The 464371-nt window shown below is 46.5% G+C and overlaps 138 non-coding genes and 45 pseudogenes across 138 annotated transcripts; all 183 read right to left on the minus strand.

The window, feature by feature from the left end:
- Positions 1-822: 822 nt before the first annotated feature.
- Positions 823-941, minus strand: LOC147103646 (5S ribosomal RNA). Its single transcript, XR_015072763.1, has one exon. It is a non-coding gene; the product is annotated as a 5S ribosomal RNA (ribosomal RNA).
- A 2435-nt stretch (positions 942-3376) lies between these two features.
- On the minus strand, positions 3377-3495 carry LOC147103647 (5S ribosomal RNA). The gene has a single exon (XR_015072545.1). It is a non-coding gene; the product is annotated as a 5S ribosomal RNA (ribosomal RNA).
- A 2415-nt stretch (positions 3496-5910) lies between these two features.
- On the minus strand, positions 5911-6029 carry LOC147103648 (5S ribosomal RNA). Its single transcript, XR_015072468.1, has one exon. It is a non-coding gene; the product is annotated as a 5S ribosomal RNA (ribosomal RNA).
- Positions 6030-8452: 2423 nt separating this feature from the next.
- On the minus strand, positions 8453-8571 carry LOC147103649 (5S ribosomal RNA). The gene has a single exon (XR_015072742.1). It is a non-coding gene; the product is annotated as a 5S ribosomal RNA (ribosomal RNA).
- A 2435-nt stretch (positions 8572-11006) lies between these two features.
- On the minus strand, positions 11007-11125 carry LOC147103650 (5S ribosomal RNA). Its single transcript, XR_015072621.1, has one exon. It is a non-coding gene; the product is annotated as a 5S ribosomal RNA (ribosomal RNA).
- Positions 11126-13566: 2441 nt separating this feature from the next.
- On the minus strand, positions 13567-13686 carry LOC147103651 (5S ribosomal RNA; annotated as a pseudogene).
- Positions 13687-16127: 2441 nt separating this feature from the next.
- LOC147103652 (5S ribosomal RNA) lies at positions 16128-16247 on the minus strand (annotated as a pseudogene).
- A 2406-nt stretch (positions 16248-18653) lies between these two features.
- On the minus strand, positions 18654-18773 carry LOC147103653 (5S ribosomal RNA; annotated as a pseudogene).
- Positions 18774-21196: 2423 nt separating this feature from the next.
- LOC147103654 (5S ribosomal RNA) lies at positions 21197-21315 on the minus strand (annotated as a pseudogene).
- A 2407-nt stretch (positions 21316-23722) lies between these two features.
- LOC147103655 (5S ribosomal RNA) lies at positions 23723-23841 on the minus strand. The gene has a single exon (XR_015072673.1). It is a non-coding gene; the product is annotated as a 5S ribosomal RNA (ribosomal RNA).
- A 2434-nt stretch (positions 23842-26275) lies between these two features.
- Positions 26276-26394, minus strand: LOC147103656 (5S ribosomal RNA). The gene has a single exon (XR_015072830.1). It is a non-coding gene; the product is annotated as a 5S ribosomal RNA (ribosomal RNA).
- Positions 26395-28815: 2421 nt separating this feature from the next.
- Positions 28816-28934, minus strand: LOC147103657 (5S ribosomal RNA). The gene has a single exon (XR_015072684.1). It is a non-coding gene; the product is annotated as a 5S ribosomal RNA (ribosomal RNA).
- Positions 28935-31345: 2411 nt separating this feature from the next.
- Positions 31346-31464, minus strand: LOC147103658 (5S ribosomal RNA). Its single transcript, XR_015072790.1, has one exon. It is a non-coding gene; the product is annotated as a 5S ribosomal RNA (ribosomal RNA).
- A 2413-nt stretch (positions 31465-33877) lies between these two features.
- LOC147103659 (5S ribosomal RNA) lies at positions 33878-33996 on the minus strand. Its single transcript, XR_015072695.1, has one exon. It is a non-coding gene; the product is annotated as a 5S ribosomal RNA (ribosomal RNA).
- Positions 33997-36415: 2419 nt separating this feature from the next.
- Positions 36416-36534, minus strand: LOC147103660 (5S ribosomal RNA). Its single transcript, XR_015072840.1, has one exon. It is a non-coding gene; the product is annotated as a 5S ribosomal RNA (ribosomal RNA).
- A 2425-nt stretch (positions 36535-38959) lies between these two features.
- Positions 38960-39078, minus strand: LOC147103661 (5S ribosomal RNA; annotated as a pseudogene).
- A 2421-nt stretch (positions 39079-41499) lies between these two features.
- On the minus strand, positions 41500-41618 carry LOC147103662 (5S ribosomal RNA). The gene has a single exon (XR_015072629.1). It is a non-coding gene; the product is annotated as a 5S ribosomal RNA (ribosomal RNA).
- A 2417-nt stretch (positions 41619-44035) lies between these two features.
- On the minus strand, positions 44036-44154 carry LOC147103663 (5S ribosomal RNA). The gene has a single exon (XR_015072831.1). It is a non-coding gene; the product is annotated as a 5S ribosomal RNA (ribosomal RNA).
- A 2421-nt stretch (positions 44155-46575) lies between these two features.
- LOC147103664 (5S ribosomal RNA) lies at positions 46576-46694 on the minus strand. Its single transcript, XR_015072706.1, has one exon. It is a non-coding gene; the product is annotated as a 5S ribosomal RNA (ribosomal RNA).
- Positions 46695-49099: 2405 nt separating this feature from the next.
- On the minus strand, positions 49100-49219 carry LOC147103665 (5S ribosomal RNA; annotated as a pseudogene).
- Positions 49220-51637: 2418 nt separating this feature from the next.
- LOC147103666 (5S ribosomal RNA) lies at positions 51638-51756 on the minus strand. The gene has a single exon (XR_015072791.1). It is a non-coding gene; the product is annotated as a 5S ribosomal RNA (ribosomal RNA).
- Positions 51757-54169: 2413 nt separating this feature from the next.
- LOC147103667 (5S ribosomal RNA) lies at positions 54170-54288 on the minus strand. The gene has a single exon (XR_015072717.1). It is a non-coding gene; the product is annotated as a 5S ribosomal RNA (ribosomal RNA).
- A 2419-nt stretch (positions 54289-56707) lies between these two features.
- On the minus strand, positions 56708-56826 carry LOC147103668 (5S ribosomal RNA). The gene has a single exon (XR_015072841.1). It is a non-coding gene; the product is annotated as a 5S ribosomal RNA (ribosomal RNA).
- A 2425-nt stretch (positions 56827-59251) lies between these two features.
- Positions 59252-59370, minus strand: LOC147103669 (5S ribosomal RNA; annotated as a pseudogene).
- A 2421-nt stretch (positions 59371-61791) lies between these two features.
- On the minus strand, positions 61792-61910 carry LOC147103670 (5S ribosomal RNA). Its single transcript, XR_015072826.1, has one exon. It is a non-coding gene; the product is annotated as a 5S ribosomal RNA (ribosomal RNA).
- A 2409-nt stretch (positions 61911-64319) lies between these two features.
- On the minus strand, positions 64320-64438 carry LOC147103671 (5S ribosomal RNA). Its single transcript, XR_015072814.1, has one exon. It is a non-coding gene; the product is annotated as a 5S ribosomal RNA (ribosomal RNA).
- A 2426-nt stretch (positions 64439-66864) lies between these two features.
- LOC147103672 (5S ribosomal RNA) lies at positions 66865-66983 on the minus strand. The gene has a single exon (XR_015072735.1). It is a non-coding gene; the product is annotated as a 5S ribosomal RNA (ribosomal RNA).
- A 2420-nt stretch (positions 66984-69403) lies between these two features.
- LOC147103673 (5S ribosomal RNA) lies at positions 69404-69522 on the minus strand. The gene has a single exon (XR_015072638.1). It is a non-coding gene; the product is annotated as a 5S ribosomal RNA (ribosomal RNA).
- A 2427-nt stretch (positions 69523-71949) lies between these two features.
- LOC147103674 (5S ribosomal RNA) lies at positions 71950-72068 on the minus strand. Its single transcript, XR_015072639.1, has one exon. It is a non-coding gene; the product is annotated as a 5S ribosomal RNA (ribosomal RNA).
- A 2427-nt stretch (positions 72069-74495) lies between these two features.
- LOC147103675 (5S ribosomal RNA) lies at positions 74496-74614 on the minus strand. The gene has a single exon (XR_015072792.1). It is a non-coding gene; the product is annotated as a 5S ribosomal RNA (ribosomal RNA).
- Positions 74615-77035: 2421 nt separating this feature from the next.
- On the minus strand, positions 77036-77154 carry LOC147103676 (5S ribosomal RNA; annotated as a pseudogene).
- Positions 77155-79577: 2423 nt separating this feature from the next.
- LOC147103677 (5S ribosomal RNA) lies at positions 79578-79696 on the minus strand. The gene has a single exon (XR_015072730.1). It is a non-coding gene; the product is annotated as a 5S ribosomal RNA (ribosomal RNA).
- A 2425-nt stretch (positions 79697-82121) lies between these two features.
- LOC147103678 (5S ribosomal RNA) lies at positions 82122-82241 on the minus strand (annotated as a pseudogene).
- Positions 82242-84674: 2433 nt separating this feature from the next.
- On the minus strand, positions 84675-84794 carry LOC147103679 (5S ribosomal RNA; annotated as a pseudogene).
- Positions 84795-87229: 2435 nt separating this feature from the next.
- Positions 87230-87348, minus strand: LOC147103680 (5S ribosomal RNA). Its single transcript, XR_015072842.1, has one exon. It is a non-coding gene; the product is annotated as a 5S ribosomal RNA (ribosomal RNA).
- A 2415-nt stretch (positions 87349-89763) lies between these two features.
- On the minus strand, positions 89764-89882 carry LOC147103681 (5S ribosomal RNA). Its single transcript, XR_015072866.1, has one exon. It is a non-coding gene; the product is annotated as a 5S ribosomal RNA (ribosomal RNA).
- A 2439-nt stretch (positions 89883-92321) lies between these two features.
- LOC147103682 (5S ribosomal RNA) lies at positions 92322-92440 on the minus strand (annotated as a pseudogene).
- Positions 92441-94869: 2429 nt separating this feature from the next.
- Positions 94870-94989, minus strand: LOC147103683 (5S ribosomal RNA; annotated as a pseudogene).
- A 2439-nt stretch (positions 94990-97428) lies between these two features.
- LOC147103684 (5S ribosomal RNA) lies at positions 97429-97547 on the minus strand (annotated as a pseudogene).
- Positions 97548-99976: 2429 nt separating this feature from the next.
- Positions 99977-100096, minus strand: LOC147103685 (5S ribosomal RNA; annotated as a pseudogene).
- A 2439-nt stretch (positions 100097-102535) lies between these two features.
- LOC147103686 (5S ribosomal RNA) lies at positions 102536-102654 on the minus strand. The gene has a single exon (XR_015072793.1). It is a non-coding gene; the product is annotated as a 5S ribosomal RNA (ribosomal RNA).
- Positions 102655-105083: 2429 nt separating this feature from the next.
- LOC147103687 (5S ribosomal RNA) lies at positions 105084-105202 on the minus strand. Its single transcript, XR_015072743.1, has one exon. It is a non-coding gene; the product is annotated as a 5S ribosomal RNA (ribosomal RNA).
- A 2435-nt stretch (positions 105203-107637) lies between these two features.
- LOC147103688 (5S ribosomal RNA) lies at positions 107638-107756 on the minus strand. The gene has a single exon (XR_015072794.1). It is a non-coding gene; the product is annotated as a 5S ribosomal RNA (ribosomal RNA).
- Positions 107757-110171: 2415 nt separating this feature from the next.
- On the minus strand, positions 110172-110290 carry LOC147103689 (5S ribosomal RNA). Its single transcript, XR_015072728.1, has one exon. It is a non-coding gene; the product is annotated as a 5S ribosomal RNA (ribosomal RNA).
- A 2429-nt stretch (positions 110291-112719) lies between these two features.
- LOC147103690 (5S ribosomal RNA) lies at positions 112720-112838 on the minus strand. The gene has a single exon (XR_015072833.1). It is a non-coding gene; the product is annotated as a 5S ribosomal RNA (ribosomal RNA).
- A 2441-nt stretch (positions 112839-115279) lies between these two features.
- LOC147103691 (5S ribosomal RNA) lies at positions 115280-115398 on the minus strand. Its single transcript, XR_015072796.1, has one exon. It is a non-coding gene; the product is annotated as a 5S ribosomal RNA (ribosomal RNA).
- A 2415-nt stretch (positions 115399-117813) lies between these two features.
- Positions 117814-117932, minus strand: LOC147103692 (5S ribosomal RNA). The gene has a single exon (XR_015072739.1). It is a non-coding gene; the product is annotated as a 5S ribosomal RNA (ribosomal RNA).
- A 2417-nt stretch (positions 117933-120349) lies between these two features.
- On the minus strand, positions 120350-120468 carry LOC147103693 (5S ribosomal RNA). The gene has a single exon (XR_015072640.1). It is a non-coding gene; the product is annotated as a 5S ribosomal RNA (ribosomal RNA).
- Positions 120469-122889: 2421 nt separating this feature from the next.
- Positions 122890-122998, minus strand: LOC147103694 (5S ribosomal RNA; annotated as a pseudogene).
- A 2421-nt stretch (positions 122999-125419) lies between these two features.
- LOC147103695 (5S ribosomal RNA) lies at positions 125420-125528 on the minus strand (annotated as a pseudogene).
- A 2417-nt stretch (positions 125529-127945) lies between these two features.
- On the minus strand, positions 127946-128064 carry LOC147103696 (5S ribosomal RNA). The gene has a single exon (XR_015072641.1). It is a non-coding gene; the product is annotated as a 5S ribosomal RNA (ribosomal RNA).
- Positions 128065-130481: 2417 nt separating this feature from the next.
- Positions 130482-130600, minus strand: LOC147103697 (5S ribosomal RNA). The gene has a single exon (XR_015072642.1). It is a non-coding gene; the product is annotated as a 5S ribosomal RNA (ribosomal RNA).
- A 2423-nt stretch (positions 130601-133023) lies between these two features.
- Positions 133024-133142, minus strand: LOC147103698 (5S ribosomal RNA; annotated as a pseudogene).
- Positions 133143-135557: 2415 nt separating this feature from the next.
- LOC147103699 (5S ribosomal RNA) lies at positions 135558-135676 on the minus strand. Its single transcript, XR_015072820.1, has one exon. It is a non-coding gene; the product is annotated as a 5S ribosomal RNA (ribosomal RNA).
- A 2423-nt stretch (positions 135677-138099) lies between these two features.
- Positions 138100-138218, minus strand: LOC147103700 (5S ribosomal RNA). Its single transcript, XR_015072860.1, has one exon. It is a non-coding gene; the product is annotated as a 5S ribosomal RNA (ribosomal RNA).
- Positions 138219-140635: 2417 nt separating this feature from the next.
- On the minus strand, positions 140636-140755 carry LOC147103701 (5S ribosomal RNA; annotated as a pseudogene).
- Positions 140756-143174: 2419 nt separating this feature from the next.
- Positions 143175-143293, minus strand: LOC147103702 (5S ribosomal RNA). Its single transcript, XR_015072643.1, has one exon. It is a non-coding gene; the product is annotated as a 5S ribosomal RNA (ribosomal RNA).
- A 2417-nt stretch (positions 143294-145710) lies between these two features.
- Positions 145711-145829, minus strand: LOC147103703 (5S ribosomal RNA). The gene has a single exon (XR_015072644.1). It is a non-coding gene; the product is annotated as a 5S ribosomal RNA (ribosomal RNA).
- A 2405-nt stretch (positions 145830-148234) lies between these two features.
- Positions 148235-148353, minus strand: LOC147103704 (5S ribosomal RNA). The gene has a single exon (XR_015072821.1). It is a non-coding gene; the product is annotated as a 5S ribosomal RNA (ribosomal RNA).
- A 2423-nt stretch (positions 148354-150776) lies between these two features.
- LOC147103705 (5S ribosomal RNA) lies at positions 150777-150895 on the minus strand. The gene has a single exon (XR_015072645.1). It is a non-coding gene; the product is annotated as a 5S ribosomal RNA (ribosomal RNA).
- A 2417-nt stretch (positions 150896-153312) lies between these two features.
- On the minus strand, positions 153313-153431 carry LOC147103706 (5S ribosomal RNA). Its single transcript, XR_015072646.1, has one exon. It is a non-coding gene; the product is annotated as a 5S ribosomal RNA (ribosomal RNA).
- Positions 153432-155836: 2405 nt separating this feature from the next.
- On the minus strand, positions 155837-155955 carry LOC147103707 (5S ribosomal RNA). Its single transcript, XR_015072822.1, has one exon. It is a non-coding gene; the product is annotated as a 5S ribosomal RNA (ribosomal RNA).
- A 2425-nt stretch (positions 155956-158380) lies between these two features.
- On the minus strand, positions 158381-158489 carry LOC147103708 (5S ribosomal RNA; annotated as a pseudogene).
- A 2417-nt stretch (positions 158490-160906) lies between these two features.
- Positions 160907-161016, minus strand: LOC147103709 (5S ribosomal RNA; annotated as a pseudogene).
- A 2419-nt stretch (positions 161017-163435) lies between these two features.
- LOC147103710 (5S ribosomal RNA) lies at positions 163436-163554 on the minus strand. The gene has a single exon (XR_015072861.1). It is a non-coding gene; the product is annotated as a 5S ribosomal RNA (ribosomal RNA).
- A 2419-nt stretch (positions 163555-165973) lies between these two features.
- Positions 165974-166092, minus strand: LOC147103711 (5S ribosomal RNA). Its single transcript, XR_015072647.1, has one exon. It is a non-coding gene; the product is annotated as a 5S ribosomal RNA (ribosomal RNA).
- Positions 166093-168499: 2407 nt separating this feature from the next.
- Positions 168500-168618, minus strand: LOC147103712 (5S ribosomal RNA). The gene has a single exon (XR_015072648.1). It is a non-coding gene; the product is annotated as a 5S ribosomal RNA (ribosomal RNA).
- A 2423-nt stretch (positions 168619-171041) lies between these two features.
- On the minus strand, positions 171042-171160 carry LOC147103713 (5S ribosomal RNA). The gene has a single exon (XR_015072649.1). It is a non-coding gene; the product is annotated as a 5S ribosomal RNA (ribosomal RNA).
- A 2425-nt stretch (positions 171161-173585) lies between these two features.
- Positions 173586-173704, minus strand: LOC147103714 (5S ribosomal RNA). The gene has a single exon (XR_015072775.1). It is a non-coding gene; the product is annotated as a 5S ribosomal RNA (ribosomal RNA).
- Positions 173705-176127: 2423 nt separating this feature from the next.
- LOC147103715 (5S ribosomal RNA) lies at positions 176128-176246 on the minus strand. The gene has a single exon (XR_015072650.1). It is a non-coding gene; the product is annotated as a 5S ribosomal RNA (ribosomal RNA).
- A 2417-nt stretch (positions 176247-178663) lies between these two features.
- On the minus strand, positions 178664-178782 carry LOC147103716 (5S ribosomal RNA). Its single transcript, XR_015072651.1, has one exon. It is a non-coding gene; the product is annotated as a 5S ribosomal RNA (ribosomal RNA).
- Positions 178783-181193: 2411 nt separating this feature from the next.
- On the minus strand, positions 181194-181312 carry LOC147103717 (5S ribosomal RNA). Its single transcript, XR_015072652.1, has one exon. It is a non-coding gene; the product is annotated as a 5S ribosomal RNA (ribosomal RNA).
- Positions 181313-183729: 2417 nt separating this feature from the next.
- Positions 183730-183848, minus strand: LOC147103718 (5S ribosomal RNA). The gene has a single exon (XR_015072653.1). It is a non-coding gene; the product is annotated as a 5S ribosomal RNA (ribosomal RNA).
- A 2417-nt stretch (positions 183849-186265) lies between these two features.
- LOC147103719 (5S ribosomal RNA) lies at positions 186266-186384 on the minus strand. The gene has a single exon (XR_015072654.1). It is a non-coding gene; the product is annotated as a 5S ribosomal RNA (ribosomal RNA).
- Positions 186385-188797: 2413 nt separating this feature from the next.
- On the minus strand, positions 188798-188917 carry LOC147103720 (5S ribosomal RNA; annotated as a pseudogene).
- Positions 188918-191342: 2425 nt separating this feature from the next.
- Positions 191343-191461, minus strand: LOC147103721 (5S ribosomal RNA). The gene has a single exon (XR_015072834.1). It is a non-coding gene; the product is annotated as a 5S ribosomal RNA (ribosomal RNA).
- A 2427-nt stretch (positions 191462-193888) lies between these two features.
- LOC147103722 (5S ribosomal RNA) lies at positions 193889-194007 on the minus strand. Its single transcript, XR_015072655.1, has one exon. It is a non-coding gene; the product is annotated as a 5S ribosomal RNA (ribosomal RNA).
- Positions 194008-196436: 2429 nt separating this feature from the next.
- Positions 196437-196555, minus strand: LOC147103723 (5S ribosomal RNA). Its single transcript, XR_015072736.1, has one exon. It is a non-coding gene; the product is annotated as a 5S ribosomal RNA (ribosomal RNA).
- Positions 196556-198980: 2425 nt separating this feature from the next.
- On the minus strand, positions 198981-199099 carry LOC147103724 (5S ribosomal RNA). The gene has a single exon (XR_015072737.1). It is a non-coding gene; the product is annotated as a 5S ribosomal RNA (ribosomal RNA).
- A 2413-nt stretch (positions 199100-201512) lies between these two features.
- On the minus strand, positions 201513-201631 carry LOC147103725 (5S ribosomal RNA). Its single transcript, XR_015072816.1, has one exon. It is a non-coding gene; the product is annotated as a 5S ribosomal RNA (ribosomal RNA).
- A 2409-nt stretch (positions 201632-204040) lies between these two features.
- LOC147103726 (5S ribosomal RNA) lies at positions 204041-204159 on the minus strand. The gene has a single exon (XR_015072785.1). It is a non-coding gene; the product is annotated as a 5S ribosomal RNA (ribosomal RNA).
- Positions 204160-206588: 2429 nt separating this feature from the next.
- Positions 206589-206707, minus strand: LOC147103727 (5S ribosomal RNA). The gene has a single exon (XR_015072738.1). It is a non-coding gene; the product is annotated as a 5S ribosomal RNA (ribosomal RNA).
- Positions 206708-209120: 2413 nt separating this feature from the next.
- LOC147103728 (5S ribosomal RNA) lies at positions 209121-209239 on the minus strand. Its single transcript, XR_015072818.1, has one exon. It is a non-coding gene; the product is annotated as a 5S ribosomal RNA (ribosomal RNA).
- Positions 209240-211648: 2409 nt separating this feature from the next.
- LOC147103729 (5S ribosomal RNA) lies at positions 211649-211767 on the minus strand. The gene has a single exon (XR_015072786.1). It is a non-coding gene; the product is annotated as a 5S ribosomal RNA (ribosomal RNA).
- A 2425-nt stretch (positions 211768-214192) lies between these two features.
- On the minus strand, positions 214193-214311 carry LOC147103730 (5S ribosomal RNA). The gene has a single exon (XR_015072877.1). It is a non-coding gene; the product is annotated as a 5S ribosomal RNA (ribosomal RNA).
- Positions 214312-216734: 2423 nt separating this feature from the next.
- On the minus strand, positions 216735-216853 carry LOC147103731 (5S ribosomal RNA). Its single transcript, XR_015072469.1, has one exon. It is a non-coding gene; the product is annotated as a 5S ribosomal RNA (ribosomal RNA).
- A 2437-nt stretch (positions 216854-219290) lies between these two features.
- Positions 219291-219409, minus strand: LOC147103732 (5S ribosomal RNA; annotated as a pseudogene).
- Positions 219410-221830: 2421 nt separating this feature from the next.
- Positions 221831-221949, minus strand: LOC147103733 (5S ribosomal RNA). The gene has a single exon (XR_015072470.1). It is a non-coding gene; the product is annotated as a 5S ribosomal RNA (ribosomal RNA).
- A 2411-nt stretch (positions 221950-224360) lies between these two features.
- On the minus strand, positions 224361-224479 carry LOC147103734 (5S ribosomal RNA). Its single transcript, XR_015072471.1, has one exon. It is a non-coding gene; the product is annotated as a 5S ribosomal RNA (ribosomal RNA).
- A 2411-nt stretch (positions 224480-226890) lies between these two features.
- On the minus strand, positions 226891-227009 carry LOC147103735 (5S ribosomal RNA; annotated as a pseudogene).
- Positions 227010-229420: 2411 nt separating this feature from the next.
- Positions 229421-229539, minus strand: LOC147103736 (5S ribosomal RNA; annotated as a pseudogene).
- A 2413-nt stretch (positions 229540-231952) lies between these two features.
- LOC147103737 (5S ribosomal RNA) lies at positions 231953-232071 on the minus strand (annotated as a pseudogene).
- A 2413-nt stretch (positions 232072-234484) lies between these two features.
- On the minus strand, positions 234485-234603 carry LOC147103738 (5S ribosomal RNA; annotated as a pseudogene).
- A 2419-nt stretch (positions 234604-237022) lies between these two features.
- Positions 237023-237141, minus strand: LOC147103739 (5S ribosomal RNA). Its single transcript, XR_015072843.1, has one exon. It is a non-coding gene; the product is annotated as a 5S ribosomal RNA (ribosomal RNA).
- A 2425-nt stretch (positions 237142-239566) lies between these two features.
- Positions 239567-239685, minus strand: LOC147103740 (5S ribosomal RNA). The gene has a single exon (XR_015072844.1). It is a non-coding gene; the product is annotated as a 5S ribosomal RNA (ribosomal RNA).
- Positions 239686-242102: 2417 nt separating this feature from the next.
- LOC147103741 (5S ribosomal RNA) lies at positions 242103-242221 on the minus strand (annotated as a pseudogene).
- A 2390-nt stretch (positions 242222-244611) lies between these two features.
- Positions 244612-244730, minus strand: LOC147103742 (5S ribosomal RNA). Its single transcript, XR_015072751.1, has one exon. It is a non-coding gene; the product is annotated as a 5S ribosomal RNA (ribosomal RNA).
- A 2423-nt stretch (positions 244731-247153) lies between these two features.
- Positions 247154-247272, minus strand: LOC147103743 (5S ribosomal RNA). The gene has a single exon (XR_015072731.1). It is a non-coding gene; the product is annotated as a 5S ribosomal RNA (ribosomal RNA).
- Positions 247273-249685: 2413 nt separating this feature from the next.
- On the minus strand, positions 249686-249804 carry LOC147103744 (5S ribosomal RNA; annotated as a pseudogene).
- Positions 249805-252225: 2421 nt separating this feature from the next.
- On the minus strand, positions 252226-252344 carry LOC147103745 (5S ribosomal RNA). Its single transcript, XR_015072845.1, has one exon. It is a non-coding gene; the product is annotated as a 5S ribosomal RNA (ribosomal RNA).
- A 2430-nt stretch (positions 252345-254774) lies between these two features.
- Positions 254775-254893, minus strand: LOC147103746 (5S ribosomal RNA). The gene has a single exon (XR_015072846.1). It is a non-coding gene; the product is annotated as a 5S ribosomal RNA (ribosomal RNA).
- A 2417-nt stretch (positions 254894-257310) lies between these two features.
- Positions 257311-257429, minus strand: LOC147103747 (5S ribosomal RNA). The gene has a single exon (XR_015072847.1). It is a non-coding gene; the product is annotated as a 5S ribosomal RNA (ribosomal RNA).
- Positions 257430-259844: 2415 nt separating this feature from the next.
- On the minus strand, positions 259845-259963 carry LOC147103748 (5S ribosomal RNA). Its single transcript, XR_015072656.1, has one exon. It is a non-coding gene; the product is annotated as a 5S ribosomal RNA (ribosomal RNA).
- Positions 259964-262386: 2423 nt separating this feature from the next.
- Positions 262387-262505, minus strand: LOC147103749 (5S ribosomal RNA; annotated as a pseudogene).
- A 2431-nt stretch (positions 262506-264936) lies between these two features.
- On the minus strand, positions 264937-265055 carry LOC147103750 (5S ribosomal RNA). The gene has a single exon (XR_015072879.1). It is a non-coding gene; the product is annotated as a 5S ribosomal RNA (ribosomal RNA).
- Positions 265056-267476: 2421 nt separating this feature from the next.
- On the minus strand, positions 267477-267595 carry LOC147103751 (5S ribosomal RNA). The gene has a single exon (XR_015072762.1). It is a non-coding gene; the product is annotated as a 5S ribosomal RNA (ribosomal RNA).
- A 2413-nt stretch (positions 267596-270008) lies between these two features.
- On the minus strand, positions 270009-270127 carry LOC147103752 (5S ribosomal RNA; annotated as a pseudogene).
- Positions 270128-272562: 2435 nt separating this feature from the next.
- Positions 272563-272681, minus strand: LOC147103753 (5S ribosomal RNA). The gene has a single exon (XR_015072797.1). It is a non-coding gene; the product is annotated as a 5S ribosomal RNA (ribosomal RNA).
- A 2423-nt stretch (positions 272682-275104) lies between these two features.
- Positions 275105-275223, minus strand: LOC147103754 (5S ribosomal RNA). Its single transcript, XR_015072657.1, has one exon. It is a non-coding gene; the product is annotated as a 5S ribosomal RNA (ribosomal RNA).
- A 2429-nt stretch (positions 275224-277652) lies between these two features.
- On the minus strand, positions 277653-277771 carry LOC147103755 (5S ribosomal RNA). Its single transcript, XR_015072586.1, has one exon. It is a non-coding gene; the product is annotated as a 5S ribosomal RNA (ribosomal RNA).
- A 2406-nt stretch (positions 277772-280177) lies between these two features.
- Positions 280178-280296, minus strand: LOC147103756 (5S ribosomal RNA). The gene has a single exon (XR_015072773.1). It is a non-coding gene; the product is annotated as a 5S ribosomal RNA (ribosomal RNA).
- Positions 280297-282725: 2429 nt separating this feature from the next.
- On the minus strand, positions 282726-282844 carry LOC147103757 (5S ribosomal RNA). Its single transcript, XR_015072784.1, has one exon. It is a non-coding gene; the product is annotated as a 5S ribosomal RNA (ribosomal RNA).
- A 2423-nt stretch (positions 282845-285267) lies between these two features.
- Positions 285268-285386, minus strand: LOC147103758 (5S ribosomal RNA). The gene has a single exon (XR_015072795.1). It is a non-coding gene; the product is annotated as a 5S ribosomal RNA (ribosomal RNA).
- A 2421-nt stretch (positions 285387-287807) lies between these two features.
- LOC147103759 (5S ribosomal RNA) lies at positions 287808-287926 on the minus strand (annotated as a pseudogene).
- A 2413-nt stretch (positions 287927-290339) lies between these two features.
- On the minus strand, positions 290340-290458 carry LOC147103760 (5S ribosomal RNA). The gene has a single exon (XR_015072658.1). It is a non-coding gene; the product is annotated as a 5S ribosomal RNA (ribosomal RNA).
- A 2413-nt stretch (positions 290459-292871) lies between these two features.
- Positions 292872-292990, minus strand: LOC147103761 (5S ribosomal RNA). Its single transcript, XR_015072659.1, has one exon. It is a non-coding gene; the product is annotated as a 5S ribosomal RNA (ribosomal RNA).
- A 2428-nt stretch (positions 292991-295418) lies between these two features.
- On the minus strand, positions 295419-295537 carry LOC147103762 (5S ribosomal RNA). The gene has a single exon (XR_015072660.1). It is a non-coding gene; the product is annotated as a 5S ribosomal RNA (ribosomal RNA).
- A 2392-nt stretch (positions 295538-297929) lies between these two features.
- Positions 297930-298048, minus strand: LOC147103763 (5S ribosomal RNA). Its single transcript, XR_015072452.1, has one exon. It is a non-coding gene; the product is annotated as a 5S ribosomal RNA (ribosomal RNA).
- A 2413-nt stretch (positions 298049-300461) lies between these two features.
- LOC147103764 (5S ribosomal RNA) lies at positions 300462-300580 on the minus strand. Its single transcript, XR_015072778.1, has one exon. It is a non-coding gene; the product is annotated as a 5S ribosomal RNA (ribosomal RNA).
- Positions 300581-303009: 2429 nt separating this feature from the next.
- On the minus strand, positions 303010-303128 carry LOC147103765 (5S ribosomal RNA). The gene has a single exon (XR_015072744.1). It is a non-coding gene; the product is annotated as a 5S ribosomal RNA (ribosomal RNA).
- Positions 303129-305541: 2413 nt separating this feature from the next.
- On the minus strand, positions 305542-305660 carry LOC147103766 (5S ribosomal RNA). The gene has a single exon (XR_015072546.1). It is a non-coding gene; the product is annotated as a 5S ribosomal RNA (ribosomal RNA).
- A 2435-nt stretch (positions 305661-308095) lies between these two features.
- LOC147103767 (5S ribosomal RNA) lies at positions 308096-308214 on the minus strand. The gene has a single exon (XR_015072547.1). It is a non-coding gene; the product is annotated as a 5S ribosomal RNA (ribosomal RNA).
- Positions 308215-310649: 2435 nt separating this feature from the next.
- LOC147103768 (5S ribosomal RNA) lies at positions 310650-310768 on the minus strand. Its single transcript, XR_015072548.1, has one exon. It is a non-coding gene; the product is annotated as a 5S ribosomal RNA (ribosomal RNA).
- Positions 310769-313183: 2415 nt separating this feature from the next.
- Positions 313184-313302, minus strand: LOC147103769 (5S ribosomal RNA). Its single transcript, XR_015072823.1, has one exon. It is a non-coding gene; the product is annotated as a 5S ribosomal RNA (ribosomal RNA).
- Positions 313303-315725: 2423 nt separating this feature from the next.
- On the minus strand, positions 315726-315844 carry LOC147103770 (5S ribosomal RNA; annotated as a pseudogene).
- Positions 315845-318277: 2433 nt separating this feature from the next.
- LOC147103771 (5S ribosomal RNA) lies at positions 318278-318396 on the minus strand. The gene has a single exon (XR_015072806.1). It is a non-coding gene; the product is annotated as a 5S ribosomal RNA (ribosomal RNA).
- A 2408-nt stretch (positions 318397-320804) lies between these two features.
- Positions 320805-320923, minus strand: LOC147103772 (5S ribosomal RNA). Its single transcript, XR_015072817.1, has one exon. It is a non-coding gene; the product is annotated as a 5S ribosomal RNA (ribosomal RNA).
- A 2407-nt stretch (positions 320924-323330) lies between these two features.
- LOC147103773 (5S ribosomal RNA) lies at positions 323331-323449 on the minus strand. The gene has a single exon (XR_015072661.1). It is a non-coding gene; the product is annotated as a 5S ribosomal RNA (ribosomal RNA).
- A 2424-nt stretch (positions 323450-325873) lies between these two features.
- On the minus strand, positions 325874-325992 carry LOC147103774 (5S ribosomal RNA). The gene has a single exon (XR_015072733.1). It is a non-coding gene; the product is annotated as a 5S ribosomal RNA (ribosomal RNA).
- A 2413-nt stretch (positions 325993-328405) lies between these two features.
- On the minus strand, positions 328406-328524 carry LOC147103775 (5S ribosomal RNA). Its single transcript, XR_015072663.1, has one exon. It is a non-coding gene; the product is annotated as a 5S ribosomal RNA (ribosomal RNA).
- A 2414-nt stretch (positions 328525-330938) lies between these two features.
- Positions 330939-331057, minus strand: LOC147103776 (5S ribosomal RNA). The gene has a single exon (XR_015072664.1). It is a non-coding gene; the product is annotated as a 5S ribosomal RNA (ribosomal RNA).
- Positions 331058-333482: 2425 nt separating this feature from the next.
- LOC147103777 (5S ribosomal RNA) lies at positions 333483-333601 on the minus strand. Its single transcript, XR_015072453.1, has one exon. It is a non-coding gene; the product is annotated as a 5S ribosomal RNA (ribosomal RNA).
- Positions 333602-336014: 2413 nt separating this feature from the next.
- LOC147103778 (5S ribosomal RNA) lies at positions 336015-336133 on the minus strand (annotated as a pseudogene).
- A 2435-nt stretch (positions 336134-338568) lies between these two features.
- Positions 338569-338687, minus strand: LOC147103779 (5S ribosomal RNA). Its single transcript, XR_015072633.1, has one exon. It is a non-coding gene; the product is annotated as a 5S ribosomal RNA (ribosomal RNA).
- A 2443-nt stretch (positions 338688-341130) lies between these two features.
- LOC147103780 (5S ribosomal RNA) lies at positions 341131-341249 on the minus strand (annotated as a pseudogene).
- Positions 341250-343672: 2423 nt separating this feature from the next.
- LOC147103781 (5S ribosomal RNA) lies at positions 343673-343791 on the minus strand. Its single transcript, XR_015072746.1, has one exon. It is a non-coding gene; the product is annotated as a 5S ribosomal RNA (ribosomal RNA).
- A 2437-nt stretch (positions 343792-346228) lies between these two features.
- On the minus strand, positions 346229-346347 carry LOC147103782 (5S ribosomal RNA). The gene has a single exon (XR_015072550.1). It is a non-coding gene; the product is annotated as a 5S ribosomal RNA (ribosomal RNA).
- A 2427-nt stretch (positions 346348-348774) lies between these two features.
- Positions 348775-348893, minus strand: LOC147103783 (5S ribosomal RNA). The gene has a single exon (XR_015072551.1). It is a non-coding gene; the product is annotated as a 5S ribosomal RNA (ribosomal RNA).
- A 2423-nt stretch (positions 348894-351316) lies between these two features.
- LOC147103784 (5S ribosomal RNA) lies at positions 351317-351435 on the minus strand (annotated as a pseudogene).
- A 2431-nt stretch (positions 351436-353866) lies between these two features.
- On the minus strand, positions 353867-353985 carry LOC147103785 (5S ribosomal RNA). Its single transcript, XR_015072602.1, has one exon. It is a non-coding gene; the product is annotated as a 5S ribosomal RNA (ribosomal RNA).
- Positions 353986-356383: 2398 nt separating this feature from the next.
- LOC147103786 (5S ribosomal RNA) lies at positions 356384-356502 on the minus strand. Its single transcript, XR_015072766.1, has one exon. It is a non-coding gene; the product is annotated as a 5S ribosomal RNA (ribosomal RNA).
- A 2415-nt stretch (positions 356503-358917) lies between these two features.
- Positions 358918-359036, minus strand: LOC147103787 (5S ribosomal RNA). The gene has a single exon (XR_015072665.1). It is a non-coding gene; the product is annotated as a 5S ribosomal RNA (ribosomal RNA).
- A 2422-nt stretch (positions 359037-361458) lies between these two features.
- Positions 361459-361577, minus strand: LOC147103788 (5S ribosomal RNA; annotated as a pseudogene).
- A 2423-nt stretch (positions 361578-364000) lies between these two features.
- Positions 364001-364119, minus strand: LOC147103789 (5S ribosomal RNA). The gene has a single exon (XR_015072747.1). It is a non-coding gene; the product is annotated as a 5S ribosomal RNA (ribosomal RNA).
- A 2427-nt stretch (positions 364120-366546) lies between these two features.
- Positions 366547-366665, minus strand: LOC147103790 (5S ribosomal RNA). Its single transcript, XR_015072666.1, has one exon. It is a non-coding gene; the product is annotated as a 5S ribosomal RNA (ribosomal RNA).
- A 2426-nt stretch (positions 366666-369091) lies between these two features.
- On the minus strand, positions 369092-369210 carry LOC147103791 (5S ribosomal RNA). Its single transcript, XR_015072667.1, has one exon. It is a non-coding gene; the product is annotated as a 5S ribosomal RNA (ribosomal RNA).
- Positions 369211-371623: 2413 nt separating this feature from the next.
- Positions 371624-371742, minus strand: LOC147103792 (5S ribosomal RNA; annotated as a pseudogene).
- A 2435-nt stretch (positions 371743-374177) lies between these two features.
- Positions 374178-374296, minus strand: LOC147103793 (5S ribosomal RNA). The gene has a single exon (XR_015072634.1). It is a non-coding gene; the product is annotated as a 5S ribosomal RNA (ribosomal RNA).
- Positions 374297-376741: 2445 nt separating this feature from the next.
- Positions 376742-376860, minus strand: LOC147103794 (5S ribosomal RNA; annotated as a pseudogene).
- A 2423-nt stretch (positions 376861-379283) lies between these two features.
- On the minus strand, positions 379284-379402 carry LOC147103795 (5S ribosomal RNA). Its single transcript, XR_015072748.1, has one exon. It is a non-coding gene; the product is annotated as a 5S ribosomal RNA (ribosomal RNA).
- A 2435-nt stretch (positions 379403-381837) lies between these two features.
- LOC147103796 (5S ribosomal RNA) lies at positions 381838-381956 on the minus strand. The gene has a single exon (XR_015072552.1). It is a non-coding gene; the product is annotated as a 5S ribosomal RNA (ribosomal RNA).
- A 2431-nt stretch (positions 381957-384387) lies between these two features.
- On the minus strand, positions 384388-384506 carry LOC147103797 (5S ribosomal RNA). Its single transcript, XR_015072593.1, has one exon. It is a non-coding gene; the product is annotated as a 5S ribosomal RNA (ribosomal RNA).
- A 2423-nt stretch (positions 384507-386929) lies between these two features.
- Positions 386930-387048, minus strand: LOC147103798 (5S ribosomal RNA; annotated as a pseudogene).
- A 2431-nt stretch (positions 387049-389479) lies between these two features.
- Positions 389480-389598, minus strand: LOC147103799 (5S ribosomal RNA). The gene has a single exon (XR_015072603.1). It is a non-coding gene; the product is annotated as a 5S ribosomal RNA (ribosomal RNA).
- Positions 389599-391996: 2398 nt separating this feature from the next.
- LOC147103800 (5S ribosomal RNA) lies at positions 391997-392115 on the minus strand. Its single transcript, XR_015072767.1, has one exon. It is a non-coding gene; the product is annotated as a 5S ribosomal RNA (ribosomal RNA).
- A 2415-nt stretch (positions 392116-394530) lies between these two features.
- LOC147103801 (5S ribosomal RNA) lies at positions 394531-394649 on the minus strand. Its single transcript, XR_015072668.1, has one exon. It is a non-coding gene; the product is annotated as a 5S ribosomal RNA (ribosomal RNA).
- Positions 394650-397076: 2427 nt separating this feature from the next.
- LOC147103802 (5S ribosomal RNA) lies at positions 397077-397195 on the minus strand. Its single transcript, XR_015072554.1, has one exon. It is a non-coding gene; the product is annotated as a 5S ribosomal RNA (ribosomal RNA).
- A 2431-nt stretch (positions 397196-399626) lies between these two features.
- LOC147103803 (5S ribosomal RNA) lies at positions 399627-399745 on the minus strand. The gene has a single exon (XR_015072594.1). It is a non-coding gene; the product is annotated as a 5S ribosomal RNA (ribosomal RNA).
- A 2423-nt stretch (positions 399746-402168) lies between these two features.
- LOC147103804 (5S ribosomal RNA) lies at positions 402169-402287 on the minus strand (annotated as a pseudogene).
- A 2431-nt stretch (positions 402288-404718) lies between these two features.
- Positions 404719-404837, minus strand: LOC147103805 (5S ribosomal RNA). Its single transcript, XR_015072604.1, has one exon. It is a non-coding gene; the product is annotated as a 5S ribosomal RNA (ribosomal RNA).
- Positions 404838-407237: 2400 nt separating this feature from the next.
- Positions 407238-407356, minus strand: LOC147103806 (5S ribosomal RNA). The gene has a single exon (XR_015072828.1). It is a non-coding gene; the product is annotated as a 5S ribosomal RNA (ribosomal RNA).
- A 2413-nt stretch (positions 407357-409769) lies between these two features.
- Positions 409770-409888, minus strand: LOC147103807 (5S ribosomal RNA). The gene has a single exon (XR_015072839.1). It is a non-coding gene; the product is annotated as a 5S ribosomal RNA (ribosomal RNA).
- Positions 409889-412325: 2437 nt separating this feature from the next.
- Positions 412326-412444, minus strand: LOC147103808 (5S ribosomal RNA). The gene has a single exon (XR_015072556.1). It is a non-coding gene; the product is annotated as a 5S ribosomal RNA (ribosomal RNA).
- Positions 412445-414879: 2435 nt separating this feature from the next.
- On the minus strand, positions 414880-414998 carry LOC147103809 (5S ribosomal RNA). The gene has a single exon (XR_015072557.1). It is a non-coding gene; the product is annotated as a 5S ribosomal RNA (ribosomal RNA).
- Positions 414999-417413: 2415 nt separating this feature from the next.
- Positions 417414-417532, minus strand: LOC147103810 (5S ribosomal RNA). The gene has a single exon (XR_015072457.1). It is a non-coding gene; the product is annotated as a 5S ribosomal RNA (ribosomal RNA).
- A 2423-nt stretch (positions 417533-419955) lies between these two features.
- Positions 419956-420074, minus strand: LOC147103811 (5S ribosomal RNA). Its single transcript, XR_015072749.1, has one exon. It is a non-coding gene; the product is annotated as a 5S ribosomal RNA (ribosomal RNA).
- Positions 420075-422509: 2435 nt separating this feature from the next.
- On the minus strand, positions 422510-422629 carry LOC147103812 (5S ribosomal RNA; annotated as a pseudogene).
- A 2417-nt stretch (positions 422630-425046) lies between these two features.
- On the minus strand, positions 425047-425165 carry LOC147103813 (5S ribosomal RNA). Its single transcript, XR_015072850.1, has one exon. It is a non-coding gene; the product is annotated as a 5S ribosomal RNA (ribosomal RNA).
- Positions 425166-427600: 2435 nt separating this feature from the next.
- Positions 427601-427720, minus strand: LOC147103814 (5S ribosomal RNA; annotated as a pseudogene).
- Positions 427721-430133: 2413 nt separating this feature from the next.
- On the minus strand, positions 430134-430252 carry LOC147103815 (5S ribosomal RNA). Its single transcript, XR_015072862.1, has one exon. It is a non-coding gene; the product is annotated as a 5S ribosomal RNA (ribosomal RNA).
- Positions 430253-432689: 2437 nt separating this feature from the next.
- On the minus strand, positions 432690-432808 carry LOC147103816 (5S ribosomal RNA). The gene has a single exon (XR_015072558.1). It is a non-coding gene; the product is annotated as a 5S ribosomal RNA (ribosomal RNA).
- A 2435-nt stretch (positions 432809-435243) lies between these two features.
- On the minus strand, positions 435244-435362 carry LOC147103817 (5S ribosomal RNA). The gene has a single exon (XR_015072559.1). It is a non-coding gene; the product is annotated as a 5S ribosomal RNA (ribosomal RNA).
- A 2415-nt stretch (positions 435363-437777) lies between these two features.
- On the minus strand, positions 437778-437896 carry LOC147103818 (5S ribosomal RNA). The gene has a single exon (XR_015072458.1). It is a non-coding gene; the product is annotated as a 5S ribosomal RNA (ribosomal RNA).
- A 2423-nt stretch (positions 437897-440319) lies between these two features.
- Positions 440320-440438, minus strand: LOC147103819 (5S ribosomal RNA). The gene has a single exon (XR_015072750.1). It is a non-coding gene; the product is annotated as a 5S ribosomal RNA (ribosomal RNA).
- Positions 440439-442873: 2435 nt separating this feature from the next.
- On the minus strand, positions 442874-442993 carry LOC147103820 (5S ribosomal RNA; annotated as a pseudogene).
- Positions 442994-445408: 2415 nt separating this feature from the next.
- On the minus strand, positions 445409-445527 carry LOC147103821 (5S ribosomal RNA). The gene has a single exon (XR_015072459.1). It is a non-coding gene; the product is annotated as a 5S ribosomal RNA (ribosomal RNA).
- A 2423-nt stretch (positions 445528-447950) lies between these two features.
- On the minus strand, positions 447951-448069 carry LOC147103822 (5S ribosomal RNA). The gene has a single exon (XR_015072752.1). It is a non-coding gene; the product is annotated as a 5S ribosomal RNA (ribosomal RNA).
- Positions 448070-450504: 2435 nt separating this feature from the next.
- On the minus strand, positions 450505-450624 carry LOC147103823 (5S ribosomal RNA; annotated as a pseudogene).
- A 2417-nt stretch (positions 450625-453041) lies between these two features.
- LOC147103824 (5S ribosomal RNA) lies at positions 453042-453160 on the minus strand. The gene has a single exon (XR_015072873.1). It is a non-coding gene; the product is annotated as a 5S ribosomal RNA (ribosomal RNA).
- Positions 453161-455595: 2435 nt separating this feature from the next.
- Positions 455596-455715, minus strand: LOC147103825 (5S ribosomal RNA; annotated as a pseudogene).
- Positions 455716-458132: 2417 nt separating this feature from the next.
- LOC147103826 (5S ribosomal RNA) lies at positions 458133-458251 on the minus strand. The gene has a single exon (XR_015072880.1). It is a non-coding gene; the product is annotated as a 5S ribosomal RNA (ribosomal RNA).
- Positions 458252-460680: 2429 nt separating this feature from the next.
- On the minus strand, positions 460681-460799 carry LOC147103827 (5S ribosomal RNA). The gene has a single exon (XR_015072881.1). It is a non-coding gene; the product is annotated as a 5S ribosomal RNA (ribosomal RNA).
- A 2419-nt stretch (positions 460800-463218) lies between these two features.
- LOC147103828 (5S ribosomal RNA) lies at positions 463219-463337 on the minus strand. The gene has a single exon (XR_015072465.1). It is a non-coding gene; the product is annotated as a 5S ribosomal RNA (ribosomal RNA).
- Positions 463338-464371: the final 1034 nt, after the last annotated feature.

A 464371-nucleotide genomic window follows, 5' to 3' on the forward strand; every position in this document is an offset into this window, starting at 1 on the left:
AGGAGACATTTTTTCACCCAGTGAATGGTGGGGGTCTGGAATGCACTGCCTGAAAGGGTGGTAGAGGCAGAAACCCTCATCACGTTTAAAAAGTACTTGGATATGCACTTGAACTGCCGTAACCAACAAGGCTACGGACCAAGTGCTGTAAAGTGGGATTTGGGTGGATTGCTCTTTGTCGGCTGGCACGGACAAGATGGGCCGAATGGCCTCCTTCTGTGCTGTAAATTTCTATGATTCTGCCTGATCATGTGACATCTGCCCACACGACTTCTACAAATGTTATTACATTGTAGCCAGGATTGTTTAGTTTCCAATTCCGCCCATTTTGAAGCCAGGTCTCCGTTATGGCTACTATTGCATAACCCCATGTGGCAACTTGCGCCTGCAACTCGTCAATCTTATTTGTAACACTCCTCGCATTAACACACATGCATTTCAACAGCATGCTAGTTGGCTTTGCTTTTTTCCTGAATTTAACTGCTGCTCTTTCTACATTCTTCTTTGTTCTGTTGCTGTTTGTCCCTCCGAGTTTTCTATGCACCTTGTCTCTCCTCTCTGCTGCTGTGTCCTGGTGGCCCTCCGCCAGTGTGTATATTTTGGCTATCTTATTTTCTTCTTCTGCTTATTTCGGCCCTGTGTCTGGAGCCCCTTGCATTTGTGTAGCAGCAGGAGAATGTGCAGCGAAGAAATGGTCAAAGGAAAGCGAGAGAGAGAGACAGAGAGAGAGAGAGAGAGAGCAGCAAAAAGGATGTTGATTGATTAAGAGCAGTGTGTGCGCGTGTGTGTGCAAAACGTTGAGCAGCCTGTGGCGGCAGCAAAAGCCTACTGCACCCGGTATTCCCAGGCGGTCTCCCATCCAAGTACTAACCAGGCCTGACTCTGCTTAGCTTCCGAGATCAGACGAGATCGGGCACATTCAGACTAGTATGGCTGTAGGCATATGCTAGCTGGCTTTCTCTTTACTTAAAGCTGTCGCCCATTTTTTTCTCTTCTACGCATTCATACAAGTATTCAACACTCAATTTACATTTACAAATTTTACTCCTCCCGCAACCCCCCACCCCCCCTCCACCTCTTCTTGCTGCTCTGCCTCCCACACAAACAAACTACAAGCCCAACCCTTCATTGCCTTCTATTCAAATATTACATCAAATAAACATGCTCAAACACCAAGTCTTAAGGGCTGTAGCATCTTTCAAACTGGACAAATACCCAGGCCCGCATCAAATCTATCCCACACTCTTAAGAGAAGTAAGACACCAAATAGCACAGGCTCTCACCATCATTTTACAATCCTCTCTGGCTACAGGTGTGGTGCCCGACCACTGGAGGACTGCTAACGTGCTACCGTTCTTTCAAAAGGGAGAGAGGGATAGACCGCATAATTACAGGCCAGTCAGCCTAACCTCGGTGGTGGGAAAATTATTGGAAAAAGTTCTGAGGGACAGGAGAAATCTTCATTTAGAAAGACACGGATTAATCAGGGACAGTCAGCATGGATTTCTTAACGGAAGGTCGTGTCTGACTAACGCAATTCAATTTTTCGAGGAGGTAACAAGGAGGGTCGATGAGGGTAGTGCCTTTGATGTAGTCTATATGGATTTTAGCAAGGCTTTTGATAAGGTCCCGCATGCCAGATTGGTCACGAAAGTAAAAGCCCATGGGATCCAAGGCAAAGTGGCAAGTTGGATCCAAAATTGGCTCAGAGGCAGGAAACAAAGGGTAATGGTCGAAGGGTGTTTTTGTGACCGGAAGGCTGTTTCCAGTGGGGTTCCGCAGGGCTCAGAGAATCACAGAAACCCCACAGTGCAGATAGAGGCCATTTCGGCCCATCGAGCCTGCACCGACTCAGTACTGGGCCCTTTGCTTTTTCTGGTATATATCAATGATTTGGATTTGAATGTAGGAAGTATGATTAAGAAGTTTGCAGATGATACAAAAATTGGCCGTGTGGTTAATAATGAAACAGAATGCTGTAGACTGCAGGAAGATATCAATGGACTCGTCTAGTGGGCAGAACAGTGGCAAATGGAATTCAGTTGGAATACACAATAAATGGTAGGACACTGAGAAATGCAGAGGATCAGCGGGACCTTGGAGTGCATGTCCACAGATCCCTGAAGGTAGCAGGACAGGTAGATAAAGTGGTTAAGCAGGCATACGGGATACTTGCCTTTATTAGCCGAGGCGTAGAATATAAGAGCGGGGAGGTTATGCTTCAACTGTATAAAACACTAGTTAGGCCGCAGCTAGAGTGCCGCGTGCAGTTCTGGTCACCACATTACAAGAAGGATGCGATTGCACTAGAGAAGGTGCAGAGGAGATTTCCGAGGATGTTGCCTGGGCTGGGGAATTTTAGTTATGAGGAAAGATTGGATAGGCTGGGGTTGTTTTCTTTGGAACACAGGAGGCTGAGGCGAGACCTAATTGAGGTGTGTAAAATTATGAGGGGCCGAGATAGAGTGGATAGGAAGGACCTATTTCCCTTAGCAGAAGGGTCAATAATAGATTTCAAGTAATTGGTAGGAGGTTTACAGGGAATTTGAGGAGACATTTTTTCACCCAGTGAATGGTGGGGGTCTGGAATGCACTGCCTGAAAGGGTGGTAGAGGCAGAAACCCTCATCACGTTTAAAAAGTACTTGGATATGCACTTGAACTGCCGTAACCTACAAGGCTACGGACCAAGTGCTGTAAAGTGGGATTTGGGTGGATTGCTCTTTGTCGGCTGGCACGGACAAGATGGGCCGAATGGCCTCCTTCTGTGCTGTAAATTTCTATGATTCTGCCTGATCATGTGACATCTGCCCACACGACTTCTACAAATGTTATTACATTGTAGCCAGGATTGTTTAGTTTCCAATTCCGCCCATTTTGAAGCCAGGTCTCCGTTATAGCTACTATTGCATAACCCCATGTGGCAACTTGCGCCTGCAACTCGTCAATCTTATTTGTAACGCTCCTCGCATTAACACACATGCATTTCAACAGCATGCTAGTTGGCTTTGCTTTTTTCCTGAATTTAACTGCTGCTCTTTCTACATTCTTCTTTGTTCTGTTGCTGTTTGTCCCTCCGAGTTTTCTATGCACCTTGTCTCTCCTCTCTGCTGCTGTGTCCTGGTGGCCCTCCGCCAGTGTGTGTATTTTGGCTATCTTATTTTCTTCTTCTGCTTATTTCGGCCCTGTGTCTGGAGCCCCTTGCATTTGTGTAGCAGCAGGAGAATGTGCAGCGAAGAAATGGTCAAAGGAAAGCGAGAGAGAGAGACAGAGAGAGAGAGAGAGAGAGAGAGAGCAGCAAAAAGGATGTTGATTGATTAAGAGCAGTGTGTGCGCGTGTGTGTGCAAAACGTTGAGCAGCCTGTGGCGGCAGCAAAAGCCTACTGCACCCGGTATTCCCAGGCGGTCTCCCATCCAAGTACTAACCAGGCCTGACTCTGCTTAGCTTCCGAGATCAGACGAGATCGGGCGCATTCAGACTAGTATGGCCGTAGGCATATGCTAGCTGGCTTTCTCTTTACTTAAAGCTGTCGCCCATTTTTTTCTCTTCTACGCATTCATACAAGTATTCAACACTCAATTTACATTTACAAATTTTACTCCTCCCGCAACCCCCCACCCCCCCTCCACCTCTTCTTGCTGCTCTGCCTCCCACACAAACAAACTACAAGCCCAACCCTTCATTGCCTTCTATTCAAATATTACATCAAATAAACATGCTCAAACACCAAGTCTTAAGGGCTGTAGCATCTTTCAAACTGGACAAATACCCAGGCCCGCATCAAATCTATCCCACACTCTTAAGAGAAGTAAGACACCAAATAGCACAGGCTCTCACCATCATTTTACAATCCTCTCTGGCTACAGGTGTGGTGCCCGACCACTGGAGGACTGCTAACGTGCTACCGTTCTTTCAAAAGGGAGAGAGGGATAGACCGCATAATTACAGGCCAGTCAGCCTAACCTCGGTGGTGGGAAAATTATTGGAAAAAGTTCTGAGGGACAGGAGAAATCTTCATTTAGAAAGACACGGATTAATCAGGGACAGTCAGCATGGATTTCTTAACGGAAGGTCGTGTCTGACTAACGCAATTCAATTTTTCGAGGAGGTAACAAGGAGGGTCGATGAGGGTAGTGCCTTTGATGTAGTCTATATGGATTTTAGCAAGGCTTTTGATAAGGTCCCGCATGCCAGATTGGTCACGAAAGTAAAAGCCCATGGGATCCAAGGCAAAGTGGCAAGTTGGATCCAAAATTGGCTCAGAGGCAGGAAACAAAGGGTAATGGTCGAAGGGTGTTTTTGTGACCGGAAGGCTGTTTCCAGTGGGGTTCCGCAGGGCTCACAGAATCACAGAAACCCCACAGTGCAGATAGAGGCCATTTCGGCCCATCGAGCCTGCACCGACTCAGTACTGGGCCCTTTGCTTTTTCTGGTATATATCAATGATTTGGATTTGAATGTAGGAAGTATGATTAAGAAGTTTGCAGATGATACAAAAATTGGCCGTGTGGTTAATAATGAAACAGAATGCTGTAGACTGCAGGAAGATATCAATGGACTCGTCTAGTGGGCAGAACAGTGGCAAATGGAATTCAGTTGGAATACACAATAAATGGTAGGACACTGAGAAATGCAGAGGATCAGCGGGACCTTGGAGTGCATGTCCACAGATCCCTGAAGGTAGCAGGACAGGTAGATAAAGTGGTTAAGCAGGCATACGGGATACTTGCCTTTATTAGCCGAGGCGTAGAATATAAGAGCGGGGAGGTTATGCTTCAACTGTATAAAACACTAGTTAGGCCGCAGCTAGAGTGCCGCGTGCAGTTCTGGTCACCACATTACAAGAAGGATGCGATTGCACTAGAGAAGGTGCAGAGGAGATTTCCGAGGATGTTGCCTGGGCTGGGGAATTTTAGTTATGAGGAAAGATTGGATAGGCTGGGGTTGTTTTCTTTGGAACACAGGAGGCTGAGGCGAGACCTAATTGAGGTGTGTAAAATTATGAGGGGCCGAGATAGAGTGGATAGGAAGGACCTATTTCCCTTAGCAGAAGGGTCAATAAAAGATTTCAAGTAATTGGTAGGAGGTTTACAGGGAATTTGAGGAGACATTTTTTCACCCAGTGAATGGTGGGGGTCTGGAATGCACTGCCTGAAAGGGTGGTAGAGGCAGAAACCCTCATCACGTTTAAAAAGTACTTGGATATGCACTTGAACTGCCGTAACCTACAAGGCTACGGACCAAGTGCTGTAAAGTGGGATTTGGGTGGATTGCTCTTTGTCGGCTGGCACGGACAAGATGGGCCGAATGGCCTCCTTCTGTGCTGTAAATTTCTATGATTCTGCCTGATCATGTGACATCTGCCCACACGACTTCTACAAATGTTATTACATTGTAGCCAGGATTGTTTAGTTTCCAATTCCGCCCATTTTGAAGCCAGGTCTCCGTTATAGCTACTATTGCATAACCCCATGTGGCAACTTGCGCCTGCAACTCGTCAATCTTATTTGTAACGCTCCTCGCATTAACACACATGCATTTCAACAGCATGCTAGTTGGCTTTGCTTTTTTCCTGAATTTAACTGCTGCTCTTTCGACATTCTTCTTTGTTCTGTTGCTGTTTGTCCCTCCGAGTTTTCTATGCACCTTGTCTCTCCTCTCTGCTGCTGTGTCCTGGTGGCCCTCCGCCAGTGTGTGTATTTTGGCTATCTTATTTTCTTCTTCTGCTTATTTCGGCCCTGTGTCTGGAGCCCCTTGCATTTGTGTAGCAGCAGGAGAATGTGCAGCGAAGAAATGGTCAAAGGAAAGCAAGAGAGAGAGAGAGAGAGAGCAGCAAAAAGGATGTTGATTGATTAAGAGCAGTGTGTGCGCGTGTGTGCAAAACGTTGAGCAGCCTGTGGCGGCAGCAAAAGCCTACTGCACCCGGTATTCCCAGGCGGTCTCCCATCCAAGTACTAACCAGGCCTGACTCTGCTTAGCTTCCGAGATCAGATGAGATCGGGCGCATTCAGACTAGTATGGCTGTAGGCATATGCTAGCTGGCTTTCTCTTTACTTAAAGCTGTCGCCCATTTTTTTCTCTTCTACGCATTCATACAAGTATTCAACACTCAATTTACATTTACAAATTTTACTCCTCCCGCAACCCCCCACCCCCCCTCCACCTCTTCTTGCTGCTCTGCCTCCCACACAAACAAACTACAAGCCCAACCCTTCATTGCCTTCTATTCAAATATTACATCAAATAAACATGCTCAAACACCAAGTCTTAAGGGCTGTAGCATCTTTCAAACTGGACAAATACCCAGGCCCGCATCAAATCTATCCCACACTCTTAAGAGAAGTAAGACACCAAATAGCACAGGCTCTCACCATCATTTTACAATCCTCTCTGGCTACAGGTGTGGTGCCCGACCACTGGAGGACTGCTAACGTGCTACCGTTCTTTCAAAAGGGAGAGAGGGATAGACCGCATAATTACAGGCCAGTCAGCCTAACCTCGGTGGTGGGAAAATTATTGGAAAAAGTTCTGAGGGACAGGAGAAATCTTCATTTAGAAAGACACGGATTAATCAGGGACAGTCAGCATGGATTTCTTAACGGAAGGTCGTGTCTGACTAACGCAATTCAATTTTTCGAGGAGGTAACAAGGAGGGTCGATGAGGGTAGTGCCTTTGATGTAGTCTATATGGATTTTAGCAAGGCTTTTGATAAGGTCCCGCATGCCAGATTGGTCACGAAAGTAAAAGCCCATGGGATCCAAGGCAAAGTGGCAAGTTGGATCCAAAATTGGCTCAGAGGCAGGAAACAAAGGGTAATGGTCGAAGGGTGTTTTTGTGACCGGAAGGCTGTTTCCAGTGGGGTTCCGCAGGGCTCACAGAATCACAGAAACCCCACAGTGCAGATAGAGGCCATTTCGGCCCATCGAGCCTGCACCGACTCAGTACTGGGCCCTTTGCTTTTTCTGGTATATATCAATGATTTGGATTTGAATGTAGGAAGTATGATTAAGAAGTTTGCAGATGATACAAAAATTGGCCGTGTGGTTAATAATGAAACAGAATGCTGTAGACTGCAGGAAGATATCAATGGACTCGTCTAGTGGGCAGAACAGTGGCAAATGGAATTCAGTTGGAATACACAATAAATGGTAGGACACTGAGAAATGCAGAGGATCAGCGGGACCTTGGAGTGCATGTCCACAGATCCCTGAAGGTAGCAGGACAGGTAGATAAAGTGGTTAAGCAGGCATACGGGATACTTGCCTTTATTAGCCGAGGCGTAGAATATAAGAGCGGGGAGGTTATGCTTCAACTGTATAAAACACTAGTTAGGCCGCAGCTAGAGTGCCGCGTGCAGTTCTGGTCACCACATTACAAGAAGGATGCGATTGCACGAGAGAAGGTGCAGAGGAGATTTCCGAGGATGTTGCCTGGGCTGGGGAATTTTAGTTATGAGGAAAGATTGGATAGGCTGGGGTTGTTTTCTTTGGAACACAGGAGGCTGAGGCGAGACCTAATTGAGGTGTGTAAAATTATGAGGGGCCGAGATAGAGTGGATAGGAAGGACCTATTTCCCTTAGCAGAAGGGTCAATAATAGATTTCAAGTAATTGGTAGGAGGTTTACAGGGAATTTGAGGAGACATTTTTTCACCCAGTGAATGGTGGGGGTCTGGAATGCACTGCCTGAAAGGGTGGTAGAGGCAGAAACCCTCATCACGTTTAAAAAGTACTTGGATATGCACTTGAACTGCCGTAACCTACAAGGCTACGGACCAAGTGCTGTAAAGTGGGATTTGGGTGGATTGCTCTTTGTCGGCTGGCACGGACAAGATGGGCCGAATGGCCTCCTTCTGTGCTGTAAATTTCTATGATTCTGCCTGATCATGTGACATCTGCCCACACGACTTCTACAAATGTTATTACATTGTAGCCAGGATTGTTTAGTTTCCAATTCCGCCCATTTTGAAGCCAGGTCTCCGTTATGGCTACTATTGCATAACCCCATGTGGCAACTTGCGCCTGCAACTCGTCAATCTTATTTGTAACACTCCTCGCATTAACACACATGCATTTCAACAGCATGCTAGTTGGCTTTGCTTTTTTCCTGAATTTAACTGCTGCTCTTTCTACATTCTTCTTTGTTCTGTTGCTGTTTGTCCCTCCGAGTTTTCTATGCACCTTGTCTCTCCTCTCTGCTGCTGTGTCCTGGTGGCCCTCCGCCAGTGTGTGTATTTTGGCTATCTTATTTTCTTCTTCTGCTTATTTCGGCCCTGTGTCTGGAGCCCCTTGCATTTGTGTAGCAGCAGGAGAATGTGCAGCGAAGAAATGGTCAAAGGAAAGCGAGAGAGAGAGACAGAGAGAGAGAGAGCAGCAAAAAGGATGTTGATTGATTAAGAGCAGTGTGTGCGCGTGTGTGTGCAAAACGTTGAGCAGCCTGTGGCGGCAGCAAAAGCCTACTGCACCCGGTATTCCCAGGCGGTCTCCCATCCAAGTACTAACCAGGCCTGACTCTGCTTAGCTTCCGAGATCAGACGAGATCGGGCACATTCAGACTAGTATGGCCGTAGGCATATGCTAGCTGGCTTTCTCTTTACTTAAAGCTGTCGCCCATTTTTTTCTCTTCTACGCATTCATACAAGTATTCAACACTCAATTTACATTTACAAATTTTACTCCTCCCGCAACCCCCCACCCCCCCTCCACCTCTTCTTGCTGCTCTGCCTCCCACACAAACAAACTACAAGCCCAACCCTTCATTGCCTTCTATTCAAATATTACATCAAATAAACATGCTCAAACACCAAGTCTTAAGGGCTGTAGCATCTTTCAAACTGGACAAATACCCAGGCCCGCATCAAATCTATCCCACACTCTTAAGAGAAGTAAGACACCAAATAGCACAGGCTCTCACCATCATTTTACAATCCTCTCTGGCTACAGGTGTGGTGCCCGACCACTGGAGGACTGCTAACGTGCTACCGTTCTTTCAAAAGGGAGAGAGGGATAGACCGCATAATTACAGGCCAGTCAGCCTAACCTCGGTGGTGGGAAAATTATTGGAAAAAGTTCTGAGGGACAGGAGAAATCTTCATTTAGAAAGACACGGATTAATCAGGGACAGTCAGCATGGATTTCTTAACGGAAGGTCGTGTCTGACTAACGCAATTCAATTTTTCGAGGAGGTAACAAGGAGGGTCGATGAGGGTAGTGCCTTTGATGTAGTCTATATGGATTTTAGCAAGGCTTTTGATAAGGTCCCGCATGCCAGATTGGTCACGAAAGTAAAAGCCCATGGGATCCAAGGCAAAGTGGCAAGTTGGATCCAAAATTGGCTCAGAGGCAGGAAACAAAGGGTAATGGTCGAAGGGTGTTTTTGTGACCGGAAGGCTGTTTCCAGTGGGGTTCCGCAGGGCTCACAGAATCACAGAAACCCCACAGTGCAGATAGAGGCCATTTCGGCCCATCGAGCCTGCACCGACTCAGTACTGGGCCCTTTGCTTTTTCTGGTATATATCAATGATTTGGATTTGAATGTAGGAAGTATGATTAAGAAGTTTGCAGATGATACAAAAATTGGCCGTGTGGTTAATAATGAAACAGAATGCTGTAGACTGCAGGAAGATATCAATGGACTCGTCTAGTGGGCAGAACAGTGGCAAATGGAATTCAGTTGGAATACACAATAAATGGTAGGACACTGAGAAATGCAGAGGATCAGCGGGACCTTGGAGTGCATGTCCACAGATCCCTGAAGGTAGCAGGACAGGTAGATAAAGTGGTTAAGCAGGCATACGGGATACTTGCCTTTATTAGCCGAGGCGTAGAATATAAGAGCGGGGAGGTTATGCTTCAACTGTATAAAACACTAGTTAGGCCGCAGCTAGAGTGCCGCGTGCAGTTCTGGTCACCACATTACAAGAAGGATGCGATTGCACTAGAGAAGGTGCAGAGGAGATTTCCGAGGATGTTGCCTGGGCTGGGGAATTTTAGTTATGAGGAAAGATTGGATAGGCTGGGGTTGTTTTCTTTGGAACACAGGAGGCTGAGGCGAGACCTAATTGAGGTGTGTAAAATTATGAGGGGCCGAGATAGAGTGGATAGGAAGGACCTATTTCCCTTAGCAGAAGGGTCAATAATAGATTTCAAGTAATTGGTAGGAGGTTTACAGGGAATTTGAGGAGACATTTTTTCACCCAGTGAATGGTGGGGGTCTGGAATGCACTGCCTGAAAGGGTGGTAGAGGCAGAAACCCTCATCACGTTTAAAAAGTACTTGGATATGCACTTGAACTGCCGTAACCTACAAGGCTACGGACCAAGTGCTGTAAAGTGGGATTTGGGTGGATTGCTCTTTGTCGGCTGGCACGGACAAGATGGGCCGAATGGCCTCCTTCTGTGCTGTAAATTTCTATGATTCTGCCTGATCATGTGACATCTGCCCACACGACTTCTACAAATGTTATTACATTGTAGCCAGGATTGTTTAGTTTCCAATTCCGCCCATTTTGAAGCCAGGTCTCCGTTATAGCTACTATTGCATAACCCCATGTGGCAACTTGCGCCTGCAACTCGTCAATCTTATTTGTAACGCTCCTCGCATTAACACACATGCATTTCAACAGCATGCTAGTTGGCTTTGCTTTTTTCCTGAATTTAACTGCTGCTCTTTCTACATTCTTCTTTGTTCTGTTGCTGTTTGTCCCTCCGAGTTTTCTATGCACCTTGTCTCTCCTCTCTGCTGCTGTGTCCTGGTGGCCCTCCGCCAGTGTGTGTATTTTGGCTATCTTATTTTCTTCTTCTGCTTATTTCGGCCCTGTGTCTGGAGCCCCTTGCATTTGTGTAGCAGCAGGAGAATGTGCAGCGAAGAAATGGTCAAAGGAAAGCGAGAGAGAGAGACAGAGAGAGAGAGAGAGAGAGAGAGAGCAGCAAAAAGGATGTTGATTGATTAAGAGCAGTGTGTGCGCGTGTGTGTGCAAAACGTTGAGCAGCCTGTGGCGGCAGCAAAAGCCTACTGCACCCGGTATTCCCAGGCGGTCTCCCATCCAAGTACTAACCAGGCCTGACTCTGCTTAGCTTCCGAGATCAGACGAGATCGGGCGCATTCAGACTAGTATGGCCATAGGCATATGTTAGCTGGCTTTCTCTTTACTTAAAGCTGTCGCCCATTTTTTTCTCTTCTACGCATTCATACAAGTATTCAACACTCAATTTACATTTACAAATTTTACTCCTCCCGCAACCCCCCACCCCCCCTCCACCTCTTCTTGCTGCTCTGCCTCCCACACAAACAAACTACAAGCCCAACCCTTCATTGCCTTCTATTCAAATATTACATCAAATAAACATGCTCAAACACCAAGTCTTAAGGGCTGTAGCATCTTTCAAACTGGACAAATACCCAGGCCCGCATCAAATCTATCCCACACTCTTAAGAGAAGTAAGACACCAAATAGCACAGGCTCTCACCATCATTTTACAATCCTCTCTGGCTACAGGTGTGGTGCCCGACCACTGGAGGACTGCTAACGTGCTACCGTTCTTTCAAAAGGGAGAGAGGGATAGACCGCATAATTACAGGCCAGTCAGCCTAACCTCGGTGGTGGGAAAATTATTGGAAAAAGTTCTGAGGGACAGGAGAAATCTTCATTTAGAAAGACACGGATTAATCAGGGACAGTCAGCATGGATTTCTTAACGGAAGGTCGTGTCTGACTAACGGAATTCAATTTTTCGAGGAGGTAACAAGGAGGGTCGATGAGGGTAGTGCCTTTGATGTAGTCTATATGGATTTTAGCAAGGCTTTTGATAAGGTCCCGCATGCCAGATTGGTCACGAAAGTAAAAGCCCATGGGATCCAAGGCAAAGTGGCAAGTTGGATCCAAAATTGGCTCAGAGGCAGGAAACAAAGGGTAATGGTCGAAGGGTGTTTTTGTGACCGGAAGGCTGTTTCCAGTGGGGTTCCGCAGGGCTCAGAGAATCACAGAAACCCCACAGTGCAGATAGAGGCCATTTCGGCCCATCGAGCCTGCACCGACTCAGTACTGGGCCCTTTGCTTTTTCTGGTATATATCAATGATTTGGATTTGAATGTAGGAAGTATGATTAAGAAGTTTGCAGATGATACAAAAATTGGCCGTGTGGTTAATAATGAAACAGAATGCTGTAGACTGCAGGAAGATATCAATGGACTCGTCTAGTGGGCAGAACAGTGGCAAATGGAATTCAGTTGGAATACACAATAAATGGTAGGACACTGAGAAATGCAGAGGATCAGCGGGACCTTGGAGTGCATGTCCACAGATCCCTGAAGGTAGCAGGACAGGTAGATAAAGTGGTTAAGCAGGCATACGGGATACTTGCCTTTATTAGCCGAGGCGTAGAATATAAGAGCGGGGAGGTTATGCTTCAACTGTATAAAACACTAGTTAGGCCGCAGCTAGAGTGCCGCGTGCAGTTCTGGTCACCACATTACAAGAAGGATGCGATTGCACGAGAGAAGGTGCAGAGGAGATTTCCGAGGATGTTGCCTGGGCTGGGGAATTTTAGTTATGAGGAAAGATTGGATAGGCTGGGGTTGTTTTCTTTGGAACACAGGAGGCTGAGGCGAGACCTAATTGAGGTGTGTAAAATTATGAGGGGCCGAGATAGAGTGGATAGGAAGGACCTATTTCCCTTAGCAGAAGGGTCAATAATAGATTTCAAGTAATTGGTAGGAGGTTTACAGGGAATTTGAGGAGACATTTTTTCACCCAGTGAATGGTGGGGGTCTGGAATGCACTGCCTGAAAGGGTGGTAGAGGCAGAAACCCTCATCACGTTTAAAAAGTACTTGGATATGCACTTGAACTGCCGTAACCTACAAGGCTACGGACCAAGTGCTGTAAAGTGGGATTTGGGTGGATTGCTCTTTGTCGGCTGGCACGGACAAGATGGGCCGAATGGCCTCCTTCTGTGCTGTAAATTTCTATGATTCTGCCTGATCATGTGACATCTGCCCACACGACTTCTACAAATGTTATTACATTGTAGCCAGGATTGTTTAGTTTCCAATTCCGCCCATTTTGAAGCCAGGTCTCCGTTATAGCTACTATTGCATAACCCCATGTGGCAACTTGCGCCTGCAACTCGTCAATCTTATTTGTAACGCTCCTCGCATTAACACACATGCATTTCAACAGCATGCTAGTTGGCTTTGCTTTTTTCCTGAATTTAACTGCTGCTCTTTCTACATTCTTCTTTGTTCTGTTGCTGTTTGTCCCTCCGAGTTTTCTATGCACCTTGTCTCTCCTCTCTGCTGCTGTGTCCTGGTGGCCCTCCGCCAGTGTGTGTATTTTGGCTATCTTATTTTCTTCTTCTGCTTATTTCGGCCCTGTGTCTGGAGCCCCTTGCATTTGTGTAGCAGCAGGAGAATGTGCAGCGAAGAAATGGTCAAAGGAAAGCGAGAGAGAGAGACAGAGAGAGAGAGAGAGAGAGAGAGAGAGAGAGCAGCAAAAAGGATGTTGATTGATTAAGAGCAGTGTGTGCGCGTGTGTGTGCAAAACGTTGAGCAGCCTGTGGCGGCAGCAAAAGCCTACTGCACCCGGTATTCCCAGGCGGTCTCCCATCCAAGTACTAACCAGGCCTGACTCTGCTTAGCTTCCAGAGATCAGACGAGATCGGGCGCATTCAGACTAGTATGGCCGTAGGCATATGCTAGCTGGCTTTCTCTTTACTTAAAGCTGTCGCCCATTTTTTTCTCTTCTACGCATTCATACAAGTATTCAACACTCAATTTACATTTACAAATTTTACTCCTCCCGCAACCCCCCACCCCCCCTCCACCTCTTCTTGCTGCTCTGCCTCCCACACAAACAAACTACAAGCCCAACCCTTCATTGCCTTCTATTCAAATATTACATCAAATAAACATGCTCAAACACCAAGTCTTAAGGGCTGTAGTATCTTTCAAACTGGACAAATACCCAGGCCCGCATCAAATCTATCCCACACTCTTAAGAGAAGTAAGACACCAAATAGCACAGGCTCTCACCATCATTTTACAATCCTCTCTGGCTACAGGTGTGGTGCCCGACCACTGGAGGACTGCTAACGTGCTACCGTTCTTTCAAAAGGGAGAGAGGGATAGACCGCATAATTACAGGCCAGTCAGCCTAACCTCGGTGGTGGGAAAATTATTGGAAAAAGTTCTGAGGGACAGGAGAAATCTTCATTTAGAAAGACACGGATTAATCAGGGACAGTCAGCATGGATTTCTTAACGGAAGGTCGTGTCTGACTAACGGAATTCAATTTTTCGAGGAGGTAACAAGGAGGGTCGATGAGGGTAGTGCCTTTGATGTAGTCTATATGGATTTTAGCAAGGCTTTTGATAAGGTCCCGCATGCCAGATTGGTCACGAAAGTAAAAGCCCATGGGATCCAAGGCAAAGTGGCAAGTTGGATCCAAAATTGGCTCAGAGGCAGGAAACAAAGGGTAATGGTCGAAGGGTGTTTTTGTGACCGGAAGGCTGTTTCCAGTGGGGTTCCGCAGGGCTCAGAGAATCACAGAAACCCCACAGTGCAGATAGAGGCCATTTCGGCCCATCGAGCCTGCACCGACTCAGTACTGGGCCCTTTGCTTTTTCTGGTATATATCAATGATTTGGATTTGAATGTAGGAAGTATGATTAAGAAGTTTGCAGATGATACAAAAATTGGCCGTGTGGTTAATAATGAAACAGAATGCTGTAGACTGCAGGAAGATATCAATGGACTCGTCTAGTGGGCAGAACAGTGGCAAATGGAATTCAGTTGGAATACACAATAAATGGTAGGACACTGAGAAATGCAGAGGATCAGCGGGACCTTGGAGTGCATGTCCACAGATCCCTGAAGGTAGCAGGACAGGTAGATAAAGTGGTTAAGCAGGCATACGGGATACTTGCCTTTATTAGCCGAGGCGTAGAATATAAGAGCGGGGAGGTTATGCTTCAACTGTATAAAACACTAGTTAGGCCGCAGCTAGAGTGCCGCGTGCAGTTCTGGTCACCACATTACAAGAAGGATGCGATTGCACGAGAGAAGGTGCAGAGGAGATTTCCGAGGATGTTGCCTGGGCTGGGGAATTTTAGTTATGAGGAAAGATTGGATAGGCTGGGGTTGTTTTCTTTGGAACACAGGAGGCTGAGGCGAGACCTAATTGAGGTGTGTAAAATTATGAGGGGCCGAGATAGAGTGGATAGGAAGGACCTATTTCCCTTAGCAGAAGGGTCAATAATAGATTTCAAGTAATTGGTAGGAGGTTTACAGGGAATTTGAGGAGACATTTTTTCACCCAGTGAATGGTGGGGGTCTGGAATGCACTGCCTGAAAGGGTGGTAGAGGCAGAAACCCTCATCACGTTTAAAAAGTACTTGGATATGCACTTGAACTGCCGTAACCTACAAGGCTACGGACCAAGTGCTGTAAAGTGGGATTTGGGTGGATTGCTCTTTGTCGGCTGGCACGGACAAGATGGGCCGAATGGCCTCCTTCTGTGCTGTAAATTTCTATGATTCTGCCTGATCATGTGACATCTGCCCACACGACTTCTACAAATGTTATTACATTGTAGCCAGGATTGTTTAGTTTCCAATTCCGCCCATTTTGAAGCCAGGTCTCCGTTATAGCTACTATTGCATAACCCCATGTGGCAACTTGCGCCTGCAACTCGTCAATCTTATTTGTAACGCTCCTCGCATTAACACACATGCATTTCAACAGCATGCTAGTTGGCTTTGCTTTTTTCCTGAATTTAACTGCTGCTCTTTCGACATTCTTCTTTGTTCTGTTGCTGTTTGTCCCTCCGAGTTTTCTATGCACCTTGTCTCTCCTCTCTGCTGCTGTGTCCTGGTGGCCCTCCGCCAGTGTGTGTATTTTGGCTATCTTATTTTCTTCTTCTGCTTATTTCGGCCCTGTGTCTGGAGCCCCTTGCATTTGTGTAGCAGCAGGAGAATGTGCAGCGAAGAAATGGTCAAAGGAAAGCGAGAGAGAGAGACAGAGAGAGAGAGAGAGAGAGAGAGAGAGAGAGCAGCAAAAAGGATGTTGATTGATTAAGAGCAGTGTGTGCGCGTGTGTGTGCAAAACGTTGAGCAGCCTGTGGCGGCAGCAAAAGCCTACTGCACCCGGTATTCCCAGGCGGTCTCCCATCCAAGTACTAACCAGGCCTGACTCTGCTTAGCTTCCAGAGATCAGACGAGATCGGGCGCATTCAGACTAGTATGGCCGTAGGCATATGCTAGCTGGCTTTCTCTTTACTTAAAGCTGTCGCCCATTTTTTTCTCTTCTACGCATTCATACAAGTATTCAACACTCAATTTACATTTACAAATTTTACTCCTCCCGCAACCCCCCACCCCCCCTCCACCTCTTCTTGCTGCTCTGCCTCCCACACAAACAAACTACAAGCCCAACCCTTCATTGCCTTCTATTCAAATATTACATCAAATAAACATGCTCAAACACCAAGTCTTAAGGGCTGTAGTATCTTTCAAACTGGACAAATACCCAGGCCCGCATCAAATCTATCCCACACTCTTAAGAGAAGTAAGACACCAAATAGCACAGGCTCTCACCATCATTTTACAATCCTCTCTGGCTACAGGTGTGGTGCCCGACCACTGGAGGACTGCTAACGTGCTACCGTTCTTTCAAAAGGGAGAGAGGGATAGACCGCATAATTACAGGCCAGTCAGCCTAACCTCGGTGGTGGGAAAATTATTGGAAAAAGTTCTGAGGGACAGGAGAAATCTTCATTTAGAAAGACACGGATTAATCAGGGACAGTCAGCATGGATTTCTTAACGGAAGGTCGTGTCTGACTAACGCAATTCAATTTTTCGAGGAGGGTCGATGAGGGTAGTGCCTTTGATGTAGTCTATATGGATTTTAGCAAGGCTTTTGATAAGGTCCCGCATGCCAGATTGGTCACGAAAGTAAAAGCCCATGGGATCCAAGGCAAAGTGGCAAGTTGGATCCAAAATTGGCTCAGAGGCAGGAAACAAAGGGTAATGGTCGAAGGGTGTTTTTGTGACCGGAAGGCTGTTTCCAGTGGGGTTCCGCAGGGCTCACAGAATCACAGAAACCCCACAGTGCAGATAGAGGCCATTTCGGCCCATCGAGCCTGCACCGACTCAGTACTGGGCCCTTTGCTTTTTCTGGTATATATCAATGATTTGGATTTGAATGTAGGAAGTATGATTAAGAAGTTTGCAGATGATACAAAAATTGGCCGTGTGGTTAATAATGAAACAGAATGCTGTAGACTGCAGGAAGATATCAATGGACTCGTCTAGTGGGCAGAACAGTGGCAAATGGAATTCAGTTGGAATACACAATAAATGGTAGGACACTGAGAAATGCAGAGGATCAGCGGGACCTTGGAGTGCATGTCCACAGATCCCTGAAGGTAGCAGGACAGGTAGATAAAGTGGTTAAGCAGGCATACGGGATACTTGCCTTTATTAGCCGAGGCGTAGAATATAAGAGCGGGGAGGTTATGCTTCAACTGTATAAAACACTAGTTAGGCCGCAGCTAGAGTGCCGCGTGCAGTTCTGGTCACCACATTACAAGAAGGATGCGATTGCACTAGAGAAGGTGCAGAGGAGATTTCCGAGGATGTTGCCTGGGCTGGGGAATTTTAGTTATGAGGAAAGATTGGATAGGCTGGGGTTGTTTTCTTTGGAACACAGGAGGCTGAGGCGAGACCTAATTGAGGTGTGTAAAATTATGAGGGGCCGAGATAGAGTGGATAGGAAGGACCTATTTCCCTTAGCAGAAGGGTCAATAATAGATTTCAAGTAATTGGTAGGAGGTTTACAGGGAATTTGAGGAGACATTTTTTCACCCAGTGAATGGTGGGGGTCTGGAATGCACTGCCTGAAAGGGTGGTAGAGGCAGAAACCCTCATCACGTTTAAAAAGTACTTGGATATGCACTTGAACTGCCGTAACCTACAAGGCTACGGACCAAGTGCTGTAAAGTGGGATTTGGGTGGATTGCTCTTTGTCGGCTGGCACGGACAAGATGGGCCGAATGGCCTCCTTCTGTGCTGTAAATTTCTATGATTCTGCCTGATCATGTGACATCTGCCCACACGACTTCTACAAATGTTATTACATTGTAGCCAGGATTGTTTAGTTTCCAATTCCGCCCATTTTGAAGCCAGGTCTCCGTTATAGCTACTATTGCATAACCCCATGTGGCAACTTGCGCCTGCAACTCGTCAATCTTATTTGTAACGCTCCTCGCATTAACACACATGCATTTCAACAGCATGCTAGTTGGCTTTGCTTTTTTCCTGAATTTAACTGCTGCTCTTTCGACATTCTTCTTTGTTCTGTTGCTGTTTGTCCCTCCGAGTTTTCTATGCACCTTGTCTCTCCTCTCTGCTGCTGTGTCCTGGTGGCCCTCCGCCAGTGTGTGTATTTTGGCTATCTTATTTTCTTCTTCTGCTTATTTCGGCCCTGTGTCTGGAGCCCCTTGCATTTGTGTAGCAGCAGGAGAATGTGCAGCGAAGAAATGGTCAAAGGAAAGCAAGAGAGAGAGAGAGAGAGAGCAGCAAAAAGGATGTTGATTGATTAAGAGCAGTGTGTGCGCGTGTGTGTGCAAAACGTTGAGCAGCCTGTGGCGGCAGCAAAAGCCTACTGCACCTGGTATTCCCAGGCAGTCTCCCATCCAAGTACTAACCAGGCCTGACTCTGCTTAGCTTCCAGAGATCAGACGAGATCGGGCGCATTCAGACTAGTATGGCCGTAGGCATATGCTAGCTGGCTTTCTCTTTACTTAAAGCTGTCGCCCATTTTTTTCTCTTCTACGCATTCATACAAGTATTCAACACTCAATTTACATTTACAAATTTTACTCCTCCCGCAACCCCCCACCCCCCCTCCACCTCTTCTTGCTGCTCTGCCTCCCACACAAACAAACTACAAGCCCAACCCTTCATTGCCTTCTATTCAAATATTACATCAAATAAACATGCTCAAACACCAAGTCTTAAGGGCTGTAGCATCTTTCAAACTGGACAAATACCCAGGCCCGCATCAAATCTATCCCACACTCTTAAGAGAAGTAAGACACCAAATAGCACAGGCTCTCACCATCATTTTACAATCCTCTCTGGCTACAGGTGTGGTGCCCGACCACTGGAGGACTGCTAACGTGCTACCGTTCTTTCAAAAGGGAGAGAGGGATAGACCGCATAATTACAGGCCAGTCAGCCTAACCTCGGTGGTGGGAAAATTATTGGAAAAAGTTCTGAGGGACAGGAGAAATCTTCATTTAGAAAGACACGGATTAATCAGGGACAGTCAGCATGGATTTCTTAACGGAAGGTCGTGTCTGACTAACGCAATTCAATTTTTCGAGGAGGTAACAAGGAGGGTCGATGAGGGTAGTGTCTTTGATGTAGTCTATATGGATTTTAGCAAGGCTTTTGATAAGGTCCCGCATGCCAGATTGGTCACGAAAGTAAAAGCCCATGGGATCCAAGGCAAAGTGGCAAGTTGGATCCAAAATTGGCTCAGAGGCAGGAAACAAAGGGTAATGGTCGAAGGGTGTTTTTGTGACCGGAAGGCTGTTTCCAGTGGGGTTCCGCAGGGCTCACAGAATCACAGAAACCCCACAGTGCAGATAGAGGCCATTTCGGCCCATCGAGCCTGCACCGACTCAGTACTGGGCCCTTTGCTTTTTCTGGTATATATCAATGATTTGGATTTGAATGTAGGAAGTATGATTAAGAAGTTTGCAGATGATACAAAAATTGGCCGTGTGGTTAATAATGAAACAGAATGCTGTAGACTGCAGGAAGATATCAATGGACTCGTCTAGTGGGCAGAACAGTGGCAAATGGAATTCAGTTGGAATACACAATAAATGGTAGGACACTGAGAAATGCAGAGGATCAGCGGGACCTTGGAGTGCATGTCCACAGATCCCTGAAGGTAGCAGGACAGGTAGATAAAGTGGTTAAGCAGGCATACGGGATACTTGCCTTTATTAGCCGAGGCGTAGAATATAAGAGCGGGGAGGTTATGCTTCAACTGTATAAAACACTAGTTAGGCCGCAGCTAGAGTGCCGCGTGCAGTTCTGGTCACCACATTACAAGAAGGATGCGATTGCACTAGAGAAGGTGCAGAGGAGATTTCCGAGGATGTTGCCTGGGCTGGGGAATTTTAGCTATGAGGAAAGATTGGATAGGCTGGGGTTGTTTTCTTTGGAATACAGGAGGCTGAGGCGAGACCTAATTGAGGTGTGTAAAATTATGAGGGGCCGAGATAGAGTGGATAGGAAGGACCTATTTCCCTTAGCAGAAGGGTCAATAATAGATTTCAAGTAATTGGTAGGAGGTTTACAGGGAATTTGAGGAGACATTTTTTCACCCAGTGAATGGTGGGGGTCTGGAATGCACTGCCTGAAAGGGTGGTAGAGGCAGAAACCCTCATCACGTTTAAAAAGTACTTGGATATGCACTTGAACTGCCGTAACCTACAAGGCTACGGACCAAGTGCTGTAAAGTGGGATTTGGGTGGATTGCTCTTTGTCGGCTGGCACGGACAAGATGGGCCGAATGGCCTCCTTCTGTGCTGTAAATTTCTATGATTCTGCCTGATCATGTGACATCTGCCCACACGACTTCTACAAATGTTATTACATTGTAGCCAGGATTGTTTAGTTTCCAATTCCGCCCATTTTGAAGCCAGGTCTCCGTTATGGCTACTATTGCCTAACCCCATGTGGCAACTTGCGCCTGCAACTCGTCAATCTTATTTGTAACACTCCTCGCATTAACACACATGCATTTCAACAGCATGCTAGTTGGCTTTGCTTTGTTCCTGAATTTAACTGCTGCTCTTTCTACATTCTTCTTTGTTCTGTTGCTGTTTGTCCCTCCGAGTTTTCTATGCACCTTGTCTCTCCTCTCTGCTGCTGTGTCCTGGTGGCCCTCCGCCAGTGTGTGTATTTTGGCTATCTTATTTTCTTCTTCTGCTTATTTCGGCCCTGTGTCTGGAGCCCCTTGCATTTGTGTAGCAGCAGGAGAATGTGCAGCGAAGAAATGGTCAAAGGAAAGCGAGAGAGAGAGAGAGAGAGAGAGAGAGCAGCAAAAAGGATGTTGATTGATTAAGAGCAGTGTGTGCGCGTGTGTGTGCAAAACGTTGAGCAGCCTGTGGCGGCAGCAAAAGCCTACTGCACCTGGTATTCCCAGGCAGTCTCCCATCCAAGTACTAACCAGGCCTGACGCTGCTTAGCTTCCGAGATCAGACGAGATCGGGCGCATTCAGACTAGTATGGCCGTAGGCATATGCTGGCTGGCTTTCTCTTTACTTAAAGCTGTCGCCCATTTTTTTCTCTTCTACGCATTCATACAAGTATTCAACACTCAATTTACATTTACAAATTTTACTCCTCCCGCAACCCCCCACCCCCCCTCCACCTCTTCTTGCTGCTCTGCCTCCCACACAAACAAACTACAAGCCCAACCCTTCATTGCCTTCTATTCAAATATTACATCAAATAAACATGCTCAAACACCAAGTCTTAAGGGCTGTAGCATCTTTCAAACTGGACAAATACCCAGGCCCGCATCAAATCTATCCCACACTCTTAAGAGAAGTAAGACACCAAATAGCACAGGCTCTCACCATCATTTTACAATCCTCTCTGGCTACAGGTGTGGTGCCCGACCACTGGAGGACTGCTAACGTGCTACCGCTCTTTCAAAAGGGAGAGAGGGATAGACCGCATAATTACAGGACAGTCAGCCTAACCTCGGTGGTGGGAAAATTATTGGAAAAAGTTCTGAGGGACAGGAGAAATCTTCATTTAGAAAGACACGGATTAATCAGGGACAGTCAGCATGGATTTCTTAACGGAAGGTCGTGTCTGACTAACGCAATTCAATTTTTCGAGGAGGTAACAAGGAGGGTCGATGAGGGTAGTGCCTTTGATGTAGTCTATATGGATTTTAGCAAGGCTTTTGATAAGGTCCCGCATGCCAGATTGGTCACGAAAGTAAAAGCCCATGGGATCCAAGGCAAAGTGGCAAGTTGGATCCAAAATTGGCTCAGAGGCAGGAAACAAAGGGTAATGGTCGAAGGGTGTTTTTGTGACCGGAAGGCTGTTTCCAGTGGGGTTCCGCAGGGCTCACAGAATCACAGAAACCCCACAGTGCAGATAGAGGCCATTTCGGCCCATCGAGCCTGCACCGACTCAGTACTGGGCCCTTTGCTTTTTCTGGTATATATCAATGATTTGGATTTGAATGTAGGAAGTATGATTAAGAAGTTTGCAGATGATACAAAAATTGGCCGTGTGGTTAATAATGAAACAGAATGCTGTAGACTGCAGGAAGATATCAATGGACTCGTCTAGTGGGCAGAACAGTGGCAAATGGAATTCAGTTGGAATACACAATAAATGGTAGGACACTGAGAAATGCAGAGGATCAGCGGGACCTTGGAGTGCATGTCCACAGATCCCTGAAGGTAGCAGGACAGGTAGATAAAGTGGTTAAGCAGGCATACGGGATACTTGCCTTTATTAGCCGAGGCGTAGAATATAAGAGCGGGGAGGTTATGCTTCAACTGTATAAAACACTAGTTAGGCCGCAGCTAGAGTGCCGCGTGCAGTTCTGGTCACCACATTACAAGAAGGATGCGATTGCACTAGAGAAGGTGCAGAGGAGATTTCCGAGGATGTTGCCTGGGCTGGGGAATTTTAGTTATGAGGAAAGATTGGATAGGCTGGGGTTGTTTTCTTTGGAACACAGGAGGCTGAGGCGAGACCTAATTGAGGTGTGTAAAATTATGAGGGGCCGAGATAGAGTGGATAGGAAGGACCTATTTCCCTTAGCAGAAGGGTCAATAATAGATTTCAAGTAATTGGTAGGAGGTTTACAGGGAATTTGAGGAGACATTTTTTCACCCAGTGAATGGTGGGGGTCTGGAATGCACTGCCTGAAAGGGTGGTAGAGGCAGAAACCCTCATCACGTTTAAAAAGTACTTGGATATGCACTTGAACTGCCGTAACCTACAAGGCTACGGACCAAGTGCTGTAAAGTGGGATTTGGGTGGATTGCTCTTTGTCGGCTGGCACGGACAAGATGGGCCGAATGGCCTCCTTCTGTGCTGTAAATTTCTATGATTCTGCCTGATCATGTGACATCTGCCCACACGACTTCTACAAATGTTATTACATTGTAGCCAGGATTGTTTAGTTTCCAATTCCGCCCATTTTGAAGCCAGGTCTCCGTTATGGCTACTATTGCATAACCCCATGTGGCAACTTGCGCCTGCAACTCGTCAATCTTATTTGTAACGCTCCTCGCATTAACACACATGCATTTCAACAGCATGCTAGTTGGCTTTGCTTTTTTCCTGAATTTAACTGCTGCTCTTTCGACATTCTTCTTTGTTCTGTTGCTGTTTGTCCCTCCGAGTTTTCTATGCACCTTGTCTCTCCTCTCTGCTGCTGTGTCCTGGTGGCCCTCCGCCAGTGTGTGTATTTTGGCTATCTTATTTTCTTCTTCTGCTTATTTCGGCCCTGTGTCTGGAGCCCCTTGCATTTGTGTAGCAGCAGGAGAATGTGCAGCGAAGAAATGGTCAAAGGAAAGCGAGAGAGAGAGCAGCAAAAAGGATGTTGATTGATTAAGAGCAGTGTGTGCGCGTGTGTGTGCAAAACGTTGAGCAGCCTGTGGCGGCAGCAAAAGCCTACTGCACCTGGTATTCCCAGGCGGTCTCCCATCCAAGTACTAACCAGGCCTGACTCTGCTTAGCTTCCGAGATCAGACGAGATCGGGCGCATTCAGACTAGTATGGCCGTAGGCATATGCTAGCTGGCTTTCTCTTTACTTAAAGCTGTCGCCCATTTTTTTCTCTTCTACGCATTCATACAAGTATTCAACACTCAATTTACATTTACAAATTTTACTCCTCCCGCAACCCCCCACCCCCCCTCCACCTCTTCTTGCTGCTCTGCCTCCCACACAAACAAACTACAAGCCCAACCCTTCATTGCCTTCTATTCAAATATTACATCAAATAAACATGCTCAAACACCAAGTCTTAAGGGCTGTAGCATCTTTCAAACTGGACAAATACCCAGGCCCGCATCAAATCTATCCCACACTCTTAAGAGAAGTAAGACACCAAATAGCACAGGCTCTCACCATCATTTTACAATCCTCTCTGGCTACAGGTGTGGTGCCCGACCACTGGAAGACTGCTAACGTGCTACCGTTCTTTCAAAAGGGAGAGAGGGATAGACCGCATAATTACAGGCCAGTCAGCCTAACCTCGGTGGTGGGAAAATTATTGGAAAAAGTTCTGAGGGACAGGAGAAATCTTCATTTAGAAAGACACGGATTAATCAGGGACAGTCAGCATGGATTTCTTAACGGAAGGTCGTGTCTGACTAATGCAATTCAATTTTTCGAGGAGGTAACAAGGAGGGTCGATGAGGGTAGTGCCTTTGATGTAGTCTATATGGATTTTAGCAAGGCTTTTGATAAGGTCCCGCATGCCAGATTGGTCACGAAAGTAAAAGCCCATGGGATCCAAGGCAAAGTGGCAAGTTGGATCCAAAATTGGCTCAGAGGCAGGAAACAAAGGGTAATGGTCGAAGGGTGTTTTTGTGACCGGAAGGCTGTTTCCAGTGGGGTTCCGCAGGGCTCACAGAATCACAGAAACCCCACAGTGCAGATAGAGGCCATTTCGGCCCATCGAGCCTGCACCGACTCAGTACTGGGCCCTTTGCTTTTTCTGGTATATATCAATGATTTGGATTTGAATGTAGGAAGTATGATTAAGAAGTTTGCAGATGATACAAAAATTGGCCGTGTGGTTAATAATGAAACAGAATGCTGTAGACTGCAGGAAGATATCAATGGACTCGTCTAGTGGGCAGAACAGTGGCAAATGGAATTCAGTTGGAATACACAATAAATGGTAGGACACTGAGAAATGCAGAGGATCAGCGGGACCTTGGAGTGCATGTCCACAGATCCCTGAAGGTAGCAGGACAGGTAGATAAAGTGGTTAAGCAGGCATACGGGATACTTGCCTTTATTAGCCGAGGCGTAGAATATAAGAGCGGGGAGGTTATGCTTCAACTGTATAAAACACTAGTTAGGCCGCAGCTAGAGTGCCGCGTGCAGTTCTGGTCACCACATTACAAGAAGGATGCGATTGCACTAGAGAAGGTGCAGAGGAGATTTCCGAGGATGTTGCCTGGGCTGGGGAATTTTAGTTATGAGGAAAGATTGGATAGGCTGGGGTTGTTTTCTTTGGAACACAGGAGGCTGAGGCGAGACCTAATTGAGGTGTGTAAAATTATGAGGGGCCGAGATAGAGTGGATAGGAAGGACCTATTTCCCTTAGCAGAAGGGTCAATAATAGATTTCAAGTAATTGGTAGGAGGTTTACAGGGAATTTGAGGAGACATTTTTTCACCCAGTGAATGGTGGGGGTCTGGAATGCACTGCCTGAAAGGGTGGTAGAGGCAGAAACCCTCATCACGTTTAAAAAGTACTTGGATATGCACTTGAACTGCCGTAACCTACAAGGCTACGGACCAAGTGCTGTAAAGTGGGATTTGGGTGGATTGCTCTTTGTCGGCTGGCACGGACAAGATGGGCCGAATGGCCTCCTTCTGTGCTGTAAATTTCTATGATTCTGCCTGATCATGTGACATCTGCCCACACGACTTCTACAAATGTTATTACATTGTAGCCAGGATTGTTTAGTTTCCAATTCCGCCCATTTTGAAGCCAGGTCTCCGTTATGGCTACTATTGCATAACCCCATGTGGCAACTTGCGCCTGCAACTCGTCAATCTTATTTGTAACGCTCCTCGCATTAACACACATGCATTTCAACAGCATGCTAGTTGGCTTTGCTTTTTTCCTGAATTTAACTGCTGCTCTTTCTACATTCTTCTTTGTTCTGTTGCTGTTTGTCCCTCCGAGTTTTCTATGCACCTTGTCTCTCCTCTCTGCTGCTGTGTCCTGGTGGCCCTCCGCCAGTGTGTGTATTTTGGCTATCTTATTTTCTTCTTCTGCTTATTTTGGCCCTGTGTCTGGAGCCCCTTGCATTTGTGTAGCCCTTGCATTTGTGTAGCAGCAGGAGAATGTGCAGCGAAGAAATGGTCAAAGGAAAGCGAGAGAGAGAGAGAGAGAGAGCAGCAAAAAGGATGTTGATTGATTAAGAGCAGTGTGTGCGCGTGTGTGTGCAAAACGTTGAGCAGCCTGTGGCGGCAGCAAAAGCCTACTGCACCTGGCATTCCCAGGCAGTCTCCCATCCAAGTACTAACCAGGCCTGACTCTGCTTAGCTTCCGAGATCAGACGAGATCGGGCGCATTCAGACTAGTATGGCCGTAGGCATATGCTAGCTGGCTTTCTCTTTACTTAAAGCTGTCGCCCATTTTTTTCTCTTCTACGCATTCATACAAGTATTCAACACTCAATTTACATTTACAAATTTTACTCCTCCCGCAACCCCCCACCCCCCCTCCACCTCTTCTTGCTGCTCTGCCTCCCACACAAACAAACTACAAGCCCAACCCTTCATTGCCTTCTATTCAAATATTACATCAAATAAACATGCTCAAACACCAAGTCTTAAGGGCTGTAGCATCTTTCAAACTGGACAAATACCCAGGCCCGCATCAAATCTATCCCACACTCTTAAGAGAAGTAAGACACCAAATAGCACAGGCTCTCACCATCATTTTACAATCCTCTCTGGCTACAGGTGTGGTGCCCGACCACTGGAGGACTGCTAACGTGCTACCGTTCTTTCAAAAGGGAGAGAGGGATAGACCGCATAATTACAGGCCAGTCAGCCTAACCTCGGTGGTGGGAAAATTATTGGAAAAAGTTCTGAGGGACAGGAGAAATCTTCATTTAGAAAGACACGGATTAATCAGGGACAGTCAGCATGGATTTCTTAACGGAAGGTCGTGTCTGACTAACGCAATTCAATTTTTCGAGGAGGTAACAAGGAGGGTCGATGAGGGTAGTGCCTTTGATGTAGTCTATATGGATTTTAGCAAGGCTTTTGATAAGGTCCCGCATGCCAGATTGGTCACGAAAGTAAAAGCCCATGGGATCCAAGGCAAAGTGGCAAGTTGGATCCAAAATTGGCTCAGAGGCAGGAAACAAAGGGTAATGGTCGAAGGGTGTTTTTGTGACCGGAAGGCTGTTTCCAGTGGGGTTCCGCAGGGCTCACAGAATCACAGAAACCCCACAGTGCAGATAGAGGCCATTTCGGCCCATCGAGCCTGCACCGACTCAGTACTGGACCCTTTGCTTTTTCTGGTATATATCAATGATTTGGATTTGAATGTAGGAAGTATGATTAAGAAGTTTGCAGATGATACAAAAATTGGCCGTGTGGTTAATAATGAAACAGAATGCTGTAGACTGCAGGAAGATATCAATGGACTCGTCTAGTGGGCAGAACAGTGGCAAATGGAATTCAGTTGGAATACACAATAAATGGTAGGACACTGAGAAATGCAGAGGATCAGCGGGACCTTGGAGTGCATGTCCACAGATCCCTGAAGGTAGCAGGACAGGTAGATAAAGTGGTTAAGCAGGCATACGGGATACTTGCCTTTATTAGCCGAGGCGTAGAATATAAGAGCGGGGAGGTTATGCTTCAACTGTATAAAACACTAGTTAGGCCGCAGCTAGAGTGCCGCGTGCAGTTCTGGTCACCACATTACAAGAAGGATGCGATTGCACTAGAGAAGGTGCAGAGGAGATTTCCGAGGATGTTGCCTGGGCTGGGGAATTTTAGTTATGAGGAAAGATTGGATAGGCTGGGGTTGTTTTCTTTGGAACACAGGAGGCTGAGGTGAGACCTAATTGAGGTGTGTAAAATTATGAGGGGCCGAGATAGAGTGGATAGGAAGGACCTATTTCCCTTAGCAGAAGGGTCAATAATAGATTTCAAGTAATTGGTAGGAGGTTTACAGGGAATTTGAGGAGACATTTTTTCACCCAGTGAATGGTGGGGGTCTGGAATGCACTGCCTGAAAGGGTGGTAGAGGCAGAAACCCTCATCACGTTTAAAAAGTACTTGGATATGCACTTGAACTGCCGTAACCTACAAGGCTACGGACCAAGTGCTGTAAAGTGGGATTTGGGTGGATTGCTCTTTGTCGGCTGGCACGGACAAGATGGGCCGAATGGCCTCCTTCTGTGCTGTAAATTTCTATGATTCTGCCTGATCATGTGACATCTGCCCACACGACTTCTACAAATGTTATTACATTGTAGCCAGGATTGTTTAGTTTCCAATTCCGCCCATTTTGAAGCCAGGTCTCCGTTATGGCTACTATTGCATAACCCCATGTGGCAACTTGCGCCTGCAACTCGTCAATCTTATTTGTAACGCTCCTCGCATTAACACACATGCATTTCAACAGCATGCTAGTTGGCTTTGCTTTTTTCCTGAATTTAACTGCTGCTCTTTCGACATTCTTCTTTGTTCTGTTGCTGTTTGTCCCTCCGAGTTTTCTATGCACCTTGTCTCTCCTCTCTGCTGCTGTGTCCTGGTGGCCCTCCGCCAGTGTGTGTATTTTGGCTATCTTATTTTCTTCTTCTGCTTATTTCGGCCCTGTGTCTGGAGCCCCTTGCATTTGTGTAGCAGCAGGAGAATGTGCAGCGAAGAAATGGTCAAAGGAAAGCGAGAGAGAGAGAGAGAGAGAGAGAGCAGCAAAAAGGATGTTGATTGATTAAGAGCAGTGTGTGCGCGTGTGTGTGCAAAACGTTGAGCAGCCTGTGGCGGCAGCAAAAGCCTACTGCACCTGGTATTCCCAGGCGGTCTCCCATCCAAGTACTAACCAGGCCTGACTCTGCTTAGCTTCCGAGATCAGACGAGATCGGGCGCATTCAGACTAGTATGGCCGTAGGCATATGCTGGCTGGCTTTCTCTTTACTTAAAGCTGTCGCCCATTTTTTTCTCTTCTACGCATTCATACAAGTATTCAACACTCAATTTACATTTACAAATTTTACTCCTCCCGCAACCCCCCACCCCCCCTCCACCTCTTCTTGCTGCTCTGCCTCCCACACAAACAAACTACAAGCCCAACCCTTCATTGCCTTCTATTCAAATATTACATCAAATAAACATGCTCAAACACCAAGTCTTAAGGGCTGTAGCATCTTTCAAACTGGACAAATACCCAGGCCCGCATCAAATCTATCCCACACTCTTAAGAGAAGTAAGACACCAAATAGCACAGGCTCTCACCATCATTTTACAATCCTCTCTGGCTACAGGTGTGGTGCCCGACCACTGGAGGACTGCTAACGTGCTACCGTTCTTTCAAAAGGGAGAGAGGGATAGACCGCATAATTACAGGCCAGTCAGCCTAACCTCGGTGGTGGGTAAATTATTGGAAAAAGTTCTGAGGGACAGGAGAAATCTTCATTTAGAAAGACACGGATTAATCAGGGACAGTCAGCATGGATTTCTTAACGGAAGGTCGTGTCTGACTAACGCAATTCAATTTTTCGAGGAGGTAACAAGGAGGGTCGATGAGGGTAGTGCCTTTGATGTAGTCTATATGGATTTTAGCAAGGCTTTTGATAAGGTCCCGCATGCCAGATTGGTCACGAAAGTAAAAGCCCATGGGATCCAAGGCAAAGTGGCAAGTTGGATCCAAAATTGGCTCAGAGGCAGGAAACAAAGGGTAATGGTCGAAGGGTGTTTTTGTGACCGGAAGGCTGTTTCCAGTGGGGTTCCGCAGGGCTCACAGAATCACAGAAACCCCACAGTGCAGATAGAGGCCATTTCGGCCCATCGAGCCTGCACCGACTCAGTACTGGGCCCTTTGCTTTTTCTGGTATATATCAATGATTTGGATTTGAATGTAGGAAGTATGATTAAGAAGTTTGCAGATGATACAAAAATTGGCCGTGTGGTTAATAATGAAACAGAATGCTGTAGACTGCAGGAAGATATCAATGGACTCGTCTAGTGGGCAGAACAGTGGCAAATGGAATTCAGTTGGAATACACAATAAATGGTAGGACACTGAGAAATGCAGAGGATCAGCGGGACCTTGGAGTGCATGTCCACAGATCCCTGAAGGTAGCAGGACAGGTAGATAAAGTGGTTAAGCAGGCATACGGGATACTTGCCTTTATTAGCCGAGGCGTAGAATATAAGAGCGGGGAGGTTATGCTTCAACTGTATAAAACACTAGTTAGGCCGCAGCTAGAGTGCCGCGTGCAGTTCTGGTCACCACATTACAAGAAGGATGCGATTGCACTAGAGAAGGTGCAGAGGAGATTTCCGAGGATGTTGCCTGGGCTGGGGAATTTTAGTTATGAGGAAAGATTGGATAGGCTGGGGTTGTTTTCTTTGGAACACAGGAGGCTGAGGCGAGACCTAATTGAGGTGTGTAAAATTATGAGGGGCCGAGATAGAGTGGATAGGAAGGACCTATTTCCCTTAGCAGAAGGGTCAATAATAGATTTCAAGTAATTGGTAGGAGGTTTACAGGGAATTTGAGGAGACATTTTTTCACCCAGTGAATGGTGGGGGTCTGGAATGCACTGCCTGAAAGGGTGGTAGAGGCAGAAACCCTCATCACGTTTAAAAAGTACTTGGATATGCACTTGAACTGCCGTAACCTACAAGGCTACGGACCAAGTGCTGTAAAGATTTGGGTGGATTGCTCTTTGTCGGCTGGCACGGACAAGATGGGCCGAATGGCCTCCTTCTGTGCTGTAAATTTCTATGATTCTGCCTGATCATGTGACATCTGCCCACACGACTTCTACAAATGTTATTACATTGTAGCCAGGATTGTTTAGTTTCCAATTCCGCCCATTTTGAAGCCAGGTCTCCGTTATGGCTACTATTGCATAACCCCATGTGGCAACTTGCGCCTGCAACTCGTCAATCTTATTTGTAACACTCCTCGCATTAACACACATGCATTTCAACAGCATGCTAGTTGGCTTTGCTTTTTTCCTGAATTTAACTGCTGCTCTTTCTACATTCTTCTTTGTTCTGTTGCTGTTTGTCCCTCCGAGTTTTCTATGCACCTTGTCTCTCCTCTCTGCTGCTGTGTCCTGGTGGCCCTCCGCCAGTGTGTGTATTTTGGCTATCTTATTTTCTTCTTCTGCTTATTTTGGCCCTGTGTCTGGAGCCCCTTGCATTTGTGTAGCAGCAGGAGAATGTGCAGCGAAGAAATGGTCAAAGGAAAGCGAGAGAGAGAGAGAGAGAGCAGCAAAAAGGATGTTGATTGATTAAGAGCAGTGTGTGCGCGTGTGTGTGCAAAACGTTGAGCAGCCTGTGGCGGCAGCAAAAGCCTACTGCACCCGGTATTCCCAGGCAGTCTCCCATCCAAGTACTAACCAGGCCTGACTCTGCTTAGCTTCCGAGATCAGACGAGATCGGGCGCATTCAGACTAGTATGGCCGTAGGCATATGCTGGCTGGCTTTCTCTTTACTTAAAGCTGTCGCCCATTTTTTTCTCTTCTACGCATTCATACAAGTATTCAACACTCAATTTACATTTACAAATTTTACTCCTCCCGCAACCCCCCACCCCCCCTCCACCTCTTCTTGCTGCTCTGCCTCCCACACAAACAAACTACAAGCCCAACCCTTCATTGCCTTCTATTCAAATATTACATCAAATAAACATGCTCAAACACCAAGTCTTAAGGGCTGTAGCATCTTTCAAACTGGACAAATACCCAGGCCCGCATCAAATCTATCCCACACTCTTAAGAGATGTAAGACACCAAATAGCACAGGCTCTCACCATCATTTTACAATCCTCTCTGGCTACAGGTGTGGTGCCCGACCACTGGAGGACTGCTAACGTGCTACCGTTCTTTCAAAAGGGAGAGAGGGATAGACCGCATAATTACAGGCCAGTCAGCCTAACCTCGGTGGTGGGAAAATTATTGGAAAAAGTTCTGAGGGACAGGAGAAATCTTCATTTAGAAAGACACGGATTAATCAGGGACAGTCAGCATGGATTTCTTAACGGAAGGTCGTGTCTGACTAACGCAATTCAATTTTTCGAGGAGGTAACAAGGAGGGTCGATGAGGGTAGTGCCTTTGATGTAGTCTATATGGATTTTAGCAAGGCTTTTGATAAGGTCCCGCATGCCAGATTGGTCACGAAAGTAAAAGCCCATGGGATCCAAGGCAAAGTGGCAAGTTGGATCCAAAATTGGCTCAGAGGCAGGAAACAAAGGGTAATGGTCGAAGGGTGTTTTTGTGACCGGAAGGCTGTTTCCAGTGGGGTTCCGCAGGGCTCACAGAATCACAGAAACCCCACAGTGCAGATAGAGGCCATTTCGGCCCATCGAGCCTGCACCGACTCAGTACTGGGCCCTTTGCTTTTTCTGGTATATATCAATGATTTGGATTTGAATGTAGGAAGTATGATTAAGAAGTTTGCAGATGATACAAAAATTGGCCGTGTGGTTAATAATGAAACAGAATGCTGTAGACTGCAGGAAGATATCAATGGACTCGTCTAGTGGGCAGAACAGTGGCAAATGGAATTCAGTTGGAATACACAATAAATGGTAGGAAACTGAGAAATGCAGAGGATCAGCGGGACCTTGGAGTGCATGTCCACAGATCCCTGAAGGTAGCAGGACAGGTAGATAAAGTGGTTAAGCAGGCATACGGGATACTTGCCTTTATTAGCCGAGGCGTAGAATATAAGAGCGGGGAGGTTATGCTTCAACTGTATAAAACACTAGTTAGGCCGCAGCTAGAGTGCCGCGTGCAGTTCTGGTCACCACATTACAAGAAGGATGCGATTGCACTAGAGAAGGTGCAGAGGAGATTTCCGAGGATGTTGCCTGGGCTGGGGAATTTTAGTTATGAGGAAAGATTGGATAGGCTGGGGTTGTTTTCTTTGGAACACAGGAGGCTGAGGCGAGACCTAATTGAGGTGTGTAAAATTATGAGGGGCCGAGATAGAGTGGATAGGAAGGACCTATTTCCCTTAGCAGAAGGGTCAATAATAGATTTCAAGTAATTGGTAGGAGGTTTACAGGGAATTTGAGGAGACATTTTTTCACCCAGTGAATGGTGGGGGTCTGGAATGCACTGCCTGAAAGGGTGGTAGAGGCAGAAACCCTCATCACGTTTAAAAAGTACTTGGATATGCACTTGAACTGCCGTAACCAACAAGGCTACGGACCAAGTGCTGTAAAGTGGGATTTGGGTGGATTGCTCTTTGTCGGCTGGCACGGACAAGATGGGCCGAATGGCCTCCTTCTGTGCTGTAAATTTCTATGATTCTGCCTGATCATGTGACATCTGCCCACACGACTTCTACAAATGTTATTACATTGTAGCCAGGATTGTTTAGTTTCCAATTCCGCCCATTTTGAAGCCAGGTCTCCGTTATGGCTACTATTGCATAACCCCATGTGGCAACTTGCGCCTGCAACTCGTCAATCTTATTTGTAACACTCCTCGCATTAACACACATGCATTTCAACAGCATGCTAGTTGGCTTTGCTTTTTTCCTGAATTTAACTGCTGCTCTTTCTACATTCTTCTTTGTTCTGTTGCTGTTTGTCCCTCCGAGTTTTCTATGCACCTTGTCTCTCCTCTCTGCTGCTGTGTCCTGGTGGCCCTCCGCCAGTGTGTATATTTTGGCTATCTTATTTTCTTCTTCTGCTTATTTCGGCCCTGTGTCTGGAGCCCCTTGCATTTGTGTAGCAGCAGGAGAATGTGCAGCGAAGAAATGGTCAAAGGAAAGCGAGAGAGAGAGAGAGAGCAGCAAAAAGGATGTTGATTGATTAAGAGCAGTGTGTGCGCGTGTGTGTGCAAAACGTTGAGCAGCCTGTGGCGGCAGCAAAAGCCTACTGCACCTGGTATTCCCAGGCGGTCTCCCATCCAAGTACTAACCAGGCCTGACTCTGCTTAGCTTCCGAGATCAGACGAGATCGGGCGCATTCAGACTAGTATGGCCGTAGGCATATGCTGGCTGGCTTTCTCTTTACTTAAAGCTGTCGCCCATTTTTTTCTCTTCTACGCATTCATACAAGTATTCAACACTCAATTTACATTTACAAATTTTACTCCTCCCGCAACCCCCCACCCCCCCTCCACCTCTTCTTGCTGCTCTGCCTCCCACACAAACAAACTACAAGCCCAACCCTTCATTGCCTTCTATTCAAATATTACATCAAATAAACATGCTCAAACACCAAGTCTTAAGGGCTGTAGCATCTTTCAAACTGGACAAATACCCAGGCCCGCATCAAATCTATCCCACACTCTTAAGGGAAGTAAGACACCAAATAGCACAGGCTCTCACCATCATTTTACAATCCTCTCTGGCTACAGGTGTGGTGCCCGACCACTGGAGGACTGCTAACGTGCTACCGTTCTTTCAAAAGGGAGAGAGGGATAGACCGCATAATTACAGGACAGTCAGCCTAACCTCGGTGGTGGGAAAATTATTGGAAAAAGTTCTGAGGGACAGGAGAAATCTTCATTTAGAAAGACACGGATTAATCAGGGACAGTCAGCATGGATTTCTTAACGGAAGGTCGTGTCTGACTAACGCAATTCAATTTTTCGAGGAGGTAACAAGGAGGGTCGATGAGGGTAGTGCCTTTGATGTAGTCTATATGGATTTTAGCAAGGCTTTTGATAAGGTCCCGCATGCCAGATTGGTCACGAAAGTAAAAGCCCATGGGATCCAAGGCAAAGTGGCAAGTTGGATCCAAAATTGGCTCAGAGGCAGGAAACAAAGGGTAATGGTCGAAGGGTGTTTTTGTGACCGGAAGGCTGTTTCCAGTGGGGTTCCGCAGGGCTCACAGAATCACAGAAACCCCACAGTGCAGATAGAGGCCATTTCGGCCCATCGAGCCTGCACCGACTCAGTACTGGGCCCTTTGCTTTTTCTGGTATATATCAATGATTTGGATTTGAATGTAGGAAGTATGATTAAGAAGTTTGCAGATGATACAAAAATTGGCCGTGTGGTTAATAATGAAACAGAATGCTGTAGACTGCAGGAAGATATCAATGGACTCGTCTAGTGGGCAGAACAGTGGCAAATGGAATTCAGTTGGAATACACAATAAATGGTAGGACACTGAGAAATGCAGAGGATCAGCGGGACCTTGGAGTGCATGTCCACAGATCCCTGAAGGTAGCAGGACAGGTAGATAAAGTGGTTAAGCAGGCATACGGGATACTTGCCTTTATTAGCCGAGGCGTAGAATATAAGAGCGGGGAGGTTATGCTTCAACTGTATAAAACACTAGTTAGGCCGCAGCTAGAGTGCCGCGTGCAGTTCTGGTCACCACATTACAAGAAGGATGCGATTGCACTAGAGAAGGTGCAGAGGAGATTTCCGAGGATGTTGCCTGGGCTGGGGAATTTTAGTTATGAGGAAAGATTGGATAGGCTGGGGTTGTTTTCTTTGGAACACAGGAGGCTGAGGCGAGACCTAATTGAGGTGTGTAAAATTATGAGGGGCCGAGATAGAGTGGATAGGAAGGACCTATTTCCCTTAGCAGAAGGGTCAATAATAGATTTCAAGTAATTGGTAGGAGGTTTACAGGGAATTTGAGGAGACATTTTTTCACCCAGTGAATGGTGGGGGTCTGGAATGCACTGCCTGAAAGGGTGGTAGAGGCAGAAACCCTCATCACGTTTAAAAAGTACTTGGATATGCACTTGAACTGCCGTAACCTACAAGGCTACGGACCAAGTGCTGTAAAGTGGGATTTGGGTGGATTGCTCTTTGTCGGCTGGCACGGACAAGATGGGCCGAATGGCCTCCTTCTGTGCTGTAAATTTCTATGATTCTGCCTGATCATGTGACATCTGCCCACACGACTTCTACAAATGTTATTACATTGTAGCCAGGATTGTTTAGTTTCCAATTCCGCCCATTTTGAAGCCAGGTCTCCGTTATGGCTACTATTGCATAACCCCATGTGGCAACTTGCGCCTGCAACTCGTCAATCTTATTTGTAACGCTCCTCGCATTAACACACATGCATTTCAACAGCATGCTAGTTGGCTTTGCTTTTTTCCTGAATTTAACTGCTGCTCTTTCTACATTCTTCTTTGTTCTGTTGCTGTTTGTCCCTCCGAGTTTTCTATGCACCTTGTCTCTCCTCTCTGCTGCTGTGTCCTGGTGGCCCTCCGCCAGTGTGTGTATTTTGGCTATCTTATTTTCTTCTTCTGCTTATTTCGGCCCTGTGTCTGGAGCCCCTTGCATTTGTGTAGCAGCAGGAGAATGTGCAGCGAAGAAATGGTCAAAGGAAAGCGAGAGAGAGAGAGAGAGAGAGAGCAGCAAAAAGGATGTTGATTGATTAAGAGCAGTGTGTGCGCGTGTGTGTGCAAAACGTTGAGCAGCCTGTGGCGGCAGCAAAAGCCTACTGCACCCGGTATTCCCAGGCAGTCTCCCATCCAAGTACTAACCAGGCCTGACTCTGCTTAGCTTCCGAGATCAGACGAGATCGGGCGTATTCAGACTAGTATGGCCGTAGGCATATGCTAGCTGGCTTTCTCTTTACTTAAAGCTGTCGCCCATTTTTTTCTCTTCTACGCATTCATACAAGTATTCAACACTCAATTTACATTTACAAATTTTACTCCTCCCGCAACCCCCCACCCCCCCTCCACCTCTTCTTGCTGCTCTGCCTCCCACACAAACAAACTACAAGCCCAACCCTTCATTGCCTTCTATTCAAATATTACATCAAATAAACATGCTCAAACACCAAGTCTTAAGGGCTGTAGCATCTTTCAAACTGGACAAATACCCAGGCCCGCATCAAATCTATCCCACACTCTTAAGAGAAGTAAGACACCAAATAGCACAGGCTCTCACCATCATTTTACAATCCTCTCTGGCTACAGGTGTGGTGCCCGACCACTGGAGGACTGCTAACGTGCTACCGTTCTTTCAAAAGGGAGAGAGGGATAGACCGCATAATTACAGGCCAGTCAGCCTAACCTCGGTGGTGGGAAAATTATTGGAAAAAGTTCTGAGGGACAGGAGAAATCTTCATTTAGAAAGACACGGATTAATCAGGGACAGTCAGCATGGATTTCTTAAGGGAAGGTCGTGTCTGACTAACGCAATTCAATTTTTCGAGGAGGTAACAAGGAGGGTCGATGAGGGTAGTGCCTTTGATGTAGTCTATATGGATTTTAGCAAGGCTTTTGATAAGGTCCCGCATGCCAGATTGGTCACGAAAGTAAAAGCCCATGGGATCCAAGGCAAAGTGGCAAGTTGGATCCAAAATTGGCTCAGAGGCAGGAAACAAAGGGTAATGGTCGAAGGGTGTTTTTGTGACCGGAAGGCTGTTTCCAGTGGGGTTCCGCAGGGCTCACAGAATCACAGAAACCCCACAGTGCAGATAGAGGCCATTTCGGCCCATCGAGCCTGCACCGACTCAGTACTGGGCCCTTTGCTTTTTCTGGTATATATCAATGATTTGGATTTGAATGTAGGAAGTATGATTAAGAAGTTTGCAGATGATACAAAAATTGGCCGTGTGGTTAATAATGAAACAGAATGCTGTAGACTGCAGGAAGATATCAATGGACTCGTCTAGTGGGCAGAACAGTGGCAAATGGAATTCAGTTGGAATACACAATAAATGGTAGGACACTGAGAAATGCAGAGGATCAGCGGGACCTTGGAGTGCATGTCCACAGATCCCTGAAGGTAGCAGGACAGGTAGATAAAGTGGTTAAGCAGGCATACGGGATACTTGCCTTTATTAGCCGAGGCGTAGAATATAAGAGCGGGGAGGTTATGCTTCAACTGTATAAAACACTAGTTAGGCCGCAGCTAGAGTGCCGCGTGCAGTTCTGGTCACCACATTACAAGAAGGATGCGATTGCACTAGAGAAGGTGCAGAGGAGATTTCCGAGGATGTTGCCTGGGCTGGGGAATTTTAGTTATGAGGAAAGATTGGATAGGCTGGGGTTGTTTTCTTTGGAACACAGGAGGCTGAGGCGAGACCTAATTGAGGTGTGTAAAATTATGAGGGGCCGAGATAGAGTGGATAGGAAGGACCTATTTCCCTTAGCAGAAGGGTCAATAATAGATTTCAAGTAATTGGTAGGAGGTTTACAGGGAATTTGAGGAGACATTTTTTCACCCAGTGAATGGTGGGGGTCTGGAATGCACTGCCTGAAAGGGTGGTAGAGGCAGAAACCCTCATCACGTTTAAAAAGTACTTGGATATGCACTTGAACTGCCGTAACCTACAAGGCTACGGACCAAGTGCTGTAAAGTGGGATTTGGGTGGATTGCTCTTTGTCGGCTGGCACGGACAAGATGGGCCGAATGGCCTCCTTCTGTGCTGTAAATTTCTATGATTCTGCCTGATCATGTGACATCTGCCCACACGACTTCTACAAATGTTATTACATTGTAGCCAGGATTGTTTAGTTTCCAATTCCGCCCATTTTGAAGCCAGGTCTCCGTTATGGCTACTATTGCATAACCCCATGTGGCAACTTGCGCCTGCAACTCGTCAATCTTATTTGTAACGCTCCTCGCATTAACACACATGCATTTCAACAGCATGCTAGTTGGCTTTGCTTTTTTCCTGAATTTAACTGCTGCTCTTTCTACATTCTTCTTTGTTCTGTTGCTGTTTGTCCCTCCGAGTTTTCTATGCACCTTGTCTCTCCTCTCTGCTGCTGTGTCCTGGTGGCCCTCCGCCAGTGTGTGTATTTTGGCTATCTTATTTTCTTCTTCTGCTTATTTCGGCCCTGTGTCTGGAGCCCCTTGCATTTGTGTAGCAGCAGGAGAATGTGCAGCGAAGAAATGGTCAAAGGAAAGCGAGAGAGAGAGAGAGAGAGAGAGAGAGAGCAGCAAAAAGGATGTTGATTGATTAAGAGCAGTGTGTGCGCGTGTGTGTGCAAAACGTTGAGCAGCCTGTGGCGGCAGCAAAAGCCTACTGCACCCGGTATTCCCAGGCAGTCTCCCATCCAAGTACTAACCAGGCCTGACTCTGCTTAGCTTTCGAGATCAGACGAGATCGGGCGTATTCAGACTAGTATGGCCGTAGGCATATGCTAGCTGGCTTTCTCTTTACTTAAAGCTGTCGCCCATTTTTTTCTCTTCTACGCATTCATACAAGTATTCAACACTCAATTTACATTTACAAATTTTACTCCTCCCGCAACCCCCCACCCCCCCTCCACCTCTTCTTGCTGCTCTGCCTCCCACACAAACAAACTACAAGCCCAACCCTTCATTGCCTTCTATTCAAATATTACATCAAATAAACATGCTCAAACACCAAGTCTTAAGGGCTGTAGCATCTTTCAAACTGGACAAATACCCAGGCCCGCATCAAATCTATCCCACACTCTTAAGAGAAGTAAGACACCAAATAGCACAGGCTCTCACCATCATTTTACAATCCTCTCTGGCTACAGGTGTGGTGCCCGACCACTGGAGGACTGCTAACGTGCTACCGCTCTTTCAAAAGGGAGAGAGGGATAGACCGCATAATTACAGGACAGTCAGCCTAACCTCGGTGGTGGGAAAATTATTGGAAAAAGTTCTGAGGGACAGGAGAAATCTTCATTTAGAAAGACACGGATTAATCAGGGACAGTCAGCATGGATTTCTTAACGGAAGGTCGTGTCTGACTAACGCAATTCAATTTTTCGAGGAGGTAACAAGGAGGGTCGATGAGGGTAGTGCCTTTGATGTAGTCTATATGGATTTTAGCAAGGCTTTTGATAAGGTCCCGCATGCCAGATTGGTCACGAAAGTAAAAGCCCATGGGATCCAAGGCAAAGTGGCAAGTTGGATCCAAAATTGGCTCAGAGGCAGGAAACAAAGGGTAATGGTCGAAGGGTGTTTTTGTGACCGGAAGGCTGTTTCCAGTGGGGTTCCGCAGGGCTCACAGAATCACAGAAACCCCACAGTGCAGATAGAGGCCATTTCGGCCCATCGAGCCTGCACCGACTCAGTACTGGGCCCTTTGCTTTTTCTGGTATATATCAATGATTTGGATTTGAATGTAGGAAGTATGATTAAGAAGTTTGCAGATGATACAAAAATTGGCCGTGTGGTTAATAATGAAACAGAATGCTGTAGACTGCAGGAAGATATCAATGGACTCGTCTAGTGGGCAGAACAGTGGCAAATGGAATTCAGTTGGAATACACAATAAATGGTAGGACACTGAGAAATGCAGAGGATCAGCGGGACCTTGGAGTGCATGTCCACAGATCCCTGAAGGTAGCAGGACAGGTAGATAAAGTGGTTAAGCAGGCATACGGGATACTTGCCTTTATTAGCCGAGGCGTAGAATATAAGAGCGGGGAGGTTATGCTTCAACTGTATAAAACACTAGTTAGGCCGCAGCTAGAGTGCCGCGTGCAGTTCTGGTCACCACATTACAAGAAGGATGCGATTGCACTAGAGAAGGTGCAGAGGAGATTTCCGAGGATGTTGCCTGGGCTGGGGAATTTTAGTTATGAGGAAAGATTGGATAGGCTGGGGTTGTTTTCTTTGGAACACAGGAGGCTGAGGCGAGACCTAATTGAGGTGTGTAAAATTATGAGGGGCCGAGATAGAGTGGATAGGAAGGACCTATTTCCCTTAGCAGAAGGGTCAATAATAGATTTCAAGTAATTGGTAGGAGGTTTACAGGGAATTTGAGGAGACATTTTTTCACCCAGTGAATGGTGGGGGTCTGGAATGCACTGCCTGAAAGGGTGGTAGAGGCAGAAACCCTCATCACGTTTAAAAAGTACTTGGATATGCACTTGAACTGCCGTAACCTACAAGGCTACGGACCAAGTGCTGTAAAGTGGGATTTGGGTGGATTGCTCTTTGTCGGCTGGCACGGACAAGATGGGCCGAATGGCCTCCTTCTGTGCTGTAAATTTCTATGATTCTGCCTGATCATGTGACATCTGCCCACACGACTTCTACAAATGTTATTACATTGTAGCCAGGATTGTTTAGTTTCCAATTCCGCCCATTTTGAAGCCAGGTCTCCGTTATGGCTACTATTGCATAACCCCATGTGGCAACTTGCGCCTGCAACTCGTCAATCTTATTTGTAACGCTCCTCGCATTAACACACATGCATTTCAACAGCATGCTAGTTGGCTTTGCTTTTTTCCTGAATTTAACTGCTGCTCTTTCGACATTCTTCTTTGTTCTGTTGCTGTTTGTCCCTCCGAGTTTTCTATGCACCTTGTCTCTCCTCTCTGCTGCTGTGTCCTGGTGGCCCTCCGCCAGTGTGTGTATTTTGGCTATCTTATTTTCTTCTTCTGCTTATTTCGGCCCTGTGTCTGGAGCCCCTTGCATTTGTGTAGCAGCAGGAGAATGTGCAGCGAAGAAATGGTCAAAGGAAAGCGAGAGAGAGAGAGAGAGAGAGAGAGCAGCAAAAAGGATGTTGATTGATTAAGAGCAGTGTGTGCGCGTGTGTGTGCAAAACGTTGAGCAGCCTGTGGCGGCAGCAAAAGCCTACTGCACCTGGTATTCCCAGGCGGTCTCCCATCCAAGTACTAACCAGGCCTGACTCTGCTTAGCTTCCGAGATCAGACGAGATCAGGCGCATTCAGACTAGTATGGCCGTAGGCATATGCTGGCTGGCTTTCTCTTTACTTAAAGCTGTCGCCCATTTTTTTCTCTTCTACGCATTCATACAAGTATTCAACACTCAATTTACATTTACAAATTTTACTCCTCCCGCAACCCCCCACCCCCCCTCCACCTCTTCTTGCTGCTCTGCCTCCCACACAAACAAACTACAAGCCCAACCCTTCATTGCCTTCTATTCAAATATTACATCAAATAAACATGCTCAAACACCAAGTCTTAAGGGCTGTAGCATCTTTCAAACTGGACAAATACCCAGGCCCGCATCAAATCTATCCCACACTCTTAAGGGAAGTAAGACACCAAATAGCACAGGCTCTCACCATCATTTTACAATCCTCTCTGGCTACAGGTGTGGTGCCCGACCACTGGAGGACTGCTAACGTGCTACCGTTCTTTCAAAAGGGAGAGAGGGATAGACCGCATAATTACAGGCCAGTCAGCCTAACCTCGGTGGTGGGAAAATTATTGGAAAAAGTTCTGAGGGACAGGAGAAATCTTCATTTAGAAAGACACGGATTAATCAGGGACAGTCAGCATGGATTTCTTAACGGAAGGTCGTGTCTGACTAACGCAATTCAATTTTTCGAGGAGGTAACAAGGAGGGTCGATGAGGGTAGTGCCTTTGATGTAGTCTATATGGATTTTAGCAAGGCTTTTGATAAGGTCCCGCATGCCAGATTGGTCACGAAAGTAAAAGCCCATGGGATCCAAGGCAAAGTGGCAAGTTGGATCCAAAATTGGCTCAGAGGCAGGAAACAAAGGGTAATGGTCGAAGGGTGTTTTTGTGACCGGAAGGCTGTTTCCAGTGGGGTTCCGCAGGGCTCACAGAATCACAGAAACCCCACAGTGCAGATAGAGGCCATTTCGGCCCATCGAGCCTGCACCGACTCAGTACTGGGCCCTTTGCTTTTTCTGGTATATATCAATGATTTGGATTTGAATGTAGGAAGTATGATTAAGAAGTTTGCAGATGATACAAAAATTGGCCGTGTGGTTAATAATGAAACAGAATGCTGTAGACTGCAGGAAGATATCAATGGACTCGTCTAGTGGGCAGAACAGTGGCAAATGGAATTCAGTTGGAATACACAATAAATGGTAGGACACTGAGAAATGCAGAGGATCAGCGGGACCTTGGAGTGCATGTCCACAGATCCCTGAAGGTAGCAGGACAGGTAGATAAAGTGGTTAAGCAGGCATACGGGATACTTGCCTTTATTAGCCGAGGCGTAGAATATAAGAGCGGGGAGGTTATGCTTCAACTGTATAAAACACTAGTTAGGCCGCAGCTAGAGTGCCGCGTGCAGTTCTGGTCACCACATTACAAGAAGGATGCGATTGCACTAGAGAAGGTGCAGAGGAGATTTCCGAGGATGTTGCCTGGGCTGGGGAATTTTAGTTATGAGGAAAGATTGGATAGGCTGGGGTTGTTTTCTTTGGAACACAGGAGGCTGAGGCGAGACCTAATTGAGGTGTGTAAAATTATGAGGGGCCGAGATAGAGTGGATAGGAAGGACCTATTTCCCTTAGCAGAAGGGTCAATAATAGATTTCAAGTAATTGGTAGGAGGTTTACAGGGAATTTGAGGAGACATTTTTTCACCCAGTGAATGGTGGGGGTCTGGAATGCACTGCCTGAAAGGGTGGTAGAGGCAGAAACCCTCATCACGTTTAAAAAGTACTTGGATATGCACTTGAACTGCCGTAACCTACAAGGCTACGGACCAAGTGCTGTAAAGTGGGATTTGGGTGGATTGCTCTTTGTCGGCTGGCACGGACAAGATGGGCCGAATGGCCTCCTTCTGTGCTGTAAATTTCTATGATTCTGCCTGATCATGTGACATCTGCCCACACGACTTCTACAAATGTTATTACATTGTAGCCAGGATTGTTTAGTTTCCAATTCCGCCCATTTTGAAGCCAGGTCTCCGTTATGGCTACTATTGCATAACCCCATGTGGCAACTTGCGCCTGCAACTCGTCAATCTTATTTGTAACACTCCTCGCATTAACACACATGCATTTCAACAGCATGCTAGTTGGCTTTGCTTTTTTCCTGAATTTAACTGCTGCTCTTTCTACATTCTTCTTTGTTCTGTTGCTGTTTGTCCCTCCGAGTTTTCTATGCACCTTGTCTCTCCTCTCTGCTGCTGTGTCCTGGTGGCCCTCCGCCAGTGTGTGTATTTTGGCTATCTTATTTTCTTCTTCTGCTTATTTCGGCCCTGTGTCTGGAGCCCCTTGCATTTGTGTAGCAGCAGGAGAATGTGCAGCGAAGAAATGGTCAAAGGAAAGCGAGAGAGAGAGAGAGAGAGAGCAGCAAAAAGGATGTTGATTGATTAAGAGCAGTGTGTGCGCGTGTGTGTGCAAAACGTTGAGCAGCCTGTGGCGGCAGCAAAAGCCTACTGCACCTGGCATTCCCAGGCAGTCTCCCATCCAAGTACTAACCAGGCCTGACTCTGCTTAGCTTCCGAGATCAGACGAGATCGGGCGCATTCAGACTAGTATGGCCGTAGGCATATGCTAGCTGGCTTTCTCTTTACTTAAAGCTGTCGCCCATTTTTTTCTCTTCTACGCATTCATACAAGTATTCAACACTCAATTTACATTTACAAATTTTACTCCTCCCGCAACCCCCCACCCCCCCTCCACCTCTTCTTGCTGCTCTGCCTCCCACACAAACAAACTACAAGCCCAACCCTTCATTGCCTTCTATTCAAATATTACATCAAATAAACATGCTCAAACACCAAGTCTTAAGGGCTGTAGCATCTTTCAAACTGGACAAATACCCAGGCCCGCATCAAATCTATCCCACACTCTTAAGAGAAGTAAGACACCAAATAGCACAGGCTCTCACCATCATTTTACAATCCTCTCTGGCTACAGGTGTGGTGCCCGACCACTGGAGGACTGCTAACGTGCTACCGTTCTTTCAAAAGGGAGAGAGGGATAGACCGCATAATTACAGGCCAGTCAGCCTAACCTCGGTGGTGGGAAAATTATTGGAAAAAGTTCTGAGGGACAGGAGAAATCTTCATTTAGAAAGACACGGATTAATCAGGGACAGTCAGCATGGATTTCTTAACGGAAGGTCGTGTCTGACTAACGCAATTCAATTTTTCGAGGAGGTAACAAGGAGGGTCGATGAGGGTAGTGCCTTTGATGTAGTCTATATGGATTTTAGCAAGGCTTTTGATAAGGTCCCGCATGCCAGATTGGTCACGAAAGTAAAAGCCCATGGGATCCAAGGCAAAGTGGCAAGTTGGATCCAAAATTGGCTCAGAGGCAGGAAACAAAGGGTAATGGTCGAAGGGTGTTTTTGTGACCGGAAGGCTGTTTCCAGTGGGGTTCCGCAGGGCTCACAGAATCACAGAAACCCCACAGTGCAGATAGAGGCCATTTCGGCCCATCGAGCCTGCACCGACTCAGTACTGGACCCTTTGCTTTTTCTGGTATATATCAATGATTTGGATTTGAATGTAGGAAGTATGATTAAGAAGTTTGCAGATGATACAAAAATTGGCCGTGTGGTTAATAATGAAACAGAATGCTGTAGACTGCAGGAAGATATCAATGGACTCGTCTAGTGGGCAGAACAGTGGCAAATGGAATTCAGTTGGAATACACAATAAATGGTAGGACACTGAGAAATGCAGAGGATCAGCGGGACCTTGGAGTGCATGTCCACAGATCCCTGAAGGTAGCAGGACAGGTAGATAAAGTGGTTAAGCAGGCATACGGGATACTTGCCTTTATTAGCCGAGGCGTAGAATATAAGAGCGGGGAGGTTATGCTTCAACTGTATAAAACACTAGTTAGGCCGCAGCTAGAGTGCCGCGTGCAGTTCTGGTCACCACATTACAAGAAGGATGCGATTGCACTAGAGAAGGTGCAGAGGAGATTTCCGAGGATGTTGCCTGGGCTGGGGAATTTTAGTTATGAGGAAAGATTGGATAGGCTGGGGTTGTTTTCTTTGGAACACAGGAGGCTGAGGTGAGACCTAATTGAGGTGTGTAAAATTATGAGGGGCCGAGATAGAGTGGATAGGAAGGACCTATTTCCCTTAGCAGAAGGGTCAATAATAGATTTCAAGTAATTGGTAGGAGGTTTACAGGGAATTTGAGGAGACATTTTTTCACCCAGTGAATGGTGGGGGTCTGGAATGCACTGCCTGAAAGGGTGGTAGAGGCAGAAACCCTCATCACGTTTAAAAAGTACTTGGATATGCACTTGAACTGCCGTAACCTACAAGGCTACGGACCAAGTGCTGTAAAGTGGGATTTGGGTGGATTGCTCTTTGTCGGCTGGCACGGACAAGATGGGCCGAATGGCCTCCTTCTGTGCTGTAAATTTCTATGATTCTGCCTGATCATGTGACATCTGCCCACACGACTTCTACAAATGTTATTACATTGTAGCCAGGATTGTTTAGTTTCCAATTCCGCCCATTTTGAAGCCAGGTCTCCGTTATGGCTACTATTGCATAACCCCATGTGGCAACTTGCGCCTGCAACTCGTCAATCTTATTTGTAACGCTCCTCGCATTAACACACATGCATTTCAACAGCATGCTAGTTGGCTTTGCTTTTTTCCTGAATTTAACTGCTGCTCTTTCTACATTCTTCTTTGTTCTGTTGCTGTTTGTCCCTCCGAGTTTTCTATGCACCTTGTCTCTCCTCTCTGCTGCTGTGTCCTGGTGGCCCTCCGCCAGTGTGTGTATTTTGGCTATCTTATTTTCTTCTTCTGCTTATTTCGGCCCTGTGTCTGGAGCCCCTTGCATTTGTGTAGCAGCAGGAGAATGTGCAGCGAAGAAATGGTCAAAGGAAAGCGAGAGAGAGAGAGAGAGAGAGAGAGCAGCAAAAAGGATGTTGATTGATTAAGAGCAGTGTGTGCGCGTGTGTGTGCAAAACGTTGAGCAGCCTGTGGCGGCAGCAAAAGCCTACTGCACCTGGTATTCCCAGGCGGTCTCCCATCCAAGTACTAACCAGGCCTGACTCTGCTTAGCTTCCGAGATCAGACGAGATCGGGCGCATTCAGACTAGTATGGCCGTAGGCATATGCTGGCTGGCTTTCTCTTTACTTAAAGCTGTCGCCCATTTTTTTCTCTTCTACGCATTCATACAAGTATTCAACACTCAATTTACATTTACAAATTTTACTCCTCCCGCAACCCCCCACCCCCCCTCCACCTCTTCTTGCTGCTCTGCCTCCCACACAAACAAACTACAAGCCCAACCCTTCATTGCCTTCTATTCAAATATTACATCAAATAAACATGCTCAAACACCAAGTCTTAAGGGCTGTAGCATCTTTCAAACTGGACAAATACCCAGGCCCGCATCAAATCTATCCCACACTCTTAAGAGAAGTAAGACACCAAATAGCACAGGCTCTCACCATCATTTTACAATCCTCTCTGGCTACAGGTGTGGTGCCCGACCACTGGAGGACTGCTAACGTGCTACCGTTCTTTCAAAAGGGAGAGAGGGATAGACCGCATAATTACAGGCCAGTCAGCCTAACCTCGGTGGTGGGTAAATTATTGGAAAAAGTTCTGAGGGACAGGAGAAATCTTCATTTAGAAAGACACGGATTAATCAGGGACAGTCAGCATGGATTTCTTAACGGAAGGTCGTGTCTGACTAACGCAATTCAATTTTTCGAGGAGGTAACAAGGAGGGTCGATGAGGGTAGTGCCTTTGATGTAGTCTATATGGATTTTAGCAAGGCTTTTGATAAGGTCCCGCATGCCAGATTGGTCACGAAAGTAAAAGCCCATGGGATCCAAGGCAAAGTGGCAAGTTGGATCCAAAATTGGCTCAGAGGCAGGAAACAAAGGGTAATGGTCGAAGGGTGTTTTTGTGACCGGAAGGCTGTTTCCAGTGGGGTTCCGCAGGGCTCACAGAATCACAGAAACCCCACAGTGCAGATAGAGGCCATTTCGGCCCATCGAGCCTGCACCGACTCAGTACTGGGCCCTTTGCTTTTTCTGGTATATATCAATGATTTGGATTTGAATGTAGGAAGTATGATTAAGAAGTTTGCAGATGATACAAAAATTGGCCGTGTGGTTAATAATGAAACAGAATGCTGTAGACTGCAGGAAGATATCAATGGACTCGTCTAGTGGGCAGAACAGTGGCAAATGGAATTCAGTTGGAATACACAATAAATGGTAGGACACTGAGAAATGCAGAGGATCAGCGGGACCTTGGAGTGCATGTCCACAGATCCCTGAAGGTAGCAGGACAGGTAGATAAAGTGGTTAAGCAGGCATACGGGATACTTGCCTTTATTAGCCGAGGCGTAGAATATAAGAGCGGGGAGGTTATGCTTCAACTGTATAAAACACTAGTTAGGCCGCAGCTAGAGTGCCGCGTGCAGTTCTGGTCACCACATTACAAGAAGGATGCGATTGCACTAGAGAAGGTGCAGAGGAGATTTCCGAGGATGTTGCCTGGGCTGGGGAATTTTAGTTATGAGGAAAGATTGGATAGGCTGGGGTTGTTTTCTTTGGAACACAGGAGGCTGAGGCGAGACCTAATTGAGGTGTGTAAAATTATGAGGGGCCGAGATAGAGTGGATAGGAAGGACCTATTTCCCTTAGCAGAAGGGTCAATAATAGATTTCAAGTAATTGGTAGGAGGTTTACAGGGAATTTGAGGAGACATTTTTTCACCCAGTGAATGGTGGGGGTCTGGAATGCACTGCCTGAAAGGGTGGTAGAGGCAGAAACCCTCATCACGTTTAAAAAGTACTTGGATATGCACTTGAACTGCCGTAACCTACAAGGCTACGGACCAAGTGCTGTAAAGTGGGATTTGGGTGGATTGCTCTTTGTCGGCTGGCACGGACAAGATGGGCCGAATGGCCTCCTTCTGTGCTGTAAATTTCTATGATTCTGCCTGATCATGTGACATCTGCCCACACGACTTCTACAAATGTTATTACATTGTAGCCAGGATTGTTTAGTTTCCAATTCCGCCCATTTTGAAGCCAGGTCTCCGTTATGGCTACTATTGCATAACCCCATGTGGCAACTTGCGCCTGCAACTCGTCAATCTTATTTGTAACACTCCTCGCATTAACACACATGCATTTCAACAGCATGCTAGTTGGCTTTGCTTTTTTCCTGAATTTAACTGCTGCTCTTTCTACATTCTTCTTTGTTCTGTTGCTGTTTGTCCCTCCGAGTTTTCTATGCACCTTGTCTCTCCTCTCTGCTGCTGTGTCCTGGTGGCCCTCCGCCAGTGTGTGTATTTTGGCTATCTTATTTTCTTCTTCTGCTTATTTTGGCCCTGTGTCTGGAGCCCCTTGCATTTGTGTAGCAGCAGGAGAATGTGCAGCGAAGAAATGGTCAAAGGAAAGCGAGAGAGAGAGAGAGAGAGCAGCAAAAAGGATGTTGATTGATTAAGAGCAGTGTGTGCGCGTGTGTGTGCAAAACGTTGAGCAGCCTGTGGCGGCAGCAAAAGCCTGGTATTCCCAGGCAGTCTCCCATCCAAGTACTAACCAGGCCTGACTCTGCTTAGCTTCCGAGATCAGACGAGATCGGGCGCATTCAGACTAGTATGGCCGTAGGCATATGCTAGCTGGCTTTCTCTTTACTTAAAGCTGTCGCCCATTTTTTTCTCTTCTACGCATTCATACAAGTATTCAACACTCAATTTACATTTACAAATTTTACTCCTCCCGCAACCCCCCACCCCCCCTCCACCTCTTCTTGCTGCTCTGCCTCCCACACAAACAAACTACAAGCCCAACCCTTCATTGCCTTCTATTCAAATATTACATCAAATAAACATGCTCAAACACCAAGTCTTAAGGGCTGTAGCATCTTTCAAACTGGACAAATACCCAGGCCCGCATCAAATCTATCCCACACTCTTAAGAGAAGTAAGACACCAAATAGCACAGGCTCTCACCATCATTTTACAATCCTCTCTGGCTACAGGTGTGGTGCCCGACCACTGGAGGACTGCTAACGTGCTACCACTCTTTCAAAAGGGAGAGAGGGATAGACCGCATAATTACAGGCCAGTCAGCCTAACCTCGGTGGTGGGAAAATTATTGGAAAAAGTTCTGAGGGACAGGAGAAATCTTCATTTAGAAAGACACGGATTAATCAGGGACAGTCAGCATGGATTTCTTAACGGAAGGTCGTGTCTGACTAACGCAATTCAATTTTTCGAGGAGGTAACAAGGAGGGTCGATGAGGGTAGTGCCTTTGATGTAGTCTATATGGATTTTAGCAAGGCTTTTGATAAGGTCCCGCATGCCAGATTGGTCACGAAAGTAAAAGCCCATGGGATCCAAGGCAAAGTGGCAAGTTGGATCCAAAATTGGCTCAGAGGCAGGAAACAAAGGGTAATGGTCGGAAGGGTGTTTTTGTGACCGGAAGGCTGTTTCCAGTGGGGTTCCGCAGGGCTCACAGAATCACAGAAACCCCACAGTGCAGATAGAGGCCATTTCGGCCCATCGAGCCTGCACCGACTCAGTACTGGGCCCTTTGCTTTTTCTGGTATATATCAATGATTTGGATTTGAATGTAGGAAGTATGATTAAGAAGTTTGCAGATGATACAAAAATTGGCCGTGTGGTTAATAATGAAACAGAATGCTGTAGACTGCAGGAAGATATCAATGGACTCGTCTAGTGGGCAGAACAGTGGCAAATGGAATTCAGTTGGAATACACAATAAATGGTAGGACACTGAGAAATGCAGAGGATCAGCGGGACCTTGGAGTGCATGTCCACAGATCCCTGAAGGTAGCAGGACAGGTAGATAAAGTGGTTAAGCAGGCATACGGGATACTTGCCTTTATTAGCCGAGGCGTAGAATATAAGAGCGGGGAGGTTATGCTTCAACTGTATAAAACACTAGTTAGGCCGCAGCTAGAGTGCCGCGTGCAGTTCTGGTCACCACATTACAAGAAGGATGCGATTGCACTAGAGAAGGTGCAGAGGAGATTTCCGAGGATGTTGCCTGGGCTGGGGAATTTTAGTTATGAGGAAAGATTGGATAGGCTGGGGTTGTTTTCTTTGGAACACAGGAGGCTGAGGCGAGACCTAATTGAGGTGTGTAAAATTATGAGGGGCCGAGATAGAGTGGATAGGAAGGACCTATTTCCCTTAGCAGAAGGGTCAATAATAGATTTCAAGTAATTGGTAGGAGGTTTACAGGGAATTTGAGGAGACATTTTTTCACCCAGTGAATGGTGGGGGTCTGGAATGCACTGCCTGAAAGGGTGGTAGAGGCAGAAACCCTCATCACGTTTAAAAAGTACTTGGATATGCACTTGAACTGCCGTAACCTACAAGGCTACGGACCAAGTGCTGTAAAGTGGGATTTGGGTGGATTGCTCTTTGTCGGCTGGCACGGACAAGATGGGCCGAATGGCCTCCTTCTGTGCTGTAAATTTCTATGATTCTGCCTGATCATGTGACATCTGCCCACACGACTTCTACAAATGTTATTACATTGTAGCCAGGATTGTTTAGTTTCCAATTCCGCCCATTTTGAAGCCAGGTCTCCGTTATAGCTACTATTGCATAACCCCATGTGGCAACTTGCGCCTGCAACTCGTCAATCTTATTTGTAACGCTCCTCGCATTAACACACATGCATTTCAACAGCATGCTAGTTGGCTTTGCTTTTTTCCTGAATTTAACTGCTGCTCTTTCGACATTCTTCTTTGTTCTGTTGCTGTTTGTCCCTCCGAGTTTTCTATGCACCTTGTCTCTCCTCTCTGCTGCTGTGTCCTGGTGGCCCTCCGCCAGTGTGTGTATTTTGGCTATCTTATTTTCTTCTTCTGCTTATTTCGGCCCTGTGTCTGGAGCCCCTTGCATTTGTGTAGCAGCAGGAGAATGTGCAGCGAAGAAATGGTCAAAGGAAAGCAAGAGAGAGAGAGAGAGAGAGCAGCAAAAAGGATGTTGATTGATTAAGAGCAGTGTGTGCGCGTGTGTGTGCAAAACGTTGAGCAGCCTGTGGCGGCAGCAAAAGCCTACTGCACCCGGTATTCCCAGGCAGTCTCCCATCCAAGTACTAACCAGGCCTGACTCTGCTTAGCTTCCGAGATCAGACGAGATCGGGCGCATTCAGACTAGTATGGCCGTAGGCATATGCTGGCTGGCTTTCTCTTTACTTAAAGCTGTCGCCCATTTTTTTCTCTTCTACGCATTCATACAAGTATTCAACACTCAATTTACATTTACAAATTTTACTCCTCCCGCAACCCCCCACCCCCCCTCCACCTCTTCTTGCTGCTCTGCCTCCCACACAAACAAACTACAAGCCCAACCCTTCATTGCCTTCTATTCAAATATTACATCAAATAAACATGCTCAAACACCAAGTCTTAAGGGCTGTAGCATCTTTCAAACTGGACAAATACCCAGGCCCGCATCAAATCTATCCCACACTCTTAAGAGATGTAAGACACCAAATAGCACAGGCTCTCACCATCATTTTACAATCCTCTCTGGCTACAGGTGTGGTGCCCGACCACTGGAGGACTGCTAACGTGCTACCGTTCTTTCAAAAGGGAGAGAGGGATAGACCGCATAATTACAGGCCAGTCAGCCTAACCTCGGTGGTGGGAAAATTATTGGAAAAAGTTCTGAGGGACAGGAGAAATCTTCATTTAGAAAGACACGGATTAATCAGGGACAGTCAGCATGGATTTCTTAACGGAAGGTCGTGTCTGACTAACGCAATTCAATTTTTCGAGGAGGTAACAAGGAGGGTCGATGAGGGTAGTGCCTTTGATGTAGTCTATATGGATTTTAGCAAGGCTTTTGATAAGGTCCCGCATGCCAGATTGGTCACGAAAGTAAAAGCCCATGGGATCCAAGGCAAAGTGGCAAGTTGGATCCAAAATTGGCTCAGAGGCAGGAAACAAAGGGTAATGGTCGAAGGGTGTTTTTGTGACCGGAAGGCTGTTTCCAGTGGGGTTCCGCAGGGCTCACAGAATCACAGAAACCCCACAGTGCAGATAGAGGCCATTTCGGCCCATCGAGCCTGCACCGACTCAGTACTGGGCCCTTTGCTTTTTCTGGTATATATCAATGATTTGGATTTGAATGTAGGAAGTATGATTAAGAAGTTTGCAGATGATACAAAAATTGGCCGTGTGGTTAATAATGAAACAGAATGCTGTAGACTGCAGGAAGATATCAATGGACTCGTCTAGTGGGCAGAACAGTGGCAAATGGAATTCAGTTGGAATACACAATAAATGGTAGGAAACTGAGAAATGCAGAGGATCAGCGGGACCTTGGAGTGCATGTCCACAGATCCCTGAAGGTAGCAGGACAGGTAGATAAAGTGGTTAAGCAGGCATACGGGATACTTGCCTTTATTAGCCGAGGCGTAGAATATAAGAGCGGGGAGGTTATGCTTCAACTGTATAAAACACTAGTTAGGCCGCAGCTAGAGTGCCGCGTGCAGTTCTGGTCACCACATTACAAGAAGGATGCGATTGCACTAGAGAAGGTGCAGAGGAGATTTCCGAGGATGTTGCCTGGGCTGGGGAATTTTAGTTATGAGGAAAGATTGGATAGGCTGGGGTTGTTTTCTTTGGAACACAGGAGGCTGAGGCGAGACCTAATTGAGGTGTGTAAAATTATGAGGGGCCGAGATAGAGTGGATAGGAAGGACCTATTTCCCTTAGCAGAAGGGTCAATAATAGATTTCAAGTAATTGGTAGGAGGTTTACAGGGAATTTGAGGAGACATTTTTTCACCCAGTGAATGGTGGGGGTCTGGAATGCACTGCCTGAAAGGGTGGTAGAGGCAGAAACCCTCATCACGTTTAAAAAGTACTTGGATATGCACTTGAACTGCCGTAACCAACAAGGCTACGGACCAAGTGCTGTAAAGTGGGATTTGGGTGGATTGCTCTTTGTCGGCTGGCACGGACAAGATGGGCCGAATGGCCTCCTTCTGTGCTGTAAATTTCTATGATTCTGCCTGATCATGTGACATCTGCCCACACGACTTCTACAAATGTTATTACATTGTAGCCAGGATTGTTTAGTTTCCAATTCCGCCCATTTTGAAGCCAGGTCTCCGTTATGGCTACTATTGCATAACCCCATGTGGCAACTTGCGCCTGCAACTCGTCAATCTTATTTGTAACACTCCTCGCATTAACACACATGCATTTCAACAGCATGCTAGTTGGCTTTGCTTTTTTCCTGAATTTAACTGCTGCTCTTTCTACATTCTTCTTTGTTCTGTTGCTGTTTGTCCCTCCGAGTTTTCTATGCACCTTGTCTCTCCTCTCTGCTGCTGTGTCCTGGTGGCCCTCCGCCAGTGTGTATATTTTGGCTATCTTATTTTCTTCTTCTGCTTATTTCGGCCCTGTGTCTGGAGCCCCTTGCATTTGTGTAGCAGCAGGAGAATGTGCAGCGAAGAAATGGTCAAAGGAAAGCGAGAGAGAGAGAGAGAGCAGCAAAAAGGATGTTGATTGATTAAGAGCAGTGTGTGCGCGTGTGTGTGCAAAACGTTGAGCAGCCTGTGGCGGCAGCAAAAGCCTACTGCACCTGGTATTCCCAGGCGGTCTCCCATCCAAGTACTAACCAGGCCTGACTCTGCTTAGCTTCCGAGATCAGACGAGATCGGGCGCATTCAGACTAGTATGGCCGTAGGCATATGCTGGCTGGCTTTCTCTTTACTTAAAGCTGTCGCCCATTTTTTTCTCTTCTACGCATTCATACAAGTATTCAACACTCAATTTACATTTACAAATTTTACTCCTCCCGCAACCCCCCACCCCCCCTCCACCTCTTCTTGCTGCTCTGCCTCCCACACAAACAAACTACAAGCCCAACCCTTCATTGCCTTCTATTCAAATATTACATCAAATAAACATGCTCAAACACCAAGTCTTAAGGGCTGTAGCATCTTTCAAACTGGACAAATACCCAGGCCCGCATCAAATCTATCCCACACTCTTAAGGGAAGTAAGACACCAAATAGCACAGGCTCTCACCATCATTTTACAATCCTCTCTGGCTACAGGTGTGGTGCCCGACCACTGGAGGACTGCTAACGTGCTACCGTTCTTTCAAAAGGGAGAGAGGGATAGACCGCATAATTACAGGACAGTCAGCCTAACCTCGGTGGTGGGAAAATTATTGGAAAAAGTTCTGAGGGACAGGAGAAATCTTCATTTAGAAAGACACGGATTAATCAGGGACAGTCAGCATGGATTTCTTAACGGAAGGTCGTGTCTGACTAACGCAATTCAATTTTTCGAGGAGGTAACAAGGAGGGTCGATGAGGGTAGTGCCTTTGATGTAGTCTATATGGATTTTAGCAAGGCTTTTGATAAGGTCCCGCATGCCAGATTGGTCACGAAAGTAAAAGCCCATGGGATCCAAGGCAAAGTGGCAAGTTGGATCCAAAATTGGCTCAGAGGCAGGAAACAAAGGGTAATGGTCGAAGGGTGTTTTTGTGACCGGAAGGCTGTTTCCAGTGGGGTTCCGCAGGGCTCACAGAATCACAGAAACCCCACAGTGCAGATAGAGGCCATTTCGGCCCATCGAGCCTGCACCGACTCAGTACTGGGCCCTTTGCTTTTTCTGGTATATATCAATGATTTGGATTTGAATGTAGGAAGTATGATTAAGAAGTTTGCAGATGATACAAAAATTGGCCGTGTGGTTAATAATGAAACAGAATGCTGTAGACTGCAGGAAGATATCAATGGACTCGTCTAGTGGGCAGAACAGTGGCAAATGGAATTCAGTTGGAATACACAATAAATGGTAGGACACTGAGAAATGCAGAGGATCAGCGGGACCTTGGAGTGCATGTCCACAGATCCCTGAAGGTAGCAGGACAGGTAGATAAAGTGGTTAAGCAGGCATACGGGATACTTGCCTTTATTAGCCGAGGCGTAGAATATAAGAGCGGGGAGGTTATGCTTCAACTGTATAAAACACTAGTTAGGCCGCAGCTAGAGTGCCGCGTGCAGTTCTGGTCACCACATTACAAGAAGGATGCGATTGCACTAGAGAAGGTGCAGAGGAGATTTCCGAGGATGTTGCCTGGGCTGGGGAATTTTAGTTATGAGGAAAGATTGGATAGGCTGGGGTTGTTTTCTTTGGAACACAGGAGGCTGAGGCGAGACCTAATTGAGGTGTGTAAAATTATGAGGGGCCGAGATAGAGTGGATAGGAAGGACCTATTTCCCTTAGCAGAAGGGTCAATAATAGATTTCAAGTAATTGGTAGGAGGTTTACAGGGAATTTGAGGAGACATTTTTTCACCCAGTGAATGGTGGGGGTCTGGAATGCACTGCCTGAAAGGGTGGTAGAGGCAGAAACCCTCATCACGTTTAAAAAGTACTTGGATATGCACTTGAACTGCCGTAACCTACAAGGCTACGGACCAAGTGCTGTAAAGTGGGATTTGGGTGGATTGCTCTTTGTCGGCTGGCACGGACAAGATGGGCCGAATGGCCTCCTTCTGTGCTGTAAATTTCTATGATTCTGCCTGATCATGTGACATCTGCCCACACGACTTCTACAAATGTTATTACATTGTAGCCAGGATTGTTTAGTTTCCAATTCCGCCCATTTTGAAGCCAGGTCTCCGTTATGGCTACTATTGCATAACCCCATGTGGCAACTTGCGCCTGCAACTCGTCAATCTTATTTGTAACGCTCCTCGCATTAACACACATGCATTTCAACAGCATGCTAGTTGGCTTTGCTTTTTTCCTGAATTTAACTGCTGCTCTTTCTACATTCTTCTTTGTTCTGTTGCTGTTTGTCCCTCCGAGTTTTCTATGCACCTTGTCTCTCCTCTCTGCTGCTGTGTCCTGGTGGCCCTCCGCCAGTGTGTGTATTTTGGCTATCTTATTTTCTTCTTCTGCTTATTTCGGCCCTGTGTCTGGAGCCCCTTGCATTTGTGTAGCAGCAGGAGAATGTGCAGCGAAGAAATGGTCAAAGGAAAGCGAGAGAGAGAGAGAGAGAGAGAGCAGCAAAAAGGATGTTGATTGATTAAGAGCAGTGTGTGCGCGTGTGTGTGCAAAACGTTGAGCAGCCTGTGGCGGCAGCAAAAGCCTACTGCACCCGGTATTCCCAGGCAGTCTCCCATCCAAGTACTAACCAGGCCTGACTCTGCTTAGCTTCCGAGATCAGACGAGATCGGGCGTATTCAGACTAGTATGGCCGTAGGCATATGCTAGCTGGCTTTCTCTTTACTTAAAGCTGTCGCCCATTTTTTTCTCTTCTACGCATTCATACAAGTATTCAACACTCAATTTACATTTACAAATTTTACTCCTCCCGCAACCCCCCACCCCCCCTCCACCTCTTCTTGCTGCTCTGCCTCCCACACAAACAAACTACAAGCCCAACCCTTCATTGCCTTCTATTCAAATATTACATCAAATAAACATGCTCAAACACCAAGTCTTAAGGGCTGTAGCATCTTTCAAACTGGACAAATACCCAGGCCCGCATCAAATCTATCCCACACTCTTAAGAGAAGTAAGACACCAAATAGCACAGGCTCTCACCATCATTTTACAATCCTCTCTGGCTACAGGTGTGGTGCCCGACCACTGGAGGACTGCTAACGTGCTACCGTTCTTTCAAAAGGGAGAGAGGGATAGACCGCATAATTACAGGCCAGTCAGCCTAACCTCGGTGGTGGGAAAATTATTGGAAAAAGTTCTGAGGGACAGGAGAAATCTTCATTTAGAAAGACACGGATTAATCAGGGACAGTCAGCATGGATTTCTTAAGGGAAGGTCGTGTCTGACTAACGCAATTCAATTTTTCGAGGAGGTAACAAGGAGGGTCGATGAGGGTAGTGCCTTTGATGTAGTCTATATGGATTTTAGCAAGGCTTTTGATAAGGTCCCGCATGCCAGATTGGTCACGAAAGTAAAAGCCCATGGGATCCAAGGCAAAGTGGCAAGTTGGATCCAAAATTGGCTCAGAGGCAGGAAACAAAGGGTAATGGTCGAAGGGTGTTTTTGTGACCGGAAGGCTGTTTCCAGTGGGGTTCCGCAGGGCTCACAGAATCACAGAAACCCCACAGTGCAGATAGAGGCCATTTCGGCCCATCGAGCCTGCACCGACTCAGTACTGGGCCCTTTGCTTTTTCTGGTATATATCAATGATTTGGATTTGAATGTAGGAAGTATGATTAAGAAGTTTGCAGATGATACAAAAATTGGCCGTGTGGTTAATAATGAAACAGAATGCTGTAGACTGCAGGAAGATATCAATGGACTCGTCTAGTGGGCAGAACAGTGGCAAATGGAATTCAGTTGGAATACACAATAAATGGTAGGACACTGAGAAATGCAGAGGATCAGCGGGACCTTGGAGTGCATGTCCACAGATCCCTGAAGGTAGCAGGACAGGTAGATAAAGTGGTTAAGCAGGCATACGGGATACTTGCCTTTATTAGCCGAGGCGTAGAATATAAGAGCGGGGAGGTTATGCTTCAACTGTATAAAACACTAGTTAGGCCGCAGCTAGAGTGCCGCGTGCAGTTCTGGTCACCACATTACAAGAAGGATGCGATTGCACTAGAGAAGGTGCAGAGGAGATTTCCGAGGATGTTGCCTGGGCTGGGGAATTTTAGTTATGAGGAAAGATTGGATAGGCTGGGGTTGTTTTCTTTGGAACACAGGAGGCTGAGGCGAGACCTAATTGAGGTGTGTAAAATTATGAGGGGCCGAGATAGAGTGGATAGGAAGGACCTATTTCCCTTAGCAGAAGGGTCAATAATAGATTTCAAGTAATTGGTAGGAGGTTTACAGGGAATTTGAGGAGACATTTTTTCACCCAGTGAATGGTGGGGGTCTGGAATGCACTGCCTGAAAGGGTGGTAGAGGCAGAAACCCTCATCACGTTTAAAAAGTACTTGGATATGCACTTGAACTGCCGTAACCTACAAGGCTACGGACCAAGTGCTGTAAAGTGGGATTTGGGTGGATTGCTCTTTGTCGGCTGGCACGGACAAGATGGGCCGAATGGCCTCCTTCTGTGCTGTAAATTTCTATGATTCTGCCTGATCATGTGACATCTGCCCACACGACTTCTACAAATGTTATTACATTGTAGCCAGGATTGTTTAGTTTCCAATTCCGCCCATTTTGAAGCCAGGTCTCCGTTATGGCTACTATTGCATAACCCCATGTGGCAACTTGCGCCTGCAACTCGTCAATCTTATTTGTAACGCTCCTCGCATTAACACACATGCATTTCAACAGCATGCTAGTTGGCTTTGCTTTTTTCCTGAATTTAACTGCTGCTCTTTCTACATTCTTCTTTGTTCTGTTGCTGTTTGTCCCTCCGAGTTTTCTATGCACCTTGTCTCTCCTCTCTGCTGCTGTGTCCTGGTGGCCCTCCGCCAGTGTGTGTATTTTGGCTATCTTATTTTCTTCTTCTGCTTATTTCGGCCCTGTGTCTGGAGCCCCTTGCATTTGTGTAGCAGCAGGAGAATGTGCAGCGAAGAAATGGTCAAAGGAAAGCGAGAGAGAGAGAGAGAGAGAGAGAGAGAGCAGCAAAAAGGATGTTGATTGATTAAGAGCAGTGTGTGCGCGTGTGTGTGCAAAACGTTGAGCAGCCTGTGGCGGCAGCAAAAGCCTACTGCACCCGGTATTCCCAGGCAGTCTCCCATCCAAGTACTAACCAGGCCTGACTCTGCTTAGCTTTCGAGATCAGACGAGATCGGGCGTATTCAGACTAGTATGGCCGTAGGCATATGCTAGCTGGCTTTCTCTTTACTTAAAGCTGTCGCCCATTTTTTTCTCTTCTACGCATTCATACAAGTATTCAACACTCAATTTACATTTACAAATTTTACTCCTCCCGCAACCCCCCACCCCCCCTCCACCTCTTCTTGCTGCTCTGCCTCCCACACAAACAAACTACAAGCCCAACCCTTCATTGCCTTCTATTCAAATATTACATCAAATAAACATGCTCAAACACCAAGTCTTAAGGGCTGTAGCATCTTTCAAACTGGACAAATACCCAGGCCCGCATCAAATCTATCCCACACTCTTAAGAGAAGTAAGACACCAAATAGCACAGGCTCTCACCATCATTTTACAATCCTCTCTGGCTACAGGTGTGGTGCCCGACCACTGGAGGACTGCTAACGTGCTACCGCTCTTTCAAAAGGGAGAGAGGGATAGACCGCATAATTACAGGACAGTCAGCCTAACCTCGGTGGTGGGAAAATTATTGGAAAAAGTTCTGAGGGACAGGAGAAATCTTCATTTAGAAAGACACGGATTAATCAGGGACAGTCAGCATGGATTTCTTAACGGAAGGTCGTGTCTGACTAACGCAATTCAATTTTTCGAGGAGGTAACAAGGAGGGTCGATGAGGGTAGTGCCTTTGATGTAGTCTATATGGATTTTAGCAAGGCTTTTGATAAGGTCCCGCATGCCAGATTGGTCACGAAAGTAAAAGCCCATGGGATCCAAGGCAAAGTGGCAAGTTGGATCCAAAATTGGCTCAGAGGCAGGAAACAAAGGGTAATGGTCGAAGGGTGTTTTTGTGACCGGAAGGCTGTTTCCAGTGGGGTTCCGCAGGGCTCACAGAATCACAGAAACCCCACAGTGCAGATAGAGGCCATTTCGGCCCATCGAGCCTGCACCGACTCAGTACTGGGCCCTTTGCTTTTTCTGGTATATATCAATGATTTGGATTTGAATGTAGGAAGTATGATTAAGAAGTTTGCAGATGATACAAAAATTGGCCGTGTGGTTAATAATGAAACAGAATGCTGTAGACTGCAGGAAGATATCAATGGACTCGTCTAGTGGGCAGAACAGTGGCAAATGGAATTCAGTTGGAATACACAATAAATGGTAGGACACTGAGAAATGCAGAGGATCAGCGGGACCTTGGAGTGCATGTCCACAGATCCCTGAAGGTAGCAGGACAGGTAGATAAAGTGGTTAAGCAGGCATACGGGATACTTGCCTTTATTAGCCGAGGCGTAGAATATAAGAGCGGGGAGGTTATGCTTCAACTGTATAAAACACTAGTTAGGCCGCAGCTAGAGTGCCGCGTGCAGTTCTGGTCACCACATTACAAGAAGGATGCGATTGCACTAGAGAAGGTGCAGAGGAGATTTCCGAGGATGTTGCCTGGGCTGGGGAATTTTAGTTATGAGGAAAGATTGGATAGGCTGGGGTTGTTTTCTTTGGAACACAGGAGGCTGAGGCGAGACCTAATTGAGGTGTGTAAAATTATGAGGGGCCGAGATAGAGTGGATAGGAAGGACCTATTTCCCTTAGCAGAAGGGTCAATAATAGATTTCAAGTAATTGGTAGGAGGTTTACAGGGAATTTGAGGAGACATTTTTTCACCCAGTGAATGGTGGGGGTCTGGAATGCACTGCCTGAAAGGGTGGTAGAGGCAGAAACCCTCATCACGTTTAAAAAGTACTTGGATATGCACTTGAACTGCCGTAACCTACAAGGCTACGGACCAAGTGCTGTAAAGTGGGATTTGGGTGGATTGCTCTTTGTCGGCTGGCACGGACAAGATGGGCCGAATGGCCTCCTTCTGTGCTGTAAATTTCTATGATTCTGCCTGATCATGTGACATCTGCCCACACGACTTCTACAAATGTTATTACATTGTAGCCAGGATTGTTTAGTTTCCAATTCCGCCCATTTTGAAGCCAGGTCTCCGTTATGGCTACTATTGCATAACCCCATGTGGCAACTTGCGCCTGCAACTCGTCAATCTTATTTGTAACACTCCTCGCATTAACACACATGCATTTCAACAGCATGCTAGTTGGCTTTGCTTTTTTCCTGAATTTAACTGCTGCTCTTTCTACATTCTTCTTTGTTCTGTTGCTGTTTGTCCCTCCGAGTTTTCTATGCACCTTGTCTCTCCTCTCTGCTGCTGTGTCCTGGTGGCCCTCCGCCAGTGTGTGTATTTTGGCTATCTTATTTTCTTCTTCTGCTTATTTCGGCCCTGTGTCTGGAGCCCCTTGCATTTGTGTAGCAGCAGGAGAATGTGCAGCGAAGAAATGGTCAAAGGAAAGCGAGAGAGAGAGAGAGAGAGAGAGAGCAGCAAAAAGGATGTTGATTGATTAAGAGCAGTGTGTGCGCGTGTGTGTGCAAAACGTTGAGCAGCCTGTGGCGGCAGCAAAAGCCTACTGCACCCGGTATTCCCAGGCAGTCTCCCATCTAAGTACTAACCAGGCCTGACTCTGCTTAGCTTCCGAGATCAGACGAGATCGGGCGCATTCAGACTAGTATGGCCGTAGGCATATGCTAGCTGGCTTTCTCTTTACTTAAAGCTGTCGCCCATTTTTTTCTCTTCTACGCATTCATACAAGTATTCAACACTCAATTTACATTTACAAATTTTACTCCTCCCGCAACCCCCCACCCCCCCTCCACCTCTTCTTGCTGCTCTGCCTCCCACACAAACAAACTACAAGCCCAACCCTTCATTGCCTTCTATTCAAATATTACATCAAATAAACATGCTCAAACACCAAGTCTTAAGGGCTGTAGCATCTTTCAAACTGGACAAATACCCAGGCCCGCATCAAATCTATCCCACACTCTTAAGAGAAGTAAGACACCAAATAGCACAGGCTCTCACCATCATTTTACAATCCTCTCTGGCTACAGGTGTGGTGCCCGACCACTGGAGGACTGCTAACGTGCTACCGTTCTTTCAAAAGGGAGAGAGGGATAGACCGCATAATTACAGGCCAGTCAGCCTAACCTCGGTGGTGGGAAAATTATTGGAAAAAGTTCTGAGGGACAGGAGAAATCTTCATTTAGAAAGACACGGATTAATCAGGGACAGTCAGCATGGATTTCTTAACGGAAGGTCGTGTCTGACTAACGCAATTCAATTTTTCGAGGAGGTAACAAGGAGGGTCGATGAGGGTAGTGCCTTTGATGTAGTCTATATGGATTTTAGCAAGGCTTTTGATAAGGTCCCGCATGCCAGATTGGTCACGAAAGTAAAAGCCCATGGGATCCAAGGCAAAGTGGCAAGTTGGATCCAAAATTGGCTCAGAGGCAGGAAACAAAGGGTAATGGTCGAAGGGTGTTTTTGTGACCGGAAGGCTGTTTCCAGTGGGGTTCCGCAGGGCTCACAGAATCACAGAAACCCCACAGTGCAGATAGAGGCCATTTCGGCCCATCGAGCCTGCACCGACTCAGTACTGGGCCCTTTGCTTTTTCTGGTATATATCAATGATTTGGATTTGAATGTAGGAAGTATGATTAAGAAGTTTGCAGATGATACAAAAATTGGCCGTGTGGTTAATAATGAAACAGAATGCTGTAGACTGCAGGAAGATATCAATGGACTCGTCTAGTGGGCAGAACAGTGGCAAATGGAATTCAGTTGGAATACACAATAAATGGTAGGACACTGAGAAATGCAGAGGATCAGCGGGACCTTGGAGTGCATGTCCACAGATCCCTGAAGGTAGCAGGACAGGTAGATAAAGTGGTTAAGCAGGCATACGGGATACTTGCCTTTATTAGCCGAGGCGTAGAATATAAGAGCGGGGAGGTTATGCTTCAACTGTATAAAACACTAGTTAGGCCGCAGCTAGAGTGCCGCGTGCAGTTCTGGTCACCACATTACAAGAAGGATGCGATTGCACTAGAGAAGGTGCAGAGGAGATTTCCGAGGATGTTGCCTGGGCTGGGGAATTTTAGTTATGAGGAAAGATTGGATAGGCTGGGGTTGTTTTCTTTGGAACACAGGAGGCTGAGGCGAGACCTAATTGAGGTGTGTAAAATTATGAGGGGCCGAGATAGAGTGGATAGGAAGGACCTATTTCCCTTAGCAGAAGGGTCAATAATAGATTTCAAGTAATTGGTAGGAGGTTTACAGGGAATTTGAGGAGACATTTTTTCACCCAGTGAATGGTGGGGGTCTGGAATGCACTGCCTGAAAGGGTGGTAGAGGCAGAAACCCTCATCACGTTTAAAAAGTACTTGGATATGCACTTGAACTGCCGTAACCTACAAGGCTACGGACCAAGTGCTGTAAAGATTTGGGTGGATTGCTCTTTGTCGGCTGGCACGGACAAGATGGGCCGAATGGCCTCCTTCTGTGCTGTAAATTTCTATGATTCTGCCTGATCATGTGACATCTGCCCACACGACTTCTACAAATGTTATTACATTGTAGCCAGGATTGTTTAGTTTCCAATTCCGCCCATTTTGAAGCCAGGTCTCCGTTATGGCTACTATTGCATAACCCCATGTGGCAACTTGCGCCTGCAACTCGTCAATCTTATTTGTAACACTCCTCGCATTAACACACATGCATTTCAACAGCATGCTAGTTGGCTTTGCTTTTTTCCTGAATTTAACTGCTGCTCTTTCTACATTCTTCTTTGTTCTGTCGCTGTTTGTCCCTCCGAGTTTTCTATGCACCTTGTCTCTCCTCTCTGCTGCTGTGTCCTGGTGGCCCTCCGCCAGTGTGTGTATTTTGGCTATCTTATTTTCTTCTTCTGCTTATTTTGGCCCTGTGTCTGGAGCCCCTTGCATTTGTGTAGCAGCAGGAGAATGTGCAGCGAAGAAATGGTCAAAGGAAAGCGAGAGAGAGAGAGAGAGCAGCAAAAAGGATGTTGATTGATTAAGAGCAGTGTGTGCGCGTGTGTGTGCAAAACGTTGAGCAGCCTGTGGCGGCAGCAAAAGCCTACTGCACCTGGTATTCCCAGGCAGTCTCCCAGCCAAGTACTAACCAGGCCTGACTCTGCTTAGCTTCCGAGATCAGACGAGATCGGGCGCATTCAGACTAGTATGGCCGTAGGCATATGCTAGCTGGCTTTCTCTTTACTTAAAGCTGTCGCCCATTTTTTTCTCTTCTACGCATTCATACAAGTATTCAACACTCAATTTACATTTACAAATTTTACTCCTCCCGCAACCCCCCACCCCCCCTCCACCTCTTCTTGCTGCTCTGCCTCCCACACAAACAAACTACAAGCCCAACCCTTCATTGCCTTCTATTCAAATATTACATCAAATAAACATGCTCAAACACCAAGTCTTAAGGGCTGTAGCATCTTTCAAACTGGACAAATACCCAGGCCCGCATCAAATCTATCCCACACTCTTAAGAGAAGTAAGACACCAAATAGCACAGGCTCTCACCATCATTTTACAATCCTCTCTGGCTACAGGTGTGGTGCCCGACCACTGGAGGACTGCTAACGTGCTACCGCTCTTTCAAAAGGGAGAGAGGGATAGACCGCATAATTACAGGCCAGTCAGCCTAACCTCGGTGGTGGGAAAATTATTGGAAAAAGTTCTGAGGGACAGGAGAAATCTTCATTTAGAAAGACACGGATTAATCAGGGACAGTCAGCATGGATTTCTTAACGGAAGGTCGTGTCTGACTAACGCAATTCAATTTTTCGAGGAGGTAACAAGGAGGGTCGATGAGGGTAGTGCCTTTGATGTAGTCTATATGGATTTTAGCAAGGCTTTTGATAAGGTCCCGCATGCCAGATTGGTCACGAAAGTAAAAGCCCATGGGATCCAAGGCAAAGTGGCAAGTTGGATCCAAAATTGGCTCAGAGGCAGGAAACAAAGGGTAATGGTCGGAAGGGTGTTTTTGTGACCGGAAGGCTGTTTCCAGTGGGGTTCCGCAGGGCTCACAGAATCACAGAAACCCCACAGTGCAGATAGAGGCCATTTCGGCCCATCGAGCCTGCACCGACTCAGTACTGGGCCCTTTGCTTTTTCTGGTATATATCAATGATTTGGATTTGAATGTAGGAAGTATGATTAAGAAGTTTGCAGATGATACAAAAATTGGCCGTGTGGTTAATAATGAAACAGAATGCTGTAGACTGCAGGAAGATATCAATGGACTCGTCTAGTGGGCAGAACAGTGGCAAATGGAATTCAGTTGGAATACACAATAAATGGTAGGACACTGAGAAATGCAGAGGATCAGCGGGACCTTGGAGTGCATGTCCACAGATCCCTGAAGGTAGCAGGACAGGTAGATAAAGTGGTTAAGCAGGCATACGGGATACTTGCCTTTATTAGCCGAGGCGTAGAATATAAGAGCGGGGAGGTTATGCTTCAACTGTATAAAACACTAGTTAGGCCGCAGCTAGAGTGCCGCGTGCAGTTCTGGTCACCACATTACAAGAAGGATGCGATTGCACTAGAGAAGGTGCAGAGGAGATTTCCGAGGATGTTGCCTGGGCTGGGGAATTTTAGTTATGAGGAAAGATTGGATAGGCTGGGGTTGTTTTCTTTGGAACACAGGAGGCTGAGGCGAGACCTAATTGAGGTGTGTAAAATTATGAGGGGCCGAGATAGAGTGGATAGGAAGGACCTATTTCCCTTAGCAGAAGGGTCAATAATAGATTTCAAGTAATTGGTAGGAGGTTTACAGGGAATTTGAGGAGACATTTTTTCACCCAGTGAATGGTGGGGGTCTGGAATGCACTGCCTGAAAGGGTGGTAGAGGCAGAAACCCTCATCACGTTTAAAAAGTACTTGGATATGCACTTGAACTGCCGTAACCTACAAGGCTACGGACCAAGTGCTGTAAAGTGGGATTTGGGTGGATTGCTCTTTGTTGGCTGGCACGGACAAGATGGGCCGAATGGCCTCCTTCTGTGCTGTAAATTTCTATGATTCTGCCTGATCATGTGACATCTGCCCACACGACTTCTACAAATGTTATTACATTGTAGCCAGGATTGTTTAGTTTCCAATTCCGCCCATTTTGAAGCCAGGTCTCCGTTATGGCTACTATTGCATAACCCCATGTGGCAACTTGCGCCTGCAACTCGTCAATCTTATTTGTAACACTCCTCGTTTTAACACACATGCATTTCAACAGCATGCTAGTTGGCTTTGCTTTTTTCCTGAATTTAACTGCTGCTCTTTCTACATTCCTCTTTGTTCTGTTGCTGTTTGTCCCTCCGAGTTTTCTATGCACCTTGTCTCTCCTCTCTGCTGCTGTGTCCTGGTGGCCCTCCGCCAGTGTGTGTATTTTGGCTATCTTATTTTCTTCTTCTGCTTATTTCGGCCCTGTGTCTGGAGCCCCTTGCATTTGTGTAGCAGCAGGAGAATGTGCAGCGAAGAAATGGTCAAAGGAAAGCGAGAGAGAGAGAGAGAGAGAGAGAGAGAGCAGCAAAAAGGATGTTGATTGATTAAGAGCAGTGTGTGCGCGTGTGTGTGCAAAACGTTGAGCAGCCTGTGGCGGCAGCAAAAGCCTACTGCACCTGGTATTCCCAAGCAGTCTCCCATCCAAGTACTAACCAGGCCTGACTCTGCTTAGCTTCCGAGATCAGACGAGATCGGGCGCATTCAGACTAGTATGGCCGTAGGCATATGCTAGCTGGCTTTCTCTTTACTTAAAGCTGTCGCCCATTTTTTTCTCTTCTACGCATTCATACAAGTATTCAACACTCAATTTACATTTACAAATTTTACTCCTCCCGCAACCCCCCACCCCCCCTCCACCTCTTCTTGCTGCTCTGCCTCCCACACAAACAAACTACAAGCCCAACCCTTCATTGCCTTCTATTCAAATATTACATCAAATAAACATGCTCAAACACCAAGTCTTAAGGGCTGTAGCATCTTTCAAACTGGACAAATACCCAGGCCCGCATCAAATCTATCCCACACTCTTAAGAGAAGTAAGACACCAAATAGCACAGGCTCTCACCATCATTTTACAATCCTCTCTGGCTACAGGTGTGGTGCCCGACCACTGGAGGACTGCTAACGTGCTACCGCTCTTTCAAAAGGGAGAGAGGGATAGACCGCATAATTACAGGCCAGTCAGCCTAACCTCGGTGGTGGGAAAATTATTGGAAAAAGTTCTGAGGGACAGGAGAAATCTTCATTTAGAAAGACACGGATTAATCAGGGACAGTCAGCATGGATTTCTTAACGGAAGGTCGTGTCTGACTAACGCAATTCAATTTTTCGAGGAGGTAACAAGGAGGGTCGATGAGGGTAGTGCCTTTGATGTAGTCTATATGGATTTTAGCAAGGCTTTTGATAAGGTCCCGCATGCCAGATTGGTCACGAAAGTAAAAGCCCATGGGATCCAAGGCAAAGTGGCAAGTTGGATCCAAAATTGGCTCAGAGGCAGGAAACAAAGGGTAATGGTCGGAAGGGTGTTTTTGTGGCCGGAAGGCTGTTTCCAGTGGGGTTCCGCAGGGCTCACAGAATCACAGAAACCCCACAGTGCAGATAGAGGCCATTTCGGCCCATCGAGCCTGCACCGACTCAGTACTGGGCCCTTTGCTTTTTCTGGTATATATCAATGATTTGGATTTGAATGTAGGAAGTATGATTAAGAAGTTTGCAGATGATACAAAAATTGGCCGTGTGGTTAATAATGAAACAGAATGCTGTAGACTGCAGGAAGATATCAATGGACTCGTCTAGTGGGCAGAACAGTGGCAAATGGAATTCAGTTGGAATACACAATAAATGGTAGGACACTGAGAAATGCAGAGGATCAGCGGGACCTTGGAGTGCATGTCCACAGATCCCTGAAGGTAGCAGGACAGGTAGATAAAGTGGTTAAGCAGGCATACGGGATACTTGCCTTTATTAGCCGAGGCGTAGAATATAAGAGCGGGGAGGTTATGCTTCAACTGTATAAAACACTAGTTAGGCCGCAGCTAGAGTGCCGCGTGCAGTTCTGGTCACCACATTACAAGAAGGATGCGATTGCACTAGAGAAGGTGCAGAGGAGATTTCCGAGGATGTTGCCTGGGCTGGGGAATTTTAGTTATGAGGAAAGATTGGATAGGCTGGGGTTGTTTTCTTTGGAACACAGGAGGCTGAGGCGAGACCTAATTGAGGTGTGTAAAATTATGAGGGGCCGAGATAGAGTGGATAGGAAGGACCTATTTCCCTTAGCAGAAGGGTCAATAATAGATTTCAAGTAATTGGTAGGAGGTTTACAGGGAATTTGAGGAGACATTTTTTCACCCAGTGAATGGTGGGGGTCTGGAATGCACTGCCTGAAAGGGTGGTAGAGGCAGAAACCCTCATCACGTTTAAAAAGTACTTGGATATGCACTTGAACTGCCGTAACCTACAAGGCTACGGACCAAGTGCTGTAAAGTGGGATTTGGGTGGATTGCTCTTTGTCGGCTGGCACGGACAAGATGGGCCGAATGGCCTCCTTCTGTGCTGTAAATTTCTATGATTCTGCCTGATCATGTGACATCTGCCCACACGACTTCTACAAATGTTATTACATTGTAGCCAGGATTGTTTAGTTTCCAATTCCGCCCATTTTGAAGCCAGGTCTCCGTTATAGCTACTATTGCATAACCCCATGTGGCAACTTGCGCCTGCAACTCGTCAATCTTATTTGTAACGCTCCTCGCATTAACACACATGCATTTCAACAGCATGCTAGTTGGCTTTGCTTTTTTCCTGAATTTAACTGCTGCTCTTTCGACATTCTTCTTTGTTCTGTTGCTGTTTGTCCCTCCGAGTTTTCTATGCACCTTGTCTCTCCTCTCTGCTGCTGTGTCCTGGTGGCCCTCCGCCAGTGTGTGTATTTTGGCTATCTTATTTTCTTCTTCTGCTTATTTCGGCCCTGTGTCTGGAGCCCCTTGCATTTGTGTAGCAGCAGGAGAATGTGCAGCGAAGAAATGGTCAAAGGAAAGCAAGAGAGAGAGAGAGAGAGAGAGCAGCAAAAAGGATGTTGATTGATTAAGAGCAGTGTGTGCGCGTGTGTGTGCAAAACGTTGAGCAGCCTGTGGCGGCAGCAAAAGCCTACTGCACCTGGTATTCCCAGGCAGTCTCCCATCCAAGTACTAACCAGGCCTGACTCTGCTTAGCTTCCGAGATCAGACGAGATCGGGCGCATTCAGACTAGTATGGCCGTAGGCATATGCTAGCTGGCTTTCTCTTTACTTAAAGCTGTCGCCCATTTTTTTCTCTTCTACGCATTCATACAAGTATTCAACACTCAATTTACATTTACAAATTTTACTCCTCCCGCAACCCCCCACCCCCCCTCCACCTCTTCTTGCTGCTCTGCCTCCCACACAAACAAACTACAAGCCCAACCCTTCATTGCCTTCTATTCAAATATTACATCAAATAAACATGCTCAAACACCAAGTCTTAAGGGCTGTAGCATCTTTCAAACTGGACAAATACCCAGGCCCGCATCAAATCTATCCCACACTCTTAAGAGATGTAAGACACCAAATAGCACAGGCTCTCACCATCATTTTACAATCCTCTCTGGCTACAGGTGTGGTGCCCGACCACTGGAGGACTGCTAACGTGCTACCGTTCTTTCAAAAGGGAGAGAGGGATAGACCGCATAATTACAGGCCAGTCAGCCTAACCTCGGTGGTGGGAAAATTATTGGAAAAAGTTCTGAGGGACAGGAGAAATCTTCATTTAGAAAGACACGGATTAATCAGGGACAGTCAGCATGGATTTCTTAACGGAAGGTCGTGTCTGACTAACGCAATTCAATTTTTCGAGGAGGTAACAAGGAGGGTCGATGAGGGTAGTGCCTTTGATGTAGTCTATATGGATTTTAGCAAGGCTTTTGATAAGGTCCCGCATGCCAGATTGGTCACGAAAGTAAAAGCCCATGGGATCCAAGGCAAAGTGGCAAGTTGGATCCAAAATTGGCTCAGAGGCAGGAAACAAAGGGTAATGGTCGAAGGGTGTTTTTGTGACCGGAAGGCTGTTTCCAGTGGGGTTCCGCAGGGCTCACAGAATCACAGAAACCCCACAGTGCAGATAGAGGCCATTTCGGCCCATCGAGCCTGCACCGACTCAGTACTGGGCCCTTTGCTTTTTCTGGTATATATCAATGATTTGGATTTGAATGTAGGAAGTATGATTAAGAAGTTTGCAGATGATACAAAAATTGGCCGTGTGGTTAATAATGAAACAGAATGCTGTAGACTGCAGGAAGATATCAATGGACTCGTCTAGTGGGCAGAACAGTGGCAAATGGAATTCAGTTGGAATACACAATAAATGGTAGGACACTGAGAAATGCAGAGGATCAGCGGGACCTTGGAGTGCATGTCCACAGATCCCTGAAGGTAGCAGGACAGGTAGATAAAGTGGTTAAGCAGGCATACGGGATACTTGCCTTTATTAGCCGAGGCGTAGAATATAAGAGCGGGGAGGTTATGCTTCAACTGTATAAAACACTAGTTAGGCCGCAGCTAGAGTGCCGCGTGCAGTTCTGGTCACCACATTACAAGAAGGATGCGATTGCACTAGAGAAGGTGCAGAGGAGATTTCCGAGGATGTTGCCTGGGCTGGGGAATTTTAGTTATGAGGAAAGATTGGATAGGCTGGGGTTGTTTTCTTTGGAACACAGGAGGCTGAGGCGAGACCTAATTGAGGTGTGTAAAATTATGAGGGGCCGAGATAGAGTGGATAGGAAGGACCTATTTCCCTTAGCAGAAGGGTCAATAATAGATTTCAAGTAATTGGTAGGAGGTTTACAGGGAATTTGAGGAGACATTTTTTCACCCAGTGAATGGTGGGGGTCTGGAATGCACTGCCTGAAAGGGTGGTAGAGGCAGAAACCCTCATCACGTTTAAAAAGTACTTGGATATGCACTTGAACTGCCGTAACCTACAAGGCTACGGACCAAGTGCTGTAAAGTGGGATTTGGGTGGATTGCTCTTTGTCGGCTGGCACGGACAAGATGGGCCGAATGGCCTCCTTCTGTGCTGTAAATTTCTATGATTCTGCCTGATCATGTGACATCTGCCCACACGACTTCTACAAATGTTATTACATTGTAGCCAGGATTGTTTAGTTTCCAATTCCGCCCATTTTGAAGCCAGGTCTCCGTTATGGCTACTATTGCCTAACCCCATGTGGCAACTTGCGCCTGCAACTCGTCAATCTTATTTGTAACACTCCTCGCATTAACACACATGCATTTCAACAGCATGCTAGTTGGCTTTGCTTTTTTCCTGAATTTAACTGCTGCTCTTTCTACATTCTTCTTTGTTCTGTTGCTGTTTGTCCCTCCGAGTTTTCTATGCACCTTGTCTCTCCTCTCTGCTGCTGTGTCCTGGTGGCCCTCCGCCAGTGTGTGTATTTTGGCTATCTTATTTTCTTCTTCTGCTTATTTCGGCCCTGTGTCTGGAGCCCCTTGCATTTGTGTAGCAGCAGGAGAATGTGCAGCGAAGAAATGGTCAAAGGAAAGCGAGAGAGAGAGAGAGAGAGAGAGAGAGAGAGCAGCAAAAAGGATGTTGATTGATTAAGAGCAGTGTGTGCGCGTGTGTGTGCAAAACGTTGAGCAGCCTGTGGCGGCAGCAAAAGCCTACTGCACCTGGTATTCCCAGGCAGTCTCCCATCCAAGTACTAACCAGGCCTGACTCTGCTTAGCTTCCGAGATCAGACGAGATCGGGCGCATTCAGACTAGTATGGCCGTAGGCATATGCTAGCTGGCTTTCTCTTTACTTAAAGCTGTCGCCCATTTTTTTCTCTTCTACGCATTCATACAAGTATTCAACACTCAATTTACATTTACAAATTTTACTCCTCCCGCAACCCCCCACCCCCCCTCCACCTCTTCTTGCTGCTCTGCCTCCCACACAAACAAACTACAAGCCCAACCCTTCATTGCCTTCTATTCAAATATTACATCAAATAAACATGCTCAAACACCAAGTCTTAAGGGCTGTAGCATCTTTCAAACTGGACAAATACCCAGGCCCGCATCAAATCTATCCCACACTCTTAAGAGAAGTAAGACACCAAATAGCACAGGCTCTCACCATCATTTTACAATCCTCTCTGGCTACAGGTGTGGTGCCCGACCACTGGAGGACTGCTAACGTGCTACCGCTCTTTCAAAAGGGAGAGAGGGATAGACCGCATAATTACAGGACAGTCAGCCTAACCTCGGTGGTGGGAAAATTATTGGAAAAAGTTCTGAGGGACAGGAGAAATCTTCATTTAGAAAGACACGGATTAATCAGGGACAGTCAGCATGGATTTCTTAACGGAAGGTCGTGTCTGACTAACGCAATTCAATTTTTCGAGGAGGTAACAAGGAGGGTCGATGAGGGTAGTGCCTTTGATGTAGTCTATATGGATTTTAGCAAGGCTTTTGATAAGGTCCCGCATGCCAGATTGGTCACGAAAGTAAAAGCCCATGGGATCCAAGGCAAAGTGGCAAGTTGGATCCAAAATTGGCTCAGAGGCAGGAAACAAAGGGTAATGGTCGAAGGGTGTTTTTGTGACCGGAAGGCTGTTTCCAGTGGGGTTCCGCAGGGCTCACAGAATCACAGAAACCCCACAGTGCAGATAGAGGCCATTTCGGCCCATCGAGCCTGCACCGACTCAGTACTGGGCCCTTTGCTTTTTCTGGTATATATCAATGATTTGGATTTGAATGTAGGAAGTATGATTAAGAAGTTTGCAGATGATACAAAAATTGGCCGTGTGGTTAATAATGAAACAGAATGCTGTAGACTGCAGGAAGATATCAATGGACTCGTCTAGTGGGCAGAACAGTGGCAAATGGAATTCAGTTGGAATACACAATAAATGGTAGGACACTGAGAAATGCAGAGGATCAGCGGGACCTTGGAGTGCATGTCCACAGATCCCTGAAGGTAGCAGGACAGGTAGATAAAGTGGTTAAGCAGGCATACGGGATACTTGCCTTTATTAGCCGAGGCGTAGAATATAAGAGCGGGGAGGTTATGCTTCAACTGTATAAAACACTAGTTAGGCCGCAGCTAGAGTGCCGCGTGCAGTTCTGGTCACCACATTACAAGAAGGATGCGATTGCACTAGAGAAGGTGCAGAGGAGATTTCCGAGGATGTTGCCTGGGCTGGGGAATTTTAGTTATGAGGAAAGATTGGATAGGCTGGGGTTGTTTTCTTTGGAACACAGGAGGCTGAGGCGAGACCTAATTGAGGTGTGTAAAATTATGAGGGGCCGAGATAGAGTGGATAGGAAGGACCTATTTCCCTTAGCAGAAGGGTCAATAATAGATTTCAAGTAATTGGTAGGAGGTTTACAGGGAATTTGAGGAGACATTTTTTCACCCAGTGAATGGTGGGGGTCTGGAATGCACTGCCTGAAAGGGTGGTAGAGGCAGAAACCCTCATCACGTTTAAAAAGTACTTGGATATGCACTTGAACTGCCGTAACCTACAAGGCTACGGACCAAGTGCTGTAAAGTGGGATTTGGGTGGATTGCTCTTTGTCGGCTGGCACGGACAAGATGGGCCGAATGGCCTCCTTCTGTGCTGTAAATTTCTATGATTCTGCCTGATCATGTGACATCTGCCCACACGACTTCTACAAATGTTATTACATTGTAGCCAGGATTGTTTAGTTTCCAATTCCGCCCATTTTGAAGCCAGGTCTCCGTTATGGCTACTATTGCATAACCCCATGTGGCAACTTGCGCCTGCAACTCGTCAATCTTATTTGTAACACTCCTCGCATTAACACACATGCATTTCAACAGCATGCTAGTTGGCTTTGCTTTTTTCCTGAATTTAACTGCTGCTCTTTCTACATTCTTCTTTGTTCTGTTGCTGTTTGTCCCTCCGAGTTTTCTATGCACCTTGTCTCTCCTCTCTGCTGCTGTGTCCTGGTGGCCCTCCGCCAGTGTGTGTATTTTGGCTATCTTATTTTCTTCTTCTGCTTATTTCGGCCCTGTGTCTGGAGCCCCTTGCATTTGTGTAGCAGCAGGAGAATGTGCAGCGAAGAAATGGTCAAAGGAAAGCGAGAGAGAGAGAGAGAGAGAGAGAGAGAGAGCAGCAAAAAGGATGTTGATTGATTAAGAGCAGTGTGTGCGCGTGTGTGTGCAAAACGTTGAGCAGCCTGTGGCGGCAGCAAAAGCCTACTGCACCCGGTATTCCCAGGCAGTCTCCCATCCAAGTACTAACCAGGCCTGACTCTGCTTAGCTTCCGAGATCAGACGAGATCGGGCGCATTCAGACTAGTATGGCCGTAGGCATATGCTAGCTGGCTTTCTCTTTACTTAAAGCTGTCGCCCATTTTTTTCTCTTCTACGCATTCATACAAGTATTCAACACTCAATTTACATTTACAAATTTTACTCCTCCCGCAACCCCCCACCCCCCCTCCACCTCTTCTTGCTGCTCTGCCTCCCACACAAACAAACTACAAGCCCAACCCTTCATTGCCTTCTATTCAAATATTACATCAAATAAACATGCTCAAACACCAAGTCTTAAGGGCTGTAGCATCTTTCAAACTGGACAAATACCCAGGCCCGCATCAAATCTATCCCACACTCTTAAGAGAAGTAAGACACCAAATAGCACAGGCTCTCACCATCATTTTACAATCCTCTCTGGCTACAGGTGTGGTGCCCGACCACTGGAGGACTGCTAACGTGCTACCGTTCTTTCAAAAGGGAGAGAGGGATAGACCGCATAATTACAGGCCAGTCAGCCTAACCTCGGTGGTGGGAAAATTATTGGAAAAAGTTCTGAGGGACAGGAGAAATCTTCATTTAGAAAGACACGGATTAATCAGGGACAGTCAGCATGGATTTCTTAACGGAAGGTCGTGTCTGACTAACGCAATTCAATTTTTCGAGGAGGTAACAAGGAGGGTCGATGAGGGTAGTGCCTTTGATGTAGTCTATATGGATTTTAGCAAGGCTTTTGATAAGGTCCCGCATGCCAGATTGGTCACGAAAGTAAAAGCCCATGGGATCCAAGGCAAAGTGGCAAGTTGGATCCAAAATTGGCTCAGAGGCAGGAAACAAAGGGTAATGGTCGAAGGGTGTTTTTGTGACCGGAAGGCTGTTTCCAGTGGGGTTCCGCAGGGCTCACAGAATCACAGAAACCCCACAGTGCAGATAGAGGCCATTTCGGCCCATCGAGCCTGCACCGACTCAGTACTGGGCCCTTTGCTTTTTCTGGTATATATCAATGATTTGGATTTGAATGTAGGAAGTATGATTAAGAAGTTTGCAGATGATACAAAAATTGGCCGTGTGGTTAATAATGAAACAGAATGCTGTAGACTGCAGGAAGATATCAATGGACTCGTCTAGTGGGCAGAACAGTGGCAAATGGAATTCAGTTGGAATACACAATAAATGGTAGGACACTGAGAAATGCAGAGGATCAGCGGGACCTTGGAGTGCATGTCCACAGATCCCTGAAGGTAGCAGGACAGGTAGATAAAGTGGTTAAGCAGGCATACGGGATACTTGCCTTTATTAGCCGAGGCGTAGAATATAAGAGCGGGGAGGTTATGCTTCAACTGTATAAAACACTAGTTAGGCCGCAGCTAGAGTGCCGCGTGCAGTTCTGGTCACCACATTACAAGAAGGATGCGATTGCACTAGAGAAGGTGCAGAGGAGATTTCCGAGGATGTTGCCTGGGCTGGGGAATTTTAGTTATGAGGAAAGATTGGATAGGCTGGGGTTGTTTTCTTTGGAACACAGGAGGCTGAGGCGAGACCTAATTGAGGTGTGTAAAATTATGAGGGGCCGAGATAGAGTGGATAGGAAGGACCTATTTCCCTTAGCAGAAGGGTCAATAATAGATTTCAAGTAATTGGTAGGAGGTTTACAGGGAATTTGAGGAGACATTTTTTCACCCAGTGAATGGTGGGGGTCTGGAATGCACTGCCTGAAAGGGTGGTAGAGGCAGAAACCCTCATCACGTTTAAAAAGTACTTGGATATGCACTTGAACTGCCGTAACCTACAAGGCTACGGACCAAGTGCTGTAAAGTGGGATTTGGGTGGATTGCTCTTTGTCGGCTGGCACGGACAAGATGGGCCGAATGGCCTCCTTCTGTGCTGTAAATTTCTATGATTCTGCCTGATCATGTGACATCTGCCCACACGACTTCTACAAATGTTATTACATTGTAGCCAGGATTGTTTAGTTTCCAATTCCGCCCATTTTGAAGCCAGGTCTCCGTTATGGCTACTATTGCATAACCCCATGTGGCAACTTGCGCCTGCAACTCGTCAATCTTATTTGTAACGCTCCTCGCATTAACACACATGCATTTCAACAGCATGCTAGTTGGCTTTGCTTTTTTCCTGAATTTAACTGCTGCTCTTTCGACATTCTTCTTTGTTCTGTTGCTGTTTGTCCCTCCGAGTTTTCTATGCACCTTGTCTCTCCTCTCTGCTGCTGTGTCCTGGTGGCCCTCCGCCAGTGTGTGTATTTTGGCTATCTTATTTTCTTCTTCTGCTTATTTCGGCCCTGTGTCTGGAGCCCCTTGCATTTGTGTAGCAGCAGGAGAATGTGCAGCGAAGAAATGGTCAAAGGAAAGCGAGAGAGAGAGAGAGAGAGAGAGAGCAGCAAAAAGGATGTTGATTGATTAAGAGCAGTGTGTGCGCGTGTGTGTGCAAAACGTTGAGCAGCCTGTGGCGGCAGCAAAAGCCTACTGCACCTGGTATTCCCAGGCTGTCTCCCATCCAAGTACTAACCAGGCCTGACTCTGCTTAGCTTCCGAGATCAGACGAGATCGGGCGCATTCAGACTAGTATGGCCGTAGGCATATGCTGGCTGGCTTTCTCTTTACTTAAAGCTGTCGCCCATTTTTTTCTCTTCTACGCATTCATACAAGTATTCAACACTCAATTTACATTTACAAATTTTACTCCTCCCGCAACCCCCCACCCCCCCTCCACCTCTTCTTGCTGCTCTGCCTCCCACACAAACAAACTACAAGCCCAACCCTTCATTGCCTTCTATTCAAATATTACATCAAATAAACATGCTCAAACACCAAGTCTTAAGGGCTGTAGCATCTTTCAAACTGGACAAATACCCAGGCCCGCATCAAATCTATCCCACACTCTTAAGGGAAGTAAGACACCAAATAGCACAGGCTCTCACCATCATTTTACAATCCTCTCTGGCTACAGGTGTGGTGCCCGACCACTGGAGGACTGCTAACGTGCTACCGTTCTTTCAAAAGGGAGAGAGGGATAGACCGCATAATTACAGGCCAGTCAGCCTAACCTCGGTGGTGGGAAAATTATTGGAAAAAGTTCTGAGGGACAGGAGAAATCTTCATTTAGAAAGACACGGATTAATCAGGGACAGTCAGCATGGATTTCTTAACGGAAGGTCGTGTCTGACTAACGCAATTCAATTTTTCGAGGAGGTAACAAGGAGGGTCGATGAGGGTAGTGCCTTTGATGTAGTCTATATGGATTTTAGCAAGGCTTTTGATAAGGTCCCGCATGCCAGATTGGTCACGAAAGTAAAAGCCCATGGGATCCAAGGCAAAGTGGCAAGTTGGATCCAAAATTGGCTCAGAGGCAGGAAACAAAGGGTAATGGTCGAAGGGTGTTTTTGTGACCGGAAGGCTGTTTCCAGTGGGGTTCCGCAGGGCTCACAGAATCACAGAAACCCCACAGTGCAGATAGAGGCCATTTCGGCCCATCGAGCCTGCACCGACTCAGTACTGGGCCCTTTGCTTTTTCTGGTATATATCAATGATTTGGATTTGAATGTAGGAAGTATGATTAAGAAGTTTGCAGATGATACAAAAATTGGCCGTGTGGTTAATAATGAAACAGAATGCTGTAGACTGCAGGAAGATATCAATGGACTCGTCTAGTGGGCAGAACAGTGGCAAATGGAATTCAGTTGGAATACACAATAAATGGTAGGACACTGAGAAATGCAGAGGATCAGCGGGACCTTGGAGTGCATGTCCACAGATCCCTGAAGGTAGCAGGACAGGTAGATAAAGTGGTTAAGCAGGCATACGGGATACTTGCCTTTATTAGCCGAGGCGTAGAATATAAGAGCGGGGAGGTTATGCTTCAACTGTATAAAACACTAGTTAGGCCGCAGCTAGAGTGCCGCGTGCAGTTCTGGTCACCACATTACAAGAAGGATGCGATTGCACTAGAGAAGGTGCAGAGGAGATTTCCGAGGATGTTGCCTGGGCTGGGGAATTTTAGTTATGAGGAAAGATTGGATAGGCTGGGGTTGTTTTCTTTGGAACACAGGAGGCTGAGGCGAGACCTAATTGAGGTGTGTAAAATTATGAGGGGCCGAGATAGAGTGGATAGGAAGGACCTATTTCCCTTAGCAGAAGGGTCAATAATAGATTTCAAGTAATTGGTAGGAGGTTTACAGGGAATTTGAGGAGACATTTTTTCACCCAGTGAATGGTGGGGGTCTGGAATGCACTGCCTGAAAGGGTGGTAGAGGCAGAAACCCTCATCACGTTTAAAAAGTACTTGGATATGCACTTGAACTGCCGTAACCTACAAGGCTACGGACCAAGTGCTGTAAAGTGGGATTTGGGTGGATTGCTCTTTGTCGGCTGGCACGGACAAGATGGGCCGAATGGCCTCCTTCTGTGCTGTAAATTTCTATGACTCTGCCTGATCATGTGACATCTGCCCACACGACTTCTACAAATGTTATTACATTGTAGCCAGGATTGTTTAGTTTCCAATTCCGCCCATTTTGAAGCCAGGTCTCCGTTATGGCTACTATTGCATAACCCCATGTGGCAACTTGCGCCTGCAACTCGTCAATCTTATTTGTAACACTCCTCGCATTAACACACATGCATTTCAACAGCATGCTAGTTGGCTTTCCTTTTTTCCTGAATTTAACTGCTGCTCTTTCTACATTCTTCTTTGTTCTGTTGCTGTTTGTCCCTCCGAGTTTTCTATGCACCTTGTCTCTCCTCTCTGCTGCTGTGTCCTGGTGGCCCTCCGCCAGTGTGTGTATTTTGGCTATCTTATTTTCTTCTTCTGCTTATTTCGGCCCTGTGTCTGGAGCCCCTTGCATTTGTGTAGCAGCAGGAGAATGTGCAGCGAAGAAATGGTCAAAGGAAAGCGAGAGAGAGAGAGAGAGAGAGAGAGAGAGCAGCAAAAAGGATGTTGATTGATTAAGAGCAGTGTGTGCGCGTGTGTGCAAAACGTTGAGCAGCCTGTGGCGGCAGCAAAAGCCTACAGCACCTGGTATTCCCAGGCAGTCTCCCATCCAAGTACTAACCAGGCCTGACTCTGCTTCGCTTCCGAGATCAGACGAGATCGGGCGTATTCAGACTAGTATGGCCGCAGGCATATGCTAGCTGGCTTTCTCTTTACTTAAAGCTGTCGCCCATTTTTTTCTCTTCTACGCATTCATACAAGTATTCAACACTCAATTTACATTTACAAATTTTACTCCTCCCGCAACCCCCCACCCCCCCTCCACCTCTTCTTGCTGCTCTGCCTCCCACACAAACAAACTACAAGCCCAACCCTTCATTGCCTTCTATTCAAATATTACATCAAATAAACATGCTCAAACACCAAGTCTTAAGGGCTGTAGCATCTGTCAAACTGGACAAATACCCAGGCCCGCATCAAATCTATCCCACACTCTTAAGAGAAGTAAGACACCAAATAGCACAGGCTCTCACCATCATTTTACAATCCTCTCTGGCTACAGGTGTGGTGCCCGACCACTGGAGGACTGCTAACGTGCTACCGTTCTTTCAAAAGGGAGAGAGGGATAGACCGCATAATTACAGGCCAGTCAGCCTAACCTCGGTGGTGGGAAAATTATTGGAAAAAGTTCTGAGGGACAGGAGAAATCTTCATTTAGAAAGACACGGATTAATCAGGGACAGTCAGCATGGATTTCTTAACGGAAGGTCGTGTCTGACTAACGCAATTCAATTTTTCGAGGAGGTAACAAGGAGGGTCGATGAGGGTAGTGCCTTTGATGTAGTCTATATGGATTTTAGCAAGGCTTTTGATAAGGTCCCGCATGCCAGATTGGTCACGAAAGTAAAAGCCCATGGGATCCAAGGCAAAGTGGCAAGTTGGATCCAAAATTGGCTCAGAGGCAGGAAACAAAGGGTAATGGTCGAAGGGTGTTTTTGTGACCGGAAGGCTGTTTCCAGTGGGGTTCCGCAGGGCTCACAGAATCACAGAAACCCCACAGTGCAGATAGAGGCCATTTCGGCCCATCGAGCCTGCACCGACTCAGTACTGGGCCCTTTGCTTTTTCTGGTATATATCAATGATTTGGATTTGAATGTAGGAAGTATGATTAAGAAGTTTGCAGATGATACAAAAATTGGCCGTGTGGTTAATAATGAAACAGAATGCTGTAGACTGCAGGAAGATATCAATGGACTCGTCTAGTGGGCAGAACAGTGGCAAATGGAATTCAGTTGGAATACACAATAAATGGTAGGACACTGAGAAATGCAGAGGATCAGCGGGACCTTGGAGTGCATGTCCACAGATCCCTGAAGGTAGCAGGACAGGTAGATAAAGTGGTTAAGCAGGCATACGGGATACTTGCCTTTATTAGCCGAGGCGTAGAATATAAGAGCGGGGAGGTTATGCTTCAACTGTATAAAACACTAGTTAGGCCGCAGCTAGAGTGCCGCGTGCAGTTCTGGTCACCACATTACAAGAAGGATGCGATTGCACTAGAGAAGGTGCAGAGGAGATTTCCGAGGATGTTGCCTGGGCTGGGGAATTTTAGTTATGAGGAAAGATTGGATAGGCTGGGGTTGTTTTCTTTGGAACACAGGAGGCTGAGGCGAGACCTAATTGAGGTGTGTAAAATTATGAGGGGCCGAGATAGAGTGGATAGGAAGGACCTATTTCCCTTAGCAGAAGGGTCAATAATAGATTTCAAGTAATTGGTAGGAGGTTTACAGGGAATTTGAGGAGACATTTTTTCACCCAGTGAATGGTGGGGGTCTGGAATGCACTGCCTGAAAGGGTGGTAGAGGCAGAAACCCTCATCACGTTTAAAAAGTACTTGGATATGCACTTGAACTGCCGTAACCTACAAGGCTACGGACCAAGTGCTGTAAAGTGGGATTTGGGTGGATTGCTCTTTGTCGGCTGGCACGGACAAGATGGGCCGAATGGCCTCCTTCTGTGCTGTAAATTTCTATGACTCTGCCTGATCATGTGACATCTGCCCACACGACTTCTACAAATGTTATTACATTGTAGCCAGGATTGTTTAGTTTCCAATTCCGCCCATTTTGAAGCCAGGTCTCCGTTATGGCTACTATTGCATAACCCCATGTGGCAACTTGCGCCTGCAACTCGTCAATCTTATTTGTAACACTCCTCGCATTAACACACATGCATTTCAACAGCATGCTAGTTGGCTTTGCTTTTTTCCTGAATTTAACTGCTGCTCTTTCTACATTCTTCTTTGTTCTGTTGCTGTTTGTCCCTCCGAGTTTTCTATGCACCTTGTCTCTCCTCTCTGCTGCTGTGTCCTGGTGGCCCTCCGCCAGTGTGTGTATTTTGGCTATCTTATTTTCTTCTTCTGCTTATTTCGGCCCTGTGTCTGGAGCCCCTTGCATTTGTGTAGCAGCAGGAGAATGTGCAGCGAAGAAATGGTCAAAGGAAAGCGAGAGAGAGAGAGAGAGAGAGAGAGAGAGCAGCAAAAAGGATGTTGATTGATTAAGAGCAGTGTGTGCGCGTGTGTGTGCAAAACGTTGAGCAGCCTGTGGCGGCAGCAAAAGCCTACTGCACCCGGTATTCCCAGGCAGTCTCCCATCCAAGTACTAACCAGGCCTGACTCTGCTTAGCTTCCAGAGATCAGACGAGATCGGGCGTATTCAGACTAGTATGGCCGTAGGCATATGCTAGCTGGCTTTCTCTTTACTTAAAGCTGTCGCCCATTTTTTTCTCTTCTACGCATTCATACAAGTATTCAACACTCAATTTACATTTACAAATTTTACTCCTCCCGCAACCCCCCACCCCCCCTCCACCTCTTCTTGCTGCTCTGCCTCCCACACAAACAAACTACAAGCCCAACCCTTCATTGCCTTCTATTCAAATATTACATCAAATAAACATGCTCAAACACCAAGTCTTAAGGGCTGTAGCATGTTTCAAACTGGACAAATACCCAGGCCCGCATCAAATCTATCCCACACTCTTAAGAGAAGTAAGACACCAAATAGCACAGGCTCTCACCATCATTTTACAATCCTCTCTGGCTACAGGTGTGGTGCCCGACCACTGGAGGACTGCTAACGTGCTACCGTTCTTTCAAAAGGGAGAGAGGGATAGACCGCATAATTACAGGCCAGTCAGCCTAACCTCGGTGGTGGGAAAATTATTGGAAAAAGTTCTGAGGGACAGGAGAAATCTTCATTTAGAAAGACACGGATTAATCAGGGACAGTCAGCATGGATTTCTTAACGGAAGGTCGTGTCTGACTAACGCAATTCAATTTTTCGAGGAGGTAACAAGGAGGGTCGATGAGGGTAGTGCCTTTGATGTAGTCTATATGGATTTTAGCAAGGCTTTTGATAAGGTCCCGCATGCCAGATTGGTCACGAAAGTAAAAGCCCATGGGATCCAAGGCAAAGTGGCAAGTTGGATCCAAAATTGGCTCAGAGGCAGGAAACAAAGGGTAATGGTCGAAGGGTGTTTTTGTGACCGGAAGGCTGTTTCCAGTGGGGTTCCGCAGGGCTCACAGAATCGCAGAAACCCCACAGTGCAGATAGAGGCCATTTCGGCCCATCGAGCCTGCACCGACTCAGTACTGGGCCCTTTGCTTTTTCTGGTATATATCAATGATTTGGATTTGAATGTAGGAAGTATGATTAAGAAGTTTGCAGATGATACAAAAATTGGCCGTGTGGTTAATAATGAAACAGAATGCTGTAGACTGCAGGAAGATATCAATGGACTCGTCTAGTGGGCAGAACAGTGGCAAATGGAATTCAGTTGGAATACACAATAAATGGTAGGACACTGAGAAATGCAGAGGATCAGCGGGACCTTGGAGTGCATGTCCACAGATCCCTGAAGGTAGCAGGACAGGTAGATAAAGTGGTTAAGCAGGCATACGGGATACTTGCCTTTATTAGCCGAGGCGTAGAATATAAGAGCGGGGAGGTTATGCTTCAACTGTATAAAACACTAGTTAGGCCGCAGCTAGAGTGCCGCGTGCAGTTCTGGTCACCACATTACAAGAAGGATGCGATTGCACTAGAGAAGGTGCAGAGGAGATTTCCGAGGATGTTGCCTGGGCTGGGGAATTTTAGTTATGAGGAAAGATTGGATAGGCTGGGGTTGTTTTCTTTGGAACATAGGAGGCTGAGGCGAGACCTAATTGAGGTGTGTAAAATTATGAGGGGCCGAGATAGAGTGGATAGGAAGGACCTATTTCCCTTAGCAGAAGGGTCAATAATAGATTTCAAGTAATTGGTAGGAGGTTTACAGGGAATTTGAGGAGACATTTTTTCACCCAGTGAATGGTGGGGGTCTGGAATGCACTGCCTGAAAGGGTGGTAGAGGCAGAAACCCTCATCACGTTTAAAAAGTACTTGGATATGCACTTGAACTGCCGTAACCTACAAGGCTACGGACCAAGTGCTGTAAAGTGGGATTTGGGTGGATTGCTCTTTGTCGGCTGGCACGGACAAGATGGGCCGAATGGCCTCCTTCTGTGCTGTAAATTTCTATGATTCTGCCTGATCATGTGACATCTGCCCACACGACTTCTACAAATGTTATTACATTGTAGCCAGGATTGTTTAGTTTCCAATTCCGCCCATTTTGAAGCCAGGTCTCCGTTATGGCTACTATTGCATAACCCCATGTGGCAACTTGCGCCTGCAACTCGTCAATCTTATTTGTAACACTCCTCGCATTAACACACATGCATTTCAACAGCATGCTAGTTGGCTTTGCTTTTTTCCTGAATTTAACTGCTGCTCTTTCGACATTCTTCTTTGTTCTGTTGCTGTTTGTCCCTCCGAGTTTTCTATGCACCTTGTCTCTCCTCTCTGCTGCTGTGTCCTGGTGGCCCTCCGCCAGTGTGTGTATTTTGGCTATCTTATTTTCTTCTTCTGCTTATTTCGGCCCTGTGTCTGGAGCCCCTTGCATTTGTGTAGCAGCAGGAGAATGTGCAGCGAAGAAATGGTCAAAGGAAAGCGAGAGAGAGAGAGAGAGAGAGAGAGAGAGAGAGAGAGCAGCAAAAAGGATGTTGATTGATTAAGAGCAGTGTGTGCGCGTGTGTGTGCAAAACGTTGAGCAGCCTGTGGCGGCAGCAAAAGCCTACTGCACCCGGTATTCCCAGGCAGTCTCCCATCCAAGTACTAACCAGGCCTGACTCTGCTTAGCTTCCAGAGATCAGACGAGATCGGGCGTATTCAGACTAGTATGGCCGTAGGCATATGCTAGCTGGCTTTCTCTTTACTTAAAGCTGTCGCCCATTTTTTTCTCTTCTACGCATTCATACAAGTATTCAACACTCAATTTACATTTACAAATTTTACTCCTCCCGCAACCCCCCACCCCCCCTCCACCTCTTCTTGCTGCTCTGCCTCCCACACAAACAAACTACAAGCCCAACCCTTCATTGCCTTCTATTCAAATATTACATCAAATAAACATGCTCAAACACCAAGTCTTAAGGGCTGTAGCATCTTTCAAACTGGACAAATACCCAGGCCCGCATCAAATCTATCCCACACTCTTAAGAGAAGTAAGACACCAAATAGCACAGGCTCTCACCATCATTTTACAATCCTCTCTGGCTACAGGTGTGGTGCCCGACCACTGGAGGACTGCTAACGTGCTACCGTTCTTTCAAAAGGGAGAGAGGGATAGACCGCATAATTACAGGCCAGTCAGCCTAACCTCGGTGGTGGGAAAATTATTGGAAAAAGTTCTGAGGGACAGGAGAAATCTTCATTTAGAAAGACACGGATTAATCAGGGACAGTCAGCATGGATTTCTTAACGGAAGGTCGTGTCTGACTAACGCAATTCAATTTTTCGAGGAGGTAACAAGGAGGGTCGATGAGGGTAGTGCCTTTGATGTAGTCTATATGGATTTTAGCAAGGCTTTTGATAAGGTCCCGCATGCCAGATTGGTCACGAAAGTAAAAGCCCATGGGATCCAAGGCAAAGTGGCAAGTTGGATCCAAAATTGGCTCAGAGGCAGGAAACAAAGGGTAATGGTCGAAGGGTGTTTTTGTGACCGGAAGGCTGTTTCCAGTGGGGTTCCGCAGGGCTCACAGAATCGCAGAAACCCCACAGTGCAGATAGAGGCCATTTCGGCCCATCGAGCCTGCACCGACTCAGTACTGGGCCCTTTGCTTTTTCTGGTATATATCAATGATTTGGATTTGAATGTAGGAAGTATGATTAAGAAGTTTGCAGATGATACAAAAATTGGCCGTGTGGTTAATAATGAAACAGAATGCTGTAGACTGCAGGAAGATATCAATGGACTCGTCTAGTGGGCAGAACAGTGGCAAATGGAATTCAGTTGGAATACACAATAAATGGTAGGACACTGAGAAATGCAGAGGATCAGCGGGACCTTGGAGTGCATGTCCACAGATCCCTGAAGGTAGCAGGACAGGTAGATAAAGTGGTTAAGCAGGCATACGGGATACTTGCCTTTATTAGCCGAGGCGTAGAATATAAGAGCGGGGAGGTTATGCTTCAACTGTATAAAACACTAGTTAGGCCGCAGCTAGAGTGCTGCATGCAGTTCTGGTCACCACATTACAAGAAGGATGCGATTGCACTAGAGAAGGTGCAGAGGAGATTTCCGAGGATGTTGCCTGGGCTGGGGAATTTAAGTTATGAGGAAAGATTGGATAGGCTGGGGTTGTTTTCTTTGGAACACAGGAGGCTGAGGCGAGACCTAATTGAGGTGTGTAAAATTATGAGGGGCCGAGATAGAGTGGATAGGAAGGACCTATTTCCCTTAGCAGAAGGGTCAATAATAGATTTCAAGTAATTGGTAGGAGGTTTACAGGGAATTTGAGGAGACATTTTTTCACCCAGTGAATGGTGGGGGTCTGGAATGCACTGCCTGAAAGGGTGGTAGAGGCAGAAACCCTCATCACGTTTAAAAAGTACTTGGATATGCACTTGAACTGCCGTAACCTACAAGGCTACGGACCAAGTGCTGTAAAGTGGGATTTGGGTGGATTGCTCTTTGTCGGCTGGCACGGACAAGATGGGCCGAATGGCCTCCTTCTGTGCTGTAAATTTCTATGATTCTGCCTGATCATGTGACATCTGCCCACACGACTTCTACAAATGTTATTACATTGTAGCCAGGATTGTTTAGTTTCCAATTCCGCCCATTTTGAAGCCAGGTCTCCGTTATGGCTACTATTGCATAACCCCATGTGGCAACTTGCGCCTGCAACTCGTCAATCTTATTTGTAACACTCCTCGCATTAACACACATGCATTTCAACAGCATGCTAGTTGGCTTTGCTTTTTTCCTGAATTTAACTGCTGCTCTTTCGACATTCTTCTTTGTTCTGTTGCTGTTTGTCCCTCCGAGTTTTCTATGCACCTTGTCTCTCCTCTCTGCTGCTGTGTCCTGGTGGCCCTCCGCCAGTGTGTGTATTTTGGCTATCTTATTTTCTTCTTCTGCTTATTTCGGCCCTGTGTCTGGAGCCCCTTGCATTTGTGTAGCAGCAGGAGAATGTGCAGCGAAGAAATGGTCAAAGGAAAGCGAGAGAGAGAGAGAGAGAGAGAGAGAGAGAGAGAGAGAGCAGCAAAAAGGATGTTGATTGATTAAGAGCAGTGTGTGCGCGTGTGTGTGCAAAACGTTGAGCAGCCTGTGGCGGCAGCAAAAGCCTACTGCACCCGGTATTCCCAGGCAGTCTCCCATCCAAGTACTAACCAGGCCTGACTCTGCTTAGCTTCCGAGATCAGACGAGATCGGGCGTATTCAGACTAGTATGGCCGTAGGCATATGCTAGCTGGCTTTCTCTTTACTTAAAGCTGTCGCCCATTTTTTTCTCTTCTACGCATTCATACAAGTATTCAACACTCAATTTACATTTACAAATTTTACTCCTCCCGCAACCCCCCACCCCCCCTCCACCTCTTCTTGCTGCTCTGCCTCCCACACAAACAAACTACAAGCCCAACCCTTCATTGCCTTCTATTCAAATATTACATCAAATAAACATGCTCAAACACCAAGTCTTAAGGGCTGTAGCATCTTTCAAACTGGACAAATACCCAGGCCCACATCAAATCTATCCCACACTCTTAAGAGAAGTAAGACACCAAATAGCACAGGCTCTCACCATCATTTTACAATCCTCTCTGGCTACAGGTGTGGTGCCCGACCACTGGAGGACTGCTAACGTGCTACCGTTCTTTCAAAAGGGAGAGAGGGATAGACCGCATAATTACAGGCCAGTCAGCCTAACCTCGGTGGTGGGAAAATTATTGGAAAAAGTTCTGAGGGACAGGAGAAATCTTCATTTAGAAAGACACGGATTAATCAGGGACAGTCAGCATGGATTTCTTAACGGAAGGTCGTGTCTGACTAACGCAATTCAATTTTTCGAGGAGGTAACAAGGAGGGTCGATGAGGGTAGTGCCTTTGATGTAGTCTATATGGATTTTAGCAAGGCTTTTGATAAGGTCCCGCATGCCAGATTGGTCACGAAAGTAAAAGCCCATGGGATCCAAGGCAAAGTGGCAAGTTGGATCCAAAATTGGCTCAGAGGCAGGAAACAAAGGGTAATGGTCGAAGGGTGTTTTTGTGACCGGAAGGCTGTTTCCAGTGGGGTTCCGCAGGGCTCACAGAATCGCAGAAACCCCACAGTGCAGATAGAGGCCATTTCGGCCCATCGAGCCTGCACCGACTCAGTACTGGGCCCTTTGCTTTTTCTGGTATATATCAATGATTTGGATTTGAATGTAGGAAGTATGATTAAGAAGTTTGCAGATGATACAAAAATTGGCCGTGTGGTTAATAATGAAACAGAATGCTGTAGACTGCAGGAAGATATCAATGGACTCGTCTAGTGGGCAGAACAGTGGCAAATGGAATTCAGTTGGAATACACAATAAATGGTAGGACACTGAGAAATGCAGAGGATCAGCGGGACCTTGGAGTGCATGTCCACAGATCCCTGAAGGTAGCAGGACAGGTAGATAAAGTGGTTAAGCAGGCATACGGGATACTTGCCTTTATTAGCCGAGGCGTAGAATATAAGAGCGGGGAGGTTATGCTTCAACTGTATAAAACACTAGTTAGGCCGCAGCTAGAGTGCCGCGTGCAGTTCTGGTCACCACATTACAAGAAGGATGCGATTGCACTAGAGAAGGTGCAGAGGAGATTTCCGAGGATGTTGCCTGGGCTGGGGAATTTTAGTTATGAGGAAAGATTGGATAGGCTGGGGTTGTTTTCTTTGGAACACAGGAGGCTGAGGCGAGACCTAATTGAGGTGTGTAAAATTATGAGGGGCCGAGATAGAGTGGATAGGAAGGACCTATTTCCCTTAGCAGAAGGGTCAATAATAGATTTCAAGTAATTGGTAGGAGGTTTACAGGGAATTTGAGGAGACATTTTTTCACCCAGTGAATGGTGGGGGTCTGGAATGCACTGCCTGAAAGGGTGGTAGAGGCAGAAACCCTCATCACGTTTAAAAAGTACTTGGATATGCACTTGAACTGCCGTAACCTACAAGGCTACGGACCAAGTGCTGTAAAGTGGGATTTGGGTGGATTGCTCTTTGTCGGCTGGCACGGACAAGATGGGCCGAATGGCCTCCTTCTGTGCTGTAAATTTCTATGATTCTGCCTGATCATGTGACATCTGCCCACACGACTTCTACAAATGTTATTACATTGTAGCCAGGATTGTTTAGTTTCCAATTCCGCCCATTTTGAAGCCAGGTCTCCGTTATGGCTACTATTGCATAACCCCATGTGGCAACTTGCGCCTGCAACTCGTCAATCTTATTTGTAACACTCCTCGCATTAACACACATGCATTTCAACAGCATGCTAGTTGGCTTTGCTTTTTTCCTGAATTTAACTGCTGCTCTTTCTACATTCTTCTTTGTTCTGTTGCTGTTTGTCCCTCCGAGTTTTCTATGCACCTTGTCTCTCCTCTCTGCTGCTGTGTCCTGGTGGCCCTCCGCCAGTGTGTGTATTTTGGCTATCTTATTTTCTTCTTCTGCTTATTTCGGCCCTGTGTCTGGAGCCCCTTGCATTTGTGTAGCAGCAGGAGAATGTGCAGCGAAGAAATGGTCAAAGGAAAGCGAGAGAGAGAGAGAGAGAGCAGGAAAAAGGATGTTGATTGATTAAGAGCAGTGTGTGCGCGTGTGTGTGCAAAACGTTGAGCAGCCTGTGGCGGCAGCAAAAGCCTACTGCACCTGGTATTCCCAGGCAGTCTCCCATCCAAATACTAACCAGGCCTGACTCTGCTTAGCTTCCGAGATCAGACGAGATCGGGCGCATTCAGACTAGTATGGCCGTAGGCATATGCTAGCTGGCTTTCTCTTTACTTAAAGCTGTCGCCCATTTTTTTCTCTTCTACGCATTCATACAAGTATTCAACACTCAATTTACATTTACAAATTTTACTCCTCCCGCAACCCCCCACCCCCCCTCCACCTCTTCTTGCTGCTCTGCCTCCCACACAAACAAACTACAAGCCCAACCCTTCATTGCCTTCTATTCAAATATTACATCAAATAAACATGCTCAAACACCAAGTCTTAAGGGCTGTAGCATCTTTCAAACTGGACAAATACCCAGGCCCGCATCAAATCTATCCCACACTCTTAAGAGAAGTAAGACACCAAATAGCACAGGCTCTCACCATCATTTTACAATCCTCTCTGGCTACAGGTGTGGTGCCCGACCACTGGAGGACTGCTAACGTGCTACCGTTCTTTCAAAAGGGAGAGAGGGATAGACCGCATAATTACAGGACAGTCAGCCTAACCTCGGTGGTGGGAAAATTATTGGAAAAAGTTCTGAGGGACAGGAGAAATCTTCATTTAGAAAGACACGGATTAATCAGGGACAGTCAGCATGGATTTCTTAACGGAAGGTCGTGTCTGACTAACGCAATTCAATTTTTCGAGGAGGTAACAAGGAGGGTCGATGAGGGTAGTGCCTTTGATGTAGTCTATATGGATTTTAGCAAGGCTTTTGATAAGGTCCCGCATGCCAGATTGGTCACGAAAGTAAAAGCCCATGGGATCCAAGGCAAAGTGGCAAGTTGGATCCAAAATTGGCTCAGAGGCAGGAAACAAAGGGTAATGGTCGAAGGGTGTTTTTGTGACCGGAAGGCTGTTTCCAGTGGGGTTCCGCAGGGCTCACAGAATCACAGAAACCCCACAGTGCAGATAGAGGCCATTTCGGCCCATCGAGCCTGCACCGACTCAGTACTGGGCCCTTTGCTTTTTCTGGTATATATCAATGATTTGGATTTGAATGTAGGAAGTATGATTAAGAAGTTTGCAGATGATACAAAAATTGGCCGTGTGGTTAATAATGAAACAGAATGCTGTAGACTGCAGGAAGATATCAATGGACTCGTCTAGTGGGCAGAACAGTGGCAAATGGAATTCAGTTGGAATACACAATAAATGGTAGGACACTGAGAAATGCAGAGGATCAGCGGGACCTTGGAGTGCATGTCCACAGATCCCTGAAGGTAGCAGGACAGGTAGATAAAGTGGTTAAGCAGGCATACGGGATACTTGCCTTTATTAGCCGAGGCGTAGAATATAAGAGCGGGGAGGTTATGCTTCAACTGTATAAAACACTAGTTAGGCCGCAGCTAGAGTGCCGCGTGCAGTTCTGGTCACCACATTACAAGAAGGATGCGATTGCACTAGAGAAGGTGCAGAGGAGATTTCCGAGGATGTTGCCTGGGCTGGGGAATTTTAGTTATGAGGAAAGATTGGATAGGCTGGGGTTGTTTTCTTTGGAACACAGGAGGCTGAGGCGAGACCTAATTGAGGTGTGTAAAATTATGAGGGGCCGAGATAGAGTGGATAGGAAGGACCTATTTCCCTTAGCAGAAGGGTCAATAATAGATTTCAAGTAATTGGTAGGAGGTTTACAGGGAATTTGAGGAGACATTTTTTCACCCAGTGAATGGTGGGGGTCTGGAATGCACTGCCTGAAAGGGTGGTAGAGGCAGAAACCCTCATCACGTTTAAAAAGTACTTGGATATGCACTTGAACTGCCGTAACCTACAAGGCTACGGACCAAGTGCTGTAAAGTGGGATTTGGGTGGATTGCTCTTTGTCGGCTGGCACGGACAAGATGGGCCGAATGGCCTCCTTCTGTGCTGTAAATTTCTATGATTCTGCCTGATCATGTGACATCTGCCCACACGACTTCTACAAATGTTATTACATTGTAGCCAGGATTGTTTAGTTTCCAATTCCGCCCATTTTGAAGCCAGGTCTCCGTTATGGCTACTATTGCATAACCCCATGTGGCAACTTGCGCCTGCAACTCGTCAATCTTATTTGTAACACTCCTCGCATTAACACACATGCATTTCAACAGCATGCTAGTTGGCTTTGCTTTTTTCCTGAATTTAACTGCTGCTCTTTCTACATTCTTCTTTGTTCTGTTGCTGTTTGTCCCTCCGAGTTTTCTATGCACCTTGTCTCTCCTCTCTGCTGCTGTGTCCTGGTGGCCCTCCGCCAGTGTGTGTATTTTGGCTATCTTATTTTCTTCTTCTGCTTATTTCGGCCCTGTGTCTGGAGCCCCTTGCATTTGTGTAGCAGCAGGAGAATGTGCAGCGAAGAAATGGTCAAAGGAAAGCGAGAGAGAGAGACAGAGAGAGAGAGAGAGAGAGAGAGAGAGAGCAGCAAAAAGGATGTTGATTGATTAAGAGCAGTGTGTGCGCGTGTGTGTGCAAAACGTTGAGCAGCCTGTGGCGGCAGCAAAAGCCTACTGCACCTGGTATTCCCAGGCGGTCTCCCATCCAAGTACTAACCAGGCCTGACTCTGCTTAGCTTCCGAGATCAGACGAGATCGGGCGCATTCAGACTAGCACGGCCGTAGGCATATGCTGGCTGGCTTTCTCTTTACTTAAAGCTGTCGCCCATTTTTTTCTCTTCTACGCATTCATACAAGTATTCAACACTCAATTTACATTTACAAATTTTACTCCTCCCGCAACCCCCCACCCCCCCTCCACCTCTTCTTGCTGCTCTGCCTCCCACACAAACAAACTACAAGCCCAACCCTTCATTGCCTTCTATTCAAATATTACATCAAATAAACATGCTCAAACACCAAGTCTTAAGGGCTGTAGCATCTTTCAAACTGGACAAATACCCAGGCCCGCATCAAATCTATCCCACACTCTTAAGAGAAGTAAGACACCAAATAGCACAGGCTCTCACCATCATTTTACAATCCTCTCTGGCTACAGGTGTGGTGCCCGACCACTGGAGGACTGCTAACGTGCTACCGCTCTTTCAAAAGGGAGAGAGGGATAGACCGCATAATTACAGGCCAGTCAGCCTAACCTCGGTGGTGGGAAAATTATTGGAAAAAGTTCTGAGGGACAGGAGAAATCTTCATTTAGAAAGACACGGATTAATCAGGGACAGTCAGCATGGATTTCTTAACGGAAGGTCGTGTCTGACTAACGCAATTCAATTTTTCGAGGAGGTAACAAGGAGGGTCGATGAGGGTAGTGCCTTTGATGTAGTCTATATGGATTTTAGCAAGGCTTTTGATAAGGTCCCGCATGCCAGATTGGTCACGAAAGTAAAAGCCCATGGGATCCAAGGCAAAGTGGCAAGTTGGATCCAAAATTGGCTCAGAGGCAGGAAACAAAGGGTAATGGTCGAAGGGTGTTTTTGTGACCGGAAGGCTGTTTCCAGTGGGGTTCCGCAGGGCTCACAGAATCACAGAAACCCCACAGTGCAGATAGAGGCCATTTCGGCCCATCGAGCCTGCACCGACTCAGTACTGGGCCCTTTGCTTTTTCTGGTATATATCAATGATTTGGATTTGAATGTAGGAAGTATGATTAAGAAGTTTGCAGATGATACAAAAATTGGCCGTGTGGTTAATAATGAAACAGAATGCTGTAGACTGCAGGAAGATATCAATGGACTCGTCTAGTGGGCAGAACAGTGGCAAATGGAATTCAGTTGGAATACACAATAAATGGTAGGACACTGAGAAATGCAGAGGATCAGCGGGACCTTGGAGTGCATGTCCACAGATCCCTGAAGGTAGCAGGACAGGTAGATAAAGTGGTTAAGCAGGCATACGGGATACTTGCCTTTATTAGCCGAGGCGTAGAATATAAGAGCGGGGAGGTTATGCTTCAACTGTATAAAACACTAGTTAGGCCGCAGCTAGAGTGCCGCGTGCAGTTCTGGTCACCACATTACAAGAAGGATGCGATTGCACTAGAGAAGGTGCAGAGGAGATTTCCGAGGATGTTGCCTGGGCTGGGGAATTTTAGTTATGAGGAAAGATTGGATAGGCTGGGGTTGTTTTCTTTGGAACACAGGAGGCTGAGGCGAGACCTAATTGAGGTGTGTAAAATTATGAGGGGCCGAGATAGAGTGGATAGGAAGGACCTATTTCCCTTAGCAGAAGGGTCAATAATAGATTTCAAGTAATTGGTAGGAGGTTTACAGGGAATTTGAGGAGACATTTTTTCACCCAGTGAATGGTGGGGGTCTGGAATGCACTGCCTGAAAGGGTGGTAGAGGCAGAAACCCTCATCACGTTTAAAAAGTACTTGGATATGCACTTGAACTGCCGTAACCTACAAGGCTACGGACCAAGTGCTGTAAAGTGGGATTTGGGTGGATTGCTCTTTGTCGGCTGGCACGGACAAGATGGGCCGAATGGCCTCCTTCTGTGCTGTAAATTTCTATGATTCTGCCTGATCATGTGACATCTGCCCACACGACTTCTACAAATGTTATTACATTGTAGCCAGGATTGTTTAGTTTCCAATTCCGCCCATTTTGAAGCCAGGTCTCCGTTATGGCTACTATTGCATAACCCCATGTGGCAACTTGCGCCTGCAAATCGTCAATCTTATTTGTAACACTCCTCGCATTAACACACATGCATTTCAACAGCATGCTAGTTGGCTTTGCTTTTTTCCTGAATTTAACTGCTGCTCTTTCTACATTCTTCTTTGTTCTGTTGCTGTTTGTCCCTCCGAGTTTTCTATGCACCTTGTCTCTCCTCTCTGCTGCTGTGTCCTGGTGGCCCTCCGCCAGTGTGTGTATTTTGGCTATCTTATTTTCTTCTTCTGCTTATTTCGGCCCTGTGTCTGGAGCCCCTTGCATTTGTGTAGCAGCAGGAGAATGTGCAGCGAAGAAATGGTCAAAGGAAAGCGAGAGAGAGAGACAGAGAGAGAGAGAGAGAGAGCAGCAAAAAGGATGTTGATTGATTAAGAGCAGTGTGTGCGCGTGTGTGTGCAAAACGTTGAGCAGCCTGTGGCGGCAGCAAAAGCCTACTGCACCCGGTATTCCCAGGCAGTCTCCCATCCAAGTACTAACCAGGCCTGACTCTGCTTAGCTTCTCGAGATCAGACGAGATCGGGCACATTCAGACTAGTATGGCCGTAGGCATATGCTAGCTGGCTTTCTCTTTACTTAAAGCTGTCGCCCATTTTTTTCTCTTCTACGCATTCATACAAGTATTCAACACTCAATTTACATTTACAAATTTTACTCCTCCCGCAACCCCCCACCCCCCCTCCACCTCTTCTTGCTGCTCTGCCTCCCACACAAACAAACTACAAGCCCAACCCTTCATTGCCTTCTATTCAAATATTACATCAAATAAACATGCTCAAACACCAAGTCTTAAGGGCTGTAGCATCTTTCAAACTGGACAAATACCCAGGCCCGCATCAAATCTATCCCACACTCTTAAGAGAAGTAAGACACCAAATAGCACAGGCTCTCACCATCATTTTACAATCCTCTCTGGCTACAGGTGTGGTGCCCGACCACTGGAGGACTGCTAACGTGCTACCGTTCTTTCAAAAGGGAGAGAGGGATAGACCGCATAATTACAGGCCAGTCAGCCTAACCTCGGTGGTGGGAAAATTATTGGAAAAAGTTCTGAGGGACAGGAGAAATCTTCATTTAGAAAGACACGGATTAATCAGGGACAGTCAGCATGGATTTCTTAACGGAAGGTCGTGTCTGACTAACGCAATTCAATTTTTCGAGGAGGTAACAAGGAGGGTCGATGAGGGTAGTGCCTTTGATGTAGTCTATATGGATTTTAGCAAGGCTTTTGATAAGGTCCCGCATGCCAGATTGGTCACGAAAGTAAAAGCCCATGGGATCCAAGGCAAAGTGGCAAGTTGGATCCAAAATTGGCTCAGAGGCAGGAAACAAAGGGTAATGGTCGAAGGGTGTTTTTGTGACCGGAAGGCTGTTTCCAGTGGGGTTCCGCAGGGCTCACAGAATCACAGAAACCCCACAGTGCAGATAGAGGCCATTTCGGCCCATCGAGCCTGCACCGACTCAGTACTGGGCCCTTTGCTTTTTCTGGTATATATCAATGATTTGGATTTGAATGTAGGAAGTATGATTAAGAAGTTTGCAGATGATACAAAAATTGGCCGTGTGGTTAATAATGAAACAGAATGCTGTAGACTGCAGGAAGATATCAATGGACTCGTCTAGTGGGCAGAACAGTGGCAAATGGAATTCAGTTGGAATACACAATAAATGGTAGGACACTGAGAAATGCAGAGGATCAGCGGGACCTTGGAGTGCATGTCCACAGATCCCTGAAGGTAGCAGGACAGGTAGATAAAGTGGTTAAGCAGGCATACGGGATACTTGCCTTTATTAGCCGAGGCGTAGAATATAAGAGCGGGGAGGTTATGCTTCAACTGTATAAAACACTAGTTAGGCCGCAGCTAGAGTGCCGCGTGCAGTTCTGGTCACCACATTACAAGAAGGATGCGATTGCACTAGAGAAGGTGCAGAGGAGATTTCCGAGGATGTTGCCTGGGCTGGGGAATTTTAGTTATGAGGAAAGATTGGATAGGCTGGGGTTGTTTTCTTTGGAACACAGGAGGCTGAGGCGAGACCTAATTGAGGTGTGTAAAATTATGAGGGGCCGAGATAGAGTGGATAGGAAGGACCTATTTCCCTTAGCAGAAGGGTCAATAATAGATTTCAAGTAATTGGTAGGAGGTTTACAGGGAATTTGAGGAGACATTTTTTCACCCAGTGAATGGTGGGGGTCTGGAATGCACTGCCTGAAAGGGTGGTAGAGGCAGAAACCCTCATCACGTTTAAAAAGTACTTGGATATGCACTTGAACTGCCGTAACCTACAAGGCTACGGACCAAGTGCTGTAAAGTGGGATTTGGGTGGATTGCTCTTTGTCGGCTGGCACGGACAAGATGGGCCGAATGGCCTCCTTCTGTGCTGTAAATTTCTATGATTCTGCCTGATCATGTGACATCTGCCCACACGACTTCTACAAATGTTATTACATTGTAGCCAGGATTGTTTAGTTTCCAATTCCGCCCATTTTGAAGCCAGGTCTCCGTTATGGCTACTATTGCATAACCCCATGTGGCAACTTGCGCCTGCAACTCGTCAATCTTATTTGTAACACTCCTCGCATTAACACACATGCATTTCAACAGCATGCTAGTTGGCTTTGCTTTTTTCCTGAATTTAACTGCTGCTCTTTCTACATTCTTCTTTGTTCTGTTGCTGTTTGTCCCTCCGAGTTTTCTATGCACCTTGTCTCTCCTCTCTGCTGCTGTGTCCTGGTGGCCCTCCGCCAGTGTGTGTATTTTGGCTATCTTATTTTCTTCTTCTGCTTATTTCGGACCTGTGTCTGGAGCCCCTTGCATTTGTGTAGCAGCAGGAGAATGTGCAGCGAAGAAATGGTCAAAGGAAAGCGAGAGAGAGAGACAGAGAGAGAGAGAGAGAGAGAGGGAGAGAGCAGCAAAAAGGATGTTGATTGATTAAGAGCAGTGTGTGCGCGTGTGTGTGCAAAACGTTGAGCAGCCTGTGGCGGCAGCAAAAGCCTACTGCACCTGGTATTCCCAGGCGGTCTCCCATCCAAGTACTAACCAGGCCTGACTCTGCTTAGCTTCCGAGATCAGACGAGATCGGGCGCATTCAGACTAGCACGGCCGTAGGCATATGCTGGCTGGCTTTCTCTTTACTTAAAGCTGTCGCCCATTTTTTTCTCTTCTACGCATTCATACAAGTATTCAACACTCAATTTACATTTACAAATTTTACTCCTCCCGCAACCCCCCACCCCCCCTCCACCTCTTCTTGCTGCTCTGCCTCCCACACAAACAAACTACAAGCCCAACCCTTCATTGCCTTCTATTCAAATATTACATCAAATAAACATGCTCAAACACCAAGTCTTAAGGGCTGTAGCATCTTTCAAACTGGACAAATACCCAGGCCCGCATCAAATCTATCCCACACTCTTAAGAGAAGTAAGACACCAAATAGCACAGGCTCTCACCATCATTTTACAATCCTCTCTGGCTACAGGTGTGGTGCCCGACCACTGGAGGACTGCTAACGTGCTACCGCTCTTTCAAAAGGGAGAGAGGGATAGACCGCATAATTACAGGCCAGTCAGCCTAACCTCGGTGGTGGGAAAATTATTGGAAAAAGTTCTGAGGGACAGGAGAAATCTTCATTTAGAAAGACACGGATTAATCAGGGACAGTCAGCATGGATTTCTTAACGGAAGGTCGTGTCTGACTAACGCAATTCAATTTTTCGAGGAGGTAACAAGGAGGGTCGATGAGGGTAGTGCCTTTGATGTAGTCTATATGGATTTTAGCAAGGCTTTTGATAAGGTCCCGCATGCCAGATTGGTCACGAAAGTAAAAGCCCATGGGATCCAAGGCAAAGTGGCAAGTTGGATCCAAAATTGGCTCAGAGACAGGAAACAAAGGGTAATGGTCGAAGGGTGTTTTTGTGACCGGAAGGCTGTTTCCAGTGGGGTTCCGCAGGGCTCACAGAATCACAGAAACCCCACAGTGCAGATAGAGGCCATTTCGGCCCATCGAGCCTGCACCGACTCAGTACTGGGCCCTTTGCTTTTTCTGGTATATATCAATGATTTGGATTTGAATGTAGGAAGTATGATTAAGAAGTTTGCAGATGATACAAAAATTGGCCGTGTGGTTAATAATGAAACAGAATGCTGTAGACTGCAGGAAGATATCAATGGACTCGTCTAGTGGGCAGAACAGTGGCAAATGGAATTCAGTTGGAATACACAATAAATGGTAGGACACTGAGAAATGCAGAGGATCAGCGGGACCTTGGAGTGCATGTCCACAGATCCCTGAAGGTAGCAGGACAGGTAGATAAAGTGGTTAAGCAGGCATACGGGATACTTGCCTTTATTAGCCGAGGCGTAGAATATAAGAGCGGGGAGGTTATGCTTCAACTGTATAAAACACTAGTTAGGCCGCAGCTAGAGTGCCGCGTGCAGTTCTGGTCACCACATTACAAGAAGGATGCGATTGCACTAGAGAAGGTGCAGAGGAGATTTCCGAGGATGTTGCCTGGGCTGGGGAATTTTAGTTATGAGGAAAGATTGGATAGGCTGGGGTTGTTTTCTTTGGAACACAGGAGGCTGAGGCGAGACCTAATTGAGGTGTGTAAAATTATGAGGGGCCGAGATAGAGTGGATAGGAAGGACCTATTTCCCTTAGCAGAAGGGTCAATAATAGATTTCAAGTAATTGGTAGGAGGTTTACAGGGAATTTGAGGAGACATTTTTTCACCCAGTGAATGGTGGGGGTCTGGAATGCACTGCCTGAAAGGGTGGTAGAGGCAGAAACCCTCATCACGTTTAAAAAGTACTTGGATATGCACTTGAACTGCCGTAACCTACAAGGCTACGGACCAAGTGCTGTAAAGTGGGATTTGGGTGGATTGCTCTTTGTCGGCTGGCACGGACAAGATGGGCCGAATGGCCTCCTTCTGTGCTGTAAATTTCTATGATTCTGCCTGATCATGTGACATCTGCCCACACGACTTCTACAAATGTTATTACATTGTAGCCAGGATTGTTTAGTTTCCAATTCCGCCCATTTTGAAGCCAGGTCTCCGTTATGGCTACTATTGCATAACCCCATGTGGCAACTTGCGCCTGCAAATCGTCAATCTTATTTGTAACACTCCTCGCATTAACACACATGCATTTCAACAGCATGCTAGTTGGCTTTGCTTTTTTCCTGAATTTAACTGCTGCTCTTTCTACATTCTTCTTTGTTCTGTTGCTGTTTGTCCCTCCGAGTTTTCTATGCACCTTGTCTCTCCTCTCTGCTGCTGTGTCCTGGTGGCCCTCCGCCAGTGTGTGTATTTTGGCTATCTTATTTTCTTCTTCTGCTTATTTCGGCCCTGTGTCTGGAGCCCCTTGCATTTGTGTAGCAGCAGGAGAATGTGCAGCGAAGAAATGGTCAAAGGAAAGCGAGAGAGAGAGACAGAGAGAGAGAGAGAGAGAGCAGCAAAAAGGATGTTGATTGATTAAGAGCAGTGTGTGCGCGTGTGTGTGCAAAACGTTGAGCAGCCTGTGGCGGCAGCAAAAGCCTACTGCACCCGGTATTCCCAGGCAGTCTCCCATCCAAGTACTAACCAGGCCTGACTCTGCTTAGCTTCTCGAGATCAGACGAGATCGGGCACATTCAGACTAGTATGGCCGTAGGCATATGCTAGCTGGCTTTCTCTTTACTTAAAGCTGTCGCCCATTTTTTTCTCTTCTACGCATTCATACAAGTATTCAACACTCAATTTACATTTACAAATTTTACTCCTCCCGCAACCCCCCACCCCCCCTCCACCTCTTCTTGCTGCTCTGCCTCCCACACAAACAAACTACAAGCCCAACCCTTCATTGCCTTCTATTCAAATATTACATCAAATAAACATGCTCAAACACCAAGTCTTAAGGGCTGTAGCATCTTTCAAACTGGACAAATACCCAGGCCCGCATCAAATCTATCCCACACTCTTAAGAGAAGTAAGACACCAAATAGCACAGGCTCTCACCATCATTTTACAATCCTCTCTGGCTACAGGTGTGGTGCCCGACCACTGGAGGACTGCTAACGTGCTACCGTTCTTTCAAAAGGGAGAGAGGGATAGACCGCATAATTACAGGCCAGTCAGCCTAACCTCGGTGGTGGGAAAATTATTGGAAAAAGTTCTGAGGGACAGGAGAAATCTTCATTTAGAAAGACACGGATTAATCAGGGACAGTCAGCATGGATTTCTTAACGGAAGGTCGTGTCTGACTAACGCAATTCAATTTTTCGAGGAGGTAACAAGGAGGGTCGATGAGGGTAGTGCCTTTGATGTAGTCTATATGGATTTTAGCAAGGCTTTTGATAAGGTCCCGCATGCCAGATTGGTCACGAAAGTAAAAGCCCATGGGATCCAAGGCAAAGTGGCAAGTTGGATCCAAAATTGGCTCAGAGGCAGGAAACAAAGGGTAATGGTCGAAGGGTGTTTTTGTGACCGGAAGGCTGTTTCCAGTGGGGTTCCGCAGGGCTCACAGAATCACAGAAACCCCACAGTGCAGATAGAGGCCATTTCGGCCCATCGAGCCTGCACCGACTCAGTACTGGGCCCTTTGCTTTTTCTGGTATATATCAATGATTTGGATTTGAATGTAGGAAGTATGATTAAGAAGTTTGCAGATGATACAAAAATTGGCCGTGTGGTTAATAATGAAACAGAATGCTGTAGACTGCAGGAAGATATCAATGGACTCGTCTAGTGGGCAGAACAGTGGCAAATGGAATTCAGTTGGAATACACAATAAATGGTAGGACACTGAGAAATGCAGAGGATCAGCGGGACCTTGGAGTGCATGTCCACAGATCCCTGAAGGTAGCAGGACAGGTAGATAAAGTGGTTAAGCAGGCATACGGGATACTTGCCTTTATTAGCCGAGGCGTAGAATATAAGAGCGGGGAGGTTATGCTTCAACTGTATAAAACACTAGTTAGGCCGCAGCTAGAGTGCCGCGTGCAGTTCTGGTCACCACATTACAAGAAGGATGCGATTGCACTAGAGAAGGTGCAGAGGAGATTTCCGAGGATGTTGCCTGGGCTGGGGAATTTTAGTTATGAGGAAAGATTGGATAGGCTGGGGTTGTTTTCTTTGGAACACAGGAGGCTGAGGCGAGACCTAATTGAGGTGTGTAAAATTATGAGGGGCCGAGATAGAGTGGATAGGAAGGACCTATTTCCCTTAGCAGAAGGGTCAATAATAGATTTCAAGTAATTGGTAGGAGGTTTACAGGGAATTTGAGGAGACATTTTTTCACCCAGTGAATGGTGGGGGTCTGGAATGCACTGCCTGAAAGGGTGGTAGAGGCAGAAACCCTCATCACGTTTAAAAAGTACTTGGATATGCACTTGAACTGCCGTAACCTACAAGGCTACGGACCAAGTGCTGTAAAGTGGGATTTGGGTGGATTGCTCTTTGTCGGCTGGCACGGACAAGATGGGCCGAATGGCCTCCTTCTGTGCTGTAAATTTCTATGATTCTGCCTGATCATGTGACATCTGCCCACACGACTTCTACAAATGTTATTACATTGTAGCCAGGATTGTTTAGTTTCCAATTCCGCCCATTTTGAAGCCAGGTCTCCGTTATAGCTACTATTGCATAACCCCATGTGGCAACTTGCGCCTGCAACTCGTCAATCTTATTTGTAACGCTCCTCGCATTAACACACATGCATTTCAACAGCATGCTAGTTGGCTTTGCTTTTTTCCTGAATTTAACTGCTGCTCTTTCTACATTCTTCTTTGTTCTGTTGCTGTTTGTCCCTCCGAGTTTTCTATGCACCTTGTCTCTCCTCTCTGCTGCTGTGTCCTGGTGGCCCTCCGCCAGTGTGTGTATTTTGGCTATCTTATTTTCTTCTTCTGCTTATTTCGGCCCTGTGTCTGGAGCCCCTTGCATTTGTGTAGCAGCAGGAGAATGTGCAGCGAAGAAATGGTCAAAGGAAAGCGAGAGAGAGAGACAGAGAGAGAGAGAGAGAGAGAGAGAGAGAGCAGCAAAAAGGATGTTGATTGATTAAGAGCAGTGCGTGCGCGTGTGCGTGCAAAACGTTGAGCAGCCTGTGGCGGCAGCAAAAGCCTACTGCACCCGGTATTCCCAGGCAGTCTCCCATCCAAGTACTAACCAGGCCTGACTCTGCTTAGCTTCCGAGATCAGACGAGATCGGGCGCATTCAGACTAGTATGGCCGTAGGCATATGCTAGCTGGCTTTCTCTTTACTTAAAGCTGTCGCCCATTTTTTTCTCTTCTACGCATTCATACAAGTATTCAACACTCAATTTACATTTACAAATTTTACTCCTCCCGCAACCCCCCACCCCCCCTCCACCTCTTCTTGCTGCTCTGCCTCCCACACAAACAAACTACAAGCCCAACCCTTCATTGCCTTCTATTCAAATATTACATCAAATAAACATGCTCAAACACCAAGTCTTAAGGGCTGTAGTATCTTTCAAACTGGACAAATACCCAGGCCCGCATCAAATCTATCCCACACTCTTAAGAGAAGTAAGACACCAAATAGCACAGGCTCTCACCATCATTTTACAATCCTCTCTGGCTACAGGTGTGGTGCCCGACCACTGGAGGACTGCTAACGTGCTACCGTTCTTTCAAAAGGGAGAGAGGGATAGACCGCATAATTACAGGCCAGTCAGCCTAACCTCGGTGGTGGGAAAATTATTGGAAAAAGTTCTGAGGGACAGGAGAAATCTTCATTTAGAAAGACACGGATTAATCAGGGACAGTCAGCATGGATTTCTTAACGGAAGGTCGTGTCTGACTAACGCAATTCAATTTTTCGAGGAGGTAACAAGGAGGGTCGATGAGGGTAGTGCCTTTGATGTAGTCTATATGGATTTTAGCAAGGCTTTTGATAAGGTCCCGCATGCCAGATTGGTCACGAAAGTAAAAGCCCATGGGATCCAAGGCAAAGTGGCAAGTTGGATCCAAAATTGGCTCAGAGGCAGGAAACAAAGGGTAATGGTCGAAGGGTGTTTTTGTGACCGGAAGGCTGTTTCCAGTGGGGTTCCGCAGGGCTCACAGAATCACAGAAACCCCACAGTGCAGATAGAGGCCATTTCGGCCCATCGAGCCTGCACCGACTCAGTACTGGGCCCTTTGCTTTTTCTGGTATATATCAATGATTTGGATTTGAATGTAGGAAGTATGATTAAGAAGTTTGCAGATGATACAAAAATTGGCCGTGTGGTTAATAATGAAACAGAATGCTGTAGACTGCAGGAAGATATCAATGGACTCGTCTAGTGGGCAGAACAGTGGCAAATGGAATTCAGTTGGAATACACAATAAATGGTAGGACACTGAGAAATGCAGAGGATCAGCGGGACCTTGGAGTGCATGTCCACAGATCCCTGAAGGTAGCAGGACAGGTAGATAAAGTGGTTAAGCAGGCATACGGGATACTTGCCTTTATTAGCCGAGGCGTAGAATATAAGAGCGGGGAGGTTATGCTTCAACTGTATAAAACACTAGTTAGGCCGCAGCTAGAGTGCCGCGTGCAGTTCTGGTCACCACATTACAAGAAGGATGCGATTGCACTAGAGAAGGTGCAGAGGAGATTTCCGAGGATGTTGCCTGGGCTGGGGAATTTTAGTTATGAGGAAAGATTGGATAGGCTGGGGTTGTTTTCTTTGGAACACAGGAGGCTGAGGCGAGACCTAATTGAGGTGTGTAAAATTATGAGGGGCCGAGATAGAGTGGATAGGAAGGACCTATTTCCCTTAGCAGAAGGGTCAATAATAGATTTCAAGTAATTGGTAGGAGGTTTACAGGGAATTTGAGGAGACATTTTTTCACCCAGTGAATGGTGGGGGTCTGGAATGCACTGCCTGAAAGGGTGGTAGAGGCAGAAACCCTCATCACGTTTAAAAAGTACTTGGATATGCACTTGAACTGCCGTAACCTACAAGGCTACGGACCAAGTGCTGTAAAGTGGGATTTGGGTGGATTGCTCTTTGTCGGCTGGCACGGACAAGATGGGCCGAATGGCCTCCTTCTGTGCTGTAAATTTCTATGATTCTGCCTGATCATGTGACATCTGCCCACACGACTTCTACAAATGTTATTACATTGTAGCCAGGATTGTTTAGTTTCCAATTCCGCCCATTTTGAAGCCAGGTCTCCGTTATGGCTACTATTGCATAACCCCATGTGGCAACTTGCGCCTGCAAATCGTCAATCTTATTTGTAACACTCCTCGCATTAACACACATGCATTTCAACAGCATGCTAGTTGGCTTTGCTTTTTTCCTGAATTTAACTGCTGCTCTTTCTACATTCTTCTTTGTTCTGTTGCTGTTTGTCCCTCCGAGTTTTCTATGCACCTTGTCTCTCCTCTCTGCTGCTGTGTCCTGGTGGCCCTCCGCCAGTGTGTGTATTTTGGCTATCTTATTTTCTTCTTCTGCTTATTTCGGCCCTGTGTCTGGAGCCCCTTGCATTTGTGTAGCAGCAGGAGAATGTGCAGCGAAGAAATGGTCAAAGGAAAGCGAGAGAGAGAGACAGAGAGAGAGAGAGAGAGAGCAGCAAAAAGGATGTTGATTGATTAAGAGCAGTGTGTGCGCGTGTGTGTGCAAAACGTTGAGCAGCCTGTGGCGGCAGCAAAAGCCTACTGCACCCGGTATTCCCAGGCGGTCTCCCATCCAAGTACTAACCAGGCCTGACTCTGCTTAGCTTCCGAGATCAGACGAGATCGGGCACATTCAGACTAGTATGGCCGTAGGCATATGCTAGCTGGCTTTCTCTTTACTTAAAGCTGTCGCCCATTTTTTTCTCTTCTACGCATTCATACAAGTATTCAACACTCAATTTACATTTACAAATTTTACTCCTCCCGCAACCCCCCACCCCCCCTCCACCTCTTCTTGCTGCTCTGCCTCCCACACAAACAAACTACAAGCCCAACCCTTCATTGCCTTCTATTCAAATATTACATCAAATAAACATGCTCAAACACCAAGTCTTAAGGGCTGTAGCATCTTTCAAACTGGACAAATACCCAGGCCCGCATCAAATCTATCCCACACTCTTAAGAGAAGTAAGACACCAAATAGCACAGGCTCTCACCATCATTTTACAATCCTCTCTGGCTACAGGTGTGGTGCCCGACCACTGGAGGACTGCTAACGTGCTACCGTTCTTTCAAAAGGGAGAGAGGGATAGACCGCATAATTACAGGCCAGTCAGCCTAACCTCGGTGGTGGGAAAATTATTGGAAAAAGTTCTGAGGGACAGGAGAAATCTTCATTTAGAAAGACACGGATTAATCAGGGACAGTCAGCATGGATTTCTTAACGGAAGGTCGTGTCTGACTAACGCAATTCAATTTTTCGAGGAGGTAACAAGGAGGGTCGATGAGGGTAGTGCCTTTGATGTAGTCTATATGGATTTTAGCAAGGCTTTTGATAAGGTCCCGCATGCCAGATTGGTCACGAAAGTAAAAGCCCATGGGATCCAAGGCAAAGTGGCAAGTTGGATCCAAAATTGGCTCAGAGGCAGGAAACAAAGGGTAATGGTCGAAGGGTGTTTTTGTGACCGGAAGGCTGTTTCCAGTGGGGTTCCGCAGGGCTCACAGAATCACAGAAACCCCACAGTGCAGATAGAGGCCATTTCGGCCCATCGAGCCTGCACCGACTCAGTACTGGGCCCTTTGCTTTTTCTGGTATATATCAATGATTTGGATTTGAATGTAGGAAGTATGATTAAGAAGTTTGCAGATGATACAAAAATTGGCCGTGTGGTTAATAATGAAACAGAATGCTGTAGACTGCAGGAAGATATCAATGGACTCGTCTAGTGGGCAGAACAGTGGCAAATGGAATTCAGTTGGAATACACAATAAATGGTAGGACACTGAGAAATGCAGAGGATCAGCGGGACCTTGGAGTGCATGTCCACAGATCCCTGAAGGTAGCAGGACAGGTAGATAAAGTGGTTAAGCAGGCATACGGGATACTTGCCTTTATTAGCCGAGGCGTAGAATATAAGAGCGGGGAGGTTATGCTTCAACTGTATAAAACACTAGTTAGGCCGCAGCTAGAGTGCCGCGTGCAGTTCTGGTCACCACATTACAAGAAGGATGCGATTGCACTAGAGAAGGTGCAGAGGAGATTTCCGAGGATGTTGCCTGGGCTGGGGAATTTTAGTTATGAGGAAAGATTGGATAGGCTGGGGTTGTTTTCTTTGGAACACAGGAGGCTGAGGCGAGACCTAATTGAGGTGTGTAAAATTATGAGGGGCCGAGATAGAGTGGATAGGAAGGACCTATTTCCCTTAGCAGAAGTGTCAATAATAGATTTCAAGTAATTGGTAGGAGGTTTACAGGGAATTTGAGGAGACATTTTTTCACCCAGTGAATGGTGGGGGTCTGGAATGCACTGCCTGAAAGGGTGGTAGAGGCAGAAACCTTCATCACGTTTAAAAAGTACTTGGATATGCACTTGAACTGCCGTAACCTACAAGGCTACGGACCAAGTGCTGTAAAGTGGGATTTGGGTGGATTGCTCTTTGTCGGCTGGCACGGACAAGATGGGCCGAATGGCCTCCTTCTGTGCTGTAAATTTCTATGATTCTGCCTGATCATGTGACATCTGCCCACACGACTTCTACAAATGTTATTACATTGTAGCCAGGATTGTTTAGTTTCCAATTCCGCCCATTTTGAAGCCAGGTCTCCGTTATAGCTACTATTGCATAACCCCATGTGGCAACTTGCGCCTGCAACTCGTCAATCTTATTTGTAACGCTCCTCGCATTAACACACATGCATTTCAACAGCATGCTAGTTGGCTTTGCTTTTTTCCTGAATTTAACTGCTGCTCTTTCTACATTCTTCTTTGTTCTGTTGCTGTTTGTCCCTCCGAGTTTTCTATGCACCTTGTCTCTCCTCTCTGCTGCTGTGTCCTGGTGGCCCTCCGCCAGTGTGTGTATTTTGGCTATCTTATTTTCTTCTTCTGCTTATTTCGGCCCTGTGTCTGGAGCCCCTTGCATTTGTGTAGCAGCAGGAGAATGTGCAGCGAAGAAATGGTCAAAGGAAAGCGAGAGAGAGAGACAGAGAGAGAGAGAGAGAGAGAGAGAGCAGCAAAAAGGATGTTGATTGATTAAGAGCAGTGTGTGCGCGTGTGTGTGCAAAACGTTGAGCAGCCTGTGGCGGCAGCAAAAGCCTACTGCACCCGGTATTCCCAGGCAGTCTCCCATCCAAGTACTAACCAGGCCTGACTCTGCTTAGCTTCCGAGATCAGACGAGATCGGGCGCATTCAGACTAGTATGGCCGTAGGCATATGCTAGCTGGCTTTCTCTTTACTTAAAGCTGTCGCCCATTTTTTTCTCTTCTACGCATTCATACAAGTATTCAACACTCAATTTACATTTACAAATTTTACTCCTCCCGCAACCCCCCACCCCCCCTCCACCTCTTCTTGCTGCTCTGCCTCCCACACAAACAAACTACAAGCCCAACCCTTCATTGCCTTCTATTCAAATATTACATCAAATAAACATGCTCAAACACCAAGTCTTAAGGGCTGTAGTATCTTTCAAACTGGACAAATACCCAGGCCCGCATCAAATCTATCCCACACTCTTAAGAGAAGTAAGACACCAAATAGCACAGGCTCTCACCATCATTTTACAATCCTCTCTGGCTACAGGTGTGGTGCCCGACCACTGGAGGACTGCTAACGTGCTACCGTTCTTTCAAAAGGGAGAGAGGGATAGACCGCATAATTACAGGCCAGTCAGCCTAACCTCGGTGGTGGGAAAATTATTGGAAAAAGTTCTGAGGGACAGGAGAAATCTTCATTTAGAAAGACACGGATTAATCAGGGACAGTCAGCATGGATTTCTTAACGGAAGGTCGTGTCTGACTAACGCAATTCAATTTTTCGAGGAGGTAACAAGGAGGGTCGATGAGGGTAGTGCCTTTGATGTAGTCTATATGGATTTTAGCAAGGCTTTTGATAAGGTCCCGCATGCCAGATTGGTCACGAAAGTAAAAGCCCATGGGATCCAAGGCAAAGTGGCAAGTTGGATCCAAAATTGGCTCAGAGGCAGGAAACAAAGGGTAATGGTCGAAGGGTGTTTTTGTGACCGGAAGGCTGTTTCCAGTGGGGTTCCGCAGGGCTCACAGAATCACAGAAACCCCACAGTGCAGATAGAGGCCATTTCGGCCCATCGAGCCTGCACCGACTCAGTACTGGGCCCTTTGCTTTTTCTGGTATATATCAATGATTTGGATTTGAATGTAGGAAGTATGATTAAGAAGTTTGCAGATGATACAAAAATTGGCCGTGTGGTTAATAATGAAACAGAATGCTGTAGACTGCAGGAAGATATCAATGGACTCGTCTAGTGGGCAGAACAGTGGCAAATGGAATTCAGTTGGAATACACAATAAATGGTAGGACACTGAGAAATGCAGAGGATCAGCGGGACCTTGGAGTGCATGTCCACAGATCCCTGAAGGTAGCAGGACAGGTAGATAAAGTGGTTAAGCAGACATACGGGATACTTGCCTTTATTAGCCGAGGCGTAGAATATAAGAGCGGGGAGGTTATGCTTCAACTGTATAAAACACTAGTTAGGCCGCAGCTAGAGTGCCGCGTGCAGTTCTGGTCACCAGATTACAAGAAGGATGCGATTGCACTAGAGAAGGTGCAGAGGAGATTTCCGAGGATGTTGCCTGGGCTGGGGAATTTTAGTTATGAGGAAAGATTGGATAGGCTGGGGTTGTTTTCTTTGGAACACAGGAGGCTGAGGCGAGACCTAATTGAGGTGTGTAAAATTATGAGGGGCCGAGATAGAGTGGATAGGAAGGACCTATTTCCCTTAGCAGAAGGGTCAATAATAGATTTCAAGTAATTGGTAGGAGGTTTACAGGGAATTTGAGGAGACATTTTTTCACCCAGTGAATGGTGGGGGTCTGGAATGCACTGCCTGAAAGGGTGGTAGAGGCAGAAACCCTCATCACGTTTAAAAAGTACTTGGATATGCACTTGAACTGCCGTAACCTACAAGGCTACGGACCAAGTGCTGTAAAGTGGGATTTGGGTGGATTGCTCTTTGTCGGCTGGCACGGACAAGATGGGCCGAATGGCCTCCTTCTGTGCTGTAAATTTCTATGATTCTGCCTGATCATGTGACATCTGCCCACACGACTTCTACAAATGTTATTACATTGTAGCCAGGATTGTTTAGTTTCCAATTCCGCCCATTTTGAAGCCAGGTCTCCGTTATGGCTACTATTGCATAACCCCATGTGGCAACTTGCGCCTGCAACTCGTCAATCTTATTTGTAACGCTCCTCGCATTAACACACATGCATTTCAACAGCATGCTAGTTGGCTTTGCTTTTTTCCTGAATTTAACTGCTGCTCTTTCGACATTCTTCTTTGTTCTGTTGCTGTTTGTCCCTCCGAGTTTTCTATGCACCTTGTCTCTCCTCTCTGCTGCTGTGTCCTGGTGGCCCTCCGCCAGTGTGTGTATTTTGGCTATCTTATTTTCTTCTTCTGCTTATTTCGGCCCTGTGTCTGGAGCCCCTTGCATTTGTGTAGCAGCAGGAGAATGTGCAGCGAAGAAATGGTCAAAGGAAAGCGAGAGAGAGAGAGAGAGAGCAGCAAAAAGGATGTTGATTGATTAAGAGCAGTGTGTGCGCGTGTGTGTGCAAAACGTTGAGCAGCCTGTGGCGGCAGCAAAAGCCTACTGCACCTGGTATTCCCAGGCGGTCTCCCATCCAAGTACTAACCAGGCCTGACTCTGCTTAGCTTCCGAGATCAGACGAGATCGGGCGCATTCAGACTAGTATGGCCGTAGGCATATGCTGGCTGGCTTTCTCTTTACTTAAAGCTGTCGCCCATTTTTTTCTCTTCTACGCATTCATACAAGTATTCAACACTCAATTTACATTTACAAATTTTACTCCTCCCGCAACCCCCCACCCCCCCTCCACCTCTTCTTGCTGCTCTGCCTCCCACACAAACAAACTACAAGCCCAACCCTTCATTGCCTTCTATTCAAATATTACATCAAATAAACATGCTCAAACATCAAGTCTTAAGGGCTGTAGCATCTTTCAAACTGGACAAATACCCAGGCCCGCATCAAATCTATCCCACACTCTTAAGGGAAGTAAGACACCAAATAGCACAGGCTCTCACCATCATTTTACAATCCTCTCTGGCTACAGGTGTGGTGCCCGACCACTGGAGGACTGCTAACGTGCTACCGTTCTTTCAAAAGGGAGAGAGGGATAGACCGCATAATTACAGGCCAGTCAGCCTAACCTCGGTGGTGGGAAAATTATTGGAAAAAGTTCTGAGGGACAGGAGAAATCTTCATTTAGAAAGACACGGATTAATCAGGGACAGTCAGCATGGATTTCTTAACGGAAGGTCGTGTCTGACTAACGCAATTCAATTTTTCGAGGAGGTAACAAGGAGGGTCGATGAGGGTAGTGCCTTTGATGTAGTCTATATGGATTTTAGCAAGGCTTTTGATAAGGTCCCGCATGCCAGATTGGTCACGAAAGTAAAAGCCCATGGGATCCAAGGCAAAGTGGCAAGTTGGATCCAAAATTGGCTCAGAGGCAGGAAACAAAGGGTAATGGTCGAAGGGTGTTTTTGTGACCGGAAGGCTGTTTCCAGTGGGGTTCCGCAGGGCTCACAGAATCACAGAAACCCCACAGTGCAGATAGAGGCCATTTCGGCCCATCGAGCCTGCACCGACTCAGTACTGGGCCCTTTGCTTTTTCTGGTATATATCAATGATTTGGATTTGAATGTAGGAAGTATGATTAAGAAGTTTGCAGATGATACAAAAATTGGCCGTGTGGTTAATAATGAAACAGAATGCTGTAGACTGCAGGAAGATATCAATGGACTCGTCTAGTGGGCAGAACAGTGGCAAATGGAATTCAGTTGGAATACACAATAAATGGTAGGACACTGAGAAATGCAGAGGATCAGCGGGACCTTGGAGTGCATGTCCACAGATCCCTGAAGGTAGCAGGACAGGTAGATAAAGTGGTTAAGCAGGCATACGGGATACTTGCCTTTATTAGCCGAGGCGTAGAATATAAGAGCGGGGAGGTTATGCTTCAACTGTATAAAACACTAGTTAGGCCGCAGCTAGAGTGCCGCGTGCAGTTCTGGTCACCACATTACAAGAAGGATGCGATTGCACTAGAGAAGGTGCAGAGGAGATTTCCGAGGATGTTGCCTGGGCTGGGGAATTTTAGTTATGAGGAAAGATTGGATAGGCTGGGGTTGTTTTCTTTGGAACACAGGAGGCTGAGGCGAGACCTAATTGAGGTGTGTAAAATTATGAGGGGCCGAGATAGAGTGGATAGGAAGGACCTATTTCCCTTAGCAGAAGGGTCAATAATAGATTTCAAGTAATTGGTAGGAGGTTTACAGGGAATTTGAGGAGACATTTTTTCACCCAGTGAATGGTGGGGGTCTGGAATGCACTGCCTGAAAGGGTGGTAGAGGCAGAAACCCTCATCACGTTTAAAAAGTACTTGGATATGCACTTGAACTGCCGTAACCTACAAGGCTACGGACCAAGTGCTGTAAAGTGGGATTTGGGTGGATTGCTCTTTGTCGGCTGGCACGGACAAGATGGGCCGAATGGCCTCCTTCTGTGCTGTAAATTTCTATGATTCTGCCTGATCATGTGACATCTGCCCACACGACTTCTACAAATGTTATTACATTGTAGCCAGGATTGTTTAGTTTCCAATTCCGCCCATTTTGAAGCCAGGTCTCCGTTATAGCTACTATTGCATAACCCCATGTGGCAACTTGCGCCTGCAACTCGTCAATCTTATTTGTAACGCTCCTCGCATTAACACACATGCATTTCAACAGCATGCTAGTTGGCTTTGCTTTTTTCCTGAATTTAACTGCTGCTCTTTCTACATTCTTCTTTGTTCTGTTGCTGTTTGTCCCTCCGAGTTTTCTATGCACCTTGTCTCTCCTCTCTGCTGCTGTGTCCTGGTGGCCCTCCGCCAGTGTGTGTATTTTGGCTATCTTATTTTCTTCTTCTGCTTATTTCGGCCCTGTGTCTGGAGCCCCTTGCATTTGTGTAGCAGCAGGAGAATGTGCAGCGAAGAAATGGTCAAAGGAAAGCGAGAGAGAGAGACAGAGAGAGAGAGAGAGAGAGCAGCAAAAAGGATGTTGATTGATTAAGAGCAGTGTGTGCGCGTGTGTGTGCAAAACGTTGAGCAGCCTGTGGCGGCAGCAAAAGCCTACTGCACCTGGTATTCCCAGGCAGTCTCCCATCCAAGTACTAACCAGGCCTGACTCTGCTTAGCTTCCGAGATCAGACGAGATCGGGCACATTCAGACTAGTATGGCCGTAGGCATATGCTAGCTGGCTTTCTCTTTACTTAAAGCTGTCGCCCATTTTTTTCTCTTCTACGCATTCATACAAGTATTCAACACTCAATTTACATTTACAAATTTTACTCCTCCCGCAACCCCCCACCCCCCCTCCACCTCTTCTTGCTGCTCTGCCTCCCACACAAACAAACTACAAGCCCAACCCTTCATTGCCTTCTATTCAAATATTACATCAAATAAACATGCTCAAACACCAAGTCTTAAGGGCTGTAGCATCTTTCAAACTGGACAAATACCCAGGCCCGCATCAAATCTATCCCACACTCTTAAGAGAAGTAAGACACCAAATAGCACAGGCTCTCACCATCATTTTACAATCCTCTCTGGCTACAGGTGTGGTGCCCGACCACTGGAGGACTGCTAACGTGCTACCGTTCTTTCAAAAGGGAGAGAGGGATAGACCGCATAATTACAGGCCAGTCAGCCTAACCTCGGTGGTGGGAAAATTATTGGAAAAAGTTCTGAGGGACAGGAGAAATCTTCATTTAGAAAGACACGGATTAATCAGGGACAGTCAGCATGGATTTCTTAACGGAAGGTCGTGTCTGACTAACGCAATTCAATTTTTCGAGGAGGTAACAAGGAGGGTCGATGAGGGTAGTGCCTTTGATGTAGTCTATATGGATTTTAGCAAGGCTTTTGATAAGGTCCCGCATGCCAGATTGGTCACGAAAGTAAAAGCCCATGGGATCCAAGGCAAAGTGGCAAGTTGGATCCAAAATTGGCTCAGAGGCAGGAAACAAAGGGTAATGGTCGAAGGGTGTTTTTGTGACCGGAAGGCTGTTTCCAGTGGGGTTCCGCAGGGCTCACAGAATCACAGAAACCCCACAGTGCAGATAGAGGCCATTTCGGCCCATCGAGCCTGCACCGACTCAGTACTGGGCCCTTTGCTTTTTCTGGTATATATCAATGATTTGGATTTGAATGTAGGAAGTATGATTAAGAAGTTTGCAGATGATACAAAAATTGGCCGTGTGGTTAATAATGAAACAGAATGCTGTAGACTGCAGGAAGATATCAATGGACTCGTCTAGTGGGCAGAACAGTGGCAAATGGAATTCAGTTGGAATACACAATAAATGGTAGGACACTGAGAAATGCAGAGGATCAGCGGGACCTTGGAGTGCATGTCCACAGATCCCTGAAGGTAGCAGGACAGGTAGATAAAGTGGTTAAGCAGGCATACGGGATACTTGCCTTTATTAGCCGAGGCGTAGAATATAAGAGCGGGGAGGTTATGCTTCAACTGTATAAAACACTAGTTAGGCCGCAGCTAGAGTGCCGCGTGCAGTTCTGGTCACCACATTACAAGAAGGATGCGATTGCACTAGAGAAGGTGCAGAGGAGATTTCCGAGGATGTTGCCTGGGCTGGGGAATTTTAGTTATGAGGAAAGATTGGATAGGCTGGGGTTGTTTTCTTTGGAACACAGGAGGCTGAGGCGAGACCTAATTGAGGTGTGTAAAATTATGAGGGGCCGAGATAGAGTGGATAGGAAGGACCTATTTCCCTTAGCAGAAGGGTCAATAATAGATTTCAAGTAATTGGTAGGAGGTTTACAGGGAATTTGAGGAGACATTTTTTCACCCAGTGAATGGTGGGGGTCTGGAATGCACTGCCTGAAAGGGTGGTAGAGGCAGAAACCTTCATCACGTTTAAAAAGTACTTGGATATGCACTTGAACTGCCGTAACCTACAAGGCTACGGACCAAGTGCTGTAAAGTGGGATTTGGGTGGATTGCTCTTTGTCGGCTGGCACGGACAAGATGGGCCGAATGGCCTCCTTCTGTGCTGTAAATTTCTATGATTCTGCCTGATCATGTGACATCTGCCCACACGACTTCTACAAATGTTATTACATTGTAGCCAGGATTGTTTAGTTTCCAATTCCGCCCATTTTGAAGCCAGGTCTCCGTTATAGCTACTATTGCATAACCCCATGTGGCAACTTGCGCCTGCAACTCGTCAATCTTATTTGTAACGCTCCTCGCATTAACACACATGCATTTCAACAGCATGCTAGTTGGCTTTGCTTTTTTCCTGAATTTAACTGCTGCTCTTTCTACATTCTTCTTTGTTCTGTTGCTGTTTGTCCCTCCGAGTTTTCTATGCACCTTGTCTCTCCTCTCTGCTGCTGTGTCCTGGTGGCCCTCCGCCAGTGTGTGTATTTTGGCTATCTTATTTTCTTCTTCTGCTTATTTCGGCCCTGTGTCTGGAGCCCCTTGCATTTGTGTAGCAGCAGGAGAATGTGCAGCGAAGAAATGGTCAAAGGAAAGCGAGAGAGAGAGACAGAGAGAGAGAGAGAGAGAGAGAGAGAGAGAGCAGCAAAAAGGATGTTGATTGATTAAGAGCAGTGTGTGCGCGTGTGTGTGCAAAACGTTGAGCAGCCTGTGGCGGCAGCAAAAGCCTACTGCACCCGGTATTCCCAGGCAGTCTCCCATCCAAGTACTAACCAGGCCTGACTCTGCTTAGCTTCCGAGATCAGACGAGATCGGGCGCATTCAGACTAGTATGGCCGTAGGCATATGCTAGCTGGCTTTCTCTTTACTTAAAGCTGTCGCCCATTTTTTTCTCTTCTACGCATTCATACAAGTATTCAACACTCAATTTACATTTACAAATTTTACTCCTCCCGCAACCCCCCACCCCCCCTCCACCTCTTCTTGCTGCTCTGCCTCCCACACAAACAAACTACAAGCCCAACCCTTCATTGCCTTCTATTCAAATATTACATCAAATAAACATGCTCAAACACCAAGTCTTAAGGGCTGTAGTATCTTTCAAACTGGACAAATACCCAGGCCCGCATCAAATCTATCCCACACTCTTAAGAGAAGTAAGACACCAAATAGCACAGGCTCTCACCATCATTTTACAATCCTCTCTGGCTACAGGTGTGGTGCCCGACCACTGGAGGACTGCTAACGTGCTACCGTTCTTTCAAAAGGGAGAGAGGGATAGACCGCATAATTACAGGCCAGTCAGCCTAACCTCGGTGGTGGGAAAATTATTGGAAAAAGTTCTGAGGGACAGGAGAAATCTTCATTTAGAAAGACACGGATTAATCAGGGACAGTCAGCATGGATTTCTTAACGGAAGGTCGTGTCTGACTAACGCAATTCAATTTTTCGAGGAGGTAACAAGGAGGGTCGATGAGGGTAGTGCCTTTGATGTAGTCTATATGGATTTTAGCAAGGCTTTTGATAAGGTCCCGCATGCCAGATTGGTCACGAAAGTAAAAGCCCATGGGATCCAAGGCAAAGTGGCAAGTTGGATCCAAAATTGGCTCAGAGGCAGGAAACAAAGGGTAATGGTCGAAGGGTGTTTTTGTGACCGGAAGGCTGTTTCCAGTGGGGTTCCGCAGGGCTCACAGAATCACAGAAACCCCACAGTGCAGATAGAGGCCATTTCGGCCCATCGAGCCTGCACCGACTCAGTACTGGGCCCTTTGCTTTTTCTGGTATATATCAATGATTTGGATTTGAATGTAGGAAGTATGATTAAGAAGTTTGCAGATGATACAAAAATTGGCCGTGTGGTTAATAATGAAACAGAATGCTGTAGACTGCAGGAAGATATCAATGGACTCGTCTAGTGGGCAGAACAGTGGCAAATGGAATTCAGTTGGAATACACAATAAATGGTAGGACACTGAGAAATGCAGAGGATCAGCGGGACCTTGGAGTGCATGTCCACAGATCCCTGAAGGTAGCAGGACAGGTAGATAAAGTGGTTAAGCAGACATACGGGATACTTGCCTTTATTAGCCGAGGCGTAGAATATAAGAGCGGGGAGGTTATGCTTCAACTGTATAAAACACTAGTTAGGCCGCAGCTAGAGTGCCGCGTGCAGTTCTGGTCACCACATTACAAGAAGGATGCGATTGCACTAGAGAAGGTGCAGAGGAGATTTCCGAGGATGTTGCCTGGGCTGGGGAATTTTAGTTATGAGGAAAGATTGGATAGGCTGGGGTTGTTTTCTTTGGAACACAGGAGGCTGAGGCGAGACCTAATTGAGGTGTGTAAAATTATGAGGGGCCGAGATAGAGTGGATAGGAAGGACCTATTTCCCTTAGCAGAAGGGTCAATAATAGATTTCAAGTAATTGGTAGGAGGTTTACAGGGAATTTGAGGAGACATTTTTTCACCCAGTGAATGGTGGGGGTCTGGAATGCACTGCCTGAAAGGGTGGTAGAGGCAGAAACCCTCATCACGTTTAAAAAGTACTTGGATATGCACTTGAACTGCCGTAACCTACAAGGCTACGGACCAAGTGCTGTAAAGTGGGATTTGGGTGGATTGCTCTTTGTCGGCTGGCACGGACAAGATGGGCCGAATGGCCTCCTTCTGTGCTGTAAATTTCTATGATTCTGCCTGATCATGTGACATCTGCCCACACGACTTCTACAAATGTTATTACATTGTAGCCAGGATTGTTTAGTTTCCAATTCCGCCCATTTTGAAGCCAGGTCTCCGTTATGGCTACTATTGCATAACCCCATGTGGCAACTTGCGCCTGCAACTCGTCAATCTTATTTGTAACGCTCCTCGCATTAACACACATGCATTTCAACAGCATGCTAGTTGGCTTTGCTTTTTTCCTGAATTTAACTGCTGCTCTTTCGACATTCTTCTTTGTTCTGTTGCTGTTTGTCCCTCCGAGTTTTCTATGCACCTTGTCTCTCCTCTCTGCTGCTGTGTCCTGGTGGCCCTCCGCCAGTGTGTGTATTTTGGCTATCTTATTTTCTTCTTCTGCTTATTTCGGCCCTGTGTCTGGAGCCCCTTGCATTTGTGTAGCAGCAGGAGAATGTGCAGCGAAGAAATGGTCAAAGGAAAGCGAGAGAGAGAGAGAGAGAGCAGCAAAAAGGATGTTGATTGATTAAGAGCAGTGTGTGCGCGTGTGTGTGCAAAACGTTGAGCAGCCTGTGGCGGCAGCAAAAGCCTACTGCACCTGGTATTCCCAGGCGGTCTCCCATCCAAGTACTAACCAGGCCTGACTCTGCTTAGCTTCCGAGATCAGACGAGATCGGGCGCATTCAGACTAGTATGGCCGTAGGCATATGCTGGCTGGCTTTCTCTTTACTTAAAGCTGTCGCCCATTTTTTTCTCTTCTACGCATTCATACAAGTATTCAACACTCAATTTACATTTACAAATTTTACTCCTCCCGCAACCCCCCACCCCCCCTCCACCTCTTCTTGCTGCTCTGCCTCCCACACAAACAAACTACAAGCCCAACCCTTCATTGCCTTCTATTCAAATATTACATCAAATAAACATGCTCAAACATCAAGTCTTAAGGGCTGTAGCATCTTTCAAACTGGACAAATACCCAGGCCCGCATCAAATCTATCCCACACTCTTAAGGGAAGTAAGACACCAAATAGCACAGGCTCTCACCATCATTTTACAATCCTCTCTGGCTACAGGTGTGGTGCCCGACCACTGGAGGACTGCTAACGTGCTACCGTTCTTTCAAAAGGGAGAGAGGGATAGACCGCATAATTACAGGCCAGTCAGCCTAACCTCGGTGGTGGGAAAATTATTGGAAAAAGTTCTGAGGGACAGGAGAAATCTTCATTTAGAAAGACACGGATTAATCAGGGACAGTCAGCATGGATTTCTTAACGGAAGGTCGTGTCTGACTAACGCAATTCAATTTTTCGAGGAGGTAACAAGGAGGGTCGATGAGGGTAGTGCCTTTGATGTAGTCTATATGGATTTTAGCAAGGCTTTTGATAAGGTCCCGCATGCCAGATTGGTCACGAAAGTAAAAGCCCATGGGATCCAAGGCAAAGTGGCAAGTTGGATCCAAAATTGGCTCAGAGGCAGGAAACAAAGGGTAATGGTCGAAGGGTGTTTTTGTGACCGGAAGGCTGTTTCCAGTGGGGTTCCGCAGGGCTCACAGAATCACAGAAACCCCACAGTGCAGATAGAGGCCATTTCGGCCCATCGAGCCTGCACCGACTCAGTACTGGGCCCTTTGCTTTTTCTGGTATATATCAATGATTTGGATTTGAATGTAGGAAGTATGATTAAGAAGTTTGCAGATGATACAAAAATTGGCCGTGTGGTTAATAATGAAACAGAATGCTGTAGACTGCAGGAAGATATCAATGGACTCGTCTAGTGGGCAGAACAGTGGCAAATGGAATTCAGTTGGAATACACAATAAATGGTAGGACACTGAGAAATGCAGAGGATCAGCGGGACCTTGGAGTGCATGTCCACAGATCCCTGAAGGTAGCAGGACAGGTAGATAAAGTGGTTAAGCAGGCATACGGGATACTTGCCTTTATTAGCCGAGGCGTAGAATATAAGAGCGGGGAGGTTATGCTTCAACTGTATAAAACACTAGTTAGGCCGCAGCTAGAGTGCCGCGTGCAGTTCTGGTCACCACATTACAAGAAGGATGCGATTGCACTAGAGAAGGTGCAGAGGAGATTTCCGAGGATGTTGCCTGGGCTGGGGAATTTTAGTTATGAGGAAAGATTGGATAGGCTGGGGTTGTTTTCTTTGGAACACAGGAGGCTGAGGCGAGACCTAATTGAGGTGTGTAAAATTATGAGGGGCCGAGATAGAGTGGATAGGAAGGACCTATTTCCCTTAGCAGAAGGGTCAATAATAGATTTCAAGTAATTGGTAGGAGGTTTACAGGGAATTTGAGGAGACATTTTTTCACCCAGTGAATGGTGGGGGTCTGGAATGCACTGCCTGAAAGGGTGGTAGAGGCAGAAACCCTCATCACGTTTAAAAAGTACTTGGATATGCACTTGAACTGCCGTAACCTACAAGGCTACGGACCAAGTGCTGTAAAGTGGGATTTGGGTGGATTGCTCTTTGTCGGCTGGCACGGACAAGATGGGCCGAATGGCCTCCTTCTGTGCTGTAAATTTCTATGATTCTGCCTGATCATGTGACATCTGCCCACACGACTTCTACAAATGTTATTACATTGTAGCCAGGATTGTTTAGTTTCCAATTCCGCCCATTTTGAAGCCAGGTCTCCGTTATGGCTACTATTGCATAACCCCATGTGGCAACTTGCGCCTGCAACTCGTCAATCTTATTTGTAACACTCCTCGCATTAACACACATGCATTTCAACAGCATGCTAGTTGGCTTTGCTTTTTTCCTGAATTTAACTGCTGCTCTTTCTACATTCTTCTTTGTTCTGTTGCTGTTTGTCCCTCCGAGTTTTCTATGCACCTTGTCTCTCCTCTCTGCTGCTGTGTCCTGGTGGCCCTCCGCCAGTGTGTATATTTTGGCTATCTTATTTTCTTCTTCTGCTTATTTCGGCCCTGTGTCTGGAGCCCCTTGCATTTGTGTAGCAGCAGGAGAATGTGCAGCGAAGAAATGGTCAAAGGAAAGCGAGAGAGAGAGAGAGAGAGAGCAGCAAAAAGGATGTTGATTGATTAAGAGCAGTGTGTGCGCGTGTGTGTGCAAAACGTTGAGCAGCCTGTGGCGGCAGCAAAAGCCTACTGCACCTGGTATTCCCAGGCAGTCTCCCATCCAAGTACTAACCAGGCCTGACTCTGCTTAGCTTCCGAGATCAGACGAGATCGGGCGCATTCAGACTAGTATGGCCGTAGGCATATGCTAGCTGGCTTTCTCTTTACTTAAAGCTGTCGCCCATTTTTTTCTCTTCTACGCATTCATACAAGTATTCAACACTCAATTTACATTTACAAATTTTACTCCTCCCGCAACCCCCCACCCCCCCTCCACCTCTTCTTGCTGCTCTGCCTCCCACACAAACAAACTACAAGCCCAACCCTTCATTGCCTTCTATTCAAATATTACATCAAATAAACATGCTCAAACACCAAGTCTTAAGGGCTGTAGCATCTTTCAAACTGGACAAATACCCAGGCCCGCATCAAATCTATCCCACACTCTTAAGAGAAGTAAGACACCAAATAGCACAGGCTCTCACCATCATTTTACAATCCTCTCTGGCTACAGGTGTGGTGCCCGACCACTGGAGGACTGCTAACGTGCTACCGTTCTTTCAAAAGGGAGAGAGGGATAGACCGCATAATTACAGGCCAGTCAGCCTAACCTCGGTGGTGGGAAAATTATTGGAAAAAGTTCTGAGGGACAGGAGAAATCTTCATTTAGAAAGACACGGATTAATCAGGGACAGTCAGCATGGATTTCTTAACGGAAGGTCGTGTCTGACTAACGCAATTCAATTTTTCGAGGAGGTAACAAGGAGGGTCGATGAGGGTAGTGCCTTTGATGTAGTCTATATGGATTTTAGCAAGGCTTTTGATAAGGTCCCGCATGCCAGATTGGTCACGAAAGTAAAAGCCCATGGGATCCAAGGCAAAGTGGCAAGTTGGATCCAAAATTGGCTCAGAGGCAGGAAACAAAGGGTAATGGTCGAAGGGTGTTTTTGTGACCGGAAGGCTGTTTCCAGTGGGGTTCCGCAGGGCTCACAGAATCACAGAAACCCCACAGTGCAGATAGAGGCCATTTCGGCCCATCGAGCCTGCACCGACTCAGTACTGGGCCCTTTGCTTTTTCTGGTATATATCAATGATTTGGATTTGAATGTAGGAAGTATGATTAAGAAGTTTGCAGATGATACAAAAATTGGCCGTGTGGTTAATAATGAAACAGAATGCTGTAGACTGCAGGAAGATATCAATGGACTCGTCTAGTGGGCAGAACAGTGGCAAATGGAATTCAGTTGGAATACACAATAAATGGTAGGACACTGAGAAATGCAGAGGATCAGCGGGACCTTGGAGTGCATGTCCACAGATCCCTGAAGGTAGCAGGACAGGTAGATAAAGTGGTTAAGCAGGCATACGGGATACTTGCCTTTATTAGCCGAGGCGTAGAATATAAGAGCGGGGAGGTTATGCTTCAACTGTATAAAACACTAGTTAGGCCGCAGCTAGAGTGCCGCGTGCAGTTCTGGTCACCACATTACAAGAAGGATGCGATTGCACTAGAGAAGGTGCAGAGGAGATTTCCGAGGATGTTGCCTGGGCTGGGGAATTTTAGTTATGAGGAAAGATTGGATAGGCTGGGGTTGTTTTCTTTGGAACACAGGAGGCTGAGGTGAGACCTAATTGAGGTGTGTAAAATTATGAGGGGCCGAGATAGAGTGGATAGGAAGGACCTATTTCCCTTAGCAGAAGGGTCAATAATAGATTTCAAGTAATTGGTAGGAGGTTTACAGGGAATTTGAGGAGACATTTTTTCACCCAGTGAATGGTGGGGGTCTGGAATGCACTGCCTGAAAGGGTGGTAGAGGCAGAAACCCTCATCACGTTTAAAAAGTACTTGGATATGCACTTGAACTGCCGTAACCTACAAGGCTACGGACCAAGTGCTGTAAAGTGGGATTTGGGTGGATTGCTCTTTGTCGGCTGGCACGGACAAGATGGGCCGAATGGCCTCCTTCTGTGCTGTAAATTTCTATGATTCTGCCTGATCATGTGACATCTGCCCACACGACTTCTACAAATGTTATTACATTGTAGCCAGGATTGTTTAGTTTCCAATTCCGCCCATTTTGAAGCCAGGTCTCCGTTATGGCTACTATTGCATAACCCCATGTGGCAACTTGCGCCTGCAACTCGTCAATCTTATTTGTAACGCTCCTCGCATTAACACACATGCATTTCAACAGCATGCTAGTTGGCTTTGCTTTTTTCCTGAATTTAACTGCTGCTCTTTCGACATTCTTCTTTGTTCTGTTGCTGTTTGTCCCTCCGAGTTTTCTATGCACCTTGTCTCTCCTCTCTGCTGCTGTGTCCTGGTGGCCCTCCGCCAGTGTGTGTATTTTGGCTATCTTATTTTCTTCTTCTGCTTATTTCGGCCCTGTGTCTGGAGCCCCTTGCATTTGTGTAGCAGCAGGAGAATGTGCAGCGAAGAAATGGTCAAAGGAAAGCGAGAGAGAGAGAGAGAGAGAGAGAGCAGCAAAAAGGATGTTGATTGATTAAGAGCAGTGTGTGCGCGTGTGTGTGCAAAACGTTGAGCAGCCTGTGGCGGCAGCAAAAGCCTACTGCACCTGGTATTCCCAGGCGGTCTCCCATCCAAGTACTAACCAGGCCTGACTCTGCTTAGCTTCCGAGATCAGGCGCATTCAGACTAGTATGGCCGTAGGCATATGCTGGCTGGCTTTCTCTTTACTTAAAGCTGTCGCCCATTTTTTTCTCTTCTACGCATTCATACAAGTATTCAACACTCAATTTACATTTACAAATTTTACTCCTCCCGCAACCCCCCACCCCCCCTCCACCTCTTCTTGCTGCTCTGCCTCCCACACAAACAAACTACAAGCCCAACCCTTCATTGCCTTCTATTCAAATATTACATCAAATAAACATGCTCAAACACCAAGTCTTAAGGGCTGTAGCATCTTTCAAACTGGACAAATACCCAGGCCCGCATCAAATCTATCCCACACTCTTAAGAGAAGTAAGACACCAAATAGCACAGGCTCTCACCATCATTTTACAATCCTCTCTGGCTACAGGTGTGGTGCCCGACCACTGGAGGACTGCTAACGTGCTACCGTTCTTTCAAAAGGGAGAGAGGGATAGACCGCATAATTACAGGCCAGTCAGCCTAACCTCGGTGGTGGGAAAATTATTGGAAAAAGTTCTGAGGGACAGGAGAAATCTTCATTTAGAAAGACACGGATTAATCAGGGACAGTCAGCATGGATTTCTTAACGGAAGGTCGTGTCTGACTAACGCAATTCAATTTTTCGAGGAGGTAACAAGGAGGGTCGATGAGGGTAGTGCCTTTGATGTAGTCTATATGGATTTTAGCAAGGCTTTTGATAAGGTCCCGCATGCCAGATTGGTCACGAAAGTAAAAGCCCATGGGATCCAAGGCAAAGTGGCAAGTTGGATCCAAAATTGGCTCAGAGGCAGGAAACAAAGGGTAATGGTCGAAGGGTGTTTTTGTGACCGGAAGGCTGTTTCCAGTGGGGTTCCGCAGGGCTCACAGAATCACAGAAACCCCACAGTGCAGATAGAGGCCATTTCGGCCCATCGAGCCTGCACCGACTCAGTACTGGGCCCTTTGCTTTTTCTGGTATATATCAATGATTTGGATTTGAATGTAGGAAGTATGATTAAGAAGTTTGCAGATGATACAAAAATTGGCCGTGTGGTTAATAATGAAACAGAATGCTGTAGACTGCAGGAAGATATCAATGGACTCGTCTAGTGGGCAGAACAGTGGCAAATGGAATTCAGTTGGAATACACAATAAATGGTAGGACACTGAGAAATGCAGAGGATCAGCGGGACCTTGGAGTGCATGTCCACAGATCCCTGAAGGTAGCAGGACAGGTAGATAAAGTGGTTAAGCAGGCATACGGGATACTTGCCTTTATTAGCCGAGGCGTAGAATATAAGAGCGGGGAGGTTATGCTTCAACTGTATAAAACACTAGTTAGGCCGCAGCTAGAGTGCCGCGTGCAGTTCTGGTCACCACATTACAAGAAGGATGCGATTGCACTAGAGAAGGTGCAGAGGAGATTTCCGAGGATGTTGCCTGGGCTGGGGAATTTTAGTTATGAGGAAAGATTGGATAGGCTGGGGTTGTTTTCTTTGGAACACAGGAGGCTGAGGTGAGACCTAATTGAGGTGTGTAAAATTATGAGGGGCCGAGATAGAGTGGATAGGAAGGACCTATTTCCCTTAGCAGAAGGGTCAATAATAGATTTCAAGTAATTGGTAGGAGGTTTACAGGGAATTTGAGGAGACATTTTTTCACCCAGTGAATGGTGGGGGTCTGGAATGCACTGCCTGAAAGGGTGGTAGAGGCAGAAACCCTCATCACGTTTAAAAAGTACTTGGATATGCACTTGAACTGCCGTAACCTACAAGGCTACGGACCAAGTGCTGTAAAGTGGGATTTGGGTGGATTGCTCTTTGTCGGCTGGCACGGACAAGATGGGCCGAATGGCCTCCTTCTGTGCTGTAAATTTCTATGATTCTGCCTGATCATGTGACATCTGCCCACACGACTTCTACAAATGTTATTACATTGTAGCCAGGATTGTTTAGTTTCCAATTCCGCCCATTTTGAAGCCAGGTCTCCGTTATGGCTACTATTGCATAACCCCATGTGGCAACTTGCGCCTGCAACTCGTCAATCTTATTTGTAACGCTCCTCGCATTAACACACATGCATTTCAACAGCATGCTAGTTGGCTTTGCTTTTTTCCTGAATTTAACTGCTGCTCTTTCGACATTCTTCTTTGTTCTGTTGCTGTTTGTCCCTCCGAGTTTTCTATGCACCTTGTCTCTCCTCTCTGCTGCTGTGTCCTGGTGGCCCTCCGCCAGTGTGTGTATTTTGGCTATCTTATTTTCTTCTTCTGCTTATTTCGGCCCTGTGTCTGGAGCCCCTTGCATTTGTGTAGCAGCAGGAGAATGTGCAGCGAAGAAATGGTCAAAGGAAAGCGAGAGAGAGAGAGAGAGAGAGAGAGCAGCAAAAAGGATGTTGATTGATTAAGAGCAGTGTGTGCGCGTGTGTGTGCAAAACGTTGAGCAGCCTGTGGCGGCAGCAAAAGCCTACTGCACCTGGTATTCCCAGGCGGTCTCCCATCCAAGTACTAACCAGGCCTGACTCTGCTTAGCTTCCGAGATCAGGCGCATTCAGACTAGTATGGCCGTAGGCATATGCTGGCTGGCTTTCTCTTTACTTAAAGCTGTCGCCCATTTTTTTCTCTTCTACGCATTCATACAAGTATTCAACACTCAATTTACATTTACAAATTTTACTCCTCCCGCAACCCCCCACCCCCCCTCCACCTCTTCTTGCTGCTCTGCCTCCCACACAAACAAACTACAAGCCCAACCCTTCATTGCCTTCTATTCAAATATTACATCAAATAAACATGCTCAAACACCAAGTCTTAAGGGCTGTAGCATCTTTCAAACTGGACAAATACCCAGGCCCGCATCAAATCTATCCCACACTCTTAAGGGAAGTAAGACACCAAATAGCACAGGCTCTCACCATCATTTTACAATCCTCTCTGGCTACAGGTGTGGTGCCCGACCACTGGAGGACTGCTAACGTGCTACCGTTCTTTCAAAAGGGAGAGAGGGATAGACCGCATAATTACAGGCCAGTCAGCCTAACCTCGGTGGTGGGAAAATTATTGGAAAAAGTTCTGAGGGACAGGAGAAATCTTCATTTAGAAAGACACGGATTAATCAGGGACAGTCAGCATGGATTTCTTAACGGAAGGTCGTGTCTGACTAACGCAATTCAATTTTTCGAGGAGGTAACAAGGAGGGTCGATGAGGGTAGTGCCTTTGATGTAGTCTATATGGATTTTAGCAAGGCTTTTGATAAGGTCCCGCATGCCAGATTGGTCACGAAAGTAAAAGCCCATGGGATCCAAGGCAAAGTGGCAAGTTGGATCCAAAATTGGCTCAGAGGCAGGAAACAAAGGGTAATGGTCGAAGGGTGTTTTTGTGACCGGAAGGCTGTTTCCAGTGGGGTTCCGCAGGGCTCACAGAATCACAGAAACCCCACAGTGCAGATAGAGGCCATTTCGGCCCATCGAGCCTGCACCGACTCAGTACTGGGCCCTTTGCTTTTTCTGGTATATATCAATGATTTGGATTTGAATGTAGGAAGTATGATTAAGAAGTTTGCAGATGATACAAAAATTGGCCGTGTGGTTAATAATGAAACAGAATGCTGTAGACTGCAGGAAGATATCAATGGACTCGTCTAGTGGGCAGAACAGTGGCAAATGGAATTCAGTTGGAATACACAATAAATGGTAGGACACTGAGAAATGCAGAGGATCAGCGGGACCTTGGAGTGCATGTCCACAGATCCCTGAAGGTAGCAGGACAGGTAGATAAAGTGGTTAAGCAGGCATACGGGATACTTGCCTTTATTAGCCGAGGCGTAGAATATAAGAGCGGGGAGGTTATGCTTCAACTGTATAAAACACTAGTTAGGCCGCAGCTAGAGTGCCGCGTGCAGTTCTGGTCACCACATTACAAGAAGGATGCGATTGCACTAGAGAAGGTGCAGAGGAGATTTCCGAGGATGTTGCCTGGGCTGGGGAATTTTAGTTATGAGGAAAGATTGGATAGGCTGGGGTTGTTTTCTTTGGAACACAGGAGGCTGAGGCGAGACCTAATTGAGGTGTGTAAAATTATGAGGGGCCGAGATAGAGTGGATAGGAAGGACCTATTTCCCTTAGCAGAAGGGTCAATAATAGATTTCAAGTAATTGGTAGGAGGTTTACAGGGAATTTGAGGAGACATTTTTTCACCCAGTGAATGGTGGGGGTCTGGAATGCACTGCCTGAAAGGGTGGTAGAGGCAGAAACCCTCATCACGTTTAAAAAGTACTTGGATATGCACTTGAACTGCCGTAACCTACAAGGCTACGGACCAAGTGCTGTAAAGTGGGATTTGGGTGGATTGCTCTTTGTCGGCTGGCACGGACAAGATGGGCCGAATGGCCTCCTTCTGTGCTGTAAATTTCTATGATTCTGCCTGATCATGTGACATCTGCCCACACGACTTCTACAAATGTTATTACATTGTAGCCAGGATTGTTTAGTTTCCAATTCCGCCCATTTTGAAGCCAGGTCTCCGTTATGGCTACTATTGCATAACCCCATGTGGCAACTTGCGCCTGCAACTCGTCAATCTTATTTGTAACACTCCTCGCATTAACACACATGCATTTCAACAGCATGCTAGTTGGCTTTGCTTTTTTCCTGAATTTAACTGCTGCTCTTTCTACATTCTTCTTTGTTCTGTTGCTGTTTGTCCCTCCGAGTTTTCTATGCACCTTGTCTCTCCTCTCTGCTGCTGTGTCCTGGTGGCCCTCCGCCAGTGTGTGTATTTTGGCTATCTTATTTTCTTCTTCTGCTTATTTCGGCCCTGTGTCTGGAGCCCCTTGCATTTGTGTAGCAGCAGGAGAATGTGCAGCGAAGAAATGGTCAAAGGAAAGCGAGAGAGAGAGAGAGAGAGAGCAGCAAAAAGGATGTTGATTGATTAAGAGCAGTGTGTGCGCGTGTGTGTGCAAAACGTTGAGCAGCCTGTGGCGGCAGCAAAAGCCTACTGCACCTGGTATTCCCAGGCAGTCTCCCATCCAAGTACTAACCAGGCCTGACTCTGCTTAGCTTCCGAGATCAGACGAGATCGGGCGCATTCAGACTAGTATGGCCGTAGGCATATGCTAGCTGGCTTTCTCTTTACTTAAAGCTGTCGCCCATTTTTTTCTCTTCTACGCATTCATACAAGTATTCAACACTCAATTTACATTTACAAATTTTACTCCTCCCGCAACCCCCCACCCCCCCTCCACCTCTTCTTGCTGCTCTGCCTCCCACACAAACAAACTACAAGCCCAACCCTTCATTGCCTTCTATTCAAATATTACATCAAATAAACATGCTCAAACACCAAGTCTTAAGGGCTGTAGCATCTTTCAAACTGGACAAATACCCAGGCCCGCATCAAATCTATCCCACACTCTTAAGAGAAGTAAGACACCAAATAGCACAGGCTCTCACCATCATTTTACAATCCTCTCTGGCTACAGGTGTGGTGCCCGACCACTGGAGGACTGCTAACGTGCTACCGTTCTTTCAAAAGGGAGAGAGGGATAGACCGCATAATTACAGGCCAGTCAGCCTAACCTCGGTGGTGGGAAAATTATTGGAAAAAGTTCTGAGGGACAGGAGAAATCTTCATTTAGAAAGACACGGATTAATCAGGGACAGTCAGCATGGATTTCTTAACGGAAGGTCGTGTCTGACTAACGCAATTCAATTTTTCGAGGAGGTAACAAGGAGGGTCGATGAGGGTAGTGCCTTTGATGTAGTCTATATGGATTTTAGCAAGGCTTTTGATAAGGTCCCGCATGCCAGATTGGTCACGAAAGTAAAAGCCCATGGGATCCAAGGCAAAGTGGCAAGTTGGATCCAAAATTGGCTCAGAGGCAGGAAACAAAGGGTAATGGTCGAAGGGTGTTTTTGTGACCGGAAGGCTGTTTCCAGTGGGGTTCCGCAGGGCTCACAGAATCACAGAAACCCCACAGTGCAGATAGAGGCCATTTCGGCCCATCGAGCCTGCACCGACTCAGTACTGGACCCTTTGCTTTTTCTGGTATATATCAATGATTTGGATTTGAATGTAGGAAGTATGATTAAGAAGTTTGCAGATGATACAAAAATTGGCCGTGTGGTTAATAATGAAACAGAATGCTGTAGACTGCAGGAAGATATCAATGGACTCGTCTAGTGGGCAGAACAGTGGCAAATGGAATTCAGTTGGAATACACAATAAATGGTAGGACACTGAGAAATGCAGAGGATCAGCGGGACCTTGGAGTGCATGTCCACAGATCCCTGAAGGTAGCAGGACAGGTAGATAAAGTGGTTAAGCAGGCATACGGGATACTTGCCTTTATTAGCCGAGGCGTAGAATATAAGAGCGGGGAGGTTATGCTTCAACTGTATAAAACACTAGTTAGGCCGCAGCTAGAGTGCCGCGTGCAGTTCTGGTCACCACATTACAAGAAGGATGCGATTGCACTAGAGAACGTGCAGAGGAGATTTCCGAGGATGTTGCCTGGGCTGGGGAATTTTAGTTATGAGGAAAGATTGGATAGGCTGGGGTTGTTTTCTTTGGAACACAGGAGGCTGAGGCGAGACCTAATTGAGGTGTGTAAAATTATGAGGGGCCGAGATAGAGTGGATAGGAAGGACCTATTTCCCTTAGCAGAAGGGTCAATAATAGATTTCAAGTAATTGGTAGGAGGTTTACAGGGAATTTGAGGAGACATTTTTTCACCCAGTGAATGGTGGGGGTCTGGAATGCACTGCCTGAAAGGGTGGTAGAGGCAGAAACCCTCATCACGTTTAAAAAGTACTTGGATATGCACTTGAACTGCCGTAACCTACAAGGCTACGGACCAAGTGCTGTAAAGTGGGATTTGGGTGGATTGCTCTTTGTCGGCTGGCACGGACAAGATGGGCCGAATGGCCTCCTTCTGTGCTGTAAATTTCTATGATTCTGCCTGATCATGTGACATCTGCCCACACGACTTCTACAAATGTTATTACATTGTAGCCAGGATTGTTTAGTTTCCAATTCCGCCCATTTTGAAGCCAGGTCTCCGTTATGGCTACTATTGCATAACCCCATGTGGCAACTTGCGCCTGCAACTCATCAATCTTATTTGTAACGCTCCTCGCATTAACACACATGCATTTCAACAGCATGCTAGTTGGCTTTGCTTTTTTCCTGAATTTAACTGCTGCTCTTTCTACATTCTTCTTTGTTCTGTTGCTGTTTGTCCCTCCGAGTTTTCTATGCACCTTGTCTCTCCTCTCTGCTGCTGTGTCCTGGTGGCCCTCCGCCAGTGTGTGTATTTTGGCTATCTTATTTTCTTCTTCTGCTTATTTCGGCCCTGTGTCTGGAGCCCCTTGCATTTGTGTAGCAGCAGGAGAATGTGCAGCGAAGAAATGGTCAAAGGAAAGCGAGAGAGAGAGAGAGAGAGAGCAGCAAAAAGGATGTTGATTGATTAAGAGCAGTGTGTGCGCGTGTGTGTGCAAAACGTCGAGCAGCCTGTGGCGGCAGCAAAAGCCTACTGCACCTGGTATTCCCAGGCAGTCTCCCATCCAAGTACTAACCAGGCCTGACTCTGCTTAGCTTCCGAGATCAGACGAGATCGGGCGCATTCAGACTAGTATGGCCGTAGGCATATGCTAGCTGGCTTTCTCTTTACTTAAAGCTGTCGCCCATTTTTTTCTCTTCTACGCATTCATACAAGTATTCAACACTCAATTTACATTTACAAATTTTACTCCTCCCGCAACCCCCCACCCCCCCTCCACCTCTTCTTGCTGCTCTGCCTCCCACACAAACAAACTACAAGCCCAACCCTTCATTGCCTTCTATTCAAATATTACATCAAATAAACATGCTCAAACACCAAGTCTTAAGGGCTGTAGCATCTTTCAAACTGGACAAATACCCAGGCCCGCATCAAATCTATCCCACACTCTTAAGAGAAGTAAGACACCAAATAGCACAGGCTCTCACCATCATTTTACAATCCTCTCTGGCTACAGGTGTGGTGCCCGACCACTGGAGGACTGCTAACGTGCTACCGTTCTTTCAAAAGGGAGAGAGGGATAGACCGCATAATTACAGGCCAGTCAGCCTAACCTCGGTGGTGGGAAAATTATTGGAAAAAGTTCTGAGGGACAGGAGAAATCTTCATTTAGAAAGACACGGATTAATCAGGGACAGTCAGCATGGATTTCTTAACGGAAGGTCGTGTCTGACTAACGCAATTCAATTTTTCGAGGAGGTAACAAGGAGGGTCGATGAGGGTAGTGCCTTTGATGTAGTCTATATGGATTTTAGCAAGGCTTTTGATAAGGACCCGCATGCCAGATTGGTCACGAAAGTAAAAGCCCATGGGATCCAAGGCAAAGTGGCAAGTTGGATCCAAAATTGGCTCAGAGGCAGGAAACAAAGGGTAATGGTCGAAGGGTGTTTTTGTGACCGGAAGGCTGTTTCCAGTGGGGTTCCGCAGGGCTCACAGAATCACAGAAACCCCACAGTGCAGATAGAGGCCATTTCGGCCCATCGAGCCTGCAGCGACTCAGTACTGGGCCCTTTGCTTTTTCTGGTATATATCAATGATTTGGATTTGAATGTAGGAAGTATGATTAAGAAGTTTGCAGATGATACAAAAATTGGCCGTGTGGTTAATAATGAAACAGAATGCTGTAGACTGCAGGAAGATATCAATGGACTCGTCTAGTGGGCAGAACAGTGGCAAATGGAATTCAGTTGGAATACACAATAAATGGTAGGACACTGAGAAATGCAGAGGATCAGCGGGACCTTGGAGTGCATGTCCACAGATCCCTGAAGGTAGCAGGACAGGTAGATAAAGTGGTTAAGCAGGCATACGGGATACTTGCCTTTATTAGCCGAGGCGTAGAATATAAGAGCGGGGAGGTTATGCTTCAACTGTATAAAACACTAGTTAGGCCGCAGCTAGAGTGCCGCGTGCAGTTCTGGTCACCACATTACAAGAAGGATGCGATTGCACTAGAGAAGGTGCAGAGGAGATTTCCGAGGATGTTGCCTGGGCTGGGGAATTTTAGTTATGAGGAAAGATTGGATAGGCTGGGGTTGTTTTCTTTGGAACACAGGAGGCTGAGGCGAGACCTAATTGAGGTGTGTAAAATTATGAGGGGCCGAGATAGAGTGGATAGGAAGGACCTATTTCCCTTAGCAGAAGGGTCAATAATAGATTTCAAGTAATTGGTAGGAGGTTTACAGGGAATTTGAGGAGACATTTTTTCACCCAGTGAATGGTGGGGGTCTGGAATGCACTGCCTGAAAGGGTGGTAGAGGCAGAAACCCTCATCACGTTTAAAAAGTACTTGGATATGCACTTGAACTGCCGTAACCTACAAGGCTACGGACCAAGTGCTGTAAAGTGGGATTTGGGTGGATTGCTCTTTGTCGGCTGGCACGGACAAGATGGGCCGAATGGCCTCCTTCTGTGCTGTAAATTTCTATGATTCTGCCTGATCATGTGACATCTGCCCACACGACTTCTACAAATGTTATTACATTGTAGCCAGGATTGTTTAGTTTCCAATTCCGCCCATTTTGAAGCCAGGTCTCCGTTATGGCTACTATTGCATAACCCCATGTGGCAACTTGCGCCTGCAACTCGTCAATCTTATTTGTAACGCTCCTCGCATTAACACACATGCATTTCAACAGCATGCTAGTTGGCTTTGCTTTTTTCCTGAATTTAACTGCTGCTCTTTCTACATTCTTCTTTGTTCTGTTGCTGTTTGTCCCTCCGAGTTTTCTATGCACCTTGTCTCTCCTCTCTGCTGCTGTGTCCTGGTGGCCCTCCGCCAGTGTGTGTATTTTGGCTATCTTATTTTCTTCTTCTGCTTATTTCGGCCCTGTGTCTGGAGCCCCTTGCATTTGTGTAGCAGCAGGAGAATGTGCAGCGAAGAAATGGTCAAAGGAAAGCGAGAGAGAGAGAGAGAGAGAGAGAGAGCAGCAAAAAGGATGTTGATTGATTAAGAGCAGTGTGTGCGCGTGTGTGTGCAAAACGTCGAGCAGCCTGTGGCGGCAGCAAAAGCCTACTGCACCTGGTATTCCCAGGCAGTCTCCCATCCAAGTACTAACCAGGCCTGACTCTGCTTAGTTTCCGAGATCAGACGAGATCGGGCGCATTCAGACTAGTATGGCCGTAGGCATATGCTAGCTGGCTTTCTCTTTACTTAAAGCTGTCGCCCATTTTTTTCTCTTCTACGCATTCATACAAGTATTCAACACTCAATTTACATTTACAAATTTTACTCCTCCCGCAACCCCCCACCCCCCCTCCACCTCTTCTTGCTGCTCTGCCTCCCACACAAACAAACTACAAGCCCAACCCTTCATTGCCTTCTATTCAAATATTACATCAAATAAACATGCTCAAACACCAAGTCTTAAGGGCTGTAGCATCTTTCAAACTGGACAAATACCCAGGCCCGCATCAAATCTATCCCACACTCTTAAGAGAAGTAAGACACCAAATAGCACAGGCTCTCACCATCATTTTACAATCCTCTCTGGCTACAGGTGTGGTGCCCGACCACTGGAGGACTGCTAACGTGCTACCGTTCTTTCAAAAGGGAGAGAGGGATAGACCGCATAATTACAGGCCAGTCAGCCTAACCTCGGTGGTGGGAAAATTATTGGAAAAAGTTCTGAGGGACAGGAGAAATCTTCATTTAGAAAGACACGGATTAATCAGGGACAGTCAGCATGGATTTCTTAACGGAAGGTCGTGTCTGACTAACGCAATTCAATTTTTCGAGGAGGTAACAAGGAGGGTCGATGAGGGTAGTGCCTTTGATGTAGTCTATATGGATTTTAGCAAGGCTTTTGATAAGGTCCCGCATGCCAGATTGGTCACGAAAGTAAAAGCCCATGGGATCCAAGGCAAAGTGGCAAGTTGGATCCAAAATTGGCTCAGAGGCAGGAAACAAAGGGTAATGGTCGAAGGGTGTTTTTGTGACCGGAAGGCTGTTTCCAGTGGGGTTCCGCAGGGCTCACAGAATCACAGAAACCCCACAGTGCAGATAGAGGCCATTTCGGCCCATCGAGCCTGCAGCGACTCAGTACTGGGCCCTTTGCTTTTTCTGGTATATATCAATGATTTGGATTTGAATGTAGGAAGTATGATTAAGAAGTTTGCAGATGATACAAAAATTGGCCGTGTGGTTAATAATGAAACAGAATGCTGTAGACTGCAGGAAGATATCAATGGACTCGTCTAGTGGGCAGAACAGTGGCAAATGGAATTCAGTTGGAATACACAATAAATGGTAGGACACTGAGAAATGCAGAGGATCAGCGGGACCTTGGAGTGCATGTCCACAGATCCCTGAAGGTAGCAGGACAGGTAGATAAAGTGGTTAAGCAGGCATACGGGATACTTGCCTTTATTAGCCGAGGCGTAGAATATAAGAGCGGGGAGGTTATGCTTCAACTGTATAAAACACTAGTTAGGCCGCAGCTAGAGTGCCGCGTGCAGTTCTGGTCACCACATTACAAGAAGGATGCGATTGCACTAGAGAAGGTGCAGAGGAGATTTCCGAGGATGTTGCCTGGGCTGGGGAATTTTAGTTATGAGGAAAGATTGGATAGGCTGGGGTTGTTTTCTTTGGAACACAGGAGGCTGAGGCGAGACCTAATTGAGGTGTGTAAAATTATGAGGGGCCGAGATAGAGTGGATAGGAAGGACCTATTTCCCTTAGCAGAAGGGTCAATAATAGATTTCAAGTAATTGGTAGGAGGTTTACAGGGAATTTGAGGAGACATTTTTTCACCCAGTGAATGGTGGGGGTCTGGAATGCACTGCCTGAAAGGGTGGTAGAGGCAGAAACCCTCATCACGTTTAAAAAGTACTTGGATATGCACTTGAACTGCCGTAACCTACAAGGCTACGGACCAAGTGCTGTAAAGTGGGATTTGGGTGGATTGCTCTTTGTCGGCTGGCACGGACAAGATGGGCCGAATGGCCTCCTTCTGTGCTGTAAATTTCTATGATTCTGCCTGATCATGTGACATCTGCCCACACGACTTCGACAAATGTTATTACATTGTAGCCAGGATTGTTTAGTTTCCAATTCCGCCCATTTTGAAGCCAGGTCTCCGTTATGGCTACTATTGCATAACCCCATGTGGCAACTTGCGCCTGCAACTCGTCAATCTTATTTGTAACGCTCCTCGCATTAACACACATGCATTTCAACAGCATGCTAGTTGGCTTTGCTTTTTTCCTGAATTTAACTGCTGCTCTTTCTACATTCTTCTTTGTTCTGTTGCTGTTTGTCCCTCCGAGTTTTCTATGCACCTTGTCTCTCCTCTCTGCTGCTGTGTCCTGGTGGCCCTCCGCCAGTGTGTGTATTTTGGCTATCTTATTTTCTTCTTCTGCTTATTTCGGCCCTGTGTCTGGAGCCCCTTGCATTTGTGTAGCAGCAGGAGAATGTGCAGCGAAGAAATGGTCAAAGGAAAGCGAGAGAGAGAGAGAGAGAGAGAGAGAGCAGCAAAAAGGATGTTGATTGATTAAGAGCAGTGTGTGCGCGCAAAACGTTGAGCAGCCTGTGGTGGCAGCAAAAGCCTACTGCACCTGGTATTCCCAGGCAGTCTCCCATCCAAGTACTAACCAGGCCTGACTCTGCTTAGCTTCCGAGATCAGACGAGATCGGGCGCATTCAGACGAGTATGGCCGTAGGCATATGCTAGCTGGCTTTCTCTTTACTTAAAGCTGTCGCCCATTTTTTTCTCTTCTACGCATTCATACAAGTATTCAACACTCAATTTACATTTACAAATTTTACTCCTCCCGCAACCCCCCACCCCCCCTCCACCTCTTCTTGCTGCTCTGCCTCCCACACAAACAAACTACAAGCCCAACCCTTCATTGCCTTCTATTCAAATATTACATCAAATAAACATGCTCAAACACCAAGTCTTAAGGGCTGTAGCATCTTTCAAACTGGACAAATACCCAGGCCCGCATCAAATCTATCCCACACTCTTAAGAGAAGTAAGACACCAAATAGCACAGGCTCTCACCATCATTTTACAATCCTCTCTGGCTACAGGTGTGGTGCCCGACCACTGGAGGACTGCTAACGTGCTACCGTTCTTGCAAAAGGGAGAGAGGGATAGACCGCATAATTACAGGCCAGTCAGCCTAACCTCGGTGGTGGGAAAATTATTGGAAAAAGTTCTGAGGGACAGGAGAAATCTTCATTTAGAAAGACACGGATTAATCAGGGACAGTCAGCATGGATTTCTTAACGGAAGGTCGTGTCTGACTAACGCAATTCAATTTTTCGAGGAGGTAACAAGGAGGGTCGATGAGGGTAGTGCCTTTGATGTAGTCTATATGGATTTTAGCAAGGCTTTTGATAAGGTCCCACATGCCAGATTGGTCATGAAAGTAAAAGCCCATGGGATCCAAGGCAAAGTGGCAAGTTGGATCCAAAATTGGCTCAGAGGCAGGAAACAAAGGGTAATGGTCGAAGGGTGTTTTTGTGACCGGAAGGCTGTTTCCAGTGGGGTTCCGCAGGGCTCACAGAATCACAGAAACCCCACAGTGCAGATAGAGGCCATTTCGGCCCATCGAGCCTGCAGCGACTCAGTACTGGGCCCTTTGCTTTTTCTGGTATATATCAATGATTTGGATTTGAATGTAGGAAGTATGATTAAGAAGTTTGCAGATGATACAAAAATTGGCCGTGTGGTTAATAATGAAACAGAATGCTGTAGACTGCAGGAAGATATCAATAGACTCGTCTAGTGGGCAGAACAGTGGCAAATGGAATTCAGTTGGAATACACAATAAATGGTAGGACACTGAGAAATGCAGAGGATCAGCGGGACCTTGGAGTGCATGTCCACAGATCCCTGAAGGTAGCAGGACAGGTAGATAAAGTGGTTAAGCAGGCATACGGGATACTTGCCTTTATTAGCCGAGGCGTAGAATATAAGAGCGGGGAGGTTATGCTTCAACTGTATAAAACACTAGTTAGGCCGCAGCTAGAGTGCCGCGTGCAGTTCTGGTCACCACATTACAAGAAGGATGCGATTGCACTAGAGAAGGTGCAGAGGAGATTTCCGAGGATGTTGCCTGGGCTGGGGAATTTTAGTTATGAGGAAAGATTGGATAGGCTGGGGTTGTTTTCTTTGGAACACAGGAGGCTGAGGCGAGACCTAATTGAGGTGTGTAAAATTATGAGGGGCCGAGATAGAGTGGATAGGAAGGACCTATTTCCCTTAGCAGAAGGGTCAATAATAGATTTCAAGTAATTGGTAGGAGGTTTACAGGGAATTTGAGGAGACATTTTTTCACCCAGTGAATGGTGGGGGTCTGGAATGCACTGCCTGAAAGGGTGGTAGAGGCAGAAACCCTCATCACGTTTAAAAAGTACTTGGATATGCACTTGAACTGCCGTAACCTACAAGGCTACGGACCAAGTGCTGTAAAGTGGGATTTGGGTGGATTGCTCTTTGTCGGCTGGCACGGACAAGATGGGCCGAATGGCCTCCTTCTGTGCTGTAAATTTCTATGATTCTGCCTGATCATGTGACATCTGCCCACACGACTTCTACAAATGTTATTACATTGTAGCCAGGATTGTTTAGTTTCCAATTCCGCCCATTTTGAAGCCAGGTCTCCGTTATGGCTACTATTGCATAACCCCATGTGGCAACTTGCGCCTGCAACTCGTCAATCTTATTTGTAACGCTCCTCGCATTAACACACATGCATTTCAACAGCATGCTAGTTGGCTTTGCTTTTTTCCTGAATTTAACTGCTGCTCTTTCTACATTCTTCTTTGTTCTGTTGCTGTTTGTCCCTCCGAGTTTTCTATGCACCTTGTCTCTCCTCTCTGCTGCTGTGTCCTGGTGGCCCTCCGCCAGTGTGTGTATTTTGGCTATCTTATTTTCTTCTTCTGCTTATTTCGGCCCTGTGTCTGGAGCCCCTTGCATTTGTGTAGCAGCAGGAGAATGTGCAGCGAAGAAATGGTCAAAGGAAAGCGAGAGAGAGAGAGAGAGAGAGAGAGAGCAGCAAAAAGGATGTTGATTGATTAAGAGCAGTGTGTGCGCGTGTGTGTGCAAAACGTCGAGCAGCCTGTGGCGGCAGCAAAAGCCTACTGCACCTGGTATTCCCAGGCAGTCTCCCATCCAAGTACTAACCAGGCCTGACTCTGCTTAGCTTCCGAGATCAGACGAGATCAGGCGCATTCAGACTAGTATGGCCGTAGGCATATGCTAGCTGGCTTTCTCTTTACTTAAAGCTGTCGCCCATTTTTTTCTCTTCTACGCATTCATACAAGTATTCAACACTCAATTTACATTTACAAATTTTACTCCTCCCGCAACCCCCCACCCCCCCTCCACCTCTTCTTGCTGCTCTGCCTCCCACACAAACAAACTACAAGCCCAACCCTTCATTGCCTTCTATTCAAATATTACATCAAATAAACATGCTCAAACACCAAGTCTTAAGGGCTGTAGCATCTTTCAAACTGGACAAATACCCAGGCCCGCATCAAATCTATCCCACACTCTTAAGAGAAGTAAGACACCAAATAGCACAGGCTCTCACCATCATTTTACAATCCTCTCTGGCTACAGGTGTGGTGCCCGACCACTGGAGGACTGCTAACGTGCTACCGTTCTTTCAAAAGGGAGAGAGGGATAGACCGCATAATTACAGGCCAGTCAGCCTAACCTCGGTGGTGGGAAAATTATTGGAAAAAGTTCTGAGGGACAGGAGAAATCTTCATTTAGAAAGACACGGATTAATCAGGGACAGTCAGCATGGATTTCTTAACGGAAGGTCGTGTCTGACTAACGCAATTCAATTTTTCGAGGAGGTAACAAGGAGGGTCGATGAGGGTAGTGCCTTTGATGTAGTCTATATGGATTTTAGCAAGGCTTTTGATAAGGTCCCGCATGCCAGATTGGTCACGAAAGTAAAAGCCCATGGGATCCAAGGCAAAGTGGCAAGTTGGATCCAAAATTGGCTCAGAGGCAGGAAACAAAGGGTAATGGTCGAAGGGTGTTTTTGTGACCGGAAGGCTGTTTCCAGTGGGGTTCCGCAGGGCTCACAGAATCACAGAAACCCCACAGTGCAGATAGAGGCCATTTCGGCCCATCGAGCCTGCAGCGACTCAGTACTGGGCCCTTTGCTTTTTCTGGTATATATCAATGATTTGGATTTGAATGTAGGAAGTATGATTAAGAAGTTTGCAGATGATACAAAAATTGGCCGTGTGGTTAATAATGAAACAGAATGCTGTAGACTGCAGGAAGATATCAATGGACTCGTCTAGTGGGCAGAACAGTGGCAAATGGAATTCAGTTGGAATACACAATAAATGGTAGGACACTGAGAAATGCAGAGGATCAGCGGGACCTTGGAGTGCATGTCCACAGATCCCTGAAGGTAGCAGGACAGGTAGATAAAGTGGTTAAGCAGGCATACGGGATACTTGCCTTTATTAGCCGAGGCGTAGAATATAAGAGCGGGGAGGTTATGCTTCAACTGTATAAAACACTAGTTAGGCCGCAGCTAGAGTGCCGCGTGCAGTTCTGGTCACCACATTACAAGAAGGATGCGATTGCACTAGAGAAGGTGCAGAGGAGATTTCCGAGGATGTTGCCTGGGCTGGGGAATTTTAGTTATGAGGAAAGATTGGATAGGCTGGGGTTGTTTTCTTTGGAACACAGGAGGCTGAGGCGAGACCTAATTGAGGTGTGTAAAATTATGAGGGGCCGAGATAGAGTGGATAGGAAGGACCTATTTCCCTTAGCAGAAGGGTCAATAATAGATTTCAAGTAATTGGTAGGAGGTTTACAGGGAATTTGAGGAGACATTTTTTCACCCAGTGAATGGTGGGGGTCTGGAATGCACTGCCTGAAAGGGTGGTAGAGGCAGAAACCCTCATCACGTTTAAAAAGTACTTGGATATGCACTTGAACTGCCGTAACCTACAAGGCTACGGACCAAGTGCTGTAAAGTGGGATTTGGGTGGATTGCTCTTTGTCGGCTGGCACGGACAAGATGGGCCGAATGGCCTCCTTCTGTGCTGTAAATTTCTATGATTCTGCCTGATCATGTGACATCTGCCCACACGACTTCGACAAATGTTATTACATTGTAGCCAGGATTGTTTAGTTTCCAATTCCGCCCATTTTGAAGCCAGGTCTCCGTTATGGCTACTATTGCATAACCCCATGTGGCAACTTGCGCCTGCAACTCGTCAATCTTATTTGTAACGCTCCTCGCATTAACACACATGCATTTCAACAGCATGCTAGTTGGCTTTGCTTTTTTCCTGAATTTAACTGCTGCTCTTTCTACATTCTTCTTTGTTCTGTTGCTGTTTGTCCCTCCGAGTTTTCTATGCACCTTGTCTCTCCTCTCTGCTGCTGTGTCCTGGTGGCCCTCCGCCAGTGTGTGTATTTTGGCTATCTTATTTTCTTCTTCTGCTTATTTCGGCCCTGTGTCTGGAGCCCCTTGCATTTGTGTAGCAGCAGGAGAATGTGCAGCGAAGAAATGGTCAAAGGAAAGCGAGAGAGAGAGAGAGAGAGAGCAGCAAAAAGGATGTTGATTGATTAAGAGCAGTGTGTGCGCGTGTGTGTGTAAAACGTTGAGCAGCCTGTGGCGGCAGCAAAAGCCTACTGCACCTGGTATTCCCAGGCGGTCTCCCATCCAAGTACTAACCAGGCCTGACTCTGCTTAGCTTCCAGAGATCAGACGAGATCAGGCGCATTCAGACTAGTATGGCCGTAGGCATATGCTAGCTGGCTTTCTCTTTACTTAAAGCTGTCGCCCATTTTTTTCTCTTCTACGCATTCATACAAGTATTCAACACTCAATTTACATTTACAAATTTTACTCCTCCCGCAACCCCCCACCCCCCCTCCACCTCTTCTTGCTGCTCTGCCTCCCACACAAACAAACTACAAGCCCAACCCTTCATTGCCTTCTATTCAAATATTACATCAAATAAACATGCTCAAACACCAAGTCTTAAGGGCTGTAGCATCTTTCAAACTGGACAAATACCCAGGCCCGCATCAAATCTATCCCACACTCTTAAGAGAAGTAAGACACCAAATAGCACAGGCTCTCACCATCATTTTACAATCCTCTCTGGCTACAGGTGTGGTGCCCGACCACTGGAGGACTGCTAACGTGCTACCGTTCTTTCAAAAGGGAGAGAGGGATAGACCGCATAATTACAGGCCAGTCAGCCTAACCTCGGTGGTGGGAAAATTATTGGAAAAAGTTCTGAGGGACAGGAGAAATCTTCATTTAGAAAGACACGGATTAATCAGGGACAGTCAGCATGGATTTCTTAACGGAAGGTCGTGTCTGACTAACGCAATTCAATTTTTCGAGGAGGTAACAAGGAGGGTCGATGAGGGTAGTGCCTTTGATGTAGTCTATATGGATTTTAGCAAGGCTTTTGATAAGGTCCCGCATGCCAGATTGGTCACGAAAGTAAAAGCCCATGGGATCCAAGGCAAAGTGGCAAGTTGGATCCAAAATTGGCTCAGAGGCAGGAAACAAAGGGTAATGGTCGAAGGGTGTTTTTGTGACCGGAAGGCTGTTTCCAGTGGGGTTCCGCAGGGCTCACAGAATCACAGAAACCCCACAGTGCAGATAGAGGCCATTTCGGCCCATCGAGCCTGCACCGACTCAGTACTGGGCCCTTTGCTTTTTCTGGTATATATCAATGATTTGGATTTGAATGTAGGAAGTATGATTAAGAAGTTTGCAGATGATACAAAAATTGGCCGTGTGGTTAATAATGAAACAGAATGCTGTAGACTGCAGGAAGATATCAATGGACTCGTCTAGTGGGCAGAACAGTGGCAAATGGAATTCAGTTGGAATACACAATAAATGGTAGGACACTGAGAAATGCAGAGGATCAGCGGGACCTTGGAGTGCATGTCCACAGATCCCTGAAGGTAGCAGGACAGGTAGATAAAGTGGTTAAGCAGGCATACGGGATACTTGCCTTTATTAGCCGAGGCGTAGAATATAAGAGCGGGGAGGTTATGCTTCAACTGTATAAAACACTAGTTAGGCCGCAGCTAGAGTGCCGCGTGCAGTTCTGGTCACCACATTACAAGAAGGATGCGATTGCACTAGAGAAGGTGCAGAGGAGATTTCCGAGGATGTTGCCTGGGCTGGGGAATTTTAGTTATGAGGAAAGATTGGATAGGCTGGGGTTGTTTTCTTTGGAACACAGGAGGCTGAGGCGAGACCTAATTGAGGTGTGTAAAATTATGAGGGGCCGAGATAGAGTGGATAGGAAGGACCTATTTCCCTTAGCAGAAGGGTCAATAATAGATTTCAAGTAATTGGTAGGAGGTTTACAGGGAATTTGAGGAGACATTTTTTCACCCAGTGAATGGTGGGGGTCTGGAATGCACTGCCTGAAAGGGTGGTAGAGGCAGAAACCCTCATCACGTTTAAAAAGTACTTGGATATGCACTTGAACTGCTGTAACCTACAAGGCTACGGACCAAGTGCTGTAAAGTGGGATTTGGGTGGATTGCTCTTTGTCGGCTGGCACGGACAAGATGGGCCGAATGGCCTCCTTCTGTGCTGTAAATTTCTATGATTCTGCCTGATCATGTGACATCTGCCCACACGACTTCTACAAATGTTATTACATTGTAGCCAGGATTGTTTAGTTTCCAATTCCGCCCATTTTGAAGCCAGGTCTCCGTTATGGCTACTATTGCATAACCCCATGTGGCAACTTGCGCCTGCAACTCGTCAATCTTATTTGTAACGCTCCTCGCATTAACACACATGCATTTCAACAGCATGCTAGTTGGCTTTGCTTTTTTCCTGAATTTAACTGCTGCTCTTTCTACATTCTTCTTTGTTCTGTTGCTGTTTGTCCCTCCGAGTTTTCTATGCACCTTGTCTCTCCTCTCTGCTGCTGTGTCCTGGTGGCCCTCCGCCAGTGTGTGTATTTTGGCTATCTTATTTTCTTCTTCTGCTTATTTCGGCCCTGTGTCTGGAGCCCCTTGCATTTGTGTAGCAGCAGGAGAATGTGCAGCGAAGAAATGGTCAAAGGAAAGCGAGAGAGAGAGAGAGAGAGAGAGAGAGAGAGCAGCAAAAAGGATGTTGATTGATTAAGAGCAGTGTGTGCGCGCAAAACGTTGAGCAGCCTGTGGTGGCAGCAAAAGCCTACTGCACCTGGTATTCCCAGGCAGTCTCCCATCCAAGTACTAACCAGGCCTGACTCTGCTTAGCTTCCGAGATCAGACGAGATCGGGCGCATTCAGACTAGTATGGCCGTAGGCATATGCTAGCTGGCTTTCTCTTTACTTAAAGCTGTCGCCCATTTTTTTCTCTTCTACGCATTCATACAAGTATTCAACACTCAATTTACATTTACAAATTTTACTCCTCCCGCAACCCCCCACCCCCCCTCCACCTCTTCTTGCTGCTCTGCCTCCCACACAAACAAACTACAAGCCCAACCCTTCATTGCCTTCTATTCAAATATTACATCAAATAAACATGCTCAAACACCAAGTCTTAAGGGCTGTAGCATCTTTCAAACTGGACAAATACCCAGGCCCGCATCAAATCTATCCCACACTCTTAAGAGAAGTAAGACACCAAATAGCACAGGCTCTCACCATCATTTTACAATCCTCTCTGGCTACAGGTGTGGTGCCCGACCACTGGAGGACTGCTAACGTGCTACCGTTCTTTCAAAAGGGAGAGAGGGATAGACCGCATAATTACAGGCCAGTCAGCCTAACCTCGGTGGTGGGAAAATTATTGGAAAAAGTTCTGAGGGACAGGAGAAATCTTCATTTAGAAAGACACGGATTAATCAGGGACAGTCAGCATGGATTTCTTAACGGAAGGTCGTGTCTGACTAACGCAATTCAATTTTTCGAGGAGGTAACAAGGAGGGTCGATGAGGGTAGTGCCTTTGATGTAGTCTATATGGATTTTAGCAAGGCTTTTGATAAGGTCCCACATGCCAGATTGGTCACGAAAGTAAAAGCCCATGGGATCCAAGGCAAAGTGGCAAGTTGGATCCAAAATTGGCTCAGAGGCAGGAAACAAAGGGTAATGGTCGAAGGGTGTTTTTGTGACCGGAAGGCTGTTTCCAGTGGGGTTCCGCAGGGCTCACAGAATCACAGAAACCCCACAGTGCAGATAGAGGCCATTTCGGCCCATCGAGCCTGCACCGACTCAGTACTGGGCCCTTTGCTTTTTCTGGTATATATCAATGATTTGGATTTGAATGTAGGAAGTATGATTAAGAAGTTTGCAGATGATACAAAAATTGGCCGTGTGGTTAATAATGAAACAGAATGCTGTAGACTGCAGGAAGATATCAATGGACTCGTCTAGTGGGCAGAACAGTGGCAAATGGAATTCAGTTGGAATACACAATAAATGGTAGGACACTGAGAAATGCAGAGGATCAGCGGGACCTTGGAGTGCATGTCCACAGATCCCTGAAGGTAGCAGGACAGGTAGATAAAGTGGTTAAGCAGGCATACGGGATACTTGCCTTTATTAGCCGAGGCGTAGAATATAAGAGCGGGGAGGTTATGCTTCAACTGTATAAAACACTAGTTAGGCCGCAGCTAGAGTGCCGCGTGCAGTTCTGGTCACCACATTACAAGAAGGATGCGATTGCACTAGAGAAGGTGCAGAGGAGATTTCCGAGGATGTTGCCTGGGCTGGGGAATTTTAGTTATGAGGAAAGATTGGATAGGCTGGGGTTGTTTTCTTTGGAACACAGGAGGCTGAGGCGAGACCTAATTGAGGTGTGTAAAATTATGAGGGGCCGAGATAGAGTGGATAGGAAGGACCTATTTCCCTTAGCAGAAGGGTCAATAATAGATTTCAAGTAATTGGTAGGAGGTTTACAGGGAATTTGAGGAGACATTTTTTCACCCAGTGAATGGTGGGGGTCTGGAATGCACTGCCTGAAAGGGTGGTAGAGGCAGAAACCCTCATCACGTTTAAAAAGTACTTGGATATGCACTTGAACTGCCGTAACCTACAAGGCTACGGACCAAGTGCTGTAAAGTGGGATTTGGGTGGATTGCTCTTTGTCGGCTGGCACGGACAAGATGGGCCGAATGGCCTCCTTCTGTGCTGTAAATTTCTATGATTCTGCCTGATCATGTGACATCTGCCCACACGACTTCTACAAATGTTATTACATTGTAGCCAGGATTGTTTAGTTTCCAATTCCGCCCATTTTGAAGCCAGGTCTCCGTTATGGCTACTATTGCATAACCCCATGTGGCAACTTGCGCCTGCAACTCGTCAATCTTATTTGTAACGCTCCTCGCATTAACACACATGCATTTCAACAGCATGCTAGTTGGCTTTGCTTTTTTCCTGAATTTAACTGCTGCTCTTTCTACATTCTTCTTTGTTCTGTTGCTGTTTGTCCCTCCGAGTTTTCTATGCACCTTGTCTCTCCTCTCTGCTGCTGTGTCCTGGTGGCCCTCCGCCAGTGTGTGTATTTTGGCTATCTTATTTTCTTCTTCTGCTTATTTCGGCCCTGTGTCTGGAGCCCCTTGCATTTGTGTAGCAGCAGGAGAATGTGCAGCGAAGAAATGGTCAAAGGAAAGCGAGAGAGAGAGAGAGAGAGAGAGAGAGAGCAGCAAAAAGGATGTTGATTGATTAAGAGCAGTGTGTGCGCGCAAAACGTTGAGCAGCCTGTGGTGGCAGCAAAAGCCTACTGCACCTGGTATTCCCAGGCAGTCTCCCATCCAAGTACTAACCAGGCCTGACTCTGCTTAGCTTCCGAGATCAGACGAGATCGGGCGCATTCAGACTAGTATGGCCGTAGGCATATGCTAGCTGGCTTTCTCTTTACTTAAAGCTGTCGCCCATTTTTTTCTCTTCTACGCATTCATACAAGTATTCAACACTCAATTTACATTTACAAATTTTACTCCTCCCGCAACCCCCCACCCCCCCTCCACCTCTTCTTGCTGCTCTGCCTCCCACACAAACAAACTACAAGCCCAACCCTTCATTGCCTTCTATTCAAATATTACATCAAATAAACATGCTCAAACACCAAGTCTTAAGGGCTGTAGCATCTTTCAAACTGGACAAATACCCAGGCCCGCATCAAATCTATCCCACACTCTTAAGAGAAGTAAGACACCAAATAGCACAGGCTCTCACCATCATTTTACAATCCTCTCTGGCTACAGGTGTGGTGCCCGACCACTGGAGGACTGCTAACGTGCTACCGTTCTTTCAAAAGGGAGAGAGGGATAGACCGCATAATTACAGGCCAGTCAGCCTAACCTCGGTGGTGGGAAAATTATTGGAAAAAGTTCTGAGGGACAGGAGAAATCTTCATTTAGAAAGACACGGATTAATCAGGGACAGTCAGCATGGATTTCTTAACGGAAGGTCGTGTCTGACTAACGCAATTCAATTTTTCGAGGAGGTAACAAGGAGGGTCGATGAGGGTAGTGCCTTTGATGTAGTCTATATGGATTTTAGCAAGGCTTTTGATAAGGTCCCACATGCCAGATTGGTCACGAAAGTAAAAGCCCATGGGATCCAAGGCAAAGTGGCAAGTTGGATCCAAAATTGGCTCAGAGGCAGGAAACAAAGGGTAATGGTCGAAGGGTGTTTTTGTGACCGGAAGGCTGTTTCCAGTGGGGTTCCGCAGGGCTCACAGAATCACAGAAACCCCACAGTGCAGATAGAGGCCATTTCGGCCCATCGAGCCTGCACCGACTCAGTACTGGGCCCTTTGCTTTTTCTGGTATATATCAATGATTTGGATTTGAATGTAGGAAGTATGATTAAGAAGTTTGCAGATGATACAAAAATTGGCCGTGTGGTTAATAATGAAACAGAATGCTGTAGACTGCAGGAAGATATCAATGGACTCGTCTAGTGGGCAGAACAGTGGCAAATGGAATTCAGTTGGAATACACAATAAATGGTAGGACACTGAGAAATGCAGAGGATCAGCGGGACCTTGGAGTGCATGTCCACAGATCCCTGAAGGTAGCAGGACAGGTAGATAAAGTGGTTAAGCAGGCATACGGGATACTTGCCTTTATTAGCCGAGGCGTAGAATATAAGAGCGGGGAGGTTATGCTTCAACTGTATAAAACACTAGTTAGGCCGCAGCTAGAGTGCCGCGTGCAGTTCTGGTCACCACATTACAAGAAGGATGCGATTGCACTAGAGAAGGTGCAGAGGAGATTTCCGAGGATGTTGCCTGGGCTGGGGAATTTTAGTTATGAGGAAAGATTGGATAGGCTGGGGTTGTTTTCTTTGGAACACAGGAGGCTGAGGCGAGACCTAATTGAGGTGTGTAAAATTATGAGGGGCCGAGATAGAGTGGATAGGAAGGACCTATTTCCCTTAGCAGAAGGGTCAATAATAGATTTCAAGTAATTGGTAGGAGGTTTACAGGGAATTTGAGGAGACATTTTTTCACCCAGTGAATGGTGGGGGTCTGGAATGCACTGCCTGAAAGGGTGGTAGAGGCAGAAACCCTCATCACGTTTAAAAAGTACTTGGATATGCACTTGAACTGCCGTAACCTACAAGGCTACGGACCAAGTGCTGTAAAGTGGGATTTGGGTGGATTGCTCTTTGTCGGCTGGCACGGACAAGATGGGCCGAATGGCCTCCTTCTGTGCTGTAAATTTCTATGATTCTGCCTGATCATGTGACATCTGCCCACACGACTTCGACAAATGTTATTACATTGTAGCCAGGATTGTTTAGTTTCCAATTCCGCCCATTTTGAAGCCAGGTCTCCGTTATGGCTACTATTGCATAACCCCATGTGGCAACTTGCGCCTGCAACTCGTCAATCTTATTTGTAACGCTCCTCGCATTAACACACATGCATTTCAACAGCATGCTAGTTGGCTTTGCTTTTTTCCTGAATTTAACTGCTGCTCTTTCTACATTCTTCTTTGTTCTGTTGCTGTTTGTCCCTCCGAGTTTTCTATGCACCTTGTCTCTCCTCTCTGCTGCTGTGTCCTGGTGGCCCTCCGCCAGTGTGTGTATTTTGGCTATCTTATTTTCTTCTTCTGCTTATTTCGGCCCTGTGTCTGGAGCCCCTTGCATTTGTGTAGCAGCAGGAGAATGTGCAGCGAAGAAATGGTCAAAGGAAAGCGAGAGAGAGAGAGAGAGCAGCAAAAAGGATGTTGATTGATTAAGAGCAGTGTGTGCGCGCAAAACGTTGAGCAGCCTGTGGTGGCAGCAAAAGCCTACTGCACCTGGTATTCCCAGGCAGTCTCCCATCCAAGTACTAACCAGGCCTGACTCTGCTTAGCTTCCGAGATCAGACGAGATCGGGCGCATTCAGACGAGTATGGCCGTAGGCATATGCTAGCTGGCTTTCTCTTTACTTAAAGCTGTCGCCCATTTTTTTCTCTTCTACGCATTCATACAAGTATTCAACACTCAATTTACATTTACAAATTTTACTCCTCCCGCAACCCCCCACCCCCCCTCCACCTCTTCTTGCTGCTCTGCCTCCCACACAAACAAACTACAAGCCCAACCCTTCATTGCCTTCTATTCAAATATTACATCAAATAAACATGCTCAAACACCAAGTCTTAAGGGCTGTAGCATCTTTCAAACTGGACAAATACCCAGGCCCGCATCAAATCTATCCCACACTCTTAAGAGAAGTAAGACACCAAATAGCACAGGCTCTCACCATCATTTTACAATCCTCTCTGGCTACAGGTGTGGTGCCCGACCACTGGAGGACTGCTAACGTGCTACCGTTCTTTCAAAAGGGAGAGAGGGATAGACCGCATAATTACAGGCCAGTCAGCCTAACCTCGGTGGTGTGAAAATTATTGGAAAAAGTTCTGAGGGACAGGAGAAATCTTCATTTAGAAAGACACGGATTAATCAGGGACAGTCAGCATGGATTTCTTAACGGAAGGTCGTGTCTGACTAACGCAATTCAATTTTTCGAGGAGGTAACAAGGAGGGTCGATGAGGGTAGTGCCTTTGATGTAGTCTATATGGATTTTAGCAAGGCTTTTGATAAGGTCCCACATGCCAGATTGGTCACGAAAGTAAAAGCCCATGGGATCCAAGGCAAAGTGGCAAGTTGGATCCAAAATTGGCTCAGAGGCAGGAAACAAAGGGTAATGGTCGAAGGGTGTTTTTGTGACCGGAAGGCTGTTTCCAGTGGGGTTCCGCAGGGCTCACAGAATCACAGAAACCCCACAGTGCAGATAGAGGCCATTTCGGCCCATCGAGCCTGCACCGACTCAGTACTGGGCCCTTTGCTTTTTCTGGTATATATCAATGATTTGGATTTGAATGTAGGAAGTATGATTAAGAAGTTTGCAGATGATACAAAAATTGGCCGTGTGGTTAATAATGAAACAGAATGCTGTAGACTGCAGGAAGATATCAATGGACTCGTCTAGTGGGCAGAACAGTGGCAAATGGAATTCAGTTGGAATACACAATAAATGGTAGGACACTGAGAAATGCAGAGGATCAGCGGGACCTTGGAGTGCATGTCCACAGATCCCTGAAGGTAGCAGGACAGGTAGATAAAGTGGTTAAGCAGGCATACGGGATACTTGCCTTTATTAGCCGAGGCGTAGAATATAAGAGCGGGGAGGTTATGCTTCAACTGTATAAAACACTAGTTAGGCCGCAGCTAGAGTGCCGCGTGCAGTTCTGGTCACCACATTACAAGAAGGATGCGATTGCACTAGAGAAGGTGCAGAGGAGATTTCCGAGGATGTTGCCTGGGCTGGGGAATTTTAGTTATGAGGAAAGATTGGATAGGCTGGGGTTGTTTTCTTTGGAACACAGGAGGCTGAGGCGAGACCTAATTGAGGTGTGTAAAATTATGAGGGGCCGAGATAGAGTGGATAGGAAGGACCTATTTCCCTTAGCAGAAGGGTCAATAATAGATTTCAAGTAATTGGTAGGAGGTTTACAGGGAATTTGAGGAGACATTTTTTCACCCAGTGAATGGTGGGGGTCTGGAATGCACTGCCTGAAAGGGTGGTAGAGGCAGAAACCCTCATCACGTTTAAAAAGTACTTGGATATGCACTTGAACTGCCGTAACCTACAAGGCTACGGACCAAGTGCTGTAAAGTGGGATTTGGGTGGATTGCTCTTTGTCGGCTGGCACGGACAAGATGGGCCGAATGGCCTCCTTCTGTGCTGTAAATTTCTATGATTCTGCCTGATCATGTGACATCTGCCCACACGACTTCTACAAATGTTATTACATTGTAGCCAGGATTGTTTAGTTTCCAATTCCGCCCATTTTGAAGCCAGGTCTCCGTTATGGCTACTATTGCATAACCCCATGTGGCAACTTGCGCCTGCAACTCGTCAATCTTATTTGTAACGCTCCTCGCATTAACACACATGCATTTCAACAGCATGCTAGTTGGCTTTGCTTTTTTCCTGAATTTAACTGCTGCTCTTTCTACATTCTTCTTTGTTCTGTTGCTGTTTGTCCCTCCGAGTTTTCTATGCACCTTGTCTCTCCTCTCTGCTGCTGTGTCCTGGTGGCCCTCCGCCAGTGTGTGTATTTTGGCTATCTTATTTTCTTCTTCTGCTTATTTCGGCCCTGTGTCTGGAGCCCCTTGCATTTGTGTAGCAGCAGGAGAATGTGCAGCGAAGAAATGGTCAAAGGAAAGCGAGAGAGAGAGAGAGAGAGAGAGAGAGCAGCAAAAAGGATGTTGATTGATTAAGAGCAGTGTGTGCGCGTGTGTGTGCAAAACGTCGAGCAGCCTGTGGCGGCAGCAAAAGCCTACTGCACCTGGTATTCCCAGGCAGTCTCCCATCCAAGTACTAACCAGGCCTGACTCTGCTTAGCTTCCGAGATCAGACGAGATCGGGCGCATTCAGACTAGTATGGCCGTAGGCATATGCTAGCTGGCTTTCTCTTTACTTAAAGCTGTCGCCCATTTTTTTCTCTTCTACGCATTCATACAAGTATTCAACACTCAATTTACATTTACAAATTTTACTCCTCCCGCAACCCCCCACCCCCCCTCCACCTCTTCTTGCTGCTCTGCCTCCCACACAAACAAACTACAAGCCCAACCCTTCATTGCCTTCTATTCAAATATTACATCAAATAAACATGCTCAAACACCAAGTCTTAAGGGCTGTAGCATCTTTCAAACTGGACAAATACCCAGGCCCGCATCAAATCTATCCCACACTCTTAAGAGAAGTAAGACACCAAATAGCACAGGCTCTCACCATCATTTTACAATCCTCTCTGGCTACAGGTGTGGTGCCCGACCACTGGAGGACTGCTAACGTGCTACCGTTCTTTCAAAAGGGAGAGAGGGATAGACCGCATAATTACAGGCCAGTCAGCCTAACCTCGGTGGTGGGAAAATTATTGGAAAAAGTTCTGAGGGACAGGAGAAATCTTCATTTAGAAAGACACGGATTAATCAGGGACAGTCAGCATGGATTTCTTAACGGAAGGTCGTGTCTGACTAACGCAATTCAATTTTTCGAGGAGGTAACAAGGAGGGTCGATGAGGGTAGTGCCTTTGATGTAGTCTATATGGATTTTAGCAAGGCTTTTGATAAGGTCCCACATGCCAGATTGGTCACGAAAGTAAAAGCCCATGGGATCCAAGGCAAAGTGGCAAGTTGGATCCAAAATTGGCTCAGAGGCAGGAAACAAAGGGTAATGGTCGAAGGGTGTTTTTGTGACCGGAAGGCTGTTTCCAGTGGGGTTCCGCAGGGCTCACAGAATCACAGAAACCCCACAGTGCAGATAGAGGCCATTTCGGCCCATCGAGCCTGCACCGACTCAGTACTGGGCCCTTTGCTTTTTCTGGTATATATCAATGATTTGGATTTGAATGTAGGAAGTATGATTAAGAAGTTTGCAGATGATACAAAAATTGGCCGTGTGGTTAATAATGAAACAGAATGCTGTAGACTGCAGGAAGATATCAATGGACTCGTCTAGTGGGCAGAACAGTGGCAAATGGAATTCAGTTGGAATACACAATAAATGGTAGGACACTGAGAAATGCAGAGGATCAGCGGGACCTTGGAGTGCATGTCCACAGATCCCTGAAGGTAGCAGGACAGGTAGATAAAGTGGTTAAGCAGGCATACGGGATACTTGCCTTTATTAGCCGAGGCGTAGAATATAAGAGCGGGGAGGTTATGCTTCAACTGTATAAAACACTAGTTAGGCCGCAGCTAGAGTGCCGCGTGCAGTTCTGGTCACCACATTACAAGAAGGATGCGATTGCACTAGAGAAGGTGCAGAGGAGATTTCCGAGGATGTTGCCTGGGCTGGGGAATTTTAGTTATGAGGAAAGATTGGATAGGCTGGGGTTGTTTTCTTTGGAACACAGGAGGCTGAGGCGAGACCTAATTGAGGTGTGTAAAATTATGAGGGGCCGAGATAGAGTGGATAGGAAGGACCTATTTCCCTTAGCAGAAGGGTCAATAATAGATTTCAAGTAATTGGTAGGAGGTTTACAGGGAATTTGAGGAGACATTTTTTCACCCAGTGAATGGTGGGGGTCTGGAATGCACTGCCTGAAAGGGTGGTAGAGGCAGAAACCCTCATCACGTTTAAAAAGTACTTGGATATGCACTTGAACTGCCGTAACCTACAAGGCTACGGACCAAGTGCTGTAAAGTGGGATTTGGGTGGATTGCTCTTTGTCGGCTGGCACGGACAAGATGGGCCGAATGGCCTCCTTCTGTGCTGTAAATTTCTATGATTCTGCCTGATCATGTGACATCTGCCCACACGACTTCTACAAATGTTATTACATTGTAGCCAGGATTGTTTAGTTTCCAATTCCGCCCATTTTGAAGCCAGGTCTCCGTTATGGCTACTATTGCATAACCCCATGTGGCAACTTGCGCCTGCAACTCGTCAATCTTATTTGTAACGCTCCTCGCATTAACACACATGCATTTCAACAGCATGCTAGTTGGCTTTGCTTTTTTCCTGAATTTAACTGCTGCTCTTTCTACATTCTTCTTTGTTCTGTTGCTGTTTGTCCCTCCGAGTTTTCTATGCACCTTGTCTCTCCTCTCTGCTGCTGTGTCCTGGTGGCCCTCCGCCAGTGTGTGTATTTTGGCTATCTTATTTTCTTCTTCTGCTTATTTCGGCCCTGTGTCTGGAGCCCCTTGCATTTGTGTAGCAGCAGGAGAATGTGCAGCGAAGAAATGGTCAAAGGAAAGCGAGAGAGAGAGAGAGAGAGAGAGAGAGAGCAGCAAAAAGGATGTTGATTGATTAAGAGCAGTGTGTGCGCGCAAAACGTTGAGCAGCCTGTGGTGGCAGCAAAAGCCTACTGCACCTGGTATTCCCAGGCAGTCTCCCATCCAAGTACTAACCAGGCCTGACTCTGCTTAGCTTCCGAGATCAGACGAGATCGGGCGCATTCAGACTAGTATGGCCGTAGGCATATGCTAGCTGGCTTTCTCTTTACTTAAAGCTGTCGCCCATTTTTTTCTCTTCTACGCATTCATACAAGTATTCAACACTCAATTTACATTTACAAATTTTACTCCTCCCGCAACCCCCCACCCCCCCTCCACCTCTTCTTGCTGCTCTGCCTCCCACACAAACAAACTACAAGCCCAACCCTTCATTGCCTTCTATTCAAATATTACATCAAATAAACATGCTCAAACACCAAGTCTTAAGGGCTGTAGCATCTTTCAAACTGGACAAATACCCAGGCCCGCATCAAATCTATCCCACACTCTTAAGAGAAGTAAGACACCAAATAGCACAGGCTCTCACCATCATTTTACAATCCTCTCTGGCTACAGGTGTGGTGCCCGACCACTGGAGGACTGCTAACGTGCTACCGTTCTTTCAAAAGGGAGAGAGGGATAGACCGCATAATTACAGGCCAGTCAGCCTAACCTCGGTGGTGGGAAAATTATTGGAAAAAGTTCTGAGGGACAGGAGAAATCTTCATTTAGAAAGACACGGATTAATCAGGGACAGTCAGCATGGATTTCTTAACGGAAGGTCGTGTCTGACTAACGCAATTCAATTTTTCGAGGAGGTAACAAGGAGGGTCGATGAGGGTAGTGCCTTTGATGTAGTCTATATGGATTTTAGCAAGGCTTTTGATAAGGTCCCACATGCCAGATTGGTCACGAAAGTAAAAGCCCATGGGATCCAAGGCAAAGTGGCAAGTTGGATCCAAAATTGGCTCAGAGGCAGGAAACAAAGGGTAATGGTCGAAGGGTGTTTTTGTGACCGGAAGGCTGTTTCCAGTGGGGTTCCGCAGGGCTCACAGAATCACAGAAACCCCACAGTGCAGATAGAGGCCATTTCGGCCCATCGAGCCTGCACCGACTCAGTACTGGGCCCTTTGCTTTTTCTGGTATATATCAATGATTTGGATTTGAATGTAGGAAGTATGATTAAGAAGTTTGCAGATGATACAAAAATTGGCCGTGTGGTTAATAATGAAACAGAATGCTGTAGACTGCAGGAAGATATCAATGGACTCGTCTAGTGGGCAGAACAGTGGCAAATGGAATTCAGTTGGAATACACAATAAATGGTAGGACACTGAGAAATGCAGAGGATCAGCGGGACCTTGGAGTGCATGTCCACAGATCCCTGAAGGTAGCAGGACAGGTAGATAAAGTGGTTAAGCAGGCATACGGGATACTTGCCTTTATTAGCCGAGGCGTAGAATATAAGAGCGGGGAGGTTATGCTTCAACTGTATAAAACACTAGTTAGGCCGCAGCTAGAGTGCCGCGTGCAGTTCTGGTCACCACATTACAAGAAGGATGCGATTGCACTAGAGAAGGTGCAGAGGAGATTTCCGAGGATGTTGCCTGGGCTGGGGAATTTTAGTTATGAGGAAAGATTGGATAGGCTGGGGTTGTTTTCTTTGGAACACAGGAGGCTGAGGCGAGACCTAATTGAGGTGTGTAAAATTATGAGGGGCCGAGATAGAGTGGATAGGAAGGACCTATTTCCCTTAGCAGAAGGGTCAATAATAGATTTCAAGTAATTGGTAGGAGGTTTACAGGGAATTTGAGGAGACATTTTTTCACCCAGTGAATGGTGGGGGTCTGGAATGCACTGCCTGAAAGGGTGGTAGAGGCAGAAACCCTCATCACGTTTAAAAAGTACTTGGATATGCACTTGAACTGCCGTAACCTACAAGGCTACGGACCAAGTGCTGTAAAGTGGGATTTGGGTGGATTGCTCTTTGTCGGCTGGCACGGACAAGATGGGCCGAATGGCCTCCTTCTGTGCTGTAAATTTCTATGATTCTGCCTGATCATGTGACATCTGCCCACACGACTTCGACAAATGTTATTACATTGTAGCCAGGATTGTTTAGTTTCCAATTCCGCCCATTTTGAAGCCAGGTCTCCGTTATGGCTACTATTGCATAACCCCATGTGGCAACTTGCGCCTGCAACTCGTCAATCTTATTTGTAACACTCCTCGCATTAACACACATGCATTTCAACAGCATGCTAGTTGGCTTTGCTTTTTTCCTGAATTTAACTGCTGCTCTTTCTACATTCTTCTTTGTTCTGTTGCTGTTTGTCCCTCCGAGTTTTCTATGCACCTTGTCTCTCCTCTCTGCTGCTGTGTCCTGGTGGCCCTCCGCCAGTGTGTGTATTTTGGCTATCTTATTTTCTTCTTCTGCTTATTTCGGCCCTGTGTCTGGAGCCCCTTGCATTTGTGTAGCAGCAGGAGAATGTGCAGCGAAGAAATGGTCAAAGGAAAGCGAGAGAGAGAGAGAGAGCAGCAAAAAGGATGTTGATTGATTAAGAGCAGTGTGTGCGCGCAAAACGTTGAGCAGCCTGTGGTGGCAGCAAAAGCCTACTGCACCTGGTATTCCCAGGCAGTCTCCCATCCAAGTACTAACCAGGCCTGACTCTGCTTAGCTTCCGAGATCAGACGAGATCGGGCGCATTCAGACGAGTATGGCCGTAGGCATATGCTAGCTGGCTTTCTCTTTACTTAAAGCTGTCGCCCATTTTTTTCTCTTCTACGCATTCATACAAGTATTCAACACTCAATTTACATTTACAAATTTTACTCCTCCCGCAACCCCCCACCCCCCCTCCACCTCTTCTTGCTGCTCTGCCTCCCACACAAACAAACTACAAGCCCAACCCTTCATTGCCTTCTATTCAAATATTACATCAAATAAACATGCTCAAACACCAAGTCTTAAGGGCTGTAGCATCTTTCAAACTGGACAAATACCCAGGCCCGCATCAAATCTATCCCACACTCTTAAGAGAAGTAAGACACCAAATAGCACAGGCTCTCACCATCATTTTACAATCCTCTCTGGCTACAGGTGTGGTGCCCGACCACTGGAGGACTGCTAACGTGCTACCGTTCTTTCAAAAGGGAGAGAGGGATAGACCGCATAATTACAGGCCAGTCAGCCTAACCTCGGTGGTGTGAAAATTATTGGAAAAAGTTCTGAGGGACAGGAGAAATCTTCATTTAGAAAGACACGGATTAATCAGGGACAGTCAGCATGGATTTCTTAACGGAAGGTCGTGTCTGACTAACGCAATTCAATTTTTCGAGGAGGTAACAAGGAGGGTCGATGAGGGTAGTGCCTTTGATGTAGTCTATATGGATTTTAGCAAGGCTTTTGATAAGGTCCCACATGCCAGATTGGTCACGAAAGTAAAAGCCCATGGGATCCAAGGCAAAGTGGCAAGTTGGATCCAAAATTGGCTCAGAGGCAGGAAACAAAGGGTAATGGTCGAAGGGTGTTTTTGTGACCGGAAGGCTGTTTCCAGTGGGGTTCCGCAGGGCTCACAGAATCACAGAAACCCCACAGTGCAGATAGAGGCCATTTCGGCCCATCGAGCCTGCACCGACTCAGTACTGGGCCCTTTGCTTTTTCTGGTATATATCAATGATTTGGATTTGAATGTAGGAAGTATGATTAAGAAGTTTGCAGATGATACAAAAATTGGCCGTGTGGTTAATAATGAAACAGAATGCTGTAGACTGCAGGAAGATATCAATGGACTCGTCTAGTGGGCAGAACAGTGGCAAATGGAATTCAGTTGGAATACACAATAAATGGTAGGACACTGAGAAATGCAGAGGATCAGCGGGACCTTGGAGTGCATGTCCACAGATCCCTGAAGGTAGCAGGACAGGTAGATAAAGTGGTTAAGCAGGCATACGGGATACTTGCCTTTATTAGCCGAGGCGTAGAATATAAGAGCGGGGAGGTTATGCTTCAACTGTATAAAACACTAGTTAGGCCGCAGCTAGAGTGCCGCGTGCAGTTCTGGTCACCACATTACAAGAAGGATGCGATTGCACTAGAGAAGGTGCAGAGGAGATTTCCGAGGATGTTGCCTGGGCTGGGGAATTTTAGTTATGAGGAAAGATTGGATAGGCTGGGGTTGTTTTCTTTGGAACACAGGAGGCTGAGGCGAGACCTAATTGAGGTGTGTAAAATTATGAGGGGCCGAGATAGAGTGGATAGGAAGGACCTATTTCCCTTAGCAGAAGGGTCAATAATAGATTTCAAGTAATTGGTAGGAGGTTTACAGGGAATTTGAGGAGACATTTTTTCACCCAGTGAATGGTGGGGGTCTGGAATGCACTGCCTGAAAGGGTGGTAGAGGCAGAAACCCTCATCACGTTTAAAAAGTACTTGGATATGCACTTGAACTGCCGTAACCTACAAGGCTACGGACCAAGTGCTGTAAAGTGGGATTTGGGTGGATTGCTCTTTGTCGGCTGGCACGGACAAGATGGGCCGAATGGCCTCCTTCTGTGCTGTAAATTTCTATGATTCTGCCTGATCATGTGACATCTGCCCACACGACTTCTACAAATGTTATTACATTGTAGCCAGGATTGTTTAGTTTCCAATTCCGCCCATTTTGAAGCCAGGTCTCCGTTATGGCTACTATTGCATAACCCCATGTGGCAACTTGCGCCTGCAACTCGTCAATCTTATTTGTAACGCTCCTCGCATTAACACACATGCATTTCAACAGCATGCTAGTTGGCTTTGCTTTTTTCCTGAATTTAACTGCTGCTCTTTCTACATTCTTCTTTGTTCTGTTGCTGTTTGTCCCTCCGAGTTTTCTATGCACCTTGTCTCTCCTCTCTGCTGCTGTGTCCTGGTGGCCCTCCGCCAGTGTGTGTATTTTGGCTATCTTATTTTCTTCTTCTGCTTATTTCGGCCCTGTGTCTGGAGCCCCTTGCATTTGTGTAGCAGCAGGAGAATGTGCAGCGAAGAAATGGTCAAAGGAAAGCGAGAGAGAGAGAGAGAGAGAGAGAGAGAGCAGCAAAAAGGATGTTGATTGATTAAGAGCAGTGTGTGCGCGTGTGTGTGCAAAACGTTGAGCAGCCTGTGGCGGCAGCAAAAGCCTACTGCACCTGGTATTCCCAGGCAGTCTCCCATCCAAGTACTAACCAGGCCTGACTCTACTTAGCTTCCGAGATCAGACGCATTCAGACTAGTATGGCCGTAGGCATATGCTAGCTGGCTTTCTCTTTACTTAAAGCTGTCGCCCATTTTTTTCTCTTCTACGCATTCATACAAGTATTCAACACTCAATTTACATTTACAAATTTTACTCCTCCCGCAACCCCCCACCCCCCCTCCACCTCTTCTTGCTGCTCTGCCTCCCACACAAACAAACTACAAGCCCAACCCTTCATTGCCTTCTATTCAAATATTACATCAAATAAACATGCTCAAACACCAAGTCTTAAGGGCTGTAGCATCTTTCAAACTGGACAAATACCCAGGCCCGCATCAAATCTATCCCACACTCTTAAGAGAAGTAAGACACCAAATAGCACAGGCTCTCACCATCATTTTACAATCCTCTCTGGCTACAGGTGTGGTGCCCGACCACTGGAGGACTGCTAACGTGCTACCGTTCTTTCAAAAGGGAGAGAGGGATAGACCGCATAATTACAGGCCAGTCAGCCTAACCTCGGTGGTGGGAAAATTATTGGAAAAAGTTCTGAGGGACAGGAGAAATCTTCATTTAGAAAGACACGGATTAATCAGGGACAGTCAGCATGGATTTCTTAACGGAAGGTCGTGTCTGACTAACGCAATTCAATTTTTCGAGGAGGTAACAAGGAGGGTCGATGAGGGTAGTGCCTTTGATGTAGTCTATATGGATTTTAGCAAGGCTTTTGATAAGGTCCCACATGCCAGATTGGTCATGAAAGTAAAAGCCCATGGGATCCAAGGCAAAGTGGCAAGTTGGATCCAAAATTGGCTCAGAGGCAGGAAACAAAGGGTAATGGTCGAAGGGTGTTTTTGTGACCGGAAGGCTGTTTCCAGTGGGGTTCCGCAGGGCTCACAGAATCACAGAAACCCCACAGTGCAGATAGAGGCCATTTCGGCCCATCGAGCCTGCAGCGACTCAGTACTGGGCCCTTTGCTTTTTCTGGTATATATCAATGATTTGGATTTGAATGTAGGAAGTATGATTAAGAAGTTTGCAGATGATACAAAAATTGGCCGTGTGGTTAATAATGAAACAGAATGCTGTAGACTGCAGGAAGATATCAATGGACTCGTCTAGTGGGCAGAACAGTGGCAAATGGAATTCAGTTGGAATACACAATAAATGGTAGGACACTGAGAAATGCAGAGGATCAGCGGGACCTTGGAGTGCATGTCCACAGATCCCTGAAGGTAGCAGGACAGGTAGATAAAGTGGTTAAGCAGGCATACGGGATACTTGCCTTTATTAGCCGAGGCGTAGAATATAAGAGCGGGGAGGTTATGCTTCAACTGTATAAAACACTAGTTAGGCCGCAGCTAGAGTGCCGCGTGCAGTTCTGGTCACCACATTACAAGAAGGATGCGATTGCACTAGAGAAGGTGCAGAGGAGATTTCCGAGGATGTTGCCTGGGCTGGGGAATTTTAGTTATGAGGAAAGATTGGATAGGCTGGGGTTGTTTTCTTTGGAACACAGGAGGCTGAGGCGAGACCTAATTGAGGTGTGTAAAATTATGAGGGGCCGAGATAGAGTGGATAGGAAGGACCTATTTCCCTTAGCAGAAGGGTCAATAATAGATTTCAAGTAATTGGTAGGAGGTTTACAGGGAATTTGAGGAGACATTTTTTCACCCAGTGAATGGTGGGGGTCTGGAATGCACTGCCTGAAAGGGTGGTAGAGGCAGAAACCCTCATCACGTTTAAAAAGTACTTGGATATGCACTTGAACTGCCGTAACCTACAAGGCTACGGACCAAGTGCTGTAAAGTGGGATTTGGGTGGATTGCTCTTTGTCGGCTGGCACGGACAAGATGGGCCGAATGGCCTCCTTCTGTGCTGTAAATTTCTATGATTCTGCCTGATCATGTGACATCTGCCCACACGACTTCTACAAATGTTATTACATTGTAGCCAGGATTGTTTAGTTTCCAATTCCGCCCATTTTGAAGCCAGGTCTCCGTTATGGCTACTATTGCATAACCCCATGTGGCAACTTGCGCCTGCAACTCGTCAATCTTATTTGTAACGCTCCTCGCATTAACACACATGCATTTCAACAGCATGCTAGTTGGCTTTGCTTTTTTCCTGAATTTAACTGCTGCTCTTTCTACATTCTTCTTTGTTCTGTTGCTGTTTGTCCCTCCGAGTTTTCTATGCACCTTGTCTCTCCTCTCTGCTGCTGTGTCCTGGTGGCCCTCCGCCAGTGTGTGTATTTTGGCTATCTTATTTTCTTCTTCTGCTTATTTCGGCCCTGTGTCTGGAGCCCCTTGCATTTGTGTAGCAGCAGGAGAATGTGCAGCGAAGAAATGGTCAAAGGAAAGCGAGAGAGAGAGAGAGAGAGAGCAGCAAAAAGGATGTTGATTGATTAAGAGCAGTGTGTGCGCGTGTGTGTGCAAAACGTCGAGCAGCCTGTGGCGGCAGCAAAAGCCTACTGCACCTGGTATTCCCAGGCAGTCTCCCATCCAAGTACTAACCAGGCCTGACTCTGCTTAGCTTCCAGAGATCAGGCGCATTCAGACTAGTATGGCCGTAGGCATATGCTAGCTGGCTTTCTCTTTACTTAAAGCTGTCGCCCATTTTTTTCTCTTCTACGCATTCATACAAGTATTCAACACTCAATTTACATTTACAAATTTTACTCCTCCCGCAACCCCCCACCCCCCCTCCACCTCTTCTTGCTGCTCTGCCTCCCACACAAACAAACTACAAGCCCAACCCTTCATTGCCTTCTATTCAAATATTACATCAAATAAACATGCTCAAACACCAAGTCTTAAGGGCTGTAGCATCTTTCAAACTGGACAAATACCCAGGCCCGCATCAAATCTATCCCACACTCTTAAGAGAAGTAAGACACCAAATAGCACAGGCTCTCACCATCATTTTACAATCCTCTCTGGCTACAGGTGTGGTGCCCGACCACTGGAGGACTGCTAACGTGCTACCGTTCTTTCAAAAGGGAGAGAGGGATAGACCGCATAATTACAGGCCAGTCAGCCTAACCTCGGTGGTGGGAAAATTATTGGAAAAAGTTCTGAGGGACAGGAGAAATCTTCATTTAGAAAGACACGGATTAATCAGGGACAGTCAGCATGGATTTCTTAACGGAAGGTCGTGTCTGACTAACGCAATTCAATTTTTCGAGGAGGTAACAAGGAGGGTCGATGAGGGTAGTGCCTTTGATGTAGTCTATATGGATTTTAGCAAGGCTTTTGATAAGGTCCCGCATGCCAGATTGGTCACGAAAGTAAAAGCCCATGGGATCCAAGGCAAAGTGGCAAGTTGGATCCAAAATTGGCTCAGAGGCAGGAAACAAAGGGTAATGGTCGAAGGGTGTTTTTGTGACCGGAAGGCTGTTTCCAGTGGGGTTCCGCAGGGCTCACAGAATCACAGAAACCCCACAGTGCAGATAGAGGCCATTTCGGCCCATCGAGCCTGCAGCGACTCAGTACTGGGCCCTTTGCTTTTTCTGGTATATATCAATGATTTGGATTTGAATGTAGGAAGTATGATTAAGAAGTTTGCAGATGATACAAAAATTGGCCGTGTGGTTAATAATGAAACAGAATGCTGTAGACTGCAGGAAGATATCAATGGACTCGTCTAGTGGGCAGAACAGTGGCAAATGGAATTCAGTTGGAATACACAATAAATGGTAGGACACTGAGAAATGCAGAGGATCAGCGGGACCTTGGAGTGCATGTCCACAGATCCCTGAAGGTAGCAGGACAGGTAGATAAAGTGGTTAAGCAGGCATACGGGATACTTGCCTTTATTAGCCGAGGCGTAGAATATAAGAGCGGGGAGGTTATGCTTCAACTGTATAAAACACTAGTTAGGCCGCAGCTAGAGTGCCGCGTGCAGTTCTGGTCACCACATTACAAGAAGGATGCGATTGCACTAGAGAAGGTGCAGAGGAGATTTCCGAGGATGTTGCCTGGGCTGGGGAATTTTAGTTATGAGGAAAGATTGGATAGGCTGGGGTTGTTTTCTTTGGAACACAGGAGGCTGAGGCGAGACCTAATTGAGGTGTGTAAAATTATGAGGGGCCGAGATAGAGTGGATAGGAAGGACCTATTTCCCTTAGCAGAAGGGTCAATAATAGATTTCAAGTAATTGGTAGGAGGTTTACAGGGAATTTGAGGAGACATTTTTTCACCCAGTGAATGGTGGGGGTCTGGAATGCACTGCCTGAAAGGGTGGTAGAGGCAGAAACCCTCATCACGTTTAAAAAGTACTTGGATATGCACTTGAACTGCCGTAACCTACAAGGCTACGGACCAAGTGCTGTAAAGTGGGATTTGGGTGGATTGCTCTTTGTCGGCTGGCACGGACAAGATGGGCCGAATGGCCTCCTTCTGTGCTGTAAATTTCTATGATTCTGCCTGATCATGTGACATCTGCCCACACGACTTCTACAAATGTTATTACATTGTAGCCAGGATTGTTTAGTTTCCAATTCCGCCCATTTTGAAGCCAGGTCTCCGTTATGGCTACTATTGCATAACCCCATGTGGCAACTTGCGCCTGCAACTCGTCAATCTTATTTGTAACGCTCCTCGCATTAACACACATGCATTTCAACAGCATGCTAGTTGGCTTTGCTTTTTTCCTGAATTTAACTGCTGCTCTTTCTACATTCTTCTTTGTTCTGTTGCTGTTTGTCCCTCCGAGTTTTCTATGCACCTTGTCTCTCCTCTCTGCTGCTGTGTCCTGGTGGCCCTCCGCCAGTGTGTGTATTTTGGCTATCTTATTTTCTTCTTCTGCTTATTTCGGCCCTGTGTCTGGAGCCCCTTGCATTTGTGTAGCAGCAGGAGAATGTGCAGCGAAGAAATGGTCAAAGGAAAGCGAGAGAGAGAGAGAGAGAGAGAGAGAGAGAGCAGCAAAAAGGATGTTGATTGATTAAGAGCAGTGTGTGCGCGCAAAACGTTGAGCAGCCTGTGGTGGCAGCAAAAGCCTACTGCACCTGGTATTCCCAGGCAGTCTCCCATCCAAGTACTAACCAGGCCTGACTCTGCTTAGCTTCCGAGATCAGACGAGATCAGGCGCATTCAGACTAGTATGGCCGTAGGCATATGCTAGCTGGCTTTCTCTTTACTTAAAGCTGTCGCCCATTTTTTTCTCTTCTACGCATTCATACAAGTATTCAACACTCAATTTACATTTGCAAATTTTACTCCTCCCGCAACCCCCCACCCCCCCTCCACCTCTTCTTGCTGCTCTGCCTCCCACACAAACAAACTACAAGCCCAACCCTTCATTGCCTTCTATTCAAATATTACATCAAATAAACATGCTCAAACACCAAGTCTTAAGGGCTGTAGCATCTTTCAAACTGGACAAATACCCAGGCCCGCATCAAATCTATCCCACACTCTTAAGAGAAGTAAGACACCAAATAGCACAGGCTCTCACCATCATTTTACAATCCTCTCTGGCTACAGGTGTGGTGCCCGACCACTGGAGGACTGCTAACGTGCTACCGTTCTTTCAAAAGGGAGAGAGGGATAGACCGCATAATTACAGGCCAGTCAGCCTAACCTCGGTGGTGGGAAAATTATTGGAAAAAGTTCTGAGGGACAGGAGAAATCTTCATTTAGAAAGACACGGATTAATCAGGGACAGTCAGCATGGATTTCTTAACGGAAGGTCGTGTCTGACTAACGCAATTCAATTTTTCGAGGAGGTAACAAGGAGGGTCGATGAGGGTAGTGCCTTTGATGTAGTCTATATGGATTTTAGCAAGGCTTTTGATAAGGTCCCACATGCCAGATTGGTCATGAAAGTAAAAGCCCATGGGATCCAAGGCAAAGTGGCAAGTTGGATCCAAAATTGGCTCAGAGGCAGGAAACAAAGGGTAATGGTCGAAGGGTGTTTTTGTGACCGGAAGGCTGTTTCCAGTGGGGTTCCGCAGGGCTCACAGAATCACAGAAACCCCACAGTGCAGATAGAGGTCATTTCGGCCCATCGAGCCTGCACCGACTCAGTACTGGGCCCTTTGCTTTTTCTGGTATATATCAATGATTTGGATTTGAATGTAGGAAGTATGATTAAGAAGTTTGCAGATGATACAAAAATTGGCCGTGTGGTTAATAATGAAACAGAATGCTGTAGACTGCAGGAAGATATCAATGGACTCGTCTAGTGGGCAGAACAGTGGCAAATGGAATTCAGTTGGAATACACAATAAATGGTAGGACACTGAGAAATGCAGAGGATCAGCGGGACCTTGGAGTGCATGTCCACAGATCCCTGAAGGTAGCAGGACAGGTAGATAAAGTGGTTAAGCAGGCATACGGGATACTTGCCTTTATTAGCCGAGGCGTAGAATATAAGAGCGGGGAGGTTATGCTTCAACTGTATAAAACACTAGTTAGGCCGCAGCTAGAGTGCCGCGTGCAGTTCTGGTCACCACATTACAAGAAGGATGCGATTGCACTAGAGAAGGTGCAGAGGAGATTTCCGAGGATGTTGCCTGGGCTGGGGAATTTTAGTTATGAGGAAAGATTGGATAGGCTGGGGTTGTTTTCTTTGGAACACAGGAGGCTGAGGCGAGACCTAATTGAGGTGTGTAAAATTATGAGGGGCCGAGATAGAGTGGATAGGAAGGACCTATTTCCCTTAGCAGAAGGGTCAATAATAGATTTCAAGTAATTGGTAGGAGGTTTACAGGGAATTTGAGGAGACATTTTTTCACCCAGTGAATGGTGGGGGTCTGGAATGCACTGCCTGAAAGGGTGGTAGAGGCAGAAACCCTCATCACGTTTAAAAAGTACTTGGATATGCACTTGAACTGCCGTAACCTACAAGGCTACGGACCAAGTGCTGTAAAGTGGGATTTGGGTGGATTGCTCTTTGTCGGCTGGCACGAACAAGATGGGCCGAATGGCCTCCTTCTGTGCTGTAAATTTCTATGATTCTGCCTGATCATGTGACATCTGCCCACACGACTTCTACAAATGTTATTACATTGTAGCCAGGATTGTTTAGTTTCCAATTCCGCCCATTTTGAAGCCAGGTCTCCGTTATGGCTACTATTGCATAACCCCATGTGGCAACTTGCGCCTGCAACTCATCAATCTTATTTGTAACGCTCCTCGCATTAACACACATGCATTTCAACAGCATGCTAGTTGGCTTTGCTTTTTTCCTGAATTTAACTGCTGCTCTTTCTACATTCTTCTTTGTTCTGTTGCTGTTTGTCCCTCCGAGTTTTCTATGCACCTTGTCTCTCCTCTCTGCTGCTGTGTCCTGGTGGCCCTCCGCCAGTGTGTGTATTTTGGCTATCTTATTTTCTTCTTCTGCTTATTTCGGCCCTGTGTCTGGAGCCCCTTGCATTTGTGTAGCAGCAGGAGAATGTGCAGCGAAGAAATGGTCAAAGGAAAGCGAGAGAGAGAGAGAGAGAGAGAGCAGCAAAAAGGATGTTGATTGATTAAGAGCAGTGTGTGCGCGTGTGTGTGCAAAACGTCGAGCAGCCTGTGGCGGCAGCAAAAGCCTACTGCACCTGGTATTCCCAGGCAGTCTCCCATCCAAGTACTAACCAGGCCTGACTCTGCTTAGCTTCCGAGATCAGACGAGATCGGGCGCATTCAGACTAGTATGGCCGTAGGCATATGCTAGCTGGCTTTCTCTTTACTTAAAGCTGTCGCCCATTTTTTTCTCTTCTACGCATTCATACAAGTATTCAACACTCAATTTACATTTACAAATTTTACTCCTCCCGCAACCCCCCACCCCCCCTCCACCTCTTCTTGCTGCTCTGCCTCCCACACAAACAAACTACAAGCCCAACCCTTCATTGCCTTCTATTCAAATATTACATCAAATAAACATGCTCAAACACCAAGTCTTAAGGGCTGTAGCATCTTTCAAACTGGACAAATACCCAGGCCCGCATCAAATCTATCCCACACTCTTAAGAGAAGTAAGACACCAAATAGCACAGGCTCTCACCATCATTTTACAATCCTCTCTGGCTACAGGTGTGGTGCCCGACCACTGGAGGACTGCTAACGTGCTACCGTTCTTTCAAAAGGGAGAGAGGGATAGACCGCATAATTACAGGCCAGTCAGCCTAACCTCGGTGGTGGGAAAATTATTGGAAAAAGTTCTGAGGGACAGGAGAAATCTTCATTTAGAAAGACACGGATTAATCAGGGACAGTCAGCATGGATTTCTTAACGGAAGGTCGTGTCTGACTAACGCAATTCAATTTTTCGAGGAGGTAACAAGGAGGGTCGATGAGGGTAGTGCCTTTGATGTAGTCTATATGGATTTTAGCAAGGCTTTTGATAAGGTCCCGCATGCCAGATTGGTCACGAAAGTAAAAGCCCATGGGATCCAAGGCAAAGTGGCAAGTTGGATCCAAAATTGGCTCAGAGGCAGGAAACAAAGGGTAATGGTCGAAGGGTGTTTTTGTGACCGGAAGGCTGTTTCCAGTGGGGTTCCGCAGGGCTCACAGAATCACAGAAACCCCACAGTGCAGATAGAGGCCATTTCGGCCCATCGAGCCTGCAGCGACTCAGTACTGGGCCCTTTGCTTTTTCTGGTATATATCAATGATTTGGATTTGAATGTAGGAAGTATGATTAAGAAGTTTGCAGATGATACAAAAATTGGCCGTGTGGTTAATAATGAAACAGAATGCTGTAGACTGCAGGAAGATATCAATGGACTCGTCTAGTGGGCAGAACAGTGGCAAATGGAATTCAGTTGGAATACACAATAAATGGTAGGACACTGAGAAATGCAGAGGATCAGCGGGACCTTGGAGTGCATGTCCACAGATCCCTGAAGGTAGCAGGACAGGTAGATAAAGTGGTTAAGCAGGCATACGGGATACTTGCCTTTATTAGCCGAGGCGTAGAATATAAGAGCGGGGAGGTTATGCTTCAACTGTATAAAACACTAGTTAGGCCGCAGCTAGAGTGCCGCGTGCAGTTCTGGTCACCACATTACAAGAAGGATGCGATTGCACTAGAGAAGGTGCAGAGGAGATTTCCGAGGATGTTGCCTGGGCTGGGGAATTTTAGTTATGAGGAAAGATTGGATAGGCTGGGGTTGTTTTCTTTGGAACACAGGAGGCTGAGGCGAGACCTAATTGAGGTGTGTAAAATTATGAGGGGCCGAGATAGAGTGGATAGGAAGGACCTATTTCCCTTAGCAGAAGGGTCAATAATAGATTTCAAGTAATTGGTAGGAGGTTTACAGGGAATTTGAGGAGACATTTTTTCACCCAGTGAATGGTGGGGGTCTGGAATGCACTGCCTGAAAGGGTGGTAGAGGCAGAAACCCTCATCACGTTTAAAAAGTACTTGGATATGCACTTGAACTGCCGTAACCTACAAGGCTACGGACCAAGTGCTGTAAAGTGGGATTTGGGTGGATTGCTCTTTGTCGGCTGGCACGGACAAGATGGGCCGAATGGCCTCCTTCTGTGCTGTAAATTTCTATGATTCTGCCTGATCATGTGACATCTGCCCACACGACTTCTACAAATGTTATTACATTGTAGCCAGGATTGTTTAGTTTCCAATTCCGCCCATTTTGAAGCCAGGTCTCCGTTATGGCTACTATTGCATAACCCCATGTGGCAACTTGCGCCTGCAACTCGTCAATCTTATTTGTAACGCTCCTCGCATTAACACACATGCATTTCAACAGCATGCTAGTTGGCTTTGCTTTTTTCCTGAATTTAACTGCTGCTCTTTCTACATTCTTCTTTGTTCTGTTGCTGTTTGTCCCTCCGAGTTTTCTATGCACCTTGTCTCTCCTCTCTGCTGCTGTTTCCTGGTGGCCCTCCGCCAGTGTGTGTATTTTGGCTATCTTATTTTCTTCTTCTGCTTATTTCGGCCCTGTGTCTGGAGCCCCTTGCATTTGTGTAGCAGCAGGAGAATGTGCAGCGAAGAAATGGTCAAAGGAAAGCGAGAGAGAGAGAGAGAGAGCAGCAAAAAGGATGTTGATTGATTAAGAGCAGTGTGTGCGCGCAAAACGTTGAGCAGCCTGTGGTGGCAGCAAAAGCCTACTGCACCTGGTATTCCCAGGCAGTCTCCCATCCAAGTACTAACCAGGCCTGACTCTGCTTAGCTTCCGAGATCAGACGAGATCGGGCGCATTCAGACTAGTATGGCCGTAGGCATATGCTAGCTGGCTTTCTCTTTACTTAAAGCTGTCGCCCATTTTTTTCTCTTCTACACATTCATACAAGTATTCAACACTCAATTTACATTTACAAATTTTACTCCTCCCGCAACCCCCCACCCCCCCTCCACCTCTTCTTGCTGCTCTGCCTCCCACACAAACAAACTACAAGCCCAACCCTTCATTGCCTTCTATTCAAATATTACATCAAATAAACATGCTCAAACACCAAGTCTTAAGGGCTGTAGCATCTTTCAAACTGGACAAATACCCAGGCCCGCATCAAATCTATCCCACACTCTTAAGAGAAGTAAGACACCAAATAGCACAGGCTCTCACCATCATTTTACAATCCTCTCTGGCTACAGGTGTGGTGCCCGACCACTGGAGGACTGCTAACGTGCTACCGTTCTTTCAAAAGGGAGAGAGGGATAGACCGCATAATTACAGGCCAGTCAGCCTAACCTCGGTGGTGGGAAAATTATTGGAAAAAGTTCTGAGGGACAGGAGAAATCTTCATTTAGAAAGACACGGATTAATCAGGGACAGTCAGCATGGATTTCTTAACGGAAGGTCGCGTCTGACTAACGCAATTCAATTTTTCGAGGAGGTAACAAGGAGGGTCGATGAGGGTAGTGCCTTTCATGTAGTCTATATGGATTTTAGCAGGGCTTTTGATAAGGTCCCACATGCCAGATTGGTCATGAAAGTAAAAGCCCATGGGATCCAAGGCAAAGTGGCAAGTTGGATCCAAAATTGGCTCAGAGGCAGGAAACAAAGGGTAATGGTCGAAGGGTGTTTTTGTGACCGGAAGGCTGTTTCCAGTGGGGTTCCGCAGGGCTCACAGAATCACAGAAACCCCACAGTGCAGATAGAGGTCATTTCGGCCCATCGAGCCTGCAGCGACTCAGTACTGGGCCCTTTGCTTTTTCTGGTATATATCAATGATTTGGATTTGAATGTAGGAAGTATGATTAAGAAGTTTGCAGATGATACAAAAATTGGCCGTGTGGTTAATAATGAAACAGAATGCTGTAGACTGCAGGAAGATATCAATGGACTCGTCTAGTGGGCAGAACAGTGGCAAATGGAATTCAGTTGGAATACACAATAAATGGTAGGACACTGAGAAATGCAGAGGATCAGCGGGACCTTGGAGTGCATGTCCACAGATCCCTGAAGGTAGCAGGACAGGTAGATAAAGTGGTTAAGCAGGCATACGGGATACTTGCCTTTATTAGCCGAGGCGTAGAATATAAGAGCGGGGAGGTTATGCTTCAACTGTATAAAACACTAGTTAGGCCGCAGCTAGAGTGCCGCGTGCAGTTCTGGTCACCACATTACAAGAAGGATGCGATTGCACTAGAGAAGGTGCAGAGGAGATTTCCGAGGATGTTGCCTGGGCTGGGGAATTTTAGTTATGAGGAAAGATTGGATAGGCTGGGGTTGTTTTCTTTGGAACACAGGAGGCTGAGGCGAGACCTAATTGAGGTGTGTAAAATTATGAGGGGCCGAGATAGAGTGGATAGGAAGGACCTATTTCCCTTAGCAGAAGGGTCAATAATAGATTTCAAGTAATTGGTAGGAGGTTTACAGGGAATTTGAGGAGACATTTTTTCACCCAGTGAATGGTGGGGGTCTGGAATGCACTGCCTGAAAGGGTGGTAGAGGCAGAAACCCTCATCACGTTTAAAAAGTACTTGGATATGCACTTGAACTGCCGTAACCTACAAGGCTACGGACCAAGTGCTGTAAAGTGGGATTTGGGTGGATTGCTCTTTGTCGGCTGGCACGGACAAGATGGGCCGAATGGCCTCCTTCTGTGCTGTAAATTTCTATGATTCTGCCTGATCATGTGACATCTGCCCACACGACTTCTACAAATGTTATTACATTGTAGCCAGGATTGTTTAGTTTCCAATTCCGCCCATTTTGAAGCCAGGTCTCCGTTATGGCTACTATTGCATAACCCCATGTGGCAACTTGCGCCTGCAACTCGTCAATCTTATTTGTAACGCTCCTCGCATTAACACACATGCATTTCAACAGCATGCTAGTTGGCTTTGCTTTTTTCCTGAATTTAACTGCTGCTCTTTCTACATTCTTCTTTGTTCTGTTGCTGTTTGTCCCTCCGAGTTTTCTATGCACCTTGTCTCTCCTCTCTGCTGCTGTGTCCTGGTGGCCCTCCGCCAGTGTGTGTATTTTGGCTATCTTATTTTCTTCTTCTGCTTATTTCGGCCCTGTGTCTGGAGCCCCTTGCATTTGTGTAGCAGCAGGAGAATGTGCAGCGAAGAAATGGTCAAAGGAAAGCGAGAGAGAGAGAGAGAGAGAGAGAGAGCAGCAAAAAGGATGTTGATTGATTAAGAGCAGTGTGTGCGCGTGTGTGTGCAAAACGTCGAGCAGCCTGTGGCGGCAGCAAAAGCCTACTGCACCTGGTATTCCCAGGCAGTCTCCCATCCAAGTACTAACCAGGCCTGACTCTGCTTAGCTTCCGAGATCAGACGAGATCGGGCGCATTCAGACTAGTATGGCCGTAGGCATATGCTAGCTGGCTTTCTCTTTACTTAAAGCTGTCGCCCATTTTTTTCTCTTCTACGCATTCATACAAGTATTCAACACTCAATTTACATTTACAAATTTTACTCCTCCCGCAACCCCCCACCCCCCCTCCACCTCTTCTTGCTGCTCTGCCTCCCACACAAACAAACTACAAGCCCAACCCTTCATTGCCTTCTATTCAAATATTACATCAAATAAACATGCTCAAACACCAAGTCTTAAGGGCTGTAGCATCTTTCAAACTGGACAAATACCCAGGCCCGCATCAAATCTATCCCACACTCTTAAGAGAAGTAAGACACCAAATAGCACAGGCTCTCACCATCATTTTACAATCCTCTCTGGCTACAGGTGTGGTGCCCGACCACTGGAGGACTGCTAACGTGCTACCGTTCTTTCAAAAGGGAGAGAGGGATAGACCGCATAATTACAGGCCAGTCAGCCTAACCTCGGTGGTGGGAAAATTATTGGAAAAAGTTCTGAGGGACAGGAGAAATCTTCATTTAGAAAGACACGGATTAATCAGGGACAGTCAGCATGGATTTCTTAACGGAAGGTCGTGTCTGACTAACGCAATTCAATTTTTCGAGGAGGTAACAAGGAGGGTCGATGAGGGTAGTGCCTTTGATGTAGTCTATATGGATTTTAGCAAGGCTTTTGATAAGGTCCCGCATGCCAGATTGGTCACGAAAGTAAAAGCCCATGGGATCCAAGGCAAAGTGGCAAGTTGGATCCAAAATTGGCTCAGAGGCAGGAAACAAAGGGTAATGGTCGAAGGGTGTTTTTGTGACCGGAAGGCTGTTTCCAGTGGGGTTCCGCAGGGCTCACAGAATCACAGAAACCCCACAGTGCAGATAGAGGCCATTTCGGCCCATCGAGCCTGCAGCGACTCAGTACTGGGCCCTTTGCTTTTTCTGGTATATATCAATGATTTGGATTTGAATGTAGGAAGTATGATTAAGAAGTTTGCAGATGATACAAAAATTGGCCGTGTGGTTAATAATGAAACAGAATGCTGTAGACTGCAGGAAGATATCAATGGACTCGTCTAGTGGGCAGAACAGTGGCAAATGGAATTCAGTTGGAATACACAATAAATGGTAGGACACTGAGAAATGCAGAGGATCAGCGGGACCTTGGAGTGCATGTCCACAGATCCCTGAAGGTAGCAGGACAGGTAGATAAAGTGGTTAAGCAGGCATACGGGATACTTGCCTTTATTAGCCGAGGCGTAGAATATAAGAGCGGGGAGGTTATGCTTCAACTGTATAAAACACTAGTTAGGCCGCAGCTAGAGTGCCGCGTGCAGTTCTGGTCACCACATTACAAGAAGGATGCGATTGCACTAGAGAAGGTGCAGAGGAGATTTCCGAGGATGTTGCCTGGGCTGGGGAATTTTAGTTATGAGGAAAGATTGGATAGGCTGGGGTTGTTTTCTTTGGAACACAGGAGGCTGAGGCGAGACCTAATTGAGGTGTGTAAAATTATGAGGGGCCGAGATAGAGTGGATAGGAAGGACCTATTTCCCTTAGCAGAAGGGTCAATAATAGATTTCAAGTAATTGGTAGGAGGTTTACAGGGAATTTGAGGAGACATTTTTTCACCCAGTGAATGGTGGGGGTCTGGAATGCACTGCCTGAAAGGGTGGTAGAGGCAGAAACCCTCATCACGTTTAAAAAGTACTTGGATATGCACTTGAACTGCCGTAACCTACAAGGCTACGGACCAAGTGCTGTAAAGTGGGATTTGGGTGGATTGCTCTTTGTCGGCTGGCACGGACAAGATGGGCCGAATGGCCTCCTTCTGTGCTGTAAATTTCTATGATTCTGCCTGATCATGTGACATCTGCCCACACGACTTCGACAAATGTTATTACATTGTAGCCAGGATTGTTTAGTTTCCAATTCCGCCCATTTTGAAGCCAGGTCTCCGTTATGGCTACTATTGCATAACCCCATGTGGCAACTTGCGCCTGCAACTCGTCAATCTTATTTGTAACGCTCCTCGCATTAACACACATGCATTTCAACAGCATGCTAGTTGGCTTTGCTTTTTTCCTGAATTTAACTGCTGCTCTTTCTACATTCTTCTTTGTTCTGTTGCTGTTTGTCCCTCCGAGTTTTCTATGCACCTTGTCTCTCCTCTCTGCTGCTGTGTCCTGGTGGCCCTCCGCCAGTGTGTGTATTTTGGCTATCTTATTTTCTTCTTCTGCTTATTTCGGCCCTGTGTCTGGAGCCCCTTGCATTTGTGTAGCAGCAGGAGAATGTGCAGCGAAGAAATGGTCAAAGGAAAGCGAGAGAGAGAGAGAGAGAGAGAGAGAGAGCAGCAAAAAGGATGTTGATTGATTAAGAGCAGTGTGTGCGCGTGTGTGTGCAAAACGTCGAGCAGCCTGTGGCGGCAGCAAAAGCCTACTGCACCTGGTATTCCCAGGCAGTTTCCCACCCAAGTACTAACCAGGCCTGACTCTGCTTAGCTTCCGAGATCAGACGAGATCGGGCGCATTCAGACTAGTATGGCCGTAGGCATATGCTAGCTGGCTTTCTCTTTACTTAAAGCTGTCGCCCATTTTTTTCTCTTCTACGCATTCATACAAGTATTCAACACTCAATTTACATTTACAAATTTTACTCCTCCCGCAACCCCCCACCCCCCCTCCACCTCTTCTTGCTGCTCTGCCTCCCACACAAACAAACTACAAGCCCAACCCTTCATTGCCTTCTATTCAAATATTACATCAAATAAACATGCTCAAACACCAAGTCTTAAGGGCTGTAGCATCTTTCAAACTGGACAAATACCCAGGCCCGCATCAAATCTATCCCACACTCTTAAGAGAAGTAAGACACCAAATAGCACAGGCTCTCACCATCATTTTACAATCCTCTCTGGCTACAGGTGTGGTGCCCGACCACTGGAGGACTGCTAACGTGCTACCGTTCTTTCAAAAGGGAGAGAGGGATAGACCGCATAATTACAGGCCAGTCAGCCTAACCTCGGTGGTGGGAAAATTATTGGAAAAAGTTCTGAGGGACAGGAGAAATCTTCATTTAGAAAGACACGGATTAATCAGGGACAGTCAGCATGGATTTCTTAACGGAAGGTCGTGTCTGACTAACGCAATTCAATTTTTCGAGGAGGTAACAAGGAGGGTCGATGAGGGTAGTGCCTTTGATGTAGTCTATATGGATTTTAGCAAGGCTTTTGATAAGGTCCCGCATGCCAGATTGGTCACGAAAGTAAAAGCCCATGGGATCCAAGGCAAAGTGGCAAGTTGGATCCAAAATTGGCTCAGAGGCAGGAAACAAAGGGTAATGGTCGAAGGGTGTTTTTGTGACCGGAAGGCTGTTTCCAGTGGGGTTCCGCAGGGCTCACAGAATCACAGAAACCCCACAGTGCAGATAGAGGCCATTTCGGCCCATCGAGCCTGCAGCGACTCAGTACTGGGCCCTTTGCTTTTTCTGGTATATATCAATGATTTGGATTTGAATGTAGGAAGTATGATTAAGAAGTTTGCAGATGATACAAAAATTGGCCGTGTGGTTAATAATGAAACAGAATGCTGTAGACTGCAGGAAGATATCAATGGACTCGTCTAGTGGGCAGAACAGTGGCAAATGGAATTCAGTTGGAATACACAATAAATGGTAGGACACTGAGAAATGCAGAGGATCAGCGGGACCTTGGAGTGCATGTCCACAGATCCCTGAAGGTAGCAGGACAGGTAGATAAAGTGGTTAAGCAGGCATACGGGATACTTGCCTTTATTAGCCGAGGCGTAGAATATAAGAGCGGGGAGGTTATGCTTCAACTGTATAAAACACTAGTTAGGCCGCAGCTAGAGTGCCGCGTGCAGTTCTGGTCACCACATTACAAGAAGGATGCGATTGCACTAGAGAAGGTGCAGAGGAGATTTCCGAGGATGTTGCCTGGGCTGGGGAATTTTAGTTATGAGGAAAGATTGGATAGGCTGGGGTTGTTTTCTTTGGAACACAGGAGGCTGAGGCGAGACCTAATTGAGGTGTGTAAAATTATGAGGGGCCGAGATAGAGTGGATAGGAAGGACCTATTTCCCTTAGCAGAAGGGTCAATAATAGATTTCAAGTAATTGGTAGGAGGTTTACAGGGAATTTGAGGAGACATTTTTTCACCCAGTGAATGGTGGGGGTCTGGAATGCACTGCCTGAAAGGGTGGTAGAGGCAGAAACCCTCATCACGTTTAAAAAGTACTTGGATATGCACTTGAACTGCCGTAACCTACAAGGCTACGGACCAAGTGCTGTAAAGTGGGATTTGGGTGGATTGCTCTTTGTCGGCTGGCACGGACAAGATGGGCCGAATGGCCTCCTTCTGTGCTGTAAATTTCTATGATTCTGCCTGATCATGTGACATCTGCCCACACGACTTCTACAAATGTTATTACATTGTAGCCAGGATTGTTTAGTTTCCAATTCCGCCCATTTTGAAGCCAGGTCTCCGTTATAGCTACTATTGCATAACCCCATGTGGCAACTTGCGCCTGCAACTCGTCAATCTTATTTGTAACACTCCTCGCATTAACACACATGCATTTCAACAGCATGCTAGTTGGCTTTGCTTTTTTCCTGAATTTAACTGCTGCTCTTTCTACATTCTTCTTTGTTCTGTTGCTGTTTGTCCCTCCGAGTTTTCTATGCACCTTGTCTCTCCTCTCTGCTGCTGTGTCCTGGTGGCCCTCCGCCAGTGTGTGTATTTTGGCTATCTTATTTTCTTCTTCTGCTTATTTCGGCCCTGTGTCTGGAGCCCCTTGCATTTGTGTAGCAGCAGGAGAATGTGCAGCGAAGAAATGGTCAAAGGAAAGCGAGAGAGAGAGAGAGAGAGAGAGAGAGAGAGAGAGCAGCAAAAAGGATGTTGATTGATTAAGAGCAGTGTGTGCGCGCAAAACGTCGAGCAGCCTGTGGCGGCAGCAAAAGCCTACTGCACCTGGTATTCCCAGGCAGTCTCCCATCCAAGTACTAACCAGGCCTGACTCTGCTTAGCTTCCGAGATCAGACGAGATCGGGCGCATTCAGACTAGTATGGCCGTAGGCATATGCTAGCTGGCTTTCTCTTTACTTAAAGCTGTCGCCCATTTTTTTCTCTTCTACGCATTCATACAAGTATTCAACACTCAATTTACATTTACAAATTTTACTCCTCCCGCAACCCCCCACCCCCCCTCCACCTCTTCTTGCTGCTCTGCCTCCCACACAAACAAACTACAAGCCCAACCCTTCATTGCCTTCTATTCAAATATTACATCAAATAAACATGCTCAAACACCAAGTCTTAAGGGCTGTAGCATCTTTCAAACTGGACAAATACCCAGGCCCGCATCAAATCTATCCCACACTCTTAAGAGAAGTAAGACACCAAATAGCACAGGCTCTCACCATCATTTTACAATCCTCTCTGGCTACAGGTGTGGTGCCCGACCACTGGAGGACTGCTAACGTGCTACCGTTCTTTCAAAAGGGAGAGAGGGATAGACCGCATAATTACAGGCCAGTCAGCCTAACCTCGGTGGTGGGAAAATTATTGGAAAAAGTTCTGAGGGACAGGAGAAATCTTCATTTAGAAAGACACGGATTAATCAGGGACAGTCAGCATGGATTTCTTAACGGAAGGTCGTGTCTGACTAACGCAATTCAATTTTTCGAGGAGGTAACAAGGAGGGTCGATGAGGGTAGTGCCTTTGATGTAGTCTATATGGATTTTAGCAAGGCTTTTGATAAGGTCCCACATGCCAGATTGGTCACGAAAGTAAAAGCCCATGGGATCCAAGGCAAAGTGGCAAGTTGGATCCAAAATTGGCTCAGAGGCAGGAAACAAAGGGTAATGGTCGAAGGGTGTTTTTGTGACCGGAAGGCTGTTTCCAGTGGGGTTCCGCAGGGCTCACAGAATCACAGAAACCCCACAGTGCAGATAGAGGCCATTTCGGCCCATCGAGCCTGCACCGACTCAGTACTGGGCCCTTTGCTTTTTCTGGTATATATCAATGATTTGGATTTGAATGTAGGAAGTATGATTAAGAAGTTTGCAGATGATACAAAAATTGGCCGTGTGGTTAATAATGAAACAGAATGCTGTAGACTGCAGGAAGATATCAATGGACTCGTCTAGTGGGCAGAACAGTGGCAAATGGAATTCAGTTGGAATACACAATAAATGGTAGGACACTGAGAAATGCAGAGGATCAGCGGGACCTTGGAGTGCATGTCCACAGATCCCTGAAGGTAGCAGGACAGGTAGATAAAGTGGTTAAGCAGGCATACGGGATACTTGCCTTTATTAGCCGAGGCGTAGAATATAAGAGCGGGGAGGTTATGCTTCAACTGTATAAAACACTAGTTAGGCCGCAGCTAGAGTGCCGCGTGCAGTTCTGGTCACCACATTACAAGAAGGATGCGATTGCACTAGAGAAGGTGCAGAGGAGATTTCCGAGGATGTTGCCTGGGCTGGGGAATTTTAGTTATGAGGAAAGATTGGATAGGCTGGGGTTGTTTTCTTTGGAACACAGGAGGCTGAGGCGAGACCTAATTGAGGTGTGTAAAATTATGAGGGGCCGAGATAGAGTGGATAGGAAGGACCTATTTCCCTTAGCAGAAGGGTCAATAATAGATTTCAAGTAATTGGTAGGAGGTTTACAGGGAATTTGAGGAGACATTTTTTCACCCAGTGAATGGTGGGGGTCTGGAATGCACTGCCTGAAAGGGTGGTAGAGGCAGAAACCCTCATCACGTTTAAAAAGTACTTGGATATGCACTTGAACTGCCGTAACCTACAAGGCTACGGACCAAGTGCTGTAAAGTGGGATTTGGGTGGATTGCTCTTTGTCGGCTGGCACGGACAAGATGGGCCGAATGGCCTCCTTCTGTGCTGTAAATTTCTATGATTCTGCCTGATCATGTGACATCTGCCCACACGACTTCTACAAATGTTATTACATTGTAGCCAGGATTGTTTAGTTTCCAATTCCGCCCATTTTGAAGCCAGGTCTCCGTTATGGCTACTATTGCATAACCCCATGTGGCAACTTGCGCCTGCAACTCGTCAATCTTATTTGTAACGCTCCTCGCATTAACACACATGCATTTCAACAGCATGCTAGTTGGCTTTGCTTTTTTCCTGAATTTAACTGCTGCTCTTTCTACATTCTTCTTTGTTCTGTTGCTGTTTGTCCCTCCGAGTTTTCTATGCACCTTGTCTCTCCTCTCTGCTGCTGTGTCCTGGTGGCCCTCCGCCAGTGTGTGTATTTTGGCTATCTTATTTTCTTCTTCTGCTTATTTCGGCCCTGTGTCTGGAGCCCCTTGCATTTGTGTAGCAGCAGGAGAATGTGCAGCGAAGAAATGGTCAAAGGAAAGCGAGAGAGAGAGAGAGAGAGAGAGAGAGAGCAGCAAAAAGGATGTTGATTGATTAAGAGCAGTGTGTGCGCGCAAAACGTTGAGCAGCCTGTGGTGGCAGCAAAAGCCTACTGCACCTGGTATTCCCAGGCAGTCTCCCATCCAAGTACTAACCAGGCCTGACTCTGCTTAGCTTCCGAGATCAGACGAGATCGGGCGCATTCAGACTAGTATGGCCGTAGGCATATGCTAGCTGGCTTTCTCTTTACTTAAAGCTGTCGCCCATTTTTTTCTCTTCTACGCATTCATACAAGTATTCAACACTCAATTTACATTTACAAATTTTACTCCTCCCGCAACCCCCCACCCCCCCTCCACCTCTTCTTGCTGCTCTGCCTCCCACACAAACAAACTACAAGCCCAACCCTTCATTGCCTTCTATTCAAATATTACATCAAATAAACATGCTCAAACACCAAGTCTTAAGGGCTGTAGCATCTTTCAAACTGGACAAATACCCAGGCCCGCATCAAATCTATCCCACACTCTTAAGAGAAGTAAGACACCAAATAGCACAGGCTCTCACCATCATTTTACAATCCTCTCTGGCTACAGGTGTGGTGCCCGACCACTGGAGGACTGCTAACGTGCTACCGTTCTTTCAAAAGGGAGAGAGGGATAGACCGCATAATTACAGGCCAGTCAGCCTAACCTCGGTGGTGTGAAAATTATTGGAAAAAGTTCTGAGGGACAGGAGAAATCTTCATTTAGAAAGACACGGATTAATCAGGGACAGTCAGCATGGATTTCTTAACGGAAGGTCGTGTCTGACTAACGCAATTCAATTTTTCGAGGAGGTAACAAGGAGGGTCGATGAGGGTAGTGCCTTTGATGTAGTCTATATGGATTTTAGCAAGGCTTTTGATAAGGTCCCACATGCCAGATTGGTCACGAAAGTAAAAGCCCATGGGATCCAAGGCAAAGTGGCAAGTTGGATCCAAAATTGGCTCAGAGGCAGGAAACAAAGGGTAATGGTCGAAGGGTGTTTTTGTGACCGGAAGGCTGTTTCCAGTGGGGTTCCGCAGGGCTCACAGAATCACAGAAACCCCACAGTGCAGATAGAGGCCATTTCGGCCCATCGAGCCTGCAGCGACTCAGTACTGGGCCCTTTGCTTTTTCTGGTATATATCAATGATTTGGATTTGAATGTAGGAAGTATGATTAAGAAGTTTGCAGATGATACAAAAATTGGCCGTGTGGTTAATAATGAAACAGAATGCTGTAGACTGCAGGAAGATATCAATGGACTCGTCTAGTGGGCAGAACAGTGGCAAATGGAATTCAGTTGGAATACACAATAAATGGTAGGACACTGAGAAATGCAGAGGATCAGCGGGACCTTGGAGTGCATGTCCACAGATCCCTGAAGGTAGCAGGACAGGTAGATAAAGTGGTTAAGCAGGCATACGGGATACTTGCCTTTATTAGCCGAGGCGTAGAATATAAGAGCGGGGAGGTTATGCTTCAACTGTATAAAACACTAGTTAGGCCGCAGCTAGAGTGCCGCGTGCAGTTCTGGTCACCACATTACAAGAAGGATGCGATTGCACTAGAGAAGGTGCAGAGGAGATTTCCGAGGATGTTGCCTGGGCTGGGGAATTTTAGTTATGAGGAAAGATTGGATAGGCTGGGGTTGTTTTCTTTGGAACACAGGAGGCTGAGGCGAGACCTAATTGAGGTGTGTAAAATTATGAGGGGCCGAGATAGAGTGGATAGGAAGGACCTATTTCCCTTAGCAGAAGGGTCAATAATAGATTTCAAGTAATTGGTAGGAGGTTTACAGGGAATTTGAGGAGACATTTTTTCACCCAGTGAATGGTGGGGGTCTGGAATGCACTGCCTGAAAGGGTGGTAGAGGCAGAAACCCTCATCACGTTTAAAAAGTACTTGGATATGCACTTGAACTGCCGTAACCTACAAGGCTACGGACCAAGTGCTGTAAAGTGGGATTTGGGTGGATTGCTCTTTGTCGGCTGGCACGGACAAGATGGGCCGAATGGCCTCCTTCTGTGCTGTAAATTTCTATGATTCTGCCTGATCATGTGACATCTGCCCACACGACTTCTACAAATGTTATTACATTGTAGCCAGGATTGTTTAGTTTCCAATTCCGCCCATTTTGAAGCCAGGTCTCCGTTATGGCTACTATTGCATAACCCCATGTGGCAACTTGCGCCTGCAACTCGTCAATCTTATTTGTAACGCTCCTCGCATTAACACACATGCATTTCAACAGCATGCTAGTTGGCTTTGCTTTTTTCCTGAATTTAACTGCTGCTCTTTCTACATTCTTCTTTGTTCTGTTGCTGTTTGTCCCTCCGAGTTTTCTATGCACCTTGTCTCTCCTCTCTGCTGCTGTGTCCTGGTGGCCCTCCGCCAGTGTGTGTATTTTGGCTATCTTATTTTCTTCTTCTGCTTATTTCGGCCCTGTGTCTGGAGCCCCTTGCATTTGTGTAGCAGCAGGAGAATGTGCAGCGAAGAAATGGTCAAAGGAAAGCGAGAGAGAGAGAGAGAGAGAGAGCAGCAAAAAGGATGTTGATTGATTAAGAGCAGTGTGTGCGCGCAAAACGTTGAGCAGCCTGTGGTGGCAGCAAAAGCCTACTGCACCTGGTATTCCCAGGCAGTCTCCCATCCAAGTACTAACCAGGCCTGACTCTGCTTAGCTTCCGAGATCAGACGAGATCGGGCGCATTCAGACTAGTATGGCCGTAGGCATATGCTAGCTGGCTTTCTCTTTACTTAAAGCTGTCGCCCATTTTTTTCTCTTCTACGCATTCATACAAGTATTCAACACTCAATTTACATTTACAAATTTTACTCCTCCCGCAACCCCCCACCCCCCCTCCACCTCTTCTTGCTGCTCTGCCTCCCACACAAACAAACTACAAGCCCAACCCTTCATTGCCTTCTATTCAAATATTACATCAAATAAACATGCTCAAACACCAAGTCTTAAGGGCTGTAGCATCTTTCAAACTGGACAAATACCCAGGCCCGCATCAAATCTATCCCACACTCTTAAGAGAAGTAAGACACCAAATAGCACAGGCTCTCACCATCATTTTACAATCCTCTCTGGCTACAGGTGTGGTGCCCGACCACTGGAGGACTGCTAACGTGCTACCGTTCTTTCAAAAGGGAGAGAGGGATAGACCGCATAATTACAGGCCAGTCAGCCTAACCTCGGTGGTGTGAAAATTATTGGAAAAAGTTCTGAGGGACAGGAGAAATCTTCATTTAGAAAGACACGGATTAATCAGGGACAGTCAGCATGGATTTCTTAACGGAAGGTCGTGTCTGACTAACGCAATTCAATTTTTCGAGGAGGTAACAAGGAGGGTCGATGAGGGTAGTGCCTTTGATGTAGTCTATATGGATTTTAGCAAGGCTTTTGATAAGGTCCCACATGCCAGATTGGTCACGAAAGTAAAAGCCCATGGGATCCAAGGCAAAGTGGCAAGTTGGATCCAAAATTGGCTCAGAGGCAGGAAACAAAGGGTAATGGTCGAAGGGTGTTTTTGTGACCGGAAGGCTGTTTCCAGTGGGGTTCCGCAGGGCTCACAGAATCACAGAAACCCCACAGTGCAGATAGAGGCCATTTCGGCCCATCGAGCCTGCAGCGACTCAGTACTGGGCCCTTTGCTTTTTCTGGTATATATCAATGATTTGGATTTGAATGTAGGAAGTATGATTAAGAAGTTTGCAGATGATACAAAAATTGGCCGTGTGGTTAATAATGAAACAGAATGCTGTAGACTGCAGGAAGATATCAATGGACTCGTCTAGTGGGCAGAACAGTGGCAAATGGAATTCAGTTGGAATACACAATAAATGGTAGGACACTGAGAAATGCAGAGGATCAGCGGGACCTTGGAGTGCATGTCCACAGATCCCTGAAGGTAGCAGGACAGGTAGATAAAGTGGTTAAGCAGGCATACGGGATACTTGCCTTTATTAGCCGAGGCGTAGAATATAAGAGCGGGGAGGTTATGCTTCAACTGTATAAAACACTAGTTAGGCCGCAGCTAGAGTGCCGCGTGCAGTTCTGGTCACCACATTACAAGAAGGATGCGATTGCACTAGAGAAGGTGCAGAGGAGATTTCCGAGGATGTTGCCTGGGCTGGGGAATTTTAGTTATGAGGAAAGATTGGATAGGCTGGGGTTGTTTTCTTTGGAACACAGGAGGCTGAGGCGAGACCTAATTGAGGTGTGTAAAATTATGAGGGGCCGAGATAGAGTGGATAGGAAGGACCTATTTCCCTTAGCAGAAGGGTCAATAATAGATTTCAAGTAATTGGTAGGAGGTTTACAGGGAATTTGAGGAGACATTTTTTCACCCAGTGAATGGTGGGGGTCTGGAATGCACTGCCTGAAAGGGTGGTAGAGGCAGAAACCCTCATCACGTTTAAAAAGTACTTGGATATGCACTTGAACTGCCGTAACCTACAAGGCTACGGACCAAGTGCTGTAAAGTGGGATTTGGGTGGATTGCTCTTTGTCGGCTGGCACGGACAAGATGGGCCGAATGGCCTCCTTCTGTGCTGTAAATTTCTATGATTCTGCCTGATCATGTGACATCTGCCCACACGACTTCTACAAATGTTATTACATTGTAGCCAGGATTGTTTAGTTTCCAATTCCGCCCATTTTGAAGCCAGGTCTCCGTTATGGCTACTATTGCATAACCCCATGTGGCAACTTGCGCCTGCAACTCGTCAATCTTATTTGTAACGCTCCTCGCATTAACACACATGCATTTCAACAGCATGCTAGTTGGCTTTGCTTTTTTCCTGAATTTAACTGCTGCTCTTTCTACATTCTTCTTTGTTCTGTTGCTGTTTGTCCCTCCGAGTTTTCTATGCACCTTGTCTCTCCTCTCTGCTGCTGTGTCCTGGTGGCCCTCCGCCAGTGTGTGTATTTTGGCTATCTTATTTTCTTCTTCTGCTTATTTCGGCCCTGTGTCTGGAGCCCCTTGCATTTGTGTAGCAGCAGGAGAATGTGCAGCGAAGAAATGGTCAAAGGAAAGCGAGAGAGAGAGAGAGAGAGAGCAGCAAAAAGGATGTTGATTGATTAAGAGCAGTGTGTGCGCGTGTGTGTGCAAAACGTCGAGCAGCCTGTGGCGGCAGCAAAAGCCTACTGCACCTGGTATTCCCAGGCAGTCTCCCATCCAAGTACTAACCAGGCCTGACTCTGCTTAGCTTCCGAGATCAGACGAGATCGGGCGCATTCAGACTAGTATGGCCGTAGGCATATGCTAGCTGGCTTTCTCTTTACTTAAAGCTGTCGCCCATTTTTTTCTCTTCTACGCATTCATACAAGTATTCAACACTCAATTTACATTTACAAATTTTACTCCTCCCGCAACCCCCCACCCCCCCTCCACCTCTTCTTGCTGCTCTGCCTCCCACACAAACAAACTACAAGCCCAACCCTTCATTGCCTTCTATTCAAATATTACATCAAATAAACATGCTCAAACACCAAGTCTTAAGGGCTGTAGCATCTTTCAAACTGGACAAATACCCAGGCCCGCATCAAATCTATCCCACACTCTTAAGAGAAGTAAGACACCAAATAGCACAGGCTCTCACCATCATTTTACAATCCTCTCTGGCTACAGGTGTGGTGCCCGACCACTGGAGGACTGCTAACGTGCTACCGTTCTTTCAAAAGGGAGAGAGGGATAGACCGCATAATTACAGGCCAGTCAGCCTAACCTCGGTGGTGGGAAAATTATTGGAAAAAGTTCTGAGGGACAGGAGAAATCTTCATTTAGAAAGACACGGATTAATCAGGGACAGTCAGCATGGATTTCTTAACGGAAGGTCGTGTCTGACTAACGCAATTCAATTTTTCGAGGAGGTAACAAGGAGGGTCGATGAGGGTAGTGCCTTTGATGTAGTCTATATGGATTTTAGCAAGGCTTTTGATAAGGTCCCACATGCCAGATTGGTCACGAAAGTAAAAGCCCATGGGATCCAAGGCAAAGTGGCAAGTTGGATCCAAAATTGGCTCAGAGGCAGGAAACAAAGGGTAATGGTCGAAGGGTGTTTTTGTGACCGGAAGGCTGTTTCCAGTGGGGTTCCGCAGGGCTCACAGAATCACAGAAACCCCACAGTGCAGATAGAGGCCATTTCGGCCCATCGAGCCTGCACCGACTCAGTACTGGGCCCTTTGCTTTTTCTGGTATATATCAATGATTTGGATTTGAATGTAGGAAGTATGATTAAGAAGTTTGCAGATGATACAAAAATTGGCCGTGTGGTTAATAATGAAACAGAATGCTGTAGACTGCAGGAAGATATCAATGGACTCGTCTAGTGGGCAGAACAGTGGCAAATGGAATTCAGTTGGAATACACAATAAATGGTAGGACACTGAGAAATGCAGAGGATCAGCGGGACCTTGGAGTGCATGTCCACAGATCCCTGAAGGTAGCAGGACAGGTAGATAAAGTGGTTAAGCAGGCATACGGGATACTTGCCTTTATTAGCCGAGGCGTAGAATATAAGAGCGGGGAGGTTATGCTTCAACTGTATAAAACACTAGTTAGGCCGCAGCTAGAGTGCCGCGTGCAGTTCTGGTCACCACATTACAAGAAGGATGCGATTGCACTAGAGAAGGTGCAGAGGAGATTTCCGAGGATGTTGCCTGGGCTGGGGAATTTTAGTTATGAGGAAAGATTGGATAGGCTGGGGTTGTTTTCTTTGGAACACAGGAGGCTGAGGCGAGACCTAATTGAGGTGTGTAAAATTATGAGGGGCCGAGATAGAGTGGATAGGAAGGACCTATTTCCCTTAGCAGAAGGGTCAATAATAGATTTCAAGTAATTGGTAGGAGGTTTACAGGGAATTTGAGGAGACATTTTTTCACCCAGTGAATGGTGGGGGTCTGGAATGCACTGCCTGAAAGGGTGGTAGAGGCAGAAACCCTCATCACGTTTAAAAAGTACTTGGATATGCACTTGAACTGCCGTAACCTACAAGGCTACGGACCAAGTGCTGTAAAGTGGGATTTGGGTGGATTGCTCTTTGTCGGCTGGCACGGACAAGATGGGCCGAATGGCCTCCTTCTGTGCTGTAAATTTCTATGATTCTGCCTGATCATGTGACATCTGCCCACACGACTTCTACAAATGTTATTACATTGTAGCCAGGATTGTTTAGTTTCCAATTCCGCCCATTTTGAAGCCAGGTCTCCGTTATGGCTACTATTGCATAACCCCATGTGGCAACTTGCGCCTGCAACTCGTCAATCTTATTTGTAACGCTCCTCGCATTAACACACATGCATTTCAACAGCATGCTAGTTGGCTTTGCTTTTTTCCTGAATTTAACTGCTGCTCTTTCTACATTCTTCTTTGTTCTGTTGCTGTTTGTCCCTCCGAGTTTTCTATGCACCTTGTCTCTCCTCTCTGCTGCTGTGTCCTGGTGGCCCTCCGCCAGTGTGTGTATTTTGGCTATCTTATTTTCTTCTTCTGCTTATTTCGGCCCTGTGTCTGGAGCCCCTTGCATTTGTGTAGCAGCAGGAGAATGTGCAGCGAAGAAATGGTCAAAGGAAAGCGAGAGAGAGAGAGAGAGAGAGCAGCAAAAAGGATGTTGATTGATTAAGAGCAGTGTGTGCGCGTGTGTGTGCAAAACGTCGAGCAGCCTGTGGCGGCAGCAAAAGCCTACTGCACCTGGTATTCCCAGGCAGTCTCCCATCCAAGTACTAACCAGGCCTGACTCTGCTTAGCTTCCGAGATCAGACGAGATCGGGCGCATTCAGACTAGTATGGCCGTAGGCATATGCTAGCTGGCTTTCTCTTTACTTAAAGCTGTCGCCCATTTTTTTCTCTTCTACGCATTCATACAAGTATTCAACACTCAATTTACATTTACAAATTTTACTCCTCCCGCAACCCCCCACCCCCCCTCCACCTCTTCTTGCTGCTCTGCCTCCCACACAAACAAACTACAAGCCCAACCCTTCATTGCCTTCTATTCAAATATTACATCAAATAAACATGCTCAAACACCAAGTCTTAAGGGCTGTAGCATCTTTCAAACTGGACAAATACCCAGGCCCGCATCAAATCTATCCCACACTCTTAAGAGAAGTAAGACACCAAATAGCACAGGCTCTCACCATCATTTTACAATCCTCTCTGGCTACAGGTGTGGTGCCCGACCACTGGAGGACTGCTAACGTGCTACCGTTCTTTCAAAAGGGAGAGAGGGATAGACCGCATAATTACAGGCCAGTCAGCCTAACCTCGGTGGTGGGAAAATTATTGGAAAAAGTTCTGAGGGACAGGAGAAATCTTCATTTAGAAAGACACGGATTAATCAGGGACAGTCAGCATGGATTTCTTAACGGAAGGTCGTGTCTGACTAACGCAATTCAATTTTTCGAGGAGGTAACAAGGAGGGTCGATGAGGGTAGTGCCTTTGATGTAGTCTATATGGATTTTAGCAAGGCTTTTGATAAGGTCCCGCATGCCAGATTGGTCACGAAAGTAAAAGCCCATGGGATCCAAGGCAAAGTGGCAAGTTGGATCCAAAATTGGCTCAGAGGCAGGAAACAAAGGGTAATGGTCGAAGGGTGTTTTTGTGACCGGAAGGCTGTTTCCAGTGGGGTTCCGCAGGGCTCACAGAATCACAGAAACCCCACAGTGCAGATAGAGGCCATTTCGGCCCATCGAGCCTGCAGCGACTCAGTACTGGGCCCTTTGCTTTTTCTGGTATATATCAATGATTTGGATTTGAATGTAGGAAGTATGATTAAGAAGTTTGCAGATGATACAAAAATTGGCCGTGTGGTTAATAATGAAACAGAATGCTGTAGACTGCAGGAAGATATCAATGGACTCGTCTAGTGGGCAGAACAGTGGCAAATGGAATTCAGTTGGAATACACAATAAATGGTAGGACACTGAGAAATGCAGAGGATCAGCGGGACCTTGGAGTGCATGTCCACAGATCCCTGAAGGTAGCAGGACAGGTAGATAAAGTGGTTAAGCAGGCATACGGGATACTTGCCTTTATTAGCCGAGGCGTAGAATATAAGAGCGGGGAGGTTATGCTTCAACTGTATAAAACACTAGTTAGGCCGCAGCTAGAGTGCCGCGTGCAGTTCTGGTCACCACATTACAAGAAGGATGCGATTGCACTAGAGAAGGTGCAGAGGAGATTTCCGAGGATGTTGCCTGGGCTGGGGAATTTTAGTTATGAGGAAAGATTGGATAGGCTGGGGTTGTTTTCTTTGGAACACAGGAGGCTGAGGCGAGACCTAATTGAGGTGTGTAAAATTATGAGGGGCCGAGATAGAGTGGATAGGAAGGACCTATTTCCCTTAGCAGAAGGGTCAATAATAGATTTCAAGTAATTGGTAGGAGGTTTACAGGGAATTTGAGGAGACATTTTTTCACCCAGTGAATGGTGGGGGTCTGGAATGCACTGCCTGAAAGGGTGGTAGAGGCAGAAACCCTCATCACGTTTAAAAAGTACTTGGATATGCACTTGAACTGCCGTAACCTACAAGGCTACGGACCAAGTGCTGTAAAGTGGGATTTGGGTGGATTGCTCTTTGTCGGCTGGCACGGACAAGATGGGCCGAATGGCCTCCTTCTGTGCTGTAAATTTCTATGATTCTGCCTGATCATGTGACATCTGCCCACACGACTTCTACAAATGTTATTACATTGTAGCCAGGATTGTTTAGTTTCCAATTCCGCCCATTTTGAAGCCAGGTCTCCGTTATGGCTACTATTGCATAACCCCATGTGGCAACTTGCGCCTGCAACTCGTCAATCTTATTTGTAACGCTCCTCGCATTAACACACATGCATTTCAACAGCATGCTAGTTGGCTTTGCTTTTTTCCTGAATTTAACTGCTGCTCTTTCTACATTCTTCTTTGTTCTGTTGCTGTTTGTCCCTCCGAGTTTTCTATGCACCTTGTCTCTCCTCTCTGCTGCTGTGTCCTGGTGGCCCTCCGCCAGTGTGTGTATTTTGGCTATCTTATTTTCTTCTTCTGCTTATTTCGGCCCTGTGTCTGGAGCCCCTTGCATTTGTGTAGCAGCAGGAGAATGTGCAGCGAAGAAATGGTCAAAGGAAAGCGAGAGAGAGAGAGAGAGAGAGAGAGCAGCAAAAAGGATGTTGATTGATTAAGAGCAGTGTGTGCGCGCAAAACGTTGAGCAGCCTGTGGTGGCAGCAAAAGCCTACTGCACCTGGTATTCCCAGGCAGTCTCCCATCCAAGTACTAACCAGGCCTGACTCTGCTTAGCTTCCAGAGATCAGACAAGATCGGGCGCATTCAGACTAGTATGGCCGTAGGCATATGCTAGCTGGCTTTCTCTTTACTTAAAGCTGTCGCCCATTTTTTTCTCTTCTACGCATTCATACAAGTATTCAACACTCAATTTACATTTACAAATTTTACTCCTCCCGCAACCCCCCACCCCCCCTCCACCTCTTCTTGCTGCTCTGCCTCCCACACAAACAAACTACAAGCCCAACCCTTCATTGCCTTCTATTCAAATATTACATCAAATAAACATGCTCAAACACCAAGTCTTAAGGGCTGTAGCATCTTTCAAACTGGACAAATACCCAGGCCCGCATCAAATCTATCCCACACTCTTAAGAGAAGTAAGACACCAAATAGCACAGGCTCTCACCATCATTTTACAATCCTCTCTGGCTACAGGTGTGGTGCCCGACCACTGGAGGACTGCTAACGTGCTACCGTTCTTTCAAAAGGGAGAGAGGGATAGACCGCATAATTACAGGCCAGTCAGCCTAACCTCGGTGGTGGGAAAATTATTGGAAAAAGTTCTGAGGGACAGGAGAAATCTTCATTTAGAAAGACACGGATTAATCAGGGACAGTCAGCATGGATTTCTTAACGGAAGGTCGTGTCTGACTAACGCAATTCAATTTTTCGAGGAGGTAACAAGGAGGGTCGATGAGGGTAGTGCCTTTGATGTAGTCTATATGGATTTTAGCAAGGCTTTTGATAAGGTCCCACATGCCAGATTGGTCATGAAAGTAAAAGCCCATGGGATCCAAGGCAAAGTGGCAAGTTGGATCCAAAATTGGCTCAGAGGCAGGAAACAAAGGGTAATGGTCGAAGGGTGTTTTTGTGACCGGAAGGCTGTTTCCAGTGGGGTTCCGCAGGGCTCACAGAATCACAGAAACCCCACAGTGCAGATAGAGGCCATTTCGGCCCATCGAGCCTGCACCGACTCAGTACTGGGCCCTTTGCTTTTTCTGGTATATATCAATGATTTGGATTTGAATGTAGGAAGTATGATTAAGAAGTTTGCAGATGATACAAAAATTGGCCGTGTGGTTAATAATGAAACAGAATGCTGTAGACTGCAGGAAGATATCAATGGACTCGTCTAGTGGGCAGAACAGTGGCAAATGGAATTCAGTTGGAATACACAATAAATGGTAGGACACTGAGAAATGCAGAGGATCAGCGGGACCTTGGAGTGCATGTCCACAGATCCCTGAAGGTAGCAGGACAGGTAGATAAAGTGGTTAAGCAGGCATACGGGATACTTGCCTTTATTAGCCGAGGCGTAGAATATAAGAGCGGGGAGGTTATGCTTCAACTGTATAAAACACTAGTTAGGCCGCAGCTAGAGTGCCGCGTGCAGTTCTGGTCACCACATTACAAGAAGGATGCGATTGCACTAGAGAAGGTGCAGAGGAGATTTCCGAGGATGTTGCCTGGGCTGGGGAATTTTAGTTATGAGGAAAGATTGGATAGGCTGGGGTTGTTTTCTTTGGAACACAGGAGGCTGAGGCGAGACCTAATTGAGGTGTGTAAAATTATGAGGGGCCGAGATAGAGTGGATAGGAAGGACCTATTTCCCTTAGCAGAAGGGTCAATAATAGATTTCAAGTAATTGGTAGGAGGTTTACAGGGAATTTGAGGAGACATTTTTTCACCCAGTGAATGGTGGGGGTCTGGAATGCACTGCCTGAAAGGGTGGTAGAGGCAGAAACCCTCATCACGTTTAAAAAGTACTTGGATATGCACTTGAACTGCCGTAACCTACAAGGCTACGGACCAAGTGCTGTAAAGTGGGATTTGGGTGGATTGCTCTTTGTCGGCTGGCACGGACAAGATGGGCCGAATGGCCTCCTTCTGTGCTGTAAATTTCTATGATTCTGCCTGATCATGTGACATCTGCCCACACGACTTCTACAAATGTTATTACATTGTAGCCAGGATTGTTTAGTTTCCAATTCCGCCCATTTTGAAGCCAGGTCTCCGTTATGGCTACTATTGCATAACCCCATGTGGCAACGTGCGCCTGCAACTCGTCAATCTTATTTGTAACGCTCCTCGCATTAACACACATGCATTTCAACAGCATGCTAGTTGGCTTTGCTTTTTTCCTGAATTTAACTGCTGCTCTTTCTACATTCTTCTTTGTTCTGTTGCTGTTTGTCCCTCCGAGTTTTCTATGCACCTTGTCTCTCCTCTCTGCTGCTGTGTCCTGGTGGTCCTCCGCCAGTGTGTGTATTTTGGCTATCTTATTTTCTTCTTCTGCTTATTTCGGCCCTGTGTCTGGAGCCCCTTGCATTTGTGTAGCAGCAGGAGAATGTGCAGCGAAGAAATGGTCAAAGGAAAGCGAGAGAGAGAGAGAGAGAGAGAGAGAGAGCAGCAAAAAGGATGTTGATTGATTAAGAGCAGTGTGTGCGCGTGTGTGTGCAAAACGTCGAGCAGCCTGTGGCGGCAGCAAAAGCCTACTGCACCTGGTATTCCCAGGCAGTCTCCCATCCAAGTACTAACCAGGCCTGACTCTGCTTAGCTTCCGAGATCAGACGAGATCGGGCACATTCAGACTAGTATGGCCGTAGGCATATGCTAGCTGGCTTTCTCTTTACTTAAAGCTGTCGCCCATTTTTTTCTCTTCTACGCATTCATACAAGTATTCAACACTCAATTTACATTTACAAATTTTACTCCTCCCGCAACCCCCCACCCCCCCTCCACCTCTTCTTGCTGCTCTGCCTCCCACACAAACAAACTACAAGCCCAACCCTTCATTGCCTTCTATTCAAATATTACATCAAATAAACATGCTCAAACACCAAGTCTTAAGGGCTGTAGCATCTTTCAAACTGGACAAATACCCAGGCCCGCATCAAATCTATCCCACACTCTTAAGAGAAGTAAGACACCAAATAGCACAGGCTCTCACCATCATTTTACAATCCTCTCTGGCTACAGGTGTGGTGCCCGACCACTGGAGGACTGCTAACGTGCTACCGTTCTTTCAAAAGGGAGAGAGGGATAGACCGCATAATTACAGGCCAGTCAGCCTAACCTCGGTGGTGGGAAAATTATTGGAAAAAGTTCTGAGGGACAGGAGAAATCTTCATTTAGAAAGACACGGATTAATCAGGGACAGTCAGCATGGATTTCTTAACGGAAGGTCGTGTCTGACTAACGCAATTCAATTTTTCGAGGAGGTAACAAGGAGGGTCGATGAGGGTAGTGCCTTTGATGTAGTCTATATGGATTTTAGCAAGGCTTTTGATAAGGTCCCACATGCCAGATTGGTCATGAAAGTAAAAGCCCATGGGATCCAAGGCAAAGTGGCAAGTTGGATCCAAAATTGGCTCAGAGGCAGGAAACAAAGGGTAATGGTCGAAGGGTGTTTTTGTGACCGGAAGGCTGTTTCCAGTGGGGTTCCGCAGGGCTCACAGAATCACAGAAACCCCACAGTGCAGATAGAGGTCATTTCGGCCCATCGAGCCTGCACCGACTCAGTACTGGGCCCTTTGCTTTTTCTGGTATATATCAATGATTTGGATTTGAATGTAGGAAGTATGATTAAGAAGTTTGCAGATGATACAAAAATTGGCCGTGTGGTTAATAATGAAACAGAATGCTGTAGACTGCAGGAAGATATCAATGGACTCGTCTAGTGGGCAGAACAGTGGCAAATGGAATTCAGTTGGAATACACAATAAATGGTAGGACACTGAGAAATGCAGAGGATCAGCGGGACCTTGGAGTGCATGTCCACAGATCCCTGAAGGTAGCAGGACAGGTAGATAAAGTGGTTAAGCAGGCATACGGGATACTTGCCTTTATTAGCCGAGGCGTAGAATATAAGAGCGGGGAGGTTATGCTTCAACTGTATAAAACACTAGTTAGGCCGCAGCTAGAGTGCCGCGTGCAGTTCTGGTCACCACATTACAAGAAGGATGCGATTGCACTAGAGAAGGTGCAGAGGAGATTTCCGAGGATGTTGCCTGGGCTGGGGAATTTTAGTTATGAGGAAAGATTGGATAGGCTGGGGTTGTTTTCTTTGGAACACAGGAGGCTGAGGCGAGACCTAATTGAGGTGTGTAAAATTATGAGGGGCCGAGATAGAGTGGATAGGAAGGACCTATTTCCCTTAGCAGAAGGGTCAATAATAGATTTCAAGTAATTGGTAGGAGGTTTACAGGGAATTTGAGGAGACATTTTTTCACCCAGTGAATGGTGGGGGTCTGGAATGCACTGCCTGAAAGGGTGGTAGAGGCAGAAACCCTCATCACGTTTAAAAAGTACTTGGATATGCACTTGAACTGCCGTAACCTACAAGGCTACGGACCAAGTGCTGTAAAGTGGGATTTGGGTGGATTGCTCTTTGTCGGCTGGCACGGACAAGATGGGCCGAATGGCCTCCTTCTGTGCTGTAAATTTCTATGATTCTGCCTGATCATGTGACATCTGCCCACACGACTTCTACAAATGTTATTACATTGTAGCCAGGATTGTTTAGTTTCCAATTCCGCCCATTTTGAAGCCAGGTCTCCGTTATGGCTACTATTGCATAACCCCATGTGGCAACTTGCGCCTGCAACTCGTCAATCTTATTTGTAACGCTCCTCGCATTAACACACATGCATTTCAACAGCATGCTAGTTGGCTTTGCTTTTTTCCTGAATTTAACTGCTGCTCTTTCTACATTCTTCTTTGTTCTGTTGCTGTTTGTCCCTCCGAGTTTTCTATGCACCTTGTCTCTCCTCTCTGCTGCTGTGTCCTGGTGGCCCTCCGCCAGTGTGTGTATTTTGGCTATCTTATTTTCTTCTTCTGCTTATTTCGGCCCTGTGTCTGGAGCCCCTTGCATTTGTGTAGCAGCAGGAGAATGTGCAGCGAAGAAATGGTCAAAGGAAAGCGAGAGAGAGAGAGAGAGAGAGAGAGAGAGAGCAGCAAAAAGGATGTTGATTGATTAAGAGCAGTGTGTGCGCGTGTGTGTGCAAAACGTCGAGCAGCCTGTGGCGGCAGCAAAAGCCTACTGCACCTGGTATTCCCAGGCAGTCTCCCATCCAAGTACTAACCAGGCCTGACTCTGCTTAGCTTCCGAGATCAGACGAGATCGGGCGCATTCAGACTAGTATGGCCGTAGGCATATGCTAGCTGGCTTTCTCTTTACTTAAAGCTGTCGCCCATTTTTTTCTCTTCTACGCATTCATACAAGTATTCAACACTCAATTTACATTTACAAATTTTACTCCTCCCGCAACCCCCCACCCCCCCTCCACCTCTTCTTGCTGCTCTGCCTCCCACACAAACAAACTACAAGCCCAACCCTTCATTGCCTTCTATTCAAATATTACATCAAATAAACATGCTCAAACACCAAGTCTTAAGGGCTGTAGCATCTTTCAAACTGGACAAATACCCAGGCCCGCATCAAATCTATCCCACACTCTTAAGAGAAGTAAGACACCAAATAGCACAGGCTCTCACCATCATTTTACAATCCTCTCTGGCTACAGGTGTGGTGCCCGACCACTGGAGGACTGCTAACGTGCTACCGTTCTTTCAAAAGGGAGAGAGGGATAGACCGCATAATTACAGGCCAGTCAGCCTAACCTCGGTGGTGGGAAAATTATTGGAAAAAGTTCTGAGGGACAGGAGAAATCTTCATTTAGAAAGACACGGATTAATCAGGGACAGTCAGCATGGATTTCTTAACGGAAGGTCGTGTCTGACTAACGCAATTCAATTTTTCGAGGAGGTAACAAGGAGGGTCGATGAGGGTAGTGCCTTTGATGTAGTCTATATGGATTTTAGCAAGGCTTTTGATAAGGTCCCGCATGCCAGATTGGTCACGAAAGTAAAAGCCCATGGGATCCAAGGCAAAGTGGCAAGTTGGATCCAAAATTGGCTCAGAGGCAGGAAACAAAGGGTAATGGTCGAAGGGTGTTTTTGTGACCGGAAGGCTGTTTCCAGTGGGGTTCCGCAGGGCTCACAGAATCACAGAAACCCCACAGTGCAGATAGAGGCCATTTCGGCCCATCGAGCCTGCAGCGACTCAGTACTGGGCCCTTTGCTTTTTCTGGTATATATCAATGATTTGGATTTGAATGTAGGAAGTATGATTAAGAAGTTTGCAGATGATACAAAAATTGGCCGTGTGGTTAATAATGAAACAGAATGCTGTAGACTGCAGGAAGATATCAATGGACTCGTCTAGTGGGCAGAACAGTGGCAAATGGAATTCAGTTGGAATACACAATAAATGGTAGGACACTGAGAAATGCAGAGGATCAGCGGGACCTTGGAGTGCATGTCCACAGATCCCTGAAGGTAGCAGGACAGGTAGATAAAGTGGTTAAGCAGGCATACGGGATACTTGCCTTTATTAGCCGAGGCGTAGAATATAAGAGCGGGGAGGTTATGCTTCAACTGTATAAAACACTAGTTAGGCCGCAGCTAGAGTGCCGCGTGCAGTTCTGGTCACCACATTACAAGAAGGATGCGATTGCACTAGAGAAGGTGCAGAGGAGATTTCCGAGGATGTTGCCTGGGCTGGGGAATTTTAGTTATGAGGAAAGATTGGATAGGCTGGGGTTGTTTTCTTTGGAACACAGGAGGCTGAGGCGAGACCTAATTGAGGTGTGTAAAATTATGAGGGGCCGAGATAGAGTGGATAGGAAGGACCTATTTCCCTTAGCAGAAGGGTCAATAATAGATTTCAAGTAATTGGTAGGAGGTTTACAGGGAATTTGAGGAGACATTTTTTCACCCAGTGAATGGTGGGGGTCTGGAATGCACTGCCTGAAAGGGTGGTAGAGGCAGAAACCCTCATCACGTTTAAAAAGTACTTGGATATGCACTTGAACTGCCGTAACCTACAAGGCTACGGACCAAGTGCTGTAAAGTGGGATTTGGGTGGATTGCTCTTTGTCGGCTGGCACGGACAAGATGGGCCGAATGGCCTCCTTCTGTGCTGTAAATTTCTATGATTCTGCCTGATCATGTGACATCTGCCCACACGACTTCTACAAATGTTATTACATTGTAGCCAGGATTGTTTAGTTTCCAATTCCGCCCATTTTGAAGCCAGGTCTCCGTTATGGCTACTATTGCATAACCCCATGTGGCAACTTGCGCCTGCAACTCGTCAATCTTATTTGTAACGCTCCTCGCATTAACACACATGCATTTCAACAGCATGCTAGTTGGCTTTGCTTTTTTCCTGAATTTAACTGCTGCTCTTTCTACATTCTTCTTTGTTCTGTTGCTGTTTGTCCCTCCGAGTTTTCTATGCACCTTGTCTCTCCTCTCTGCTGCTGTGTCCTGGTGGCCCTCCGCCAGTGTGTGTATTTTGGCTATCTTATTTTCTTCTTCTGCTTATTTCGGCCCTGTGTCTGGAGCCCCTTGCATTTGTGTAGCAGCAGGAGAATGTGCAGCGAAGAAATGGTCAAAGGAAAGCGAGAGAGAGAGAGAGAGAGAGAGAGAGAGAGAGCAGCAAAAAGGATGTTGATTGATTAAGAGCAGTGTGTGCGCGTGTGTGTGCAAAACGTTGAGCAGCCTGTGGCGGCAGCAAAAGCCTACTGCACCTGGTATTCCCAGGCAGTCGCCCATCCAAGTACTAACCAGGCCTGACTCTGCTTAGCTTCCGAGATCAGACGAGATCGGGCGCATTCAGACTAGTATGGCCGTAGGCATATGCTAGCTGGCTTTCTCTTTACTTAAAGCTGTCGCCCATTTTTTTCTCTTCTACGCATTCATACAAGTATTCAACACTCAATTTACATTTACAAATTTTACTCCTCCCGCAACCCCCCACCCCCCCTCCACCTCTTCTTGCTGCTCTGCCTCCCACACAAACAAACTACAAGCCCAACCCTTCATTGCCTTCTATTCAAATATTACATCAAATAAACATGCTCAAACACCAAGTCTTAAGGGCTGTAGCATCTTTCAAACTGGACAAATACCCAGGCCCGCATCAAATCTATCCCACACTCTTAAGAGAAGTAAGACACCAAATAGCACAGGCTCTCACCATCATTTTACAATCCTCTCTGGCTACAGGTGTGGTGCCCGACCACTGGAGGACTGCTAACGTGCTACCGTTCTTGCAAAAGGGAGAGAGGGATAGACCGCATAATTACAGGCCAGTCAGCCTAACCTCGGTGGTGGGAAAATTATTGGAAAAAGTTCTGAGGGACAGGAGAAATCTTCATTTAGAAAGACACGGATTAATCAGGGACAGTCAGCATGGATTTCTTAAGGGAAGGTCGTGTCTGACTAACGCAATTCAATTTTTCGAGGAGGTAACAAGGAGGGTCGATGAGGGTAGTGCCTTTGATGTAGTCTATATGGATTTTAGCAAGGCTTTTGATAAGGTCCCGCATGCCAGATTGGTCACGAAAGTAAAAGCCCATGGGATCCAAGGCAAAGTGGCAAGTTGGATCCAAAATTGGCTCAGAGGCAGGAAACAAAGGGTAATGGTCGAAGGGTGTTTTTGTGACCGGAAGGCTGTTTCCAGTGGGGTTCCGCAGGGCTCACAGAATCACAGAAACCCCACAGTGCAGATAGAGGCCATTTCGGCCCATCGAGCCTGCACCGACTCAGTACTGGGCCCTTTGCTTTTTCTGGTATATATCAATGATTTGGATTTGAATGTAGGAAGTATGATTAAGAAGTTTGCAGATGATACAAAAATTGGCCGTGTGGTTAATAATGAAACAGAATGCTGTAGACTGCAGGAAGATATCAATGGACTCGTCTAGTGGGCAGAACAGTGGCAAATGGAATTCAGTTGGAATACACAATAAATGGTAGGACACTGAGAAATGCAGAGGATCAGCGGGACCTTGGAGTGCATGTCCACAGATCCCTGAAGGTAGCAGGACAGGTAGATAAAGTGGTTAAGCAGGCATACGGGATACTTGCCTTTATTAGCCGAGGCGTAGAATATAAGAGCGGGGAGGTTATGCTTCAACTGTATAAAACACTAGTTAGGCCGCAGCTAGAGTGCCGCGTGCAGTTCTGGTCACCACATTACAAGAAGGATGCGATTGCACTAGAGAAGGTGCAGAGGAGATTTCCGAGGATGTTGCCTGGGCTGGGGAATTTTAGTTATGAGGAAAGATTGGATAGGCTGGGGTTGTTTTCTTTGGAACACAGGAGGCTGAGGCGAGACCTAATTGAGGTGTGTAAAATTATGAGGGGCCGAGATAGAGTGGATAGGAAGGACCTATTTCCCTTAGCAGAAGGGTCAATAATAGATTTCAAGTAATTGGTAGGAGGTTTACAGGGAATTTGAGGAGACATTTTTTCACCCAGTGAATGGTGGGGGTCTGGAATGCACTGCCTGAAAGGGTGGTAGAGGCAGAAACCCTCATCACGTTTAAAAAGTACTTGGATATGCACTTGAACTGCCGTAACCTACAAGGCTACGGACCAAGTGCTGTAAAGTGGGATTTGGGTGGATTGCTCTTTGTCGGCTGGCACGGACAAGATGGGCCGAATGGCCTCCTTCTGTGCTGTAAATTTCTATGATTCTGCCTGATCATGTGACATCTGCCCACATGACTTCTACAAATGTTATTACATTGTAGCCAGGATTGTTTAGTTTCCAATTCTGCCCATTTTGAAGCCAGGTCTCCGTTATAGCTACTATTGCATAACCCCATGTGGCAACTTGCGCCTGCAACTCGTCAATCTTATTTGTAACACACCTCGCATTAACACACATGCATTTCAACAGCATGCTAGTTGGCTTTGCTTTTTTCCTGAATTTAACTGCTGCTCTTTCTACATTCTTCTTTGTTCTGTTGCTGTTTGTCCCTCCGAGTTTTCTATGCACCTTGTCTCTCCTCTCTGCTGCTGTGTCCTGGTGGCCCTCCGCCAGTGTGTGTATTTTGGCTATCTTATTTTCTTCTTCTGCTTATTTCGGCCCTGTGTCTGGAGCCCCTTGCATTTGTGTAGCAGCAGGAGAATGTGCAGCGAAGAAATGGTCAAAGGAAAGCGAGAGAGAGAGAGAGAGAGAGAGAGAGAGCAGCAAAAAGGATGTTGATTGATTAAGAGCAGTGTGTGCGCGTGTGTGTGCAAAACGTTGAGCAGCCTGTGGCGGCAGCAAAAGCCTACTGCACCTGGTATTCCCAGGCAGTCGCCCATCCAAGTACTAACCAGGCCTGACTCTGCTTAGCTTCCGAGATCAGACGAGATCGGGCGCATTCAGACTAGTATGGCCGTAGGCATATGCTAGCTGGCTTTCTCTTTACTTAAAGCTGTCGCCCATTTTTTTCTCTTCTACGCATTCATACAAGTATTCAACACTCAATTTACATTTACAAATTTTACTCCTCCCGCAACCCCCCACCCCCCCTCCACCTCTTCTTGCTGCTCTGCCTCCCACACAAACAAACTACAAGCCCAACCCTTCATTGCCTTCTATTCAAATATTACATCAAATAAACATGCTCAAACACCAAGTCTTAAGGGCTGTAGCATCTTTCAAACTGGACAAATACCCAGGCCCGCATCAAATCTATCCCACACTCTTAAGAGAAGTAAGACACCAAATAGCACAGGCTCTCACCATCATTTTACAATCCTCTCTGGCTACAGGTGTGGTGCCCGACCACTGGAGGACTGCTAACGTGCTACCGTTCTTTCAAAAGGGAGAGAGGGATAGACCGCATAATTACAGGCCAGTCAGCCTAACCTCGGTGGTGGGAAAATTATTGGAAAAAGTTCTGAGGGACAGGAGAAATCTTCATTTAGAAAGACACGGATTAATCAGGGACAGTCAGCATGGATTTCTTAACGGAAGGTCGTGTCTGACTAACGCAATTCAATTTTTCGAGGAGGTAACAAGGAGGGTCGATGAGGGTAGTGCCTTTGATGTAGTCTATATGGATTTTAGCAAGGCTTTTGATAAGGTCCCGCATGCCAGATTGGTCACGAAAGTAAAAGCCCATGGGATCCAAGGCAAAGTGGCAAGTTGGATCCAAAATTGGCTCAGAGGCAGGAAACAAAGGGTAATGGTCGAAGGGTGTTTTTGTGACCGGAAGGCTGTTTCCAGTGGGGTTCCGCAGGGCTCACAGAATCACAGAAACCCCACAGTGCAGATAGAGGCCATTTCGGCCCATCGAGCCTGCACCGACTCAGTACTGGGCCCTTTGCTTTTTCTGGTATATATCAATGATTTGGATTTGAATGTAGGAAGTATGATTAAGAAGTTTGCAGATGATACAAAAATTGGCCGTGTGGTTAATAATGAAACAGAATGCTGTAGACTGCAGGAAGATATCAATGGACTCGTCTAGTGGGCAGAACAGTGGCAAATGGAATTCAGTTGGAATACACAATAAATGGTAGGACACTGAGAAATGCAGAGGATCAGCGGGACCTTGGAGTGCATGTCCACAGATCCCTGAAGGTAGCAGGACAGGTAGATAAAGTGGTTAAGCAGGCATACGGGATACTTGCCTTTATTAGCCGAGGCGTAGAATATAAGAGCGGGGAGGTTATGCTTCAACTGTATAAAACACTAGTTAGGCCGCAGCTAGAGTGCCGCGTGCAGTTCTGGTCACCACATTACAAGAAGGATGCGATTGCACTAGAGAAGGTGCAGAGGAGATTTCCGAGGATGTTGCCTGGGCTGGGGAATTTTAGTTATGAGGAAAGATTGGATAGGCTGGGGTTGTTTTCTTTGGAACACAGGAGGCTGAGGCGAGACCTAATTGAGGTGTGTAAAATTATGAGGGGCCGAGATAGAGTGGATAGGAAGGACCTATTTCCCTTAGCAGAAGGGTCAATAATAGATTTCAAGTAATTGGTAGGAGGTTTACAGGGAATTTGAGGAGACATTTTTTCACCCAGTGAATGGTGGGGGTCTGGAATGCACTGCCTGAAAGGGTGGTAGAGGCAGAAACCCTCATCACGTTTAAAAAGTACTTGGATATGCACTTGAACTGCCGTAACCTACAAGGCTACGGACCAAGTGCTGTAAAGTGGGATTTGGGTGGATTGCTCTTTGTCGGCTGGCACGGACAAGATGGGCCGAATGGCCTCCTTCTGTGCTGTAAATTTCTATGATTCTGCCTGATCATGTGACATCTGCCCACACGACTTCTACAAATGTTATTACATTGTAGCCAGGATTGTTTAGTTTCCAATTCCGCCCATTTTGAAGCCAGGTCTCCGTTATGGCTACTATTGCATAACCCCATGTGGCAACTTGCGCCTGCAACTCGTCAATCTTATTTGTAACACTCCTCGCATTAACACACATGCATTTCAACAGCATGCTAGTTGGCTTTGCTTTTTTCCTGAATTTAACTGCTGCTCTTTCTACATTATTCTTTGTTCTGTTGCTGTTTGTCCCTCCGAGTTTTCTATGCACCTTGTCTCTCCTCTCTGCTGCTGTGTCCTGGTGGCCCTCCGCCAGTGTGTGTATTTTGGCTATCTTATTTTCTTCTTCTGCTTATTTCGGCCCTGTGTCTGGAGCCCCTTGCATTTGTGTAGCAGCAGGAGAATGTGCAGCGAAGAAATGGTCAAAGGAAAGCGAGAGAGAGAGAGAGAGCAGCAAAAAGGATGTTGATTGATTAAGAGCAGTGTGTGCGCGTGTGTGTGCAAAACGTTGAGCAGCCTGTGGCGGCAGCAAAAGCCTACTGCACCTGGTATTCCCAGGCAGTCTCCCATCCAAGTACTAACCAGGCCTGACTCTGCTTAGCTTCCGAGATCAGACGAGATCGGGCGTATTCAGACTAGTATGGCTGTAGGCATATGCCAGCTGGCTTTCTCTTTACTTAAAGCTGTCGCCCATTTTTTTCTCTTCTACACATTCATACAAGTATTCAACACTCAATTTACATTTACAAGTTTTACTCCTCCCGCAACCCCCCCACCTCTTCTTGCTGCTCTGCCTCCCACACAAACAAACTACAAGCCCAACCCTTCATTGCCTTCTATTCAAATATTACATCAAATAAACATGCTCAAACACCAAGTCTTAAGGGCTGTAGCATCTTTCAAACTGGACAAATACCCAGGCCCGCATCAAATCTATCCCACACTCTTAAGAGAAGTAAGACACCAAATAGCACAGGCTCTCACCATCATTTTACAATCCTCTCTGGCTACAGGTGTGGTGCCCGACCACTGGAGGACTGCTAACGTGCTACCGTTCTTTCAAAAGGGAGAGAGGGATAGACCGCATAATTACAGGCCAGTCAGCCTAACCTCGGTGGTGGGAAAATTATTGGAAAAAGTTCTGAGGGACAGGAGAAATCTTCATTTAGCAAGACACGGATTAATCAGGGACAGTCAGCATGGATTTCTTAACGGAAGGTCGTGTCTGACTAACGCAATTCAATTTTTCGAGGAGGTAACAAGGAGGGTCGATGAGGGTAGTGCCTTTCATGTAGTCTATATGGATTTTAGCAAGGCTTTTGATAAGGTCCCGCATGCCAGATTGGTCACGAAAGTAAAAGCCCATGGGATCCAAGGCAAAGTGGCAAGTTGGATCCAAAATTGGCTCAGAGGCAGGAAACAAAGGGTAATGGTCGAAGGGTGTTTTTGTGACCGGAAGGCTGTTTCCAGTGGGGTTCCGCAGGGCTCACAGAATCACAGAAACCCCACAGTGCAGATAGAGGCCATTTCGGCCCATCGAGCCTGCAGCGACTCAGTACTGGGCCCTTTGCTTTTTCTGGTATATATCAATGATTTGGATTTGAATGTAGGAAGTATGATTAAGAAGTTTGCAGATGATACAAAAATTGGCCGTGTGGTTAATAATGAAACAGAATGCTGTAGACTGCAGGAAGATATCAATGGACTCGTCTAGTGGGCAGAACAGTGGCAAATGGAATTCAGTTGGAATACACAATAAATGGTAGGACACTGAGAAATGCAGAGGATCAGCGGGACCTTGGAGTGCATGTCCACAGATCCCTGAAGGTAGCAGGACAGGTAGATAAAGTGGTTAAGCAGGCATACGGGATACTTGCCTTTATTAGCCGAGGCGTAGAATATAAGAGCGGGGAGGTTATGCTTCAACTGTATAAAACACTAGTTAGGCCGCAGCTAGAGTGCCGCGTGCAGTTCTGGTCACCACATTACAAGAAGGATGCGATTGCACTAGAGAAGGTGCAGAGGAGATTTCCGAGGATGTTGCCTGGGCTGGGGAATTTTAGTTATGAGGAAAGATTGGATAGGCTGGGGTTGTTTTCTTTGGAACACAGGAGGCTGAGGCGAGACCTAATTGAGGTGTGTAAAATTATGAGGGGCCGAGATAGAGTGGATAGGAAGGACCTATTTCCCTTAGCAGAAGGGTCAATAATAGATTTCAAGTAATTGGTAGGAGGTTTACAGGGAATTTGAGGAGACATTTTTTCACCCAGTGAATGGTGGGGGTCTGGAATGCACTGCCTGAAAGGGTGGTAGAGGCAGAAACCCTCATCACGTTTAAAAAGTACTTGGATATGCACTTGAACTGCCGTAACCTACAAGGCTACGGACCAAGTGCTGTAAAGTGGGATTTGGGTGGATTGCTCTTTGTCGGCTGGCACGGACAAGATGGGCCGAATGGCCTCCTTCTGTGCTGTAAATTTCTATGATTCTGCCTGATCATGTGACATCTGCCCACACGACTTCTACAAATGTTATTACATTGTAGCCAGGATTGTTTAGTTTCCAATTCCGCCCATTTTGAAGCCAGGTCTCCGTTATGGCTACTATTGCATAACCCCATGTGGCAACTTGCGCCTGCAACTCGTCAATCTTATTTGTAACACTCCTCGCATTAACACACATGCATTTCAACAGCATGCTAGTTGGCTTTGCTTTTTTCCTGAATTTAACTGCTGCTCTTTCTACATTATTCTTTGTTCTGTTGCTGTTTGTCCCTCCGAGTTTTCTATGCACCTTGTCTCTCCTCTCTGCTGCTGTGTCCTGGTGGCCCTCCGCCAGTGTGTGTATTTTGGCTATCTTATTTTCTTCTTCTGCTTATTTCGGCCCTGTGTCTGGAGCCCCTTGCATTTGTGTAGCAGCAGGAGAATGTGCAGCGAAGAAATGGTCAAAGGAAAGCGAGAGAGAGAGAGAGAGAGAGAGCAGCAAAAAGGATGTTGATTGATTAAGAGCAGTGTGTGCGCGTGTGTGTGCAAAACGTTGAGCAGCCTGTGGCGGCAGCAAAAGCCTACTGCACCTGGTGTTCCCAGGCAGTCTCCCATCCAAGTACTAACCAGGCCTGACTCTGCTTAGCTTCCGAGATCAGACGAGATCGGGCGTATTCAGACTAGTATGGCCGTAGGCATATGCTAGCTGGCTTTCTCTTTACTTAAAGCTGTCGCCCATTTTTTTCTCTTCTTCGACACATTCATACAAGTATTCAACACTCAATTTACATTTACAAGTTTTACTCCTCCCGCAACCCCCCCACCCCCCCTCCACCTCTTCTTGCTGCTCTGCCTCCCACACAAACAAACTACAAGCCCAACCCTTCATTGCCTTCTATTCAAATATTACATCAAATAAACATGCTCAAACACCAAGTCTTAAGGGCTGTAGCATCTTTCAAACTGGACAAATACCCAGGCCCGCATCAAATCTATCCCACACTCTTAAGAGAAGTAAGACACCAAATAGCACAGGCTCTCACCATCATTTTACAATCCTCTCTGGCTACAGGTGTGGTGCCCGACCACTGGAGGACTGCTAACGTGCTACCGTTCTTTCAAAAGGGAGAGAGGGATAGACCGCATAATTACAGGCCAGTCAGCCTAACCTCGGTGGTGGGAAAATTATTGGAAAAAGTTCTGAGGGACAGGAGAAATCTTCATTTAGAAAGACACGGATTAATCAGGGACAGTCAGCATGGATTTCTTAACGGAAGGTCGTGTCTGACTAACGCAATTCAATTTTTCGAGGAGGTAACAAGGAGGGTCGGTGAGGGTAGTGCCTTTGATGTAGTCTATATGGATTTTAGCAAGGCTTTTGATAAGGTCCCGCATGCCAGATTGGTCACGAAAGTAAAAGCCCATGGGATCCAAGGCAAAGTGGCAAGTTGGATCCAAAATTGGCTCAGAGGCAGGAAACAAAGGGTAATGGTCGAAGGGTGTTTTTGTGACCGGAAGGCTGTTTCCAGTGGGGTTCCGCAGGGCTCACAGAATCACAGAAACCCCACAGTGCAGATAGAGGCCATTTCGGCCCACCGAGCCTGCACCGACTCAGTACTGGGCCCTTTGCTTTTTCTGGTATATATCAATGATTTGGATTTGAATGTAGGAAGTATGATTAAGAAGTTTGCAGATGATACAAAAATTGGCCGTGTGGTTAATAATGAAACAGAATGCTGTAGACTGCAGGAAGATATCAATGGACTCATCTAGTGGGCAGAACAGTGGCAAATGGAATTCAGTTGGAATACACAATAAATGGTAGGACACTGAGAAATGCAGAGGATCAGCGGGACCTTGGAGTGCATGTCCACAGATCCCTGAAGGTAGCAGGACAGGTAGATAAAGTGGTTAAGCAGGCATACGGGATACTTGCCTTTATTAGCCGAGGCGTAGAATATAAGAGCGGGGAGGTTATGCTTCAACTGTATAAAACACTAGTTAGGCCGCAGCTAGAGTGCCGCGTGCAGTTCTGGTCACCACATTACAAGAAGGATGCGATTGCACTAGAGAAGGTGCAGAGGAGATTTCCGAGGATGTTGCCTGGGCTGGGGAATTTTAGTTATGAGGAAAGATTGGATAGGCTGGGGTTGTTTTCTTTGGAACACAGGAGGCTGAGGCGAGACCTAATTGAGGTGTGTAAAATTATGAGGGGCCGAGATAGAGTGGATAGGAAGGACCTATTTCCCTTAGCAGAAGGGTCAATAATAGATTTCAAGTAATTGGTAGGAGGTTTACAGGGAATTTGAGGAGACATTTTTTCACCCAGTGAATGGTGGGGGTCTGGAATGCACTGCCTGAAAGGGTGGTAGAGGCAGAAACCCTCATCACGTTTAAAAAGTACTTGGATATGCACTTGAACTGCCGTAACCTACAAGGCTACGGACCAAGTGCTGTAAAGTGGGATTTGGGTGGATTGCTCTTTGTCGGCTGGCACGGACAAGATGGGCCGAATGGCCTCCTTCTGTGCTGTAAATTTCTATGATTCTGCCTGATCATGTGACATCTGCCCACACGACTTCTACAAATGTTATTACATTGTAGCCAGGATTGTTTAGTTTCCAATTCTGCCCATTTTGAAGCCAGGTCTCCGTTATAGCTACTATTGCATAACCCCATGTGGCAACTTGCGCCTGCAACTCGTCAATCTTATTTGTAACACTCCTCGCATTAACACACATGCATTTCAACAGCATGCTAGTTGGCTTTGCTTTTTTCCTGAATTTAACTGCTGCTCTTTCTACATTATTCTTTGTTCTGTTGCTGTTTGTCCCTCCGAGTTTTCTATGCACCTTGTCTCTCCTCTCTGCTGCTGTGTCCTGGTGGCCCTCCGCCAGTGTGTGTATTTTGGCTATCTTATTTTCTTCTTCTGCTTATTTCGGCCCTGTGTCTGGAGCCCCTTGCATTTGTGTAGCAGCAGGAGAATGTGCAGCGAAGAAATGGTCAAAGGAAAGCGAGAGAGAGAGAGAGAGAGAGAGAGAGAGCAGCAAAAAGGATGTTGATTGATTAAGAGCAGTGTGTGCGCGTGTGTGTGCAAAACGTTGAGCAGCCTGTGGCGGCAGCAAAAGCCTACTGCACCTGGTATTCCCAGGCAGTCGCCCATCCAAGTACTAACCAGGCCTGACTCTGCTTAGCTTCCGAGATCAGACGAGATCGGGCGCATTCAGACTAGTATGGCCGTAGGCATATGCTAGCTGGCTTTCTCTTTACTTAAAGCTGTCGCCCATTTTTTTCTCTTCTACGCATTCATACAAGTATTCAACACTCAATTTACATTTACAAATTTTACTCCTCCCGCAACCCCCCACCCCCCCTCCACCTCTTCTTGCTGCTCTGCCTCCCACACAAACAAACTACAAGCCCAACCCTTCATTGCCTTCTATTCAAATATTACATCAAATAAACATGCTCAAACACCAAGTCTTAAGGGCTGTAGCATCTTTCAAACTGGACAAATACCCAGGCCCGCATCAAATCTATCCCACACTCTTAAGAGAAGTAAGACACCAAATAGCACAGGCTCTCACCATCATTTTACAATCCTCTCTGGCTACAGGTGTGGTGCCCGACCACTGGAGGACTGCTAACGTGCTACCGTTCTTTCAAAAGGGAGAGAGGGATAGACCGCATAATTACAGGCCAGTCAGCCTAACCTCGGTGGTGGGAAAATTATTGGAAAAAGTTCTGAGGGACAGGAGAAATCTTCATTTAGAAAGACACGGATTAATCAGGGACAGTCAGCATGGATTTCTTAACGGAAGGTCGTGTCTGACTAACGCAATTCAATTTTTCGAGGAGGTAACAAGGAGGGTCGATGAGGGTAGTGCCTTTGATGTAGTCTATATGGATTTTAGCAAGGCTTTTGATAAGGTCCCGCATGCCAGATTGGTCACGAAAGTAAAAGCCCATGGGATCCAAGGCAAAGTGGCAAGTTGGATCCAAAATTGGCTCAGAGGCAGGAAACAAAGGGTAATGGTCGAAGGGTGTTTTTGTGACCGGAAGGCTGTTTCCAGTGGGGTTCCGCAGGGCTCACAGAATCACAGAAACCCCACAGTGCAGATAGAGGCCATTTCGGCCCATCGAGCCTGCACCGACTCAGTACTGGGCCCTTTGCTTTTTCTGGTATATATCAATGATTTGGATTTGAATGTAGGAAGTATGATTAAGAAGTTTGCAGATGATACAAAAATTGGCCGTGTGGTTAATAATGAAACAGAATGCTGTAGACTGCAGGAAGATATCAATGGACTCGTCTAGTGGGCAGAACAGTGGCAAATGGAATTCAGTTGGAATACACAATAAATGGTAGGACACTGAGAAATGCAGAGGATCAGCGGGACCTTGGAGTGCATGTCCACAGATCCCTGAAGGTAGCAGGACAGGTAGATAAAGTGGTTAAGCAGGCATACGGGATACTTGCCTTTATTAGCCGAGGCGTAGAATATAAGAGCGGGGAGGTTATGCTTCAACTGTATAAAACACTAGTTAGGCCGCAGCTAGAGTGCCGCGTGCAGTTCTGGTCACCACATTACAAGAAGGATGCGATTGCACTAGAGAAGGTGCAGAGGAGATTTCCGAGGATGTTGCCTGGGCTGGGGAATTTTAGTTATGAGGAAAGATTGGATAGGCTGGGGTTGTTTTCTTTGGAACACAGGAGGCTGAGGCGAGACCTAATTGAGGTGTGTAAAATTATGAGGGGCCGAGATAGAGTGGATAGGAAGGACCTATTTCCCTTAGCAGAAGGGTCAATAATAGATTTCAAGTAATTGGTAGGAGGTTTACAGGGAATTTGAGGAGACATTTTTTCACCCAGTGAATGGTGGGGGTCTGGAATGCACTGCCTGAAAGGGTGGTAGAGGCAGAAACCCTCATCACGTTTAAAAAGTACTTGGATATGCACTTGAACTGCCGTAACCTACAAGGCTACGGACCAAGTGCTGTAAAGTGGGATTTGGGTGGATTGCTCTTTGTCGGCTGGCACGGACAAGATGGGCCGAATGGCCTCCTTCTGTGCTGTAAATTTCTATGATTCTGCCTGATCATGTGACATCTGCCCACACGACTTCTACAAATGTTATTACATTGTAGCCAGGATTGTTTAGTTTCCAATTCCGCCCATTTTGAAGCCAGGTCTCCGTTATGGCTACTATTGCATAACCCCATGTGGCAACTTGCGCCTGCAACTCGTCAATCTTATTTGTAACACTCCTCGCATTAACACACATGCATTTCAACAGCATGCTAGTTGGCTTTGCTTTTTTCCTGAATTTAACTGCTGCTCTTTCTACATTATTCTTTGTTCTGTTGCTGTTTGTCCCTCCGAGTTTTCTATGCACCTTGTCTCTCCTCTCTGCTGCTGTGTCCTGGTGGCCCTCCGCCAGTGTGTGTATTTTGGCTATCTTATTTTCTTCTTCTGCTTATTTCGGCCCTGTGTCTGGAGCCCCTTGCATTTGTGTAGCAGCAGGAGAATGTGCAGCGAAGAAATGGTCAAAGGAAAGCGAGAGAGAGAGAGAGAGCAGCAAAAAGGATGTTGATTGATTAAGAGCAGTGTGTGCGCGTGTGTGTGCAAAACGTTGAGCAGCCTGTGGCGGCAGCAAAAGCCTACTGCACCTGGTATTCCCAGGCAGTCTCCCATCCAAGTACTAACCAGGCCTGACTCTGCTTAGCTTCCGAGATCAGACGAGATCGGGCGTATTCAGACTAGTATGGCTGTAGGCATATGCCAGCTGGCTTTCTCTTTACTTAAAGCTGTCGCCCATTTTTTTCTCTTCTACACATTCATACAAGTATTCAACACTCAATTTACATTTACAAGTTTTACTCCTCCCGCAACCCCCCCACCTCTTCTTGCTGCTCTGCCTCCCACACAAACAAACTACAAGCCCAACCCTTCATTGCCTTCTATTCAAATATTACATCAAATAAACATGCTCAAACACCAAGTCTTAAGGGCTGTAGCATCTTTCAAACTGGACAAATACCCAGGCCCGCATCAAATCTATCCCACACTCTTAAGAGAAGTAAGACACCAAATAGCACAGGCTCTCACCATCATTTTACAATCCTCTCTGGCTACAGGTGTGGTGCCCGACCACTGGAGGACTGCTAACGTGCTACCGTTCTTTCAAAAGGGAGAGAGGGATAGACCGCATAATTACAGGCCAGTCAGCCTAACCTCGGTGGTGGGAAAATTATTGGAAAAAGTTCTGAGGGACAGGAGAAATCTTCATTTAGCAAGACACGGATTAATCAGGGACAGTCAGCATGGATTTCTTAACGGAAGGTCGTGTCTGACTAACGCAATTCAATTTTTCGAGGAGGTAACAAGGAGGGTCGATGAGGGTAGTGCCTTTCATGTAGTCTATATGGATTTTAGCAAGGCTTTTGATAAGGTCCCGCATGCCAGATTGGTCACGAAAGTAAAAGCCCATGGGATCCAAGGCAAAGTGGCAAGTTGGATCCAAAATTGGCTCAGAGGCAGGAAACAAAGGGTAATGGTCGAAGGGTGTTTTTGTGACCGGAAGGCTGTTTCCAGTGGGGTTCCGCAGGGCTCACAGAATCACAGAAACCCCACAGTGCAGATAGAGGCCATTTCGGCCCATCGAGCCTGCAGCGACTCAGTACTGGGCCCTTTGCTTTTTCTGGTATATATCAATGATTTGGATTTGAATGTAGGAAGTATGATTAAGAAGTTTGCAGATGATACAAAAATTGGCCGTGTGGTTAATAATGAAACAGAATGCTGTAGACTGCAGGAAGATATCAATGGACTCGTCTAGTGGGCAGAACAGTGGCAAATGGAATTCAGTTGGAATACACAATAAATGGTAGGACACTGAGAAATGCAGAGGATCAGCGGGACCTTGGAGTGCATGTCCACAGATCCCTGAAGGTAGCAGGACAGGTAGATAAAGTGGTTAAGCAGGCATACGGGATACTTGCCTTTATTAGCCGAGGCGTAGAATATAAGAGCGGGGAGGTTATGCTTCAACTGTATAAAACACTAGTTAGGCCGCAGCTAGAGTGCCGCGTGCAGTTCTGGTCACCACATTACAAGAAGGATGCGATTGCACTAGAGAAGGTGCAGAGGAGATTTCCGAGGATGTTGCCTGGGCTGGGGAATTTTAGTTATGAGGAAAGATTGGATAGGCTGGGGTTGTTTTCTTTGGAACACAGGAGGCTGAGGCGAGACCTAATTGAGGTGTGTAAAATTATGAGGGGCCGAGATAGAGTGGATAGGAAGGACCTATTTCCCTTAGCAGAAGGGTCAATAATAGATTTCAAGTAATTGGTAGGAGGTTTACAGGGAATTTGAGGAGACATTTTTTCACCCAGTGAATGGTGGGGGTCTGGAATGCACTGCCTGAAAGGGTGGTAGAGGCAGAAACCCTCATCACGTTTAAAAAGTACTTGGATATGCACTTGAACTGCCGTAACCTACAAGGCTACGGACCAAGTGCTGTAAAGTGGGATTTGGGTGGATTGCTCTTTGTCGGCTGGCACGGACAAGATGGGCCGAATGGCCTCCTTCTGTGCTGTAAATTTCTATGATTCTGCCTGATCATGTGACATCTGCCCACACGACTTCTACAAATGTTATTACATTGTAGCCAGGATTGTTTAGTTTCCAATTCCGCCCATTTTGAAGCCAGGTCTCCGTTATGGCTACTATTGCATAACCCCATGTGGCAACTTGCGCCTGCAACTCGTCAATCTTATTTGTAACACTCCTCGCATTAACACACATGCATTTCAACAGCATGCTAGTTGGCTTTGCTTTTTTCCTGAATTTAACTGCTGCTCTTTCTACATTATTCTTTGTTCTGTTGCTGTTTGTCCCTCCGAGTTTTCTATGCACCTTGTCTCTCCTCTCTGCTGCTGTGTCCTGGTGGCCCTCCGCCAGTGTGTGTATTTTGGCTATCTTATTTTCTTCTTCTGCTTATTTCGGCCCTGTGTCTGGAGCCCCTTGCATTTGTGTAGCAGCAGGAGAATGTGCAGCGAAGAAATGGTCAAAGGAAAGCGAGAGAGAGAGAGAGAGAGAGAGCAGCAAAAAGGATGTTGATTGATTAAGAGCAGTGTGTGCGCGTGTGTGTGCAAAACGTTGAGCAGCCTGTGGCGGCAGCAAAAGCCTACTGCACCTGGTGTTCCCAGGCAGTCTCCCATCCAAGTACTAACCAGGCCTGACTCTGCTTAGCTTCCGAGATCAGACGAGATCGGGCGTATTCAGACTAGTATGGCCGTAGGCATATGCTAGCTGGCTTTCTCTTTACTTAAAGCTGTCGCCCATTTTTTTCTCTTCTTCGACACATTCATACAAGTATTCAACACTCAATTTACATTTACAAGTTTTACTCCTCCCGCAACCCCCCCACCCCCCCTCCACCTCTTCTTGCTGCTCTGCCTCCCACACAAACAAACTACAAGCCCAACCCTTCATTGCCTTCTATTCAAATATTACATCAAATAAACATGCTCAAACACCAAGTCTTAAGGGCTGTAGCATCTTTCAAACTGGACAAATACCCAGGCCCGCATCAAATCTATCCCACACTCTTAAGAGAAGTAAGACACCAAATAGCACAGGCTCTCACCATCATTTTACAATCCTCTCTGGCTACAGGTGTGGTGCCCGACCACTGGAGGACTGCTAACGTGCTACCGTTCTTTCAAAAGGGAGAGAGGGATAGACCGCATAATTACAGGCCAGTCAGCCTAACCTCGGTGGTGGGAAAATTATTGGAAAAAGTTCTGAGGGACAGGAGAAATCTTCATTTAGAAAGACACGGATTAATCAGGGACAGTCAGCATGGATTTCTTAACGGAAGGTCGTGTCTGACTAACGCAATTCAATTTTTCGAGGAGGTAACAAGGAGGGTCGGTGAGGGTAGTGCCTTTGATGTAGTCTATATGGATTTTAGCAAGGCTTTTGATAAGGTCCCGCATGCCAGATTGGTCACGAAAGTAAAAGCCCATGGGATCCAAGGCAAAGTGGCAAGTTGGATCCAAAATTGGCTCAGAGGCAGGAAACAAAGGGTAATGGTCGAAGGGTGTTTTTGTGACCGGAAGGCTGTTTCCAGTGGGGTTCCGCAGGGCTCACAGAATCACAGAAACCCCACAGTGCAGATAGAGGCCATTTCGGCCCACCGAGCCTGCACCGACTCAGTACTGGGCCCTTTGCTTTTTCTGGTATATATCAATGATTTGGATTTGAATGTAGGAAGTATGATTAAGAAGTTTGCAGATGATACAAAAATTGGCCGTGTGGTTAATAATGAAACAGAATGCTGTAGACTGCAGGAAGATATCAATGGACTCATCTAGTGGGCAGAACAGTGGCAAATGGAATTCAGTTGGAATACACAATAAATGGTAGGACACTGAGAAATGCAGAGGATCAGCGGGACCTTGGAGTGCATGTCCACAGATCCCTGAAGGTAGCAGGACAGGTAGATAAAGTGGTTAAGCAGGCATACGGGATACTTGCCTTTATTAGCCGAGGCGTAGAATATAAGAGCGGGGAGGTTATGCTTCAACTGTATAAAACACTAGTTAGGCCGCAGCTAGAGTGCCGCGTGCAGTTCTGGTCACCACATTACAAGAAGGATGCGATTGCACTAGAGAAGGTGCAGAGGAGATTTCCGAGGATGTTGCCTGGGCTGGGGAATTTTAGTTATGAGGAAAGATTGGATAGGCTGGGGTTGTTTTCTTTGGAACACAGGAGGCTGAGGCGAGACCTAATTGAGGTGTGTAAAATTATGAGGGGCCGAGATAGAGTGGATAGGAAGGACCTATTTCCCTTAGCAGAAGGGTCAATAATAGATTTCAAGTAATTGGTAGGAGGTTTACAGGGAATTTGAGGAGACATTTTTTCACCCAGTGAATGGTGGGGGTCTGGAATGCACTGCCTGAAAGGGTGGTAGAGGCAGAAACCCTCATCACGTTTAAAAAGTACTTGGATATGCACTTGAACTGCCGTAACCTACAAGGCTACGGACCAAGTGCTGTAAAGTGGGATTTGGGTGGATTGCTCTTTGTCGGCTGGCACGGACAAGATGGGCCGAATGGCCTCCTTCTGTGCTGTAAATTTCTATGATTCTGCCTGATCATGTGACATCTGCCCACACGACTTCTACAAATGTTATTACATTGTAGCCAGGATTGTTTAGTTTCCAATTCTGCCCATTTTGAAGCCAGGTCTCCGTTATAGCTACTATTGCATAACCCCATGTGGCAACTTGCGCCTGCAACTCGTCAATCTTATTTGTAACACTCCTCGCATTAACACACATGCATTTCAACAGCATGCTAGTTGGCTTTGCTTTTTTCCTGAATTTAACTGCTGCTCTTTCTACATTATTCTTTGTTCTGTTGCTGTTTGTCCCTCCGAGTTTTCTATGCACCTTGTCTCTCCTCTCTGCTGCTGTGTCCTGGTGGCCCTCCGCCAGTGTGTGTATTTTGGCTATCTTATTTTCTTCTTCTGCTTATTTCGGCCCTGTGTCTGGAGCCCCTTGCATTTGTGTAGCAGCAGGAGAATGTGCAGCGAAGAAATGGTCAAAGGAAAGCGAGAGAGAGAGAGAGAGAGAGAGAGCAGCAAAAAGGATGTTGATTGATTAAGAGCAGTGTGTGCGCGTGTGTGTGCAAAACGTTGAGCAGCCTGTGGCGGCAGCAAAAGCCTACTGCACGTGGTGTTCCCAGGCGGTCTCCCATCCAAGTACTAACCAGGCCTGACTCTGCTTAGCTTCCGAGATCAGACGAGATCGGGTGTATTCAGACTAGTATGGCTGTAGGCATATGCTAGCTGGCTTTCTCTTTACTTAAAGCTGTCGCCCATTTTTTTCTCTTCTTCGACACATTCATACAAGTATTCAACACTCAATTTACATTTACAAGTTTTACTCCTCCCGCAACCCCCCCACCCCCCCTCCACCTCTTCTTGCTGCTCTGCCTCCCACACAAACAAACTACAAGCCCAACCCTTCATTGCCTTCTATTCAAATATTACATCAAATAAACATGCTCAAACACCAAGTCTTAAGGGCTGTAGCATCTTTCAAACTGGACAAATACCCAGGCCCGCATCAAATCTATCCCACACTCTTAAGAGAAGTAAGACACCAAATAGCACAGGCTCTCACCATCATTTTACAATCCTCTCTGGCTACAGGTGTGGTGCCCGACCACTGGAGGACTGCTAACGTGCTACCGTTCTTTCAAAAGGGAGAGAGGGATAGACCGCATAATTACAGGCCAGTCAGCCTAACCTCGGTGGTGGGAAAATTATTGGAAAAAGTTCTGAGGGACAGGAGAAATCTTCATTTAGAAAGACACGGATTAATCAGGGACAGTCAGCATGGATTTCTTAACGGAAGGTCGTGTCTGACTAACGCAATTCAATTTTTCGAGGAGGTAACAAGGAGGGTCGATGAGGGTAGTGCCTTTGATGTAGTCTATATGGATTTTAGCAAGGCTTTTGATAAGGTCCCGCATGCCAGATTGGTCACGAAAGTAAAAGCCCATGGGATCCAAGGCAAAGTGGCAAGTTGGATCCAAAATTGGCTCAGAGGCAGGAAACAAAGGGTAATGGTCGAAGGGTGTTTTTGTGACCGGAAGGCTGTTTCCAGTGGGGTTCCGCAGGGCTCACAGAATCACAGAAACCCCACAGTGCAGATAGAGGCCATTTCGGCCCATCGAGCCTGCACCGACTCAGTACTGGGCCCTTTGCTTTTTCTGGTATATATCAATGATTTGGATTTGAATGTAGGAAGTATGATTAAGAAGTTTGCAGATGATACAAAAATTGGCCGTGTGGTTAATAATGAAACAGAATGCTGTAGACTGCAGGAAGATATCAATGGACTCGTCTAGTGGGCAGAACAGTGGCAAATGGAATTCAGTTGGAATACACAATAAATGGTAGGACACTGAGAAATGCTGAGGATCAGCGGGACCTTGGAGTGCATGTCCACAGATCCCTGAAGGTAGCAGGACAGGTAGATAAAGTGGTTAAGCAGGCATACGGGATACTTGCCTTTATTAGCCGAGGCGTAGAATATAAGAGCGGGGAGGTTATGCTTCAACTGTATAAAACACTAGTTAGGCCGCAGCTAGAGTGCCGCGTGCAGTTCTGGTCACCACATTACAAGAAGGATGCGATTGCACTAGAGAAGGTGCAGAGGAGATTTCCGAGGATGTTGCCTGGGCTGGGGAATTTTAGTTATGAGGAAAGATTGGATAGGCTGGGGTTGTTTTCTTTGGAACACAGGAGGCTGAGGCGAGACCTAATTGAGGTGTGTAAAATTATGAGGGGCCGAGATAGAGTGGATAGGAAGGACCTATTTCCCTTAGCAGAAGGGTCAATAATAGATTTCAAGTAATTGGTAGGAGGTTTACAGGGAATTTGAGGAGACATTTTTTCACCCAGTGAATGGTGGGGGTCTGGAATGCACTGCCTGAAAGGGTGGTAGAGGCAGAAACCCTCATCACGTTTAAAAAGTACTTGGATATGCACTTGAACTGCCGTAACCTACAAGGCTACGGACCAAGTGCTGTAAAGTGGGATTTGGGTGGATTGCTCTTTGTCGGCTGGCACGGACAAGATGGGCCGAATGGCCTCCTTCTGTGCTGTAAATTTCTATGATTCTGCCTGATCATGTGACATCTGCCCACACGACTTCTACAAATGTTATTACATTGTAGCCAGGATTGTTTAGTTTCCAATTCCGCCCATTTTGAAGCCAGGTCTCCGTTATAGCTACTATTGCATAACCCCATGTGGCAACTTGCGCCTGCAACTCGTCAATCTTATTTGTAACACTCCTCGCATTAACACACATGCATTTCAACAGCATGCTAGTTGGCTTTGCTTTTTTCCTGAATTTAACTGCTGCTCTTTCTACATTATTCTTTGTTCTGTTGCTGTTTGTCCCTCCGAGTTTTCTATGCACCTTGTCTCTCCTCTCTGCTGCTGTGTCCTGGTGGCCCTCCGCCAGTGTGTGTATTTTGGCTATCTTATTTTCTTCTTCTGCTTATTTCGGCCCTGTGTCTGGAGCCCCTTGCATTTGTGTAGCAGCAGGAGAATGTGCAGCGAAGAAATGGTCAAAGGAAAGCGAGAGAGAGAGAGAGAGAGAGAGCAGCAAAAAGGATGTTGATTGATTAAGAGCAGTGTGTGCGCGTGTGTGTGCAAAACGTTGAGCAGCCTGTGGCGGCAGCAAAAGCCTACTGCACCTGGTGTTCCCAGGCGGTCTCCCATCCAAGTACTAACCAGGCCTGACTCTGCTTAGCTTCCGAGATCAGACGAGATCGGGCGTATTCAGACTAGTATGGCCGTAGGCATATGCTAGCTGGCTTTCTCTTTACTTAAAGCTGTCGCCCATTTTTTTCTCTTCTTCGACACATTCATACAAGTATTCAACACTCAATTTACATTTACAAGTTTTACTCCTCCCGCAACCCCCCCACCCCCCCTCCACCTCTTCTTGCTGCTCTGCCTCCCACACAAACAAACTACAAGCCCAACCCTTCATTGCCTTCTATTCAAATATTACATCAAATAAACATGCTCAAACACCAAGTCTTAAGGGCTGTAGCATCTTTCAAACTGGACAAATACCCAGGCCCGCATCAAATCTATCCCACACTCTTAAGAGAAGTAAGACACCAAATAGCACAGGCTCTCACCATCATTTTACAATCCTCTCTGGCTACAGGTGTGGTGCCCGACCACTGGAGGACTGCTAACGTGCTACCGTTCTTTCAAAAGGGAGAGAGGGATAGACCGCATAATTACAGGCCAGTCAGCCTAACCTCGGTGGTGGGAAAATTATTGGAAAAAGTTCTGAGGGACAGGAGAAATCTTCATTTAGAAAGACACGGATTAATCAGGGACAGTCAGCATGGATTTCTTAACGGAAGGTCGTGTCTGACTAACGCAATTCAATTTTTCGAGGAGGTAACAAGGAGGGTCGATGAGGGTAGTGCCTTTGATGTAGTCTATATGGATTTTAGCAAGGCTTTTGATAAGGTCCCGCATGCCAGATTGGTCACGAAAGTAAAAGCCCATGGGATCCAAGGCAAAGTGGCAAGTTGGATCCAAAATTGGCTCAGAGGCAGGAAACAAAGGGTAATGGTCGAAGGGTGTTTTTGTGACCGGAAGGCTGCTTCCAGTGGGGTTCCGCAGGGCTCACAGAATCACAGAAACCCCACAGTGCAGATAGAGGCCATTTCGGCCCATCGAGCCTGCACCGACTCAGTACTGGGCCCTTTGCTTTTTCTGGTATATATCAATGATTTGGATTTGAATGTAGGAAGTATGATTAAGAAGTTTGCAGATGATACAAAAATTGGCCGTGTGGTTAATAATGAAACAGAATGCTGTAGACTGCAGGAAGATATCAATGGACTCGTCTAGTGGGCAGAACAGTGGCAAATGGAATTCAGTTGGAATACACAATAAATGGTAGGACACTGAGAAATGCAGAGGATCAGCGGGACCTTGGAGTGCATGTCCACAGATCCCTGAAGGTAGCAGGACAGGTAGATAAAGTGGTTAAGCAGGCATACGGGATACTTGCCTTTATTAGCCGAGGCGTAGAATATAAGAGCGGGGAGGTTATGCTTCAACTGTATAAAACACTAGTTAGGCCGCAGCTAGAGTGCCGCGTGCAGTTCTGGTCACCACATTACAAGAAGGATGCGATTGCACTAGAGAAGGTGCAGAGGAGATTTCCGAGGATGTTGCCTGGGCTGGGGAATTTTAGTTATGAGGAAAGATTGGATAGGCTGGGGTTGTTTTCTTTGGAACACAGGAGGCTGAGGCGAGACCTAATTGAGGTGTGTAAAATTATGAGGGGCCGAGATAGAGTGGATAGGAAGGACCTATTTCCCTTAGCAGAAGGGTCAATAATAGATTTCAAGTAATTGGTAGGAGGTTTACAGGGAATTTGAGGAGACATTTTTTCACCCAGTGAATGGTGGGGGTCTGGAATGCACTGCCTGAAAGGGTGGTAGAGGCAGAAACCCTCATCACGTTTAAAAAGTACTTGGATATGCACTTGAACTGCCGTAACCTACAAGGCTACGGACCAAGTGCTGTAAAGTGGGATTTGGGTGGATTGCTCTTTGTCGGCTGGCACGGACAAGATGGGCCGAATGGCCTCCTTCTGTGCTGTAAATTTCTATGATTCTGCCTGATCATGTGACATCTGCCCACACGACTTCTACAAATGTTATTACATTGTAGCCAGGATTGTTTAGTTTCCAATTCCGCCCATTTTGAAGCCAGGTCTCCGTTATAGCTACTATTGCATAACCCCATGTGGCAACTTGCGCCTGCAACTCGTCAATCTTATTTGTAACACTCCTCGCATTAACACACATGCATTTCAACAGCATGCTAGTTGGCTTTGCTTTTTTCCTGAATTTAACTGCTGCTCTTTCTACATTATTCTTTGTTCTGTTGCTGTTTGTCCCTCCGAGTTTTCTATGCACCTTGTCTCTCCTCTCTGCTGCTGTGTCCTGGTGGCCCTCCGCCAGTGTGTGTATTTTGGCTATCTTATTTTCTTCTTCTGCTTATTTCGGCCCTGTGTCTGGAGCCCCTTGCATTTGTGTAGCAGCAGGAGAATGTGCAGCGAAGAAATGGTCAAAGGAAAGCGAGAGAGAGAGAGAGAGAGAGAGAGAGAGAGAGAGAGCAGCAAAAAGGATGTTGATTGATTAAGAGCAGTGTGTGCGCGTGTGTGTGCAAAACGTTGAGCAGCCTGTGGCGGCAGCAAAAGCCTACTGCACCTGGTGTTCCCAGGCGGTCTCCCATCCAAGTACTAACCAGGCCTGACTCTGCTTAGCTTCCGAGATCAGACGATATCGGGCGTATTCAGACTAGTATGGCCGTAGGCATATGCTGGCTGGCTTTCTCTTTACTTAAAGCTGTCGCCCATTTTTTTCTCTTCTACACATTCATACAAGTATTCAACACTCAATTTACATTTACAAGTTTTACTCCTCCCGCAACCCCCCCACCCCCCCTCCACCTCTTCTTGCTGCTCTGCCTCCCACACAAACAAACTACAAGCCCAACCCTTCATTGCCTTCTATTCAAATATTACATCAAATAAACATGCTCAAACACCAAGTCTTAAGGGCTGTAGCATCTTTCAAACTGGACAAATACCCAGGCCCGCATCAAATCTATCCCACACTCTTAAGAGAAGTAAGACACCAAATAGCACAGGCTCTCACCATCATTTTACAATCCTCTCTGGCTACAGGTGTGGTGCCCGACCACTGGAGGACTGCTAACGTGCTACCGTTCTTTCAAAAGGGAGAGAGGGATAGACCGCATAATTACAGGCCAGTCAGCCTAACCTCGGTGGTGGGAAAATTATTGGAAAAAGTTCTGAGGGACAGGAGAAATCTTCATTTAGAAAGACACGGATTAATCAGGGACAGTCAGCATGGATTTCTTAACGGAAGGTCGTGTCTGACTAACGCAATTCAATTTTTCGAGGAGGTAACAAGGAGGGTCGATGAGGGTAGTGCCTTTGATGTAGTCTATATGGATTTTAGCAAGGCTTTTGATAAGGTCCCGCATGCCAGATTGGTCACGAAAGTAAAAGCCCATGGGATCCAAGGCAAAGTGGCAAGTTGGATCCAAAATTGGCTCAGAGGCAGGAAACAAAGGGTAATGGTCGAAGGGTGTTTTTGTGACCGGAAGGCTGTTTCCAGTGGGGTTCCGCAGGGCTCACAGAATCACAGAAACCCCACAGTGCAGATAGAGGCCATTTCGGCCCATCGAGCCTGCACCGACTCAGTACTGGGCCCTTTGCTTTTTCTGGTATATATCAATGATTTGGATTTGAATGTAGGAAGTATGATTAAGAAGTTTGCAGATGATACAAAAATTGGCCGTGTGGTTAATAATGAAACAGAATGCTGTAGACTGCAGGAAGATATCAATGGACTCCTCTAGTGGGCAGAACAGTGGCAAATGGAATTCAGTTGGAATACACAATAAATGGTAGGACACTGAGAAATGCTGAGGATCAGCGGGACCTTGGAGTGCATGTCCACAGATCCCTGAAGGTAGCAGGACAGGTAGATAAATTGGTTAAGCAGGCATACGGGATACTTGCCTTTATTAGCCGAGGCGTAGAATATAAGAGCGGGGAGGTTATGCTTCAACTGTATAAAACACTAGTTAGGCCGCAGCTAGAGTGCCGCGTGCAGTTCTGGTCACCACATTACAAGAAGGATGCGATTGCACTAGAGAAGGTGCAGAGGAGATTTCCGAGGATGTTGCCTGGGCTGGGGAATTTTAGTTATGAGGAAAGATTGGATAGGCTGGGGTTGTTTTCTTTGGAACACAGGAGGCTGAGGCGAGACCTAATTGAGGTGTGTAAAATTATGAGGGGCCGAGATAGAGTGGATAGGAAGGACCTATTTCCCTTAGCAGAAGGGTCAATAATAGATTTCAAGTAATTGGTAGGAGGTTTACAGGGAATTTGAGGAGACATTTTTTCACCCAGTGAATGGTGGGGGTCTGGAATGCACTGCCTGAAAGGGTGGTAGAGGCAGAAACCCTCATCACGTTTAAAAAGTACTTGGATATGCACTTGAACTGCCGTAACCTACAAGGCTACGGACCAAGTGCTGTAAAGTGGGATTTGGGTGGATTGCTCTTTGTCGGCTGGCACGGACAAGATGGGCCGAATGGCCTCCTTCTGTGCTGTAAATTTCTATGATTCTGCCTGATCATGTGACATCTGCCCACACGACTTCTACAAATGTTATTACATTGTAGCCAGGATTGTTTAGTTTCCAATTCCGCCCATTTTGAAGCCAGGTCTCCGTTATAGCTACTATTGCATAACCCCATGTGGCAACTTGCGCCTGCAACTCGTCAATCTTATTTGTAACACTCCTCGCATTAACACACATGCATTTCAACAGCATGCTAGTTGGCTTTGCTTTTTTCCTGAATTTAACTGCTGCTCTTTCGACATTCTTCTTTGTTCTGTTGCTGTTTGTCCCTCCGAGTTTTCTATGCACCTTGTCTCTCCTCTCTGCTGCTGTGTCCTGGTGGCCCTCCGCCAGTGTGTGTATTTTGGCTATCTTATTTTCTTCTGCTTATTTCGGCCCTGTGTCTGGAGCCCCTTGCATTTGTGTAGCAGCAGGAGAATGTGCAGCGAAGAAATGGTCAAAGGAAAGCGAGAGAGAGAGAGAGAGAGAGAGAGAGCAGCAAAAAGGATGTTGATTGATTAAGAGCAGTGTGTGCGCGTGTGTGTGCAAAACGTTGAGCAGCCTGTGGCGGCAGCAAAAGCCTACTGCACCTGGTGTTCCCAGGCGGTCTCCCATCCAAGTACTAACCAGGCCTGACTCTGCTTAGCTTCCGAGATCAGACGAGATCGGGCGTATTCAGACTAGTATGGCCGTAGGCATATGCTGGCTGGCTTTCTCTTTACTTAAAGCTGTCGCCCATTTTTTTCTCTTCTACACATTCATACAAGTATTCAACACTCAATTTACATTTACAAGTTTTACTCCTCCCGCAACCCCCCCACCCCCCCTCCACCTCTTCTTGCTGCTCTGCCTCCCACACAAACAAACTACAAGCCCAACCCTTCATTGCCTTCTATTCAAATATTACATCAAATAAACATGCTCAAACACCAAGTCTTAAGGGCTGTAGCATCTTTCAAACTGGACAAATACCCAGGCCGGCATCAAATCTATCCCACACTCTTAAGAGAAGTAAGACACCAAATAGCACAGGCTCTCACCATCATTTTACAATCCTCTCTGGCTACAGGTGTGGTGCCCGACCACTGGAGGACTGCTAACGTGCTACCGTTCTTTCAAAAGGGAGAGAGGGATAGACCGCATAATTACAGGCCAGTCAGCCTAACCTCGGTGGTGGGAAAATTATTGGAAAAAGTTCTGAGGGACAGGAGAAATCTTCATTTAGAAAGACACGGATTAATCAGGGACAGTCAGCATGGATTTCTTAACGGAAGGTCGTGTCTGACTAACGCAATTCAATTTTTCGAGGAGGTAACAAGGAGGGTCGATGAGGGTAGTGCCTTTGATGTAGTCTATATGGATTTTAGCAAGGCTTTTGATAAGGTCCCGCATGCCAGATTGGTCACGAAAGTAAAAGCCCATGGGATCCAAGGCAAAGTGGCAAGTTGGATCCAAAATTGGCTCAGAGGCAGGAAACAAAGGGTAATGGTCGAAGGGTGTTTTTGTGACCGGAAGGCTGTTTCCAGTGGGGTTCCGCAGGGCTCACAGAATCACAGAAACCCCACAGTGCAGATAGAGGCCATTTCGGCCCATCGAGCCTGCACCGACTCAGTACTGGGCCCTTTGCTTTTTCTGGTATATATCAATGATTTGGATTTGAATGTAGGAAGTATGATTAAGAAGTTTGCAGATGATACAAAAATTGGCCGTGTGGTTAATAATGAAACAGAATGCTGTAGACTGCAGGAAGATATCAATGGACTCGTCTAGTGGGCAGAACAGTGGCAAATGGAATTCAGTTGGAATACACAATAAATGGTAGGACACTGAGAAATGCAGAGGATCAGCGGGACCTTGGAGTGCATGTCCACAGATCCCTGAAGGTAGCAGGACAGGTAGATAAAGTGGTTAAGCAGGCATACGGGATACTTGCCTTTATTAGCCGAGGCGTAGAATATAAGAGCGGGGAGGTTATGCTTCAACTGTATAAAACACTAGTTAGGCCGCAGCTAGAGTGCCGCGTGCAGTTCTGGTCACCACATTACAAGAAGGATGCGATTGCACTAGAGAAGGTGCAGAGGAGATTTCCGAGGATGTTGCCTGGGCTGGGGAATTTTAGTTATGAGGAAAGATTGGATAGGCTGGGGTTGTTTTCTTTGGAACACAGGAGGCTGAGGCGAGACCTAATTGAGGTGTGTAAAATTATGAGGGGCCGAGATAGAGTGGATAGGAAGGACCTATTTCCCTTAGCAGAAGGGTCAATAATAGATTTCAAGTAATTGGTAGGAGGTTTACAGGGAATTTGAGGAGACATTTTTTCACCCAGTGAATGGTGGGGGTCTGGAATGCACTGCCTGAAAGGGTGGTAGAGGCAGAAACCCTCATCACGTTTAAAAAGTACTTGGATATGCACTTGAACTGCCGTAACCTACAAGTGCTGTAAAGTGGGATTTGGGTGGATTGCTCTTTGTCGGCTGGCACGGACAAGATGGGCCGAATGGCCTCCTTCTGTGCTGTAAATTTCTATGACTCTGCCTGATCATGTGACATCTGCCCACACGACTTCTACAAATGTTATTACATTGTAGCCAGGATTGTTTAGTTTCCAATTCCGCCCATTTTGAAGCCAGGTCTCCGTTATGGCTACTATTGCATAACCCCATGTGGCAACTTGCGCCTGCAACTCGTCAATCTTATTTGTAACACTCCTCGCATTAACACACATGCATTTCAACAGCATGCTAGTTGGCTTTCCTTTTTTCCTGAATTTAACTGCTGCTCTTTCTACATTCTTCTTTGTTCTGTTGCTGTTTGTCCCTCCGAGTTTTCTATGCACCTTGTCTCTCCTCTCTGCTGCTGTGTCCTGGTGGCCCTCCGCCAGTGTGTGTATTTTGGCTATCTTATTTTCTTCTTCTGCTTATTTCGGCCCTGTGTCTGGAGCCCCTTGCATTTGTGTAGCAGCAGGAGAATGTGCAGCGAAGAAATGGTCAAAGGAAAGCGAGAGAGAGAGAGAGAGAGAGAGAGAGCAGCAAAAAGGATGTTGATTGATTAAGAGCAGTGTGTGCGCGTGTGTGTGCAAAACGTTGAGCAGCCTGTGGCGGCAGCAAAAGCCTACTGCACCTGGTGTTCCCAGGCGGTCTCCCATCCAAGTACTAACCAGGCCTGACTCTGCTTAGCTTCCGAGATCAGACGAGATCGGGCGTATTCAGACTAGTATGGCCGTAGGCATATGCTAGCTGGCTTTCTCTTTACTTAAAGCTGTCGCCCATTTTTTTCTCTTCTACACATTCATACAAGTATTCAACACTCAATTTACATTTACAAGTTTTACTCCTCCCGCAACCCCCCCACCCCCCCTCCACCTCTTCTTGCTGCTCTGCCTCCCACACAAACAAACTACAAGCCCAACCCTTCATTGCCTTCTATTCAAATATTACATCAAATAAACATGCTCAAACACCAAGTCTTAAGGGCTGTAGCATCTTTCAAACTGGACAAATACCCAGGCCCGCATCAAATCTATCCCACACTCTTAAGAGAAGTAAGACACCAAATAGCACAGGCTCTCACCATCATTTTACAATCCTCTCTGGCTACAGGTGTGGTGCCCGACCACTGGAGGACTGCTAACGTGCTACCGTTCTTTCAAAAGGGAGAGAGGGATAGACCGCATAATTACAGGCCAGTCAGCCTAACCTCGGTGGTGGGAAAATTATTGGAAAAAGTTCTGAGGGACAGGAGAAATCTTCATTTAGAAAGACACGGATTAATCAGGGACAGTCAGCATGGATTTCTTAACGGAAGGTCGTGTCTGACTAACGCAATTCAATTTTTCGAGGAGGTAACAAGGAGGGTCGATGAGGGTAGTGCCTTTGATGTAGTCTATATGGATTTTAGCAAGGCTTTTGATAAGGTCCCGCATGCCAGATTGGTCACGAAAGTAAAAGCCCATGGGATCCAAGGCAAAGTGGCAAGTTGGATCCAAAATTGGCTCAGAGGCAGGAAACAAAGGGTAATGGTCGAAGGGTGTTTTTGTGACCGGAAGGCTGTTTCCAGTGGGGTTCCGCAGGGCTCACAGAATCACAGAAACCCCACAGTGCAGATAGAGGCCATTTCGGCCCATCGAGCCTGCACCGACTCAGTACTGGGCCCTTTGCTTTTTCTGGTATATATCAATGATTTGGATTTGAATGTAGGAAGTATGATTAAGAAGTTTGCAGATGATACAAAAATTGGCCGTGTGGTTAATAATGAAACAGAATGCTGTAGACTGCAGGAAGATATCAATGGACTCGTCTAGTGGGCAGAACAGTGGCAAATGGAATTCAGTTGGAATACACAATAAATGGTAGGACACTGAGAAATGCAGAGGATCAGCGGGACCTTGGAGTGCATGTCCACAGATCCCTGAAGGTAGCAGGACAGGTAGATAAAGTGGTTAAGCAGGCATACGGGATACTTGCCTTTATTAGCCGAGGCGTAGAATATAAGAGCGGGGAGGTTATGCTTCAACTGTATAAAACACTAGTTAGGCCGCAGCTAGAGTGCCGCGTGCAGTTCTGGTCACCACATTACAAGAAGGATGCGATTGCACTAGAGAAGGTGCAGAGGAGATTTCCGAGGATGTTGCCTGGGCTGGGGAATTTTAGTTATGAGGAAAGATTGGATAGGCTGGGGTTGTTTTCTTTGGAACACAGGAGGCTGAGGCGAGACCTAATTGAGGTGTGTAAAATTATGAGGGGCCGAGATAGAGTGGATAGGAAGGACCTATTTCCCTTAGCAGAAGGGTCAATAATAGATTTCAAGTAATTGGTAGGAGGTTTACAGGGAATTTGAGGAGACATTTTTTCACCCAGTGAATGGTGGGGGTCTGGAATGCACTGCCTGAAAGGGTGGTAGAGGCAGAAACCCTCATCACGTTTAAAAAGTACTTGGATATGCACTTGAACTGCCGTAACCTACAAGTGCTGTAAAGTGGGATTTGGGTGGATTGCTCTTTGTCGGCTGGCATGGACAAGATGGGCCGAATGGCCTCCTTCTGTGCTGTAAATTTCTATGACTCTGCCTGATCATGTGACATCTGCCCACACGACTTCTACAAATGTTATTACATTGTAGCCAGGATTGTTTAGTTTCCAATTCCGCCCATTTTGAAGCCAGGTCTCCGTTATGGCTACTATTGCATAACCCCATGTGGCAACTTGCGCCTGCAACTCGTCAATCTTATTTGTAACACTCCTCGCATTAACACACATGCATTTCAACAGCATGCTAGTTGGCTTTCCTTTTTTCCTGAATTTAACTGCTGCTCTTTCTACATTCTTCTTTGTTCTGTTGCTGTTTGTCCCTCCGAGTTTTCTATGCACCTTGTCTCTCCTCTCTGCTGCTGTGTCCTGGTGGCCCTCCGCCAGTGTGTGTATTTTGGCTATCTTATTTTCTTCTTCTGCTTATTTCGGCCCTGTGTCTGGAGCCCCTTGCATTTGTGTAGCAGCAGGAGAATGTGCAGCGAAGAAATGGTCAAAGGAAAGCGAGAGAGAGAGAGAGAGAGAGAGAGAGAGCAGCAAAAAGGATGTTGATTGATTAAGAGCAGTGTGTGCGCGTGTGTGCAAAACGTTGAGCAGCCTGTGGCGGCAGCAAAAGCCTACAGCACCTGCTATTCCCAGGCGGTCTCCCATCCAAGTACTAACCAGGCCTGACTCTGCTTCGCTTCCGAGATCAGACGAGATCAGGCGTATTCAGACTAGTATGGCCGCAGGCATATGCTAGCTGGCTTTCTCTTTACTTAAAGCTGTCGCCCATTTTTTTCTCTTCTACGCATTCATACAAGTATTCAACACTCAATTTACATTTACAAATTTTACTCCTCCCGCAACCCCCCACCCCCCCTCCACCTCTTCTTGCTGCTCTGCCTCCCACACAAACAAACTACAAGCCCAACCCTTCATTGCCTTCTATTCAAATATTACATCAAATAAACATGCTCAAACACCAAGTCTTAAGGGCTGTAGCATCTGTCAAACTGGACAAATACCCAGGCCCGCATCAAATCTATCCCACACTCTTAAGAGAAGTAAGACACCAAATAGCACAGGCTCTCACCATCATTTTACAATCCTCTCTGGCTACAGGTGTGGTGCCCGACCACTGGAGGACTGCTAACGTGCTACCGTTCTTTCAAAAGGGAGAGAGGGATAGACCGCATAATTACAGGCCAGTCAGCCTAACCTCGGTGGTGGGAAAATTATTGGAAAAAGTTCTGAGGGACAGGAGAAATCTTCATTTAGAAAGACACGGATTAATCAGGGACAGTCAGCATGGATTTCTTAACGGAAGGTCGTGTCTGACTAACGCAATTCAATTTTTCGAGGAGGTAACAAGGAGGGTCGATGAGGGTAGTGCCTTTGATGTAGTCTATATGGATTTTAGCAAGGCTTTTGATAAGGTCCCGCATGCCAGATTGGTCACGAAAGTAAAAGCCCATGGGATCCAAGGCAAAGTGGCAAGTTGGATCCAAAATTGGCTCAGAGGCAGGAAACAAAGGGTAATGGTCGAAGGGTGTTTTTGTGACCGGAAGGCTGTTTCCAGTGGGGTTCCGCAGGGCTCACAGAATCACAGAAACCCCACAGTGCAGATAGAGGCCATTTCGGCCCATCGAGCCTGCACCGACTCAGTACTGGGCCCTTTGCTTTTTCTGGTATATATCAATGATTTGGATTTGAATGTAGGAAGTATGATTAAGAAGTTTGCAGATGATACAAAAATTGGCCGTGTGGTTAATAATGAAACAGAATGCTGTAGACTGCAGGAAGATATCAATGGACTCGTCTAGTGGGCAGAACAGTGGCAAATGGAATTCAGTTGGAATACACAATAAATGGTAGGACACTGAGAAATGCAGAGGATCAGCGGGACCTTGGAGTGCATGTCCACAGATCCCTGAAGGTAGCAGGACAGGTAGATAAAGTGGTTAAGCAGGCATACGGGATACTTGCCTTTATTAGCCGAGGCGTAGAATATAAGAGCGGGGAGGTTATGCTTCAACTGTATAAAACACTAGTTAGGCCGCAGCTAGAGTGCCGCGTGCAGTTCTGGTCACCACATTACAAGAAGGATGCGATTGCACTAGAGAAGGTGCAGAGGAGATTTCCGAGGATGTTGCCTGGGCTGGGGAATTTTAGTTATGAGGAAAGATTGGATAGGCTGGGGTTGTTTTCTTTGGAACACAGGAGGCTGAGGCGAGACCTAATTGAGGTGTGTAAAATTATGAGGGGCCGAGATAGAGTGGATAGGAAGGACCTATTTCCCTTAGCAGAAGGGTCAATAATAGATTTCAAGTAATTGGTAGGAGGTTTACAGGGAATTTGAGGAGACATTTTTTCACCCAGTGAATGGTGGGGGTCTGGAATGCACTGCCTGAAAGGGTGGTAGAGGCAGAAACCCTCATCACGTTTAAAAAGTACTTGGATATGCACTTGAACTGCCGTAACCTACAAGGCTACGGACCAAGTGCTGTAAAGTGGGATTTGGGTGGATTGCTCTTTGTCGGCTGGCACGGACAAGATGGGCCGAATGGCCTCCTTCTGTGCTGTAAATTTCTATGACTCTGCCTGATCATGTGACATCTGCCCACACGACTTCTACAAATGTTATTACATTGTAGCCAGGATTGTTTAGTTTCCAATTCCGCCCATTTTGAAGCCAGGTCTCCGTTATGGCTACTATTGCATAACCCCATGTGGCAACTTGCGCCTGCAACTCGTCAATCTTATTTGTAACACTCCTCGCATTAACACACATGCATTTCAACAGCATGCTAGTTGGCTTTGCTTTTTTCCTGAATTTAACTGCTGCTCTTTCTACATTCTTCTTTGTTCTGTTGCTGTTTGTCCCTCCGAGTTTTCTATGCACCTTGTCTCTCCTCTCTGCTGCTGTGTCCTGGTGGCCCTCCGCCAGTGTGTGTATTTTGGCTATCTTATTTTCTTCTTCTGCTTATTTCGGCCCTGTGTCTGGAGCCCCTTGCATTTGTGTAGCAGCAGGAGAATGTGCAGCGAAGAAATGGTCAAAGGAAAGCGAGAGAGAGAGAGAGAGCAGCAAAAAGGATGTTGATTGATTAAGAGCAGTGTGTGCGCGTGTGTGCAAAACGTTGAGCAGCCTGTGGCGGCAGCAAAAGCCTACAGCACCTGGTATTCCCAGGCGGTCTCCCATCCAAGTACTAACCAGGCCTGACTCTGCTTCGCTTCCGAGATCAGACGAGATCAGACGTATTCAGACTAGTATGGCCGCAGGCATATGCTAGCTGGCTTTCTCTTTACTTAAAGCTGTCGCCCATTTTTTTCTCTTCTACGCATTCATACAAGTATTCAACACTCAATTTACATTTACAAATTTTACTCCTCCCGCAACCCCCCACCCCCCCTCCACCTCTTCTTGCTGCTCTGCCTCCCACACAAACAAACTACAAGCCCAACCCTTCATTGCCTTCTATTCAAATATTACATCAAATAAACATGCTCAAACACCAAGTCTTAAGGGCTGTAGCATCTGTCAAACTGGACAAATACCCAGGCCCGCATCAAATCTATCCCACACTCTTAAGAGAAGTAAGACACCAAATAGCACAGGCTCTCACCATCATTTTACAATCCTCTCTGGCTACAGGTGTGGTGCCCGACCACTGGAGGACTGCTAACGTGCTACCGTTCTTTCAAAAGGGAGAGAGGGATAGACCGCATAATTACAGGACAGTCAGCCTAACCTCGGTGGTGGGAAAATTATTGGAAAAAGTTCTGAGGGACAGGAGAAATCTTCATTTAGAAAGACACGGATTAATCAGGGACAGTCAGCATGGATTTCTTAACGGAAGGTCGTGTCTGACTAACGCAATTCAATTTTTCGAGGAGGTAACAAGGAGGGTCGATGAGGGTAGTGCCTTTGATGTAGTCTATATGGATTTTAGCAAGGCTTTTGATAAGGTCCCGCATGCCAGATTGGTCACGAAAGTAAAAGCCCATGGGATCCAAGGCAAAGTGGCAAGTTGGATCCAAAATTGGCTCAGAGGCAGGAAACAAAGGGTAATGGTCGAAGGGTGTTTTTGTGACCGGAAGGCTGTTTCCAGTGGGGTTCCGCAGGGCTCACAGAATCACAGAAACCCCACAGTGCAGATAGAGGCCATTTCGGCCCATCGAGCCTGCACCGACTCAGTACTGGGCCCTTTGCTTTTTCTGGTATATATCAATGATTTGGATTTGAATGTAGGAAGTATGATTAAGAAGTTTGCAGATGATACAAAAATTGGCCGTGTGGTTAATAATGAAACAGAATGCTGTAGACTGCAGGAAGATATCAATGGACTCGTCTAGTGGGCAGAACAGTGGCAAATGGAATTCAGTTGGAATACACAATAAATGGTAGGACACTGAGAAATGCAGAGGATCAGCGGGACCTTGGAGTGCATGTCCACAGATCCCTGAAGGTAGCAGGACAGGTAGATAAAGTGGTTAAGCAGGCATACGGGATACTTGCCTTTATTAGCCGAGGCGTAGAATATAAGAGCGGGGAGGTTATGCTTCAACTGTATAAAACACTAGTTAGGCCGCAGCTAGAGTGCCGCGTGCAGTTCTGGTCACCACATTACAAGAAGGATGCGATTGCACTAGAGAAGGTGCAGAGGAGATTTCCGAGGATGTTGCCTGGGCTGGGGAATTTTAGTTATGAGGAAAGATTGGATAGGCTGGGGTTGTTTTCTTTGGAACACAGGAGGCTGAGGCGAGACCTAATTGAGGTGTGTAAAATTATGAGGGGCCGAGATAGAGTGGATAGGAAGGACCTATTTCCCTTAGCAGAAGGGTCAATAATAGATTTCAAGTAATTGGTAGGAGGTTTACAGGGAATTTGAGGAGACATTTTTTCACCCAGTGAATGGTGGGGGTCTGGAATGCACTGCCTGAAAGGGTGGTAGAGGCAGAAACCCTCATCACGTTTAAAAAGTACTTGGATATGCACTTGAACTGCCGTAACCAACAAGGCTACGGACCAAGTGCTGTAAAGTGGGATTTGGGTGGATTGCTCTTTGTCGGCTGGCACGGACAAGATGGGCCGAATGGCCTCCTTCTGTGCTGTAAATTTCTATGATTCTGCCTGATCATGTGACATCTGCCCACACGACTTCTACAAATGTTATTACATTGTAGCCAGGATTGTTTAGTTTCCAATTCCGCCCATTTTGAAGCCAGGTCTCCGTTATGGCTACTATTGCATAACCCCATGTGGCAACTTGCGCCTGCAACTCGTCAATCTTATTTGTAACACTCCTCGCATTAACACACATGCATTTCAACAGCATGCTAGTTGGCTTTGCTTTTTTCCTGAATTTAACTGCTGCTCTTTCTACATTCTTCTTTGTTCTGTTGCTGTTTGTCCCTCCGAGTTTTCTATGCACCTTGTCTCTCCTCTCTGCTGCTGTGTCCTGGTGGCCCTCCGCCAGTGTGTATATTTTGGCTATCTTATTTTCTTCTTCTGCTTATTTCGGCCCTGTGTCTGGAGCCCCTTGCATTTGTGTAGCAGCAGGAGAATGTGCAGCGAAGAAATGGTCAAAGGAAAGCGAGAGAGAGAGAGAGAGCAGCAAAAAGGATGTTGATTGATTAAGAGCAGTGTGTGCGCGTGTGTGTGCAAAACGTTGAGCAGCCTGTGGCGGCAGCAAAAGCCTACTGCACCTGGTATTCCCAGGCAGTCTCCCATCCAAGTACTAACCAGGCCTGACTCTGCTTAGCTTCCGAGATCAGACGAGATCGGGCGTATTCAGACTAGTAGGGCCGTAGGCATATGCTAGCTGGCTTTCTCTTTACTTAAAGCTGTCGCCCATTTTTTTCTCTTCTACGCATTCATACAAGTATTCAACACTCAATTTACATTTACAAATTTTACTCCTCCCGCAACCCCCCACCCCCCCTCCACCTCTTCTTGCTGCTCTGCCTCCCACACAAACAAACTACAAGCCCAACCCTTCATTGCCTTCTATTCAAATATTACATCAAATAAACATGCTCAAACACCAAGTCTTAAGGGCTGTAGCATCTTTCAAACTGGACAAATACCCAGGCCCGCATCAAATCTATCCCACACTCTTAAGAGAAGTAAGACACCAAATAGCACAGGCTCTCACCATCATTTTACAATCCTCTCTGGCTACAGGTGTGGTGCCCGACCACTGGAGGACTGCTAACGTGCTACCGTTCTTTCAAAAGGGAGAGAGGGATAGACCGCATAATTACAGGCCAGTCAGCCTAACCTCGGTGGTGGGAAAATTATTGGAAAAAGTTCTGAGGGACAGGAGAAATCTTCATTTAGAAAGACACGGATTAATCAGGGACAGTCAGCATGGATTTCTTAACGGAAGGTCGTGTCTGACTAACGCAATTCAATTTTTCGAGGAGGTAACAAGGAGGGTCGATGAGGGTAGTGCCTTTGATGTAGTCTATATGGATTTTAGCAAGGCTTTTGATAAGGTCCCGCATGCCAGATTGGTCACGAAAGTAAAAGCCCATGGGATCCAAGGCAAAGTGGCAAGTTGGATCCAAAATTGGCTCAGAGGCAGGAAACAAAGGGTAATGGTCGAAGGGTGTTTTTGTGACCGGAAGGCTGTTTCCAGTGGGGTTCCGCAGGGCTCACAGAATCACAGAAACCCCACAGTGCAGATAGAGGCCATTTCGGCCCATCGAGCCTGCACCGACTCAGTACTGGGCCCTTTGCTTTTTCTGGTATATATCAATGATTTGGATTTGAATGTAGGAAGTATGATTAAGAAGTTTGCAGATGATACAAAAATTGGCCGTGTGGTTAATAATGAAACAGAATGCTGTAGACTGCAGGAAGATATCAATGGACTCGTCTAGTGGGCAGAACAGTGGCAAATGGAATTCAGTTGGAATACACAATAAATGGTAGGACACTGAGAAATGCAGAGGATCAGCGGGACCTTGGAGTGCATGTCCACAGATCCCTGAAGGTAGCAGGACAGGTAGATAAAGTGGTTAAGCAGGCATACGGGATACTTGCCTTTATTAGCCGAGGCGTAGAATATAAGAGCGGGGAGGTTATGCTTCAACTGTATAAAACACTAGTTAGGCCGCAGCTAGAGTGCCGCGTGCAGTTCTGGTCACCACATTACAAGAAGGATGCGATTGCACTAGAGAAGGTGCAGAGGAGATTTCCGAGGATGTTGCCTGGGCTGGGGAATTTTAGTTATGAGGAAAGATTGGATAGGCTGGGGTTGTTTTCTTTGGAACACAGGAGGCTGAGGCGAGACCTAATTGAGGTGTGTAAAATTATGAGGGGCCGAGATAGAGTGGATAGGAAGGACCTATTTCCCTTAGCAGAAGGGTCAATAATAGATTTCAAGTAATTGGTAGGAGGTTTACAGGGAATTTGAGGAGACATTTTTTCACCCAGTGAATGGTGGGGGTCTGGAATGCACTGCCTGAAAGGGTGGTAGAGGCAGAAACCCTCATCACGTTTAAAAAGTACTTGGATATGCACTTGAACTGCCGTAACCAACAAGGCTACGGACCAAGTGCTGTAAAGTGGGATTTGGGTGGATTGCTCTTTGTCGGCTGGCACGGACAAGATGGGCCGAATGGCCTCCTTCTGTGCTGTAAATTTCTATGACTCTGCCTGATCATGTGACATCTGCCCACACGACTTCCACAAATGTTATTACATTGTAGCCAGGATTGTTTAGTTTCCAATTCCGCCCATTTTGAAGCCAGGTCTCCGTTATGGCTACTATTGCATAACCCCATGTGGCAACTTGCGCCTGCAACTCGTCAATCTTATTTGTAACACTCCTCGCATTAACACACATGCATTTCAACAGCATGCTAGTTGGCTTTGCTTTTTTCCTGAATTTAACTGCTGCTCTTTCTACATTCTTCTTTGTTCTGTTGCTGTTTGTCCCTCCGAGTTTTCTATGCACCTTGTCTCTCCTCTCTGCTGCTGTGTCCTGGTGGCCCTCCGCCAGTGTGTATATTTTGGCTATCTTATTTTCTTCTTCTGCTTATTTCGGCCCTGTGTCTGGAGCCCCTTGCATTTGTGTAGCAGCAGGAGAATGTGCAGCGAAGAAATGGTCAAAGGAAAGCGAGAGAGAGAGAGAGAGCAGCAAAAAGGATGTTGATTGATTAAGAGCAGTGTGTGCGCGTGTGTGTGCAAAACGTTGAGCAGCCTGTGGCGGCAGCAAAAGCCTACTGCACCTGGTATTCCCAGGCGGTCTCCCATCCAAGTACTAACCAGGCCTGACTCTGCTTAGTTTCCGAGATCAGACGAGATCAGGCGCATTCAGACTAGTATGGCCGTAGGCATATGCTGGCTGGCTTTCTCTTTACTTAAAGCTGTCGCCCATTTTTTTCTCTTCTACGCATTCATACAAGTATTCAACACTCAATTTACATTTACAAATTTTACTCCTCCCGCAACCCCCCACCCCCCCTCCACCTCTTCTTGCTGCTCTGCCTCCCACACAAACAAACTACAAGCCCAACCCTTCATTGCCTTCTATTCAAATATTACATCAAATAAACATGCTCAAACACCAAGTCTTAAGGGCTGTAGCATCTTTCAAACTGGACAAATACCCAGGCCCGCATCAAATCTATCCCACACTCTTAAGGGAAGTAAGACACCAAATAGCACAGGCTCTCACCATCATTTTACAATCCTCTCTGGCTACAGGTGTGGTGCCCGACCACTGGAGGACTGCTAACGTGCTACCGTTCTTTCAAAAGGGAGAGAGGGATAGACCGCATAATTACAGGACAGTCAGCCTAACCTCGGTGGTGGGAAAATTATTGGAAAAAGTTCTGAGGGACAGGAGAAATCTTCATTTAGAAAGACACGGATTAATCAGGGACAGTCAGCATGGATTTCTTAACGGAAGGTCGTGTCTGACTAACGCAATTCAATTTTTCGAGGAGGTAACAAGGAGGGTCGATGAGGGTAGTGCCTTTGATGTAGTCTATATGGATTTTAGCAAGGCTTTTGATAAGGTCCCGCATGCCAGATTGGTCACGAAAGTAAAAGCCCATGGGATCCAAGGCAAAGTGGCAAGTTGGATCCAAAATTGGCTCAGAGGCAGGAAACAAAGGGTAATGGTCGAAGGGTGTTTTTGTGACCGGAAGGCTGTTTCCAGTGGGGTTCCGCAGGGCTCACAGAATCACAGAAACCCCACAGTGCAGATAGAGGCCATTTCGGCCCATCGAGCCTGCACCGACTCAGTACTGGGCCCTTTGCTTTTTCTGGTATATATCAATGATTTGGATTTGAATGTAGGAAGTATGATTAAGAAGTTTGCAGATGATACAAAAATTGGCCGTGTGGTTAATAATGAAACAGAATGCTGTAGACTGCAGGAAGATATCAATGGACTCGTCTAGTGGGCAGAACAGTGGCAAATGGAATTCAGTTGGAATACACAATAAATGGTAGGACACTGAGAAATGCAGAGGATCAGCGGGACCTTGGAGTGCATGTCCACAGATCCCTGAAGGTAGCAGGACAGGTAGATAAAGTGGTTAAGCAGGCATACGGGATACTTGCCTTTATTAGCCGAGGCGTAGAATATAAGAGCGGGGAGGTTATGCTTCAACTGTATAAAACACTAGTTAGGCCGCAGCTAGAGTGCCGCGTGCAGTTCTGGTCACCACATTACAAGAAGGATGCGATTGCACTAGAGAAGGTGCAGAGGAGATTTCCGAGGATGTTGCCTGGGCTGGGGAATTTTAGTTATGAGGAAAGATTGGATAGGCTGGGGTTGTTTTCTTTGGAACACAGGAGGCTGAGGCGAGACCTAATTGAGGTGTGTAAAATTATGAGGGGCCGAGATAGAGTGGATAGGAAGGACCTATTTCCCTTAGCAGAAGGGTCAATAATAGATTTCAAGTAATTGGTAGGAGGTTTACAGGGAATTTGAGGAGACATTTTTTCACCCAGTGAATGGTGGGGGTCTGGAATGCACTGCCTGAAAGGGTGGTAGAGGCAGAAACCCTCATCACGTTTAAAAAGTACTTGGATATGCACTTGAACTGCCGTAACCTACAAGGCTACGGACCAAGTGCTGTAAAGTGGGATTTGGGTGGATTGCTCTTTGTCGGCTGGCACGGACAAGATGGGCCGAATGGCCTCCTTCTGTGCTGTAAATTTCTATGATTCTGCCTGATCATGTGACATCTGCCCACACGACTTCTACAAATGTTATTACATTGTAGCCAGGATTGTTTAGTTTCCAATTCCGCCCATTTTGAAGCCAGGTCTCCGTTATGGCTACTATTGCATAACCCCATGTGGCAACTTGCGCCTGCAACTCGTCAATCTTATTTGTAACGCTCCTCGCATTAACACACATGCATTTCAACAGCATGCTAGTTGGCTTTGCTTTTTTCCTGAATTTAACTGCTGCTCTTTCTACATTCTTCTTTGTTCTGTTGCTGTTTGTCCCTCCGAGTTTTCTATGCACCTTGTCTCTCCTCTCTGCTGCTGTGTCCTGGTGGCCCTCCGCCAGTGTGTGTATTTTGGCTATCTTATTTTCTTCTTCTGCTTATTTCGGCCCTGTGTCTGGAGCCCCTTGCATTTGTGTAGCAGCAGGAGAATGTGCAGCGAAGAAATGGTCAAAGGAAAGCGAGAGAGAGAGAGAGAGAGAGAGCAGCAAAAAGGATGTTGATTGATTAAGAGCAGTGTGTGCGCGTGTGTGTGCAAAACGTTGAGCAGCCTGTGGCGGCAGCAAAAGCCTACTGCACCCGGTATTCCCAGGCAGTCTCCCATCCAAGTACTAACCAGGCCTGACTCTGCTTAGCTTCCGAGATCAGACGAGATCGGGCGTATTCAGACTAGTATGGCCGTAGGCATATGCTAGCTGGCTTTCTCTTTACTTAAAGCTGTCGCCCATTTTTTTCTCTTCTACGCATTCATACAAGTATTCAACACTCAATTTACATTTACAAATTTTACTCCTCCCGCAACCCCCCACCCCCCCTCCACCTCTTCTTGCTGCTCTGCCTCCCACACAAACAAACTACAAGCCCAACCCTTCATTGCCTTCTATTCAAATATTACATCAAATAAACATGCTCAAACACCAAGTCTTAAGGGCTGTAGCATCTTTCAAACTGGACAAATACCCAGGCCCGCATCAAATCTATCCCACACTCTTAAGAGAAGTAAGACACCAAATAGCACAGGCTCTCACCATCATTTTACAATCCTCTCTGGCTACAGGTGTGGTGCCGGACCACTGGAGGACTGCTAACGTGCTACCGTTCTTTCAAAAGGGAGAGAGGGATAGACCGCATAATTACAGGCCAGTCAGCCTAACCTCGGTGGTGGGAAAATTATTGGAAAAGGTTCTGAGGGACAGGAGAAATCTTCATTTAGAAAGACACGGATTAATCAGGGACAGTCAGCATGGATTTCTTAACGGAAGGTCGTGTCTGACTAACGCAATTCAATTTTTCGAGGAGGTAACAAGGAGGGTCGATGAGGGTAGTGCCTTTGATGTAGTCTATATGGATTTTAGCAAGGCTTTTGATAAGGTCCCGCATGCCAGATTGGTCACGAAAGTAAAAGCCCATGGGATCCAAGGCAAAGTGGCAAGTTGGATCCAAAATTGGCTCAGAGGCAGGAAACAAAGGGTAATGGTCGAAGGGTGTTTTTGTGACCGGAAGGCTGTTTCCAGTGGGGTTCCGCAGGGCTCACAGAATCACAGAAACCCCACAGTGCAGATAGAGGCCATTTCGGCCCATCGAGCCTGCACCGACTCAGTACTGGGCCCTTTGCTTTTTCTGGTATATATCAATGATTTGGATTTGAATGTAGGAAGTATGATTAAGAAGTTTGCAGATGATACAAAAATTGGCCGTGTGGTTAATAATGAAACAGAATGCTGTAGACTGCAGGAAGATATCAATGGACTCGTCTAGTGGGCAGAACAGTGGCAAATGGAATTCAGTTGGAATACACAATAAATGGTAGGACACTGAGAAATGCAGAGGATCAGCGGGACCTTGGAGTGCATGTCCACAGATCCCTGAAGGTAGCAGGACAGGTAGATAAAGTGGTTAAGCAGGCATACGGGATACTTGCCTTTATTAGCCGAGGCGTAGAATATAAGAGCGGGGAGGTTATGCTTCAACTGTATAAAACACTAGTTAGGCCGCAGCTAGAGTGCCGCGTGCAGTTCTGGTCACCACATTACAAGAAGGATGCGATTGCACTAGAGAAGGTGCAGAGGAGATTTCCGAGGATGTTGCCTGGGCTGGGGAATTTTAGTTATGAGGAAAGATTGGATAGGCTGGGGTTGTTTTCTTTGGAACACAGGAGGCTGAGGCGAGACCTAATTGAGGTGTGTAAAATTATGAGGGGCCGAGATAGAGTGGATAGGAAGGACCTATTTCCCTTAGCAGAAGGGTCAATAATAGATTTCAAGTAATTGGTAGGAGGTTTACAGGGAATTTGAGGAGACATTTTTTCACCCAGTGAATGGTGGGGGTCTGGAATGCACTGCCTGAAAGGGTGGTAGAGGCAGAAACCCTCATCACGTTTAAAAAGTACTTGGATATGCACTTGAACTGCCGTAACCTACAAGGCTACGGACCAAGTGCTGTAAAGTGGGATTTGGGTGGATTGCTCTTTGTCGGCTGGCACGGACAAGATGGGCCGAATGGCCTCCTTCGGTGCTGTAAATTTCTATGATTCTGCCTGATCATGTGACATCTGCCCACACGACTTCTACAAATGTTATTACATTGTAGCCAGGATTGTTTAGTTTCCAATTCCGCCCATTTTGAAGCCAGGTCTCCGTTATGGCTACTATTGCATAACCCCATGTGGCAACTTGCGCCTGCAACTCGTCAATCTTATTTGTAACACTCCTCGCATTAACACACATGCATTTCAACAGCATGCTAGTTGGCTTTGCTTTTTTCCTGAATTTAACTGCTGCTCTTTCTACATTCTTCTTTGTTCTGTTGCTGTTTGTCCCTCCGAGTTTTCTATGCACCTTGTCTCTCCTCTCTGCTGCTGTGTCCTGGTGGCCCTCCGCCAGTGTGTGTATTTTGGCTATCTTATTTTCTTCTTCTGCTTATTTCGGCCCTGTGTCTGGAGCCCCTTGCATTTGTGTAGCAGCAGGAGAATGTGCAGCGAAGAAATGGTCAAAGGAAAGCGAGAGAGAGAGAGAGAGAGAGAGAGAGAGCAGCAAAAAGGATGTTGATTGATTAAGAGCAGTGTGTGCGCGTGTGTGTGCAAAACGTTGAGCAGCCTGTGGCGGCAGCAAAAGCCTACTGCACCCGGTATTCCCAGGCAGTCTCCCATCCAAGTACTAACCAGGCCTGACTCTGCTTAGCTTCCGAGATCAGACGAGATCGGGCGTATTCAGACTAGTATGGCCGTAGGCATATGCTAGCTGGCTTTCTCTTTACTTAAAGCTGTCGCCCATTTTTTTCTCTTCTACGCATTCATACAAGTATTCAACACTCAATTTACATTTACAAATTTTACTCCTCCCGCAACCCCCCACCCCCCCTCCACCTCTTCTTGCTGCTCTGCCTCCCACACAAACAAACTACAAGCCCAACCCTTCATTGCCTTCTATTCAAATATTACATCAAATAAACATGCTCAAACACCAAGTCTTAAGGGCTGTAGCATCTTTCAAACTGGACAAATACCCAGGCCCGCATCAAATCTATCCCACACTCTTAAGAGAAGTAAGACACCAAATAGCACAGGCTCTCACCATCATTTTACAATCCTCTCTGGCTACAGGTGTGGTGCCGGACCACTGGAGGACTGCTAACGTGCTACCGTTCTTTCAAAAGGGAGAGAGGGATAGACCGCATAATTACAGGCCAGTCAGCCTAACCTCGGTGGTGGGAAAATTATTGGAAAAAGTTCTGAGGGACAGGAGAAATCTTCATTTAGAAAGACACGGATTAATCAGGGACAGTCAGCATGGATTTCTTAACGGAAGGTCGTGTCTGACTAACGCAATTCAATTTTTCGAGGAGGTAACAAGGAGGGTCGATGAGGGTAGTGCCTTTGATGTAGTCTATATGGATTTTAGCAAGGCTTTTGATAAGGTCCCGCATGCCAGATTGGTCACGAAAGTAAAAGCCCATGGGATCCAAGGCAAAGTGGCAAGTTGGATCCAAAATTGGCTCAGAGGCAGGAAACAAAGGGTAATGGTCGAAGGGTGTTTTTGTGACCGGAAGGCTGTTTCCAGTGGGGTTCCGCAGGGCTCACAGAATCACAGAAACCCCACAGTGCAGATAGAGGCCATTTCGGCCCATCGAGCCTGCACCGACTCAGTACTGGGCCCTTTGCTTTTTCTGGTATATATCAATGATTTGGATTTGAATGTAGGAAGTATGATTAAGAAGTTTGCAGATGATACAAAAATTGGCCGTGTGGTTAATAATGAAACAGAATGCTGTAGACTGCAGGAAGATATCAATGGACTCGTCTAGTGGGCAGAACAGTGGCAAATGGAATTCAGTTGGAATACACAATAAATGGTAGGACACTGAGAAATGCAGAGGATCAGCGGGACCTTGGAGTGCATGTCCACAGATCCCTGAAGGTAGCAGGACAGGTAGATAAAGTGGTTAAGCAGGCATACGGGATACTTGCCTTTATTAGCCGAGGCGTAGAATATAAGAGCGGGGAGGTTATGCTTCAACTGTATAAAACACTAGTTAGGCCGCAGCTAGAGTGCCGCGTGCAGTTCTGGTCACCACATTACAAGAAGGATGCGATTGCACTAGAGAAGGTGCAGAGGAGATTTCCGAGGATGTTGCCTGGGCTGGGGAATTTTAGTTATGAGGAAAGATTGGATAGGCTGGGGTTGTTTTCTTTGGAACACAGGAGGCTGAGGCGAGACCTAATTGAGGTGTGTAAAATTATGAGGGGCCGAGATAGAGTGGATAGGAAGGACCTATTTCCCTTAGCAGAAGGGTCAATAATAGATTTCAAGTAATTGGTAGGAGGTTTACAGGGAATTTGAGGAGACATTTTTTCACCCAGTGAATGGTGGGGGTCTGGAATGCACTGCCTGAAAGGGTGGTAGAGGCAGAAACCCTCATCACGTTTAAAAAGTACTTGGATATGCACTTGAACTGCCGTAACCTACAAGGCTACGGACCAAGTGCTGTAAAGTGGGATTGGGGTGGATTGCTCTTTGTCGGCTGGCACGGACAAGATGGGCCGAATGGCCTCCTTCTGTGCTGTAAATTTCTATGATTCTGCCTGATCATGTGACATCTGCCCACACGACTTCTACAAATGTTATTACATTGTAGCCAGGATTGTTTAGTTTCCAATTCCGCCCATTTTGAAGCCAGGTCTCCGTTATGGCTACTATTGCATAACCCCATGTGGCAACTTGCGCCTGCAACTCGTCAATCTTATTTGTAACACTCCTCGCATTAACACACATGCATTTCAACAGCATGCTAGTTGGCTTTGCTTTTTTCCTGAATTTAACTGCTGCTCTTTCTACATTCTTCTTTGTTCTGTTGCTGTTTGTCCCTCCGAGTTTTCTATGCACCTTGTCTCTCCTCTCTGCTGCTGTGTCCTGGTGGCCCTCCGCCAGTGTGTGTATTTTGGCTATCTTATTTTCTTCTTCTGCTTATTTCGGCCCTGTGTCTGGAGCCCCTTGCATTTGTGTAGCAGCAGGAGAATGTGCAGCGAAGAAATGGTCAAAGGAAAGCGAGAGAGAGAGAGAGAGAGAGCAGCAAAAAGGATGTTGATTGATTAAGAGCAGTGTGTGCGCGTGTGTGTGCAAAACGTTGAGCAGCCTGTGGCGGCAGCAAAAGCCTACTGCACCCGGTATTCCCAGGCAGTCTCCCATCCAAGTACTAACCAGGCCTGACTCCGCTTAGCTTCCTAGATCAGACGAGATCGGGCGCATTCAGACTAGTATGGCCGTAGGCATATGCTAGCTGGCTTTCTCTTTACTTAAAGCTGTCGCCCATTTTTTTCTCTTCTACGCATTCATACAAGTATTCAACACTCAATTTACATTTACAAATTTTACTCCTCCCGCAACCCCCCACCCCCCCTCCACCTCTTCTTGCTGCTCTGCCTCCCACACAAACAAACTACAAGCCCAACCCTTCATTGCCTTCTATTCAAATATTACATCAAATAAACATGCTCAAACACCAAGTCTTAAGGGCTGTAGCATCTTTCAAACTGGACAAATACCCAGGCCCGCATCAAATCTATCCCACACTCTTAAGAGAAGTAAGACACCAAATAGCACAGGCTCTCACCATCATTTTACAATCCTCTCTGGCTACAGGTGTGGTGCCCGACCACTGGAGGACTGCTAACGTGCTACCGTTCTTTCAAAAGGGAGAGAGGGATAGACCGCATAATTACAGGCCAGTCAGCCTAACCTCGGTGGTGGGAAAATTATTGGAAAAAGTTCTGAGGGACAGGAGAAATCTTCATTTAGAAAGACACGGATTAATCAGGGACAGTCAGCATGGATTTCTTAACGGAAGGTCGTGTCTGACTAACGCAATTCAATTTTTCGAGGAGGTAACAAGGAGGGTCGATGAGGGTAGTGCCTTTGATGTAGTCTATATGGATTTTAGCAAGGCTTTTGATAAGGTCCCGCATGCCAGATTGGTCACGAAAGTAAAAGCCCATGGGATCCAAGGCAAAGTGGCAAGTTGGATCCAAAATTGGCTCAGAGGCAGGAAACAAAGGGTAATGGTCGAAGGGTGTTTTTGTGACCGGAAGGCTGTCACAGAAACCCCACAGTGCAGATAGAGGCCATTTCGGCCCATCGAGCCTGCACCGACTCAGTACTGGGCCCTTTGCTTTTTCTGGTATATATCAATGATTTGGATTTGAATGTAGGAAGTATGATTAAGAAGTTTGCAGATGATACAAAAATTGGCCGTGTGGTTAATAATGAAACAGAATGCTGTAGACTGCAGGAAGATATCAATGGACTCGTCTAGTGGGCAGAACAGTGGCAAATGGAATTCAGTTGGAATACACAATAAATGGTAGGACACTGAGAAATGCAGAGGATCAGCGGGACCTTGGAGTGCATGTCCACAGATCCCTGAAGGTAGCAGGACAGGTAGATAAAGTGGTTAAGCAGGCATACGGGATACTTGCCTTTATTAGCCGAGGCGTAGAATATAAGAGCGGGGAGGTTATGCTTCAACTGTATAAAACACTAGTTAGGCCGCAGCTAGAGTGCCGCGTGCAGTTCTGGTCACCACATTACAAGAAGGATGCGATTGCACTAGAGAAGGTGCAGAGGAGATTTCCGAGGATGTTGCCTGGGCTGGGGAATTTTAGTTATGAGGAAAGATTGGATAGGCTGGGGTTGTTTTCTTTGGAACACAGGAGGCTGAGGCGAGACCTAATTGAGGTGTGTAAAATTATGAGGGGCCGAGATAGAGTGGATAGGAAGGACCTATTTCCCTTAGCAGAAGGGTCAATAATAGATTTCAAGTAATTGGTAGGAGGTTTACAGGGAATTTGAGGAGACATTTTTTCACCCAGTGAATGGTGGGGGTCTGGAATGCACTGCCTGAAAGGGTGGTAGAGGCAGAAACCCTCATCACGTTTAAAAAGTACTTGGATATGCACTTGAACTGCCGTAACCTACAAGGCTACGGACCAAGTGCTGTAAAGTGGGATTTGGGTGGATTGCTCTTTGTCGGCTGGCACGGACAAGATGGGCCGAATGGCCTCCTTCTGTGCTGTAAATTTCTATGATTCTGCCTGATCATGTGACATCTGCCCACACGACTTCTACAAATGTTATTACATTGTAGCCAGGATTGTTTAGTTTCCAATTCCGCCCATTTTGAAGCCAGGTCTCCGTTATGGCTACTATTGCATAACCCCATGTGGCAACTTGCGCCTGCAACTCGTCAATCTTATTTGTAACGCTCCTCGCATTAACACACATGCATTTCAACAGCATGCTAGTTGGCTTTGCTTTTTTCCTGAATTTAACTGCTGCTCTTTCGACATTCTTCTTTGTTCTGTTGCTGTTTGTCCCTCCGAGTTTTCTATGCACCTTGTCTCTCCTCTCTGCTGCTGTGTCCTGGTGGCCCTCCGCCAGTGTGTGTATTTTGGCTATCTTATTTTCTTCTTCTGCTTATTTCGGCCCTGTGTCTGGAGCCCCTTGCATTTGTGTAGCAGCAGGAGAATGTGCAGCGAAGAAATGGTCAAAGGAAAGCGAGAGAGAGAGAGAGAGAGAGAGAGCAGCAAAAAGGATGTTGATTGATTAAGAGCAGTGTGTGCGCGTGTGTGTGCAAAACGTTGAGCAGCCTGTGGCGGCAGCAAAAGCCTACTGCACCTGGTATTCCCAGGCGGTCTCCCATCCAAGTACTAACCAGGCCTGACTCTGCTTAGCTTCCGAGATCAGACGAGATCGGGCGCATTCAGACTAGTATGGCCGTAGGCATATGCTAGCTGGCTTTCTCTTTACTTAAAGCTGTCGCCCATTTTTTTCTCTTCTACGCATTCATACAAGTATTCAACACTCAATTTACATTTACAAATTTTACTCCTCCCGCAACCCCCCACCCCCCCTCCACCTCTTCTTGCTGCTCTGCCTCCCACACAAACAAACTACAAGCCCAACCCTTCATTGCCTTCTATTCAAATATTACATCAAATAAACATGCTCAAACACCAAGTCTTAAGGGCTGTAGCATCTTTCAAACTGGACAAATACCCAGGCCCGCATCAAATCTATCCCACACTCTTAAGGGAAGTAAGACACCAAATAGCACAGGCTCTCACCATCATTTTACAATCCTCTCTGGCTACAGGTGTGGTGCCCGACCACTGGAGGACTGCTAACGTGCTACCGTTCTTTCAAAAGGGAGAGAGGGATAGACCGCATAATTACAGGCCAGTCAGCCTAACCTCGGTGGTGGGAAAATTATTGGAAAAAGTTCTGAGGGACAGGAGAAATCTTCATTTAGAAAGACACGGATTAATCAGGGACAGTCAGCATGGATTTCTTAACGGAAGGTCGTGTCTGACTAACGCAATTCAATTTTTCGAGGAGGTAACAAGGAGGGTCGATGAGGGTAGTGCCTTTGATGTAGTCTATATGGATTTTAGCAAGGCTTTTGATAAGGTCCCGCATGCCAGATTGGTCACGAAAGTAAAAGCCCATGGGATCCAAGGCAAAGTGGCAAGTTGGATCCAAAATTGGCTCAGAGGCAGGAAACAAAGGGTAATGGTCGAAGGGTGTTTTTGTGACCGGAAGGCTGTTTCCAGTGGGGTTCCGCAGGGCTCACAGAATCACAGAAACCCCACAGTGCAGATAGAGGCCATTTCGGCCCATCGAGCCTGCACCGACTCAGTACTGGGCCCTTTGCTTTTTCTGGTATATATCAATGATTTGGATTTGAATGTAGGAAGTATGATTAAGAAGTTTGCAGATGATACAAAAATTGGCCGTGTGGTTAATAATGAAACAGAATGCTGTAGACTGCAGGAAGATATCAATGGACTCGTCTAGTGGGCAGAACAGTGGCAAATGGAATTCAGTTGGAATACACAATAAATGGTAGGACACTGAGAAATGCAGAGGATCAGCGGGACCTTGGAGTGCATGTCCACAGATCCCTGAAGGTAGCAGGACAGGTAGATAAAGTGGTTAAGCAGGCATACGGGATACTTGCCTTTATTAGCCGAGGCGTAGAATATAAGAGCGGGGAGGTTATGCTTCAACTGTATAAAACACTAGTTAGGCCGCAGCTAGAGTGCCGCGTGCAGTTCTGGTCACCACATTACAAGAAGGATGCGATTGCACTAGAGAAGGTGCAGAGGAGATTTCCGAGGATGTTGCCTGGGCTGGGGAATTTTAGTTATGAGGAAAGATTGGATAGGCTGGGGTTGTTTTCTTTGGAACACAGGAGGCTGAGGCGAGACCTAATTGAGGTGTGTAAAATTATGAGGGGCCGAGATAGAGTGGATAGGAAGGACCTATTTCCCTTAGCAGAAGGGTCAATAATAGATTTCAAGTAATTGGTAGGAGGTTTACAGGGAATTTGAGGAGACATTTTTTCACCCAGTGAATGGTGGGGGTCTGGAATGCACTGCCTGAAAGGGTGGTAGAGGCAGAAACCCTCATCACGTTTAAAAAGTACTTGGATATGCACTTGAACTGCCGTAACCTACAAGGCTACGGACCAAGTGCTGTAAAGTGGGATTTGGGTGGATTGCTCTTTGTCGGCTGGCACGGACAAGATGGGCCGAATGGCCTCCTTCTGTGCTGTAAATTTCTATGACTCTGCCTGATCATGTGACATCTGCCCACACGACTTCTACAAATGTTATTACATTGTAGCCAGGATTGTTTAGTTTCCAATTCCGCCCATTTTGAAGCCAGGTCTCCGTTATGGCTACTATTGCATAACCCCATGTGGCAACTTGCGCCTGCAACTCGTCAATCTTATTTGTAACACTCCTCGCATTAACACACATGCATTTCAACAGCATGCTAGTTGGCTTTCCTTTTTTCCTGAATTTAACTGCTGCTCTTTCTACATTCTTCTTTGTTCTGTTGCTGTTTGTCCCTCCGAGTTTTCTATGCACCTTGTCTCTCCTCTCTGCTGCTGTGTCCTGGTGGCCCTCCGCCAGTGTGTGTATTTTGGCTATCTTATTTTCTTCTTCTGCTTATTTCGGCCCTGTGTCTGGAGCCCCTTGCATTTGTGTAGCAGCAGGAGAATGTGCAGCGAAGAAATGGTCAAAGGAAAGCGAGAGAGAGAGAGAGAGAGAGAGAGAGAGCAGCAAAAAGGATGTTGATTGATTAAGAGCAGTGTGTGCGCGTGTGTGCAAAACGTTGAGCAGCCTGTGGCGGCAGCAAAAGCCTACAGCACCTGGTATTCCCAGGCAGTCTCCCATCCAAGTACTAACCAGGCCTGACTCTGCTTCGCTTCCGAGATCAGACGAGATCGGGCGTATTCAGACTAGTATGGCCGCAGGCATATGCTAGCTGGCTTTCTCTTTACTTAAAGCTGTCGCCCATTTTTTTCTCTTCTACGCATTCATACAAGTATTCAACACTCAATTTACATTTACAAATTTTACTCCTCCCGCAACCCCCCACCCCCCCTCCACCTCTTCTTGCTGCTCTGCCTCCCACACAAACAAACTACAAGCCCAACCCTTCATTGCCTTCTATTCAAATATTACATCAAATAAACATGCTCAAACACCAAGTCTTAAGGGCTGTAGCATCTGTCAAACTGGACAAATACCCAGGCCCGCATCAAATCTATCCCACACTCTTAAGAGAAGTAAGACACCAAATAGCACAGGCTCTCACCATCATTTTACAATCCTCTCTGGCTACAGGTGTGGTGCCCGACCACTGGAGGACTGCTAACGTGCTACCGTTCTTTCAAAAGGGAGAGAGGGATAGACCGCATAATTACAGGACAGTCAGCCTAACCTCGGTGGTGGGAAAATTATTGGAAAAAGTTCTGAGGGACAGGAGAAATCTTCATTTAGAAAGACACGGATTAATCAGGGACAGTCAGCATGGATTTCTTAACGGAAGGTCGTGTCTGACTAACGCAATTCAATTTTTCGAGGAGGTAACAAGGAGGGTCGATGAGGGTAGTGCCTTTGATGTAGTCTATATGGATTTTAGCAAGGCTTTTGATAAGGTCCCGCATGCCAGATTGGTCACGAAAGTAAAAGCCCATGGGATCCAAGGCAAAGTGGCAAGTTGGATCCAAAATTGGCTCAGAGGCAGGAAACAAAGGGTAATGGTCGAAGGGTGTTTTTGTGACCGGAAGGCTGTTTCCAGTGGGGTTCCGCAGGGCTCACAGAATCACAGAAACCCCACAGTGCAGATAGAGGCCATTTCGGCCCATCGAGCCTGCACCGACTCAGTACTGGGCCCTTTGCTTTTTCTGGTATATATCAATGATTTGGATTTGAATGTAGGAAGTATGATTAAGAAGTTTGCAGATGATACAAAAATTGGCCGTGTGGTTAATAATGAAACAGAATGCTGTAGACTGCAGGAAGATATCAATGGACTCGTCTAGTGGGCAGAACAGTGGCAAATGGAATTCAGTTGGAATACACAATAAATGGTAGGACACTGAGAAATGCAGAGGATCAGCGGGACCTTGGAGTGCATGTCCACAGATCCCTGAAGGTAGCAGGACAGGTAGATAAAGTGGTTAAGCAGGCATACGGGATACTTGCCTTTATTAGCCGAGGCGTAGAATATAAGAGCGGGGAGGTTATGCTTCAACTGTATAAAACACTAGTTAGGCCGCAGCTAGAGTGCCGCGTGCAGTTCTGGTCACCACATTACAAGAAGGATGCGATTGCACTAGAGAAGGTGCAGAGGAGATTTCCGAGGATGTTGCCTGGGCTGGGGAATTTTAGTTATGAGGAAAGATTGGATAGGCTGGGGTTGTTTTCTTTGGAACACAGGAGGCTGAGGCGAGACCTAATTGAGGTGTGTAAAATTATGAGGGGCCGAGATAGAGTGGATAGGAAGGACCTATTTCCCTTAGCAGAAGGGTCAATAATAGATTTCAAGTAATTGGTAGGAGGTTTACAGGGAATTTGAGGAGACATTTTTTCACCCAGTGAATGGTGGGGGTCTGGAATGCACTGCCTGAAAGGGTGGTAGAGGCAGAAACCCTCATCACGTTTAAAAAGTACTTGGATATGCACTTGAACTGCCGTAACCAACAAGGCTACGGACCAAGTGCTGTAAAGTGGGATTTGGGTGGATTGCTCTTTGTCGGCTGGCACGGACAAGATGGGCCGAATGGCCTCCTTCTGTGCTGTAAATTTCTATGATTCTGCCTGATCATGTGACATCTGCCCACACGACTTCTACAAATGTTATTACATTGTAGCCAGGATTGTTTAGTTTCCAATTCCGCCCATTTTGAAGCCAGGTCTCCGTTATGGCTACTATTGCATAACCCCATGTGGCAACTTGCGCCTGCAACTCGTCAATCTTATTTGTAACACTCCTCGCATTAACACACATGCATTTCAACAGCATGCTAGTTGGCTTTGCTTTTTTCCTGAATTTAACTGCTGCTCTTTCTACATTCTTCTTTGTTCTGTTGCTGTTTGTCCCTCCGAGTTTTCTATGCACCTTGTCTCTCCTCTCTGCTGCTGTGTCCTGGTGGCCCTCCGCCAGTGTGTATATTTTGGCTATCTTATTTTCTTCTTCTGCTTATTTCGGCCCTGTGTCTGGAGCCCCTTGCATTTGTGTAGCAGCAGGAGAATGTGCAGCGAAGAAATGGTCAAAGGAAAGCGAGAGAGAGAGAGAGAGCAGCAAAAAGGATGTTGATTGATTAAGAGCAGTGTGTGCGCGTGTGTGTGCAAAACGTTGAGCAGCCTGTGGCGGCAGCAAAAGCCTACTGCACCTGGTATTCCCAGGCAGTCTCCCATCCAAGTACTAACCAGGCCTGACTCTGCTTAGTTTCCGAGATCAGACGAGATCGGGCGTATTCAGACTAGTATGGCCGTAGGCATATGCTAGCTGGCTTTCTCTTTACTTAAAGCTGTCGCCCATTTTTTTCTCTTCTACGCATTCATACAAGTATTCAACACTCAATTTACATTTACAAATTTTACTCCTCCCGCAAACCCCCACCCCCCCTCCACCTCTTCTTGCTGCTCTGCCTCCCACACAAACAAACTACAAGCCCAACCCTTCATTGCCTTCTATTCAAATATTACATCAAATAAACATGCTCAAACACCAAGTCTTAAGGGCTGTAGCATCTTTCAAACTGGACAAATACCCAGGCCCGCATCAAATCTATCCCACACTCTTAAGAGAAGTAAGACACCAAATAGCACAGGCTCTCACCATCATTTTACAATCCTCTCTGGCTACAGGTGTGGTGCCCGACCACTGGAGGACTGCTAACGTGCTACCGTTCTTTCAAAAGGGAGAGAGGGATAGACCGCATAATTACAGGCCAGTCAGCCTAACCTCGGTGGTGGGAAAATTATTGGAAAAAGTTCTGAGGGACAGGAGAAATCTTCATTTAGAAAGACACGGATTAATCAGGGACAGTCAGCATGGATTTCTTAACGGAAGGTCGTGTCTGACTAACGCAATTCAATTTTTCGAGGAGGTAACAAGGAGGGTCGATGAGGGTAGTGCCTTTGATGTAGTCTATATGGATTTTAGCAAGGCTTTTGATAAGGTCCCGCATGCCAGATTGGTCACGAAAGTAAAAGCCCATGGGATCCAAGGCAAAGTGGCAAGTTGGATCCAAAATTGGCTCAGAGGCAGGAAACAAAGGGTAATGGTCGAAGGGTGTTTTTGTGACCGGAAGGCTGTTTCCAGTGGGGTTCCGCAGGGCTCACAGAATCACAGAAACCCCACAGTGCAGATAGAGGCCATTTCGGCCCATCGAGCCTGCACCGACTCAGTACTGGGCCCTTTGCTTTTTCTGGTATATATCAATGATTTGGATTTGAATGTAGGAAGTATGATTAAGAAGTTTGCAGATGATACAAAAATTGGCCGTGTGGTTAATAATGAAACAGAATGCTGTAGACTGCAGGAAGATATCAATGGACTCGTCTAGTGGGCAGAACAGTGGCAAATGGAATTCAGTTGGAATACACAATAAATGGTAGGACACTGAGAAATGCAGAGGATCAGCGGGACCTTGGAGTGCATGTCCACAGATCCCTGAAGGTAGCAGGACAGGTAGATAAAGTGGTTAAGCAGGCATACGGGATACTTGCCTTTATTAGCCGAGGCGTAGAATATAAGAGCGGGGAGGTTATGCTTCAACTGTATAAAACACTAGTTAGGCCGCAGCTAGAGTGCCGCGTGCAGTTCTGGTCACCACATTACAAGAAGGATGCGATTGCACTAGAGAAGGTGCAGAGGAGATTTCCGAGGATGTTGCCTGGGCTGGGGAATTTTAGTTATGAGGAAAGATTGGATAGGCTGGGGTTGTTTTCTTTGGAACACAGGAGGCTGAGGCGAGACCTAATTGAGGTGTGTAAAATTATGAGGGGCCGAGATAGAGTGGATAGGAAGGACCTATTTCCCTTAGCAGAAGGGTCAATAATAGATTTCAAGTAATTGGTAGGAGGTTTACAGGGAATTTGAGGAGACATTTTTTCACCCAGTGAATGGTGGGGGTCTGGAATGCACTGCCTGAAAGGGTGGTAGAGGCAGAAACCCTCATCACGTTTAAAAAGTACTTGGATATGCACTTGAACTGCCGTAACCTACAAGGCTACGGACCAAGTGCTGTAAAGTGGGATTTGGGTGGATTGCTCTTTGTCGGCTGGCACGGACAAGATGGGCCGAATGGCCTCCTTCTGTGCTGTAAATTTCTATGATTCTGCCTGATCATGTGACATCTGCCCACACGACTTCTACAAATGTTATTACATTGTAGCCAGGATTGTTTAGTTTCCAATTCCGCCCATTTTGAAGCCAGGTCTCCGTTATGGCTACTATTGCATAACCCCATGTGGCAACTTGCGCCTGCAACTCGTCAATCTTATTTGTAACACTCCTCGCATTAACACACATGCATTTCAACAGCATGCTAGTTGGCTTTGCTTTTTTCCTGAATTTAACTGCTGCTCTTTCTACATTCTTCTTTGTTCTGTTGCTGTTTGTCCCTCCGAGTTTTCTATGCACCTTGTCTCTCCTCTCTGCTGCTGTGTCCTGGTGGCCCTCCGCCAGTGTGTGTATTTTGGCTATCTTATTTTCTTCTTCTGCTTATTTCGGCCCTGTGTCTGGAGCCCCTTGCATTTGTGTAGCAGCAGGAGAATGTGCAGCGAAGAAATGGTCAAAGGAAAGCGAGAGAGAGAGAGAGAGAGAGAGAGCAGCAAAAAGGATGTTGATTGATTAAGAGCAGTGTGTGCGCGCGTGTGTGCAAAACGTTGAGCAGCCTGTGGCGGCAGCAAAAGCCTACTGCACCCGGTATTCCCAGGCAGTCTCCCATCCAAGTACTAACCAGGCCTGACTCTGCTTAGCTTCCGAGATCAGACGAGATCGGGCGTATTCAGACTAGTATGGCCGTAGGCATATGCTAGCTGGCTTTCTCTTACTTAAAGCTGTCGCCCATTTTTTTCTCTTCTACGCATTCATACAAGTATTCAACACTCAATTTACATTTACAAATTTTACTCCTCCCGCAACCCCCCACCCCCCCTCCACCTCTTCTTGCTGCTCTGCCTCCCACACAAACAAACTACAAGCCCAACCCTTCATTGCCTTCTATTCAAATATTACATCAAATAAACAGGCTCAAACACCAAGTCTTAAGGGCTGTAGCATCTTTCAAACTGGACAAATACCCAGGCCCGCATCAAATCTATCCCACACTCTTAAGAGAAGTAAGACACCAAATAGCACAGGCTCTCACCATCATTTTACAATCCTCTCTGGCTACAGGTGTGGTGCCCGACCACTGGAGGACTGCTAACGTGCTACCGTTCTTTCAAAAGGGAGAGAGGGATAGACCGCATAATTACAGGCCAGTCAGCCTAACCTCGGTGGTGGGAAAATTATTGGAAAAAGTTCTGAGGGACAGGAGAAATCTTCATTTAGAAAGACACGGATTAATCAGGGACAGTCAGCATGGATTTCTTAACGGAAGGTCGTGTCTGACTAACGCAATTCAATTTTTCGAGGAGGTAACAAGGAGGGTCGATGAGGGTAGTGCCTTTGATGTAGTCTATATGGATTTTAGCAAGGCTTTTGATAAGGTCCCGCATGCCAGATTGGTCACGAAAGTAAAAGCCCATGGGATCCAAGGCAAAGTGGCAAGTTGGATCCAAAATTGGCTCAGAGGCAGGAAACAAAGGGTAATGGTCGAAGGGTGTTTTTGTGACCGGAAGGCTGTTTCCAGTGGGGTTCCGCAGGGCTCACAGAATCACAGAAACCCCACAGTGCAGATAGAGGCCATTTCGGCCCATCGAGCCTGCACCGACTCAGTACTGGGCCCTTTGCTTTTTCTGGTATATATCAATGATTTGGATTTGAATGTAGGAAGTATGATTAAGAAGTTTGCAGATGATACAAAAATTGGCCGTGTGGTTAATAATGAAACAGAATGCTGTAGACTGCAGGAAGATATCAATGGACTCGTCTAGTGGGCAGAACAGTGGCAAATGGAATTCAGTTGGAATACACAATAAATGGTAGGACACTGAGAAATGCAGAGGATCAGCGGGACCTTGGAGTGCATGTCCACAGATCCCTGAAGGTAGCAGGACAGGTAGATAAAGTGGTTAAGCAGGCATACGGGATACTTGCCTTTATTAGCCGAGGCGTAGAATATAAGAGCGGGGAGGTTATGCTTCAACTGTATAAAACACTAGTTAGGCCGCAGCTAGAGTGCCGCGTGCAGTTCTGGTCACCACATTACAAGAAGGATGCGATTGCACTAGAGAAGGTGCAGAGGAGATTTCCGAGGATGTTGCCTGGGCTGGGGAATTTTAGTTATGAGGAAAGATTGGATAGGCTGGGGTTGTTTTCTTTGGAACATAGGAGGCTGAGGCGAGACCTAATTGAGGTGTGTAAAATTATGAGGGGCCGAGATAGAGTGGATAGGAAGGACCTATTTCCCTTAGCAGAAGGGTCAATAATAGATTTCAAGTAATTGGTAGGAGGTTTACAGGGAATTTGAGGAGACATTTTTTCACCCAGTGAATGGTGGGGGTCTGGAATGCACTGCCTGAAAGGGTGGTAGAGGCAGAAACCCTCATCACGTTTAAAAAGTACTTGGATATGCACTTGAACTGCCGTAACCTACAAGGCTACGGACCAAGTGCTGTAAAGTGGGATTTGGGTGGATTGCTCTTTGTCGGCTGGCACGGACAAGATGGGCCGAATGGCCTCCTTCTGTGCTGTAAATTTCTATGATTCTGCCTGATCATGTGACATCTGCCCACACGACTTCTACAAATGTTATTACATTGTAGCCAGGATTGTTTAGTTTCCAATTCCGCCCATTTTGAAGCCAGGTCTCCGTTATGGCTACTATTGCATAACCCCATGTGGCAACTTGCGCCTGCAACTCGTCAATCTTATTTGTAACACTCCTCGCATTAACACACATGCATTTCAACAGCATGCTAGTTGGCTTTGCTTTTTTCCTGAATTTAACTGCTGCTCTTTCGACATTCTTCTTTGTTCTGTTGCTGTTTGTCCCTCCGAGTTTTCTATGCACCTTGTCTCTCCTCTCTGCTGCTGTGTCCTGGTGGCCCTCCGCCAGTGTGTGTATTTTGGCTATCTTATTTTCTTCTTCTGCTTATTTCGGCCCTGTGTCTGGAGCCCCTTGCATTTGTGTAGCAGCAGGAGAATGTGCAGCGAAGAAATGGTCAAAGGAAAGCGAGAGAGAGAGAGAGAGAGAGAGAGAGAGAGAGAGCAGCAAAAAGGATGTTGATTGATTAAGAGCAGTGTGTGCGCGTGTGTGTGCAAAACGTTGAGCAGCCTGTGGCGGCAGCAAAAGCCTACTGCACCCGGTATTCCCAGGCAGTCTCCCATCCAAGTACTAACCAGGCCTGACTCTGCTTAGCTTCCGAGATCAGACGAGATCGGGCGTATTCAGACTAGTATGGCCGTAGGCATATGCTAGCTGGCTTTCTCTTTACTTAAAGCTGTCGCCCATTTTTTTCTCTTCTACGCATTCATACAAGTATTCAACACTCAATTTACATTTACAAATTTTACTCCTCCCGCAACCCCCCACCCCCCCTCCACCTCTTCTTGCTGCTCTGCCTCCCACACAAACAAACTACAAGCCCAACCCTTCATTGCCTTCTATTCAAATATTACATCAAATAAACATGCTCAAACACCAAGTCTTAAGGGCTGTAGCATCTTTCAAACTGGACAAATACCCAGGCCCGCATCAAATCTATCCCACACTCTTAAGAGAAGTAAGACACCAAATAGCACAGGCTCTCACCATCATTTTACAATCCTCTCTGGCTACAGGTGTGGTGCCCGACCACTGGAGGACTGCTAACGTGCTACCGTTCTTTCAAAAGGGAGAGAGGGATAGACCGCATAATTACAGGCCAGTCAGCCTAACCTCGGTGGTGGGAAAATTATTGGAAAAAGTTCTGAGGGACAGGAGAAATCTTCATTTAGAAAGACACGGATTAATCAGGGACAGTCAGCATGGATTTCTTAACGGAAGGTCGTGTCTGACTAACGCAATTCAATTTTTCGAGGAGGTAACAAGGAGGGTCGATGAGGGTAGTGCCTTTGATGTAGTCTATATGGATTTTAGCAAGGCTTTTGATAAGGTCCCGCATGCCAGATTGGTCACGAAAGTAAAAGCCCATGGGATCCAAGGCAAAGTGGCAAGTTGGATCCAAAATTGGCTCAGAGGCAGGAAACAAAGGGTAATGGTCGAAGGGTGTTTTTGTGACCGGAAGGCTGTTTCCAGTGGGGTTCCGCAGGGCTCACAGAATCGCAGAAACCCCACAGTGCAGATAGAGGCCATTTCGGCCCATCGAGCCTGCACCGACTCAGTACTGGGCCCTTTGCTTTTTCTGGTATATATCAATGATTTGGATTTGAATGTAGGAAGTATGATTAAGAAGTTTGCAGATGATACAAAAATTGGCCGTGTGGTTAATAATGAAACAGAATGCTGTAGACTGCAGGAAGATATCAATGGACTCGTCTAGTGGGCAGAACAGTGGCAAATGGAATTCAGTTGGAATACACAATAAATGGTAGGACACTGAGAAATGCAGAGGATCAGCGGGACCTTGGAGTGCATGTCCACAGATCCCTGAAGGTAGCAGGACAGGTAGATAAAGTGGTTAAGCAGGCATACGGGATACTTGCCTTTATTAGCCGAGGCGTAGAATATAAGAGCGGGGAGGTTATGCTTCAACTGTATAAAACACTAGTTAGGCCGCAGCTAGAGTGCCGCGTGCAGTTCTGGTCACCACATTACAAGAAGGATGCGATTGCACTAGAGAAGGTGCAGAGGAGATTTCCGAGGATGTTGCCTGGGCTGGGGAATTTTAGTTATGAGGAAAGATTGGATAGGCTGGGGTTGTTTTCTTTGGAACACAGGAGGCTGAGGCGAGACCTAATTGAGGTGTGTAAAATTATGAGGGGCCGAGATAGAGTGGATAGGAAGGACCTATTTCCCTTAGCAGAAGGGTCAATAATAGATTTCAAGTAATTGGTAGGAGGTTTACAGGGAATTTGAGGAGACATTTTTTCACCCAGTGAATGGTGGGGGTCTGGAATGCACTGCCTGAAAGGGTGGTAGAGGCAGAAACCCTCATCATGTTTAAAAAGTACTTGGATATGCACTTGAACTGCCGTAACCTACAAGGCTACGGACCAAGTGCTGTAAAGTGGGATTTGGGTGGATTGCTCTTTGTCGGCTGGCACGGACAAGATGGGCCGAATGGCCTCCTTCTGTGCTGTAAATTTCTATGATTCTGCCTGATCATGTGACATCTGCCCACACGACTTCTACAAATGTTATTACATTGTAGCCAGGATTGTTTAGTTTCCAATTCCGCCCATTTTGAAGCCAGGTCTCCGTTATGGCTACTATTGCATAACCCCATGTGGCAACTTGCGCCTGCAACTCGTCAATCTTATTTGTAACACTCCTCGCATTAACACACATGCATTTCAACAGCATGCTAGTTGGCTTTGCTTTTTTCCTGAATTTAACTGCTGCTCTTTCTACATTCTTCTTTGTTCTGTTGCTGTTTGTCCCTCCGAGTTTTCTATGCACCTTGTCTCTCCTCTCTGCTGCTGTGTCCTGGTGGCCCTCCGCCAGTGTGTTTATTTTGGCTATCTTATTTTCTTCTTCTGCTTATTTCGGCCCTGTGTCTGGAGCCCCTTGCATTTGTGTAGCAGCAGGAGAATGTGCAGCGAAGAAATGGTCAAAGGAAAGCGAGAGAGAGAGAGAGAGAGAGAGAGAGAGAGAGCAGCAAAAAGGATGTTGATTGATTAAGAGCAGTGTGTGCAAAACGTTGAGCAGCCTGTGGCGGCAGCAAAAGCCTACTGCACCCGGTATTCCCAGGCAGTCTCCCATCCAAGTACTAACCAGGCCTGACTCTGCTTAGCTTCCGAGATCAGACGAGATCGGGCGTATTCAGACTAGTATGGCCGTAGGCATATGCTAGCTGGCTTTCTCTTTACTTAAAGCTGTCGCCCATTTTTTTCTCTTCTACGCATTCATACAAGTATTCAACACTCAATTTACATTTACAAATTTTACTCCTCCCGCAACCCCCCACCCCCCCTCCACCTCTTCTTGCTGCTCTGCCTCCCACACAAACAAACTACAAGCCCAACCCTTCATTGCCTTCTATTCAAATATTACATCAAATAAACATGCTCAAACACCAAGTCTTAAGGGCTGTAGCATCTTTCAAACTGGACAAATACCCAGGCCCGCATCAAATCTATCCCACACTCTTAAGAGAAGTAAGACACCAAATAGCACAGGCTCTCACCATCATTTTACAATCCTCTCTGGCTACAGGTGTGGTGCCCGACCACTGGAGGACTGCTAACGTGCTACCGTTCTTTCAAAAGGGAGAGAGGGATAGACCGCATAATTACAGGCCAGTCAGCCTAACCTCGGTGGTGGGAAAATTATTGGAAAAAGTTCTGAGGGACAGGAGAAATCTTCATTTAGAAAGACACGGATTAATCAGGGACAGTCAGCGTGGATTTCTTAACGGAAGGTCGTGTCTGACTAACGCAATTCAATTTTTCGAGGAGGTAACAAGGAGGGTCGATGAGGGTAGTGCCTTTGGTGTAGTCTATATGGATTTTAGCAAGGCTTTTGATAAGGTCCCGCATGCCAGATTGGTCACGAAAGTAAAAGCCCATGGGATCCAAGGCAAAGTGGCAAGTTGGATCCAAAATTGGCTCAGAGGCAGGAAACAAAGGGTAATGGTCGAAGGGTGTTTTTGTGACCGGAAGGCTGTTTCCAGTGGGGTTCCGCAGGGCTCACAGAATCACAGAAACCCCACAGTGCAGATAGAGGCCATTTCGGCCCATCGAGCCTGCACCGACTCAGTACTGGGCCCTTTGCTTTTTCTGGTATATATCAATGATTTGGATTTGAATGTAGGAAGTATGATTAAGAAGTTTGCAGATGATACAAAAATTGGCCGTGTGGTTAATAATGAAACAGAATGCTGTAGACTGCAGGAAGATATCAATGGACTCGTCTAGTGGGCAGAACAGTGGCAAATGGAATTCAGTTGGAATACACAATAAATGGTAGGACACTGAGAAATGCAGAGGATCAGCGGGACCTTGGAGTGCATGTCCACAGATCCCTGAAGGTAGCAGGACAGGTAGATAAAGTGGTTAAGCAGGCATACGGGATACTTGCCTTTATTAGCCGAGGCGTAGAATATAAGAGCGGGGAGGTTATGCTTCAACTGTATAAAACACTAGTTAGGCCGCAGCTAGAGTGCCGCGTGCAGTTCTGGTCACCACATTACAAGAAGGATGCGATTGCACTAGAGAAGGTGCAGAGGAGATTTCCGAGGATGTTGCCTGGGCTGGGGAATTTTAGTTATGAGGAAAGATTGGATAGGCTGGGGTTGTTTTCTTTGGAACACAGGAGGCTGAGGCGAGACCTAATTGAGGTGTGTAAAATTATGAGGGGCCGAGATAGAGTGGATAGGAAGGACCTATTTCCCTTAGCAGAAGGGTCAATAATAGATTTCAAGTAATTGGTAGGAGGTTTACAGGGAATTTGAGGAGACATTTTTTCACCCAGTGAATGGTGGGGGTCTGGAATGCACTGCCTGAAAGGGTGGTAGAGGCAGAAACCCTCATCACGTTTAAAAAGTACTTGGATATGCACTTGAACTGCCGTAACCTACAAGGCTACGGACCAAGTGCTGTAAAGTGGGATTTGGGTGGATTGCTCTTTGTCGGCTGGCACGGACAAGATGGGCCGAATGGCCTCCTTCTGTGCTGTAAATTTCTATGATTCTGCCTGATCATGTGACATCTGCCCACACGACTTCTACAAATGTTATTACATTGTAGCCAGGATTGTTTAGTTTCCAATTCCGCCCATTTTGAAGCCAGGTCTCCATTATGGCTACTATTGCATAACCCCATGTGGCAACTTGCGCCTGCAACTCGTCAATCTTATTTGTAACACTCCTCGCATTAACACACATGCATTTCAACAGCATGCTAGTTGGCTTTGCTTTTTTCCTGAATTTAACTGCTGCTCTTTCTACATTCTTCTTTGTTCTGTTGCTGTTTGTCCCTCCGAGTTTTCTATGCACCTTGTCTCTCCTCTCTGCTGCTGTGTCCTGGTGGCCCTCCGCCAGTGTGTGTATTTTGGCTATCTTATTTTCTTCTTCTGCTTATTTCGGCCCTGTGTCTGGAGCCCCTTGCATTTGTGTAGCAGCAGGAGAATGTGCAGCGAAGAAATGGTCAAAGGAAAGCGAGAGAGAGAGACAGAGAGCAGGAAAAAGGATGTTGATTGATTAAGAGCAGTGTGTGCGCGTGTGTGTGCAAAACGTTGAGCAGCCTGTGGCGGCAGCAAAAGCCTACTGCACCTGGTATTCCCAGGCAGTCTCCCATCCAAGTACTAACCAGGCCTGACTCTGCTTAGCTTCCGAGATCAGACGAGATCGGGCGCATTCAGACTAGTATGGCCGTAGGCATATGCTAGCTGGCTTTCTCTTTACTTAAAGCTGTCGCCCATTTTTTTCTCTTCTACGCATTCATACAAGTATTCAACACTCAATTTACATTTACAAATTTTACTCCTCCCGCAACCCCCCACCCCCCCTCCACCTCTTCTTGCTGCTCTGCCTCCCACACAAACAAACTACAAGCCCAACCCTTCATTGCCTTCTATTCAAATATTACATCAAATAAACATGCTCAAACACCAAGTCTTAAGGGCTGTAGCATCTTTCAAACTGGACAAATACCCAGGCCCGCATCAAATCTATCCCACACTCTTAAGAGAAGTAAGACACCAAATAGCACAGGCTCTCACCATCATTTTACAATCCTCTCTGGCTACAGGTGTGGTGCCCGACCACTGGAGGACTGCTAACGTGCTACCGTTCTTTCAAAAGGGAGAGAGGGATAGACCGCATAATTACAGGCCAGTCAGCCTAACCTCGGTGGTGGGAAAATTATTGGAAAAAGTTCTGAGGGACAGGAGAAATCTTCATTTAGAAAGACACGGATTAATCAGGGACAGTCAGCGTGGATTTCTTAACGGAAGGTCGTGTCTGACTAACGCAATTCAATTTTTCGAGGAGGTAACAAGGAGGGTCGATGAGGGTAGTGCCTTTGATGTAGTCTATATGGATTTTAGCAAGGCTTTTGATAAGGTCCCGCATGCCAGATTGGTCACGAAAGTAAAAGCCCATGGGATCCAAGGCAAAGTGGCAAGTTGGATCCAAAATTGGCTCAGAGGCAGGAAACAAAGGGTAATGGTCGAAGGGTGTTTTTGTGACCGGAAGGCTGTTTCCAGTGGGGTTCCGCAGGGCTCACAGAATCACAGAAACCCCACAGTGCAGATAGAGGCCATTTCGGCCCATCGAGCCTGCACCGACTCAGTACTGGGCCCTTTGCTTTTTCTGGTATATATCAATGATTTGGATTTGAATGTAGGAAGTATGATTAAGAAGTTTGCAGATGATACAAAAATTGGCCGTGTGGTTAATAATGAAACAGAATGCTGTAGACCGCAGGAAGATATCAATGGACTCGTCTAGTGGGCAGAACAGTGGCAAATGGAATTCAGTTGGAATACACAATAAATGGTAGGACACTGAGAAATGCAGAGGATCAGCGGGACCTTGGAGTGCATGTCCACAGATCCCTGAAGGTAGCAGGACAGGTAGATAAAGTGGTTAAGCAGGCATACGGGATACTTGCCTTTATTAGCCGAGGCGTAGAATATAAGAGCGGGGAGGTTATGCTTCAACTGTATAAAACACTAGTTAGGCCGCAGCTAGAGTGCCGCGTGCAGTTCTGGTCACCACATTACAAGAAGGATGCGATTGCACTAGAGAAGGTGCAGAGGAGATTTCCGAGGATGTTGCCTGGGCTGGGGAATTTTAGCTATGAGGAAAGATTGGATAGGCTGGGGTTGTTTTCTTTGGAATACAGGAGGCTGAGGCGAGACCTAATTGAGGTGTGTAAAATTATGAGGGGCCGAGATAGAGTGGATAGGAAGGACCTATTTCCCTTAGCAGAAGGGTCAATAATAGATTTCAAGTAATTGGTAGGAGGTTTACAGGGAATTTGAGGAGACATTTTTTCACCCAGTGAATGGTGGGGGTCTGGAATGCACTGCCTGAAAGGGTGGTAGAGGCAGAAACCCTCATCACGTTTAAAAAGTACTTGGATATGCACTTGAACTGCCGTAACCTACAAGGCTACGGACCAAGTGCTGTAAAGTGGGATTTGGGTGGATTGCTCTTTGTCGGCTGGCACGGACAAGATGGGCCGAATGGCCTCCTTCTGTGCTGTAAATTTCTATGATTCTGCCTGATCATGTGACATCTGCCCACACGACTTCTACAAATGTTATTACATTGTAGCCAGGATTGTTTAGTTTCCAATTCCGCCCATTTTGAAGCCAGGTCTCCGTTATGGCTACTATTGCCTAACCCCATGTGGCAACTTGCGCCTGCAACTCGTCAATCTTATTTGTAACACTCCTCGCATTAACACACATGCATTTCAACAGCATGCTAGTTGGCTTTGCTTTTTTCCTGAATTTAACTGCTGCTCTTTCTACATTCTTCTTTGTTCTGTTGCTGTTTGTCCCTCCGAGTTTTCTATGCACCTTGTCTCTCCTCTCTGCTGCTGTGTCCTGGTGGCCCTCCGCCAGTGTGTGTATTTTGGCTATCTTATTTTCTTCTTCTGCTTATTTCGGCCCTGTGTCTGGAGCCCCTTGCATTTGTGTAGCAGCAGGAGAATGTGCAGCGAAGAAATGGTCAAAGGAAAGCGAGAGAGAGAGAGAGAGAGAGAGAGAGCAGCAAAAAGGATGTTGATTGATTAAGAGCAGTGTGTGCGCGTGTGTGTGCAAAACGTTGAGCAGCCTGTGGCGGCAGCAAAAGCCTACTGCACCTGGTATTCCCAGGCAGTCTCCCATCCAAGTACTAACCAGGCCTGACGCTGCTTAGCTTCCGAGATCAGACGAGATCGGGCGCATTCAGACTAGTATGGCCGTAGGCATATGCTAGCTGGCTTTCTCTTTACTTAAAGCTGTCGCCCATTTTTTTCTCTTCTACGCATTCATACAAGTATTCAACACTCAATTTACATTTACAAATTTTACTCCTCCCGCAACCCCCCACCCCCCCTCCACCTCTTCTTGCTGCTCTGCCTCCCACACAAACAAACTACAAGCCCAACCCTTCATTGCCTTCTATTCAAATATTACATCAAATAAACATGCTCAAACACCAAGTCTTAAGGGCTGTAGCATCTTTCAAACTGGACAAATACCCAGGCCCGCATCAAATCTATCCCACACTCTTAAGAGAAGTAAGACACCAAATAGCACAGGCTCTCACCATCATTTTACAATCCTCTCTGGCTACAGGTGTGGTGCCCGACCACTGGAGGACTGCTAACGTGCTACCGCTCTTTCAAAAGGGAGAGAGGGATAGACCGCATAATTACAGGACAGTCAGCCTAACCTCGGTGGTGGGAAAATTATTGGAAAAAGTTCTGAGGGACAGGAGAAATCTTCATTTAGAAAGACACGGATTAATCAGGGACAGTCAGCATGGATTTCTTAACGGAAGGTCGTGTCTGACTAACGCAATTCAATTTTTCGAGGAGGTAACAAGGAGGGTCGATGAGGGTAGTGCCTTTGATGTAGTCTATATGGATTTTAGCAAGGCTTTTGATAAGGTCCCGCATGCCAGATTGGTCACGAAAGTAAAAGCCCATGGGATCCAAGGCAAAGTGGCAAGTTGGATCCAAAATTGGCTCAGAGGCAGGAAACAAAGGGTAATGGTCGAAGGGTGTTTTTGTGACCGGAAGGCTGTTTCCAGTGGGGTTCCGCAGGGCTCACAGAATCACAGAAACCCCACAGTGCAGATAGAGGCCATTTCGGCCCATCGAGCCTGCACCGACTCAGTACTGGGCCCTTTGCTTTTTCTGGTATATATCAATGATTTGGATTTGAATGTAGGAAGTATGATTAAGAAGTTTGCAGATGATACAAAAATTGGCCGTGTGGTTAATAATGAAACAGAATGCTGTAGACTGCAGGAAGATATCAATGGACTCGTCTAGTGGGCAGAACAGTGGCAAATGGAATTCAGTTGGAATACACAATAAATGGTAGGACACTGAGAAATGCAGAGGATCAGCGGGACCTTGGAGTGCATGTCCACAGATCCCTGAAGGTAGCAGGACAGGTAGATAAAGTGGTTAAGCAGGCATACGGGATACTTGCCTTTATTAGCCGAGGCGTAGAATATAAGAGCGGGGAGGTTATGCTTCAACTGTATAAAACACTAGTTAGGCCGCAGCTAGAGTGCCGCGTGCAGTTCTGGTCACCACATTACAAGAAGGATGCGATTGCACTAGAGAAGGTGCAGAGGAGATTTCCGAGGATGTTGCCTGGGCTGGGGAATTTTAGTTATGAGGAAAGATTGGATAGGCTGGGGTTGTTTTCTTTGGAACACAGGAGGCTGAGGCGAGACCTAATTGAGGTGTGTAAAATTATGAGGGGCCGAGATAGAGTGGATAGGAAGGACCTATTTCCCTTAGCAGAAGGGTCAATAATAGATTTCAAGTAATTGGTAGGAGGTTTACAGGGAATTTGAGGAGACATTTTTTCACCCAGTGAATGGTGGGGGTCTGGAATGCACTGCCTGAAAGGGTGGTAGAGGCAGAAACCCTCATCACGTTTAAAAAGTACTTGGATATGCACTTGAACTGCCGTAACCTACAAGGCTACGGACCAAGTGCTGTAAAGTGGGATTTGGGTGGATTGCTCTTTGTCGGCTGGCACGGACAAGATGGGCCGAATGGCCTCCTTCTGTGCTGTAAATTTCTATGATTCTGCCTGATCATGTGACATCTGCCCACACGACTTCTACAAATGTTATTACATTGTAGCCAGGATTGTTTAGTTTCCAATTCCGCCCATTTTGAAGCCAGGTCTCCGTTATGGCTACTATTGCATAACCCCATGTGGCAACTTGCGCCTGCAACTCGTCAATCTCATTTGTAACGCTCCTCGCATTAACACACATGCATTTCAACAGCATGCTAGTTGGCTTTGCTTTTTTCCTGAATTTAACTGCTGCTCTTTCTACATTCTTCTTTGTTCTGTTGCTGTTTGTCCCTCCGAGTTTTCTATGCACCTTGTCTCTCCTCTCTGCTGCTGTGTCCTGGTGGCCCTCCGCCAGTGTGTGTATTTTGGCTATCTTATTTTCTTCTTCTGCTTATTTCGGCCCTGTGTCTGGAGCCCCTTGCATTTGTGTAGCAGCAGGAGAATGTGCAGCGAAGAAATGGTCAAAGGAAAGCGAGAGAGAGAGACAGAGAGAGAGAGAGAGAGAGAGCAGCAAAAAGGATGTTGATTGATTAAGAGCAGTGTGTGCGCGTGTGTGTGCAAAACGTTGAGCAGCCTGTGGCGGCAGCAAAAGCCTACTGCACCTGGTATCCCCAGGCGGTCTCCCATCCAAGTACTAACCAGGCCTGACTCTGCTTAGCTTCCGAGATCAGACGAGATCGGGCGTATTCAGACTAGTATGGCCGTAGGCATATGCTAGCTGGCTTTCTCTTTACTTAAAGCTGTCGCCCATTTTTTTCTCTTCTACGCATTCATACAAGTATTCAACACTCAATTTACATTTACAAATTTTACTCCTCCCGCAACCCCCCACCCCCCCTCCACCTCTTCTTGCTGCTCTGCCTCCCACACAAACAAACTACAAGCCCAACCCTTCATTGCCTTCTATTCAAATATTACATCAAATAAACATGCTCAAACACCAAGTCTTAAGGGCTGTAGCATCTTTCAAACTGGACAAATACCCAGGCCCGCATCAAATCTATCCCACACTCTTAAGAGAAGTAAGACACCAAATAGCACAGGCTCTCACCATCATTTTACAATCCTCTCTGGCTACAGGTGTGGTGCCCGACCACTGGAGGACTGCTAACGTGCTACCGTTCTTTCAAAAGGGAGAGAGGGATAGACCGCATAATTACAGGCCAGTCAGCCTAACCTCGGTGGTGGGAAAATTATTGGAAAAAGTTCTGAGGGACAGGAGAAATCTTCATTTAGAAAGACACGGATTAATCAGGGACAGTCAGCATGGATTTCTTAACGGAAGGTCGTGTCTGACTAATGCAATTCAATTTTTCGAGGAGGTAACAAGGAGGGTCGATGAGGGTAGTGCCTTTGATGTAGTCTATATGGATTTTAGCAAGGCTTTTGATAAGGTCCCGCATGCCAGATTGGTCACGAAAGTAAAAGCCCATGGGATCCAAGGCAAAGTGGCAAGTTGGATCCAAAATTGGCTCAGAGGCAGGAAACAAAGGGTAATGGTCGAAGGGTGTTTTTGTGACCGGAAGGCTGTTTCCAGTGGGGTTCCGCAGGGCTCACAGAATCACAGAAACCCCACAGTGCAGATAGAGGCCATTTCGGCCCATCGAGCCTGCACCGACTCAGTACTGGGCCCTTTGCTTTTTCTGGTATATATCAATGATTTGGATTTGAATGTAGGAAGTATGATTAAGAAGTTTGCAGATGATACAAAAATTGGCCGTGTGGTTAATAATGAAACAGAATGCTGTAGACTGCAGGAAGATATCAATGGACTCGTCTAGTGGGCAGAACAGTGGCAAATGGAATTCAGTTGGAATACACAATAAATGGTAGGACACTGAGAAATGCAGAGGATCAGCGGGACCTTGGAGTGCATGTCCACAGATCCCTGAAGGTAGCAGGACAGGTAGATAAAGTGGTTAAGCAGGCATACGGGATACTTGCCTTTATTAGCCGAGGCGTAGAATATAAGAGCGGGGAGGTTATGCTTCAACTGTATAAAACACTAGTTAGGCCGCAGCTAGAGTGCCGCGTGCAGTTCTGGTCACCACATTACAAGAAGGATGCGATTGCACTAGAGAAGGTGCAGAGGAGATTTCCGAGGATGTTGCCTGGGCTGGGGAATTTTAGTTATGAGGAAAGATTGGATAGGCTGGGGTTGTTTTCTTTGGAACACAGGAGGCTGAGGTGAGACCTAATTGAGGTGTGTAAAATTATGAGGGGCCGAGATAGAGTGGATAGGAAGGACCTATTTCCCTTAGCAGAAGGGTCAATAATAGATTTCAAGTAATTGGTAGGAGGTTTACAGGGAATTTGAGGAGACATTTTTTCACCCAGTGAATGGTGGGGGTCTGGAATGCACTGCCTGAAAGGGTGGTAGAGGCAGAAACCCTCATCACGTTTAAAAAGTACTTGGATATGCACTTGAACTGCCGTAACCTACAAGGCTACGGACCAAGTGCTGTAAAGTGGGATTTGGGTGGATTGCTCTTTGTCGGCTGGCACGGACAAGATGGGCCGAATGGCCTCCTTCTGTGCTGTAAATTTCTATGATTCTGCCTGATCATGTGACATCTGCCCACACGACTTCTACAAATGTTATTACATTGTAGCCAGGATTGTTTAGTTTCCAATTCCGCCCATTTTGAAGCCAGGTCTCCGTTATGGCTACTATTGCATAACCCCATGTGGCAACTTGCGCCTGCAACTCGTCAATCTTATTTGTAACACTCCTCGCATTAACACACATGCATTTCAACAGCATGCTAGTTGGCTTTGCTTTTTTCCTGAATTTAACTGCTGCTCTTTCTACATTCTTCTTTGTTCTGTTGCTGTTTGTCCCTCCGAGTTTTCTATGCACCTTGTCTCTCCTCTCTGCTGCTGTGTCCTGGTGGCCCTCCGCCAGTGTGTGTATTTTGGCTATCTTATTTTCTTCTTCTGCTTATTTCGGCCCTGTGTCTGGAGCCCCTTGCATTTGTGTAGCAGCAGGAGAATGTGCAGCGAAGAAATGGTCAAAGGAAAGCGAGAGAGAGAGAGAGAGAGAGAGAGCAGCAAAAAGGATGTTGATTGATTAAGAGCAGTGTGTGCGCGTGTGTGTGCAAAACGTTGAGCAGCCTGTAGCGGCAGCAAAAGCCTACTGCACCTGGTATTCCCAGGCGGTCTCCCATCCAAGTACTAACCAGGCCTGACTCTGCTTAGCTTCCGAGATCAGACGAGATCGGGCGCATTCAGACTAGTATGGCCGTAGGCATATGCTGGCTGGCTTTCTCTTTACTTAAAGCTGTCGCCCATTTTTTTCTCTTCTACGCATTCATACAAGTATTCAACACTCAATTTACATTTACAAATTTTACTCCTCCCGCAACCCCCCACCCCCCCTCCACCTCTTCTTGCTGCTCTGCCTCCCACACAAACAAACTACAAGCCCAACCCTTCATTGCCTTCTATTCAAATATTACATCAAATAAACATGCTCAAACACCAAGTCTTAAGGGCTGTAGCATCTTTCAAACTGGACAAATACCCAGGCCCGCATCAAATCTATCCCACACTCTTAAGAGAAGTAAGACACCAAATAGCACAGGCTCTCACCATCATTTTACAATCCTCTCTGGCTACAGGTGTGGTGCCCGACCACTGGAGGACTGCTAACGTGCTACCGTTCTTTCAAAAGGGAGAGAGGGATAGACCGCATAATTACAGGCCAGTCAGCCTAACCTCGGTGGTGGGTAAATTATTGGAAAAAGTTCTGAGGGACAGGAGAAATCTTCATTTAGAAAGACACGGATTAATCAGGGACAGTCAGCATGGATTTCTTAACGGAAGGTCGTGTCTGACTAACGCAATTCAATTTTTCGAGGAGGTAACAAGGAGGGTCGATGAGGGTAGTGCCTTTGATGTAGTCTATATGGATTTTAGCAAGGCTTTTGATAAGGTCCCGCATGCCAGATTGGTCACGAAAGTAAAAGCCCATGGGATCCAAGGCAAAGTGGCAAGTTGGATCCAAAATTGGCTCAGAGGCAGGAAACAAAGGGTAATGGTCGAAGGGTGTTTTTGTGACCGGAAGGCTGTTTCCAGTGGGGTTCCGCAGGGCTCACAGAATCACAGAAACCCCACAGTGCAGATAGAGGCCATTTCGGCCCATCGAGCCTGCACCGACTCAGTACTGGGCCCTTTGCTTTTTCTGGTATATATCAATGATTTGGATTTGAATGTAGGAAGTATGATTAAGAAGTTTGCAGATGATACAAAAATTGGCCGTGTGGTTAATAATGAAACAGAATGCTGTAGACTGCAGGAAGATATCAATGGACTCGTCTAGTGGGCAGAACAGTGGCAAATGGAATTCAGTTGGAATACACAATAAATGGTAGGACACTGAGAAATGCAGAGGATCAGCGGGACCTTGGAGTGCATGTCCACAGATCCCTGAAGGTAGCAGGACAGGTAGATAAAGTGGTTAAGCAGGCATACGGGATACTTGCCTTTATTAGCCGAGGCGTAGAATATAAGAGCGGGGAGGTTATGCTTCAACTGTATAAAACACTAGTTAGGCCGCAGCTAGAGTGCCGCGTGCAGTTCTGGTCACCACATTACAAGAAGGATGCGATTGCACTAGAGAAGGTGCAGAGGAGATTTCCGAGGATGTTGCCTGGGCTGGCGAATTTTAGTTATGAGGAAAGATTGGATAGGCTGGGGTTGTTTTCTTTGGAACACAGGAGGCTGAGGCGAGACCTAATTGAGGTGTGTAAAATTATGAGGGGCCGAGATAGAGTGGATAGGAAGGACCTATTTCCCTTAGCAGAAGGGTCAATAATAGATTTCAAGTAATTGGTAGGAGGTTTACAGGGAATTTGAGGAGACATTTTTTCACCCAGTGAATGGTGGGGGTCTGGAATGCACTGCCTGAAAGGGTGGTAGAGGCAGAAACCCTCATCACGTTTAAAAAGTACTTGGATATGCACTTGAACTGCCGTAACCAACAAGGCTACGGACCAAGTGCTGTAAAGTGGGATTTGGGTGGATTGCTCTTTGTCGGCTGGCACGGACAAGATGGGCCGAATGGCCTCCTTCTGTGCTGTAAATTTCTATGATTCTGCCTGATCATGTGACATCTGCCCACACGACTTCTACAAATGTTATTACATTGTAGCCAGGATTGTTTAGTTTCCAATTCCGCCCATTTTGAAGCCAGGTCTCCGTTATGGCTACTATTGCATAACCCCATGTGGCAACTTGCGCCTGCAACTCGTCAATCTTATTTGTAACACTCCTCGCATTAACACACATGCATTTCAACAGCATGCTAGTTGGCTTTGCTTTTTTCCTGAATTTAACTGCTGCTCTTTCTACATTCTTCTTTGTTCTGTTGCTGTTTGTCCCTCCGAGTTTTCTATGCACCTTGTCTCTCCTCTCTGCTGCTGTGTCCTGGTGGCCCTCCGCCAGTGTGTATATTTTGGCTATCTTATTTTCTTCTTCTGCTTATTTCGGCCCTGTGTCTGGAGCCCCTTGCATTTGTGTAGCAGCAGGAGAATGTGCAGCGAAGAAATGGTCAAAGGAAAGCGAGAGAGAGAGAGAGAGCAGCAAAAAGGATGTTGATTGATTAAGAGCAGTGTGTGCGCGTGTGTGTGCAAAACGTTGAGCAGCCTGTGGCGGCAGCAAAAGCCTACTGCACCTGGCATTCCCAGGCAGTCTCCCATCCAAGTACTAACCAGGCCTGACTCTGCTTAGCTTCCGAGATCAGACGAGATCGGGCGTATTCAGACTAGTATGGCCGTAGGCATATGCTAGCTGGCTTTCTCTTTACTTAAAGCTGTCGCCCATTTTTTTCTCTTCTACGCATTCATACAAGTATTCAACACTCAATTTACATTTACAAATTTTACTCCTCCCGCAACCCCCCACCCCCCCTCCACCTCTTCTTGCTGCTCTGCCTCCCACACAAACAAACTACAAGCCCAACCCTTCATTGCCTTCTATTCAAATATTACATCAAATAAACATGCTCAAACACCAAGTCTTAAGGGCTGTAGCATCTTTCAAACTGGACAAATACCCAGGCCCGCATCAAATCTATCCCACACTCTTAAGAGAAGTAAGACACCAAATAGCACAGGCTCTCACCATCATTTTACAATCCTCTCTGGCTACAGGTGTGGTGCCCGACCACTGGAGGACTGCTAACGTGCTACCGTTCTTTCAAAAGGGAGAGAGGGATAGACCGCATAATTACAGGCCAGTCAGCCTAACCTCGGTGGTGGGAAAATTATTGGAAAAAGTTCTGAGGGACAGGAGAAATCTTCATTTAGAAAGACACGGATTAATCAGGGACAGTCAGCATGGATTTCTTAACGGAAGGTCGTGTCTGACTAACGCAATTCAATTTTTCGAGGAGGTAACAAGGAGGGTCGATGAGGGTAGTGCCTTTGATGTAGTCTATATGGATTTTAGCAAGGCTTTTGATAAGGTCCCGCATGCCAGATTGGTCACGAAAGTAAAAGCCCATGGGATCCAAGGCAAAGTGGCAAGTTGGATCCAAAATTGGCTCAGAGACAGGAAACAAAGGGTAATGGTCGAAGGGTGTTTTTGTGACCGGAAGGCTGTTTCCAGTGGGGTTCCGCAGGGCTCACAGAATCACAGAAACCCCACAGTGCAGATAGAGGCCATTTCGGCCCATCGAGCCTGCACCGACTCAGTACTGGGCCCTTTGCTTTTTCTGGTATATATCAATGATTTGGATTTGAATGTAGGAAGTATGATTAAGAAGTTTGCAGATGATACAAAAATTGGCCGTGTGGTTAATAATGAAACAGAATGCTGTAGACTGCAGGAAGATATCAATGGACTCGTCTAGTGGGCAGAACAGTGGCAAATGGAATTCAGTTGGAATACACAATAAATGGTAGGACACTGAGAAATGCAGAGGATCAGCGGGACCTTGGAGTGCATGTCCACAGATCCCTGAAGGTAGCAGGACAGGTAGATAAAGTGGTTAAGCAGGCATACGGGATACTTGCCTTTATTAGCCGAGGCGTAGAATATAAGAGCGGGGAGGTTATGCTTCAACTGTATAAAACACTAGTTAGGCCGCAGCTAGAGTGCCGCGTGCAGTTCTGGTCACCACATTACAAGAAGGATGCGATTGCACTAGAGAAGGTGCAGAGGAGATTTCCGAGGATGTTGCCTGGGCTGGGGAATTTTAGTTATGAGGAAAGATTGGATAGGCTGGGGTTGTTTTCTTTGGAACACAGGAGGCTGAGGCGAGACCTAATTGAGGTGTGTAAAATTATGAGGGGCCGAGATAGAGTGGATAGGAAGGACCTATTTCCCTTAGCAGAAGGGTCAATAATAGATTTCAAGTAATTGGTAGGAGGTTTACAGGGAATTTGAGGAGACATTTTTTCACCCAGTGAATGGTGGGGGTCTGGAATGCACTGCCTGAAAGGGTGGTAGAGGCAGAAACCCTCATCACGTTTAAAAAGTACTTGGATATGCACTTGAACTGCCGTAACCAACAAGGCTACGGACCAAGTGCTGTAAAGTGGGATTTGGGTGGATTGCTCTTTGTCGGCTGGCACGGACAAGATGGGCCGAATGGCCTCCTTCTGTGCTGTAAATTTCTATGATTCTGCCTGATCATGTGACATCTGCCCACACGACTTCTACAAATGTTATTACATTGTAGCCAGGATTGTTTAGTTTCCAATTCCGCCCATTTTGAAGCCAGGTCTCCGTTATGGCTACTATTGCATAACCCCATGTGGCAACTTGCGCCTGCAACTCGTCAATCTTATTTGTAACACTCCTCGCATTAACACACATGCATTTCAACAGCATGCTAGTTGGCTTTGCTTTTTTCCTGAATTTAACTGCTGCTCTTTCTACATTCTTCTTTGTTCTGTTGCTGTTTGTCCCTCCGAGTTTTCTATGCACCTTGTCTCTCCTCTCTGCTGCTGTGTCCTGGTGGCCCTCCGCCAGTGTGTGTATTTTGGCTATCTTATTTTCTTCTTCTGCTTATTTCGGCCCTGTGTCTGGAGCCCCTTGCATTTGTGTAGCAGCAGGAGAATGTGCAGCGAAGAAATGGTCAAAGGAAAGCGAGAGAGAGAGACAGAGAGAGAGAGAGAGAGAGAGAGAGCAGCAAAAAGGATGTTGATTGATTAAGAGCAGTGTGTGCGCGTGTGTGTGCAAAACGTTGAGCAGCCTGTGGCGGCAGCAAAAGCCTACTGCACCCGGTATTCCCAGGCAGTCTCCCATCCAAGTACTAACCAGGCCTGACTCTGCTTAGCTTCCGAGATCAGACGAGATCGGGCGCATTCAGACTAGTATGGCCGTAGGCATATGCTAGCTGGCTTTCTCTTTACTTAAAGCTGTCGCCCATTTTTTTCTCTTCTACGCATTCATACAAGTATTCAACACTCAATTTACATTTACAAATTTTACTCCTCCCGCAACCCCCCACCCCCCCTCCACCTCTTCTTGCTGCTCTGCCTCCCACACAAACAAACTACAAGCCCAACCCTTCATTGCCTTCTATTCAAATATTACATCAAATAAACATGCTCAAACACCAAGTCTTAAGGGCTGTAGTATCTTTCAAACTGGACAAATACCCAGGCCCGCATCAAATCTATCCCACACTCTTAAGAGAAGTAAGACACCAAATAGCACAGGCTCTCACCATCATTTTACAATCCTCTCTGGCTACAGGTGTGGTGCCCGACCACTGGAGGACTGCTAACGTGCTACCGTTCTTTCAAAAGGGAGAGAGGGATAGACCGCATAATTACAGGCCAGTCAGCCTAACCTCGGTGGTGGGAAAATTATTGGAAAAAGTTCTGAGGGACAGGAGAAATCTTCATTTAGAAAGACACGGATTAATCAGGGACAGTCAGCGTGGATTTCTTAACGGAAGGTCGTGTCTGACTAACGCAATTCAATTTTTCGAGGAGGTAACAAGGAGGGTCGATGAGGGTAGTGCCTTTGATGTAGTCTATATGGATTTTAGCAAGGCTTTTGATAAGGTCCCGCATGCCAGATTGGTCACGAAAGTAAAAGCCCATGGGATCCAAGGCAAAGTGGCAAGTTGGATCCAAAATTGGCTCAGAGGCAGGAAACAAAGGGTAATGGTCGAAGGGTGTTTTTGTGACCGGAAGGCTGTTTCCAGTGGGGTTCCGCAGGGCTCACAGAATCACAGAAACCCCACAGTGCAGATAGAGGCCATTTCGGCCCATCGAGCCTGCACCGACTCAGTACTGGGCCCTTTGCTTTTTCTGGTATATATCAATGATTTGGATTTGAATGTAGGAAGTATGATTAAGAAGTTTGCAGATGATACAAAAATTGGCCGTGTGGTTAATAATGAAACAGAATGCTGTAGACTGCAGGAAGATATCAATGGACTCGTCTAGTGGGCAGAACAGTGGCAAATGGAATTCAGTTGGAATACACAATAAATGGTAGGACACTGAGAAATGCAGAGGATCAGCGGGACCTTGGAGTGCATGTCCACAGATCCCTGAAGGTAGCAGGACAGGTAGATAAAGTGGTTAAGCAGGCATACGGGATACTTGCCTTTATTAGCCGAGGCGTAGAATATAAGAGCGGGGAGGTTATGCTTCAACTGTATAAAACACTAGTTAGGCCGCAGCTAGAGTGCCGCGTGCAGTTCTGGTCACCACATTACAAGAAGGATGCGATTGCACTAGAGAAGGTGCAGAGGAGATTTCCGAGGATGTTGCCTGGGCTGGGGAATTTTAGTTATGAGGAAAGATTGGATAGGCTGGGGTTGTTTTCTTTGGAACACAGGAGGCTGAGGCGAGACCTAATTGAGGTGTGTAAAATTATGAGGGGCCGAGATAGAGTGGATAGGAAGGACCTATTTCCCTTAGCAGAAGGGTCAATAATAGATTTCAAGTAATTGGTAGGAGGTTTACAGGGAATTTGAGGAGACATTTTTTCACCCAGTGAATGGTGGGGGTCTGGAATGCACTGCCTGAAAGGGTGGTAGAGGCAGAAACCCTCATCACGTTTAAAAAGTACTTGGATATGCACTTGAACTGCCGTAACCTACAAGGCTACGGACCAAGTGCTGTAAAGTGGGATTTGGGTGGATTGCTCTTTGTCGGCTGGCACGGACAAGATGGGCCGAATGGCCTCCTTCTGTGCTGTAAATTTCTATGATTCTGCCTGATCATGTGACATCTGCCCACACGACTTCTACAAATGTTATTACATTGTAGCCAGGATTGTTTAGTTTCCAATTCCGCCCATTTTGAAGCCAGGTCTCCGTTATGGCTACTATTGCATAACCCCATGTGGCAACTTGCGCCTGCAACTCGTCAATCTCATTTGTAACGCTCCTCGCATTAACACACATGCATTTCAACAGCATGCTAGTTGGCTTTGCTTTTTTCCTGAATTTAACTGCTGCTCTTTCTACATTCTTCTTTGTTCTGTTGCTGTTTGTCCCTCCGAGTTTTCTATGCACCTTGTCTCTCCTCTCTGCTGCTGTGTCCTGGTGGCCCTCCGCCAGTGTGTGTATTTTGGCTATCTTATTTTCTTCTTCTGCTTATTTCGGCCCTGTGTCTGGAGCCCCTTGCATTTGTGTAGCAGCAGGAGAATGTGCAGCGAAGAAATGGTCAAAGGAAAGCGAGAGAGAGAGAGAGAGAGAGAGAGAGCAGCAAAAAGGATGTTGATTGATTAAGAGCAGTGTGTGCGCGTGTGTGTGCAAAACGTTGAGCAGCCTGTGGCGGCAGCAAAAGCCTACTGCACCTGGTATTCCCAGGCAGTCTCCCATCCAAGTACTAACCAGGCCTGACTCTGCTTAGCTTCCGAGATCAGACGAGATCGGGCGCATTCAGACTAGTATGGCCGTAGGCATATGCTAGCTGGCTTTCTCTTTACTTAAAGCTGTCGCCCATTTTTTTCTCTTCTACGCATTCATACAAGTATTCAACACTCAATTTACATTTACAAATTTTACTCCTCCCGCAACCCCCCACCCCCCCTCCACCTCTTCTTGCTGCTCTGCCTCCCACACAAACAAACTACAAGCCCAACCCTTCATTGCCTTCTATTCAAATATTACATCAAATAAACATGCTCAAACACCAAGTCTTAAGGGCTGTAGCATCTTTCAAACTGGACAAATACCCAGGCCCGCATCAAATCTATCCCACACTCTTAAGAGAAGTAAGACACCAAATAGCACAGGCTCTCACCATCATTTTACAATCCTCTCTGGCTACAGGTGTGGTGCCCGACCACTGGAGGACTGCTAACGTGCTACCGTTCTTTCAAAAGGGAGAGAGGGATAGACCGCATAATTACAGGCCAGTCAGCCTAACCTCGGTGGTGGGAAAATTATTGGAAAAAGTTCTGAGGGACAGGAGAAATCTTCATTTAGAAAGACACGGATTAATCAGGGACAGTCAGCATGGATTTCTTAACGGAAGGTCGTGTCTGACTAACGCAATTCAATTTTTCGAGGAGGTAACAAGGAGGGTCGATGAGGGTAGTGCCTTTGATGTAGTCTATATGGATTTTAGCAAGGCTTTTGATAAGGTCCCGCATGCCAGATTGGTCACGAAAGTAAAAGCCCATGGGATCCAAGGCAAAGTGGCAAGTTGGATCCAAAATTGGCTCAGAGGCAGGAAACAAAGGGTAATGGTCGAAGGGTGTTTTTGTGACCGGAAGGCTGTTTCCAGTGGGGTTCCGCAGGGCTCAGAGAATCACAGAAACCCCACAGTGCAGATAGAGGCCATTTCGGCCCATCGAGCCTGCACCGACTCAGTACTGGGCCCTTTGCTTTTTCTGGTATATATCAATGATTTGGATTTGAATGTAGGAAGTATGATTAAGAAGTTTGCAGATGATACAAAAATTGGCCGTGTGGTTAATAATGAAACAGAATGCTGTAGACTGCAGGAAGATATCAATGGACTCGTCTAGTGGGCAGAACAGTGGCAAATGGAATTCAGTTGGAATACACAATAAATGGTAGGACACTGAGAAATGCAGAGGATCAGCGGGACCTTGGAGTGCATGTCCACAGATCCCTGAAGGTAGCAGGACAGGTAGATAAAGTGGTTAAGCAGGCATACGGGATACTTGCCTTTATTAGCCGAGGCGTAGAATATAAGAGCGGGGAGGTTATGCTTCAACTGTATAAAACACTAGTTAGGCCGCAGCTAGAGTGCCGCGTGCAGTTCTGGTCACCACATTACAAGAAGGATGCGATTGCACTAGAGAAGGTGCAGAGGAGATTTCCGAGGATGTTGCCTGGGCTGGGGAATTTTAGCTATGAGGAAAGATTGGATAGGCTGGGGTTGTTTTCTTTGGAATACAGGAGGCTGAGGCGAGACCTAATTGAGGTGTGTAAAATTATGAGGGGCCGAGATAGAGTGGATAGGAAGGACCTATTTCCCTTAGCAGAAGGGTCAATAATAGATTTCAAGTAATTGGTAGGAGGTTTACAGGGAATTTGAGGAGACATTTTTTCACCCAGTGAATGGTGGGGGTCTGGAATGCACTGCCTGAAAGGGTGGTAGAGGCAGAAACCCTCATCACGTTTAAAAAGTACTTGGATATGCACTTGAACTGCCGTAACCTACAAGGCTACGGACCAAGTGCTGTAAAGTGGGATTTGGGTGGATTGCTCTTTGTCGGCTGGCACGGACAAGATGGGCCGAATGGCCTCCTTCTGTGCTGTAAATTTCTATGATTCTGCCTGATCATGTGACATCTGCCCACACGACTTCTACAAATGTTATTACATTGTAGCCAGGATTGTTTAGTTTCCAATTCCGCCCATTTTGAAGCCAGGTCTCCGTTATGGCTACTATTGCATAACCCCATGTGGCAACTTGCGCCTGCAACTCGTCAATCTCATTTGTAACGCTCCTCGCATTAACACACATGCATTTCAACAGCATGCTAGTTGGCTTTGCTTTTTTCCTGAATTTAACTGCTGCTCTTTCTACATTCTTCTTTGTTCTGTTGCTGTTTGTCCCTCCGAGTTTTCTATGCACCTTGTCTCTCCTCTCTGCTGCTGTGTCCTGGTGGCCCTCCGCCAGTGTGTGTATTTTGGCTATCTTATTTTCTTCTTCTGCTTATTTCGGCCCTGTGTCTGGAGCCCCTTGCATTTGTGTAGCAGCAGGAGAATGTGCAGCGAAGAAATGGTCAAAGGAAAGCGAGAGAGAGAGACAGAGAGAGAGAGAGAGAGAGCAGCAAAAAGGATGTTGATTGATTAAGAGCAGTGTGTGCGCGTGTGTGTGCAAAACGTTGAGCAGCCTGTGGCGGCAGCAAAAGCCTACTGCACCTGGTATTCCCAGGCGGTCTCCCATCCAAGTACTAACCAGGCCTGTCTCTGCTTAGCTTCCGAGATCAGACGAGATCGGGCGCATTCAGACTAGTATGGCCGTAGGCATATGCTAGCTGGCTTTCTCTTTACTTAAAGCTGTCGCCCATTTTTTTCTCTTCTACGCATTCATACAAGTATTCAACACTCAATTTACATTTACAAATTTTACTCCTCCCGCAACCCCCCACCCCCCCTCCACCTCTTCTTGCTGCTCTGCCTCCCACACAAACAAACTACAAGCCCAACCCTTCATTGCCTTCTATTCAAATATTACATCAAATAAACATGCTCAAACACCAAGTCTTAAGGGCTGTAGCATCTTTCAAACTGGACAAATACCCAGGCCCGCATCAAATCTATCCCACACTCTTAAGAGAAGTAAGACACCAAATAGCACAGGCTCTCACCATCATTTTACAATCCTCTCTGGCTACAGGTGTGGTGCCCGACCACTGGAGGACTGCTAACGTGCTACCGTTCTTTCAAAAGGGAGAGAGGGATAGACCGCATAATTACAGGACAGTCAGCCTAACCTCGGTGGTGGGAAAATTATTGGAAAAAGTTCTGAGGGACAGGAGAAATCTTCATTTAGAAAGACACGGATTAATCAGGGACAGTCAGCATGGATTTCTTAACGGAAGGTCGTGTCTGACTAACGCAATTCAATTTTTCGAGGAGGTAACAAGGAGGGTCGATGAGGGTAGTGCCTTTGATGTAGTCTATATGGATTTTAGCAAGGCTTTTGATAAGGTCCCGCATGCCAGATTGGTCACGAAAGTAAAAGCCCATGGGATCCAAGGCAAAGTGGCAAGTTGGATCCAAAATTGGCTCAGAGGCAGGAAACAAGGGTGTTTTTGTGACCGGAAGGCTGTTTCCAGTGGGGTTCCGCAGGGCTCACAGAATCACAGAAACCCCACAGTGCAGATAGAGGCCATTTCGGCCCATCGAGCCTGCACCGACTCAGTACTGGGCCCTTTGCTTTTTCTGGTATATATCAATGATTTGGATTTGAATGTAGGAAGTATGATTAAGAAGTTTGCAGATGATACAAAAATTGGCCGTGTGGTTAATAATGAAACAGAATGCTGTAGACTGCAGGAAGATATCAATGGACTCGTCTAGTGGGCAGAACAGTGGCAAATGGAATTCAGTTGGAATACACAATAAATGGTAGGACACTGAGAAATGCAGAGGATCAGCGGGACCTTGGAGTGCATGTCCACAGATCCCTGAAGGTAGCAGGACAGGTAGATAAAGTGGTTAAGCAGGCATACGGGATACTTGCCTTTATTAGCCGAGGCGTAGAATATAAGAGCGGGGAGGTTATGCTTCAACTGTATAAAACACTAGTTAGGCCGCAGCTAGAGTGCCGCGTGCAGTTCTGGTCACCACATTACAAGAAGGATGCGATTGCACGAGAGAAGGTGCAGAGGAGATTTCCGAGGATGTTGCCTGGGCTGGGGAATTTTAGTTATGAGGAAAGATTGGATAGGCTGGGGTTGTTTTCTTTGGAACACAGGAGGCTGAGGTGAGACCTAATTGAGGTGTGTAAAATTATGAGGGGCCGAGATAGAGTGGATAGGAAGGACCTATTTCCCTTAGCAGAAGGGTCAATAATAGATTTCAAGTAATTGGTAGGAGGTTTACAGGGAATTTGAGGAGACATTTTTTCACCCAGTGAATGGTGGGGGTCTGGAATGCACTGCCTGAAAGGGTGGTAGAGGCAGAAACCCTCATCACGTTTAAAAAGTACTTGGATATGCACTTGAACTGCCGTAACCTACAAGGCTACGGACCAAGTGCTGTAAAGTGGGATTTGGGTGGATTGCTCTTTGTCGGCTGGCACGGACAAGATGGGCCGAATGGCCTCCTTCTGTGCTGTAAATTTCTATGATTCTGCCTGATCATGTGACATCTGCCCACACGACTTCTACAAATGTTATTACATTGTAGCCAGGATTGTTTAGTTTCCAATTCCGCCCATTTTGAAGCCAGGTCTCCGTTATGGCTACTATTGCATAACCCCATGTGGCAACTTGCGCCTGCAACTCGTCAATCTTATTTGTAACGCTCCTCGCATTAACACACATGCATTTCAACAGCATGCTAGTTGGCTTTGCTTTTTTCCTGAATTTAACTGCTGCTCTTTCTACATTCTTCTTTGTTCTGTTGCTGTTTGTCCCTCCGAGTTTTCTATGCACCTTGTCTCTCCTCTCTGCTGCTGTGTCCTGGTGGCCCTCCGCCAGTGTGTGTATTTTGGCTATCTTATTTTCTTCTTCTGCTTATTTCGGCCCTGTGTCTGGAGCCCCTTGCATTTGTGTAGCAGCAGGAGAATGTGCAGCGAAGAAATGGTCAAAGGAAAGCGAGAGAGAGAGAGAGAGAGAGAGAGCAGCAAAAAGGATGTTGATTGATTAAGAGCAGTGTGTGCGCGTGTGTGTGCAAAACGTTGAGCAGCCTGTAGCGGCAGCAAAAGCCTACTGCACCTGGTATTCCCAGGCGGTCTCCCATCCAAGTACTAACCAGGCCTGACTCTGCTTAGCTTCCGAGATCAGACGAGATCGGGCGCATTCAGACTAGTATGGCCGTAGGCATATGCTAGCTGGCTTTCTCTTTACTTAAAGCTGTCGCCCATTTTTTTCTCTTCTACGCATTCATACAAGTATTCAACACTCAATTTACATTTACAAATTTTACTCCTCCCGCAACCCCCCACCCCCCCTCCACCTCTTCTTGCTGCTCTGCCTCCCACACAAACAAACTACAAGCCCAACCCTTCATTGCCTTCTATTCAAATATTACATCAAATAAACATGCTCAAACACCAAGTCTTAAGGGCTGTAGCATCTTTCAAACTGGACAAATACCCAGGCCCGCATCAAATCTATCCCACACTCTTAAGAGAAGTAAGACACCAAATAGCACAGGCTCTCACCATCATTTTACAATCCTCTCTGGCTACAGGTGTGGTGCCCGACCACTGGAGGACTGCTAACGTGCTACCGTTCTTTCAAAAGGGAGAGAGGGATAGACCGCATAATTACAGGCCAGTCAGCCTAACCTCGGTGGTGGGAAAATTATTGGAAAAAGTTCTGAGGGACAGGAGAAATCTTCATTTAGAAAGACACGGATTAATCAGGGACAGTCAGCATGGATTTCTTAACGGAAGGTCGTGTCTGACTAACGCAATTCAATTTTTCGAGGAGGTAACAAGGAGGGTCGATGAGGGTAGTGCCTTTGATGTAGTCTATATGGATTTTAGCAAGGCTTTTGATAAGGTCCCGCATGCCAGATTGGTCACGAAAGTAAAAGCCCATGGGATCCAAGGCAAAGTGGCAAGTTGGATCCAAAATTGGCTCAGAGGCAGGAAACAAAGGGTAATGGTCGAAGGGTGTTTTTGTGACCGGAAGGCTGTTTCCAGTGGGGTTCCGCAGGGCTCACAGAATCACAGAAACCCCACAGTGCAGATAGAGGCCATTTCGGCCCATCGAGCCTGCACCGACTCAGTACTGGGCCCTTTGCTTTTTCTGGTATATATCAATGATTTGGATTTGAATGTAGGAAGTATGATTAAGAAGTTTGCAGATGATACAAAAATTGGCCGTGTGGTTAATAATGAAACAGAATGCTGTAGACTGCAGGAAGATATCAATGGACTCGTCTAGTGGGCAGAACAGTGGCAAATGGAATTCAGTTGGAATACACAATAAATGGTAGGACACTGAGAAATGCAGAGGATCAGCGGGACCTTGGAGTGCATGTCCACAGATCCCTGAAGGTAGCAGGACAGGTAGATAAAGTGGTTAAGCAGGCATACGGGATACTTGCCTTTATTAGCCGAGGCGTAGAATATAAGAGCGGGGAGGTTATGCTTCAACTGTATAAAACACTAGTTAGGCCGCAGCTAGAGTGCCGCGTGCAGTTCTGGTCACCACATTACAAGAAGGATGCGATTGCACTAGAGAAGGTGCAGAGGAGATTTCCGAGGATGTTGCCTGGGCTGGGGAATTTTAGTTATGAGGAAAGATTGGATAGGCTGGGGTTGTTTTCTTTGGAACACAGGAGGCTGAGGTGAGACCTAATTGAGGTGTGTAAAATTATGAGGGGCCGAGATAGAGTGGATAGGAAGGACCTATTTCCCTTAGCAGAAGGGTCAATAATAGATTTCAAGTAATTGGTAGGAGGTTTACAGGGAATTTGAGGAGACATTTTTTCACCCAGTGAATGGTGGGGGTCTGGAATGCACTGCCTGAAAGGGTGGTAGAGGCAGAAACCCTCATCACGTTTAAAAAGTACTTGGATATGCACTTGAACTGCCGTAACCTACAAGGCTACGGACCAAGTGCTGTAAAGTGGGATTTGGGTGGATTGCTCTTTGTCGGCTGGCACGGACAAGATGGGCCGAATGGCCTCCTTCTGTGCTGTAAATTTCTATGATTCTGCCTGATCATGTGACATCTGCCCACACGACTTCTACAAATGTTATTACATTGTAGCCAGGATTGTTTAGTTTCCAATTCCGCCCATTTTGAAGCCAGGTCTCCGTTATGGCTACTATTGCATAACCCCATGTGGCAACTTGCGCCTGCAACTCGTCAATCTCATTTGTAACGCTCCTCGCATTAACACACATGCATTTCAACAGCATGCTAGTTGGCTTTGCTTTTTTCCTGAATTTAACTGCTGCTCTTTCTACATTCTTCTTTGTTCTGTTGCTGTTTGTCCCTCCGAGTTTTCTATGCACCTTGTCTCTCCTCTCTGCTGCTGTGTCCTGGTGGCCCTCCGCCAGTGTGTGTATTTTGGCTATCTTATTTTCTTCTTCTGCTTATTTTGGCCCTGTGTCTGGAGCCCCTTGCATTTGTGTAGCAGCAGGAGAATGTGCAGCGAAGAAATGGTCAAAGGAAAGCGAGAGAGAGAGACAGAGAGAGAGAGAGAGAGAGCAGCAAAAAGGATGTTGATTGATTAAGAGCAGTGTGTGCGCGTGTGTGTGCAAAACGTTGAGCAGCCTGTGGCGGCAGCAAAAGCCTACTGCACCTGGTATTCCCAGGCGGTCTCCCATCCAAGTACTAACCAGGCCTGACTCTGCTTAGCTTCCGAGATCAGACGAGATCGGGCGCATTCAGACTAGTATGGCCGTAGGCATATGCTAGCTGGCTTTCTCTTTACTTAAAGCTGTCGCCCATTTTTTTCTCTTCTACGCATTCATACAAGTATTCAACACTCAATTTACATTTACAAATTTTACTCCTCCCGCAACCCCCCACCCCCCCTCCACCTCTTCTTGCTGCTCTGCCTCCCACACAAACAAACTACAAGCCCAACCCTTCATTGCCTTCTATTCAAATATTACATCAAATAAACATGCTCAAACACCAAGTCTTAAGGGCTGTAGCATCTTTCAAACTGGACAAATACCCAGGCCCGCATCAAATCTATCCCACACTCTTAAGAGAAGTAAGACACCAAATAGCACAGGCTCTCACCATCATTTTACAATCCTCTCTGGCTACAGGTGTGGTGCCCGACCACTGGAGGACTGCTAACGTGCTACCGTTCTTTCAAAAGGGAGAGAGGGATAGACCGCATAATTACAGGCCAGTCAGCCTAACCTCGGTGGTGGGAAAATTATTGGAAAAAGTTCTGAGGGACAGGAGAAATCTTCATTTAGAAAGACACGGATTAATCAGGGACAGTCAGCATGGATTTCTTAACGGAAGGTCGTGTCTGACTAATGCAATTCAATTTTTCGAGGAGGTAACAAGGAGGGTCGATGAGGGTAGTGCCTTTGATGTAGTCTATATGGATTTTAGCAAGGCTTTTGATAAGGTCCCGCATGCCAGATTGGTCACGAAAGTAAAAGCCCATGGGATCCAAGGCAAAGTGGCAAGTTGGATCCAAAATTGGCTCAGAGGCAGGAAACAAAGGGTAATGGTCGAAGGGTGTTTTTGTGACCGGAAGGCTGTTTCCAGTGGGGTTCCGCAGGGCTCACAGAATCACAGAAACCCCACAGTGCAGATAGAGGCCATTTCGGCCCATCGAGCCTGCACCGACTCAGTACTGGGCCCTTTGCTTTTTCTGGTATATATCAATGATTTGGATTTGAATGTAGGAAGTATGATTAAGAAGTTTGCAGATGATACAAAAATTGGCCGTGTGGTTAATAATGAAACAGAATGCTGTAGACTGCAGGAAGATATCAATGGACTCGTCTAGTGGGCAGAACAGTGGCAAATGGAATTCAGTTGGAATACACAATAAATGGTAGGACACTGAGAAATGCAGAGGATCAGCGGGACCTTGGAGTGCATGTCCACAGATCCCTGAAGGTAGCAGGACAGGTAGATAAAGTGGTTAAGCAGGCATACGGGATACTTGCCTTTATTAGCCGAGGCGTAGAATATAAGAGCGGGGAGGTTATGCTTCAACTGTATAAAACACTAGTTAGGCCGCAGCTAGAGTGCCGCGTGCAGTTCTGGTCACCACATTACAAGAAGGATGCGATTGCACTAGAGAAGGTGCAGAGGAGATTTCCGAGGATGTTGCCTGGGCTGGGGAATTTTAGTTATGAGGAAAGATTGGATAGGCTGGGGTTGTTTTCTTTGGAACACAGGAGGCTGAGGCGAGACCTAATTGAGGTGTGTAAAATTATGAGGGGCCGAGATAGAGTGGATAGGAAGGACCTATTTCCCTTAGCAGAAGGGTCAATAATAGATTTCAAGTAATTGGTAGGAGGTTTACAGGGAATTTGAGGAGACATTTTTTCACCCAGTGAATGGTGGGGGTCTGGAATGCACTGCCTGAAAGGGTGGTAGAGGCAGAAACCCTCATCACGTTTAAAAAGTACTTGGATATGCACTTGAACTGCCGTAACCTACAAGGCTACGGACCAAGTGCTGTAAAGTGGGATTTGGGTGGATTGCTCTTTGTCGGCTGGCACGGACAAGATGGGCCGAATGGCCTCCTTCTGTGCTGTAAATTTCTATGATTCTGCCTGATCATGTGACATCTGCCCACACGACTTCTACAAATGTTATTACATTGTAGCCAGGATTGTTTAGTTTCCAATTCCGCCCATTTTGAAGCCAGGTCTCCGTTATGGCTACTATTGCATAACCCCATGTGGCAACTTGCGCCTGCAACTCGTCAATCTTATTTGTAACGCTCCTCGCATTAACACACATGCATTTCAACAGCATGCTAGTTGGCTTTGCTTTTTTCCTGAATTTAACTGCTGCTCTTTCTACATTCTTCTTTGTTCTGTTGCTGTTTGTCCCTCCGAGTTTTCTATGCACCTTGTCTCTCCTCTCTGCTGCTGTGTCCTGGTGGCCCTCCGCCAGTGTGTGTATTTTGGCTATCTTATTTTCTTCTTCTGCTTATTTCGGCCCTGTGTCTGGAGCCCCTTGCATTTGTGTAGCAGCAGGAGAATGTGCAGCGAAGAAATGGTCAAAGGAAAGCGAGAGAGAGAGAGAGAGAGAGAGAGAGCAGCAAAAAGGATGTTGATTGATTAAGAGCAGTGTGTGCGCGTGTGTGTGCAAAACGTTGAGCAGCCTGTAGCGGCAGCAAAAGCCTACTGCACCTGGTATTCCCAGGCGGTCTCCCATCCAAGTACTAACCAGGCCTGACTCTGCTTAGCTTCCGAGATCAGACGAGATCGGGCGCATTCAGACTAGTATGGCCGTAGGCATATGCTGGCTGGCTTTCTCTTTACTTAAAGCTGTCGCCCATTTTTTTCTCTTCTACGCATTCATACAAGTATTCAACACTCAATTTACATTTACAAATTTTACTCCTCCCGCAACCCCCCACCCCCCCTCCACCTCTTCTTGCTGCTCTGCCTCCCACACAAACAAACTACAAGCCCAACCCTTCATTGCCTTCTATTCAAATATTACATCAAATAAACATGCTCAAACACCAAGTCTTAAGGGCTGTAGCATCTTTCAAACTGGACAAATACCCAGGCCCGCATCAAATCTATCCCACACTCTTAAGAGAAGTAAGACACCAAATAGCACAGGCTCTCACCATCATTTTACAATCCTCTCTGGCTACAGGTGTGGTGCCCGACCACTGGAGGACTGCTAACGTGCTACCGTTCTTTCAAAAGGGAGAGAGGGATAGACCGCATAATTACAGGCCAGTCAGCCTAACCTCGGTGGTGGGTAAATTATTGGAAAAAGTTCTGAGGGACAGGAGAAATCTTCATTTAGAAAGACACGGATTAATCAGGGACAGTCAGCATGGATTTCTTAACGGAAGGTCGTGTCTGACTAACGCAATTCAATTTTTCGAGGAGGTAACAAGGAGGGTCGATGAGGGTAGTGCCTTTGATGTAGTCTATATGGATTTTAGCAAGGCTTTTGATAAGGTCCCGCATGCCAGATTGGTCACGAAAGTAAAAGCCCATGGGATCCAAGGCAAAGTGGCAAGTTGGATCCAAAATTGGCTCAGAGGCAGGAAACAAAGGGTAATGGTCGAAGGGTGTTTTTGTGACCGGAAGGCTGTTTCCAGTGGGGTTCCGCAGGGCTCACAGAATCACAGAAACCCCACAGTGCAGATAGAGGCCATTTCGGCCCATCGAGCCTGCACCGACTCAGTACTGGGCCCTTTGCTTTTTCTGGTATATATCAATGATTTGGATTTGAATGTAGGAAGTATGATTAAGAAGTTTGCAGATGATACAAAAATTGGCCGTGTGGTTAATAATGAAACAGAATGCTGTAGACTGCAGGAAGATATCAATGGACTCGTCTAGTGGGCAGAACAGTGGCAAATGGAATTCAGTTGGAATACACAATAAATGGTAGGACACTGAGAAATGCAGAGGATCAGCGGGACCTTGGAGTGCATGTCCACAGATCCCTGAAGGTAGCAGGACAGGTAGATAAAGTGGTTAAGCAGGCATACGGGATACTTGCCTTTATTAGCCGAGGCGTAGAATATAAGAGCGGGGAGGTTATGCTTCAACTGTATAAAACACTAGTTAGGCCGCAGCTAGAGTGCCGCGTGCAGTTCTGGTCACCACATTACAAGAAGGATGCGATTGCACTAGAGAAGGTGCAGAGGAGATTTCCGAGGATGTTGCCTGGGCTGGGGAATTTTAGTTATGAGGAAAGATTGGATAGGCTGGGGTTGTTTTCTTTGGAACACAGGAGGCTGAGGCGAGACCTAATTGAGGTGTGTAAAATTATGAGGGGCCGAGATAGAGTGGATAGGAAGGACCTATTTCCCTTAGCAGAAGGGTCAATAATAGATTTCAAGTAATTGGTAGGAGGTTTACAGGGAATTTGAGGAGACATTTTTTCACCCAGTGAATGGTGGGGGTCTGGAATGCACTGCCTGAAAGGGTGGTAGAGGCAGAAACCCTCATCACGTTTAAAAAGTACTTGGATATGCACTTGAACTGCCGTAACCTACAAGGCTACGGACCAAGTGCTGTAAAGTGGGATTTGGGTGGATTGCTCTTTGTCGGCTGGCACGGACAAGATGGGCCGAATGGCCTCCTTCTGTGCTGTAAATTTCTATGATTCTGCCTGATCATGTGACATCTGCCCACACGACTTCTACAAATGTTATTACATTGTAGCCAGGATTGTTTAGTTTCCAATTCCGCCCATTTTGAAGCCAGGTCTCCGTTATGGCTACTATTGCATAACCCCATGTGGCAACTTGCGCCTGCAACTCGTCAATCTTATTTGTAACACTCCTCGCATTAACACACATGCATTTCAACAGCATGCTAGTTGGCTTTGCTTTTTTCCTGAATTTAACTGCTGCTCTTTCTACATTCTTCTTTGTTCCGTTGCTGTTTGTCCCTCCGAGTTTTCTATGCACCTTGTCTCTCCTCTCTGCTGCTGTGTCCTGGTGGCCCTCCGCCAGTGTGTGTATTTTGGCTATCTTATTTTCTTCTTCTGCTTATTTTGGCCCTGTGTCTGGAGCCCCTTGCATTTGTGTAGCAGCAGGAGAATGTGCAGCGAAGAAATGGTCAAAGGAAAGCGAGAGAGAGAGAGAGAGAGAGAGAGCAGCAAAAAGGATGTTGATTGATTAAGAGCAGTGTGTGCGCGTGTGTGTGCAAAACGTTGAGCAGCCTGTAGCGGCAGCAAAAGCCTACTGCACCTGGTATTCCCAGGCGGTCTCCCATCCAAGTACTAACCAGGCCTGACTCTGCTTAGTTTCCGAGATCAGACGAGATCGGGCGCGTTCAGACTAGTATGGCCATAGGCATATGCTGGCTGGCTTTCTCTTTACTTAAAGCTGTCGCCCATTTTTTTCTCTTCTACGCATTCATACAAGTATTCAACACTCAATTTACATTTACAAATTTTACTCCTCCCGCAACCCCCCACCCCCCCTCCACCTCTTCTTGCTGCTCTGCCTCCCACACAAACAAACTACAAGCCCAACCCTTCATTGCCTTCTATTCAAATATTACATCAAATAAACATGCTCAAACACCAAGTCTTAAGGGCTGTAGCATCTTTCAAACTGGACAAATACCCAGGCCCGCATCAAATCTATCCCACACTCTTAAGGGAAGTAAGACACCAAATAGCACAGGCTCTCACCATCATTTTACAATCCTCTCTGGCTACAGGTGTGGTGCCCGACCACTGGAGGACTGCTAACGTGCTACCGTTCTTTCAAAAGGGAGAGAGGGATAGACCGCATAATTACAGGCCAGTCAGCCTAACCTCGGTGGTGGGAAAATTATTGGAAAAAGTTCTGAGGGACAGGAGAAATCTTCATTTAGAAAGACACGGATTAATCAGGGACAGTCAGCATGGATTTCTTAACGGAAGGTCGTGTCTGACTAACGCAATTCAATTTTTCGAGGAGGTAACAAGGAGGGTCGATGAGGGTAGTGCCTTTGATGTAGTCTATATGGATTTTAGCAAGGCTTTTGATAAGGTCCCGCATGCCAGATTGGTCACGAAAGTAAAAGCCCATGGGATCCAAGGCAAAGTGGCAAGTTGGATCCAAAATTGGCTCAGAGGCAGGAAACAAAGGGTAATGGTCGAAGGGTGTTTTTGTGACCGGAAGGCTGTTTCCAGTGGGGTTCCGCAGGGCTCACAGAATCACAGAAACCCCACAGTGCAGATAGAGGCCATTTCGGCCCATCGAGCCTGCACCGACTCAGTACTGGGCCCTTTGCTTTTTCTGGTATATATCAATGATTTGGATTTGAATGTAGGAAGTATGATTAAGAAGTTTGCAGATGATACAAAAATTGGCCGTGTGGTTAATAATGAAACAGAATGCTGTAGACTGCAGGAAGATATCAATGGACTCGTCTAGTGGGCAGAACAGTGGCAAATGGAATTCAGTTGGAATACACAATAAATGGTAGGACACTGAGAAATGCAGAGGATCAGCGGGACCTTGGAGTGCATGTCCACAGATCCCTGAAGGTAGCAGGACAGGTAGATAAAGTGGTTAAGCAGGCATACGGGATACTTGCCTTTATTAGCCGAGGCGTAGAATATAAGAGCGGGGAGGTTATGCTTCAACTGTATAAAACACTAGTTAGGCCGCAGCTAGCGTGCCGCGTGCAGTTCTGGTCACCACATTACAAGAAGGATGCGATTGCACTAGAGAAGGTGCAGAGGAGATTTCCGAGGATGTTGCCTGGGCTGGGGAATTTTAGTTATGAGGAAAGATTGGATAGGCTGGGGTTGTTTTCTTTGGAACACAGGAGGCTGAGGCGAGACCTAATTGAGGTGTGTAAAATTATGAGGGGCCGAGATAGAGTGGATAGGAAGGACCTATTTCCCTTAGCAGAAGGGTCAATAATAGATTTCAAGTAATTGGTAGGAGGTTTACAGGGAATTTGAGGAGACATTTTTTCACCCAGTGAATGGTGGGGGTCTGGAATGCACTGCCTGAAAGGGTGGTAGAGGCAGAAACCCTCATCACGTTTAAAAAGTACTTGGATATGCACTTGAACTGCCGTAACCTACAAGGCTACGGACCAAGTGCTGTAAAGTGGGATTTGGGTGGATTGCTCTTTGTCGGCTGGCACGGACAAGATGGGCCGAATGGCCTCCTTCTGTGCTGTAAATTTCTATGATTCTGCCTGATCATGTGACATCTGCCCACACGACTTCTACAAATGTTATTACATTGTAGCCAGGATTGTTTAGTTTCCAATTCCGCCCATTTTGAAGCCAGGTCTCCGTTATGGCTACTATTGCATAACCCCATGTGGCAACTTGCGCCTGCAACTCGTCAATCTTATTTGTAACACTCCTCGCATTAACACACATGCATTTCAACAGCATGCTAGTTGGCTTTGCTTTTTTCCTGAATTTAACTGCTGCTCTTTCTACATTCTTCTTTGTTCTGTTGCTGTTTGTCCCTCCGAGTTTTCTATGCACCTTGTCTCTCCTCTCTGCTGCTGTGTCCTGGTGGCCCTCCGCCAGTGTGTGTATTTTGGCTATCTTATTTTCTTCTTCTGCTTATTTTGGCCCTGTGTCTGGAGCCCCTTGCATTTGTGTAGCAGCAGGAGAATGTGCAGCGAAGAAATGGTCAAAGGAAAGCGAGAGAGAGAGAGAGAGCAGCAAAAAGGATGTTGATTGATTAAGAGCAGTGTGTGCGCGTGTGTGTGCAAAACGTTGAGCAGCCTGTGGCGGCAGCAAAAGCCTACTGCACCTGGTATTCCCAGGCAGTCTCCCATCCAAGTACTAACCAGGCCTGACTCTGCTTAGCTTCCGAGATCAGACGAGATCGGGCGCATTCAGACTAGTATGGCCGTAGGCATATGCTAGCTGGCTTTCTCTTTACTTAAAGCTGTCGCCCATTTTTTTCTCTTCTACACATTCATACAAGTATTCAACACTCAATTTACATTTACAAATTTTACTCCTCCCGCAACCCCCCACCCCCCCTCCACCTCTTCTTGCTGCTCTGCCTCCCACACAAACAAACTACAAGCCCAACCCTTCATTGCCTTCTATTCAAATATTACATCAAATAAACATGCTCAAACACCAAGTCTTAAGGGCTGTAGCATCTTTCAAACTGGACAAATACCCAGGCCCGCATCAAATCTATCCCACACTCTTAAGAGAAGTAAGACACCAAATAGCACAGGCTCTCACCATCATTTTACAATCCTCTCTGGCTACAGGTGTGGTGCCCGACCACTGGAGGACTGCTAACGTGCTACCGCTCTTTCAAAAGGGAGAGAGGGATAGACCGCATAATTACAGGCCAGTCAGCCTAACCTCGGTGGTGGGAAAATTATTGGAAAAAGTTCTGAGGGACAGGAGAAATCTTCATTTAGAAAGACACGGATTAATCAGGGACAGTCAGCATGGATTTCTTAACGGAAGGTCGTGTCTGACTAACGCAATTCAATTTTTCGAGGAGGTAACAAGGAGGGTCGATGAGGGTAGTGCCTTTGATGTAGTCTATATGGATTTTAGCAAGGCTTTTGATAAGGTCCCGCATGCCAGATTGGTCACGAAAGTAAAAGCCCATGGGATCCAAGGCAAAGTGGCAAGTTGGATCCAAAATTGGCTCAGAGGCAGGAAACAAAGGGTAATGGTCGAAGGGTGTTTTTGTGACCGGAAGGCTGTTTCCAGTGGGGTTCCGCAGGGCTCACAGAATCACAGAAACCCCACAGTGCAGATAGAGGCCATTTCGGCCCATCGAGCCTGCACCGACTCAGTACTGGGCCCTTTGCTTTTTCTGGTATATATCAATGATTTGGATTTGAATGTAGGAAGTATGATTAAGAAGTTTGCAGATGATACAAAAATTGGCCGTGTGGTTAATAATGAAACAGAATGCTGTAGACTGCAGGAAGATATCAATGGACTCGTCTAGTGGGCAGAACAGTGGCAAATGGAATTCAGTTGGAATACACAATAAATGGTAGGACACTGAGAAATGCAGAGGATCAGCGGGACCTTGGAGTGCATGTCCACAGATCCCTGAAGGTAGCAGGACAGGTAGATAAAGTGGTTAAGCAGGCATACGGGATACTTGCCTTTATTAGCCGAGGCGTAGAATATAAGAGCGGGGAGGTTATGCTTCAACTGTATAAAACACTAGTTAGGCCGCAGCTAGAGTGCCGCGTGCAGTTCTGGTCACCACATTACAAGAAGGATGCGATTGCACTAGAGAAGGTGCAGAGGAGATTTCCGAGGATGTTGCCTGGGCTGGGGAATTTTAGTTATGAGGAAAGATTGGATAGGCTGGGGTTGTTTTCTTTGGAACACAGGAGGCTGAGGCGAGACCTAATTGAGGTGTGTAAAATTATGAGGGGCCGAGATAGAGTGGATAGGAAGGACCTATTTCCCTTAGCAGAAGGGTCAATAATAGATTTCAAGTAATTGGTAGGAGGTTTACAGGGAATTTGAGGAGACATTTTTTCACCCAGTGAATGGTGGGGGTCTGGAATGCACTGCCTGAAAGGGTGGTAGAGGCAGAAACCCTCATCACGTTTAAAAAGTACTTGGATATGCACTTGAACTGCCGTAACCTACAAGGCTACGGACCAAGTGCTGTAAAGTGGGATTTGGGTGGATTGCTCTTTGTCGGCTGGCACGGACAAGATGGGCCGAATGGCCTCCTTCTGTGCTGTAAATTTCTATGATTCTGCCTGATCATGTGACATCTGCCCACACGACTTCTACAAATGTTATTACATTGTAGCCAGGATTGTTTAGTTTCCAATTCCGCCCATTTTGAAGCCAGGTCTCCGTTATGGCTACTATTGCATAACCCCATGTGGCAACTTGCGCCTGCAACTCGTCAATCTTATTTGTAACACTCCTCGTTTTAACACACATGCATTTCAACAGCATGCTAGTTGGCTTTGCTTTTTTCCTGAATTTAACTGCTGCTCTTTCTACATTCTTCTTTGTTCTGTTGCTGTTTGTCCCTCCGAGTTTTCTATGCACCTTGTCTCTCCTCTCTGCTGCTGTGTCCTGGTGGCCCTCCGCCAGTGTGTGTATTTTGGCTATCTTATTTTCTTCTTCTGCTTATTTCGGCCCTGTGTCTGGAGCCCCTTGCATTTGTGTAGCAGCAGGAGAATGTGCAGCGAAGAAATGGTCAAAGGAAAGCGAGAGAGAGAGAGAGAGCAGCAAAAAGGATGTTGATTGATTAAGAGCAGTGTGTGCGCGTGTGTGTGCAAAACGTTGAGCAGCCTGTGGCGGCAGCAAAAGCCTACTGCACCTGGTATTCCCAGGCAGTCTCCCATCCAAGTACTAACCAGGCCTGACTCTGCTTAGCTTCCGAGATCAGACGAGATCGGGCGCATTCAGACTAGTATGGCCGTAGGCATATGCTAGCTGGCTTTCTCTTTACTTAAAGCTGTCGCCCATTTTTTTCTCTTCTACACATTCATACAAGTATTCAACACTCAATTTACATTTACAAATTTTACTCCTCCCGCAACCCCCCACCCCCCCTCCACCTCTTCTTGCTGCTCTGCCTCCCACACAAACAAACTACAAGCCCAACCCTTCATTGCCTTCTATTCAAATATTACATCAAATAAACATGCTCAAACACCAAGTCTTAAGGGCTGTAGCATCTTTCAAACTGGACAAATACCCAGGCCCGCATCAAATCTATCCCACACTCTTAAGAGAAGTAAGACACCAAATAGCACAGGCTCTCACCATCATTTTACAATCCTCTCTGGCTACAGGTGTGGTGCCCGACCACTGGAGGACTGCTAACGTGCTACCGCTCTTTCAAAAGGGAGAGAGGGATAGACCGCATAATTACAGGCCAGTCAGCCTAACCTCGGTGGTGGGAAAATTATTGGAAAAAGTTCTGAGGGACAGGAGAAATCTTCATTTAGAAAGACACGGATTAATCAGGGACAGTCAGCATGGATTTCTTAACGGAAGGTCGTGTCTGACTAACGCAATTCAATTTTTCGAGGAGGTAACAAGGAGGGTCGATGAGGGTAGTGCCTTTGATGTAGTCTATATGGATTTTAGCAAGGCTTTTGATAAGGTCCCGCATGCCAGATTGGTCACGAAAGTAAAAGCCCATGGGATCCAAGGCAAAGTGGCAAGTTGGATCCAAAATTGGCTCAGAGGCAGGAAACAAAGGGTAATGGTCGGAAGGGTGTTTTTGTGACCGGAAGGCTGTTTCCAGTGGGGTTCCGCAGGGCTCACAGAATCACAGAAACCCCACAGTGCAGATAGAGGCCATTTCGGCCCATCGAGCCTGCACCGACTCAGTACTGGGCCCTTTGCTTTTTCTGGTATATATCAATGATTTGGATTTGAATGTAGGAAGTATGATTAAGAAGTTTGCAGATGATACAAAAATTGGCCGTGTGGTTAATAATGAAACAGAATGCTGTAGACTGCAGGAAGATATCAATGGACTCGTCTAGTGGGCAGAACAGTGGCAAATGGAATTCAGTTGGAATACACAATAAATGGTAGGACACTGAGAAATGCAGAGGATCAGCGGGACCTTGGAGTGCATGTCCACAGATCCCTGAAGGTAGCAGGACAGGTAGATAAAGTGGTTAAGCAGGCATACGGGATACTTGCCTTTATTAGCCGAGGCGTAGAATATAAGAGCGGGGAGGTTATGCTTCAACTGTATAAAACACTAGTTAGGCCGCAGCTAGAGTGCCGCGTGCAGTTCTGGTCACCACATTACAAGAAGGATGCGATTGCACTAGAGAAGGTGCAGAGGAGATTTCCGAGGATGTTGCCTGGGCTGGGGAATTTTAGTTATGAGGAAAGATTGGATAGGCTGGGGTTGTTTTCTTTGGAACACAGGAGGCTGAGGCGAGACCTAATTGAGGTGTGTAAAATTATGAGGGGCCGAGATAGAGTGGATAGGAAGGACCTATTTCCCTTAGCAGAAGGGTCAATAATAGATTTCAAGTAATTGGTAGGAGGTTTACAGGGAATTTGAGGAGACATTTTTTCACCCAGTGAATGGTGGGGGTCTGGAATGCACTGCCTGAAAGGGTGGTAGAGGCAGAAACCCTCATCACGTTTAAAAAGTACTTGGATATGCACTTGAACTGCCGTAACCTACAAGGCTACGGACCAAGTGCTGTAAAGTGGGATTTGGGTGGATTGCTCTTTGTCGGCTGGCACGGACAAGATGGGCCGAATGGCCTCCTTCTGTGCTGTAAATTTCTATGATTCTGCCTGATCATGTGACATCTGCCCACACGACTTCTACAAATGTTATTACATTGTAGCCAGGATTGTTTAGTTTCCAATTCCGCCCATTTTGAAGCCAGGTCTCCGTTATGGCTACTATTGCATAACCCCATGTGGCAACTTGCGCCTGCAACTCGTCAATCTTATTTGTAACACTCCTCGTTTTAACACACATGCATTTCAACAGCATGCTAGTTGGCTTTGCTTTTTTCCTGAATTTAACTGCTGCTCTTTCTACATTCTTCTTTGTTCTGTTGCTGTTTGTCCCTCCGAGTTTTCTATGCACCTTGTCTCTCCTCTCTGCTGCTGTGTCCTGGTGGCCCTCCGCCAGTGTGTGTATTTTGGCTATCTTATTTTCTTCTTCTGCTTATTTCGGCCCTGTGTCTGGAGCCCCTTGCATTTGTGTAGCAGCAGGAGAATGTGCAGCGAAGAAATGGTCAAAGGAAAGCGAGAGAGAGAGAGAGAGAGAGAGAGAGAGAGCAGCAAAAAGGATGTTGATTGATTAAGAGCAGTGTGTGCGCGTGTGTGTGCAAAACGTTGAGCAGCCTGTGGCGGCAGCAAAAGCCTACTGCACCTGGTATTCCCAGGCAGTCTCCCATCCAAGTACTAACCAGGCCTGACTCTGCTTAGCTTCCGAGATCAGACGAGATCGGGCGCATTCAGACTAGTATGGCCGTAGGCATATGCTAGCTGGCTTTCTCTTTACTTAAAGCTGTCGCCCATTTTTTTCTCTTCTACGCATTCATACAAGTATTCAACACTCAATTTACATTTACAAATTTTACTCCTCCCGCAACCCCCCACCCCCCCTCCACCTCTTCTTGCTGCTCTGCCTCCCACACAAACAAACTACAAGCCCAACCCTTCATTGCCTTCTATTCAAATATTACATCAAATAAACATGCTCAAACACCAAGTCTTAAGGGCTGTAGCATCTTTCAAACTGGACAAATACCCAGGCCCGCATCAAATCTATCCCACACTCTTAAGAGAAGTAAGACACCAAATAGCACAGGCTCTCACCATCATTTTACAATCCTCTCTGGCTACAGGTGTGGTGCCCGACCACTGGAGGACTGCTAACGTGCTACCGTTCTTTCAAAAGGGAGAGAGGGATAGACCGCATAATTACAGGCCAGTCAGCCTAACCTCGGTGGTGGGAAAATTATTGGAAAAAGTTCTGAGGGACAGGAGAAATCTTCATTTAGAAAGACACGGATTAATCAGGGACAGTCAGCATGGATTTCTTAACGGAAGGTCGTGTCTGACTAACGCAATTCAATTTTTCGAGGAGGTAACAAGGAGGGTCGATGAGGGTAGTGCCTTTGATGTAGTCTATATGGATTTTAGCAAGGCTTTTGATAAGGTCCCGCAAGCCAGATTGGTCACGAAAGTAAAAGCCCATGGGATCCAAGGCAAAGTGGCAAGTTGGATCCAAAATTGGCTCAGAGGCAGGAAACAAAGGGTAATGGTCGAAGGGTGTTTTTGTGACCGGAAGGCTGTCACAGAAACCCCACAGTGCAGATAGAGGCCATTTCGGCCCATCGAGCCTGCACCGACTCAGTACTGGGCCCTTTGCTTTTTCTGGTATATATCAATGATTTGGATTTGAATGTAGGAAGTATGATTAAGAAGTTTGCAGATGATACAAAAATTGGCCGTGTGGTTAATAATGAAACAGAATGCTGTAGACTGCAGGAAGATATCAATGGACTCGTCTAGTGGGCAGAACAGTGGCAAATGGAATTCAGTTGGAATACACAATAAATGGTAGGACACTGAGAAATGCAGAGGATCAGCGGGACCTTGGAGTGCATGTCCACAGATCCCTGAAGGTAGCAGGACAGGTAGATAAAGTGGTTAAGCAGGCATACGGGATACTTGCCTTTATTAGCCGAGGCGTAGAATATAAGAGCGGGGAGGTTATGCTTCAACTGTATAAAACACTAGTTAGGCCGCAGCTAGAGTGCCGCGTGCAGTTCTGGTCACCACATTACAAGAAGGATGCGATTGCACTAGAGAAGGTGCAGAGGAGATTTCCGAGGATGTTGCCTGGGCTGGGGAATTTTAGTTATGAGGAAAGATTGGATAGGCTGGGGTTGTTTTCTTTGGAACACAGGAGGCTGAGGCGAGACCTAATTGAGGTGTGTAAAATTATGAGGGGCCGAGATAGAGTGGATAGGAAGGACCTATTTCCCTTAGCAGAAGGGTCAATAATAGATTTCAAGTAATTGGTAGGAGGTTTACAGGGAATTTGAGGAGACATTTTTTCACCCAGTGAATGGTGGGGGTCTGGAATGCACTGCCTGAAAGGGTGGTAGAGGCAGAAACCCTCATCACGTTTAAAAAGTACTTGGATATGCACTTGAACTGCCGTAACCTACAAGGCTACGGACCAAGTGCTGTAAAGTGGGATTTGGGTGGATTGCTCTTTGTCGGCTGGCACGGACAAGATGGGCCGAATGGCCTCCTTCTGTGCTGTAAATTTCTATGACTCTGCCTGATCATGTGACATCTGCCCACACGACTTCTACAAATGTTATTACATTGTAGCCAGGATTGTTTAGTTTCCAATTCCGCCCATTTTGAAGCCAGGTCTCCGTTATGGCTACTATTGCATAACCCCATGTGGCAACTTGCGCCTGCAACTCGTCAATCTTATTTGTAACACTCCTCGCATTAACACACATGCATTTCAACAGCATGCTAGTTGGCTTTCCTTTTTTCCTGAATTTAACTGCTGCTCTTTCTACATTCTTCTTTGTTCTGTTGCTGTTTGTCCCTCCGAGTTTTCTATGCACCTTGTCTCTCCTCTCTGCTGCTGTGTCCTGGTGGCCCTCCGCCAGTGTGTGTATTTTGGCTATCTTATTTTCTTCTTCTGCTTATTTCGGCCCTGTGTCTGGAGCCCCTTGCATTTGTGTAGCAGCAGGAGAATGTGCAGCGAAGAAATGGTCAAAGGAAAGCGAGAGAGAGAGAGAGAGAGAGAGAGAGAGCAGCAAAAAGGATGTTGATTGATTAAGAGCAGTGTGTGCGCGTGTGTGCAAAACGTTGAGCAGCCTGTGGCGGCAGCAAAAGCCTACAGCACCTGGTATTCCCAGGCGGTCTCCCATCCAAGTACTAACCAGGCCTGACTCTGCTTCGCTTCCGAGATCAGACGAGATCGGGCGTATTCAGACTAGTATGGCCGCAGGCATATGCTAGCTGGCTTTCTCTTTACTTAAAGCTGTCGCCCATTTTTTTCTCTTCTACGCATTCATACAAGTATTCAACACTCAATTTACATTTACAAATTTTACTCCTCCCGCAACCCCCCACCCCCCCTCCACCTCTTCTTGCTGCTCTGCCTCCCACACAAACAAACTACAAGCCCAACCCTTCATTGCCTTCTATTCAAATATTACATCAAATAAACATGCTCAAACACCAAGTCTTAAGGGCTGTAGCATCTGTCAAACTGGACAAATACCCAGGCCCGCATCAAATCTATCCCACACTCTTAAGAGAAGTAAGACACCAAATAGCACAGGCTCTCACCATCATTTTACAATCCTCTCTGGCTACAGGTGTGGTGCCCGACCACTGGAGGACTGCTAACGTGCTACCGTTCTTTCAAAAGGGAGAGAGGGATAGACCGCATAATTACAGGACAGTCAGCCTAACCTCGGTGGTGGGAAAATTATTGGAAAAAGTTCTGAGGGACAGGAGAAATCTTCATTTAGAAAGACACGGATTAATCAGGGACAGTCAGCATGGATTTCTTAACGGAAGGTCGTGTCTGACTAACGCAATTCAATTTTTCGAGGAGGTAACAAGGAGGGTCGATGAGGGTAGTGCCTTTGATGTAGTCTATATGGATTTTAGCAAGGCTTTTGATAAGGTCCCGCATGCCAGATTGGTCACGAAAGTAAAAGCCCATGGGATCCAAGGCAAAGTGGCAAGTTGGATCCAAAATTGGCTCAGAGGCAGGAAACAAAGGGTAATGGTCGAAGGGTGTTTTTGTGACCGGAAGGCTGTTTCCAGTGGGGTTCCGCAGGGCTCACAGAATCACAGAAACCCCACAGTGCAGATAGAGGCCATTTCGGCCCATCGAGCCTGCACCGACTCAGTACTGGGCCCTTTGCTTTTTCTGGTATATATCAATGATTTGGATTTGAATGTAGGAAGTATGATTAAGAAGTTTGCAGATGATACAAAAATTGGCCGTGTGGTTAATAATGAAACAGAATGCTGTAGACTGCAGGAAGATATCAATGGACTCGTCTAGTGGGCAGAACAGTGGCAAATGGAATTCAGTTGGAATACACAATAAATGGTAGGACACTGAGAAATGCAGAGGATCAGCGGGACCTTGGAGTGCATGTCCACAGATCCCTGAAGGTAGCAGGACAGGTAGATAAAGTGGTTAAGCAGGCATACGGGATACTTGCCTTTATTAGCCGAGGCGTAGAATATAAGAGCGGGGAGGTTATGCTTCAACTGTATAAAACACTAGTTAGGCCGCAGCTAGAGTGCCGCGTGCAGTTCTGGTCACCACATTACAAGAAGGATGCGATTGCACTAGAGAAGGTGCAGAGGAGATTTCCGAGGATGTTGCCTGGGCTGGGGAATTTTAGTTATGAGGAAAGATTGGATAGGCTGGGGTTGTTTTCTTTGGAACACAGGAGGCTGAGGCGAGACCTAATTGAGGTGTGTAAAATTATGAGGGGCCGAGATAGAGTGGATAGGAAGGACCTATTTCCCTTAGCAGAAGGGTCAATAATAGATTTCAAGTAATTGGTAGGAGGTTTACAGGGAATTTGAGGAGACATTTTTTCACCCAGTGAATGGTGGGGGTCTGGAATGCACTGCCTGAAAGGGTGGTAGAGGCAGAAACCCTCATCACGTTTAAAAAGTACTTGGATATGCACTTGAACTGCCGTAACCAACAAGGCTACGGACCAAGTGCTGTAAAGTGGGATTTGGGTGGATTGCTCTTTGTCGGCTGGCACGGACAAGATGGGCCGAATGGCCTCCTTCTGTGCTGTAAATTTCTATGATTCTGCCTGATCATGTGACATCTGCCCACACGACTTCTACAAATGTTATTACATTGTAGCCAGGATTGTTTAGTTTCCAATTCCGCCCATTTTGAAGCCAGGTCTCCGTTATGGCTACTATTGCATAACCCCATGTGGCAACTTGCGCCTGCAACTCGTCAATCTTATTTGTAACACTCCTCGCATTAACACACATGCATTTCAACAGCATGCTAGTTGGCTTTGCTTTTTTCCTGAATTTAACTGCTGCTCTTTCTACATTCTTCTTTGTTCTGTTGCTGTTTGTCCCTCCGAGTTTTCTATGCACCTTGTCTCTCCTCTCTGCTGCTGTGTCCTGGTGGCCCTCCGCCAGTGTGTATATTTTGGCTATCTTATTTTCTTCTTCTGCTTATTTCGGCCCTGTGTCTGGAGCCCCTTGCATTTGTGTAGCAGCAGGAGAATGTGCAGCGAAGAAATGGTCAAAGGAAAGCGAGAGAGAGAGAGAGAGCAGCAAAAAGGATGTTGATTGATTAAGAGCAGTGTGTGCGCGTGTGTGTGCAAAACGTTGAGCAGCCTGTGGCGGCAGCAAAAGCCTACTGCACCTGGTATTCCCAGGCAGTCTCCCATCCAAGTACTAACCAGGCCTGACTCTGCTTAGCTTCCGAGATCAGACGAGATCGGGCGTATTCAGACTAGTATGGCCGTAGGCATATGCTAGCTGGCTTTCTCTTTACTTAAAGCTGTCGCCCATTTTTTTCTCTTCTACGCATTCATACAAGTATTCAACACTCAATTTACATTTACAAATTTTACTCCTCCCGCAACCCCCCACCCCCCCTCCACCTCTTCTTGCTGCTCTGCCTCCCACACAAACAAACTACAAGCCCAACCCTTCATTGCCTTCTATTCAAATATTACATCAAATAAACATGCTCAAACACCAAGTCTTAAGGGCTGTAGCATCTTTCAAACTGGACAAATACCCAGGCCCGCATCAAATCTATCCCACACTCTTAAGAGAAGTAAGACACCAAATAGCACAGGCTCTCACCATCATTTTACAATCCTCTCTGGCTACAGGTGTGGTGCCCGACCACTGGAGGACTGCTAACGTGCTACCGTTCTTTCAAAAGGGAGAGAGGGATAGACCGCATAATTACAGGCCAGTCAGCCTAACCTCGGTGGTGGGAAAATTATTGGAAAAAGTTCTGAGGGACAGGAGAAATCTTCATTTAGAAAGACACGGATTAATCAGGGACAGTCAGCATGGATTTCTTAACGGAAGGTCGTGTCTGACTAACGCAATTCAATTTTTCGAGGAGGTAACAAGGAGGGTCGATGAGGGTAGTGCCTTTGATGTAGTCTATATGGATTTTAGCAAGGCTTTTGATAAGGTCCCGCATGCCAGATTGGTCACGAAAGTAAAAGCCCATGGGATCCAAGGCAAAGTGGCAAGTTGGATCCAAAATTGGCTCAGAGGCAGGAAACAAAGGGTAATGGTCGAAGGGTGTTTTTGTGACCGGAAGGCTGTTTCCAGTGGGGTTCCGCAGGGCTCACAGAATCACAGAAACCCCACAGTGCAGATAGAGGCCATTTCGGCCCATCGAGCCTGCACCGACTCAGTACTGGGCCCTTTGCTTTTTCTGGTATATATCAATGATTTGGATTTGAATGTAGGAAGTATGATTAAGAAGTTTGCAGATGATACAAAAATTGGCCGTGTGGTTAATAATGAAACAGAATGCTGTAGACTGCAGGAAGATATCAATGGACTCGTCTAGTGGGCAGAACAGTGGCAAATGGAATTCAGTTGGAATACACAATAAATGGTAGGACACTGAGAAATGCAGAGGATCAGCGGGACCTTGGAGTGCATGTCCACAGATCCCTGAAGGTAGCAGGACAGGTAGATAAAGTGGTTAAGCAGGCATACGGGATACTTGCCTTTATTAGCCGAGGCGTAGAATATAAGAGCGGGGAGGTTATGCTTCAACTGTATAAAACACTAGTTAGGCCGCAGCTAGAGTGCCGCGTGCAGTTCTGGTCACCACATTACAAGAAGGATGCGATTGCACTAGAGAAGGTGCAGAGGAGATTTCCGAGGATGTTGCCTGGGCTGGGGAATTTTAGTTATGAGGAAAGATTGGATAGGCTGGGGTTGTTTTCTTTGGAACACAGGAGGCTGAGGCGAGACCTAATTGAGGTGTGTAAAATTATGAGGGGCCGAGATAGAGTGGATAGGAAGGACCTATTTCCCTTAGCAGAAGGGTCAATAATAGATTTCAAGTAATTGGTAGGAGGTTTACAGGGAATTTGAGGAGACATTTTTTCACCCAGTGAATGGTGGGGGTCTGGAATGCACTGCCTGAAAGGGTGGTAGAGGCAGAAACCCTCATCACGTTTAAAAAGTACTTGGATATGCACTTGAACTGCCGTAACCAACAAGGCTACGGACCAAGTGCTGTAAAGTGGGATTTGGGTGGATTGCTCTTTGTCGGCTGGCACGGACAAGATGGGCCGAATGGCCTCCTTCTGTGCTGTAAATTTCTATGATTCTGCCTGATCATGTGACATCTGCCCACACGACTTCTACAAATGTTATTACATTGTAGCCAGGATTGTTTAGTTTCCAATTCCGCCCATTTTGAAGCCAGGTCTCCGTTATGGCTACTATTGCATAACCCCATGTGGCAACTTGCGCCTGCAACTCGTCAATCTTATTTGTAACACTCCTCGCATTAACACACATGCATTTCAACAGCATGCTAGTTGGCTTTGCTTTTTTCCTGAATTTAACTGCTGCTCTTTCTACATTCTTCTTTGTTCTGTTGCTGTTTGTCCCTCCGAGTTTTCTATGCACCTTGTCTCTCCTCTCTGCTGCTGTGTCCTGGTGGCCCTCCGCCAGTGTGTGTATTTTGGCTATCTTATTTTCTTCTTCTGCTTATTTCGGCCCTGTGTCTGGAGCCCCTTGCATTTGTGTAGCAGCAGGAGAATGTGCAGCGAAGAAATGGTCAAAGGAAAGCGAGAGAGAGAGAGAGAGAGAGAGAGAGAGAGAGCAGCAAAAAGGATGTTGATTGATTAAGAGCAGTGTGTGCGCGTGTGTGTGCAAAACGTTGAGCAGCCTGTGGCGGCAGCAAAAGCCTACTGCACCCGGTATTCCCAGGCGGTCTCCCATCCAAGTACTAACCAGGCCTGACTCTGCTTAGCTTCCGAGATCAGACGAGATCGGGCACATTCAGACTAGTATGGCCGTAGGCATATGCTAGCTGGCTTTCTCTTTACTTAAAGCTGTCGCCCATTTTTTTCTCTTCTACGCATTCATACAAGTATTCAACACTCAATTTACATTTACAAATTTTACTCCTCCCGCAACCCCCCACCCCCCCTCCACCTCTTCTTGCTGCTCTGCCTCCCACACAAACAAACTACAAGCCCAACCCTTCATTGCCTTCTATTCAAATATTACATCAAATAAACATGCTCAAACACCAAGTCTTAAGGGCTGTAGCATCTTTCAAACTGGACAAATACCCAGGCCCGCATCAAATCTATCCCACACTCTTAAGAGAAGTAAGACACCAAATAGCACAGGCTCTCACCATCATTTTACAATCCTCTCTGGCTACAGGTGTGGTGCCCGACCACTGGAGGACTGCTAACGTGCTACCGTTCTTTCAAAAGGGAGAGAGGGATAGACCGCATAATTACAGGCCAGTCAGCCTAACCTCGGTGGTGGGAAAATTATTGGAAAAAGTTCTGAGGGACAGGAGAAATCTTCATTTAGAAAGACACGGATTAATCAGGGACAGTCAGCATGGATTTCTTAACGGAAGGTCGTGTCTGACTAACGCAATTCAATTTTTCGAGGAGGTAACAAGGAGGGTCGATGAGGGTAGTGCCTTTGATGTAGTCTATATGGATTTTAGCAAGGCTTTTGATAAGGTCCCGCATGCCAGATTGGTCACGAAAGTAAAAGCCCATGGGATCCAAGGCAAAGTGGCAAGTTGGATCCAAAATTGGCTCAGAGGCAGGAAACAAAGGGTAATGGTCGAAGGGTGTTTTTGTGACCGGAAGGCTGTTTCCAGTGGGGTTCCGCAGGGCTCAGAGAATCACAGAAACCCCACAGTGCAGATAGAGGCCATTTCGGCCCATCGAGCCTGCACCGACTCAGTACTGGGCCCTTTGCTTTTTCTGGTATATATCAATGATTTGGATTTGAATGTAGGAAGTATGATTAAGAAGTTTGCAGATGATACAAAAATTGGCCGTGTGGTTAATAATGAAACAGAATGCTGTAGACTGCAGGAAGATATCAATGGACTCGTCTAGTGGGCAGAACAGTGGCAAATGGAATTCAGTTGGAATACACAATAAATGGTAGGACACTGAGAAATGCAGAGGATCAGCGGGACCTTGGAGTGCATGTCCACAGATCCCTGAAGGTAGCAGGACAGGTAGATAAAGTGGTTAAGCAGGCATACGGGATACTTGCCTTTATTAGCCGAGGCGTAGAATATAAGAGCGGGGAGGTTATGCTTCAACTGTATAAAACACTAGTTAGGCCGCAGCTAGAGTGCCGCGTGCAGTTCTGGTCACCACATTACAAGAAGGATGCGATTGCACTAGAGAAGGTGCAGAGGAGATTTCCGAGGATGTTGCCTGGGCTGGGGAATTTTAGTTATGAGGAAAGATTGGATAGGCTGGGGTTGTTTTCTTTGGAACACAGGAGGCTGAGGCGAGACCTAATTGAGGTGTGTAAAATTATGAGGGGCCGAGATAGAGTGGATAGGAAGGACCTATTTCCCTTAGCAGAAGGGTCAATAATAGATTTCAAGTAATTGGTAGGAGGTTTACAGGGAATTTGAGGAGACATTTTTTCACCCAGTGAATGGTGGGGGTCTGGAATGCACTGCCTGAAAGGGTGGTAGAGGCAGAAACCCTCATCACGTTTAAAAAGTACTTGGATATGCACTTGAACTGCCGTAACCTACAAGGCTACGGACCAAGTGCTGTAAAGTGGGATTTGGGTGGATTGCTCTTTGTCGGCTGGCACGGACAAGATGGGCCGAATGGCCTCCTTCTGTGCTGTAAATTTCTATGATTCTGCCTGATCATGTGACATCTGCCCACACGACTTCTACAAATGTTATTACATTGTAGCCAGGATTGTTTAGTTTCCAATTCCGCCCATTTTGAAGCCAGGTCTCCGTTATGGCTACTATTGCATAACCCCATGTGGCAACTTGCGCCTGCAACTCGTCAATCTTATTTGTAACACTCCTCGCATTAACACACATGCATTTCAACAGCATGCTAGTTGGCTTTGCTTTTTTCCTGAATTTAACTGCTGCTCTTTCTACATTCTTCTTTGTTCTGTTGCTGTTTGTCCCTCCGAGTTTTCTATGCACCTTGTCTCTCCTCTCTGCTGCTGTGTCCTGGTGGCCCTCCGCCAGTGTGTGTATTTTGGCTATCTTATTTTCTTCTTCTGCTTATTTCGGCCCTGTGTCTGGAGCCCCTTGCATTTGTGTAGCAGCAGGAGAATGTGCAGCGAAGAAATGGTCAAAGGAAAGCGAGAGAGAGAGAGAGAGCAGCAAAAAGGATGTTGATTGATTAAGAGCAGTGTGTGCGCGTGTGTGTGCAAAACGTTGAGCAGCCTGTGGCGGCAGCAAAAGCCTACTGCACCCGGTATTCCCAGGCGGTCTCCCATCCAAGTACTAACCAGGCCTGACTCTGCTTAGCTTCCGAGATCAGACGAGATCGGGCGCATTCAGACTAGTATGGCCGTAGGCATATGCTAGCTGGCTTTCTCTTTACTTAAAGCTGTCGCCCATTTTTTTCTCTTCTACGCATTCATACAAGTATTCAACACTCAATTTACATTTACAAATTTTACTCCTCCCGCAACCCCCCACCCCCCCTCCACCTCTTCTTGCTGCTCTGCCTCCCACACAAACAAACTACAAGCCCAACCCTTCATTGCCTTCTATTCAAATATTACATCAAATAAACATGCTCAAACACCAAGTCTTAAGGGCTGTAGTATCTTTCAAACTGGACAAATACCCAGGCCCGCATCAAATCTATCCCACACTCTTAAGAGAAGTAAGACACCAAATAGCACAGGCTCTCACCATCATTTTACAATCCTCTCTGGCTACAGGTGTGGTGCCCGACCACTGGAGGACTGCTAACGTGCTACCGTTCTTTCAAAAGGGAGAGAGGGATAGACCGCATAATTACAGGCCAGTCAGCCTAACCTCGGTGGTGGGAAAATTATTGGAAAAAGTTCTGAGGGACAGGAGAAATCTTCATTTAGAAAGACACGGATTAATCAGGGACAGTCAGCATGGATTTCTTAACGGAAGGTCGTGTCTGACTAACGCAATTCAATTTTTCGAGGAGGTAACAAGGAGGGTCGATGAGGGTAGTGCCTTTGATGTAGTCTATATGGATTTTAGCAAGGCTTTTGATAAGGTCCCGCATGCCAGATTGGTCACGAAAGTAAAAGCCCATGGGATCCAAGGCAAAGTGGCAAGTTGGATCCAAAATTGGCTCAGAGGCAGGAAACAAAGGGTAATGGTCGAAGGGTGTTTTTGTGACCGGAAGGCTGTTTCCAGTGGGGTTCCGCAGGGCTCAGAGAATCACAGAAACCCCACAGTGCAGATAGAGGCCATTTCGGCCCATCGAGCCTGCACCGACTCAGTACTGGGCCCTTTGCTTTTTCTGGTATATATCAATGATTTGGATTTGAATGTAGGAAGTATGATTAAGAAGTTTGCAGATGATACAAAAATTGGCCGTGTGGTTAATAATGAAACAGAATGCTGTAGACTGCAGGAAGATATCAATGGACTCGTCTAGTGGGCAGAACAGTGGCAAATGGAATTCAGTTGGAATACACAATAAATGGTAGGACACTGAGAAATGCAGAGGATCAGCGGGACCTTGGAGTGCATGTCCACAGATCCCTGAAGGTAGCAGGACAGGTAGATAAAGTGGTTAAGCAGGCATACGGGATACTTGCCTTTATTAGCCGAGGCGTAGAATATAAGAGCGGGGAGGTTATGCTTCAACTGTATAAAACACTAGTTAGGCCGCAGCTAGAGTGCCGCGTGCAGTTCTGGTCACCACATTACAAGAAGGATGCGATTGCACTAGAGAAGGTGCAGAGGAGATTTCCGAGGATGTTGCCTGGGCTGGGGAATTTTAGTTATGAGGAAAGATTGGATAGGCTGGGGTTGTTTTCTTTGGAACACAGGAGGCTGAGGCGAGACCTAATTGAGGTGTGTAAAATTATGAGGGGCCGAGATAGAGTGGATAGGAAGGACCTATTTCCCTTAGCAGAAGGGTCAATAATAGATTTCAAGTAATTGGTAGGAGGTTTACAGGGAATTTGAGGAGACATTTTTTCACCCAGTGAATGGTGGGGGTCTGGAATGCACTGCCTGAAAGGGTGGTAGAGGCAGAAACCCTCATCACGTTTAAAAAGTACTTGGATATGCACTTGAACTGCCGTAACCTACAAGGCTACGGACCAAGTGCTGTAAAGTGGGATTTGGGTGGATTGCTCTTTGTCGGCTGGCACGGACAAGATGGGCCGAATGGCCTCCTTCTGTGCTGTAAATTTCTATGATTCTGCCTGATCATGTGACATCTGCCCACACGACTTCTACAAATGTTATTACATTGTAGCCAGGATTGTTTAGTTTCCAATTCCGCCCATTTTGAAGCCAGGTCTCCGTTATAGCTACTATTGCATAACCCCATGTGGCAACTTGCGCCTGCAACTCGTCAATCTTATTTGTAACGCTCCTCGCATTAACACACATGCATTTCAACAGCATGCTAGTTGGCTTTGCTTTTTTCCTGAATTTAACTGCTGCTCTTTCTACATTCTTCTTTGTTCTGTTGCTGTTTGTCCCTCCGAGTTTTCTATGCACCTTGTCTCTCCTCTCTGCTGCTGTGTCCTGGTGGCCCTCCGCCAGTGTGTGTATTTTGGCTATCTTATTTTCTTCTTCTGCTTATTTCGGCCCTGTGTCTGGAGCCCCTTGCATTTGTGTAGCAGCAGGAGAATGTGCAGCGAAGAAATGGTCAAAGGAAAGCGAGAGAGAGAGACAGAGAGAGAGAGAGAGAGAGAGAGAGCAGCAAAAAGGATGTTGATTGATTAAGAGCAGTGTGTGCGCGTGTGTGTGCAAAACGTTGAGCAGCCTGTGGCGGCAGCAAAAGCCTACTGCACCCGGTATTCCCAGGCGGTCTCCCATCCAAGTACTAACCAGGCCTGACTCTGCTTAGCTTCCGAGATCAGACGAGATCGGGCGCATTCAGACTAGTATGGCCGTAGGCATATGCTAGCTGGCTTTCTCTTTACTTAAAGCTGTCGCCCATTTTTTTCTCTTCTACGCATTCATACAAGTATTCAACACTCAATTTACATTTACAAATTTTACTCCTCCCGCAACCCCCCACCCCCCCTCCACCTCTTCTTGCTGCTCTGCCTCCCACACAAACAAACTACAAGCCCAACCCTTCATTGCCTTCTATTCAAATATTACATCAAATAAACATGCTCAAACACCAAGTCTTAAGGGCTGTAGTATCTTTCAAACTGGACAAATACCCAGGCCCGCATCAAATCTATCCCACACTCTTAAGAGAAGTAAGACACCAAATAGCACAGGCTCTCACCATCATTTTACAATCCTCTCTGGCTACAGGTGTGGTGCCCGACCACTGGAGGACTGCTAACGTGCTACCGTTCTTTCAAAAGGGAGAGAGGGATAGACCGCATAATTACAGGCCAGTCAGCCTAACCTCGGTGGTGGGAAAATTATTGGAAAAAGTTCTGAGGGACAGGAGAAATCTTCATTTAGAAAGACACGGATTAATCAGGGACAGTCAGCATGGATTTCTTAACGGAAGGTCGTGTCTGACTAACGCAATTCAATTTTTCGAGGAGGTAACAAGGAGGGTCGATGAGGGTAGTGCCTTTGATGTAGTCTATATGGATTTTAGCAAGGCTTTTGATAAGGTCCCGCATGCCAGATTGGTCACGAAAGTAAAAGCCCATGGGATCCAAGGCAAAGTGGCAAGTTGGATCCAAAATTGGCTCAGAGGCAGGAAACAAAGGGTAATGGTCGAAGGGTGTTTTTGTGACCGGAAGGCTGTTTCCAGTGGGGTTCCGCAGGGCTCAGAGAATCACAGAAACCCCACAGTGCAGATAGAGGCCATTTCGGCCCATCGAGCCTGCACCGACTCAGTACTGGGCCCTTTGCTTTTTCTGGTATATATCAATGATTTGGATTTGAATGTAGGAAGTATGATTAAGAAGTTTGCAGATGATACAAAAATTGGCCGTGTGGTTAATAATGAAACAGAATGCTGTAGACTGCAGGAAGATATCAATGGACTCGTCTAGTGGGCAGAACAGTGGCAAATGGAATTCAGTTGGAATACACAATAAATGGTAGGACACTGAGAAATGCAGAGGATCAGCGGGACCTTGGAGTGCATGTCCACAGATCCCTGAAGGTAGCAGGACAGGTAGATAAAGTGGTTAAGCAGGCATACGGGATACTTGCCTTTATTAGCCGAGGCGTAGAATATAAGAGCGGGGAGGTTATGCTTCAACTGTATAAAACACTAGTTAGGCCGCAGCTAGAGTGCCGCGTGCAGTTCTGGTCACCACATTACAAGAAGGATGCGATTGCACTAGAGAAGGTGCAGAGGAGATTTCCGAGGATGTTGCCTGGGCTGGGGAATTTTAGTTATGAGGAAAGATTGGATAGGCTGGGGTTGTTTTCTTTGGAACACAGGAGGCTGAGGCGAGACCTAATTGAGGTGTGTAAAATTATGAGGGGCCGAGATAGAGTGGATAGGAAGGACCTATTTCCCTTAGCAGAAGGGTCAATAATAGATTTCAAGTAATTGGTAGGAGGTTTACAGGGAATTTGAGGAGACATTTTTTCACCCAGTGAATGGTGGGGGTCTGGAATGCACTGCCTGAAAGGGTGGTAGAGGCAGAAACCCTCATCACGTTTAAAAAGTACTTGGATATGCACTTGAACTGCCGTAACCTACAAGGCTACGGACCAAGTGCTGTAAAGTGGGATTTGGGTGGATTGCTCTTTGTCGGCTGGCACGGACAAGATGGGCCGAATGGCCTCCTTCTGTGCTGTAAATTTCTATGATTCTGCCTGATCATGTGACATCTGCCCACACGACTTCTACAAATGTTATTACATTGTAGCCAGGATTGTTTAGTTTCCAATTCCGCCCATTTTGAAGCCAGGTCTCCGTTATAGCTACTATTGCATAACCCCATGTGGCAACTTGCGCCTGCAACTCGTCAATCTTATTTGTAACGCTCCTCGCATTAACACACATGCATTTCAACAGCATGCTAGTTGGCTTTGCTTTTTTCCTGAATTTAACTGCTGCTCTTTCTACATTCTTCTTTGTTCTGTTGCTGTTTGTCCCTCCGAGTTTTCTATGCACCTTGTCTCTCCTCTCTGCTGCTGTGTCCTGGTGGCCCTCCGCCAGTGTGTGTATTTTGGCTATCTTATTTTCTTCTTCTGCTTATTTCGGCCCTGTGTCTGGAGCCCCTTGCATTTGTGTAGCAGCAGGAGAATGTGCAGCGAAGAAATGGTCAAAGGAAAGCGAGAGAGAGAGACAGAGAGAGAGAGAGAGAGAGAGAGAGCAGCAAAAAGGATGTTGATTGATTAAGAGCAGTGTGTGCGCGTGTGTGTGCAAAACGTTGAGCAGCCTGTGGCGGCAGCAAAAGCCTACTGCACCCGGTATTCCCAGGCGGTCTCCCATCCAAGTACTAACCAGGCCTGACTCTGCTTAGCTTCCGAGATCAGACGAGATCGGGCGCATTCAGACTAGTATGGCCGTAGGCATATGCTAGCTGGCTTTCTCTTTACTTAAAGCTGTCGCCCATTTTTTTCTCTTCTACGCATTCATACAAGTATTCAACACTCAATTTACATTTACAAATTTTACTCCTCCCGCAACCCCCCACCCCCCCTCCACCTCTTCTTGCTGCTCTGCCTCCCACACAAACAAACTACAAGCCCAACCCTTCATTGCCTTCTATTCAAATATTACATCAAATAAACATGCTCAAACACCAAGTCTTAAGGGCTGTAGTATCTTTCAAACTGGACAAATACCCAGGCCCGCATCAAATCTATCCCACACTCTTAAGAGAAGTAAGACACCAAATAGCACAGGCTCTCACCATCATTTTACAATCCTCTCTGGCTACAGGTGTGGTGCCCGACCACTGGAGGACTGCTAACGTGCTACCGTTCTTTCAAAAGGGAGAGAGGGATAGACCGCATAATTACAGGCCAGTCAGCCTAACCTCGGTGGTGGGAAAATTATTGGAAAAAGTTCTGAGGGACAGGAGAAATCTTCATTTAGAAAGACACGGATTAATCAGGGACAGTCAGCATGGATTTCTTAACGGAAGGTCGTGTCTGACTAACGCAATTCAATTTTTCGAGGAGGTAACAAGGAGGGTCGATGAGGGTAGTGCCTTTGATGTAGTCTATATGGATTTTAGCAAGGCTTTTGATAAGGTCCCGCATGCCAGATTGGTCACGAAAGTAAAAGCCCATGGGATCCAAGGCAAAGTGGCAAGTTGGATCCAAAATTGGCTCAGAGGCAGGAAACAAAGGGTAATGGTCGAAGGGTGTTTTTGTGACCGGAAGGCTGTTTCCAGTGGGGTTCCGCAGGGCTCAGAGAATCACAGAAACCCCACAGTGCAGATAGAGGCCATTTCGGCCCATCGAGCCTGCACCGACTCAGTACTGGGCCCTTTGCTTTTTCTGGTATATATCAATGATTTGGATTTGAATGTAGGAAGTATGATTAAGAAGTTTGCAGATGATACAAAAATTGGCCGTGTGGTTAATAATGAAACAGAATGCTGTAGACTGCAGGAAGATATCAATGGACTCGTCTAGTGGGCAGAACAGTGGCAAATGGAATTCAGTTGGAATACACAATAAATGGTAGGACACTGAGAAATGCAGAGGATCAGCGGGACCTTGGAGTGCATGTCCACAGATCCCTGAAGGTAGCAGGACAGGTAGATAAAGTGGTTAAGCAGGCATACGGGATACTTGCCTTTATTAGCCGAGGCGTAGAATATAAGAGCGGGGAGGTTATGCTTCAACTGTATAAAACACTAGTTAGGCCGCAGCTAGAGTGCCGCGTGCAGTTCTGGTCACCACATTACAAGAAGGATGCGATTGCACTAGAGAAGGTGCAGAGGAGATTTCCGAGGATGTTGCCTGGGCTGGGGAATTTTAGTTATGAGGAAAGATTGGATAGGCTGGGGTTGTTTTCTTTGGAACACAGGAGGCTGAGGCGAGACCTAATTGAGGTGTGTAAAATTATGAGGGGCCGAGATAGAGTGGATAGGAAGGACCTATTTCCCTTAGCAGAAGGGTCAATAATAGATTTCAAGTAATTGGTAGGAGGTTTACAGGGAATTTGAGGAGACATTTTTTCACCCAGTGAATGGTGGGGGTCTGGAATGCACTGCCTGAAAGGGTGGTAGAGGCAGAAACCCTCATCACGTTTAAAAAGTACTTGGATATGCACTTGAACTGCCGTAACCTACAAGGCTACGGACCAAGTGCTGTAAAGTGGGATTTGGGTGGATTGCTCTTTGTCGGCTGGCACGGACAAGATGGGCCGAATGGCCTCCTTCTGTGCTGTAAATTTCTATGATTCTGCCTGATCATGTGACATCTGCCCACACGACTTCTACAAATGTTATTACATTGTAGCCAGGATTGTTTAGTTTCCAATTCCGCCCATTTTGAAGCCAGGTCTCCGTTATAGCTACTATTGCATAACCCCATGTGGCAACTTGCGCCTGCAACTCGTCAATCTTATTTGTAACGCTCCTCGCATTAACACACATGCATTTCAACAGCATGCTAGTTGGCTTTGCTTTTTTCCTGAATTTAACTGCTGCTCTTTCTACATTCTTCTTTGTTCTGTTGCTGTTTGTCCCTCCGAGTTTTCTATGCACCTTGTCTCTCCTCTCTGCTGCTGTGTCCTGGTGGCCCTCCGCCAGTGTGTGTATTTTGGCTATCTTATTTTCTTCTTCTGCTTATTTCGGCCCTGTGTCTGGAGCCCCTTGCATTTGTGTAGCAGCAGGAGAATGTGCAGCGAAGAAATGGTCAAAGGAAAGCAAGAGAGAGAGAGAGAGAGAGCAGCAAAAAGGATGTTGATTGATTAAGAGCAGTGTGTGCGCGTGTGTGCAAAATGTTGAGCAGCCTGTGGCGGCAGCAAAAGCCTACTGCACCCGGTATTCCCAGGCGGTCTCCCATCCAAGTACTAACCAGGCCTGACTCTGCTTAGTTTCCGAGATCAGATGAGATCGGGCGCATTCAGACTAGTATGGCCGTAGGCATATGCTAGCTGGCTTTCTCTTTACTTAAAGCTGTCGCCCATTTTTTTCTCTTCTACGCATTCATACAAGTATTCAACACTCAATTTACATTTACAAATTTTACTCCTCCCGCAACCCCCCACCCCCCCTCCACCTCTTCTTGCTGCTCTGCCTCCCACACAAACAAACTACAAGCCCAACCCTTCATTGCCTTCTATTCAAATATTACATCAAATAAACATGCTCAAACACCAAGTCTTAAGGGCTGTAGCATCTTTCAAACTGGACAAATACCCAGGCCCGCATCAAATCTATCCCACACTCTTAAGAGAAGTAAGACACCAAATAGCACAGGCTCTCACCATCATTTTACAATCCTCTCTGGCTACAGGTGTGGTGCCCGACCACTGGAGGACTGCTAACGTGCTACCGTTCTTTCAAAAGGGAGAGAGGGATAGACCGCATAATTACAGGCCAGTCAGCCTAACCTCGGTGGTGGGAAAATTATTGGAAAAAGTTCTGAGGGACAGGAGAAATCTTCATTTAGAAAGACACGGATTAATCAGGGACAGTCAGCATGGATTTCTTAACGGAAGGTCGTGTCTGACTAACGCAATTCAATTTTTCGAGGAGGTAACAAGGAGGGTCGATGAGGGTAGTGCCTTTGATGTAGTCTATATGGATTTTAGCAAGGCTTTTGATAAGGTCCCGCATGCCAGATTGGTCACGAAAGTAAAAGCCCATGGGATCCAAGGCAAAGTGGCAAGTTGGATCCAAAATTGGCTCAGAGGCAGGAAACAAAGGGTAATGGTCGAAGGGTGTTTTTGTGACCGGAAGGCTGTTTCCAGTGGGGTTCCGCAGGGCTCACAGAATCACAGAAACCCCACAGTGCAGATAGAGGCCATTTCGGCCCATCGAGCCTGCACCGACTCAGTACTGGGCCCTTTGCTTTTTCTGGTATATATCAATGATTTGGATTTGAATGTAGGAAGTATGATTAAGAAGTTTGCAGATGATACAAAAATTGGCCGTGTGGTTAATAATGAAACAGAATGCTGTAGACTGCAGGAAGATATCAATGGACTCGTCTAGTGGGCAGAACAGTGGCAAATGGAATTCAGTTGGAATACACAATAAATGGTAGGACACTGAGAAATGCAGAGGATCAGCGGGACCTTGGAGTGCATGTCCACAGATCCCTGAAGGTAGCAGGACAGGTAGATAAAGTGGTTAAGCAGGCATACGGGATACTTGCCTTTATTAGCCGAGGCGTAGAATATAAGAGCGGGGAGGTTATGCTTCAACTGTATAAAACACTAGTTAGGCCGCAGCTAGAGTGCCGCGTGCAGTTCTGGTCACCACATTACAAGAAGGATGCGATTGCACGAGAGAAGGTGCAGAGGAGATTTCCGAGGATGTTGCCTGGGCTGGGGAATTTTAGTTATGAGGAAAGATTGGATAGGCTGGGGTTGTTTTCTTTGGAACACAGGAGGCTGAGGCGAGACCTAATTGAGGTGTGTAAAATTATGAGGGGCCGAGATAGAGTGGATAGGAAGGACCTATTTCCCTTAGCAGAAGGGTCAATAATAGATTTCAAGTAATTGGTAGGAGGTTTACAGGGAATTTGAGGAGACATTTTTTCACCCAGTGAATGGTGGGGGTCTGGAATGCACTGCCTGAAAGGGTGGTAGAGGCAGAAACCCTCATCACGTTTAAAAAGTACTTGGATATGCACTTGAACTGCCGTAACCTACAAGGCTACGGACCAAGTGCTGTAAAGTGGGATTTGGGTGGATTGCTCTTTGTCGGCTGGCACGGACAAGATGGGCCGAATGGCCTCCTTCTGTGCTGTAAATTTCTATGATTCTGCCTGATCATGTGACATCTGCCCACACGACTTCTACAAATGTTATTACATTGTAGCCAGGATTGTTTAGTTTCCAATTCCGCCCATTTTGAAGCCAGGTCTCCGTTATAGCTACTATTGCATAACCCCATGTGGCAACTTGCGCCTGCAACTCGTCAATCTTATTTGTAACGCTCCTCGCATTAACACACATGCATTTCAACAGCATGCTAGTTGGCTTTGCTTTTTTCCTGAATTTAACTGCTGCTCTTTCTACATTCTTCTTTGTTCTGTTGCTGTTTGTCCCTCCGAGTTTTCTATGCACCTTGTCTCTCCTCTCTGCTGCTGTGTCCTGGTGGCCCTCCGCCAGTGTGTGTATTTTGGCTATCTTATTTTCTTCTTCTGCTTATTTCGGCCCTGTGTCTGGAGCCCCTTGCATTTGTGTAGCAGCAGGAGAATGTGCAGCGAAGAAATGGTCAAAGGAAAGCGAGAGAGAGAGACAGAGAGAGAGAGAGCAGCAAAAAGGATGTTGATTGATTAAGAGCAGTGTGTGCGCGTGTGTGTGCAAAACGTTGAGCAGCCTGTGGCGGCAGCAAAAGCCTACTGCACCCAGTATTCCCAGGCGGTCTCCCATCCAAGTACTAACCAGGCCTGACTCTGCTTAGCTTCCGAGATCAGACGAGATCGGGCACATTCAGACTAGTATGGCCGTAGGCATATGCTAGCTGGCTTTCTCTTTACTTAAAGCTGTCGCCCATTTTTTTCTCTTCTACGCATTCATACAAGTATTCAACACTCAATTTACATTTACAAATTTTACTCCTCCCGCAACCCCCCACCCCCCCTCCACCTCTTCTTGCTGCTCTGCCTCCCACACAAACAAACTACAAGCCCAACCCTTCATTGCCTTCTATTCAAATATTACATCAAATAAACATGCTCAAACACCAAGTCTTAAGGGCTGTAGCATCTTTCAAACTGGACAAATACCCAGGCCCGCATCAAATCTATCCCACACTCTTAAGAGAAGTAAGACACCAAATAGCACAGGCTCTCACCATCATTTTACAATCCTCTCTGGCTACAGGTGTGGTGCCCGACCACTGGAGGACTGCTAACGTGCTACCGTTCTTTCAAAAGGGAGAGAGGGATAGACCGCATAATTACAGGCCAGTCAGCCTAACCTCGGTGGTGGGAAAATTATTGGAAAAAGTTCTGAGGGACAGGAGAAATCTTCATTTAGAAAGACACGGATTAATCAGGGACAGTCAGCATGGATTTCTTAACGGAAGGTCGTGTCTGACTAACGCAATTCAATTTTTCGAGGAGGTAACAAGGAGGGTCGATGAGGGTAGTGCCTTTGATGTAGTCTATATGGATTTTAGCAAGGCTTTTGATAAGGTCCCGCATGCCAGATTGGTCACGAAAGTAAAAGCCCATGGGATCCAAGGCAAAGTGGCAAGTTGGATCCAAAATTGGCTCAGAGGCAGGAAACAAAGGGTAATGGTCGAAGGGTGTTTTTGTGACCGGAAGGCTGTTTCCAGTGGGGTTCCGCAGGGCTCAGAGAATCACAGAAACCCCACAGTGCAGATAGAGGCCATTTCGGCCCATCGAGCCTGCACCGACTCAGTACTGGGCCCTTTGCTTTTTCTGGTATATATCAATGATTTGGATTTGAATGTAGGAAGTATGATTAAGAAGTTTGCAGATGATACAAAAATTGGCCGTGTGGTTAATAATGAAACAGAATGCTGTAGACTGCAGGAAGATATCAATGGACTCGTCTAGTGGGCAGAACAGTGGCAAATGGAATTCAGTTGGAATACACAATAAATGGTAGGACACTGAGAAATGCAGAGGATCAGCGGGACCTTGGAGTGCATGTCCACAGATCCCTGAAGGTAGCAGGACAGGTAGATAAAGTGGTTAAGCAGGCATACGGGATACTTGCCTTTATTAGCCGAGGCGTAGAATATAAGAGCGGGGAGGTTATGCTTCAACTGTATAAAACACTAGTTAGGCCGCAGCTAGAGTGCCGCGTGCAGTTCTGGTCACCACATTACAAGAAGGATGCGATTGCACTAGAGAAGGTGCAGAGGAGATTTCCGAGGATGTTGCCTGGGCTGGGGAATTTTAGTTATGAGGAAAGATTGGATAGGCTGGGGTTGTTTTCTTTGGAACACAGGAGGCTGAGGCGAGACCTAATTGAGGTGTGTAAAATTATGAGGGGCCGAGATAGAGTGGATAGGAAGGACCTATTTCCCTTAGCAGAAGGGTCAATAATAGATTTCAAGTAATTGGTAGGAGGTTTACAGGGAATTTGAGGAGACATTTTTTCACCCAGTGAATGGTGGGGGTCTGGAATGCACTGCCTGAAAGGGTGGTAGAGGCAGAAACCCTCATCACGTTTAAAAAGTACTTGGATATGCACTTGAACTGCCGTAACCTACAAGGCTACGGACCAAGTGCTGTAAAGTGGGATTTGGGTGGATTGCTCTTTGTCGGCTGGCACGGACAAGATGGGCCGAATGGCCTCCTTCTGTGCTGTAAATTTCTATGATTCTGCCTGATCATGTGACATCTGCCCACACGACTTCTACAAATGTTATTACATTGTAGCCAGGATTGTTTAGTTTCCAATTCCGCCCATTTTGAAGCCAGGTCTCCGTTATGGCTACTATTGCATAACCCCATGTGGCAACTTGCGCCTGCAACTCGTCAATCTCATTTGTAACGCTCCTCGCATTAACACACATGCATTTCAACAGCATGCTAGTTGGCTTTGCTTTTTTCCTGAATTTAACTGCTGCTCTTTCTACATTCTTCTTTGTTCTGTTGCTGTTTGTCCCTCCGAGTTTTCTATGCACCTTGTCTCTCCTCTCTGCTGCTGTGTCCTGGTGGCCCTCCGCCAGTGTGTGTATTTTGGCTATCTTATTTTCTTCTTCTGCTTATTTTGGCCCTGTGTCTGGAGCCCCTTGCATTTGTGTAGCAGCAGGAGAATGTGCAGCGAAGAAATGGTCAAAGGAAAGCGAGAGAGAGAGAGACAGAGAGAGAGAGAGAGAGAGAGCAGCAAAAAGGATGTTGATTGATTAAGAGCAGTGTGTGCGCGTGTGTGTGCAAAACGTTGAGCAGCCTGTGGCGGCAGCAAAAGCCTACTGCACCTGGTATTCCCAGGCGGTCTCCCATCCAAGTACTAACCAGGCCTGACTCTGCTTAGCTTCCGAGATCAGACGAGATCGGGCGCATTCAGACTAGTATGGCCGTAGGCATATGCTAGCTGGCTTTCTCTTTACTTAAAGCTGTCGCCCATTTTTTTCTCTTCTACGCATTCATACAAGTATTCAACACTCAATTTACATTTACAAATTTTACTCCTCCCGCAACCCCCCACCCCCCCTCCACCTCTTCTTGCTGCTCTGCCTCCCACACAAACAAACTACAAGCCCAACCCTTCATTGCCTTCTATTCAAATATTACATCAAATAAACATGCTCAAACACCAAGTCTTAAGGGCTGTAGCATCTTTCAAACTGGACAAATACCCAGGCCCGCATCAAATCTATCCCACACTCTTAAGAGAAGTAAGACACCAAATAGCACAGGCTCTCACCATCATTTTACAATCCTCTCTGGCTACAGGTGTGGTGCCCGACCACTGGAGGACTGCTAACGTGCTACCGTTCTTTCAAAAGGGAGAGAGGGATAGACCGCATAATTACAGGCCAGTCAGCCTAACCTCGGTGGTGGGAAAATTATTGGAAAAAGTTCTGAGGGACAGGAGAAATCTTCATTTAGAAAGACACGGATTAATCAGGGACAGTCAGCATGGATTTCTTAACGGAAGGTCGTGTCTGACTAATGCAATTCAATTTTTCGAGGAGGTAACAAGGAGGGTCGATGAGGGTAGTGCCTTTGATGTAGTCTATATGGATTTTAGCAAGGCTTTTGATAAGGTCCCGCATGCCAGATTGGTCACGAAAGTAAAAGCCCATGGGATCCAAGGCAAAGTGGCAAGTTGGATCCAAAATTGGCTCAGAGGCAGGAAACAAGGGTGTTTTTGTGACCGGAAGGCTGTTTCCAGTGGGGTTCCGCAGGGCTCACAGAATCACAGAAACCCCACAGTGCAGATAGAGGCCATTTCGGCCCATCGAGCCTGCACCGACTCAGTACTGGGCCCTTTGCTTTTTCTGGTATATATCAATGATTTGGATTTGAATGTAGGAAGTATGATTAAGAAGTTTGCAGATGATACAAAAATTGGCCGTGTGGTTAATAATGAAACAGAATGCTGTAGACTGCAGGAAGATATCAATGGACTCGTCTAGTGGGCAGAACAGTGGCAAATGGAATTCAGTTGGAATACACAATAAATGGTAGGACACTGAGAAATGCAGAGGATCAGCGGGACCTTGGAGTGCATGTCCACAGATCCCTGAAGGTAGCAGGACAGGTAGATAAAGTGGTTAAGCAGGCATACGGGATACTTGCCTTTATTAGCCGAGGCGTAGAATATAAGAGCGGGGAGGTTATGCTTCAACTGTATAAAACACTAGTTAGGCCGCAGCTAGAGTGCCGCGTGCAGTTCTGGTCACCACATTACAAGAAGGATGCGATTGCACTAGAGAAGGTGCAGAGGAGATTTCCGAGGATGTTGCCTGGGCTGGGGAATTTTAGTTATGAGGAAAGATTGGATAGGCTGGGGTTGTTTTCTTTGGAACACAGGAGGCTGAGGTGAGACCTAATTGAGGTGTGTAAAATTATGAGGGGCCGAGATAGAGTGGATAGGAAGGACCTATTTCCCTTAGCAGAAGGGTCAATAATAGATTTCAAGTAATTGGTAGGAGGTTTACAGGGAATTTGAGGAGACATTTTTTCACCCAGTGAATGGTGGGGGTCTGGAATGCACTGCCTGAAAGGGTGGTAGAGGCAGAAACCCTCATCACGTTTAAAAAGTACTTGGATATGCACTTGAACTGCCGTAACCTACAAGGCTACGGACCAAGTGCTGTAAAGTGGGATTTGGGTGGATTGCTCTTTGTCGGCTGGCACGGACAAGATGGGCCGAATGGCCTCCTTCTGTGCTGTAAATTTCTATGATTCTGCCTGATCATGTGACATCTGCCCACACGACTTCTACAAATGTTATTACATTGTAGCCAGGATTGTTTAGTTTCCAATTCCGCCCATTTTGAAGCCAGGTCTCCGTTATGGCTACTATTGCATAACCCCATGTGGCAACTTGCGCCTGCAACTCGTCAATCTTATTTGTAACGCTCCTCGCATTAACACACATGCATTTCAACAGCATGCTAGTTGGCTTTGCTTTTTTCCTGAATTTAACTGCTGCTCTTTCTACATTCTTCTTTGTTCTGTTGCTGTTTGTCCCTCCGAGTTTTCTATGCACCTTGTCTCTCCTCTCTGCTGCTGTGTCCTGGTGGCCCTCCGCCAGTGTGTGTATTTTGGCTATCTTATTTTCTTCTTCTGCTTATTTCGGCCCTGTGTCTGGAGCCCCTTGCATTTGTGTAGCAGCAGGAGAATGTGCAGCGAAGAAATGGTCAAAGGAAAGCGAGAGAGAGAGAGAGAGAGAGAGAGAGCAGCAAAAAGGATGTTGATTGATTAAGAGCAGTGTGTGCGCGTGTGTGTGCAAAACGTTGAGCAGCCTGTAGCGGCAGCAAAAGCCTACTGCACCTGGTATTCCCAGGCGGTCTCCCATCCAAGTACTAACCAGGCCTGACTCTGCTTAGCTTCCGAGATCAGACGAGATCGGGCGCATTCAGACTAGTATGGCCGTAGGCATATGCTGGCTGGCTTTCTCTTTACTTAAAGCTGTCGCCCATTTTTTTCTCTTCTACGCATTCATACAAGTATTCAACACTCAATTTACATTTACAAATTTTACTCCTCCCGCAACCCCCCACCCCCCCTCCACCTCTTCTTGCTGCTCTGCCTCCCACACAAACAAACTACAAGCCCAACCCTTCATTGCCTTCTATTCAAATATTACATCAAATAAACATGCTCAAACACCAAGTCTTAAGGGCTGTAGCATCTTTCAAACTGGACAAATACCCAGGCCCGCATCAAATCTATCCCACACTCTTAAGAGAAGTAAGACACCAAATAGCACAGGCTCTCACCATCATTTTACAATCCTCTCTGGCTACAGGTGTGGTGCCCGACCACTGGAGGACTGCTAACGTGCTACCGTTCTTTCAAAAGGGAGAGAGGGATAGACCGCATAATTACAGGCCAGTCAGCCTAACCTCGGTGGTGGGTAAATTATTGGAAAAAGTTCTGAGGGACAGGAGAAATCTTCATTTAGAAAGACACGGATTAATCAGGGACAGTCAGCATGGATTTCTTAACGGAAGGTCGTGTCTGACTAACGCAATTCAATTTTTCGAGGAGGTAACAAGGAGGGTCGATGAGGGTAGTGCCTTTGATGTAGTCTATATGGATTTTAGCAAGGCTTTTGATAAGGTCCCGCATGCCAGATTGGTCACGAAAGTAAAAGCCCATGGGATCCAAGGCAAAGTGGCAAGTTGGATCCAAAATTGGCTCAGAGGCAGGAAACAAAGGGTAATGGTCGAAGGGTGTTTTTGTGACCGGAAGGCTGTTTCCAGTGGGGTTCCGCAGGGCTCACAGAATCACAGAAACCCCACAGTGCAGATAGAGGCCATTTCGGCCCATCGAGCCTGCACCGACTCAGTACTGGGCCCTTTGCTTTTTCTGGTATATATCAATGATTTGGATTTGAATGTAGGAAGTATGATTAAGAAGTTTGCAGATGATACAAAAATTGGCCGTGTGGTTAATAATGAAACAGAATGCTGTAGACTGCAGGAAGATATCAATGGACTCATCTAGTGGGCAGAACAGTGGCAAATGGAATTCAGTTGGAATACACAATAAATGGTAGGACACTGAGAAATGCAGAGGATCAGCGGGACCTTGGAGTGCATGTCCACAGATCCCTGAAGGTAGCAGGACAGGTAGATAAAGTGGTTAAGCAGGCATACGGGATACTTGCCTTTATTAGCCGAGGCGTAGAATATAAGAGCGGGGAGGTTATGCTTCAACTGTATAAAACACTAGTTAGGCCGCAGCTAGAGTGCCGCGTGCAGTTCTGGTCACCACATTACAAGAAGGATGCGATTGCACTAGAGAAGGTGCAGAGGAGATTTCCGAGGATGTTGCCTGGGCTGGGGAATTTTAGTTATGAGGAAAGATTGGATAGGCTGGGGTTGTTTTCTTTGGAACACAGGAGGCTGAGGCGAGACCTAATTGAGGTGTGTAAAATTATGAGGGGCCGAGATAGAGTGGATAGGAAGGACCTATTTCCCTTAGCAGAAGGGTCAATAATAGATTTCAAGTAATTGGTAGGAGGTTTACAGGGAATTTGAGGAGACATTTTTTCACCCAGTGAATGGTGGGGGTCTGGAATGCACTGCCTGAAAGGGTGGTAGAGGCAGAAACCCTCATCACGTTTAAAAAGTACTTGGATATGCACTTGAACTGCCGTAACCTACAAGGCTACGGACCAAGTGCTGTAAAGTGGGATTTGGGTGGATTGCTCTTTGTCGGCTGGCACGGACAAGATGGGCCGAATGGCCTCCTTCTGTGCTGTAAATTTCTATGATTCTGCCTGATCATGTGACATCTGCCCACACGACTTCTACAAATGTTATTACATTGTAGCCAGGATTGTTTAGTTTCCAATTCCGCCCATTTTGAAGCCAGGTCTCCGTTATGGCTACTATTGCATAACCCCATGTGGCAACTTGCGCCTGCAACTCGTCAATCTTATTTGTAACACTCCTCGCATTAACACACATGCATTTCAACAGCATGCTAGTTGGCTTTGCTTTTTTCCTGAATTTAACTGCTGCTCTTTCTACATTCTTCTTTGTTCTGTTGCTGTTTGTCCCTCCGAGTTTTCTATGCACCTTGTCTCTCCTCTCTGCTGCTGTGTCCTGGTGGCCCTCCGCCAGTGTGTGTATTTTGGCTATCTTATTTTCTTCTTCTGCTTATTTTGGCCCTGTGTCTGGAGCCCCTTGCATTTGTGTAGTAGCAGGAGAATGTGCAGCGAAGAAATGGTCAAAGGAAAGCGAGAGAGAGAGCAGCAAAAAGGATGTTGATTGATTAAGAGCAGTGTGTGCGCGTGTGTGTGCAAAACGTTGAGCAGCCTGTGGCGGCAGCAAAAGCCTACTGCACCTGGTATTCCCAGGCAGTCTCCCATCCAAGTACTAACCAGGCCTGACTCTGCTTAGCTTCCGAGATCAGACGAGATCGGGCGCATTCAGACTAGTATGGCCGTAGGCATATGCTAGCTGGCTTTCTCTTTACTTAAAGCTGTCGCCCATTTTTTTCTCTTCTACGCATTCATACAAGTATTCAACACTCAATTTACATTTACAAATTTTACTCCTCCCGCAACCCCCCACCCCCCCTCCACCTCTTCTTGCTGCTCTGCCTCCCACACAAACAAACTACAAGCCCAACCCTTCATTGCCTTCTATTCAAATATTACATCAAATAAACATGCTCAAACACCAAGTCTTAAGGGCTGTAGCATCTTTCAAACTGGACAAATACCCAGGCCCGCATCAAATCTATCCCACACTCTTAAGAGAAGTAAGACACCAAATAGCACAGGCTCTCACCATCATTTTACAATCCTCTCTGGCTACAGGTGTGGTGCCCGACCACTGGAGGACTGCTAACGTGCTACCGCTCTTTCAAAAGGGAGAGAGGGATAGACCGCATAATTACAGGCCAGTCAGCCTAACCTCGGTGGTGGGAAAATTATTGGAAAAAGTTCTGAGGGACAGGAGAAATCTTCATTTAGAAAGACACGGATTAATCAGGGACAGTCAGCATGGATTTCTTAACGGAAGGTCGTGTCTGACTAACGCAATTCAATTTTTCGAGGAGGTAACAAGGAGGGTCGATGAGGGTAGTGCCTTTGATGTAGTCTATATGGATTTTAGCAAGGCTTTTGATAAGGTCCCGCATGCCAGATTGGTCACGAAAGTAAAAGCCCATGGGATCCAAGGCAAAGTGGCAAGTTGGATCCAAAATTGGCTCAGAGGCAGGAAACAAAGGGTAATGGTCGGAAGGGTGTTTTTGTGACCGGAAGGCTGTTTCCAGTGGGGTTCCGCAGGGCTCACAGAATCACAGAAACCCCACAGTGCAGATAGAGGCCATTTCGGCCCATCGAGCCTGCACCGACTCAGTACTGGGCCCTTTGCTTTTTCTGGTATATATCAATGATTTGGATTTGAATGTAGGAAGTATGATTAAGAAGTTTGCAGATGATACAAAAATTGGCCGTGTGGTTAATAATGAAACAGAATGCTGTAGACTGCAGGAAGATATCAATGGACTCGTCTAGTGGGCAGAACAGTGGCAAATGGAATTCAGTTGGAATACACAATAAATGGTAGGACACTGAGAAATGCAGAGGATCAGCGGGACCTTGGAGTGCATGTCCACAGATCCCTGAAGGTAGCAGGACAGGTAGATAAAGTGGTTAAGCAGGCATACGGGATACTTGCCTTTATTAGCCGAGGCGTAGAATATAAGAGCGGGGAGGTTATGCTTCAACTGTATAAAACACTAGTTAGGCCGCAGCTAGAGTGCCGCGTGCAGTTCTGGTCACCACATTACAAGAAGGATGCGATTGCACTAGAGAAGGTGCAGAGGAGATTTCCGAGGATGTTGCCTGGGCTGGGGAATTTTAGTTATGAGGAAAGATTGGATAGGCTGGGGTTGTTTTCTTTGGAACACAGGAGGCTGAGGTGAGACCTAATTGAGGTGTGTAAAATTATGAGGGGCCGAGATAGAGTGGATAGGAAGGACCTATTTCCCTTAGCAGAAGGGTCAATAATAGATTTCAAGTAATTGGTAGGAGGTTTACAGGGAATTTGAGGAGACATTTTTTCACCCAGTGAATGGTGGGGGTCTGGAATGCACTGCCTGAAAGGGTGGTAGAGGCAGAAACCCTCATCACGTTTAAAAAGTACTTGGATATGCACTTGAACTGCCGTAACCTACAAGGCTACGGACCAAGTGCTGTAAAGTGGGATTTGGGTGGATTGCTCTTTGTCGGCTGGCACGGACAAGATGGGCCGAATGGCCTCCTTCTGTGCTGTAAATTTCTATGATTCTGCCTGATCATGTGACATCTGCCCACACGACTTCTACAAATGTTATTACATTGTAGCCAGGATTGTTTAGTTTCCAATTCCGCCCATTTTGAAGCCAGGTCTCCGTTATGGCTACTATTGCATAACCCCATGTGGCAACTTGCGCCTGCAACTCGTCAATCTTATTTGTAACGCTCCTCGCATTAACACACATGCATTTCAACAGCATGCTAGTTGGCTTTGCTTTTTTCCTGAATTTAACTGCTGCTCTTTCTACATTCTTCTTTGTTCTGTTGCTGTTTGTCCCTCCGAGTTTTCTATGCACCTTGTCTCTCCTCTCTGCTGCTGTGTCCTGGTGGCCCTCCGCCAGTGTGTGTATTTTGGCTATCTTATTTTCTTCTTCTGCTTATTTCGGCCCTGTGTCTGGAGCCCCTTGCATTTGTGTAGCAGCAGGAGAATGTGCAGCGAAGAAATGGTCAAAGGAAAGCGAGAGAGAGAGAGAGAGAGAGAGAGAGCAGCAAAAAGGATGTTGATTGATTAAGAGCAGTGTGTGCGCGTGTGTGTGCAAAACGTTGAGCAGCCTGTAGCGGCAGCAAAAGCCTACTGCACCTGGTATTCCCAGGCAGTCTCCCATCCAAGTACTAACCAGGCCTGACTCTGCTTAGCTTCCGAGATCAGACGAGATCGGGCGCGTTCAGACTAGTATGGCCGTAGGCATATGCTAGCTGGCTTTCTCTTTACTTAAAGCTGTCGCCCATTTTTTTCTCTTCTACACATTCATACAAGTATTCAACACTCAATTTACATTTACAAATTTTACTCCTCCCGCAACCCCCCACCCCCCCTCCACCTCTTCTTGCTGCTCTGCCTCCCACACAAACAAACTACAAGCCCAACCCTTCATTGCCTTCTATTCAAATATTACATCAAATAAACATGCTCAAACACCAAGTCTTAAGGGCTGTAGCATCTTTCAAACTGGACAAATACCCAGGCCCGCATCAAATCTATCCCACACTCTTAAGAGAAGTAAGACACCAAATAGCACAGGCTCTCACCATCATTTTACAATCCTCTCTGGCTACAGGTGTGGTGCCCGACCACTGGAGGACTGCTAACGTGCTACCGTTCTTTCAAAAGGGAGAGAGGGATAGACCGCATAATTACAGGCCAGTCAGCCTAACCTCGGTGGTGGGTAAATTATTGGAAAAAGTTCTGAGGGACAGGAGAAATCTTCATTTAGAAAGACACGGATTAATCAGGGACAGTCAGCATGGATTTCTTAACGGAAGGTCGTGTCTGACTAACGCAATTCAATTTTTCGAGGAGGTAACAAGGAGGGTCGATGAGGGTAGTGCCTTTGATGTAGTCTATATGGATTTTAGCAAGGCTTTTGATAAGGTCCCGCATGCCAGATTGGTCACGAAAGTAAAAGCCCATGGGATCCAAGGCAAAGTGGCAAGTTGGATCCAAAATTGGCTCAGAGGCAGGAAACAAAGGGTAATGGTCGAAGGGTGTTTTTGTGACCGGAAGGCTGTTTCCAGTGGGGTTCCGCAGGGCTCAGAGAATCACAGAAACCCCACAGTGCAGATAGAGGCCATTTCGGCCCATCGAGCCTGCACCGACTCAGTACTGGGCCCTTTGCTTTTTCTGGTATATATCAATGATTTGGATTTGAATGTAGGAAGTATGATTAAGAAGTTTGCAGATGATACAAAAATTGGCCGTGTGGTTAATAATGAAACAGAATGCTGTAGACTGCAGGAAGATATCAATGGACTCGTCTAGTGGGCAGAACAGTGGCAAATGGAATTCAGTTGGAATACACAATAAATGGTAGGACACTGAGAAATGCAGAGGATCAGCGGGACCTTGGAGTGCATGTCCACAGATCCCTGAAGGTAGCAGGACAGGTAGATAAAGTGGTTAAGCAGGCATACGGGATACTTGCCTTTATTAGCCGAGGCGTAGAATATAAGAGCGGGGAGGTTATGCTTCAACTGTATAAAACACTAGTTAGGCCGCAGCTAGAGTGCCGCGTGCAGTTCTGGTCACCACATTACAAGAAGGATGCGATTGCACTAGAGAAGGTGCAGAGGAGATTTCCGAGGATGTTGCCTGGGCTGGGGAATTTTAGTTATGAGGAAAGATTGGATAGGCTGGGGTTGTTTTCTTTGGAACACAGGAGGCTGAGGCGAGACCTAATTGAGGTGTGTAAAATTATGAGGGGCCGAGATAGAGTGGATAGGAAGGACCTATTTCCCTTAGCAGAAGGGTCAATAATAGATTTCAAGTAATTGGTAGGAGGTTTACAGGGAATTTGAGGAGACATTTTTTCACCCAGTGAATGGTGGGGGTCTGGAATGCACTGCCTGAAAGGGTGGTAGAGGCAGAAACCCTCATCACGTTTAAAAAGTACTTGGATATGCACTTGAACTGCCGTAACCTACAAGGCTACGGACCAAGTGCTGTAAAGTGGGATTTGGGTGGATTGCTCTTTGTCGGCTGGCACGGACAAGATGGGCCGAATGGCCTCCTTCTGTGCTGTAAATTTCTATGATTCTGCCTGATCATGTGACATCTGCCCACACGACTTCTACAAATGTTATTACATTGTAGCCAGGATTGTTTAGTTTCCAATTCCGCCCATTTTGAAGCCAGGTCTCCGTTATGGCTACTATTGCATAACCCCATGTGGCAACTTGCGCCTGCAACTCGTCAATCTTATTTGTAACACTCCTCGTTTTAACACACATGCATTTCAACAGCATGCTAGTTGGCTTTGCTTTTTTCCTGAATTTAACTGCTGCTCTTTCTACATTCTTCTTTGTTCTGTTGCTGTTTGTCCCTCCGAGTTTTCTATGCACCTTGTCTCTCCTCTCTGCTGCTGTGTCCTGGTGGCCCTCCGCCAGTGTGTGTATTTTGGCTATCTTATTTTCTTCTTCTGCTTATTTCGGCCCTGTGTCTGGAGCCCCTTGCATTTGTGTAGCAGCAGGAGAATGTGCAGCGAAGAAATGGTCAAAGGAAAGCGAGAGAGAGAGAGAGAGCAGCAAAAAGGATGTTGATTGATTAAGAGCAGTGTGTGCGCGTGTGTGTGCAAAACGTTGAGCAGCCTGTGGCGGCAGCAAAAGCCTACTGCACCTGGTATTCCCAGGCAGTCTCCCATCCAAGTACTAACCAGGCCTGACTCTGCTTAGCTTCCGAGATCAGACGAGATCGGGCGCATTCAGACTAGTATGGCCGTAGGCATATGCTAGCTGGCTTTCTCTTTACTTAAAGCTGTCGCCCATTTTTTTCTCTTCTACACATTCATACAAGTATTCAACACTCAATTTACATTTACAAATTTTACTCCTCCCGCAACCCCCCACCCCCCCTCCACCTCTTCTTGCTGCTCTGCCTCCCACACAAACAAACTACAAGCCCAACCCTTCATTGCCTTCTATTCAAATATTACATCAAATAAACATGCTCAAACACCAAGTCTTAAGGGCTGTAGCATCTTTCAAACTGGACAAATACCCAGGCCCGCATCAAATCTATCCCACACTCTTAAGAGAAGTAAGACACCAAATAGCACAGGCTCTCACCATCATTTTACAATCCTCTCTGGCTACAGGTGTGGTGCCCGACCACTGGAGGACTGCTAACGTGCTACCGCTCTTTCAAAAGGGAGAGAGGGATAGACCGCATAATTACAGGCCAGTCAGCCTAACCTCGGTGGTGGGAAAATTATTGGAAAAAGTTCTGAGGGACAGGAGAAATCTTCATTTAGAAAGACACGGATTAATCAGGGACAGTCAGCATGGATTTCTTAACGGAAGGTCGTGTCTGACTAACGCAATTCAATTTTTCGAGGAGGTAACAAGGAGGGTCGATGAGGGTAGTGCCTTTGATGTAGTCTATATGGATTTTAGCAAGGCTTTTGATAAGGTCCCGCATGCCAGATTGGTCACGAAAGTAAAAGCCCATGGGATCCAAGGCAAAGTGGCAAGTTGGATCCAAAATTGGCTCAGAGGCAGGAAACAAAGGGTAATGGTCGGAAGGGTGTTTTTGTGACCGGAAGGCTGTTTCCAGTGGGGTTCCGCAGGGCTCACAGAATCACAGAAACCCCACAGTGCAGATAGAGGCCATTTCGGCCCATCGAGCCTGCACCGACTCAGTACTGGGCCCTTTGCTTTTTCTGGTATATATCAATGATTTGGATTTGAATGTAGGAAGTATGATTAAGAAGTTTGCAGATGATACAAAAATTGGCCGTGTGGTTAATAATGAAACAGAATGCTGTAGACTGCAGGAAGATATCAATGGACTCGTCTAGTGGGCAGAACAGTGGCAAATGGAATTCAGTTGGAATACACAATAAATGGTAGGACACTGAGAAATGCAGAGGATCAGCGGGACCTTGGAGTGCATGTCCACAGATCCCTGAAGGTAGCAGGACAGGTAGATAAAGTGGTTAAGCAGGCATACGGGATACTTGCCTTTATTAGCCGAGGCGTAGAATATAAGAGCGGGGAGGTTATGCTTCAACTGTATAAAACACTAGTTAGGCCGCAGCTAGAGTGCCGCGTGCAGTTCTGGTCACCACATTACAAGAAGGATGCGATTGCACTAGAGAAGGTGCAGAGGAGATTTCCGAGGATGTTGCCTGGGCTGGGGAATTTTAGTTATGAGGAAAGATTGGATAGGCTGGGGTTGTTTTCTTTGGAACACAGGAGGCTGAGGCGAGACCTAATTGAGGTGTGTAAAATTATGAGGGGCCGAGATAGAGTGGATAGGAAGGACCTATTTCCCTTAGCAGAAGGGTCAATAATAGATTTCAAGTAATTGGTAGGAGGTTTACAGGGAATTTGAGGAGACATTTTTTCACCCAGTGAATGGTGGGGGTCTGGAATGCACTGCCTGAAAGGGTGGTAGAGGCAGAAACCCTCATCACGTTTAAAAAGTACTTGGATATGCACTTGAACTGCCGTAACCTACAAGGCTACGGACCAAGTGCTGTAAAGTGGGATTTGGGTGGATTGCTCTTTGTCGGCTGGCACGGACAAGATGGGCCGAATGGCCTCCTTCTGTGCTGTAAATTTCTATGATTCTGCCTGATCATGTGACATCTGCCCACACGACTTCTACAAATGTTATTACATTGTAGCCAGGATTGTTTAGTTTCCAATTCCGCCCATTTTGAAGCCAGGTCTCCGTTATGGCTACTATTGCATAACCCCATGTGGCAACTTGCGCCTGCAACTCGTCAATCTTATTTGTAACACTCCTCGTTTTAACACACATGCATTTCAACAGCATGCTAGTTGGCTTTGCTTTTTTCCTGAATTTAACTGCTGCTCTTTCTACATTCTTCTTTGTTCTGTTGCTGTTTGTCCCTCCGAGTTTTCTATGCACCTTGTCTCTCCTCTCTGCTGCTGTGTCCTGGTGGCCCTCCGCCAGTGTGTGTATTTTGGCTATCTTATTTTCTTCTTCTGCTTATTTCGGCCCTGTGTCTGGAGCCCCTTGCATTTGTGTAGCAGCAGGAGAATGTGCAGCGAAGAAATGGTCAAAGGAAAGCGAGAGAGAGAGAGAGAGCAGCAAAAAGGATGTTGATTGATTAAGAGCAGTGTGTGCGCGTGTGTGTGCAAAACGTTGAGCAGCCTGTGGCGGCAGCAAAAGCCTACTGCACCTGGTATTCCCAGGCAGTCTCCCATCCAAGTACTAACCAGGCCTGACTCTGCTTAGCTTCCGAGATCAGACGAGATCGGGCGCATTCAGACTAGTATGGCCGTAGGCATATGCTAGCTGGCTTTCTCTTTACTTAAAGCTGTCGCCCATTTTTTTCTCTTCTACACATTCATACAAGTATTCAACACTCAATTTACATTTACAAATTTTACTCCTCCCGCAACCCCCCACCCCCCCTCCACCTCTTCTTGCTGCTCTGCCTCCCACACAAACAAACTACAAGCCCAACCCTTCATTGCCTTCTATTCAAATATTACATCAAATAAACATGCTCAAACACCAAGTCTTAAGGGCTGTAGCATCTTTCAAACTGGACAAATACCCAGGCCCGCATCAAATCTATCCCACACTCTTAAGAGAAGTAAGACACCAAATAGCACAGGCTCTCACCATCATTTTACAATCCTCTCTGGCTACAGGTGTGGTGCCCGACCACTGGAGGACTGCTAACGTGCTACCGCTCTTTCAAAAGGGAGAGAGGGATAGACCGCATAATTACAGGCCAGTCAGCCTAACCTCGGTGGTGGGAAAATTATTGGAAAAAGTTCTGAGGGACAGGAGAAATCTTCATTTAGAAAGACACGGATTAATCAGGGACAGTCAGCATGGATTTCTTAACGGAAGGTCGTGTCTGACTAACGCAATTCAATTTTTCGAGGAGGTAACAAGGAGGGTCGATGAGGGTAGTGCCTTTGATGTAGTCTATATGGATTTTAGCAAGGCTTTTGATAAGGTCCCGCATGCCAGATTGGTCACGAAAGTAAAAGCCCATGGGATCCAAGGCAAAGTGGCAAGTTGGATCCAAAATTGGCTCAGAGGCAGGAAACAAAGGGTAATGGTCGAAGGGTGTTTTTGTGACCGGAAGGCTGTTTCCAGTGGGGTTCCGCAGGGCTCACAGAATCACAGAAACCCCACAGTGCAGATAGAGGCCATTTCGGCCCATCGAGCCTGCACCGACTCAGTACTGGGCCCTTTGCTTTTTCTGGTATATATCAATGATTTGGATTTGAATGTAGGAAGTATGATTAAGAAGTTTGCAGATGATACAAAAATTGGCCGTGTGGTTAATAATGAAACAGAATGCTGTAGACTGCAGGAAGATATCAATGGACTCGTCTAGTGGGCAGAACAGTGGCAAATGGAATTCAGTTGGAATACACAATAAATGGTAGGACACTGAGAAATGCAGAGGATCAGCGGGACCTTGGAGTGCATGTCCACAGATCCCTGAAGGTAGCAGGACAGGTAGATAAAGTGGTTAAGCAGGCATACGGGATACTTGCCTTTATTAGCCGAGGCGTAGAATATAAGAGCGGGGAGGTTATGCTTCAACTGTATAAAACACTAGTTAGGCCGCAGCTAGAGTGCCGCGTGCAGTTCTGGTCACCACATTACAAGAAGGATGCGATTGCACTAGAGAAGGTGCAGAGGAGATTTCCGAGGATGTTGCCTGGGCTGGGGAATTTTAGTTATGAGGAAAGATTGGATAGGCTGGGGTTGTTTTCTTTGGAACACAGGAGGCTGAGGCGAGACCTAATTGAGGTGTGTAAAATTATGAGGGGCCGAGATAGAGTGGATAGGAAGGACCTATTTCCCTTAGCAGAAGGGTCAATAATAGATTTCAAGTAATTGGTAGGAGGTTTACAGGGAATTTGAGGAGACATTTTTTCACCCAGTGAATGGTGGGGGTCTGGAATGCACTGCCTGAAAGGGTGGTAGAGGCAGAAACCCTCATCACGTTTAAAAAGTACTTGGATATGCACTTGAACTGCCGTAACCTACAAGGCTACGGACCAAGTGCTGTAAAGTGGGATTTGGGTGGATTGCTCTTTGTCGGCTGGCACGGACAAGATGGGCCGAATGGCCTCCTTCTGTGCTGTAAATTTCTATGACTCTGCCTGATCATGTGACATCTGCCCACACGACTTCTACAAATGTTATTACATTGTAGCCAGGATTGTTTAGTTTCCAATTCCGCCCATTTTGAAGCCAGGTCTCCGTTATGGCTACTATTGCATAACCCCATGTGGCAACTTGCGCCTGCAACTCGTCAATCTTATTTGTAACACTCCTCGCATTAACACACATGCATTTCAACAGCATGCTAGTTGGCTTTCCTTTTTTCCTGAATTTAACTGCTGCTCTTTCTACATTCTTCTTTGTTCTGTTGCTGTTTGTCCCTCCGAGTTTTCTATGCACCTTGTCTCTCCTCTCTGCTGCTGTGTCCTGGTGGCCCTCCGCCAGTGTGTGTATTTTGGCTATCTTATTTTCTTCTTCTGCTTATTTCGGCCCTGTGTCTGGAGCCCCTTGCATTTGTGTAGCAGCAGGAGAATGTGCAGCGAAGAAATGGTCAAAGGAAAGCGAGAGAGAGAGAGAGAGAGAGAGAGAGAGAGCAGCAAAAAGGATGTTGATTGATTAAGAGCAGTGTGTGCGCGTGTGTGCAAAACGTTGAGCAGCCTGTGGCGGCAGCAAAAGCCTACAGCACCTGGTATTCCCAGGCGGTCTCCCATCCAAGTACTAACCAGGCCTGACTCTGCTTCGCTTCCGAGATCAGACGAGATCGGGCGTATTCAGACTAGTATGGCCGCAGGCATATGCTAGCTGGCTTTCTCTTTACTTAAAGCTGTCGCCCATTTTTTTCTCTTCTACGCATTCATACAAGTATTCAACACTCAATTTACATTTACAAATTTTACTCCTCCCGCAACCCCCCACCCCCCCTCCACCTCTTCTTGCTGCTCTGCCTCCCACACAAACAAACTACAAGCCCAACCCTTCATTGCCTTCTATTCAAATATTACATCAAATAAACATGCTCAAACACCAAGTCTTAAGGGCTGTAGCATCTGTCAAACTGGACAAATACCCAGGCCCGCATCAAATCTATCCCACACTCTTAAGAGAAGTAAGACACCAAATAGCACAGGCTCTCACCATCATTTTACAATCCTCTCTGGCTACAGGTGTGGTGCCCGACCACTGGAGGACTGCTAACGTGCTACCGTTCTTTCAAAAGGGAGAGAGGGATAGACCGCATAATTACAGGACAGTCAGCCTAACCTCGGTGGTGGGAAAATTATTGGAAAAAGTTCTGAGGGACAGGAGAAATCTTCATTTAGAAAGACACGGATTAATCAGGGACAGTCAGCATGGATTTCTTAACGGAAGGTCGTGTCTGACTAACGCAATTCAATTTTTCGAGGAGGTAACAAGGAGGGTCGATGAGGGTAGTGCCTTTGATGTAGTCTATATGGATTTTAGCAAGGCTTTTGATAAGGTCCCGCATGCCAGATTGGTCACGAAAGTAAAAGCCCATGGGATCCAAGGCAAAGTGGCAAGTTGGATCCAAAATTGGCTCAGAGGCAGGAAACAAAGGGTAATGGTCGAAGGGTGTTTTTGTGACCGGAAGGCTGTTTCCAGTGGGGTTCCGCAGGGCTCAGAGAATCACAGAAACCCCACAGTGCAGATAGAGGCCATTTCGGCCCATCGAGCCTGCACCGACTCAGTACTGGGCCCTTTGCTTTTTCTGGTATATATCAATGATTTGGATTTGAATGTAGGAAGTATGATTAAGAAGTTTGCAGATGATACAAAAATTGGCCGTGTGGTTAATAATGAAACAGAATGCTGTAGACTGCAGGAAGATATCAATGGACTCGTCTAGTGGGCAGAACAGTGGCAAATGGAATTCAGTTGGAATACACAATAAATGGTAGGACACTGAGAAATGCAGAGGATCAGCGGGACCTTGGAGTGCATGTCCACAGATCCCTGAAGGTAGCAGGACAGGTAGATAAAGTGGTTAAGCAGGCATACGGGATACTTGCCTTTATTAGCCGAGGCGTAGAATATAAGAGCGGGGAGGTTATGCTTCAACTGTATAAAACACTAGTTAGGCCGCAGCTAGAGTGCCGCGTGCAGTTCTGGTCACCACATTACAAGAAGGATGCGATTGCACTAGAGAAGGTGCAGAGGAGATTTCCGAGGATGTTGCCTGGGCTGGGGAATTTTAGTTATGAGGAAAGATTGGATAGGCTGGGGTTGTTTTCTTTGGAACACAGGAGGCTGAGGCGAGACCTAATTGAGGTGTGTAAAATTATGAGGGGCCGAGATAGAGTGGATAGGAAGGACCTATTTCCCTTAGCAGAAGGGTCAATAATAGATTTCAAGTAATTGGTAGGAGGTTTACAGGGAATTTGAGGAGACATTTTTTCACCCAGTGAATGGTGGGGGTCTGGAATGCACTGCCTGAAAGGGTGGTAGAGGCAGAAACCCTCATCACGTTTAAAAAGTACTTGGATATGCACTTGAACTGCCGTAACCAACAAGGCTACGGACCAAGTGCTGTAAAGTGGGATTTGGGTGGATTGCTCTTTGTCGGCTGGCACGGACAAGATGGGCCGAATGGCCTCCTTCTGTGCTGTAAATTTCTATGATTCTGCCTGATCATGTGACATCTGCCCACACGACTTCTACAAATGTTATTACATTGTAGCCAGGATTGTTTAGTTTCCAATTCCGCCCATTTTGAAGCCAGGTCTCCGTTATGGCTACTATTGCATAACCCCATGTGGCAACTTGCGCCTGCAACTCGTCAATCTTATTTGTAACACTCCTCGCATTAACACACATGCATTTCAACAGCATGCTAGTTGGCTTTGCTTTTTTCCTGAATTTAACTGCTGCTCTTTCTACATTCTTCTTTGTTCTGTTGCTGTTTGTCCCTCCGAGTTTTCTATGCACCTTGTCTCTCCTCTCTGCTGCTGTGTCCTGGTGGCCCTCCGCCAGTGTGTATATTTTGGCTATCTTATTTTCTTCTTCTGCTTATTTCGGCCCTGTGTCTGGAGCCCCTTGCATTTGTGTAGCAGCAGGAGAATGTGCAGCGAAGAAATGGTCAAAGGAAAGCGAGAGAGAGAGAGAGAGCAGCAAAAAGGATGTTGATTGATTAAGAGCAGTGTGTGCGCGTGTGTGTGCAAAACGTTGAGCAGCCTGTGGCGGCAGCAAAAGCCTACTGCACCTGGTATTCCCAGGCAGTCTCCCATCCAAGTACTAACCAGGCCTGACTCTGCTTAGTTTCCGAGATCAGACGAGATCGGGCGTATTCAGACTAGTATGGCCGTAGGCATATGCTAGCTGGCTTTCTCTTTACTTAAAGCTGTCGCCCATTTTTTTCTCTTCTACGCATTCATACAAGTATTCAACACTCAATTTACATTTACAAATTTTACTCCTCCCGCAACCCCCCACCCCCCCTCCACCTCTTCTTGCTGCTCTGCCTCCCACACAAACAAACTACAAGCCCAACCCTTCATTGCCTTCTATTCAAATATTACATCAAATAAACATGCTCAAACACCAAGTCTTAAGGGCTGTAGCATCTTTCAAACTGGACAAATACCCAGGCCCGCATCAAATCTATCCCACACTCTTAAGAGAAGTAAGACACCAAATAGCACAGGCTCTCACCATCATTTTACAATCCTCTCTGGCTACAGGTGTGGTGCCCGACCACTGGAGGACTGCTAACGTGCTACCGTTCTTTCAAAAGGGAGAGAGGGATAGACCGCATAATTACAGGCCAGTCAGCCTAACCTCGGTGGTGGGAAAATTATTGGAAAAAGTTCTGAGGGACAGGAGAAATCTTCATTTAGAAAGACACGGATTAATCAGGGACAGTCAGCATGGATTTCTTAACGGAAGGTCGTGTCTGACTAACGCAATTCAATTTTTCGAGGAGGTAACAAGGAGGGTCGATGAGGGTAGTGCCTTTGATGTAGTCTATATGGATTTTAGCAAGGCTTTTGATAAGGTCCCGCATGCCAGATTGGTCACGAAAGTAAAAGCCCATGGGATCCAAGGCAAAGTGGCAAGTTGGATCCAAAATTGGCTCAGAGACAGGAAACAAAGGGTAATGGTCGAAGGGTGTTTTTGTGACCGGAAGGCTGTTTCCAGTGGGGTTCCGCAGGGCTCACAGAATCACAGAAACCCCACAGTGCAGATAGAGGCCATTTCGGCCCATCGAGCCTGCACCGACTCAGTACTGGGCCCTTTGCTTTTTCTGGTATATATCAATGATTTGGATTTGAATGTAGGAAGTATGATTAAGAAGTTTGCAGATGATACAAAAATTGGCCGTGTGGTTAATAATGAAACAGAATGCTGTAGACTGCAGGAAGATATCAATGGACTCGTCTAGTGGGCAGAACAGTGGCAAATGGAATTCAGTTGGAATACACAATAAATGGTAGGACACTGAGAAATGCAGAGGATCAGCGGGACCTTGGAGTGCATGTCCACAGATCCCTGAAGGTAGCAGGACAGGTAGATAAAGTGGTTAAGCAGGCATACGGGATACTTGCCTTTATTAGCCGAGGCGTAGAATATAAGAGCGGGGAGGTTATGCTTCAACTGTATAAAACACTAGTTAGGCCGCAGCTAGAGTGCCGCGTGCAGTTCTGGTCACCACATTACAAGAAGGATGCGATTGCACTAGAGAAGGTGCAGAGGAGATTTCCGAGGATGTTGCCTGGGCTGGGGAATTTTAGTTATGAGGAAAGATTGGATAGGCTGGGGTTGTTTTCTTTGGAACACAGGAGGCTGAGGCGAGACCTAATTGAGGTGTGTAAAATTATGAGGGGCCGAGATAGAGTGGATAGGAAGGACCTATTTCCCTTAGCAGAAGGGTCAATAATAGATTTCAAGTAATTGGTAGGAGGTTTACAGGGAATTTGAGGAGACATTTTTTCACCCAGTGAATGGTGGGGGTCTGGAATGCACTGCCTGAAAGGGTGGTAGAGGCAGAAACCCTCATCACGTTTAAAAAGTACTTGGATATGCACTTGAACTGCCGTAACCTACAAGGCTACGGACCAAGTGCTGTAAAGTGGGATTTGGGTGGATTGCTCTTTGTCGGCTGGCACGGACAAGATGGGCCGAATGGCCTCCTTCTGTGCTGTAAATTTCTATGATTCTGCCTGATCATGTGACATCTGCCCACACGACTTCTACAAATGTTATTACATTGTAGCCAGGATTGTTTAGTTTCCAATTCCGCCCATTTTGAAGCCAGGTCTCCGTTATAGCTACTATTGCATAACCCCATGTGGCAACTTGCGCCTGCAACTCGTCAATCTTATTTGTAACGCTCCTCGCATTAACACACATGCATTTCAACAGCATGCTAGTTGGCTTTGCTTTTTTCCTGAATTTAACTGCTGCTCTTTCTACATTCTTCTTTGTTCTGTTGCTGTTTGTCCCTCCGAGTTTTCTATGCACCTTGTCTCTCCTCTCTGCTGCTGTGTCCTGGTGGCCCTCCGCCAGTGTGTGTATTTTGGCTATCTTATTTTCTTCTTCTGCTTATTTCGGCCCTGTGTCTGGAGCCCCTTGCATTTGTGTAGCAGCAGGAGAATGTGCAGCGAAGAAATGGTCAAAGGAAAGCGAGAGAGAGAGACAGAGAGAGAGAGAGAGAGAGAGAGAGCAGCAAAAAGGATGTTGATTGATTAAGAGCAGTGTGTGCGCGTGTGTGTGCAAAACGTTGAGCAGCCTGTGGCGGCAGCAAAAGCCTACTGCACCCGGTATTCCCAGGCGGTCTCCCATCCAAGTACTAACCAGGCCTGACTCTGCTTAGCTTCCGAGATCAGACGAGATCGGGCGCATTCAGACTAGTATGGCCGTAGACATATGCTAGCTGGCTTTCTCTTTACTTAAAGCTGTCGCCCATTTTTTTCTCTTCTACGCATTCATACAAGTATTCAACACTCAATTTACATTTACAAATTTTACTCCTCCCGCAACCCCCCACCCCCCCTCCACCTCTTCTTGCTGCTCTGCCTCCCACACAAACAAACTACAAGCCCAACCCTTCATTGCCTTCTATTCAAATATTACATCAAATAAACATGCTCAAACACCAAGTCTTAAGGGCTGTAGTATCTTTCAAACTGGACAAATACCCAGGCCCGCATCAAATCTATCCCACACTCTTAAGAGAAGTAAGACACCAAATAGCACAGGCTCTCACCATCATTTTACAATCCTCTCTGGCTACAGGTGTGGTGCCCGACCACTGGAGGACTGCTAACGTGCTACCGTTCTTTCAAAAGGGAGAGAGGGATAGACCGCATAATTACAGGCCAGTCAGCCTAACCTCGGTGGTGGGAAAATTATTGGAAAAAGTTCTGAGGGACAGGAGAAATCTTCATTTAGAAAGACACGGATTAATCAGGGACAGTCAGCATGGATTTCTTAACGGAAGGTCGTGTCTGACTAACGCAATTCAATTTTTCGAGGAGGTAACAAGGAGGGTCGATGAGGGTAGTGCCTTTGATGTAGTCTATATGGATTTTAGCAAGGCTTTTGATAAGGTCCCGCATGCCAGATTGGTCACGAAAGTAAAAGCCCATGGGATCCAAGGCAAAGTGGCAAGTTGGATCCAAAATTGGCTCAGAGGCAGGAAACAAAGGGTAATGGTCGAAGGGTGTTTTTGTGACCGGAAGGCTGTTTCCAGTGGGGTTCCGCAGGGCTCAGAGAATCACAGAAACCCCACAGTGCAGATAGAGGCCATTTCGGCCCATCGAGCCTGCACCGACTCAGTACTGGGCCCTTTGCTTTTTCTGGTATATATCAATGATTTGGATTTGAATGTAGGAAGTATGATTAAGAAGTTTGCAGATGATACAAAAATTGGCCGTGTGGTTAATAATGAAACAGAATGCTGTAGACTGCAGGAAGATATCAATGGACTCGTCTAGTGGGCAGAACAGTGGCAAATGGAATTCAGTTGGAATACACAATAAATGGTAGGACACTGAGAAATGCAGAGGATCAGCGGGACCTTGGAGTGCATGTCCACAGATCCCTGAAGGTAGCAGGACAGGTAGATAAAGTGGTTAAGCAGGCATACGGGATACTTGCCTTTATTAGCCGAGGCGTAGAATATAAGAGCGGGGAGGTTATGCTTCAACTGTATAAAACACTAGTTAGGCCGCAGCTAGAGTGCCGCGTGCAGTTCTGGTCACCACATTACAAGAAGGATGCGATTGCACTAGAGAAGGTGCAGAGGAGATTTCCGAGGATGTTGCCTGGGCTGGGGAATTTTAGTTATGAGGAAAGATTGGATAGGCTGGGGTTGTTTTCTTTGGAACACAGGAGGCTGAGGCGAGACCTAATTGAGGTGTGTAAAATTATGAGGGGCCGAGATAGAGTGGATAGGAAGGACCTATTTCCCTTAGCAGAAGGGTCAATAATAGATTTCAAGTAATTGGTAGGAGGTTTACAGGGAATTTGAGGAGACATTTTTTCACCCAGTGAATGGTGGGGGTCTGGAATGCACTGCCTGAAAGGGTGGTAGAGGCAGAAACCCTCATCACGTTTAAAAAGTACTTGGATATGCACTTGAACTGCCGTAACCTACAAGGCTACGGACCAAGTGCTGTAAAGTGGGATTTGGGTGGATTGCTCTTTGTCGGCTGGCACGGACAAGATGGGCCGAATGGCCTCCTTCTGTGCTGTAAATTTCTATGATTCTGCCTGATCATGTGACATCTGCCCACACGACTTCTACAAATGTTATTACATTGTAGCCAGGATTGTTTAGTTTCCAATTCCGCCCATTTTGAAGCCAGGTCTCCGTTATAGCTACTATTGCATAACCCCATGTGGCAACTTGCGCCTGCAACTCGTCAATCTTATTTGTAACGCTCCTCGCATTAACACACATGCATTTCAACAGCATGCTAGTTGCCTTTGCTTTTTTCCTGAATTTAACTGCTGCTCTTTCTACATTCTTCTTTGTTCTGTTGCTGTTTGTCCCTCCGAGTTTTCTATGCACCTTGTCTCTCCTCTCTGCTGCTGTGTCCTGGTGGCCCTCCGCCAGTGTGTGTATTTTGGCTATCTTATTTTCTTCTTCTGCTTATTTCGGCCCTGTGTCTGGAGCCCCTTGCATTTGTGTAGCAGCAGGAGAATGTGCAGCGAAGAAATGGTCAAAGGAAAGCGAGAGAGAGAGAGAGAGAGAGAGAGAGAGAGAGAGAGAGAGAGAGAGCAGCAAAAAGGATGTTGATTGATTAAGAGCAGTGTGTGCGCGTGTGTGTGCAAAACATTGAGCAGCCTGTGGCGGCAGCAAAAGCCTACTGCACCCGGTATTCCCAGGCGGTCTCCCATTCAAGTACTAACCAGGCCTGACTCTGCTTAGCTTCCGAGATCAGACGAGATCGGGCGCATTCAGACTAATATGGCCATAGGCATATGCTAGCTGGCTTTCTCTTTACTTAAAGCTGTCGCCCATTTTTTTCTCTTCTACGCATTCATACAAGTATTCAACACTCAATTTACATTTACAAATTTTACTCCTCCCGCAACCCCCCACCCCCCCTCCACCTCTTCTTGCTGCTCTGCCTCCCACACAAACAAACTACAAGCCCAACCCTTCATTGCCTTCTATTCAAATATTACATCAAATAAACATGCTCAAACACCAAGTCTTAAGGGCTGTAGTATCTTTCAAACTGGACAAATACCCAGGCCCGCATCAAATCTATCCCACACTCTTAAGAGAAGTAAGACACCAAATAGCACAGGCTCTCACCATCATTTTACAATCCTCTCTGGCTACAGGTGTGGTGCCCGACCACTGGAGGACTGCTAACGTGCTACCGTTCTTTCAAAAGGGAGAGAGGGATAGACCGCATAATTACAGGCCAGTCAGCCTAACCTCGGTGGTGGGAAAATTATTGGAAAAAGTTCTGAGGGACAGGAGAAATCTTCATTTAGAAAGACACGGATTAATCAGGGACAGTCAGCATGGATTTCTTAACGGAAGGTCGTGTCTGACTAACGCAATTCAATTTTTCGAGGAGGTAACAAGGAGGGTCGATGAGGGTAGTGCCTTTGATGTAGTCTATATGGATTTTAGCAAGGCTTTTGATAAGGTCCCGCATGCCAGATTGGTCACGAAAGTAAAAGCCCATGGGATCCAAGGCAAAGTGGCAAGTTGGATCCAAAATTGGCTCAGAGGCAGGAAACAAAGGGTAATGGTCGAAGGGTGTTTTTGTGACCGGAAGGCTGTTTCCAGTGGGGTTCCGCAGGGCTCACAGAATCACAGAAACCCCACAGTGCAGATAGAGGCCATTTCGGCCCATCGAGCCTGCACCGACTCAGTACTGGGCCCTTTGCTTTTTCTGGTATATATCAATGATTTGGATTTGAATGTAGGAAGTATGATTAAGAAGTTTGCAGATGATACAAAAATTGGCCGTGTGGTTAATAATGAAACAGAATGCTGTAGACTGCAGGAAGATATCAATGGACTCGTCTAGTGGGCAGAACAGTGGCAAATGGAATTCAGTTGGAATACACAATAAATGGTAGAACACTGAGAAATGCAGAGGATCAGCGGGACCTTGGAGTGCATGTCCACAGATCCCTGAAGGTAGCAGGACAGGTAGATAAAGTGGTTAAGCAGGCATACGGGATACTTGCCTTTATTAGCCGAGGCGTAGAATATAAGAGCGGGGAGGTTATGCTTCAACTGTATAAAACACTAGTTAGGCCGCAGCTAGGGTGCCGCGTGCAGTTCTGGTCACCACATTACAAGAAGGATGCGATTGCACTAGAGAAGGTGCAGAGGAGATTTCCGAGGATGTTGCCTGGGCTGGGGAATTTTAGTTATGAGGAAAGATTGGATAGGCTGGGGTTGTTTTCTTTGGAACACAGGAGGCTGAGGCGAGACCTAATTGAGGTGTGTAAAATTATGAGGGGCCGAGATAGAGTGGATAGGAAGGACCTATTTCCCTTAGCAGAAGGGTCAATAAAAGATTTCAAGTAATTGGTAGGAGGTTTACAGGGAATTTGAGGAGACATTTTTTCACCCAGTGAATGGTGGGGGTCTGGAATGCACTGCCTGAAAGGGTGGTAGAGGCAGAAACCCTCATCACGTTTAAAAAGTACTTGGATATGCACTTGAACTGCCGTAACCTACAAGGCTACGGACCAAGTGCTGTAAAGTGGGATTTGGGTGGATTGCTCTTTGTCGGCTGGCACGGACAAGATGGGCCGAATGGCCTCCTTCTGTGCTGTAAATTTCTATGATTCTGCCTGATCATGTGACATCTGCCCACACGACTTCTACAAATGTTATTACATTGTAGCCAGGATTGTTTAGTTTCCAATTCCGCCCATTTTGAAGCCAGGTCTCCGTTATAGCTACTATTGCATAACCCCATGTGGCAACTTGCGCCTGCAACTCGTCAATCTTATTTGTAACGCTCCTCGCATTAACACACATGCATTTCAACAGCATGCTAGTTGGCTTTGCTTTTTTCCTGAATTTAACTGCTGCTCTTTCGACATTCTTCTTTGTTCTGTTGCTGTTTGTCCCTCCGAGTTTTCTATGCACCTTGTCTCTCCTCTCTGCTGCTGTGTCCTGGTGGCCCTCCGCCAGTGTGTGTATTTTGGCTATCTTATTTTCTTCTTCTGCTTATTTTGGCCCTGTGTCTGGAGCCCCTTGCATTTGTGTAGCAGCAGGAGAATGTGCAGCGAAGAAATGGTCAAAGGAAAGCGAGAGAGAGAGACAGAGAGAGAGAGAGCAGCAAAAAGGATGTTGATTGATTAAGAGCAGTGTGTGCGCGTGTGTGTGCAAAACGTTGAGCAGCCTGTGGCGGCAGCAAAAGCCTACTGCACCCGGTATTCCCAGGCGGTCTCCCATCCAAGTACTAACCAGGCCTGACTCTGCTTAGCTTCCGAGATCAGACGAGATCGGGCACATTCAGACTAGTATGGCCGTAGGCATATGCTAGCTGGCTTTCTCTTTACTTAAAGCTGTCGCCCATTTTTTTCTCTTCTACGCATTCATACAAGTATTCAACACTCAATTTACATTTACAAATTTTACTCCTCCCGCAACCCCCCACCCCCCCTCCACCTCTTCTTGCTGCTCTGCCTCCCACACAAACAAACTACAAGCCCAACCCTTCATTGCCTTCTATTCAAATATTACATCAAATAAACATGCTCAAACACCAAGTCTTAAGGGCTGTAGCATCTTTCAAACTGGACAAATACCCAGGCCCGCATCAAATCTATCCCACACTCTTAAGAGAAGTAAGACACCAAATAGCACAGGCTCTCACCATCATTTTACAATCCTCTCTGGCTACAGGTGTGGTGCCCGACCACTGGAGGACTGCTAACGTGCTACCGTTCTTTCAAAAGGGAGAGAGGGATAGACCGCATAATTACAGGCCAGTCAGCCTAACCTCGGTGGTGGGAAAATTATTGGAAAAAGTTCTGAGGGACAGGAGAAATCTTCATTTAGAAAGACACGGATTAATCAGGGACAGTCAGCATGGATTTCTTAACGGAAGGTCGTGTCTGACTAACGCAATTCAATTTTTCGAGGAGGTAACAAGGAGGGTCGATGAGGGTAGTGCCTTTGATGTAGTCTATATGGATTTTAGCAAGGCTTTTGATAAGGTCCCGCATGCCAGATTGGTCACGAAAGTAAAAGCCCATGGGATCCAAGGCAAAGTGGCAAGTTGGATCCAAAATTGGCTCAGAGGCAGGAAACAAAGGGTAATGGTCGAAGGGTGTTTTTGTGACCGGAAGGCTGTTTCCAGTGGGGTTCCGCAGGGCTCACAGAATCACAGAAACCCCACAGTGCAGATAGAGGCCATTTCGGCCCATCGAGCCTGCACCGACTCAGTACTGGGCCCTTTGCTTTTTCTGGTATATATCAATGATTTGGATTTGAATGTAGGAAGTATGATTAAGAAGTTTGCAGATGATACAAAAATTGGCCGTGTGGTTAATAATGAAACAGAATGCTGTAGACTGCAGGAAGATATCAATGGACTCGTCTAGTGGGCAGAACAGTGGCAAATGGAATTCAGTTGGAATACACAATAAATGGTAGGACACTGAGAAATGCAGAGGATCAGCGGGACCTTGGAGTGCATGTCCACAGATCCCTGAAGGTAGCAGGACAGGTAGATAAAGTGGTTAAGCAGGCATACGGGATACTTGCCTTTATTAGCCGAGGCGTAGAATATAAGAGCGGGGAGGTTATGCTTCAACTGTATAAAACACTAGTTAGGCCGCAGCTAGAGTGCCGCGTGCAGTTCTGGTCACCACATTACAAGAAGGATGCGATTGCACTAGAGAAGGTGCAGAGGAGATTTCCGAGGATGTTGCCTGGGCTGGGGAATTTTAGTTATGAGGAAAGATTGGATAGGCTGGGGTTGTTTTCTTTGGAACACAGGAGGCTGAGGCGAGACCTAATTGAGGTGTGTAAAATTATGAGGGGCCGAGATAGAGTGGATAGGAAGGACCTATTTCCCTTAGCAGAAGGGTCAATAATAGATTTCAAGTAATTGGTAGGAGGTTTACAGGGAATTTGAGGAGACATTTTTTCACCCAGTGAATGGTGGGGGTCTGGAATGCACTGCCTGAAAGGGTGGTAGAGGCAGAAACCCTCATCACGTTTAAAAAGTACTTGGATATGCACTTGAACTGCCGTAACCTACAAGGCTACGGACCAAGTGCTGTAAAGTGGGATTTGGGTGGATTGCTCTTTGTCGGCTGGCACGGACAAGATGGGCCGAATGGCCTCCTTCTGTGCTGTAAATTTCTATGATTCTGCCTGATCATGTGACATCTGCCCACACGACTTCTACAAATGTTATTACATTGTAGCCAGGATTGTTTAGTTTCCAATTCCGCCCATTTTGAAGCCAGGTCTCCGTTATAGCTACTATTGCATAACCCCATGTGGCAACTTGCGCCTGCAACTCGTCAATCTTATTTGTAACGCTCCTCGCATTAACACACATGCATTTCAACAGCATGCTAGTTGGCTTTGCTTTTTTCCTGAATTTAACTGCTGCTCTTTCTACATTCTTCTTTGTTCTGTTGCTGTTTGTCCCTCCGAGTTTTCTATGCACCTTGTCTCTCCTCTCTGCTGCTGTGTCCTGGTGGCCCTCCGCCAGTGTGTGTATTTTGGCTATCTTATTTTCTTCTTCTGCTTATTTCGGCCCTGTGTCTGGAGCCCCTTGCATTTGTGTAGCAGCAGGAGAATGTGCAGCGAAGAAATGGTCAAAGGAAAGCGAGAGAGAGAGACAGAGAGAGAGAGAGAGAGAGAGAGAGAGCAGCAAAAAGGATGTTGATTGATTAAGAGCAGTGTGTGCGCGTGTGTGTGCAAAACGTTGAGCAGCCTGTGGCGGCAGCAAAAGCCTACTGCACCCGGTATTCCCAGGCGGTCTCCCATCCAAGTACTAACCAGGCCTGACTCTGCTTAGCTTCCGAGATCAGACGAGATCGGGCGCATTCAGACTAGTATGGCCGTAGGCATATGCTAGCTGGCTTTCTCTTTACTTAAAGCTGTCGCCCATTTTTTTCTCTTCTACGCATTCATACAAGTATTCAACACTCAATTTACATTTACAAATTTTACTCCTCCCGCAACCCCCCACCCCCCCTCCACCTCTTCTTGCTGCTCTGCCTCCCACACAAACAAACTACAAGCCCAACCCTTCATTGCCTTCTATTCAAATATTACATCAAATAAACATGCTCAAACACCAAGTCTTAAGGGCTGTAGTATCTTTCAAACTGGACAAATACCCAGGCCCGCATCAAATCTATCCCACACTCTTAAGAGAAGTAAGACACCAAATAGCACAGGCTCTCACCATCATTTTACAATCCTCTCTGGCTACAGGTGTGGTGCCCGACCACTGGAGGACTGCTAACGTGCTACCGTTCTTTCAAAAGGGAGAGAGGGATAGACCGCATAATTACAGGCCAGTCAGCCTAACCTCGGTGGTGGGAAAATTATTGGAAAAAGTTCTGAGGGACAGGAGAAATCTTCATTTAGAAAGACACGGATTAATCAGGGACAGTCAGCATGGATTTCTTAACGGAAGGTCGTGTCTGACTAACGCAATTCAATTTTTCGAGGAGGTAACAAGGAGGGTCGATGAGGGTAGTGCCTTTGATGTAGTCTATATGGATTTTAGCAAGGCTTTTGATAAGGTCCCGCATGCCAGATTGGTCACGAAAGTAAAAGCCCATGGGATCCAAGGCAAAGTGGCAAGTTGGATCCAAAATTGGCTCAGAGGCAGGAAACAAAGGGTAATGGTCGAAGGGTGTTTTTGTGACCGGAAGGCTGTTTCCAGTGGGGTTCCGCAGGGCTCAGAGAATCACAGAAACCCCACAGTGCAGATAGAGGCCATTTCGGCCCATCGAGCCTGCACCGACTCAGTACTGGGCCCTTTGCTTTTTCTGGTATATATCAATGATTTGGATTTGAATGTAGGAAGTATGATTAAGAAGTTTGCAGATGATACAAAAATTGGCCGTGTGGTTAATAATGAAACAGAATGCTGTAGACTGCAGGAAGATATCAATGGACTCGTCTAGTGGGCAGAACAGTGGCAAATGGAATTCAGTTGGAATACACAATAAATGGTAGGACACTGAGAAATGCAGAGGATCAGCGGGACCTTGGAGTGCATGTCCACAGATCCCTGAAGGTAGCAGGACAGGTAGATAAAGTGGTTAAGCAGGCATACGGGATACTTGCCTTTATTAGCCGAGGCGTAGAATATAAGAGCGGGGAGGTTATGCTTCAACTGTATAAAACACTAGTTAGGCCGCAGCTAGAGTGCCGCGTGCAGTTCTGGTCACCACATTACAAGAAGGATGCGATTGCACTAGAGAAGGTGCAGAGGAGATTTCCGAGGATGTTGCCTGGGCTGGGGAATTTTAGTTATGAGGAAAGATTGGATAGGCTGGGGTTGTTTTCTTTGGAACACAGGAGGCTGAGGCGAGACCTAATTGAGGTGTGTAAAATTATGAGGGGCCGAGATAGAGTGGATAGGAAGGACCTATTTCCCTTAGCAGAAGGGTCAATAATAGATTTCAAGTAATTGGTAGGAGGTTTACAGGGAATTTGAGGAGACATTTTTTCACCCAGTGAATGGTGGGGGTCTGGAATGCACTGCCTGAAAGGGTGGTAGAGGCAGAAACCCTCATCACGTTTAAAAAGTACTTGGATATGCACTTGAACTGCCGTAACCTACAAGGCTACGGACCAAGTGCTGTAAAGTGGGATTTGGGTGGATTGCTCTTTGTCGGCTGGCACGGACAAGATGGGCCGAATGGCCTCCTTCTGTGCTGTAAATTTCTATGATTCTGCCTGATCATGTGACATCTGCCCACACGACTTCTACAAATGTTATTACATTGTAGCCAGGATTGTTTAGTTTCCAATTCCGCCCATTTTGAAGCCAGGTCTCCGTTATAGCTACTATTGCATAACCCCATGTGGCAACTTGCGCCTGCAACTCGTCAATCTTATTTGTAACGCTCCTCGCATTAACACACATGCATTTCAACAGCATGCTAGTTGGCTTTGCTTTTTTCCTGAATTTAACTGCTGCTCTTTCTACATTCTTCTTTGTTCTGTTGCTGTTTGTCCCTCCGAGTTTTCTATGCACCTTGTCTCTCCTCTCTGCTGCTGTGTCCTGGTGGCCCTCCGCCAGTGTGTGTATTTTGGCTATCTTATTTTCTTCTTCTGCTTATTTCGGCCCTGTGTCTGGAGCCCCTTGCATTTGTGTAGCAGCAGGAGAATGTGCAGCGAAGAAATGGTCAAAGGAAAGCGAGAGAGAGAGACAGAGAGAGAGAGAGAGAGCAGCAAAAAGGATGTTGATTGATTAAGAGCAGTGTGTGCGCGTGTGTGTGCAAAACGTTGAGCAGCCTGTGGCGGCAGCAAAAGCCTACTGCACCCGGTATTCCCAGGCGGTCTCCCATCCAAGTACTAACCAGGCCTGACTCTGCTTAGCTTCCGAGATCAGACGAGATCGGGCGCATTCAGACTAGTATGGCCGTAGGCATATGCTAGCTGGCTTTCTCTTTACTTAAAGCTGTCGCCCATTTTTTTCTCTTCTACGCATTCATACAAGTATTCAACACTCAATTTACATTTACAAATTTTACTCCTCCCGCAACCCCCCACCCCCCCTCCACCTCTTCTTGCTGCTCTGCCTCCCACACAAACAAACTACAAGCCCAACCCTTCATTGCCTTCTATTCAAATATTACATCAAATAAACATGCTCAAACACCAAGTCTTAAGGGCTGTAGCATCTTTCAAACTGGACAAATACCCAGGCCCGCATCAAATCTATCCCACACTCTTAAGAGAAGTAAGACACCAAATAGCACAGGCTCTCACCATCATTTTACAATCCTCTCTGGCTACAGGTGTGGTGCCCGACCACTGGAGGACTGCTAACGTGCTACCGTTCTTTCAAAAGGGAGAGAGGGATAGACCGCATAATTACAGGCCAGTCAGCCTAACCTCGGTGGTGGGAAAATTATTGGAAAAAGTTCTGAGGGACAGGAGAAATCTTCATTTAGAAAGACACGGATTAATCAGGGACAGTCAGCATGGATTTCTTAACGGAAGGTCGTGTCTGACTAACGCAATTCAATTTTTCGAGGAGGTAACAAGGAGGGTCGATGAGGGTAGTGCCTTTGATGTAGTCTATATGGATTTTAGCAAGGCTTTTGATAAGGTCCCGCATGCCAGATTGGTCACGAAAGTAAAAGCCCATGGGATCCAAGGCAAAGTGGCAAGTTGGATCCAAAATTGGCTCAGAGGCAGGAAACAAAGGGTAATGGTCGAAGGGTGTTTTTGTGACCGGAAGGCTGTTTCCAGTGGGGTTCCGCAGGGCTCAGAGAATCACAGAAACCCCACAGTGCAGATAGAGGCCATTTCGGCCCATCGAGCCTGCACCGACTCAGTACTGGGCCCTTTGCTTTTTCTGGTATATATCAATGATTTGGATTTGAATGTAGGAAGTATGATTAAGAAGTTTGCAGATGATACAAAAATTGGCCGTGTGGTTAATAATGAAACAGAATGCTGTAGACTGCAGGAAGATATCAATGGACTCGTCTAGTGGGCAGAACAGTGGCAAATGGAATTCAGTTGGAATACACAATAAATGGTAGGACACTGAGAAATGCAGAGGATCAGCGGGACCTTGGAGTGCATGTCCACAGATCCCTGAAGGTAGCAGGACAGGTAGATAAAGTGGTTAAGCAGGCATACGGGATACTTGCCTTTATTAGCCGAGGCGTAGAATATAAGAGCGGGGAGGTTATGCTTCAACTGTATAAAACACTAGTTAGGCCGCAGCTAGAGTGCCGCGTGCAGTTCTGGTCACCACATTACAAGAAGGATGCGATTGCACTAGAGAAGGTGCAGAGGAGATTTCCGAGGATGTTGCCTGGGCTGGGGAATTTTAGTTATGAGGAAAGATTGGATAGGCTGGGGTTGTTTTCTTTGGAACACAGGAGGCTGAGGCGAGACCTAATTGAGGTGTGTAAAATTATGAGGGGCCGAGATAGAGTGGATAGGAAGGACCTATTTCCCTTAGCAGAAGGGTCAATAATAGATTTCAAGTAATTGGTAGGAGGTTTACAGGGAATTTGAGGAGACATTTTTTCACCCAGTGAATGGTGGGGGTCTGGAATGCACTGCCTGAAAGGGTGGTAGAGGCAGAAACCCTCATCACGTTTAAAAAGTACTTGGATATGCACTTGAACTGCCGTAACCTACAAGGCTACGGACCAAGTGCTGTAAAGTGGGATTTGGGTGGATTGCTCTTTGTCGGCTGGCACGGACAAGATGGGCCGAATGGCCTCCTTCTGTGCTGTAAATTTCTATGATTCTGCCTGATCATGTGACATCTGCCCACACGACTTCTACAAATGTTATTACATTGTAGCCAGGATTGTTTAGTTTCCAATTTCGCCCATTTTGAAGCCAGGTCTCCGTTATAGCTACTATTGCATAACCCCATGTGGCAACTTGCGCCTGCAACTCGTCAATCTTATTTGTAACGCTCCTCGCATTAACACACATGCATTTCAACAGCATGCTAGTTGGCTTTGCTTTTTTCCTGAATTTAACTGCTGCTCTTTCGACATTCTTCTTTGTTCTGTTGCTGTTTGTCCCTCCGAGTTTTCTATGCACCTTGTCTCTCCTCTCTGCTGCTGTGTCCTGGTGGCCCTCCGCCAGTGTGTGTATTTTGGCTATCTTATTTTCTTCTTCTGCTTATTTCGGCCCTGTGTCTGGAGCCCCTTGCATTTGTGTAGCAGCAGGAGAATGTGCAGCGAAGAAATGGTCAAAGGAAAGCGAGAGAGAGAGACAGAGAGAGAGAGAGCAGCAAAAAGGATGTTGATTGATTAAGAGCAGTGTGTGCGCGTGTGTGTGCAAAACGTTGAGCAGCCTGTGGCGGCAGCAAAAGCCTACTGCACCTGGTATTCCCAGGCAGTCTCCCATCCAAGTACTAACCAGGCCTGACGCTGCTTAGCTTCCGAGATCAGACGAGATCGGGCGCATTCAGACTAGTATGGCCGTAGGCATATGCTAGCTGGCTTTCTCTTTACTTAAAGCTGTCGCCCATTTTTTTCTCTTCTACGCATTCATACAAGTATTCAACACTCAATTTACATTTACAAATTTTACTCCTCCCGCAACCCCCCACCCCCCCTCCACCTCTTCTTGCTGCTCTGCCTCCCACACAAACAAACTACAAGCCCAACCCTTCATTGCCTTCTATTCAAATATTACATCAAATAAACATGCTCAAACACCAAGTCTTAAGGGCTGTAGCATCTTTCAAACTGGACAAATACCCAGGCCCGCATCAAATCTATCCCACACTCTTAAGAGAAGTAAGACACCAAATAGCACAGGCTCTCACCATCATTTTACAATCCTCTCTGGCTACAGGTGTGGTGCCCGACCACTGGAGGACTGCTAACGTGCTACCGCTCTTTCAAAAGGGAGAGAGGGATAGACCGCATAATTACAGGCCAGTCAGCCTAACCTCGGTGGTGGGAAAATTATTGGAAAAAGTTCTGAGGGACAGGAGAAATCTTCATTTAGAAAGACACGGATTAATCAGGGACAGTCAGCATGGATTTCTTAACGGAAGGTCGTGTCTGACTAACGCAATTCAATTTTTCGAGGAGGTAACAAGGAGGGTCGATGAGGGTAGTGCCTTTGATGTAGTCTATATGGATTTTAGCAAGGCTTTTGATAAGGTCCCGCATGCCAGATTGGTCACGAAAGTAAAAGCCCATGGGATCCAAGGCAAAGTGGCAAGTTGGATCCAAAATTGGCTCAGAGGCAGGAAACAAAGGGTAATGGTCGAAGGGTGTTTTTGTGACCGGAAGGCTGTTTCCAGTGGGGTTCCGCAGGGCTCACAGAATCACAGAAACCCCACAGTGCAGATAGAGGCCATTTCGGCCCATCGAGCCTGCACCGACTCAGTACTGGGCCCTTTGCTTTTGCTGGTATATATCAATGATTTGGATTTGAATGTAGGAAGTATGATTAAGAAGTTTGCAGATGATACAAAAATTGGCCGTGTGGTTAATAATGAAACAGAATGCTGTAGACTGCAGGAAGATATCAATGGACTCGTCTAGTGGGCAGAACAGTGGCAAATGGAATTCAGTTGGAATACACAATAAATGGTAGGACACTGAGAAATGCAGAGGATCAGCGGGACCTTGGAGTGCATGTCCACAGATCCCTGAAGGTAGCAGGACAGGTAGATAAAGTGGTTAAGCAGGCATACGGGATACTTGCCTTTATTAGCCGAGGCGTAGAATATAAGAGCGGGGAGGTTATGCTTCAACTGTATAAAACACTAGTTAGGCCGCAGCTAGAGTGCCGCGTGCAGTTCTGGTCACCACATTACAAGAAGGATGCGATTGCACTAGAGAAGGTGCAGAGGAGATTTCCGAGGATGTTGCCTGGGCTGGGGAATTTTAGTTATGAGGAAAGATTGGATAGGCTGGGGTTGTTTTCTTTGGAACACAGGAGGCTGAGGCGAGACCTAATTGAGGTGTGTAAAATTATGAGGGGCCGAGATAGAGTGGATAGGAAGGACCTATTTCCCTTAGCAGAAGGGTCAATAATAGATTTCAAGTAATTGGTAGGAGGTTTACAGGGAATTTGAGGAGACATTTTTTCACCCAGTGAATGGTGGGGGTCTGGAATGCACTGCCTGAAAGGGTGGTAGAGGCAGAAACCCTCATCACGTTTAAAAAGTACTTGGATATGCACTTGAACTGCCGTAACCTACAAGGCTACGGACCAAGTGCTGTAAAGTGGGATTTGGGTGGATTGCTCTTTGTCGGCTGGCACGGACAAGATGGGCCGAATGGCCTCCTTCTGTGCTGTAAATTTCTATGATTCTGCCTGATCATGTGACATCTGCCCACACGACTTCCACAAATGTTATTACATTGTAGCCAGGATTGTTTAGTTTCCAATTCCGCCCATTTTGAAGCCAGGTCTCCGTTATGGCTACTATTGCATAACCCCATGTGGCAACTTGCGCCTGCAACTCGTCAATCTTATTTGTAACGCTCCTCGCATTAACACACATGCATTTCAACAGCATGCTAGTTGGCTTTGCTTTTTTCCTGAATTTAACTGCTGCTCTTTCTACATTCTTCTTTGTTCTGTTGCTGTTTGTCCCTCCGAGTTTTCTATGCACCTTGTCTCTCCTCTCTGCTGCTGTGTCCTGGTGGCCCTCCGCCAGTGTGTGTATTTTGGCTATCTTATTTTCTTCTTCTGCTTATTTCGGCCCTGTGTCTGGAGCCCCTTGCATTTGTGTAGCAGCAGGAGAATGTGCAGCGAAGAAATGGTCAAAGGAAAGCGAGAGAGAGAGACAGAGAGAGAGAGAGAGAGAGAGCAGCAAAAAGGATGTTGATTGATTAAGAGCAGTGTGTGCGCGTGTGTGTGCAAAACGTTGAGCAGCCTGTGGCGGCAGCAAAAGCCTACTGCACCTGGTATTCCCAGGCGGTCTCCCATCCAAGTACTAACCAGGCCTGACTCTGCTTAGCTTCCGAGATCAGACGAGATCGGGCACATTCAGACTAGTATGGCCGTAGGCATATGCTAGCTGGCTTTCTCTTTACTTAAAGCTGTCGCCCATTTTTTTCTCTTCTACGCATTCATACAAGTATTCAACACTCAATTTACATTTACAAATTTTACTCCTCCCGCAACCCCCCACCCCCCCTCCACCTCTTCTTGCTGCTCTGCCTCCCACACAAACAAACTACAAGCCCAACCCTTCATTGCCTTCTATTCAAATATTACATCAAATAAACATGCTCAAACACCAAGTCTTAAGGGCTGTAGCATCTTTCAAACTGGACAAATACCCAGGCCCGCATCAAATCTATCCCACACTCTTAAGAGAAGTAAGACACCAAATAGCACAGGCTCTCACCATCATTTTACAATCCTCTCTGGCTACAGGTGTGGTGCCCGACCACTGGAGGACTGCTAACGTGCTACCGTTCTTTCAAAAGGGAGAGAGGGATAGACCGCATAATTACAGGCCAGTCAGCCTAACCTCGGTGGTGGGAAAATTATTGGAAAAAGTTCTGAGGGACAGGAGAAATCTTCATTTAGAAAGACACGGATTAATCAGGGACAGTCAGCATGGATTTCTTAACGGAAGGTCGTGTCTGACTAATGCAATTCAATTTTTCGAGGAGGTAACAAGGAGGGTCGATGAGGGTAGTGCCTTTGATGTAGTCTATATGGATTTTAGCAAGGCTTTTGATAAGGTCCCGCATGCCAGATTGGTCACGAAAGTAAAAGCCCATGGGATCCAAGGCAAAGTGGCAAGTTGGATCCAAAATTGGCTCAGAGGCAGGAAACAAGGGTGTTTTTGTGACCGGAAGGCTGTTTCCAGTGGGGTTCCGCAGGGCTCACAGAATCACAGAAACCCCACAGTGCAGATAGAGGCCATTTCGGCCCATCGAGCCTGCACCGACTCAGTACTGGGCCCTTTGCTTTTTCTGGTATATATCAATGATTTGGATTTGAATGTAGGAAGTATGATTAAGAAGTTTGCAGATGATACAAAAATTGGCCGTGTGGTTAATAATGAAACAGAATGCTGTAGACTGCAGGAAGATATCAATGGACTCGTCTAGTGGGCAGAACAGTGGCAAATGGAATTCAGTTGGAATACACAATAAATGGTAGGACACTGAGAAATGCAGAGGATCAGCGGGACCTTGGAGTGCATGTCCACAGATCCCTGAAGGTAGCAGGACAGGTAGATAAAGTGGTTAAGCAGGCATACGGGATACTTGCCTTTATTAGCCGAGGTGTAGAATATAAGAGCGGGGAGGTTATGCTTCAACTGTATAAAACACTAGTTAGGCCGCAGCTAGAGTGCCGCGTGCAGTTCTGGTCACCACATTACAAGAAGGATGCGATTGCACTAGAGAAGGTGCAGAGGAGATTTCCGAGGATGTTGCCTGGGCTGGGGAATTTTAGTTATGAGGAAAGATTGGATAGGCTGGGGTTGTTTTCTTTGGAACACAGGAGGCTGAGGTGAGACCTAATTGAGGTGTGTAAAATTATGAGGGGCCGAGATAGAGTGGATAGGAAGGACCTATTTCCCTTAGCAGAAGGGTCAATAATAGATTTCAAGTAATTGGTAGGAGGTTTACAGGGAATTTGAGGAGACATTTTTTCACCCAGTGAATGGTGGGGGTCTGGAATGCACTGCCTGAAAGGGTGGTAGAGGCAGAAACCCTCATCACGTTTAAAAAGTACTTGGATATGCACTTGAACTGCCGTAACCTACAAGGCTACGGACCAAGTGCTGTAAAGTGGGATTTGGGTGGATTGCTCTTTGTCGGCTGGCACGGACAAGATGGGCCGAATGGCCTCCTTCTGTGCTGTAAATTTCTATGATTCTGCCTGATCATGTGACATCTGCCCACACGACTTCTACAAATGTTATTACATTGTAGCCAGGATTGTTTAGTTTCCAATTCCGCCCATTTTGAAGCCAGGTCTCCGTTATGGCTACTATTGCATAACCCCATGTGGCAACTTGCGCCTGCAACTCGTCAATCTTATTTGTAACGCTCCTCGCATTAACACACATGCATTTCAACAGCATGCTAGTTGGCTTTGCTTTTTTCCTGAATTTAACTGCTGCTCTTTCTACATTCTTCTTTGTTCTGTTGCTGTTTGTCCCTCCGAGTTTTCTATGCACCTTGTCTCTCCTCTCTGCTGCTGTGTCCTGGTGGCCCTCCGCCAGTGTGTGTATTTTGGCTATCTTATTTTCTTCTTCTGCTTATTTCGGCCCTGTGTCTGGAGCCCCTTGCATTTGTGTAGCAGCAGGAGAATGTGCAGCGAAGAAATGGTCAAAGGAAAGCGAGAGAGAGAGAGAGAGCAGCAAAAAGGATGTTGATTGATTAAGAGCAGTGTGTGCGCGTGTGTGTGCAAAACGTTGAGCAGCCTGTAGCGGCAGCAAAAGCCTACTGCACCTGGTATTCCCAGGCGGTCTCCCATCCAAGTACTAACCAGGCCTGACTCTGCTTAGCTTCCGAGATCAGACGAGATCGGGCGCATTCAGACTAGTAGGGCCGTAGGCATATGCTGGCTGGCTTTCTCTTTACTTAAAGCTGTCGCCCATTTTTTTCTCTTCTACGCATTCATACAAGTATTCAACACTCAATTTACATTTACAAATTTTACTCCTCCCGCAACCCCCCACCCCCCCTCCACCTCTTCTTGCTGCTCTGCCTCCCACACAAACAAACTACAAGCCCAACCCTTCATTGCCTTCTATTCAAATATTACATCAAATAAACATGCTCAAACACCAAGTCTTAAGGGCTGTAGCATCTTTCAAACTGGACAAATACCCAGGCCCGCATCAAATCTATCCCACACTCTTAAGAGAAGTAAGACACCAAATAGCACAGGCTCTCACCATCATTTTACAATCCTCTCTGGCTACAGGTGTGGTGCCCGACCACTGGAGGACTGCTAACGTGCTACCGTTCTTTCAAAAGGGAGAGAGGGATAGACCGCATAATTACAGGCCAGTCAGCCTAACCTCGGTGGTGGGTAAATTATTGGAAAAAGTTCTGAGGGACAGGAGAAATCTTCATTTAGAAAGACACGGATTAATCAGGGACAGTCAGCATGGATTTCTTAACGGAAGGTCGTGTCTGACTAACGCAATTCAATTTTTCGAGGAGGTAACAAGGAGGGTCGATGAGGGTAGTGCCTTTGATGTAGTCTATATGGATTTTAGCAAGGCTTTTGATAAGGTCCCGCATGCCAGATTGGTCACGAAAGTAAAAGCCCATGGGATCCAAGGCAAAGTGGCAAGTTGGATCCAAAATTGGCTCAGAGGCAGGAAACAAAGGGTAATGGTCGAAGGGTGTTTTTGTGACCGGAAGGCTGTTTCCAGTGGGGTTCCGCAGGGCTCACAGAATCACAGAAACCCCACAGTGCAGATAGAGGCCATTTCGGCCCATCGAGCCTGCACCGACTCAGTACTGGGCCCTTTGCTTTTTCTGGTATATATCAATGATTTGGATTTGAATGTAGGAAGTATGATTAAGAAGTTTGCAGATGATACAAAAATTGGCCGTGTGGTTAATAATGAAACAGAATGCTGTAGACTGCAGGAAGATATCAATGGACTCGTCTAGTGGGCAGAACAGTGGCAAATGGAATTCAGTTGGAATACACAATAAATGGTAGGACACTGAGAAATGCAGAGGATCAGCGGGACCTTGGAGTGCATGTCCACAGATCCCTGAAGGTAGCAGGACAGGTAGATAAAGTGGTTAAGCAGGCATACGGGATACTTGCCTTTATTAGCCGAGGCGTAGAATATAAGAGCGGGGAGGTTATGCTTCAACTGTATAAAACACTAGTTAGGCCGCAGCTAGAGTGCCGCGTGCAGTTCTGGTCACCACATTACAAGAAGGATGCGATTGCACTAGAGAAGGTGCAGAGGAGATTTCCGAGGATGTTGCCTGGGCTGGGGAATTTTAGTTATGAGGAAAGATTGGATAGGCTGGGGTTGTTTTCTTTGGAACACAGGAGGCTGAGGCGAGACCTAATTGAGGTGTGTAAAATTATGAGGGGCCGAGATAGAGTGGATAGGAAGGACCTATTTCCCTTAGCAGAAGGGTCAATAATAGATTTCAAGTAATTGGTAGGAGGTGTACAGGGAATTTGAGGAGACATTTTTTCACCCAGTGAATGGTGGGGGTCTGGAATGCACTGCCTGAAAGGGTGGTAGAGGCAGAAACCCTCATCACGTTTAAAAAGTACTTGGATATGCACTTGAACTGCCGTAACCTACAAGGCTACGGACCAAGTGCTGTAAAGTGGGATTTGGGTGGATTGCTCTTTGTCGGCTGGCACGGACAAGATGGGCCGAATGGCCTCCTTCTGTGCTGTAAATTTCTATGATTCTGCCTGATCATGTGACATCTGCCCACACGACTTCTACAAATGTTATTACATTGTAGCCAGGATTGTTTAGTTTCCAATTCCGCCCATTTTGAAGCCAGGTCTCCGTTATGGCTACTATTGCATAACCCCATGTGGCAACTTGCGCCTGCAACTCGTCAATCTTATTTGTAACACTCCTCGCATTAACACACATGCATTTCAACAGCATGCTAGTTGGCTTTGCTTTTTTCCTGAATTTAACTGCTGCTCTTTCTACATTCTTCTTTGTTCTGTTGCTGTTTGTCCCTCCGAGTTTTCTATGCACCTTGTCTCTCCTCTCTGCTGCTGTGTCCTGGTGGCCCTCCGCCAGTGTGTGTATTTTGGCTATCTTATTTTCTTCTTCTGCTTATTTCGGCCCTGTGTCTGGAGCCCCTTGCATTTGTGTAGCAGCAGGAGAATGTGCAGCGAAGAAATGGTCAAAGGAAAGCGAGAGAGAGAGACAGAGAGCAGGAAAAAGGATGTTGATTGATTAAGAGCAGTGTGTGCGCGTGTGTGTGCAAAACGTTGAGCAGCCTGTGGCGGCAGCAAAAGCCTACTGCACCTGGTATTCCCAGGCAGTCTCCCATCCAAGTACTAACCAGGCCTGACTCTGCTTAGCTTCCGAGATCAGACGAGATCGGGCGCATTCAGACTAGTATGGCCGTAGGCATATGCTAGCTGGCTTTCTCTTTACTTAAAGCTGTCGCCCATTTTTTTCTCTTCTACGCATTCATACAAGTATTCAACACTCAATTTACATTTACAAATTTTACTCCTCCCGCAACCCCCCACCCCCCCTCCACCTCTTCTTGCTGCTCTGCCTCCCACACAAACAAACTACAAGCCCAACCCTTCATTGCCTTCTATTCAAATATTACATCAAATAAACATGCTCAAACACCAAGTCTTAAGGGCTGTAGCATCTTTCAAACTGGACAAATACCCAGGCCCGCATCAAATCTATCCCACACTCTTAAGAGAAGTAAGACACCAAATAGCACAGGCTCTCACCATCATTTTACAATCCTCTCTGGCTACAGGTGTGGTGCCCGACCACTGGAGGACTGCTAACGTGCTACCGTTCTTTCAAAAGGGAGAGAGGGATAGACCGCATAATTACAGGCCAGTCAGCCTAACCTCGGTGGTGGGAAAATTATTGGAAAAAGTTCTGAGGGACAGGAGAAATCTTCATTTAGAAAGACACGGATTAATCAGGGACAGTCAGCATGGATTTCTTAACGGAAGGTCGTGTCTGACTAATGCAATTCAATTTTTCGAGGAGGTAACAAGGAGGGTCGATGAGGGTAGTGCCTTTGATGTAGTCTATATGGATTTTAGCAAGGCTTTTGATAAGGTCCTGCATGCCAGATTGGTCACGAAAGTAAAAGCCCATGGGATCCAAGGCAAAGTGGCAAGTTGGATCCAAAATTGGCTCAGAGGCAGGAAACAAGGGTGTTTTTGTGACCGGAAGGCTGTTTCCAGTGGGGTTCCGCAGGGCTCACAGAATCACAGAAACCCCACAGTGCAGATAGAGGCCATTTCGGCCCATCGAGCCTGCACCGACTCAGTACTGGGCCCTTTGCTTTTTCTGGTATATATCAATGATTTGGATTTGAATGTAGGAAGTATGATTAAGAAGTTTGCAGATGATACAAAAATTGGCCGTGTGGTTAATAATGAAACAGAATGCTGTAGACTGCAGGAAGATATCAATGGACTCGTCTAGTGGGCAGAACAGTGGCAAATGGAATTCAGTTGGAATACACAATAAATGGTAGGACACTGAGAAATGCAGAGGATCAGCGGGACCTTGGAGTGCATGTCCACAGATCCCTGAAGGTAGCAGGACAGGTAGATAAAGTGGTTAAGCAGGCATACGGGATACTTGCCTTTATTAGCCGAGGCGTAGAATATAAGAGCGGGGAGGTTATGCTTCAACTGTATAAAACACTAGTTAGGCCGCAGCTAGAGTGCCGCGTGCAGTTCTGGTCACCACATTACAAGAAGGATGCGATTGCACTAGAGAAGGTGCAGAGGAGATTTCCGAGGATGTTGCCTGGGCTGGGGAATTTTAGTTATGAGGAAAGATTGGATAGGCTGGGGTTGTTTTCTTTGGAACACAGGAGGCTGAGGTGAGACCTAATTGAGGTGTGTAAAATTATGAGGGGCCGAGATAGAGTGGATAGGAAGGACCTATTTCCCTTAGCAGAAGGGTCAATAATAGATTTCAAGTAATTGGTAGGAGGTTTACAGGGAATTTGAGGAGACATTTTTTCACCCAGTGAATGGTGGGGGTCTGGAATGCACTGCCTGAAAGGGTGGTAGAGGCAGAAACCCTCATCACGTTTAAAAAGTACTTGGATATGCACTTGAACTGCCGTAACCTACAAGGCTACGGACCAAGTGCTGTAAAGTGGGATTTGGGTGGATTGCTCTTTGTCGGCTGGCACGGACAAGATGGGCCGAATGGCCTCCTTCTGTGCTGTAAATTTCTATGATTCTGCCTGATCATGTGACATCTGCCCACACGACTTCTACAAATGTTATTACATTGTAGCCAGGATTGTTTAGTTTCCAATTCCGCCCATTTTGAAGCCAGGTCTCCGTTATGGCTACTATTGCATAACCCCATGTGGCAACTTGCGCCTGCAACTCGTCAATCTTATTTGTAACACTCCTCGCATTAACACACATGCATTTCAACAGCATGCTAGTTGGCTTTGCTTTTTTCCTGAATTTAACTGCTGCTCTTTCTACATTCTTCTTTGTTCTGTTGCTGTTTGTCCCTCCGAGTTTTCTATGCACCTTGTCTCTCCTCTCTGCTGCTGTGTCCTGGTGGCCCTCCGCCAGTGTGTGTATTTTGGCTATCTTATTTTCTTCTTCTGCTTATTTCGGCCCTGTGTCTGGAGCCCCTTGCATTTGTGTAGCAGCAGGAGAATGTGCAGCGAAGAAATGGTCAAAGGAAAGCGAGAGAGAGAGAGAGAGAGAGAGAGAGAGAGAGAGAGAGAGCAGCAAAAAGGATGTTGATTGATTAAGAGCAGTGTGTGCGCGTGTGTGTGCAAAACATTGAGCAGCCTGTGGCGGCAGCAAAAGCCTACTGCACCCGGTATTCCCAGGCGGTCTCCCATTCAAGTACTAACCAGGCCTGACTCTGCTTAGCTTCCGAGATCAGACGAGATCGGGCGCATTCAGACTAATATGGCCATAGGCATATGCTAGCTGGCTTTCTCTTTACTTAAAGCTGTCGCCCATTTTTTTCTCTTCTACGCATTCATACAAGTATTCAACACTCAATTTACATTTACAAATTTTACTCCTCCCGCAACCCCCCACCCCCCCTCCACCTCTTCTTGCTGCTCTGCCTCCCACACAAACAAACTACAAGCCCAACCCTTCATTGCCTTCTATTCAAATATTACATCAAATAAACATGCTCAAACACCAAGTCTTAAGGGCTGTAGTATCTTTCAAACTGGACAAATACCCAGGCCCGCATCAAATCTATCCCACACTCTTAAGAGAAGTAAGACACCAAATAGCACAGGCTCTCACCATCATTTTACAATCCTCTCTGGCTACAGGTGTGGTGCCCGACCACTGGAGGACTGCTAACGTGCTACCGTTCTTTCAAAAGGGAGAGAGGGATAGACCGCATAATTACAGGCCAGTCAGCCTAACCTCGGTGGTGGGAAAATTATTGGAAAAAGTTCTGAGGGACAGGAGAAATCTTCATTTAGAAAGACACGGATTAATCAGGGACAGTCAGCATGGATTTCTTAACGGAAGGTCGTGTCTGACTAACGCAATTCAATTTTTCGAGGAGGTAACAAGGAGGGTCGATGAGGGTAGTGCCTTTGATGTAGTCTATATGGATTTTAGCAAGGCTTTTGATAAGGTCCCGCATGCCAGATTGGTCACGAAAGTAAAAGCCCATGGGATCCAAGGCAAAGTGGCAAGTTGGATCCAAAATTGGCTCAGAGGCAGGAAACAAAGGGTAATGGTCGAAGGGTGTTTTTGTGACCGGAAGGCTGTTTCCAGTGGGGTTCCGCAGGGCTCACAGAATCACAGAAACCCCACAGTGCAGATAGAGGCCATTTCGGCCCATCGAGCCTGCACCGACTCAGTACTGGGCCCTTTGCTTTTTCTGGTATATATCAATGATTTGGATTTGAATGTAGGAAGTATGATTAAGAAGTTTGCAGATGATACAAAAATTGGCCGTGTGGTTAATAATGAAACAGAATGCTGTAGACTGCAGGAAGATATCAATGGACTCGTCTAGTGGGCAGAACAGTGGCAAATGGAATTCAGTTGGAATACACAATAAATGGTAGAACACTGAGAAATGCAGAGGATCAGCGGGACCTTGGAGTGCATGTCCACAGATCCCTGAAGGTAGCAGGACAGGTAGATAAAGTGGTTAAGCAGGCATACGGGATACTTGCCTTTATTAGCCGAGGCGTAGAATATAAGAGCGGGGAGGTTATGCTTCAACTGTATAAAACACTAGTTAGGCCGCAGCTAGGGTGCCGCGTGCAGTTCTGGTCACCACATTACAAGAAGGATGCGATTGCACTAGAGAAGGTGCAGAGGAGATTTCCGAGGATGTTGCCTGGGCTGGGGAATTTTAGTTATGAGGAAAGATTGGATAGGCTGGGGTTGTTTTCTTTGGAACACAGGAGGCTGAGGCGAGACCTAATTGAGGTGTGTAAAATTATGAGGGGCCGAGATAGAGTGGATAGGAAGGACCTATTTCCCTTAGCAGAAGGGTCAATAAAAGATTTCAAGTAATTGGTAGGAGGTTTACAGGGAATTTGAGGAGACATTTTTTCACCCAGTGAATGGTGGGGGTCTGGAATGCACTGCCTGAAAGGGTGGTAGAGGCAGAAACCCTCATCACGTTTAAAAAGTACTTGGATATGCACTTGAACTGCCGTAACCTACAAGGCTACGGACCAAGTGCTGTAAAGTGGGATTTGGGTGGATTGCTCTTTGTCGGCTGGCACGGACAAGATGGGCCGAATGGCCTCCTTCTGTGCTGTAAATTTCTATGATTCTGCCTGATCATGTGACATCTGCCCACACGACTTCTACAAATGTTATTACATTGTAGCCAGGATTGTTTAGTTTCCAATTCCGCCCATTTTGAAGCCAGGTCTCCGTTATAGCTACTATTGCATAACCCCATGTGGCAACTTGCGCCTGCAACTCGTCAATCTTATTTGTAACGCTCCTCGCATTAACACACATGCATTTCAACAGCATGCTAGTTGGCTTTGCTTTTTTCCTGAATTTAACTGCTGCTCTTTCTACATTCTTCTTTGTTCTGTTGCTGTTTGTCCCTCCGAGTTTTCTATGCACCTTGTCTCTCCTCTCTGCTGCTGTGTCCTGGTGGCCCTCCGCCAGTGTGTGTATTTTGGCTATCTTATTTTCTTCTTCTGCTTATTTTGGCCCTGTGTCTGGAGCCCCTTGCATTTGTGTAGCAGCAGGAGAATGTGCAGCGAAGAAATGGTCAAAGGAAAGCGAGAGAGAGAGACAGAGAGAGAGAGAGCAGCAAAAAGGATGTTGATTGATTAAGAGCAGTGTGTGCGCGTGTGTGTGCAAAACGTTGAGCAGCCTGTGGCGGCAGCAAAAGCCTACTGCACCCGGTATTCCCAGGCGGTCTCCCATCCAAGTACTAACCAGGCCTGACTCTGCTTAGCTTCCGAGATCAGACGAGATCGGGCACATTCAGACTAGTATGGCCGTAGGCATATGCTAGCTGGCTTTCTCTTTACTTAAAGCTGTCGCCCATTTTTTTCTCTTCTACGCATTCATACAAGTATTCAACACTCAATTTACATTTACAAATTTTACTCCTCCCGCAACCCCCCACCCCCCCTCCACCTCTTCTTGCTGCTCTGCCTCCCACACAAACAAACTACAAGCCCAACCCTTCATTGCCTTCTATTCAAATATTACATCAAATAAACATGCTCAAACACCAAGTCTTAAGGGCTGTAGCATCTTTCAAACTGGACAAATACCCAGGCCCGCATCAAATCTATCCCACACTCTTAAGAGAAGTAAGACACCAAATAGCACAGGCTCTCACCATCATTTTACAATCCTCTCTGGCTACAGGTGTGGTGCCCGACCACTGGAGGACTGCTAACGTGCTACCGTTCTTTCAAAAGGGAGAGAGGGATAGACCGCATAATTACAGGCCAGTCAGCCTAACCTCGGTGGTGGGAAAATTATTGGAAAAAGTTCTGAGGGACAGGAGAAATCTTCATTTAGAAAGACACGGATTAATCAGGGACAGTCAGCATGGATTTCTTAACGGAAGGTCGTGTCTGACTAACGCAATTCAATTTTTCGAGGAGGTAACAAGGAGGGTCGATGAGGGTAGTGCCTTTGATGTAGTCTATATGGATTTTAGCAAGGCTTTTGATAAGGTCCCGCATGCCAGATTGGTCACGAAAGTAAAAGCCCATGGGATCCAAGGCAAAGTGGCAAGTTGGATCCAAAATTGGCTCAGAGGCAGGAAACAAAGGGTAATGGTCGAAGGGTGTTTTTGTGACCGGAAGGCTGTTTCCAGTGGGGTTCCGCAGGGCTCAGAGAATCACAGAAACCCCACAGTGCAGATAGAGGCCATTTCGGCCCATCGAGCCTGCACCGACTCAGTACTGGGCCCTTTGCTTTTTCTGGTATATATCAATGATTTGGATTTGAATGTAGGAAGTATGATTAAGAAGTTTGCAGATGATACAAAAATTGGCCGTGTGGTTAATAATGAAACAGAATGCTGTAGACTGCAGGAAGATATCAATGGACTCGTCTAGTGGGCAGAACAGTGGCAAATGGAATTCAGTTGGAATACACAATAAATGGTAGGACACTGAGAAATGCAGAGGATCAGCGGGACCTTGGAGTGCATGTCCACAGATCCCTGAAGGTAGCAGGACAGGTAGATAAAGTGGTTAAGCAGGCATACGGGATACTTGCCTTTATTAGCCGAGGCGTAGAATATAAGAGCGGGGAGGTTATGCTTCAACTGTATAAAACACTAGTTAGGCCGCAGCTAGAGTGCCGCGTGCAGTTCTGGTCACCACATTACAAGAAGGATGCGATTGCACTAGAGAAGGTGCAGAGGAGATTTCCGAGGATGTTGCCTGGGCTGGGGAATTTTAGTTATGAGGAAAGATTGGATAGGCTGGGGTTGTTTTCTTTGGAACACAGGAGGCTGAGGCGAGACCTAATTGAGGTGTGTAAAATTATGAGGGGCCGAGATAGAGTGGATAGGAAGGACCTATTTCCCTTACCAGAAGGGTCAATAATAGATTTCAAGTAATTGGTAGGAGGTTTACAGGGAATTTGAGGAGACATTTTTTCACCCAGTGAATGGTGGGGGTCTGGAATGCACTGCCTGAAAGGGTGGTAGAGGCAGAAACCCTCATCACGTTTAAAAAGTACTTGGATATGCACTTGAACTGCCGTAACCTACAAGGCTACGGACCAAGTGCTGTAAAGTGGGATTTGGGTGGATTGCTCTTTGTCGGCTGGCACGGACAAGATGGGCCGAATGGCCTCCTTCTGTGCTGTAAATTTCTATGATTCTGCCTGATCATGTGACATCTGCCCACACGACTTCTACAAATGTTATTACATTGTAGCCAGGATTGTTTAGTTTCCAATTCCGCCCATTTTGAAGCCAGGTCTCCGTTATAGCTACTATTGCATAACCCCATGTGGCAACTTGCGCCTGCAACTCGTCAATCTTATTTGTAACGCTCCTCGCATTAACACACATGCATTTCAACAGCATGCTAGTTGGCTTTGCTTTTTTCCTGAATTTAACTGCTGCTCTTTCTACATTCTTCTTTGTTCTGTTGCTGTTTGTCCCTCCGAGTTTTCTATGCACCTTGTCTCTCCTCTCTGCTGCTGTGTCCTGGTGGCCCTCCGCCAGTGTGTGTATTTTGGCTATCTTATTTTCTTCTTCTGCTTATTTCGGCCCTGTGTCTGGAGCCCCTTGCATTTGTGTAGCAGCAGGAGAATGTGCAGCGAAGAAATGGTCAAAGGAAAGCGAGAGAGAGAGACAGAGAGAGAGAGAGAGAGCAGCAAAAAGGATGTTGATTGATTAAGAGCAGTGTGTGCGCGTGTGTGTGCAAAACGTTGAGCAGCCTGTGGCGGCAGCAAAAGCCTACTGCACCTGGTATTCCCAGGCAGTCTCCCATCCAAGTACTAACCAGGCCTGACTCTGCTTAGCTTCCGAGATCAGACGAGATCGGGCGCATTCAGACTAGTATGGCCGTAGGCATATGCTAGCTGGCTTTCTCTTTACTTAAAGCTGTCGCCCATTTTTTTCTCTTCTACACATTCATACAAGTATTCAACACTCAATTTACATTTACAAATTTTACTCCTCCCGCAACCCCCCACCCCCCCTCCACCTCTTCTTGCTGCTCTGCCTCCCACACAAACAAACTACAAGCCCAACCCTTCATTGCCTTCTATTCAAATATTACATCAAATAAACATGCTCAAACACCAAGTCTTAAGGGCTGTAGCATCTTTCAAACTGGACAAATACCCAGGCCCGCATCAAATCTATCCCACACTCTTAAGAGAAGTAAGACACCAAATAGCACAGGCTCTCACCATCATTTTACAATCCTCTCTGGCTACAGGTGTGGTGCCCGACCACTGGAGGACTGCTAACGTGCTACCGCTCTTTCAAAAGGGAGAGAGGGATAGACCGCATAATTACAGGCCAGTCAGCCTAACCTCGGTGGTGGGAAAATTATTGGAAAAAGTTCTGAGGGACAGGAGAAATCTTCATTTAGAAAGACACGGATTAATCAGGGACAGTCAGCATGGATTTCTTAACGGAAGGTCGTGTCTGACTAACGCAATTCAATTTTTCGAGGAGGTAACAAGGAGGGTCGATGAGGGTAGTGCCTTTGATGTAGTCTATATGGATTTTAGCAAGGCTTTTGATAAGGTCCCGCATGCCAGATTGGTCACGAAAGTAAAAGCCCATGGGATCCAAGGCAAAGTGGCAAGTTGGATCCAAAATTGGCTCAGAGGCAGGAAACAAAGGGTAATGGTCGGAAGGGTGTTTTTGTGACCGGAAGGCTGTTTCCAGTGGGGTTCCGCAGGGCTCACAGAATCACAGAAACCCCACAGTGCAGATAGAGGCCATTTCGGCCCATCGAGCCTGCACCGACTCAGTACTGGGCCCTTTGCTTTTTCTGGTATATATCAATGATTTGGATTTGAATGTAGGAAGTATGATTAAGAAGTTTGCAGATGATACAAAAATTGGCCGTGTGGTTAATAATGAAACAGAATGCTGTAGACTGCAGGAAAATATCAATGGACTCGTCTAGTGGGCAGAACAGTGGCAAATGGAATTCAGTTGGAATACACAATAAATGGTAGGACACTGAGAAATGCAGAGGATCAGCGGGACCTTGGAGTGCATGTCCACAGATCCCTGAAGGTAGCAGGACAGGTAGATAAAGTGGTTAAGCAGGCATACGGGATACTTGCCTTTATTAGCCGAGGCGTAGAATATAAGAGCGGGGAGGTTATGCTTCAACTGTATAAAACACTAGTTAGGCCGCAGCTAGAGTGCCGCGTGCAGTTCTGGTCACCACATTACAAGAAGGATGCGATTGCACTAGAGAAGGTGCAGAGGAGATTTCCGAGGATGTTGCCTGGGCTGGGGAATTTTAGTTATGAGGAAAGATTGGATAGGCTGGGGTTGTTTTCTTTGGAACACAGGAGGCTGAGGCGAGACCTAATTGAGGTGTGTAAAATTATGAGGGGCCGAGATAGAGTGGATAGGAAGGACCTATTTCCCTTAGCAGAAGGGTCAATAATAGATTTCAAGTAATTGGTAGGAGGTTTACAGGGAATTTGAGGAGACATTTTTTCACCCAGTGAATGGTGGGGGTCTGGAATGCACTGCCTGAAAGGGTGGTAGAGGCAGAAACCCTCATCACGTTTAAAAAGTACTTGGATATGCACTTGAACTGCCGTAACCTACAAGGCTACGGACCAAGTGCTGTAAAGTGGGATTTGGGTGGATTGCTCTTTGTCGGCTGGCACGGACAAGATGGGCCGAATGGCCTCCTTCTGTGCTGTAAATTTCTATGATTCTGCCTGATCATGTGACATCTGCCCACACGACTTCTACAAATGTTATTACATTGTAGCCAGGATTGTTTAGTTTCCAATTCCGCCCATTTTGAAGCCAGGTCTCCGTTATGGCTACTATTGCATAACCCCATGTGGCAACTTGCGCCTGCAACTCGTCAATCTTATTTGTAACACTCCTCGTTTTAACACACATGCATTTCAACAGCATGCTAGTTGGCTTTGCTTTTTTCCTGAATTTAACTGCTGCTCTTTCTACATTCTTCTTTGTTCTGTTGCTGTTTGTCCCTCCGAGTTTTCTATGCACCTTGTCTCTCCTCTCTGCTGCTGTGTCCTGGTGGCCCTCCGCCAGTGTGTGTATTTTGGCTATCTTATTTTCTTCTTCTGCTTATTTCGGCCCTGTGTCTGGAGCCCCTTGCATTTGTGTAGCAGCAGGAGAATGTGCAGCGAAGAAATGGTCAAAGGAAAGCGAGAGAGAGAGAGAGAGAGAGAGAGAGAGCAGCAAAAAGGATGTTGATTGATTAAGAGCAGTGTGTGCGCGTGTGTGTGCAAAACGTTGAGCAGCCTGTGGCGGCAGCAAAAGCCTACTGCACCTGGTATTCCCAGGCAGTCTCCCATCCAAGTACTAACCAGGCCTGACTCTGCTTAGCTTCCGAGATCAGACGAGATCGGGCGCATTCAGACTAGTATGGCCGTAGGCATATGCTAGCTGGCTTTCTCTTTACTTAAAGCTGTCGCCCATTTTTTTCTCTTCTACGCATTCATACAAGTATTCAACACTCAATTTACATTTACAAATTTTACTCCTCCCGCAACCCCCCACCCCCCCTCCACCTCTTCTTGCTGCTCTGCCTCCCACACAAACAAACTACAAGCCCAACCCTTCATTGCCTTCTATTCAAATATTACATCAAATAAACATGCTCAAACACCAAGTCTTAAGGGCTGTAGCATCTTTCAAACTGGACAAATACCCAGGCCCGCATCAAATCTATCCCACACTCTTAAGAGAAGTAAGACACCAAATAGCACAGGCTCTCACCATCATTTTACAATCCTCTCTGGCTACAGGTGTGGTGCCCGACCACTGGAGGACTGCTAACGTGCTACCGTTCTTTCAAAAGGGAGAGAGGGATAGACCGCATAATTACAGGACAGTCAGCCTAACCTCGGTGGTGGGAAAATTATTGGAAAAAGTTCTGAGGGACAGGAGAAATCTTCATTTAGAAAGACACGGATTAATCAGGGACAGTCAGCATGGATTTCTTAACGGAAGGTCGTGTCTGACTAACGCAATTCAATTTTTCGAGGAGGTAACAAGGAGGGTCGATGAGGGTAGTGCCTTTGATGTAGTCTATATGGATTTTAGCAAGGCTTTTGATAAGGTCCCGCATGCCAGATTGGTCACGAAAGTAAAAGCCCATGGGATCCAAGGCAAAGTGGCAAGTTGGATCCAAAATTGGCTCAGAGGCAGGAAACAAAGGGTAATGGTCGAAGGGTGTTTTTGTGACCGGAAGGCTGTTTCCAGTGGGGTTCCGCAGGGCTCACAGAATCACAGAAACCCCACAGTGCAGATAGAGGCCATTTCGGCCCATCGAGCCTGCACCGACTCAGTACTGGGCCCTTTGCTTTTTCTGGTATATATCAATGATTTGGATTTGAATGTAGGAAGTATGATTAAGAAGTTTGCAGATGATACAAAAATTGGCCGTGTGGTTAATAATGAAACAGAATGCTGTAGACTGCAGGAAGATATCAATGGACTCGTCTAGTGGGCAGAACAGTGGCAAATGGAATTCAGTTGGAATACACAATAAATGGTAGGACACTGAGAAATGCAGAGGATCAGCGGGACCTTGGAGTGCATGTCCACAGATCCCTGAAGGTAGCAGGACAGGTAGATAAAGTGGTTAAGCAGGCATACGGGATACTTGCCTTTATTAGCCGAGGCGTAGAATATAAGAGCGGGGAGGTTATGCTTCAACTGTATAAAACACTAGTTAGGCCGCAGCTAGAGTGCCGCGTGCAGTTCTGGTCACCACATTACAAGAAGGATGCGATTGCACTAGAGAAGGTGCAGAGGAGATTTCCGAGGATGTTGCCTGGGCTGGGGAATTTTAGTTATGAGGAAAGATTGGATAGGCTGGGGTTGTTTTCTTTGGAACACAGGAGGCTGAGGCGAGACCTAATTGAGGTGTGTAAAATTATGAGGGGCCGAGATAGAGTGGATAGGAAGGACCTATTTCCCTTAGCAGAAGGGTCAATAATAGATTTCAAGTAATTGGTAGGAGGTTTACAGGGAATTTGAGGAGACATTTTTTCACCCAGTGAATGGTGGGGGTCTGGAATGCACTGCCTGAAAGGGTGGTAGAGGCAGAAACCCTCATCACGTTTAAAAAGTACTTGGATATGCACTTGAACTGCCGTAACCAACAAGGCTACGGACCAAGTGCTGTAAAGTGGGATTTGGGTGGATTGCTCTTTGTCGGCTGGCACGGACAAGATGGGCCGAATGGCCTCCTTCTGTGCTGTAAATTTCTATGATTCTGCCTGATCATGTGACATCTGCCCACACGACTTCTACAAATGTTATTACATTGTAGCCAGGATTGTTTAGTTTCCAATTCCGCCCATTTTGAAGCCAGGTCTCCGTTATGGCTACTATTGCATAACCCCATGTGGCAACTTGCGCCTGCAACTCGTCAATCTTATTTGTAACACTCCTCGCATTAACACACATGCATTTCAACAGCATGCTAGTTGGCTTTGCTTTTTTCCTGAATTTAACTGCTGCTCTTTCTACATTCTTCTTTGTTCTGTTGCTGTTTGTCCCTCCGAGTTTTCTATGCACCTTGTCTCTCCTCTCTGCTGCTGTGTCCTGGTGGCCCTCCGCCAGTGTGTATATTTTGGCTATCTTATTTTCTTCTTCTGCTTATTTCGGCCCTGTGTCTGGAGCCCCTTGCATTTGTGTAGCAGCAGGAGAATGTGCAGCGAAGAAATGGTCAAAGGAAAGCGAGAGAGAGAGAGAGAGCAGCAAAAAGGATGTTGATTGATTAAGAGCAGAGTGTGCGCGTGTGTGTGCAAAACGTTGAGCAGCCTGTGGCGGCAGCAAAAGCCTACTGCACCTGGTATTCCCAGGCAGTCTCCCATCCAAGTACTAACCAGGCCTGACTCTGCTTAGTTTCCGAGATCAGACGAGATCGGGCGTATTCAGACTAGTATGGCCGTAGGCATATGCTAGCTGGCTTTCTCTTTACTTAAAGCTGTCGCCCATTTTTTTCTCTTCTACGCATTCATACAAGTATTCAACACTCAATTTACATTTACAAATTTTACTCCTCCCGCAACCCCCCACCCCCCCTCCACCTCTTCTTGCTGCTCTGCCTCCCACACAAACAAACTACAAGCCCAACCCTTCATTGCCTTCTATTCAAATATTACATCAAATAAACATGCTCAAACACCAAGTCTTAAGGGCTGTAGCATCTTTCAAACTGGACAAATACCCAGGCCCGCATCAAATCTATCCCACACTCTTAAGAGAAGTAAGACACCAAATAGCACAGGCTCTCACCATCATTTTACAATCCTCTCTGGCTACAGGTGTGGTGCCCGACCACTGGAGGACTGCTAACGTGCTACCGTTCTTTCAAAAGGGAGAGAGGGATAGACCGCATAATTACAGGCCAGTCAGCCTAACCTCGGTGGTGGGAAAATTATTGGAAAAAGTTCTGAGGGACAGGAGAAATCTTCATTTAGAAAGACACGGATTAATCAGGGACAGTCAGCATGGATTTCTTAACGGAAGGTCGTGTCTGACTAACGCAATTCAATTTTTCGAGGAGGTAACAAGGAGGGTCGATGAGGGTAGTGCCTTTGATGTAGTCTATATGGATTTTAGCAAGGCTTTTGATAAGGTCCCGCATGCCAGATTGGTCACGAAAGTAAAAGCCCATGGGATCCAAGGCAAAGTGGCAAGTTGGATCCAAAATTGGCTCAGAGACAGGAAACAAAGGGTAATGGTCGAAGGGTGTTTTTGTGACCGGAAGGCTGTTTCCAGTGGGGTTCCGCAGGGCTCACAGAATCACAGAAACCCCACAGTGCAGATAGAGGCCATTTCGGCCCATCGAGCCTGCACCGACTCAGTACTGGGCCCTTTGCTTTTTCTGGTATATATCAATGATTTGGATTTGAATGTAGGAAGTATGATTAAGAAGTTTGCAGATGATACAAAAATTGGCCGTGTGGTTAATAATGAAACAGAATGCTGTAGACTGCAGGAAGATATCAATGGACTCGTCTAGTGGGCAGAACAGTGGCAAATGGAATTCAGTTGGAATACACAATAAATGGTAGGACACTGAGAAATGCAGAGGATCAGCGGGACCTTGGAGTGCATGTCCACAGATCCCTGAAGGTAGCAGGACAGGTAGATAAAGTGGTTAAGCAGGCATACGGGATACTTGCCTTTATTAGCCGAGGCGTAGAATATAAGAGCGGGGAGGTTATGCTTCAACTGTATAAAACACTAGTTAGGCCGCAGCTAGAGTGCCGCGTGCAGTTCTGGTCACCACATTACAAGAAGGATGCGATTGCACTAGAGAAGGTGCAGAGGAGATTTCCGAGGATGTTGCCTGGGCTGGGGAATTTTAGTTATGAGGAAAGATTGGATAGGCTGGGGTTGTTTTCTTTGGAACACAGGAGGCTGAGGCGAGACCTAATTGAGGTGTGTAAAATTATGAGGGGCCGAGATAGAGTGGATAGGAAGGACCTATTTCCCTTAGCAGAAGGGTCAATAATAGATTTCAAGTAATTGGTAGGAGGTTTACAGGGAATTTGAGGAGACATTTTTTCACCCAGTGAATGGTGGGGGTCTGGAATGCACTGCCTGAAAGGGTGGTAGAGGCAGAAACCCTCATCACGTTTAAAAAGTACTTGGATATGCACTTGAACTGCCGTAACCTACAAGGCTACGGACCAAGTGCTGTAAAGTGGGATTTGGGTGGATTGCTCTTTGTCGGCTGGCACGGACAAGATGGGCCGAATGGCCTCCTTCTGTGCTGTAAATTTCTATGATTCTGCCTGATCATGTGACATCTGCCCACACGACTTCTACAAATGTTATTACATTGTAGCCAGGATTGTTTAGTTTCCAATTCCGCCCATTTTGAAGCCAGGTCTCCGTTATAGCTACTATTGCATAACCCCATGTGGCAACTTGCGCCTGCAACTCGTCAATCTTATTTGTAACGCTCCTCGCATTAACACACATGCATTTCAACAGCATGCTAGTTGGCTTTGCTTTTTTCCTGAATTTAACTGCTGCTCTTTCTACATTCTTCTTTGTTCTGTTGCTGTTTGTCCCTCCGAGTTTTCTATGCACCTTGTCTCTCCTCTCTGCTGCTGTGTCCTGGTGGCCCTCCGCCAGTGTGTGTATTTTGGCTATCTTATTTTCTTCTTCTGCTTATTTCGGCCCTGTGTCTGGAGCCCCTTGCATTTGTGTAGCAGCAGGAGAATGTGCAGCGAAGAAATGGTCAAAGGAAAGCGAGAGAGAGAGACAGAGAGAGAGAGAGAGAGAGAGAGAGCAGCAAAAAGGATGTTGATTGATTAAGAGCAGTGTGTGCGCGTGTGTGTGCAAAACGTTGAGCAGCCTGTGGCGGCAGCAAAAGCCTACTGCACCCGGTATTCCCAGGCGGTCTCCCATCCAAGTACTAACCAGGCCTGACTCTGCTTAGCTTCCGAGATCAGACGAGATCGGGCGCATTCAGACTAGTATGGCCGTAGACATATGCTAGCTGGCTTTCTCTTTACTTAAAGCTGTCGCCCATTTTTTTCTCTTCTACGCATTCATACAAGTATTCAACACTCAATTTACATTTACAAATTTTACTCCTCCCGCAACCCCCCACCCCCCCTCCACCTCTTCTTGCTGCTCTGCCTCCCACACAAACAAACTACAAGCCCAACCCTTCATTGCCTTCTATTCAAATATTACATCAAATAAACATGCTCAAACACCAAGTCTTAAGGGCTGTAGTATCTTTCAAACTGGACAAATACCCAGGCCCGCATCAAATCTATCCCACACTCTTAAGAGAAGTAAGACACCAAATAGCACAGGCTCTCACCATCATTTTACAATCCTCTCTGGCTACAGGTGTGGTGCCCGACCACTGGAGGACTGCTAACGTGCTACCGTTCTTTCAAAAGGGAGAGAGGGATAGACCGCATAATTACAGGCCAGTCAGCCTAACCTCGGTGGTGGGAAAATTATTGGAAAAAGTTCTGAGGGACAGGAGAAATCTTCATTTAGAAAGACACGGATTAATCAGGGACAGTCAGCATGGATTTCTTAACGGAAGGTCGTGTCTGACTAACGCAATTCAATTTTTCGAGGAGGTAACAAGGAGGGTCGATGAGGGTAGTGCCTTTGATGTAGTCTATATGGATTTTAGCAAGGCTTTTGATAAGGTCCCGCATGCCAGATTGGTCACGAAAGTAAAAGCCCATGGGATCCAAGGCAAAGTGGCAAGTTGGATCCAAAATTGGCTCAGAGGCAGGAAACAAAGGGTAATGGTCGAAGGGTGTTTTTGTGACCGGAAGGCTGTTTCCAGTGGGGTTCCGCAGGGCTCAGAGAATCACAGAAACCCCACAGTGCAGATAGAGGCCATTTCGGCCCATCGAGCCTGCACCGACTCAGTACTGGGCCCTTTGCTTTTTCTGGTATATATCAATGATTTGGATTTGAATGTAGGAAGTATGATTAAGAAGTTTGCAGATGATACAAAAATTGGCCGTGTGGTTAATAATGAAACAGAATGCTGTAGACTGCAGGAAGATATCAATGGACTCGTCTAGTGGGCAGAACAGTGGCAAATGGAATTCAGTTGGAATACACAATAAATGGTAGGACACTGAGAAATGCAGAGGATCAGCGGGACCTTGGAGTGCATGTCCACAGATCCCTGAAGGTAGCAGGACAGGTAGATAAAGTGGTTAAGCAGGCATACGGGATACTTGCCTTTATTAGCCGAGGCGTAGAATATAAGAGCGGGGAGGTTATGCTTCAACTGTATAAAACACTAGTTAGGCCGCAGCTAGAGTGCCGCGTGCAGTTCTGGTCACCACATTACAAGAAGGATGCGATTGCACTAGAGAAGGTGCAGAGGAGATTTCCGAGGATGTTGCCTGGGCTGGGGAATTTTAGTTATGAGGAAAGATTGGATAGGCTGGGGTTGTTTTCTTTGGAACACAGGAGGCTGAGGCGAGACCTAATTGAGGTGTGTAAAATTATGAGGGGCCGAGATAGAGTGGATAGGAAGGACCTATTTCCCTTAGCAGAAGGGTCAATAATAGATTTCAAGTAATTGGTAGGAGGTTTACAGGGAATTTGAGGAGACATTTTTTCACCCAGTGAATGGTGGGGGTCTGGAATGCACTGCCTGAAAGGGTGGTAGAGGCAGAAACCCTCATCACGTTTAAAAAGTACTTGGATATGCACTTGAACTGCCGTAACCTACAAGGCTACGGACCAAGTGCTGTAAAGTGGGATTTGGGTGGATTGCTCTTTGTCGGCTGGCACGGACAAGATGGGCCGAATGGCCTCCTTCTGTGCTGTAAATTTCTATGATTCTGCCTGATCATGTGACATCTGCCCACACGACTTCTACAAATGTTATTACATTGTAGCCAGGATTGTTTAGTTTCCAATTCCGCCCATTTTGAAGCCAGGTCTCCGTTATAGCTACTATTGCATAACCCCATGTGGCAACTTGCGCCTGCAACTCGTCAATCTTATTTGTAACGCTCCTCGCATTAACACACATGCATTTCAACAGCATGCTAGTTGCCTTTGCTTTTTTCCTGAATTTAACTGCTGCTCTTTCTACATTCTTCTTTGTTCTGTTGCTGTTTGTCCCTCCGAGTTTTCTATGCACCTTGTCTCTCCTCTCTGCTGCTGTGTCCTGGTGGCCCTCCGCCAGTGTGTGTATTTTGGCTATCTTATTTTCTTCTTCTGCTTATTTCGGCCCTGTGTCTGGAGCCCCTTGCATTTGTGTAGCAGCAGGAGAATGTGCAGCGAAGAAATGGTCAAAGGAAAGCGAGAGAGAGAGAGAGAGAGAGAGAGAGAGAGAGAGAGAGAGAGAGAGAGCAGCAAAAAGGATGTTGATTGATTAAGAGCAGTGTGTGCGCGTGTGTGTGCAAAACATTGAGCAGCCTGTGGCGGCAGCAAAAGCCTACTGCACCCGGTATTCCCAGGCGGTCTCCCATTCAAGTACTAACCAGGCCTGACTCTGCTTAGCTTCCGAGATCAGACGAGATCGGGCGCATTCAGACTAATATGGCCATAGGCATATGCTAGCTGGCTTTCTCTTTACTTAAAGCTGTCGCCCATTTTTTTCTCTTCTACGCATTCATACAAGTATTCAACACTCAATTTACATTTACAAATTTTACTCCTCCCGCAACCCCCCACCCCCCCTCCACCTCTTCTTGCTGCTCTGCCTCCCACACAAACAAACTACAAGCCCAACCCTTCATTGCCTTCTATTCAAATATTACATCAAATAAACATGCTCAAACACCAAGTCTTAAGGGCTGTAGTATCTTTCAAACTGGACAAATACCCAGGCCCGCATCAAATCTATCCCACACTCTTAAGAGAAGTAAGACACCAAATAGCACAGGCTCTCACCATCATTTTACAATCCTCTCTGGCTACAGGTGTGGTGCCCGACCACTGGAGGACTGCTAACGTGCTACCGTTCTTTCAAAAGGGAGAGAGGGATAGACCGCATAATTACAGGCCAGTCAGCCTAACCTCGGTGGTGGGAAAATTATTGGAAAAAGTTCTGAGGGACAGGAGAAATCTTCATTTAGAAAGACACGGATTAATCAGGGACAGTCAGCATGGATTTCTTAACGGAAGGTCGTGTCTGACTAACGCAATTCAATTTTTCGAGGAGGTAACAAGGAGGGTCGATGAGGGTAGTGCCTTTGATGTAGTCTATATGGATTTTAGCAAGGCTTTTGATAAGGTCCCGCATGCCAGATTGGTCACGAAAGTAAAAGCCCATGGGATCCAAGGCAAAGTGGCAAGTTGGATCCAAAATTGGCTCAGAGGCAGGAAACAAAGGGTAATGGTCGAAGGGTGTTTTTGTGACCGGAAGGCTGTTTCCAGTGGGGTTCCGCAGGGCTCACAGAATCACAGAAACCCCACAGTGCAGATAGAGGCCATTTCGGCCCATCGAGCCTGCACCGACTCAGTACTGGGCCCTTTGCTTTTTCTGGTATATATCAATGATTTGGATTTGAATGTAGGAAGTATGATTAAGAAGTTTGCAGATGATACAAAAATTGGCCGTGTGGTTAATAATGAAACAGAATGCTGTAGACTGCAGGAAGATATCAATGGACTCGTCTAGTGGGCAGAACAGTGGCAAATGGAATTCAGTTGGAATACACAATAAATGGTAGAACACTGAGAAATGCAGAGGATCAGCGGGACCTTGGAGTGCATGTCCACAGATCCCTGAAGGTAGCAGGACAGGTAGATAAAGTGGTTAAGCAGGCATACGGGATACTTGCCTTTATTAGCCGAGGCGTAGAATATAAGAGCGGGGAGGTTATGCTTCAACTGTATAAAACACTAGTTAGGCCGCAGCTAGGGTGCCGCGTGCAGTTCTGGTCACCACATTACAAGAAGGATGCGATTGCACTAGAGAAGGTGCAGAGGAGATTTCCGAGGATGTTGCCTGGGCTGGGGAATTTTAGTTATGAGGAAAGATTGGATAGGCTGGGGTTGTTTTCTTTGGAACACAGGAGGCTGAGGCGAGACCTAATTGAGGTGTGTAAAATTATGAGGGGCCGAGATAGAGTGGATAGGAAGGACCTATTTCCCTTAGCAGAAGGGTCAATAAAAGATTTCAAGTAATTGGTAGGAGGTTTACAGGGAATTTGAGGAGACATTTTTTCACCCAGTGAATGGTGGGGGTCTGGAATGCACTGCCTGAAAGGGTGGTAGAGGCAGAAACCCTCATCACGTTTAAAAAGTACTTGGATATGCACTTGAACTGCCGTAACCTACAAGGCTACGGACCAAGTGCTGTAAAGTGGGATTTGGGTGGATTGCTCTTTGTCGGCTGGCACGGACAAGATGGGCCGAATGGCCTCCTTCTGTGCTGTAAATTTCTATGATTCTGCCTGATCATGTGACATCTGCCCACACGACTTCTACAAATGTTATTACATTGTAGCCAGGATTGTTTAGTTTCCAATTCCGCCCATTTTGAAGCCAGGTCTCCGTTATAGCTACTATTGCATAACCCCATGTGGCAACTTGCGCCTGCAACTCGTCAATCTTATTTGTAACGCTCCTCGCATTAACACACATGCATTTCAACAGCATGCTAGTTGGCTTTGCTTTTTTCCTGAATTTAACTGCTGCTCTTTCGACATTCTTCTTTGTTCTGTTGCTGTTTGTCCCTCCGAGTTTTCTATGCACCTTGTCTCTCCTCTCTGCTGCTGTGTCCTGGTGGCCCTCCGCCAGTGTGTGTATTTTGGCTATCTTATTTTCTTCTTCTGCTTATTTCGGCCCTGTGTCTGGAGCCCCTTGCATTTGTGTAGCAGCAGGAGAATGTGCAGCGAAGAAATGGTCAAAGGAAAGCGAGAGAGAGAGACAGAGAGAGAGAGAGCAGCAAAAAGGATGTTGATTGATTAAGAGCAGTGTGTGCGCGTGTGTGTGCAAAACGTTGAGCAGCCTGTGGCGGCAGCAAAAGCCTACTGCACCCGGTATTCCCAGGCGGTCTCCCATCCAAGTACTAACCAGGCCTGACTCTGCTTAGCTTCCGAGATCAGACGAGATCGGGCACATTCAGACTAGTATGGCCGTAGGCATATGCTAGCTGGCTTTCTCTTTACTTAAAGCTGTCGCCCATTTTTTTCTCTTCTACGCATTCATACAAGTATTCAACACTCAATTTACATTTACAAATTTTACTCCTCCCGCAACCCCCCACCCCCCCTCCACCTCTTCTTGCTGCTCTGCCTCCCACACAAACAAACTACAAGCCCAACCCTTCATTGCCTTCTATTCAAATATTACATCAAATAAACATGCTCAAACACCAAGTCTTAAGGGCTGTAGCATCTTTCAAACTGGACAAATACCCAGGCCCGCATCAAATCTATCCCACACTCTTAAGAGAAGTAAGACACCAAATAGCACAGGCTCTCACCATCATTTTACAATCCTCTCTGGCTACAGGTGTGGTGCCCGACCACTGGAGGACTGCTAACGTGCTACCGTTCTTTCAAAAGGGAGAGAGGGATAGACCGCATAATTACAGGCCAGTCAGCCTAACCTCGGTGGTGGGAAAATTATTGGAAAAAGTTCTGAGGGACAGGAGAAATCTTCATTTAGAAAGACACGGATTAATCAGGGACAGTCAGCATGGATTTCTTAACGGAAGGTCGTGTCTGACTAACGCAATTCAATTTTTCGAGGAGGTAACAAGGAGGGTCGATGAGGGTAGTGCCTTTGATGTAGTCTATATGGATTTTAGCAAGGCTTTTGATAAGGTCCCGCATGCCAGATTGGTCACGAAAGTAAAAGCCCATGGGATCCAAGGCAAAGTGGCAAGTTGGATCCAAAATTGGCTCAGAGGCAGGAAACAAAGGGTAATGGTCGAAGGGTGTTTTTGTGACCGGAAGGCTGTTTCCAGTGGGGTTCCGCAGGGCTCACAGAATCACAGAAACCCCACAGTGCAGATAGAGGCCATTTCGGCCCATCGAGCCTGCACCGACTCAGTACTGGGCCCTTTGCTTTTTCTGGTATATATCAATGATTTGGATTTGAATGTAGGAAGTATGATTAAGAAGTTTGCAGATGATACAAAAATTGGCCGTGTGGTTAATAATGAAACAGAATGCTGTAGACTGCAGGAAGATATCAATGGACTCGTCTAGTGGGCAGAACAGTGGCAAATGGAATTCAGTTGGAATACACAATAAATGGTAGGACACTGAGAAATGCAGAGGATCAGCGGGACCTTGGAGTGCATGTCCACAGATCCCTGAAGGTAGCAGGACAGGTAGATAAAGTGGTTAAGCAGGCATACGGGATACTTGCCTTTATTAGCCGAGGCGTAGAATATAAGAGCGGGGAGGTTATGCTTCAACTGTATAAAACACTAGTTAGGCCGCAGCTAGAGTGCCGCGTGCAGTTCTGGTCACCACATTACAAGAAGGATGCGATTGCACTAGAGAAGGTGCAGAGGAGATTTCCGAGGATGTTGCCTGGGCTGGGGAATTTTAGTTATGAGGAAAGATTGGATAGGCTGGGGTTGTTTTCTTTGGAACACAGGAGGCTGAGGCGAGACCTAATTGAGGTGTGTAAAATTATGAGGGGCCGAGATAGAGTGGATAGGAAGGACCTATTTCCCTTAGCAGAAGGGTCAATAATAGATTTCAAGTAATTGGTAGGAGGTTTACAGGGAATTTGAGGAGACATTTTTTCACCCAGTGAATGGTGGGGGTCTGGAATGCACTGCCTGAAAGGGTGGTAGAGGCAGAAACCCTCATCACGTTTAAAAAGTACTTGGATATGCACTTGAACTGCCGTAACCTACAAGGCTACGGACCAAGTGCTGTAAAGTGGGATTTGGGTGGATTGCTCTTTGTCGGCTGGCACGGACAAGATGGGCCGAATGGCCTCCTTCTGTGCTGTAAATTTCTATGATTCTGCCTGATCATGTGACATCTGCCCACACGACTTCTACAAATGTTATTACATTGTAGCCAGGATTGTTTAGTTTCCAATTCCGCCCATTTTGAAGCCAGGTCTCCGTTATAGCTACTATTGCATAACCCCATGTGGCAACTTGCGCCTGCAACTCGTCAATCTTATTTGTAACGCTCCTCGCATTAACACACATGCATTTCAACAGCATGCTAGTTGGCTTTGCTTTTTTCCTGAATTTAACTGCTGCTCTTTCTACATTCTTCTTTGTTCTGTTGCTGTTTGTCCCTCCGAGTTTTCTATGCACCTTGTCTCTCCTCTCTGCTGCTGTGTCCTGGTGGCCCTCCGCCAGTGTGTGTATTTTGGCTATCTTATTTTCTTCTTCTGCTTATTTCGGCCCTGTGTCTGGAGCCCCTTGCATTTGTGTAGCAGCAGGAGAATGTGCAGCGAAGAAATGGTCAAAGGAAAGCGAGAGAGAGAGACAGAGAGAGAGAGAGAGAGAGAGAGAGCAGCAAAAAGGATGTTGATTGATTAAGAGCAGTGTGTGCGCGTGTGTGTGCAAAACGTTGAGCAGCCTGTGGCGGCAGCAAAAGCCTACTGCACCCGGTATTCCCAGGCGGTCTCCCATCCAAGTACTAACCAGGCCTGACTCTGCTTAGCTTCCGAGATCAGACGAGATCGGGCGCATTCAGACTAGTATGGCCGTAGGCATATGCTAGCTGGCTTTCTCTTTACTTAAAGCTGTCGCCCATTTTTTTCTCTTCTACGCATTCATACAAGTATTCAACACTCAATTTACATTTACAAATTTTACTCCTCCCGCAACCCCCCACCCCCCCTCCACCTCTTCTTGCTGCTCTGCCTCCCACACAAACAAACTACAAGCCCAACCCTTCATTGCCTTCTATTCAAATATTACATCAAATAAACATGCTCAAACACCAAGTCTTAAGGGCTGTAGTATCTTTCAAACTGGACAAATACCCAGGCCCGCATCAAATCTATCCCACACTCTTAAGAGAAGTAAGACACCAAATAGCACAGGCTCTCACCATCATTTTACAATCCTCTCTGGCTACAGGTGTGGTGCCCGACCACTGGAGGACTGCTAACGTGCTACCGTTCTTTCAAAAGGGAGAGAGGGATAGACCGCATAATTACAGGCCAGTCAGCCTAACCTCGGTGGTGGGAAAATTATTGGAAAAAGTTCTGAGGGACAGGAGAAATCTTCATTTAGAAAGACACGGATTAATCAGGGACAGTCAGCATGGATTTCTTAACGGAAGGTCGTGTCTGACTAACGCAATTCAATTTTTCGAGGAGGTAACAAGGAGGGTCGATGAGGGTAGTGCCTTTGATGTAGTCTATATGGATTTTAGCAAGGCTTTTGATAAGGTCCCGCATGCCAGATTGGTCACGAAAGTAAAAGCCCATGGGATCCAAGGCAAAGTGGCAAGTTGGATCCAAAATTGGCTCAGAGGCAGGAAACAAAGGGTAATGGTCGAAGGGTGTTTTTGTGACCGGAAGGCTGTTTCCAGTGGGGTTCCGCAGGGCTCAGAGAATCACAGAAACCCCACAGTGCAGATAGAGGCCATTTCGGCCCATCGAGCCTGCACCGACTCAGTACTGGGCCCTTTGCTTTTTCTGGTATATATCAATGATTTGGATTTGAATGTAGGAAGTATGATTAAGAAGTTTGCAGATGATACAAAAATTGGCCGTGTGGTTAATAATGAAACAGAATGCTGTAGACTGCAGGAAGATATCAATGGACTCGTCTAGTGGGCAGAACAGTGGCAAATGGAATTCAGTTGGAATACACAATAAATGGTAGGACACTGAGAAATGCAGAGGATCAGCGGGACCTTGGAGTGCATGTCCACAGATCCCTGAAGGTAGCAGGACAGGTAGATAAAGTGGTTAAGCAGGCATACGGGATACTTGCCTTTATTAGCCGAGGCGTAGAATATAAGAGCGGGGAGGTTATGCTTCAACTGTATAAAACACTAGTTAGGCCGCAGCTAGAGTGCCGCGTGCAGTTCTGGTCACCACATTACAAGAAGGATGCGATTGCACTAGAGAAGGTGCAGAGGAGATTTCCGAGGATGTTGCCTGGGCTGGGGAATTTTAGTTATGAGGAAAGATTGGATAGGCTGGGGTTGTTTTCTTTGGAACACAGGAGGCTGAGGCGAGACCTAATTGAGGTGTGTAAAATTATGAGGGGCCGAGATAGAGTGGATAGGAAGGACCTATTTCCCTTAGCAGAAGGGTCAATAATAGATTTCAAGTAATTGGTAGGAGGTTTACAGGGAATTTGAGGAGACATTTTTTCACCCAGTGAATGGTGGGGGTCTGGAATGCACTGCCTGAAAGGGTGGTAGAGGCAGAAACCCTCATCACGTTTAAAAAGTACTTGGATATGCACTTGAACTGCCGTAACCTACAAGGCTACGGACCAAGTGCTGTAAAGTGGGATTTGGGTGGATTGCTCTTTGTCGGCTGGCACGGACAAGATGGGCCGAATGGCCTCCTTCTGTGCTGTAAATTTCTATGATTCTGCCTGATCATGTGACATCTGCCCACACGACTTCTACAAATGTTATTACATTGTAGCCAGGATTGTTTAGTTTCCAATTTCGCCCATTTTGAAGCCAGGTCTCCGTTATAGCTACTATTGCATAACCCCATGTGGCAACTTGCGCCTGCAACTCGTCAATCTTATTTGTAACGCTCCTCGCATTAACACACATGCATTTCAACAGCATGCTAGTTGGCTTTGCTTTTTTCCTGAATTTAACTGCTGCTCTTTCGACATTCTTCTTTGTTCTGTTGCTGTTTGTCCCTCCGAGTTTTCTATGCACCTTGTCTCTCCTCTCTGCTGCTGTGTCCTGGTGGCCCTCCGCCAGTGTGTGTATTTTGGCTATCTTATTTTCTTCTTCTGCTTATTTCGGCCCTGTGTCTGGAGCCCCTTGCATTTGTGTAGCAGCAGGAGAATGTGCAGCGAAGAAATGGTCAAAGGAAAGCGAGAGAGAGAGACAGAGAGAGAGAGAGAGAGAGAGCAGCAAAAAGGATGTTGATTGATTAAGAGCAGTGTGTGCGCGTGTGTGTGCAAAACGTTGAGCAGCCTGTGGCGGCAGCAAAAGCCTACTGCACCTGGTATTCCCAGGCGGTCTCCCATCCAAGTACTAACCAGGCCTGACTCTGCTTAGTTTCCGAGATCAGACGAGATCGGGCACATTCAGACTAGTATGGCCGTAGGCATATGCTAGCTGGCTTTCTCTTTACTTAAAGCTGTCGCCCATTTTTTTCTCTTCTACGCATTCATACAAGTATTCAACACTCAATTTACATTTACAAATTTTACTCCTCCCGCAACCCCCCACCCCCCCTCCACCTCTTCTTGCTGCTCTGCCTCCCACACAAACAAACTACAAGCCCAACCCTTCATTGCCTTCTATTCAAATATTACATCAAATAAACATGCTCAAACACCAAGTCTTAAGGGCTGTAGCATCTTTCAAACTGGACAAATACCCAGGCCCGCATCAAATCTATCCCACACTCTTAAGAGAAGTAAGACACCAAATAGCACAGGCTCTCACCATCATTTTACAATCCTCTCTGGCTACAGGTGTGGTGCCCGACCACTGGAGGACTGCTAACGTGCTACCGTTCTTTCAAAAGGGAGAGAGGGATAGACCGCATAATTACAGGCCAGTCAGCCTAACCTCGGTGGTGGGAAAATTATTGGAAAAAGTTCTGAGGGACAGGAGAAATCTTCATTTAGAAAGACACGGATTAATCAGGGACAGTCAGCATGGATTTCTTAACGGAAGGTCGTGTCTGACTAACGCAATTCAATTTTTCGAGGAGGTAACAAGGAGGGTCGATGAGGGTAGTGCCTTTGATGTAGTCTATATGGATTTTAGCAAGGCTTTTGATAAGGTCCCGCATGCCAGATTGGTCACGAAAGTAAAAGCCCATGGGATCCAAGGCAAAGTGGCAAGTTGGATCCAAAATTGGCTCAGAGGCAGGAAACAAAGGGTAATGGTCGAAGGGTGTTTTTGTGACCGGAAGGCTGTTTCCAGTGGGGTTCCGCAGGGCTCACAGAATCACAGAAACCCCACAGTGCAGATAGAGGCCATTTCGGCCCATCGAGCCTGCACCGACTCAGTACTGGGCCCTTTGCTTTTTCTGGTATATATCAATGATTTGGATTTGAATGTAGGAAGTATGATTAAGAAGTTTGCAGATGATACAAAAATTGGCCGTGTGGTTAATAATGAAACAGAATGCTGTAGACTGCAGGAAGATATCAATGGACTCGTCTAGTGGGCAGAACAGTGGCAAATGGAATTCAGTTGGAATACACAATAAATGGTAGGACACTGAGAAATGCAGAGGATCAGCGGGACCTTGGAGTGCATGTCCACAGATCCCTGAAGGTAGCAGGACAGGTAGATAAAGTGGTTAAGCAGGCATACGGGATACTTGCCTTTATTAGCCGAGGCGTAGAATATAAGAGCGGGGAGGTTATGCTTCAACTGTATAAAACACTAGTTAGGCCGCAGCTAGAGTGCCGCGTGCAGTTCTGGTCACCACATTACAAGAAGGATGCGATTGCACTAGAGAAGGTGCAGAGGAGATTTCCGAGGATGTTGCCTGGGCTGGGGAATTTTAGCTATGAGGAAAGATTGGATAGGCTGGGGTTGTTTTCTTTGGAATACAGGAGGCTGAGGCGAGACCTAATTGAGGTGTGTAAAATTATGAGGGGCCGAGATAGAGTGGATAGGAAGGACCTATTTCCCTTAGCAGAAGGGTCAATAATAGATTTCAAGTAATTGGTAGGAGGTTTACAGGGAATTTGAGGAGACATTTTTTCACCCAGTGAATGGTGGGGGTCTGGAATGCACTGCCTGAAAGGGTGGTAGAGGCAGAAACCCTCATCACGTTTAAAAAGTACTTGGATATGCACTTGAACTGCCGTAACCTACAAGGCTACGGACCAAGTGCTGTAAAGTGGGATTTGGGTGGATTGCTCTTTGTCGGCTGGCACGGACAAGATGGGCCGAATGGCCTCCTTCTGTGCTGTAAATTTCTATGATTCTGCCTGATCATGTGACATCTGCCCACACGACTTCTACAAATGTTATTACATTGTAGCCAGGATTGTTTAGTTTCCAATTCCGCCCATTTTGAAGCCAGGTCTCCGTTATGGCTACTATTGCCTAACCCCATGTGGCAACTTGCGCCTGCAACTCGTCAATCTTATTTGTAACACTCCTCGCATTAACACACATGCATTTCAACAGCATGCTAGTTGGCTTTGCTTTTTTCCTGAATTTAACTGCTGCTCTTTCTACATTCTTCTTTGTTCTGTTGCTGTTTGTCCCTCCGAGTTTTCTATGCACCTTGTCTCTCCTCTCTGCTGCTGTGTCCTGGTGGCCCTCCGCCAGTGTGTGTATTTTGGCTATCTTATTTTCTTCTTCTGCTTATTTCGGCCCTGTGTCTGGAGCCCCTTGCATTTGTGTAGCAGCAGGAGAATGTGCAGCGAAGAAATGGTCAAAGGAAAGCGAGAGAGAGAGACAGAGAGAGAGAGAGCAGCAAAAAGGATGTTGATTGATTAAGAGCAGTGTGTGCGCGTGTGTGTGCAAAACGTTGAGCAGCCTGTGGCGGCAGCAAAAGCCTACTGCACCTGGTATTCCCAGGCAGTCTCCCATCCAAGTACTAACCAGGCCTGACGCTGCTTAGCTTCCGAGATCAGACGAGATCGGGCGCATTCAGACTAGTATGGCCGTAGGCATATGCTAGCTGGCTTTCTCTTTACTTAAAGCTGTCGCCCATTTTTTTCTCTTCTACGCATTCATACAAGTATTCAACACTCAATTTACATTTACAAATTTTACTCCTCCCGCAACCCCCCACCCCCCCTCCACCTCTTCTTGCTGCTCTGCCTCCCACACAAACAAACTACAAGCCCAACCCTTCATTGCCTTCTATTCAAATATTACATCAAATAAACATGCTCAAACACCAAGTCTTAAGGGCTGTAGCATCTTTCAAACTGGACAAATACCCAGGCCCGCATCAAATCTATCCCACACTCTTAAGAGAAGTAAGACACCAAATAGCACAGGCTCTCACCATCATTTTACAATCCTCTCTGGCTACAGGTGTGGTGCCCGACCACTGGAGGACTGCTAACGTGCTACCGCTCTTTCAAAAGGGAGAGAGGGATAGACCGCATAATTACAGGCCAGTCAGCCTAACCTCGGTGGTGGGAAAATTATTGGAAAAAGTTCTGAGGGACAGGAGAAATCTTCATTTAGAAAGACACGGATTAATCAGGGACAGTCAGCATGGATTTCTTAACGGAAGGTCGTGTCTGACTAACGCAATTCAATTTTTCGAGGAGGTAACAAGGAGGGTCGATGAGGGTAGTGCCTTTGATGTAGTCTATATGGATTTTAGCAAGGCTTTTGATAAGGTCCCGCATGCCAGATTGGTCACGAAAGTAAAAGCCCATGGGATCCAAGGCAAAGTGGCAAGTTGGATCCAAAATTGGCTCAGAGGCAGGAAACAAAGGGTAATGGTCGAAGGGTGTTTTTGTGACCGGAAGGCTGTTTCCAGTGGGGTTCCGCAGGGCTCACAGAATCACAGAAACCCCACAGTGCAGATAGAGGCCATTTCGGCCCATCGAGCCTGCACCGACTCAGTACTGGGCCCTTTGCTTTTGCTGGTATATATCAATGATTTGGATTTGAATGTAGGAAGTATGATTAAGAAGTTTGCAGATGATACAAAAATTGGCCGTGTGGTTAATAATGAAACAGAATGCTGTAGACTGCAGGAAGATATCAATGGACTCGTCTAGTGGGCAGAACAGTGGCAAATGGAATTCAGTTGGAATACACAATAAATGGTAGGACACTGAGAAATGCAGAGGATCAGCGGGACCTTGGAGTGCATGTCCACAGATCCCTGAAGGTAGCAGGACAGGTAGATAAAGTGGTTAAGCAGGCATACGGGATACTTGCCTTTATTAGCCGAGGCGTAGAATATAAGAGCGGGGAGGTTATGCTTCAACTGTATAAAACACTAGTTAGGCCGCAGCTAGAGTGCCGCGTGCAGTTCTGGTCACCACATTACAAGAAGGATGCGATTGCACTAGAGAAGGTGCAGAGGAGATTTCCGAGGATGTTGCCTGGGCTGGGGAATTTTAGTTATGAGGAAAGATTGGATAGGCTGGGGTTGTTTTCTTTGGAACACAGGAGGCTGAGGCGAGACCTAATTGAGGTGTGTAAAATTATGAGGGGCCGAGATAGAGTGGATAGGAAGGACCTATTTCCCTTAGCAGAAGGGTCAATAATAGATTTCAAGTAATTGGTAGGAGGTTTACAGGGAATTTGAGGAGACATTTTTTCACCCAGTGAATGGTGGGGGTCTGGAATGCACTGCCTGAAAGGGTGGTAGAGGCAGAAACCCTCATCACGTTTAAAAAGTACTTGGATATGCACTTGAACTGCCGTAACCTACAAGGCTACGGACCAAGTGCTGTAAAGTGGGATTTGGGTGGATTGCTCTTTGTCGGCTGGCACGGACAAGATGGGCCGAATGGCCTCCTTCTGTGCTGTAAATTTCTATGATTCTGCCTGATCATGTGACATCTGCCCACACGACTTCTACAAATGTTATTACATTGTAGCCAGGATTGTTTAGTTTCCAATTCCGCCCATTTTGAAGCCAGGTCTCCGTTATGGCTACTATTGCATAACCCCATGTGGCAACTTGCGCCTGCAACTCGTCAATCTTATTTGTAACGCTCCTCGCATTAACACACATGCATTTCAACAGCATGCTAGTTGGCTTTGCTTTTTTCCTGAATTTAACTGCTGCTCTTTCTACATTCTTCTTTGTTCTGTTGCTGTTTGTCCCTCCGAGTTTTCTATGCACCTTGTCTCTCCTCTCTGCTGCTGTGTCCTGGTGGCCCTCCGCCAGTGTGTGTATTTTGGCTATCTTATTTTCTTCTTCTGCTTATTTCGGCCCTGTGTCTGGAGCCCCTTGCATTTGTGTAGCAGCAGGAGAATGTGCAGCGAAGAAATGGTCAAAGGAAAGCGAGAGAGAGAGACAGAGAGAGAGAGAGAGAGAGAGCAGCAAAAAGGATGTTGATTGATTAAGAGCAGTGTGTGCGCGTGTGTGTGCAAAACGTTGAGCAGCCTGTGGCGGCAGCAAAAGCCTACTGCACCTGGTATTCCCAGGCGGTCTCCCATCCAAGTACTAACCAGGCCTGACTCTGCTTAGCTTCCGAGATCAGACGAGATCGGGCACATTCAGACTAGTATGGCCGTAGGCATATGCTAGCTGGCTTTCTCTTTACTTAAAGCTGTCGCCCATTTTTTTCTCTTCTACGCATTCATACAAGTATTCAACACTCAATTTACATTTACAAATTTTACTCCTCCCGCAACCCCCCACCCCCCCTCCACCTCTTCTTGCTGCTCTGCCTCCCACACAAACAAACTACAAGCCCAACCCTTCATTGCCTTCTATTCAAATATTACATCAAATAAACATGCTCAAACACCAAGTCTTAAGGGCTGTAGCATCTTTCAAACTGGACAAATACCCAGGCCCGCATCAAATCTATCCCACACTCTTAAGAGAAGTAAGACACCAAATAGCACAGGCTCTCACCATCATTTTACAATCCTCTCTGGCTACAGGTGTGGTGCCCGACCACTGGAGGACTGCTAACGTGCTACCGTTCTTTCAAAAGGGAGAGAGGGATAGACCGCATAATTACAGGCCAGTCAGCCTAACCTCGGTGGTGGGAAAATTATTGGAAAAAGTTCTGAGGGACAGGAGAAATCTTCATTTAGAAAGACACGGATTAATCAGGGACAGTCAGCATGGATTTCTTAACGGAAGGTCGTGTCTGACTAATGCAATTCAATTTTTCGAGGAGGTAACAAGGAGGGTCGATGAGGGTAGTGCCTTTGATGTAGTCTATATGGATTTTAGCAAGGCTTTTGATAAGGTCCCGCATGCCAGATTGGTCACGAAAGTAAAAGCCCATGGGATCCAAGGCAAAGTGGCAAGTTGGATCCAAAATTGGCTCAGAGGCAGGAAACAAGGGTGTTTTTGTGACCGGAAGGCTGTTTCCAGTGGGGTTCCGCAGGGCTCACAGAATCACAGAAACCCCACAGTGCAGATAGAGGCCATTTCGGCCCATCGAGCCTGCACCGACTCAGTACTGGGCCCTTTGCTTTTTCTGGTATATATCAATGATTTGGATTTGAATGTAGGAAGTATGATTAAGAAGTTTGCAGATGATACAAAAATTGGCCGTGTGGTTAATAATGAAACAGAATGCTGTAGACTGCAGGAAGATATCAATGGACTCGTCTAGTGGGCAGAACAGTGGCAAATGGAATTCAGTTGGAATACACAATAAATGGTAGGACACTGAGAAATGCAGAGGATCAGCGGGACCTTGGAGTGCATGTCCACAGATCCCTGAAGGTAGCAGGACAGGTAGATAAAGTGGTTAAGCAGGCATATGGGATACTTGCCTTTATTAGCCGAGGTGTAGAATATAAGAGCGGGGAGGTTATGCTTCAACTGTATAAAACACTAGTTAGGCCGCAGCTAGAGTGCCGCGTGCAGTTCTGGTCACCACATTACAAGAAGGATGCGATTGCACTAGAGAAGGTGCAGAGGAGATTTCCGAGGATGTTGCCTGGGCTGGGGAATTTTAGTTATGAGGAAAGATTGGATAGGCTGGGGTTGTTTTCTTTGGAACACAGGAGGCTGAGGTGAGACCTAATTGAGGTGTGTAAAATTATGAGGGGCCGAGATAGAGTGGATAGGAAGGACCTATTTCCCTTAGCAGAAGGGTCAATAATAGATTTCAAGTAATTGGTAGGAGGTTTACAGGGAATTTGAGGAGACATTTTTTCACCCAGTGAATGGTGGGGGTCTGGAATGCACTGCCTGAAAGGGTGGTAGAGGCAGAAACCCTCATCACGTTTAAAAAGTACTTGGATATGCACTTGAACTGCCGTAACCTACAAGGCTACGGACCAAGTGCTGTAAAGTGGGATTTGGGTGGATTGCTCTTTGTCGGCTGGCACGGACAAGATGGGCCGAATGGCCTCCTTCTGTGCTGTAAATTTCTATGATTCTGCCTGATCATGTGACATCTGCCCACACGACTTCTACAAATGTTATTACATTGTAGCCAGGATTGTTTAGTTTCCAATTCCGCCCATTTTGAAGCCAGGTCTCCGTTATGGCTACTATTGCATAACCCCATGTGGCAACTTGCGCCTGCAACTCGTCAATCTTATTTGTAACGCTCCTCGCATTAACACACATGCATTTCAACAGCATGCTAGTTGGCTTTGCTTTTTTCCTGAATTTAACTGCTGCTCTTTCTACATTCTTCTTTGTTCTGTTGCTGTTTGTCCCTCCGAGTTTTCTATGCACCTTGTCTCACCTCTCTGCTGCTGTGTCCTGGTGGCCCTCCGCCAGTGTGTGTATTTTGGCTATCTTATTTTCTTCTTCTGCTTATTTCGGCCCTGTGTCTGGAGCCCCTTGCATTTGTGTAGCAGCAGGAGAATGTGCAGCGAAGAAATGGTCAAAGGAAAGCGAGAGAGAGAGAGAGAGCAGCAAAAAGGATGTTGATTGATTAAGAGCAGTGTGTGCGCGTGTGTGTGCAAAACGTTGAGCAGCCTGTAGCGGCAGCAAAAGCCTACTGCACCTGGTATTCCCAGGCGGTCTCCCATCCAAGTACTAACCAGGCCTGACTCTGCTTAGCTTCCGAGATCAGACGAGATCGGGCGCATTCAGACTAGTAGGGCCGTAGGCATATGCTGGCTGGCTTTCTCTTTACTTAAAGCTGTCGCCCATTTTTTTCTCTTCTACGCATTCATACAAGTATTCAACACTCAATTTACATTTACAAATTTTACTCCTCCCGCAACCCCCCACCCCCCCTCCACCTCTTCTTGCTGCTCTGCCTCCCACACAAACAAACTACAAGCCCAACCCTTCATTGCCTTCTATTCAAATATTACATCAAATAAACATGCTCAAACACCAAGTCTTAAGGGCTGTAGCATCTTTCAAACTGGACAAATACCCAGGCCCGCATCAAATCTATCCCACACTCTTAAGAGAAGTAAGACACCAAATAGCACAGGCTCTCACCATCATTTTACAATCCTCTCTGGCTACAGGTGTGGTGCCCGACCACTGGAGGACTGCTAACGTGCTACCGTTCTTTCAAAAGGGAGAGAGGGATAGACCGCATAATTACAGGCCAGTCAGCCTAACCTCGGTGGTGGGTAAATTATTGGAAAAAGTTCTGAGGGACAGGAGAAATCTTCATTTAGAAAGACACGGATTAATCAGGGACAGTCAGCATGGATTTCTTAACGGAAGGTCGTGTCTGACTAACGCAATTCAATTTTTCGAGGAGGTAACAAGGAGGGTCGATGAGGGTAGTGCCTTTGATGTAGTCTATATGGATTTTAGCAAGGCCTTTGATAAGGTCCCGCATGCCAGATTGGTCACGAAAGTAAAAGCCCATGGGATCCAAGGCAAAGTGGCAAGTTGGATCCAAAATTGGCTCAGAGGCAGGAAACAAAGGGTAATGGTCGAAGGGTGTTTTTGTGACCGGAAGGCTGTTTCCAGTGGGGTTCCGCAGGGCTCACAGAATCACAGAAACCCCACAGTGCAGATAGAGGCCATTTCGGCCCATCGAGCCTGCACCGACTCAGTACTGGGCCCTTTGCTTTTTCTGGTATATATCAATGATTTGGATTTGAATGTAGGAAGTATGATTAAGAAGTTTGCAGATGATACAAAAATTGGCCGTGTGGTTAATAATGAAACAGAATGCTGTAGACTGCAGGAAGATATCAATGGACTCGTCTAGTGGGCAGAACAGTGGCAAATGGAATTCAGTTGGAATACACAATAAATGGTAGGACACTGAGAAATGCAGAGGATCAGCGGGACCTTGGAGTGCATGTCCACAGATCCCTGAAGGTAGCAGGACAGGTAGATAAAGTGGTTAAGCAGGCATACGGGATACTTGCCTTTATTAGCCGAGGCGTAGAATATAAGAGCGGGGAGGTTATGCTTCAACTGTATAAAACACTAGTTAGGCCGCAGCTAGAGTGCCGCGTGCAGTTCTGGTCACCACATTACAAGAAGGATGCGATTGCACTAGAGAAGGTGCAGAGGAGATTTCCGAGGATGTTGCCTGGGCTGGGGAATTTTAGTTATGAGGAAAGATTGGATAGGCTGGGGTTGTTTTCTTTGGAACACAGGAGGCTGAGGCGAGACCTAATTGAGGTGTGTAAAATTATGAGGGGCCGAGATAGAGTGGATAGGAAGGACCTATTTCCCTTAGCAGAAGGGTCAATAATAGATTTCAAGTAATTGGTAGGAGGTGTACAGGGAATTTGAGGAGACATTTTTTCACCCAGTGAATGGTGGGGGTCTGGAATGCACTGCCTGAAAGGGTGGTAGAGGCAGAAACCCTCATCACGTTTAAAAAGTACTTGGATATGCACTTGAACTGCCGTAACCTACAAGGCTACGGACCAAGTGCTGTAAAGTGGGATTTGGGTGGATTGCTCTTTGTCGGCTGGCACGGACAAGATGGGCCGAATGGCCTCCTTCTGTGCTGTAAATTTCTATGATTCTGCCTGATCATGTGACATCTGCCCACACGACTTCTACAAATGTTATTACATTGTAGCCAGGATTGTTTAGTTTCCAATTCCGCCCATTTTGAAGCCAGGTCTCCGTTATGGCTACTATTGCATAACCCCATGTGGCAACTTGCGCCTGCAACTCGTCAATCTTATTTGTAACACTCCTCGCATTAACACACATGCATTTCAACAGCATGCTAGTTGGCTTTGCTTTTTTCCTGAATTTAACTGCTGCTCTTTCTACATTCTTCTTTGTTCTGTTGCTGTTTGTCCCTCCGAGTTTTCTATGCACCTTGTCTCTCCTCTCTGCTGCTGTGTCCTGGTGGCCCTCCGCCAGTGTGTGTATTTTGGCTATCTTATTTTCTTCTTCTGCTTATTTCGGCCCTGTGTCTGGAGCCCCTTGCATTTGTGTAGCAGCAGGAGAATGTGCAGCGAAGAAATGGTCAAAGGAAAGCGAGAGAGAGAGACAGAGAGCAGGAAAAAGGATGTTGATTGATTAAGAGCAGTGTGTGCGCGTGTGTGTGCAAAACGTTGAGCAGCCTGTGGCGGCAGCAAAAGCCTACTGCACCTGGTATTCCCAGGCAGTCTCCCATCCAAGTACTAACCAGGCCTGACTCTGCTTAGCTTCCGAGATCAGACGAGATCGGGCGCATTCAGACTAGTATGGCCGTAGGCATATGCTAGCTGGCTTTCTCTTTACTTAAAGCTGTCGCCCATTTTTTTCTCTTCTACGCATTCATACAAGTATTCAACACTCAATTTACATTTACAAATTTTACTCCTCCCGCAACCCCCCACCCCCCCTCCACCTCTTCTTGCTGCTCTGCCTCCCACACAAACAAACTACAAGCCCAACCCTTCATTGCCTTCTATTCAAATATTACATCAAATAAACATGCTCAAACACCAAGTCTTAAGGGCTGTAGCATCTTTCAAACTGGACAAATACCCAGGCCCGCATCAAATCTATCCCACACTCTTAAGAGAAGTAAGACACCAAATAGCACAGGCTCTCACCATCATTTTACAATCCTCTCTGGCTACAGGTGTGGTGCCCGACCACTGGAGGACTGCTAACGTGCTACCGTTCTTTCAAAAGGGAGAGAGGGATAGACCGCATAATTACAGGCCAGTCAGCCTAACCTCGGTGGTGGGAAAATTATTGGAAAAAGTTCTGAGGGACAGGAGAAATCTTCATTTAGAAAGACACGGATTAATCAGGGACAGTCAGCATGGATTTCTTAACGGAAGGTCGTGTCTGACTAATGCAATTCAATTTTTCGAGGAGGTAACAAGGAGGGTCGATGAGGGTAGTGCCTTTGATGTAGTCTATATGGATTTTAGCAAGGCTTTTGATAAGGTCCCGCATGCCAGATTGGTCACGAAAGTAAAAGCCCATGGGATCCAAGGCAAAGTGGCAAGTTGGATCCAAAATTGGCTCAGAGGCAGGAAACAAAGGGTAATGGTCGAAGGGTGTTTTTGTGACCGGAAGGCTGTTTCCAGTGGGGTTCCGCAGGGCTCAGAGAATCACAGAAACCCCACAGTGCAGATAGAGGCCATTTCGGCCCATCGAGCCTGCACCGACTCAGTACTGGGCCCTTTGCTTTTTCTGGTATATATCAATGATTTGGATTTGAATGTAGGAAGTATGATTAAGAAGTTTGCAGATGATACAAAAATTGGCCGTGTGGTTAATAATGAAACAGAATGCTGTAGACTGCAGGAAGATATCAATGGACTCGTCTAGTGGGCAGAACAGTGGCAAATGGAATTCAGTTGGAATACACAATAAATGGTAGGACACTGAGAAATGCAGAGGATCAGCGGGACCTTGGAGTGCATGTCCACAGATCCCTGAAGGTAGCAGGACAGGTAGATAAAGTGGTTAAGCAGGCATACGGGATACTTGCCTTTATTAGCCGAGGCGTAGAATATAAGAGCGGGGAGGTTATGCTTCAACTGTATAAAACACTAGTTAGGCCGCAGCTAGAGTGCCGCGTGCAGTTCTGGTCACCACATTACAAGAAGGATGCGATTGCACTAGAGAAGGTGCAGAGGAGATTTCCGAGGATGTTGCCTGGGCTGGGGAATTTTAGTTATGAGGAAAGATTGGATAGGCTGGGGTTGTTTTCTTTGGAACACAGGAGGCTGAGGCGAGACCTAATTGAGGTGTGTAAAATTATGAGGGGCCGAGATAGAGTGGATAGGAAGGACCTATTTCCCTTAGCAGAAGGGTCAATAATAGATTTCAAGTAATTGGTAGGAGGTTTACAGGGAATTTGAGGAGACATTTTTTCACCCAGTGAATGGTGGGGGTCTGGAATGCACTGCCTGAAAGGGTGGTAGAGGCAGAAACCCTCATCACGTTTAAAAAGTACTTGGATATGCACTTGAACTGCCGTAACCTACAAGGCTACGGACCAAGTGCTGTAAAGTGGGATTTGGGTGGATTGCTCTTTGTCGGCTGGCACGGACAAGATGGGCCGAATGGCCTCCTTCTGTGCTGTAAATTTCTATGATTCTGCCTGATCATGTGACATCTGCCCACACGACTTCTACAAATGTTATTACATTGTAGCCAGGATTGTTTAGTTTCCAATTCCGCCCATTTTGAAGCCAGGTCTCCGTTATAGCTACTATTGCATAACCCCATGTGGCAACTTGCGCCTGCAACTCGTCAATCTTATTTGTAACGCTCCTCGCATTAACACACATGCATTTCAACAGCATGCTAGTTGGCTTTGCTTTTTTCCTGAATTTAACTGCTGCTCTTTCTACATTCTTCTTTGTTCTGTTGCTGTTTGTCCCTCCGAGTTTTCTATGCACCTTGTCTCTCCTCTCTGCTGCTGTGTCCTGGTGGCCCTCCGCCAGTGTGTGTATTTTGGCTATCTTATTTTCTTCTTCTGCTTATTTCGGCCCTGTGTCTGGAGCCCCTTGCATTTGTGTAGCAGCAGGAGAATGTGCAGCGAAGAAATGGTCAAAGGAAAGCGAGAGAGAGAGACAGAGAGAGAGAGAGAGAGCAGCAAAAAGGATGTTGATTGATTAAGAGCAGTGTGTGCGCGTGTGTGTGCAAAACGTTGAGCAGCCTGTGGCGGCAGCAAAAGCCTACTGCACCCGGTATTCCCAGGCGGTCTCCCATCCAAGTACTAACCAGGCCTGACTCTGCTTAGCTTCCGAGATCAGACGAGATCGGGCGCATTCAGACTAGTATGGCCGTAGGCATATGCTAGCTGGCTTTCTCTTTACTTAAAGCTGTCGCCCATTTTTTTCTCTTCTACGCATTCATACAAGTATTCAACACTCAATTTACATTTACAAATTTTACTCCTCCCGCAACCCCCCACCCCCCCTCCACCTCTTCTTGCTGCTCTGCCTCCCACACAAACAAACTACAAGCCCAACCCTTCATTGCCTTCTATTCAAATATTACATCAAATAAACATGCTCAAACACCAAGTCTTAAGGGCTGTAGCATCTTTCAAACTGGACAAATACCCAGGCCCGCATCAAATCTATCCCACACTCTTAAGAGAAGTAAGACACCAAATAGCACAGGCTCTCACCATCATTTTACAATCCTCTCTGGCTACAGGTGTGGTGCCCGACCACTGGAGGACTGCTAACGTGCTACCGTTCTTTCAAAAGGGAGAGAGGGATAGACCGCATAATTACAGGCCAGTCAGCCTAACCTCGGTGGTGGGAAAATTATTGGAAAAAGTTCTGAGGGACAGGAGAAATCTTCATTTAGAAAGACACGGATTAATCAGGGACAGTCAGCATGGATTTCTTAACGGAAGGTCGTGTCTGACTAACGCAATTCAATTTTTCGAGGAGGTAACAAGGAGGGTCGATGAGGGTAGTGCCTTTGATGTAGTCTATATGGATTTTAGCAAGGCTTTTGATAAGGTCCCGCATGCCAGATTGGTCACGAAAGTAAAAGCCCATGGGATCCAAGGCAAAGTGGCAAGTTGGATCCAAAATTGGCTCAGAGGCAGGAAACAAAGGGTAATGGTCGAAGGGTGTTTTTGTGACCGGAAGGCTGTTTCCAGTGGGGTTCCGCAGGGCTCACAGAATCACAGAAACCCCACAGTGCAGATAGAGGCCATTTCGGCCCATCGAGCCTGCACCGACTCAGTACTGGGCCCTTTGCTTTTTCTGGTATATATCAATGATTTGGATTTGAATGTAGGAAGTATGATTAAGAAGTTTGCAGATGATACAAAAATTGGCCGTGTGGTTAATAATGAAACAGAATGCTGTAGACTGCAGGAAGATATCAATGGACTCGTCTAGTGGGCAGAACAGTGGCAAATGGAATTCAGTTGGAATACACAATAAATGGTAGGACACTGAGAAATGCAGAGGATCAGCGGGACCTTGGAGTGCATGTCCACAGATCCCTGAAGGTAGCAGGACAGGTAGATAAAGTGGTTAAGCAGGCATACGGGATACTTGCCTTTATTAGCCGAGGCGTAGAATATAAGAGCGGGGAGGTTATGCTTCAACTGTATAAAACACTAGTTAGGCCGCAGCTAGAGTGCCGCGTGCAGTTCTGGTCACCACATTACAAGAAGGATGCGATTGCACTAGAGAAGGTGCAGAGGAGATTTCCGAGGATGTTGCCTGGGCTGGGGAATTTTAGTTATGAGGAAAGATTGGATAGGCTGGGGTTGTTTTCTTTGGAACACAGGAGGCTGAGGCGAGACCTAATTGAGGTGTGTAAAATTATGAGGGGCCGAGATAGAGTGGATAGGAAGGACCTATTTCCCTTAGCAGAAGGGTCAATAATAGATTTCAAGTAATTGGTAGGAGGTTTACAGGGAATTTGAGGAGACATTTTTTCACCCAGTGAATGGTGGGGGTCTGGAATGCACTGCCTGAAAGGGTGGTAGAGGCAGAAACCCTCATCACGTTTAAAAAGTACTTGGATATGCACTTGAACTGCCGTAACCTACAAGGCTACGGACCAAGTGCTGTAAAGTGGGATTTGGGTGGATTGCTCTTTGTCGGCTGGCACGGACAAGATGGGCCGAATGGCCTCCTTCTGTGCTGTAAATTTCTATGATTCTGCCTGATCATGTGACATCTGCCCACACGACTTCTACAAATGTTATTACATTGTAGCCAGGATTGTTTAGTTTCCAATTTCGCCCATTTTGAAGCCAGGTCTCCGTTATAGCTACTATTGCATAACCCCATGTGGCAACTTGCGCCTGCAACTCGTCAATCTTATTTGTAACGCTCCTCGCATTAACACACATGCATTTCAACAGCATGCTAGTTGGCTTTGCTTTTTTCCTGAATTTAACTGCTGCTCTTTCGACATTCTTCTTTGTTCTGTTGCTGTTTGTCCCTCCGAGTTTTCTATGCACCTTGTCTCTCCTCTCTGCTGCTGTGTCCTGGTGGCCCTCCGCCAGTGTGTGTATTTTGGCTATCTTATTTTCTTCTTCTGCTTATTTCGGCCCTGTGTCTGGAGCCCCTTGCATTTGTGTAGCAGCAGGAGAATGTGCAGCGAAGAAATGGTCAAAGGAAAGCGAGAGAGAGAGACAGAGAGAGAGAGAGAGAGAGAGCAGCAAAAAGGATGTTGATTGATTAAGAGCAGTGTGTGCGCGTGTGTGTGCAAAACGTTGAGCAGCCTGTGGCGGCAGCAAAAGCCTACTGCACCTGGTATTCCCAGGCGGTCTCCCATCCAAGTACTAACCAGGCCTGACTCTGCTTAGTTTCCGAGATCAGACGAGATCGGGCACATTCAGACTAGTATGGCCGTAGGCATATGCTAGCTGGCTTTCTCTTTACTTAAAGCTGTCGCCCATTTTTTTCTCTTCTACGCATTCATACAAGTATTCAACACTCAATTTACATTTACAAATTTTACTCCTCCCGCAACCCCCCACCCCCCCTCCACCTCTTCTTGCTGCTCTGCCTCCCACACAAACAAACTACAAGCCCAACCCTTCATTGCCTTCTATTCAAATATTACATCAAATAAACATGCTCAAACACCAAGTCTTAAGGGCTGTAGCATCTTTCAAACTGGACAAATACCCAGGCCCGCATCAAATCTATCCCACACTCTTAAGAGAAGTAAGACACCAAATAGCACAGGCTCTCACCATCATTTTACAATCCTCTCTGGCTACAGGTGTGGTGCCCGACCACTGGAGGACTGCTAACGTGCTACCGTTCTTTCAAAAGGGAGAGAGGGATAGACCGCATAATTACAGGCCAGTCAGCCTAACCTCGGTGGTGGGAAAATTATTGGAAAAAGTTCTGAGGGACAGGAGAAATCTTCATTTAGAAAGACACGGATTAATCAGGGACAGTCAGCATGGATTTCTTAACGGAAGGTCGTGTCTGACTAACGCAATTCAATTTTTCGAGGAGGTAACAAGGAGGGTCGATGAGGGTAGTGCCTTTGATGTAGTCTATATGGATTTTAGCAAGGCTTTTGATAAGGTCCCGCATGCCAGATTGGTCACGAAAGTAAAAGCCCATGGGATCCAAGGCAAAGTGGCAAGTTGGATCCAAAATTGGCTCAGAGGCAGGAAACAAAGGGTAATGGTCGAAGGGTGTTTTTGTGACCGGAAGGCTGTTTCCAGTGGGGTTCCGCAGGGCTCACAGAATCACAGAAACCCCACAGTGCAGATAGAGGCCATTTCGGCCCATCGAGCCTGCACCGACTCAGTACTGGGCCCTTTGCTTTTTCTGGTATATATCAATGATTTGGATTTGAATGTAGGAAGTATGATTAAGAAGTTTGCAGATGATACAAAAATTGGCCGTGTGGTTAATAATGAAACAGAATGCTGTAGACTGCAGGAAGATATCAATGGACTCGTCTAGTGGGCAGAACAGTGGCAAATGGAATTCAGTTGGAATACACAATAAATGGTAGGACACTGAGAAATGCAGAGGATCAGCGGGACCTTGGAGTGCATGTCCACAGATCCCTGAAGGTAGCAGGACAGGTAGATAAAGTGGTTAAGCAGGCATACGGGATACTTGCCTTTATTAGCCGAGGCGTAGAATATAAGAGCGGGGAGGTTATGCTTCAACTGTATAAAACACTAGTTAGGCCGCAGCTAGAGTGCCGCGTGCAGTTCTGGTCACCACATTACAAGAAGGATGCGATTGCACTAGAGAAGGTGCAGAGGAGATTTCCGAGGATGTTGCCTGGGCTGGGGAATTTTAGCTATGAGGAAAGATTGGATAGGCTGGGGTTGTTTTCTTTGGAATACAGGAGGCTGAGGCGAGACCTAATTGAGGTGTGTAAAATTATGAGGGGCCGAGATAGAGTGGATAGGAAGGACCTATTTCCCTTAGCAGAAGGGTCAATAATAGATTTCAAGTAATTGGTAGGAGGTTTACAGGGAATTTGAGGAGACATTTTTTCACCCAGTGAATGGTGGGGGTCTGGAATGCACTGCCTGAAAGGGTGGTAGAGGCAGAAACCCTCATCACGTTTAAAAAGTACTTGGATATGCACTTGAACTGCCGTAACCTACAAGGCTACGGACCAAGTGCTGTAAAGTGGGATTTGGGTGGATTGCTCTTTGTCGGCTGGCACGGACAAGATGGGCCGAATGGCCTCCTTCTGTGCTGTAAATTTCTATGATTCTGCCTGATCATGTGACATCTGCCCACACGACTTCTACAAATGTTATTACATTGTAGCCAGGATTGTTTAGTTTCCAATTCCGCCCATTTTGAAGCCAGGTCTCCGTTATGGCTACTATTGCCTAACCCCATGTGGCAACTTGCGCCTGCAACTCGTCAATCTTATTTGTAACACTCCTCGCATTAACACACATGCATTTCAACAGCATGCTAGTTGGCTTTGCTTTTTTCCTGAATTTAACTGCTGCTCTTTCTACATTCTTCTTTGTTCTGTTGCTGTTTGTCCCTCCGAGTTTTCTATGCACCTTGTCTCTCCTCTCTGCTGCTGTGTCCTGGTGGCCCTCCGCCAGTGTGTGTATTTTGGCTATCTTATTTTCTTCTTCTGCTTATTTCGGCCCTGTGTCTGGAGCCCCTTGCATTTGTGTAGCAGCAGGAGAATGTGCAGCGAAGAAATGGTCAAAGGAAAGCGAGAGAGAGAGACAGAGAGAGAGAGAGCAGCAAAAAGGATGTTGATTGATTAAGAGCAGTGTGTGCGCGTGTGTGTGCAAAACGTTGAGCAGCCTGTGGCGGCAGCAAAAGCCTACTGCACCTGGTATTCCCAGGCAGTCTCCCATCCAAGTACTAACCAGGCCTGACGCTGCTTAGCTTCCGAGATCAGACGAGATCGGGCGCATTCAGACTAGTATGGCCGTAGGCATATGCTAGCTGGCTTTCTCTTTACTTAAAGCTGTCGCCCATTTTTTTCTCTTCTACGCATTCATACAAGTATTCAACACTCAATTTACATTTACAAATTTTACTCCTCCCGCAACCCCCCACCCCCCCTCCACCTCTTCTTGCTGCTCTGCCTCCCACACAAACAAACTACAAGCCCAACCCTTCATTGCCTTCTATTCAAATATTACATCAAATAAACATGCTCAAACACCAAGTCTTAAGGGCTGTAGCATCTTTCAAACTGGACAAATACCCAGGCCCGCATCAAATCTATCCCACACTCTTAAGAGAAGTAAGACACCAAATAGCACAGGCTCTCACCATCATTTTACAATCCTCTCTGGCTACAGGTGTGGTGCCCGACCACTGGAGGACTGCTAACGTGCTACCGCTCTTTCAAAAGGGAGAGAGGGATAGACCGCATAATTACAGGCCAGTCAGCCTAACCTCGGTGGTGGGAAAATTATTGGAAAAAGTTCTGAGGGACAGGAGAAATCTTCATTTAGAAAGACACGGATTAATCAGGGACAGTCAGCATGGATTTCTTAACGGAAGGTCGTGTCTGACTAACGCAATTCAATTTTTCGAGGAGGTAACAAGGAGGGTCGATGAGGGTAGTGCCTTTGATGTAGTCTATATGGATTTTAGCAAGGCTTTTGATAAGGTCCCGCATGCCAGATTGGTCACGAAAGTAAAAGCCCATGGGATCCAAGGCAAAGTGGCAAGTTGGATCCAAAATTGGCTCAGAGGCAGGAAACAAAGGGTAATGGTCGAAGGGTGTTTTTGTGACCGGAAGGCTGTTTCCAGTGGGGTTCCGCAGGGCTCACAGAATCACAGAAACCCCACAGTGCAGATAGAGGCCATTTCGGCCCATCGAGCCTGCACCGACTCAGTACTGGGCCCTTTGCTTTTGCTGGTATATATCAATGATTTGGATTTGAATGTAGGAAGTATGATTAAGAAGTTTGCAGATGATACAAAAATTGGCCGTGTGGTTAATAATGAAACAGAATGCTGTAGACTGCAGGAAGATATCAATGGACTCGTCTAGTGGGCAGAACAGTGGCAAATGGAATTCAGTTGGAATACACAATAAATGGTAGGACACTGAGAAATGCAGAGGATCAGCGGGACCTTGGAGTGCATGTCCACAGATCCCTGAAGGTAGCAGGACAGGTAGATAAAGTGGTTAAGCAGGCATACGGGATACTTGCCTTTATTAGCCGAGGCGTAGAATATAAGAGCGGGGAGGTTATGCTTCAACTGTATAAAACACTAGTTAGGCCGCAGCTAGAGTGCCGCGTGCAGTTCTGGTCACCACATTACAAGAAGGATGCGATTGCACTAGAGAAGGTGCAGAGGAGATTTCCGAGGATGTTGCCTGGGCTGGGGAATTTTAGTTATGAGGAAAGATTGGATAGGCTGGGGTTGTTTTCTTTGGAACACAGGAGGCTGAGGCGAGACCTAATTGAGGTGTGTAAAATTATGAGGGGCCGAGATAGAGTGGATAGGAAGGACCTATTTCCCTTAGCAGAAGGGTCAATAATAGATTTCAAGTAATTGGTAGGAGGTTTACAGGGAATTTGAGGAGACATTTTTTCACCCAGTGAATGGTGGGGGTCTGGAATGCACTGCCTGAAAGGGTGGTAGAGGCAGAAACCCTCATCACGTTTAAAAAGTACTTGGATATGCACTTGAACTGCCGTAACCTACAAGGCTACGGACCAAGTGCTGTAAAGTGGGATTTGGGTGGATTGCTCTTTGTCGGCTGGCACGGACAAGATGGGCCGAATGGCCTCCTTCTGTGCTGTAAATTTCTATGATTCTGCCTGATCATGTGACATCTGCCCACACGACTTCTACAAATGTTATTACATTGTAGCCAGGATTGTTTAGTTTCCAATTCCGCCCATTTTGAAGCCAGGTCTCCGTTATGGCTACTATTGCATAACCCCATGTGGCAACTTGCGCCTGCAACTCGTCAATCTTATTTGTAACGCTCCTCGCATTAACACACATGCATTTCAACAGCATGCTAGTTGGCTTTGCTTTTTTCCTGAATTTAACTGCTGCTCTTTCTACATTCTTCTTTGTTCTGTTGCTGTTTGTCCCTCCGAGTTTTCTATGCACCTTGTCTCTCCTCTCTGCTGCTGTGTCCTGGTGGCCCTCCGCCAGTGTGTGTATTTTGGCTATCTTATTTTCTTCTTCTGCTTATTTCGGCCCTGTGTCTGGAGCCCCTTGCATTTGTGTAGCAGCAGGAGAATGTGCAGCGAAGAAATGGTCAAAGGAAAGCGAGAGAGAGAGACAGAGAGAGAGAGAGAGAGAGAGCAGCAAAAAGGATGTTGATTGATTAAGAGCAGTGTGTGCGCGTGTGTGTGCAAAACGTTGAGCAGCCTGTGGCGGCAGCAAAAGCCTACTGCACCTGGTATTCCCAGGCGGTCTCCCATCCAAGTACTAACCAGGCCTGACTCTGCTTAGCTTCCGAGATCAGACGAGATCGGGCACATTCAGACTAGTATGGCCGTAGGCATATGCTAGCTGGCTTTCTCTTTACTTAAAGCTGTCGCCCATTTTTTTCTCTTCTACGCATTCATACAAGTATTCAACACTCAATTTACATTTACAAATTTTACTCCTCCCGCAACCCCCCACCCCCCCTCCACCTCTTCTTGCTGCTCTGCCTCCCACACAAACAAACTACAAGCCCAACCCTTCATTGCCTTCTATTCAAATATTACATCAAATAAACATGCTCAAACACCAAGTCTTAAGGGCTGTAGCATCTTTCAAACTGGACAAATACCCAGGCCCGCATCAAATCTATCCCACACTCTTAAGAGAAGTAAGACACCAAATAGCACAGGCTCTCACCATCATTTTACAATCCTCTCTGGCTACAGGTGTGGTGCCCGACCACTGGAGGACTGCTAACGTGCTACCGTTCTTTCAAAAGGGAGAGAGGGATAGACCGCATAATTACAGGCCAGTCAGCCTAACCTCGGTGGTGGGAAAATTATTGGAAAAAGTTCTGAGGGACAGGAGAAATCTTCATTTAGAAAGACACGGATTAATCAGGGACAGTCAGCATGGATTTCTTAACGGAAGGTCGTGTCTGACTAATGCAATTCAATTTTTCGAGGAGGTAACAAGGAGGGTCGATGAGGGTAGTGCCTTTGATGTAGTCTATATGGATTTTAGCAAGGCTTTTGATAAGGTCCCGCATGCCAGATTGGTCACGAAAGTAAAAGCCCATGGGATCCAAGGCAAAGTGGCAAGTTGGATCCAAAATTGGCTCAGAGGCAGGAAACAAGGGTGTTTTTGTGACCGGAAGGCTGTTTCCAGTGGGGTTCCGCAGGGCTCACAGAATCACAGAAACCCCACAGTGCAGATAGAGGCCATTTCGGCCCATCGAGCCTGCACCGACTCAGTACTGGGCCCTTTGCTTTTTCTGGTATATATCAATGATTTGGATTTGAATGTAGGAAGTATGATTAAGAAGTTTGCAGATGATACAAAAATTGGCCGTGTGGTTAATAATGAAACAGAATGCTGTAGACTGCAGGAAGATATCAATGGACTCGTCTAGTGGGCAGAACAGTGGCAAATGGAATTCAGTTGGAATACACAATAAATGGTAGGACACTGAGAAATGCAGAGGATCAGCGGGACCTTGGAGTGCATGTCCACAGATCCCTGAAGGTAGCAGGACAGGTAGATAAAGTGGTTAAGCAGGCATACGGGATACTTGCCTTTATTAGCCGAGGTGTAGAATATAAGAGCGGGGAGGTTATGCTTCAACTGTATAAAACACTAGTTAGGCCGCAGCTAGAGTGCCGCGTGCAGTTCTGGTCACCACATTACAAGAAGGATGCGATTGCACTAGAGAAGGTGCAGAGGAGATTTCCGAGGATGTTGCCTGGGCTGGGGAATTTTAGTTATGAGGAAAGATTGGATAGGCTGGGGTTGTTTTCTTTGGAACACAGGAGGCTGAGGCGAGACCTAATTGAGGTGTGTAAAATTATGAGGGGCCGAGATAGAGTGGATAGGAAGGACCTATTTCCCTTAGCAGAAGGGTCAATAATAGATTTCAAGTAATTGGTAGGAGGTTTACAGGGAATTTGAGGAGACATTTTTTCACCCAGTGAATGGTGGGGGTCTGGAATGCACTGCCTGAAAGGGTGGTAGAGGCAGAAACCCTCATCACGTTTAAAAAGTACTTGGATATGCACTTGAACTGCCGTAACCTACAAGGCTACGGACCAAGTGCTGTAAAGTGGGATTTGGGTGGATTGCTCTTTGTCGGCTGGCACGGACAAGATGGGCCGAATGGCCTCCTTCTGTGCTGTAAATTTCTATGATTCTGCCTGATCATGTGACATCTGCCCACACGACTTCTACAAATGTTATTACATTGTAGCCAGGATTGTTTAGTTTCCAATTCCGCCCATTTTGAAGCCAGGTCTCCGTTATGGCTACTATTGCATAACCCCATGTGGCAACTTGCGCCTGCAACTCGTCAATCTTATTTGTAACGCTCCTCGCATTAACACACATGCATTTCAACAGCATGCTAGTTGGCTTTGCTTTTTTCCTGAATTTAACTGCTGCTCTTTCTACATTCTTCTTTGTTCTGTTGCTGTTTGTCCCTCCGAGTTTTCTATGCACCTTGTCTCACCTCTCTGCTGCTGTGTCCTGGTGGCCCTCCGCCAGTGTGTGTATTTTGGCTATCTTATTTTCTTCTTCTGCTTATTTCGGCCCTGTGTCTGGAGCCCCTTGCATTTGTGTAGCAGCAGGAGAATGTGCAGCGAAGAAATGGTCAAAGGAAAGCGAGAGAGAGAGAGAGAGAGCAGCAAAAAGGATGTTGATTGATTAAGAGCAGTGTGTGCGCGTGTGTGTGCAAAACGTTGAGCAGCCTGTAGCGGCAGCAAAAGCCTACTGCACCTGGTATTCCCAGGCGGTCTCCCATCCAAGTACTAACCAGGCCTGACTCTGCTTAGCTTCCGAGATCAGACGAGATCGGGCGCATTCAGACTAGTATGGCCGTAGGCATATGCTGGCTGGCTTTCTCTTTACTTAAAGCTGTCGCCCATTTTTTTCTCTTCTACGCATTCATACAAGTATTCAACACTCAATTTACATTTACAAATTTTACTCCTCCCGCAACCCCCCACCCCCCCTCCACCTCTTCTTGCTGCTCTGCCTCCCACACAAACAAACTACAAGCCCAACCCTTCATTGCCTTCTATTCAAATATTACATCAAATAAACATGCTCAAACACCAAGTCTTAAGGGCTGTAGCATCTTTCAAACTGGACAAATACCCAGGCCCGCATCAAATCTATCCCACACTCTTAAGAGAAGTAAGACACCAAATAGCACAGGCTCTCACCATCATTTTACAATCCTCTCTGGCTACAGGTGTGGTGCCCGACCACTGGAGGACTGCTAACGTGCTACCGTTCTTTCAAAAGGGAGAGAGGGATAGACCGCATAATTACAGGCCAGTCAGCCTAACCTCGGTGGTGGGTAAATTATTGGAAAAAGTTCTGAGGGACAGGAGAAATCTTCATTTAGAAAGACACGGATTAATCAGGGACAGTCAGCATGGATTTCTTAACGGAAGGTCGTGTCTGACTAACGCAATTCAATTTTTCGAGGAGGTAACAAGGAGGGTCGATGAGGGTAGTGCCTTTGATGTAGTCTATATGGATTTTAGCAAGGCTTTTGATAAGGTCCCGCATGCCAGATTGGTCACGAAAGTAAAAGCCCATGGGATCCAAGGCAAAGTGGCAAGTTGGATCCAAAATTGGCTCAGAGGCAGGAAACAAAGGGTAATGGTCGAAGGGTGTTTTTGTGACCGGAAGGCTGTTTCCAGTGGGGTTCCGCAGGGCTCACAGAATCACAGAAACCCCACAGTGCAGATAGAGGCCATTTCGGCCCATCGAGCCTGCACCGACTCAGTACTGGGCCCTTTGCTTTTTCTGGTATATATCAATGATTTGGATTTGAATGTAGGAAGTATGATTAAGAAGTTTGCAGATGATACAAAAATTGGCCGTGTGGTTAATAATGAAACAGAATGCTGTAGACTGCAGGAAGATATCAATGGACTCGTCTAGTGGGCAGAACAGTGGCAAATGGAATTCAGTTGGAATACACAATAAATGGTAGGACACTGAGAAATGCAGAGGATCAGCGGGACCTTGGAGTGCATGTCCACAGATCCCTGAAGGTAGCAGGACAGGTAGATAAAGTGGTTAAGCAGGCATACGGGATACTTGCCTTTATTAGCCGAGGCGTAGAATATAAGAGCGGGGAGGTTATGCTTCAACTGTATAAAACACTAGTTAGGCCGCAGCTAGAGTGCCGCGTGCAGTTCTGGTCACCACATTACAAGAAGGATGCGATTGCACTAGAGAAGGTGCAGAGGAGATTTCCGAGGATGTTGCCTGGGCTGGGGAATTTTAGTTATGAGGAAAGATTGGATAGGCTGGGGTTGTTTTCTTTGGAACACAGGAGGCTGAGGCGAGACCTAATTGAGGTGTGTAAAATTATGAGGGGCCGAGATAGAGTGGATAGGAAGGACCTATTTCCCTTAGCAGAAGGGTCAATAATAGATTTCAAGTAATTGGTAGGAGGTGTACAGGGAATTTGAGGAGACATTTTTTCACCCAGTGAATGGTGGGGGTCTGGAATGCACTGCCTGAAAGGGTGGTAGAGGCAGAAACCCTCATCACGTTTAAAAAGTACTTGGATATGCACTTGAACTGCCGTAACCTACAAGGCTACGGACCAAGTGCTGTAAAGTGGGATTTGGGTGGATTGCTCTTTGTCGGCTGGCACGGACAAGATGGGCCGAATGGCCTCCTTCTGTGCTGTAAATTTCTATGATTCTGCCTGATCATGTGACATCTGCCCACACGACTTCTACAAATGTTATTACATTGTAGCCAGGATTGTTTAGTTTCCAATTCCGCCCATTTTGAAGCCAGGTCTCCGTTATGGCTACTATTGCATAACCCCATGTGGCAACTTGCGCCTGCAACTCGTCAATCTTATTTGTAACACTCCTCGCATTAACACACATGCATTTCAACAGCATGCTAGTTGGCTTTGCTTTTTTCCTGAATTTAACTGCTGCTCTTTCTACATTCTTCTTTGTTCTGTTGCTGTTTGTCCCTCCGAGTTTTCTATGCACCTTGTCTCTCCTCTCTGCTGCTGTGTCCTGGTGGCCCTCCGCCAGTGTGTGTATTTTGGCTATCTTATTTTCTTCTTCTGCTTATTTTGGCCCTGTGTCTGGAGCCCCTTGCATTTGTGTAGCAGCAGGAGAATGTGCAGCGAAGAAATGGTCAAAGGAAAGCGAGAGAGAGAGAGAGAGCAGCAAAAAGGATGTTGATTGATTAAGAGCAGTGTGTGCGCGTGTGTGTGCAAAACGTTGAGCAGCCTGTGGCGGCAGCAAAAGCCTACTGCACCTGGTATTCCCAGGCGGTCTCCCATCCAAGTACTAACCAGGCCTGACTCTGCTTAGCTTCCGAGATCAGACGAGATCGGGCGCATTCAGACTAGTATGGCCGTAGGCATATGCTAGCTGGCTTTCTCTTTACTTAAAGCTGTCGCCCATTTTTTTCTCTTCTACGCATTCATACAAGTATTCAACACTCAATTTACATTTACAAATTTTACTCCTCCCGCAACCCCCCACCCCCCCTCCACCTCTTCTTGCTGCTCTGCCTCCCACACAAACAAACTACAAGCCCAACCCTTCATTGCCTTCTATTCAAATATTACATCAAATAAACATGCTCAAACACCAAGTCTTAAGGGCTGTAGCATCTTTCAAACTGGACAAATACCCAGGCCCGCATCAAATCTATCCCACACTCTTAAGAGAAGTAAGACACCAAATAGCACAGGCTCTCACCATCATTTTACAATCCTCTCTGGCTACAGGTGTGGTGCCCGACCACTGGAGGACTGCTAACGTGCTACCGTTCTTTCAAAAGGGAGAGAGGGATAGACCGCATAATTACAGGCCAGTCAGCCTAACCTCGGTGGTGGGAAAATTATTGGAAAAAGTTCTGAGGGACAGGAGAAATCTTCATTTAGAAAGACACGGATTAATCAGGGACAGTCAGCATGGATTTCTTAACGGAAGGTCGTGTCTGACTAACGCAATTCAATTTTTCGAGGAGGTAACAAGGAGGGTCGATGAGGGTAGTGCCTTTGATGTAGTCTATATGGATTTTAGCAAGGCTTTTGATAAGGTCCCGCATGCCAGATTGGTCACGAAAGTAAAAGCCCATGGGATCCAAGGCAAAGTGGCAAGTTGGATCCAAAATTGGCTCAGAGGCAGGAAACAAAGGGTAATGGTCGAAGGGTGTTTTTGTGACCGGAAGGCTGTTTCCAGTGGGGTTCCGCAGGGCTCAGAGAATCACAGAAACCCCACAGTGCAGATAGAGGCCATTTCGGCCCATCGAGCCTGCACCGACTCAGTACTGGGCCCTTTGCTTTTTCTGGTATATATCAATGATTTGGATTTGAATGTAGGAAGTATGATTAAGAAGTTTGCAGATGATACAAAAATTGGCCGTGTGGTTAATAATGAAACAGAATGCTGTAGACTGCAGGAAGATATCAATGGACTCGTCTAGTGGGCAGAACAGTGGCAAATGGAATTCAGTTGGAATACACAATAAATGGTAGGACACTGAGAAATGCAGAGGATCAGCGGGACCTTGGAGTGCATGTCCACAGATCCCTGAAGGTAGCAGGACAGGTAGATAAAGTGGTTAAGCAGGCATACGGGATACTTGCCTTTATTAGCCGAGGCGTAGAATATAAGAGCGGGGAGGTTATGCTTCAACTGTATAAAACACTAGTTAGGCCGCAGCTAGAGTGCCGCGTGCAGTTCTGGTCACCACATTACAAGAAGGATGCGATTGCACTAGAGAAGGTGCAGAGGAGATTTCCGAGGATGTTGCCTGGGCTGGGGAATTTTAGTTATGAGGAAAGATTGGATAGGCTGGGGTTGTTTTCTTTGGAACACAGGAGGCTGAGGCGAGACCTAATTGAGGTGTGTAAAATTATGAGGGGCCGAGATAGAGTGGATAGGAAGGACCTATTTCCCTTAGCAGAAGGGTCAATAATAGATTTCAAGTAATTGGTAGGAGGTTTACAGGGAATTTGAGGAGACATTTTTTCACCCAGTGAATGGTGGGGGTCTGGAATGCACTGCCTGAAAGGGTGGTAGAGGCAGAAACCCTCATCACGTTTAAAAAGTACTTGGATATGCACTTGAACTGCCGTAACCTACAAGGCTACGGACCAAGTGCTGTAAAGTGGGATTTGGGTGGATTGCTCTTTGTCGGCTGGCACGGACAAGATGGGCCGAATGGCCTCCTTCTGTGCTGTAAATTTCTATGATTCTGCCTGATCATGTGACATCTGCCCACACGACTTCTACAAATGTTATTACATTGTAGCCAGGATTGTTTAGTTTCCAATTCCGCCCATTTTGAAGCCAGGTCTCCGTTATAGCTACTATTGCATAACCCCATGTGGCAACTTGCGCCTGCAACTCGTCAATCTTATTTGTAACGCTCCTCGCATTAACACACATGCATTTCAACAGCATGCTAGTTGGCTTTGCTTTTTTCCTGAATTTAACTGCTGCTCTTTCTACATTCTTCTTTGTTCTGTTGCTGTTTGTCCCTCCGAGTTTTCTATGCACCTTGTCTCTCCTCTCTGCTGCTGTGTCCTGGTGGCCCTCCGCCAGTGTGTGTATTTTGGCTATCTTATTTTCTTCTTCTGCTTATTTCGGCCCTGTGTCTGGAGCCCCTTGCATTTGTGTAGCAGCAGGAGAATGTGCAGCGAAGAAATGGTCAAAGGAAAGCGAGAGAGAGAGACAGAGAGAGAGAGAGAGAGAGAGAGAGAGCAGCAAAAAGGATGTTGATTGATTAAGAGCAGTGTGTGCGCGTGTGTGTGCAAAACGTTGAGCAGCCTGTGGCGGCAGCAAAAGCCTACTGCACCCGGTATTCCCAGGCGGTCTCCCATCCAAGTACTAACCAGGCCTGACTCTGCTTAGCTTCCGAGATCAGACGAGATCGGGCGCATTCAGACTAGTATGGCCGTAGGCATATGCTAGCTGGCTTTCTCTTTACTTAAAGCTGTCGCCCATTTTTTTCTCTTCTACGCATTCATACAAGTATTCAACACTCAATTTACATTTACAAATTTTACTCCTCCCGCAACCCCCCACCCCCCCTCCACCTCTTCTTGCTGCTCTGCCTCCCACACAAACAAACTACAAGCCCAACCCTTCATTGCCTTCTATTCAAATATTACATCAAATAAACATGCTCAAACACCAAGTCTTAAGGGCTGTAGTATCTTTCAAACTGGACAAATACCCAGGCCCGCATCAAATCTATCCCACACTCTTAAGAGAAGTAAGACACCAAATAGCACAGGCTCTCACCATCATTTTACAATCCTCTCTGGCTACAGGTGTGGTGCCCGACCACTGGAGGACTGCTAACGTGCTACCGTTCTTTCAAAAGGGAGAGAGGGATAGACCGCATAATTACAGGCCAGTCAGCCTAACCTCGGTGGTGGGAAAATTATTGGAAAAAGTTCTGAGGGACAGGAGAAATCTTCATTTAGAAAGACACGGATTAATCAGGGACAGTCAGCATGGATTTCTTAACGGAAGGTCGTGTCTGACTAACGCAATTCAATTTTTCGAGGAGGTAACAAGGAGGGTCGATGAGGGTAGTGCCTTTGATGTAGTCTATATGGATTTTAGCAAGGCTTTTGATAAGGTCCCGCATGCCAGATTGGTCACGAAAGTAAAAGCCCATGGGATCCAAGGCAAAGTGGCAAGTTGGATCCAAAATTGGCTCAGAGGCAGGAAACAAAGGGTAATGGTCGAAGGGTGTTTTTGTGACCGGAAGGCTGTTTCCAGTGGGGTTCCGCAGGGCTCAGAGAATCACAGAAACCCCACAGTGCAGATAGAGGCCATTTCGGCCCATCGAGCCTGCACCGACTCAGTACTGGGCCCTTTGCTTTTTCTGGTATATATCAATGATTTGGATTTGAATGTAGGAAGTATGATTAAGAAGTTTGCAGATGATACAAAAATTGGCCGTGTGGTTAATAATGAAACAGAATGCTGTAGACTGCAGGAAGATATCAATGGACTCGTCTAGTGGGCAGAACAGTGGCAAATGGAATTCAGTTGGAATACACAATAAATGGTAGGACACTGAGAAATGCAGAGGATCAGCGGGACCTTGGAGTGCATGTCCACAGATCCCTGAAGGTAGCAGGACAGGTAGATAAAGTGGTTAAGCAGGCATACGGGATACTTGCCTTTATTAGCCGAGGCGTAGAATATAAGAGCGGGGAGGTTATGCTTCAACTGTATAAAACACTAGTTAGGCCGCAGCTAGAGTGCCGCGTGCAGTTCTGGTCACCACATTACAAGAAGGATGCGATTGCACTAGAGAAGGTGCAGAGGAGATTTCCGAGGATGTTGCCTGGGCTGGGGAATTTTAGTTATGAGGAAAGATTGGATAGGCTGGGGTTGTTTTCTTTGGAACACAGGAGGCTGAGGCGAGACCTAATTGAGGTGTGTAAAATTATGAGGGGCCGAGATAGAGTGGATAGGAAGGACCTATTTCCCTTAGCAGAAGGGTCAATAATAGATTTCAAGTAATTGGTAGGAGGTTTACAGGGAATTTGAGGAGACATTTTTTCACCCAGTGAATGGTGGGGGTCTGGAATGCACTGCCTGAAAGGGTGGTAGAGGCAGAAACCCTCATCACGTTTAAAAAGTACTTGGATATGCACTTGAACTGCCGTAACCTACAAGGCTACGGACCAAGTGCTGTAAAGTGGGATTTGGGTGGATTGCTCTTTGTCGGCTGGCACGGACAAGATGGGCCGAATGGCCTCCTTCTGTGCTGTAAATTTCTATGATTCTGCCTGATCATGTGACATCTGCCCACACGACTTCTACAAATGTTATTACATTGTAGCCAGGATTGTTTAGTTTCCAATTCCGCCCATTTTGAAGCCAGGTCTCCGTTATAGCTACTATTGCATAACCCCATGTGGCAACTTGCGCCTGCAACTCGTCAATCTTATTTGTAACGCTCCTCGCATTAACACACATGCATTTCAACAGCATGCTAGTTGGCTTTGCTTTTTTCCTGAATTTAACTGCTGCTCTTTCTACATTCTTCTTTGTTCTGTTGCTGTTTGTCCCTCCGAGTTTTCTATGCACCTTGTCTCTCCTCTCTGCTGCTGTGTCCTGGTGGCCCTCCGCCAGTGTGTGTATTTTGGCTATCTTATTTTCTTCTTCTGCTTATTTCGGCCCTGTGTCTGGAGCCCCTTGCATTTGTGTAGCAGCAGGAGAATGTGCAGCGAAGAAATGGTCAAAGGAAAGCGAGAGAGAGAGACAGAGAGAGAGAGAGAGAGAGAGAGAGCAGCAAAAAGGATGTTGATTGATTAAGAGCAGTGTGTGCGCGTGTGTGTGCAAAACGTTGAGCAGCCTGTGGCGACAGCAAAAGCCTACTGCACCCGGTATTCCCAGGCGGTCTCCCATCCAAGTACTAACCAGGCCTGACTCTGCTTAGCTTCCGAGATCAGACGAGATCGGGCGCATTCAGACTAGTATGGCCGTAGGCATATGCTAGCTGGCTTTCTCTTTACTTAAAGCTGTCGCCCATTTTTTTCTCTTCTACGCATTCATACAAGTATTCAACACTCAATTTACATTTACAAATTTTACTCCTCCCGCAACCCCCCACCCCCCCTCCACCTCTTCTTGCTGCTCTGCCTCCCACACAAACAAACTACAAGCCCAACCCTTCATTGCCTTCTATTCAAATATTACATCAAATAAACATGCTCAAACACCAAGTCTTAAGGGCTGTAGTATCTTTCAAACTGGACAAATACCCAGGCCCGCATCAAATCTATCCCACACTCTTAAGAGAAGTAAGACACCAAATAGCACAGGCTCTCACCATCATTTTACAATCCTCTCTGGCTACAGGTGTGGTGCCCGACCACTGGAGGACTGCTAACGTGCTACCGTTCTTTCAAAAGGGAGAGAGGGATAGACCGCATAATTACAGGCCAGTCAGCCTAACCTCGGTGGTGGGAAAATTATTGGAAAAAGTTCTGAGGGACAGGAGAAATCTTCATTTAGAAAGACACGGATTAATCAGGGACAGTCAGCATGGATTTCTTAACGGAAGGTCGTGTCTGACTAACGCAATTCAATTTTTCGAGGAGGTAACAAGGAGGGTCGATGAGGGTAGTGCCTTTGATGTAGTCTATATGGATTTTAGCAAGGCTTTTGATAAGGTCCCGCATGCCAGATTGGTCACGAAAGTAAAAGCCCATGGGATCCAAGGCAAAGTGGCAAGTTGGATCCAAAGTTGGCTCAGAGGCAGGAAACAAAGGGTAATGGTCGAAGGGTGTTTTTGTGACCGGAAGGCTGTTTCCAGTGGGGTTCCGCAGGGCTCACAGAATCACAGAAACCCCACAGTGCAGATAGAGGCCATTTCGGCCCATCGAGCCTGCACCGACTCAGTACTGGGCCCTTTGCTTTTTCTGGTATATATCAATGATTTGGATTTGAATGTAGGAAGTATGATTAAGAAGTTTGCAGATGATACAAAAATTGGCCGTGTGGTTAATAATGAAACAGAATGCTGTAGACTGCAGGAAGATATCAATGGACTCGTCTAGTGGGCAGAACAGTGGCAAATGGAATTCAGTTGGAATACACAATAAATGGTAGAACACTGAGAAATGCAGAGGATCAGCGGGACCTTGGAGTGCATGTCCACAGATCCCTGAAGGTAGCAGGACAGGTAGATAAAGTGGTTAAGCAGGCATACGGGATACTTGCCTTTATTAGCCGAGGCGTAGAATATAAGAGCGGGGAGGTTATGCTTCAACTGTATAAAACACTAGTTAGGCCGCAGCTAGAGTGCCGCGTGCAGTTCTGGTCACCACATTACAAGAAGGATGCGATTGCACTAGAGAAGGTGCAGAGGAGATTTCCGAGGATGTTGCCTGGGCTGGGGAATTTTAGTTATGAGGAAAGATTGGATAGGCTGGGGTTGTTTTCTTTGGAACACAGGAGGCTGAGGCGAGACCTAATTGAGGTGTGTAAAATTATGAGGGGCCGAGATAGAGTGGATAGGAAGGACCTATTTCCCTTAGCAGAAGGGTCAATAAAAGATTTCAAGTAATTGGTAGGAGGTTTACAGGGAATTTGAGGAGACATTTTTTCACCCAGTGAATGGTGGGGGTCTGGAATGCACTGCCTGAAAGGGTGGTAGAGGCAGAAACCCTCATCACGTTTAAAAAGTACTTGGATATGCACTTGAACTGCCGTAACCTACAAGGCTACGGACCAAGTGCTGTAAAGTGGGATTTGGGTGGATTGCTCTTTGTCGGCTGGCACGGACAAGATGGGCCGAATGGCCTCCTTCTGTGCTGTAAATTTCTATGATTCTGCCTGATCATGTGACATCTGCCCACACGACTTCTACAAATGTTATTACATTGTAGCCAGGATTGTTTAGTTTCCAATTCCGCCCATTTTGAAGCCAGGTCTCCGTTATAGCTACTATTGCATAACCCCATGTGGCAACTTGCGCCTGCAACTCGTCAATCTTATTTGTAACGCTCCTCGCATTAACACACATGCATTTCAACAGCATGCTAGTTGGCTTTGCTTTTTTCCTGAATTTAACTGCTGCTCTTTCGACATTCTTCTTTGTTCTGTTGCTGTTTGTCCCTCCGAGTTTTCTATGCACCTTGTCTCTCCTCTCTGCTGCTGTGTCCTGGTGGCCCTCCGCCAGTGTGTGTATTTTGGCTATCTTATTTTCTTCTTCTGCTTATTTTGGCCCTGTGTCTGGAGCCCCTTGCATTTGTGTAGCAGCAGGAGAATGTGCAGCGAAGAAATGGTCAAAGGAAAGCAAGAGAGAGAGAGAGAGAGAGCAGCAAAAAGGATGTTGATTGATTAAGAGCAGTGTGTGCGCGTGTGTGCAAAACGTTGAGCAGCCTGTGGCGGCAGCAAAAGCCTACTGCACCCGGTATTCCCAGGCGGTCTCCCATCCAAGTACTAACCAGGCCTGACTCTGCTTAGCTTCCGAGATCAGATGAGATCGGGCGCATTCAGACTAGTATGGCCGTAGGCATATGCTAGCTGGCTTTCTCTTTACTTAAAGCTGTCGCCCATTTTTTTCTCTTCTACGCATTCATACAAGTATTCAACACTCAATTTACATTTACAAATTTTACTCCTCCCGCAACCCCCCACCCCCCCTCCACCTCTTCTTGCTGCTCTGCCTCCCACACAAACAAACTACAAGCCCAACCCTTCATTGCCTTCTATTCAAATATTACATCAAATAAACATGCTCAAACACCAAGTCTTAAGGGCTGTAGCATCTTTCAAACTGGACAAATACCCAGGCCCGCATCAAATCTATCCCACACTCTTAAGAGAAGTAAGACACCAAATAGCACAGGCTCTCACCATCATTTTACAATCCTCTCTGGCTACAGGTGTGGTGCCCGACCACTGGAGGACTGCTAACGTGCTACCGTTCTTTCAAAAGGGAGAGAGGGATAGACCGCATAATTACAGGCCAGTCAGCCTAACCTCGGTGGTGGGAAAATTATTGGAAAAAGTTCTGAGGGACAGGAGAAATCTTCATTTAGAAAGACACGGATTAATCAGGGACAGTCAGCATGGATTTCTTAACGGAAGGTCGTGTCTGACTAACGCAATTCAATTTTTCGAGGAGGTAACAAGGAGGGTCGATGAGGGTAGTGCCTTTGATGTAGTCTATATGGATTTTAGCAAGGCTTTTGATAAGGTCCCGCATGCCAGATTGGTCACGAAAGTAAAAGCCCATGGGATCCAAGGCAAAGTGGCAAGTTGGATCCAAAATTGGCTCAGAGGCAGGAAACAAAGGGTAATGGTCGAAGGGTGTTTTTGTGACCGGAAGGCTGTTTCCAGTGGGGTTCCGCAGGGCTCACAGAATCACAGAAACCCCACAGTGCAGATAGAGGCCATTTCGGCCCATCGAGCCTGCACCGACTCAGTACTGGGCCCTTTGCTTTTTCTGGTATATATCAATGATTTGGATTTGAATGTAGGAAGTATGATTAAGAAGTTTGCAGATGATACAAAAATTGGCCGTGTGGTTAATAATGAAACAGAATGCTGTAGACTGCAGGAAGATATCAATGGACTCGTCTAGTGGGCAGAACAGTGGCAAATGGAATTCAGTTGGAATACACAATAAATGGTAGGACACTGAGAAATGCAGAGGATCAGCGGGACCTTGGAGTGCATGTCCACAGATCCCTGAAGGTAGCAGGACAGGTAGATAAAGTGGTTAAGCAGGCATACGGGATACTTGCCTTTATTAGCCGAGGCGTAGAATATAAGAGCGGGGAGGTTATGCTTCAACTGTATAAAACACTAGTTAGGCCGCAGCTAGAGTGCCGCGTGCAGTTCTGGTCACCACATTACAAGAAGGATGCGATTGCACGAGAGAAGGTGCAGAGGAGATTTCCGAGGATGTTGCCTGGGCTGGGGAATTTTAGTTATGAGGAAAGATTGGATAGGCTGGGGTTGTTTTCTTTGGAACACAGGAGGCTGAGGCGAGACCTAATTGAGGTGTGTAAAATTATGAGGGGCCGAGATAGAGTGGATAGGAAGGACCTATTTCCCTTAGCAGAAGGGTCAATAATAGATTTCAAGTAATTGGTAGGAGGTTTACAGGGAATTTGAGGAGACATTTTTTCACCCAGTGAATGGTGGGGGTCTGGAATGCACTGCCTGAAAGGGTGGTAGAGGCAGAAACCCTCATCACGTTTAAAAAGTACTTGGATATGCACTTGAACTGCCGTAACCTACAAGGCTACGGACCAAGTGCTGTAAAGTGGGATTTGGGTGGATTGCTCTTTGTCGGCTGGCACGGACAAGATGGGCCAAATGGCCTCCTTCTGTGCTGTAAATTTCTATGATTCTGCCTGATCATGTGACATCTGCCCACACGACTTCTACAAATGTTATTACATTGTAGCCAGGATTGTTTAGTTTCCAATTCCGCCCATTTTGAAGCCAGGTCTCCGTTATGGCTACTATTGCATAACCCCATGTGGCAACTTGCGCCTGCAACTCGTCAATCTTATTTGTAACACTCCTCGCATTAACACACATGCATTTCAACAGCATGCTAGTTGGCTTTGCTTTTTTCCTGAATTTAACTGCTGCTCTTTCTACATTCTTCTTTGTTCTGTTGCTGTTTGTCCCTCCGAGTTTTCTATGCACCTTGTCTCTCCTCTCTGCTGCTGTGTCCTGGTGGCCCTCCGCCAGTGTGTGTATTTTGGCTATCTTATTTTCTTCTTCTGCTTATTTCGGCCCTGTGTCTGGAGCCCCTTGCATTTGTGTAGCAGCAGGAGAATGTGCAGCGAAGAAATGGTCAAAGGAAAGCGAGAGAGAGAGACAGAGAGAGAGAGAGCAGCAAAAAGGATGTTGATTGATTAAGAGCAGTGTGTGCGCGTGTGTGTGCAAAACGTTGAGCAGCCTGTGGCGGCAGCAAAAGCCTACTGCACCCGGTATTCCCAGGCGGTCTCCCATCCAAGTACTAACCAGGCCTGACTCTGCTTAGCTTCCGAGATCAGACGAGATCGGGCACATTCAGACTAGTATGGCCGTAGGCATATGCTAGCTGGCTTTCTCTTTACTTAAAGCTGTCGCCCATTTTTTTCTCTTCTACGCATTCATACAAGTATTCAACACTCAATTTACATTTACAAATTTTACTCCTCCCGCAACCCCCCACCCCCCCTCCACCTCTTCTTGCTGCTCTGCCTCCCACACAAACAAACTACAAGCCCAACCCTTCATTGCCTTCTATTCAAATATTACATCAAATAAACATGCTCAAACACCAAGTCTTAAGGGCTGTAGCATCTTTCAAACTGGACAAATACCCAGGCCCGCATCAAATCTATCCCACACTCTTAAGAGAAGTAAGACACCAAATAGCACAGGCTCTCACCATCATTTTACAATCCTCTCTGGCTACAGGTGTGGTGCCCGACCACTGGAGGACTGCTAACGTGCTACCGTTCTTTCAAAAGGGAGAGAGGGATAGACCGCATAATTACAGGCCAGTCAGCCTAACCTCGGTGGTGGGAAAATTATTGGAAAAAGTTCTGAGGGACAGGAGAAATCTTCATTTAGAAAGACACGGATTAATCAGGGACAGTCAGCATGGATTTCTTAACGGAAGGTCGTGTCTGACTAACGCAATTCAATTTTTCGAGGAGGTAACAAGGAGGGTCGATGAGGGTAGTGCCTTTGATGTAGTCTATATGGATTTTAGCAAGGCTTTTGATAAGGTCCCGCATGCCAGATTGGTCACGAAAGTAAAAGCCCATGGGATCCAAGGCAAAGTGGCAAGTTGGATCCAAAATTGGCTCAGAGGCAGGAAACAAAGGGTAATGGTCGAAGGGTGTTTTTGTGACCGGAAGGCTGTTTCCAGTGGGGTTCCGCAGGGCTCAGAGAATCACAGAAACCCCACAGTGCAGATAGAGGCCATTTCGGCCCATCGAGCCTGCACCGACTCAGTACTGGGCCCTTTGCTTTTTCTGGTATATATCAATGATTTGGATTTGAATGTAGGAAGTATGATTAAGAAGTTTGCAGATGATACAAAAATTGGCCGTGTGGTTAATAATGAAACAGAATGCTGTAGACTGCAGGAAGATATCAATGGACTCGTCTAGTGGGCAGAACAGTGGCAAATGGAATTCAGTTGGAATACACAATAAATGGTAGGACACTGAGAAATGCAGAGGATCAGCGGGACCTTGGAGTGCATGTCCACAGATCCCTGAAGGTAGCAGGACAGGTAGATAAAGTGGTTAAGCAGGCATACGGGATACTTGCCTTTATTAGCCGAGGCGTAGAATATAAGAGCGGGGAGGTTATGCTTCAACTGTATAAAACACTAGTTAGGCCGCAGCTAGAGTGCCGCGTGCAGTTCTGGTCACCACATTACAAGAAGGATGCGATTGCACTAGAGAAGGTGCAGAGGAGATTTCCGAGGATGTTGCCTGGGCTGGGGAATTTTAGTTATGAGGAAAGATTGGATAGGCTGGGGTTGTTTTCTTTGGAACACAGGAGGCTGAGGCGAGACCTAATTGAGGTGTGTAAAATTATGAGGGGCCGAGATAGAGTGGATAGGAAGGACCTATTTCCCTTAGCAGAAGGGTCAATAATAGATTTCAAGTAATTGGTAGGAGGTTTACAGGGAATTTGAGGAGACATTTTTTCACCCAGTGAATGGTGGGGGTCTGGAATGCACTGCCTGAAAGGGTGGTAGAGGCAGAAACCCTCATCACGTTTAAAAAGTACTTGGATATGCACTTGAACTGCCGTAACCTACAAGGCTACGGACCAAGTGCTGTAAAGTGGGATTTGGGTGGATTGCTCTTTGTCGGCTGGCACGGACAAGATGGGCCGAATGGCCTCCTTCTGTGCTGTAAATTTCTATGATTCTGCCTGATCATGTGACATCTGCCCACACGACTTCTACAAATGTTATTACATTGTAGCCAGGATTGTTTAGTTTCCAATTCCGCCCATTTTGAAGCCAGGTCTCCGTTATAGCTACTATTGCATAACCCCATGTGGCAACTTGCGCCTGCAACTCGTCAATCTTATTTGTAACGCTCCTCGCATTAACACACATGCATTTCAACAGCATGCTAGTTGGCTTTGCTTTTTTCCTGAATTTAACTGCTGCTCTTTCTACATTCTTCTTTGTTCTGTTGCTGTTTGTCCCTCCGAGTTTTCTATGCACCTTGTCTCTCCTCTCTGCTGCTGTGTCCTGGTGGCCCTCCGCCAGTGTGTGTATTTTGGCTATCTTATTTTCTTCTTCTGCTTATTTCGGCCCTGTGTCTGGAGCCCCTTGCATTTGTGTAGCAGCAGGAGAATGTGCAGCGAAGAAATGGTCAAAGGAAAGCGAGAGAGAGAGACAGAGAGAGAGAGAGAGAGAGAGAGAGCAGCAAAAAGGATGTTGATTGATTAAGAGCAGTGTGTGCGCGTGTGTGTGCAAAACGTTGAGCAGCCTGTGGCGGCAGCAAAAGCCTACTGCACCCGGTATTCCCAGGCGGTCTCCCATCCAAGTACTAACCAGGCCTGACTCTGCTTAGTTTCACGAGATCAGACGAGATCGGGCGCATTCAGACTAGTATGGCCGTAGGCATATGCTAGCTGGCTTTCTCTTTACTTAAAGCTGTCGCCCATTTTTTTCTCTTCTACGCATTCATACAAGTATTCAACACTCAATTTACATTTACAAATTTTACTCCTCCCGCAACCCCCCACCCCCCCTCCACCTCTTCTTGCTGCTCTGCCTCCCACACAAACAAACTACAAGCCCAACCCTTCATTGCCTTCTATTCAAATATTACATCAAATAAACATGCTCAAACACCAAGTCTTAAGGGCTGTAGTATCTTTCAAACTGGACAAATACCCAGGCCCGCATCAAATCTATCCCACACTCTTAAGAGAAGTAAGACACCAAATAGCACAGGCTCTCACCATCATTTTACAATCCTCTCTGGCTACAGGTGTGGTGCCCGACCACTGGAGGACTGCTAACGTGCTACCGTTCTTTCAAAAGGGAGAGAGGGATAGACCGCATAATTACAGGCCAGTCAGCCTAACCTCGGTGGTGGGAAAATTATTGGAAAAAGTTCTGAGGGACAGGAGAAATCTTCATTTAGAAAGACACGGATTAATCAGGGACAGTCAGCATGGATTTCTTAACGGAAGGTCGTGTCTGACTAACGCAATTCAATTTTTCGAGGAGGTAACAAGGAGGGTCGATGAGGGTAGTGCCTTTGATGTAGTCTATATGGATTTTAGCAAGGCTTTTGATAAGGTCCCGCATGCCAGATTGGTCACGAAAGTAAAAGCCCATGGGATCCAAGGCAAAGTGGCAAGTTGGATCCAAAATTGGCTCAGAGGCAGGAAACAAAGGGTAATGGTCGAAGGGTGTTTTTGTGACCGGAAGGCTGTTTCCAGTGGGGTTCCGCAGGGCTCACAGAATCACAGAAACCCCACAGTGCAGATAGAGGCCATTTCGGCCCATCGAGCCTGCACCGACTCAGTACTGGGCCCTTTGCTTTTTCTGGTATATATCAATGATTTGGATTTGAATGTAGGAAGTATGATTAAGAAGTTTGCAGATGATACAAAAATTGGCCGTGTGGTTAATAATGAAACAGAATGCTGTAGACTGCAGGAAGATATCAATGGACTCGTCTAGTGGGCAGAACAGTGGCAAATGGAATTCAGTTGGAATACACAATAAATGGTAGGACACTGAGAAATGCAGAGGATCAGCGGGACCTTGGAGTGCATGTCCACAGATCCCTGAAGGTAGCAGGACAGGTAGATAAAGTGGTTAAGCAGGCATATGGGATACTTGCCTTTATTAGCCGAGGCGTAGAATATAAGAGCGGGGAGGTTATGCTTCAACTGTATAAAACACTAGTTAGGCCGCAGCTAGAGTGCCGCGTGCAGTTCTGGTCACCACATTACAAGAAGGATGCGATTGCACTAGAGAAGGTGCAGAGGAGATTTCCGAGGATGTTGCCTGGGCTGGGGAATTTTAGTTATGAGGAAAGATTGGATAGGCTGGGGTTGTTTTCTTTGGAACACAGGAGGCTGAGGCGAGACCTAATTGAGGTGTGTAAAATTATGAGGGGCCGAGATAGAGTGGATAGGAAGGACCTATTTCCCTTAGCAGAAGGGTCAATAATAGATTTCAAGTAATTGGTAGGAGGTTTACAGGGAATTTGAGGAGACATTTTTTCACCCAGTGAATGGTGGGGGTCTGGAATGCACTGCCTGAAAGGGTGGTAGAGGCAGAAACCCTCATCACGTTTAAAAAGTACTTGGATATGCACTTGAACTGCCGTAACCTACAAGGCTACGGACCAAGTGCTGTAAAGTGGGATTTGGGTGGATTGCTCTTTGTCGGCTGGCACGGACAAGATGGGCCGAATGGCCTCCTTCTGTGCTGTAAATTTCTATGATTCTGCCTGATCATGTGACATCTGCCCACACGACTTCTACAAATGTTATTACATTGTAGCCAGGATTGTTTAGTTTCCAATTCCGCCCATTTTGAAGCCAGGTCTCCGTTATAGCTACTATTGCATAACCCCATGTGGCAACTTGCGCCTGCAACTTGTCAATCTTATTTGTAACGCTCCTCGCATTAACACACATGCATTTCAACAGCATGCTAGTTGGCTTTGCTTTTTTCCTGAATTTAACTGCTGCTCTTTCGACATTCTTCTTTGTTCTGTTGCTGTTTGTCCCTCCGAGTTTTCTATGCACCTTGTCTCTCCTCTCTGCTGCTGTGTCCTGGTGGCCCTCCGCCAGTGTGTGTATTTTGGCTATCTTATTTTCTTCTTCTGCTTATTTCGGCCCTGTGTCTGGAGCCCCTTGCATTTGTGTAGCAGCAGGAGAATGTGCAGCGAAGAAATGGTCAAAGGAAAGCGAGAGAGAGAGAGAGAGAGAGCAGCAAAAAGGATGTTGATTGATTAAGAGCAGTGTGTGCGCGTGTGTGTGCAAAACGTTGAGCAGCCTGTGGCGGCAGCAAAAGCCTACTGCACCTGGTATTCCCAGGCGGTCTCCCATCCAAGTACTAACCAGGCCTGACTCTGCTTAGCTTCCGAGATCAGACGAGATCGGGCGCATTCAGACTAGTATGGCCGTAGGCATATGCTAGCTGGCTTTCTCTTTACTTAAAGCTGTCGCCCATTTTTTTCTCTTCTACGCATTCATACAAGTATTCAACACTCAATTTACATTTACAAATTTTACTCCTCCCGCAACCCCCCACCCCCCCTCCACCTCTTCTTGCTGCTCTGCCTCCCACACAAACAAACTACAAGCCCAACCCTTCATTGCCTTCTATTCAAATATTACATCAAATAAACATGCTCAAACACCAAGTCTTAAGGGCTGTAGCATCTTTCAAACTGGACAAATACCCAGGCCCGCATCAAATCTATCCCACACTCTTAAGAGAAGTAAGACACCAAATAGCACAGGCTCTCACCATCATTTTACAATCCTCTCTGGCTACAGGTGTGGTGCCCGACCACTGGAGGACTGCTAACGTGCTACCGTTCTTTCAAAAGGGAGAGAGGGATAGACCGCATAATTACAGGCCAGTCAGCCTAACCTCGGTGGTGGGAAAATTATTGGAAAAAGTTCTGAGGGACAGGAGAAATCTTCATTTAGAAAGACACGGATTAATCAGGGACAGTCAGCATGGATTTCTTAACGGAAGGTCGTGTCTGACTAACGCAATTCAATTTTTCGAGGAGGTAACAAGGAGGGTCGATGAGGGTAGTGCCTTTGATGTAGTCTATATGGATTTTAGCAAGGCTTTTGATAAGGTCCCGCATGCCAGATTGGTCACGAAAGTAAAAGCCCATGGGATCCAAGGCAAAGTGGCAAGTTGGATCCAAAATTGGCTCAGAGGCAGGAAACAAAGGGTAATGGTCGAAGGGTGTTTTTGTGACCGGAAGGCTGTTTCCAGTGGGGTTCCGCAGGGCTCACAGAATCACAGAAACCCCACAGTGCAGATAGAGGCCATTTCGGCCCATCGAGCCTGCACCGACTCAGTACTGGGCCCTTTGCTTTTTCTGGTATATATCAATGATTTGGATTTGAATGTAGGAAGTATGATTAAGAAGTTTGCAGATGATACAAAAATTGGCCGTGTGGTTAATAATGAAACAGAATGCTGTAGACTGCAGGAAGATATCAATGGACTCGTCTAGTGGGCAGAACAGTGGCAAATGGAATTCAGTTGGAATACACAATAAATGGTAGGACACTGAGAAATGCAGAGGATCAGCGGGACCTTGGAGTGCATGTCCACAGATCCCTGAAGGTAGCAGGACAGGTAGATAAAGTGGTTAAGCAGGCATACGGGATACTTGCCTTTATTAGCCGAGGCGTAGAATATAAGAGCGGGGAGGTTATGCTTCAACTGTATAAAACACTAGTTAGGCCGCAGCTAGAGTGCCGCGTGCAGTTCTGGTCACCACATTACAAGAAGGATGCGATTGCACTAGAGAAGGTGCAGAGGAGATTTCCGAGGATGTTGCCTGGGCTGGGGAATTTTAGCTATGAGGAAAGATTGGATAGGCTGGGGTTGTTTTCTTTGGAATACAGGAGGCTGAGGCGAGACCTAATTGAGGTGTGTAAAATTATGAGGGGCCGAGATAGAGTGGATAGGAAGGACCTATTTCCCTTAGCAGAAGGGTCAATAATAGATTTCAAGTAATTGGTAGGAGGTTTACAGGGAATTTGAGGAGACATTTTTTCACCCAGTGAATGGTGGGGGTCTGGAATGCACTGCCTGAAAGGGTGGTAGAGGCAGAAACCCTCATCACGTTTAAAAAGTACTTGGATATGCACTTGAACTGCCGTAACCTACAAGGCTACGGACCAAGTGCTGTAAAGTGGGATTTGGGTGGATTGCTCTTTGTCGGCTGGCACGGACAAGATGGGCCGAATGGCCTCCTTCTGTGCTGTAAATTTCTATGATTCTGCCTGATCATGTGACATCTGCCCACACGACTTCTACAAATGTTATTACATTGTAGCCAGGATTGTTTAGTTTCCAATTCCGCCCATTTTGAAGCCAGGTCTCCGTTATAGCTACTATTGCATAACCCCATGTGGCAACTTGCGCCTGCAACTCGTCAATCTTATTTGTAACGCTCCTCGCATTAACACACATGCATTTCAACAGCATGCTAGTTGGCTTTGCTTTTTTCCTGAATTTAACTGCTGCTCTTTCTACATTCTTCTTTGTTCTGTTGCTGTTTGTCCCTCCGAGTTTTCTATGCACCTTGTCTCTCCTCTCTGCTGCTGTGTCCTGGTGGCCCTCCGCCAGTGTGTGTATTTTGGCTATCTTATTTTCTTCTTCTGCTTATTTCGGCCCTGTGTCTGGAGCCCCTTGCATTTGTGTAGCAGCAGGAGAATGTGCAGCGAAGAAATGGTCAAAGGAAAGCGAGAGAGAGAGACAGAGAGAGAGAGAGAGAGAGAGAGAGCAGCAAAAAGGATGTTGATTGATTAAGAGCAGTGTGTGCGCGTGTGTGTGCAAAACGTTGAGCAGCCTGTGGCGGCAGCAAAAGCCTACTGCACCCGGTATTCCCAGGCGGTCTCCCATCCAAGTACTAACCAGGCCTGACTCTGCTTAGTTTCACGAGATCAGACGAGATCGGGCGCATTCAGACTAGTATGGCCGTAGGCATATGCTAGCTGGCTTTCTCTTTACTTAAAGCTGTCGCCCATTTTTTTCTCTTCTACGCATTCATACAAGTATTCAACACTCAATTTACATTTACAAATTTTACTCCTCCCGCAACCCCCCACCCCCCCTCCACCTCTTCTTGCTGCTCTGCCTCCCACACAAACAAACTACAAGCCCAACCCTTCATTGCCTTCTATTCAAATATTACATCAAATAAACATGCTCAAACACCAAGTCTTAAGGGCTGTAGTATCTTTCAAACTGGACAAATACCCAGGCCCGCATCAAATCTATCCCACACTCTTAAGAGAAGTAAGACACCAAATAGCACAGGCTCTCACCATCATTTTACAATCCTCTCTGGCTACAGGTGTGGTGCCCGACCACTGGAGGACTGCTAACGTGCTACCGTTCTTTCAAAAGGGAGAGAGGGATAGACCGCATAATTACAGGCCAGTCAGCCTAACCTCGGTGGTGGGAAAATTATTGGAAAAAGTTCTGAGGGACAGGAGAAATCTTCATTTAGAAAGACACGGATTAATCAGGGACAGTCAGCATGGATTTCTTAACGGAAGGTCGTGTCTGACTAACGCAATTCAATTTTTCGAGGAGGTAACAAGGAGGGTCGATGAGGGTAGTGCCTTTGATGTAGTCTATATGGATTTTAGCAAGGCTTTTGATAAGGTCCCGCATGCCAGATTGGTCACGAAAGTAAAAGCCCATGGGATCCAAGGCAAAGTGGCAAGTTGGATCCAAAATTGGCTCAGAGGCAGGAAACAAAGGGTAATGGTCGAAGGGTGTTTTTGTGACCGGAAGGCTGTTTCCAGTGGGGTTCCGCAGGGCTCACAGAATCACAGAAACCCCACAGTGCAGATAGAGGCCATTTCGGCCCATCGAGCCTGCACCGACTCAGTACTGGGCCCTTTGCTTTTTCTGGTATATATCAATGATTTGGATTTGAATGTAGGAAGTATGATTAAGAAGTTTGCAGATGATACAAAAATTGGCCGTGTGGTTAATAATGAAACAGAATGCTGTAGACTGCAGGAAGATATCAATGGACTCGTCTAGTGGGCAGAACAGTGGCAAATGGAATTCAGTTGGAATACACAATAAATGGTAGGACACTGAGAAATGCAGAGGATCAGCGGGACCTTGGAGTGCATGTCCACAGATCCCTGAAGGTAGCAGGACAGGTAGATAAAGTGGTTAAGCAGGCATACGGGATACTTGCCTTTATTAGCCGAGGCGTAGAATATAAGAGCGGGGAGGTTATGCTTCAACTGTATAAAACACTAGTTAGGCCGCAGCTAGAGTGCCGCGTGCAGTTCTGGTCACCACATTACAAGAAGGATGCGATTGCACTAGAGAAGGTGCAGAGGAGATTTCCGAGGATGTTGCCTGGGCTGGGGAATTTTAGTTATGAGGAAAGATTGGATAGGCTGGGGTTGTTTTCTTTGGAACACAGGAGGCTGAGGCGAGACCTAATTGAGGTGTGTAAAATTATGAGGGGCCGAGATAGAGTGGATAGGAAGGACCTATTTCCCTTAGCAGAAGGGTCAATAATAGATTTCAAGTAATTGGTAGGAGGTTTACAGGGAATTTGAGGAGACATTTTTTCACCCAGTGAATGGTGGGGGTCTGGAATGCACTGCCTGAAAGGGTGGTAGAGGCAGAAACCCTCATCACGTTTAAAAAGTACTTGGATATGCACTTGAACTGCCGTAACCTACAAGGCTACGGACCAAGTGCTGTAAAGTGGGATTTGGGTGGATTGCTCTTTGTCGGCTGGCACGGACAAGATGGGCCGAATGGCCTCCTTCTGTGCTGTAAATTTCTATGATTCTGCCTGATCATGTGACATCTGCCCACACGACTTCTACAAATGTTATTACATTGTAGCCAGGATTGTTTAGTTTCCAATTCCGCCCATTTTGAAGCCAGGTCTCCGTTATAGCTACTATTGCATAACCCCATGTGGCAACTTGCGCCTGCAACTTGTCAATCTTATTTGTAACGCTCCTCGCATTAACACACATGCATTTCAACAGCATGCTAGTTGGCTTTGCTTTTTTCCTGAATTTAACTGCTGCTCTTTCTACATTCTTCTTTGTTCTGTTGCTGTTTGTCCCTCCGAGTTTTCTATGCACCTTGTCTCTCCTCTCTGCTGCTGTGTCCTGGTGGCCCTCCGCCAGTGTGTGTATTTTGGCTATCTTATTTTCTTCTTCTGCTTATTTTGGCCCTGTGTCTGGAGCCCCTTGCATTTGTGTAGCAGCAGGAGAATGTGCAGCGAAGAAATGGTCAAAGGAAAGCGAGAGAGAGAGAGAGAGCAGCAAAAAGGATGTTGATTGATTAAGAGCAGTGTGTGCGCGTGTGTGTGCAAAACGTTGAGCAGCCTGTGGCGGCAGCAAAAGCCTACTGCACCTGGTATTCCCAGGCGGTCTCCCATCCAAGTACTAACCAGGCCTGACTCTGCTTAGCTTCCGAGATCAGACGAGATCGGGCGCATTCAGACTAGTATGGCCGTAGGCATATGCTAGCTGGCTTTCTCTTTACTTAAAGCTGTCGCCCATTTTTTTCTCTTCTACGCATTCATACAAGTATTCAACACTCAATTTACATTTACAAATTTTACTCCTCCCGCAACCCCCCACCCCCCCTCCACCTCTTCTTGCTGCTCTGCCTCCCACACAAACAAACTACAAGCCCAACCCTTCATTGCCTTCTATTCAAATATTACATCAAATAAACATGCTCAAACACCAAGTCTTAAGGGCTGTAGCATCTTTCAAACTGGACAAATACCCAGGCCCGCATCAAATCTATCCCACACTCTTAAGAGAAGTAAGACACCAAATAGCACAGGCTCTCACCATCATTTTACAATCCTCTCTGGCTACAGGTGTGGTGCCCGACCACTGGAGGACTGCTAACGTGCTACCGTTCTTTCAAAAGGGAGAGAGGGATAGACCGCATAATTACAGGCCAGTCAGCCTAACCTCGGTGGTGGGAAAATTATTGGAAAAAGTTCTGAGGGACAGGAGAAATCTTCATTTAGAAAGACACGGATTAATCAGGGACAGTCAGCATGGATTTCTTAACGGAAGGTCGTGTCTGACTAACGCAATTCAATTTTTCGAGGAGGTAACAAGGAGGGTCGATGAGGGTAGTGCCTTTGATGTAGTCTATATGGATTTTAGCAAGGCTTTTGATAAGGTCCCGCATGCCAGATTGGTCACGAAAGTAAAAGCCCATGGGATCCAAGGCAAAGTGGCAAGTTGGATCCAAAATTGGCTCAGAGGCAGGAAACAAAGGGTAATGGTCGAAGGGTGTTTTTGTGACCGGAAGGCTGTTTCCAGTGGGGTTCCGCAGGGCTCAGAGAATCACAGAAACCCCACAGTGCAGTTAGAGGCCATTTCGGCCCATCGAGCCTGCACCGACTCAGTACTGGGCCCTTTGCTTTTTCTGGTATATATCAATGATTTGGATTTGAATGTAGGAAGTATGATTAAGAAGTTTGCAGATGATACAAAAATTGGCCGTGTGGTTAATAATGAAACAGAATGCTGTAGACTGCAGGAAGATATCAATGGACTCGTCTAGTGGGCAGAACAGTGGCAAATGGAATTCAGTTGGAATACACAATAAATGGTAGGACACTGAGAAATGCAGAGGATCAGCGGGACCTTGGAGTGCATGTCCACAGATCCCTGAAGGTAGCAGGACAGGTAGATAAAGTGGTTAAGCAGGCATACGGGATACTTGCCTTTATTAGCCGAGGCGTAGAATATAAGAGCGGGGAGGTTATGCTTCAACTGTATAAAACACTAGTTAGGCCGCAGCTAGAGTGCCGCGTGCAGTTCTGGTCACCACATTACAAGAAGGATGCGATTGCACTAGAGAAGGTGCAGAGGAGATTTCCGAGGATGTTGCCTGGGCTGGGGAATTTTAGTTATGAGGAAAGATTGGATAGGCTGGGGTTGTTTTCTTTGGAACACAGGAGGCTGAGGCGAGACCTAATTGAGGTGTGTAAAATTATGAGGGGCCGAGATAGAGTGGATAGGAAGGACCTATTTCCCTTAGCAGAAGGGTCAATAATAGATTTCAAGTAATTGGTAGGAGGTTTACAGGGAATTTGAGGAGACATTTTTTCACCCAGTGAATGGTGGGGGTCTGGAATGCACTGCCTGAAAGGGTGGTAGAGGCAGAAACCCTCATCACGTTTAAAAAGTACTTGGATATGCACTTGAACTGCCGTAACCTACAAGGCTACGGACCAAGTGCTGTAAAGTGGGATTTGGGTGGATTGCTCTTTGTCGGCTGGCACGGACAAGATGGGCCGAATGGCCTCCTTCTGTGCTGTAAATTTCTATGATTCTGCCTGATCATGTGACATCTGCCCACACGACTTCTACAAATGTTATTACATTGTAGCCAGGATTGTTTAGTTTCCAATTCCGCCCATTTTGAAGCCAGGTCTCCGTTATAGCTACTATTGCATAACCCCATGTGGCAACTTGCGCCTGCAACTCGTCAATCTTATTTGTAACGCTCCTCGCATTAACACACATGCATTTCAACAGCATGCTAGTTGGCTTTGCTTTTTTCCTGAATTTAACTGCTGCTCTTTCTACATTCTTCTTTGTTCTGTTGCTGTTTGTCCCTCCGAGTTTTCTATGCACCTTGTCTCTCCTCTCTGCTGCTGTGTCCTGGTGGCCCTCCGCCAGTGTGTGTATTTTGGCTATCTTATTTTCTTCTTCTGCTTATTTCGGCCCTGTGTCTGGAGCCCCTTGCATTTGTGTAGCAGCAGGAGAATGTGCAGCGAAGAAATGGTCAAAGGAAAGCGAGAGAGAGAGACAGAGAGAGAGAGAGAGAGAGAGAGAGAGCAGCAAAAAGGATGTTGATTGATTAAGAGCAGTGTGTGCGCGTGTGTGTGCAAAACGTTGAGCAGCCTGTGGCGGCAGCAAAAGCCTACTGCACCCGGTATTCCCAGGCGGTCTCCCATCCAAGTACTAACCAGGCCTGACTCTGCTTAGCTTCCGAGATCAGACGAGATCGGGCGCATTCAGACTAGTATGGCCGTAGGCATATGCTAGCTGGCTTTCTCTTTACTTAAAGCTGTCGCCCATTTTTTTCTCTTCTACGCATTCATACAAGTATTCAACACTCAATTTACATTTACAAATTTTACTCCTCCCGCAACCCCCCACCCCCCCTCCACCTCTTCTTGCTGCTCTGCCTCCCACACAAACAAACTACAAGCCCAACCCTTCATTGCCTTCTATTCAAATATTACATCAAATAAACATGCTCAAACACCAAGTCTTAAGGGCTGTAGTATCTTTCAAACTGGACAAATACCCAGGCCCGCATCAAATCTATCCCACACTCTTAAGAGAAGTAAGACACCAAATAGCACAGGCTCTCACCATCATTTTACAATCCTCTCTGGCTACAGGTGTGGTGCCCGACCACTGGAGGACTGCTAACGTGCTACCGTTCTTTCAAAAGGGAGAGAGGGATAGACCGCATAATTACAGGCCAGTCAGCCTAACCTCGGTGGTGGGAAAATTATTGGAAAAAGTTCTGAGGGACAGGAGAAATCTTCATTTAGAAAGACACGGATTAATCAGGGACAGTCAGCATGGATTTCTTAACGGAAGGTCGTGTCTGACTAACGCAATTCAATTTTTCGAGGAGGTAACAAGGAGGGTCGATGAGGGTAGTGCCTTTGATGTAGTCTATATGGATTTTAGCAAGGCTTTTGATAAGGTCCCGCATGCCAGATTGGTCACGAAAGTAAAAGCCCATGGGATCCAAGGCAAAGTGGCAAGTTGGATCCAAAATTGGCTCAGAGGCAGGAAACAAAGGGTAATGGTCGAAGGGTGTTTTTGTGACCGGAAGGCTGTTTCCAGTGGGGTTCCGCAGGGCTCAGAGAATCACAGAAACCCCACAGTGCAGATAGAGGCCATTTCGGCCCATCGAGCCTGCACCGACTCAGTACTGGGCCCTTTGCTTTTTCTGGTATATATCAATGATTTGGATTTGAATGTAGGAAGTATGATTAAGAAGTTTGCAGATGATACAAAAATTGGCCGTGTGGTTAATAATGAAACAGAATGCTGTAGACTGCAGGAAGATATCAATGGACTCGTCTAGTGGGCAGAACAGTGGCAAATGGAATTCAGTTGGAATACACAATAAATGGTAGGACACTGAGAAATGCAGAGGATCAGCGGGACCTTGGAGTGCATGTCCACAGATCCCTGAAGGTAGCAGGACAGGTAGATAAAGTGGTTAAGCAGGCATACGGGATACTTGCCTTTATTAGCCGAGGCGTAGAATATAAGAGCGGGGAGGTTATGCTTCAACTGTATAAAACACTAGTTAGGCCGCAGCTAGAGTGCCGCGTGCAGTTCTGGTCACCACATTACAAGAAGGATGCGATTGCACTAGAGAAGGTGCAGAGGAGATTTCCGAGGATGTTGCCTGGGCTGGGGAATTTTAGTTATGAGGAAAGATTGGATAGGCTGGGGTTGTTTTCTTTGGAACACAGGAGGCTGAGGCGAGACCTAATTGAGGTGTGTAAAATTATGAGGGGCCGAGATAGAGTGGATAGGAAGGACCTATTTCCCTTAGCAGAAGGGTCAATAATAGATTTCAAGTAATTGGTAGGAGGTTTACAGGGAATTTGAGGAGACATTTTTTCACCCAGTGAATGGTGGGGGTCTGGAATGCACTGCCTGAAAGGGTGGTAGAGGCAGAAACCCTCATCACGTTTAAAAAGTACTTGGATATGCACTTGAACTGCCGTAACCTACAAGGCTACGGACCAAGTGCTGTAAAGTGGGATTTGGGTGGATTGCTCTTTGTCGGCTGGCACGGACAAGATGGGCCGAATGGCCTCCTTCTGTGCTGTAAATTTCTATGATTCTGCCTGATCATGTGACATCTGCCCACACGACTTCTACAAATGTTATTACATTGTAGCCAGGATTGTTTAGTTTCCAATTCCGCCCATTTTGAAGCCAGGTCTCCGTTATAGCTACTATTGCATAACCCCATGTGGCAACTTGCGCCTGCAACTCGTCAATCTTATTTGTAACGCTCCTCGCATTAACACACATGCATTTCAACAGCATGCTAGTTGGCTTTGCTTTTTTCCTGAATTTAACTGCTGCTCTTTCTACATTCTTCTTTGTTCTGTTGCTGTTTGTCCCTCCGAGTTTTCTATGCACCTTGTCTCTCCTCTCTGCTGCTGTGTCCTGGTGGCCCTCCGCCAGTGTGTGTATTTTGGCTATCTTATTTTCTTCTTCTGCTTATTTCGGCCCTGTGTCTGGAGCCCCTTGCATTTGTGTAGCAGCAGGAGAATGTGCAGCGAAGAAATGGTCAAAGGAAAGCGAGAGAGAGAGACAGAGAGAGAGAGAGAGAGAGAGAGAGCAGCAAAAAGGATGTTGATTGATTAAGAGCAGTGTGTGCGCGTGTGTGTGCAAAACGTTGAGCAGCCTGTGGCGACAGCAAAAGCCTACTGCACCCGGTATTCCCAGGCGGTCTCCCATCCAAGTACTAACCAGGCCTGACTCTGCTTAGCTTCCGAGATCAGACGAGATCGGGCGCATTCAGACTAGTATGGCCGTAGGCATATGCTAGCTGGCTTTCTCTTTACTTAAAGCTGTCGCCCATTTTTTTCTCTTCTACGCATTCATACAAGTATTCAACACTCAATTTACATTTACAAATTTTACTCCTCCCGCAACCCCCCACCCCCCCTCCACCTCTTCTTGCTGCTCTGCCTCCCACACAAACAAACTACAAGCCCAACCCTTCATTGCCTTCTATTCAAATATTACATCAAATAAACATGCTCAAACACCAAGTCTTAAGGGCTGTAGTATCTTTCAAACTGGACAAATACCCAGGCCCGCATCAAATCTATCCCACACTCTTAAGAGAAGTAAGACACCAAATAGCACAGGCTCTCACCATCATTTTACAATCCTCTCTGGCTACAGGTGTGGTGCCCGACCACTGGAGGACTGCTAACGTGCTACCGTTCTTTCAAAAGGGAGAGAGGGATAGACCGCATAATTACAGGCCAGTCAGCCTAACCTCGGTGGTGGGAAAATTATTGGAAAAAGTTCTGAGGGACAGGAGAAATCTTCATTTAGAAAGACACGGATTAATCAGGGACAGTCAGCATGGATTTCTTAACGGAAGGTCGTGTCTGACTAACGCAATTCAATTTTTCGAGGAGGTAACAAGGAGGGTCGATGAGGGTAGTGCCTTTGATGTAGTCTATATGGATTTTAGCAAGGCTTTTGATAAGGTCCCGCATGCCAGATTGGTCACGAAAGTAAAAGCCCATGGGATCCAAGGCAAAGTGGCAAGTTGGATCCAAAATTGGCTCAGAGGCAGGAAACAAAGGGTAATGGTCGAAGGGTGTTTTTGTGACCGGAAGGCTGTTTCCAGTGGGGTTCCGCAGGGCTCACAGAATCACAGAAACCCCACAGTGCAGATAGAGGCCATTTCGGCCCATCGAGCCTGCACCGACTCAGTACTGGGCCCTTTGCTTTTTCTGGTATATATCAATGATTTGGATTTGAATGTAGGAAGTATGATTAAGAAGTTTGCAGATGATACAAAAATTGGCCGTGTGGTTAATAATGAAACAGAATGCTGTAGACTGCAGGAAGATATCAATGGACTCGTCTAGTGGGCAGAACAGTGGCAAATGGAATTCAGTTGGAATACACAATAAATGGTAGAACACTGAGAAATGCAGAGGATCAGCGGGACCTTGGAGTGCATGTCCACAGATCCCTGAAGGTAGCAGGACAGGTAGATAAAGTGGTTAAGCAGGCATACGGGATACTTGCCTTTATTAGCCGAGGCGTAGAATATAAGAGCGGGGAGGTTATGCTTCAACTGTATAAAACACTAGTTAGGCCGCAGCTAGAGTGCCGCGTGCAGTTCTGGTCACCACATTACAAGAAGGATGCGATTGCACTAGAGAAGGTGCAGAGGAGATTTCCGAGGATGTTGCCTGGGCTGGGGAATTTTAGTTATGAGGAAAGATTGGATAGGCTGGGGTTGTTTTCTTTGGAACACAGGAGGCTGAGGCGAGACCTAATTGAGGTGTGTAAAATTATGAGGGGCCGAGATAGAGTGGATAGGAAGGACCTATTTCCCTTAGCAGAAGGGTCAATAAAAGATTTCAAGTAATTGGTAGGAGGTTTACAGGGAATTTGAGGAGACATTTTTTCACCCAGTGAATGGTGGGGGTCTGGAATGCACTGCCTGAAAGGGTGGTAGAGGCAGAAACCCTCATCACGTTTAAAAAGTACTTGGATATGCACTTGAACTGCCGTAACCTACAAGGCTACGGACCAAGTGCTGTAAAGTGGGATTTGGGTGGATTGCTCTTTGTCGGCTGGCACGGACAAGATGGGCCGAATGGCCTCCTTCTGTGCTGTAAATTTCTATGATTCTGCCTGATCATGTGACATCTGCCCACACGACTTCTACAAATGTTATTACATTGTAGCCAGGATTGTTTAGTTTCCAATTCCGCCCATTTTGAAGCCAGGTCTCCGTTATAGCTACTATTGCATAACCCCATGTGGCAACTTGCGCCTGCAACTCGTCAATCTTATTTGTAACGCTCCTCGCATTAACACACATGCATTTCAACAGCATGCTAGTTGGCTTTGCTTTTTTCCTGAATTTAACTGCTGCTCTTTCGACATTCTTCTTTGTTCTGTTGCTGTTTGTCCCTCCGAGTTTTCTATGCACCTTGTCTCTCCTCTCTGCTGCTGTGTCCTGGTGGCCCTCCGCCAGTGTGTGTATTTTGGCTATCTTATTTTCTTCTTCTGCTTATTTTGGCCCTGTGTCTGGAGCCCCTTGCATTTGTGTAGCAGCAGGAGAATGTGCAGCGAAGAAATGGTCAAAGGAAAGCAAGAGAGAGAGAGAGAGAGAGCAGCAAAAAGGATGTTGATTGATTAAGAGCAGTGTGTGCGCGTGTGTGCAAAACGTTGAGCAGCCTGTGGCGGCAGCAAAAGCCTACTGCACCCGGTATTCCCAGGCGGTCTCCCATCCAAGTACTAACCAGGCCTGACTCTGCTTAGCTTCCGAGATCAGATGAGATCGGGCGCATTCAGACTAGTATGGCCGTAGGCATATGCTAGCTGGCTTTCTCTTTACTTAAAGCTGTCGCCCATTTTTTTCTCTTCTACGCATTCATACAAGTATTCAACACTCAATTTACATTTACAAATTTTACTCCTCCCGCAACCCCCCACCCCCCCTCCACCTCTTCTTGCTGCTCTGCCTCCCACACAAACAAACTACAAGCCCAACCCTTCATTGCCTTCTATTCAAATATTACATCAAATAAACATGCTCAAACACCAAGTCTTAAGGGCTGTAGCATCTTTCAAACTGGACAAATACCCAGGCCCGCATCAAATCTATCCCACACTCTTAAGAGAAGTAAGACACCAAATAGCACAGGCTCTCACCATCATTTTACAATCCTCTCTGGCTACAGGTGTGGTGCCCGACCACTGGAGGACTGCTAACGTGCTACCGTTCTTTCAAAAGGGAGAGAGGGATAGACCGCATAATTACAGGCCAGTCAGCCTAACCTCGGTGGTGGGAAAATTATTGGAAAAAGTTCTGAGGGACAGGAGAAATCTTCATTTAGAAAGACACGGATTAATCAGGGACAGTCAGCATGGATTTCTTAACGGAAGGTCGTGTCTGACTAACGCAATTCAATTTTTCGAGGAGGTAACAAGGAGGGTCGATGAGGGTAGTGCCTTTGATGTAGTCTATATGGATTTTAGCAAGGCTTTTGATAAGGTCCCGCATGCCAGATTGGTCACGAAAGTAAAAGCCCATGGGATCCAAGGCAAAGTGGCAAGTTGGATCCAAAATTGGCTCAGAGGCAGGAAACAAAGGGTAATGGTCGAAGGGTGTTTTTGTGACCGGAAGGCTGTTTCCAGTGGGGTTCCGCAGGGCTCACAGAATCACAGAAACCCCACAGTGCAGATAGAGGCCATTTCGGCCCATCGAGCCTGCACCGACTCAGTACTGGGCCCTTTGCTTTTTCTGGTATATATCAATGATTTGGATTTGAATGTAGGAAGTATGATTAAGAAGTTTGCAGATGATACAAAAATTGGCCGTGTGGTTAATAATGAAACAGAATGCTGTAGACTGCAGGAAGATATCAATGGACTCGTCTAGTGGGCAGAACAGTGGCAAATGGAATTCAGTTGGAATACACAATAAATGGTAGGACACTGAGAAATGCAGAGGATCAGCGGGACCTTGGAGTGCATGTCCACAGATCCCTGAAGGTAGCAGGACAGGTAGATAAAGTGGTTAAGCAGGCATACGGGATACTTGCCTTTATTAGCCGAGGCGTAGAATATAAGAGCGGGGAGGTTATGCTTCAACTGTATAAAACACTAGTTAGGCCGCAGCTAGAGTGCCGCGTGCAGTTCTGGTCACCACATTACAAGAAGGATGCGATTGCACGAGAGAAGGTGCAGAGGAGATTTCCGAGGATGTTGCCTGGGCTGGGGAATTTTAGTTATGAGGAAAGATTGGATAGGCTGGGGTTGTTTTCTTTGGAACACAGGAGGCTGAGGCGAGACCTAATTGAGGTGTGTAAAATTATGAGGGGCCGAGATAGAGTGGATAGGAAGGACCTATTTCCCTTAGCAGAAGGGTCAATAATAGATTTCAAGTAATTGGTAGGAGGTTTACAGGGAATTTGAGGAGACATTTTTTCACCCAGTGAATGGTGGGGGTCTGGAATGCACTGCCTGAAAGGGTGGTAGAGGCAGAAACCCTCATCACGTTTAAAAAGTACTTGGATATGCACTTGAACTGCCGTAACCTACAAGGCTACGGACCAAGTGCTGTAAAGTGGGATTTGGGTGGATTGCTCTTTGTCGGCTGGCACGGACAAGATGGGCCAAATGGCCTCCTTCTGTGCTGTAAATTTCTATGATTCTGCCTGATCATGTGACATCTGCCCACACGACTTCTACAAATGTTATTACATTGTAGCCAGGATTGTTTAGTTTCCAATTCCGCCCATTTTGAAGCCAGGTCTCCGTTATGGCTACTATTGCATAACCCCATGTGGCAACTTGCGCCTGCAACTCGTCAATCTTATTTGTAACACTCCTCGCATTAACACACATGCATTTCAACAGCATGCTAGTTGGCTTTGCTTTTTTCCTGAATTTAACTGCTGCTCTTTCTACATTCTTCTTTGTTCTGTTGCTGTTTGTCCCTCCGAGTTTTCTATGCACCTTGTCTCTCCTCTCTGCTGCTGTGTCCTGGTGGCCCTCCGCCAGTGTGTGTATTTTGGCTATCTTATTTTCTTCTTCTGCTTATTTCGGCCCTGTGTCTGGAGCCCCTTGCATTTGTGTAGCAGCAGGAGAATGTGCAGCGAAGAAATGGTCAAAGGAAAGCGAGAGAGAGAGACAGAGAGAGAGAGAGCAGCAAAAAGGATGTTGATTGATTAAGAGCAGTGTGTGCGCGTGTGTGTGCAAAACGTTGAGCAGCCTGTGGCGGCAGCAAAAGCCTACTGCACCCGGTATTCCCAGGCGGTCTCCCATCCAAGTACTAACCAGGCCTGACTCTGCTTAGCTTCCGAGATCAGACGAGATCGGGCACATTCAGACTAGTATGGCCGTAGGCATATGCTAGCTGGCTTTCTCTTTACTTAAAGCTGTCGCCCATTTTTTTCTCTTCTACGCATTCATACAAGTATTCAACACTCAATTTACATTTACAAATTTTACTCCTCCCGCAACCCCCCACCCCCCCTCCACCTCTTCTTGCTGCTCTGCCTCCCACACAAACAAACTACAAGCCCAACCCTTCATTGCCTTCTATTCAAATATTACATCAAATAAACATGCTCAAACACCAAGTCTTAAGGGCTGTAGCATCTTTCAAACTGGACAAATACCCAGGCCCGCATCAAATCTATCCCACACTCTTAAGAGAAGTAAGACACCAAATAGCACAGGCTCTCACCATCATTTTACAATCCTCTCTGGCTACAGGTGTGGTGCCCGACCACTGGAGGACTGCTAACGTGCTACCGTTCTTTCAAAAGGGAGAGAGGGATAGACCGCATAATTACAGGCCAGTCAGCCTAACCTCGGTGGTGGGAAAATTATTGGAAAAAGTTCTGAGGGACAGGAGAAATCTTCATTTAGAAAGACACGGATTAATCAGGGACAGTCAGCATGGATTTCTTAACGGAAGGTCGTGTCTGACTAACGCAATTCAATTTTTCGAGGAGGTAACAAGGAGGGTCGATGAGGGTAGTGCCTTTGATGTAGTCTATATGGATTTTAGCAAGGCTTTTGATAAGGTCCCGCATGCCAGATTGGTCACGAAAGTAAAAGCCCATGGGATCCAAGGCAAAGTGGCAAGTTGGATCCAAAATTGGCTCAGAGGCAGGAAACAAAGGGTAATGGTCGAAGGGTGTTTTTGTGACCGGAAGGCTGTTTCCAGTGGGGTTCCGCAGGGCTCAGAGAATCACAGAAACCCCACAGTGCAGATAGAGGCCATTTCGGCCCATCGAGCCTGCACCGACTCAGTACTGGGCCCTTTGCTTTTTCTGGTATATATCAATGATTTGGATTTGAATGTAGGAAGTATGATTAAGAAGTTTGCAGATGATACAAAAATTGGCCGTGTGGTTAATAATGAAACAGAATGCTGTAGACTGCAGGAAGATATCAATGGACTCGTCTAGTGGGCAGAACAGTGGCAAATGGAATTCAGTTGGAATACACAATAAATGGTAGGACACTGAGAAATGCAGAGGATCAGCGGGACCTTGGAGTGCATGTCCACAGATCCCTGAAGGTAGCAGGACAGGTAGATAAAGTGGTTAAGCAGGCATACGGGATACTTGCCTTTATTAGCCGAGGCGTAGAATATAAGAGCGGGGAGGTTATGCTTCAACTGTATAAAACACTAGTTAGGCCGCAGCTAGAGTGCCGCGTGCAGTTCTGGTCACCACATTACAAGAAGGATGCGATTGCACTAGAGAAGGTGCAGAGGAGATTTCCGAGGATGTTGCCTGGGCTGGGGAATTTTAGTTATGAGGAAAGATTGGATAGGCTGGGGTTGTTTTCTTTGGAACACAGGAGGCTGAGGCGAGACCTAATTGAGGTGTGTAAAATTATGAGGGGCCGAGATAGAGTGGATAGGAAGGACCTATTTCCCTTAGCAGAAGGGTCAATAATAGATTTCAAGTAATTGGTAGGAGGTTTACAGGGAATTTGAGGAGACATTTTTTCACCCAGTGAATGGTGGGGGTCTGGAATGCACTGCCTGAAAGGGTGGTAGAGGCAGAAACCCTCATCACGTTTAAAAAGTACTTGGATATGCACTTGAACTGCCGTAACCTACAAGGCTACGGACCAAGTGCTGTAAAGTGGGATTTGGGTGGATTGCTCTTTGTCGGCTGGCACGGACAAGATGGGCCGAATGGCCTCCTTCTGTGCTGTAAATTTCTATGATTCTGCCTGATCATGTGACATCTGCCCACACGACTTCTACAAATGTTATTACATTGTAGCCAGGATTGTTTAGTTTCCAATTCCGCCCATTTTGAAGCCAGGTCTCCGTTATAGCTACTATTGCATAACCCCATGTGGCAACTTGCGCCTGCAACTCGTCAATCTTATTTGTAACGCTCCTCGCATTAACACACATGCATTTCAACAGCATGCTAGTTGGCTTTGCTTTTTTCCTGAATTTAACTGCTGCTCTTTCTACATTCTTCTTTGTTCTGTTGCTGTTTGTCCCTCCGAGTTTTCTATGCACCTTGTCTCTCCTCTCTGCTGCTGTGTCCTGGTGGCCCTCCGCCAGTGTGTGTATTTTGGCTATCTTATTTTCTTCTTCTGCTTATTTCGGCCCTGTGTCTGGAGCCCCTTGCATTTGTGTAGCAGCAGGAGAATGTGCAGCGAAGAAATGGTCAAAGGAAAGCGAGAGAGAGAGACAGAGAGAGAGAGAGAGAGAGAGAGAGCAGCAAAAAGGATGTTGATTGATTAAGAGCAGTGTGTGCGCGTGTGTGTGCAAAACGTTGAGCAGCCTGTGGCGGCAGCAAAAGCCTACTGCACCCGGTATTCCCAGGCGGTCTCCCATCCAAGTACTAACCAGGCCTGACTCTGCTTAGTTTCACGAGATCAGACGAGATCGGGCGCATTCAGACTAGTATGGCCGTAGGCATATGCTAGCTGGCTTTCTCTTTACTTAAAGCTGTCGCCCATTTTTTTCTCTTCTACGCATTCATACAAGTATTCAACACTCAATTTACATTTACAAATTTTACTCCTCCCGCAACCCCCCACCCCCCCTCCACCTCTTCTTGCTGCTCTGCCTCCCACACAAACAAACTACAAGCCCAACCCTTCATTGCCTTCTATTCAAATATTACATCAAATAAACATGCTCAAACACCAAGTCTTAAGGGCTGTAGTATCTTTCAAACTGGACAAATACCCAGGCCCGCATCAAATCTATCCCACACTCTTAAGAGAAGTAAGACACCAAATAGCACAGGCTCTCACCATCATTTTACAATCCTCTCTGGCTACAGGTGTGGTGCCCGACCACTGGAGGACTGCTAACGTGCTACCGTTCTTTCAAAAGGGAGAGAGGGATAGACCGCATAATTACAGGCCAGTCAGCCTAACCTCGGTGGTGGGAAAATTATTGGAAAAAGTTCTGAGGGACAGGAGAAATCTTCATTTAGAAAGACACGGATTAATCAGGGACAGTCAGCATGGATTTCTTAACGGAAGGTCGTGTCTGACTAACGCAATTCAATTTTTCGAGGAGGTAACAAGGAGGGTCGATGAGGGTAGTGCCTTTGATGTAGTCTATATGGATTTTAGCAAGGCTTTTGATAAGGTCCCGCATGCCAGATTGGTCACGAAAGTAAAAGCCCATGGGATCCAAGGCAAAGTGGCAAGTTGGATCCAAAATTGGCTCAGAGGCAGGAAACAAAGGGTAATGGTCGAAGGGTGTTTTTGTGACCGGAAGGCTGTTTCCAGTGGGGTTCCGCAGGGCTCACAGAATCACAGAAACCCCACAGTGCAGATAGAGGCCATTTCGGCCCATCGAGCCTGCACCGACTCAGTACTGGGCCCTTTGCTTTTTCTGGTATATATCAATGATTTGGATTTGAATGTAGGAAGTATGATTAAGAAGTTTGCAGATGATACAAAAATTGGCCGTGTGGTTAATAATGAAACAGAATGCTGTAGACTGCAGGAAGATATCAATGGACTCGTCTAGTGGGCAGAACAGTGGCAAATGGAATTCAGTTGGAATACACAATAAATGGTAGGACACTGAGAAATGCAGAGGATCAGCGGGACCTTGGAGTGCATGTCCACAGATCCCTGAAGGTAGCAGGACAGGTAGATAAAGTGGTTAAGCAGGCATACGGGATACTTGCCTTTATTAGCCGAGGCGTAGAATATAAGAGCGGGGAGGTTATGCTTCAACTGTATAAAACACTAGTTAGGCCGCAGCTAGAGTGCCGCGTGCAGTTCTGGTCACCACATTACAAGAAGGATGCGATTGCACTAGAGAAGGTGCAGAGGAGATTTCCGAGGATGTTGCCTGGGCTGGGGAATTTTAGTTATGAGGAAAGATTGGATAGGCTGGGGTTGTTTTCTTTGGAACACAGGAGGCTGAGGCGAGACCTAATTGAGGTGTGTAAAATTATGAGGGGCCGAGATAGAGTGGATAGGAAGGACCTATTTCCCTTAGCAGAAGGGTCAATAAAAGATTTCAAGTAATTGGTAGGAGGTTTACAGGGAATTTGAGGAGACATTTTTTCACCCAGTGAATGGTGGGGGTCTGGAATGCACTGCCTGAAAGGGTGGTAGAGGCAGAAACCCTCATCACGTTTAAAAAGTACTTGGATATGCACTTGAACTGCCGTAACCTACAAGGCTACGGACCAAGTGCTGTAAAGTGGGATTTGGGTGGATTGCTCTTTGTCGGCTGGCACGGACAAGATGGGCCGAATGGCCTCCTTCTGTGCTGTAAATTTCTATGATTCTGCCTGATCATGTGACATCTGCCCACACGACTTCTACAAATGTTATTACATTGTAGCCAGGATTGTTTAGTTTCCAATTCCGCCCATTTTGAAGCCAGGTCTCCGTTATAGCTACTATTGCATAACCCCATGTGGCAACTTGCGCCTGCAACTCGTCAATCTTATTTGTAACGCTCCTCGCATTAACACACATGCATTTCAACAGCATGCTAGTTGGCTTTGCTTTTTTCCTGAATTTAACTGCTGCTCTTTCGACATTCTTCTTTGTTCTGTTGCTGTTTGTCCCTCCGAGTTTTCTATGCACCTTGTCTCTCCTCTCTGCTGCTGTGTCCTGGTGGCCCTCCGCCAGTGTGTGTATTTTGGCTATCTTATTTTCTTCTTCTGCTTATTTTGGCCCTGTGTCTGGAGCCCCTTGCATTTGTGTAGCAGCAGGAGAATGTGCAGCGAAGAAATGGTCAAAGGAAAGCAAGAGAGAGAGAGAGAGAGAGCAGCAAAAAGGATGTTGATTGATTAAGAGCAGTGTGTGCGCGTGTGTGCAAAACGTTGAGCAGCCTGTGGCGGCAGCAAAAGCCTACTGCACCCGGTATTCCCAGGCGGTCTCCCATCCAAGTACTAACCAGGCCTGACTCTGCTTAGCTTCCGAGATCAGATGAGATCGGGCGCATTCAGACTAGTATGGCCGTAGGCATATGCTAGCTGGCTTTCTCTTTACTTAAAGCTGTCGCCCATTTTTTTCTCTTCTACGCATTCATACAAGTATTCAACACTCAATTTACATTTACAAATTTTACTCCTCCCGCAACCCCCCACCCCCCCTCCACCTCTTCTTGCTGCTCTGCCTCCCACACAAACAAACTACAAGCCCAACCCTTCATTGCCTTCTATTCAAATATTACATCAAATAAACATGCTCAAACACCAAGTCTTAAGGGCTGTAGCATCTTTCAAACTGGACAAATACCCAGGCCCGCATCAAATCTATCCCACACTCTTAAGAGAAGTAAGACACCAAATAGCACAGGCTCTCACCATCATTTTACAATCCTCTCTGGCTACAGGTGTGGTGCCCGACCACTGGAGGACTGCTAACGTGCTACCGTTCTTTCAAAAGGGAGAGAGGGATAGACCGCATAATTACAGGCCAGTCAGCCTAACCTCGGTGGTGGGAAAATTATTGGAAAAAGTTCTGAGGGACAGGAGAAATCTTCATTTAGAAAGACACGGATTAATCAGGGACAGTCAGCATGGATTTCTTAACGGAAGGTCGTGTCTGACTAACGCAATTCAATTTTTCGAGGAGGTAACAAGGAGGGTCGATGAGGGTAGTGCCTTTGATGTAGTCTATATGGATTTTAGCAAGGCTTTTGATAAGGTCCCGCATGCCAGATTGGTCACGAAAGTAAAAGCCCATGGGATCCAAGGCAAAGTGGCAAGTTGGATCCAAAATTGGCTCAGAGGCAGGAAACAAAGGGTAATGGTCGAAGGGTGTTTTTGTGACCGGAAGGCTGTTTCCAGTGGGGTTCCGCAGGGCTCACAGAATCACAGAAACCCCACAGTGCAGATAGAGGCCATTTCGGCCCATCGAGCCTGCACCGACTCAGTACTGGGCCCTTTGCTTTTTCTGGTATATATCAATGATTTGGATTTGAATGTAGGAAGTATGATTAAGAAGTTTGCAGATGATACAAAAATTGGCCGTGTGGTTAATAATGAAACAGAATGCTGTAGACTGCAGGAAGATATCAATGGACTCGTCTAGTGGGCAGAACAGTGGCAAATGGAATTCAGTTGGAATACACAATAAATGGTAGGACACTGAGAAATGCAGAGGATCAGCGGGACCTTGGAGTGCATGTCCACAGATCCCTGAAGGTAGCAGGACAGGTAGATAAAGTGGTTAAGCAGGCATACGGGATACTTGCCTTTATTAGCCGAGGCGTAGAATATAAGAGCGGGGAGGTTATGCTTCAACTGTATAAAACACTAGTTAGGCCGCAGCTAGAGTGCCGCGTGCAGTTCTGGTCACCACATTACAAGAAGGATGCGATTGCACGAGAGAAGGTGCAGAGGAGATTTCCGAGGATGTTGCCTGGGCTGGGGAATTTTAGTTATGAGGAAAGATTGGATAGGCTGGGGTTGTTTTCTTTGGAACACAGGAGGCTGAGGCGAGACCTAATTGAGGTGTGTAAAATTATGAGGGGCCGAGATAGAGTGGATAGGAAGGACCTATTTCCCTTAGCAGAAGGGTCAATAATAGATTTCAAGTAATTGGTAGGAGGTTTACAGGGAATTTGAGGAGACATTTTTTCACCCAGTGAATGGTGGGGGTCTGGAATGCACTGCCTGAAAGGGTGGTAGAGGCAGAAACCCTCATCACGTTTAAAAAGTACTTGGATATGCACTTGAACTGCCGTAACCTACAAGGCTACGGACCAAGTGCTGTAAAGTGGGATTTGGGTGGATTGCTCTTTGTCGGCTGGCACGGACAAGATGGGCCAAATGGCCTCCTTCTGTGCTGTAAATTTCTATGATTCTGCCTGATCATGTGACATCTGCCCACACGACTTCTACAAATGTTATTACATTGTAGCCAGGATTGTTTAGTTTCCAATTCCGCCCATTTTGAAGCCAGGTCTCCGTTATGGCTACTATTGCATAACCCCATGTGGCAACTTGCGCCTGCAACTCGTCAATCTTATTTGTAACACTCCTCGCATTAACACACATGCATTTCAACAGCATGCTAGTTGGCTTTGCTTTTTTCCTGAATTTAACTGCTGCTCTTTCTACATTCTTCTTTGTTCTGTTGCTGTTTGTCCCTCCGAGTTTTCTATGCACCTTGTCTCTCCTCTCTGCTGCTGTGTCCTGGTGGCCCTCCGCCAGTGTGTGTATTTTGGCTATCTTATTTTCTTCTTCTGCTTATTTCGGCCCTGTGTCTGGAGCCCCTTGCATTTGTGTAGCAGCAGGAGAATGTGCAGCGAAGAAATGGTCAAAGGAAAGCGAGAGAGAGAGACAGAGAGAGAGAGAGCAGCAAAAAGGATGTTGATTGATTAAGAGCAGTGTGTGCGCGTGTGTGTGCAAAACGTTGAGCAGCCTGTGGCGGCAGCAAAAGCCTACTGCACCCGGTATTCCCAGGCGGTCTCCCATCCAAGTACTAACCAGGCCTGACTCTGCTTAGCTTCCGAGATCAGACGAGATCGGGCACATTCAGACTAGTATGGCCGTAGGCATATGCTAGCTGGCTTTCTCTTTACTTAAAGCTGTCGCCCATTTTTTTCTCTTCTACGCATTCATACAAGTATTCAACACTCAATTTACATTTACAAATTTTACTCCTCCCGCAACCCCCCACCCCCCCTCCACCTCTTCTTGCTGCTCTGCCTCCCACACAAACAAACTACAAGCCCAACCCTTCATTGCCTTCTATTCAAATATTACATCAAATAAACATGCTCAAACACCAAGTCTTAAGGGCTGTAGCATCTTTCAAACTGGACAAATACCCAGGCCCGCATCAAATCTATCCCACACTCTTAAGAGAAGTAAGACACCAAATAGCACAGGCTCTCACCATCATTTTACAATCCTCTCTGGCTACAGGTGTGGTGCCCGACCACTGGAGGACTGCTAACGTGCTACCGTTCTTTCAAAAGGGAGAGAGGGATAGACCGCATAATTACAGGCCAGTCAGCCTAACCTCGGTGGTGGGAAAATTATTGGAAAAAGTTCTGAGGGACAGGAGAAATCTTCATTTAGAAAGACACGGATTAATCAGGGACAGTCAGCATGGATTTCTTAACGGAAGGTCGTGTCTGACTAACGCAATTCAATTTTTCGAGGAGGTAACAAGGAGGGTCGATGAGGGTAGTGCCTTTGATGTAGTCTATATGGATTTTAGCAAGGCTTTTGATAAGGTCCCGCATGCCAGATTGGTCACGAAAGTAAAAGCCCATGGGATCCAAGGCAAAGTGGCAAGTTGGATCCAAAATTGGCTCAGAGGCAGGAAACAAAGGGTAATGGTCGAAGGGTGTTTTTGTGACCGGAAGGCTGTTTCCAGTGGGGTTCCGCAGGGCTCAGAGAATCACAGAAACCCCACAGTGCAGATAGAGGCCATTTCGGCCCATCGAGCCTGCACCGACTCAGTACTGGGCCCTTTGCTTTTTCTGGTATATATCAATGATTTGGATTTGAATGTAGGAAGTATGATTAAGAAGTTTGCAGATGATACAAAAATTGGCCGTGTGGTTAATAATGAAACAGAATGCTGTAGACTGCAGGAAGATATCAATGGACTCGTCTAGTGGGCAGAACAGTGGCAAATGGAATTCAGTTGGAATACACAATAAATGGTAGGACACTGAGAAATGCAGAGGATCAGCGGGACCTTGGAGTGCATGTCCACAGATCCCTGAAGGTAGCAGGACAGGTAGATAAAGTGGTTAAGCAGGCATACGGGATACTTGCCTTTATTAGCCGAGGCGTAGAATATAAGAGCGGGGAGGTTATGCTTCAACTGTATAAAACACTAGTTAGGCCGCAGCTAGAGTGCCGCGTGCAGTTCTGGTCACCACATTACAAGAAGGATGCGATTGCACTAGAGAAGGTGCAGAGGAGATTTCCGAGGATGTTGCCTGGGCTGGGGAATTTTAGTTATGAGGAAAGATTGGATAGGCTGGGGTTGTTTTCTTTGGAACACAGGAGGCTGAGGCGAGACCTAATTGAGGTGTGTAAAATTATGAGGGGCCGAGATAGAGTGGATAGGAAGGACCTATTTCCCTTAGCAGAAGGGTCAATAATAGATTTCAAGTAATTGGTAGGAGGTTTACAGGGAATTTGAGGAGACATTTTTTCACCCAGTGAATGGTGGGGGTCTGGAATGCACTGCCTGAAAGGGTGGTAGAGGCAGAAACCCTCATCACGTTTAAAAAGTACTTGGATATGCACTTGAACTGCCGTAACCTACAAGGCTACGGACCAAGTGCTGTAAAGTGGGATTTGGGTGGATTGCTCTTTGTCGGCTGGCACGGACAAGATGGGCCGAATGGCCTCCTTCTGTGCTGTAAATTTCTATGATTCTGCCTGATCATGTGACATCTGCCCACACGACTTCTACAAATGTTATTACATTGTAGCCAGGATTGTTTAGTTTCCAATTCCGCCCATTTTGAAGCCAGGTCTCCGTTATAGCTACTATTGCATAACCCCATGTGGCAACTTGCGCCTGCAACTCGTCAATCTTATTTGTAACGCTCCTCGCATTAACACACATGCATTTCAACAGCATGCTAGTTGGCTTTGCTTTTTTCCTGAATTTAACTGCTGCTCTTTCTACATTCTTCTTTGTTCTGTTGCTGTTTGTCCCTCCGAGTTTTCTATGCACCTTGTCTCTCCTCTCTGCTGCTGTGTCCTGGTGGCCCTCCGCCAGTGTGTGTATTTTGGCTATCTTATTTTCTTCTTCTGCTTATTTCGGCCCTGTGTCTGGAGCCCCTTGCATTTGTGTAGCAGCAGGAGAATGTGCAGCGAAGAAATGGTCAAAGGAAAGCGAGAGAGAGAGACAGAGAGAGAGAGAGAGAGAGAGAGAGCAGCAAAAAGGATGTTGATTGATTAAGAGCAGTGTGTGCGCGTGTGTGTGCAAAACGTTGAGCAGCCTGTGGCGGCAGCAAAAGCCTACTGCACCCGGTATTCCCAGGCGGTCTCCCATCCAAGTACTAACCAGGCCTGACTCTGCTTAGTTTCACGAGATCAGACGAGATCGGGCGCATTCAGACTAGTATGGCCGTAGGCATATGCTAGCTGGCTTTCTCTTTACTTAAAGCTGTCGCCCATTTTTTTCTCTTCTACGCATTCATACAAGTATTCAACACTCAATTTACATTTACAAATTTTACTCCTCCCGCAACCCCCCACCCCCCCTCCACCTCTTCTTGCTGCTCTGCCTCCCACACAAACAAACTACAAGCCCAACCCTTCATTGCCTTCTATTCAAATATTACATCAAATAAACATGCTCAAACACCAAGTCTTAAGGGCTGTAGTATCTTTCAAACTGGACAAATACCCAGGCCCGCATCAAATCTATCCCACACTCTTAAGAGAAGTAAGACACCAAATAGCACAGGCTCTCACCATCATTTTACAATCCTCTCTGGCTACAGGTGTGGTGCCCGACCACTGGAGGACTGCTAACGTGCTACCGTTCTTTCAAAAGGGAGAGAGGGATAGACCGCATAATTACAGGCCAGTCAGCCTAACCTCGGTGGTGGGAAAATTATTGGAAAAAGTTCTGAGGGACAGGAGAAATCTTCATTTAGAAAGACACGGATTAATCAGGGACAGTCAGCATGGATTTCTTAACGGAAGGTCGTGTCTGACTAACGCAATTCAATTTTTCGAGGAGGTAACAAGGAGGGTCGATGAGGGTAGTGCCTTTGATGTAGTCTATATGGATTTTAGCAAGGCTTTTGATAAGGTCCCGCATGCCAGATTGGTCACGAAAGTAAAAGCCCATGGGATCCAAGGCAAAGTGGCAAGTTGGATCCAAAATTGGCTCAGAGGCAGGAAACAAAGGGTAATGGTCGAAGGGTGTTTTTGTGACCGGAAGGCTGTTTCCAGTGGGGTTCCGCAGGGCTCACAGAATCACAGAAACCCCACAGTGCAGATAGAGGCCATTTCGGCCCATCGAGCCTGCACCGACTCAGTACTGGGCCCTTTGCTTTTTCTGGTATATATCAATGATTTGGATTTGAATGTAGGAAGTATGATTAAGAAGTTTGCAGATGATACAAAAATTGGCCGTGTGGTTAATAATGAAACAGAATGCTGTAGACTGCAGGAAGATATCAATGGACTCGTCTAGTGGGCAGAACAGTGGCAAATGGAATTCAGTTGGAATACACAATAAATGGTAGGACACTGAGAAATGCAGAGGATCAGCGGGACCTTGGAGTGCATGTCCACAGATCCCTGAAGGTAGCAGGACAGGTAGATAAAGTGGTTAAGCAGGCATACGGGATACTTGCCTTTATTAGCCGAGGCGTAGAATATAAGAGCGGGGAGGTTATGCTTCAACTGTATAAAACACTAGTTAGGCCGCAGCTAGAGTGCCGCGTGCAGTTCTGGTCACCACATTACAAGAAGGATGCGATTGCACTAGAGAAGGTGCAGAGGAGATTTCCGAGGATGTTGCCTGGGCTGGGGAATTTTAGTTATGAGGAAAGATTGGATAGGCTGGGGTTGTTTTCTTTGGAACACAGGAGGCTGAGGCGAGACCTAATTGAGGTGTGTAAAATTATGAGGGGCCGAGATAGAGTGGATAGGAAGGACCTATTTCCCTTAGCAGAAGGGTCAATAATAGATTTCAAGTAATTGGTAGGAGGTTTACAGGGAATTTGAGGAGACATTTTTTCACCCAGTGAATGGTGGGGGTCTGGAATGCACTGCCTGAAAGGGTGGTAGAGGCAGAAACCCTCATCACGTTTAAAAAGTACTTGGATATGCACTTGAACTGCCGTAACCTACAAGGCTACGGACCAAGTGCTGTAAAGTGGGATTTGGGTGGATTGCTCTTTGTCGGCTGGCACGGACAAGATGGGCCGAATGGCCTCCTTCTGTGCTGTAAATTTCTATGATTCTGCCTGATCATGTGACATCTGCCCACACGACTTCTACAAATGTTATTACATTGTAGCCAGGATTGTTTAGTTTCCAATTCCGCCCATTTTGAAGCCAGGTCTCCGTTATAGCTACTATTGCATAACCCCATGTGGCAACTTGCGCCTGCAACTTGTCAATCTTATTTGTAACGCTCCTCGCATTAACACACATGCATTTCAACAGCATGCTAGTTGGCTTTGCTTTTTTCCTGAATTTAACTGCTGCTCTTTCGACATTCTTCTTTGTTCTGTTGCTGTTTGTCCCTCCGAGTTTTCTATGCACCTTGTCTCTCCTCTCTGCTGCTGTGTCCTGGTGGCCCTCCGCCAGTGTGTGTATTTTGGCTATCTTATTTTCTTCTTCTGCTTATTTCGGCCCTGTGTCTGGAGCCCCTTGCATTTGTGTAGCAGCAGGAGAATGTGCAGCGAAGAAATGGTCAAAGGAAAGCGAGAGAGAGAGAGAGAGAGAGCAGCAAAAAGGATGTTGATTGATTAAGAGCAGTGTGTGCGCGTGTGTGTGCAAAACGTTGAGCAGCCTGTGGCGGCAGCAAAAGCCTACTGCACCTGGTATTCCCAGGCGGTCTCCCATCCAAGTACTAACCAGGCCTGACTCTGCTTAGCTTCCGAGATCAGACGAGATCGGGCGCATTCAGACTAGTATGGCCGTAGGCATATGCTAGCTGGCTTTCTCTTTACTTAAAGCTGTCGCCCATTTTTTTCTCTTCTACGCATTCATACAAGTATTCAACACTCAATTTACATTTACAAATTTTACTCCTCCCGCAACCCCCCACCCCCCCTCCACCTCTTCTTGCTGCTCTGCCTCCCACACAAACAAACTACAAGCCCAACCCTTCATTGCCTTCTATTCAAATATTACATCAAATAAACATGCTCAAACACCAAGTCTTAAGGGCTGTAGCATCTTTCAAACTGGACAAATACCCAGGCCCGCATCAAATCTATCCCACACTCTTAAGAGAAGTAAGACACCAAATAGCACAGGCTCTCACCATCATTTTACAATCCTCTCTGGCTACAGGTGTGGTGCCCGACCACTGGAGGACTGCTAACGTGCTACCGTTCTTTCAAAAGGGAGAGAGGGATAGACCGCATAATTACAGGCCAGTCAGCCTAACCTCGGTGGTGGGAAAATTATTGGAAAAAGTTCTGAGGGACAGGAGAAATCTTCATTTAGAAAGACACGGATTAATCAGGGACAGTCAGCATGGATTTCTTAACGGAAGGTCGTGTCTGACTAACGCAATTCAATTTTTCGAGGAGGTAACAAGGAGGGTCGATGAGGGTAGTGCCTTTGATGTAGTCTATATGGATTTTAGCAAGGCTTTTGATAAGGTCCCGCATGCCAGATTGGTCACGAAAGTAAAAGCCCATGGGATCCAAGGCAAAGTGGCAAGTTGGATCCAAAATTGGCTCAGAGGCAGGAAACAAAGGGTAATGGTCGAAGGGTGTTTTTGTGACCGGAAGGCTGTTTCCAGTGGGGTTCCGCAGGGCTCACAGAATCACAGAAACCCCACAGTGCAGATAGAGGCCATTTCGGCCCATCGAGCCTGCACCGACTCAGTACTGGGCCCTTTGCTTTTTCTGGTATATATCAATGATTTGGATTTGAATGTAGGAAGTATGATTAAGAAGTTTGCAGATGATACAAAAATTGGCCGTGTGGTTAATAATGAAACAGAATGCTGTAGACTGCAGGAAGATATCAATGGACTCGTCTAGTGGGCAGAACAGTGGCAAATGGAATTCAGTTGGAATACACAATAAATGGTAGGACACTGAGAAATGCAGAGGATCAGCGGGACCTTGGAGTGCATGTCCACAGATCCCTGAAGGTAGCAGGACAGGTAGATAAAGTGGTTAAGCAGGCATACGGGATACTTGCCTTTATTAGCCGAGGCGTAGAATATAAGAGCGGGGAGGTTATGCTTCAACTGTATAAAACACTAGTTAGGCCGCAGCTAGAGTGCCGCGTGCAGTTCTGGTCACCACATTACAAGAAGGATGCGATTGCACTAGAGAAGGTGCAGAGGAGATTTCCGAGGATGTTGCCTGGGCTGGGGAATTTTAGCTATGAGGAAAGATTGGATAGGCTGGGGTTGTTTTCTTTGGAATACAGGAGGCTGAGGCGAGACCTAATTGAGGTGTGTAAAATTATGAGGGGCCGAGATAGAGTGGATAGGAAGGACCTATTTCCCTTAGCAGAAGGGTCAATAATAGATTTCAAGTAATTGGTAGGAGGTTTACAGGGAATTTGAGGAGACATTTTTTCACCCAGTGAATGGTGGGGGTCTGGAATGCACTGCCTGAAAGGGTGGTAGAGGCAGAAACCCTCATCACGTTTAAAAAGTACTTGGATATGCACTTGAACTGCCGTAACCTACAAGGCTACGGACCAAGTGCTGTAAAGTGGGATTTGGGTGGATTGCTCTTTGTCGGCTGGCACGGACAAGATGGGCCGAATGGCCTCCTTCTGTGCTGTAAATTTCTATGATTCTGCCTGATCATGTGACATCTGCCCACACGACTTCTACAAATGTTATTACATTGTAGCCAGGATTGTTTAGTTTCCAATTCCGCCCATTTTGAAGCCAGGTCTCCGTTATAGCTACTATTGCATAACCCCATGTGGCAACTTGCGCCTGCAACTCGTCAATCTTATTTGTAACGCTCCTCGCATTAACACACATGCATTTCAACAGCATGCTAGTTGGCTTTGCTTTTTTCCTGAATTTAACTGCTGCTCTTTCTACATTCTTCTTTGTTCTGTTGCTGTTTGTCCCTCCGAGTTTTCTATGCACCTTGTCTCTCCTCTCTGCTGCTGTGTCCTGGTGGCCCTCCGCCAGTGTGTGTATTTTGGCTATCTTATTTTCTTCTTCTGCTTATTTCGGCCCTGTGTCTGGAGCCCCTTGCATTTGTGTAGCAGCAGGAGAATGTGCAGCGAAGAAATGGTCAAAGGAAAGCGAGAGAGAGAGACAGAGAGAGAGAGAGAGAGAGAGAGAGCAGCAAAAAGGATGTTGATTGATTAAGAGCAGTGTGTGCGCGTGTGTGTGCAAAACGTTGAGCAGCCTGTGGCGGCAGCAAAAGCCTACTGCACCCGGTATTCCCAGGCGGTCTCCCATCCAAGTACTAACCAGGCCTGACTCTGCTTAGTTTCACGAGATCAGACGAGATCGGGCGCATTCAGACTAGTATGGCCGTAGGCATATGCTAGCTGGCTTTCTCTTTACTTAAAGCTGTCGCCCATTTTTTTCTCTTCTACGCATTCATACAAGTATTCAACACTCAATTTACATTTACAAATTTTACTCCTCCCGCAACCCCCCACCCCCCCTCCACCTCTTCTTGCTGCTCTGCCTCCCACACAAACAAACTACAAGCCCAACCCTTCATTGCCTTCTATTCAAATATTACATCAAATAAACATGCTCAAACACCAAGTCTTAAGGGCTGTAGTATCTTTCAAACTGGACAAATACCCAGGCCCGCATCAAATCTATCCCACACTCTTAAGAGAAGTAAGACACCAAATAGCACAGGCTCTCACCATCATTTTACAATCCTCTCTGGCTACAGGTGTGGTGCCCGACCACTGGAGGACTGCTAACGTGCTACCGTTCTTTCAAAAGGGAGAGAGGGATAGACCGCATAATTACAGGCCAGTCAGCCTAACCTCGGTGGTGGGAAAATTATTGGAAAAAGTTCTGAGGGACAGGAGAAATCTTCATTTAGAAAGACACGGATTAATCAGGGACAGTCAGCATGGATTTCTTAACGGAAGGTCGTGTCTGACTAACGCAATTCAATTTTTCGAGGAGGTAACAAGGAGGGTCGATGAGGGTAGTGCCTTTGATGTAGTCTATATGGATTTTAGCAAGGCTTTTGATAAGGTCCCGCATGCCAGATTGGTCACGAAAGTAAAAGCCCATGGGATCCAAGGCAAAGTGGCAAGTTGGATCCAAAATTGGCTCAGAGGCAGGAAACAAAGGGTAATGGTCGAAGGGTGTTTTTGTGACCGGAAGGCTGTTTCCAGTGGGGTTCCGCAGGGCTCACAGAATCACAGAAACCCCACAGTGCAGATAGAGGCCATTTCGGCCCATCGAGCCTGCACCGACTCAGTACTGGGCCCTTTGCTTTTTCTGGTATATATCAATGATTTGGATTTGAATGTAGGAAGTATGATTAAGAAGTTTGCAGATGATACAAAAATTGGCCGTGTGGTTAATAATGAAACAGAATGCTGTAGACTGCAGGAAGATATCAATGGACTCGTCTAGTGGGCAGAACAGTGGCAAATGGAATTCAGTTGGAATACACAATAAATGGTAGGACACTGAGAAATGCAGAGGATCAGCGGGACCTTGGAGTGCATGTCCACAGATCCCTGAAGGTAGCAGGACAGGTAGATAAAGTGGTTAAGCAGGCATACGGGATACTTGCCTTTATTAGCCGAGGCGTAGAATATAAGAGCGGGGAGGTTATGCTTCAACTGTATAAAACACTAGTTAGGCCGCAGCTAGAGTGCCGCGTGCAGTTCTGGTCACCACATTACAAGAAGGATGCGATTGCACTAGAGAAGGTGCAGAGGAGATTTCCGAGGATGTTGCCTGGGCTGGGGAATTTTAGTTATGAGGAAAGATTGGATAGGCTGGGGTTGTTTTCTTTGGAACACAGGAGGCTGAGGCGAGACCTAATTGAGGTGTGTAAAATTATGAGGGGCCGAGATAGAGTGGATAGGAAGGACCTATTTCCCTTAGCAGAAGGGTCAATAATAGATTTCAAGTAATTGGTAGGAGGTTTACAGGGAATTTGAGGAGACATTTTTTCACCCAGTGAATGGTGGGGGTCTGGAATGCACTGCCTGAAAGGGTGGTAGAGGCAGAAACCCTCATCACGTTTAAAAAGTACTTGGATATGCACTTGAACTGCCGTAACCTACAAGGCTACGGACCAAGTGCTGTAAAGTGGGATTTGGGTGGATTGCTCTTTGTCGGCTGGCACGGACAAGATGGGCCGAATGGCCTCCTTCTGTGCTGTAAATTTCTATGATTCTGCCTGATCATGTGACATCTGCCCACACGACTTCTACAAATGTTATTACATTGTAGCCAGGATTGTTTAGTTTCCAATTCCGCCCATTTTGAAGCCAGGTCTCCGTTATAGCTACTATTGCATAACCCCATGTGGCAACTTGCGCCTGCAACTTGTCAATCTTATTTGTAACGCTCCTCGCATTAACACACATGCATTTCAACAGCATGCTAGTTGGCTTTGCTTTTTTCCTGAATTTAACTGCTGCTCTTTCGACATTCTTCTTTGTTCTGTTGCTGTTTGTCCCTCCGAGTTTTCTATGCACCTTGTCTCTCCTCTCTGCTGCTGTGTCCTGGTGGCCCTCCGCCAGTGTGTGTATTTTGGCTATCTTATTTTCTTCTTCTGCTTATTTCGGCCCTGTGTCTGGAGCCCCTTGCATTTGTGTAGCAGCAGGAGAATGTGCAGCGAAGAAATGGTCAAAGGAAAGCGAGAGAGAGAGAGAGAGAGAGCAGCAAAAAGGATGTTGATTGATTAAGAGCAGTGTGTGCGCGTGTGTGTGCAAAACGTTGAGCAGCCTGTGGCGGCAGCAAAAGCCTACTGCACCTGGTATTCCCAGGCGGTCTCCCATCCAAGTACTAACCAGGCCTGACTCTGCTTAGCTTCCGAGATCAGACGAGATCGGGCGCATTCAGACTAGTATGGCCGTAGGCATATGCTAGCTGGCTTTCTCTTTACTTAAAGCTGTCGCCCATTTTTTTCTCTTCTACGCATTCATACAAGTATTCAACACTCAATTTACATTTACAAATTTTACTCCTCCCGCAACCCCCCACCCCCCCTCCACCTCTTCTTGCTGCTCTGCCTCCCACACAAACAAACTACAAGCCCAACCCTTCATTGCCTTCTATTCAAATATTACATCAAATAAACATGCTCAAACACCAAGTCTTAAGGGCTGTAGCATCTTTCAAACTGGACAAATACCCAGGCCCGCATCAAATCTATCCCACACTCTTAAGAGAAGTAAGACACCAAATAGCACAGGCTCTCACCATCATTTTACAATCCTCTCTGGCTACAGGTGTGGTGCCCGACCACTGGAGGACTGCTAACGTGCTACCGTTCTTTCAAAAGGGAGAGAGGGATAGACCGCATAATTACAGGCCAGTCAGCCTAACCTCGGTGGTGGGAAAATTATTGGAAAAAGTTCTGAGGGACAGGAGAAATCTTCATTTAGAAAGACACGGATTAATCAGGGACAGTCAGCATGGATTTCTTAACGGAAGGTCGTGTCTGACTAACGCAATTCAATTTTTCGAGGAGGTAACAAGGAGGGTCGATGAGGGTAGTGCCTTTGATGTAGTCTATATGGATTTTAGCAAGGCTTTTGATAAGGTCCCGCATGCCAGATTGGTCACGAAAGTAAAAGCCCATGGGATCCAAGGCAAAGTGGCAAGTTGGATCCAAAATTGGCTCAGAGGCAGGAAACAAAGGGTAATGGTCGAAGGGTGTTTTTGTGACCGGAAGGCTGTTTCCAGTGGGGTTCCGCAGGGCTCACAGAATCACAGAAACCCCACAGTGCAGATAGAGGCCATTTCGGCCCATCGAGCCTGCACCGACTCAGTACTGGGCCCTTTGCTTTTTCTGGTATATATCAATGATTTGGATTTGAATGTAGGAAGTATGATTAAGAAGTTTGCAGATGATACAAAAATTGGCCGTGTGGTTAATAATGAAACAGAATGCTGTAGACTGCAGGAAGATATCAATGGACTCGTCTAGTGGGCAGAACAGTGGCAAATGGAATTCAGTTGGAATACACAATAAATGGTAGGACACTGAGAAATGCAGAGGATCAGCGGGACCTTGGAGTGCATGTCCACAGATCCCTGAAGGTAGCAGGACAGGTAGATAAAGTGGTTAAGCAGGCATACGGGATACTTGCCTTTATTAGCCGAGGCGTAGAATATAAGAGCGGGGAGGTTATGCTTCAACTGTATAAAACACTAGTTAGGCCGCAGCTAGAGTGCCGCGTGCAGTTCTGGTCACCACATTACAAGAAGGATGCGATTGCACTAGAGAAGGTGCAGAGGAGATTTCCGAGGATGTTGCCTGGGCTGGGGAATTTTAGCTATGAGGAAAGATTGGATAGGCTGGGGTTGTTTTCTTTGGAATACAGGAGGCTGAGGCGAGACCTAATTGAGGTGTGTAAAATTATGAGGGGCCGAGATAGAGTGGATAGGAAGGACCTATTTCCCTTAGCAGAAGGGTCAATAATAGATTTCAAGTAATTGGTAGGAGGTTTACAGGGAATTTGAGGAGACATTTTTTCACCCAGTGAATGGTGGGGGTCTGGAATGCACTGCCTGAAAGGGTGGTAGAGGCAGAAACCCTCATCACGTTTAAAAAGTACTTGGATATGCACTTGAACTGCCGTAACCTACAAGGCTACGGACCAAGTGCTGTAAAGTGGGATTTGGGTGGATTGCTCTTTGTCGGCTGGCACGGACAAGATGGGCCGAATGGCCTCCTTCTGTGCTGTAAATTTCTATGATTCTGCCTGATCATGTGACATCTGCCCACACGACTTCTACAAATGTTATTACATTGTAGCCAGGATTGTTTAGTTTCCAATTCCGCCCATTTTGAAGCCAGGTCTCCGTTATGGCTACTATTGCATAACCCCATGTGGCAACTTGCGCCTGCAACTCGTCAATCTTATTTGTAACGCTCCTCGCATTAACACACATGCATTTCAACAGCATGCTAGTTGGCTTTGCTTTTTTCCTGAATTTAACTGCTGCTCTTTCTACATTCTTCTTTGTTCTGTTGCTGTTTGTCCCTCCGAGTTTTCTATGCACCTTGTCTCTCCTCTCTGCTGCTGTGTCCTGGTGGCCCTCCGCCAGTGTGTGTATTTTGGCTATCTTATTTTCTTCTTCTGCTTATTTCGGCCCTGTGTCTGGAGCCCCTTGCATTTGTGTAGCAGCAGGAGAATGTGCAGCGAAGAAATGGTCAAAGGAAAGCGAGAGAGAGAGACAGAGAGAGAGAGAGAGAGAGCAGCAAAAAGGATGTTGATTGATTAAGAGCAGTGTGTGCGCGTGTGTGTGCAAAACGTTGAGCAGCCTGTGGCGGCAGCAAAAGCCTACTGCACCTGGTATTCCCAGGCGGTCTCCCATCCAAGTACTAACCAGGCCTGACTCTGCTTAGCTTCCGAGATCAGACGAGATCGGGCGCATTCAGACTAGTATGGCCGTAGGCATATGCTAGCTGGCTTTCTCTTTACTTAAAGCTGTCGCCCATTTTTTTCTCTTCTACGCATTCATACAAGTATTCAACACTCAATTTACATTTACAAATTTTACTCCTCCCGCAACCCCCCACCCCCCCTCCACCTCTTCTTGCTGCTCTGCCTCCCACACAAACAAACTACAAGCCCAACCCTTCATTGCCTTCTATTCAAATATTACATCAAATAAACATGCTCAAACACCAAGTCTTAAGGGCTGTAGCATCTTTCAAACTGGACAAATACCCAGGCCCGCATCAAATCTATCCCACACTCTTAAGAGAAGTAAGACACCAAATAGCACAGGCTCTCACCATCATTTTACAATCCTCTCTGGCTACAGGTGTGGTGCCCGACCACTGGAGGACTGCTAACGTGCTACCGCTCTTTCAAAAGGGAGAGAGGGATAGACCGCATAATTACAGGCCAGTCAGCCTAACCTCGGTGGTGGGAAAATTATTGGAAAAAGTTCTGAGGGACAGGAGAAATCTTCATTTAGAAAGACACGGATTAATCAGGGACAGTCAGCATGGATTTCTTAACGGAAGGTCGTGTCTGACTAACGCAATTCAATTTTTCGAGGAGGTAACAAGGAGGGTCGATGAGGGTAGTGCCTTTGATGTAGTCTATATGGATTTTAGCAAGGCTTTTGATAAGGTCCCGCATGCCAGATTGGTCACGAAAGTAAAAGCCCATGGGATCCAAGGCAAAGTGGCAAGTTGGATCCAAAATTGGCTCAGAGGCAGGAAACAAAGGGTAATGGTCGAAGGGTGTTTTTGTGACCGGAAGGCTGTTTCCAGTGGGGTTCCGCAGGGCTCACAGAATCACAGAAACCCCACAGTGCAGATAGAGGCCATTTCGGCCCATCGAGCCTGCACCGACTCAGTACTGGGCCCTTTGCTTTTTCTGGTATATATCAATGATTTGGATTTGAATGTAGGAAGTATGATTAAGAAGTTTGCAGATGATACAAAAATTGGCCGTGTGGTTAATAATGAAACAGAATGCTGTAGACTGCAGGAAGATATCAATGGACTCGTCTAGTGGGCAGAACAGTGGCAAATGGAATTCAGTTGGAATACACAATAAATGGTAGGACACTGAGAAATGCAGAGGATCAGCGGGACCTTGGAGTGCATGTCCACAGATCCCTGAAGGTAGCAGGACAGGTAGATAAAGTGGTTAAGCAGGCATACGGGATACTTGCCTTTATTAGCCGAGGCGTAGAATATAAGAGCGGGGAGGTTATGCTTCAACTGTATAAAACACTAGTTAGGCCGCAGCTAGAGTGCCGCGTGCAGTTCTGGTCACCACATTACAAGAAGGATGCGATTGCACTAGAGAAGGTGCAGAGGAGATTTCCGAGGATGTTGCCTGGGCTGGGGAATTTTAGTTATGAGGAAAGATTGGATAGGCTGGGGTTGTTTTCTTTGGAACACAGGAGGCTGAGGCGAGACCTAATTGAGGTGTGTAAAATTATGAGGGGCCGAGATAGAGTGGATAGGAAGGACCTATTTCCCTTAGCAGAAGGGTCAATAATAGATTTCAAGTAATTGGTAGGAGGTTTACAGGGAATTTGAGGAGACATTTTTTCACCCAGTGAATGGTGGGGGTCTGGAATGCACTGCCTGAAAGGGTGGTAGAGGCAGAAACCCTCATCACGTTTAAAAAGTACTTGGATATGCACTTGAACTGCCGTAACCTACAAGGCTACGGACCAAGTGCTGTAAAGTGGGATTTGGGTGGATTGCTCTTTGTCGGCTGGCACGGACAAGATGGGCCGAATGGCCTCCTTCTGTGCTGTAAATTTCTATGATTCTGCCTGATCATGTGACATCTGCCCACACGACTTCTACAAATGTTATTACATTGTAGCCAGGATTGTTTAGTTTCCAATTCCGCCCATTTTGAAGCCAGGTCTCCGTTATGGCTACTATTGCATAACCCCATGTGGCAACTTGCGCCTGCAACTCGTCAATCTTATTTGTAACACTCCTCGCATTAACACACATGCATTTCAACAGCATGCTAGTTGGCTTTGCTTTTTTCCTGAATTTAACTGCTGCTCTTTCTACATTCTTCTTTGTTCTGTTGCTGTTTGTCCCTCCGAGTTTTCTATGCACCTTGTCTCTCCTCTCTGCTGCTGTGTCCTGGTGGCCCTCCGCCAGTGTGTGTATTTTGGCTATCTTATTTTCTTCTTCTGCTTATTTTGGCCCTGTGTCTGGAGCCCCTTGCATTTGTGTAGCAGCAGGAGAATGTGCAGCGAAGAAATGGTCAAAGGAAAGCGAGAGAGAGAGAGAGAGAGAGAGCAGCAAAAAGGATGTTGATTGATTAAGAGCAGTGTGTGCGCGTGTGTGTGCAAAACGTTGAGCAGCCTGTAGCGGCAGCAAAAGCCTACTGCACCTGGTATTCCCAGGCGGTCTCCCATCCAAGTACTAACCAGGCCTGACTCTGCTTAGCTTCCGAGATCAGACGAGATCGGGCGCGTTCAGACTAGTATGGCCGTAGGCATATGCTGGCTGGCTTTCTCTTTACTTAAAGCTGTCGCCCATTTTTTTCTCTTCTACGCATTCATACAAGTATTCAACACTCAATTTACATTTACAAATTTTACTCCTCCCGCAACCCCCCACCCCCCCTCCACCTCTTCTTGCTGCTCTGCCTCCCACACAAACAAACTACAAGCCCAACCCTTCATTGCCTTCTATTCAAATATTACATCAAATAAACATGCTCAAACACCAAGTCTTAAGGGCTGTAGCATCTTTCAAACTGGACAAATACCCAGGCCCGCATCAAATCTATCCCACACTCTTAAGAGAAGTAAGACACCAAATAGCACAGGCTCTCACCATCATTTTACAATCCTCTCTGGCTACAGGTGTGGTGCCCGACCACTGGAGGACTGCTAACGTGCTACCGTTCTTTCAAAAGGGAGAGAGGGATAGACCGCATAATTACAGGCCAGTCAGCCTAACCTCGGTGGTGGGTAAATTATTGGAAAAAGTTCTGAGGGACAGGAGAAATCTTCATTTAGAAAGACACGGATTAATCAGGGACAGTCAGCATGGATTTCTTAACGGAAGGTCGTGTCTGACTAACGCAATTCAATTTTTCGAGGAGGTAACAAGGAGGGTCGATGAGGGTAGTGCCTTTGATGTAGTCTATATGGATTTTAGCAAGGCTTTTGATAAGGTCCCGCATGCCAGATTGGTCACGAAAGTAAAAGCCCATGGGATCCAAGGCAAAGTGGCAAGTTGGATCCAAAATTGGCTCAGAGGCAGGAAACAAAGGGTAATGGTCGAAGGGTGTTTTTGTGACCGGAAGGCTGTTTCCAGTGGGGTTCCGCAGGGCTCACAGAATCACAGAAACCCCACAGTGCAGATAGAGGCCATTTCGGCCCATCGAGCCTGCACCGACTCAGTACTGGGCCCTTTGCTTTTTCTGGTATATATCAATGATTTGGATTTGAATGTAGGAAGTATGATTAAGAAGTTTGCAGATGATACAAAAATTGGCCGTGTGGTTAATAATGAAACAGAAT

Source organism: Somniosus microcephalus, chromosome 19 (assembly GCF_052327205.1).
Source record: "Somniosus microcephalus isolate GS21.2 chromosome 19, FLI_Smic_1.0, whole genome shotgun sequence".
In the NCBI taxonomy this organism is placed as follows: Eukaryota; Metazoa; Chordata; class Chondrichthyes; order Squaliformes; family Somniosidae; genus Somniosus; species Somniosus microcephalus.